General features: G+C 42.2%; 2 protein-coding genes across 3 annotated transcripts; one reads left to right on the top strand and one right to left on the bottom strand.

Annotated features, from left to right (window-relative positions):
• Window positions 1-1156: 1156 nt before the first annotated feature.
• On the bottom strand, window positions 1157-20424 carry CCDC59 (coiled-coil domain containing 59). The gene is made up of 4 exons (XM_082255436.1): window positions 20144-20424; window positions 15821-16046; window positions 8808-8901; window positions 1157-1483 (listed from the first exon to the last, which is right to left on the bottom strand). Exons 1-4 carry the CDS (start codon window positions 20370-20372, stop codon window positions 1322-1324), a joined length of 711 nt encoding a protein of 236 aa, XP_082111562.1. The 5' UTR covers window positions 20373-20424; the 3' UTR covers window positions 1157-1321.
• A 328-nt stretch (window positions 20425-20752) lies between these two features.
• Window positions 20753-391592, top strand: METTL25 (methyltransferase like 25). 2 transcript variants are annotated; one of them, XM_082253366.1, is made up of 14 exons: window positions 20753-20801; window positions 21000-21211; window positions 173135-173299; window positions 194474-194580; window positions 219886-220518; window positions 226681-226825; window positions 268167-268261; window positions 276617-276646; window positions 286733-286806; window positions 290733-290774; window positions 292861-292954; window positions 344186-344260; window positions 376713-376784; window positions 391389-391592. In XM_082253366.1, the coding sequence occupies exons 2-14, from the start codon at window positions 21001-21003 to the stop codon at window positions 391476-391478; spliced, it is 1833 nt and encodes a 610-aa protein (XP_082109492.1). In that variant the 5' UTR covers window positions 20753-20801; window position 21000; the 3' UTR covers window positions 391479-391592. The 2 variants fall into 2 exon arrangements, with proteins under 2 accessions (XP_082109492.1, XP_082109491.1); XM_082253365.1 differs by having other exon boundaries at window positions 20773-20897.
• Window positions 391593-487587: the final 95995 nt, after the last annotated feature.

The raw sequence follows: 487587 nt of genomic DNA, 5'->3' as shown, positions 1-487587 counted from the left end.
CCAATCACAGCTCACTAGTAAAGGAAGCAAAGCTGTTATGAATCATGGATTCATAACAGCTTTGTTGAGATTGTGATTGCATAGCAAACACATGATCACCGGTCCCCAGGATCTGCTGTTTCTGGTGCAGTGCCCCCATGTGTCTGTAAAGGCAAAATGACATACGGGTAAGCCGCTTTCCCTGTACATGCCACCAACTTCCCCTGTTCTGTAGGCGGTTGGCAGATTCTTAAGAGAAAGTAAAAAAATAGCTTTTGTTGCAATATTCACCTTCAGCATAGTACATCCCTTGGAGTTAGATGGCCAGCATAATTTAAACTACTGCCTCTGAGCCCAGGTTGTCCTGGCCCCACTCCAGTTTTTGACTGGAGAGTGAACGGTAAAGCAATATAGGGATGGGCTCACCTCTCCATCTCACAAACCTCTGTCAGTCTGCAAGAGGCTGATACCTCTTACATTTAATGATGTTCTAATGATTATAGACCCGCTTTATTTTTTTGAACTGCCTAAAATTCAACTTTAATTTTTCACAAAACATAACCAAAAAAGAACATAAAAGAAAAAACATCTAGTAGAAAGAATTTAATGGTCCAGTCTTTTCGCCAAACAATCCCTTTGAAGGAGACATTTATAGGGAGGGCAAAACTTCAAAAAGAAAATTGTTCCTTTGCATTTATCTCTCTTTGACAAATCCATCACACTATACTTTTTTCGGGATTTTGACCATTAGTCTACAACACAGGTGTCAAACACAAGGCCCGCAGGCCGAATCCGGCCCTCAAGGCCATTTCATGTGGCCCTTGCACCTCTCCTGCAGCTGCAGGAGAGCTCCAGACCTCTTCTGGTCCTCCTCCAGACCCAGGACTTTTTGCTTTTCAGCAATGGCTACAGCTTCTTCCCAGCAGTAGCACAAGATAAGGGGGTGCACTGTGATGCAAGGGAGGGTGGGGGGCTCCATTTATGATGGTGGAGAGGCTCTTGACATCTTATGTAAGTGTAGGGGATGCCCTGGACATCTAGTCTTACAGATTCATCCGGCCCTTTTGAGGGCAATAATAATGCTGATGCGGCCCGCGATTAGATTGAGTTTGACTCCGCTGGTCTACAAGATACAAACCCATAGCACCCAGTGATTTATTTGGCGCACACAATTGTTTTTATTTGCTGAAACCATTAACAAATCTTGGTAAATAAGGTCCATATTTTTAACTTAGGGATTTAAAAAAGTCATTAAAATACTTATTTTTGTAGAAAACCTCTCCAAAGAAAGGATGCCTTTCATTAAACGCACCTTTGATGATGCACTAGTATAAACATTAAACTATGTGTTACTTTGTATCTTTTTAAGCAGATACTCCATTTGTACATTGAAGTTGGGCTGTCCTTTCTTTGTTTTAGTGCTCAAAATCTTATACGCTTCCATCTTCTTTTTCGTGTAGAGTTCTTTTGCTTCTTCTCTTTTTCTCCGGTTTTCCTCTGCTTCCTAAAATTTCAAACAGATTTGTTATATGCAATATTTTTGATAGAGGGGAAAGGTATCAAAAACACCTGAAAATGGTGTAGAATTATTCATCTAAAAGCTTACTAAAAGGGGCAGGCTGTTTGATTATGTGCTTACCCACTAAGAATGGAATATGAGTAAGATCTACACAAACCTGCAAAGAGCATAAGACATTCCCATGTTACATGAGAGCGTTTATACTAGTAAATTAAATTGCTATGGTCTATTTCACAAACCTGAATCCTTATTTACAAATTATTTATAGAACCTGTCAGCTCACACAGAAAGCGATTTGAACATGCATGTGCCTGCACATTAGCAACACAGTGAGGCTGATTTACTAAAACTGGAGCACTTAGAAATCTGGTGCAGCTGTGCATGGTAGCCAATCAGCTTCTAACTTCAGCTTGTTCAATTATGCTTGAACAAAAAAAAAAAAAATGGAAGCTGATTGGCTACCATGCACAGCTGCACTAGATTTTGCACTCTCCAGTTTTAGTAAATCAACCCCACTCAGTTTAGTAACTGCTTAGATCCTGACATGTTACATTGTGACTGTATTTAGAACTGGAGTGGAGCAGCATCAAAAGTATCCTTCGGGTACTTTCACACTGCTCTGTAGCAAAATTACAGTAAACCGCATATGCGTTTTTACCGTGATTTTGCTATGTTTCAGATACGTTTGCTGTGCGTTTCTGGTGCATTTTTGGGTTGCCTGCACTTGTGAAAAATGAACACGACTGAAAACGGCACCAAACACGCAAGATTGCGGTGCGTTTTTATCGCGATTTCCATTCATTTCAGTGGGAAGCTGCGGTTTTGGTTTTTAAAACCACACCAAAAGATGCAGCATACAGGACCTTTCAAAATACACAGCACCTGTAGTGCAGTTGTGGGAAAAGTCCCATAGGATTTAAAGGGGAAAAAAAAAAGAAAAAAAAAAAAAACACAGGACAAACATAGTGTGAAAGGGCCCTTAGGCTCAACTCACACTTAGGCTATTTAAATTGCCGAGATGTTAACGGAACCCTAATCGCTGTGCGATTTTGCCACATTTCGCAATGCACGTGTTTTGATGCAATTTTGAACTGCAGGCAGAATCGCATCAATTCCGATTCAATTATTCAAATCACCTAGATGTGAATGGAGCCTAAAGCCCCTTACACACGGGTTGAACACAGGCCATCATCGGCCAGTCCAATAAAAAACACCCGACATTCTGCACATGTGTAAGGTACCCTGTTGGATGAGCATGTTGGAAAACCAGCAGCCGACCGGCTCCAGATCAGCGAACCCAGCCAATGGCGGAGGGGGCTGATCAGAGCAGATTTCTTACTAAAGTCGGATTGTTAGTACAGCGGCTCCGACTGGAGCGGACAGTTTGTTTTTTTTGTTCAAACCACTGGGTTGAACTGAAAAAAAAAAACAAAAAAAAAAATATTAGTGTGTACCAGGCTGTAATGAGGTGCTGGGAAGAAAGGGAGTGACTCAAAATCTAGCTATATATACACAGAGGAGATAGATTTCAGCTTTTGTCAAAGTAAGCACCTTCCAAAAGACATTTACTACTATGCTGGAATAATAGGCACATTCAGCATGCAATATCTACTCATAACATGGCACCAAGAGGAGTATTTCTACAACCCCCATGTCCTAAAATACAAGGTCCCCTTTTTAGGCAAAATTTCACTTTTCTTAATAAACAGAAGCCCTTTCTAATGTCTTTTCTAGCCAAAATATCCAGATGTGCTTATCTCTCAGAGCAGCCTGCACCCTCAAAAATGATGTTCTGAGCCCTGACTTCTTGTAGCATCCAGGAAACTTCAAGGATAAGTTTGGCTTTGGGAACATGGAACATGTTCCTGCTCCTGCATAGGCTCGGCGATCTGAGCTCTCCCCATGACAAAAGTATGGGGAGAAGTTCTCCGTACTACTAACATCCTTTGCGGCTGTGGGCTTGTAGTTCTCAATGAACTATTACGCTGCTGTTGAGCGCTGTGATAGTTTATTTATTCGTCCTGTCAGTGTGAAACTGCCTGGCAGACAGATAAACTGACAGTCTGCAGGAGTCCTGCATCTTAAGAAAAAAAAAAAAAAAAAAAAAAAAAAAAAGTATAATTTTATAATATATATCACATATACGTACATACCGTATTTATCGGCGTATAACACGCACCTAAATTTTAGGGCAGAAATTTCAGGAAAAAAGCTGAAATTTAAAATAAACAGCTTTGAACTCAGAACATTTTTTTTAAAAATTAAATGTAGTCTTACTAGTGGCCACGAATGCAGCCTCATCAGCGCAGTGTCCATACATGCAGCCTCGCCAGCACCAGTGCCCATAATTGCAGCCTCGCCAGCGCAGTGCCCATACATGCAGCCTCGCCCGTGCCCATAATTGCAGCCTTGCCAGCGCCCATAATTGCAGCCTCGCCAGCGCCCATAATTGCAGCCTCGCCAGCGCCCATACATGCAGCCTCGCCAGTGCCCATACATGCAGCCTCGCCAGTGCCCATACATGCAGCCTCGCCAGCGCCCATTATTGCAGCCTCGCCAGCGCCCATTATTGCAGCCTCGCCAGCGCCAGTGGCACTAAAGAAATCACTTGTCCAGAAAGCATCCAACGCCGAAAGGTAGAAGGGGGCGGGCGGCGCCGAGGAGAAGGAAGGACGCGCTGTTATCGGAAGTCCCGGCGCCTATGATTGATGTCGGCATAGGAGGCGGGACTTCTGATGACAGCGGTCCTCCCTTCTCCTCGGCGCCGCCAGTCCCCTTCTACCTCTTGGCGCTGCTAGTGCTTTCTGGACATTTTTTTTTTCTTATATCGGCGTATAACACGCACTGCTACTTTTTCCTCCATTTTTAGGAGGAAAAAGTGCGTGTTATACGCCAATACGGTACATACATAACACACACACACATACATACAGTGCAGACCAAAAGTTTGGACACACCTTCTCATTCAAAGAGTTTTCTTTATTTCCATGACTATGAAAATTGTAAAGTCACACTTCAAGAGGTAGTACCCCTGAAATGGTTTTCACTTCACAGGTGTGCCCTGTCAGGTTTAATAAGTGTGATTTCTTGCCTTATAAATGGGGTTGGAACCATCAGTTGTGTTGTGCAGAAGTCAGGTGGATACACAGCTGATAGTCCTACTGAATAGACTGTTAGAATTTGTATTATGGCAAGAAAAAAGCAGCTAAGTACAGGAAAACGAGTGGCCATCATTACTTTAAGACATGAAGGTCAGTCAGTCCGAAAAATTGGGAAAACTTTGAAAGTGTCCCCAAGTGCAGTCACAAAAACCATCAAGCGCTACAAAAACTGGCTCACATGCGGACCGCCCCAGGAAAGGAAGACCAAGAGTCACCTCTGCTGCGGAGGATAAGTTCATCTGAGTCACCAGCCTCAGAAATCGCAGGTTAACAGCAGCTCAGATTAGAGACAAGGTCAATGGCACACGGAGTTCTAGCAGCAGACACATCCCTAGAACATTTGTTAAGAGGAGACTGTGTGAATCAGGCCTTCATGGTAGAATATCTGCTAGGAAACCACTGCTAAAGAAAGGCAACAAGCAGAAGAGACTTGTTTGGGCTAAAGAACACAAGGAATGGACATTAGACCAGTGGAAATCTGTGCTTTGGTCTGAGGAGTCCAAATTTGAGATCTTTGGTTCCAACCACCGTGTCTTTGTGCGACGCAGAAAAGGTGAACGGATGGACTCTACATGCCGGGTTCCCACCGTGAAGCATGGAGGAAGAGGTGTGATGGTGTGGGGGTGCTTTGCTGGTGACACTGTTGGGGATTTATTCAAAATTGAAGGCATACTGAACCAGCATGGCTACCACAGCATCTTGCAGCGACATGCTATTCCATCTGGTTTGCGTTTAGTTGGACCATCGTTTTATTTTTCAACAGGACAATGACCCCAAACACACCTCCAGGCTGTGTAAGGGCTATTTGACCAAGAAGGAGAATGATGGGGTGCTGCGCCAGATGACCTGGCCTCCACAGTTATCGGACCTGAACCCAATCGAGATGGTTTGGGGTGAGCTGGACCGCAGAGTGAAGGCAAAAGGGCCAACAAGTGCTAAGCATCTCTGGGAACTCCTTCAAGACTGTTGGAAGACCATTTCAGGTGACTACCTCTTGAAGTGTGACTCTACAATTTTCATAGTCATGAAAATAAAGAAAAAAACTCTTTGAATGAGAAGGTGTGTCCAAACTTTTGGTCTGTTCTGTATATATAGACATACATATACATACATATATACATATACAGTGCCTTGCGAAAGTATTCAGCCCCCTTGAACTTTGCGACCTTTTGCCACATTTCAGGCTTCAAACATAAAGATATAAAACTGTAATTTTTTGTAAAGAATCAACAACAAGTGGGACACAATCATGAAGTGGAATGAAATTTATTGGATATTTCAAACTTTGTTAACAAATTAAAAACTGAAAAATTGGGCGTGCAAAACTATTCAGCCCTTTTACTTTCAGTGCAGCAAACTCTCTCCAGAAGTTCAGTGAGGATCTCTGAATGATCCAATGTTGACCTAAATGACTAATGATGATAAATAGAATCCACCTGTGTGTAATCAAGTCTCCGTATAAATGCACCTGCACTGTGATAGTCTCAGAGGTCCGTTTAAAGCGCAGAGAGCATCATGAAGAACAAGAAACACACCAGGCAGGTCCGAGATACTGATGTGGAGAAGTTTAAAGCCGATTTCCAAAGCTTTAAACATCCCAAGGAGCACTGTGCAAGCGATAATATTGAAATGGAAGGAGTATCAGACCACTGCAAATCTACGAAGACCTGGCCGTCCCTCTAAACTTTCAGCTCATACAAGGAGAAGACTGATCAGAGATGCAGCCAAGAGGCCCATGATCACTCTGGATGAACTGCAGAGATCTACAGCTGAGGTGGGAGACTCTTCCATAGGACAACAATCAGTCGTATACTGCACAAATCTGGCCTTTATGGAAGAGTGGCAAGAAGAAAGCCATTTCTTAAAGATATCCATAAAAAGTGTTGTTTAAAGTTTGCCACAAGCCACCTGGGAGACACACCAAACATGTGGAAAGATGAAACCAAAATCAAACTTTTTGGCAACAATGCAAAACGTTATGTTTGGCGTAAAAGAAACAGCTCATCACCCTGAACACACCATCCCCACTGTCAAACATGGTGGTGGCAGCATCATGGTTTGGGCCTGCTTTTCTTCAGCAGGGACAGGGAAGATGGTTAAAATTGATGGGAAGATGGATGGAGCCAAATACAGGACCATTCTGGAAGAAAACCTGATGGAGTCTGCAAAAGACCTGAGCGGCCGCTATTGATAGAACTATGTGATCCTTCCCTGTCAGCTCAGCACGACTATATGTGAATGAGAAGTGACCTGACACCGGGCGGGGGGGGGGGGGGGGGGTTGGAGCGGCCGCTATTAGCTGTAACTATGGGAGAGCTTCATTTCACTGTCAGGCATGTATCTCCACTGACAGGGAGGTGAAGCGCTCACAGTTACAGCTAATAGCGGCCGCTCGCCCCGCCCCCCCCCCCGCCCGGTGTCAGGTCAGTTCTGTTCTCATTCACACATAGTCCGGCTGAGCTGACAGGGATGGATCACATAGTTTTATCTATAGCGGCCGCTCGCCCCGCCCTCCCGCCCAGTGTATCACTTCATTCAACACAGATCGTAGTAGTGACATCACCGGGAGGCGGTGCCGCCGGCCAGAGGCGGGACTTTTGAATGAAGGACACCCGAGGAGGGACGCTGAGCCAGAGGGGGGAGGGGGAGATGGGGGAGAGCTGAGGCCGTTGGGGGTGGTGGGACGGGGTGGGAGATGGGGGCGGAGCTGAGGCAGCTTACCAATGATGTAGATCAAAGGAGCAAGAGTTCAAAACACTAATACGTGTAAAATCACAATTGAAATAAAAACCGTGAAGGTGAAAGCTGCTGCTATACAAGGGGAAAACTGAAATAAGGTGCAACAAATGCAGCTTGCATAAACCAATTTGTGACACTAGCAGCGCTAAAAAAAATTTTTTAGCGCTGCTAGTGTCACAAATTGGTTTATGCAAGCTGCATTTGTTGCACCTTATTTCAGCTTACCAATGATATTTGTATTATGAAGCATGAGGGGTTAATGTATTGTCACTGCAGGTCACTGATGCATTAGTGACCGACCAGTGGCAGTTAATTAACCCCTTTGTGCTGCATTAGTGTGACCAGTATCAGTGTTAATTAACACTGGTTGCACTGACACTGGTTGCACTAATGCAGCACAAAGGGGTTAATTAACTGCCACTGGTCGATCACTAATAGATGAGTGACCAGCAGTGGCAATACATTAACCCCCTCATGCTGCATAATACAAATACCATTGGTAATTAAATTAACCTCTTGCCAACCCGTCACAGTACATATACTGTGACAGGGTGGCAGCGACAGGTGTATGTCGCTACCTGTTTTTGGTGTATGCCCCTGTTCTATCTATTTTAAAAAAAAAATTGGGAAAAAGTCTTTCGGTTTTCGGCCAAGGGAATCCTGCCTTTTCGGTTTCGGCCCAAAATTTTCATTTCGGTGCATCCCTAGCTGAAGTATCTCCTCACTCTACAGTTCACCCATGCAGCATGTATACCAGGAAGCCATGAAGGGGTTTTCTATAGAAGACACTGGAGGCTGAGGCGAGTCCTGCCCTAGAACATAGACAGATCTATTTTTTGCAACAGAGGTGCATTAATGGTATATCAGTACACAGGCAAACTGGAAAAGAAAAAAACAAACAAAAAAAAAACGTAATAAGTATACATGGGTGCTGATCCATGGTACAGTGGTCAGGTTAGGTGCCTCTGTCATCCCCGTTGTGTTCTGAGCACCTCTCCCTGCCTGTCAGCTCCAATCTGTGTCTGCAGAGCCGATCTCCTTCCGCCTCTATTCCAATATAATACATAACACAATTACCTGTATCCTGCTTTAGCAAGACATTCAGTAGATTGTTAGTTTTTCTTTTAAACCATAATCCTAAATACCTTTTTGCACAGCTCCTCTGTGCGGCCACGTGACCTCCCTCTGCTGGCTGGCATCACTGGGGAATCTCAGCCCCTCTTGCTGCTGTTCTCAGATCAAGGAAGGAGAACAGAGGAAGATCACATGACTGCACAGAGGAATTGTGCAAAAAGGTATTTAGGATTAAAATTTAAAAGAAATCCGCACTCTGCACTTTATATCTTAAAAAACAGAGGATTCAAGTAATTGTGTTATGCGACATTACAGCCCCTTTTAAAAGTCCTTACTTTTCGTTTTTTTGCTCGTTCACGCTGAACTCGTTCATATTCTTCTTTTGCTTTCTGATTCGATGTTTTATTCTTGAATTTCTTTTTTTTTGGCCTGCACATGGAAAAAAAAAAAAAAAAAAGTTATACTGAAAAACAAAAAAATATTTTGCTATTATTTAAAAGTGTATATTAACTCTTCCAAAAAATAGAATCTTTAGATAAGGTGGCTGCATTCATTTTTATTAATTTTTTTGCTTTATTTTGTGTCTAGTAATCCTGCCAGTAACTTCCTGTCCTAAGGTGACAACACCCACTCACTGTACTATATTTATGAAGGGAGCTATGGTTGCCACCTAGGTTGGACTACAAAGATGTCTGGCTTTGTTAATCCCCATTACACGGGTGATGGAGAAACTAATAATATATAGAAAGAAAGATCACATTGTGTTTGCTTTCAGGTCGGCTCAATGAACATGACAAGGACAATGCATTTCTGGCATGATCAGCAGATTTTTTTTTTTTTTAACCTGTTAAAATTGATTTTTTTCCCCCCAGGCTTAAAATGTATGCAATCACCTTATCAAAGGAATGGTAAGCCGCGATATTTTTGTTCTTGTTTTTTTTTCATCCTTCAGGCCCTATTCACATGGGGCAGATTCCATTACGATCATCAGGGAATCAGCTCACAGGTCACCTGCTGATCGGAGCACAGTAGGCGGACATGGACAAGAGCACTCTGCATTAACAAGCTCAACTTTCTGCTTCGTTTAAATAGAAGAGGGTGAATTCTGTTACATGTAATAACTATGCCTTGCAAGTAGACACATGTAAAAAAAGGGAAACAGAGCGCCTCTAAGTGCAGCAATTTATTAATAGCTTAAGATCACAATATAATGGCAACTCACTAGACAGAAGTGAAGTATAGGCTTGTACACTCAGGTGGCATGTCAAAGGTGGATGTAGTACCCAGAACTCGGAAGACGTGAGGATCCTCTGCTCAGCGTCCTTCCGTCCACCCAATCAGCACGGATTCTCCCATTCTGCGGGACCCCTGGGGCTACATCCACCTTTGACATGCCACCGGAGTGTACAAGCCTATACTTCACTTCTGTCTAGCGAGTTGCCATTATATAGTGATCTCAAGCTATTAATAAATTGCTGCACTTAGAGGCGCTCTGTTTCCCTTTATTTACATGTATCCACAGCCTTGACTTCACTGTCTCCTGGAGCAGCCCTTACAGCAGCAATTACCACTTATTGCACTATTGACTTTACACTGTTATTGGGACTTCTTTTTTGGACTTATCCAGGGATATCCTTGTGTTTTGCATTTTATTTTATTTACAGTCCAGATTTTTTGTCTCTGCCCTTATTCCCTAACAGTGCTATGTATTGGCCACTATCCTGCATATAGCCATCATCCCATCCAGCCTATACCCAAGCGCTTGCTTCCTGCAAGTAGACACGGCTGTGTTACACATTTCACAGAGCCTCCCTTCTGTACTAGCGTTGCTGAGAGAAGGAGTTTAGGGAGGCCTAATCCGTACAAGAATCACTGCTTGCAGGCAGCAAGGTACTAGAGCTGCACGATTAATCGTTATTGCGATCTCCATTCACCCCCCTCACGATCTTAAAAACAGCATTTCCTTGAGTCATACAGAACAGTTCTCTGCTCACTCACAGCTGTCAAAAAAAAAAAAAAGAGCCTCCAGCAAATGTTTATCAACATTGGTAACGCTGGGAGATATTTACACTGAGGCTCCGTTCACATGTCAGCGTATGGTTAGTGGCACGATTCCGCCCGCGATCCGGAGATTATTGCAAATCGCGGGACGCCTGTGTGTTGCCCGTGATTTGCAATAGCCCCCCAAACGCTGAGCGATGTTGCAGCGATTTCCGCCTGCCGAATCGCGGTAACATCGCGCAAAAAAAAAAAAATTGCGGGACGCATTACGCCCAAAAAAGTACAAGAGCTTCTTTGGAGCGTATTGCGTCCCGCAATTTTTTTGGCGCGATGTTACCGCGATTCGGCAGGTGGAAATCGCGGCAACATCGCTCAGCGTTTGGGGGGCTATTGCAAATCACGGGCAACGCACAGGCGTCCCGCGATTTGCAATAATCTCCGGATCGTGGGCGGAATCGCGGCGATTCTGCCCGCGATCCAAACGCTGACATGTGAATGCAGCCTGAACAAAATTATAAAAAAACGCAACACTTTTGTTTTTGCCCCCATTTCTTGAGATGAATTTAAATATCTACGAGTCCTTTCACGCGGGCGGTGCGCCCGACGGACTCCCGTTTTGCTCAGCGGGGACAGATCCACTGATCCCTGCTGAGCAGGCGGATGACAGGTCCGTCTCCGCTTACTTTGCGGAGACGAAGCTGTCAGAGCCCCGCTCTCCTCTATGGGAGATCGGATGAAAATGGACTGCCTGTCCGTTTTCATCCGATCCTCCAGACAGATGGAAAATAGGGTTTCCCTCCATCCGCATTTCACAGACCGGATAGCAGCGGGTGTCAGCGGACAGGTCTCTGCTCCATTGGGCTGCATAGAGCATCCGATCAGGTCCGCCTGAAAAACTGACAGGCGGACCGGATCGGAAAGCTCCTGTGAAAGGGGCCTTAAAGCGGAGTTCCGGGCACAAAAACGATTTTTTTTTTTGTGCCCCTCCGCTAGGTAGAGCTCACCTGAAAAGGAATTGGATAGTTATTTTTATTTTTTTTTGTTTACTCACCTTTTTATTGAAGATCGTAAATACTCACCTCTGACTGCTTCCTCCCTCGGAGCCGCGGCTCACCCCGTCACTTCCTGCCTCGCGATGATTCCTGGGAGCTAAACGTCATAGCTCCCAGGAATCAATGCGACGGCACTGGCCCCGCTCGTCTTTTCCGGGCCGGAAGTGACGAGAGGGGCCGGTGCAGTGCATTCTGGGACACGAAGACGCGGAAGAAGACAGAGAAGAGGACCGCGCCGGCTTCAGCTGCCCACAACAGAGATGGAAACGTTGTGGAAGAAATTTTCTAAGTAAGTATTTCTTCTAAAAGGTAAGTGCGAACCGGGACAGATCAGAGTCTATCCATTGTGGAATGTGCTAGCCCTGACTGTCCCGGGGGTATGTTCAGCAAAAAATCATTTCTGTGCCCGGAACTCCGCTTTAAGACTTTTTTTTTTTGTACACAAATGTCCTATTTCTCTCAAATATTGTTCACAAATCTGTCTAAATCTGTGTTAGCGAGCACTTTGCTGAGATAATCCATCCACCTCACAGGATGGCATATCAAGATGTTGATTAGACAGCATGATTATTGCACAGGTGTGCCTTAGGCTGGCCGCAATAAAAGGCCACTCTAAAATGTGCAGTTTTACTGTATTAGGGGGGTGCGAAAACCAGTCAGTAGCTGTTGTGACCACCATTTGCCTCTCACAGTGTAACACTTCTCCTTCACATAGAGTTGATCAGGTTGTTTATTGTGGCCTGTGGAATGTTTGTCCACTCCTCTTCAATGGCTGTGCGAAGTTGCTGTATATTGGCAGGACCTGGAACACTCTGTCATATACGCCGATCCAGAGCATCCTGAACATGCTTAATGGGTGACATGTCCGGTGAGTATGCTGGCCATGCAAGACCTGGGATGCTTCCAGGAATTGTGTACAGATCCTTGCAACATGGGGCCGTGCATTATCATGCTGCAACATGAGGTGATGGTCGTGGATGAATGGCACAACAATGGGCCTCAGGATCTTCTCACGTTATCTCTGTGCAGTCAAAATGCCATCAATAAAATGCACCTGTGTTCGTTGTCCATACCATAACGCCACTGCGGGCCACTCGATCCACTACGTTGACATCAAACCGCTCACTCACATGACGCCACACACGCTGTCTGCCATCTGCCCTGTACAGTGAAAACTGGGATTCATCCGTGAAGAGAACACCTCTCCAAATTGCCAAACGCCATTGAATGGGAGCATTTGCCCACTCAAGTCGGTTATGACGATGAACTGCAGTCAGGTTGAGACGCCGATGAGCCTGCAGATGAGCTTCCCTGAGACGGTTTCTGACAGTTTGTACAGAAATTCTTTGGTTATGCAAACCGATTGTTGCAGCAGCTGTCCACGTGGCTGGTCTCAGACGATCTTGGAGGTGAAGATACTGGATGTATAGGTCCTGGGCTGGTGTGGTTACACATGGTCTGCTGTTGTCAGTCCGGTTGGATGTACTGCCAAATTCTCTGAAACGCCTTTGGAGAAGGCTTATGGTACAGAAATGAACATTCAATTCACGGGCAACAAATCTGGTGGACATTCCTGCAGTCAGCATACCAATTGCACGCTCCCTCAAAACTTGCAACATCTGTGGCATTGTGCTGTGTGACAAAACTGCAAATTTAAGAGTGGCCTTTTATTGTGGCCAGCCTAAGGCACACCTGTGCAACAATCATGCTGTCTAATCAGCATCTTGATAATCCATCCACCTCACAGGTGTGGCATATCTCGGTAAAGGAGAAGTGCTCACTAACAGATTTAGACAGATTTGTGAACAATATTTGAGAGAAATAGGCCTTTTGTGTACATAGAAAAAGTCTTAGATCTTTGAGTTCAGCTCAAAGCTTTAACTCTTTTAGATCAAAGGAATGAACTTCCATCTGTAAATTAGGTAAGTTTAACCACTTAAAGACTAAGCCTTTTTCTGACACTTGTTGCTTACAAGTTAAAATCTGTATTTTTTGCTAGAAAAGTTTTTAGAACCCCCAAACATTATACATATTTTTTTAGCAGAGACCTAGAGAATAAAATGGCGGTTGTTGCAATATATTTTTGGAAAAAAATACGCTATAATGAATTAAAAAAAAAGGAAAACAGTAATGTGAAAGAGGTCTCTACGCCGAGAGAATCGAAATCTTTATTCTAAGCAAAAAAATTGTGATTCTAATTTTATCCAGAGTCATGCAGCTCTACTTGGTACCCTTAGGAATCAAAAGTAAACCAAAAGGAGAGGAAGAGACTCTGCAAAGCTTGCAAGGAGTCCAGGAAGTTGTGGAAAGAGCTGGCCAGCAGACAGGCAGCAATCACAACATGAAATTATATTTTTTTTCAAGTAAGCATATATTGAATTGTCAAAAATAACTAAATATTTTTATTGTCATAACAATGCGTATATTATAAAATTTAAAAAAAAAAAAAAAAAAAAAAAGTGTATGCTGCGACAATAGATCCCTTTTAGGAATAAAAAACTGCAGGCAGATGACACTGCCCAATTAAAGTCACAAATACAGATATGTAGGCAGATAGGTGCTGCGGATTTATATTCTAAAAACATTTTTGGTCTGTTTACACAGACTTGGTCAGACAAGCTCCCTTCCTTTTCTTTGCAATACAAGTTTGTGTGAAAAAAGAGGGGTGTGGCATTTACTAGCTGTGCTAGAACAGAGAACTGGAGAGTGAGGGCAGAAAAAACAGCTTGAAAGAGGTATTTTAAAAGGCTTCACCTTTGTAAAAATAGTCTATACATTCAAGAAGCCCCAGCAGTTAAACTAGGCAGCTTAAACAAATATTAACATAGCTGCAATCCTTGTAAACCATTTGTACCCCCATCATAGTCTGCCCGAAAAACTCCTAATAATCTCCATAAATCCACCGAGTTTGGCTATGGCGACAGGAGGGAGAGCACATTGCATGTGTGCGGGGCTCTGAACAAGGATGGCACTTGCTCATATGAGAGTCCAAAGGCTGGCCTGTCCTAGCATCAGGCGATGGTGAGTGAGTAAATGTCCTACAGGTATGGCAGATACCTTAGTTAGGATTTTCAGGAAAGCTGCTTAGTTCATTGTTACCTACTTGGACTTCTTGACTACTCTAAGGCATTTATAAGTAAATCACTCACAAAAGCATAATATGCAAGACGACAGTACTAAAAACAGATAAAAATATATATAAAACTTTAAAGCTGAAGTTTGCCCAAAAAAAATAAAATAAAAAAAAAAAGTTATCCTTGCAGTGGGTCCCCATCCACACTACAAGAATTAGATACACATTTTGTCTAGGGGAAGGGGGGACTCGAATAAGGTGAAATATTTGGCTTAGAGTGGAAGTAAACCCTTCTATCAGTTTCAGCCAAGGAAGCTGCCATCTTGGCCTGTGTAATCTTCAACTGCTACGATGCTGCACATGTGATCAGTTAATGACACCGGCCATTGGATGGTTTGACAGTTTGGTTAAGAGCACAACCTATGTGACAGTTAGCATTCCGGCATGACAGAATGTAACTGTTTTTGGAAACTGGTAAATCGATGGGTTTGCTTCCACTTTAATTCTTGCAGGTTGTTCACAAGACCTGTCCCCTGAAGCTGCTCTTCCCTGCTGTTCTATCCATTGTAGCTCTCAATGTCATTGTAGGTCAGTAATTCATCATCACTAATGCCTCGTACACACGCAACGATTATCGGCCGACTGATTGTCCGACTTTTGTCCAGAGTGTTGTTTTGTTGGTTGGAATGTGCCAAGACTGCACACGAATTTCCTCGGCCAAAAAAAATCTACTTCAGAAGTGATGTCATGTGCTGGTTTACTTTCCGTGTGTTTTTTCTTCTCTGAGCATGCCCAGTCTTGCTCATCAGATTTTTGTCTGCCGAAATCTGTACTGACTGACGGAAAATCAGTCGTTGTGTTGACGGCCAACAAAAATTTTATAGCATGCACACCAGATTTTATTCGGCCGAAAAGTCAGAGTCGGTTATGAAAGCATCATACTAACAAGGGGAAAATCGGCCGATCGGACGTTGGCCGAAAATTCCCGGCCAATAATCGATGCGTGTGTACGAGGCATTAGTCTTAAAAGCGAAAAAAACAACAACAAAATTACCCCTGCAGTGTAGAGGATGAGGACCCACTGAAAGGGTAAGGTTTTCTTCAGCCTGCAGTTCAGCTTTAATGTGTCTTTAAAATCTGTATAGGTGTTAACTGTCCCTTAAAAAAGTCATAGAAGTGTATAGGTAAAATAAATACCAGTTCAACAGACCAGTAAACTTACACTCCTCCTTCCGGTTCCTCTGTTGTCTGTGTGATGTCCTCCTCAGGCTTCCTCTTTCTTTCTAGATTTTTCAGTCTCTCTTCTTCAGCCAGGTAGAGATGCTTTAAATGTTCAGGGTAATGATCTGCATACAAATCTTTCTGAGCTATGGTCTTCTTTTGCTTTCGTTGCAGCTTTTTATATTCCAGCTGAACTTTTTGTTTTCTCCATAAAGCAAAGCCTTGCCCTATAATTAAAAAAAAAAAAAAAAATATTGGTCATAATTAAAGTTATTTGGTTTTGCTGAAAGAAAATACTGTGCATAAGATTGTATTATATGCATTTCCTACAGATATACTCCTAATATATTAGGACTATATTGTGTACTGAGTGGATAAAAATCGATTTTTTTTTTTTCTCTTAAATATGATTTTTTTTATTTTTATCAAATGTATTTTAATAAAATGCTGTTGGAGTAAAAATCCATATAAATATTGTGTGTGTATATCTCATTATATACACACACACACACACATTATATATATATATATATATATATACACATACACACATACATACATACATATACACACACACATACTGCCTATACGTATATTCTGAAATATTTACATTTTTTATAAACTCATTCAATGAATCAAAGCTGAAATAATAACACGCACTGCATTGATGCATTCAAACAATGTCACACTAACTACCAGCAAGAATGAGTCTTTACATTTAAACCTGTCATTTCAGCTCTATTATGGCAGCACTTGTTAGCAGGAATCCATTCACCTGCTGCCGTCACGTCTCTTGCCTTGTTGTGTCACTGCCGCATCACCAGCCATCCCATTAAAGGGAATGGGACTGTCAGAAAGTCAACAGTGAATCAGAGGAGTCGCCGCTGTGCTACAAAGAGGCCAGACCTCTTCAAAAAATTATGATTTTAATTTTTACTAGTGATTTAAATCAAATCCACTCTGATTGTGTAACAATCACGCAATGTTTTGGTTCCACCTGCTGGCCCTAACATCACTATAGTGTCCTGATGTAACCACAGCTTGGGACACAGGCACCCGTCACATCCTTAAAGAGGAAGTAAACCCTCCTCAGGAAGTTGTACCTATAGGTAAGCCTATGATAAGGCTTACCTATAGGTACTGTAAATATCTCCTAAACATGTACCGTTTAGGAGATATTTACCTTTAATGCAGCCAGTGACGTCACTGGCGCATGCGCTCTGAAGGAACGGCTGATCGTGCCGTTCCTTCAGAGCCCCGTGCCGTGACCGTCGGCTCCCGCGCGCGTGCGCGGGAGTGACGTCACCGCGGCTCCGGCCAATCAGATGACCGGATGCCGCGATCCCGGAAGACGAGCGACATGTCATGTCGCCCGTCATACAGGTAAGAGAGCGGCACGGCGGGGGCTCGTTCTAAGGTAAGTATTTCATAATGAGCTAGTATGCGATGCATACTAGCTCATTATGTCTTTCTCTTGCAGGTTTTAAAAAAAAATAAAAAATTTTAAACAAGTTTACAACCTCTTTAAGCATACATGACATGTAGATTCTGTTGGAGACTGTCGCTCTTGCAAAGAATGAAATGAGGACTTATCAGCCATTGGAGAGGTTAATATTAAGAGTCACCTTCTGTAGTTTTCTCATTTCAAATGCTGCTCCTTTCCCCTAAGCAAAAGAGTTTCTTGTCGGTTAAAATGTTTTTATGATATGCTGTGTTCAAGTCAATAACTTATATGGATCTGAATGCACTAGTATTGCATAGTATAGGCACATTCACACTGCTCAGTTTTGGCCTGTAGCTGTGCAAACCCCCCCCCCCCTCAAAAAAAAAAAAAAAAAAAAAAAAAAAAACTACTTTAGTTTGATTGTGGCTGTATTTTATGCTGAATGCATGTAAAATGTGTGCAAACATTTAAAGTACCGTATTTTCCGGCGTATAAGACGACTGGGCATATAAGACGACCCCCCTATTACATGATCTACCGGTAATACTTATACTTAGGTTACCTTGGAGATATTATACTCGGCGTATAAGGCGACCTCCCATTTTTGGGGGATTTTTTTGAGGTTCAAAAGTAGTCTTATACGCCAGAAAATACAGTATGTACAGTGGTAAAAAACTGGATTTTTGCCTTACCCCAAAATCCTTTTCTCTGATGTTCATTGACGGACACAGCTCCAGAATCTTCTTAACCATTGGGTTATGCTGCCCCTTACAGGAGGCCACTAGGCAGGAAAAAGCTTTAGCACGCCAATGGGGCAGTCCCAGGTGGTATACTCACACACTCTGCTATAGGCATTACATTTTGTTGCAAGCAGCGTCAGAAGAAAAATAACGCAACTCAATAGAGGGGTGGGTGCTGTGTTCGTCAATGAACAGCAGAGAAAAGGATTTTACAGTAAGACAAAAATCCAATTTTCTCTTTCATTCATTGACAGACACAGCTCCAGAATTTTCTTAACCATTGGGACGTCCCAAAGCAGTGTTAAAACGTGAAAGGTGGGAAAAACACAGCAGAAAAAAAAAATTCCCAAAAGGCTAAACCTAGCCAACCAGGTAAACAGAAGCTCAACCAGGAACAACAGAAAACAATACACCCTCAAAGAGGACCAGGTCCTCTAAACAGCAGCCTGCAAAACCTTGCGGCCAAAAGCAGCATCCACAGATGCCAGTACTTCATAAACGTTTGTGAAAGTGTGCACTGACGACCAGGTAGCCGCCTTGTAAACCTGCATCACTGATGCCTGATGGCGGAAAGGCCAAGAGGCAATAAGCACCTTAAAGTGGAGTTCCGGCCACAAAATCGACAGTCGATTTTGGGCCATCCGCTTGCTATAGCTCACCTGAGAAAAAAATGGGTAGTTAGGATTTTTTTTTTTTTTTACTTACCTTGCAATTGCAGAAAAACAAATACTCACCTTCTTTCCACTTCCTCCCTCGGCCGCATGATCCGTGCCGTCACTTCCGCTTTGCAATGATTCCTGGGAGCTGAACGTCATCGCTCCCAGGAATCAATGCACCTGCACCAGCCCCGACGTCAGTTCCGGTGCAGGCGTGTCATACCTTGCTAAACAGCTTCTGGGCATGCCCAGAAGCTGTGCAGAGATGACGCTGAAGACCCGGAAGTGACGGTGGGGCTGGCGCACTGCATCGTGGGACCAAAGAGGACGGAAGAGGACACGGAAGAGGATCGTGCTGGCTTCAGCTGCCCACACCTGAGATGGCAGCGCTGGAGAAGAAATTTTAAAAGTAAGTATTTCTTCTTGCAGGTAAGTGCGAACTGGGACAGATCAGAGGCTATCCATTGTGGAATGCACTAGCCCTGACTGTCCCGGGGGTATGTTCATTGAAAAAATGTTTTTGTGGCCAGTGTAACGTGAGAATTACCTACCCCGTGAGAAAAACCTACCCTCGTCACTTCCGGCCAGGAACAGCTGAGCAGCACTGCGCATGCTCACAGCCCCGGATACCTAATGAAAGAGCTGAGGACCTGACTAGTGCGCATGCGCACTAGTAGGAAATTATCAGGGTGTCCGTGAAAAAAACCTACGCACGCCACGCTTACATTAAAACAGCTGTGCTGCAATACAAGTCATCTCCGCTCCTGTCCCTGTCACTGCCCTGATCTTGGCTAGTAAATATAAAAGCGGGTCTCGGCTCCGTGATTTATGTTCTCATACAGCCGCCGCCGCTTTTATATTTACTAGCCGAGATGAGGGAAGTGACAGGGATAGGAGAGGAGATCACTCGTATTGCAGCACAGCTGTTTTAATGTAAACGCCGAATCGCATACAGTGCCGTGCAACCGGAAGTGACGAGGGTAGGTTTTTCTCACGGGTAGGTAATTCTCACGGAACTCCGCTTTAACAGGTTTGAAAAAGGTGCAGGAACCTTCCCCCCCCCCCCCGCATTGGAATCCGATTGCATGGGGGCGATCCAATTCCTGTCCAAATTCACAGTTTGCACTGCGATCTGATCTGGGGGGGGGGGGTGTGTCATTAAGTTTGTACTGACACCCGCAGCAGTTCAGAGGGCAGTGTGATCTGCCTGCGGGGGAGATGTGATGCGGGAACCCGCACCACATATGTGTGAACCCAGGCTAATGTGTACTGTTTTCGTAGGAAACGAAAGACTGCGCTTGATCAGAAACAAACAAAAAAAAGCTTGTTTTCGATCAAATTTTCTTTTATCGGTTCCGATTTGCTGTGAAACAACGAGGAAAATCAGACAATCGTTCGAGCGATTTTCTTATAGTGTATATCCCACTTAATTTAATGATCTGTGGTATGCTGGTGAACGTTTGGCACACACAGATCACACTCACCCTCCTTGGCACTCCCCGCTGTGATCTGCTGGGCGCTCTTCCACCTCCTCTTGTCTTTCCCCCATCTGTTTACATTCTGTCCGCTCTTCCTCTGCACAGACACCATACCGGGCTCCGCTTTCTTCTGAGCGGCCCCTCTTCCCCCTCCATCCCCGGAGCCCCTTCCTTTTCCCCCAGAGGGCCCGGCTCTCCTCCTGTACTGTGCGCCCCCTGAACCGGAGGAAGCCATACTACTACTCCACGAGACTTCCTTCAGAGTCGCGGCTCGATGACGTCACCGCATCACAGTGCAGCACCTAGGGATGTATTGCAGATGCAGAGAGGGAGGGGTGGAGGAGCTGAGTGACACACACACAGCACAGTGTAATGATTCAGTAGAGTATACACACGTACATATTATACGTCTTACTTATATAACAGGTAGGGTCACTTTACTGTCTAATGACTTTGCTGTGCATGTGTCCTGCTCAGTATTCAACCATCCGTTCTCAAACGTACCCTGACATCCTCTTCCGGGGTTCCCTCTCTATTCCTCTCCTCACTTTCCATTTCCCTTCCCTGTTTCTTTCTGCAGCAAGGAAAGGCTGGAGTCACATGGCCCGGTGACGTCACTTTCCTGCACCCAGACATGTGTTCCTCCAGACCTGTCATATAAGAGGTGATCAGTGGGTGAGATCTACTTTTCTCCACTGTCAGGGCAGTACAGGGCAATCAGACCATAGTGATGTGTATGTTATGTACAGATATTTGACATGTGAGTAGCATGTGCTTCTTACACACTAACAATTGTCACATGAAATAAAAAGTAAACCTATGCCCTCAATGCATTTTATTAATACCATTTTTTGTCCATCAGGATGTTTGCCCAGTTATCTTCTGCCAGCACAGATCAGGTGAAGGAGGCTGTGAAAAGTTTGCTGCAGTTCATAGAGCACACTGCAGGGATATCGGGGGCACATACTGTGGAGTTCTATACACAAGATGTGTGGAAGAGCCAGATTGCTGTATCACCGGAGGCTGTGTTGTCAGCTTTTAGCCAGCAGCAAGAGTTGGAGCATAGATGCAGAGGTGAGCACTATACTGTCTTCCTAATACGGTAGGAAATGTAAAAAAAAAAAAAATGTTCCCCTGCAGGTTAATGCTATAATGTGCTAGTATGCACCTCCTACTAGCACATTTTGACAGACTTACCATCCAAACAGGGTCCTTCAGCAGTGTGCTGTCACTGCTGCAGGCACATCCTTCTTCACTCTGTCGTCCTTGCCGATTTGCGTGTTCTTATCGTCATCGTGGCCTGGCCATTCAGATATCACGTGGACACGTGCGCACTCAGAGTTCCGTTCATTCAGAGAGTACTGCTTATGCACTAACAGAGTTGTATAAAGTACTCAAAACACATACTCGAGTAAAAGTACAAGTGCATGATCAAAAAGTGACTTGAGTAGAAGTGGAAGTGCTCGATCAAAAAGTGACTTGAGTAGAAGTACTAAAGTATTCAACATTTTTTGTACTTAAGTAATGCAAGCAGTTTTTTTAAAAATCTTGCTACTCAAGTACTAAAAGTAAAAGTACCAGTAGTTTTGAAAAAAAATTGCTACTCAAGTACTGAAAGTAAAAGTACAAGTACTGTGTTATGTAGTTATTAACCACTTAAGCCCCGGAAGATTTTACCCCCATTCCGACCAGGGGGTATTTTGCGATTCGGCACTGCGTGACTTTAACGGAGAATTGCGCGGTCGTGCGACGCTGTACCTAAACGAATTTGGCGTCCTTTTTTTCCCACAAACAGAGCTTTCTTTTGGCGGTATTTGATCACCTGTGCGATTTTTTGATCATGCGCTATAAACAAAAAAAGAGCGTCCATTTTGCAAAAATAGCAATATTTTTCCCTTTTTTTTATATGAAATTCCCCCCAAAAAAAAATGTAAAAATCAAAATTTTTTAAAATTTTCGGCCAATTTGTTTTATGCTACCTATGTTTGGTAAAAAAAATCGCAAAAAGCGTATTTTGATTGGTTTGCGCAAAAGTTATTGTGTTTACTAACTAAGGGAAAGATTTTTGTCATTTTTGTTGTTTTTTTTTTTAACGCGTAATGGCGGCGATCTGCGATTTTTTTTGCGGTACTGCGACATTGCGGCGGACAGATCGGACCCTTGACTGACATTTTTGACACTTTTGGGGTTACCAGTGACATTTCTACAGTAATCAGTGCTATATATATGCACTGTTACTGTAAAAATACACTGGTAGTGAAGGGGTTAACTTTATTTCAGAGGGAGGGGCTGTGTGTGTCCCTAGGGGCGTGATTCTAACTGTGATTGGCTGGGGCTTCAGCTGTATGCAGACTGATCAACGGATCTACATAGTAGATCCAGATGATCAGCTCTCATACAGCGAGGAGAATGACAGGCAGCTTGTTTACACAAGCTGCCTGACATTCTCCCTCTCCCCCGCCGATCGCAGAGTGGCCGGCGGACATCGGGTCCGCCGGTCACACGCGCGGGGGGGTCCGTGACCACTCGGGAGCGGGAGCACGCCTCCGGGGGCGCGCGCTCGCTCCCTAGACCCTCACAAGCTAGTGACGTAGCCCTACGTCACTTTGCCTGTGAGGGGCTGACCGCCGACGTAGATAGTCGTGCGGCGGTCGGCAAGTGGTTAAAGAAAGAAGTCAAAAGTTTGAACATCATATTGTTTTTTATTATTTCAAATGCAGCTTTTATTTATACATACAGTAGATTTTACTTTCGTATGCGCTGATAATACACATGTTTTCAGCTTCATGAAACCTGCCATCTACTTTTCTGGCAGTGGTAATTTTTATAATTGTAACGAGTAACTATGAAGCACAAAAAAAAATATCGGAGTAGAAGTATTGAAATCATTGAAAAAATGTAGTGAAGTAAAAGTGGAAGTAGGAGAAAAAAATTCTACTCTAGGAAAGTACAGATACCGCCTTTCGGTACTTAAGTACAGTAGTGAAGGAGTTCTACTTAGTTACTATACATCTCTGTGCACTAAATACACTATCGACTCAAGCTGCTGCCAGTATTTATTAAACAGCGCAAGTTCAAGCCATTTCAAAGGTACCTACAGGTAAGACTTTCTATAATCTTACCTGTAAGGTAAAGTCAACCTTTTGACTTTGCTACCATTTTAAAGCTGACATTTAGGCGTGGCAGTTTTTTTTTTTTTTTCATACATTGATCCAACTTAAACCAGTGTAATTATGTACAGTGGGCAAAATATTTATTTACTAAAAATGATACTCACAATAATTTGTTGTGGATAGAAATCCAGAGAGTAACCCTATGCGCTTAGGAGGCAGGTGGAAAAGTAAATACATAAAAAAATGATGCTACTTAAAAAATACCAAAATAAAGAAATTAAATTTGATGTATATGTAAAAAAACATATATATTAGAAATAACAGTAGCACAAGGATGGTGGGAACCCCTTACCACCACACAGTTGTGTATAAACCTGGTATGCAGGCCAAGACCTATGTGCACAATAAAATCATACAAAAAGGCCCTTATGGTTATTCATAGCACACACACTAGTCCATAGAGTCCATGTGTTCAAAAGTAAGCAACTGCCGACAATCTTCAGGGAGTAGTGATAATCTGTGATATTAGGAAGGACACCCCACTCTCCACCACCACTGTGCCGGGATAGTAGCTGAATGGGACACTCACCAGATGTTTATGCCCCCCACTCTCGTGGATCAGGCACACAGCTCATAGATATCAAACAGTAAAGCACCACCGGACCGTTACAGACACCCCTTCGGATAATATGGCTCCCTTGTATGCAAAGGAAAAAAGCTCAACTAGTGTGATATTGTTTTCACGTAATTTATTAATAAAAACATCCCGCACATTACACTCACTTGCGGACAAGCAGATTATCGCATAAAACCTTGTACAGTAATCGGAGTTGTGGACATCCTTCGGACGCTTGTAATGGCTCCACGCCGAGTAGCAAGTTCCTCCGAATCATCCAGTTCCTCTGCTGCATCGGTAACCAAGGACACCGTTTGGTCACGCCCCTACGCGTTTCGTCATATCCGACTTCAACTGGGGGTGTGACCAGACGGTACGGCGTACTCTTTTATAGTGGCTTAACCTGCCCTATACAAAACACAGGGCTGGGCGCACACTGCAACACTGGACACGTGCACACTCAAGAGTTCCGTTCATGCAGAGAGTACTGCTTATGCACTAAATACACTATTGGCTCAAGCTGCTGCCAGTGTTTGTTAAACAGCGCAAGTTCAAGTCATTTCAAAGGTACCGACAGATAAGACTTTCTATAATCTTACCTGTAAGGTAAAGTCAACTTTTTGACTTTGCTACCATTTTAAAGCGGACATTTAGGTGTGGCAGTTTTTTTTCATACATTGATCCAACGTAAACCAGTGTAATTATGTACAGTGAGCAAAATATTTATTTAATCCCCTGCAGATTTTGTAAGTTTGCCTATTTACAAAGAAATGAAGGGTCTATAATTTTTATCATAGGTGTCTTTTAACCACTTTACAACCGGAGGATTTTGCTGTCTTCCGTCCAGGCCACTTTTTGCGATTCGGCGCTGTGCGACTTCAACTGACAATTGCGCGGTCGTGCGACGCCGTACCCAAACGAAATTTACGTCCTTTTTTTCCCACAAACAGAGCTTTCTTTTGGTGGTATTTGATCACCTGTGCGATTTTTACTTTTTGCGCTATAAACAAAAAAAGAGCGTTTATTTTGAAAAAATAACAATATTTTTCACATTTTTTTATATGAAATTCCCCCCAAAAAAGATGTAAAAACCAATTTTTTTAAAAGTTTTTGGCCAATTTGTTTTATGCTACATATGTTTGGTAAAAAAAATCGCAATAAGCGTATTTTGATTGGTTTGCGCAAAAGTTATTGCGTTTACTAACAAAGGGAAAGATTTCTGTCATTTTTGGTGTTTTTTTTTTAACGCGTAATGGCGGCGATCTGCGATTTTTTTTGCGGGACTGCGACATTGCGGCGGACAGACCGGACCCCTGACTGACATTTTTGACACTTTTGGGGGTACCAGTGACATTACTGCAGTAATCAGTGCTATATATATGCACTGTTACTGTAAAAATGACACTGGCAGGGAAGGGGTTAATTTTATTGGAGAGGGAGGGGTTAATGTATGCCTGGTGCTTACTGACGTGTAGGGGGGGAGGTGACTATGTGATTCATGGACAGATCGGATGCCCAGCTATGCTGAACAGTCCGATCTGTCACTCCCTGTCACTATGGAGATCCGCCCGCTGTGTTTACACACAGCGGGCGGATCTCCAGACTCGATCCCCGACGATCGGGTAAGAGCAGCGGCGATCGCCGCTGCTCCTCCCCTGGCCCGACTCCCGCTGTGAATGAAAACAGCGGGAGCGAGCCTCCGGCGGCGCGCAAGCGCCGCCCAGAAGGGGGAGTGTCCAGTCACGTTAATACTACGTGGCTGGACGATAACGAACCACTCTGCCGCAGTAGTATTACTGTGAGCGGTTGCAGAGTGGTTAAATGATAGAGACAGAATATCAACCAAAAATCCAGAAAAAAAAAAACACATGATAGAAATGTTATAAGTAGAGATGCAGTTCAGTGAGTAAAATAAGTATTTCATCCCCTACCAACCAACAATAATTCTGGCTCCCACAGACTGGATACAGTATGTGCTCATGAGGTACACACATTAGATCTGTCAATTAAGGCCCCATGCACACGGGGCGTTAGAAAAAACGTACGTCAAAGTTAGTTCTGACGCCGGAAAAAGCAGCTGTAAAAACGTGCTTTCAGTAGCTTTTTCCATTGGCGTTATTGCACGTTTTGCCACGTTGCTTTTAGCAGCGTTTTTTTTTCTTCCATTCAAAATCAATGGTTCCCTATGGGAGCCTATTGATTTGAATGGAGGTCGCACCGCAACACCGCAAGTCGGATCCGACTTGCGGGGCGACTTGCGCTGTGAGAATCTTGAGGGGGAACTCCACGCCACAATGGGAAAAAAACGGCGTGGGGGTCCCCCCCAGGGTTCCAAACCAGGCCCTTCGGGTCTGTTATGGAATTTGAGGGTAGCCCCATGCCGAAAAAACGGCGTGGGGTCCCCCCCAAAATCCATACCAGACCCTTATCCGAGCATGCAGCCCGGCAGGCCAGGAAAGGGGAGGGGACGAGCGAGCGGCCCCACCCCCCCTGGACCACACCAGGCCACATGCCCTCAACATGGGGGGGTGTTGGTGCTTTGGGGCAGGGGGAGCTCTGCACCCCCCACCTCAAAGCACCTTGCCCCCATGTTGATGAGGACAAGGGCCTCATCCCCACAACCCTGGCCGGTGGTTGTGGGGGTCTGCGGCAGGGGGCTCATCGGAATCTGGAAGCCCCCTTTAACAAGGGGGCACCCCAGATCCCGGACCCCCTCCCTATGTGAATGGGTATGGGGTACACTGTACCCCTACCCATTCACCCCATAAAAGGCAGTGTATGGAAATAACGACAGGAGACGTTTTGGAAAGTTTATTAAAAATCTTCATCCGACTCTTCTTGTCTTCTCCTCTCCGGGGTCTTCTCCGGGGTCTTCTGCTCTTTTGCTGTCCGCCCTTCTTGTCTTCTCCTCTCCGGGGTCTTCTGCTCTTTTGCTGTCCCCCTCTTCTTGTGTTCTTCTCTCCGGGGTCTTCTGCTGTCCTCTCTTCTTTTCTTCTCCTCTCCGGTCTTCTGCTCTTTTGCTGTCGGCTGTCGGCTGTCTTCTTCCTCCGGTCCTCCTCCGACGACGTCTCCGCTGATTATGCCTATCTCCGGTCTCTTCAGCTTATTATATAGCCATTAGGGGCGTGGCCCCGATGACGTCATCTGGAGGCCCCCGCCCCCTCATGTCACATATGACGTCATCTGTGACATGAGGGGGCGGGGTCTCCAGATGACGTCATCGGGGCCACGCCCCTAATGGCTATATAATAAGCTGAAGAGACCGGAGATAGGCATAATCAGCGGAGACGTCGTCGGAGGAGGACCGGAGGAAGAAGACAGCCGACAGCAAAAGAGCAGAAGACCGGAGAGGAGAAGAAAAGAAGAGAGGACAGCAGAAGACCCCGGAGAGAAGAACACAAGAAGAGGGGGACAGCAAAAGAGCAGAAGACCCCGGAGAGGAGAAGACAAGAAGGGCGGACAGCAAAAGAGCAGAAGACCCCGGAGAAGACCCCGGAGAGGAGAAGACAAGAAGAGTCGGATGAAGATTTTTAATAAACTTTCCAAAACGTCTCCTGTCGTTATTTCCATACACTGCCTTTTATGGGGTGAATGGGTAGGGGTACAGTGTACCCCATACCCATTCACATAGGGAGGGGGTCCGGGATCTGGGGTGCCCCCTTGTTAAAGGGGGCTTCCAGATTCCGATGAGCCCCCTGCCGCAGACCCCCACAACCACCGGCCAGGGTTGTGGGGATGAGGCCCTTGTCCTCATCAACATGGGGGCAAGGTGCTTTGAGGTGGGGGGTGCAGAGCTCCCCCTGCCCCAAAGCACCAACACCCCTCCATGTTGAGGGCATGTGGCCTGGTGTGGTCCAGGGGGGGTGGGGCCGCTCGCTCGTCCCCTCCCCTTTCCTGGCCTGCCGGGCTGCATGCTCGGATAAGGGTCTGGTATGGATTTTGGGGGGGACCCCACGCCGTTTTTTCGGCATGGGGCTACCCTCAAATTCCATAACAGACCCGAAGGGCCTGGTTTGGAACCCTGGGGGGGACCCCCACGCCGTTTTTTTCCCATTGTGGCGTGGAGTTCCCCCTCAAGATTCCCACAGCGCAAGTCACCCCGCAAGTCGGATCCGACTTGCGGTGTTGCGGTGCGACCTCCATTCAAATCAATAGGCTCCCATAGGGAACCATTGATTTTGAATGGAAGAAAAAAAAACGTATAACGTGGCTTAACGCACGTTAAGCAACGTTATAGCAAAGTTATTCAGCTTTTAGCAGCGTCAGGCATTTTTAACGCTGTAACGCTGGTCCTCAGAACGCGCAGGTGGTGGGTTCTTGTTGCAGCCTAAAAACGCCTAAGCCACTTACAGCTCAAAAACGTCTGAGTGTGCATGAGGCCATAGAATAACATGGAGGGGCGTTTTTAGGCTGCAAAAAGAAAACGCCTGACGCTGCTTACAGCAGCGTTAAAAACGTCCCGTGTGCATGGGGCCTTAAAGTAATTGACTTGTTTATTTTTCATATATATATATATATAAACAATTATGTTATACATACCTGCTCTATGCAGTTGGTTTTCCACAGAGCAGCCTGGATCCTCCTCTTCTCAGGTCCGCCGCTGTCGTTCCTTGCCCCTCCTTTCTATTCAGAGAAGGATTGGGAGAAAGTGCTGTGGTCAGATGAGACCAAAATTGAGGTCTTTGGCATTAGCTCGACTCACCGTGTTTGGAGGAAGAAAATGCTGACTATGACCCTAAGAACACCATCCCTGCAGTCAGGCACGGAGGTGGAAGCAGCCTGCTTTGTGGCTGTTTCTCTGCTAAAGGTACAGGTTTACTTTACCGCATTGAGGGGCCATGTATTGTAAAAGCTTGGATGAGAACCTTCTTCCCTTGGCCAGAATGCTGAAGATGGGTCTTCCAGCATGATGATGACCCAAAATATACCACCAAGGCAACAAAGGAGTGGCTCAAGAAGAAGCACATTAAGGTAATGGAGTGGTCTAGCCATTCTCCAGACCTTAAAGTAGAACTATAAGCAAACCTTTTTTTTTTTCCATTTTGGATAGAGTAAGGAAGGGTTCGAACCCCTGTCAGTTTATTTTTTGCCAGCTAAGTCCTATTGGGGAGATTTCCCCTCACCTCCTGTCCAATAGCCAAAACAGGAAGTGAGAGGAAATTCATGCAAATTAGGAGAATCCCTTGGGGACTTCCAGGTCCTCAGAACTAGTGTCCCCATTGGAAGTTTTCCCCTCTATTACTTTACTGGGGACAACCCAAAAATTCAGATTTTACTTTCACTTTCAATGCTAATATTAAACAGTAGGGATTCACCGAAATTAAAATTCCGGACCGAGACCGAAACCGAAAATGCAGAATGCCCTTGGCCGAAAACCGAAATTACTTTCTCTTACGTCCTCCGACAGTCGCCGCCTCTTCATATTCGTCACAATGGGGGTATTAGACTTTGCTCCGAAGGAGTAGCTAGGCAACAGAATATGTTAACATTAAAGCTTTTAACATATCCCACCCTCAAGGGGTGGTCCCCTCAGTCAATACCCTCCTACTTCCTGCAACCATATCTCAGTTTCAATGTCTAGCTTGTCAGGAGTGGCTGGCTCTCTCTGTGCTGGGGCTTTGTGCCCCAGACTCTTTCTTCTTTTTTTGATTTTTTGTTTGAGTTTTCTCTCTACCTTTGCTTAGCTGTTCTTTTTATCAGCATTAGTTAGTTCTTCTGATGAAGAGGATCATGCGGGCTGGGTCTCGGGCTGATCCCCCTGGTCGCAGGTCGTGGGTCATGTATCTATGTGGGGACCTGTCTGTCTGGGGGGGGTGTCAGTCTGGGACTGTGTAACCTGCCTCTGTTCTCACTGTTTGTCTCCCTATCACTCGGCTGCATGCTGTGGGCTGCAAGGGGGGGGGGGGGGGGGGAGCTGTGTGACACTATGTGTGTCAGCTTTGTCAGTGTGAGAAGCTGTGTGCTGTTGTGGGGCATGTTTTGTGGCATGTTTGGGCACTATACAGCGATCGCTGCGGCGATCTACCATGTTTTTTTATATATGGCTAAAATGTGTGCATTACTGTACTGTGGAGCGGCGGTTTCGGCGCCAAACGGCGCCATTTTGCCTACACTGGCTCCCGCCGCATGTTCTACATGCATGGCGGCCATTTTCTTGTAGCCTCCCATAGGCTTTAATAGAGCGCCCTGGTCGCATCACTTCCTCTTCTCCTGGGTACACCTCTTCTCCTGGGTACATTATACACCAGTATAATGTGTTAATTAACACTGGTTGCACTGATACTGGTTGCACTAATGCAGCACAAAGGGGTTAATTAACTGCCACTGGTCGGTCACTAATGCATCAGTGACCAGCAGTTGCAATACCTTAACACCCTCATGCTGCAAAATACAAATACCATTGGTAACCTTGCCTCAGCCCCCCCCCCCCCCCGCCTCAGCCCCCCACCTGCCTCAGCACCCCTCCCCACCCCAATGATACAATCTCCTTTCTTGTCGGCACCTCCATGTGACAGGCAAACTCTCAGCTACTCCTGTGTCCTTCCTTTCAAAAGTCCCTCTGGCCGGCGGCCTGCCTCCCGGTGATGTCACTACTACTACTATGATGTGCATGAATGAACTAACACACCGGGCAGGCGGGCGAGCGGCTGCTGATAGCTATAATTAAGCGAGCCCTTTACTTCCCTGTCAGCGGAGATACCCGCCTGATAGGGAAGTGAAGGGCTCACATAGTTATAGCTATTAGCGGCCGCCCACCCGCCCGCCCAGTGTGTTAGTTCATTCATGCACATCATAGTAGTAGAAGTAGTGACGTCACCGGGAGGCGGGCCGCCGGCCAGAGGCGGGTCTTTTGAAACCTGAGCTGCGCACACGTCGGCCATCAATAATATCGGCATCTTAATAAGAATAAGCCCATTTTCGGCCGAAAATCTTGGTTGCCGAAATTATGGTGCACCCCTATTAAAGCGGTAGTATCCCGCTTTTTGACACTTTTACCTACAGGTAAGCCTATAATAAGGCTTACCTGTAGGTACAAATAATATCTCCTAAACCGGCATGGTTTAGGAGATATTTACAGTGCATGCAGCCGCTCGCGCGAGCGCTCTGAAGGTCCGGGGGACCTTCAATTATCTTGCCGGGAGCTTGCCGGAAAAATCACTCCCGCGCGCATGCGCGGGAGTGACGTCATCGTGGCTCCGGCCAATCATCGCGCCGGAGCCGTCTCTTCCGGCCAATCACCGCGCCGGAGCCGCCGAACCCGGAAGAGACGGCGAGGGATCATGGCAGCGCCCGCAGCGATGTCCGGGGGTCCGTGTCGGGGCTTCGTTCTAAGGTAAGTTACACATAATGGGCTAGTATGCGATGCATACTAGCCCATTATGCCTTTGTCTTGCAGGTTTTTTTTTTTTTTTGTTTCTAGGGTTTACAACCGCTTTAAACAGGATAAATAGAGTGGGTGAATCTCCCTGTGAGGGGCACAGACAGCAATACAAACAAACAGGGGGTCATAATCTCCCTCCACTATACAAAACTAAAAAAAAAAAAAATAAAGTTGTGCCTTCAGTTGTACTTTATTCCTATAGAAAAGTTATGGAGGGAGCTGAAACTTTGTTGCCAAGTGACAGCCAAGAAACCTTAAGGATTTAGAGAAGATCTGTAAAGAAGAGTGAACCAAAATCCCTTCTGAGATGTGTGCAAACCTGGTCACTGCAAGAAAGGTTTTACCTCTGTGCTTGCCAACAAGGGTTTCTCTATCAAGTACTAAGTCATGTTTTGCTTGGGGATCAAATGCTCATTTTACTTACTCATTGCAACTCGATTTAGAACATTTGTATCATGTGTTTTTTCTGCATTTTCAGTTGGTATTCCGTCTCTATCATTTAACCACTTCAATTCAGGTCACTTTCACCCCCTTCCTGCCCAGACCAATTTTCAACTTTCAGCGCTGTCACAGTTTGAATGACAATTGTGCGTTAATGCTACACTGTACCCATATAACGTTTTTATCATTTTTTTCCCACAAATACAAGGTGATATTTGATCACCACTGGATTTTTTATTTTTTGCTTAACAAATTTGAAAAAGACTGAAATTTCTTGAGGAAAAAAAAAGTTTTTCTTTTATTTTTGTTATAAAATTTTATAAATAAGTAAGTTTTCTCCTTCATGGGCACTGATGAGGAGGCACTAATATGCAGCACTGATAGGTGACACTGATAGGCAGCAATAATGGGCACTGATAGGCTGCACTGATGGGCACACTGATGAGGAGGCACTGATTGGCATCTGTGATGGGCACTGACAGGCATGATGGGCATTGATTGGCGTCAGATGGGCACTGATTGACATCTGATGGGCACTAATTGGCATCTAGGAAGGGCCCCCCTGGTGGTGGCTGCGCTGATAATCAATGCGCTGATTATCAGCGCAGACCTCCTCTCCCAGAAAAGCAGCTGATTGGCTCTCCTCTATTCACACCTTCTCAGCGCAAACTGATGAAAGCCGATTACCGGCACTTCTTGGTCATTGCTGTGATCGCCTGTATTTGGTCACAGCTGATCACGTGGTAAAGAGCCTACGAAGCGACACACCGCACCACTGATTGCTGCTCTGCGTGCCTTATCCTGCCGGACGTCATATGACGTCCAGTCAGAATAACTGATCCCCTGCCCGGGCCATCATTATGCTATAGGCCGGATGAGAAGGGGTTAAAATACACCTATGATACTATGATAAAAATGATAGACCCTTCATTTCTTTGTAAGTGGGCAAACCTACAAAATCTGAAGAGGTAAGGGCCCATTTCACACTTGAGCGACTTGTCCTGTGATTTGGAACTGCAAAGCCCCATGACAAGCCGTACTCCATGATTTCCAATGAGTACTGTTCATATCTGTACGACTTCAAAGTAGTCCCTGCACTACTTTATGCCGATTTTAATGCGTTTTGAGATGCAAAAACATAGGAATTGCTTCAAGTCCAGTCAAAATCGCATCAAAATCACAGTAAAATTGTGCGACTTTTAGGTTGCACTATTGTGAAAGGGGCCTAAGTTCTATCAACTTCTCTACCTCATTTAACCACTTGCCAGCTGTGCTATAGCTGACAGACATCTACAGCATGGTCGTCCAGTTCTGGGAGGGCGTCAATAGAACTCCGCACCTTCCTGCCTCTTGCTGCGCACATCAGACGCTCTCTGTGACCATTGTGTCCTTCGGACTCTGCTGATCATAGATCGGGGTAAAGGGCCGAGATCACCATAGCCCTTTAACATGTGATCAGCTGGGTCCAATCACATGTAAACAGACTTGCTGGTAATCGGCAGTCCTTTCCTTCCACACTGTTTCTGTGGGAGGAAAGGAAAGCCATTAACCGGCAAGCCTGTCAGCACATCATTGGCACTGAACATCAGTGCCCAGATTATCTATGCAGCCTATCAGTGCAGCCTCATCAGCACACATCTTTGAAGAAGAAAAGAAAAATTCTTTATTTGCAAAATTTTATAACAGATACTTAGAAAAACTTTTTTTTTTTTTTTCTTTCAACATTTTTGGTCTTTTTTCTATTATTAAATAAAAACCTAGTGGTGATTAAATAATACCAAAAAAAAAAAAAAAGCTCTATTTGTGTTAAAAAAAGAAAAAAAGATAAAAATCTTGTTTGGTTAGGCTCCATGTACACGGGACGTTAGAAAAAACGTGCTGCAAAGCCAGTTCTGACGCCGGGAAAAAGCAGCTGTTAAACGTGCTTTCAGTAGCTTTTTCCATTGGCGTTATTGCACATTTGGCCATGTTGCTTTTAGCAGCGTTTTTTCTGCCTCCATTCAAAATCAATGGTTCCCTATGGGAGCCTATTGATTTGAATGGAAGTCGCACCGCAAGTCGGATCAGGATGATGCGACTTGCGCTGTGAGAATCTTAAGGGGAAACTCCACACCAAAAATGGGAAAAAAACGGCGTGGGGGTCCCCCCAGGTTCCAAACCAGGCCCTTCGGTCCGATATGGAATTTGAGGGTAGCCTCACGCCGAAAAAACAGCGTGGGGTCCCCCCCATAATCCATACCAGACCCTTATCCGAGCATGCAGCCCGGTAGGGCAGGAAGGGGGAGGGGACGAGCGAGCAGCCCCACCCCCTCCTGGACCATACCAGGCCACATGCCCTCAACATGGGGGTGTGTTGGTGCTTTGGGGCAGGGGGAGCTCTGCACCCCCCACCTCAAAGCACCTTGCCCCCATGTTGATGAGGACAAGGGCCTCATCCCCACAACCCTGGCCGGTGGTTGTGGGGGTCTGCGGGCAGGGGGCTCATCGGAATCTGGAAGCCCCCTTTAACAAGGGGGCCCCCCAGATCTGGACCCCCTCCCTATGTGAATGGGCATGGGGTACACTGTACCCCTACCCATTCACCCCATAAAAGGCAATGTATGTAAATAACGACAGGAGACGTTTTGGAAACTTTATTAAACATCTTCATCCGGTCTTTTCCTGCTCTGGTCTTCTCCCTCTCTGGTCTTCTGCTCTTTTGCTGTCCGCTCTTCTGCTGTCCAATCTTCTGCTCTTTTGCCTCCTTTGGTCTTCTTCTTCTTCCTCTGGTCCTCCTCCGACGATGTCTCCGGTGATTATGCCGGTCTCCGGCCTCTGCAGCTTGTTATATAGCCATTGTGGGCGTGGCCCCCGATGACGTCATCGGTAGGCCCGCCCCCCGTGTCACAGATGACGTCATCAGGGGGCCACGCCCACAATGGCTATATAACAAGCTGCAGAGACCGGAGACCAGCATAATCACCGGAGACATCGTCGGAGGAGGACCGGAGGAAGAAGAAGAGAAGAGCCGAGGGCAAAAGAGCAGAAGAGCGGACAGCAAAAGAGCAGAAGAGCAGACAGCAAAAGAGCAGAAGACCAGGAGAGGGAGAAGACCAGAGCAGAGAAGAAAAGGTGAAGATTTTTAATAAATTTTCCAAAACGTCTCCTGTCATTATTTACATACACTACCTTTTATGGGGTGAATGGGTAGGGGTACAGTGTACCCCCATACCCATTCACATAGGGAGGGGGTCCGGGATCTGGGGGGCTTCCAGATTCCGATGAGCTCCCTGCCCGCAGACCCCCCACAACCACCGGCCAGGGTTGTGGGGATGAGGTCCTTGTCCTCATCAACATGGGGGCAAGGTGCTTTGAGGTGGGGGGTGCAGAGCTCCCCCTGCCCCAAAGCACCAACACACCCCCATGTTGAGGGCATGTGGCCTGGTATGGTCCAGGGGGAGGTGGGGCCGCTCGCTCGTCCCCTCCCCCTTCCTGCCCTACCGGGCTGCATGCTCGGATAAGGGTCTGGTATGGATTCTGGGGGGGACCCCACGCCGTTTTTTCGGCGTGGGGCTACCCTCAAATTCCATACCGGGTCTGAAGGGCCTGGTTTGGAACCTGGGGGGGACCCCCACGCCGTTTTTTTCCCATTTTTGGCGTGGAGTTCCCCCTTAATATTCTCACAGCGCAAGTCATGCCGCAAGTCGGATCATCCTCATCCGACTTGCGGTGCGACTTCCATTCAAATCAATAGGCTCCCATAGGGAACCATTGATTTTGAATGGAAGAAAAAAAATGTATAACGTGGCTGAACGTATGTTCATCACGTTCGGTCACGTTTGGTCATGTTCGGCCGCGTTTCTGCGTTTCAAAGGCGAGGAAACACACGTTCGAACGCAAATAATTGCGTTCCAAAAAACGTCCCTGAACTCAACTGCCTGCAAATGACTGTAAACGACCCTGTGTACATGGGCAGATAAGATAAAATGTAGATGGGTTCAGGGGCTTCTAAAAAAAACGCCCAACTGCTCCTAAACGGCCATTTACAACGTCACGTGTACATGGAGCCTTATTGTTGCATGACTGAGTAATTGTCATTCAAAGTGTTAGTGCTGAAAGCTGAAAATTGGCATGGGCAGGAAGGGGTTAAAAGTGCCCCATAGGCAAGTGGCTAATCAGAGAATGCAGAGAGCACGCAACCTCTTATGTTCAGCAAGCAACAGGGATTAGGAAGCGAACGGCAATCGCTTTAGTAGCAATGCCTTCTACAGTGTTCTTCAGCCTCAAGTGGTATGGCACATACTTACATTGGTGCAAGCTGGACCAATGTAACTTTGTAAAAATTGCCATACCTAAACTACAGCTTTCAAGGGTAATGGCTTTTGTAAAAAAAAAAAAAAGCAGATAATAAATTTATTATATCATATACAATACATGCACAAGTCATATTGTAATTTAATGCTATTAAACATGAAGCCCCCAGAAATGTAGTTTCTTGCTTGTGTGATTGGTCAAATTTTAGGCATTCTCTGCAATAGAAATTTTATTTTGGTGCAATGCTCCCGTAAGGCTCGTAAACACGATCAGAAAATTGGACAAAGAAATAACACTTGCTAAGCGGTTGTACAATAATCTGATCGTTACTACACAGTAAAGCTGCACGATAAAAAAAATCGCGATCTCAATTCACCCCCCTCACGATCTTAAAACGGCATGTCCCCGATTCTTACAGAGCTGTTCTCTGCTCACTCACAGCTGTCAAAAAAAAAAAAGAGAGCCTCCTGCAAATGTTTATCAACATTGTTGGGGTGTGTCCCCATTCACACTGGGGCGACCTGTGAGGCGTCCTGGTCGCCTCACAGGTCGCCGTAGGTCGCCTTCCATAGGGAAGCTGCGGACCCGTTCTAATAGGAGCGACACAAGTCGCTCCGACTTAGAAGAAGGGTCCGGAGCTTCTTTGGGGCGACCCGGAGCGACCGTCATAGACTTCAATGTTATGAAGTCCGTGCCGGCCGCTCCGAGGTCGCGGCGCGCTGCTCGCACCACGACCTCGGAAGTCGCCTGGGGAAGTCGGATCGCCCCAGTGTGAACCGGGCCTGTGAGATAACTATAAACACAATGTTTTACAATGTATCTTTTCCTTCTTTTAGAGGAATGAATTTCCGTCTGTAAGTGAGGACAGTTTAACTTCCTAAAGACTAAGGGCTCTTTCACACGGTCCGCCTCCGTAGGCGGATCCGTGTTGCTCAGCGGGGATCGATCCGCGATCCCCGCTGAGCCGGCGGATGACAGCTCCATCTCCGCTTGCAGAGCGGAGAGGGAGGTGTCTCAGCCCCCGCTGCCCTCTATGGGGGATCGGATGAGAGCGGACTGCCTGTCTGCTCTCATCAGATCCCATCTGCTCCGATTACTGAACGGATGGAAAAATAGGGTTTCCATCCGTCCAGATTTCACGGACAGGATCGGATGCGGATGGCAGCGGGTGTCAGCGGAGGTGTCTCCGCTGACATCCGCTGCCCCATAGAGCTGCATGGAGGATCCGATCAGATCCACCTAAAAAACTGACAGGCATATCTGATCGGATCGCCCGTGTGAAAGAGCTCTAAGCCTTTTTGTGACACTTGTTGCTTACAAGTTTGCTAGAAAATTACTTAGAACCCCCAAACATTTTATATATATATAGAATAAAATGGCGAACGTTGCAATCTTTTATGTCACACTGTATTTACGCAAAAGTCTTTCAAACGCAGTTTTTTGAAAAACAAAAAATACATTTTAATGAATTTTAAAAAAACTAAATAGCAAAGTTAACCCAATTTTTTTTGTATAATGTAAAAGATGATGTTACGTTGAGAATCATGATCTTTATTCTAAGCAAAAGAATTGTGATTCTCATTTTTTCCAGAATCGTGCAGAATTCATACAAACTTATCCGATGGGGCAAGCACAAAGTTTTTCTCGTACAATACCAGATCGTACGCTTTTCGTTTAATCAGTACAGTCGACGTTCGAAAATACAATACAGATACACTACAACACATGACATCACTTGCGATTTATTTTTCTGTCCTGCTAGAATTTTCGTAACTTTAGTAAACTCTTCATTTTGGATATGACATTAGCATGCAAAAAAATAAAAAATAAAAAAAAGGAAGGTCATTTGTCTGATAATCTCATTGTGTGAACCAGCCATTAGTCTCCATTGACACTTGTACAACTCCAAAGTTACACCCACTTTGGAGTGCAATGTTGGTGCAACTTTGCTGCAACATGAAGTCAACTTTGGATGGGCGCAACTTGGATAGATTTGACCAGTGATAATGGACAACTGTTGCATTGTAATAACATTCAGGTATGACTTTCATGCCACTTTTGAGGGTTAACATTGAAGTCTTTGTCCCTCAAGTTGCCTGAAAGTGAACTACTCTGAAGTTGATGCAACTTCAAGTTGCACATATATGAATGGTTATCATTGGAAAACACTTGTCATGTGACTTTGATGTCAAAAGTTGCATGACAAGTCGCACAGGTGTGAATGGAGCCTCATTAGAACACTAATGCTGGCCATACACTAGCCAAAAAAGATCTTGTCATTTGGTCCGATCATTCGTTTTTCGTCCAGTTAATGGGCACACATAGAAAATAGTTTTTAACTTTTCAGAGCCGAAAAATCGAAGGAACAGTTATGAAAATCCGCCAACCGAACGATAAATGAACAATAAATTTAAAGGTTAATGTGTTTCTCGTCCGACCTGTTTGCACTAGGCATATGTGACAAACTGAACGAAAAACATCCATTGAGCGATTAATCGTTCGAAATTCGGTCATTACATGATGGCACGATCGTCTGCTCTCACGGCCGATTTTCCGTTTTTCGAATATGAGTTTGCCCAATTTTTCGGTTAGTGTATGCACCAGCTGTGTATAACAACCAGTCACTCCTATTCATAGTCCCTATCCAAAGGACATAGTGGAACAAACCGCTCTTTCTCCAGAGCAAAAACAGATAAGAATCTGCAATAAAATTTGTTAAAACCCTGCAATGTCCACACAATAGGCAGGGACAACTTGAATAAATGCTGGTTAACGCTGAGTAATGCTCAGTAATGCTGAAATTGCGATAGTCACGGCTAGGCCGTTGCTTCACTTTGCCCTTGGCTGTGAAAGGTTTTGCTTAAGCTTCCTGAAGTAAACTCTATCCTGAGGCAAGCTGTATTCTGAGGTAGACTGTACTGCTGAACAACTTCAGGGCCCTTCCTGGCGCCCTCTTTATCCCTATCTTCAGTGTTTAACTACTTGGCACTCCCTTTACTGTAACACTCTGAGTGAGCTGGCTCCTTGATCCCCTGACTTCTCTGGAGTGGTCCCCTCTCTTAGGCAGACCCTTAGGCAAGTCCCTTAGTAATCATGATACTGTTTTTCCCAAAGTCCTCTGCCCAACAGCTCCACTGGTCAGCCCACTGGATCCTCTGCAGCCCAGCTCCACTCCTGGTTCCTAGGTCCATGGTCCCTAGGCCTGGGCCACCTTCCTCACTCTGCAGGAAGAGAGACAGCCGTCCACCTCCTCCTGGGACTTTGCTCCAGCCAAAAGACACCCTGTCACATGCCCCCTCTGGATTTATTCCCAATCCCAGGATGCATTGCATCAATGCCCGCCCACTGGGACAGTCATAAACACTGGTGTGCTATTGGTTAGGTTTCCTCCACTGTTCAACGTGCTCCCTTATTGAAAACAGTGGGGAGATTCCCTAAGACTCAATGAATCACACCTGAGAACATGTGACCGGCCAAACTGACTGATCAGGATCTCCTGATAAGCAGAAAGAGCCACTCACTATGCATTTGCCTAGCACCTACCTAGGAGGGTGCTACATCGGATAAAGATTTTACACAAATGAATGAAAGCTGACTGTTTAGCTATCCCTGTCAGTAAAGCAGAACTAAACCCATCTATTTAACAGTTCCAAAAAACAGTTACATGCTAACTGTCACAGGTGCTTCTGCTCCCAACCAAACTGTCAAATCATCAAATAGCTGGGGTAAAAACTGATCAGATGTACAGCATCATGACAGTTGTAGATAAAACCCCCCCCCCCCCCAAAAAAAAAAACATTTATTTTTACCTAGATGGCTGCAGCATCGATCTGATGCTGCAGCTGTCTGCTACCAGCTCGACACCAAGAACTGAGAGATCAAACACTGCTGAATGCTCAGTTCTCGGGTCCGCTTTGAGCAGAGAGCTGGTGACTGTCAGTCATCACTCTGTGCTCTGCCCCTCCAGCGCTCACTGGAGCACTAGACTGTGAAGTGAGTAGGTTGGCTCAGCATGCTGGGAGGCTGAGCCAGTGGCCAGTCAGGCATCTGTGTGGGTTTTGACATTATTGTCAGGATCCCTGCAGAGCCTGGACTGGCTCTGTGACGTCCGCAGGCTTTAGCCCACTGTCATCTGAATCTAGGTCACCTGAGTGCAGGACTAAGTGGACTATGACCCACAGGACAAGTATGGCCAAAAGAGCTGTGCCCAACTTTTCCTTTAATTTCTTTACACTTGTCCCTATTTTCTAAATTGGTCTGGTCATTTATATTGTCCTCCCTAAGCTGATTCTGTGCAGATAGCTGTTTTGCATGCCCTGCATTGTCCTATACATGTACTTTTGCTGGTTAGAATTGATAGTACGGCAGGACTTATATTAACAACCAGTCTTTCTTTGGAAGCATCAGCGTTTTCTGTGGAAGTATTCTTTAAATTAGTTACAGTGCCTTGTGAAAGTATTCGGCCCCCTTGAACTTTGCAACCTTTTGCCACATTTCAGGCCTCAAACAAAGATATAAAACTGTAATTTTTTGTGAAGAATCAACAACAAGTGGGACACAATCATGAAGTGGAACGAAATGTATTGGATATTTCAAACTTTGTTAACAAATAAAAAAACTGAAAAATTGGGCGTGCAAAATTATTCAGCCCCTTTACTTTCAGTGCAGCAAACTCTCTCCAGAAGTTCAGTGAGGATCTCTGAATGATCCAATGTTGACCTAAATGACTAATGATGATAAATAGAATCCACCTGTGTGTAATCAAGTCTCTGTATAAATGCACCTGCACTGTGATAGTCTCAGAGGTCAGTTTAAAGCGCAGAGAGCACCATGAAGAACAAGGAACACACCAGGCAGGTCCGAGATACTGTTGTGGAGAAGTTTAAAGCCGGATTTGGATACAAAAAGATTTTCCAAGCTTTAAACATCCCAAGGAGCACTGTGCAAGCAATAATATTGAAATTGAAGGAGTATCAGACCACTGCAAATCTATGAAGACCTGGCCGTCCCTCTAAACTTTCAGCTCATACAAGGAGAAGACTGATCAGAGATGCAGCCAAGAAGCCCATGATCATCATTTACACTTTCAAAATAACAGAAAACAAAAAAATGGTGTCTGCAAAAGTTTGGGCACCCTGCAGAGTTAATATCTTGTACTGCCCCCTTTGGCAAGTATCACAGCTTGTAAACGCTTTTTGTAGCCAGCCAAGAGTCTTTCAATTCATGTTTGAGGTATCTTTGCCCATTCTTCCTTACAAAAGTCTTCCAGTTCTTTGAGATTTCTGGGCTGTCTGTCACGCACTGCTCTTTTAAGGTCTATCCATAGATTTTCAATTATGTTGAGGTCAGGAGATTGTGAAGGCCATGGCAAAACCTTCAGTTTACGCCTCTTGATGTAATCCCCCGTGGATTTCGAGGTGTGTTTAGGATCATTATCCATTTGTAGAAGCCATCCTCTCTTTAACTTCAGCTTTTACACAGATGGCATCAAGTTACCATCCAAAATTTGCTGAAATTTTATTGAATCCATTTTTCCTTCTACTTGTGAGATGTTCCCTGTGCCCCTGGCTGCGATGCAACCCCAAAGCATGATTGATCCACCCCCATGCTTAACAGTTGGACAGAGGTTCTTTTTATTAAATTCTGTGCCCCTTCTTCTCCAAACGTACCTTTGCTCATTCCGGCCAAAAAGTTCAATTTTAACCTCATCGGTCCACAGAACTTGTTTCCATGTTTCCAAAATGCATCAGGCTTGTCTATATGTTCATTTGCAAAGTTCAAACACTGATTTTTGTGGTGAGGACGTAGAAGAGGTTTTCTTCTGATGACTCTTCCATGAAGACCATATTTGTACAAGTATCTCTTTATAGTGGAATAGTGTACCACAACTCCAGTGTCTGCCAGATCTTTCTGGAGGGATCGTGCAGTCAAACGTGGGTTTTGAATTGTTTTTCTCACAATCCTGCGAGCTGTTCTGTCTGATATTTTTCTTGGTCTTCCAGATCTTGCTTTAACTTCCACTGTTCCTGATGACTGCCATTTCTTAATTACATTCCGAACAGAGGATATTGACATTATTGAGCCTTCTCCAGCTTTGTGAGCGTCAACTATTTTCAGTTTCAGTTTTCTGCTTTTGCTTAGAAGATCCCATGGTGCTGATTGTTGGGGCAAGGTCAGATGAGTCTGGGCATTTAAAACCTTTGAGATTGACATCACCTGGTCTTCCCAGACGATGATTGAGAACAATCCATGACACTGGCAGGTCTCAACCTTGCAAAGGGGGCAGTGCATGCTATAAATTCTGCAGGGTGCCCAAACTTTTGCAGACACCATTTTTTTGTTTTCTGTAATTTTGAAAGTGTCAATGATAGAAATAAAATCTAACTTTTGTTGACATATTATAAGAATGTCTAATCTGTAATTTGATGCCTTTTGGAGATTTTTCCATCTTTCCATGGCTTCTTTATGCACATTAATATAAATTTTTACCTGGGGTGCCCAAACTTTCGATCCCCACTGTAACTATGAAGATGGAAGTGACAGTGTGCCTCTGGAGGGCTCCTTTTAAAAGATAAGTCTAATATTGAGCATACTAGCACATTATGGCATTAACTTGCTGGGGGCATTTTTTTTTTTTTTTTAAGATTTTACTACCACTTTAATAAAGTATAAAATCTTCTTTTTAAAATCTCAGGGTTGGATTAGTGAGCTCTTTTATTTCATCTGTCTATTAAAAGCGTGACATTTACTGTCTTATTACCTGTCTGGTTTCTGGAAGAACCTCTGGGACACTCTGCATTTGCATAACAAGATAGTTATGCAGATGTTGAAAAAGGTATTCCTAACGGAATGTCTAGACAAATGACCATATTGCTGCAGATTAATTAATAGTTTATGCCCAATACTAGTGTTTAATGCTTATTTTGGTCATGCTTATGTTTTGTATTAACTGCTTTTGCTGAGATCCTAGCCTAAGATTGCTATTTAAACAGGCATATTCACCCAGCTGACCTATGATAAAATGCTGCCGGGGAGGGTGAAAACTGCTGCAAATTGAAAAGTGCTTTTTCAGTATTGTCATCCCCCAAAGGAAGTGCTGTAGAAAGGGGTATACTGACAGGAATAACAAGTAAGTTAGGGATGGATGAAAAAAAGATCACAGGGGAGTATTTAAAAGTTCACACTGAGGAATGTACTGTTGATATACCGAATACATTGATTTTGCCTGAACATACACACACAATTCTTTAGGACTTGATATCCTATTAGATCCCCAAAAATAATCCTGACAGCAGTTTACTTTTTTTATATTTACTTAATTATAAGGAGCATGTCCTGCTGATAGTGGTCATGTATAGTAATTTCTGCAATATTTCTTGTAAACAATTGTATTCTATGTGTCTTCTATGTTTTGTACATAGTCGTTTAAGTCCCAGTAGGCCCAATCAGTAATTAGTGTAACTACAGGCTATAACAGTGGTCTTTCTATAGCGGAGTCGGCAACCCGTTGATCGCGAGCTACCCGCCCTGACAGGTGACGGGTAGATTGCGAACATGTCCCATTGTCGCTGATCCGGGCCTTTTCCTCAGAGCTCCAGAGAGGTGTGGGCACGCATTCACCCAATCCTAGGCTGCAGAGGCAGCCTACATCCCTTGCATACGTGCAGCTGCGGGGTGGTGAAAGCCTATGGAATAGCTCAGACGGCCTCTGGCTCTTCTCTGAACAAGCCCGGGCTCTTCCTCTTCCATGCTCATACCCACCGGCCCTCCTTCCTGATCCAAGGGGCTCATAGGTGATACCAGGTAGGAAGGGGAGAGAGGATTGCCAGCAGGAATCAGCGCCAGGACATGTATGTTTTGGCACTGCACCTTCCCTGCGCCACTCTGCATAAAAAAAAACAACTTACTTGCCTTCCTAACACCCCAGCCCTATGCCCTACTGACACCCCTGTACCATTTCCTTATGACCCACCAATACCATACCCTTCTGACCCCCAGCAGCATGCCCTCCTGACACCCCAGCCCTCGGGATTCCCCAGTACCGTTCCCTCCAGTACTATGCCCTCCTGATCCTTCCAATACCATACCCTGCTCTCCCCCAGTGCCCTGCCCTTTTTACACCCCAGCCCTCCTGATCCCCCTGTACTGTGCCCTCCTACTCTCCCAGTACCATACCCTCCTGACCTTCCAGTACCATGTGCTCCTGAACCCCTCTGCACTGGGCCGTTCTGATTCCTCAGTACTATGTATCCCCCCCCCCCCCCATACCTTGCTCTCCTGACCCCAGTCCTACATACTAATGACTACTGCCCTATATGCTACTGACCTCTGTACACTGTCATACATCCTACTGACCTCTGTACACTACCCTACTTACTACTGAGCCCTGGATGCTGCCCTAGTTTCTTTTTACACTGAACAGATAACCAGGCCTGAAACTAGTCAAGAAAATCATCCTGCAGTACCAGATGATTTGCTTTCATGATGAACTCTGGCATCAGACTTGTGGGGGTGACCAATTACTCTCCAGACATGAAAAAATTGTGAGTGAAAGTGAATCCTGAGTTTCTCACTGAAGCTAACTTTTAAGATAGGCTAAGTTTTTATATTTTTAGAGTGAGATCAGTAGTAGATTTTTAGAACATTACTCAATTTTTTTTCAGGTTTTCTTCATTCTGTCTTTACTTTATTGGGTGCTTACTAGTTAAATTCTTAAAGGGGAGCTGCACTCCAGTGATCTTTGATCTGTTCAGTGTTGTCCAGGTAGATCTCCATCTCTCAAAGGTTGCCTACCCCTATCTATAGTACTTGGGGTTCTACCTTTACCTTCAAGCCCTATCAGTTGCTGGGGTGTCTGCAATTTTAGATGTTCTAGTCCCAGGGTGTTCTCATATCAATGCCATAGAAACCTTGAAGAGAGATGGCAGAAAAAAAAGTGATCCATCAAGTCTGCCCCATTTTTTTTAAATGTGTACATTTTTTTTGTTAACTTTTTAAATCAAATTCTTTATTGAGAGAAATTCACATCACCACAGTAAGCAACAAAACATGGTACATGCATAGTAGCAAGAAATCACCACCACCATATGGAATAGTTTACATAGTAAATACGTCACAACCCCCCTTAAAGCAGGAAACCCCCAACAACAGTGCCTGGTACAGTATTACTTCCCTCCAATCCACCCCCAGTGCATCCAGCAATCATCCCTCAGCAGCCGCAACCCATATTCACACATTTAAGATAACAAACGGTCCAGGATGAGGTCAGTAGGAGCCATTCCCGGGCAATTCAACCAAGCACCCCATATTTTAGAGAATTTTTGCGGAGATCCCCTATGTTGGTATATAACCTTCTCCATTCTGAGAGTGCCCCCTATCTGCTCTAGCCACATCCTAAAAGTCGGAGGGTCAGGTGCAGTCCATTGTCGCAATATAAGTAGACGAGCTTGAAACAGGGCGCGGGAGGCCGCCTGTCCAGGATGCCCAGAAGGCAGTGTTTAGGGTCCCCAGGTATATCTACTCCCAGGGTTCTATTAATCGCAGAGCGCACCTCAGTCCAGTACCTGTGCAGCTTTGGACAGCGTCATAGCAGGTGAATCAAGTCACCCACCTCCCTTTGGCAACGACCGCATATGTCGTCGTCCCGGACACCCATAGAGTACAGTTTCAGAGGAGTATGGTGGACTCTAAGTAAAATGTACAATTGAGATACCTGATGCGAAACATTCAAAGAGCATGTGCGAACCGACTCTAAGGCCCACTGCTCACCCGGGATCTCTCCCACATCAGTGCTCCATTGGTCACAGGCCCTGCTAGGGTATTTTTCTAGGTACGTGCTCAGCAGGGCAGCATAGCAGCTAGATATGAACCCCTTGGTGTCAGTGAACTGTTGCATAAGGTAGAATGTAGGAGTAGGCGACAGGTGAAGCTGTCCTGTGACAGCCTGAGCCCGCAGCGCATGTTGCAACTGTAGGTAGTAGAATTTCATGTGGTCAGGTAAGGAGAATCGCTCTTGTAGCTGCGCAAAGGATAGCAGGACCCCTCCGCGGAAGATGTGCCGCAAGTGAGTCTTTGTTAACTTTAAAGTGTAAGTCCACCCTAAAACTAAACTCTCTGCATCTATAGATCTCCACGATCTAACGCTAACCTATCTAGCCCTGTAAAAAAAGAAATCAGTATACATACCTTTTTAAAAGCCAATCCTGCAGAGGACACAGCCGACAACGGCTGTGAAATGAATGGGAAGTGACGTCACCCATAGGCTTACTATGGGGCTTCCGTTGTCTTCTGCACCCGGCTACACAGCAATGCTGCAGCTGACAGCTGAGTGTGGAATTGGATCAGCTTCAGAAAAGGTTTGTACACTGACTTTTTCTTCACAGGGCTAGATAGGTTAGTGTTAGATCGTGGAGGTCTGTAGATGCAGAGATTTTAGTGTTGGGGTGGATTTCTACTTTAACTTTAGGTAATGCATATTTCATCAAACTGCTTCTTTAGTAGCAATAGATTGTTATGTCCTTACACCTCTTAGAGCCCATTCACATTAGCGTGACTTGTCATCCTGACAAGTCGCGGTATGTCGCAGTCCATTGAGTAGTATAGGACCCGTTCTAATAGGAGCGACACAAGTCGCTCTGACTTAGAAAAAGGGTCCTGTACTACTTTGGGGTGACCTCGGAGCGACTTGCATAGACTTCCATTATGTGAAGTCTCTGCAAGTCGCGCCGAAGTCGCGGTGCACGCGACTTCACAGGTCGCCCCCCGAAGTCGTGTCGCCTCAATGTGAGCCATTGCATGTGTCCAGAATGGGCTGTTTTTATTTGTCCAACAACAACAAGAGAAGGGCACACTGACCTTGTGCATTACCACTAAAAAGGTTTAATAAAATCTGAAAAAGCAACATACATTATACTTCCAAACATATGAAAGTTGTACACATGTTAAAATATATATTGGACCCAATCGCCTCAAAGACAACCAGAAACTTCCTATGGTGCTGGGTACTTTCGCTATAGGAAGCTCCTGCTTGTCTTGGAGGTGATTGGGTCCATTATACATTTTTACATGTGCACAACTTTCATATATTTGTGAGTATAATGTATGTTGCTTTTTCGGATTTTTTAAAAACCTTTTTAGTGGTAATGCACAAGGTCGGCGCGCCCTTCTCTTGTTGTTTTTCAGTGTATTTGGATACCCTTGGTCATAAGGGGGCAGCAAGACCTAGGTGGTGTCAAGAAAGACCACACAAGACCACACACCTTCTTGTGTATCACTAGAGCACAGGGAAATATTGCTTTTCAAATTTTATTTTTATTTGTCCCTGGAGTCTATTTTATTTACCACTGTCCTGTGCTTAGCCTTGGCATCTGTGATACTGTGTTGCAAAAGGATTTAGCAGACCACCTTTGCAGTTTGTCTATTAGATATATTGTCTAGGATATATTTATTATTCTCGTCATTGTGCCTGTTCATAACATACTGTATAACAATAATAATGACCATATCTGCCATTTATGTGGCCTCTACAAGTATATGTAGTTAAAAAGATCATACCCTAGGCCAGTGATGGCAAACCTTGGCACCCCAGATGTTTTGGAACTACATTTCCCTTGATGCACAACTACCCTGCAAGAGTGCATGAGCATCATGGGAAATGTAGTTCCAAAACATCTGGGGTGCCAAGGTTTGCCATCACTGCCCTAGGCTGATACTGTAATTTCTTTTTTTTTCTTCTGAAGTGTTCTTTGTATTTCCGAAGCCATAAAGGGTCTTACATACCCATTGTGTTCCTTCTTGTTGATGGCTTCTGGTCTCCTTTTTGTGGGCACCATTAGCTTCCTTTTACAGTAGTATATTTTTAGGTGTCAAACTTAATGGAGTTTATAACCTGCTTCTTATTTTCTGGGTATACTTTTACTTGTTACACCGTTTATTCCTGTCTATTGTAATTTCCATGGTAGTGGTTGAGGCAAGTGGCCTTGACACTAAAAAATGGATTTGCAGATTGGTATTACTCATTTACTTTAATCTATGTCTCTTTATTCTTTCAAAGGACATGTTTTCATATTGCCCAAAGTATTCAGTGTATGTTTGTGATATATTATCTGCTTTTAAAAGCTTTTTCCTTTTCCACACAGTTTCATGATGTTCCACCCAGTTCTTTTTTTTTTCTCTCTCATATTCAAAGGTGTGATAAAACCAAATGACATTTTACTGGTAATTCCTTTACCATTAACGATTCACCAATTAAACCCTGGGTAAATATGTCTCTGTGAAATAACAAATACATAGATCTCTGTTAAGTTGATTGTAAAGGCTAAAGGCCCGTACGCACGATACGAAAATTGGAAGTAAAATTTCATCTGACGTTCGATCTGCCAATTTTCGGATTGTTAGTATAGTGCTTTCGACAGCTGATTACGAATTTTCGGACGACAAAATCAGGCTATAAAATGTTAATCGTACGTCAACACAACGTCCGATTTTCATTTAATCAGTACAGTTTTCGTCCAAAAAAAAATCGTAAGAGCAAGACTAGGCATGCTCAGAAACAAAAGAACACATACAAAACAATTCAACACAGGACATCACTTCTGAAGTAAAATTCTGTCATACGGGAATTTTCGTATGAAAATAACCTCTTCACTTTCCATATGAGACTAGCATGCAACTAAAAACGGACGAAAGATCGTTTGATAATCTGATCGTGTGTATGAGGCTTAAGAGTTTTTTACCTTATTAATAATATTATAATGGGAGTGTATAACAATACACTGTCTTTTAGGTAAAAAAAACTTTTGGGTGCAGCTCCCATACCCCTAAATTCCTACCTGAGCCTAATTTCGATTCAGCGCTATGCACAAGAGCAGCGGCTCTGTTCTTTCTCTCCCTTCTCACTGGACTCATGACTAAGTGGAGTCATTGGCTCCTGCCAATCAAATCCAGCGATGGGAGGGGCGAGTCGCACTGTGTGTCAGTAGACGCACACCGTTTGGCTCAGGACTGAGCCCACATGATTGCAACCCTAGCAAGTCCTGAGTCTCTGAGACTCTGAGGACGTCACCGGAAGTGACGAAACGCGTAAGTTTGGACCGCATAGCGTCATCACGTCACGTAGGTGGAACGCAAGCCGGACGCTAGCTCGCCATTCTGCGAGGAGGACGCGCAGCCCGCACCGCTGACCACCAGTGATATTTTACTTCTGTTCTGCATTTGAACCCGACATATGGGTAATAAACTACTTGGATCTTAATACTACTACGCTATTTGGAGCCTTCTTTTTCCTTTCCCTACCACAATGGTCGTTTACCCCGGAGCCTAAAGGAGCCGTTACCAGCCCATAGGACCACAAAGGGGAAACCTATTTAGCTCAGGGGGCTATTACGCTCGAATGGTTCTAATGCCATATGGCATATAGGACCCACTAGATCCGGTAAGCGATCCAATTTATTCACTCACTCGTGGCAAGAAATCGATGATACGGCCAATCAAGCTTGAGCACTTGCACCTTCAAATTTTGAGGACTCGCTTTCACTGAGGACTATATATTTTTTTGAGCACTAAAGTCACCGTTTATTCTGGACTATTCATAATTCATTCATATTTTAATACTGCTGATTGCATTTGTTTTTTCCAATTTTATACTTATAATTTTATATATCATTCACCAAGTCACATATGCACTTTATGGCACCTATTTAATTATTTATTGGGACTTGCTTTTCATGTGATTAGAAAAAGTGTGATGGGCAATTTGTACAAGCTCAGGGCAAAGCCATGGAAGAAATTTGCACTTGTTTTTGTTACAATAAACCTGTCATCAGAAACATGGATGCTTTTGTTGTCTCTCTTTTTAAATATGATAAATGCCCGGGTGTCATGCTGACCTTCTGCCAACAGTATTTTAACCTATATATGCAATGGCAAATGAGTGTTCTTGAATGCCCACATGTGGCACATATGCATCGCAGTGCAGCCAATATTTTTGTGCTGAAAACATTCTCGGTCTCGGTCCAGACTAACAATCGTTAGCTGGCTTGGGCCAGCTCCCAGTCATATGACCATTGTGACAGCCAGTCACCGTGGTCACATAAGTACCAATCCTTCCTATCCCCCAGGCGTTCAGAACTTTATAAAGGGATGTCAGGTCGGATGGGAAGGAGGTAAGGAATAGACCTAAAATTAGTACTTCAGTAAGAAAGAACCGAATCCAGTGGGTCAGCACAACAGCCAGGCAATAAGCCTTTTTGCCAGCCAGCAATGGCATCCTTAACCATTTGTCGATGAGCCGACAAAGTTTAATTGCGGCAGGTCGGCTCTGTTACGCAAAATTACATATCTGTACGCTGCTTAGTGTAATAGGCAGTGAGGGCGCGCGTCCACCAGCCACTCGCGATCGCTCCCCATGGAAACAGAACATGTAAACATGGCAGACCGCCATTCTGTCACAGATGAACACAGGGATCCTGTGTGCCTCCTATTTAGGATTACAGGTCTCTATGTTCATCTATCCCCCACACAGTTAGAAAGCACTCCCTAGGAGCACACTTGACCCTTTGATCACTCCTGGTGTTAACCCCTTCACTGCCAGTGGGATTAGTACAGCAGCAGTGCATATTTTTAGCACTGATTACTGTAGTAATGTCACAGGTCCCTCGAAAGTGTCAGGTGTCTGATCTGTCCGCCGCAATGTCGCAGTCTCGTTAAAAATTGCAGATCGCCACCTCTACTAGAAATAAATAAATAAAAATGACATAAATCTATTCTCTAGTTTGTAGACGTTATAACTTTTGCACAAACCAATTAATATACACTTAATGGGATTTTTTTTGTTACCAAAAATATGTGGCAGAATACATATTAGCCTAAATTGATGAAAAAATTTGATTTTTTTATTGGATATGTTTTATAGCAGAAAGTAAAAATGTTTTTGTTTTTTGTCAGTCAGGGGTCCGATCTGACCGCCGCAATGTCGCAGTCCCACAAAAAATTGCAGATCGCTGCCATTACTATTAAAGAAAAAAAAAACACAATAAAAATGACATAAATCTTTCCCGTAGTAACTTTTGCGCAAACCAAACAAAATACGCTTATTGCGATTTTTTTTTTTTTAACAAAAATATGTAGCAGAAAACAAAGTGGCCTAAAATGTTAAAAAATTTTAATTTTAAATTTTTTTTTTTGGAATGTTATATAGCAGAATGTGAAAAATATAGATTTTTTTTTTTTCAGAATTGTCGCTCTGTTTTTGTTTATAGCACAAAAAATAGAAACCGCAGAGGTGATCAAATACCACCCAAAGAAAGCTCTATTTGTGGGAAAAAAGGAAATTAATTTTATTTGGGTATATCGCAATTGTCAGCTAAAGTAACCGTGCCGTATCGCAAAAAATGGCCTGTTTATTAAGGGGGAAAAACCTTCCAGTCCTTAAGTGGTTAATGTTTCTCACTGGAAAGGTTTACTTTAATCACATGTACATTTTGCTTAAAATGTAATCTAAACCCATAGAACAAAAATGTAATATATAGTATAGCACCCTACAGGTAGGTGCTAGGTAAAGGCATAGTGGGCCTGTCTGCCTAACAACAGGGCCATGTTTCTTTTTGCTAGGTAGGTTGTCATGGTTTCCAAGTGTGTCTCCTGAGAGGGGAGTCTCCCCACTGGCTCTATTAGAGGCTTCTGATAGGGCAGTGGAGGAAACCCAATCAGGGGACACATCCAAGCTTGTAACTACCCCAGAAGGCAGAGTATGCTGCAAAGGATTCTGGGAGTGGGTATAAGTTTGGGGGAAGCGCGTGACACGGTGTCTTTGGTGGGAGCAGAGTCCCAGGAAGGAGAGTGCGGCTGTCTCTCCTCCTGTCTGAGGAAGTGGATGTCTCGGGGTGTCGCCTGAGAATCCAGAGAGTGCTGAGTTGAGCTGAGGGGATCCCATGTGCCGAGAACCAGCAGAGAGCGAGAGGGGTCCAGTCCCAGGAAAGCCTACACAAGTCGTGAGTACTGAGGATTGCCCCTGGGGGTCTGCCTGAAGAGTTAGAGGAGACCACTCTGGAAGAGGTTCTGGGATCCAGTGTCAGCTAGCTGTAAAGGGGGTATCTAGGTTGGGGACCCTGAAGTAACAGAGGGCGTACATAGTCAGTGGACCCTGAAGAGCTAAAAGTGTAAAGGGGGCGCCTGCGGTTTGGGCCCTGAATTGTACATGAATATTAGTTGAGAGTTGCAGCTATACGGGAATTCACCGCAAGCTATCTCTATCCGGTGTCGGGCTTGAGGGGGTAGTCAGTGACTTTCAAGTGCAGCAGTGTCAGCAGTTCTATGCTTCATAGTCCTGAGTCTTCTGGACCTAGAGTCAAGGATTCAGCACTCCAGTCAAGTTACAGCGTGTTCTAAGCGTCAGTGAGCATTGGCTAGAGTCGGCTGGCATCAAGGCAGCGTTGGCAGACATTTTTCTGGATAAAGTCCCAAGTTCTACCTAGTTGAGCCTAAAGGAGTATCCCACTCTTTCCCTTCTCCCATCCCCATACTGTATCTACAATAAAAAACCACAAACAAAGATGCTGGAGTTGTCAATGTCTCAGTCCTCACACCCAGGGTCGCAGCTCACATGGTCTGGAGAGGTAACCGATAACAATAGCAGACCCACCTTTTTTTTCACCGCCTTTTCTTCCTTTATCAGTGGAGGAGCAGCAAAGCCACCCTAGGCTGCTTGCTTCTTGTTTGGACCACAAACGACTTCCTTTCTCCTCATCTACATAACATTGGAGGAGGTGTTCCATAGATTACAGAAGAAAACTTGGAAGACTTATAAAGTTTGTTGAGATTTCAGTTTACTGTTAAGGAAGTTACAAGCACAATTCATTTCTTGCAGGGTTAATAGGTAAAGTTCTGTGCTAATAAAAAATGTATCCTGAAAAGGAAAACAAATGCAACCACCATATCCTAAGACTGGCAAGCTGTAAAATATTAAAGATTTGTTCTTTAAAGGGGTTCGATGACCATAGCATAGTTTCATTTTATAACAACAACATTATAATAGCAATGCAAACTGTAGTTATTTTCTTTTTAACAAGTCAATATAAGCTTACTTAAAAAGCTCCTTTCATATTGTGAGTTTTACCTTTGCTGGTCATCTCTTTCCACAACTTTCTGAATTCCCTGCATGCTTTGCAGTGTATTTTTCTGCAGTTTACTTTAAATTTGTAAGGACTACATATCCTATGGCAGTCATTTTCAACCAGGGTGCCCATACAGCCTGGGGTACCTTGAGGTTTCAGGGGTGCCTTGGCAAAATGCCTAAAATGGCTAAAAATGTATACAAGCCAGCAGATGGATGAAGCTTGCCTTTTAGTTGCACAAAGCCACAGGTTTTTATTGTGCACCATTCAAGGTGGATTTAATTTAAATCATGATTTAAATCCCTAGTAAAAAAAAAGCTTAATTTAAATCAACTTGATTTAAATCATAATTTCTAAAAAGCTACTGCCCACGGACGTAACGCGTACGGGGGGAGGAGCAACGCCTGACGTCACCCGCGGCCATCACATTGGTTTGACTGTACACGCTGTTTTTATGCACTGGTATAGTGCCTTTTTGTAAGTACCTTTCCAACATTCTGAATACATTTTTTATGAGTATACAGAGAGCACTAGATTGCGTCTTTTGCTTTTTACATATATGGAGCCACACAGAGATTTCTCTTTTCCAGCTGGGATTTCTACCTATAGAGATCCCGTGATTTGACTATGTGACCCGTCAGGGTTGAATGTGTGATTTGAGAGGCAGTGTTTGTCTTTGGTGGATGGGCTGAGCTTTACCATACACTTCTGCATGATTTATGGAATCACCTATTTTTCCACAAGTGGCTTAGTTGATTGTCCTGTCAGTTTTCAGGCTACCTATGGACTTTATTATGTGTCATTTTTTTAATATAGGTGAAGTGGTTCACGGATTGCCTTATCTGCACTTTATATTATTGTTTGTTTCATAATGTGCTGCACTGTATTTTTTATTATTCACTCAAGAGGTTTTAGGTATTGAACTTTAGAGCCGGTTCACATTAGTGTGACACGACTCCTTACTACTTCGGGGTGACTTGTGCATTACATTGCACCACGACTTCGGAGCGACTTGCAGGGACTTTACATAATGGAAGTCTATGCAAGTCGCTCCGAGGTCGCCCAGAAATAGTACAGGACCCTTTTTCTAAGTCGAAGCGACTTGTGTCGCTCCTATTAGAACGGGTCCTGTAGCGGTCAATGGACCGCGAGGGAGCGTGACTTGTCAGGCTGACAAGTCGCCTGACAAGTCGCGCTAATGTGAACCGGCTCTTAGAGTCCATCTTGCAGTTTATTATTTTTATTCATTTATTTATTTGCGCTGAATATTGTTTTATCTATTATTTCACTTTGCAAAGAATACCGAATTGTCTACAAGAAGAATTGAAAGAACTGGCTTGTTTATGTTTGGATGGTTGAATTGACATAGCTTCACCACATTCACTAAACTGAAACTCATTTTGCAAAAGAAACATGCTCTACTCCTTTAGTGTAAGGACCTCCTTGTCACATTTGTCATGCATCAAAATGTATTTGCTTTGTGCACTGAAATGCGATTTTAATGCACTTTTGCAATGTATTTTTTAAATTAGTATTTAGAGTAAACAGAGGAAGCCGCATTGACCAAGGCTTTTTAATACCCATTGTCAACACAGCAAAATGCGTGTTTCGTGCATAAAACAGGCATAACGTATTTTTAAAAATGCGGTTCTCTACAGCAATGAGATTGGAACAGACACTATTTTTATTGTGGGCCAACAAGATGTGTTTATTGTGTCCGATTGTGTGTATTAGGACACAACAGTGTAAATGGGCCCTCCAGGAAATGTTGCAGATATGTTTTTATTCTCTGTCTCTTCTCCTTTTATTTGACATGACACACAGTAAGCAGATTTTACTATCTGGATACTACTTAGCAGGGTTGCTAAGCTGAGGTTGTGGTCATCTTCATCCTTGTATAGCTTAACTGACATTTTTGTGGTCAGACCACAACTAACTTGGGATTGAGGGGGAAAGGAACGTTTGTTTACTCACAATCTACTGTATATTCTGACTGGCAATCCTAAGCAAGTGAAATATTTTTACATTTATTTTGTACAGCTTTTAACAGCTATTGATCTGCTGTTTATCTAAAGTTCTTCGATGATAGTTCTTATTACCAACTGTGTAAAATGGGCTCTGTCCCAATTCACCGGGGTGCTATCGGGCCCGTCACAATCTGGAGACTCTACTTTCTAATAATGCTAGTACAAGGATAAGGCTGGCCATAGATGATACCATTTTCTTTCCTTCCGCCCTCGTTCGCACTAAATGCGGCTTTGAAATCGTGCAAGTTCATCTGAACTTGTATGATTTCAAAGCTGCATTTTAGACCGACTTCCGGGGCGACTTGAAAGACATCTGTGCAGCTTTATGCACAGGTGTCTATTGAAATCACCCCAAAATCTCAAAAAAAAACACGAATTACTTTTGGAAATCGGTGAGGCGCTGCAAGGTTATTGCACTAATTGGGATGCTCCTATTTCTGGCAATAGGCTGCAATGTCAAATAGCACCAATGTGAATGGGGGCTCCACCACGGGTGGCAGGAAAGAATATCCCTCAATTCCCCCCCCCCCCCATCAACACAGTCAGTGTTGATGAGGGAATGCCCCTTGTTGCACTATTGTATTCTGCAAGCAGGGAGCATTCCCGGCCAGCATCGTACAATGGTTACTGCCTGTGGCTACAGCTGTAACGGTATGTAGAAAAATCTGATATGCTAATCATACCTAAGTTGATCAGTCCACTTGGGTACAACCAGCCTTGCCCATATATGAATCGAAATTCGACCGATCCCTGCTTAACCAGCCGAATTTCGATCCATGTATGGCCAGCTGAGGTGAGACAATGTAGTTCTGTCCAAAACAAATGTATCCATTTTTGGTTTGGAAGTAGTTCTTTACTGTTCTCTGAGACTTTCAGGCTTCATTCACATATAGGCGTCTTAGATCGTAGGCAGAATTGGCGCAATTTTACCCGCGATCCCGAACCATTGCAAGTCGCGGGATGCCTGTGCAATTCCCGCGGCTGGCAATGGCCCCCCAAACGCCACACGGTTGTACTTTTTGTGGGCGACAGGCATCCCACGATTCTGTTTGCGCTATTTTACCATGATTCATTGGGGAAAATCGTGCCGCATGTGGCCTGCCCAAGGGCAGGCCACATGATATGCTGACACCATCATTATAGGAGGCAGTCCGGCCACTTTGCTAGACTTGAACCACAACCATCTTACCATAGAGGTAGTGTACACCTTTATCCCTAAACCATCTATGGCCCAATAGGCACTAGTTGGGAAGGCTACACCAGCAACTGTCTGAGCAATAGCTCATTTCATCGAAAGTCTGTGGAACCGATATATATTCCTCCTCATAATGGTATATCCTACATATCTCTGTGGCCCCTCTTTGATGAAGTTTTTAAGTATAGATTTTTGACATCATAGAACCTTTATGATTAATCTACTACAGCTACTTGCCCCTGAGGAAGCGACGGGAAAACATGTCGGGCACTGTTTGTGGATACTAGCCTTATCGGCTAATCATTTGAGGTCATCGTGAAAAATCTTTACAGTTTTTTATAAATTCAATTTTTCAATGTATATGTATGTTCTGTGTTTTTGTTTGATATATTAATAAAATATGTAGATTTTATCTGTTTGTGGCTCAAACCTATTATTGGGTACCATTAAAGTCCCCCCCTCTCTACAGCCCTCCTTCTGCCACCAGTTGGCAATATTCCTTTAGTTTTTTCTGATGTCCAACAATTTAGCAGGGACGTGGGTACCCGTCCATATTTTTGTCTATCTTTTATCCTACCCCAAATGACACAATCCTACTCCTCATAATGAAAAAATATTTTTTGCTTTTGCTACTGATTTGCTGTTTGTACACCTTACATGTTGGATTGCTCAGCATGCTCAAACAACATGGATTTTGCTCCTAGTGAATCCCTTTTGTTCTGCATTACCTGTCAAATATTTGGTCCTGTTGACTGACTTTTCAATCAACTTTTTTTTTTGTTCAACTGGATTCCAGGTCACCTATACCTGGTCATAAATGTTGTCCTATCTTATCGTAATGATACACTGATCTCCCTTAACCAAACAGTATTATAAACAGCATCAGATTGGTTTCCGATATCATTTAAGATGCCAGTTTACACTCTTAACCATTACTCCCTTTAAGGCTCCATTCACACCTGGGCGTTTTTTGAGTGTTTTTCAGCTCCAAAAACGCTAAAAAAAAACGTTCCAAAACGCCCAACAAGTAAAACCCCATTCATTTAAATGGCCCCTGTTCACATCTGAGCGTTTTGCAAAACGCCTGTAGCTGAAAAAAGTACATGAGCTTCTTTTGGGCTGATTACCAGCGTTTTTGATAGATGTCACTGCCTGCCTCCAAAAACGTCTGAAAAAAACGCGGTAAAAAAAACGCGGTAAAATGCTATGCTCAAGTGTGAATGCAGCCTAAGCACTGATATACACAAGGCATTTGATAGTGTTACATGGCCCTATTTTAATCACTTAGCCCCTGTTCACGCCGCTGCAATTTGTCATGCGATTTGACAGTTTGAAAATCGCACCCTCATTGATGGCAATAGAACTGTTCAAATAACTGGGACTTTAAAAAAGGTTCCTGTACTACTTTTTGGCGATTTCATTGCAACTTGCATAAACTTCTGTTGTATGAAGTCGCAAGCCGCAATGAAATCGACAGTGCAAATCGTGCTGAAGCAGCGCAATTTCAAAGCCGAACCTGTGTGAACGGGGGCTTATTACCCAAACATGGCTTTAAAAATGAATTCTTACATAGTTGTCGGCATTATATTCCAGGCTGCAGTTCTGAATTTGTTCTTAGATGGGGCACAAGAAAGGGGTGTCTTCTGTATCCCCTGCTTTTTTGCACTTGCCTTTGAGCTCTCAATCTATGCAATTACATTCTGTATCACCTTTGATGTAACCTTTAACAATAACATTATGTCTAAGATCAGTATATATGCAGATGTTTTCTTGGTTTTATCAGACCTTATCATTTCTCTCCCAAACCTTAACTGAACTTTTGAACTTTAGTGTTCCATAACCTGTCTGGTTTAGGGGTGAACTTATCTAAATGTATGGCATTAACAATTAAAGTGGCTCTAAAGGCTGAAGGTTTTTTACCTTCATGCATTCTATGCATGATGGTAAAAATCTTCTGTGGGTAGTGCGTCCCCCCAATCCTTGCCTATGCTCCCTTTGAACCAGCAAAGTTCCCGATAGCCTCGGCTGTATGGAGACTCTCCCTCCCCATTGGCTGAGACAGCAGCGGGAGCCCATTGGTTCCCACTGCAGTCAGTGAGCCAGTGAGGAGAGAGGGTTGAGGGTGGGGCTGAGGTGTGGCTCTATGTGTCTTATTGACTCATAGAGCAGCAGCTCGGGAGCAAGCAAACATCGATTCCCCCCCAGGGCAAGCAGCTTTTTCTTGGGGCACTGCTCGAGGGGGAGGAGCCAGGAGCGCCCGGGGGGGGGGGGAGGGGACCCAAAAAGAAGAGGATTGGAGCTGCCCTGTGTAAAACCACTGAATTAGGAATATAATTAAATTAGGGTCCTTCTATCGTGTATCCTTTTTGGTTAGAATTATGGCCTTTACAATGTCTATATTACCAAAGCTCTTGTTCTACTTTAGATCTTTATCAATATATGCATATAAATCTATCATCAAGGGCGTTCAATAGGAGATTAATACATTTGGCTTTAGAAAAAGCCAGATACAATAAACTTCTTTTGTGTAGACCCCTGAGAATGGGTGGACATAGACTATCTAACCCAGGGTTCGACAATCCCCAGGCGCCAGGTCGCTTTTGCGACTAGAATTAGCGACCTGGCGCCTGGGGTGCACTGCAGGAGATGTCCTGTTGCTTTGCGCCCCCCCCCCCCCCCCGAGCGTTCGAACTACGGCATCATCCAAAAATTGAGGCCTCGGCTTTTGGGCCTTCTTCACGGAACTGGCGGCCTCTTGTGGTGGCCCGGAGTATTACAACATGCAGTAACTAGCAATGCAAGGAATTTCTACTGTTTGTTTTCAATGCCCACCCTTCTCCTTCCCAAGAGGTGGAGAGACGGAAGTTTTTCCAGTCTTCATCTGGCGCCCTTTTGTTAAAGGTAAGTGTGCAGGGAGTGTGGTTATTATTTGATTTTATTTTTAAATCCCATTTTACACCGCTCTCTCCTGGAAGTTCAAGGATAATGTGTTTTACATATTTATGCACTTCTGCAAAAGAGTGTAAGGGCTCTTTCACACGGGCGGTCCGATCAGATCCACCTGTCAGTTTTTTTAGGCGGATATGATCGGATGCCCCATTCAGCCCTATGGAGCAGCGGATGTCAGCGGTGACATGTCCGCTGACACCCGCTGCCATCCGCATCCGATCCTATCCGTGAAATCCGGACGGATGGAAACCTATTTTCCATCCGTCCTGGGGATCGGATCGGATGAGAGCAGACAGGCGGTCCGCTCTCACCCGATTCCCCATAGAGAGCAGCGGGGCTCTGACACCTCCCTCTCCGCACACAGGGCGGAGACGGAGCTGTCATCCACCGGCTCAGTGGGGATCGGCGGATCGATCCCCGCTGAGCAGAGCACGGTCCGCAACGGAATGCAGACCGTGTGAAAGGGGCCTTACTTTAAAAATTGCATTTTGTTATCTCCTTGCAATGTGTTGATCTTTTGTTTTGCATTAAAATTCCTTATTCACAATAAGAATCTTTTATGGAAAAAAATAAAATAAATTATTATTTTTCATCATCTCCCTGCCCTGCCACAGCCACACAGCCGATGGCCCCTTTCACACTGGCTTTCTGATCAGGTCCACCTGTCAGTTTTTCAGGCGGACCTGATCGGACCCTTCAGTCTCTATGGACTGGCAAGCTGCCGCCATCCGATCCTGTCCGCCAAAAACAGACGGATGGTGGTTCTATTTACCATCCGTCCAGTGAATCGGATTGGATGGCATCGGATGGAAACAGATGGTCCGTTTCCATCTGATTGCCCCATAGAGGAGAATGGGCTGCGTCTGCATAGCAGAGCGGACAGGACTTGTCATCCGCCTGCTCAGCGGGGATCAGCAGAGAGATCCCCACTGAGCATGCGGATTATGCTTAGCGTAGGCACCCGTGTGAAAGGGGCCTAAGGTGGCATATGTTACTCTTGGTCACTGGATCTCCTATCGCCCCAACCTTGCTGCACTGTTTAAATTTAAGATGGGTTATTTTCGTCATTGAAAATAAAGCTTTGTTGTTAAAAAAAAAAAAAAAAACTGGCTCCTAACTTTTTTAGCTGGCTCCTAGATTCCAAACAAATTTGTCAAGCCCTGATCTAACCTATGGCAATACTATCTGGCAGCCATATTGGCACAGTTGGCACAATGGCATGCCCCTGATTTGGATATACTGTGGATATGCTTTGAATTTCTTTTATTCTTCCCTACAATCTCCAGGGACTCTTGTGATTTACCTAAATTTGTCCTAAAGCACTTGCCCAAATGAACATGATTGTATCCCTGTCCTCCTCACTTTTGGGGACTCTACCAAAAGGATTGAACACAATTTGGCCTCAATAGCCTATCCCCTTGCCTCCTATTTGGGGGACCCTTTCTTCTTGGCTGAATTTCATAACAGAAGCTGATTTTTGAGGTGGATAGATGGCTCTCTGGTGACAGAGATGTTTCAGATTAGTCCATTTACCACCCTTCAACAAATCTATAATCTCCCTATTACAGAATATTACAGATATACCTAAATTAAACAAGAAATTGGATTATTTGAGCCATCCTTGCATCAGTAACCTTTTTTATAACTGAACCTCTGTACATGGGTATCCAACCAAAATACAGTAATACCTTGGTTTGCGAGCATAATTAGTTCCGGAAGCATGCTTGTAATCCAATGCACTCGTATATCAAAGTGAATTTCCACATAGGAAATAATGGAAACTCAGATGATTTGTTCCACAACCATTTGTTCATAAAAATAAATAAATAAATAAATTACAGCAATATAAAACACAGTATAAAGTGTACTGTAAAAATAAAACAAATTACCTGCACTTCAAAATACAGTACAGTATAAAGTAGGGTTGCCACGACGCGTCGACGTAGTCGACTACTAAAAATCGTCGACGTGCGTGAAAGGCGTCGACGCGTCAACACGTGACGTCACACGCCCCCTGGCTGGCCGCATCACCGGCTATCCCTGGCTGTGTATATGAGCGCGTATCCCTCCGCTGGGAGCTCGGGGTGCGGAGGGGTACGGCGTTGCTAGGTGGCGCTGTGACTGTGTGAGAGGCGGCAGGAGTGGGACATGCTTGCTGGTGTAGGACAGTGAGCGCTGCTGGATGGAGAAGCGGGGGATGGAGTGCCCGGCTCTGCCACCGGGCTGGAAGAAGGAGGTCATTAGGCAGCTCAGGCTGAGCCATGTCTACTACTTCAGGTACCCGGGAACGAGGGGGGGAACACCGAACTTTACACTGACAGGAAATGCCACGAACTTTGCAGCTGTTTACTGATAGCGCTGAGCTGATTGGCTGCTGCTCCTTGTCTCCCTTTACTTATTGGCCGTTGCGGCCTGCGCTGCCAACACAGGAATCTGGATAGCCAAGCCTTCTAGGTTTCCACGATTGGCTGGGTGACTTAATCTGTGCGCTCATTGGCTGCATTTATTCCTACTGTTTTCTGCTTCCCTCATGATTGGCTGTTTATCACAGCTGAGTTTGTTAACTTTTTTTGAATATGGATGTGGGTGCAAATTCCTCTTCCTGTATTTTGTTTTGGGGCACTTTCTTGTTTTATTTCTATAGTTTTTTCTATAGTTTTAACTGGGAAGAAATTATTTAAATTCTATTAACCACTTCTGGACCGGAAGGATTTGCCCGCTGAATGACCAGGCCGTTTTTTGTGATCGGCACTGCGTTCTTTAACTGACATTTGCGCGGTCGTACGACGCTGTACCCTAATAAAATGTCCTCCCCCCCCCCACAAATAGAGCTTTCTTTTGGTGGTATTTGATCTAGGGCTGCCACGACACGTCGGAGGGAGGGGGGGGGGCTTACTATGTGGTCTGTACTAGGTGGGAGGGCTTACTGAGGGGTCTGTACTGTGAGGGGGGCTTACTAAGTGGTCTGTACTAGGTGGGAGGGCTTACTGAGGGGTCTGTACTAGGTGGGAGGGCTTACTGTGGGGTCTGTACTGGGAGGGGGGGGCTTACTAAGTGGTCTGTACTAGGTGGGAGGGCTTACTGTGGGGTCTGTACTGGGAGGGGGGGGGGGCTTACTAAGTGGTCTGTACTAGGTGGGAGGGCTTACTGTGGGGTCTGTACTGGGAGGGGGGGCTTACTAAGTGGTCTGTACTAGGTGGGAGGGCTTACTGTGGGGTCTGTACTGGGAGGGGGGGTTTACTAAGTGGTCTGTACTAGGTGGGAGGGCTTGCTGTGGGGTCTGTACTGGGAGGGGGCTTACTGAGGGGTCTGTACTAGGTGGGAGGGCTTACTGTGGGGTCTGTACTGGGAGGGGGGGTTTACTAAGTGGTCTTTACTAGGTGGGAGGGCTTACTGTGGGGTCTGTACTGGGAGGGGGCTTACTGAGGGGTCTGTATTAATTACAGGATTAATTAGCTAATCAAAAAAACACTCAATTAAGCAAAAAAAATAAGATAAAAATAATCGTTAGATTAGTCGACTAATCGTAAAAATAATCGATAGATTAGTCGACAGACAAATTAATCGTTAGTTGCAGCCCTAGTGTAAAGTTTACTGTACTTTAAAAATAAAACAAATTAACCTGCACTTTGCGGCGCCCCTCCATATACCATTATGACCAGGCTCCCAATCCACAGTTCCTTTTGTTTAAAAAAAAAAAAAAAAGAAAAAATATATATATATTACAGTACACTCACAATGTTCAGGAGTCTGGTACAATTCCAAAGCCGATGGTGTATATGTACTATACTATACAGTAGAGTCGCTGATGTACAGTATATAGTTCTGTATATGGCTGTTGGCTCCTTGCGCTTCCTGCAGAATTCAGAGACACTCTGGAACTGTTGACATCACTTCTGGGTGCTCCAAACGCGCATTACATTCGCCCACCCAGCTGGGAGTGTCTCCGAGTTCTGCAGAAAGTGCTGAGAGCCACCAGCGCTCCCGAAATAATTTTTTTTAACATTAAAACTACTACTTGTATATTGCTCATTTATCAAGACAGCGCTCACAAATCAAGGCAACATTTAAAAAAAAAACTTTACTCATCTTTCAAAGCGCTCATAAACCGTGTTACTCATAAACCAAGGTTTTACTGTATGCAGGTTTATCTAACTCTCACAGAGTTTTAATGCTCATGTCTAAATGACTATATGTGCTTACAGGCGTTTTATCATGTCTGATACCTTTTCAAATACCTACTTTTTCTTACTTATTTTGTTTCTTCTTGGTATGGCTGTTATAGGATTTGTGGTTGTTACTGTGTACTATTTATCTCAAAACATTGCAGTGCTTTACATCTTATATGCTTTTGGACCAGCGTCGCAATGTGACCTTGTATTTTTGCCCTGAATATTTGATTTAATAAAAATTTTTTTAAAAATAATAGTTTCTGTATGCCTAGTGTTGCTCCCTGGTCCTAAACTGGACCTATAATGCAAATTTAATTTTTGGCTGGGCTGTAGGTTGCTCAGACTAATTGTACAGTTTATCGGGTCTTTTCCTAATCTTAATAAGGTTGTGCATTTCTCACTTTTCGCCAGTAGATGTCACTGGTACCATAGGCCAGTATGAGATAGTACAACTAGGTTGAGCTATAAATATTCCTCTTTAGTTCATCAGCAGACACAGGGCACCATAAATCAAAACTATAGGGTTATATCGTCTCCTGCAGGAGTAGAACTAGGCAGAACATAAAACTTGGCTATGCCCATGAGCCGTCCTCAGCTGGTATATAACCCCTCTCTGCTATAGGTATTCAGTTTGTTTCTGTCTAGTCAGGAGTAAAGACCTAGGCTCCCTGCTGTGATCCTTTTTTGTCCTAGCAATTTTTGCCTTTTTTTCCTTCCATGCATCTTTTTTGCCTTTTTTATTGGGAAAATTAGCCTTTTTTATTGGGAAAATCTATAATCAACTGCTGAACTGCGCGACGGCCAGTGATAACGTGCAGATGATAGCTATGCGCTAGGTCAGCTGCGACATAGCCTCATCAGACGGAGGCTGGCCCACGAGTTAATTGTCTCGCAGGGTCAAATACGACTGGGTGCTAGTCCGAGTCACAGTTCCCCCTTGGCCGCCAACTCCCCCACTTTGGTGGCGAGGAGTTCTGTCTGGAGCGTCACTCGCACCATGAAGCGGTAAGGGCAGTCCCCCCTCTCCCCCTCTGTGTGGTTTGGGGTAGGTGCGGGTACCCTCCAGGGATGGTCAGACCGGCCTGCAGGTTCCCTCCTCCCATGCTAAAATCGCTAAGTTGAGCTGGGTCCCCCCCCAATGCAGAGTTTGTGGCGAAGACCCCTGGCTGTCTCCCCTTCATCCCCCCCTCTGTAGAGCGCCGGGGGGGGGTGAGGTATGTCAACGTGCCTTAAGCAGTATGTGGTGCAGTACCTGAAGTCTGGTGGGGGTCCCAGTGCAGAGGGCGCAGCGGAGACCCCTGGGTGTATGCCCTGCCATAAACAGTATGGAGTGCAGTACCTTGGGGGTCCCAGTGCAGAGAGCCCAGCTGTGCAGAGGGTGCAGTGGAGTTCGTTCCCTGGGTGTTTGCCCTGCTGTAAGCAGTATGGAGTACAGTGCAGCGGGCACAGAGGGCGCAGGGAGACTCCTGACAGTCTGGATCAAGCGTTCGGCATGGCCGCCAGGCATGTTTGTGCAGTCCGTGATGTCATGGCAGCCATTTTCCCCTAGTGATGCCGGACACGACTGGAGCCACACGGTGGTGTCTGGGCTCTGGCTCCTCCTCTTCCCCTTCCTTCCCAGGATATATGAACTGGATGGCACTTATGGCAGTTACTGGGTCTGAATATTCGGCGCTCCTCCAAATGGTAGTTGTGATTCCTTGGAGGGGTCTCTCTCTCTCGCTCTCTCTCTCTGCTAGTAGGTGCCCTGAGTGTGGGGGATCTATAGTAGGGCCACAAACTTTTTGTTCTGCGGGATCACTCTTATCCTATGAAGCGTCAAGGTCAGATCTCCCCCACTAACCCCCTCATGGAGGCCCTGGGTCTTTTGGAACCCCAGCTCCCCATTGTTGTGCTTACGGCAGTTCTACAGTCCTTGGTATCCCAGGTGGAAGTGGCATTTGGGAAAAGGCCCAGGAGGAAGTGTCCCCCGCCTTCTCCTGCTCAGTCTGTCTCATCTGATTCTGAGCCTGGTGCCACCGTGGATGTGGCCTTTCCAATGGGACTTGATATCATGCCCCCCCATCCATCCGATAGTGACCTCCACAGTCGCAGCAGTGAATGAGAAAAGGCTGGTAGACGCACTTTATCACTGCAGTGCGTGAGACTTTAAAAATGGAGGATGTGGCTGTCCCTTTTGGTACACACAAGTCACCTCATAAAGCTAATGTATTTCCTCATCTTCCTTATTTAGAAGGATTTATGATTTAGGAGTGGAGGGGGGGGGGGGCAACCAAAGCAACCCTTTGTAGTCCCCAAACGTTTCTCAGTACGTTACCCCTTTGTCGAATCACTTTTAAAAAAGTGGACCAGTCCACCAGTAGTCGACCCTGGTTTTTCCAGGTTAAATAAAGCAACCATGTAGAAGAATCCCCATCCTTTAAAGACCTGGCTGACAGAAAAGCAGAGGCTGTGGTACGCAGCATGTTTACTATGGTTTGTTTGGCATTGCGACCAGTCTTGGCCTCCGCCCTGGTGTCTCGGACCCTAACTGAATGGGCCAAGCTTTTGCGTCAGGGTCTGGGTAATGAGCAAGTTCCCTCTGCTTACATTAATGTGGCAAATCAGTTGGTCCAGGGGCTACAGTTCTAATGTGATGCAGCTTTGGATGTGGCTCCAGTACTGTCTTTTAGCGGTAGTGATTAGGCGCGTGCTATGGCTTAAGAATTTGTCGGCAGACCAAGCCTCCATGAAAGTTCTCATCAATCTACCCTTTCAAGGCGATCGGCTGTTTGGGGCTACTCTGGATGACATCATTAAGGGTCTTAAGGGGGGGGGGAGAGTACCTTCCTGCCACAGTCTAGGAAAAGGAAGGAGCCTCGTCCCCAACATGGGCCTTTCTTCTCAGCCCATAAAAAGTTATTTTGTACTTCCGGGTCTGTAGATAAAGGAAATAGAACTTTCAAGTCTTCCACGGGAGGTTCCAAGCAACCTTGGTCTGGTAAGCTTAGAGCTGGCTTCTCTGGACCCGCAGACAAGACCTCTTCATCATGAAGGTCTACCCTCACCCATAACTGGGGTGGAGGGATATCTTTGCTGGTTTCCAGCCTTGTGGACTTCCTTCGTGAGTGTGTAGTAATTATCTTTTTGAGGGTACCAAAGAAGGGGGGCAGAGTTTGTCCATTTTGGGGTTTTTAGGCCCTGAGTCTCCTTGTGTGGATATAATTCCTGCAAAGGTTCGGGTGATGTCAGAACTGCCCAGGGTCTCCCCTATCCAGGAAATTGACCTGGGTCTGACTCTGGATTTAACATTGAACATTGGTCCTTCTTCTGGTGAAACTTCGGGAACCACAGGTCGCGTTCCTTTGGCTGCTGTCACGCAGTCTTTTCTCTCCTGACTTGCATACAGGTTTTGGGCCTGGTGGTGTCCACCTTCAAGGCAGTTCCATTTGCACAAACCTGTAGGTGGCTCCTTCAGCAGGGTCGGTCCAACAGAAAGATACCAAAGTTTTTGTGAGGTCATGGGTTCCTCTGCCAGATGCAGCAGACATCCTAGGGGCACTGTAAGGCCAGCATCATCCTCGGCTCAAACAGCAGTTCTTGCAAATAATCAAGAGTGAGGGTCTTCTAATCATTCTAGTGGCCATAAACGTCCCTTGGGGGCTACTTCTCAGAGAGAACCAATTGTCCCAAGGGCTGATCTACCATCCTGCTGTACAGTCGCTGGTTTTAATGGCTTAGCTATTGAAAGCCAAGTACTCAGGGATAGAGGTTTGTCTGGATCAGTGATCCCTTCTATGTTGACAGCGAGGAAGTAATATTCTAGCAAAATATACCATCATACGTGGAAAGCGTACGTTGGTGTGAGACGATTGGTTCTCATCCTCCTTTTCTGTGGCTCGGCGCGATATAACCCTACAGTTATGATTTATAGAGTGCTGTGTCCGATGAACTCAGTGAAATGGATTTTACGGTGAGTACGAAAATCCCATTTTATTCTTCCAGCCAGAGGAGGTTCTTGGCCACTGGTGCATTCTGGGAGAGGATAAATATTTGGGCGGAGCCATGTGCTTGCTCTCTCTTGCCTCAGACCCTCCTGGCCCGAGGATGTACTGCTGAAGTGAGCTCTGCAAGTAGGCCCAGAAGCCTATCTGGGGCCTACTAATCCGGAGGCGGTCCTTAGGCTGTCTTGCCCAGCATGGAAGCAAAGCCAAATTGAGAAGATCTCAGGGAGGCTAATCTCTCAGAAGGGCCTGGTGACTCGTTTGGAGGACGCACTTACATCTAAAATGTGCTCACAGTGTTGCTGGGTCTGCTTAAAGGTTCTGACACTGTAAAGCTGGATCTTGTTCTGAATCTGAAAACATGTTTGCAGGGTCGGCTTAAAGGTTCTGGTACTGTGAAGCTGCACTTTTTCTGTATCCAAGGAGTCTGTAAATGATCTGCTACTGGTATCGGAGACCCCTAACTCTCTCTCCTACTACCTTCTTTCAAGTTCTGCGTTAATGCTTTGAAAACATCAAAAGTGAAAATTGGCACCCAATTTCTATTCAAGCCTCCCTATTATAGCCCTGGGGTAAATGCTAGCCCGCTCCCTGCCTCTGGAGGGGGCAACCTGCCCCCAGTAGACCCAGGGGGAGGGGGCGCTACACTGGTTATTTCAATTTAAAAAAGATGGAAATTCAAGAATATATATAAAGAAATGTATCCACAGTTTGGCTTTTATGCTAAAGGAAACCATTGTATTGAGATGGTGGTCAAAAGAGATGGCTGGGGCACAAATGTTCTAAATAAGGAATGTGGAACAAATAGACAGTTGTGTCCAGTATTCATGTTGATGCCCCAAGAAGACTCTCAGCTATGGCCTTATCTTAGATTCATAGGTTCTACAGGTGTCTTAAAATCCTTTACAAAGAAAACCAACTTGGACTTTTGACAGTCGATTTTGGGCCATCGGCTTGCTTATGGTCACCTGAAACAGAAATGGATAATTACGATTTTTTTTTTTTTTTTACTTACCTTGTAATTGCAGGAAAATATACTCAGCTTTCTTCCACTTCCTCCCTCGGCGGCCGCGGCCCGTGCCGTCACTTCCGATTTGCAATGATTCCTGGGAGCTGAACGTCATCGCTCCCAGGAATAGATGCGCCTGCACCGGCCCCGACGTCACTTCCGGTGCAGGCGCGTCATACCTTGCTAAACAGCTTCTGGGCATGCCCAGAAGCTGTGCAGGGATGACGCTGTGGCACCGGAAGTGACGGCGGGGCTGGCGCAATGCATCGTGGGACCGAAGAGGATGTAAGAGGACGCAGAAGAGGATCACGCTGGCTTCAGCTGCCCACACCTGAGATGGCAGCGCTGGAGAAGAAATTTTCAAAGTAAGTATTTTTTTCTAAAAGGTAAGTGCGAACCGGGACAGATCAGAGGCTAGCCATTGTGGAATGTACTAGCCCTGACTGTCCCCGGGGTATTTTCATTGAAAATTATTTTTGGTGGCCGGAACTCCGCTTTAAAACAAGGGTGTATTAAGGTATACAATAGTGGAACACTTCAGGTTTTTTTTCTCAGCAGGGTACAATGAAATTACCTATAATATTTCCTATCATAGGTCTTTATCGCTGTTGTGATCTGTAAAAACCATAGTTTTATGGAGACTGTAAAGTAGAGCTAATGTGATATACTCCCAGTACTATGTCTGGAGAGCTGTGGCTTACACTCACACAAACACTTGTTTGTCTGCCCCTCCTCTCCCCTTTTCCCATTCACTGAATGCTTTTTTTTTTTCCTTGTCACCTATGTTAATCCAATGGCATTAATACCTTCTGTGTAACTTACCCAAAACAAGCATGCAGCCTGGGAAGTCAGAAGTCTTGATTTGCACAATTATTCCCAGACAGTAAGGCCCCTTTCACACTGTCCGCTCCTTTTCCGTTTTTCTCATAGTGGGATCGACCCGCCGATCCCCCGCTGAGCAGGCGGATGGAAGCTCCGTCTCTGCTCTGTGTGCGGAGATGGAGCTGTCAGGTCCCCGCTGCGCTTTCCTCTATGGGGGAAGCGGATGAGAATGGACCACCTGTCCGTTCTCATCCGATCCGCCAGAGGGTTTCCATCCTTCCGGATTTGACGAACAGGATCGGATTGGATGTCAGCGGACATGTCTCCGCTCACTTCCGCTGCCCCATAGAGATGCCTGGGGCATCCGTTCAGATCCATCTAAAAAAACTGACAGGCAGATCTGAACGGTCCGCATGTGTAAAAGGGGCCTTACTCAAGATTTTGAACCCATTGGATCAACATTAGTGCCAGTGACTCCATGATGTAAATCAGTAGAAGTTTCCTTTAATATGATCATTAACCAATTATGCAAACACGAAGGTAGCATGAATTTAGAAGCATATATAATAAATGTATTAAATGTGTGGTCTATTCAGCAAAAGCAATGTGTAGAGAAATCTTTGTGTCATAAGTTTACGTTTTGATAAAAACAGGCTATATTCATTCCTAGAAACATTAGCCCAATATGAACTATTTTAGCATAGATTAGATAGATAGATTGTTTTTTTTTTCATATTAAATAATGGATTAATGTTTTTATTTCTGATTAAATATATCAGACATAAACTGGAAACATTGCTTTATGGAATGCTAACTACTCTCTATCCTTGTGGCTTTCGATGGTTGGCGGAGAATATTACTAGTTGGCCACTAGATGGTAATATTGAGTAAATTTTCACGCGTCTGGAACACAGCTGCTGCTTCTTCATTATGTTTCAAGCTCCATAGTCACCTAGTCATCATTCTAAAGTGAATGAAGATAATGTGGAGCTAGTCAAGTGATACCATGAATCTTTTCGCTTAGCTGCTTTAGTATTGAGTTGTTGTGGTGACTTAAAAAATGGATTTGTGTTTGCTTACAAATGTGCAAGCTACATTAATGGAATGAGTTTAGTATAATTTAATAGCAAGTTTGATTCATTTTTCTTTTTAAACTAAGATTATCTATTTATACAATTTCCATCTATACAGTTTCCTAAACGTTATAAGAAATAGCAATATAATTTAGCTTTAATACATTTTTCAAAGGGCAACTCTGACAGTCTTTATAGTTGAGGATCATTGAAATAAAGCTGAATCACCTTTTTTTCTTTTTTATTTCCTTCCTTTCCTCACTGGTGGGTCCTGTGTTTTTTTTTTTTTTTTTATCCTACCACAGCCAGTGCTGTCAGTTGTCTGAATGCTGTCTTTAGTGCAATGCAAAAAAGAATATAGCAGGAGAAAATAGTATCTTCGCTTAATATAAAATGCAACCATATATAGTTACTTGCATTATGGTGTGGTGGGACAGTATTATGCTAGCCGTACACCAGTCCAAAAATCATTTGAACGCATTTTCGATAAACATACACTTGGCCGTGAGAGCAAACAATACTGCCATCATGTAATGTCTGAGTTTTAAACGATAAATTATTCAGTGGACTTAAATGAATCAGTTTCTCGTTTGTTTTTTGCTTTTGGGTCACATATGCGCAGTTCCAACAGTTCCGTTTTTAACCACTTAAGCCCCGGAGGATTTGGCTGCTAAAAGACCAGGGTTTTTTTTTGCGATTTTTTACTGCGTGACTTTAACGGACAATTGCGCGGTGGTGCGACGCTGTACCTAAACGAATTTCACTTCCTTTTTTTCCCACAAACAGAGCTTTCTTTTGGTGGTATTTGATCACCTGTGCGATTTTTTGATCATAAACAAAAAAAGAGCGTAAATTTTGCAAAAATAACAATATTTTCACTTTTTTTATATATGAAATTCCCCCAAAAAAAATGTAAAAATCTAAATTTTTTAACATTTTCGGACAATTTGTTTTATGCTACATAGGTTTGGTAAAAAAAATCGCAAAAAGCGTATTTTGATTGGTTTGCGCAAAAGTTATCGCGTTTACTAACAAAGGGAAAGATTTTTGTAATTTGTGGTGTTTTTTTTTTAACGAGTAATGGCGTCGATCTGCGTTTTTTTTTTTTTTGCGGGACTGCGACATTGCGGCAGACAGATCGGACCCTTGACTGACATTTTTGACACTTTTGGGGGTACCAGTGATATTACTGCAGTAATCAGTGCTATACATATGCACTGTTACTGTAAAAATGACACTGGCAGGGAAGGGGTTAACTGTATTAGAGAGGGAGGGGTTAAGTGTGTCCTAGGGGCGTGTTTCTAACTGTGATGGGACAGGTCTCCTATTGTAAAAACAGATCAACGGTTCTACATAGTAGAACCGTCTGATCTCCATTTTTACACAGGGGAGAATGACAGGCAGCTTGTTTACATAAGCCGCCTGACTTTCTCCCTCTCTACCGACAATCGTAGTGTGACCGGCGGACATCGGGTCCGCCGGTCACACGCGCGGACTCCTCTGTGAACGAGCCGGGGCGGGCGCGCGCCTCAGTGGGCGCGCGCTCGCCCGCTATTGGCTCAAAAGCCGGTCACAGGCTAGCGACGTAGATCTACGTCACTCTGCATGGCCGGGGCTGACTGCCGCAGTAAATATACTGTGCACAGTCGGCAAGCGGTTAATATAAAATGCAACCATATATAGTTACTTGCATTATGGTGTGGTGGGACAGTATTATGCTAGCCGTACACCAGTCGAAAAATCATTTGAACGCATTTTCGATAAACATACACTTGGCCGTGAGAGCAAACAATATTGCCATCATGTAATGTCTGAGTTTTAAACGATAAATTATTCAGTGGACTTAAATGAATCAGTTTCTCGTTTGTTTTTTGCTTTTGGGTCACATATGTACAGTTCCAACAGTTCAGTTTTTAACAGGCAAGAAACACATTAATCTTTCAATTTATTGTCTGGTCAGCAGAAGTTTTCCAAAGTTTTGCAGAGCTGTGTTCTGGGTGTCTTATGGACACACAGAGGAAGCTTGGTAGTGAGTATGCAGAAGTGCCCCCAGAGCAAGCAGCTTGCTTTGGGAGCACTCAGCAGGGGGGAGAAGCCACGAGCACTGGCAGGTTCCTGAGAAGAGGAAGATCGGGACTGCTCTGTTCAAAACCATGTATGACATGTTTGTTATTTAAAAAAAATAAAATAAAATTGAACTGTTAGAATCACTTTAACTTTGTTTTATGACATAAGGGTTCTCTTTAATGAGGGTCTAGAAGACTTCTCATGTCTCATCTGTCCTCCAAAGAAACAAATGAAGTGCAGATCACACTGCATTTGTTTTGTCTCCAACCATACTGACTAGGGGAAGGAACACAGGGACCCCGAAGTAATGTTTTACACGTACGTCACTTCTGGGTCATTAAAGTGGAGTTCCCAGCATGCCCAGAAGCTGTTTAGAAGGGAATGACGCGCGCACACCGGAACTGACGGGGCAGGTGCAGGCGCATTGATTTCTGGGAGCGATGACGTTCAGCTCCCAGGAATCATTGCAAAGCCAGGAAGTGACAACGGGCCGTGGCTGCCGAGGGGAGGAAGAAGGAAGTAAGGTAAGTATATTTTCTTCTATACGAGGTAAGTAAAAAAATTGCGATTATCCATTTGTTTTTCAGGTGACCCGGAGTGAGAAGATGGAGGTAAGTATAAATTTAGGGTGGAACTCTACTTTAAGAGAAAGGGAAGGATAGCAAATGGATGTTCTCTGGGCTGCCTACCCTTTACCCAGTGGCAGCCACCATGCAATTAGTGTGCAAAAGTTAATCACAAAGTACAACAATTAGTCACATAGTTATGTATACTGCTGTAAATACGGTGCTCAGCATGAATTAGTACAACCCAACAGATTTGTCAGAAAGCCTTTACTCTTCTTTCAGAATCAACATTTTCTATAGGACACTATAATGCAAAATACTCTCACAAATGTGGGTCATTGATTGCAACCGAGATTTGTTAATTTGCACACACAAAAAGTATTTTTCCTAACAAATTAATTCAAGACCATGTTGCAAAAATGAATAAACCTCAATGAAAGTCCTCGGAGCAAAGCTACATTTTAGACAACAAAATCCTAATTACCAAGAATTCACTGCAGATGAGTCTAATTATTCAATAAGCAGGTGTCCAGCAGACAGTTGATTATAAAAGGACGTTACTTAACAAAGAAAACCCCTTCCCATTTCATGTCACAAGGCCTGAGAAAGAAAATAATTTCTTTACACAACAAAGGTGAAGGCTACAAGATCAACAAAGCTTTATTTATCAGTCAGAATACTGTAGCAAAAGTGATACAAAAATTAAAAAAAGGTGGAACTGCAACCATCTCACAGGTTGTCCAGGCCGTCCATGGAAGCTAGCACCTTGGACAAGAGCCTCTTCTGATAAGGGTTGAAGAAACTCACCATGAAAGTCCCCTGCAATTAGCTAAAGAAATAGAAAGCCAAACTGGGGTGATTGTTTCCCATGACACAATATGACATACACTCCACAGGAATGGCATGCATGGGTGTCGTCCAACGAAGGAAGCATCTCTTAAAGCCCATACACAAAAAAACCTGCCTAGAATTTGCCAGGGCCCATGCTGAAAAAGAAAAAGACTACTGGAACTCTATACTCTGAAATGATGAGACCAATATAAATGTTTTTGGAACTGATGGCTTCTAAACTGTATGACATCACAAAGGTGAGAAGTGCAAAGAATAATGCATGGTGCCTACAGTGAAACATGGTGGTGGCAGTGTCCTTCCGTGGGAGTGCTGTTGGTGTCGGGGAGCTGCATTTCATTGCTGGTATCATGAATTCACAGATGTACAGTACTGCTCTATATTGAAATAGAAGATACTACCGTCATTCCATGCCCTTGATTGTCGTGCACGTTTTCAACATGACAATGATCTAAAACACACATCTAAGGCCACTGTTGTATTTCTGAAGAACAGGGTGAAAGTGATTTAGTGGTCAAGTATGTCTCCTGATTTGAACCCAATTGAACACCTATAGGGAATTCTGAAGAGACAAATTGAGCATCACTCTCCATCCAGCATCCATGCTCTATAAGAGGTCGTTCTTGAAGAATGGAAAAAGAACGATGTCGCAATATGTCGCCAACTTGTTCATTCCATGCCTAGAAGACTTGGTGCTGTCCTTACAAATCATGGAGGTCATACAAAATACTAGATGTAGTTGTTTTTGTTGTGGGGTGTATTCATTTTTGCATCTACTAATTTGAGTAAAACTGAAGATTTTTGTAAGTTATATTATTACCTCACTTTCATGTAATAAGCTAAACAAATATTCTATAAAACACAGTTTTGTCAAAATGTTGGAAATTGTTCTTGTATTCGTTGAGATATTGATTAAAATCTTACTTTTTAAAAGGGGTGTACTCATTTATGCTGAGCACTGTAAGTGCAAAAATCAATATCAATACATCAATCCTAAAATACAGTATAACCTCACAATAAAAATAAAAGTATATATGTAAACAGGTACATAAAGTGCTGATAAAGTGCAAAAAAGTGCTGTGTAGTCCAGACAACATATGTATTATAATTCCTTCACCCATGACTCAAAAAGAAGCACCAGCCACTACCTTATGAAATAAGCAGTCACCGGAAAATGTGCTACAAAATGTGCAGCTAGCTTAGCATGTCATCATAGGTAGTTGTCATTCCAGGTAGCCTATGCATCCATCCACCGTGCTCTCTTCTCCAGTTCCCATCACTGATCACAGCTGCAGTAAATAAAGCTCACACCAGAACCAGCAAAGATGGTAATAGTATAGTATTTATTGTAGTAATCGACCAATATCATTTTTTTATTGGCGATACTAATACCGATATTTTGGTTCTCGCATATCCGTATCGACCAATATTTTCGTACATTAAAAAAAAAATTTATTCATTTTTTTTTTTTTGACAGATACTCTTGTGGAGGGATCTAGGGGTCTAAAAGACCTCAAACCCCTCCTCTGCACTTAAAAGCATTCAAAATGCCAAGTTTGGCTGTTTTGAATGCTGTAATTTTTTTGAATTAGGCGGCGAGTCCCCGGAAGTGATGTCATGACATCAATTCCCGGGTTTGTACTTGGAGACCCGATCAGAGCCGAATGTGGCTTTGATCAGGTCATCTCTTTGGTGGCGATGTAGGCTGGTTGCCCGCGTCTCCTGGTGGGATTGGGAGACCCGGGCGAGCTGCAGGAGGGGGGCATGTCCCCTTCTGCTCCTTGTAATGACAGCCGAGCGTCTTCTCAGCCGCATTGGTTGTCATTACAAGACAGCCGACCGTCGGCTATGGACGGCGATACCGGGGTGATTCCTCTAGCTGCAGGCATCACTCCGGTACAAGCACTAAATATCGGTAACCTCAGGGGCCGATTCCGATATTACGGGGAAAGTGCATATTGGCCCCCGATATATTGGCTTTGCCGATAATCAGTCGATCCCTAATTTATTGTACCATGAGAATCACATACTATACATAGCACGCTAAACAAACAGACTGATATATCAATGCAAAACTCCTGTAGGTCACATAGAAAGCCACTGCTGACCGATATCATGCAGCGACGTCACGTCAGCACTGAAGTCTGTGCCCAAACGTACGTTTCACAGCGCGGACTCTATATTAATTCTTAGCTAGTTATAGTATTAGCTAGTTTGATAGTGACCAATTACCTGCTCTGTCTTGTGGCATAAAGGGGAGTAAGTGGCATGTTCTCTGTACCTGAAAGTACTGGAGTTTGTTCAGAGCAATGGGGGTACAAAGAGAAAAGGAAACAAATAAATCCCTAAAGTTATAAATCAGTTAATTCTGGCATCAGGATTTATTGTCTTTTAGTGCAGAAGTTCTCAGGAGAGTAAAGTATGCAAAAAGTTAAGTTATTATATAAGAAATGGTTAGTGTGAGGGATAGTCCTGGAACTGGCAGGGTTACTATGAGGGGAACATCAGATAGAGTATTGCTTCCTCTGTTGAAATCTTCCATGGTAGATTTCACACTATTGAAAGTAATGCATCACTAAACCTAACCATTAACCCCCAAACCCTTTTGCATAACTCCTAATCCGTATAATTTGTAATTTTCCTAACTCTTAATCTCCATAACATATTCCTGCAGAGAGCTCCATAAATTTGCTGGCTCTTCAACAGAGCAGGTTAATGTCAACGCATACAGAGGGGGAGGATATGAATAGTGCAGGCGCTGCTGTTTATCTCAAGGAAAAGAAGTAGTCTAACCTTTTCTAATTAATGCTTTAGCCCAAGAGCTTTGTGCCAGCTGGTATCTGCCTGCCATCATACCCATGATATTGCCCCCCAGCCCAGCCAAATTTGACAAATGTTATATGTATGGGCTGCTAAAAGAGACACTGTCACTTTACGTATTCAGTGCAAAGCAACAGCGTCTGTAAATAGCCCACTCTCCCAGGAAGAGGGTTGCTTGGGTCCGGCTTTCAGACAAAATATGTAGATTGTAATGCTGCTACTACGTAAGTGGGAAAAACTTTTACAGAGGGCGAAGGGCCATTCATTTATTACATATCAGCAAGTTTGTTTATCTCTAGTGTTACATATCTGGTGACTGTCTGTAGTTTGTTTGACATAACACTAAAAGAAATTGCAGTAATTTCCAGTTCCAAAAAAAAAAAAAATCGATGTGCTTATAGACAGCATTAGTCTTAGCAAACACGCACATTTTACAAGTCAATGGAAAAAAGACAAGAATCATCTAGCTATTTAGAAAGGTGGTAGCACATATGTATAACACCGCAGGAGAGAAGTACATTACTTAAAAATAAATTTTATCAAAAAGCACTTCCGGGATTCTTGTTAGTTGTACTAAAAAAATTAGGTTACTGCTGTAAGTGTAAACCTTCTTCTTACTTATCAATTTGTTATTATCCACAGGATCCCAGAAGGCAGGCAGCAAACATTCGTAATGTGGGCATCTGAAGCCCGTTCTTATTTGATTTCGGGATTCTGAGCAGCTGGCCAACAATGAAATCTCACGGTATTTAGAGACAGGAAGTTCTGTGTTGATTGACAGGTTGCCATAACAGCGTCGGCATCGGCAGAATTTCCCGCCCCATTGTTATGGCAACCTGTCAATCAACACAGAACTTTCTGTCTCTAAATACCGTGAGATTTCATTGTTAGTCGTCCCTAGGACTTCTGGTATAGATGATGCCGATATCCCAGAAGTCCTAGGGAATCGCCTAATGACGAAACCGCCTAGGCGGCAGGGACAGGAAGTGCGAACTGCAGAGAGAAAAATAAGGTATTTAGCAATAAAAAAAAAAACAAATGATTACATACTGTTCTTCGGGTGGGCATTGTCTTGCAATAGTCATGTAAAAATGGGTGGAACTCCGCTTTAAAGAGGATCTTCAGTTGGTTCAAAAAGCCAAATATTGTAGCTACTGACTTTTACTGAAAGGACACTTACCTGTCCAGGGATCGAGCACCATGTTTACCCAAGCCAGTTCTTTGTCAGTTGTCAGGTCCCCAATGCTTGCATGTTTACTGTGGGAAGCTGGCTGTGCCCCCTTGTGGCTTTACAGCCAGCTTCCCACTGTGCATGCTTTGTGAAAAGTCCGCAGTAGAGATCGACCGATTATCGGCAATGTCGATATGCACTTACCCTGATATATCGGAATCGGCCCCTGAGGTTACCGATATTCCTGATATTTAGGAAAAGTGCATGTACCAGAGTGATGCCTGCAGCTAGAGGCATCACCCCGGTACCGGCCTCCATAGCCGACAGTCGGCTGTCTTGTAATGACAACCGATGTGGCTGAGAAGACGCTCAGCTGTCATTACAAGGAGCGGTAGAGGATGTCTCCCGCCGCCTTCCACGACCCGGGCATCCTACCTGCATGGCCGCCGAACAGAAGACCCGATCAAAGCCACATTCGGCTCTGATCGGTTCTCAATGTAAAAACCCAGAAGTGAGGTCATCACTTCCGGGTACTCGGCGGCAAATTCAAAAAGATGCGAGCATTCAACTTGGCGTTTTTAATGCTTTTAAGTGCAGAGGAGGGGGTTTGGGGTCTTTTAGACCACCAGATCCCTTCACCAGAGTACCTGTAAAAAAATAAAATAAATAAAAACAAAATATTTTTTTTTTTTTAATGTCCAAAAATATAAGCCAATATCGGCCGATACCGATATCCGATGACCAAAATATTGGTATCGGTATCACCACTAAAAAACAATACAGTAATCCCCCGCTACATCGCGGTTTAGTTTTTGCGGTCCCGGTAATTCGCGTTTTTTTTTGTAATGTTATTTTACTATATAAATCATTAAAAATGAAAGATTTTTGTGTTTTTAATAGCTCTTGCTCTGTCTCTAAGTATCTTTTATGTGTTTAAATGAGTTTCTATTGTTTTAAAAGTGTGTTTAAAGACCTTAAAATGCTTCTACACGTACAGTGACAGTAAAAAAATCATGCCTACAATGCATTTTAATAGGGTTTTTCTATTTCGTGGAATTTCACTTTTCGCGGTTGGGTCCGGAACGTAACCCCCGCAATGGAGGGGGGTTTACTGTATCGGTCGATCAATAGTCCGCAGCCTCCTGTGACCTGTGATGTGCCCCAAAAGGGTTCCGGGGGGGGGGGGGTGAGGAAGAGCTTCTAGTGGAATTGTCTGGAGTCTCCTTGGCAATTTCAGCAGAAGTGGGAGTGGGTACCTGCCAAAACCCAAGCAGTCAATACCTATACCAAGCTGGGTATTGAGACAGCCATGGGCGCTGCAGCTTTCTGAGTACAGTAGTTGTATCAGTTGATTTCTCTTGTTCGGCTTGCGGGGCTGAACAAGGGAAAATCAAACATGTATTGCTAACTTCAGAATACTAGCTGCCTTGCTCTCTCTATCTTTAAAGCCCAATTCCGGACATTTTTTTTTTCCCATGCAGTTGAGCTATGCCCAAACTGCAAGGGTTAACTGCTTGTCTAGGGGTGAGCAGAAAGCTTATACTCACTCAATCCTTTGATCCTCTGGAAAACAGTACTCCCCCCCCCCCCCCACGGTCCAGCGGTGGACTGCTCCTGGACTATAGAACCTACTCTGGTTGTGATGATGTCCGGAACTGTCCACTGTTAAAGACTTCTAGACCATGAAGCCGCAGAGACTGTTCTTATACTGGGAGGATCAGAGGATTAGGTAAGAATATCTGTGCTCTCCTCTTCCCCTAGAAAAAAATGAGCATGTAACTTGTATAGTACGGGCACAGCCCCACTGCATGGGAAAAAAATTTCTTGCCCGAAGCTTTAATAGTTTTGGAGGCGGCGATCTAAAAGAAGTGTATTGTTTAGGTTTGAAAGACAATGTGAAGTCACAACTCTGTATTCTTGCTTTAACCACTTAAGCCCCGGAGGATTTGGCTGCTCAAAGACCAGGGCCTATTTTGCGATTTGGCACTGCGTGAATTTAACAGACAATTGCGCGGTCGTGGGGCGCTGTACCCAAATGAAATTGACGTCCTTTTTTTCCCACAAATAGAGTTTTTTTTTGGTAGTATTTGATCACTTGTGCAATTTTTACTTTTTGCGCTATAAACAAAAAAAGAGCGACAATTTTGAAAAAATAACAATATTTTTCACATTTTTTTATATGAAATTCCCCCCAAAAAAATGTAAAAATCAAAATTTTTTAACATTTTAGGCCAATTTGTTTTCTGCTACATATGTTTGGTAAAAAAAATCGCAATAAGCGTATTTTGATTGGTTTGCGCAAAAGTTATTGCGTCTACTAACTACGGGAAAGATTTATGTAATTTTTATTGTTTTTTTTTTTACTAGTAATGGTGGCAATTGCGTTTTTTTTTGCGGGACTGCGACATTGCGGCGGACAGATCGGACCCTTGACTGACATTTTTGACACTTTTGGGGGTACCAGTGACATTACTACAGTAATCAGTGCTATAAATATGCACTGTTACTGTAAAAATGACACTGGCAGGGAAGGGGCTAACTTTATTGGTGATCAGTGGGTTAAATGTATCCCTAGGGGCGTGATTCTAACTGTGGGGGGCGTGGCTTGTGATGTAACCACAGAGACATACGATCCTACATAGCAGGATCATACGATCACTGCAGTTACACCAGGGAGAATGACAAGCGGCTTTGTTTACATTAGCCGCCTGCCTTTCTCCCTCTCCAGCGGGAGATCGCGAGTGACTCGTGCAGGGATGTTAGTGAACGAGTGGGGGGGGGGGGAGCGCGCCTCATGCGGCGCACACTCGCCCCCTAGAGGCTCGTGGGTGAGCGACGTAGCCCTACGTCGTTTTTGCCTGTAGGGGGCTGACTGCCGCAGTAAATAGTCGTGCGGCAGTCGGCAAGTGGTTAAGGCAATGTCTCAGAAAGTATTAAAGCCTTTGCAGTTTGATCCTCAGTCAACTAGCATTTTCAGAAGGAGAGACCAACAGTAACAGTTTTTCTTACTGTATTTTTCTTGTAAGATTTTTTTCCCCTCTTATTCAACTTGAAATGTTAGCATGTCTGGTCTGTATGAAGCTTTCATTATCAGATCTCTCTTGAATGTACAGTTATACAAATACATAAGGCTCCAGAGTCTTTTTCAAAATTTTCAGGTGTCACTTTAATCTTCTCTGATCTTCAGTTTGTTATGTAAGAAAGGCTTGCTGTTTGGTCACATAAAAAGATTTTTTTTCCCTTTTTATAACTTGACACATGGAAAAAGACAGTTAAAAAGTGCTTGTCAGAATCTTTTTTTTAGTCTGGATGCTTATATTTTCCTATTATTTGCAATGAAAATGTCCTTCAATATTGAATAATGTAGACAGAAATGGGACCTTTAGATTCAGAGATTATCTTAGGCATTTGAAGTGTGAAGAATAATTGTGGAGAAAGGTGTTATTTGAGTTGTTATTAAACTGATAGTGGACCATGGTGCCTCAGGGCATCATGCTTGCCCTTCACCTTACCCTCTCAAGTCTATTGGCGCCTTATCTATAATATCTCAGTATGTGATTTTCAAGAATATGATGTGATAAATCCAGTTTATATTTCACCTTTTGAACTTATTTCATACTAACAACAGTTGAAAAAGCACAAATTGGAAGCAAAAGCCTCATTAGACCTCATTTAGTAAGATGTATGAGTTTTTAGCTCAATTTATTTTAGCTCATGATCTTTTTTTTCTCTTAATGTGCTATTCACAAATTTAAATATTGCTTAGGTGTTTAATACTTGTTTCACATAAATGGATATTTAGGGGTATATTTAGAGAACATTTTCCCAGTGAAAATGAATGTACATTCTTTCTGTGCAAATGGGGCAAATTTATTTTTCACTAATTTAAAATTATTACAGAAAGGACTGTCTTTAGAGATACTACATCTAAGCTTTTGTGTTATTTGAAATGGGAAAATACTTATGGCTTAGTTCGCACTTTTACTATTTCTGTCTTATCTGACATATTCAAAAAATGTTTTAAAAAAAAAAAAAATGGGAAAATACTGCATTTGGCCAGTAGATGGTGCAAGGTATCACAGGAAATGCCTATGATACTTAACGCCATCTAGTGGCCAAATTCTATATTTTCCATTTTAAATTAATGAAAAACATTTGGGCAGCACAGGAAATAACTTAACCACTTACCGCCCATGCTATAGTCAAAAGATAGTTACAGCGTGGGCTTACTTTGCCACGAGGGCGTACATGGACATCCTCCCGTGATCGCGCTGCCCGCATTCTGTTATCGCTGAGTCCTTTGGACTCAGTTGATCACAGATCGGGGTAAAGGGCCAATCACAGTGTCCGTTTACCATGTGATCAGCTGTGTCTAATTACAGCTGATCACGAATGTAAACACAAGCCTGTTATTGGCTTTTCTTTCCTCACGCTGACAGCGTGAGGAGAGGAGAAGAAAGAACCGGCTTGTGTTAAGGAAACATCTACACTGATAATCAGGGTTGGGATTATCAGTGTCCTGACTGTCAGTGCAGTCCCAACAGTGCCCCCCCAGTGCTACCAATCAGTGCCGCCTGTTAGTACCTCCTCATCTGTGCCCATCAGTGCAGCCTTATCAGCGTACAACAGTGAAGGGGGAAAATTACTTGTTTGCAAAATTTTATAAATAAACTATGGAAAATGTTTTTACTTTTCAAAATGTTCGGTCTTTTTTTGTTTGTTTACGAAAAAAACCCAGTGGTAATTATTAACCACCAAAAGAAAGCTCTATTTGTGTTAAAAAAATGATTAGAATTTCATATGGGTACAGTGTTTGCCTGAGCATTCAAAATGTGACAGTGCTGAAAGCTGAAAATTGGCCTGGGCAGGAAGGGGGTGAAAGTGCCCAGTTGGCATTCAAGCTTGGCCCCATATACACAAAACAAATGTACATGCACTTTCAAAGGGCAAATCATAATACTTTAAATATACCCTTTAAGTATCCCTCCAGTCCAAACTTTTTTCTCCTTAAGAATTTTTTTGAGAAGACCCTACTGACATCTTTCACTCACTTTCTGCTTTAGTGTTTAGGGAGATAAAGTGAAGGTGAATCTAAAATGTTACATTTATTTGCAGAAAAGAAGTAGACAGGAACATTTTCAGTAGTGATACCTGTACTGGAGAAAACTTGTCTCAAGGACAGGAAATGAAGGAAAATCTCCCCAATAATAACACAAGCAGAACAAAAGCAACAAACAGAAGTTCTAACCCTTTCCTGCCTTATTTCCTCACAAATTGTTTTTTTATCATCAAATCAAAATTTGTTCACCTTTTCATGTTTCCTTAATGGTGCTCACTAAAACACGGTCATTGTCAATCTCATTCCATTGTTGTCAGTAGAAATAACCCGGTAATAATCTTAAAAAAAAACAAAACGTTTCTAATTAGAAAAAAGGAACATCTGATCTGTGCGGTAATGCCTTTGGATAGAAACACATAATGAGAATTTGACATTCATTATGCTTTTGTGAACTGAGCCTATTCCCTCTAGTCCTGCCCAATTGTGGCTATATTCCATTTTTTTGACTACTGTGGACAGAGGGACAGCATGAGTTCTTTGTGACAATCTTCTGCATGCACAATTTCAATGAAGTCATTCAATTCCAACACTATATTGTATGTTTGTGGGTGTCTATATGTAACATATAAATGTGAGGGGTGTACTCACTTTTGTGCGATACAGTATGTGTGTGTGTGTGTGTATATGTATATATATATATATATATATAATGTATGTGTGTATATATATATGTATATATGTGTGTATATATATATATATATATATATATATATATATATACACACACATACTGTATCGCACAAAAGTGAGTACACCCCTCACATTTTTGTAAATACTTTATTATATCTTTTCATGTGACAACTCTGAAGTAACAACACTTTGCTACAATGTAAAGTAGTGAGTGTACAGCTTGTATAACAGTGTCAATTTGCTGTCCCCTCAAAATAACTCAACACACAGCCTTTAATGTCTATACCGCTGGCAGCATATGTGAGTACACCTCTAAGAGAAAAAGTCCAATTTGGGCCCAAAATGTCAACATTTTGTGTGGCCACCATTATTTTCTAGCACTGCCTTTACCCTCTTGGGCATGGAGTTCACCAGAGCTTCACCAGAGCTTCACAGGTTGCCACTGAAGTCCTCTTCCACTCTTCCACTACATCACGGCATCACTCCTCGACGACATCACGGAGCTGGTTGATTTTAGAGACCTTGCGCTCCGGCACCTTCTGTTTGAGGATGCCCCACAGATGCTCACTACAATTTAGGTCTGCTTGGCCAGTCCATCATCTTTACCCTCAGCTTCTTTAGCAAGGCAGTGGTTGTCTTGGAGGTGTGTTTGGGGGCATTATCATGTTGGAATACTGCCCTGCAGCCCAGTCTCTGAAAGGAGAAGATCATGCTCTGCTTCAGTATCTCACAGTACATGCTGGCATTCATGGTTCCCTCAATGAACTGTAGCTCCCCAGTGCCAACAGCACTCATGCAGCCCCAAACCATGACACTCCCACCACCATGCTTGACTGTAGGCAAGACACCACTTGTCTTTGTACTCCTTACCTAGTTGCCACCACACACGCTTGACTCCATCTGAACCAAATAATTTTATCTTAGTCTTATCAGACCACAGGACATGTTTCCAGTAATCCATGTTCTTAGTCTGCTTGTCTTCAGCAAACTGTTTGTGGGCTTTCTTGTGCATCATCTTTAGAAGAGGCTTCCTTCTGGGATGACAGCCATTCAGACCAATTTGATGCAGTGTGTGGCGTATGGTCTGGGCACTGACAAGCTGACCCCCCACCCCTTAAACCTCTGCAGCAATGCTGGCAGCACTCATACGTCTATTTCCAAAAGACAACCTCTGGATATGACGCTGAGCACGTGCATTCAACCTGTTTAGTCGACCATGGTGAGGCCTGTTCTGAGCGGAACCTGTCCTGTTAAACCTCTGTATGGTCTTGGCCACCGTGCTGCAGCTCAGTTTCAGGGTCTTGGCAATCTTCTTATAGCCTATGCCAACTTTATGTAGAGCAACAATTCTTTTTTTCAGATCCTCGGAGAGTTCTTTGCCATGAGGTGCCATGTTGAACTTCCAGTGACCAGTATGAGCGAGTGAGAGGGATAACACCAAATTTACCAAACCTGCTCCCCATTCACACCTGATATCTTGTAAACACTAATGAGTCACGTGACACTGGGGAGGGAAAATGGCTAATTGTGCCCAATTTGGACATTTTCACTTAGGGGTGTACTCACTTTTGTTGCCAGCGATTTAGACATTAATGGCTGTGTGTTGAGTTATTTTGAGGGGACAGCAAATTTACACTGTTATACAAGCATTACACTCACTACTTTACATTGTAGCAAAGTGTCATTTCTTCAGTGTTGTCACATAAAAAGATATAACAAAATATTTACAAAAATGTGAGGGGTGTACTCACTTTTGTGAGATACTGTACATCCCACACAATTTACCCTGCATTTATTTGCTTGTTTTATTATAAATGAAAATCAAAATAACAACATGCTGCACTAAACATACATACAATATAAGTCATAAAATCATGTGAAAATGAGTACAAAATACTGTGCTATAATAATAATGAATCAGTGCACAACTGTATCAGATTATCAAAAGAGTTCATAAAGTCTGTGGAAAACAAATTAAATGTCCCAAATTCAATGTTGGATGTGCAAGTATATATTATAATCCTTCTTTGTAATCAGTGCGTATAAAGTCTTTACACCACCAGTTTGCTGTGTCCCATATATAAAGGTTCATGCTTCTTTAAATCCTTTCGAGATCAAATCCACCACCACCACCTCTAGGGGTAGACAAAAAAGACAAGGGAAGCAACATGGTGCTCTCCATAATCAAAAACGAATATAACTTTACAACTTTTTCTTTAAAAACTCAGATTGGCAATGCTGCTAGGTAGGTGGGACTGTGTATCAGCTCTCACTGCAGAGATCCACAAGAGTATGCATAGCAATAAACTCTTCCGCAATTATTAGTAAATCAAAGTGCCTGCTTATTTTCCTATGTCTCTGCTGCTACTTACACTACCAAGGTCTGCACACACCTCCAGTCAATAGTATGCTACCTATAAAACTGGTATACAAGTATCATTGCCAATCAACAACTGACAAAAAATTCCTGCATGCTGGAGAATCTCTACCCCATTCCAAACAATATATAAATCAACTGATGTGCTAATAACGATTGCATACTTTTAACACACATAACTTCAGCACAGTTATCAGTGATATTAAAAGTCCCACTGTGTATAAAGTCCACTTTAATAGCCAATTTCTTGTGCTTCACACCATACGTGTATTATATTATCACCCTTGTGTCCTTCACCTTCCACGCTATGTGCTCACCTTCTTTTTTGACCTTAGGTCAACTTGCGCCTTCCCCTTTAAAAAAGGGCTTATTATCTCCTGATTAGAGAATGAAAGGCCTGGGAAAAAAAAAGAAAAATTGGGTAAAAATGTTTTTCCCAGTTGTTTTTTTTTTTCAGAGCTGTTTTTTGTTTTTTTCCAGAACAATTGGTAAGAGGGTAAATTTGTCTGACAAAGTTAGTCTTTTTTAACCTTAAATGATTCCTATTAATGTTCTCCTCCATCACAGCATAATGTTTACCTGTAGTCTGGTCAGTAAATAGTTTTTTCTTTTTCTCCTCTCAGTAAAATGGTGAGACCAACAATGGTGAGAAACATTTCTGCTAAGAGCAAAGCTGTAATTTGCAATTATTGTGAGAAAAAATATTCTTTTCCAAATGCTACATGGATGATAAAACACATCCTTGCATGCCAGAGGTACCCTAAAGACATTTTATAGAAATACTTTATGGAATTGAATGATGAGAACCATAATGAAAGTGCAAATAGCTTTTCTCTCCAGATATCTTATTCCGGAAACACTCTTTCTGCTGCTTCTGGATAAACACAAAGTGTTTCTTCACCAGCAGCATCTTCAGGTAAGGAAGTGTTAAAAACCACTGCCTCTCAATAATACGCAATCCCTTCATTTATAGAGAAAATGACGTCTAAAAATCAGGAAAACATTGATTAAGCTCCTCAGAGCAATATATGCCTCTGGATCAGAATTGTTAATAACTGAAAATGCATATTGGCATGAAGCTTATAAATGATGATGAGGGAAAGGGGGTTGCTTGCCTGTTAAGTATACAGTATAGTTGGAATGTTCTTAACATATACAGTGCATGTTATTTCAGATATAAGATTTTCAGCAAGGCAAACTATGAGTTACAAGGTACATTGCCAATATATACCATCCAGACATAACTTTTATCATCCTCACCCACCTACTATTGAGTAGGTCCCCTTTGCCACCAAAACACTCTGTTTTGTCACCAAAATAGCCCTGACCTGTTGAAGCATGAATGCCACTAGACTGCTGTGGTATCTGGCACCAAGCCAGCAGTAGCAATCAGTAGCAATCCTTTAAGTACTGTAAGTTGTGCCGTGGGTCCTCAATGGATTAGACTTGTTTTTCCAGCACATTCCACAGATGATCAATTGAATTGAGACCAGGAGAATTTGGAGGCAAAGTCAACACTGCAAACTTGTTGTTGTATTTCCCAAACAATTCTTGGAGTGTGGCAGGCCAAATTATCTTGCTGAAAGAGGCCACTGCCATCATGGAATATCGTTTCCATGAAGGGGTGTACTTGGTCAGCAACAATGTTCTGGTAGGCAGTAGTAACGACCATTGATTGGCAGAACTCCAAGACTTCCCAGCAAAACATTGCCCAAAGCATCACACTGCCTCTGTCAGTTTACCTTCTTCCCATAGTGCATCCTAATGCCAACTCTTCCCTGGGTAAGCAAAGCACATGTACCCAACCATCCTCATGATATAAAAGAAAAAGTTAATCTTGGTCCAAACAAACTATTTAAAGTTACATGAAACATGGACATTAGCTTTAAGTTTACCAAAACCATTCCCATTCTGAAATAGGACAATTATTTAAATCAATCCTTTACTCCCTGCCAATGGCTCAAAATCTTCAACTCTATATATACTGTGATGCGTCACACTGTGTTGTGAACCATTGGGAATTGTCTCAAAAATACATTCCGTTGGTACTATCCCCCTTACCGATTAGCACAGTTCTTCTCCAACGCCACATTTTGCTGATGGGGGTGTGGTCATGTGAGAACACTGTTTCATATCCTATGGTCATGTAAAAACTTGACTAGCTGCTGGCAGAAATGTCTTCCAGCCTATTTCCGAAATCACTGGCGTACTGACAATGCCTAGTCCTGTTCTGGCTGGCTTAAACCTAGAGATTGAAAATGTACAGAATAATTACCATACCATAATTACACATGTTCTACTCACAGCCAGAAACACTATTGTCAGAAATTGGAGAACACAGCGGCCACCTAATCCATCTGACGCTATTACATTAACTAAAACGAATTACCTCTATGAAAGGTCAAAACCACTCAGATCTTCTTCACATTCCACCTTTGAAAAAGTATGGAAACCCTGGATATATTGGTGTAACCCCTGAACTGATGCAATGTATTGTTACTTTGTGTTCCTTACTGTAGTATTGCAATTTACGTGCTACTTTATTATGAAGTGTTTATACAGTGCTTTTGGAAACTCTGTTTACATAGTTTGTATTATAATAAATAACTTGAATAAAAATACAGTATATACAGTACATTCATAAAGTATTCAGACACCTTCACTTTTTCAATTTTTGTTATGTTGCAGCCTGATACTACAGTTGTTTAAATGTATGTTTTTCTCATTAATCTACACTCAGTACCCCAAAATGATGAAGTGAAAACAGAATTTTAGAAATGTCTGTGAATTTATTAAAAAGGAAATACTAAAACATATCATTCTTGGCATAAATATCCAGACCCTTTACTTAGTACTTTGTTGAAGCACCTTTGGCAGCAATACAGTCTTGAGTCTTTTTGGGTATGATGCAACCAGCTTTGCACACCTGTATTTTGCAAATCTTTTCAAGCTCAGTCAGGGTGGATTGAGACTGTGGGTGGACAGCCATTTTCAAGTCTCTCCAGAGATGTTCAATAGAGTTCAAGTCAGGGCTCTGGCTGGGCCACTCTAGGACATTCACAGAGTTGTCCCTAAGCCACCCCTGTGTTGTCTTGGCTGTTTGCTTAGGATCATGGTTTTGTTAGAAGGTGAACATTCGGCCCAGTCTTAGGTCCTGAGCACTGTGCAACACTTTTTATTAAGGATATCTTTGTACTTTGCTCCATTCAGCTTTCCTTCCACTCTGACCAATCACCCAGTCCCTGCTCCTGAAATATACCTCCACAGCATGATGCTGCCACCACCATGCTTCACTATTGGGATGGTATTGGGCAGGTGATAAGCGGTGTTTCCTCCAGACATAACGTTTAGAATTAAGACCAAACCGTTCAATCTTGGTTTCGTTACATCAAAGAATGTGGTTCCTCACAGTCTGACAGTCCTTTAGATGATTTTAATGCAAACTCCAAGTAGGTTTTCTTGTGTTTTGCACGGAGGAGAGGCTTCCATCTAGCCACTCTGCTGTAAAACTCAGATCAGGGAGGGCTGCAGTGTGGGTTGTCTTTCTGGAACCTTGTCCCATCTCTACACGTGATGTCTGGAGCTCAGTCAGAGTGACCATTGAGTTCTTGGGCACCTCTCTTACTGGGCGACCAGCTCTTGGAAGAACCCCTGGTTGTGCCAAACTTCTTCCATTTGAGAATTACGGAGGCCACCCTGCTCTTGGGAACCTTCAGTGTATTGCATTCTGTTCACTACGGTGTGAAAGTGTGTGAGCAAAGATTCCAATTGATACTTTGTGATGTCATGCTTTACTCACAAACTTTGTGCCCCCTCCCACAGTAAAGGTATGGTTTAATTTATCTATACTCATTTGGCATTAAATCCTCTTTGTTTTCCCTGTAAAGTCATCACAGGATATTCCTTTATCTTTAATCAGATAGAGCTTGGAAAAGAGGTTAAAAAGGGCACCCTGCACAACTTTCTCCAGACTATTCACAATGCTGGGGGAAGAGGGGGGTATAACAATGCTGAAAACACTTCTCCTGTCTGTGCAGCCTACAATGCGGACCAGGGTAAGGAAATTGCATTGAATTCAGTATATGCCATTTATTTTGCCACCCTGTGACAGGAAGGGGTTTTCGCTGGCAGGATGACCAGCTATTTATACATAGAAATTTGCATCAAAATCCATTTTGAATAATGCAGTTTACGTTCATTCGTGATAATTATTTTTTCTTATTTTTTTTTTTTTAATTGGGATGTAGTTACATTTTAAGACCCTGGTCTATATATTTCATGTGCATGCTTTATTATTCATTAGGTTATTGGCCTGCTTGTTGGCTTTCACCAGCAATGCACACCTGTAGACTTCAATCTAGGATTCTCACAAAGCATAAGTCACACCTCCTCGCTAGTGGTCATGGCAAAGACTGGGGTCCCCATCTGACTGTGGGTCTTGGGGGAGACTATGCTTTTTCCCTAGTCATTTAAAATCTACTTTTGTCTGTGATTAAGTCCCGGTTCACACTTGTGCGATGCGGGAAGGCTGCGATTTCGCAGCCTGTTCCCGCATCGCAAACGCACATCTGGCAGTTCACACTGCCATATGCGATACGCAGGGGGTGTCAATTAAATGTTAACGACACCCCCAGTTTGATCGCATATTGCAGTGCGATCTGACAGTTCGCACAGGATCGGATCGCAAAAGTGCGAACCACTGTGCGATCCGATCCTGATGCGGCTGGAAAAAAGGGTCCTGTGCGTCTTTTGTGCTGGTGCAGTGCGAATTTCAGCCATACAAAGCGTATGGCTGAATTCACACCGCACATTCGATCGCATGTAATGAAGGAGCAGTGCGCTCCGATATTACATGCGATCGCCGCACTCGCAAGAGTGTGAACCGGCCCTTAAAGTACCACCTGCTATTAATTATGATCAGATGCATTTTCCATTGAATTTAGTAACTTTTTAAATGTCCTTGGTCTGTGGCCCTTTATATTTATATGGTTACTGAACCCATCATCCTTATCATCTACTGCATTTACCTTTTTACAGATATACCACATTTGCACGACACTGGTCCTCGCTACTGAAGTATCAGGTTCTCCCTATTTCACTAGTTTAATACATGTTTGCTTTGGAAAATAATAATTAACATTGTAAAGTTTTTTTAATTTATTTAGTACAGGTACTTATATAACGCTGTCAATTCACACAGCGCTTTATATATATGTTGTACATTCATATCAGTCCCTGCCCTCAAGGAGCTTACAATTGAAGGTTCCTAACTTACATTCATACATACACATACTAGGGTCAATTTAGACAGGATCCAATTATTACTATTATTATTATACAGGATTTATGTAGTGCAAACAGTTTGCTCAGCGCGTTACAAAATGAAGGCAGACATTTCAGTTACAATACAATTTGGTACAGGAGGAATCAGAGGGCCCTGCTCGATAGAGCTTACAATTAACCTACCAACATGTCTTTGGAAAGTGGAAGGAAACCAGAGTACCTGGAGGAAACCCATTCAAGCACAGGGAGAACATGCAAACTCTAGGCAGTTAGGAATTGCTTATAGTTTTGAGGAAATAAGCATTGTTCATACTTAGACAGTCGTGTGCTTCCTTTAATGTTGTAGGAAAATTTTTCAAATCAACACTTCAGATTAAAAATGATAATAGTAAGTAATGCATTCAGCTTTATGAACAATTATAATGCTTATGTGTCAGATAAGCTGAAAGCTTTTTTGTAATCTTTTCATTGTGGAATTTCATTTCTGGTGATTTTATATAATCCTTTTCAGCTTAAACTAACTGTGCCTTTAATTGCATGGGGAGACATAGAAATGCCTCGCCTTCATTACCGCCATGATAAAGTATTGCGTAGATGGATCCATGGTTGAGACAATGACAAGCTGCTTTTATACACAGTGCATATATGCTTGCATGCAGATGGCATCTTAATGATACAGTCTTTTTTACTGTGCCGTTTGGAGACATCTGTTGTGAAAGATCAGTATATTATCCTTTAAATGAGCCTTGTGTGATAGCCTACAAAATGTTTCCCTTCACAGAAGTTCAGTCATTAGACAACCTTTCTCCATATCATTTATTATCTAAATCTGACTAGTGTCTCCTTAGAGTCAATTAAAATCTAATTCATTGCTAAGTTTTATTTTGCTCTGATCAAGAAATTGACTTCCTTTGCACAGATGATATTGCTAAGTCAATTTTAATGATGGGGTTTTGTCACATTTGTTTTATTGATTACATTATAACTGTACTGCTAAACTCATTACAGTTCAACCCATTTTCACACAACATATGTGAGTTGTGTTATGAATAATGATTATGGAATGGCACTGTCTTGATTTATCTGAATCATATTCTTTGGGTTTCCTGATTGCTTTTGTATATTGTTACTAGTCAACATTTAAAATTGATGAGTCGCTCACTCAAGGACTGCAGATTTTATATTTATTTTATTCCAGGTACTCCGTTTTTTGTTGTCATCAAGTGTCTGTATAAGTTAAAGTGAATCTAGCTTTGGGTATATTTTTTCAGCAGTGTTGAATTAGCTGCAGCTGTATCACTTGGAGACCATACAAAGATTTTTAATTTTTGCTGATTACTACCACCAGTTTTTTTTTTTTTGTTTTTTTAAGAATTACTGAACAAGGTTTGTATCAGTCAACTCTCTTCCATTAAAGGATGATCTCTGCATGGGCCAAGCATGCTTTTGAAAGGGTGGAATAGGCTATTTCTTTGGAACCTGTTGTTACAAAGATAATGGGTTAGTTACTTTTTCGTTTTGTAGGTAAAAGCTTTTACAACTTTAATTCTTTGTCAGGACTTCTTTTGGCACATTACATTGATTTGTATATGGTCTTCTTAAATATATATATTTTTTTTTTGTTTACAAAAGCTTTTATTGGAAAGTCAAAAATAAAACATTATAAAGCTTATTAAAAGTCTATCATAATATGGTAAATACAGCAGCGATATGTCTCTGGTAAGATAATGTATAACATATCAAGCAGATCATGTAAATATCAAATTGGTAACACATTTAGTATCATGATAACATTATAACACATTTAAAGGAAGTTAGGGACATTTGTCCCAGCTATCCCACCTATTATGGAACAAATGTAGGAAATTGTGTAAGGAGTGAAAAATATATTCTGAGAGTCTGAGGACCTCCATCCTAGAAACTACCTGAGACCATAAAATCGTGGGAGACCTCCAATTAGGAGCAATCATCCATTGGATAGTGCTAAATAGGCTATGAAACAACTTAGACAAAGCAACCGGGATCCATGCAAAAAGAAGGCATGTCCTGGGACAAATAGGGATATCTCTGTCTGATAACTGCAGGATTTTAGCTTTAGTTAGGTCCCACATTCCCTTAAGGTGTTTGCAACTCCAAAATAAATGCAATAATGAGCTTTCTTCTGAGCAGCCCCTAAAGCAAGTAGGTGATCTGGAGGGATAGTTCTTAAATAATTTTACGTTGGGTGTACGTTTATTTCATTAGAGATTAGGAGCTACTAGCTGAATATTAGAACTGTAATGCCAATTTCAAAGCTGGTATAGTAAAATCTACTACTATCTAATGTTGAGCTATATTGGGTAGAGGATGTTTAACACCATTTCTAACATATTTAACCACTTCCATACAGGGGAGTTAACACCCCCTTCCTGCCCAGGCAAATTTTCAGCTTATAGCGCTGTTGCATTTTGAATGACAATTGCGGGGTCATGCAACACTGTACCTAAACCAAACTAATGTAATTTTTTCCCACAAATAGAGCTTTCTTTTGGTGGTATTTGATCACTGCAAGGTTTTTTTTTTTTTTTTTTTTTGCTAAACATTAAAAAGACCGAAAAGTTTGAAAAAAAAAAAAAAACTTTTTTTTTGTTTAGGTTATAAAATGTTGTAAATAAATATGTTTTTTCCTGTACTGACGAGCACTGGTGAGGCCGCACTGGCAGGCACTGATGGGGTGAGACTGATGATGAGACACTAATATGCAGCACTGATAGGCGGCACTGATATGTGGCACTGATAGGTAGCACTGATATGCAGCATTGATGGGCACTAATAGACGGCACTAATAGGCAGCACTGATGGGTGACACTGATGGGCAGTGATGGGTGGCACTGATAGATGGCAATGATGGGCACTGGTGGGTGGCACTGATAGATGGCAATGATGGGCATCACAGAGGAGGGCACTAACAGGGTTCCTGAGCACTGATTGGCATCCCTGGTGGCCATGGGTGGGCAATCCCTGGTGGCTCTAGTGGCATCCCCCAAGGGTCTGCACTGGTAATCAATGCTCTGATTACCTGCACAGACCCCCCCTTGTCAGGAGAGCCGCCGATCGGCTCTCCTCTACTCACTCCTGTCAGGTGCAAACTGAGGAAAGCCAATCAACGACACTTCCTATTTACTATGTGACCATCTGTGATTGGACATCCTGACATCCTTCTGGGGAAACTCTGCACGTGGAGATGTTCTTCTGACCAGGCAGATTACATTAACTCTTTTTGGCTATGCCATAAAAAACAGGATTATTAGATGGACATTGTCACATTTTTATCTTCCCTCACTATGATCCTTGTACACCCTGATTTCCATACATGCCTTTTGGGTTTAGTTGAGCCACTAGCTCGTAGCTCGGACTAGAGCAATTCAAGCTCTTCTGGGCTTCTTGCTTTCCTATGCTTGAAAAGTTATAGCCCAGAAATGGAGGTAATCTAAACATCCCTCATAAATTCAGAAACTTGACCGCATGTTAGCCTTCTAAAATAAACAGTAGCAGGTATTCCTAAGCTATTCGAAAATGACTCCTATTCAACTATAAAATCTTTGCTGTGATTATTTTACTGTAAAGGAAGCTAGAGATGTCAGTGATATTTTACTGCTTGTTAAGAATACATAAGGAAATTGAACATCCATAGTTGGGGAACAGGTGCAGCTTAACCACATTGCATAGCTTTGATTGACCAGGTATCGGTAGCTGCAATCCTGTGCGCCCTAGGGGGCACGCCAGTGCGCATGTACCAGGTGATGTACAGGTACATTGTCTGGCCTGTACCTGTCGCCCGTTTGCAATAAAACTACTGTGGGCAAGTGGCATGTGGTTAACTCTCAGCTAATTACAAGCTTACATTGTTCCATTTTGTATAACAAAGATTTCTCTTGCAAATCCATCCATTTTGAGGCTTCCTGGTAGCTTTTGCACATTCTGTGTTTGATGCCTGTGCACATGCAGAAGTTTATGCAAACATGATGTATACCATTGTATAGCTAGTGTACAGCCTTTATTATTATAGGCGACTTTACACTGCAGCTGTCTCCCCATGGCACAGAAATATGCCTTCTTTTTAAGTAGAAAGCCTCAAACTGCCTATGTGCATGAGGCCTTAGTCTTAGATTCTGCAGTATTTTATTGCTCGGTGGACTCCCAGTTTCGTTTTAGCAAGTTATTTAGCTTTTTAGCTTGTCCTGATCCCCTTTTAGGGCCCATTAACACTTTTGCATTATGGCAATGCGTGTTGCCACAAAACATGGGAACACCTCCGCTTTATGTGTGGCGCACTGTTGCGCAATTTGGTGTGAATTAATTATGAATGGCACCCCAATGCACTGCACAGTAGAGTGCAATGCAAAACACACCACATCCCTTATTCTGTGTGTTTTGGTGCACTGCATTTTGAAATACAGTGGAACCTTGGTTTACGAGTGCCTTTGTTTACGAGCATTTTGAAAGACGAGCAACATTTTTAAAAAAAAATCTGTCTTGGTATACGAGCACTGTCTTTGATATAGCAGTTTTATTACACTATAACCATGCTATCCCCTCTGTTAATGCCCTCTGTCACATGTTATTATGTGTCCCAGTGCTTCTACTGTATGTGAAGATGCCGATATGTACTTTTCAGAGTGTTTCCCTGCACTTTGTACGATTCCTGTCCCTGTGTCTCTCTCTGGTTTCCGTCCTCTCTGCTCTCCCCGGCGGGAGGGGCAGATCACTCCTCCTGATGTCATCTGAGGAAGAGGGGAGGAGAGCAGCAGAGCAGGGCTAATGAATTACACAGTGCCACAGACTCTCTAATAAAGTATAAATCAGCATTTGTTGTGTGCAGTGCAGACACAGGGACACATGATGTTACTTAACAGAGGAGATGGCATACTTTTACTGCACAGGAATGTACTTTATATATAATACAGCATATCTTTATTCATTACATTAAATGCTTGTGGAACGAATCATCTGAGTTTCAATGCTTTCCTATGGGAAAACTTGCTTTGATATACGAGTGTTTTGGATTACAAGCAAGCTGCTGGAACCAATTATACTCGCAAACCAAGGTTCCACTGTATGTGCAGTACATTTTACATTCATTTTGGTCCATTGGCAGCTCATTTATAATGAATGGGTTAGCTTAACGCACTGCATGTTAGTACATGCCATAATGGTGAGGGCATTACTGTGCTGCAGGTAATTGCTTTAAGCCTCGTACACACTATCAGATTATCGGACAAATTTCCGTCTGTTTTTTGTTGCATGCTAGTCCCATATGGAAAGTGAAGAGGTTACTTACATATGAAAATTCTCATACGACAGAATTTGTTGAATTGTTTTGTATGTATTCTTTCGTTTCCGAGCATACGCAGTCTTGCTCTTACGTTTTTTTATTTTTTTATTAAAACTGTACTAATTAAACGTAAAGCAAACGTTGTGTCCACGTATGATAAAAAATGTTATAGCCTGCACATCCAGTTTTTCTCGTACGAAAATGCGTAATCGGCTGTCAAAAGCACTATATTAACAATCCGAAAATCAGCAGTTCGTCAGACTAAATTTTACTTCCAATTATCGCATGTACAGGCCTTAAGTGTGGAGTGTGGATGGGCCTCTAAAGTGTTTTCAGTTTTCCACACGCACATGTTCCCACATGTTTCATAGGTTTTAATACAAATTGTGCATATTTACTGAACAGTCAAATTTTGGCAAACCTTTGTTCACAATTACGAACATTTATCTGTAAAATCAGAATTAAATATGCTGACAAAAACACATTTATAAATGTATGTTTTTTTTCCTAAAAGCTCTTCTTTTCATCATTAAAGACAGGCCTCGTAGGAGAGCACTAGTTAAAGCAGAGTTCCGGCCTCAAATACCTTTTTTATCTAAAAATACCCCTATAATACTAATCCATCGCCCTTTACGGAACCGCTATTCTCATACTTACAAGGTGTACAGTATTGGATTTTAGTCAAAATCTTACTTTTAAAAACGCTGTCTGAGCGCAGCCATCTTGGATGTGGGCATCTGAAGCCGCGGTGTAATCTGCTGTGTCCTGCTTCCTGATTCCAGGGAGTATTCTGTGAGTTCTTCCTGATTCCAGCCTCCTGGGAGTGATGCCAAACAGCTCCCAGGATGCAATGCAAAAGCGGAAGTGATGTCGGTGGCCGTGGCCACAGAGGGGGGAGAAGGAGGAAGTACAATCAAAAATGCCCTGTAAATAAGGTAAGGGACCCCCAAAAAAAATTGTTGATCAGCATAGCGAGCACTCCAGAAATCACTAAAGTTGCAAAATAGGCCGGAACTCCGCATTAAGGGCACTCCTTCTCTTTTAATGTGCAGAAACAACAAAAATAGATCAGGTGCTGTAGTAGGAGAGGGCGTCTTAATCTCTCTATTGCTTGTCTCATTGCTTTGCTTTTATGGTATCTCAACTTTGTGGGTATTGTCCTGATGCATTTCTAGGAAAAAAAAACCCATCGTTAATGAGTGTATATGTAGATTTATGTAGATTAGGTGGTTTAGGTTGTAGATGTAGGTTTAGTTACCTGCTGTTTCTTCAGTATTATGTTATTGTGTTCATACTTTCCTTACAGGTAGGCATAGGCAATAAATGTCTTCTATTGTAAGATCTACATCCACACATGTAGAATATTTCTCTCACTGATGTTTTATTATAGAAACTAGGAAAAAAAATATTTGGAAAGTACAGAGGTCATTTGAGTATTAATTTTGTATAGCTCTACGCATTTTTATTCCAGTTTTGATTTCAGTTTATAGCAAAGTATCTTCTAGTCCAATGTTTTTCTGTTGCAGCTTTGCTGCTTAAAGGTGGGTAATTTTTGAGACAGATCTGAATGGGTTATATTTTTATTATTTATTTATTTCAGGTACTTATATAGTGCTCTCAATTAACGCAGCGCTTTACACATGCATTGTACATTCACATTAGTACCTACCCTCAAGGAGCTTACAATCTAAGGTCCCTAACTGACATTCATACATACACATACCAGATCCAATTTAGACAGGAGCCAATTAACCTACCAGCATGTCATTGAAGTTATATGGGTAGATAAGATGATGTCCAATTACCAAAAGCATAATGCAAATTTTATTTTATTTAACCACTTGCCGACTGCCGCAAGTAAATATACTGCGGCAGTCAGCCCCGGCCAGGCAAAGTGACGTATATATACGTCACTAGCCTGTCACTGGCCTGTGAGCCAATAGCGGGCGAGCTTGCACCCGCTGAGGCGCGTGCCCGCCGCGGCTCGTTCACTAAGCAGTCAGTGCGCGTGACCGGCAGACCAGATGTCCGCCAGTCGCTCGGCGATCGTCGGTAGAGAGGGAGAAAGGCAGGCGGCTAATGTAAACAAGCCGCCTGTCATTCTCCCCTGTGTAAAAATGGAGATCAGACGGTTCTACTATGTAGAACCGTTGATCTCTGTTTTTACAATAGTAGACATGTCCCATCACAGTTAGAAACACGCCCCCAGGACACACTTAACCCCTCCCTCTCCAATACAGTTAACCCCTTCCCTGCCAGTGTCATTTTTACAGTAACAGTTCATATGTATAGCACTGATTACTGCAGTAATGTCACTGGTAACCCCAAAAGTGTCAAAAATGTCAGTCAAGGGTCCGATCTGTCCGCCGCAATGTCGCAGTCCCACAAAACAAAACGCCAAAAATGACAAAAATCTTTCCCTTTGTTAGTAAACGCGATAACTTTTGCGCAAACCAATCAAAATTCGCTTTTTGCGATTTTTTTTTTTTTACCAAACATATGTAGCATAAAACAAATTGGCCGAAAATGTTAAAAATTTTTGATTTTTACATTTTTTTGGGGGGAATTTCATATAAAAAAATTTGAAAAATTTTATTTTTGCAAAATTTACTCTCTTTTTTTGTTTATAGCGCATGATCAAAAAATCGCACAGGTGATCAAATGGGGAAAAAAAGGATGTCAAATTCATCTAGGTACAGCGTCGCACGACCGCGCAATTGTCCGTTAAAATCACGCAGTAAAAAATCGCAAAAAAAACCCTGGTCAGGAAGGGGGTAAAATCTTCCGAGGCTTAAGTGGTTAACATGCATTATTTACTTCTTTTTTTTTTTTGGCAGTCAAAATTTGCCAAAGGGAGGTGCTGGATTTCGATGATTAAACCATCACACTGAGTCTTTTAATGAGCCTAGTGGCTTGGATTTGGCAGCTCCCCATAAAGCTAAAGAAATAGTGGTTACCCAAACTGAAAAGAGAGCACCAAATGGTGACCCTTAACAGTTGGACTCCCATAGACATTAACACACAAATCAAATAAATTTACCACACCCACATATTTATATGATATGATATGATGATATGATCTTGTTTTTACTATAGAACAGTCCGAAGAGATTAAAATACTACTGGCTTCAGAATTGTGATAACTGTGAATTAGGTTCAGTGAGGAGTTTATTGGGTAGGGTGGGAAAAGAGGCAAGTTGAAGTGGTAATAAAATCATTCTTTATGGGAGAATGTAGCAATATAAAAGGAAAACAGAACTTTTAGCCCCCATTCACACTGGGGCGACGCTACTTCGCACCGCGACCTCCGAGGTCGCGGTGCGAGCAGCGCGCCGCTACCTCGGAGCGGCCGCCACGGACTTCGTAACATTGAAGTCTATGGCGGTCGCCTCCTGGTCGCCCCAAAGAAGCTCCGGACCCTTTTTCTGAGTCGGAGCGACTTGTGTCGCTCCTATCAGAACGGGTCCGCAGCTTCCCTATGGGAGGCGACCTGCGGCGACCTGTGAGGCGACCAGGTCGCCTCACAGGTCGCCCCAGTGTGAATGGGGGCTTAGCCATGAAATGCCCATTATATTTAAAATAATGACTTGATACATGAGAGAATTTTTACATTTTCTGAACTAAACAAGAGAAAATTGTGAGATAAAATATGAAACATAATTCTAATAATTCCTTTTTAGTGCCTTTTACAAACCTCATCTTTTGTGTTTTTTTATTTTTTTTTGCCTGTTTATGTTATTACTTATTTCTATAAATAATTTTAGTGTCTCCAAGGAAATGAACTAGGTACAGTTATATATGCTTAACATAGTTTGACATTTTTCAGTTTGTGCTTTTATGTCTAAAGGAAATGGAAAAATATCAGTGCTTACAATTTAACATACAGTCCATAAATGTTTTCATTGCTCAGGTGAATTAAGGCCATTTACAGTCACACCTCAGTGTCTCACTTAGGCTGTCTGGTCTTTGGTAGGGGTGTGTGTGTGGCCCATTGATAGTATACATGAATAAATCAGCCAGCAGTTCATTGGATTTGCTCTGTCATGGTAAAAGGATAGTGTTATGAATCTCTAAAATGACCAGCTTATGCTGTTCCAGGAAAATGCATGTTTTCAGAAAATTTAGATGGCACTTGACATTCAGCCACTGAAACTACAAGCCAGAATATGCCAAATCATAATATAAATGGAGTTACATTTCATTTTCTTCAAAGCTTGACTTCAAATGTTCTTCATCTTATATCTAAAATGTTAAAAGCTAAGAGAACACTCAGCATTTTTGGTGAGGGGTTTTCAAGGAGACCTTTTGAAAAGCAGGTTATGCTAGGGATATGTTTGGGATTGTCTCTCAGCCATTAGTATGTACTCCCGAATAGCACTTATATGACTATTGCAAATCTAACTGGATGCTCAGTGTTTACAGCATAACAGCAGTGGTTTGTTTGCTTTGTTTAGTGCTCTTTGTATAGCATTTGTGTCTTGGAATCTAAAGCCAGGTAGACACCACTAGTTTTTTTTTTTTTTTTATTCAACCCAGCAGGTTGAACGAATAAAACTCACAGCTCAGTAATGTTAGTATAGCGATCTCCCCTGCTGATCTATTGTGTTCGGACAAGGGGACGGCCCCCTGCCAGAATGCTCTGGTCATTGGCTGAGAGCCCTGATTGGGAGCCATTCGGCTGCTGGCTTTCCAGCATGCACGTCAGAGAGAAGCCGGCTGAACGGCCAGCTTTTGTCAGATCGGCTGCCATAAACACGTGCCTGGCTGGTTTTTATTGAACCAGCTGATGTCGTCTGACATTTGGCCCGTATGTACTAGGCTTAAGCCCAGTGTTTACTGAAAAGCTTCTGCAGATTGATCCAGTATTTACTATACGGCTATTGGGGCATGACTGCTAATATGGAACCAAGCATTCCTTTCATCAGTGGAAGGAAGACTGATTTGGAGGTGAGATTTGTGGTGGACTTGACAAGACCTAGGACCGGGTCCCACCAGTTGGTGAAGGGACTGCAAGGGCAGCCGAAAAGGGCCTCCAATATGAGATCATGATGAAGCTTTGTCAACACATTACATTGGAGTGATATGCTATAGGATAAAGCCTGCTATACACTATGGGATGTAAACTATACACTAGATTCATTTACATTCATAGACTTATAAGCAGTATTGCTACCTTATACTATATCACAAGTCCAATATAACTGAATAGTGCATTTCTAAAAGAAAGCAAAGAGAAAATGGGAAAATGTAAATATGTTTTATTATGTTTTGTTATGTGAAATAGAAGGTTGTTTTTTATTTATTTATTTTTTTAATTGTCCTGTGGTGAATAAATAACATGTAATCTCTTTCTTTTTTGTTTGAATTGATGCTTTGAGTCCCCGTTCACACTGGGGCGACCTGTCAGGCGACCTGGTCGCCTGACAGGTCGCCGTAGGTTGCCTGGCATAGAGAAGCTGTGGACCCGTTCTAATAGGAGCGACACAAGTCGCTCCGACTTAGAAAAAGGGTCCGGAGCTTCTTTGGGGTGACCTGTATTGACTTCAATGTTATGAAGTCTGTGCCGGCCGCTCCGAGGTCACAGTACGAGCAGGTCGCCCCGGGAAGTAGCGTCGCCCCAGTGTGAACGGGGCCTGATTGTTCAAGATATAACAGAGTACAGTGCCTCACCCCCTTGACTTTTTACCTATTTTGTTACATTACAGCTTTAAGTTCAATGTTTTGTTAATCTGAATTTTATGTGATGGATCAGAACACAATAGTCTAAGTTGGTGAAGTGAAACAAGAAATATATGTACATAAAACTTTTTTTTAGAAATAGAAAACAGAAAATTGGCATGTGCGTATGTATTCACCCCTTTGTTATGAAGCCCATAAAAAGCTCTGGTGCAACCAATTACCTTCAGAAGTCACATAATTAGTGAAATGATGTCCATCTGTGTGCAATCTAAATGTCACATGATCTGTCATTATATATACACACCTTTTTTGAAAGGCCCTAGAGGCTGCAACACCTAAGCAAGATGCACCACTAACCAAACACTGCCATTAAGACCAAGGAACTCTCCAAACAAGTAAGGGACAATGTTGTTGAGAAGTACAAGTCAGGGCTAGGTTATAAAAAAAATATCCAAATATTTGATGATCCCCAGGAGCACCATCAAATCTATCATAACCAAATGGAAAGAACATGGTACAACAGCAAACCTGCCAAGAGACGGCTGCTCACCAAAACTCAAGGACCAGGCAAGGAGGGCATTAATCAGAGAGGCAGCACAGAGACCGAAGGTAACCCTGGAGGAGCTGCAGAGTTCCACAGCAGAGACTGGAGTATCTGTAAATAGGATGACTATAAGCCATACGCTCCATAGAGTTGGACTTTATGGCAGAGTGACCAGAAGAAAGCCATTACTTTTGGCAAGAAACAAAATTGCATGTTTTGAGTTTGCAAAAAGGCATGTGGGAGACTCCCAAAATGTATGGAGAAAGGTGCTCTGGTCTGATGAGACTAAAATTGAACTTTTCAGCCATCAAAGAAAACGCTATGTCGCAAACCCAACACATCACATCACCCAAAGAACACAATGGTGGTGGCAGCATCATGCTGTGGGGATGTTTATCCACAGCCGGGACTGGGAAACTGGTCGGAGTTGAGGGAAAGATGGATGGTGCTAAATACAGGAATATTCTTGAGTAAAACCTGTACCACTGTGCGTAATTTGAGGCTAGGACAGGGTTCACCTTCCAGCAGGACAATGACTCCAAACACACTGCTAATGCAACACTAAAGTGGTTTAAGGGGAAAACTGTAAATGTGTTGAAATGGCCTAGTCAAAGCCCAGACCTCAATTCAATAGAAAATCTGTGGTCAGACTTAAAGATTCCTGTTCACAAGCGCAAATCATCCAACTTGAAGGAGCTGGAGCAGTTTGGCAAGGAGGAATGGGCAAAAATCCCAGTGGTAAGATGTGGCAAGCTCATAGAGACTTCTCCAAAGCGACTTGGAGCTGAGATTGCCGCAAAAGTATTGACTTTAGGGGGGTGAATAGTTATGCACATTGACTTTTTCTGTTATTTTGTCCTATTTGTTGTTTGCTTCACAATAAAAAAAAAATAAAAATAAAAATAAAAGCATCTTTAAAATTGTGGGTATGTTCTGTAAATTAAATGGTGCAAATCCTCAAACTATCCATGTGAATTCCAGGTGGTGAGGCAACAAAACACAAGGGGGTGAATACTTTTGCAAGGCACTGTGTATCCTAAAGTGATTAAATTGTAACAATAAACTTTTACATTCACAACAAACATTGTCTCAGTGTTCCTAGAAACCATGAATAATGTTACATTTATACAAAAGTAAGCTAAAATAGAAAACCTATAGAATAACCCAATTTGATGTTTCACAAACAACACCTTGGGTGAATTTATAAATAAAGAGCTGTTCATCATGTAAAACTGCATGTACATTTGTTCTGTTCCAAAGGGGGCAAAATTAAATATTTGTAGGCTTCTTTTTCTCTAGGTCGAATGTTATTATTTATGCAAAATAGTAGAGATGCGCTGATACCCGTTTTCTAAGACCAAGTATGAGTACCGATACTTTTTCTCAAGTACTCACCGATACCAATTACCGATACCTATTTTTAGTGTCGTGACTGTTTTTATTAGGGCTTGTTCACACTATACATGCATGAAAACTGATGGGAAAACCAGACATTTCGCTTGCAGGGTTTCACGTTAGTTTTCATGTGCGTTTCAGTTTGTTTTTACAGCCTGTTCACGTATGTGCGGGCCAAATGCAGTGCAATTTAAAAAAGAGTCCTGTGCGATTTCAGTCTGGTTCAGGTGTGATTTCTAATCTCATACACTACAATTCACATTGGAATTGCACGGGACCGAACATTAAATCTCACTGCAAACTGGCCCGCACATATGTGAACCAAATCTGAAGGTATCAGTTCTAATATTGTAGCATTTGCTTGAGTACAAGTACTCGTGCAAATGCATAGTATTGGTATCGGTGCAACGCTGCAAAATAGATTGAATCATTAAAATACTGCCTTTTTGCCACTAGATGGAGCTGATGCTCATAGGGGAAAAAATGTTTAATGTGTTTTAATTAGTGATCGACCAATATCGTTTTTTTTATTGGCGATACCGATATTTTGGTCATCGCATATTGGTATCGGCCGATATTTTTGTACATTAAACATTTTTTTGACAGGTACTCTTGTGGAGGTATCTGGGGGTCTAAAAGACCGCAAACCCCTCCTCTGCACTTAAAGTTAAGCCAAGTTTGGCTGTTTTGAATGCTATAATTTTTTTGAATTTGGCGCAGAGTACCTGGATGTGATGACATGACATCACTTCCGTGAAATCGCTTCCGTTTTTTTACATGGAGACCTGATCAGAGCCGAATGCGGCTTTGATCGGGTCTTTTCTTTGGCGACCGTGCAGGCTGGTGGGACGGGAGACCCGGGCGAGCCGTGGAAGGTGGCGGGAGGGTGGGGGGACGTCTCCTCCCGCTCCTTGTAATGACAGCCAAGTGGCTTCTCAGCCGCATCGGTTGTCATTACAAGACAGCCGACCGTCGGCTATGGACACTGGTACCGAGGTAATGCCTCTAGCTGCAGGCATCACTCCAGTTCAACCAACTATCCCGAAATATCGGCAATATCGATAACCCTTAGGGGCTGATTCCGATATATCGGGGAAAGTGCATATCGGCCCTCGATATATCGGCTTTGCCGATAATCAGTCGATCCCTAGTTTTAATGATTCCCTTTATTTGACCGGAAAAAATTGCCTAATAGTTGTTTTGTTCCCATCCCCACAGAAAAAAATTCTACATGAAGTTTTACAGGTTGAATAGCTCTGCAAATGTTTTATAAATACACCGCATATTATGTTTTTTTATTTATTTTTTAAAGTTAATACTTATTTCCATTAGCCCCCGTTCACACTGGGGCGACCTGTGAGGCGACCTGGTCGCCTCACAGGTCGCCGCAGGTCGCCTCCCATAGGGAAGCTGCGGACCCGTTCTGATAGGAGCGACACAAGTCGCTCCGACTCAGAAAAAGGGTCCGGAGCTTCTTTGGGGCGACCAGGAGGCGACCGCCATAGACTTCAATGTTACGAAGTCCGTGGCGGCCGCTCCGAGGTAGCGGCGCGCTGCTCGCACCGCGACCTCGGAGGTCGCGGTGCGAAGTAGCGTCGCCCCAGTGTGAATGGGGGCTAAATGTGTAAGTGTCTATGGAAAGGAACTGGGCACGGTTATATTTTCTTAACATAGTTTGACATTTTGCAGTTCATGTTTTTATGTCTGAAGGAAGTTGAAAATTATCAGTGCTCACAATTTACCCTACAATTCAGAAATGTTTCCATTTCTGATCTGAATCTTTCTCAGGTGAATTAGGGCCATTCATAATCACACATCAGTGTCCCACTTAGGTTGTCTGGTCTTAGGTGTGTGTGTGGCCGATTGAAAATAGACAGGAATAAATCAACAGGCAGTTCATTGGATTTGCTCTGTCATGGTAAAAGGATAGTGCTGTGAATCTCTAAAAGGACAAGTTTATGCTGTTCCAGAAAAATGCATATTTTCAGATTATTTATATGGTACTTGAACATTCAGACATTGAAAGCATATTCCAGGATACAGTAAATCATAATATAAATAGTTAGATTTAATGTACTTCAAATTCTCGCCATCGTATATTTAAAATAAGAGAACACTCAGCATTTTGGTAAAGCCCAGTTCCATCTTTCTGATATCTTTGCTAGTGTGTGGTAGTGCAGGGAAATGAACTCTGTACAGCATTAATTATTTAATCTGATCACATTTAACCATACACTCTAATGTGAAATGCTCTGATGTTCTCTGTATCACATTCATTACTGCGTTCTGTGCAAAGGATTTCTTGTATTCATGTTTTTACATGAAACATGATCATCAAAAGGTCAGGGATAAAAGAAAGAAAAAGATGAATAGCAAGACATACAGTACATATTTATTACTTCAATATATAATGTCACCCAGCATTGACATTTTAATCAGATGCATCTACTTAACATCCAGCACACTTTTTTGCTTTGAATATTGGCAATAAATATGCCAAATTATGTAGGCACTTATTATCAAGAATTTCAAGAATCACACTTTTAGAACACATAGCCAAAGGGAATCTTTCATAAAAAGAATGTCCTTTGTTTTAGGAAGATGAAGAAGAGAGAACTTTGACAATTATTTAACCAATTAAGGACCAAGACTATTTCTGACACGTTGTTTACAAGTTAAAATCAGTATTTTTTGCTAGAAAATTACTTAGAATCCCCCAAACATTATATATATTTATATATATATATATATATATATATATATATATATATATATATATATATATAATTAGCAAAGACTCTGGCAAATAAAATGGCGGTCGTTGCAATATTTTTTGTCATGCAGTATTTACCGAGCGGTCTTCCAAACGCAATTTTTTTGTAAAAAATACATTTCACTGCATTTAAAAGAAACTAAGCAGTAAAGGTAGCCCAATTTTTTTAAAAAATTGTGAAAGATGATGTCACGCCGTGTAAATAGATACCCAACAGGTTGCAGTTTAAAATTGCGCGCACTCATGGAATGGCGACAAACTACGGTACTTAAAAAACCACCATAGGCGACACTTTAAAAAATGTTAACGGTTTCCAATTTAGAGTTACAGAGGAGGTGTTTTTCTAGATTTACTGCTCTCGCTCTAGCGATCACAGTGATACCTCACATGTGTGGTCAGAACACCGCTTTCATTTGAAGGCGCGACTTACGTATGCGTTTTCTTTCGTGTGCAAGCTCACAGCGATGGGGGCACTTTAAAAAAAAATGTTTCTTTTTATTTTGTTACATTTTTTTATTATCAGCACTGTTTTTTAAAAAAATCAATAAATCAATCTGATCACTTTTATTGCTGTCACAAGGAATGTAAACATCCCTTGTAACAGTAATAGGTACTGACAGGTACTCTTTATGGAGGGATCGGGGGTCTGAAAGACCCCAGACCCCTCCACTGTACTTGAAAGTATTCAAAATACCAAAATCAGCATTTTTGAATACTCTCACTTTTTAAAATTGGCGGGGTTAGCAGCCCAGTAAACCTCAAGTGACGTTGTGACATCGCTTCCGGGTTACTACATTAGATCCGGCTTTGTTTGGGACTCCAACCAGCCGGCGGATGTGCTGGCTGGTTGCTCGGGTCTCGCATTGGCTGTTATCTCCTGAAAGCCGTCCGCCGACTCTAAAAAAACAGTACCTGGTTGATGCCTGCAGCTGCAGGCATCATCCCGGTACAACCACTTCTGCAAGCCAATGTACAGGTACGTCGGTTTGCGGGAAGTGGTTAAAGAAGAATTATCACTTTTCTTTATTATTCAGTTTAATTAGTATTGATTTCCCAGTAGGACAGAGTAAAAGGCCGGCCATAGACTATTCAAATCTCGTCCAGTTTGGCAGGAACCTGGGGAGATTCGAACCGTGTGTGGGCAGGCTGAATGTACCAAGTTAATCGATCTATCAACTTGGGTACAACTAGCTTGCTGGATTAATTTGCAGTTATCGCTAGCAGTAACAGAAGTCAATGCAAGTTGTGCCAAAGTCACATCAGAAGTAGTGCAAGAACCTAGTCAGAGCGACTCAAATCGCTCCTATTAGAATGGTTCCATTGCACTAAATCAGGTGTGACTTCTGATGTGACGTGCTCCCAAAGTCGGAGCGCATGTCATGTCAGTGTGAACCAGGGCTTAATGCCAGCTGCAATGTCAGACTGGGTGTTTGTCCCTTGATTTACGGCTTCCAAAACCCACAGCTAGCAAGGAGATAAAAACATGTACCTGTGGAAGGATTGACAGGAATTCATTTATTGGTCTACACTAAAAAACGTAGCAAGGAGATGACTGCTGTCATATCAAGCTCCCGTCTTCGACTCCCAGGACACCTAGGAAGACGGGACAAAATACTGCATGAGATAGAAGTGAAATTCTTCTTTAAATCTTAATAGAGCATCTTAATCACTATCTAATATGTGTTTTTATTAGTAATTATAGGGTTTTGAAGAAAGAGTTATGCTTTTCAATGCTTGACAACATTGTCCATTCTTGGTGTAAAGAGAAATCTCCAACATCATAGATGGCAGACTCTTCAACATGACTAGCTCTTGTAGGTTCAAAATATTTTGCCTCAGATCATCTGTTTGTCTTTCCTATTACACTCCCTTGGCATTTAAGCAAGCTAGTCTAAAGATTTATTTGACTAAGCTCAGAAGATTGACGAGAGATGAGCAAGAGTTTGTACCTACAATAATTTATCATGTTGGAAGCTCTGGCATTGTGCTTTATAAAAAAAACTCACTTGAAATGCTTATTAAAAAATACACTACTCAAAAAGAAACACTTTTAAAACAGAGTATAGCATCAAGTCAGTTAAACTCTTGGGATATTGATCTGGTCAGTTAAGTAGCAGAGGGGGTTGTTAATTAGTTTCAGGTGCTTTGGTGCTAATAAAATTAACAAAAGGGGCACTAGATTGGCAACAATGAGACATCCTCCAAAATAGGAATAGTTTTGCAGGCCACTGACTTTTTTCCCTACTCATCTTTTCTGACTGTTTCGCTAGTTTTGCAGTTGACTACGGTCAGTGACACTACTGGTAGCATGAGGCAATATCTGGACCCTATAGAGGTTGCACAGGCATTCCAACTCCTCCAGGATGGCACATCAAAATGTGCTAATTCCAGAAGGTTTGCAGTGTCTCCCAGCACAGTCTCAAGATCATGGAGGAGATTTCAGGAGACAGGCAGTTACTGGGGCCCTGTACTTTTCACAGATGAGAGCAGGTTCAACCTGAGCACATGTGACAGGCGTGAAAGGGTCTGGAGAAGCCATGGAGAACATTACACTGACTATAACATTGTTCAGTATTACCAGTTTGGTGGTGAGTCAGTGATGGTCTGGGGAGGCATATCCATGGAGGGATGTGCAGACTTCTACAGGTTAGACAATGGCACCCCGACTGCCATTAGGTATTAGGGTGACATCTTTAGACCCATTGTCAGACCCTACGCTTTTACAGTGGGTCTTGGGTTCCTCCTGGTGCACAACAATGCCCGTCTTCATGTAATGAGAGTATGCATCCAGTTCCTGGAGGATGAAGGAATTGATACCATTGAATAGCACCCACTCTCACCTGACATAAATCCAATAGAACACCTCTTGGACATTATGTTTTGGTCTATCCGATTCCGCCAGGTTGCACCTCAGTCTGTTCAGGAGCTCAGTGATGCCCTGGTACAGATCTGGAAGGAAATACCCCAGGACACCATCCGTCATCCCTTTAGGAGCATGCCCTAACCTTGGACGTGGGGGCGATACAAAATACTGAGTACCATTTTGAGTTGCTGCAAAGAAATTTTAGCAAAATGGACTAGGCTGCTGCATCTTTTTTTCACTTTGATTTTTGGGTTGTCTTTGAACTCAGCCCTCTGTAGATTGATCATTTTCATTTCCATCAACTGATGTGGCATCTTTTTCTTTGAGCAATGTATATGGGTACCAAACTTGAAATTCTGTCAGATTAAAAAAGAGAGTGCAAAAACTGTATCAATTTTTACAGCAAATAACACAGCCAAACATCCATAGCTTCTTCGGTGTTGTGTAAGTATTTTGTTGCTTGTAAAGAGCAATTGTGACATTAAGAGAAAGCCGTGAACTACTGATACTACCTAACACATTCTAAAACTGTGCTTTTTCTTATTCTGGGTTATCTGTAGTCTTCTGCTGCCTAAATACATACAGATGTTTACACAATTTAAGGTTCTGGTCCTTTCACAGTCTCACTTCTTTGAGTATCACCAAATGGTTTCAAAGTTTCTAGCTACTGGCTGTGATAAACTTCTCAGCATTGCCCATGTGGTGCATCAACCTTTTTATGTGGATGATACAACAAAGAGTCTACAGTGGGCATGTTTTTGGAATTCCCAGATTATTAAAAAAAAGAGATGTGGCCGGATTGATGGACTATATTAATGCCTGCATTAGGAACTGAAATTCTGACCTGCTTTTTTAGATTAATTTTCAACTTTGACTGGAAAGTGCATTTACAGTAACATAACTGAATAGTACTGTGAAGTATATCAACAGGTTAAAAATAGAAGTTAATAAAGTAATTATGAAAATAATTTAAAATTCACAAAGGTGTTTTAGAAACTGATAATTTATATAAAAGATATAAATCTTAGGCGCATGCGCGGAGTCTCCCAAGATGGCCGCGTAAGCCCGGAGCTCCGTGCCGCCTCTGCAACAATACCCGCCATGAGCAGCTGAACTCGCCCCATTCACGGAGCATCCTACGTGGCACACAAGAGGCAACACCAGGGAAGCGGTATATGCCCAAAAAGAAGGTCTGGAGGGATCTCTGGAGCAATCAAGAACAGGCCAATATCGCTGATTAATAATGACTTAAAAATCCTTACAAAACTCTTGGCGAATCGCTTGGCGTCATTTATTAACCATTACGTCCACAGAGACCAAGTGAGATTTATCCCTGAGAGACAGGGCCAGACCAGATTAGACAAGTGATTGATGTCATATCCTTGCTACAATCAGGATGGGATGGTGGTGGGCCTCAGAAAGGTCTGCTGCTATCGATAGACCTCCAAAAGGCATTCGACTTGGTCGAATGGCCATATTTGTTCTCCATCCTGGAACGATGGGGTTTTGGACAAAACTTCTTGAGAACCCTCAAAGCTCTTTACGCATACCCTGTGGCAAGCATTAGATACCAAGGCTTCTACTCTGATCCCTTTCTTATTTCAAAAGGGACCAGGCAGGGCTGTCCCTTGTCTCCACTTATCTTTTCTATTGCAATGGGAACACTGGCTATAGCGATTTGTACAAACCCAGAAATCAAAGGGGTCCGCTGTGGCCCACACGAGCATAAATGCGCATTCTTAGCTGACGACGTTCTATTATTTGTGACATCACCCTCCACCTCTCTCCCAAACATCTGCTCTTTATTAGATAAGTTTGCCCAGGTCTCTGGCCTGAAAGGCAACCTCGCAAAATCATTCATCTTGAATGTGTCAGTTAATCCTCGGGAGGCTCTACGTCTCAGGGATTCATTTAAATTTAAAGGGGTTGCATCTTCCCTTGGATACTTGGTGATTACACTGACACCATCAATTGATGACCTTTACAAAGCCAACTATAAACACCTTTATCAGACATTAGAAAAGGAAATGTGGGACTGGTCTACATATAACATTTCCTGGTTGGGCAGAATCAATGCTGTGAAGATGAATTTGCTACCCAGGATACTATATTTCTTTTGATCTTTGCCCATCCTGATACGAAAGGATCAATTGAAAGCTTTTCAAAATAAAATTATCACATTTATTTGGGGTAAGTCTGCTCACAAGCTGTCCCGACAAGTACTGCTCAGACCAAGGAAGCAAGGGGGCCTAGGGGTCCCTGATCTCTGGCTCCATTACCAGACTGCCAGACTAGCTCAACTTTCTGTGGTTTACTCCAGAGTGGAAAAACCGGAATGGGTAAATATCGAAAGACAATTGGTGCCTTCATACACTCTAGACTTTCTCCTTTGGTGCCCCCCTAAGCTTCACCCCCCCCATTCTCTCTCCAACACTGTCATGCTCCCTTGCTCTTTGGGATTCCATTAAAACGCTTCCGTCTGTTACCTTAGAAGTATGCCCACTCTCCCATATCTTTCACAACCCACTCTTTACCCCGGGATTAGACATTAAAGCGTTTCAATGGTGGCTTGACAAAGGCCTATACCGGATAGGCCACTTTTTCACTCCCAAAGGCCCCTTCTCCCTTAAACAGTGCACAGAAAAGCTTAAAATGCAGTCATCTGAGAAATTTCGATTATCTCAGATTTCTCACTTTCTAACCTCCATTTCACCAGACAGGTCATCCCCTCCCAAATTCACAAACTATGAGATATGGTGTGGCAACTCTACGGAACAAAAGGAAGGCATCTCTGTGATATACACGTCTCTGGCATCGACTTTTACTAAACTACCTTATATGCTGGCCTGGGATCTGGAGGAATGGGGCCTAGCATGCCTACGATCTTACAAGGGGATCAGCAATGTTTCCTTAATTGAAGCGGACCTGAAGGTCCTGACCCATTGGTACCTGGTACCTACGAGACTTAGTTAAATGTACCCCACCTCCTCACCCAAATGCTTTCGAGGTTGCCAGCTGACTGGCTCCATGTTGCATGTTTGGTGGGAATGCCCGAGGATTAGAAGTACCTGGAACAAAGTCTTTCATATGGTATACAAAGTTACGAAACAAAGGATATCTAAAAACCCCGCTATAGCACTTCTTAATTCTCAGATTCCCAACATCCCTAAGCGAACCCAACAATTGATCCACTTTATCTTCCTAGGAACCAAAATCTCGATAGCTAGCTCATGGAAACAACACCACATTCCTTTTAAGGAAAATCAGAAATAAAATTTCACACATCTCAGGAGGAATTTTGATCCACCCTTCTTTACAGATCTTCTGTAAATCCTTAGGGTTTCTTGGCTGTCACTTGGCAACTCGAAGTTTCAACTCCCTCCATAAATTTTCTGTAGGATTAAGGTCTGCCACTCCATGACCTTAATGTACTTCTTCTTGAGCCACTCCTTTGTTGCCTTTGCGGTATGTTTTAGGTCATTGTAATGCTGGAAGACCCATTCAGTGTTCTGGCTGAGGGAAGAAGGTTCTCATCCAAGATTTTGCAATACGTGGCCCTGTCCATTGACCCCTCAATACAGCAAAGTCGGTCTGCATTTTTGGCAGAGAAACGGCCCCAAAGCGTAATGTTTCCATGGTGTTTTTAGGGTCATAGTCAGTATTTTTCTTCCTCCACAGTGAGTCGAGTTAACGCCAAAGAGCTCAATTTTGGTCTCATCTGACCACAGCATTTTCTCCCAATACTTCTCTGAATCATTTAGATGTTCATTGGCAAGCTTCAGACAGTCTTGTACATGTGCCTTTTTGAAGAAGAGGGCCACTGCAGGATTTCAATTTGCGTTTGTGTTACCAATGGTTTGTTTGGTGAGTGTGGTCCTAACTGTCTTGAGATCATTCACAAGCTCCTCCTGTGTAGTTCTGGACTGATCCCTCACTTTTCTCATAATCATCCTTACCCCATTAGGCAAAATCTTGCATGGAGCTCCAGACTGAGGCCGATTGATGGTTACTTTGTATTTCTTCCATTTGCGAATAACAGGTGTCTTCTTCTCACCAAGTTTCTTGCTGATGGTTTTGTAGCTCATTCCAGCCTTGTGCAGGTCTACAATTGTGTCCCTGACATTCTTTGGCAACTTTTTAGTCTTGCCCATGATGGTGAGATTTAAATGGAAGAAAGAGATTCTGTGGACAGATGTCTTTTATAAACATAATGAGTTGTTGTTAGGCGCACCTTCTTAAGTTGACAGGTGTAATCTGTGTAATGTGTAATGAGCACATACTGTAGTCAGTCTGTTGGAGCCAGAATCAAGGCATCCCAGTCTTAGTCTGTAGGGTTCAATATTGAGTTGGCCCACCCTTTTCAGCTGTAACAGCTTCAACTCTTCTGGGAAGGCTGTCCACAAAGTTTAGAAGTGTGTCTATGGGAATGTTTGACCATTCTTCTAGAAGCGCATTTGTGAGGTCAGGCTCTGATGATGGACCAAAAGACCTGGCTCACAGTCTCCTCTCTAATTCATTCAAAAGGTGTTCTATCAGGTTGAGGTCAGGACTCAGTCAAGTTCCTCCACCCCAAACTCGCTCATCCATGTCTTTATGGACCTTGCTTTGTGCACTGGTCCAAATCATTTATTGGAGGGGGGATTATGCTGTGGGGTTGTTTTTCAGGGGTTGGGCTTGGCCTCTTAGTGCTAGTAAAGGTAATTCTTAAAGGGTCAGCAAACCAAGACATTTTGGATGATTTCATGCTACCAACTATGTGGGAAAAGTTTGGGGGTGGCCCCTTCCTTTTTGTAACATGACTGTGCACCAGTGCATTAAGCAAGGTCCATAAAGACAAGTATGAATGCGTTTAGGTTGGAGGAACTTGACTGTCCTACAGTCCTGACCTCAACCTGAAGAACACCTTTGGGATGATTGAGAGCAGAGACTGCAAACCACCTTTGGGATGAATAAGAGTGGAGAATGCGAGCCAGGCCTTCTAGTCCAACATCAGCCTGACTTCACAAATGCGCTTCTGGAAGAATGGTGAAACATTCCCATAGACACACTCTTAAACCTTGTGGACAGCCTTCCCAGAAGAGTTGAAGCTGTTATAGCTGCAAAGGGTGGGCCCAGTGGTGTCACTATGGGGGTGCGGTGAGTGTGGTCCGCACCGGGTGACACCCACCAGAGGGGTGACAACACTTAAACCTAAACCTCCCAACCTTCCTAAAAATGCCGCGGCATGTGCAGGTTGTCTAGGTTACCACACGCCACGGGTAACACTTTGTATGGTAGCCGGGATGTCTCCCCAGCTGCCTGCAGTCTTTACTTGTCACTGTGTGTACGGACTCGGAGTACACTGAAGCCGCCCCTCCTCCTCCTGCTGTGATGTTTACTTCCTGTACACAGAGGAGGAAGGGAAGGAGGCCAACCACGCTGCCTGAATGGCATTCTCTGTCAGCATAGGAGAAGCTAGGACAAGGTAAATTGTAGGTAACTCTTGCACTGCTGGCACACTATCACTGGAAGGGATCGTTCATGTTCTTTTTATCTTCAAGAAAATTGAACTTCATCAGTATTTTACGTTTTAGGAGAGTGCTGCTGTAATATGCCATGTACTATGTCTCCATTCTCTCACAGTCTTTTGTGTATTACAGAAGCATGCTCCCAGTCTCCAACAACCCCTGTACTACGTCCGCAGTCTCTGACCATCTCCTGTATAATGTCTGCAGACTCTGACAGTCTCATGTATCATATCTGCAGTCTCTTGTATCATATCCGCAGTCTCTAATCATCTCCTGTATAATGTCCGCAGTCTCTGACCATCTCCTGTATAATGTCCGCAGTCTCTGACCATCTCCTGTATAATGTCCGCAGTCTCTGACCATCTCCAGTACTATGTCCGCAGTCTCTGACCATCTCCTGTACCATGTCCGCAGTCTCTGACCATATCCTGTACTATGTCCGCAGTCTCTGACCATCTGCTGTAATATGTCCGCAGTCTCTGACCATCTCCTGTATAATGTCCGCAGTCTTTGACAGTCTCATGTATCATGTCTGCAGTCTCTTGTATCATGTCCGCAGTCTCTGACTATCTCCTGTATAATGTCCGCAGTCTCTGACAGTCTCATGTATCATGTCCGCAGTCTCTTGTATCATGTCTGCAGTCTCTGACCATCTCCTGTACTATGTCCGCAGTCTCTGACCATCTCCTGTGTCATGTCCGCAGTCTCTGACCATCTCTGTACTATGTCCGCAGTCTCTGACCATCTCCTGTATCATGTCCGCAGTCTCTGACCATCTTCTGTACTATGTCCGCAGTCTCTGACCATCTGTACTATGTCCGCAGTCTCTTACAGTCTCATGTATAATGTCTGCAGTCTCTGACCATCTCCTGTACTATGTCCACAGTCTCTGACAGTCTCTTGTATCATATCCGCAGTCTCTGACCGTCTCCTGTATAATGTCCGCAGTCTCTGACTGTCTCCTGTATAATGTCCGCAGTCTCTGACTGTCTCTTGTATCATGTCCGCAGTCTCTGACCATCTCCTGTATAATGTCCACAGTCTCTGACAGTCTCTTGTATCATGTCCGCAGTCTCTGACCATCTCCTGTATAATGTCCACAGTTTCTGAAAGTCTCTTGTATGATGTCCGCAGTCTCTTGTATCATGTCCACAGTCTCTTGTATCATGTCCGCAGTCTTTGACCATCTCCTGTATAATGTCCGCAGTCTCTGACAGTCTCTTGTATCATGTCTGCAGTCTCTGACAATCTCCTGTATCATATCTGTAGTCTCTGACCATCTCTTGTATTATTTCCACAGTCTCTGACCATCTCGTGTATCATGTCTGCAGTCTCTGACCATCTGTATCATGTCTGTAGTCTCTGACCATCTCGTGTATCATGTCTGTAGTCTCTGACCATCTCCTGTATCATGTCTGTAGTCTCTGACCATCTCCTGTATCATGTCTGTAGTCTCTGACCATCTCTTGTATGTGGGAGGAATTTTGCCCTTTCCTTACCCCTACACTGCGAGTTACACACCCCTGTTTCCTGCACTCCTTTTGTTTTGTACTCCTAATTTTTTTTCTATACATTACACACTCCTGAGCTCCTGGAGCACTGAGCAGCCGGGAACACGGAAAGTGGAGATTTTGCTGGTCCTGATATCTGGTTTTGGGGTGGCCCATGAAGTCCAAGGCAATTGGGGGGTATACCAGTGCTATGGAGTGATATAGCAATATACAGGTATAAAAGCTGCCACCAACCAACCCCTAATAAATAGGAGCCAAAAAATGAGTAAGCAATACTGGTATGTATGGAGACCAAAATCCTAAAAAACTATCTTATTATAAGATATAGGTATTATCATATAGGTGATAATGTACAAGTGTAAACCAATAAATAATAAATTAGCGCAAAATGAAGTGCAAGTGCAATGTGAAAATAGCAGAGACAGAATCTGGGCTACAAAATATAAGTATGAGCCCTAAATGTGCTTGAAGTGCTGACAAAGGTGTAAAAACTGATACAACAAAGTGCAGATAAATAATTTATTAGTGAAGTGCTAGCAGTATATATCCAAAATATGAATCAGGATCTGTATGACCTGAGTGACAGTATTAAATAAACAGTGACACCATAAATATAAAATGTGGTAAGGGGTAAGAGAGAAATCCCCTATAGAAAATGTGCTGGGTTAAATGCCTGTGACAGTAAAATAAATAAAGGTGAGGATAGTGGACTCAGGTGCCTGTACCTATAGTGCCCACTCGGTGTAGCACTCTCCCTTTATTTCCACCTCAAAAACACAACTCAATGCTAGAGGGTGGAAAGAATTCCAAGATGGTATATGGGGTCCAATCTGTGATAATGAGCCGGGTTCAAGAGGATCCTCACGGACAAGCGGGTCCAATCTAGGTGCTCAAACACAGAAAAACCCCATGGTGTAGTATACAGCTACATACAAAGGCAAGTAGTAGCAACTCACAATTCAGGCTGATCGATTTCAGTGAGATGAATGCAGCGCTGGAGTGCTTCCGCGTTCCAAGGCTACAAGCTGCAGACTGGAAGTGACGTTGACATAGGTAACCGCCCCGGCTCTTTTCTGCACACTTCCGTGATCGAACTATAGGACAATGTACTTAAGCAGCCAGTGCCGACATTCATGCACAGCCCCTGATGACCGAAACACAAAAGACCCGCTTCTGTCCCCTCTGACAAATGTAGAGATTGACAGGGGTTCCTGAGGCAGCTCTGTCACTTGGACAAAAAAGGAGATCCTCTAGGTCACAGTAATTGACCAATAAAGATCACTTCAAAATAATAAGTGACGGATTAGGACGGATATTGGGATCCAAAGCCAGCCCTTCTAACCAGCCGTAGGAGATCCTGGATATATTTCCAGCGGGGATATAGGAAATATTGGGACTAAGGATACCATTTACCTACGCTAGACCCCAAGGGGTCGTCTGGTAAGTGGGCTGAGCACTAGGTGACGGATTCCCCATCTGCATGAAGAAATACAATTTTGCTCCACATGAAACACTTTAAGAACAAGCACATAATTGTTTTTGCTGCACGTTTTTGCACCTGCACTTTTAAACTATAAAGACTGTCATTTATACAGTAATATATGCACAATCACTTTACATTTTTGGGCACTTTAGGGGTTAAAAAACCCCCTTACTTTTAATTTTTATCCATTGTGATTTGTGATTTATGCATCTATATATTTATTTCTTTAATTAATTAATTTAAATGTTTAAATTTGACATTATTGAGCGCTGTCCCACATTTACCACAATTTGCACAACCCACTGTTGTTTACACTAGCTGCTCAATTCCCTTTCTTTACTTTATACTGTATATATAAAAGTAATTTACACCTAATACCTAGACACGATCACGTAAGTAATTAATACTTACAAACCTATTCCAGGTATGATTAAGCGGTGACAGCAGGTTCTTTTCCTCGCTCAGTCCACCAGAGAACAGGTAGCGAGCTGCGGGCTGTCATTTTATCTTACCCACTCCCCCCCCCCCCCCCTTTTCTCTCCTGTCGGCAGTGCAGGAGAAGAGAGAGCTGTTCTCATCTGATTGCTACCCAGCTTACTGCCCGGTCTTTTTCCCTTCCCATTGGCCACTGCGGAGGGCCAATCAGAAGAGATTGGGGGGGCATCATGGGACATGTACTCCCGGAAGATTGGCAGCCCCATTTGTTGTCCACAGGGAGCAGACCACAGCCCCCAGCATGCACTCTGCTGGGGAGAGAGATCAAGGACTGGGAACCTGGGAAAAAGCTGAGGGAGTGAGTGCTACACCATAAAGAGAGGACTGTGCTGGGGGAAGTGAGAGAGGGCCATGCTGCTGCCCAGCACCACCAGAGAGAGAAAGACTGTGTCACTGCCAGGGTACAGACGGGCTACAATACTGACCAAAGTCAGCCTGGTTAACCCAGAGGGAGCGAACGTATAACCGGAGGGATCACTGCTGCATTTTTGCTGGATCTGGCAGGATGGCCTGTCAGCCATTATCCTTTACTGCTCCTAGGGACTGAGCCACTAGGAAGTGCCTAATCTGCTATCCTTTAGGCCTTATTGACTGTCGCAACCTGCTACAAAAAACTCCAACGCTGGGCTGCTGCCCGGCCTGAATATAGGGGGGGGTGACACCATGTTTTACTGCACCCGGTGACGCCAACCCTAGTAATGCCACTGGGTGGGCCAACTCAATATTGAACCCTACGGACTAAGACTGGGATGCCATTAAAGGCAGGCACCCCAATACTTTTGGTATCATAGTGTATGTGTGTGTGTGTGAGTTTTTAAATTTAGTTACGTTTTAAGCATTAGATGTGTTTTATATACCAGGTAAGAAAAGTAGCAACAAGTTTTTTTGCCAAATTGGTGCATAGCTGAAATGTAAATTTGTATGGTCTAAACAGATGCTGGTTGTGAAGTGGTTTAATTGTTCCTATAAGAACTTCACAATAATGCATTTTCTCAATTCAAATTTCGTGTTTATATAATATTAATGCATGTGTCTGCTAGTTTCTGAATGTACAATTTGGGATGAAAAAAAAGTTCATTCTCTAATAACAATCACTTCTATCCCTCTGGATGTTGCAAAAAAAAAAAAAAAACATATAGATTTAATGTATTCCTATTAATTCTTACCAAATAATAGTTCAAAGATTGTCTATGTCTGGTTTGATTTATCTCTCATATGAGTCAAGAATTAAGTAACGTGGCATTACGGCAAGGAAACTAATAACAGACAGCTTAGTTAATTCTGCATTCATACAACGTCAGCAGTTTTCAGATATAGATTTTGGGGAAATGGATATTTAAAAAGAAAGTTTATACCTTTTAAATCATACCAGATATATTATTCCCAAGATGTAAACATATTTTTTGCACTTAACTTGTTCAGAATAGTGCAGTGTAAGGGAGCAAAAAACCTTCAAATTTCCTGTTCAACGTTTATGCTATCCCAGATCTCATTCCAATCTGGTCTTATGTTATCTCAGATCTCATTCCAATCTGGTCAGCCCCATTCAAAATTTGCTTTTGGTCAGTGGAGAAAGTGAGAAGGCATAAAGATTAGGGAGTTGAGGAGGCCCAAGTGCTTTGCTTTGATGATTTTTCTGCAAGTGTTGGATTCTAGCCAAAAAGAGTGGTTTCTTTTACTAGCAGTAGACAGTAGTTAGAGCCAACGTTAGTCAAAACATAAAAAAGAAAGAAAATTGGCACAATAAACTGTACCTACGAGCAGTGGAAATTGTCCCCTGTTCTGCTGGCTGTGGTTTTAGTTAAAATCCTTTGTATTTTGTCCCCCCCCCCCCCCCACATCCCTGCAGCTGCAGTCTTCTTGTGGTGCAGAAGTTAATGCAAGCTGAGGGACCTGTCATATGCACTTGTCAAGAGTGCTGACTATGCCCACCCTTTGTGCCCACTTCCTCTATTCGTAGATGCTGTACTGTAGCTTCCATGAATGGAAAGCACTCTATGATTGGAGAATGGGTGGATGAATGAAAGGTCTGCCTCTTCCACTCGTAGATCACATTTCATTCATGAAAGCTACAGCACTGCTCCACTACTAAGAGGAGGTGGGCATAAAGATCGGGCATATACTGTTCTCTGGACAAGTATATTTGTCAGGACCCTCAGCTTGTATTAGGATTGTGGGGGCAGGGGGGGGGGGGGTTACAGTCAGAAGACAGAGGATTTCAACTAAAACTTCAACCAACAGCACAACACTGTGAATAGAGCACTTGTGTGGGGTCCAAGGGGTTAAATCAGGTGATACAACACTTTCTCACCACCTGTCAAATATTCAGAGCCATCTGAACACTGATCGATCTTCAGAACCCACCACACATGTGAACAAGGTCTTATAGTGACACTGGGACTGGTATGGTGGTGACTGGGGACACTGGGACTGGCTGCACTACTGCTGTGATTGTGATCAGAGACAATGTCTGGCTGCACTGACATACAGTGATATCAGAATAGACAGCTATTGAACGTGATCACCCTCAGAGCAGTAGAATGTAGATTTTACATTCTGTCACCAGAGAAGTTCAGTGTCACTATGGTGACAATGTACTTCTTTGGCTATTAATTAGAGACAATGGCTGCTGCACTGGCTAACAGTGTCATCAGGGCAACTGCCAATGTCTCTGATTAATAGACAGAGCAGTACAATGTCACCATAGTGACTCTGCATGCATGAGGTGAGGGATAGGGATGTGGTTTTAATATACTCTCTCAAATCTAGGAAGCTCCCTTCTGGCTCTTTATCTACAGTGGTCTGATAAAAAGTGGTTAAATTAGACCTGTGCCCAGGCTATGGATGTTCAAGTATTTACATATTCGTAACAAGCAGCAAATGCGTTTTAGGTGCAATCATACCTACAGTATGCGTCTTTAATTCAGCTGTATTTCTTTTGCCACTTCCAGTGCACGCTGCAATGTTTTATGACAAACTGTTGCACTTATCCTCATGCCTCACAATGCTTTAAAATAGAAAAAAATATTGGACAGCTCATATTTTAGAAATTGCACTTGAAGGCAGCTTGGAGAAGGATAAGGTGACCAGATTTTTAAATTGAAATCCGGGGACATTTTTTAAATTTTTTTATTGGCAAATGGCATAGGACTGGATAATACACAGAGCGCTGGGCACAGGACTGCATCATACACAGAGCGCTGGGCACAGGACTGCATAATACACAGAGCACTGGACACAGGATTGCGTAATGCAAAGAGCGCTGGGCACAGGACTACATAATACACAGAGCACTGGGCACAGGACTACATAATACACAGAGTGCTGGGCACAGGACTACATAATTCACAGAGTGCTGGGCACAGGACTACATAATTCACAGAGTGCTGGGCACAGGACTACATAATACACAGAGTGCTGGGCACAGGACTACATAATACACAGAGTGCTGGGCACAGGACTGCATAATACCCAGAGCGCTGGGCACAGGACTACGTGATACACAGAAAGCTGGGCACGGGACTGCATAATACACAGAACGCTGGGCACAGGACTACATAATACATAGTAGGGTGTTAGGCATAGAGTGCAGGGTTCAGAGGTTTGCTCTACACAGAGGACTTTTCTGCCCCCACATTCATAGCTCACCTCTGCACCCTTCTCTCACAGATTATCTCTGCAGCCACCTCTTAGACCTTCCCCCACAACAGCTAAACTCTCCATCTCTCCATGCAGCTGCATCAGCTCTGACCCCTGCTCCTCCACTGCCCTCATCGGTGTACAAACAGACCCCCCCCCCCCCATTTGCTCACGTCCCATTCCTAGCCCTGCACACAGTCAATTTTTATCTCTACCTCTCCTCCACTGAACAGCAGCAGAAGTGGCAGTGAGATCATCCAGCAGGGGGCATCTGCGCCATCAGGCTGTTTCTCAGCCAGCATGGAATACCCTGTCTACATTACCCTAAATCCGGGGACAGTGTCCTCAATCCGGGGACTATCCCCGGAAACCGGGGATGCCTGGTCCCCCTCAGATAGGAGTACCATATGTTTTTGACCTTAGGACCGTGTGCATATGTGTCTTTGGTGCTTTGCAACAGTACAGTGTGAACTTGTCTTTAACCACTTTACCACTAGAGCATTTTGCTGTCTTACGTCTGGGCCACTTTTTGTGATTCGGCGCTGTGCGACTTTAACTGACAATTGTGCGGTCGTGCGACGCCGTACCCAAACGAAATTGACGTCCTTTCTTCCCACAAACAGAGCTTTCTTTTGGTGGTATTTGATCACCTGTGCGATTTTTACTTTTTGCGCTATAAACAAAAAAAGAGCGTTTATTTTGAAAAAATAACAATATTTTTCACATTTTTTTATATGAAATTCCCCCCAAAAAAGATGTAAAAACCAATTTTTTTTTAAATTTTTGGCCAATTTGTTTTCTGCTACCCATGTTTGGTAAAAAAAAATCGCAATAAGCGTATTTTGATTGGTTTGCGCAAAAGTTATTGCGTTTACTAACAAAGGGAAAGATTTATGTCATTTTTGGTGTTTTTTTTTTTAACGAGTAATGGCGGTGATCTGCGATTTTTTTTGCGGGACTGCGACATTGCGGTGGACAGATCGGACCCTTGACTGAAATTTTTGACACTTTTTGGGGTACCAGTGACATTACTACAGTAATCAGTGCTATAAATATGCACTGTTACTGTAAAAATGACACTGGCAGGGAAGGGGTTAACTTTATTGGAGAGGGAGGGGTTAATGTATGCCTGGTGCTTACTGACGTGTGGGGGGGGGAGGTGACTGTGTGAGACAGGGACAGATCGGATGTCCAGCTATGCTGAACACTCCGATCTGTCACTCCCTGTCACTGAGGAGATCCGCCCGCTTGTGTTTACACAGGCGGGCGGATCTCCACACTAGATCCCCGACGATCGGGGCAGAGCAGCGGCGATCGCCGCTGCTCCTCCCCTGGCCCGACTCCCGCTGTGAATGAAAACAGCGGGAGCGCGCCTCCGGCGGCGCGTGAGTGCAGCCTACAGGGGAGGAGTCTGGCGACGTAGGTCTACGTCGTCAGACGGGAACGAGCCACTTTGCCGCAGTACTATTCCAGTACTCAGCGGTAAAGTGGTTAAAACAAGCCCTTATAACCCAGCCCCAGTGTCGTAAGGTGAGGGATCTATTCTCCCTTTCAAAAAATTCACTTGCTGTATTGCTTAACTAATTTTTTTTTATTTTTCTTTATTATTTTATCTTTCTTACAATTCCAGCAGAAGCACTAAAGTTGTTCTTCATACCAGCTCAGCTCCTACTGCTCTCCCCTCCCAGTAGTGACTTTGCAGCCTTCCAGCTTCATAATCATTAAACGCAGGGGGAAGTGAGTGAACTGTGCTATACTGAGAGGACAACTTAAACAGTATTAGTACTTGAGTATTGTGAACTTTGAAGATTAATTACTCCACAGGTTCTACAAAGCAGAGAAGAAGGTGCGTCTAAGTGTAGTAATAAAACACTTCAATGACAAGGGATGGTTAAAAACACTTACAAGATGGAAGCGAAAAACAGGCAGATCAGTGAATCCATAACGTCCAGCAAGATGCCTCCTGGAAGTAAAAACAGCTGCAGGTGGAAATTCCAGCCAACCAGCGGTGGGAAACACTGTGTCTCCTTCTTCAAACTAAGATTGGTTTGTAGAAGGAGCGACTGGGCATGCTTCGAAACATGTCCTGCCCACTCTGACGTCACTCCGATTGCCTGCACTCCATGCTGGCCCTGACAGCATGGCTCTCCTTCCCGGATCAGAGACAGTGTTTCCCACCACTGGCCGGCTAGAAATTCCACCTGCAGCTGTCTTTACTTCCTGCTGGACGTTATGGATTCATTGATTTGCCTGTTTTTCACTTCCATCTTGTAAATGTTTTTAACCCTTTCTTTTCATTAAAGTATTTTATTACTGCACTTAGAACCACCTTCTTTGCTGTTTTTTTTCCTATAGAGCGTGCTTCCCTCTTCCGAAGTGCTGCTGTGGTGGATTCATTAAATTTTAAGAGCCAGTCATGTACTGTTTGCTAAAGTCTCCTTGTTGTCCAGAGTCTCCACACTCTTTGAACTCCACCGGTCCTGCAGCTACAGAGGTCAAGAAAGAATTGTTTTCATGCTGCTTGTTATAAATATGTAAATACTTAAGTGTCTATAGCCTGGCCATATATTTCTGAAAAATTAATGTCCATTTCCTAGACCTAACTCATATGTTGCCATAGAAAACTACTTTCGTATGGCTATGGTGAGTAAAAGACTGTTCCGTTGGTATTTTTCAGTTCTACAAATTGTGCTTTACAACTTTACTTTATCAGTATTCAAAGCAGTTTAACATCCCCACATTTGACTTGAGAATGAACTTGGCATTCTGTCATATGTGGCATTATTCCGCATACAGTATCTGATTTGTAAAGCTTTCTTGGGACTCATCATACAAGCAGGTGCTTGTACATTAACATTACAATGACCTCAAGGTTGTAGTCTGAATATTGTATGTAAGAAAACTAGAGATGCATACTATTGGGATTACAGCACTTTTGGCTTACCAAGAAATAGGTCTGTGTTACTGCTTCCCAAAATATTTTTATTTTATTTTATAAAACATTTCAAACAATATGTATTTCTGCAATATATTTAGAATTTTTAAAACAAAACCCAGTAAAAAATTTTTTTGTGCCAAGGGTCCAGCACCCAGTGGTTATTCCTTTTGTAATTTTTTTTTTTTCAAAAAAGGTTAACCACTTAAGCCCCGGAAGATTTTACCCCCTTCCTGACCAGGGGGTATTTTGCGATTCGGCACTGCGTGACTTTAATGGACAATTGCGCGGTCGTGCGACGCTGTACCTAAACGAATTTGACGTCCTTTTTTTCCCACAAACAGAGCTTTCTTTTGGTGGTATTTGATCACCTGTGCGATTTTTTGATCACACGCTATAAACAAAAAAAGAGCGTCAATTTTGCAAAAATAACAATATTTTTCACATTTTTTTATATGAAATTCCCCCCAAAAAAAAAGTAAAAATCAAAATTTTTTAAAATTTTCGGCCAATTTGTTTTATGCTACATATGTTTGGTAAAAAAAAAATCGCAAAAAGCGTATTTTGATTGGTTTGCGCAAAAGTTATCGCGTTTACTAACAAAGGGAAAGATTTTTGTCATTTTTGGCGTTTTGTTTTGTGGGACTGCGACATTGCGGCGGACAGATCGGACCCTTGACTGACATTTTTGACACTTTTGGGGTTACCAGTGACATTTCTACAGTAATCAGTGCTATATATATGCACTGTTACTGTAAAAATACACTGGCAGTGAAGGGGTTAACTTTATTTGAGAGGGAGGGGCTGTGTGTGTCCCTAGGGGCGTGATTCTAACTGTGATTGGCTGTGGCTTGAGGTGTTGTTACACTGATCAACGGTTCTACATAGTAGAACCGTATGATAAGTGTTTCTACACAGGGAGAACTGACAGGCAGCTTGTTTACACAAGCTGCCTGCCTTTCTCCCTCTCCCCCGCTGATCGCCGAGTGACCAGCGGACATCGGGTCCGCCGGTCACACGCGCGGGGGGGTCCATGACCTCGCGGGAGCGCGCCGGCGGCGGCGCGCGGGAGCTCCCCAGACCCTCCCAGGCTAGTGACGTACCGATACGTCACTCTGCCTGTGAGGGGCTGACTGCTGCAGTATATAGTCGTGCGGCGGTCGGCAAGTGGTTAAGAATTGCCTACCCATGTTCTTAATGCAGGACTAAACTCATCTATTCTTTACAGCAAAGGAAGCTGCCTTTGCTTGATCTGCAGTTGCCATGATACTACACGTGATCAGTTATGACACCATTCTTCTATATAAATAAGTGAGAAAGACTGTCTGCGCGACCACTATATTATGAAAAATCTTGTGTAAAGCTGCCAGCACTAAAAAAAAGTACAACGTTGTTTATATATATATCTATATATATATATATATATATATATATATATTTGATGATTGTAAAACAAAGGTATTACACACACACATTTAGTGCCGGTTCACATTTTTGCGCACTGCTCCTTCATTACATGCGATCTCATGTGTGGATTCGAGTTCAGCCATACACTTTGTATGGCTAAATTCACACTGTATCCGCACCAAACACGCACATGAGGCATTTTTTCAGCCGCATCAGAATCGGATCGCACAGTGGTTCACACTTGTGCGATCCGATTCTGTGCGAACTGTCAGATCGCACTGCGATATGCGATCAAACTGGGGGTGTCGCTAACATTTAATTGACACCCCCTGCGTATCGCATATGGCAGTATGAACTGCCAGATGCGCGGATGCGATGCGGGATCACGCTGCATATTTGCAGCGTTCCCGCATCGCACAAGTGTGAACCGGCACTTACTGTGATCCAATAACAATAAAATACACAAAGACTATTACAGAAATTATCAAAATAACATTAAAAGTGTGAATATAGTCTCACAGTCCAAGGTGATAAATCTGAAACCTAAAATCAAAAAATGCGCTGTGCTCCCAAAAAACATTCTGCTTCCTCCACCACGTGCCAGCCTAAGAGCTCACTTCCTATATAGACCTCTAATACTGTTGGAGGTCTAACAGATCATTAACCAGACTGCAGGTAATTTAACTGCTTCCCTATGAGGCCAGTTCGGACGCTTCTCACATACCTGTAAATATCAGGATTTTTTTCCTAGCTAATTACTTTAGAACTTCCGAACATATAATTATATACTTTTACTGGCCTTTTTATTATGTACACCTTTCTAGTACCAGGTTATACCCCCTTTTGCCTTGAGAACTGCCTTAATTCTTCATGGCATAGATTCAACAAAGTGATGGGTACATAGTAGTCTAAAAGGGATGGACGTGGTCAGCAAAAAACTCATGTAGGTCATGGCTTTTAAGCAATACTAAATCGGTACTAAGGGGCCCAAAGTATGCAAAGAAAATGTTCCTAACACCATTACACCACCACCACCAGCCTGAACCATTGATACAAGGCAGGATGGATCCATGTGTCAGAAAAAGATATACCTAATGTATATCCCCCACACCAAATGAGCCGTGAAAAATTAATTATATGATAATTGTAATAACGAGCAGCTGCTATAGAATAGGTTTAGAAATGTGTCAATATTAGCCTCTAAGGGGAATCAAGGCTACCTACAGTGCTTGCTAAGATGACATTTAAGTATCCATAAGTAATTCAGCAATTCAATTTGTACAAATGTGTATCAGCATACTCCGTGTAAAAAAGTTCAGATTAAATTATATAGGTGCTTAGTGCTATTTACATCCAGTTTAAATTAAATAATTGAATTAATATGCATCATATTATTCCGTGCAAATATGCCATAAATAAACAATTAGTATGTGCATATGTTAAAGTGCAAAAAGATGACCTTAAAATAAATAAAAAAGGCTAAGGTAAATAAGTGCAATTGTCTCAAAAGTGTTGCTGTTGTGGATTTATCCAATCCGCCTTATGATATCTGGATGGCACAGGTTCCTCTCCACCGTGGTATAGGTAAAGGTGGGTGACTTACCAGATGATGTGGGTCTCATATGCTATTTAGCATTAAGACAACTCACGCTTGGTTGGCCCCCAAGGCCAGGGTAGGTCCCCTCAGTGATACTCTGATTTTGGATAGTGGCGAGGTTGGATGGAGAGCGTTTGTGAACAGCAGTTTTCAGTTCTTGCCACAGATTCTCGATTGGATTCAGGTCTGGACTTTGACTTGGCCATTCTAACACCTGGATATGTTTATTTGTGAACCATTCCATTGTAGATTTTGCTTTATGTTTTGGATCATTGTCTTGTTGGAAGAAAAAAAATCTCTGTCCCAGTCTCAGGTCTTTTGCAGACTCCATCAGGTTTTCTTCCAGAATGGTCCTGTATTTGGCTCCATCCATCTTCCCATCAATTTTAACCATCTTCCCTGTCCCTGCTGAAGAAAAGCAGGCCCAAACCATGATGCTACCACCACCATGGTTGACAGTGGGGGTGGTGTGTTCAGGGTGATGAGCTGTGTTGCTTTTACGCCAAACATAACGTCTTGCATTGTTGCCAAAAAGTTTGATTTTGGTTTCATCTGACCAGAGCACCTTCTTCCACATGTTTGGTGTGTCTCCCAGGTGGCTTGTGGCAAACTTTAAACAACACTTTTTATGGATATCTTTAAGAAATGGCTTTCTTCTTGCCACTCTTCCATAAAGGCCAGATTTGTGCAGTATACGACTGATTGTTGTCCTATGGACAGAGTCTCCCACCTCAGCTGTAGATCTCTGCAGTTCATCCAGAGAGATCATGGGCCTCTTGGCTGCATCTCTGATCAGTCTTCTCCTTGTATGAGCTGAAAGTTTAGAGGGACGGCCAGGTCTTCATAGATTTGCAGTGGTCTAATACCCCTTCCATTTCAATATTATCGCTTGCACAGTGCTCCTTGGGATGTTTACAGCTTGGGAAATCTTTTTGTATCCAAATCCGGCTTTAAACTTCTCCACAACAGTATCTCGGACCTGCCTGGTGTGTTCCTTGTTCTTCATGATGCTCTCTGCGCTTTAAACGGACCTCTGAGACTATCACAGTGCAGGTGCATTTATACGGAGACTTGATTACACACAGGTGGATTCTATTTATCATCATTAGTCATTTAGGTCAACATTGGATCATTCAGAGATCCTCACTGAACTTCTGGAGAGAGTTTGCTGCACTTCGTTCGTTCCACTTCATGATTGTGTCCCACTTGTTGATTCTTCACAAAAAAATTACAGTTTTATATCTTTGTTTGAAGCCTGAAATGTGGCAAAAGGTCGCAAAGTTCAAGGGGGCTGAATACTTTCACAAGGCACTGTTTTTGATCTCCTCTGCGTTTTTTTTATTTTTTGCACTATAAACAAAAAAAGACCGACAATTTCTGCAAATAGGATTTTTTGTTAACTTTCTGCTCTTAAACACATCCAATAAAAAAAATAAATGCAAAAAATGTAATTACTTCATCAATTAAGAACAATATGTATTCTGCTACATATTTTTGGTAAACCAAAATCCCAATAAGTGCCGGTTCACAATAACGCGGCACGACTTCGGGGGCGACCTGTGAAGTCGCGGGCACCGCGACTTCGGCGCGACTTGCACGGGCTTCATATAATGAATGTCAATGCAAGTCGCTCCGATGTCGCCCTGAAGTAGTACAGGAACTACTTTCTAAGTCGGAGCGACTTGAGTCGCTCCTATTAGAACGGTTCCCGTAGCAGTGCATGGACCGCGACTTGTCAGGCTGACCAGTCACCTGAAAAGTCGCGGTAGTGTGAATGGGCACTAAGCGTACAGTATATTGATTGGTTTGCACAAAAGTTCTAGCGTCTATAAACTATAGAAAATATTTATGAAATTTGTATTTATTTTTACTAGTAATGGCGGCAAACAGCGACTTAGAGCATGACTGCGATATTGCGATGGACAAATCAGACACGTAACTGACACTTTTTTTGGGGACCAGTGACAAAATTACAATGATCAATGTTAAAAAATGTTGCATGGTCACTGTTTTAAAGACATTGGCTGGGAAGAGGTTAACATCAGGGGCGACTGACTTGTGTTTCAGTGTAGTGGGGGGGTGCTTTTACTAGTGGAGGGCATGGATCAGTGTCCCTGCTTTACATGCCTTCTGTAGTGACAGAAACGCAATCTGCGTTATTTTACATAGGCAGATCGCCATTCTGCCTGTGTACAGAACGGTGAGTGGGTGCTGGCGGACACCGTGGTCTGTGGGATCCGCTGTGTAGAATCACAGCTGGAACGAGCCGCCTGATACCAGGAAGTGCAGGATCACATGTGTGTATGTATATGTATATGTATATATATATATATATATATATATATATATATATATATATATATATATACTTGATCCTACGCAGTGTGGCCACCTGTAGCAGTAAATGTGCTATATGGCGGTCGGCAATCGGTTAATAATCATGTGCCAGCATTTAAAAAGGTTTCTAAGTAAGTCTTATTGAATTTTGACCTTTCATTCAGCAGGAAAAACTGTACTGTAAACAAAATTATTTGGAAGTGATACTTTCATATTACAACATTACTTCATTTAATATCTTGAGACTTTTATTAATTTACCAAAGAATGTGTTTCCATTTTTGCTGCATAAAGTCGTTTTGAATGTACATCTTGTACAGTCATTTGTGCTGTGCAATATACTGTAAGCACATGACATGTTTTCCCAAGTGGACCTTAATATCAGTATGAGATAAAACAGTCTAGTTCGCCACATATGGAAAAAACATCTAGCCTGAATAAGTGTTAAAGATTTGCAGCATTATAGAATTTTTTTTTTTTTATTCATGTATCTGCATCCAGGGCAACATACAGTATATTTGGTTGGTGGAGACCCAGTTTTTTTGGCCTTATGCTTTTGTATCCCTTGTTGAGTTTTGCAGGCCTCTACAGGTGTTAATACCTAGTGTTCCATCTTGTAATTTACCACATTCCCAGTTTAAAGTAATTTAGCTTTTTATCTGTTTCCTAAAAAAAATCAAATAACCGGCTTCTACTGTAAAATAGTATTTACTGTTCCCACATCTTCTGCCGTGCAGCACAGTGTGGCTTTTGTTTCACATTTTCCATTTATGCTGTTTATTCTTGATTTTTGGCCATTAGACATACAGTAGAGTAATGCTGGATAGGGAACTGCTTTATGTCATGTCAAGGGTAAGTTATGGCTTAAAGCTGACATTCTTCATGTCTGCAGTGCCAGGTAATATGTGTAGAATGTATATGTCTCTTTGTAGCAGTATTTAATATTTTTTTTTTTAGCTTTTTGATTGACTGTTTGTTATTATTATGATAAATGGCTGCAAAACCTATTTGGCTCCCATTCTTGAAAAGAAAAATACTTTTGAGTGCCTTTTGCTGGCATGAGCTCCAAGCGGTGGATTATTGCCTGCTGAAAAATGAACATGAGAGCATATCGGGATGGGGACAGCAGTATGAGCCGTGCAAAGGCGATAGCAAACCTGGCAAGCAATTGTTTGACTTTGTTCCATGATCTCAGGTGAGATTAGTGTGTGAGGACCCTGAGAAAGTGTGGGTTTTGACCACTTGTAGACTGCGTGTCTGCCATGTACTGCGAACGGGCAGCTTTTATGTCGCTGCCCACTTCTGTGCAAAGGTGATAGCAAACCTGGTAAACAACGGTTTGACTTTGTCCCATGATCTCTGGTGGGATTAGTGTGTGAGGACCCTGAGAAATTAACATGAGAGCATATCAGGATGGGGACAGCAGTATAAGCTGTGCAAAGGCTATAGCAAACCTGGCAAGCAATTGTTTGACTTTGTCCCATGATCTCTGGTGAGATTAGTGTGTGAGGACCCTGAGAAAGTGTGGCTTTTAACATCTTGCAGACTGCCTGTCTGCAATATCCCGGGCATTAGGGCTGCACGATATTGGAAAAAAAGTACATTGCGATATTTTTTTTCAACGATATATATTGCGATATTGAGAGGAAATCATGGAAGTATTGCAGCAGCGCAGCCTTCTTCTGATTGTAATTGTAGATTGCACCATACAGCCAGGGCAGGCCAGGCTTAATGTTATTGTAGGGATTGACAGTGACAGTCAGTGTGGATTAGGCACAGTCAGGACTCACAGTGGTGGCAGGAGGTAGAAGAACACAGCCTGACATGACATCCGTCCAGTCCCACACGTTTGACGGTGTACTGAACTACTCAGTGAACTGACTCGACTCTTCACTCTGAACTGTTACAATACAAGCTTGCTTCCAGTTCTTCAGTGTCAGTGTGCTGGGAGCCGCTGATTGGTTACAGGGAGGAACTGAGCTCCTCACTCTAGGATCATATTACCATCAGCTGGAGAACTAGGCTAGCTGCAGGCTGAACGTGTGGGACGGATGTCGGGCTGTGTTCTGCTACAACCACTGTGAGTTATCCCGAGTCCCGACTTCTCCCTGCCTAATGCCTATGCCTTACTATCGTATCTTCGGCGATGTGACTATCGCCCATGCCCGCAGCATCGACTATCGTTCAGCTCTACTGGGCATATACGGGCGGCCTGTACATCGCTACCTATTTCGAGCCGGCCAGTACCCACTATGATCATACACAGCAGGAGCCTGTCAGCAAGTTCCAGCAGAAGATTCATGCCTGGGACCTGCTGATCAGCTATGCACAATCACAGCCCAGAGCTCTGTGTTGACAGATAACACAGAACTCTGTACAGAGAGAACAATTTCTCTGTTTCTCATAACTGCTTTGCAGGGTTGAGAAACTTGGAGATCTATTAGTAAAAGCAGCACACTTTACACACATTACACATGGTTAGGCACACATTTACCCCTTGATTGCCCTAGACTCATTCCCCGCCAGTGTCATTAGTACAGTGACAATGTATAATATTATTATATAATATTATCAATTATCACTGTATTATTAACACTGGTGATGTCAGTGGCAGTTAGTCAATTCCCCCAGCATCAGTAAGTCCCGGTTCACATTTGTGCAATGCGGGAACGCTGCGAATATACAGCGTGTTCCCGCATCGCATCCGAACCCCTGGCAGTTCACACTGCCATATGCGATACGCAGGGGGTGTCAATTAAAAGTTAACAACACCCCCAGTTGAGATCGCATATCGCAGTGCGATCTGCAAGTTCGCACAGAATCGGATCGCACTAGTGTGAACCACCATGCAATGCGATTCTGCTGCGGATTAAAAAAGGGTCATGTGCTCGTTTAGTGCGATTGCGGTGCGAATTCAGCCATACAAACTGTATGGCTGAAATTTGCACTGCACAGAGATCGCATATAATTTTAGGAGCAGTGCGCTTCCGAATTACATGCGATCTAATGTGAACCGGCACTTAGTGTCAGATTGCAGTCCCATTATAAGTCACTGATCAACGCCATTAGTAGTATAAAAATAAAAAATTAAAATTCCAGTATCCAGTATATACCATAGTTTGTAGGTGCTATAACTTTCATGCAAACCAATCAATATACACTTATTGGGACTTTTTTTTTTTTTTTTTCAATCACGCATCTGTAGCAGAATACATTATGGCCAAAATAAATGAAGACATTAGATTTCTTATTGGATATGTTTTATAGCAGGAAGTAAAACATATTAGTTGTTTTTTTTTTTTTTTTTTAAGCATTTTCATCCTTTTTTCCTTTATATCTCAAAAAAAAAAAAAAACAAAAAAAAAAACCTCAATGGTGATCAAATACCAACAAAAGAGAGCTCTATTAGTGTGAAAAAATATAGATATAAATTTTGTCTGGGGACAACTTTACATGTCAGCTCAATTACCAGTTAAAGTGCAGTGCTAAATAACAAAAAATGGTCTGGTTATGAAGGGGGTTAAAATCTCCCGGAAGTCAAGTGGAACCGTGCCAGAAAAAATACGGAGGCTGCTATTGCCAGACTGGTTTGAAAATGCTTCTTGTCTGAATGCAATACCCATCTACTGGCTCTGATACTTGCTGTGTATCTCACTTGGAACAAGCTTGTAGCAAATTAAATCAGGTTGAGGTAAGAAATCATGATCTGCATACTTGTTTCAAATCAGTAACTTCAAGACTGCAGGTCAGCAATGGTAGCCTCTAAAGTAGAATCGTCATAGGTTTTAGCAAAACAAATCTATTTAAACAAGAATATAAAACAATTTTGCATTTAAACATCATCAAATGTTTCTGAGAGTATGCTCAGCCTTTTTTCATTGATAGATGAGGTGTATTTTTGCTGTGCATTGTTTTCTCAGTAATATAGCCAATATTTACTTTTTGGTGATACATTGGAATTATTTTGTGTGATCTAAAATGTGACAACACTGAAGAAATGACACTTTGCTACAATGTAAAGTAGTGAGTGTACAGCTTGTATAACAGTGTACATTTTCTGTCCCCTCAAAATAACTCAACACACAGCCATTAATGTCTAAACCACTGGCAACAAAAGTGAGTACACCCCCTAAGCTAAAATGTCCAAATTAGAGCCCAAAGTGTCAATATTTTGTGTGGCCACCATTATTTTCCAACACTGCCTTAACCCACTTGGACATGGAGTTCACCAGAGCTTCACAGGTTGCATTTGGAGTCCTCTTCCACTCCTTCATGATGACATCACAGAGCTGGTGGATGTTAGAGACCTTGCACTCCTCCACCCTCTGTTTGAGGATGCCCCACAGATGCTCAATAGGATTTAGGTCTGGAGACATGCTTGGCCAGTCCATCACCTTAACCTCAGCTTCCTTAGCAAGGCAGTGGTCATCTTGGAGGTGTGTTTGGGGTCGTTATCATGTTGGAATACTGCCCTGTGGCCCAGTCTCCGAAAGGAGGGGATCATGCTCTGCTTCAGTATGTCACTGTACATGTTGGCATTCATGGTTCCCTCAATGAACTGTAGCTCCCCAGTGCTGTCAGCACTCATGCAGCCCCAGACCATGACACTCCCACCACCATGCTTGACTGTAGGCAAGACACACTTGTCTTTGTACTCTTCACCTGGTTGCCACCACACACGCGTTACAGCATCCAAACAAAATAAGTTTATCTTGGTCTCATCTGACCACAGGACATGGTTCCAGTAATCCATGTCCTTAGTCTGTGTGTCTTCAGCAAACTGTTTGTGGGCTTTCTTGTGCATCATCTTTAGAAGAGGCTTCCTTCTGGGATGACAGCAATCCAGACCAATTTAATGCAGTGTGTCTAACTTTTTACACCTCTAGATTTTCCAAAATGATGACTGAAATAGATACACCGCTGACTTTTCTTGCATCATTCGGTTTCCTGTGAATAAATAGACTACAGGTACCATCATCCTTTGGATCTGACTGCTTGTAGTTCTCAATGAACTGCAAAGGTGCTGGTGAGCGCCCTCCTAGTTTATTGATTTTCCTGCTCTCAGGTAACTGCCTGCCTGTATTGGAGGTATGGGCAGATAGCTATCCTGGGAGTCTGCAGGTGCAATGCTCTGCAGGCTTGTTAATAAAAAATAAATTCATGCAAAAAATTTGAAATACTTATTTTTTTTCAAAGGGAAAGCTTATCCTTTAATTTGTTGAGATCTGTAGTAGGTGAGATTCTCCCCAAAGTATTTCATCATTCTAATAATTTTCCTTTGAAAAGTTACTTCTGTTTAGAGTCCATACTGCTGTTAAAGTCTGCAATATTGAAAAAATGAATAACTGGAGCTTTCTTACAACTTCAAAAAGGGGTGCCTGGCATCAGATTTAATTACCTGCTAAGGTCAAGCATCATGTTCAGAATTTTGCCTTGCATTTTAACATGCCAGTTCTGAACCCAAAGCTCAATGTGCTTTTTTATCATAGAAACTTTGTTGTAGAAGTTTTCATTCATGAAACACTTGGCTATATAAGTAGGCCTTTACAATACGAATAAAATTTTCATATTTTTCAATTTTTAGTTCTTCCTTAAAAGAGAATAAATCTTTCCATGTGTATGTTCTAGTGACTCTCATTAGTGCTACAAAGAGAACAAAAAAAAAAAAAAAAAACAGTAATAACCAAGGTGACGTTTGTGTTTAGTGATTAAATTCAGCACAATGAGCCATTGCACTGTTCTATTGTATTAAATGTGGCAGAGAAATGCCAGGTTGTAAAACAACAGTGCAAGTAACGATCAGCTTTGATAGTGCAAATGGCCCAATAAAGCTCAATTTAGGTGTTTCATACATTCTTTCCCATAATATTTTAGAGTTCAAAGCGTTCTTTAGAAGGATGTGGAGAGGCATTGTTAGGGGAACATATTCAGAAGATCATATATCCTTATTTAAACACATTAACTTACTATTTTAACACTAATCAATTTTTACTCATAAAACATTACCAGAGTGCAGCTGCGGATGAAAGGAGATAATAAATTTTGAAAGTAGAACCTACCTACCTATCCAAGAAGTGAAGGGAAGTAATATTAAAGCTAGGTTGGAGGGAATATGTATTGAAGTGTTATTTTTCTAAGTAATGGAAACATTTGCAGGAGCAGATATCAGATCGCATTCAAACTTAAACTGAGTTCCACTGCATCATAAATTAGTCTTTTACATGTGTCCATAGTCCGCTTGCAAGCTGCCAAGTAGCTGCATTACACGAGGACATTTATAGAAACAGAGATTAGATGGTTCACACTAGAAAAAAAACAGAGCATTATTTCAAATTTTAAGTTAACATGGAACTTTTGAAATCAAAGAATGGGCGTCCGCATATTCATTAAAAAAAAAAAGTTGACAGATCAGTTAAGCCACACGGATGAGGAACACTTGATCAAGAGAAACTGAGATCATATCTATCTCTTAAAAGATCTGCCTTTTTCCCTTCATTTAGACTTTGAACTCAAAGCGGTTGTTCTATTTTCTGAATGTTAGTTAAAGTGTTTTTTTATCCCAGCATTTCATATTCCGGAAATGTGCCGGTTTACCATTGCACTTACTTTCATCCGTCTGGTAAGGAGGAAACCCTACAGGTGGTGGGATTTCACAAACATTTCTTTTGGAATTGTATTGAGCATCACTTGGTTCCCATCCTGGATCCATCATTAATTTTGCAATATGCACTTTGGATAATATGGATTTATGGACATTGGTCACGTTTTATATGTATTATTGAACATTTTTTTAAAAAAAATTTTTATTCATCATCACGCCATTTTATATACACACACAAGTTTGTTTGTGTTCACACAAGAGATTCTATTTATTTTTATAGCGCACCAGACTTTTTATTCATATTTATATTCCACACTAGGTAACTAGGATCTTTGGTTGCAGCTTTAAAATATATCAGCGCACCCTTCACACCATTTTTTCACTTCACTCTACACACCTACACCATTTCCCTGTCCCTCATCTTCTCCCGGCTGGGTGGTTCTGGGTCCCTTTCTATCAGCTCCTAGATCAGGCGTTCATGCCGCCACTGGAGTTCAGTGTCTCTTCGCTGTCCAGGCCCAGCCAACTTGTAAGTATGGGTCCCTGACTTGGGATCCTTCATGGGTTTTGTACCCTGCAAACATCATCAATAACTAATTTTTGGATTGTTGTTACAATACTATTTCTGCATATGTTTTTTCACAGACATGCATGTGTGCATCCATTTCTGAAGAAGCGAGCAGTTTGCTCGGGAAACGCATCAAAGTTATTAAGATGCCTGTTCACAACCATGCAACAATACAGTTACTAACTTCAAGCATGTACTATATTTGTGCCTATACCTTTGTTTGGCTTGGTTAACGCTTCATGTACCATGTTACATGATGTCATTTTTTATACTAATCATTAAATTGAGATTACATTTACTTCATTGAGTGGCCACCTGTGTTCACCTCATTTAAAGTCCCAGGGCAACCTTCCCTTTCTGTATGTATATATCACAGTACATGTTGGCAATCATGGTTCCCTCAATGAACTGTAGCTCCCCAGTGCCAACAGCACTCATGCAGCCCCAGACCATGGCACTCCCATCACCTTGCTTGACTGTAGGCAAGACACACTTGTCTTTGTACTCCTCACCTGGTTGCCATCACACACGTGTGACAGCATCCAAACCAAATAAGTTTATCTTAAAAAAAAAATAAGTTTATCTTGGTCTCATCAGACCACAGGACATGGTTCCAGTAATCCATGTCCTTAGTCTGCTTGTCTTCAGCAAACTGCTTGCAGGCTTTCTTGTGCATCATCTTTAGAAGAGGCTTCCTTCTGGGATGACAGCCATGCAGACCAATTTGATGCAGTGTGCGGTGTATCGTCTAAGCACTGACAGGCTGACCCCCACCCCTTCAACCTCTGCAGCAATGTTGGCAGCACTCATATGTCTATTTCCCAAAGACAACCTCTCGATATGACGTTGAGCACGTGCACTCAACTTCTTTGGTCGACCATGGCGAGGCCTGAGTGGAACCTGTCTTGTTAAACTGCTGTATGGTCTTGACCACTGTGCTGCAGCTCAGTTTCAGGGTCTTGCCAATCTTCTTATAGCCTAGGCCAGGGGTCTTCAAACTATGGTCCTCCAGTTGTTCAGGAACTACAAATTCCCATCATGCCTAGTCATATCTGTGAATGTCAGAGTTTTACAATGCCTCATGGGATGTGTAGTTCCACAACAGCTGGAGGGCCATAGTTTGAAGATCCCTGGCCTAGGCCATCTTTATGTAGAGCAACAAATCTTTTTTTCAGATCCTCACAGAGTTATTCTTGATCTTTAAGGATAGTCTACTAACGGGTATGGTGCCAGCTGATTGGAAAAAGGCCAACGTGGTACCAATATTTAAAAAAGGGCCGAGATATATCCCGGGTAACTATAGGCCGGTCAGCCTAACATCAGTAGTGTGCAAGATTTTGGAGGGGATGTTAAGAGACTATATACAAGACTTTAGTAATGAAAACTGTATTATTAGTAGTAATCAGCATGGATTCATTAAAAATCGTTCTTGCGAAACCAATCTATTAACCTTCTACGATGAAGTGAGCTGCCACCTAGATAAAGGTAGGCCTGCGGATGTGGTGTATCTGGACTTTGCAAAGGCCTTTGACACCGTTGCCCACAAACGCTTACTGTACAAACTAAGGAATGTAGGTATGGACCATAGGGTGAGTACCTGGATAGAGAACTGTCTCCAGGTAAGAATCCAGAGGGTGGTGATTAATGGGGAGTACTCGGATTGGGCGGGTGTGGAAAGTGGGGTCCCCCAAGGTTCTGTCCTGGGACCAATCCTGTTTAATTTATTCATAAATGATCTAAAGGAGGGGATATCTAGTACAATCTCTGTATTTATCAGATGATACTAAACTAAGCATACCAATATCTTCGATACAGGATGTGGAAACCTTACTAGCGGACCTGAACAAAATAATGGGGTGGGCAACTACATGGCAGATGAGGTTTAATGTTGAGAAATGTAAAGTAATGCACTTGGGCGTCAGAAACACGTAAGCAAGCTACTCACTAGGGGGGAAACCTTCGGGTGAATCTAAGATGGAAAAGGACCTGGGGGTTCTGGTGGACAACAGGCTTGACAGTGGCATGCAATGCCAAGCCGCTGCAAGCAAAGCCAATAGAATACTGGCATGTATAAAAAAGGGGATTCACTCCAGAAATAAAGAAATTTTTCTACCACTCTACAAGACTCTGGTCCGGCCACATCTGGAGTATGCTGTCCAGTTCTGGGCACTGGTCCTCAGGAAGGACGTGCTGGAACTGGAGAGAGTCCAGAGAAGGGCAACAAAAATAATTAGGGGATTGGAGGGCATCAGCTATGAGGAAAGACTACAAGCACTGAACTTATTCTCTCTGGAGAAGAGACGATTGAGGGGGGATATGATATCAATGTACAAATACTGTACTGGCGACCCTAGCATAAGGAACAAACTTTTTAGAGAAAGGGAATACAATAAGACATGTGGCCACTCACTAAAACTAGTGGAAAAACTGTTTAACCTTAAAATACGTAAGGGGTTCTTCACTGTCAGAGCAGTTAGGATGTGGAATTTCCTTCCACAAGCATTGGTATCAGCAGGGAGCATCGATAGTTTCAAAAAACTATTAGATGGGCACCTTAAAGACCACAACATACACAGGTATACAATGTACGGTTAACAGCAAACACACACACACATCATAGGTTGAACTGGATGGACTGATGTCTTTTTTCAACCTAAAAAAACTATGTAAGTTCTTTGCCATGAGGTGCCATGTTGAACTTCCAGTGACCAGCATGAGAGAGTGAGAGTGATGACACCAAGTTTAACACACCTGCTCCCCATTTACACCTGAGACCTTGTAACACTAACGAGTCACAGGACACCAGAGAGGGAAAATGGCTAATTGGGTTCAATTTGGACAATTTTACTTAGGGGTGTACTCACTTTTGTTGCCAGTGGTTTAGACATTAATGGCTGTGTGTTGAGTTATTTTTAGGGGACAGCAAATTTACACTGTTATACAAGCTGTACACTCACTACTTTACATTGCAGCAAAGTGTAATTTCTTCAGTGGTGTCACATGAGAGGATATAATAAAATATTTACAAAAATTTGAGGGGTGTACTCACTTTTGTGAGATACTGTATACGAATAAATATCCCGTTCTCTTTGTTTTGCTTCTTTTGTGTGAAATCCTTGGTGTTCGTGTCCGTCCTTTTACTTTCCTATTAAAGTGGTACTAAACCCACAACAGTCAAATCCAGCTGTATATGCATTAAAGCATGCTTGCTACACTCACTATGCAACTTAAGGGGTTAATCCTTTGCATTGCGTAAACTGTCACTGTCCCCAAAAAATAACCTGGTATTTATAGAGCCAGCTTGGTGTGTATTGCTAGAGAGTTTTTTTTTTTTTTTTTCTTGGGAGAGTGCACGTGACTAGCACTGTCCAGACAGAGGATCAGGGGAGAATGAAAACTCGCCCTACACATTTTCTAGGAACTGATACAAGTCACAAGGCTGCTATATACTGCTGATGAGAGAAAGTATTTATCCATTTATATTTATTCAAATGATAGCATTTCCATTTTCAGTGTACTGTGGGAGACCAGATGTAGTGAACGCAGAGTCTGGGTTTAGTAACACTTTAACAACTGACCACACTAGGCATGAGAGCACAGCATGGTGAGTTCTCTATCTATGCTGGGAACTCAGCATGCTCTTCTCCAATTATCAGACTTGTCCTGACACCCCCCCCCCCCCCGCACAACCTTATACTGGAAAGTTCAGTGTGCTGTTGCTTCTCCTCCCCTCTACCTCTTGCAGCTAAGAACAGATGGATTGTGATCACTTCTTAAAAAAAAAAAAGGTATTTTTATATTTTTTTTATATATTTATACACAAATGTTTTACCTTTCATTTCAATTTTAAACTGAAAGTTTTGTTTTACAAGGTGATTATTTACAATCAATTTAAATATTGTGTGTTTGTCTCCCCAGGACTCATGTGGCAAGATGCTTTTGCTTGTATTTCAAGACTTGCATGGCTGCCACGATCATTAACAGTATATATATATACATATATATATATATATATATAAAATGAACTGCGGTGCCTCAAAGCGTATTAGTTGATTCACAGATGCATTCATATAAACATACACTGCTCACCTTGGTGCGTGTGGCTGAGATCACAGATCACACACATTTGTGTACTGGGGAACCAGGCTTTAGATATTGAGATATTTAATATCAAAGTACAAGTTAGTAGGAAACATCACCTGCAATGTGCAAATCACTTCACAGTGATACTCTGATGGCATGCTCAGTAAAATTGACTGCTGGAGAAGGAAGGTCTTCTCCTTTAAGTGTATCCTCTGATTCGAGAAAATACTGAATGCCTACATGTAAAGGCTTACCTGAAAATCTTGCTGGGTGTTCACAGCAGATAGTGCTTGTAAAATAAATTGTAAGGAGAAGCCAAACTCAAATGGATTTCACTGAAGATCCAACAGATAAATAAAACATCTTTATTAAAACTCAACATGTTTTGGAGCAAACAATTCTCCTTTCTGAAGAGGAGACACAATGGGGTTGATTTACTAAAGGCGAATAGACTGTGCACTTTGCAAGTGTAGTTGCACCCATTTTCGCCATTGTTTAGTGAATGTGGTGAAGCTCTGCTGATTTTCATCATCCAATCGTGTGCAAGCAAAAATTCTGTTTCTCTAGCGCTCATCGACAGACGTAGTCCTCGGTGATACACCACCTTCGGGTTATGTTACCTCCGCAGGAGCAGGACTAGACAGGAAATTAAAAAGCTCTGGCCACACCCTAGGGGCAGTCCCAGAGGGTATATCCTCTCTCTCTCTGCCTCAGCAAATCAGTTATTTTCTGTCTAGTTAGGAGTAAGGACCTAGATACCTTGCTGGGATCTTAGGTCCTGGCAAGAAATTTTTTTCTAAAAGGATTTTTGGACAGCTTTTTTTCTCCAGTGTTCCTGTGAGATCTTCAAGCAAGAAAGCTGAACTGGGCAACGGGCTGGATGTTGAGATCCGGTGGTCACCCCAGTTCAGCCTACGAGCGCGTGCAGGCCATAGCTCCGCGCTGAGTCGGCCGCGACAAAGTCCCATTAAAGGACTGAACCCGCGAGTTAAACGTCTCGCTGAAACGCCAAAGACCATGAGTCACGGCGTCTGTATCGGTCGACAGCCCTCCCGCCCCGGTGGAGAGGGGTACTGTCAGGAGTTGGTGCCCGCCTGGTTCCGGTATGGTGAGTAGTATGTTCCCCCTGTTTTCCCTGACGGGTTTTGTGGTGAACGCGGGCCCCTCTCTGTATGGTAAGAAAGAGTTTCTTTCTATCCTATAACATGTCACAAATCCTCCTACTTTGAGTGTGATTTTATGTGTGCAAAAGCCAGGAGGCTTGGTTTGGGAGCTAACAATCTATTGTATACATGTTTTAAAGATGTAATCTGTGGCATTCTGGGAATCTTATGGGTTAAGTATAAGCTACCTACCAGTCAGAAGCCATGGACATGTAGACTGTCTTCCAAGTCAGATCTCCAGCTAATAGCAGGCCTCCCGAACGGCCATGCGGTCCGCCAGGGCCGGTACCGCCAAACACGCCATATCCCCATGCAGAGAGAGTGTTGTGTGCCTGCAGCACACCGCTAGTCAGCACAGGCCGCCGCCATTTTTTTTGCTGGATCGCACGAGCCGCCATTTTGGCGTAGCCTCGTGTCTCCAGCATGGGGGCGGCCATGTTTTAGGTGATTCTACACCTCGTGGAGCTTGGGGGAGGCGCCGGAAGGCGTACAGAGGGGCGGAGCCGCCTCCTTTCTTCCTGGGCAGCCAGCCAAAAGACTTCCTGTTTGTCTAAGACAGCGCTGTAAGCTGTTGCAGTTCAACTCTGAACATCAAGTGGTGAGCCTGGGGGTCTATCTCTCTCTCTCTCGATCGATAGGGATCCCTAGCAGGTAACACTAAGGGGTTTTTTGTGGCGCTGAGGGTCAAAAAAAAAAAAAAAAAAAGTTTTTTCTTTACTTTGAATTATATCATCCAGGAAGTAACTGGAGTTATTATGGACCCTGCCACACAGATTCCCCCACCTGTTTCCCTCGAGGGGGCCTCGGGACCCGCCGGTGTACAGAGTATAGAGTCATTTACAGCAATTTTGGAGTCTATGGTGGCTCGGGTGGAGGCGGCCTGTCAGGGACGGGGGTCAAGGAAGCGACCCCCGCCTACCCCTATACTATCTGACACCTCTGACTCTGATTCAGAGATGGTCACTGCAGTTGCAGGTTCCTCTGCAAGGGCTGCTATCCCAGGTAAAGCCCCCTCAGACAGTGAGGAGGACGCTTCTTCTCCTGCTATAATTCAGGAAGAAGCATTGGTGGACGCACTAGTTGTGGCAGTGCAAGAAACCTTAAAACTTGAGGCTTTACCGGCAGAGGCAACTGAAACAGAGAGGCCTTTTGGGACTAATAAGCCCATCAAGACGGCGAAGGCTTTTCCTGTACCTAAATGTTTTGGAAATCAGATTAAAGGAGAATGGGAACATTCTAAACGTACCTTTACTATTTCCAAGCGTATTGCTAGACGCTATCCGTTTGAAGAATCCATCATTAAGAAATGGACGGTACCACCAGTCGTGGATCCGCCTATTTCCAGGCTGAATAAAGCCACGGTTATTCCAGTGGAGGACACTTCGTCCTTTAAGGATCCGGTGGATCGAAAGATAGAAGCGGAGTCCCGCACTATCTTTTCTCTGATAGGGTCAGCATTTAGACCAGTAATTGTTATTGGTCTAGTTTCCCAGACACTTACAGAATGGGCGAAGATGGTACGCCAAGATCTTAGGGGAAAAGATATTCCCCAGGAGACATCTGATTTGATAGAACAGATCATACAAGGGCTACGGTTTATCTGTGACGCAGCCTTGGACACTACTCCCTTGTTAGGGCATGCATCTAAGTTAGCAGTGATCCTCAGACGTGTGCTGTGGTTAAAATGCTGGTCAGCTGACCTAGGTTCCAAAAAGACTTTGACCTATCTCCCTTTCCAGGGGAATCGTCTATTTGGAGCCAACCTAGATGAAATCATTAAGGATGCCACCGGGGGCAAGAGTACTTTTTTGCCACAGGCTGCAAAAGCTAAGGAACCTCGCAACAAGCGAGGACCTTTCTTTACCGCCCATAAAGGACGCCAGGCTGGTACTTCCGGGAAAGGCAAGACTCCTCCAGGAGGGTTCAAGAAGGGCTGGTCGGACAAGCAGAGGACCAACCCAGCCAAACCCGAAGTAAAGGAGTACACAGCCTGAAGGTGCGCCCCCACCCAATTTCAGGGTGGGGGGACGTTTTCACCGGTATTCAGGACATTAGATCGAGCATCAACCACTACTACCGGTGCGATTCTTCCCTTCCAACATTTAAGTACAGGAAGCGGTAGTTACCGTTCCCTGTATAGATCTTTTCCTTTACCTTTTCCTAAGATTAGTCCCGATACCTCACAGGAATCGGATCTGATTGACCAGATAGGCCAAGTAGCCTCTAGTCGGGTGACTTCGGTCCCTGAGGTTCAACCAGAAAAGATCACCTTACCTGATAACTATCAGGTATCTGATAAATGTGTGGGAACAGAAAACGACCAGACTTTCTCGGATGGTCGGGGCCAGATACCTCTAGGGACGCCTGGTTCAGATCCAATCAGCGCCAGTGGTCCTAGAAATTCTAGGCTGGCCTCTTCAAGCTGGCCTGGCCGACTTGGACAGGTTAGTCGCAGACGTTCCGTGGGAACTTCGTCTCAGGGAGTGTCTGTAGTCTCAAGGACCTATTTACCTTCGTGCTTTACAGTCGCTGGTTTTAATGGCCTGGCCATTGAGACCCAAGTACTGAAGGACAGAGGTTTGTCTACTTCTGTCATTCCTACCCTTATTAAAGCAAGGAAAGCGACTTCCAGCAAAGTCTATTATCACACATGGAAGACTTATATTGCGTGGTGCGAATCTTTAGGATTTCCTCCACGTACCTATTCGGTGTCTCGAATATTGGCCTTTTTGCAACAAGGGGTTGAGCAGAAGCTAGCCTTGAGCACCATCAAGGGTCAAGTTTCAGCATTAGCAATCTTCTTTCAGAAACCTTTAGCTACCAAATCCTTGGTGCGGAATTTCATCCAGGGGGTGCGGCACCTGGCTCCTCCAGTCCGCGCGCCCTTACCGCCCTGGGATCTTAATTTGGTTTTGTCGGTTCTACAGAAACCTCCCTTTGAAAACATCAGGGAGATTCCCTTGCTTACTTTATCCCAGAAGGTGGTCTTCTTGGTGGCTATTACTTCTGCTCGCAGGGTGTCAGAACTGGCTGCATTATCATGCCAGTCACCATACCTAGTGATTCATAGGGATAAGGTAGTACTTCATCCTAAGCCATCTTTTCTTCCTAAGGTGGTTTCAGATTTTCATCTGAATGAAGATATTGTACTACCTTCCTTGTGTCCTCAGCCCAAGCATCATCGGGAACATGCGTTGCATTCCTTGGATGTGGTTCGGGCAATCAGGGTATACCTGAAAGCTACGGAATCACTCCGTAAGACGGATTCACTTTTTGTGATCACGGATGGCCCCAGAAAGGGTTTGCCTGCATCTGCCGCGACCATTGCCAAATGGATTAGACAAACGGTGGTACAGGCTTATTCTATTAAGGGTCAGAGTCCTCCGTTCCCTGTTAGGGCGCACTCCACTCGAGCGCTCAGTACTTCCTGGGCCTTTCGCCATCAGGCGTCAGTGGTCCAGGTATGTAAGGCGGCCACTTGGTCGTCGGTACATACCTTTACTAAATTCTATAAAATTGATGTGACGGCATCGGCGGATGCCTCATTTGGCCGCAAGGTTTTGCAGGCCGCAATTTGAGGAGACCGGTGGTCTACCTCGAGGGTTTTTTTCTGTTTGAAAAATTTTTTTGTTGAGTCTCATCATTTAGGATGAGCATTGTAAACTTCTAGTTGGCACCGGTTGGGCCTTCTAGATTGGGATTTGATTTCCATTTTCCCACCCCTCAGTTGTGATACTGCTCTGGGACGTCCCGAAGGTGGTGTATCACCGAGGACTACGTCTGTCGATGAGCGCTAGAGAAAAATGGATTTTTGTAAAATCTTACCGTAAAATCCTTTTCTCTTAGCTCATCGACAGACGTAGTCCCCGCCCCTCTGTTTTGGAGTTGGGTTGGGTTAAATTCTCTAAGCACTGCTTTTTCACATAACTGATTTGCTGAGGCAGAGAGAGAGAGGATATACCCTCTGGGACTGCCCCTAGGGTGTGGCCAGAGCTTTTTAATTTCCTGTCTAGTCCTGCTCCTGCGGAGGTAACATAACCCGAAGGTGGTGTATCAACGAGGACTACGTCTGTCGATGAGCTAAGAGAAAAGGATTTTACGGTAAGATTTTACAAAAATCCATTTTTTTTTTTTTTTTTTTATTTCCCTTTCACCTGATTGAGTAATGTTTACAAAGTAACAATATAACTAAACAACCACTGTGCATAATTCTCTAGTGTGATATCTAATGAGTGGCTGCCAGCATAAACATGTGTCAACTCATCAAATGAATAACAAAAATAAAGACAATGTGGCGCTACTCAGAACCAATAAAGTGACCATAAAGTATTATTGCAAAACACCTTATACAACATTTTTAGAGAGGGTGGGCAAAAAGAAAATCATTAATAGCATCCGTGTGAATACAATGTGTAAAAAACACACCACACAAAAACTGTCCAGTGAGACCAAACAAATATTGAAAAAATGTATGCTCCCCAGGGTTAAATATGCAGCAAATCAGTGTATGTAATAAGTGCAATAATGTTGTCACCCTCTATGGATATAGAGATACACAACCTGAATGTGTAGCAAAAACTCTAAAAACCAGCAGTGTGCACAAAAAAATGCAAGTTTTTTTTTTTTAATATTTGTTTGGTCTCACTGGGCAGTTTTTTGGTGGTGTGTTTTTAGCACATTATATTCACAAGGATACATTTTTTTTGTTTTTTTGCCCACCTTATGTAATAATTTTGTATATTAAAAAAGAATATTGGAAAGGGGGCTAAATTAGCCCCTCTTTCATATGGGAGGGTGGAAGGGTTAAAAAAATGACTAGGGAGAGTTAGTGGGTGCATAGTTTAGACAGTTTTCCCGCCTGGCTGAGTTACCAGGCAGTTTTTAGTGGGGTTTTTTAGTAAACAGGTAGTTGTTAGGCAGTTTAGGTTTCTCTCAAGAAAATTAACGAATGAGCCCCTCTCTCCGCCCGCTCACCTCAGCCTATGGGGTGGAGGTTACCTCAGGAGATAGCATATTTAAGGGGCTTCCCGCCCCTCAGGGGCTCAATCTCCTCACACCTTCATCTGGATTTCATCTGGATTCCCTCTGCGTCCTTCATCCGGATTTCGTCTGCCTTGGGTGCCTGTCGTTTCCTTCGCTGCTATGTCTCTCATTCGGCAGCTTTTGGAGAGGGCAGGTGAAGCGGGTGGTGAGGACTGGCTCCGTAGATGCCTGCAGCTGCCGAGAGATGCGGAGGTAGCGGGCCCGGCGGGGCTTATGCCTGTGTTGCCAGCGGAAGGAAGCGGAAGGGATGCGGCCGGGTCGGAGTTCACGGCGGTTCAAGAGGTTTCAACTCCGCCGGATGTAGACGCCGGTCACCGGTCGGGTGACGTGGGCGATGACGTTTCTATGCGGAGCATTTCCGGGGCAGTCGGCCCCGAGAAGCGGAAGCGGACACCGAGCAGAAGATTTTCTCCGGTGGAGACGGGGCGCCAGGCCGGACGGAGAGCGGGAAGTGCGGACCGGAGAGGACGTTCGGGAGCGGCTGCATCGGGCCGTAGGAGTTCGGTTTCGGTTCCACCAGCGGGTCGTCAGGCAGCTGCTACGCCGGATCGCAGGAGCGGAGCGACGGGGTCAAGATCTTCAGAGGCGCTGCTTGCGGGACGTCAGTCTGGAGGGAGGCCGCCCGCTGCTGACCAAGGGGCACCCCTCCAGGTCAGCGAACAGCTCTACTTCCCCTATCAGGAGGCACAGGCGGAGGCGTCAGAGACGGAGGATCCACATCCCATGAGGAGACCGGCTGTCCCGGGTGGTGAGTTGCCGGGAGTAACTAGCCCGGATGCATTTTTTCAGCTGTTTAAAGAATTTTGTCAGACTTTTCCCTTGTCTAAATCTGGGGAAGGGGTGCCGGAGGTTAGTGATGTCTGGGCGCCCCCTAGTGTACAGAGTAGGAATAGCATCTTTGATACTGCTAAATCTCAGAATCTCCCCGAATCTGTACTGAAGGAGCCTATGACATGTGCGGTGTCACCCTTGGGTATGCACTTGCCAGACTCCTTGAAGGAGCGGATATGGCAAGGGGCTTATGTCGATTTGTTGTCATTACTGCCTTCTTCTAGGGAGTTTATGTCCAAGGGTGAGAAGGATGTGGAGCAGGATAGGAAGAGGTTTGTCCCCAAGTCAATTTTCAACTGGATCCAGGCTTTCTGCATCTATTCTGCTATATTGTGTGAGAAGTTTCCAGAGAGGAGCGTGGGTCTTTTTCACCACGTCGAGATCGTTCTGGAAGCTTATAAGGGTTTCGGGGGGGTGGCGTGGTATAACTATGATGTAGCCTTTAGACAGAAAATGGCAGTGCATCCGGGTCTGTATTGGGGTTCTAAGGATGTTGGACTGTGGTTGGATTTGTTTCTCCCCCAGCGTTCCTTTCAGCCCCGTGCAGCACCTGGAGCGCAGGTGCAGCCGGCAGCCCCCTCGGCTTACAAGCGAGGGATCTGCTTTGCATTTAATGACGCGCAGTGTCGATGGCCGGGTACTTGTAAATACCGGCACGAATGCGCATTTTGCGCCGGGGCCCACCCGGTGGCCAAATGTTTCAAGCGGATGGCGGGGGCTCAGCAAGGGGGTGTTCCGAAAGGCCCAAACGCCGGTGAGGCTGGCAGAGCTGCTGCCATGGCTCCAAGCATACCCCGACCGCTGGAAGGCGGATCTGCTAATTGATGGTTTTGGTTTAGGGTTCCGTCTTCCACTGTTTTCGGGCCGGGGGTGCACTGTTGTAAACAATCTGCCATCTGTTGTTGGTATGTCCCATGTAGTTTTGGATAAAATTAATAAAGAATTGGATGAAGGTAGGTTTGCGGGTCCGTTCTGTTCCCCCCCCTTCGATGATTTCAGAATATCCCCTGTGGGTATTGTTCCGAAAAAGGAACCGAATGCTTTTCGTTTGATCCATCACCTGTCGCATCCGCGGGGTGATTCATTAAACGACCAGATTGCTGTGGACGATGCATCTGTGCATTACTCTACTTTTGAAGATGCTCTGTGCATTGTGAAGGGTTTGGGTAGGGGGGCCTTACTCGCAAAGGCGGACATAAAGTCCGCGTTTCGTTTACTGCCTTTGCATCCTTCATGTTTCAGCTCTCTGGGCATATTTTTTGAGGGACAATACTATTTTGACAGGTGTCTTCCTATGGGGTGTTCGCTTTCCTGCTATTATTTTGAGTGCTTTGCCACTTTTTTGGAATGGGTGGTGAAGCAAGTGTCGGGTAGGTCCCAGATAATTCATTATCTGGATGACTTCCTGTTTATGGGGAAAGCGAACACCCCTGATTGTGAATGCATTCTTAATTCTTTTTTCATGCTTTGTGAACAATTTGGCATCCCTTTAGCGGGGGAAAAGACGGTTGGGCCATGCACCTGTATCGAGTTTTTAGGCATCACTGTGGATTCAAATATGATGGAATTTCGGCTGCCCCAAGACAAGATCCGACGGCTGCGAGGTATGTTGTACATGGTACTGCGGAAAAAGAAGGTATGTTTGCGAGAGATGCAGTCGCTTCTGGGGTTATTGGCCTTTGCCTCCAGGGTAATACCTGTGGGGAAGGCTTTTTCCAGGAGGCTGTACCTCTCGATATCGGGTTTGAAGTCCCCCTCGGCGCACGTTAGGGTGACGCACGATATGAGGGAGGATATTTTGGTATGGCTACAGTTCCTGCTTAATTTTAACGGGAGAGCTGTCTGGCAGGAGGATTTTGTTTTGGACTCGGATTTCTTGCTCTTCACTGACGCTGCGGGCTCGGTGGGTTTCGCCGCAATTTGGCGGACACACTGGTGCGCGGAGCGTTGGTGTGAGAGATGGAAACGATCCAAATTAATAAAAAACATCGTTTTGCTGGAGTTATTTCCAATTGTGGTGGCGTTGGAGGTTTGGGGCGATTTCTTTAGAAACAGGCGTTTGTTGGTCAGTACGGATAACAAGGGTGTTCTGTACGCCATCAATTGCTTGTCTTCTAGGTCTCCGCCGGTCATTGCTTTGCTCAGGTACATGGTTTTCCAATGTTTAAAGCTGAATGTATGGATTAAGGCTACCCATGTTCCTGGGAAAAGCAATGACCTGGCGGATTCTTTATCTCGTTTCCAGGTTCAGAAATTCTTTCAGCTCCTCCCAGAGGCGGATTCTGTAGGCGTGCCTTGCCCGACTCACCTGTGGGATTTGGTTTAGAGCTGGTGTTGGACAATGTACAGCATTCCTTGGCGCACAGCACTTGGTCGGGCTACCAATCGGCGTTTGCTGTGTGGCTGTCTTTTCTTTCTTCAGTGCACAGCCCTCGGGAGTCCTTCTCAGAGGAGTTGGTCCTGCTTTTTCTGAACTCGCTTTTTGAGAAGGGGTACTCCTGGTCGCATATAAATAAACTGCTGGCAGGTGTTTCCTTTTTTGTAAAGTTGCGGGGTCACCCGGCTTGTGCATCGTTTTTCTCGGTCCAACAGGCAATGAAGGGCTACAGGAGGAGAACGGCTCACCCGGATTTGCGTCGCCCTATTACGTTGGACATTTTGCGAAGTTTATGTTCCGCGGTGGCGGGTATTTGTTTTTCGGGATATGAAGCCATTTTGTTCAGGGCAATTTTTTCTTTATTGTTTTTTGCGGCTTTGCGGATATCGGAAATTATTCCAGTGCGCGCTATTGCTGACTCGGGTCTTAAATTTAACAATGTTTGCTGTACAGCGGACAGGGTGAGTCTGTTTTTGGCCAAATCTAAAACGGATCAGAGGGGTGCAGGACATTGGTGCCATCTGAGCAGGTTCAGAGGTTCTCCGGTTTGCCCGGTGATGCTGGTGTCAGACTACTTAAAAGTCCGGACGGGTGACAATGTATTTTTGTTGATACATGCGAATGGTAAGACACTTACTAGATACCAATTTGATTTTGTGTTCAGGAAGTGTTTACAATCGCTTGGTTTGGGTAATTTGCGGTTCTCGTCCCATTCATTTCGGATCGGGGCCGCAACGGAGGCATCTAGGGCGGGTTTGGAGGTTGGATTGATTAAAAACATTGGTAGATGGAAATCAGATTGTTACACCTCTTATGTTCGGCCTAACCTCATATTTGCTCCTTCCAGGTAATCAATTGCAGGTGTGGATTGTGGGGCACTCGTTTGTGTTCTGGGCCCAGCAGCGAGCGAGGCGACGGATATATTCCGAACTCCTTGGCTTGGACCAACATCGTTTTCAAGTTTCCTGGTTCAGTAAGAGGGGCATGAGGTGGGAGGATTTATTGCCTAGCCTGGAGAATCTGTTTGGATCGCAACCCCCTCCGGACGTTTTGGTGGTGCACTTGGGGGGTAATGATATAGGTAAAGTGAGAACGCTAGATTTGATTTTTCAGATTCGGGACGACCTGCGCAGTCTGAAGTTGCGATTCCCGGAAATGGTGGTTATGTTTTCGGAAATCGTTCACAGGCTGGTCTGGTCGTCGGGGCGTTGGCGTGTATATGGTAAGATTAAAAAGAGAGTTAATCGTGCGCTGGAAAAGTTTTTGGCGCAGGTGGGTGTACTTTCATACAGGCACTCGGACTTGGAGGGTGGTGTCCAAGGGTTGTACCGAGAGGATGGTGTTCACCTCTCAGGTATTGGCCTTGACATATTCAATGCTAACTTGGGTTCTCTGATTGAATTGGCCGCGCTTCGGGGGTGTGGTGACAGGCAATGAGGCATTGCCTGTCTTTTGGAGGTTGATCAAATTGTTTTGATCTTCTGTGAATGACAACCTGAGTTTTTTATGACTGGGTTGGTCTGTTTATTCATGTTGATATTTATAAAGATGGTTATGTTATTTTTGAATACCAGTCAATAAAGAAGCCGCGGCCATTTTATCCATTCTGTAGTCCGAGTGCCTTTTTTATTAAAAAAAAAAAAAAAAAAAAAGGTGTTTTTTATAACAGGATAAGGTATTTAATATAAGGTTATTTAAGAGGGTTTTTTATAAAAAAAAAAAAAAAAAAAAAGGTTAATTCCTTCCTACCATCCCATATTGGAAAGGGGGCTAAATTAGCCCCTCTTTCATATGGGAGGGTGGAAGGGTTAAAAAAATGACTAGGGAGAGTTAGTGGGTGCATAGTTTAGACAGTTTTCCCGCCTGGCTGAGTTACCAGGCAGTTTTTAGTGGGGTTTTTTAGTAAACAGGTAGTTGTTAGGCAGTTTAGGTTTCTCTCAAGAAAATTAACGAATGAGCCCCTCTCTCCGCCCGCTCACCTCAGCCTATGGGGTGGAGGTTACCTCAGGAGATAGCATATTTAAGGGGCTTCCCGCCCCTCAGGGGCTCAATCTCCTCACACCTTCATCTGGATTTCCCCTCCCCCCCTCCCCTGGTTTGTCGCGGCTTCCATAAATTGACTGGTTTGGGTCACCTCGGTTGTGAGGGGGACGTGTACTTTTATTATGTATTGATGAGTTATATGGGTGATGTATGTTGGAGGTTGATCAAATTGTTTTGATCTTCTGTGAATGACAACCTGAGTTTTTTATGACTGGGTTGGTCTGTTTATTCATGTTGATATTTATAAAGATGGTTATGTTATTTTTGAATACCAGTCAATAAAGAAGCCGCGGCCATTTTATCCATTCTGTAGTCCGAGTGCCTTTTTTATTAAAAAAAAAAAAAAAAAAAAAGGTGTTTTTTATAACAGGATAAGGTATTTAATATAAGGTTATTTAAGAGGGTTTTTTATAAAAAAAAAGGTTAATTCCTTCCTACCATCCCATAGCGCACACATGCAAAAGAAATGACTATCAAATATGGAGACAATCCATAAATAAAAATGGGGATTTAGTCCCACCATATGGCCATATCGTGCTCAAGCCCACCACTGCGTCAAAGTACCCCATTATCAGTGGGTCCTACACTATCCATAAAAAAGGGGTGAATCCAGCCTCTCTAGCCCTTGGAGACAACACTCCTTGCTGGGAAAGATGTGCTAATGCACTACAAAGGACTCCTCCTATATCTACTTGATAGTGGACACTGATAGAGTACAGGTGTGTGTGGGGGATGGGATGCTCAACCTCAGAATAATTTTGTATAGGATATTTTGCACTAATACTTTATAGTCACTTTAGTGGCTCAGAGTAGGGCAACATTGCCTTTATTTTTGTTAATGTTTACAAAGTGAAGCTTCACCACATTCACTAAGCTGTGGGGAAAATAAATGCATCTGCACTTGAAAAATGCACAGTCTAATTGCCTTTAGTAAAGCAACACATATAAGTTGGGTTTCAACAACAACACAGTGCTCTGTTTCAGTACTGGGTAAAAATGAACCTGACCATGGACCTCAAAAAAGTATCTCTATCTACTTTTCCATAAGGCTAATTATTGGTATCTAGCGTTCAAGTCTAGATTGTACAGATTTACATACGGCTGTTTTGAGGTTCTGCAGGAAAGAGATCTAGTCAGTTTGATGTAGATGTACATTGAATCGATAAAAGTTAAAGTAGCATAAGTATTGTATTTTCATTATCTCTGTTAAAAGACTTAAGCTCACACAAAGGAGAGGACAGTTGTCCCTACACTTCAACCTCCAACATTCTAGAAATTGCTATGGTCCATAAGAGGAAGTATATTGGGTTTTGTGTGGATGACAAATGGAAACATTCTAGTGCTTTTATATAGCAGGGGTAAACCTATATGACTACTGATATTCTTGTATTATATAGCAGAGTGAAATAATTATTATATTTACACCTGTTTTAAAGGATTTGTTAATGGTTGAAATATCAAATTTTTCCGATTCAACACATAGATGGCCTATAGCAGTGATGGCAAACCTTGGCACCCCAGATGTTTTGGAACTACATTTACCATGATGCTCAACTACACTGCAGAGTGCATGAGCATCATGGGAAATGGAGTTCCAAAACATCTTGGGGGGCCAAGGTTGCCATCACTGGCCTATAGTATGATGGTGTGAAGCCCACTGTCAAAGTGTTTGCCCATTATTTAAAATATTTAACCACTTGCCGACTGCCTAACGCCGATCTACGTCGGCAGTCAGCCCCTCACAGGCAAAGTGACGTAGGGCTACGTCACTAGCTTGTGAGGGTCTAGGGAGCGAGCGCGCGCCCCCGGAGGCGCGCTCCCGCGTGGTCACGGACCCCCCCGCGCGTGTGACCGGCGGACCCGATGTCCGCCGGTCACTCGGCGATCGGCGGGGGAGAGGGAGAATGTCAGGCAGCTTGTGTAAACAAGCCACCTGTCATTCTCCTTGCTGTTAGGATACTGATCACTCGGATCTAGTATGTAGATCCGTTGATCAGTGTCCATACAGCTCAAGCCCCAGCCAATCACAGTAGAAAGCACGCCCCTAGGGATACACACAGCCCCTCCCTCCCAAATAAAGTTAACCCCTTCACTACCAGTGTATTTTTACAGTAACAGTGCATATATATAGCACTGATTACTGTAGAAATGTCACTGGTAACCCCAAAAGTGTCAAAAATGTCAGTCAAGGGTCCGATCTGTCCGCCCCAATGTCGCAGTACCGCAAAAAAAATCGCAGATCGCCGCCATTACACGTTAAAAAAAAAAACAACAAAAATGACAGAAATCTTTCCCTTTGTTAGTAAACGCGATAACTTTTGCGCAAACCAATCAAAATACGCTTTTTGCGATTTTTTTTACCAAACATAGGTAGCATAAAACAAATTGGCCGAAAAAGTAAAAAAAATTTGATTTTTACATTTTTTTTGGGGGAATTTCATATAAAAAAATGTGAAAAATATTGCTATTTTTGCAAAATTGACGCTCTTTTTTTGTTTATAGCGCGTGATCAAAAAATCGCACAGGTGATCAAATACCACCAAAAGAAAGCTCTGTTTGTGGGAAAAAAAGGACGCCAAATTCGTTTAGGTACAGCGTCGCACGACCGCGCAATTGTCCGTTAAAGTCACGCAGTGCCGAATCGCAAAATACCCCCTGGTCGGAATGGGGGTAAAATCTTCCGGGGCTTAAGTGGTTAACCTCAAGAGACTCTGTACACTGGCAAGGCATTCTTAGGCAGCACCTATTCACTAATATTTTCTGAATATTGCAGTGCTTTACATGTTAGTCTCTTAGAACTGAGCATATCACTTTCTCATAAAATGAGGGGGTTTTGCCCAGTTTTCTTAGTTTAATGTGAGTGGGAAGACTAAATGTTTCTGTCGGACTTCTATTTCACTTTGACCTGGAGATATATTTTCCTAATTTTCTTAGATGATGGCTGTGTATGAAATAGTGCAGTAGTAACAGAACTGGAAAGTACAGAAAACAATAAAACACTGTCAGAAGTATAAAGAATAATTCCAGGATATATCTATCCAAAACTGCTCCCTCCCCCTCCTAACACCTATACTAACTAACCTATGGAAATAAAAATCTGTATACTTAGTTTTTAGGGTGGTCCGTTTACGTGATCTCCCTTGTGTCAGCCAGTGCTGGCTGCAGGGGGGAGGAGAGAGCACAAGACAACGCCTGGAATGCCTGAGTGATGATGTCATTGGCTTAATATGGCCTAGCTGCTGACTGACATAAGGGAGCCAGATCCTGAGACTGGAGTGGCCTTAAGATAGGAAAGTATACAGATTTTTCATCCACAGGTTTGTTTGTATAGGTGTTAAGAGGGGGGAGCAGTTTTAAGAATAGTTGGATATATTCTGGAATACTACTGGAATACTACTTTAATCACCTGACTTTCGGGGGACTTTACCCTCTTCATGATCAGACAATTGTTTTGCTATTCAGCATTGTGCTGCTTTAACTAGCATATACGCGGTCATACAACACTTTGCAAATGGAATCTATACAATTTTTTTTTTTTACACAAAATTTTGGTAAAATATTTGATCACCACCAAAAAAAAAAAAAAAGATATATATATATATATATATTCTACTTTCTGTTATAAAACATATCCAATAAAATCAAATTTATTTATAAATTTCGGCCAAAATGTATTCCGCTACATGCCTTTCAAAAAATAAGTGTAAATTGATTGGTTTGTGTGAAAGTTATAAGTCTGCAAACTATGGTATATACAGTCATGGCCATAAATATTGGCACCCCTGCATTTCTGTCAGATAATGCACCACTTTGCCCAGAAAATTGTTGCAATCACAAATGTTTAGGAATTCTCATGTTTCTTTCTTTATAGCTATGACACAAAAAAAGTGGAGAAACAAAAAGCCAAATCTGACACATTCCACGCAAAACTCCAAAAAGGGACTGGTCAAAATTATTGGCACTCTCAATTTAATATTTGGTAGCACACCCCTAGGAAAAAAAAAACTGAAATCAATTGCTTCCTGTAGCCATCAATGAGTTTCTTACACCTCTCTACTGGAATTTTTCGACAACTCTTCTTTCGCCAACTGCTCCAGGTCTTTCAGATTGAAAGGGTTCCTTTTCTCAACTGCTGTTTTGAGATCTCTCCACAGGTGCTCTATGGGATTTAGATCTGGACTCATTGCTGGCGAGTTCGGTACTCTTCAGTGCTTTGACTTAAACCATCTCTGGGTGCTTTTTGACATGTGCTTTGGGTCCTTGTCCTGCTGTAAGACTTATGACCTCTGATGGAGATCCAACTTTCTTACACTGGGCCCTACATTGCATCCCAGAATTTCTTTGGTAGTCTTCTAGATTTCATAATGCCATGCACGTGGTCAAGACATCCAGTGCCTGAAGCAGCAATGCAGCCCCAAAACATCAGTGAACATCCCCCCTGTTTCACAGTAGGGACTGTATTATTTACTGTAAAAGCCTCATTTTTTTCCTGAAAACAGTAGAATGATGGCCTTTGCCAAAAAGCTGTAATATAGTTTTGTCTGTCCACAACATATTCTCCCAAAAGGATTTTGGCTTCCTCAAGTAAACTCCTATTGGCAAACTCCAATCTGGCTTTATAATGTTTCTGTGTCAGCAGTGGGGTCCTCCCGGGTCTCTTACTATAGCGTCCCTTTTCATTCAGATGGCGACGTATAGTGCAAGCTGACACAGTTGTTCTGACACAGCTGCCTGAAGGTCAGCCTGAATTTGTCTGGAAGTTGAGGTTCTTTATCCACCATTTGAACAATTCTTCGTTACAATCTTTGATCAATTTTCTCTTTCGTCAACGTCCAGGGAGATTTTCCACAGTGCAATGGGCTGTAAATTTCTTGACAGTGTTGCTCACTGAAGATTTCTCGAGATGGACTTGTAACCTTGAGATTGTCCATGCTCTTCCACAATTTTTGTTCTCAAATCCTCAGACAATTCTTTGCTGCTCTTACTTTTCTCCATGCTCCATGTGGCACACAGAGACACACAACAGAAAGGTTAAATTACCAATTTAACTGGTTGCCGGTGTGACTTCCATATTGTCAGCACCCGTTAATTGATACAGGTGGGTGTAATTACAAATTACAGGAGCATCACAAACTTGGAACACAATTATTTCTTACAATTTTGAGAAGGTGCCTAGAAGTTTGTCCAGTACATTTTTTAAGCACTTAGCACAGTTTTTTTAAACATTTTTGCATGAATTTGCAGTTGATTGAGTTTAAATTAGGATTTGAAAAATAACTAATTATTGGAAAGTAATTATTTTTCTTTTACTCATTTATACCACATCCACCGACAAGCAGAAAGTGCTGAAAAACCTAGTATCTAGTACTGTCACGCTGTCAGCAGTAAAACAATGACGTCTGTGCTTAAACAATAACCTGATAGTTGTAAAACAGCTTTCTATGTATATCTTATGGGCTCTCACTGCATTTTTTTCATAAACCAATGCTGTTTTTAACGAGAAAGCTTACACTTAAAGTTTTTTTTTTTTTTTTCTTTCAGTGATGTGTTGACAGTTTAACAGCATCATGTGCAGAATCCTCCTTGTAAATTCATTGCGTTGTATGAGAGTCAGCACAGTCAATAAATTTTAAAGTTTGACTTTCATCCGAGCCAGGTATTAAAATGTGCCTTGGAACCAAAATAGGTAAACGTTTGGCCAAACATAAATTTAGGGCTAGCATTTTCTGTAAGATGCTATACACAGAAAATCCAAATGATCTATGTATGTGGTTTGAGACCTTTTCACAGCCAGCTCATTAAATTTCCTACTTCTCACTCATAGGTAAACCGTGAAGTCAGAATATTTCCCTGCAGCTTAAAATGAACCTAATCGAAATAGCATGTAACTGGAAGCAAAATAGCTGGTCAGTAATATATATTGCATGAAACACTTTATTCTATTCCCCATATCCTTTCCCAGCTAGCATGAATGAATAAGGATTAGGAACAGTTCCTTAGCAAACAGGATGAAGTGCTTTCCATTCTCCAGTGGGTGGGCAGTATGTTGCAGAAGCTTCATGTGTGATCTTTTGGTTAGATTGTAATTTGAAGAAAAGCAGATCCCATTGGCCCCATCAGAAGTGCATTGCGTTACTTTATTTTTTTTTTCCAAAAAATTTTTATTTAGAAATTATCAGAAAATATACAGAACATGCACAGCAAGACATCTTTTGCGACTGAAATTATTCTCCTTTAATATGTTGTTTTTCTGTCAAATGCTTGTAAACAAAAAAATTCAGCAATTTTCTGTGTCTTGCTAGACTTCTGCGTTTTACGCATTCATCTCTAGACACATATGGGAGGATTTAGTAAAACTTGAGCATTCAGAATCGGGTGCAGCTGTGTATGGTAGCCAATCTGCTTTGGCAATAAAACCTGGAAGCTGATTGGTTTGCACCACATTTTGCACTTTCAATTTTTAGTAAATAATGTCCATACTGCTCTGAATGTTCATATTGCTAGGTGCACTGTTCAGCCCCATACAGCCACAGTCATAAAGTTTGACAGGTTGTTGGCAGAGGACTGGACAAGGCACCTTTTAATCTTCACCCGCAGCTAAATGCTGAAGCCCCATGTACCAGTGTTCATGGTCCCTAGCTCACATTGTTTGGCAGCAAGTGTCTTATTTATGTAAATTTACAGTCTTAATGGAAAGTGCAGAATTCATCTCTATTCAAGATTTTAGCTAAGTATGCAAGTTGCTACAATACAAAAAAAAATCCCAGAACACTTATTAGCTAATCAAAGAAAAACAGAAATTACACTGTTTCAACAATTTACGTTAACACCAAGATTTTATTTGCAAAGAAATGTGGAAGCCGTACTGTTGTGTCAGGGCCCAAACTGTGAAGTGTGGTTTCTAACTCCAACCTGAGCTCCCCTTAGGACATACACTATATTGTCAAAAGTATTAGGATGCCTGCCTTTACACGCACATGAACTTTAATGGCATCCCAGTCTTAGTCCGTAGGGTTCAATATGAGTTGTTCCACCCTTTGCAGCTTTAACAGCTTCAACTCTTCTGGGAAGGCTGTCCACAAATTTTAGGAGTGTGTCTATGGGAATGTTTGACCATTCTTCCAGAACTGCATTTGTGAGGTTAGGCAATGATGTTGGAGAGAAGGGCTGGCTCTCAATCTCCACTCGAATTCATCCCAAAGGTATTCTATGGGGTTGAAGACAGGACTATGTGCAGGCCGGTCAAGTTCCTCCACCCCAAACTTGCTCATCCATGTCTTTATGGACCTTGCTTTGTGCACTGGTCCAAATCATTTGGTGGAGGGGGGGATTACAGTTTGGGTTTTTTTTTCAGGGGTTGGGCTTGGCCCCTTAGTTCCAGTGAAGGGAAAGGCGTGAAGGCATCAGCATACCAAGACATTTTGGACAATTTTATGCTCCCAACTTTGTGGGAACAGTTTGAGGATGCCCCTTTCCTGTTCCAATATGACTGCACGCCAGTGTACTAAGCAAGTACACGTTCTGTCTCCTATGTAATGAAAAAAAAAGTTAGGTAAATATATATATATATATATATATATATATATATATATTTTTTTTTTTTTTTTTTTGCAAAAAAAATTGTTACACCCTAGCACATAAAATCTCCCCCCAAAAATTTTATGAGGCCACCCTCCCCCACATATACGCACATACAAAGGTAAATGCATGTGTGGGGGAGTACTGAAGTTTGTCGCTATTTTACAGGCGCACACAAATGTAGGGTTGGACATGTTGGGTATCAATTTACTCAATGCAACCTCTTCTTTTATATATTACCAAAAAATGGCTAATTGGGTAGTTTATTGCGTTTGTTTGGCCCAAAAATTCACTTTATTGTGTTTTTTACTGAAATTTTGCGTTCCCTAGACCTTTGCGGTAATAACATGTGACATACAAAATTACCAATATAATATTCTTTAGGGTGTCTGCTTTCAGAAAATATATAATGTTTGGGGGTTTTGTTTAATCTTCAGGCCGAAAATGATTTTTTAAACGTGTGGAAAAAATGCTCTGACAGCAAAAAGGTTAACGGTGCAAAGACACACCAGAAGCCCAGCACAATGGCAGCTGAAGACCTCCAATGCGTCTCTTTAGAAAAATATAGGTTGCAATAGTTCCACATATACAGTGTGACATCATCTTTATTTTAATGTAAAATTAAAACTTTTTTTTTTTTACATTTTGGATAGAGTGGACAGGGATTAGAACACCTGACAATTTTTATTGCTGGCTTTGCCTCCATTAGGGAGATACAAACTCCCTATTTGTCTTGTTTACCATTTACATTGAAAGTGAAATTAAACATGAAATCCCAAATTTTGGGTTGTCCCCAGAAAAGTAACAAAGGGGAAATCTTCCAATAGGGACACTAGTTCCGGTGATCTGGGGGTCCCCAGGGATTTCCTCTCACTTCCTGTTTGACTATGGGACAGAAATAAAGGTTAATCACAACGGGACAGAGATGGCAAAAAAAAAAAAAAAAAAATCTGATTGGGGTTATAACCCTCCCTTGCATTATCTAAAATTAAAAAAAATATACATATATTTTACTTTAACTCTCACTAACAAAGAAGTTTATATTCTTCATTCATTTGCTAATGTGCATCACATCATGTTTACATTTTATACATTTAAGTACACTGGTGTGCTCTTTGTACATAAGCTTTGTTAGTTTACAGAAATTTGATCACTTGTTCTTGTAATGCAGTAATGACTAGGCATATACTGTATATCAAACCCCATCCTAAAAAAAGAGTGAAATGGTTCTTCTACAGCATGAAGTTGGTCTAGAGAAATGCACTGTCAGCATGTCTGCTATCTCTTGCTGTCCCTTTTATTTCTCATTGTAATGAAATTTGAATGTCCCACTAGAGCTTTAATTTTGCCTGAAACTGGACATACTGTATCATTTAATTACAATGTGCTTGTTCGGTTTCCTGGCAGTTATAGATACAACGTGGTCTTGGATGTTTTCCTTAATTAAGGTAATGTCTGGTCTAAATCCAACTCAATGAGAGTTTACATTGGCCAGTTATACAAAGAAAATATGTGTGATTTTGTCTAGCAACAATTTATAAGTAACACTAACAATTGTAAACGTCAAAGGCTGACTATACTTGGGAATTATAATGCTCCACAGGTTTCTTTATGCTGGTCTCCTCAAATAACGAAGTGAATACCTCAGATGCAGACCTAGACTTGATCGTCATCACTGTCTACAGATGCACATGGTTGTAGGGTGATTGTGGCATGACCCAATTTACTCAAGTGGGTAACTTTTGACATGTTACTGACACAGGGTTTAATCTTTAGGCCACAAAGTAAAGCATCAAGAATGCGGTTTATAGCCCTGAGCAGCTTCTTCTTCTATTTTAGTCTGGGGGTAAAACTGGACCACCTGTTTTTACTGCTCCATTCCCTCCCATGTGAACAAAGGTTTCATTTTCTGTTTACAACTGGAGGATGTGTAATGTCTTATCATATTTTCTGTGTAAAACAAGAAGATAGCAGAATGTGATATTCTATGTAATGCTTGGAGTACGTGGCTCAGTCTGGGCATTCTATTATAGAAATTTCCCCACCGAGGGCCTCCCATGATTTCATGACCCAATTAGGGGTTTAATGCCATCAGAAAATACCCAGATTTGAAACATTAGTATTGTGTGACTTAAAAGGGAGTTCCAGCGGGGGGGATAAAAGTCAGCAGCTACAAATACTGTAGCTGCTGACTTTTATTATGAGGACGCTTACCTGTCCAGGTATTCCGCGATGTCAGCACCAGAAGTCGACCCATCCATCGGCTCTGGTTTCAAGCGCCAGCATCCTTACTAAGAGAACCAAGAAGTGAAGCCTTGTGGCTTTACAGCCTGTTTCCTACTGCGCTTGCGCAAGTCACGCTGTGCTTTCTTAATGGTCCCGCAGTCTTCTGGGACCTGTGTGTGTGTGTCTCCCAGAAGGCAGCGGGGGATAGGAGGAGGGGCCGCAAATGACGTAGGTCGCCTCAGCTTCCTTACATGGAAGTGGGAGCAGGTACCTGTTTTTGAGAGGTATCTGCTCCCCCAAAAAGGTGCCAAATGTGGCACCAGAAGGAGGGAGAAAAGCTGTAAAGCGAAGCCTCCACTTTTGGGTGAAACTCAACTTTAAAAAAGTGCCTTGGCTTCCCAGTGTTTATTTTTTACATGTAGCTATAAAAACGTGATTATTCAGTTATGAGTTGGGGCTGGTAAGTTTAAACACTTCAATACTGGATGCTTTCACAACGTTCCTGCCCAGAGCTTTCTTTTGGTGGTATTTAATCACCACTGGGTTTTTTTGTTTTTGCTATATAAACAAAAAAATACCTAACACCTAGCCACATTTTTCTTAGTTTCTGTTATACAATTTTGCAAATAATCTTTCTTCTTGAGACCCCGTTCACACTGGGGCGACGCTACTTGCCGGGGCGACCTCACAGGTCGCGGTGCGCAGCTCGCACCGCGACCTCGGAGCGGCCAGCACGGACTTCATATCATTGAAGTCAATGCAGGTCGCTCCGGGTCGCCCCAAAGAAGCTCCGGACCCTTTTTCTAAGTCGGAGCGACTTGTGTCGCTCCTATTAGAACGGGTCCACAGCTTCTCTATGGCAGGTGACCTACGGCGACCTGTCAGGCGACCAGGTCGCCTGACAGGTCACCCCAGTGTGAACGGGGTCTAAATGTATGCCAAACTCTGCTACATTTCTTTAGTAAGCATAACCCAAATCTGTGTATATTATTTAGCTTTTGTGAACGTTTATAGATCATTGATAGGAATGACAAACCATTGTTTGTTTTCAACTGACATGTGATATTGGGATTAGTCACAGTTATCACATGATACCAGGGTCACACTCAGTGGCCTGGTACACTGATCTATGTTCCGCTGTATCCAGTGACACAACTGATCACAGAACGCTTTGCTGTGCACCCCTTAAGGCGCGTAACTAGGAGGACTTCATATGATGTCCACCTAGATTAGCACAGCTACTCTGAATTTTAATATTTCTTAAAGGCTTTAGTGCTGGCATCTCAATGGATTTTCTCTCAGTTCACCTGTCACACTTTTAGCGGTTGACTACCTATGCTTTATTTAGTAGCACGTTTGAATTCTGATGGTTACTGAAGAAATGCAGATAAGGCACTGACTGAATCGATTTATTTATGTAAACTATGTAATTAAGATAATCTAATAATTAAAGGGTACTTTAGAATCTTAGATAAAACCATTGGAAGGTAAACCAAGACGAACATAACGTAGCCGCATACGCGGATGATTTACTATTTTTCGTTACAAACCCAAGGATTACACTCCCAAATATCCAAAAGGAGCTAAAGGAGTATGGAAAGTTATCAAACTTCAAAATAAATCCAATAAAATCAGAGATTCTTAACATCAGACTAAACATCCAGGAAGAACAAACAATAAAAACATACTTCCCATACACCTGGACAAAAGAAAAATTAAAATATTTAGGGATATATTTAACACCACAAACCAAAAAATTATACCAAGCTAATTATATATCGTTATTGAATGAAATAAAAATGGACATAAGAAGGAAATCAAATATCTTGGATCGGAAGGATAAACGTTAAGATGTTTATCTTACCAAAGATCCTATATACCTTCTCTTTACTACCAATAAACATCCCCGCAACTTTTTTTAGGGTAATAAAAACTCTATTAACAAAATATATATGGCGGTGGAAAAAACCTAGAGTACAATAGAAAATTCTCACAAGAGGCAAAACACAAGGAAGACTAGCAACCCCAGACATAGAAAGGTATTATAAGGCAGTAATTATCACACGAATGGTAGACTGGACAAAAGCAGGAAGGGAGAAAAGATGGGTAGAGATAGAATGTGCACAAAATAATACTCACTTACACAAAACAATATGGATACCACCAAAATATAGGGAATCACATGGAGCACATGAGTTAACAAAGGTAGTCTCTAAAATATTGGATGGGATTAATAAACAACTGAAATGGGAATATAATTCACCAATGATATCACTAAGTGGCACTAAATACTTCCTACCAGGGAAAGAGGAAAAAATTGGAAATTGGACAGGGAACACTTAATTAAAAGATATACTTCACAGAGGTCACATAAAAACACTTCACAAATTAAAACAGACAATTCGTTAGCTCACTGCCACAGCCGATTAGATCGGAAAAAAAACCTCAATAACATTGAGAAATTAAGTTATACCTCCATTCAAAAACATGGAGTGTCACAAATATACAAAATGCTGACAGAGTGGCACAGCTCGGAGAAACCTCCATTTATAGTAAAATGGGAGAAAGAAACAGGGGTACAAATGTCAGGACAGGAACTAGACAGTGTACTAAGTGCGGTGGGATCCACAGCCATAGATGTAAGCACAATAGACTTAAATTATGAATGTCTGTTAAGATGGTATATTACACCAGAAGTAATAAACAAATATCAACCAGATAAGACTGATAAATGTTGGCGGGGTTGTGGAAAAACAGAAACGATGTTTCATCTATTTTGGTAGTGTCCCAAGATAAGAGATTTTTGGATAGAGATCAGACAACTGACCGGGGAAATTACAGGAATAATAATACCAAATGATCCTTGGGTTTGCCTATTTCACAAAACAACAATGTCTTTAAAAAAATATAAAATGACTCTGGCTCCAACCTTGTTAAATGCAGCAAAAGGAATAATACCAAAAAAGTGGAGAGAAGTGGATAGTCCAAAAGTAAAGGAATGGTGTGAAAAAATAAATAACAACTTCAATATGGAATACATATGCAATACGCAAGTGGAGACTCCAATAAATATGAAAAAGAAATGGGAAAAATGGATAGTTTTTAAAAAATCAACCAAATACATGGAAATAAATAATTAAGCATGATCAATTTGGAGAAATGACGTAGGACAGAAGTCATGGGCAGGAAGGGAGGAACCTTAGGAGGGGGGGAGGGAAAAAAGGGGGAATTTTATGGTATTTACAGTAATTAAATATTGTCATATATACATTATATAAATTAATATGAATATGTGAACCTCCAACTTGTGGAAATACTTTTGTAAAATTTTCTCTTTTTTCTTTCAAATAGTTTTTATTGCATTTTGTCATACAACAATGTAACAGGAAATAAACTGAAAAGGGAGGGGGAAAAAAGAGGGGGGAAAGCAAGCAGTCATCAAGTACATCAATGCACATCAACAGGGTAACAATGACTGTAACAGTAAATAACATTACACAGTACCAACTGTTGCATACTCCATCATACTCGACCAAAATGCTATCTCCTCAGCGCCACCTAGTGACGTAAAAAAAATATTGTTGTCAGATTATGGTTCCACTATACTATATAGGAGGAATACCATTGTTCCCATGGTTTCCACCATTCCAACTCTCTTATATATCTGCCATGGGAAGGGGCCATTAACAATTCAAATGTTTTGTGCGTTTGGGTGGTGTTTATCACCTCAGAGAGGGATGGAGGTAGAACCTTCCTCCACCGTCTAGTGATGTTGATTTTAGTAGCGAGTAGTATGGTAAGTACAGGCTTGCGGGATATCTGTGGCAGTAGGTCAGCCGATATGTGAAGCAGGGCGAGTTCAGGCGACGGTTTGACAGGGGTCTTGGACATTGTTGAGATTAAAGCGAATACGTTCTCCCATAACGCCAGGATGGGAGGGCACTCCCACATGATGTGCATAAGTGTTCCTCGAGCTCCGCAGCCTCTCCAACATGTGGACGGGGCTGTGGGGGAAAACCTCGCGATCACACTGGGAGTGAGGTACCACCTCAGGGTCAGTTTAATGTGGAGTTCTCTCAGGGATGCGCTTAGCGTGGTTTTGGAGCTGGATATCAAGGCCTTTTTCCATTGGAGTGGAGAGAAGGAACCCCTCAAATCCCATTCCCATTGCGTGAAGGGGCGGCTTTTGACAAACGCGTCCTTTTCACCCAGCATAGGGTAGAAAAGCGATATACCTTTAGCCGTCGTTGGGATGGCTGTTAAGTAGTGCCATGCGTTAACCGTAATTTTAGCCCTCAATTGTGGGTTGCTACGCAGACAGGAAGCAATTTGGCCATATCTAAACCATTCTCTATTATGGATTATTAAGTCCGTTACAGCTTGCTGGAATGGTTTCAAGTGATCCCCATTGTAGAGGTCATGTACGCATATCGGGGGAGATCTACGCCACGCCGACAATTCCAGGTCAGGGACAATCTGCAGGATGCTGGTAATCGGCAGGACAATGGTGATGAGCGGCGTGGACTTCCACTTCGTGTGAGTCAGGTGCAGCCATGCCGAGACAGAGGCCTGAGCAGTCGGTGGGATATGCTTAGGCAATCGCGCTCCTTGCCGTCTGCTACACAGCCAAGCGCTCAGCTCCCGTTGCGGGATCCCCTCGCTTTCCATCTTACCCCAACTCTTGTCAGGTGGCTGCTGGAACCACGTCCGTAGTTGAGATAGCAGGTTAGCCCAATAGTAATCAAGTAGGTTTGGCACGGCTGCACCTCCCACAGTGGTGGATTTCATCAGCAGGCTTCCGGCACACCTGGCACGTTTGCCCCTCCAGAGGTATCTGGAGACCATACTCTGAAGTGCGTTTATATACGATTTGGGGATGTGAATCGGGAGGGACCTAAATAGATAGAGTAACTTAGGCAGGGTACACATCTTAAATGCCGCCAGTCTCCCAGTCCAGGTAAGTTCATGCCTGGAGAGAGACTGGAGTTCTGTGGACATTTGGGACTTAAAGGGGATAAAGTTAGCTTGAAATAACGCAGTAGTAGATCTAGTGAGTTTGATACCCAGATAAGTCACGCCGGAGTCCGACCATTTATACGGGAAGGTGCGTTCGAGGAGGTTTCTGGTAGTACCGTCTACCCCGAGGTCTAAAATATTGGACTTGGTTTCGTTGACCTTGTAGAGAGAAATGTCTCCAAAGTCTTCCAGGATTCTTTTTACGCGCGTGAGGGAAGCCGTCGGGTTTGATAACATCAGTATGACATCGTCCGCAAAGAGACTGATACGATGTTCCTGAGATCCCACGCTTATCCCCGAGATATCGGGGTCCGATCTGATTTTTTGGGCCAAGGGCTCTATAGCCATGTTAAAAATGAGTGGCGAAAGTGGACAGCCCTGCCTCGTACCGTTCGTGATCCTGAACGGTGATGAGAAAGTGCCGTCCACCAGAACCTGGGCCGAGGGGTTCGCATATAGGGCCATAATTGCAGAATTCCGAAGCGTCTAAGCACCTCGCGCAGGTATCCCCAGTGCACCCTGTCGAACGCCTTCTCCGCGTCCAAGGAAAGGAGCAGAGAAGGCGTTCCAGATGTCCGGGCGGCATGCACTATATTGATGAGGCGTCTAGTCGCATCAGCCGACTGTCTGCCCTTTGTGAAACCAGCTTGGTCTGTGTGGATTAGCTGTGGAAGGTAGGTCATCAGTCTAGTGGCCACTGTCTTAGCATAGATCTTAACGTCTGTATTTAACAGCGAGATTGGGCGAAAGTTTTGGGGAGTGTCGGGGTCCTTGCCCGGTTTAGGCAGGGTAATGATGGTCACTGAAAGCATCTCCGAGGGGAAGGAAGCCGACTCCGCGGCTTCATTGAAGACGGAGCATAAGTGGGGGGCCAAAATGTCCTTAAGCTGTTTATAATATTCATTGATCATCCCATCTGGTCCAGGAGATTTGCCGGACGGAAGGGACTCAATGGCAGAAGTTACTTCATCCACCGTGAATGGGCTATTAAGGTGGGCTTGTTGGGTATGGGACAGGGTAGGGAGAGCAATGGAATCAAGAAAAGCCTGTATGAGTGCGGGTGTGGGAGATGTCGATTGAGTCGCTTGGAGATTATAAAGGGAATCGTAATAGCTACTAAACGCATTTGCTATGTCTTTGGGGTCTTGGAGTGATGCGCCCGTGATTGGGTGTTTAATAGTCTTAATCCTGCTCTTAATACGTTGTCCCTTTATTTTTGCCGCCAGTGCTTTGCCTGCTTTGTTGCTAGTAGCATAGTATTTCGCCCTAACCTTTCTGAGGTTACGTTCGTAGGAGCCTAGTAAGTACGCCCTGAGTTCCTGTCGAAGCCTAATCAGCTGCTGGTTAAGAGCCACCGCAGGTGCGGTTTGATTCTTAGCTTCTACAGCCACTATCTCCCTAGTGATCCTGTCAATTTCACTCGATCTCTTTTTATTCATTCTATGCTGCATCTGTGTCAGTATACCCCTACTAAATGCTTTGTGTGCATTCCAGAGGACCGCAGACTCCGAGACCGACCCCGCATTGGTCTGAAAGAACTCTGATACGGATTTGCTGAGGTGTTCAGCATTTTCCGGGATCTTAATGGAGTCAGCTCTCGCTCTCCACGGTTTAGGCGTTGGAGACGCAGATGAGATTGTAAACGATACTGTAACAGGGGCATGGTCCGACCATGTGATGGGGGAGATCTCGGAATCCACGGCCCTCCTAAGGACCGCACAATCAGTCAAAATCACATCAATTCGGGCATATGTGTTATGGACGGCAGAGTGATGTGAGTACTCCCTGTCAGAGGGGTGGTGACACCTCCACACATCAAACAGTTCATTTTTGTGGATAAAGTCCTGTAGTGACGCTTGATGCCTGGTGGAGGTGGAGGAGGAGTCTAAAAACCTGTCTGGAGGCAGATTGAAGTCACCGCACAAAATCAAAGGACCCTTCTGGGCAGAGCGAATCTTTTTAATGGTACGGTTCAAAAAATAAAGTTGTCGCACATTAGGTGCATAGATCGAAGCAATCGTCACCGTAAAACCGTCTATGGTGCCAATCACTACTAGGTACCTCCCATTTGGATCTACAATGGAGGAAACAATGTTAAGGTCCAGCGATTTATGGAATGCTATCAGCACACCTTTCCTCTTCTTAGGGCATGAGGCAGTGTAGACTTCAGGAAAGTCCTTGTGTGAACAAATAGGTGTGTGGGAGTCCAAGAAATGAGTCTCTTGTACGCAGACAATCTGCGCTTTGTGTGCTGTCGCTGTCTTCCACAGCGAGGCCCCGTTTGGCCGGATGGTTCAGGCCGTTAACGTTCATCGACAGAATTTTAACTGTCATTGAAGACTAAGGGCCAGCGTGTGGTGTAGCTACTCACAGTTAAGAAGGCACAGGACACAGGTGGTGCCGAGCTAGGAAGTCCGGAGAAGGCAGGTCTGAGTATTGATCGGAGAGATGCTGAAGAGTTGTGGTCGATTGGAGATCTCGGAGGCTGTAGATCGTTCGATGAACTTGCACGTGCATTACAATCTGAAAAAAAAAAAGGGTTTTTCCTGCTTGCAGGGAGGGAGAGGAATAGAAAGTAGAACAGTCCAGTATAAAAGGAAAAGAACAGCGACAAACAAAATGAAGTGGAGACTATCGGCAAGATAGCCATCTCCTAGTGGGGTAAGACAGTTAGTTAGCCAAACAGGCTAGGTGGCTCCAGGCACAGCTGCTGTGATAGCCTAGCATCCAAAGTGGTGGTAGTGTGGGAATCAAACAGAAGGGTCAGGCGTCAGGTGGGTTGCGTTGGGGCAGTGCGTGCCATTGTTGGGGTACCCTGCTTGGGGCCCTGTGGGCATCCGCTGGGGGTGCGATTTTGGGGATAATACCCCATAGCTTTAACAAGTCCAGTCCCTTTTGCAGACTTGTAACGGTATGCGAGGCACCATCCTTATCGATGATAATCTTGGAGGGATGTTTCCATTTATAGGGAAGGTTATTATTGCGGAGAGCTTTGGTTATAGTGGACAGCTGTCTCCTCATATCCAGGGTGTGTTTAGACAGATCTGCAAATATCTGGATGCCAGAGTACGGATCCGGAAATCGACCGAGTTGCCTCGATCTCTGCAAGATTGATTCTTTGATATGGTAGAAATGCACCCTCAGGAGGGTGTCACGAGGAACTTGCTGGGAAAGAAATGGTGGTTTCGGTACCCTGTGGATGCGATCAATGGTAAGATCAAGAGCGGTCGCCTCAGGAATAAGTGTAGTAAATAGCTCCAGAGCAAATTTGTGTAGCTCTGCTGGCGGAACAGACTCAGGGATGCCCCGGATTTTTAAGTTGTTGCGTCTGGAGCGATCCTCCAGATCTGCGATTTTGGCTTTTATCCACTGGCGTTCTGTGATATTTTCCTCGTGGGCTTCTACAAGGTCGTTGACCGTGGTAACCATATCAGTCATGGAAGATTCAACATTATGTACCCTATCACCCAATGAGTGGATCTCAGAAGTCAGTCTATTAGCAAGCGCCAATATGTCGGCTTGCAGGGATGTATGAAATGTATACATCATATCTTTAAGGGCAGTGTCCATTATAGGCTTGCCTTTGGTAGGGAAGTCCGCAATAGGGGAAGGTCCCAAGAAGGCTGGCGCTATCGAGGTGCGGCCTGCTAACAAGGCCCGGTCCTGTGAGTCCAGTCTAAGCTTAGACTTGGCGGGGCTGCTGCATGAGGGGCTGGATGGCTCTGGGGTGCGGGGAGACACAGTACCTGGATCGGAGCGGTCCCCGAGAGGATTGGCATCAGGTAAGTCCGAGTAGTGCGCCCGCCGCTGCTCCGGAGCAGCAAGGCCCGAGCCGCCGGCGCCATCTTGTCGACTGCTCCGGGACGGCGGCGGAAAGAAGGCTGTAAGTTTTTTCGGCCCCTTGTCCTTCTTTCTCTTCCCCGACATGGCAGCAAGTGCAGGGCAGTGTAGGAAGGCTGTCGATAGCTGGATGGCGGCTTTCGTTGCTCGGATGTCGCTGGATACAATGCGCCTGGAGCCGGAGCAGAGAATCAGGCGTCCATCTAGGTCCCGCGCTGGCCACGCCCCCCAAAATTTTCTCTTTTTATATGCAAATAAAAATAAAGTAAAAAAAAAAAGATAAAACCATTGCATTGCATAGCTAGTGATAGAAACACAGGGGCAGAGATTTCTGAAATAACTTAGAGGCAAAACAAGCTGATTGGGAATTCATGCCAGAAACTTATGTCAGTTTTGGTTAGGGGGGATCCTGTAATTATTTGGCTTTTCAGCTTTTTTAGTGTTTGGCCACCTTTAAAGTGTAACTCCACTTTTGTTGAGAAAAAAACATTCCCCTCTGGGTGATCCTTGTACATTACAAGGATTTTAACAAACTTTGTTGCAGATTCTTACCTTTTGTTTTTCTGAAGAAATCACTGTTTGTTCCTCTGTGCCTCTGTGCTGAGTGGGTCTAATGGGAGTGGTTTCATAATTATCTATCAGCTGTGGCACCTGTAGGGCACTAATGAGGGAAGCTGCTGGGCCTGCATCCCTTTCGACGTGTTCCTATTGGGAGTATCTCACTAAACATGACATTTTTTTTGCAGGGGATGCCAGAAATCTGACTTGTATCTTGTGCAAACTTCTGGGAAAATTGGTGAGCCAATCACACAAGCAGGAAATTATGTTTCTGGGGTGTGGTCAGTACACATTCTGTGTACAGAAAGGCACCAGGTAGCCATATTGCAATGCATTTTCAATATTCAATTAGAATATGATTTGTGTCGCAATTGTATACGCTATATATATTTTTTCCTTTATTTGCTATTTTTTTTCCCCACTAAAGTGGAATCACCATTTAAGAAGCATATACTCAGTGACTGAAAATGTAATACCTATCTAATCTATTCTATATAAACTGCTGTTGTTTTGTTTCCTAATTAGATGCCCCTGATGTATCCAGAATCTTTTCTAAAGCAACTAAGCAACTGGTGAATTTGGAAGCATTTGTGGAGGCAGCTCGGCATTATTCTTTAATAAATATGGGATTATGCACGCCCATCGAAGAACTGATTGATGCTTTTGCTACACAAAAAACAGAGGAAACCGGTAAGTATTTGTGTAGTGCTGTAGACAATTCACTGGAGGGATGACTGCTACTGCTGTTGTGGCAACCCCCAAAATTGATATTAGTACATTAAAATGTTGCATGTTTCATTAACGATTGAATAAGATACATCTACATGTGAAATGAAAGTGATCCTGTTTAGCCAGTCAGCTAGGTTATGATCAGTAGATGTGGTGTAGGTACCTGCGCTCAGGATAAATATTGCACACTATGGGTAAGGATGAGCTGCTGTTGAGATAAAAGGGGATTCCTTTTAAACGATATGTACAGTGCCTTGCGAAAGTATTCGGCCCCCTTGAACTTTTCAACCTTTTGCCACATTTCAGGCTTCAAACATAAAGATATAAAACTGTAATTTTTTGTGAAGAATCAACAACAAGTGGGACACAATCATGAAGTGGAACAAAATTTATTGGATATTTCAAACTTTGTTAACAAATAAAAAACTGAAAAATTGGGCGTGCAAATTTATTCAGCCCCTTTTTTTCAGTGCAGCAAACTCTCTCCAGAAGTTCAGTGAGGATCTCTGAATGATCCAATGTTGACCTAAATGACTAATGATGATAAAAAGAATCCACCTGTGTGTAATCAAGTCCCTGTATAAATGCACCTGCACTGTGATAGTCTCAGAGGTCCATTTAAAGTGCAGAGAGCATCATGAAGAACAAGGAACACCCCAGGCAGGTCCTAGATACTGTTGTTGAGAAGTTTAAAGCCGAATTTGGATACAAAAAGATTTCCCAAGCTTTAAACATCCCAAGGAGCACTGTGCAAGTGATAATATTGAAATGGAAGGAGAATCAGACCACTGTTTCTCTACGAAGACCTGACCGTCCCTCTAAACTTTCAGCTCATACAAGGAGAAGACTGATCAGAGATGCAGCCAAGAGGCCCATGATCACTCTGGATGAACTGCAGAGATCTACAGCTGAGGTAGGAGACTCTGTCCATAGGACAACAATCAGTTGCATACTGCACAAATCTGGCCTTTATGGAAGAGTGGCAAGAAGAAAGCCATTTCTTAAAGATATCCATAAAAAGTGTTGTTTAAAGTTTGCCACAAGCCACCTGGGAGACACACCAAACATGTGGAAGAAGGGGCTCTGGTCAGATGAAACCAAAATCAAACTATTTGGCAACAATGCAAAGCGTTATGTTTGGCATAAAAGCAACACAGCTCATCACCCTGAACACACCATCCCCACTGTCAAACATGGTGGTGGCATCATCATGGTTTGGGCCTGCTTTTCTTCAGCAGGGACAGGGAAGATGGTTAAAATTGATGGGAAGATGGATGGAGCCAAATACAGGACCATTCTGGAAGAAAACCCGATGGAGTCTGCCAAAGACCTGAGACTAGGACGGAGATTTGTCTTCCAACAAGACAATGATCCAAAACATAAAGCAAAATCTACAATGGAATGGTTTGCAAATAAACATATCCAGGTGTTAGAATGGCCAAGTCAAAGTCCAGACCTGAATCCAATCGAGAATCTGTGGAAAGAACTGAAAACTGCTGTTCACAAACGCTCTCCATCCAACCTCACTTAGCTCGAGCTGTTTTGCAAGGAGGAATGGGCAAAAATTCTCGATGTGCAAAACAGATAGAGACATACCCCAAGCGACTTACAGCTGTAATCGCAGCAAAAGGTGGCGCTACAAAGTATTAACTTAAGGGGGCTGAATAATATTGCACACCCAATTTTTCAGTTTTTTATTTGTTAAAAAAGTTTGAAATATCCAATAAATTTCGTTCCACTTCATGATTGTGTCCCACTTGTTGATTCTTCACAAAAAATTACAGTTTTATATCTTTATGTTTGAAGCCTGAAATGTAGCAAAGGGTTGAAAAGTTCAAGGGGGCCTGAATACTTTTGCAAGGCACTGTATATAAATGTATCAGCGCTGCTCAATAAATAAGTGTCCAAAGTGCGATAAATATTGAAGAATCAAAGTGCAATATACAATAAATAAATATATATACTGGTATACAAATGAATAAGGTGCTTGATATACTAATCAATCCAAATCTTATTATGTGCCAAATATCACAATAAAGTGCAATGTGAAATAACCTTTAAATAGTGACAATCAATAAATTATAAATCAATAGTCCCACACGGATCTCCTCCACAGAAATCCAAAGTGCTCTGTGCTATAAATAGTGACAATCAATTAATTGTAAATCAATAGTCCCACAAGGATCTCCTCCACAGAAATCCAAAGTGCTCTGTGCTCAGTTCTCTCGTTGGCATATATTGTTGACAGTTCCACACAAATGTACATAAAGGTGCTCTGTGCTGGGTGCCTTCCTTGTGTTCCTCCCCTCTCAGTCCACCAAGGTTAAACAGCCCGTCAATATCACTCCCCCTCTGAGTCTGGTAGATAGATGCCTGCTGATGCTGGGATATACACACTCAAATTAAGGAAGCAGTAGCGTGGCTCTGGATTCACGGGTCTATCCTATACACCTCCCCCATGGGTATAGCCATATAAAGAGAGAAGGTCCTCCATAGTGTAGTATTTTAAAATATTTTTGGATAGATTTGGATTGATTAGTATATCAAGCACCATATTAATTTGTATACCAGTAAATATATATTTATTTATTTATTGTATATTACACTTTGATTCTTCAATATTTATCGCACTTTGGATACTTATTTATTGAGCAGCGCTGATACATTTACATACAGGTTATGATGAGTGATGGTCCACATGCATATATGCACTAGTGGACATCAACATATATCCCCACATTTGGACAATAACTTTGCTGTGTTGAGTTTTCATTTATTTATTTATTTTTTGTGGCAGATTGCTTACTCTTCTTTTTTTTTTTCCTGAAGTAAGCTGATTAGATGTCTGTCTGCTTTCCTCCTCCTTTGCACAAAAGGCACCAAACCCTGTACAGTCCTGCTATGTATATTTATGGAAAAATCTTTCACCAGATAGATGATTGTATACAGTAGGTGGATAATGCCCTTGTGTGTTACTGCTTTGTCTTTGGAAATCAATGACCCCTAATACTCTACTAGTAAGGAAGACATGTCTTAGAATTGTTTAGCTTTTAGGACATGCTGTTCATGACTAGAGCAAATTGCAGTATTTATTTCCAACTCAGTGTAGTAGTCAAGAAAATGTTCTTTCAGTTATTCTGTTGTTAATAAAAATAGTATTTCGTGATACAGACAATAGCATCACTGGATAAAACACCTTTGCTTATAGTGGTATTAAACCCAAACACAGACATATAAAAAAAAAAAAAAATTGAAAATGACCATTTCTTAGATGTGGCTGCATTTTTCTTTTCTTTTTTTTTTTTTTTTTAAAGGGTAACTCCACTTTCATGGGGAAAAAAAGAACAAAAAAGTTGCATATACAATTGCGACACAAGACATTGAAAATGAATGTCATTACAAATTACCTTTCCTTTTCGATCTTCAGCTCTGTAATGTTCTGTAAAATGCAATGCAATATGGCTATATAGAGGTGTTCTGTACACAGAATGGGTAAAGAATGCCTCTAGAAACATAATTTCCTGCTTGTGTGATTGGCTCACTGATTTTTCCCAAAACTTTACACTAAAATATGAGTCAGATTTTTAGCATCCCCTGCAACAAAAATGTAATTTTTCGGAAGATACTCCTATTAAGAAATCACGTCTAAATGGATGCAGACCCTGCAATTTTCCTCATTAGAGCCCTGCAGGTGCAGCAGCTGGTTGATAATTATGAAACCACTCCCATTAGGCTCACTTAGCTCATGGACACAGAGAAACAAACCGTGATTTCTTCAGAAGAATCTGCAATAAAGTTTGGTAAAATCCTTGTGATGTACATAGATCACCCAGAGGGGAATGCATTTTCTTATTATTTTCACCTGGTGATCCAGGCAGTAAGTCTGGGATTTTTCAACTTTATTTAACAGACCAAGCTGTCCATCAAAAGTGGCAGTTAAAGACTAAAGACAAACCATTACCACTCACAGGGGTGCTTACTATGGTCACAATGTATTCACTTATAGTATGTAAAACCTTTGTCCCAAAATGGGAAAAAATTTTGTTGTAATTGCCTATAAAGTGTTTGGTTTTAATTTGTTAGTTAAGTTAGTCAAGTCCATCTAAGGCGCCATTCACACAAATGCGTTTTTTCATTTAAATGCAAAACAGTGATTTTATTGCATTTTTGGTTCAATGGACTATAACGGAGAAGCGGCAGAAAAGCATGTAGTGCATTTTTGCCGTGATTTGCATTTTTCTGCCCAATAACAAATTTTCCCCAAAAAATGAAAAAATGTCAAAAGGTGACGTCTATTGGCTTTTTCAGTCTTATAAGGAAGCTATGAGCATCTGGGTCTGCAGCATAGTGTCCAGAGGTAAGAAACTGGTGTTTCGCTGTTTTCCCCCTTCATGCTTTACAGACTCAAGGGTCAATTCAGAGCCACACAAAAGAGCATTTTTTTTGCAGCTCTGGAGCACTGATGTCTCAGGGGATCATCCCGATTGTACCGAAATGTTTGAGGTCTTTTGGATTCTATTTCAACCTGTTCATTGTTCCCTAGCCAAGTGGAGGCGTCAGGCCAGTGGCGGCTGGTGCATAGGGGGCGCCAGGGCGCCGCCCCCCCTAAAAAAAAGAAAAAAAAAATTACAAAACGAGCAATAAAGTTTGAAAAAAAAATTGCGTTCGTGCCGCCGCCGGCCAATGTGGAAGGGGGGGGTTACCACCCAGAAGAGGTGCCGATTGGCTGCCTTCTGGGGGGCGTAACCTGGGTGCAAGGCACATTGCTTGGAAACCCCCACTTTGTGGATTCCTGGCTGTGATTGGTCCAGCCTCCAGCCTGGACCAATCACAGCATCCAGGACATTCGACGCTGACCCCGCTGAGCGCCGCTGACGTCACTCGCGTGCGCCATTCTCAGCAGTGGACCGGACCCGGACGGACGATGGAGTCGGGTGGACACCAGACGGGAGTGACGGCGGCACCGGAGAGGAGACCACCAGCATCTGATCCAGACGACCGGACCGGTCACCTCACCAGGCCGCAGCTCGAGGAGCGGAGGTCATCTGCTGGAAGAAGAGAAGACATCACCACCGGTAAGTGAGTCCTCGTGGTCCTCCTGTCCTGTCAGTCCTCCATGACCATCCATCCATCCAGCCTTTCCACCGCCATCCCCCTCTGCTCTGCCTCATCCCATGACCATCCATCCAGCCTTTCCACCGCCATCCCCCTCTGCTCTGCCTCATCCCATGACCATACATCCATCCAGCCTTTCCACCGCCATCCCCTCTGCTCTGCCTCATCCCATGACCATCCATCCATCCAGCCTTTCCACCGCCATCCCCCTCTGCTCTGCCTCATCCCATGACCATCCATCCATCCAGCCTTTCCACCGCCATCCCCCTCTGCTCTGTCTCATCCCATGACCATCCATCCATCCAGCCTTTCCACCGCCATCCCCCTCTGCTCTGCCTCATCCCATGACCATCCATCCAGCCTTTCCACCGCCATCCCCCTCTGCTCTGCCTCATCCCATGACCATCCATCCATCCAGCCTTTCCACCGCCATCCCCCTCTGCTCTGCCTCATCCCATGACCATCCATCCATCCAGCCTTTCCACCGCCATCCCCCTCTGCTCTGCCTCATCCCATGACCATCCATCCAGCCTTTCCACCACCATCCCCCTCTGATCTGCCTCATCCCATGACCATCCATCCATCCAGCCTTTCCACCGCCATCCCCCTCTGCTCTGCCTCATCCCATGACCATCCATCCATCCAGCCTTTCCACCGCCATCCCCCTCTGCTCTGCCTCATCCCATGACCATCCATCCATCCAGCCTTTCCACCGCCATCCCCCTCTGCTCTGCCTCATCCCATGACCATCCATCCATCCAGCCTTTCCACCGCCATCCCTCTCTGCTCTGCCTCATCCCATGACCATCCATCCATCCAGCCTTTCCACCGCCACCCCCCCTCTGCTCTGCCTCATCCCATGACCATCCATCCATCCAGCCTTTCCACCGCCGTCCCCCTCTGCTCTGCCTCATCCCATGACCATCCATCCAGCCTTTCCACCGCCATCCTCCTCTGCTCTGCCTCATCCCATGACCATCCATCCATCCAGCCTTTCCACCGCCATCCCCCTCTGCTCTGCCTCATCCCATGACCATCCATCCAGCCTTTCCACCGCCATCCCCCTCTGCTCTGCCTCATCCCATGACCATCCATCCATCCAGCCTTTCCACCGCCATCCCCCTCTGCTCTGCCTCATCCCATGACCATCCATCCATCCAGCCTTTCCACCACCGTCCCCCTCTGCTCTGCCTCATCCCATGACCATCCATCCATCCAGCCTTTCCACCGCCATCCCCCTCTGCTCTGCCTCATCCCATGACCATCCATCCAGCCTTTCCACCGCCATCCCCCTCTGCTCTGCCTCATCCCATGACCATCCATCCATCCATCCAGCCTTTCCACCGCCATCCCCCTCTGCTCTGCCTCATCCCATGACCATCCATCCATCCAGCCTTTCCACTGCCGTCCCCCTCTGCTCTGCCTCATCCCATGACCATCCATCCATCCAGCCTTTCCACCGCCATCCCCCTCTGCTCTGCCTCATCCCATGACCATCCATCCATCCAGCCTTTCCACCGCCATCCCTCTGCTCTGCCTCATCCCATGACCATCCATCCAGCCTTTCCACCGCCATCCCCCTCTGCTCTGCCTCATCCCATGATCATCCAACCATCCAGCCTTTCCACTGCCATCCCCCTCTGCTCTGCCTCATCCCATGACCAACCCTCCCACTGCCATCCCTCTCTGCCTCATGCCCTCATCCCTCCCACCGCCATCCCTTTGCCTGATCCCATCTCTCCCACCACCATCCCTCTGCCTGATCCCATCTCTCCCACTGCCATCCCTCTGCCTGATCCCATCTCTCCCACCGCCATACCTCTGCCTGATCCCATCTCTCTCACCTCCATCCCTCTGCCTGATCTCATCCCTCCCTCCGCCTGATCCCATCCCGCCCACCTCCATCCCACCGCCTGATCCAATCTATCCCAACTCCATCCCTCTGCCTGATCCCATCTCTCCCACCTCCATCCCTCTGCCTGATCCCATCTCTCCCACCACCATCCCTCTGCCTGATCCCATCTCTCCCACCACCATCCCTCTGCCTGATCCCATCTCTCCCACCACCATCCCTCTGCCTGATCCCATCTCTCCCACTGCCATACCTCTGCAGGGGGCCTGTACGCTTGTCACTGCATTGAAAGGGGGCCTGTATGCTGGTCACTACATTGAAAGGGGGCATGTACGCTGGTCACTACATTGAAAGGGGGCATGTACGCTGGTCACTACATTGAAAGGGGGCCTGTATACTGGTCACTACATTGAAAGGGGGCATGTACGCTGGTCACTACATTTAAAGGGGGCCTTTATACTGGTCACTACATTGAAAGGGGGCCTGTATACTGGTCACTACATTGAAAGGGGGCATGTACGCTGGTCACTACATTGAAAGGGGGCCTGTATACTGGTCACTACATTGAAAGGGGGCATGTACACTGGTCACTACATTGAAAGGGGGCATGCACGCTGGTCACTATATTGAAAGGGGGCATGCACGCTGGTCACTACATTGAAAGGGGGCATGCACGCTGGTCACTACATTGAAAGGGGGCCTGTACTGTGTGGTCTGTGCTAGGGGGTCTGTACTGTGGGGTTTGTGCTAGGGGGGTCTGTACTGTGGGGTTTGTGCTAGGGGGTCTGTACTGTGGGGTTTGTGCTAGGGGGTCTGTACTGTGGGGTTTGTGCTAGGGAGCCTGTACTGTGGGGTTTGTGCTAGGGAGCCTGTACTGTGGGGTTTGTGCTAGGGGGTCTGTACTGTGGGGTTTGTGCTAGGGAGTCTGTACTGTGGGGTTTGTACAAGGGGCCTGCACTGTTGGGTTTGTGCCACTCTCAGTCAGTGTATCCCATAATAGGGTGTCTCTCACAGTATATCCCATAATAGGGCCCCTGCTCCCTTTTATGGGATATACTAGTACTGATGGAGCCCTTAATATATAATATATTGGGAGAATTGGTTCACGCAAGCAAAATACAGGGGACAAAATGGGTGGGGTCTATAAGGGGTGTGGCTTCTGAGAAATGGGAGGGGCCAAAATAGAAGGGCGGGGTCTTGCGCCCCCCCATCTTAAAACTTCACCAGCCGCCACTGCGTCAGGCACATTCTGAACCTCAAGTGTGTCAACAAATTCCTGGGGGATTTGTCTTCAATGGGGATGCCGGGTGTGGATCTCTTCTGTCTGCTTTTTTGGTGGTTGCACTTGTGACTATGTCATCCTCCACTACAAATTCTTCCTCACCTATTGCACTGGATAAGGTGGATGACGTTCTGTTAACTCTGATCGCACCCACTTAGCCAAGAAAAATGCAGTACACATTTTTTGAAAAAAATACACTTGAATTAATTTTTATGCACACAAACACAATATAGTACCCAATTATTTAGTAAACTATAAAAGATGACATTACACTGAGTAAATAGATAACTAATATGTCATACTTTAAAATTGCACACACTTGTGGAATGGCGCCAAACTACTGTATTTAAAAATCTCCATAGGCAATGCTTTAAAAGCCTTTACTGATTACAAGTGGAAAGTTACAGAGGAATATATAGGATATATATTACAACCACTAAATCTGTGTCTGTATTGCATGTTCAAACCTTAATACCATAAATAACATGTTATTAGATTTTTTACTCCATGAGTATAAAATGAGTTTGGAAATCCTAGAGAAATGCTTAAATAAGGCATTACAATTTAACTAAACCCTTTCGATTTTATTCAACTAAAATGATTTTAGTTGAATAAAATGTACTGGTTTTGCTGTATTTTTAGTCAGTCTTTTAAATAAAATACCATTTTAGTTTTAGTCATATTTTAATCAGTCTTTAATTGATAGAAATAAACTATTAAAACTTCTATTTCTGAAAGCATTCTTAATATACAGCATTTGTACCCACCTGACTAAAACTTTTGCGGTATTTACTATACAGCATGTCAGGTCTTAACATATACATCTCTGGGGTGTAAGGAGAGTAAAAATTGTGTCCAATATATAGAGTTGCATTTATTTTCAATGAAAAAAAAAAAATCCTCAGTATCACAATAAAAAATGCATATAAAAATAACTAATATCATAAAAATAACTGCTCACATATGCATGAATAGAACTCATTACCACAAAAGCAAAATAAAGACAATTTTAGGACCAAAAATGACCTATGTATTATAAACATCCACTGGACACCAGGTATACCAAATCCAAATGCTTCTTTTTTGTGCTATGATTCTTGCCAGTATTTGTTGCAGGACTAATAACTAAATTACTTGATATCCATAAGATGTCTTTTGAGTCAGTTTGTGCTCCCATTCCTACAGTAAATATCACTTGCAAACACTACAACACATCACAGCACTATAGACTGTCATTTAAAATAAAGAGCTAGACATTGCCTCAACTGAAGGTTTTCTATTCCAAATCATAGACATTTTTTTTTGTTCCTAAAAATGTTCAGCGATTTACCTTAAACCCAGCATTATATTCAGTGAAGGTGAGCCAAACAACTTTTGTCTAAGTAGTTCAGCTCTTCTAAAATTCCCTATGACAAAAACTTTTGCTTACATTTTTTTCTAAAGCTATATGTAATAGCAAAAACAATTCAAAATATACACACTTTTTTTTATAAATTGGATGTTCTTTTATTGTTATTCATAGAAAGAATTTTATAAGTGTTTCACATGCATTTTTCAATTTACAATTTTTAGGATTTACATTTTACAATCATGATTTCCAGTGACATCATTGACCAAATATGGTCACGTTCACATATGGTCAATGACATCACTTAGAGAACTTGCACCTGTTGGACCTTTCGGTGTGTTTCATCATTCAGCTGGCAACTGGCTTTGTGATTGACAGGATTGACAGTGGATTTACATTGTGGGGCCTTTTTTTTTTTCCAATTGACTTTACTAATTACCTTTGCTTATACAGAGGGGCCCGAAGAAATGTATACACACTTTAACATAAAAAAATTTGCATAAAATGTTATTAATAGATTTATATAAGCTTTAAAGGGTCGCTGAAAGTCATGTTTGAATTATTTAAACATCAAAGACTGATGAATTTTGCCAAACAATGGCGGTATGAGGGCTAGGAAAAAGGGGACTTTAATGGTACCCAATAACAGGTTTAGACCACAAACGAATAAAATCTACATACAAACTTTATTATATATTATTACATCAAACAATTGTACATAAAGCAAAAGACATGCACAAACATTGAAAGACTAGGCTTATAAAAACAGTATTAGTTTTTCAGTATAACCTCAGGTGATCAGCCAATACGGCTAGTATCCACAGATGGTGCCTGACATGTTTCGCTGTCGCTTCCTCAGGGGCAAGTAACTGTAGTGGAATGATCTTAAAAGTTCTATATTGGAATATAGACACAATGTTATTACTTATAATACAACATTCCGCTGAGTAAATCACCAACACCACACTGTGCATGCTCACCGAATGACCCCCACCTCCAGTGAATAGATGGAACAGACATAGACTAGGGGACATGCAAGGAAAAGTCTCCCCGGGGACGAGTGCGGGAGCCGGTATGTGATTATATATATTACATAGGATATAATTCATATTCTCGGGTGCAAACCGTTATACCATATAAAGGGAACAGTAATCCTAATTCCCACACCACAGTGTGGTATAGTGAGAAGATATTGTTGCTGAAGAGGGTTAGCATCATACCTATTGTTTCAAAACCTATACTTGAGAACTTGTTCAAATAGTCCACAGGAAGAGACAGGGTATGCAGTTGTAGCAAAAGATATATTACATACATACATATATCTTTTGCTACAACTGCATACCCTGTCTCTTCCTGTGGCCCATTTGAACAAGTTCTCAAGTATATTTTTTGAAACAATAGGTATGATGCTAACCCTCTTCAGCAACAATAGCTTCTCACTATACCACACTGTGGTGTGGGAATTAGGATTACTGTTCCCTTCATATGGTATAACGGTTTGCACCCGAGAATATGAATTATATCCTATGTAATATATAATCACATACCGGCTCCCGCACTCGTCCCCGGGGAGACTTTTCCTTGCATGCCCCCTAGTCTTTGTCTGTTCCATCTATTCACTGGAGGTGGGGGTCATTCGGTGAGCATGCACGGTGTGGTGTTGGTGCTTTACTCAGCGGAATGTGGTATTATAAGTAATAACATTGTGTCTATATTCCAATATAGAACCTTTAAGATCATTCCACTACAGTTACTTGCCCCTGAGGAAGCGACAGCGAAACATGTCGGGCACCATCTGTGGATACTAGCCGTATTGGCTGATCACCTGAGGTTATACTGAGAAACTAATGCTGTTTTTATAAGCCTAGTCTTTCAATGTTTGTGCATGTCTTTTGCTTTATGTACAATTGTTTGATGTAATAATATATAATAAAGTTTGTATGTAGATTTTATTCGTTTGTGGTCTAAACCTGTTGTTGGGTACCATTAAAGTCCCCTTTTCCCTAGTCCTCATACCGCCATTGTTTGGCAAGATTCATCAGTCTTTGATGTTTAATTAATAAAACAGGGATGTAGGTACCAGTCTGTACTTTTGTCTATGCTCTGCTCCACAACAAACAGAAATTTGTCACATTTAGCAGTGGTAATAATACTATTGCCAAATTTTTGGCTTCACACTGCCAAACACTAATTTTTTCAGCCATTCACACAAAATTCTCCAAAGACTGTACTGTGCAGAAGTCTCTATAATTTTTCCCTTGCTGATCGAATGTTCCTAGCCTATGTTGTTAGGCTACTTTCTGTATTAGGTAATGTTAACTCTCATAGTTGAATGTTTTTATAGCTATTTTTCTCTTAGCATTAAATGTTAGGGAGTGTTACATTTACCCAGTGAGATGCAACAAGAAACTATTAAACACAAATTACAAACATTATGGGTAGTATTCTTTACACTATAATTAATATGGGTAATTTTGTAAAGCAGGTTTTTTATACACTGCTCAAAAAAATCAAAGGAACACTTTGAAAACACATCAGATCTGAAGTGGGAAAATATGCTGGATATCTACTAATATGGACTTGGTAATATATTAGGAATGATAGGATGCCACATAATTTGATGGAAATGAAAATGATCAACCTACAGAGGGCTGAGTTCAAAGACACCCCAAAAAACAAAGTGAAAAAATGATGCAGCAGGCTAGTCCATTTTGCTGAAATTTCGTTCCAGCAACTCAAAATTGTACGTAGTTTGTATGGCCCCCACGTGCTTGTATGTATGTCGGGGCATGTTCCTTTTGAGTCTACAGATGGTGTCCTGGGGTATTTCCTCCAAGATCTGGACCAGGGCATTACTGAGCTCCTGAACAGACTGAGGTGCAACCTAGTGTCGTCGGATGGACCGAATCATAATGTCCAATTGTCATAATGTTCTATTGAATTTAGGTTAGGCGAGCGTGGGGGCCATTCAATGGTATCAATTCCTTCATCCTCCAGGAACTAGCTGCATACTGTCGCCACATGATCCTGGGCATTGTTGTGCACCTGGAGGAACCCGAGACCACTGCAGCAGCAGCAGCGTATGGTCTGACAACGGGTCCAAGAATTTCATCCTGATTCCTAATGGCAGTCGTGGTGCCATTATCTAGCTTGTAGAGGTCTGTGTATCCCTCCATGGATATGCCTCCCAGACCATCACTGACCCACCACCAAACCGGTAATGTTGAATGTTGTTACAGACAACATAATGTTCTCCATGGCTTCTCCAGATCCTTTCACGTCTGTCACATGTGCTCAGGTTGAACCTGCTCTCATCTGTGAACAGCACAGGTTGCCAGTGGCGGACCTGCAAATTCTGGTGTTCAAAGGCAAATGCTAATCGAGCTCCACGGTGCTGGGCAGTGAGCACAGGGCCTACTAGAGGATGTCGGGCCCTCAGGCCACCCTCGTGAAGTCTGTTTTTGATTGTTTGGTCAGAGACATTCACACCCGTGGCCTGCTGGAGGTGATTTTGTAGGGCTCTGGCAGTGCTCATTCTGTTTCTCCTTGAACAAAGGGGCAGATACCGGTCCTGCTGATGGATTAAGGACCTTCTACAGCCCTGTCCAGCTTTTTTGGGGTAAATGCCTGTCTCCTGGAATCTCCTCCATTCTCTTGAGACTGTACTGGAAGACACAGCAAACCTTCTGGCAATGGCACGTATTGATGTGCCATCCTGGAGGAGTTGGACTGCCTGTGCAACCCCTATAAGGTCCAGGTAGCACCTCGTGCTACCACTAGTGAAAAACAATTGACTTGATGCTATACTCCGAATAAAAGGGTTCCTATTAAATAGGAACAAATACTATCCCTCTATAGTGTGTACTTGTTCTAATCCAGAGCGTTAAGTGTGATTTCTGTGTACTGCCTCATTCCTCTGCTATCTGCATGAATCAATTCTGCCATGGTTTCCTAATACCAAGAGAAAAAAGGTGACAGGGTAACGTGCTCCAGCACACTGCCTGTGATTGACTGCCTCAGCTCTGTTCCTGTTTACTGTGTGAAGAGGGTGTGTCCTTTCTCTCAAATCAGCTCTCACTGAGCTCCGTAGAGTGTAACTTCAACTCCCCTTCCCCCACTTTCTGAAAGGTCAGACAAACGGTATAAATTCTGCATGTTGAATGGCTGTAGAAAAGAGAATACTGCAGATAAACAGGTACAACTTATGTGTGGGGATTTGCTTCATCTCTCTATATCACCGGAGGCTAGTTACTGTAGTGGATATATATAAGGATTTGCAACCACTTTAAACTTTTCAGTTACTAGGCTTTTCACGTAATGTAGATTTTCTGTTTAAGATTATCTTTTTAATTCAGGAAGGTTCAGGTGTTTTGTGGATTAGTGGTGCCTAGTAGTAGTGTTATATACTTTTGCATTGCACAGCTAGACATGGAGACTGATTGTTTGAGAAATTGCCAGTCATAATGATTTTTAAATAGTCACCTGGAAAAAGAAAACTTTGAAGCATATTATGTAATCAATAATGAAGACCATGCAAAGCATGGAGGTCCATGGAGGTTTGAAATTGGCCTAGCTGGCGCATGTGGTTTAATCTGGCACATAACCTGTGCTAGACCCTTTAATTAACTTATTAACTGTACTGTAGCATGTAACCATATCTGGCATGTTACTACACTGTGTAATTTAGAAGGAAAGGTCTGCAAACTTTAACTTATGTCAAATGAATCATAATTATATATTTATATTTATTAATGTCAGTTTAAATTTGAGAACAGTGAGTGTTTTTAAGCAAATTGTTGATAAAGAAGAGCTGTGATATGCTGTATTTGGAAACGAGAGAAGAAGCATGTTATTGTGCTGCTAGATAACATTGCCAGCGCTGACTTTAACAACTGCCTGGACTTCTTGAAGTCTTGTCTGCTTCCTTGACCTTTAAGTTCCCCTAGGATCCCGTTCCCCTCCAAGCAAACTCACGCAGATGGACTTCTGGATCTACCTGTTTCATTAGTTAGATGTATTAGGTAATCTGAACTACTGAACTTTATATAGCTGAATGAGATAATCCAAAGTGTGTTTTTAGTGAACCCCAATAGGATATGTGGAATTGGACATTAGTTATATGAATGTTATCTGCACGTTCATTTATTATTTCTCAGCTGTCTAACATACTGTCGGTTTGATGGGTTCATATCATTGACATCTTCCAGAGATAAAATTCCTGGCATATGCAGTTGTTTTATAACCACTTTAAGTCCAAACACTTTTACCTCCTTCAGTCCAGGCCATTTTCAGCTCTCAGCACTGTCACACTTTGAATGACAATTACTTGCAACACTATAACAAAATAAAATGTTTATTATTTTTTATTTTATTTTTTTAAGACAAAGCTTTCTTTTGGTGGTATTTAATCACCACTGTTTTTTTTTTTGTTTTTTTTTTTGTTTTTTTTTTCTATATAAACGAAAAAATAACAAACATGTTTTTCATTTTTTATTAAATTTTGCAAATAAATAAACATTCTTTAAAACTTTAGGATACATGTATTCTGCTACATTTCTTTGGTAAAAATAACCCAAATCCGTGCATATTATTTAGTCTGTGTGAAAATTACAAACTGTGGTGTATATACAGTACTGTATATTTGAAAATTGATTAATCCCGATGTACTGACTGTCTCTCATTTCTTGAGGCCCTAAAATGCCAGGATAGTACAAATACCCTTCAAATTACCTCTTTTTGGAAAGTAGACAATACATGGTATTTAATAAAAGGCCTGGTGAGTTTTTTGAAGTTGTAATTTTTTGTTACAATTTTTTGGGAAAATTAAGAAATCAAATAAATTTTTTTTTCTTCACAAAGTTGTCAATTTAACAAGTTCTTTCTCATACACAACATGGGCATACTTACAGTGCATCCGGAAGGTACTCACAGCGCTTCACTTTTTCCACATTTTACAGCCTTATACCAAAATGAATTCCATTCATTATTTTCCTCAAAATTCTTCAAACAATACCCCATAATGACAACGTGAAAGAAGTTTGTTTGAAATCTTTATACATTTATTAAAAATAAAAAACAAAAAAAAATCACATGTGCATAAGTATTCACAGCCTTTGCTCAATACTTTGTTGAAACACCTTTGGCACCAATTACAGCCTTAAGTATTTTTGAGTATGATGCTGCAAGCTTGGCACACCTCTTTTCGGGCAGTTTCTCCCATTCTTCTTTGCAGAACCTCTCAAACTCCATTAGGTTGGATGGGAAGCTTCGGTACACAGCCATTTTCAGACGTCTCCAGGGATGTTCAATCTGGTTCAAGTCTGGGGTCTTGCTGGGCCACTCAAGGGCATTCACAGAGTTGTCCCATAGCCACTCCTTTGTTATCTTGGCTGTGTGGTTAGGGTTGCTGTTCTGTTGGAAGATGAACCTTCACCCCAGTCTGAGGTCCAGAGTGCTCTGGAGCAGTTTTTCATCAAGGATGTCTCTGTTCATCTTTGTTTTGATCCTGACTAGTCTCACAGTTCCTGCTACTGAAAAACATCCACACAGCATGACGCTACCACCACCATGCTTGACTTTAGGGATGGTATTGGCCAGTTGATAAGCGGAACCTGGTTTCCACCAGACATGATGCTTGCCATTCAGGCCAAAGAGTTCAATCTTTTTTTCATCGGACCAGAGAATTTTGTATGGTCTTAGAGTCCTTCAAGTGCCTTTTGGCAAACTCCAAGCAGACTGTCATGTGCCTTTTACTGAGGAGTGGCTTCCGTCTGGCCACTCTTCCATACAGGTCTGATTGGTGGAGTGCTGCAGAGATGGTTGTTCTTCTAGAAGGTTTTCCTCTCCCCACAGAGAAACGCTGGAGTTCTGTCAGAGTCACCATCAGGTTCTGGTCACCTCCCTGACTAAGGCCCTTCCCCTGATCGCTTAGTTTGGCCGGTTGGCCCATTTTAGGAAGAGTGCTGGTGGTTCCAAACCATCTACAGAAAATTCCTTGGACTTTGTGGCTTGGTTTGTGCTCTGACATGCATGGTTAACTGTGGGACCTTATATAGACAGGTGTGTGCCTTTCCAAATTATGTCCAATAAACTGAATTTACCAGAGGTGGACTCCAATCAAGTTGTAGAAACATCTCAAGGATGATTAGTGGAAACAGGATGCACCTAAGCTCAATTCTATTGTCATGGCAAAGGCTGTGAATACTTATGTACATGTGATTTTTTTATTTTTAATAAATTTGAAAGATTTCAAACAAACTTCTTTCACATTCTCATTATGGGGTAATGTTTGTAGAATTTTGAGGGAAATAATGAATGTAATATATTTTGGAATAAGGCTGTAACATAACAAATTGTGAAAAAAAGGGAAGTGCTGTGAATACTTTCTGGATGCATTGTACAAATATACACTAAAACGCATTCTGCTATGCCTCCTGGGTATGGGTATAGCACACATGTGAGACTTTTTCACGGCTCACATGCATAGAATGGCCCAAAATCCAAGGTGTTCTAGGGGCATAAATTAAGCATCTAATTTCCTGACTATCTTTCACATTTTTGGAGGCCCTGGAGCACAAGGACAATGGAAACACACACAAAATGACCACCAGTAAATGCCTCAAAGTATTTTTGTAGAGGCTTAGTAAGTCTTTCGAAGACTTCATTTTTTACCACAAGCTTTTGGAAAAAAACTTAACACAAAGTTTTCAATTTATTAAGATATTTCTCATACACAGCATGGGAATACCACCCTAAAACACATTCTGCTACTCCTCCCAAGTATAAATATACCAGAAGTGTTAGACTTTTTCACTGTTTGGACTGATTATATACTGGACATTGTATCAACTAATTTTGTACTGTAATGGTCTCCTCCATATAAGTAGTCAGAGAATATAGCTTAGTGTAGCATCGCCTACAGCAGTCCCAGTTCCTGTAAGCCTCTTGGTACATGGCTGTCCCCAGAAATGCCATGTTCACTGGCCAGGAAGTACAGGAGACTGAAGAAAGGAAGAACAAAACAATACCTGTGGTTACAGGAGTGCAGTTGTCTTGGGAGATGGCTGAGATTGGTGTCTTGCAGGAACGTAGTCAGCAGCATGTGCAGATCGGCCAGTTTGAGCTGCAGGCAGAGACATGATCAGCAAACAAGCATAGGATCGGTCCAGGCAGCAAGCAGAAACATGGTCAATAAAGAGGCCAGAATTGGTACAAGCAGAGGAAACACTGCACCGGTGTGGCAGTGATCGGGGACACTAACTGGTGGGGCCGTGGTCAGGGACACTATGACTGGTGCAGTGGTGATCAGGGACACTGTAATTAATAGGGGGATAATCAACAAAAATATAACTGGTGTGGTGATAATCAGGGACAAAATGACTGGTGTGGCAGTGATCATGCACATTGTGAGTGGTGAGGCGATGATTAGCAACAGTGTTAGTGGGTGGCAGTGATTAGGGACTATGAGTGGTGTGGCAGTAATCGGGTACATTATAACTGGTATGGTGATGATCAAGGACACTGTAACTGGTGTTGAAATGATCAGGGACACTGTAGCTGGTGTGGCAGTGATCAGTGACACTATAGCTGGTATGGCGTTGAAAGCTATCACATGGTACAGGGCTGCTGCGATTTCCCTTGTACTATGTGATCTCTGTGACCAATCACGGAGATCACACAGTAGAAAACAATGATACCAGAAAATGATACTGTATATTGTTTACTACTGAGCAGTATTATTATGTCCATTATGTCCTGTGCAGCTGTTTATATACATTGGCCAGATGGGAAAAGTTAATGTGTAATTTGCTCACACTTTTTAATGTACAGCTGATAAATATGTTTAGTACACAGTGAAGAAGGCATAAGTTAGGAGCTTTAGGCTCCTTTCACACGGTCCGTAGGCGGATCCGTGCTGCTCAGCGGGGGATCAATACACAGATCTCCGCTGAGCAGGCAGGTGACAGCTCCCTCTCCGCTCTGTGTGCAGAGTGGGAGGTGTCATAGCCCCATGCATCTCTATGGGGGAATCAGATGAGAGCGAACTGCCTGTCCACTCTCATCCCATCCCATCCCATCCCCTGGACGGATGCAAAAATAGGGTTTCCATCCGTCCGGATTTCACAGACAGGATCGGATGTGGTTGGCAGCGGGTATCAGCGGATATGTCTCTGCTGACATCTGCTGCCCCATAGGGATGCATGGAGGAACCGATCAGATCCGCCTAAAAAACGGACAGGCGGATCTGATCGGATCGCTCGTGTGAAAGGACCCTTACACAAATGTAAGTAAATTCTTCCGATTCAAACAATTCTGTCCACTAAAGAAGTCCATAAACACATAAGTCCACACATTTTAAATGAAAAATCTCAACACCATGAGAAAACAGATGACTTGTGACTCCTCTTCACTCCTCCTGGTTGCTTTACAAATATGTGTGCTACCACGTGTTGGAAGAATGCAAGCTCACTGCATTAGCATGACCCCTTTATGTAAGAAAAGTGTTTTGTTGACTCCCACACAAAAAATGTCACAGAATGTACAAACTAATTGGCAATCTCCCAGGGCTCTCATTGGTTCCAAAGCTCAATTTACACATTTTCCTTTATAAGAAATAAAAGTAAAGTACTGAAAGAAATCTCATAGTGTAATAGTTTATTCCATTAGAAGAGCTTTCTAATGACTCTGCAAATTGAAACATGTTTAGGTAGGACTATGGCCATCACATCCAGTTTCTGGTGACGTCACTTCCAGGGTACCTTTTCTGGTCTGTGAAATGCATGCAGACTTTATGGATCAGAGCGGCGGGGCAATGAATTGTGCACAGTCCGAAGCTTTCAATATTGGTGCCATCACATGGTTGAATAAATTCTTTATATATATATTTAGATTAATATGTTATGCTAGGGCAGGTGTTGTGTACCTCCTACAATAGCTACCAACATCCCACATTTAATACAAATGTAAAAAATCCCATAGTGGATGCCATATTTTTTTTTATACACGGGGGAGAGACAAAAATTGAACAGTCGGATATGACAGTACTCCCTTGCATTATGTGAGTATTAGCATCAGCATTCATAGTGTTGGAGAAAGGACATCTCTCTGCTTTCTGCCTTGTTACTGAGATTTGTCTATTGCCTTGCCTAAATTTACTTACTGCTTAGAGAGATATTGAGAATGTAGCATTTATGCAGTGTCAACAGTTAGATGTTGATTAGCAAACTTCACACATGCCTTCTGGAGGAGAGGGACCTTGCGGGCGCTGCAAGATTTCAATCCATGACGGCATATTGTGTTACCAATGGTTTGTTTGCTGACTGTGTTCCCAACTGCCTTGAGATCATTCACAAGCTTCACCTGTGTAGTTCTGGGCTGATCCCTCACTTTTCTCATGATCACCCTTAACCCATGAGGCAAAATCTTGCATGGAGCTCCAGACCGACAGTTGTCTCCTTCTCACCAAGCTTCTTGTTGATGGTCATGTAGCCCATTCCAGCCTTGTTCAGTTCTACAAGCTTGCCCCTGACATCCGTTGACAGCTCTTTGGTCTTGCCCATGATGGTGAGGTTTGAATGGAAGAAAAAGATTCTGTGAACAGGTGTCTTTTATAAACATAGCAAATTGCCATTAGACAGGATTAAACTGTGTACCACATGAGCACATACTGTAGCCAACCTGTAGGGGGCCAGAATAATTGTTGGTTGGTAGGGGATAAATTACTTATTTTATTCACTGAACTGCAACTCAATATAACATTTGTATCATGTGTTTTTTCTGGCTTTTTTGTTGATGTTCTGTCTTTATCATTTAAAATACACCTATGATAAAAATTATAGACCTTTCATTTCTTTGTAAGTGGGCAAACCTACAAAATCTACAGGGGATAAAATAATTATTTTCGCCACTGTAAATGGGTATTTAAAGCAAACACAGCTATACCCTTTTAAGTAACATTCACTTTGCAAAGCATTATCTTGATCCCTCTCAGAGTAAGGGTCCTTTCACACAGCCCGCATCCGCCGACGGAGCCGTTCTGCTCAGCGGGGGATCAATCCGCCGATCCCCGCTGAGCAGGTGGATGACAGGTCCGTCTCCGCTCTGTGTGCGGGGACGGAGCTATCAGATCCCCGCTGTCCTCTATGGGGGAATCGGATGAGAACGGACCGCCTGTCCGTTCTCATTCGATTCCATTCGATCTGCTGGACGGATGGAAAATAGGGTTTCCATCAGTCCAGATTTCACGGATAGGATCGGAAGCGGATAGCAGCGGGTCTCAGCGGAGATGTCTCCGCTGACATACACTGCCCGATAGGGATGCATGGAGCATCTGATCAGGTCCGCCTGAAAAACTGACAGGTGGACCTGATGGAATCGTTCGTGTGAAAGGACCCTAAGACAATAACAAGCCAGGAAAAAGCTTAATATAACATTGGCTTGTATACTGTATATAGAGTACATGCAGTGTATTTTAGTTACTTTCAGTTCAGACTATTTGCTAATATGTTATAAATTGTGTGTTTCTCTATTTATCAACAGATAAAGAAATAAAAACAGATCAGTTTATGAATGATAAGAAATCACATGAAGTTATGATCATGTCTTCGCTGGTGGAAGGCATTGCAAATATCTATCACATAAAACAGGTACATTTCTACAGTTTCTTTATGTTTTTGATCCCTTTTTATTCATGTAGTGTGCGCTTGTTCTAAACTTATTTTAGACAATAACAAAATACACATGCAAAAATTAATGAAATAGTAATAATAAAAACAGATATGTGTGTGGGGGTGGGTTCACTGTCTGCCCATTTGCAATTTTACATGCAGAGCTGAAATATCTCCCCAATCAGTACATTTTCTCAGTTTTGCTGGTTATACTTTCCTGACAGAAGGAAATCTGTTTTTAAAGGGAGAAGCAAAAAGATAGTGTTGACAGCAGAGATAGCAGACATATAGATGTGCTGTTTTAACAGTGCTATTACATTTCAAATCCATTTTAATCTGTGCCCAAAGAACTTCTAATCTGGGAATCAGAGTAAGCGCTGCTAGCATTTAAAAACAATCTAATATATATAAATGTACCTTGTACCTTTTTCAAAATTATTATTATTATTATTATTTTGCTAGATTACTTTTTTAAAGTGCATTTTAATTCATGTATGCTTTGGATTGCATTTTCGTTAGAACTGAATAATAATTTCCTTTCTTTTTTAAATTTAATTCCTAAAAAGTACACATTAATACCTGTTTAAATTGCTAATTTTAGCTTCATTGTATCTACAATAATTTTCACATTATAATCAGCCCTTTAACCACTTGCCGACTGCTCACAGTATATTTACTGCGGCAGTCGGCCCCGGCCAGGCAGAGTGACGTAGGTCTACGTCGCTCGCCTGTCACTCCTTCTAGAGCCAATAGCGGGCGAGCGCGCGCCCGCCTCGGCTCGTTCACGGAGGAGTGCGGGAGTGTGACTGGCGGACCCGATGTCCGCCGGTCACACTACGATCGCTGGTACAGCGGGAGAAAGACAGAGCGGCTTATGTAAACAAGCCGCCTGTCAGTTCTCCCTGTGTAAAAATGAAGATCAGACGGTTCTACTATGTAGAACCGTTGATCTTTGTTTTTACACCAATAGCAATGTCCCACTACAGTTAGAAGCACGCCCCTAGGACACACTTAACCCCTCCCTGTCCAATACAGTTAACCCCTTCCCTGCCAGTGTCATTTTTGCAGTAACAGTGCATATATATAGCACTGATTACTGCAGTAATGTAACTGGTACCCCCAAAAGTGTCAAAAATGTCAGTCAAGGGTCCGATCTGTCCGCCGCAATGTCGCAGTACCGCAAAAAAAATCGCAGATCGCCGCCATTACTCGTAAAAAAAACAAACACCAAAAATGACAAAAATCTTTCCCTTTGTTAGTAAACGCGATAACTTTTGCGCAAACCAATCAAAATACGCTTTTTGCGATTTTTTTTTTTTACCAAACATAGGTAGCGTAAAACAAATTGTTGAAAATGTTAAAAAAATTTGATTTTTACATTTTTTTTGGGGGGAATTTCATATAAAAAAAGTGAAAAATATTGTTATTTTTGCAAAAATTACGCTCTTTTTTTGTTTATAGCGCGTGATCAAAAAATTGCACAGGTGACCAAATACCACCAAAAGAAAGCTCTGTTTGTGGGAAAAAAAAGGACGTGAAATTCGTTTAGGTACAGCGTCGCACGACCGCGCAATTGTCCGTTAAAGTCACGCAGTAAAAAATCGCAAAAAAAACCCTGGTCTTTTAGCAGGAAAATCCTCCGGTGGTAAAGTGGTTAAAACTGCAGAAATGTTGAATTGTATGGCTGGCTTATAAAGAAACAATGACCAGCCTGACAAACGTTCCATCCCTTCATTCTTTTCTGCGTTATCCTGCCCACCCCTGCTGAATACACAGTGGCCTTTAATGCACTTAGAATTGACAGGCTGTGCAGGGAAAAGATTATGAAGGACTGCTTAAATGTACTTTTTTTTTCTGTGTAGTTTTGGAGAGACTAGGGAAGACTAAAGCCTAGTACACAGGGACCGAAGGTGGGGCAATATCGGCCGATTCAATATAAAATGGCCGACATTCGGCCCGTGTGTATAGCAGCCAGTCTGACAGAAAACCAGCGGCCGACCAGCTCCCCATCAGCCCTGAGAGTGCCTACCGGAGTATCCTGTCAGAACAAAACAGCTCAGCGGAGGAGATGGCTGTACTAACATTGGATTGTTAGTACAGCGGCTCTGAATGAAGCTGTCATGGTGTATACCAGGCTTTAGACTCTTTGTAAAGTTTTGGTTTCTGAATGTAAGGGGCAATTTAAAAATTATGAATTTTCCCCAGAATGGATCTCTGTTCACTTTGTAGAGATTTTCTCTCATTTTTGGTTTCATCTTCAGAACAGAAAGTGAAGGGAATCCTCCCTAGCAGGACACAGGTAGAAAAAAAAGTATAACCTGGTTGGGTTTTAGCCTTATCATTGTTTATTTAAAACATAGAAAGAAATGTTTAGTTTTGCATATATTTTAACACATTCTTAAAACTGTTAAAATTCAGCATGTAATAAAGAAAAATGTATAAGAGGCTATCTTTACTGAAAGTCACATACAAAATAATTAATAGAATCAGGCGGGGTTCACACTGCCGCATGGCGCGGTTCACAGCAGAGGTCTGGTGGGTCCCTGTTCACCATTTCAGGTCCGATTTTAGTCCGAATTTTGGGTTAAATTCTGATCTGAAAAGGACCAGAAGACGTACAGGACTCCTGTGCAATTCTCACCGGAGCCACTCCAGAGATATGTGAACCTGCTCCATAGAGAGCCAGTCACAATCTCTTGACATGCCAATTCCCCGCATCCATTTCGCAGTAGTGTGAACCCAGCCTCAGAGATATAAACAACTGAAATTCAGCTGAAAATTTTTAAATTTAATGTAAAAGTCAACATTAGTCACTCCTACCTATGGAGCCCCCCAGGTGGTCCATTTCATGAGATATTTAGCCTCAATATTCAGTAGGGTGGTGTAGGAGGCAGACGGGGCTGGGCCAAGCTCCAATTTTTCAGGAAAAGTAGAAAACTATATATAATTTAAGATGACTGTATCTCTGGATCTGCTGTTTATTTTGTCTTCAGTTTTTTTGTATTTTTTTTTTTTTATATACTATGCTCATTTTTAATTGGCCAAGCTTGAGTCAGTTTTACTTGAAATTTTATGTATCCTTTCAAGTCACTATATACTTTTTTTTAATCGATAAAATACAGCTGTAATGGTCATATCAAATAATTATTGAAACCCTTTATTTTCTTCATTTGCTTCCTGTGGTAACAAAGAGGAATCTTGACCTCTCACAATAACTTAAAAAAAAAGAAATAGCTCATACCCCATGCTTGGTGAACCAAAATTCATCTAAGTACAAAATTGTGTTTTATGGATGTGATACGGTACCAGATCAGAATATGTTTAAAATAATTTTCCAATTGCAGGTAAAGCCCCAGAGTTGTGCAAGACAGGGACCTTTCTGTGTTATTTAAAATATAATTCACTAACAGGATTTATAGTTTTTTTTATAGAAATCTCAGTCAGTTTACAATTTCTCCCTGTGTAGATTGTCACATTTCATTTTTATGAGACGTTTAATGCCTTTTGTATGCAGCAGGAATGGCAAACCACACAACATAAAATTTAATCTAATTTGTGTTGCTTTCCTGGCTGCATTGAATATTAAATTGATAATACGCGGCAACTGATTGGCACACAATTGAACAATTTTAGCGCAAATGTTTTAAAGTCTATATCTATGTGGGGAAGATTCAAATAGAGAAGCTTAGGAGACTAATATTTTGTTCTTTGGAGATCTTGCGTTTTTTTTCAGCACACATTGTGTTTCTCTTCTAGTTGAGCAGAACTAGCTGTTACCTCTCTCAGACATTTAGCATTCAACTTTTAAGTTGGGGTGGGGGGGGGGGGGGAATTGAACAGGACCAACTCTTCAAATAGATGCTTTAGGGCCCTTTCACACTGAGCAGATCTGTTTGACGAAATCCGCTTGCTTGGCGGGGATCGATCCGCTGATTCTCGCTGGGCAGGTGGATGATAGGACATTCTCCGCTCACTGTGCTGAGACAGACTTGCCAGAGTCCAGCTTTCCTCTATGAGGAGATTGGATGAAAACGGACCGCCTGTCCATTTTTATCTGATCCCATCTGACCTTCCAGACGGATGGAAAACATTGGTCACCATCTGTCTGTATTTGGTGGACAGGATCCGGTTTTATAGCGGCGGGTGACAGCAGACATGTCACTGCTGACATCCGCTGATCCATAGGGGTGAATAGAGGGTCCAATCAGGTCCGCCTGAAAAACTGACAGGTGGACCTGATCTGAAAGCCCATGTGAAAGGGCCCTTATTGTCACACGATGGCAGCATTGCTTGTTTGGACTGTTGTCCTTAATTATAGCATCTCCCACTAAGCTCTACTTTTTAAATTCATACCACAGTGCTTTTTCACTGCTACAGAATTGGAAATTGCTGCTTTTTTCTAGGCATTATGTTAAAAAATGTTAACATTATTTTTTTTAATATATTCCTAAATTGCATAAACCTCAAGATGTTTTTGTGCACAAATATTTACCTTCTTCTGTGCTTGCTCATGGACAACTCTAAAATAAAAATACAGTAAATATTGTGTATGCCTAGGCACATAAAATATATTGCAACATCCTCAAATCTTACTTTTGTAGTTTACACTCATATAGGTAACATTGCTGTGGGATTACTGGGTGCTTCATGTTTTCACTAGATTTCACCAGTCCATAAAGTACCTAAATAAGTAATTGCCAAGATCAATGATGTCACAGTGTTGTAGTCGTTGTGGGAAATTAAAGAGCTTGTCGCTCTGGTGCATAGCCACAGCTGGAGCAAAGGAAAAAAAAATGAATCTTGTTATTTCTTAGTGATAGTCATAATAATTCTTCACAGTCTTGATTAAACCAAATGGTCACTGTTTCAAAATCGGTGCGAGAAATTCCAAAATAAATTTAAAAATGTAACCTAACTGGATTCAGATGTTTTCCAGTGTATTGGCAAAAAGAAAGATTGCTTTTTTTGTTCCTTACACAATACACATGTATTAACAGTTGTGTTCTGCAGCCCATTTTGAAATAGTAAAGATCTTGTTGATACCGTTTTGGTGATTTTTTTTTTTTTTGGCTATGCTTTTTTCTTTAAGATTTACAGTGTATTTAATATTTAACACACAGGTGCATGCTATTCTTTTCTATTAGTTTGCCTATGAAATGCTTAGATTATTTTCCCCCAGCCTGTAAACCATTTATTTTGAAGGAGAGTTAAGTCTTTCAAGCTGCAGATATCTTCTCCTTTGGTTATTTAAAAGGGGTTTCTTGTTACTTCTACTTTTTCAGGCTTGGCTAAATAGAAGTAGGAAAGCTTCAAGAGAGACTGTTAAGAATTTGTTGCCAAATTAGTCCATAAAACATTGTAAAAATAGATTTAATTAAAAAATATGAAGCGTTGAAATCACAGCACATGTTTTACACCAGATTTCATTTCCTCTGGGCACCTTTTTCTCCAGTGGTTTCAAGTTGTGGAGCAGTAATGAATTTTTCAGTACTCCATACTTTACTGGCAGCTTTTTGATCTCTAATAGGCAGTTTGGAAATTTGTTTTTGTTGTGGGCTTTTATTGGCTCTTGTAGAAAATAGTTAAAGGGGGCTGCTATATATCATTTTAAAATAATTACTTTGTGAACACTTTTGGTGTTAACATGCATAGTTCAAGCTGAAAAACCACTAAAGTAACCATAAAGAGCATGTTTTGCCTTTCTAAGAAATCTTAAGAGTATTATAATCCTGCCTACAAACAATCCTGATTGTTTAAGTTGGGATTTTGGGTTGATGTGCAAGACTATAGAGAGTGACTCCACTTTTGTTTAGAAAAAACAGTCCCTTCCTCTGGTCTATGGATTTTAGCATTGTCCTTTGGATACTGATTCTGAATGGGAGTGACCAATTCATTTTAATAAGCTGGTGCATGTTGAGCGTTCAGATGAGAAATGTTGCACTGTCTGCATCCTTTTAGAAGTGATCAATCCTTACGGAATATCTCACCACAGATGATATTTTTGTTGCAGAGGATGCTTAAAACCTGACTTGTACCTTAGTGCAATGCAGAATGAATGGCCCCTAATGTTTCCGTGGGTATTCTGTACATCAGCTGTGTGCAAAACGCCTGCAAGTTTCTATATTGCATTGAATTTTACTGAAGATTATAGTGCTGCAGTCTAAAAAATATAGTTTTTAATAACATTAAATTGCATTATGGTTTTTGTTGCAATTGTATATTCTATATTACCGTAATCATTTTTATTTGCTATATTTTTTTCTACTAAAGTGGAGTTACCCCTTTAAGTATTTGTAACCCTTACCTTGTAAAACATCCAATTCAGTTTCAAATTAAAATGAAAGGCAAAACATTTGTATATAAATATAAAAACATTGTAAATACCTTTTATCACATACCTTCTGTTCTCAGCTGCATAAGAGCTAGGGGGAGGGAAAGCAGCTTTACGTTGATTTTCCCAGTGAAAGGCTGTGCAGAGGAGGGGGCATGTCAGAACAAGTCTGATTATTGGAGGAGAGAACAGTGAGTTTCAAGCATAGCTAGAGAACTGACCACTCTGTTCTCCTGCTTAGTGTGGTCAGTTTTTCATAGGAAAGCAGAGGGACTGGCAGGAACACCAGGGATTTCACACAAAGGAAGCAATACAAAGAGAACAGGATTGTTTTTAATGCAAGTACATGGTACATTTATAAATGTTTCCACACAAGAATTGTATGGATTTTGCCCAAGATTCACAATTTTTCTAATTGGATGTAACTGGAAAAACCTGTAATTCATGTGTAAAAGATGTGTGAATCTTGGGTGAAAATCATGATAGAGATACTGTGGCTGTCATTGATTAGGAATTGCAAATCCAGTTATGCAGTTCTCTAAAAGTATGGTGAAACATCAAGTTCTCAGGAAATCTATTCTCTTCACAAGTTCTTTTACTAAATACTTAGTTAACTTCTGCCTATGCCCAGACTATGAATGTCCTTCTCCTGAGTGCCAATACGTATGTCACTTCTGAAGTAAAGTTTTTGATTTATGTAGCTAGATGGGAAAAGGACATGAAAATGCAGTTGGGAGAAGAAGACTGGGAACACATTAGAAAGATCACAGTGTACTACTCTATTATTTGTAAGACCATGGAATCCAGCTATAAACTCTTTTTCTCTATCGCTCATTGACAGACGTAGTCCTCGGTGATACAGCACCTTCGGGTTATGTTGCCTCCACAGGAGTAGGACTAGACAGGATATGAAAAATGCTCTGGCCACACCCCAGGGGCAGTCCCCGAGGGTATATCCTCTCTCTCTCTGCCACAGCAAATCAGTTTTTTTCTGTCTAGTCAGGAGTAAGGACCTAGATACCTTGCTGGGATCTTTGGTCCTGGCAGGATTCTTTTTTTAGAAAAGAATTTTTTAAGACCGCTTTTTTTCTCCAGTGTTCCTGTGAGATCTTCAAGCAAGAAAGCTGAACTGGGCGACGGGCGGGATGTTGAGATCCAGTGGTCACCCCAGTTCAGCCTACGAGCGCGTGCAGGCCATAGCTCCGCGCTGGGTCGGCCGTGACATAGTCCCACTGGACGGGGACTGACCCTGCGAGTTAAACGTCTCGCTGAAACGCCAAAGACCATGAGTCACGGCGCCCGTATTGGTCGACAGCCCTCCTACCTCGGTGGAGAGGGGTACTGTCAGGAGTTGGCGCCCGCCTGGTTCCGGTATGGTGAGTAGTATGTTCCCCCTTTCCCCCTGACGGGTCTTGTGGTGAACGTGGGCCCCTCTCTGTAATGGTAAGGATGGGTTCCCCTCTATCCTACAACATGTCACAGATCCCCCTAATTGAGTGTGATTTTTGTGTACAAGAAGCCAGGAGGCTTGGTTTGGGAGCTGACAATCTAATTGTAAAAATGTGTAAATGATTGTAGTCAGTGGCAGTACTAGAACTTTACTGTGATAGTATAAGGTATCCTACCTGTCAGTAGCCACAGGGCGATGTCTATACATGTATACTGCATTCCAGATCATTCCTCCAGCTAAGCAGATGCCTCCCGACGGCCACGGACCGCATACGGCCCGCTAGGGTCCGGTACCTCCGACCACGCTGACCACCATGAGGGTGAAGGGTTGTGAGGCCGAGATCCTTCTGCAGACATGCCGCTATTCTGTGCAGGCCGCCGCCATTGTCTGGTAGATCGCACGAGGCCGCCATTTTGGTGTAGCCTCGTGTCTCCAGCATGGGGGCGGCCATGTTTGAGGTGACTCAAACACCTCATGGAGCCAGGGGGAGGAGCCGGCAGGCGTGTTAAGGGGCGGAGCCGCCTCTTTTACCCAGGAAATAGGGCCAAAGACTTCCTGTCTGTAACAAGACAAGCACTGAGCAAGCTGATGAAAACTTCTGTGCATCAGGGATGAGCCTTGGGGTCTGTCTCTCTCTCTGGGGGACACAAAAAAAAAAAAAAAAAAGTTTTTTTTTACTTTGTCATTTTTTGTCGCTGTCAAGTGTCTTGTATAATTATTGACCCTGCCGCATAGGTATCCCCACCTGATCCCCTCAAGGTGGCCGCAGGACCCTCCAGTACCCCACTTGTTTTTAATGCATTATCGGCAGTTTTGGAGTCTTTGGTATCCCGGGTGGAGGTGGCCTGTCAGGGACGGGGATCAAGAAGCGACCCCCGCCTACCCCTATTGTTTATCAGATACTTCAGATACGGATTCGGAACTGGTCAATGCAGTTGCAGGTCCCTCTTAGGGGGCTGTTGTCTCAGGTAATATCTCCTCAGCAGTGAGGAGCACGTTTCTGCCTCCGCCATAGCACAAGAGTGGTGGATGCACTAGTTGTGTCCGTCCGGGAAACCTTTAGTCTTGAGGTTACACCGGCAGAGGTAGCTGAAACTGAGATTCCTTTTTTGGTACTTGTTAGCCTACCAAAAGGGCGAAGGATTTTCCTTTACCCAAATGGGGTCGTTTTGAAACGAACCCCTGTTATTTCCAAACGCATGGCTAGGTGCTATCCGTTTGAGGAATTCCTCTTTATAGGATAGATGGTACCACCTGCTGTCTTGCCACAGACTGTTAGGATAAAAAGACCTCGTAACTAACGAGGACCTTCCTTTTCTGCTCATATAGAGTTGTTCGTTCCGCGAGGGCGGGCGATAAGGCGAAACCCTCCAAAGCCCCTTTAGAGGGGTTTCAAAGGGCGCTGGTCGGGTAAACAAAGAGTCCGGCTCAGCCAAGCCTGAAGAATATAGCCTGATGCGCCCCTACCCATCTCTGGGGTGGGGGGGGGGATGTCTTCACCGGTTTCTGGAGGACACAGGATCGAGTTTCGATCACTTCCACCGGTGCGATTCTTCCCTTCTAACATTGAACGGTTTCAGGGGTTCTATTCGAACCTATTCACAATGCCCAGGAAAGAGGGCAAGGTGCGTCCAAATCTGGACTTGGGAAGAAATAGAGTCCATCCGTACAGTGGTGGCCTCCCTGCATCAAAGAGATTTCCTGGCGTCCATAGACATATAGGATGCCTATCTTTATATCCCCATCATCGCAGGACATCAGCGTTTTTTCGCTTTCCCAAAGATCATCCCTGGTTCCCACCAGGAGACTGAACTATCTGGGCCTAAGGTTGGATACATCCTGGGCAAGAGAGTTTCTCCTTGCTGGGAAACTCCAGAAGGTTCAGTCAACAATTCGGATGTTTCTGTCCGTCAATTGGCTGGGACTGATGGTGGCCTTCTTAGAGGCAGTACCGTATACCCAGTCTCATACCCGAATTCTCCTGAAGGAGATTCTTTTTTAATGGAATCAGAATTCCGATTCCCTGGACAATCGGATCCGGTTGAGCGAGCGGACCAGGAAGTCTCCGATGCTCAACCAGGGGAAGTCATTTCTTCCGATAGTATCCAGATTACCAATAAGGGTATCGGAACTGAGAGCGATCAGATTTTGTCTGATTTACTGGATCGAGCAGCTCTAGAGCAGCCCGATTCGGATCCAATCGCATATGGCCTCTTCATCCAGAGGTTTTTCCCTAGCTGTCCCTTCATTGGGACATCCCGGATGTGGATCTGTTGGCACCTTGGCCTAACAGGAAGGTGCGGAGGTTTGTAGCTCGCGCCACAATCCTCTAGCGGACGCAGCAGAAACGCTGATCGCCCCGTGGGGGCAGTATCAGCTACGGCATGCCTTCCATCCTCTCAAGTTGCTGCGGGAACTTCTTCGCAGGATAGAGGTGGAGGGAATTCCAGTTATTCTGGAAATTCTGGATTGACCTCGTCGAGCCTGGTACGCCGACTTGGCGAGGCTAGTCGCGGACGCTCCTTGGAGACTTCCTCTCAGGGAGGATTTGCGGTCTCAGGGACCGATCTTCCATCTTGCTTTACAGTTGCTGGCTTAATGGCCTGGCCATTGAGACCCAGGTACTGAAGGACAAGGGAGTGTCAGCTTCAGTTATTCCTACCTCCAGTTAAAGCAAGGAAAGCGACTTCCAGCACATGGAAGTCTTATATTGCATGGTGTGAATCTATTGGATTTCCCCCACAGACCTATTCGGTGACCCGAATTTTGGTCTGTCTGCAACAAGGGGTTGAGCAGAAACTATCCTTGAGCACGATCAAGGGTCAGGTTTTCGGCGTTAGCAATCTTCTTTCAAGAAACCTTTGGCTAATCATTCCCTGGTGCGGAATTTCATCCAGGGGGTGCGACATCTGGCTCCGCCAGTGTGCGCACCCTTACCGCCTGGTATCTTAATTTAGTGTGGTCGGTTCTTCAGAAACTTCTCTTTGAAGATATTAGGGAGATTCCCTTGCTTACATTCCCAGAAGGTGGCCTTCTTGGTGGCCATTACTTCTGTACGCAGGGTGTCAGAACTGGCCGCATTATCCTGTCGTTCCCCAGATCTGGTGGTTCATAGGGATAAGGTGGTTCTTCTTCCGAATCCATCCTTCCTTCCTAAAGTGGTTTTCGTAAGACGGACTCACTTTTTGTGATCACGGATAGCCCTTGAAGGGGGTTGCCTGTGTCTGCCACGACCATATCTACATGGATCAGTCAGACGGTGGTACAGGCTTATTCTATTAAGGGTCGGAATCCTCCGTTCCCTGTTAGGGCGCACTTCACTCGAGCGCTCAGTACTTCCTGGGCCTTTCGCCATCAGGCGTCAGTGGTCCAGGTATGTAAAGCGGCCACCTGGTCGTCGGTACATACCTTTACAAAATTTTATAAAATTGATGTGATGGCATCGGCGGATGCCTCATTTGGCCGCAAGGTTTTGCAGGCCGCAATTTGAGGAGACCGGTGGTCTACCTCGAGGGTTTTTTTCTGTTTGAAAATTTTTTTGTTGAGTCTCATCATTAAGGATGAGCATTGTAAACTTCTAGTTGGCACCGGTTGGCCCTTCTAGATTTGGATTTGATTTCCATTTTCCCACCCCTCATTTGTGATACTGCTCTGGGACTTCCCGAAGGTGCTGTATCACCGAGGACTACGTCTGTCAATGAGCGATAGAGAAAAATGGATTTTTGTAAAATCTTACCGTAAAATCCTTTTCTCTTAGCTCATTGACAGACGTAGTACCCGCCCCTCTGTTTTTGAGTTGGGTTGGGTTAAATTCTCTAAGCACTGCTTTTGTGACATAACTGATTTGCTGTGGCAGAGAGAGAGAGGATATACCCTCGGGGACTGCCCCTGGGGTGTGGCCAGAGCATTTTTCATTTCCTGTCTAGTCCTACTCCTGTGGAGGCAACATAACCCGAAGGTGCTGTATCACCGAGGACTACGTCTGTCAATGAGCTAAGAGAAAAGGATTTTACGGTAAGATTTTACAAAAATCCATTTATGTCACAGTACATAGTGCCCCACAGGATAGCACATTTTGCTCCTTGCAACTCTGTTTTAAAGGATGTTTGGAGGAGGACTGCTGTGGGATGTTTGGACAGCTGTGCACACATACAGTGCATCTGGAAAATATTCATAGCGCTTTACTTTTTCCACATTTTGTTTTGTTACACCCTAATTCCAAAATTGATTAAATTCATTATTTTCCTCAAAATTCTACATAATGACAATGTGAAAGAATATTGATAAAAATCTTTGCAAATTTATTAAAAACAAAAAAAGTCACATGTTCATAAGTATTTGCAGCCTTTGCCATGACACTCAAAATTGAGCTCAGGTACATCCTGTTTCTTCTGATCGTCCTTGAGAGGTTACTACAACTTGATTTGAGTCCACCTGTGGTAAATTCAATTGATTGGACATGATTTGGAAAGGCACACACCTGTCTATATAAGGTCCCACAGTTAACAGTGCTTGTCAGAGCTCAAACTAAGCCATGAAGACCAAGAAATTGTCTGTAGACCTTCGAGACAGGATTGTATTGAGGCACAACTCTGGGGAAGAGTACAGAAAAAATTAAGCAGCATTGAAGGTCCCTATGAGCACAGTGGCCTCAATAATCCGTAAATGGAATACGTTTGGAACCACCAGGACTCTTCCTAGAGTGGGCCGCCCGCCCAAACTGAGTGATCAGAGGAGAAAGGCCTTAGTCAGGGAGATGACCAAAAACCCGATGGTCACTTTGACAGAGCTCCAATGTTTCTCTGTGAAGTGAGGAGAACTCTTCTGAAGAACAACATTCTCTGCAGCACTCCACCAATCAAGCCCGTATGGTAGAGTGGGGAGGCGGAAGCCACTACTCAGTAAAATGCACATGACAGCCCGCCTGGAGTTTGCCGAAGGGCACCTGAAGGAAACCAAATTCTCTGGTCTGATGAAACAAAGATTGAACTCTGGCCTAAATGGCAATGATCATGTCTGGAGGCAACCAGGCACCCCCTATCACCTGGTCAATACCATCCCTATAGTCAAAGCATGGTGGTGGTAGCATCATGCTGTGGGGATGTTTTTCGGCAGCAGGAACTGGGAATCTAGTCAGTATTGAGGTAAAGATGAATGTGGCAATGTACAGAGACATCCTTGATGAAAAACTGCTCCAGAGCGCTCTGGACCTCAGACTGGGGCGAAGGTTTATCTTCCATCAGGACAACAACCCTAAGCACACAGCCAAGAAAACAAAGTAGGGGCTACGAGACAACTCTGTGAATGTCCTATAGTGGCCCAGCCAGAGCCCAGACTTGAACCCAATTAAACATCTCTGGAGAGATCTGAAAATTGTTGTATACCAATGATCCCCATCCAACCTGATGAAACTTGAGAGGTCCTGCAAAGAAGAATGGGAGAAACTGCTAAAAATAGGTGTTCCAAGCTTGTAGCATCATACTCAAAAAGACTTAAGGCTGTAATTGGTGCCAAAGGTGCTTCAACAAAGTATTGAACAAAGGCTGTAAATACTTAAGTTCATATGATTTTTTCCGTTTTTATTTTTAATAAATTTGCAAAGATTTCAAACAAATTTCTTTCATGGTGTCATTATCGGGTATTGTTTTTAGAATTTTGAAGACAATAATTCATTTAATCCATTTTGGAATAAGACTGCAACACAACACAATGTGGAAAAAGTGAAGCGCTGCACTGTATACTGGAGCTATGTGACAGTTAGTTAGGCAACTGTGGTACAGAGCTGCCATTCTCAGCCTCAAAGGATGCCTTGCAATAATGTCCACATCTTAGGGAACCACTGCTAAAAATTATACCTACAGGACAAGGTTCTTTAGCATGATCAGTACATTTTGGATATAATAAGTAAATGAATAAAGAATATGGCATACATAACACCTTTGTCGACTCAGAGCAAATCATTTTGTACCACCCCATGCTGTACAAGACAAAGTTATTTTTAATAATAATATGAAATAAAAATTAAAAATGACTGAAAAGGAAACGTGAAGAAGTGTATTTTTGCATTGCTTTCCTGTGAAGAATTGCCCCCTGGCATTAGCGAACATTGTAGTGCCCCTTACATTGGTGGTAAATTGGAGGAACCCCTTTAAATTGTCATTGGGAAAAGGGAGCTCTTACAATGGTGGTCACTGGGAACAATGCCCTATACATCAGTGGTCAATTTAGTGACTACTTATGTTTGGGTTGTAAATGAGAATAATGGCTGCCTTGCACTGGAATAAATACCAGTAATTGGGATACGTACCCCATTTCATTGGAAATTAGTGGAACGAATGACAATTACATTGGTGGTCACTGTAAAATATGTCCACTTATAGACCACTAAAGATAATCCTGACATCAGTGTTTATTTACATTTTCATTGGCTCTGCTAAATTGCATCAGTGCTAAACCTATGCAGGCAAAGTCATGGGGGAAATCAATCAGCCATTGCTCAAGAAACCCTAAGAAAACCCAGGAGGAACCCAGGGTCGAGAACGCCTAGTCTAGAATTTTTTAGATGGTATATCTTGTTTTATATATTAGTCTGCATAAAGACCCTCTTGCAGATTTCCTAAAAAAACATCCTGACAGTATTGAATACTATACTATATTACTCTAGTTTATATGTACATTAGCTGAACAGGTTTTGGCCAAAAAATGTTAGTCCTTCCCTAAATGTAAGAACCACTGTCAGGTTTATCTTGCTGTATGTGTTTTCATTGGTGAGATTAACCAACTCTATGTGTCTTGTTGACCACTGTCAACAGAACTAAAAGTGAGGGAAATTTCAAGTTTCTGGCCTCATGCACACTGGACGTTTTTGGAGCTGCTGTTCGCAGCGTCAGACGTTTTTTTTTTGCAGCTGCAGAACGCCCATCCAAGTTATTCTATGGTTTAATGCACACATAGAGCTTTTAAGAGCTCCAAGTGGCATAGGCGTTTTACAGCTCCAAAAAAAACCCAGGAACTGTGCGTTCTGGAGCTGCAGCGTCAAGCTGTAAACACGTCTGACGCTGCTAAAGGCTGAATAACATTGCTTATTGTGCTTTAAGCCATGTTATACATTTTTTTTCTTCCATTCAAAATCAATGGTTCCCTATGGGAGCCTATTGATTTGAATGGAAGTCGCACCACAAGTCGGATCAGGATGATCCGACTTGCGGTGCGACTTGCGCTGTGAGTATCTTGAGGGGGAACTCCACGCCAAAGTGGGGAAAAAAATGGCGTGGGGTTCCCCCCCAGGTTCCAAACCAGGCCCTTCGGGTCTAGTATGGAATTTGAGGGTAGCCCCATGCCGAAAAAACGGCGTGGGGTCCCCCCCTAAATCCATACCAGACCCTTATCCGAGCATGCAGCCCGGCAGGCCAGGAAAGGGGAGGGGACGAGCGAGCGGCCCCACCCCCCCTAGACCATACCAGGCCACACGCCCTCAACATGGGGGGGTGTGGGTGCTTTGGGGCAGGGGGGGCTCTGTACCACCCCACCTCAAAGCACATTGCCCCCATGTTGATGGCACCTGGCCGGATGTTGTGGGGGTCTGCGGGCAGGGGGCTCTTTGGAATCTGGAAGCCCCCTTTAACAAGGGGGCCCCCCAGATCCCGGACCCCTCCCTATGTGAATGGGTATGGGGTACACTGTACCCCTACCCATTCACCCCATAAAAGGCAGTGTGTGTAAATAACGACAAGAGACGTTTTGAAAAGTTTATTAAAAATCTTCATCTGTTCTTCTCCACTCCGGTCTTCTCCTCTCCTCCGGTCTTCCCTCTCTTCCGGTCTTCTCCTCTCTTCTGGTCTTCTCCTCTCTTCTGGTCTTCTGCCCTCCGCTCTTCTGCTCTTCTGCTCTTTTGCTCTTCTGCTCTTTTGCTCTTCTGCTCTTTTGCCTCCTCTGGTCTTTTGCCTCCTCTGGTCTTCTTCTTCCTCTGGTCTTCTTCCTCTGGTCCTCCTCCGACGCTGTCACCGGTGATTATGCCGGTCTCCGGTCTCTGCAGCTTGTTATATAGCCATCAGTGAGGCCCCGCCCCCTTATGTCACCGACATCGGTGACATAAGGGGGCATGGCCTCCCGGTGACATCATCGGAGGCCCCGCCCCTAATGACTATATAATAAGCTGCAGAGACCGGAGACCGGCATAATCACCGGTGACAGCGTCGGAGGAGGACCGGAGGAAGGCAAAAGAGCAGAAGAGCGGAGGACAGAAGAGCGGAGGGCAGAAGAGCAGAGGGGAGAAGACCAGAAGAGAGGAGAAGACCGGAGCGGAGAAGAACAGATGAAGATTTTTAATAAACTTTTCAAAACGTCTCTTGTCGTTATTTACACACACTGCCTTTTATGGGGTGAATGGGTAGGGGTACAGTGTACCCCATACCCATTCACATAGGGAGGGGTCCGGGATCTGGGGGGCCCCCTTGTTAAAGGGGGCTTCCAGATTCCGATGAGCCCCCTGCCCGCAGACCCCCAAAACCACCGGCCAGGGTTGTGGGGATGGTGGGGGGCCCCCCCTGACCCAAAGCACCCACACCCCCCCATGTTGAGGGCGTGTGGCCTGGTATGGTCCAGGGGGGGGGGCGCTCGCTCGTCCCCTCCCCTTTCCTGGCCTGCCGGGCTGCATGCTCGGATACAGTTGCATGACCCGAAGGGCCTGGTTTGGAACCTGGGGGGGAACTCCACACCATTTTTTTCCCCATTTTGGCGTGGAGTTCCCCCTCAAGATTCTCACAGCGCAAGTCGGATCATCCTGATCCGACTTGCGGTGCGACTTCCATTCAAGTGAATAGGCTCCCATAGGGAACCATTTTGAATGGAGGCAGAAAAAACGCTGCTAAGAGCTACGTGGCCAAACGTGCAATAACGCTAATGGAAAAAGCTACTGAAAGCATGTTTTTACAGCTGCTTTTTCCCGGCGTCAAGAAACAGCTTTGGAGCTCGTTTTTATGACTCCCTGTGTGCATGGAGCCTCTGAGTTGTCACCAGAACAGGACAAGATATTTTTCAACACTTTGGATAGATATGCTCTTACTTCCATTTGTGTCAACAGGAACTGAAGGGGAATTTTGCTAAATTGGACACAGATAGATGTAACTAACAGGGGTTTAAACCATTCCCTATACTTTACAAAACGAAAAAAAAAAAAAAAATAACATTTTTGGTTTTAGATGTACTAGCTATTTGACAGGATCAATTATCAATTTCAACTCCTGTGTCCACAAATAAGACAATTTGGAGAAAGTTGGGGATAGCTCATTTGCCATCTTCCTTAAAAAAAATATTTCTAATAACCTTTCACATATTCTGCCTTAATAATGTGTGTTTCATCATTGCTGTGGCTTAAAGGGTAAGTTCACCTTTACAGAAAATCTGGACCCCCTTCCTCATCCCCCTGGTCCTACTTACCTGGAGTTTCATGATCACCCGCTGTGAGACATCAGGTCGCCGCTTTACCGGTCTGGGGATTTGAAATTGCGGTGGCTTAATCACTTTAACTGGATCCATTCAAGGAGGAGTGGTCACTACATGTGCGTAAAGGAAGACCACTTCCAAAAAGCTGTCAAAACTTCCCATACCATCAAAGCGATACCCCTGGGACAATTTGTCCGATTAGGACGAAATTGTTCCCACTTGATGGACTACAACAAAGAATCCCTGTCCTTAGAACAAAGACTTTGTGAATGTGGCTACCATAGATCACAAGTCAAAAAGGTTTGCCTCTTAGTTAGACATTTAAATAGAACTAACCTATTATCCAATCAGCCTTCACAACAAACCTGATTACCCAACTTACCAGTGTTTTCTACCAACTATATCTCACAATTTCAAGATATGGCGCATTATAGCTAGACATCTCCCCACTCTATACAGTGATGACATCTATAGGGCTATTTTAGAACAAGGGGTCAGATACATTGCCAGAAAGGCCTACACCATTGGAAATATGGTATCTCCCAGCATGTGCATCTCTAATCACTCATGACTATGAATAATATATACTTATCCTTGTCTTCTTTCCTACATAGACATTTATTAGATATATTTACACCTACTTTACTCGTGATCATTTTATTTCACCACGAGTGTGTTCTTCTTTGGAGATCCCATAAAATTTCTATTCATCGTGCCATTAATTTTTCAAATTATTTCCTTCCTTAGTGGTTTTAATATGATAAAACAATAAAGAATATACTTTTTTGGGTTCAGGGAGGGAGAATTAGCCTTTTTTCATCTTTTCATATCTGCATTTTGGTCATTCGATATTGTTTTACTTTCAGCTTGGGATCATTATTTTTTTACTTCATTATCTTTTTTTTTTTTTTTTTTTTTTTTGCACTTTTTATTTTTTCTATTTAATTCACAGCCTTAGGGGATCTATCAACCTATACCTTTTAACTATAAACTAGCATTCTCCAACATTCTTTTACACACATTCTCACTACACACACTTGTTAATCCTCTGCACATTTGAATGATGGCCAATGATGCATAAATACTCCCCCACATGCCTGGCATCTTCATTCCCATGACTAAACTCCATTGGGCAGGGTGAAACACGTTGGGGATGTTGCCTGGTCAGAGTCCAGGCTGAGGTTGCCATTCATACATCTGGTATAGGGACAGCACCAATGTGCAGCTCCAGGGAGTCCTTCCTTTACTACAGAGTTCTGAAGGTAAGGCACAGGTATGCTGTCCCTTAATCACCTATGCAGTACAAGTTTAGAAGGTGTTCACTGTACCTACAGGTAAGCCTTATTATAGCCTTATTGGTAGGTACAAGTTAAAAATTGGACTTTACTACCACTTTAAGGAACAAACTGATAAGCAATTGGGAGACATTTCTGGAATGCTGTTTTCTCTTGCAGGTCCTGCCTTTTACCCCATTTTTATGACTTTAATTAATAGGGATTTTACCACTTCTGAAAGTGATCCCCTGCTTATAGAATGCATAAAGCAAATAGCTGTAACCTTAAACTTCACTTATGATGGTTTTCTGGAGCACAGTTGGGAAAATAAGTATTTGATCCCCTCAAGGTTTTGTAAGTTTGCCCACTTACAAAGAAATGAAGGGTCTATAATTTTTATCATAGGAGTATTTTAAATGATGGAGACAAAATACTTTAAACAAAAAATACAGACAAAACACGATACAAATGTTATTATTATTAATATTCTTATAACACAGAATTTATGTAGCGCCAACAGTTTATGCAGTGCTTTACATTATAAAAGGGAGACAATACAGTAACAATACAATAAAATACAAGAGGATTAAGAGGGCCCTGCTCAGAAGAGCTTTCAATCTAATAGGTTGGGGCAGGTGTTACAAGAGGTTGTAACTGTGGGGAATGAGCTGATGGAAGAGGTAAAAGATTAGCTGGAGGAGTGATAGGCTTACCTGAAAAGATGAGTTTTCAGGGATTGCCTGAAGGCAGCTAGAGAAGTAGATAGCAGGACAGGTTGAGGTAGAGCGTTCCAGAGGATGGGAGAAACTCTGGAGAAATCCTGGAGATGAGCACGGGAGGAAGAAACAAGGGAGCTTGAGCATAGGAGGCCTTTAGAGGAGCGAAGAGGACAGTTTGGGTGAATGGCTTTGTATGTTGTGGTTAGTATTTTGAATTTAAATCACTGGGCAATCGGGGGGCTAGTGTAGGGAAAAAAGGAGAGGGGTGGCAGACACTGAGCAGTTGTTAAGGTGGATAAGCCTGGCAGCAGTTTATAAATTGAGTTGCAGTTCAGTGAGTAAAATAAGCATTTAATCCCCAAGCAAAACATGACTTAGTACTTGGCGGAGAAACCCTTGTTGGCAAGCACAGAGGTAAGACGTTTCTTGTAGTTAGTGACCAGGTTTGCACACATCTCAGGAGGGATTTTCGTCCACTCTTTTTTACAGATCTTCTCTAAATCCTTAAAGTTTTTTGGCTGCCATTTGGAAACTCGAAGTTTCAGCTCCCTCCATAAATTCTCTATAGGATTAAGGTCTGGAGACTGGCTAGGCCACTCCATGACCTTAATGCGCTTCTTCTTGAGCCAGTCCTTTGTTGCCTTGGCAGTATGTTTTGGTACATTGTCATGCTTGAAGACCCATCCACGACCCATCTTTAGTGTTCTGGCTGAGAGAAGGTTCTCATCCAAGATTTTACAATACTTCGCCCCATCTATTGGCCCCTCAATGCAGCAAAATCAGTCTGTACCTTTAGCAGAGAAATAGCCCCAAAGCATATGTTTCCACCTCCATGCTTGACTGTAGGGATGGTGTTCTTAGGGTCATAGTCAGCATTTTTCTTCCTTTGACAAGATTTGATAGTACATGGCCCCGGCCAACGTTCCTTTGATGCGGTAAAGTTGTCCTGTCCCCTTAGCAGAAAAACACCCCCAAAGCATAATGTTTCCACTTCCATGTTTGACAATTGGGATGGTGTTCTTGTGGTCAAACACGGAGAGTTGAGCTGATGCCAAAGAGCTTGATTTTGGTCTCATCTGCCCACAACACTTTCACCCAATTCTCTTCTGAATCATTCAGATGTTCATAAGCACACTTCAGAAGGGCCTGTACATGTGCTTTCATGAGCAGGGGGACCTTGCGGGATCATTGACAAGATTCCCCCATGTAATTCTGGGCAGATTCCTCACTGTTCGCATGATCACTTAAACTCCATGAGGTGAGATCTTGCGTGAAGTCCCAGACCAAGGGAGATTGACAGGTATTTTGTGTTTCTTCCATTTGCAACTAATGGCACCAGCTGTTGTCACCCTCTCACCAAGCTGCATGACAATGGTCTTGTAGCCCATTCCAGCCTTGTGTAGGCCTGCAATCTTGTCCCTGACATCCTTGGACAGCTCTTTGGTCTTGGCAATGGTGGAGAGATTGGAATCTGAATGATTAATTGCTTCTGTGGACAGGTGTCTTTTACACAGGTAACAATCTGTGATTAGGAGCATTCTCTTTAAGAGAGTGCTCTTAATCTCAGCTTGCTACCTGTATAGAAGACACCTGAGAGCCAAAAATCTTGCTGATTATTAGGGGATCAAATACTTATTTCACTCATTAAAATGCAAATCAATTTGTAATTTTTTTTAAATGGGTTTTTATGGATATTTGTGTTGGTTTTCTGTCTCTCACTGGTAAAATAAACTTACCATTAAAATTATAGAAAAACAATGAGTGGGAGGAGGGGCCAATAAGGAACCCTCTAAATAGGGACAATGTTTGTCCAGTACCACATCCTGACAATACATTCCACAAATAGAACCCTAGAAACTACATAAAGGACTTTATCTGTACCACTTATATAAAACATAAAATTGCCAACTCTTTCAGTGTGTGGGGTAGTTACCACTTTACCACCGGAGGATTTTCCTGTCTTACGTCCAGATCACTTTTTGCGATTCGGCACTGTGCGACTTTAACTGACAATTTCGCGGTCGTGCGACGCCGTACCCAAACAAAATTTACGTCCTTTTTTCCCACAAACAGAGCTTTCTTTTGGTGGTATTTGATCACCTGTGTGATTTTTACTTTTTGCGCTATAAACAAAAAAAAGAGCGTAAATTTTGAAAAAATAACATTTTTCACATTTTTTTTTATATGAAATTCCCCCCAAAAAAATGTAAAAATCTAATTTTTTTGAAATTTTTGGCCAATTTGTTTTCTGCTACCTATGTTTGGTAAAAAAAAATCACAATAAGCGTATTTTGATTGGTTTGCGCAAAAGTTATTGCGTTTACCAACTAAGGGAAAGATTTCTGTCATTTTTGGTGTTTTTTTTTTTTTAACGAGTAATGGCTGCGATTGCAATTTTTTTTTTGCGGGACTGCGACATTGCGGCGGACAGATCGGACCCTTGACTGACATTTTTGACACAAGCAGGCGGATCTCCAGACTCGATTCCCCGACGATCGGGGAAGAGCGACGGTGATCGCCGCTGCTCCTCCGCTGGGCCGACTCCCGCTGTGACTGAACACAGCGGGAGCGAGCTTCCGGCGGCGCGCGAGCGCCGCCCAGAAGGGGAGGAGTCCAGCGTTGTAGGTCTAAAAAAAAAAAACTTAAAAAGAAAAAAAAACTTAAAATAGAAAATGAATAAAAAATGTAACCACATTAAGACCGCCCGCCGCAGATTTATTGCGGCAGGCAGCCTCTCCTGCATGAACTGACGTAGCCGTACGTTGGTCGCACGCGTGGTACTGGGGGGCGACCGTGCGCCTCGGCGGCATGCTCCCGCCCCCAAAAGGCAGCTGGGAAGGCGATGCACGGACCAGCGGCACCAATTGCCGCCAGGCACCCGCGATCGATCCCCACTGAGAGAGAAAAACGGTCAGCTGTTGTAAACCCAGCTGACTGTCCTCTCTGAAATGATCGCAGAGTGCCTGTGATCCTGCTATATAGGATCACAGGTCTCTATGATCATTTCACAAATCCTAAAAGGATGAAAAAATGTGATTCCTAATTTTTTAGGGGAAATGTTATATAACAGAATGTGAAATATATATATTGTTTTTTTTTTTTTTCAGAAATGTCACTCTTTTTTTGTTTATAGCGCAAAAAATAAAAATCGCACAGGTGATCAAATACCACCATAAGAAAGCTCAATTTGTGGGAGAAAAAGGACATTAATTTTATTTTGGTACAGCGTCGCAAGACTGTGCAATTTTCTGTTAAAATAATGCAGTGCCGAATCGCAAAAAATGGCCTAGTCATTAAGGGGGCAAATCCTTCCTTTTTTTAACATACAGTCACCAGTCAGTATCCCTAATCACCACCACACGAGTCATGCTGCACTGGTAATAGTATGTGAAAAAAAGAAATTTTTTTTATTTATTTTCTTTTTTTTCCAAAAAAAGTGACAAAATATTACAGCTTCAAAAAAACTCATCATGCCTCTTACTAAATAACTTGTAGTGTCTACATTGCAAAAAGAAGTCATTATTTGGGGGGTATACTATCCTGGCATTTTAGGGCCTCAAGAAATGAAATAGGCCATCAGTACATCAGGATTCATCAGTTTTTAAATATGTATACCATAGTTTGTAGACTCCAAAAGTTTCACACAGACTATAAAAAAATATAGACTGATTTGGGTTATTTTTTACCATAGAAATGAAGCAGAATACATTTTGGCCTAAGTTTACAAAGAAAGGTTATTTTCAAAATTTTATAACAGAAAAAAAAAAAACCTGTTTTTCTGCATTTTTTTTTTTTTTGTTTATATATGTTATATAGTGTAAATATGGGTGGTGCGCTAAATCCAAATAAATATGAACAAATCAATGTACATAAATCAATGTGACCAAAATCATAAAGTCCCAAATTCAAAGTGATGAAACTCTTCAAATTATATGTTCTGGTGATACAAAGTAAAGATGACTAATGGTGATAGGTTCAAATGGTGACTTTGAAATCCCTCCACTTGGTGAAATTCCTCCTTACCGGACGGATATGAAGTAAGTGCAAATTGTGAAATGTTTCAAAAAACCGATTTCTTGTGACCACACAAAAAAGAAATAGTGCTCTTCACCGTGCATGCAATAGCCAAAATGGGCTCTTACCGGAACGGTATATAGACAGCACTCTGCAAACTCATGGGGATGATCCAACTGCCTCCATCGCAGCTATAACAGGCACAGATGTTGGATGAGAAGCCCTGACCTCACAAATGTGCTTCAAGTCCAGGAACTGGCGCTGACACCATCCATCCATCCTGCGGCTGAATCCTTCCTGCCCTGTCCAGCCAATTTCAGGCGCGGAGGATGAAAGCTCTGAATGCTGGGGGAGGAGGGGCCTCCACAAGTGGTCACAAGAAATCGGTTTTTTGAAACATTTCACAATTTGCACTTACTTCATATCCGTCCGGTAAGGAGGAATTTCACCAGGTGGAGGGATTTCAAAGTCACCATTTGAACCTATCACCATTAGTCATCTTTACTTTGTATCACCAGAACATATAATTTGAAGAGTTTCATCACTTTGAATTTGGGACTTTATGATTATGATTTTGGTCACATTGATTTATGTACATTGACTTGTTCATATTTATTTGGATTTAGCGCACCACCCATATTTACACTATTTATTCATTATTTTTCTGGTAGCAGCTTTATCACGGACCAGCGCACTTTTCTTTTTCACATATATATGTTATATGTTTTTAAAAAAACAAGCGGTGATTAAATACCACCAAAAGAAAGCTCAATTTGTGTGGAAAAAAAAAAATAATAATTTGCGTACCGTGTTGCATGGCTGAGCAATTGCAGTTAAAACCTTCTGGAGGTCAAGTGGTTAAAATTACAAGTAACCCTAGGAATACAAGGTACAGCATCCCAAAACTAGTTTGATTGGAATTAATTGCTGCAACTTATAGAACATATGGAATGTCTGATTCGTATAAAAGATGAGGTGAGGTTTTCAAGTCACCTTTTCTTTACTGTTGAAACCATCATTTGAAGTCATTAAAGTGGTTATAAAGGCAGACAATTTTTTTTTATCTTAATGCATTCTATGCATTAAGATAAAAAAACCTTCTGTGTGCAGCAGCCCCCCTAATACCTGAGCCCCATCTCAATCCAGCGATGTTGGACGAGAGTCTGGGCTGTCCAGGAGGCAGGTGCCATTGGGGGTCAATCAAAGTCAGTTAGCCAATGAGGGGAGGGGGGTGGGGCCGGACCATGACTCTGTGTCTGAATGGACACACAGAGCAGTGGCTCGGCTGGGGTGCCTCCATAGCATGACGCTTGCTGTGCGGTCACTCGGCAGGAGGGAGGGGCCAGGACCGCTAGCTAGAGACCCGAGAAGAGGAGGATCCAAGCTGCTCTCTGCAAAACTAACTGCACAGAGTAGGACAGGGGTCTTCAAACTATGGCCCTCCAGTTGTTCAGGAACTACAATTCCCATCATGCCTAGTCAAGTCTGGGCATGTCAGGGTTTTACAATGCCTCATGGGATGTGTAGTTACGCAACAGCTGGAGGGCCGTAGTTTGAGGATCCCTGCAGTAGGAGGTAAGTATAACTCGTTTGTTATTTTTAGATAAAAAAAAAAAAGACTTTAATATTTCTTTAAATTGTGTAGTATTTAGTTTATATATATATATATATATATATATATATATATATATATATATATAATGTATATTCACACAGAGGCTGCCATATTTGCTTATCGTGTACAAATTTGTGCTTTGCTAGTTTTTTCGGAGGTAAGCAGACTTATTACAAATGTTACCTGTACAGTATGTTACCTAAATCTACTGAGCCACTGAGAACTTCCTACAGTGTGAGACCTCTTTGATTCAAAAGCATACGTATGCATGGAGCAAGACTGTAAACATTTTATAATTATGTAACATACAAATGCTCAAATAATTACTCAAAATATACACTAATTGAAAATTCACTTTAGTTTCCCCTTAAGCTAGTTATACATAGGGTTGCTGTGCTGGTAATTTATTTACAGGAAATTTTTGCTTTTCTTCGCAGGTTATAGATTTGGGAGCTGGAAAAGGTTATTTAAGCTCATATTTATCCATGCGTTATGGCCTAAAAGTTTATGGGATTGACTCTTCTCATACCAATACAGATGGAGCTAACAAGAGAAACCGGAAATTGAAAAAATATTGGCAAGTCTATAAAACAAATTCCAGAACCACTTCAAAAGCACAAAAATCTGACCAAAAGGGAGAATATTTATTGCCAACAAATCATTGTCCTGATACAAATGCTGATGAAGATGTTTCAAAACGGAGGGAGGATGATTTAATATTGAAAGGACCATCTATTTTAAACTCCGCAGACAAAATGAGTGTTAATTCTTGCTCTTCTGAGTGGCCAAACCAGAAAGACTGCAGCCACACTTTTCATCCGGTACAGAATGCAGACACGGTGGATCCCTCGTGTAACACTTGTTCGTTTTTGGATGTTTTGCCCACAGGGGCTGTAGAGTTGCCCTCCTTGTCTGAAAATGTTTGCAAAGCCCTTAGTCTCCAAGAAAAAGAAAGACGGAAAATGGAGAACATAAAGGCCAAAAATCTGAAAGAATCACATGTTTATTCACCCCTTACTTCCTATGTCACTGCAGAGACGGAGCTCCATGACATAATTGCTGATCTGGAGGTTATCTTCCTTTCATCTTTCTTTACATGTGTAAACAGCTGTCATTCGTCTGTGACATTCAGAATGCAGACCTTAATTCATTTCACGGTGCAGGGGGATATTTCTTTTTTCTTTTGTCTTTTCCCTTTTATAATTTTAATGGATTTGCCTTAGAATTTGCTCTGGTGTTCTTTCATGTTCACTTTTACTGTCTGTTATCATTTTCAGACTTTATCAAAATTGTCTAGTTGCTGCATAAATCTCTCCTGGAATATTGATATATGTTTTATATTAAGAAACATCAGGGTAAAGCAGTGAGCGTAAATTATTATTATTTTTTGGGGGTGGGTTGATTATAGATAAAACTATTATTTTGTTGGATACAATTTATATTCTTAGAAAAAAATGTGTATAGTTAATCATAGTTATTATACAGTGGTATGAAATTCTTAGGTAACCTTACCATCAAATGGCAATCTTTTTTTTTTTGAAAAGTCTAGCACTCAGACATGCTCAATTATACACTGCTCAAAAACATTAAAGGAACACTTTTTTATCAGAGTATAGCATCATGTCAATTAAAATCCTGGGATATTGATCTGGTCAGTTAAGTAGCAGAGGGAGTTGTTAATCAGTTTCTCTCTCTCTCTACAGGCTAGACAATGGCACAATGACTGCCATTAGGTATTGAGATTTAATCCTCTGACCCATTGTCAGACCCTATGCTGGTGCAGTGGGTCCTGGGTTCCTCCTGGCGCACGACAATGCCCGGCCTCATGTGGCAAGAGTTTGCAGCCAGTTCCTGGAGGATGAAGGAAGTGATGAATGAATTGCCCCCATGCTCGCCTGACCTAAAGCCAATAGAACACCTCTGGGACATTATGTGTTGGTCCATTCAACGCCACTAGGTTGCACCTCAGTCTGTTCAGGAGCTCAGTGATTTCCTGGTCCAGATCTGGGAGGAAATACCCCAGGACACCATCACCATCCGTTGTCTCATTAAGAGCATGCCCAGATGTTGTCAGGCATGCTCACAAGCATGTGAGGGCCATACAAACTACTAAGTACCATTTTGAGTTGCTACAATGAAATTTAGGCAAAATGGACTAGCCTGCTGCATCATTTTTTCACTTTGATTTTTGATTTCAGCCCTCTGTAGGTTAATGTTGTTCCTTTCCAGCAAATGATGTGGCATCCTTTTGTTCCTAACACACTACCCAGTCCATATCAGTATAGATATCCAGCATGATATTTTTCCCCGTTGAGATCTGATGTGTTTTCAAGGCGTTCCTTTAATTTTTTTGAGCAGTCATTGTATTTGCTGTTACCCATCTTACTGTTCTTTCAAATGGCTACAATCTACTGTCAACTGAGTAGAAAAAAAAACATACAGTATTTAAATATATATATATGTATATATATATATATTTATATATATATATATATATAGTCCCACTTTGTGTGTGGGATAAATGACCAGGTGCTCACTAACAAAATGATCCATACAAATCCAAGAAAGGCACTCACAGGTTTTTCAGCAGAGATAAATCAACACAACTAGTTTTCTTGTGGGTGTTTCAATGGAGCTCAGTCCATCTTTCTCAAGACACTAAAACATGCAAGTGAACAGACTAATAAACCCAAAGTCCCACCCACCAACAACACCCCCTAGTGATGACATCACACAGACCAAGGCTAAAACAGACACATGCAACATAGAAGTTAATGATAGATCACAAAATGAACAAATTATAATAGTCCACCAAGAAAGCAAAAAATACTATATCCTGGCTTAAATGAAGCTATCCTGAAGTAGCTCCTGCTTAAAAAAAGATCAATGCAGAAGAAGTTGAACAAAGCGAAAAAGCATATTATACTCACAAGATAGGTGCCGTTGCACATGCACGTTGCACAAACACCAGGCAGGACCATTTATAATTAATAATAAACAAGTGATGTGCTAGGGCAACATAGGAACAAATGAAAAATAAAAATGATTCCTAGCACATCACTTATTAATAAAACAACTAGACTACTATATATACAGTGCTTTGCGAAAGTATTCGGCCCTCTTGAACTTTTCGACCTTTTGCCACATTTCAGGCTTCAAACATAAAGATATAAAACTGTAATTTTTTGTGAAGAATCAACAAGTAGGACACAATCATGAAGTGGAACGAAATTAATTGGATATTTCAAACTTTTTTAACAAATAAAAAACTGAAAAATTGGGCGTGCAAAATTATTCAGCCCCCTTAAGTTAATTCTTTGTAGTGCCACCTTTTGCTGCGATTACAGCTGTAAGTCGCTTGGGGTATGTCTCTATCAGTTTTGCACATCGAGAGACTGAAATTTTTGTCCATTCCTGCTTTCAAAACAGCTCGAGCTCAGTGAGGTTGGATGGAGAGAGTTTGTGAACAGCAGTTTTCAGTTCTTTCCACAGATTCTCGATTGGATTCCGGTCTGGACTTTGACTTGGCCATTCTAACACCTGAATATGTTTATTTGTGAACCATTCCATTGTAGATTTTGCTTTATGTTTTGGATCATTGTCTTGTTGGAAGACAAATCTCCGTCCCAGTCTCAGGTCTTTTGCAGACTCCATCAGGTTTTCTTCCAGAATGGTCCTGTATTTGGCTCCATCCATCTTCCCATCAATTTTAACCATCTTCCAACCATCTGAAGAAAAGCAGGCCCAAACCATGATGCTGCCACCACCATGTTTGACAGTGGAGATGGTGTGTTCAGGGTGATGAGCTGTGTTGCTTTTACGCCAAACATAACGTTTTGCAGTGTTGCCAAAAAGTTTGATTTTTGGTTTCATCTGACCAGAGCACCTTCCACATGTTTGGTGTGTCTCCCAGGTGACTTGTGGCATACTTTAAACAACACTTTTTATGTATATCTTTAAGAAATGGCTTTCTTCTTGCCACTCTTCCATAAAGGCCAGATTTGTGCAGTATATGACTGATTGTTGTCCAATGGACAGAGTCTCCCACCTCAGCTGTAGATCTCTGCAGTTCATCCAGAGTGATCATGGGCCACTTGGCTGCATCTCTGATCAGTCTTCTCCTTGTATGAGCTGAAAGTTTAGAGGGACGGCCAGGTCTTCGTAGATTTGCAGTGGTCTGATACTCCTTTCAATTTCAATATTATCACTTGCACAGTGTTCCTTGGGATGTTTAAAGCTTGGGAAATCTTTTTTGTATCCAAATCTGGCTTTAAACTTCTCCACAACAGTATCTCGGACCTGCCTGGTGTGTTTCTTGTTCTTCATGAAGCTCTCTGCGCTTTAAACGGACCTCTGAGACTATCACAGTGCAGGTGCATTTATACGGAGACTTGATTACACACAGGTGGATTCTATTTATCATCATTAGTCATTTAGGTCAACATTGGATCATTCAGAGATCCTCACTGAACTTCTGGAGAGAGTTTGCTGCACTGAAAGTAAAGGGGCTGAATAATTTTGCACGCCCAATTTTATTATTTTTCTATTTGTTAACAAAGTTTGAAATATCCAATAAATTTTGTTCCACTTCATGATTGTGTCCCACTTGTTGTTGATTCTTCAAAAAAAATTACAGTTTTATATCTTTATGTCTGAAGCCTGAAATGTGGCAAAAGGTCGAAAAGTTCAAGGGTGCTGAATACTTTCGCAATGCACTGTATATATATATATATTTATAATATTGAAAAAAATGAGTGCGCTCAAAATTGAATAAAGCATAAAGCAAATGCTGATAGCTAGTAAATGAGATTAGGAGGTCATAATAAACCTTTTAGGTGAAGTCCATAAACGTCAAACAAATATATAGTGAATAAATGACCACTTGAAGAGTGCAGACACAATAACGTGCAAGATTTCATATATATATATATATATATATAAATATATATATATATATATATATATATAATTTGTAAGTGATATAAATGTGAATAAAGTCTTCAAAGTCGACTACCATAGGCAATTTCTATCCTCAAGGTGACTACGGAAATCGATATTGCATGCAACACCACGTGACCAGATAAAGGCAATGGGTAAAAGATACACTTATATGACTGAAGACATAATAACGACATGAATCGGCAGGTGGTGAACTCAGGAGGGTAGGCATTCATCCATTGTCTGGTTATCACTTTTCTGGCAGTGAACAGCGTTTCCCTCTTGCTTCCATAGTCTGGGTCTTTTTCTCCTTTTCTCCATTCACATTTATATCACTTGCAACTGATATACATATATCTGTGCGACCACCTTGCCGAGAATAGCCTCCTTGATCCTCTTCAGTCTGGATTTTGGCCTCAACACTCCACTGAAACTGCACTCCTAAAGCTGACAAACGATCTGCTAACGGCCAAAACCAATGGACACTATTCTGTACTCCTATTTCCAGACCTTTCTGCTGCCTTTGATACGGTTGACCATCCCCTCCTCCTCAAAAAACTCCATGCCTTTGGTCTCCGTGACTGTACTCTTCACTGGTTATCTTCTTACTTATCTAACCGCACCTTCAGCGTTACCTACAATTCTACTTCCTCCTCTTCTCTTCCCTTCTCTGTTGGAGTCCCCCAAGGCTCTGTTCTTGGACCCCTCCTATTTTCAATCTACACCTCCTCTCTAGGTCAGTTGATAGCCTCCCACAGCTTCCAATACCACCTCTACGCTGACGATACCCAAATCTACCTATCCACTCCTCAGCTCTCTCCCTCAGTCTCCTCACGCATCACTAATTTACTATCAGATATATCAGTCTGGATGTCTCACCACTTCCTCAAACTAAATCCATCCAAAACCGAACTTATAATTTTTCCTCCACCGCGTACCCCTTCCCCTGATTTCTCCGTCAATATCAATGGCATTACCATCAGCCCATCCCCACATGCCAAGGTCTTAGGTGTTGTCCTGGACTCTGAACTCTCCTTCAAACCCCACATCCAATCGCTCTCCAAATCTTGCTGCCTCAGCCTCCGCAACATCTCCAAAATACGCCCCTTTCTAACCAAAGACACAACAAAACTCCTAGTTCACTCCCTGGTCATCTCGCGCCTCGACTACTGCAATTCCCTTCTCATTGGCTTACCTCTACACAGGCTATCCCCCCTTCAATCCATCATGAATGCTGCCGCCAGACTCATCCACCTCACCAATCGCTCAGTGTCCGCCGCTCCTCTCTGTCAAGCCCTCCACTGGCTTCCGCTCACCCAACGAATTAAATTCAAAATACTTACAACATCTTACAAAGCAATCCACAGCCTAGCCCCCAGCTACATCACCAGCCTCATCTCAAAATACCAACCTAATCGCTCTCTTCGTTCTTCTCAAAACCTCCTGCTCTCTAGCTCACTCATCACCTCCTCCCATGCTCGCCTCCAGGACTTTTCCAGAGCCTCTCCAATCCTATGGAACTCCTTACCCTTATCTGTCCGATTATCCCCCACTCTATTAGCTTTTAGGCGATCTCTGAAAACCCTCCTCTTCAGAGAAGCCTATCCTACCAACCCCTAACAAATGCACCTTCTTTTCTCCATAAACCCATCCCCCCACAGTTATTGACTTTTGTTTCACTTGACCCTCCCTTCTAGATTGTAAGCTCTAACGAGCAGGGCCCTCTAGTTCCTCCTGTTTTGAACTGTATTGTAACTGTATTGTCTTCCTTCACATTGTAAAGCGCTGCGCAAACTGTTGGCGCTATATAAATCCTGTATAATAATATGAACTCTTGCTCGTTATTGTGTCTGCACTCTTCAAGTGGTCATTTATTCACTATACTGTATATTTGTTTAAAGTTTATGGACTTCACCTAAAAGGTTTATTATGACCCCTAATCTCATTTTCTAGCTATCAGCATTTGGTTTATGCTTTATTTAATTTTGAGCGCACTCGTTTTTTTCAATATCTCACATTTTCTCCTATGTCCTAGGAGTTCTAGGTGCTGCCACATTACATAAAGGGTTAGCAACATCCTTCCTTATCACATTTTATATATATATATACAGTATATACATATATATATATATATAGGCGACCCTCCAACCCACCCCACGATTTTACCGCTGGGGAAGGTTCATTGTTACCAAGCAACAGTTTATTAAAAAAACACACAACAGCGGTTTTTGGGGCCATTATTTTTAATGTGGTGTGCATTCTTTCCTAAAAGTGCCGTTGCTTTCTTTTTCTAGGAATCCATTATGGTTGGCTTGCATACATGTGGGGATCTTGCTCCGAATACATTGCGTATTTTTGTTGCAAAACCAGAAGTTAAAGCTGTGTGCAGTGTTGGTTGCTGTTATCATTTTCTGTCAGAAGAGTTTGATAATCGAGAAGGTATGGCAATGTTTTTTTCCTGATATTACTTTAAAAATGTATTTTGTTTCCATTCACCTGTCAAAATGTTATGTCCTTTATATGTCATACTTCATGAAGTGTTACAGAAGATGGTTCTTCCTAAAACTGAACTCCAGGCAAACAGCTAAATACTCAGATCTAACACACACATAGAAAATGTTTTACCTGCCAAAGGATTTGTATCTCTGTACATCTAGTTCTCACATTTACACAGCACTAACGCACAGCCAGGAGGAAGACACTTCTGGACAGTGAAGGATGCAACGCAGACTGATTAGGCCTTCTCTTTGCTCACTCTGCTCTCTTTTCCTGTCACCATGTTTCTTGTCAACATATTTGCATGCAGCGCACTTGATTGTATTCCAGTCCTGCTCCTCCGTATCCTACTCTAATCTTTGCCGTACAGGGGATAGTAAGAAGTTACTATGAAAAATGCAAGTATTTTGCATTTAAAAAATCATTTACTAATGTATTCATGAATATAGAGCTGTGTTCATTTGTGTTTTATATCTGCCTGGAGTTTAGCTTTAAACTATTTTTGTAGTAGTAGTTGTCTTGTAGCGATAGTTATTGCGGTTAGTAGTTGTATGAAAACGTACTCCAAAATATAACACATTTTGGAATTCATATGTTATAAATGTCTGCTTGAGTTCGAACGAAACCATGTTTTTGAGCCCCCTCCCCACATTTTTGGGAGCTTTTCCTATAATGTGCAAATATATTCAACATATTTGTACATATTGGCAAACTTGCTTTGGAAAGTATGTTTCTCCAGCAATGCAGCCGTTCTACATTTAGTGACTCGCGTATTCACCTGGGCTTCTCCTGGTTTTGGAGACTTCATTCATCTTGAAAGGCCAGACCGGGATGACATAACTCATGTACATTTGTGCAGGGCAAACTTTTAGAAAAAGGTATGCTGTCAAGCTGGGAAGAAGCAGTTATGACAGACATATGAAGTCTCTCCTGTCATAAAAAGTCAGGATTGTTTTTGAACCACTTGCCGACCGCCTAACGACTATTTACTGTGGCACTCAGCCACTTATAGTCAAAGTGACGTAGTACTACGTCGCTCGCCCACGGGCCTGTAGGGGGCGAGCGCACGCCGCCGCCAGCGCACTCCCGCTCGTTCCCTGGGGAGCCGGCCACTTGCGATCTCCCGCAGGAGAGGAAGAAAGACAGACGGCTGATGTAAACACAGCCGTCTGTCATTCTCACTAAAGTAATCACAGAGGCTATGTGATCCTGCTATGTAGGATAGTATGTCTCTATGATTACATCACAAGCCAGCCCCCCCCCCCCAAAGTTAGAATCACGCCCCTAGGGACATACTTAACTCCTTGATCACCAGTAAAGTTAACCCCTTCCCTGCCAGTGTCATTTTTACAGTAACAGTGCATATTTATATTTATAGATTACTGTAGTAATGTCACTGGTACTCCCAAAAGTGTCAAAAATGTCAGTCAGGATCTGTCCGCCGCGATGTCGCAGTCCCGCAAAAAAAATCGCAGATCGCCGCCATTACTATTTTAAAAAAAACAATGAAAATGACATAAATCTTTCCCGTAGTTAGTAAACGCAATAACTTTTGCGCAAACCAATCAAAATACTCTTATTGCGATTTTTTTTTTACCAAAAATATGTAGCAGAAAATTGGCCTTAAATGTTAAAAAAAATTAGATTTTTATTTTTTTTGTGGAATTTCATATAAAAAATTTTTTAAAAATTTATTTTTTCAAAATTGTCGCTCTTTTTTTGTTTATAGCGCAAAAAATAAAAATCGCACAGGTGATCAAATACCCCCAAAAGAAGGCTCTGTTTGTGGGAAAATAAGGACGTCAATTTAATTTGGGTACAGCATCACACGACCGCGCAATTGTCCGTTAAAGTCACGCAGTGCCGAAACGCAAAATAGGGCTTGGTCTTTGAGCAGCCAAATCCTCTGGGGCTTAAGTGGTTAAAAGTATTTGGATTTTACTGTCCACTTTCTAACCTGAGTAGCTTAGATATTTTCCTAATCCATTTAAATTTGACTTTCAGACAAGGGTCTGTATTAAAGTGGTTCTAAAGCCTAAACTTTTTTTTACCTTAATGCATTCTTTGCGTTAAGGTAAAAAATGTTTCGGCATCAGTATCTCCCCCACCCCAACCCCTCATTTTACTTACCCGTGCCCTTCATTCGATCCAGTGCTGTGCATGTCTGCAGCTCTTCTCTCCTCTCACTTTCAGGTCTCACTGACTTTGCTGGGGCACCAGGAATTGCTGCTGTCAATCAAAGCCAGTAACGAGGAATCGGGGGGTGGGGCTGAGTCCCGCTATCTGTGTCAATGGATGTAGCAGTGGGGTTAAGGAGCAAGCACACATAAGTGCCCCCATGGGAAGAGGCTTCCCATGGGGGCACTGGATAAAGAGGAGGAGTAAGGAACACCGACGGGGGACTTGAGAAGAGGAGGTTTGGGGCCACTTCCATTACACAAAGCAGGTAAGTATAGAGATGTTATTAAAAAAATAAATAAAAAATACCTCTACAACCGCTTTAATTATAAAAAGGTACACAAGGAGCAATGATGCAGATCTGAAATGTAGGGAAAAGTATTACTACATTCTAGCAGTAGCAAGATGTATAATAATGGTGTTGATGAGTTTCTCATAGGAGAGAATAGAATCTGCCCTGCAAATCCATTCCATTTGCCCAAAATGCTTAGGGACTGATGCAGTAATCTTTTTTTTTTTTTTTTTTTTTTCATAAAGCTTGCATTTTATGAGACTACATGTTCTCTTTGAATCGCTTATTTTTTTCCTATGTTAATTTGATATAAATCACCTTTCCTTTTAGCTGAAAACAGAAAAATATATTCAAAAGAAATATTTGCATAAGAAATAACTCGCACTGTATAAACTTTTGTTGTGCAAAAGATTTGCTTCGGGAAATGTGTAACTCTGAATAGTGGATTAGCCAAACAAAGCTTAACAAATATGTAAAAATAGGACAAAAATTATACAAAATGTCATAATGATCTGTCACGCATCAAGCAAGACCTTTATTCATTTATGCATACTTGAAAAGTTAGAGAGGAAAAAGCTATGGGAATAAATAGCTTATTCCTTAATTGATAAATATTCTTGAACTTTAGTCGGTTATAAATTCGATTTTTTGAACATCCTAATGTACGTCCTAATGGACACTGTCTTCCAACTTTACAGAACTAAGTGGCACAGGTTGAGTAAAATTGATGCCATCTGTAAGCAGGAAGAATAGCATTGAATAATTACTTTTTTTTGCCCTAAAACTATTTGATGAGTAAAACATGATACCTTTATGGTGCAAGAATAATGCACTATTAAATAAAAAAATTGTAACTTGGTAATCACATTGAAGAATATTGATCTTTGACTCTCTGCTATTTGCTCCACAAGCCTCTGTAACTCTTTTCTGCGTCATTAATAAGATATAACAATCTGGTACACGAAAGTCAGTAGTTGCTGCTGTAACATTCTTTTTGTTTTAAGTGCATTGCAGTATATATCTGCTCCATCTGTATGCAGCACAGGTGCACATTCAAGAACTGTGTGTACAGGTGCCTGCTGAATTTTACATGACAAGGGTCTCTGATACATATCTGACTGAGGACTAGCATAATAACGAAAAAAGGGAAAATATGTAGGACTTTAACAGTTGCCACCAATGATCCCAAGAAAAAAAGTATTTAATCATGCATTATTCTTGCACGGTAAAGGTATCATGTTTTACTCATCAAATAGTTTTAGGGCAAAAGAGTATTCAAAAAGATATAAAATCAAAATTTTTTATTATAACAACATAATAAAAAGTGTTAAAAACATTTTAAAAAGAAAATATATAGTAAAAATTATGCAACATCCCCCCATATGTGGATGGGTAAGCTATATGGTTATACAGAAAAACCTGTTACAATGCCCATAGGTACAGAGAACTTGTTCTTTGTAACACAGAGTCTGCGATGATCTCATATATCGGGGCCAAACAGGAGATCAGTGTGTCATTTACCAAGAGATCACTACGTGTTTCACTTATAGCTTCTACAGGGGATCCTATTGGTACTAGGAGATACAGCATAATTACTATATCATTTTTGATATTCAAAGTACAAGTATAAATTTACACATTAGTAATTCATCATGTTACATTCCTCAATGGACATTTTATAACTTCCAAAATAAGAGCAATGTTTACATACAGTATTTCACAAAAGTGAGTACACCCCTCACATTTTTGTAAATATTTCATTATAACTTTTATTGTGACAACACTGAAGAAAGTGAGTGTACAGCTTGTATAACAGTGAAAATGTGTTGTCCCTCAAAATACCTCAACACACAGCAATTAATGTCTAAACCACTGGCAACAAAAGTGAGTACACCCCTAAGTAAAAATGCCAAAATTTGGCTTAATTAGCCATTTTCTCTCCACAGTGTCATGTGACTTGATTGTGTTACAAGGTCTTAGCTGTGAATGGAGAGCAGGCGTGTTATATTTGGTGTTATCGTTCTCTCTCATACTGGTTACTGGAAATTCAACATGGTACCTCATGGGAAAGAACTCTCTGATAATCTGAAAAAAATAATTATTGCTCTACATAAAGATGGCCTAGGCTATAAAAACATTGCCAAGATCCTGAAACTGAGCTGCAGCACGGTGGCCAAGATCATACAGTGAATTAAATAATATAAATATGTGCTGCGCGAACCTGTGTAGCTTGTACTAATAATAAATTAATTTAAATAAATAATGAATTTGTAGTGAAAAATTTGTATCACTCTGTGTAGAAAAAAATATATATGTGTATATATCAACAGTTGTGCACTGTTTAAATCCAATGTAAACACAATTTTTCTACACAGAGTGATACAAATTTTTCACTACAAATGTATTATTTGTTTAAATTAATTTATTATTAATAATACAAGCTACAGCACATATTTATATTATTTCATTTGCAACACACTCACAACAAGGGAGTGATCAGTGCTAGCGGCATCCTAAAATTTACACCACCATAGATTGCTGGCAGTCCCATTTAAATTTACAAGACCATACAGTGCTTTAACAGGACAGATTGCACTCAGAACAGGCCTCACCATGGTCGATCAAAAAAGTTGAGTGCACATGCTCAGTGTCATATCCAGTTGTCTTTGGGAAATTGCTGCAGAGGTTGAAGGGGTGGGGCGGTCAGCCTGTCAGTGCTTAGACCATACGCCGCACACTGCATCAAATTGGTCTGCATTGCTGTCATCCCAGAAGGAATGCTCTTCTAAAGATGATGCACAAGAAAGCCCGCAAACAGTTTGCTGAAGACAAGCAAACTCAGGACATGGATTACTGGAACCATGTCCTGTGGTGTGATGAAACCAAGATAAACTTATTTGGCTTAGATGGTATCAAGCGTGATTGGCAGCAACCAGGTGAGTTGTACAAAGACAAGTGTGTCTTGCCTACAGTCAAGCATGGTAGTGGGAGTGTCCTGGTCTGGGGCTGCATGAATGTTGGCGGCACTGGGGAGCTACAGTTCATTGAGGGAACCATGAATGCCAACATGTACTGTAGCATACTGAAGCAGACCATGATCCCCTCCCTTCAGAGACTGGGCCGCAGGGCAGTATTCCAACATAACGACCCCAAACACATCTCCAAGTCGACCACTGCCTTGCTAAAGAAGCTGAGGGTAAAGGTGAAGGACAGGCCAAGCATGTCTCCAGACCTAAACCCTATTGAGCATCTGTGGGGCATCCTCAAACGTAAGATGGAGGAGCGCAAGGTCTCTAACGTCCAACCAGCTCTGTGATGTCGTCATGGAGGAGTGGAAGAGGACTCCAGTGACAACCTGTGAAGCTCTGGTGAACTCCATGCCCAAGAGGGTTAAGGCAGTGCTGGAAAATAATGGTGGCCACACAAAATATTGACACTTTGGGCCCAATTTGGACATTTTAACTTAGGGGTGTACTCACTTTTGTTACCAGCAGTTTAGACATTAATGGCTGTGTGTTGAGTTATTTTAAGAGGACAGCACAATTACACTGTTATACAAGCTGTATGCTCACTACTTTACATTGTAGCAAAGTGTCATTTCTTCAGTGTTGTCACATGAAAAGATATTATAAAATATTTACAAAAACGTGAGGGGTGTACTCACTTTTGTGAGATACTGTAAATAAATCATTGAGTACTCATTGGTACCTACCCAGGTCCAGAAAGGGAGCATGGAACATCTGAAGCAACAGCGTGGCAGAGAGAGATGTCACGTGCAAACAGCCCTGAAAGGAGTGTGCATTGGGCACAACACAGCCAAACAAGGAAGCCACGTCCTGGGACCAAATTAAACCAATAATTAAATATAATGTACTGTAGGTTTGGATCAATGTATATTAGTTGTTCTGGATGAGAGCATTTCTCTGTGACCCACAGAGAAATACAGCCTCTCACGCTTAACAGATAGGTGAACATACAATGTAAGATCAATCTCTGTACGCCATTTATATCTACTTTATAGTGGACTTACTTGAAGAAACAACAAGTGGATGAACTCCAAATTCAAAACTGAGGTGGAGTCATGCCTTCCTCAATGTCTCAAGGATCCCTTATGTAAATAATCTGCTGTAGACATAACACATCATAGACTAAGTATGTGTCACTGTATAATAAGGTGGCGATAGGAATAGTGTTGTAGTCCTAAACATGGTCCTGGGACTAACCTTATGTATAGAGCCTCTGCTCATGCTCGTGCTGATCCTTGCTGTAAAGAGCCCCTCCATAAAAGGGAATAGGTGACACATCCACTCGGACCATCTCTGTGCCTCCCCCATATATATATATATATATATGGGAAGGAGGAAATTGCTGCCATGGAATACCTCTCCTCCCCACGCCCGCCGCGCTACGTAACTTGCAGTGTGGTCGCGAGCGGGTACCTTTTGTAACATGTTACACCCATATTCAGAATGTAACATGTTACAAATGCACAGGCCCCCAATCCCCCATTCTGACAGCTAGTGGGGAATCTTCTCCACTCCCTGCTAGCTTTCACACTCAGCAGCAAACGCGGCCATGCGGGGCTCTGCTCGCTTTGTCACGTCATCCATTCACTGTGTTTTGTGAATAGCATAAGCATTAATAGCAGCTGTCGGCTTGTAGTTTTCTTTTTTTTTTTGTTTTCAATCTTATTTTATTAGAAAATACAAGTAAACACAAGGAAAAAAGGAAGACAAAAATTCTCTCCAGAACCATCTTACTTAATACGACGTAACATAATACCAAGTATTTAATGTTAATGTTAGAAACATAGATATCAAACATTTAATATCTATCAATATTATAGCTACACAGAGTACGTTATCTTATAAAACCTTAATATATTGTAGTAAGACCAACTCATATCATAATTATATAATCCCATAACTAAATACTCCTCTGAGTATATCACTTAATCCTGATTTACAAATATGTCAAAATGTCTTAGTTGGCTTAATGACATAATGTAAAACACTCTCAACCGAACAGGGGAAAAAAAAAATAAGAAAAAATAAAAAAAAAAAATATATATATATATATAATTATAAATACATAAGAATAAACAAAAAAAAGAAAAAAATATGCACAGAAAGTACGCACTCCGCTATGGTGATAGATCAGTGACCGATTTGACAAACTCGGCTGAATCCCAAAATTCAGCCCACACGGACCAAGTATTTGCAAAACTTTCCAAATCATCAAGTTCTTGCGCAAGTAAACGTTCCAAGGCTTTAATTTTATCCACCTCTGTCGCCCACTCCATCAGAGAGGGCACTTCTGATTGTCTCCATTATCTAGGGATCACATTTCTCATAGCAGCCAAAAAATGGCGTAGGATATCTAATTTAACTAACCTGAGAGGTCCCGGTATCAAGGATAACAGAGCTATCTCAGGGGAAGGAGTCATTGTGGTCTCTGTCAACCTGCAGTACAAAACAAAAGCATTTTACCATAACTTCAGGATTTGGGGGCAGTGCCACCATATATGTAGCATTGTGCCCCTATCTGAGGAACATCTCCAACATACCTCGGATGCTGTAGAATCGATATATTTGATAGTAGCCGGGCATCGATACCATCTTGTTAGTAGTTTAAACCCCTTTTCTTGAATCCCAATATCCACAGAAAATCCATGGATTAAAACAAAGCATTTGTGCCAGTCCAAAGGGAATAAAGCATGCCCTAGTTCCCGTTCCCACACCCTAGTGTAGGAAAGGAATTCTGGGATAAAAGCCTTAATCAGTAATCCATATAAAGAAGAGAATACATGCTTAGAGGGGTCTGTATGAAGAAGCATACCCTCAAGTTCCGATGGTTCCCCTCGGACATCAGCCAGGGAAGAAAAAGTACTTAGGTATGAAAGAACTTGTTGTCTCCACATCCATGCTGTCACCTTTTGAGAACATTTTTGAGTTGAGGGGTCATTCAATAATAATGTAGGATCTGCTTGTAATAATTGGGCCATGCGACGATGATCCTTCTTATTCCATGGGCCAAATCGTGTACTCTTAACAGCCGCCGGGAATTCTGTGGTCCCAAAGAATGGTGACATTGGTCCCCGAATCTTAGAGATTGAACTAGATTCCACCACATTGTCCCAAATCCGTAAGGTCTGACGTGTCATTCCAGCAAATAGAGATAAATCTCCTCGGTGAGTTGCTGGCACCCAGGGCATGGCTAGTAAGTCATAGGGGTTGATATATTGCTCCAATTGAACCCATAGCTTAGATGATAAGCCATTGAACCAATCTACTATTCGTGTCAACACTGCCGCTTTGTAATAAAGAGAAGGGTCAGGTGCTGCAGCACCTCCCTTATCTTTTGGAAGGGACAAGGTCTCATATCGTAATCTAGGTCGGCTTGAGTTCCATATAAACCGAGAAAACAATTGACGAAGTTTAATGAAATATACAGATGGAATAGAAATGGGGATCGTCCGAAACGGGTATAAAAAGCGTGGAAGAACATCCATCTTCAAAACGTTTATCCTTCCAAACCAGGAAAGTCTTTTATTAGAATAGGACAACAGATCTGTTTGAGTTTTACAAAATAAGGGCTCAAAATTTGCTGCAAAAAGCTCAGATGCCTTAGTGGGGAGGATAATCCCTAGATAACGAACCAAAGTAGAATTTGTCCTAAATGGGAAGGAAGACGAAAGCTGCTGTAGACTTGTAGTTTTCAATGAACACCCACGGCCCTGTGGAGCATCGTGGTAGTTCATTCTCTCTACCTGTCAGATTGTATCTGCTTGCCCGTACGGGATGTACAGGGATGCAGATACATTGGCAGATGTGGAGGAGACCTGCATGACACCAGTGATCTACTGATGGCTGGTGCAATGCTTTACAGGCTGCAAAAAAATAAAAAATAAATGCACATTTTTTCACCTGCAAAAAAATATGCATTTATTATTTTTTTTAAAAAGTAATCCTTATGCTTTAAATCTTAACAGAATGACATTTAGCTTGCTAAAGTGCTGTATCATAAATAAATACCTTGGGAAAAAAATGTTGTCATGCCATCCTTTGTTACATTTCAGTGGTCCTGATCCCCTGCAGCCTCTTTGCATCACCTCTCTGTATACATTCAAGCTCTCCAGTGATAGCTTTATCACATTTTTCAAGGCAAGTTTCCCAAAAGTAGACCATGCCTGCATAATCTGTGAAACGTCTGCTTGTAGTCTCCATTGTATGCCTAGGTGCGGGGATAACAATGCAGGAGCACAAGTGGGAGACAGGAACAGAGAGTTGTCACCCTATAATGGAAAGTGCCTAAACAATGACCTTCATCGTAGGTTTGCCAGGTATTAGTTTTTTAAAAAAAGATTTTCAAATATTGAATATGACCTACATGAGATTTTGGTAATTTGGCTTACAATTACTTTAGGCTAATTGTCATTAAGGGGAAGTCCACCTTAACACTAAAATCGCTACATCTACAGGCATCCATGATCTAAGACTAACTTATCTAGCCCTTTAAAGAGAAAATCGCTATACATACCTTTTCTGAAGCTGCTCTGGTCCGGTCCCATGCTGAGCTGTCAGTGGTGGCTTCACTGAGAAGGCGGGTGTAGAAGTAGCAGCCAAAAACGGAAACCCTATAGTAACTCTATAGGTGACGTTACTTCCCATTCATTTTAGAGCCGTTGTCGGCTGTCTCCTCTGCAGAGCTTCTGCCGCTGAAGACTGGACCGGATCAGCTTCAAAAATGTGTGTATACTGATTTCTTCTGTACAGGGCTAGATAGGTGAGTCTTAGATGATGGATGCCTGTAGATGTAGCGCTTTTAGTGATAGGGTGGACTTCCCCTTTAAAATGTTAGTCTACCTCTTTCAACCCACATTGTGATGCTTTTACTGTGAAGTTCCTACATTGATTTCCCACTAACATTCCCGACCTTTCACTGGTGGGTTATCACTAAACTTATCCAGTGGTACCAGTGCTCAACGTAAGGAGAACTTAGTGGTGGAAATTAGCATAATACCATTTGACCTATACAGCAGGTCTGAAGGACTAAGCATGAGCTCAAACACCAGATGTCCAATATCTTTCCACCCAAAATGCTAGTTTTTTTTTCTAAGATTAAAAAAACACAATTTCAGAATTCCTTAGAATTTAATGCAGAAGCTAGGGGGTGCAATGAACCATGGCCACTGTAGGTTGCAAATGTATGAGCATGTCTTTTAAATGTAACATCCCCACATTCAGGGACAGATTCCTGAACTTTGCATAATCCAAAACAATTTCAGCCAAGGGTTTACAGGAGGGCTACTGTAATATATATATATATATATATATATATATATATATATATATATATATATATATATAAATATAAATAACAAGTAGTTTGAATGTAAAACTTTTGTTGCCAGCGGTTTAGACATTATTGGCTGTGTGTTGAGTTATTTTGAGGGGCAAATTTACACTGTATATTGTAGCAAAGTAATTTCTTCAGTGTTGTCACATGAAACGATAGAATAAAATATTTACAAAAATGTGAGGGGTGTACTCACTTTTGTGAGATACTGTATTTACTATTATTTTACAGGCTTTATATTGCACCAACAGTTTGCATAGTGCTTTACAAAATAGAGACAGTACAGTCATAAGACAAGAGGTACTTAAGAGCTTACAATGCACCTCATTATTACCTACACACAGAGTGGAGTGCTGTTCCTACTTCATCTTTGGCACAATATGGTTTATTGTTTTGACCTGAGAGTGAAGTTATATGTTATATCATAATTTAACTGTTAAATGTTTTTTTAGAATGTAGTGCAGGAATTGTCTAGAAATGTACAAATGTTGCCAGTACAGCATTAATGGTAAAGTTCATATACATTTATGCACTAGCATACAGTGCATGACCTACAATTTAAAACCTTGCAGGGTCACTTTACCAGGGTGCAAGCCTCAGCACATATATATATATAACATATAAACATAATAAAAATGTATCACAATGGCCAACAAAATGCAAATACTTCCCCAAATACTAAGCATATTCCGATCCCTCCATATCCCAGTTAAACAATCGTATATAAAAACTCTCACATATCAACTATGAAGCTTCATATGGAAAGGGAAAAAAGCTTGTGGCTCCAACGCATCCCTAAAACATAGACATGTGGGGGGCATGGGAATGATGAACCTACAAGACTACCTTACGGCAGTCTACCTGGACCACCTGAAACATTGGTTCAACCTTTCAGCAGAACCACTATGGTTAGATATAGAAAAGGAAATTAAAAAAAACTCCAATCTATGTTCTTTGCTTTATGCTGATACATGGAGAGCATCTAACTTAGCCGCATGTTTACCTACCACCAGAGCGTCCATTCTTGCATGGAGGGTAATAGTAAACTCCCCTTATTTACCTTCTACTCACCCTATGACTAACACTTCGCTCGCAACTTTAGAACACCTCATCCCTGACATTACATTGAACAACTTGGAGAAATTTGGTATTTACTCCTTGGAAGACCTCCTTGAGAGGAATCAGCCAATCCCTCCTGAAACCCTGATCGACAAATATAATCTCCCATGTACCACCTTCTTCACCCTATACCGCATTTTCCACTTTTTAATTTCATCTCCACTACCATCTATCAATATCCCAAAATAGGGCAACTTTTCTGCAATCCTACACAACCCACCAAGGGAACATCCCTTATATACAACATTTTGCAAGAAAAAAAAATGAAATTCTGTAAATCACAGCCAATGCTCCAATGGGAATTAGACCTCCAAACCTCCTTTACTGATTACCAATGGACCCAAGCTATTCGGTACTCACACTCCATAACACACTGTGTTAACCATTGGGAAATTACCTTAAAATATCCCTCAGGTGGTATCTCACCCCATACAGACTAGCAAAAATGTTTACCACAAGCTCATCACTTTGCTTGCGCGGATGTGGTGCCATGGGTAACATCATGCACATCCTATGGTCTTGTAAAAACATCCATAGTCTTTGGTGTAAAATTTTTCAAATAACATCAGAAATAACTGGCATCTTAACTCCCAACAACCTTGCACTAGTCCTATTAAATCTGGGTATTTGACAAATTCCCGGTTATGTACCGTGGCATAGTGGCTAACATTTTACATTCCACCAAATTTACCATTACCAGGCACTGTAAACAAGACCTATTCCCTAACCCATCCGAGGGGATCAATGTGACCCACCAACACTTCCTATGGGAAAATCTATAGCCATACAGCACAAAACCTTCCATTCCTTTGACCTTATATGGAAACCTTGGTCCCTTTGGTACCCATCACGAGAATCCAAAACTCCAACCCATACCTGTCTACAAACTCTGTTGCTCAGTCCATGCCTGTGCCCCACTCAAACACCACTCACTGTTATAGATTTATTAGTGCCTTGTTCTATTTGCATATCTAATATTAGAACAGTTGTATTTCCTTTGAATATTCCCTCTTCTTTCATACTTCTGGAACTTGTACTATGTGATCAATCTATATATTACTGTTATTATCACCCTGCCCTTATCTATCTTATTACCTTTGTTTGAGTTAATATCAAGGAGGCTGAGTCAGCATCCGAGTTATGACTAACTTTATATACTATGTGTTAATTTCTAAAATCCAATAAACATATAAAAAAAAATGTACTGTATCTCAAAATAGTATTGAATGTAATTGTGATATAATTTCCTACTTGTTTTGACAGTATATATGTATATAAAGCCCGGATGAAAGATTAAGCCACAATAGAAAGGAAAATTTGCACATACAATGAAACACTAATGATGGAGAACCAGATGTCAGTCCTGGTTGTCATTTAAGTACATATAGGCTTGCATGAGCAGCATATAGCAAAGACACAATAAATTTTCATTCCTGAGCAATCAAGGCACATGAATGGGTATTTGCTTAGGCAAGTGAACTGTGTGCACTAGTCACAGCACTGTAAGCTAGCAACCAGTTGACTAAATGCCTGGATGCAGAGTCAAAGGCCCGCTAAAAAATTCAGAAAGCATATGATTATTTTCCTTCATGTACTAGCTGTATTTTATTGTGTCAAGTTTGTTCCTTTTTTTTATTAAATTGTGTACCTTGGATCTAAGGGTCAAGTAAAAGGCTTTTCCTGGGTTTCTTTAACATCTTAATGTTAAAATCTTGTAAAAATAATTAGAGGAAATGAAAAAGAGGCCCAGTCCTTTGAATTATATTATACTCTTTTATTGAAAATAGAGAACACTGGTATAAGGCAAATTGGTTACTAAAGTGAATAAGCAATCTAAATCCTTATTGTATAGCTTTTGCAGACTCTTGTGGCAAACAGGCAATGGTTCTGCAATATGGTAACCCAGGGAAATGAAAAGGAATTATTGTCCTTTTCTTTATATATTTCTCAGTATTATGTTGCTTTTTTTTTTTTTTTTTCAGCCTTTATGTTCTTTTGAACTTAAATCTCTTTCCACTTTTTCTTTTAAAAATTGCTGTTCAAATAAAAAAAAAAAAAAATGTAGCTTGTAAAACACAGTTCACACATATAAAACAACACCCACGACACTCAAGGGTGTATTTATAAAATAAAAGTGTCTAGTGAAACTGCATATACATTTGTTCTCTGCAATTTAGCCAGCTTTTGTGAAAATGGGGCAAATCAGATGTTCGGGCATTTACTGTTCTTGTCAAATGTTCTCAACTTTTGTTTTAGACTCAACATCAATAGCAAGAATTTTCACAATACGCACCCCTTACCATGAATCGCTCAATTGCAGCCAATTCTCAACAGATGAATAAATTAGGAAATAACACAGAAAGCAGCTATTCAATAGCTATCACTTCTCAACACTAATTTTAACGGTATTATTTCCTTTCTTCCAATTAAAATATAAATAAAAATAAAACATTACCTAAGTCTGCTGATTTACCACTTAAATCAAAGTTTGTCACTCACAATGTGAAACCACATTTATGTATTGTACCAATAGCATAGAAGATCACATGCAAATCCATGCACATTTAGAAAAAAAAACAAAAAAAAAAACGTTAGAATATCATCAAAAAGTTAATTTATTTCCGTAATTCAAATCAAAAAGTCATGCTCATTTATTTTATATTGATGCATTACACACAGAGTGAAATATTTCAAGTAATTCTTTTTTTTTAATTTTAATGATTACGGCTAGTGAAAACCCAAAGATTAGTATCTCAGATAATTAGAATGTTACATAAGACAAATAAGAAAATGATTTTTATTACAGAAATGTTGGCTTGCTGAAAAGTATGTCCATGTACAGTATAGTATGCACTCAATACTTGGTCGAGGCTCCTTTTGCATGAATTACTGTATCAATGCGGCGTGGCATGGAGGCGATCAGCCTGTGGCACTGCTGAGGTGTTTTGGAAGCCCAGGTTGCTTTGATAGCGGCTTTCAGCTCATCTGCATTGTTGGGTCTGGTGTCTCTTAGCTTCCCTATAGATTTTCTATGGGGTTTAAGTCTGGTGAGTTTGCTAGCCAATCAAGCACTGTGATACTATGATCATTAACTGTGGAAACTTCACACTGGGCCTCATACAAAGTGGATTCTGTGCCTCTTCACCTTTCCTCCTCTGGGATCTTAATTTCTGAATGAAATGCAACATTTTTCAAAGTCTGTGATGATTTAGGGAGCCAGGTCATCTGCTGGTGTAGGTGCACTGTGTTTTATCAAGTCCAAAGTCAGCACAGCCCTCTACCAGGAAATTCTAGGGTACATCATGCTTCCCTCTGCTGACCAGTTTTATGGAGATGCTGATTTCATTTTCCAGCAGGACTTGGCACCTGCCCACACTGACAAAAGTACCAATACCTGGTTTAGTGATCATGGTATTACTGTGCTTTATTGGCAAGCAAACTCGCCTGACCTAAACCCCATAGAGAATTTAAGAGAGACACTAGATCCAACAATGCTGATGAGCAGAAAGCCAATAATAGAGCAACCTGGGCTTCCATAACACCTCAGCAGTACCACAGGCTGATCGCCTCCATGCCACGCCCCACTGATGCAGTAATTCATGCAAAAAGAGCCCGACTAAGTATTTAGTACATACTATACTGTACATGGACATATGTTTCAGTAAGCCAACATTTCTGTATTAAGAATTCTTTTTTTTTTTTAATTGGTCTTATGTAATATTCACATTTTCTGAGATACTGGATTTTGGGTTTTCACTAGCTGTAAGCCATAATCATCAAAATTAAAAGAAATAAATGTTTGAAAAAAAATCACTCTGTGTGTAATGAATCTAATTAAAATATCTGATTCTGACTTTTTTAATTTAAATACTATATTAACTAAATAAATAATATAAATAATAATATAATAAATTAACTTTTACATGATATTCTAATTTATGAGATGCACCTGTGTGTATGTTTATATATATATATATATATATATATAATTTTTTTTTTTTTTTTAATAAACAGGATTTTCTTGCACTGTTCCTATTCTCTAGAAAGAGCTACCACAAAATGTTCTACATTCCAAATAATTACTGAAAAAAGTATTGGCACATCAGGCTTTTATATTCCCTTAAGAGTATTGTTGCAGAAGCCATGAATGGAAAAGGTGAACATCCAAGTTGGCCTTCACAGTGATAACACACTGTGATAACATGATCAGAAGCAACCTTGGTCTATGGGCATTACTATGTCATTCCCACTTTTGGGTTGCTGACAGAACAGTATAAGACTGGCGGTGGGTAGGGGACTAGGGACTTGCATTATAACTGTAACTGTCTGAAGGCGCAGTTCTGTTTTAAGTGGGATTTCCGATGAGGGGGTACTTGCATGTGGAAAATAGCCTTCTACCAGGATAACTAATTTTACCTGAAAACCGGATCATTCAAAAGTGAATGTCCTATTTGAAGTGGTAACCATTAGGTTTAGGAATCCACAAGCAGGACCTACTGCTTGATTTGTTTTCCACTCCCACAGCAGGGATTGCTGTCATGCTTGATTAGGAACCTGTCAGGAAAAAAAAATATTCAAAGCTACCATTTCTGGTGCAAGCTTTGGCACTGTCTTTCTTATCCTTAATAAACAAGCTGGCAACACCTATTTTACAGATAAGTAGTTATTTGTATGTAAATAAGCAGGGAATATAACAAAGTATACTACTTTCTATGAGACACTCTAATGGTTTTCCCATTAGTTGCTATTCACACATGCAGGAAATAAAATGCAGATTACAGATGTAGCCTGGTTGCACGTCTGGTGTTGTTCAAACTGTTATTTGATATTAAAGTTCTGCAAAGACAGTGACTTTGAATTATGGGAGATATAGTTCCAGGAGGAGCCAAGAACATAGACTGCTATGTGAAGGGACTCTTCTCCCAGGGAGCAGTGTGACTCGCTGAGCCTGCTGGGAGTGTCTTTATAAAGGAGGGCGGGGCCCATTTTTGCTCTCTTGCCTCGAGGACAGTGTGCTGTAGAGAAGGGGAAGAGCTGCTGCAGATCACAGAGGAGTAGGCCAGAGGCCTAGTAGCGGACACCGGAGCTGAGGCGGGCGGTGTGTGTAGTGCCGAGGAATCCCGGTAGCGTGACCGAGCGGAAGGACGTCTGACAGGCCGAGAGAGTCGCTGAGCAGAGCGGGGCCTGGTTGCCGTACGGAGCGGGAGTTCCCGGTATTGGGTGAGAAACATCCAACATCTACATCTCCATCTATCATATGCTTAGACTGAATCAGGGCGGGACTACCAAACTGTTTGCATAAGAATGCCAACCTGAATTATAATATTACCACCAGACACTGCCATTACACTTAGTGTGAAGTGGGTAAACCAGGCCTTAAGCCCTTTTCCAGTACTAGGCTGTTTGCCTATTAAGTAGCATCAAGATCTGTTTTACATTCATCTTTGTGGATTAAAATTGCTTACTACTTTGGGGATTACAGCTACTAATTACCTTTTATTTGGATTACAATTACTTTTCTTGGATTGATTGAGGATTCCTTGCCGGTGAAGACAGTGAGGCCTCACTCTCCAGGAGACTTTTGCAATTCGGTATAAAGGGGGCCCCCATTAGTACACAGAGTGCACTCTGATGTTTAGTTAGTGCTGTTATACTGCTCATTTTACATTTATTCTCTAAGTGTGATTAACCTTAATTTGTGGTCACTCTCCACTTACTAAAAGCCTCAGTGTGTTTGTATTGTTGCTGAATGCAATCCTCTAGCATATACATGTATGCGTATACATTATATATATATGTGGTTTGTGTTCCAGATCCTGAGTGCTGAACTTTACTTAAATCCTTGGTTGGGGACTCAGGATCTACATTACTATTGGCAATTTTGCATTCTCTCTGATTTTGTTCGTACATTCTTATGTTTAAAAGCAGTAAATTTTTTTCTTCACTGCAACACTTGTGGTCTTAATCATTTAGCATGACGGAACCTATAGTTACAGTTGGGTCAGAGCAGGCTCAGGGCGAACAAAGTAAAGAGGATATACTTGCAATAAGCCACTCCCCTGGGAGCAGGGCTACACATAAATACAAACTTTCATTAATCTGCTGATGTAAAATGTGCCATCAGCTTGATGTAGTAGGGGAGTTGGGGTGCTTTCCAATTACACGTGTACAATTTTATTCATGCTTTGTTTTGAAACATTAATATGCTTTTACATTATTCTCTAAGGTAGAATGATTACAAATGTTGGCATATTCATGCAGAAAATACATTTTCACCTACAACAGCTTTTTGTGTCATAGGGTTATCACAACTCCAGAAGCCCAAAAGCTCATGTCCAATCCTCTGCCTTTTGGGACAGGAAGCCAGGAAAAACTATAGGTTGTGTCTAGGATGGGAAATATATTTGTCCCAGGTTCATGGGTCGGTAACCTGTCGATCACAACTTACCCGTCGGCCGCAGGTGTTTGACCGGTAGATCGTCAACACTCTGCTTGCTATTGCCAACCCCGCACCTCGGTGCCTTTCCTTCCAGCCTCCTCCCCTGCACTTATTTCTCCATGCAGCACAGCAGAAATCAGGAGGCATCACAGTCCAGAACGGTGTGTGCCTGGCCAAAGTAACTTTTCAAGTTAACCGGCAGATGATTGGTTGCTAGGCGGTCCTAGCAACCAACCCCCAGCTTGTTAATTTGGAAAGTTATCTCCGACTCCTGACCTCTGTCAAGAGCTGTGATGTGTCCCGCTTCTGTTTTGTGTACACCTCTATAGGTGGGAGAATGAATCCACTGTTGTGCTGGCATTGGCACTGCTGTGTGTTGGGGAGGGGTATAGTGGGTGATGTAAAGGGGGAAGAGCAAATTAACCACTTCCCGCCGCGCCCTATAACAGATTGACGGCGGGAATGTGGTTGTATTATCCTGACCGGACGTCATATGACGGCGGCAGGATAATACAGCTCTGCACGCCCCCCGGGGGCGTGCAGAGTAGGGCTGCAACTAACGATTAATTTGTCTGTCGACTAATCTATCGATTATTTTTACGATTAGTCGACTAATCTAACGATTATTTAAATTTTTTGTTTTTTTGCTTAATTTAGTGTTTTTTTGATTAGCTAATTAATCCTGTAATTAATACAGACCCCTCAGTAAGCCCCCCTCCCACTACAGACCCCTCAGTAAGCCCCCCTCCCAGTACAGACCCCCACAGTAAGCCCTCCCACCCAGTACAGACCACTTAGTAAGCCCCCCTCCCAGTACAGACCCCTCAGTAAGCCCTCCCATCTAGTACAGACCACTTACTAAGCCCCCCCTCCCAGTACAGACCCCTCAGTAAGCCCTCCCATCTAGTACAGACCACTTACTAAGCCCCCCCCCTCCCAGTACAGACCCCTCAGTAAGCCCTCCCACCTAGTACATACCACTTACTAAGCCCCCCCCAGTACAGACCCCTCAGTAAGCCCTTCCACCCAGTACAGACCCCTTAGTAAGCCCCCCCCAGTACAGACTCCTCAGTAAGCCCTCCCACCTAGTACAGTATGTACTGGGTGGGAGGGCTTACTGAGGGGTCTGCACTGGGAGGGGGGGGCTTACTAAGGGGTCTGTACTAGGTGGGAGGGCTTACTGAGGGGTCTGTACAGACTTGTATAAAGTACTCAAAATTTCTACTTGAGTAAAAGTACAAGTGCTCGATCAAAAAGTGACTTGAGTAGAAGTGGAAGTGCTCGCAGAAAAAGTTACTTAAGTGGAAGTACTAAAGTATTCAACATTTTTTTACTTAAGTATTGCAAGTAGTTTTTTCAAAAAAATTGCTACTTAAGTACTAAAAGTAAAAAGTACCAGTAGTTTTGAAAAAAAAATTCTACTCAAGTACTGAAAGTAGAAGTAGAAGTACTGTGTTATGTAGTTATTAAAGAAAGAAGTCAAAAGTTTGAACATCATATTGTTTTTTATTATTTGAATTTATTTCAAATGATTTATTCAAATTATTTATTCAAATGATTAACCTAAAGGACAATCACAATTCCTTAGGCTGTAACTTTTTGTAAACAAAAAACAGATAAAGTATGTCCCTCCCTTCCCCTTTTAAAGCATCCCTCCTTCTCTTCCCTGCCTGTTTTTTTTTTCTCCACAGCTTATTGGTGCGCAAAATCATATATAAACCAATGTGATATACAACAATATATTCCAATAATGAAATAAAGGAAGAGTGTATGAAATCTAAGTCAATAAAAAGTTCAAAATATTGTGAATCTTCAAATATATATATATGTGACAAAACAAGATGAATATAATTTCATATCTGCTGTTAATGGGAAAGAACCTCCCAACCAGGGCCGGCCTTAGGTGTTCAAGCGCCCTGTGCGAACTGATCCTGTGGCGCCCCCACCAGCGCCCTGAACATTTTTTCTTGCACTTTTTTTGCACTTCATTTGACTTTTCTTTTTTATGATCACTACAAACTTAGCCCCCCTTACATTAGAGACCCCCCTTACATCAGAGACCCCCCCAACGGAGCCCCCCTTACAACAGAAACCCCCCAACGGAGCCCCCTTACAACAGAAACCCCCCACAGAGGCTCCACTTACATCAGAGACCCCCCACACAGAGCACCCTTACAGCAGAGACCCCCCAGCCCCCACAAAGAGCCCCCTTTACATCAGAGACCCCCACACAGAGCCCCCCTTACATCAAAGACCCCCCACACAGAGCCCCCTTACATCAGAGACCCCCATACAGAGCCCCCTTTACGTCAGAGATCCCCCCCACACAGAGCTCCCCTTACATCAGAGACCCCCCCACAGAGCCCCCTTACATCAGAGCCCTCCACACAAAGCCCCCCTTACATCAGAGACCCCCCACAGAGCCCCCTTACATCAGAGCCCCCCACACAAAGCCCCCCTTACATCAGAGACCCCCAACACAGAGCCCCCTTACATCAGAGACCATCCCCACACAAAGCCCCCTTACTTTAGAGACCCCTCACACAAAGGGCGCCGAGAGGCGCATGTGGGAGCACTCCACGCCGGCCCAGCGGAAGCCTGGAGCGGAACAACGCTACCCAAATGGCCAGAGACCAGGTACCCATGAAAAAAGGGGGTATCTGTACCTTTGCCTTCCTATAGAAAAGGGGAGGGGAGGGGGGAAGGCAGAATAGGGAGGATAATTGAAAGAGTAGGAGAGAGCAGTAAGGAGGGAAACCAAACAAAAAAGGGAAAGGCAGAGAAAAGTAACGAGTAACGATGCAGCACAAAAAAAAAATCGGAGTAGAAGTATCGAAATCATTGAAAAAATGTAGTGAAGTAAATGTAGAAGTAGGAGAAAAAAATTCTGCTCTAGGAAAGTACAGATACCGCATTTCGGTACTTAAGTACAGTACTTAAGTAGTTCTACTTCGTTACTATACATCTCTGGGTCTGTACTGGAAGGGGGGCTTACTAAGTGGTCTGTACTGTACAGACCACTTAGTAAGCCCCCCTCCCAGTACACTAGTACAGACCCCTCAGTAAGCCCTCCAACCTAGTACAGACCCCTTAGTAAGCCCCCCCTCCCAGTACAGACACCCCAGTAAGCCCTCCCACCCAGTACAGACCCCTTAGTAAGCCCCCCTCCCAGTGCAGACCCCTCAGTAAGCCCTCCCACCTAGTACAGGGCTTACTGAGGGGTCTGCACTGGGAGGGGGGCTTACTAAGGGGTCTGTACTGGGTGGAAGGGCTTACTGAGGGGTCTGCACTGGGAGGGGGGGCTTACTAAGTGGTCTGTACTGGGAGGGGGGCTTACTAAGTGGTCTGTACTGGGTGGGAGGGCTTACTGAGGGGTCTGCACTGGAAGGGGGGCTTACTAAGTGGTCTGTACTGTACAGACCACTTAGTAAGCCCCCCTCCCAGTACACTAGTACAGACCCCTCAGTAAGCTCTCCAACCTAGTACAGACCCCTTAGTAAGCCCCCCCTCCCAGTGCAGACCCCTCAGTAAGCCCCCCCACCTAGTACAGACCATTACAAGCCGGTGTAGCGCCGCAAATGTGACATGTCTAAGTAGCTGGGTGATCGGGGGAGGATGGCGAATGTGTGTTGCGGCAGAAGCTGTGGCAGTACAGGGAGTACAGGGGTGCTGGAGACGGTCAGCGCTCACCTCTCGTCTCCGACGGAGCCCTGCGGGGGAATTTCACCCGGCCGGCAATGCTTCAAGCGGGGCGGCGGCCGGCCGGGGGGGTGTGACGTCACGCGTTGACACGTCGACGCATTTTCCGCACGTCGACGATTTTTTGTAGTCGACGAGTCGTGGCAGCCCTAGTGCAGAGCGGCGATCGGTAATGCGAGGTGTCAGCCTGACACCCTGCATCTCCAATCTCGGTAAAGAGACTACTGACGTAGCTCTTTAAAATGTGATCAGCCGTGTCCAATCACGGCTGGTCACATAGTAAACAGGAACAGCCGTTGATCGGCTTTCCTTAGTTCGTGCCTGACAGGCACGAGTAAAGGATCGCGGATCGGCGGCTCCCCTGACAGGGGGGAGGGTCGTCACTGGTAATCAGATCATTGATTACCAGTGCAGACCCTCGGGGGGGATGCCACTAGAACCACCAGGGATGCCCACTATGACCCCAGGGATGCCCACCTATGACCCCAGGGATGCCCACTATGGCCACCAGGGATGGCAATCAGAGCTCAGGGAGCCCCCCATTGCCCTCCCCATCAGTGCTGCCCGCCAGTGCCCTCCCTATCAGTGCTGCCCACAAGTGCCCATCATTGCCATCTTTCAGTGTCGCCCACCAGTGCCCATTATTGCCCACCAATGCCGCCTATCAGTGCCCATTAGTGCTCATCAGTGCCGCCCGTCAGTGCCGATCAGTGCCGCCCATCAGTGCCACCTATCAGTGCCCGTCAGTGCCACCTATCAGTGCCCATCAATGCCGCCTATCAGTGCCTAGCAGTGCCGCCTATCAGTGCCCACCAATGCTGCATATCTGTGCTACCTATCAGTGCCACATATCAGTGCCTAACAGTGCCGCCTATCAGTGCCACCCCATCAGTGCCTCCTCATCAGTGCCTGTCAGTGCAGTCTCATCAGTGCAGGAAAAAACGTATTTATTTACAAAATTGTATAACATAAACAAAACATTTTTTTTTTTTTCAAACTTTTCGGTCTTTTTTTATTTGTTTAGCAAAAAGGAAAAAACCCAGAGGTGATCAAATACCACCAAAAGAAAGCTCTATTTGTGGGGGGAAAATTACATAAATTTGGTGTAGGTACAGTGTTGCATGACCGCGCAATTGTCATTCAAAATGCAACAGCGCTAAAAGGGGAAAATTGGCCTGGGCAGGAAGGGAGGAAAGTGCCCTGTATTAAAGTGGTTAAAGGGGAGGAGGGCAGAGAGCATTATTGTGGGAAAGAAGGGTCTGCTGTGAAATGGGCAGAGGACATTGGGCACTGCTATGGGAGGGGGTGGGGCACTACTATGAGGGAAGGAGGGGGGTCAATGTGAAAGGGGCAGAGGACACTGCTATGATGGGGATGGGCAGAAGGGCAAAAGATACTACTGTGGGGGATGTGAAAGGAGACAGAAGAAACTGCTATGGGGGGACAGAGGTCATTACTTTGTGTGTATGGGGAGGGGGAGCAGAGGACACTAATGTGGGCAGGGCCAGCGCCAGCATAAGACTGCTTAGGCAGCTGCCTTAGGGTGCCAAGAATGGGGGGGGGGGGGAGTTGAGGTGTTAAAATCTGAATCCCCAGCCACTTGCAGCTGAGACCCTCGATATGTCACCAAGGCCCCCAACAGGGCTCCTAAAAATTCAATAACAAAATAAAATGTCCTACTGACTGATACCATCCACTCTCCTACTGACACAACCTCTGCTTTCCCGACACATCCACTGCCCTACAGACACCATCCACTGCCCTACTGACACTGTTACCTGCCCTACAGACACCATCCACTGCCCTACTGCCTCTGACACCAGCCACTGCCCTACTGACACCAGCCTCTGCTACCTGCCCTACTGCCACTGTCACCTGCCCTATCGACACCAGCCACTGCCCACCTGTCACTGTCCACTGCCCTACTGCCAATGTCACCTTCCCTACTGCCAATGTCATCTGCCCTATTGATACCAGCCACTGCCCTACTGCCACTGTCACCGGCCCTACTGGCACCATCCACTGTCCTACTGCCACTGTCAATTACCCTACTGACACTGTCAAGTGCCCTACTGACACCATCCGCTACCCTACTGCCACTGTCAACTGCTACTGAGCTAATCCCTTATACTTTCTAATGACCGCAATGATGAAATCTGGGAGTAGAGGTTGCAAACAGCCAGATAGCCAGAATCCCCTGCAGTTGCAACCCGGATAATTCTCACATTGACCAGAGACAGCAAACCTCCTGCTGCCACCTAGGTGTTTAGGGGCATCTTAAGCTCAATTTTGCTCATTTTATTGGCTAAGGTGATTTTAGCCAGCCATATTAGTGCACTCACAACAAGAACAATTGAGCACTGTCCCTGATACTTTTTATAATTTGCACTAACATCCAAATTTCCAGGAGAAGCTATTGGGATGTAAACCCTTCTTCAAGGTCCAAGAAGTACTAACACACACAATTTAAGCAGAATGTTTAAGTAAGACAATCTCTGAGAAAAACAAAAATGCACAAACAAGCATACATAGCAGTAGTAATCAAACCTGTGTAGTTGGTGAGATAAGGCAAGTAAAGTTGGCTTTACCCAATATCAGGAAGTGGGCTACAAATGCCTAACCCGATGGCATTACACCCCGACGAAACTTCGTCGGATGTTCCCGGCCTGTCCTGACACTTGCTGGAGATGCGGTGAGGAGGTGGGTTCCTACCTCCATGTCTTCTGGTCATGCGATCGTTTGCGGCCCTTTTGGACATCGGTACTTCGCATCGCTCAAAAATTCATGGATCATACCCTTACACTGGACCCGGCCCTCTTCCTTCTCCACCACCACGAGTTCCTGAGGGTGTCCTATCGGAAATCACTCCTACCGCTTCCGACTCAGACTCAGCCCCCTACTGTAGCTATGTGGCTGCGTAAAGTGACCTGTCTCAATGAAATGGAAGACCTGGTAGCAACGGAGCACAGAACTAGAGACAAATTTTTGAAGCGCTGGTACTACTGGCATGAATTCATATTTACGGCGGAGTATCGAGATTTACTAGTCTAATGGCGGATGTGGCGTGGGGGCGGGCTGTCCCCCCTCCCTCTTTCCTTTCCCCCCCTTACTGCCACCCTTCTACTCCCCCTCTTCTTTATATACCCTCTTTCCCTTCCCATCTACTAATCCTATTCTGCTCTATCTCTGGATTTCGGGGATTGGGCTTTCTTTCTTTGCTGTCTCGCTAACTTTTTGACTTACCTCATGGGCATGTTTTTCTCTTTCTCTGCTTGCTCCTCCTCTTGAAGAGACTATGCATATCGGTCCCCTCAGTGGCCACTGCGATGCCTCTTGACTGTCTGGGTGTTTCCCCCACGCACCTGTAGCCAGCCATGTGATGGATGCCGGTGGGTGCCGGGAACTCCCTAGAGCTGTCTTTTACAACCATTGGTCACAAATATGCATTGTACTTATCACCGTGGTGAGCTCTCAGGGGTTTGCTTGTTTGTATTAAGCTATTTCATGATGTTCGTTTCCACACTACAGTCCCTTTATTGGCTAATAGTTTACATCCTGATATTGGACTGTTTTGTATCCATTTTTTCTTTTGATATTTCTCTTTGTATATCTCTGAAGGATTTGTTACATGCCTTTTATGTTTCCTTCAATAAAAAGAATTTATAAAAAAAAAAAAAAGTTGGCTTTAGACTGGAAGGGGAAGTAACAGTCACATAAGTGAGGATGGTCATAAAATTGTAGAATACTGAGGTCCACATTTGGTCCAATATCTTTTGTGTCAAATATAATTATAATTTTTAGTTTAAAAGTTCTCCTTTCCTGAATAGTTTTGAAGTTCCCTTTAAGAACCAAAACATTCATGTCTCACTTGTTGTGGTTTAGTTGTGGGAAATGATGTCCCACAGGTTTGCAGAAATCATCTTCCCTTTGTCCCTTAACCACTTGCCGAAAAGCCGCCATAGTTATACTGCGGCACATCGGCTCTGTTTGTGTAGCAGATAGTGGGGGCTTGCGCACGCACTGATTGGCTGGAGGGGGAGCCAATCAGCTGGTCTGATGGACGCGATCTCCGCCAGGCACCCGCGATCGCTCCCCATGGAGACAGAACGGCGTTCTGTTCTGCTGATTCAAACACGGCAGACTGCTGTTCTGTCAGCAATGAACACAGAGCTCCTGTGTTCCTCCTATTTAGGAACACAGGTCTCTGTGTTCATCCAGTAAGTAAATCCCCCACACAGTTAAGCCCCGTACACACAAGTCGAAATTCGGCCGGGAATTTTCATCCGACGACCGATCTGACGATTTTCGGCTTGTTAGTATGATGCTTCCGACAACCGACTCTGACTTTTCGGACGAAAAAATTCTGGTGTGCATGCTATAAAATTTTTGTCCTCCGTCAAAACACATCCGATTTTCGTGCAGTCAGTACAGATTTCGACAGGGAAAAATCTTATGAGCAAGACTGGGCATGCTCAGAGAAGAAAGAACACAAAGAAAGCAAACCAACACATGACATCACTTCTGAAGTAGAATTCTGTCGGTCGACAAAATTCGTTTGCAGTCTAGAGCACATTCCAACCAACAAAACACCACTCTGGACAAAAGATGGATGACCGGTTGTCGGAAATTCGTTGCGTGTGTACGAGGCTTTAGAAAGCATCGCATTTAACCCTTTAATTGCCCCTGGTGTTAACCCCTTTCCTGCCAGTGTATTAGTACAGTAACAGTGCATATTGTTAGCTCTGATTACTGTAGTAATGTCACTGGTCCCCTCAAAAGTGTCAGGTGTCCAATCTGTCCGCCGCAATGTCACTGTTCCGATAAAAAATAACTGATCACCGCCATTACTAGTAAAAATAAATAAATAATTAAATAGAAATGACATAAATCTTTCCCCTAGTTGGTAGATAAGGTAACTTTTGTGCAAACCAATAAATATACACCTATTGGGATTTTTTTTTACCAAAATTATGTGACAGAATACATGTTGGCCTTTAATATTGTTTTTTTTTTTTTTAAGAATTGTCACCTTTTTTGTTTATAGTGCAAAAAAAAAAAAAGAAAAACACAGAGGTGATCAAATACCACCAAAACAAAGCTTTATTTGTGGGGAAAAAGGACATCAATTTTATGTGGGTACAGCATTGCACGACTGTGCAATCTTCAGTTAAAGAAACACAGTGCCGTCGCTAAAAATGGCCTGGGTACAACCTACTGGTCCTTAAGTTAACCCTCCCATAATGAGACAGAATGCAATAAAAACCTGACAGAAATCCCAAAGAACGCTTTCTCACTCTAAACAAAATACAAAAAAAATTTATTTTGCCTGGAGTTGGACTGTACTGTAAACTTTGACAAAATATATTTGTACAGATGCATTTTTAAATTTTATATCTTATATCTTAAAACATATTTTATGGTTGCGTGACACGCTACAGTATTGAGAATTTCCTCATAACAGTTACAATGACATGTATACCAGATGATTTTAATCACTAAAATTCACTGTTGCTGCACTTTAGCATATTGAGCTGTGTGAAAGGATTGCAGAGAAACGTCCATGTCTAATTGCAAGTTAAATGGTGATTGTCTTACATATATGGTGGCCTTAATTGGTTTATTCTATCAGTGTCAGTTTAGTTGTGCATAAGCTGTAAGAACAGCCTGATTTTGTCGGTTCTTACTCTGCCAAAATATAGATGATAAATAGATTTTTGTCGATGTGCCTAGCCAAGCATTCTGCAGTTACTTCACACTGACAGCTGCATCTGATATTCAGTCACTTGTGCTTTCTGCCGCCCTGGCTCTTCCCAACTGGTTAATAAAAGATATCTGCCTAGAAATGGAGAGGAATAAAGTTACAAGTTTATTTTTTCCTTACCTTTTATTTACACTTCATTCCATTTTTCCATTTTTCTAAGTTGCATATGTTCACAGTTTTGATATTTTTCCTGTGTTATGTAGCAGCAATTTTTTTTAAAGTGTCTCCATTAGAGCAGGGATAGTCTTTCACATTTCACATATGGTAATGCAATATACTTACTCAGTAGTGTAATGCAATGTTCATAAAATGAATGATAATCATTTGCTTTTTACCTCCAAATGTTCCGGCAATATATTGGACCAGGGGTGTCAAACTCAATTTTATTACGCACTGCATCAGCAGTAAGGTTGCTCTCAAAGGGCTGGTTGTATCTGGGGTGCACTATGTACAGAGTGCAGAGTTCAGGATTGGGTTATATACAGATTGCAAATTTCAGGAGTGTATTATGTACAGAGTACAGTGTTCAGGGGTGTGTTGTGTACAGATTCCAGTTCCAGGGGTGCCCTATGCACAGAATGCAGAGTTTAGGGGTGCGCATTGCCCAGTCAGCAACCCCAACTCCCCCCCCCCCCCTTCCAAAGCTTCCCACATCTCTCTCTCTCTCTCCTACCTGGTCTGGCTCTAGTACCTCCCTATGTAGGTGGCTCTGCCTAGCCTTGCAGGAAAATCATTCTCTCTCTCAGATTCTGGAGACCTCACCTCGCTGTTCCCCCACCATGAGTGCTTGCGAAGATCTGTACGTTCCGGGAGCTGCTGAGAGAAAAGCTCTCCCTTGTAAACACAGAAGGCTTCTGTGTTTGCAAGTAACAGCAGGGAGTGGGAGCAGAGGGGGAGAACTGGAGGTGGCGGAATAAGGTTCAACCATGTTCTAGTTGCAGAACTGGGTGTAAGGGCCACATGACAAGGCCTGGTGGGCCAGATTCGGCCCCACTGGCTTTTTGTTTGATATACAGTGGTGATCGAAAGTTTGGGCACCCCAGGTAAAAATTTGTATCAATGTGCATAAAGAAGCCAAGGAAAGATGGAAAAATCTCCAAAAGGCATCAAATTACAGATTAGACATTCTTATAATATGTCAACAAAAGTTGAATTTTATTTCCATCATTTACACTTTCAAAATAACAGAAAACAAAAAAATGGTGTCTGCAAAAGTTTGGGCACCCTGCAGAGTTAATATCTTGTACTGCCCCCTTTGGCATGTATCACAGCTTGTAAACACTTTTTGTAGCCAGCCAAGAGTCTTTCAATTCTTGTTTGAGGTATCTTTGCCCATTCTTCCTTACAGAAGTCTTCCAGTTCTTTGAGATCTCTGGGTTGTCTGTCACGCACTGCTCTTTTAAGGTCTATCCATAGATTTTCAATTATGTTGAGGTCCGGAGATTGTAAAGGCCATGGCAAAACCTTCAGTTTACGCCTCTTGATGTAATCCCCCGTGGATTTCGAGGTGTGTTCAGGATCATTATCCATTTGTAGAAGCCATCCTCTCTTTAACTTCAGGTTTTTCACAGATGGCATCAAGTTACCATCCAAAATTTGCTGAAATTTTATTGAATCCATTTTTCCTTCTACTTGTGAGATGTTCCCTGTGCCACTGGCTGCAATACAACCCCAAAGCATGATTGATCCACCCCCATGCCTAACAGTTGGACAGAGGTTCTTTTCATTAAATTCTGTGTCCCTTCTTCTCCAAATGTACCTTTGCTCATTCCGGCCAAAAAGTTCAATTTTAACCTCATCGGTCAACACAACTTGTTTCCAAAATGCATCAGGCTTGTCTATATGTTCATTTGCAAAGTTCAAACGCTGATTTTTGTGGTGAGGATGTAGAAGAGGTTTTCTTCTGATGACTCTTCCATGAAGACTATATTTGTACAAGTATCTTTTTATAGTGGAATAGTGTACCACAACTCCAGTGTCTTCCAGATCTTTCTGGAGGGATCGTGCAGTCAAACGTGGGTTTTGAATGATTTTTCTCACAATCCTGTGAGTTGTTCTGTCTGATATTTTTCTTGGTCTTCCAGATCTTGCTTTAACTTCCACTGTTCCTGATGACTGCCATTTCTTAATTACATTCCGAACAGAGGATATTGACATCTGAAAACGCTTTACTATCTTCTTATAGCCTTCTCCAGCTTTGTGAGCGTCAACTATCTTCAGTTTCAGTTTTCTAGACAACTGCTTAGAAGATCCCATGGTGCTGATTGTTGGGGCAAGGTCAGATGAGTCTGGGCATTTAAAACCTTTGAGATTGACATCACCTGGTCTTCCCAGACGATGGTTGAGAAAAATCCATGACACTGGCAGGTCTCAGCCTTGCAAAGAGGGCAGTGCATGCTATAAATTCTGCCCAAACTTTTGCAGACGCCATTTTTTTGTTTTCTTTTATTTTGAAAGTGTAAATGATGGAAATAAAATCTAACTTTTGTTGACATATTATAAGAATGTCTAATCTGAAATGTGATGCCTTTTGGAGATTTTTCCATCTTTCCGTGGCTTCTTTATGCACATCAATACAAAATTTTTACCTGGGGTGCCCAAACTTTCGATCCCCACTGTATGTGTAATGGGCAGAGGGGAGTGGTTACTCCACATATTTTGTATTTGTTTACCTTGTCATTTATTGTGGTGCTTGATACTTTTCAGCCCTATTCCTCCTCTCAGGGAACTTGACCTACAAGGTTGATCAGTCCCTACTGCTTCTTTTTCAGCTTACCCTTCAGAGTTCTTCAGTAACTGCTGATCCTGCTCACAGCACAGGTCCTTCAATCCATCCTAGTATGTTTTCCTGGCATTTCTATTGTGGAACGCTCTGGAGACCCTATTTGAAGATAATCAGTTTCATGGATTCTTGTAGTTTGAGCAATGCCGAGCATCCTATCATGTACACACTTCATCTAGAAAGCAATTGTCTTGTGTCTAGTGCTGACAGCCTTGGATCACCATAGAGCCAAATCCTTTTCCCCACCTTTCCTTTTCAAGGTTTGTGGTTTCAAGGTTTGTGGGATTGCTTGGACCTACCCTTATCCCAGTCCCTATCAGACTTTTCTTATGTATTATGTTCTCTGGGCAAAAAACTAAGTTGATCTCTTAGGCCAAGAGGTTCTGGAGGGTATTTGCTTTTCTTTGGTAGGAAGTGGGACTTTCATTTCCCCCTCGCCCTTGGAATACCCTTTTGATGGGCGTATCCTCTTATTTTATCTTGTGTATGGTCCTCTGGAACAGACAGTTCTTGAGTTGTCGGGGGATTCTTCTATGGCCCAATGTTTTGGCCTATTTACTGCGGCGGTCAGCCCCGTACAGGCAAAGTGACGTAGGACTATGTCGCTAGCCTGTGAGCCTCTAGGGGGCAAGCGCACGCCGCCAGAGGCGTGCTCCCGCTCTTTCCCTAAGAAGTCCGCGCGTGTGACTGGTGGACCAGATGTCCGCCGGCCACTCGCAATCTCCCCGTAGAGAGGGAGAAAGGCAGGCAGCTGATGTAAACAAAGCCGAATGTCATTCTCCCTGATGTAAGAACAGAGATCATACGATCCTGCTATGTAGGATCGTATGTCTCTGTGCTTACATCACTAGCCACACCCCTTTACAGTTAGAAGCATGCCCCTAGGGACACACTTAACCCCTGCATCACCAATAAAGTTAACCCCTTCCCTGCCAGTGTCATTTTTACAGTAACAGTGCATATGTATAAAACTGATTACTGTAGTAATGTCACTGGTAACCCCAAAAGTGTCAAAAATGTCAGTCAAGGGTCCGATCTGTCCGCTGCAATGTCGCAGTCCCGCAAAAAAAATTGCAGATCGCCGCCATTACCCGTTAAAAAAAAAAAATACCAAAAATGACAGAAATCTTTCCCTTAGTAAACACAATAACTTTTGCGCAAACCAATCAAAATAAGCTTATTGAGATTTTTTTTTTTACCAAACATATGTAGCAGAAAACAAATTGGCCTAAAATGTTAAAAAATTTAGATTTTTACATTTTTTTTTTGGAATTTCATATAAAAAGATGTGAAAAATAATGTTATTTTTTTCAAAATTGTCGCTCTTTTTTTGTTTATAGCGCAAAAAGTAAAAATAGCACAGGTGATCAAATACCACCAAAAGAAAGCTCTATTGTGGGAAAAAAAGGACGTCAATTTCATTTGGGTACAGCGTCGCACGACCGCGCAATTGTCCGTTAAATTCACGCAGTGCCGAATCGCAAAATAGGGCCTGGTCAGGAAGGGGGTAAAATCTTTTGGGGCTTAAGTGGTTTAACATAGTTATTTTCCAAACTTTCCCTTACAGATCTGTTTTCTTTTCCTTTGATTTAGCCTAGTAAATTATTTTCTTGTTGACCACATTATGTTGCTGCTCTTTCTTTCTATTTTAGTAGTTAGTTTTCCAGCTGTTTGTTTAATGGTTACCTGGCTGGTCCTCCATTTTCATTGAATGGGGCCCATGGTTTCTGTTAGTATGAGTTTCCTTTATAACTGAAACTCTCTGTAGTTTGTCTTGAACTCCAGGTGACACTTGGTGCCCTCCCCTTGTGGCAGTTATCCTATTTTTGCATGTCCTCATTAAGTTTTGATTCAGGCATTGATTCCTTTAGAAACTCTGTTGTGTGATCAGTTGGACCTTTTAGTGACTGTTGCCCACACCTTGGTTTAACTGCCTTTGGATATCAGAAATTACGAAAATGGTATTGGCTCTCTGTGCTTCTCTTTGCAATTTAGGTAGACCATGGCTGGTAGAGGAGGGGCTAGTAATGTGCATACATAGCTTACACATCACAGCACCCTACCTCAGTACTTCTCAATAGTTCTCAGCCATAATGCATCAGTTGGGGCTGCTAGGCAAATATCAAAATGCTTTAGGCTCCATGTACACGGGACGCTGGAAATGGCCGTTTAGGAGCAGTTGGGCGTTTTTTTCAGAAGCCCCTGAACCCATCTACATTTTATCTTATCTGTCCATGTACACCAGGTCGTTTACAGTCATTTGCAGGCAGTTGCGTTCAGGGACTGTTTTTAGAACGCAATTATTTGCGTTCGAACGTGTGTTTCCCGGCGTTTCAAACGCACAAACGCGTCCGAACGCGTCCAAACGCGATGACCCGCGTTTAGCGTTCGCGTTTTTCCATTTTAAAGGGGAATAATTTTTTTGACCTCTAGGAACGCTTCTAAACGCAAACGCCGCTAAACGCCCGCTAAACGCGGGTACAAACGTGACCGAACGGACGTTTCAAACGTCCTAAAAATTACAGCATTCAAAGGGACTTTTAACAACGTCCCGTGTACATGGAGCCTTAAAGTTGAACTCCAGGGAAACTAAAATGCTCACTTGCTTGCAATAAGGCTGCCCCTGCAAGGGCTGATGTTTAACAGGTGAGAAAAAGCAGTTTTCTTAACTTGATCCTCCATTCCCATAGACTTCCTCCAAGCTCTAAGACTGGTCCCTGGAGCCTCCTTTTCCTTTAATTTAAATGTAAGCCTTTAATTTAAAGGAGCATTCCATGTTCTGCTTTATGTAATCAGTGCCAGCAATCAACGTTAGTGATCTACAGTAAACAAAGGTGTAAATCAATGGCTGTACAGATGAAATTCCTTTTAAGGAGTGATTGTAGAAGGTCATAGGTCAGACCTGAATCTTAATAAAATTCTGTAGCATGACCAAACATATGAGATACAGTATATCATATTGAATGTCTGACAACGCACAGAAATTACAGGTAGGAAAATATACAAACTTAGTAAGAAAATGTGCGAACACCAGGAAATCTTTTTAAACAGACTAATAGAAAGAAAGATATACTGGTACTGTAATCACATAACAAGAAATACGTTGGGTGTGGAAAGAGAATGTAAACATGCAGTATACATAAAATATATACCATACTACATATTAAATATTTCAGATTATTTTATCTAATAGCAGGTCCCAACAGATGAGTCCAAGTACTCCGCCTGTAGTTTGGTGGTCTTGAATGAACAGCAGATAGGAGTGTTGTAAGTAGCATTCAATGGGAAGCTTTTCAGTTTTTTAAAATTAGTTTTTCTAGCAGGGCATTGCACTTGCTCAAGACTACTGCCAATATTGAGAACATACTGTAGAGTTGATAATATAAAATAAATAAATCTGTTGGCTATTTCTTAAAATTTCCAGTCTCTAGGCATCTTTGTTTCAATGGCCCACTGTAAGATGTCAGTCCACGTAATTAAGACTGATGCTTTATTATAACCTGGGAACTGCTTGCTATGTGTGATTATTGTTTGTTTTAAACACTGATATATAAGGAATTCATATTTTATCATGACATGACATTAAATGAAAAGTGGTATAAATGATCACTTTTAACATTTTGCTACAGGTGTTGGAAAGTTCATTTTCTCCAAGTTGAACTTTTTCTTGTACATATTCCTTTAGAGTGGTTAAGCTTAACGTGCTCAGAAAGCTAAATGTTTTTGGTAGTGAGTGGATGATGTAGAATCATCTTTCTGGCTGTCTATTGTAGACACTGCTGCACTAAAATGTCATGGTCTTCAATCTTGCCACAGAGACTAGAAAGCAGTCTCATTATGATTACTGTCAAATTGCAAAGCCCAATGTCAGGCTACCCCCTGCTGTATTTTAAGATTTCGTTTTTATACTCACCTTTTCCCCGTGTCTTCACCAAAAGATGCAGAGGCCCTACACTTCACGTGATGATGGAGGACGGTCCTCAATATTGCAGAAAGAGGTACTGATGTCAGTGCCACTCAATTTATCATTACTCTGTGAATGGAGAATGCTCTATACTCAATATATTTCCTCAGTCTTCAGCTTGAATGACACCAGACATCATTCAATCCAGAGCACTGAGGAATTCTAGTTATAGGATAGTAGTTCCTGTGACAGCTCCAGAGAGAAGGTGAGTATCGCAGCCCCAGATCTCCTTTCTTGCTGAGGATTTTTTTATTTTTAGCTTCGCACAGAGTTGGGCTTTAATAGTTCAAACTTTGGGCCTGCTGCCCTTACTTTTGCTTCACAAAGAAGCAGGTTGCTGACTGGCAATTGGTAAATAATAACCTGCATAAATGTTTTAGATCAGTGACTTGACTGAATAGTGAAATAACAGTATGAAAGACAGCCCTGGAGCTCTTGTAATTCTGTTGTAACTGTTTTTTTTTAAGATATTCAATGCTGAATCAAGAAAAAAATAATCAGAATCAGGAAATCAATTGTATACGTAATGTATTCGATGTCCTTGAAGCGCCTATTAGTGTTCTCTTATAATTTAACTTTATGGATTATTACTGTTAGTCTCTTTTGGAAAATGCTAAATACATGACTTTGTCTGGTCTTCAACACTTTTACAGTAAGTCATTGACAGAGCCACATGAAACAAGTGACAGTCAGGCAGAAGTCACAATTCCTTCCATCTCTGTACATTATCTGGATCAGAGATTCAAAAATATTAAAGCCAAGGCACCAGCATGACACCCAGACAACCAATATCAAAATAGGTCTGCAATGAATGCCTATATATTTCGCTCACCACAAGTTTTCTTTAAACAAATTTCTCATCTTTAGTGGGACAGAAAATCTTTACTGCAGTCTACTGGAGTATGGGCAAACTGGCAAAACAAAAAGATTGTAAGCCAGCCCAGGATAGCCCTTCCTACTACTAGCACACTTCAATTTAATGCTAGTGTCCTAGGAGGATGGTTGTTTTTCTTCATCTCTGCTGCTGTGCAGACTAACCTTTTATTTTACTAGCACATCTTGTTTTTTTTTTTTGTCAGAGTTTTCCTCCTTTGGCGGGCAGTCTTTCAGCATGGTTGCCCTCAGACTGGCTTTCAGAGTAAGGCTCCATGTACACGGGACGCTGGAAATGGCCGTTTAGGAGCTGTTGGGCGTTTTTTTCAGAAGCCCCTGAACCCATCTACATTTTATCTTATCTGTCCATGTACACCAGGTCGTTTACAGTCATTTGCAGGCAGTTGCGTTCAGGGACTTTTTTTAGAACGCAATTATTTGCGTTCGAACGTGTGTTTCCCGGCGTTTCAAACGCGTCCGAACGCGTATGAACGCGTCCGAACGCGATGACCCGCGTTTAGAGTTCGCGTTTTTCCATTTTAAAGGGGAATCATTTTTTTTTACCTCTAGGAACGGTTCTAAACGCAAACGCCGCTAAACGCCCGCTAAACGCGGGTACAAACGCGTCCGAATGGACGTTTCAAACGTCCTAAAAATTCCAGCATTCAAAGGGACTTTTAACAACGTCCCGTGTACATGGAGCCTAATGCATCTGATACCGTATTTTGTAGATCATTTTCTATACTCTTGTAAAGGATAGCTGCAAAGTGCTTTACAGGTCCAGAGCTATTGTCCTGTCTCTGAAGACTCATTCAATGAGTGCATTGGGAGCTACTTCATTTTCATCGATTGTTAAATGCTATTATTCTTTTCCCAAGAGGGATTAATGCTGTGGGACTGTGCACTGCTATTATTTTCTGAATGGAGTGTCGTGTCGTGTGTGCACCCCGTGTTTTTTTCCTGCCATACAGTGTCAAGGCAGTATCTCCCAACTGCTGCAAAGAGCCACATGGACCTTTGATGTTATTTGGGGTGTAGGAGTATATCGCACCATGCCACAAGATGTTTGCTTAGTTTGGGGAGACAACCCAGTGGTATGGAGTACCCTAAGACTACTTTCTGCTTGCTTGGTTCCTGGGCTGATTGCAGCATACCTACTGATGTAACCAATGTCTGTAGCTTGTCTTCATACTGTCCTGTGCTGTTAGAGTCTCTCCCAGTTTCTGAGTCCTCTTTAGCTCCATGAGGTGTAGCTGGGTCCTCTGGCCTTTACCAAGGTTAAATCGCAAAGACCACAAGTGCGCTCTTGCTCCCTCTCCAACATATTCTGTATCTAATTGAAACACAACCTTGGCTGCAGAGACTCTGCGACTGATGAGCTTACCCCTGGAAAGCCACAGTCTTCATTGCTCCTAAATTAAAGGGGGCTGTTTTGGCTCTCATTAATATAATGCACACTGCTATGAAACTGGAGGTTTCTAGATTTGGGCAGTTAAAAATTTCTAAGGCCACAGCAACTTCTGCACCCACTTTTTCAGCTAATACTGTGGGGATCGAAAATACCACGATAAGTGTTTGCTCCCCCCAGGCACTTGCTAGCAATGCATCAATATTGTGAGAATTTTGTTAGAAAACTGGCTATAAAAACTATGGATACAGTGGTTAACAAGGCACTTACTATACCGGTGGTGAATGTACTTCCCTTAAGGACCAACTGATAAGCATTTGGAAGCCCTTTTTAAAACTTTGTTCTCATTGGTGGATCTTGCTTTATACCTTATCTTGGCTATGGCTTATTAGCTGTGACAGTTTTTGGAAGCCTCACTTCTTATCTTTCACATGTGCCTGATGTCAGTGCATTTGCACAGGGCATCAGGGCTAAAGTTCTGGACTGCAGAATCTTTGTGCAAGAAGTGCATGATCTGCATGATCTTCGAAGGACAATGTCTCTTTGGACTAGCTGTTAAAAACATTATCAAAAATGCTGCTGGTGACTCCCTGTAAAGTCTGGCATTCTAAGTCTGCCAAAGCCTCAGATAAGCCTCCCCACAACACTTTTCAGAACAAGAGAGGGGACGTTTTTTACCCTTTGCAGATGCTTGGGCAGCTTGAACTCCGTAAACCCGGGTGCAGGAAGTGGTGTTCCAGGTGTACAAACTCAAGTTTTACTTTCTGCCCCTTTCTTTTATCCTCACATTCAATTTCCTGTGTGTCCATGCAGGCTAACAAATCTATATTGAGCCCCCAGGGTCATCCATCTGAATTACAGAGTTATTGCCCCAGTCCCTGTGACAGAACAGTTCAGGAATTTTACTCCAAGCTGTTCACTGTTCCTAAATCAAAAGGGCATTAGTTGCCTCCCTTTACCAGGTAGACCTCTGATCTCAGGGTCAGACTCTTTTGTTCAGAAGCTATTTGACTATCTGACTTTCTGCTTTTGCATCAGAGTTTTGGGGTTTGTATCCAGGCACGAGGTTCCCCTAGCAGCAGCAGTGGGCGCTTTTGTGGCTGTGTGTGGGATCAGTGCATCCTGATCAATGCATTTCCTCCCCTAAAAATTCTTCCTCATCTACTTATCTATTAGGACCTTTTTAATGCCAAAGGTAGTTTCTGACTTTGACCTTAACCTCTGTCATTAAATGGAAATTTCCCTCCATTGTCTGGATGTTGTTTGGGCTATGCAAGTCTATCACTAAGTCACTGTTGATTCTCTTTTTGTAAAGGGGGCTTTGACTTTTCTTCCCACCATTTGGGCTGGCTCAGTCAAACCATCATTCAAGCTTATAGTCTCAAGGAAAAGGCTACATTATTTTAAAGGACCCCCATACTTTGAGAGTTCTTTGACTTTTTATGTTCAAGTTTCTGTTTCCCAGATACACATGACTGCCACCTGGTCTTCTGTTTACATGTTCTCAAAGTTCTACCAGGTAGCTGTTTTGGCCTCATCTGATGCTAGCTTTGGTTGTGCAGTCCTTTTGGCAGTTTCTAAATTCTCTTTTGTTTTTTCTTGGGCCTATTAGTGATTGTTTGCTGTGTTGCCCATCCCTCTGTTAAATTGCTTTTGAATTTTCTGCAGGCTAAAGACGTTCTGTGTTCCTTGATGGAGAAAAAAAGGAAATAATTTTACAAAAAATCCTTTTCTTGGACTCCATTGAAGGACACATGTCCTGCCCCTCTAGGTTTATAATTATGCTCTCTGCAACAAAACGTAGGCATCCTAGTAGTAGGAGGGGTTATCCTTGGCTAGACTACAGTTTTTTCCTCCCAAAACATCTTCCAGGGCACTGTCTCTTGGCCCTACTTGTTTGGTGTGTTAAATAGGGTTTTGGACCCCATTTTCTGGGAGTTCTACAGGCCCTGTATTCTGCCCCGTAAATGCAAGTCAGGCTTTAAGGCCATCTCTGTCCCCTCTCTCCACTGATTTTCACAAATACGATAGAGACCTTGGCAGTAGCCATCCGGGCTGACCCAGACATCCATGGGCTTTATTGTGGCTCACAGGAGTACATATGCGCTCTATTTGCAGATGATATACTCCTATTTGTGACCTCTCCTTTGATTTCCACACCTAATATTCTATGTTTACTTAAGGAATTTGGGGCAGTATCAGGGCTGAAGATGAATGCATCAAAGTCGGTGGCCTTAAATGTTACAATTCCTGCTTACTCGCCTCAAGGGACACTTTCCCTTTAGCTGGAGCAAAATAAATATACCATAATTAGGAGTGCAACTTACAGGTAATATAAACTCACTTTATAGATTTAATTAATTTCCCTTATTCAGGAAATTGGAGGCTGACTTGTAGCAATGGTCTTTATATCTCTCCTGATTCGGCAGGATCCATACCTTTAAAATTACCCTACTTCCCAGACATCTTTACTTTTTTTGCTCTCTCCCCACTCCTATTCCCCGTGCGATTCTACTTGAATTTCCAATCTAAAGTGACGTGGTATGTGTGGAGGCGGAAGGGGCATAGGTCAGCAACAGATACTGTTTCAACCTAAAACGAGAGGTGGTTTGGGACTACCAAATCTCACACTGTACTACCATGTGGCTTAATTAGCACAGCTTTTCGTGGCTTACTCGAATTTCGCTAGGCCAGACTGGATACAGATGGAGTTATATCCTGGATTACCTGTTGTGGTATCAGCCCAAACAGTGAACTCCCATTTTAGCGCCAGACCATATGCCGCACACTGAATCGAATTGGTCTGCATGGCTGTTGTCCAAAAAGGAAACCTCTTCGAAAGATGATGCACAAGGAAGCCCGCAAACAGCTTGCTGAAGACCAGCAGACTAAGAACATGGATTACTGGAACCATGTCCTGTGGTCTGATGAGACCAAGATAAATATATCTGGTTCAGATGGTGTCAAGTGTGTGTGGCAGCAACCAGGTGAGGAGTACAAAGACAAGTGTGTCTTGCCTACAGTCAAGCATGGTGGTGGAAGTGTCAAGGTCTGGGGCTGCATGAGTGCTGCCGGCACTAGCGAGCTACAGTTCATTGAGGGAACCATGAATGCCAACATGTACTGTGACATACTGAAGTAGAGCATGATTCCCTCCCTTCGGAAACTGGGCCACAGGGCAGTATTCCAACATGATAACGACCGCAAACACATCTCCAAGACGACCACTGCCTTGTTAAAGAAGCTGAGGGTAAAGGCAATGGACTGGCCAAGCATGTCTCCAGACCTAAACCCTATTGAGCATCTGTGGGGCATCCTCAAACAGAAGATGGAGGAGAGCAAGGTCTCTAACATCCACCAGCTCCATGATGTCGTAGTGGAGGAGTGGAAGAGGACTCCAGTGGCAACCTGTGAAGCTCTAGTGAACTCCATGCCAAAGAGGGCTAAGGTAGTGCTGGAAAATAATGGTGGTCACACAAAATATTGACACTTTTGGGCCCAATTTAGACATTTTCACTTAGGGGTGTACTCACTTTTGCTGCCAGCGGATTAGACATTAATGGCTGTGTGTTGAGTTATTTAGAGGGGGCAGCAAATTTACACTGTTATACAAGCTGTACACGCGCTAATTTACATTGTAGCAAAGTGTCATTTCTTCAGTGTTGTCCCATGAAAAGATATTTTAAATATTTACAAAAATGTGAGGGGTGTACTCACTTTTGTGAGATACTGTGTGTATATATATATATATATATATATATATATATATATATATATATATATATATATAATTTTTTTTTGCTTCTTACCTGCCTTAAATGATTTCTCTAAATCTGTGTTTTTAATAAATCCTTTGGTAGTTTTTTTCTGCTAAGGCACTTAAGTGAAAGTGAGCCAAATGAAATGATGCTTTTTGATGAAACAACTGAGAGCTTTTCAGCTGCTCCAGGCTGGAAGAAAAAAAATCAGGGACCTGGAGTGTGCTTCTGACGTGAATGTAAACAGAAAAACACAAAAAAACATAGTAAAGATGTCCCATGTTGTTCATGATTCAGAGCAAGAGAGTGTTAAATATACATCATTTATTGGCATATGATGAATTTCTGCAACGTGGACAACATGCTGTTTGCCAAAGTGAATAATTTGTTGTCAGGTCTCGTATTTTGTTACTCCACTTCTCTTAGTAATAGACTGTTTACATATTCTAAATAAAGAAGAAATCTTTGTTAAGAGTAGAAGACACAATATTGGAATGCCTACAAGATTTAGAACCTCAGTAGAATAGTGTATATCTGTCTTGTCTGGTTATTGGAATAGACTGTAACTGTGGTTGACTTTTGCTTGTATATGCAGGAAATAAAGGAACAAATTAGAAAAGCCTAATTGTATATTTAACCTTTTTGTATTACAGATCATACAGATGGAACATGGGGATTTCCTATGAGTGAGTATTTGAAGGAGAGGAGCTGCCACATTGGTAGGAATGCTAGAATGTCAGCTTGTTTGGTAAGTTGCCATGTTGTGACTTAAAAGTCACTTGTCAATATTCATGTCATTTGATGGTTCGCTGTAAATCTTGAGTAAAAACAACTGTTCAGCACAGATCCTTTTCGTCATGCAAAACCAAAGTCACGTGCACAACAAATTCAATTTAAACAGATGTTTGTTAGCCAAAATATTATGTCTGTGGAGGTAGTTAATATGAACACCATTTCAGAAATCTGACTTTCTTCAAAGTTTGTAGCTATGATTCACAGGAACTGGGTTTAATATTTTCTGGGAAAAGTGAAGTTTTTCAGCATGTAGGAGCTCACTATTTCCTGAAGGATTGTAGTATGCTTTAGCAACCTATTACCACATGTTATGAGTAAATTGGATTATAAACCATATACTTTAAAGTGACCTTTAGCTCCATTTTGATGTTTTAAAAGAAAAAAAAATTAAAGTCCTGCCTAAGTCCATAGGCTGTAAAACGCCTGCTATAACCTTTATAACCAATGTTATGTTATCCAAAACCTTAATGTTTAGTGCATTGTAGTGATGATTGCACACCAACACAGAACATCTGCACTGAAATTTAAAAAAATGCAGTATGTATTAAATGTTGTGTTTTGAATTGTTTTAGGGTCTGTTCATTTTGAATGGGCTGCTTAAAACAATGCACCCAGACACACAAAATAATTGTGAGCATTGCGGTTGTAGTGTGATCCACCCCTTATTTTACACAACACTTATGCTTAAAGCAGACGTAGCAATTTGCTATCAGGTAGGGTATTTTGGTAGATGAGAATTTATTATGCTCTTCTGCCAAAAATCTTTTTTTATATCTGCTAGCATTTTTTATTCTCTCACAGACTGGGGTTGCAGGCAGGTACAGTGTACAGCCATAGCATCTTTCAGATGTCAGGAAAGGAGCCAGGTGCCAAGATTATAGAACTACAGCACACATGTATTGGAGTTGCACCACCAATGCCTTCCCAATGGGTGAAGCAGTAAGCCAGTGGACCTGGAAGAAGAGGAGAAAGACATGGCACCCATAGGAAGGGAATGCAGGTAGCTCGAACCTCACCTCGCTGGAGGAAACCCCACCCAGAAGTAAAGGCGTCATAGTATGCCAGTGTGCTGCGCACATTTGCATATTTTTCCAAATGCTTTTCGCTCCTAATACAGTTTAATGTTGCTTAAAGTAGCTTAATCCTTAATTCTTTCAGGTTGCTCAACTGTGCATTATGATATAAAAACCCAGATTAGGTATTGATCCTGTGAGTTTAAAAGGGAAGACTACATATAGCAGCCACACAGGTTCCAGTCAAACATATCACTTTCATTGCTATCATTTAGTGTATCTTATAATGTTCAATTAAAGCGGAACTAAAGTCTAAAATAAAAGCTGATAGGCAGTAGAGGTTTTAACAGAAGAGATTTTGCACTTCTCCTCTGTAAAAAAACGAAACAGAATCTTACAGATCCCGAGACTAGAGCCAGGTGCTGGGATAATATAACCCCATTGCACATCTGCATGAATTGCAATGTGAATGACTAAAGGGAGAAGATGCCAGGCCCCAAAGAAGTAGTGGAGAATATGGCAGAAATTAAATGGTGACTGGGACTGGGAAGCTGGTGGTAAGTCTGCCATAATGTGCACAAATATTGTGCTCCTGCAATCCCACCAAATTCAAATTCCACTTTAACAAATACACCTAGTCTATTTTACAGAGCATACATATCAAAATTTCCCAAGCATATTACTACATTTTAGAATATTTTCTGGACTTTAAAGCAATACTCTACCTTGCTTATTTCTGTATTTCACTTTTTCAGCCTTCATGTGATTAAAAAATAAGTTGTAAATTGACCACTTATAAAAAAAAGAAAGAAAAAACCTAAGGTGCCAGTCACACAACTGCCATCCATGATTCAGAGACATAGGCCTACAAGAGTGCATATATTTAAATGCAAAATAAAAACAGAAAAACACAAAAGCAAAAAAAAAAAAACTCTGTAAAATCAACACTCGAAAATAAGAGATATAAAAAAAGTATAATGTACACCTAAGAAATTAAGAAATTAATTAATGAGGAAGGATAGATTACAACATTGGTAGGCATAAATCATACTTGGGTTGGGATCAAGACAAGGAGCTATTATTTATTCTTTAGGTGTACATTATATATATATATATATATATATATATATATATATATATATATATATATATATTTATATACAGTGCCTTGTGAAAGCATTCGGCCCCCTTGAACTTTGCGACCTTTTGCCACATTTCAGGCTTCAAACATAAAGATATAAAACTGTAATTTTTTGTGAAGAATCAATAAGTGGGACACAACTGTTTGACAGTGGGGATGGTGTGTTCAGGGTGATGAGCTGTGTTGCTTTTACGCCAAACATAACGTTTTGCATTGTTGCCAAAAAGTTTGATTTTGGTTTCATCTGACCAGAGCACCTTCTTCCACATGTTTGGTGTGTCTCCCAGGTGGCTTGTGGCAAACTTTAAACGACACTTTTAATGGATATCTTTAAGAAATGGCTTTCTTCTTGCCACTCTTCCATAAAGGCCAGATTTGTGCAGTATACGACTGATTGTTGTCCTATGGACAGAGTCTCCCACCTCAGCTGTAGATCTCTGCAGTTTATCCAGAGTGATCATGGGCCTCTTGGCTGCACCTCTGATCAGTCTTCTCCTTGTATGAGCTGAAAGTTTAGAGGGACGGCCAGGTCTTCGTAGATTTGCAGTGGTCTGATACTCCTTCCATTTCAATATTATCACTTGCACAGTGCTCCTTGGGATGTTTAAGCTTAGGAAATATTTTTTGTATCCAAATCCGGCTTTAAACTTCTCCTCAACAGTATCTCGGACCTGCCTGGTGTGTTCCTTGTTCTACATGATGCTCTCTGCGCTTTAAACCGACCTCTGAGACTATCACAGTGCAGGTGTATTTATACGGAGAGTTGATTACACACAGGTGGATTCTATTTATCATCATTAGTCATTTAGGTCAACATTGGATCATTCAGAGATCCTCACTGAACTTCTGGAGAGAGTTTGCTGCACTGAAAGTAAAGGGGCTGAATAATTTTGAAATATCCAAAAAATTTCGTTCCACTTCATGATTGTGTCCCACTTGATTCTTCACAAAAAAATTACAGTTTTATATCTTTATGTTTGAAGCCTCAAATGTGGCAAAAGGTCGCAAAGTTCAAGGGGGGCGAATACTTTTGCAAGGCCCTGTGTGTATATATATATATATATATATATATATATATATATATATCATTTTTTTTTTTGAGTGTTGATTTTGCGGGTTGTTTTGCTCTTTTGTTATGTTTTTTTTGTTTTTTCATCTCATTACCTGACCACATTAGTGTTACTTTTTCTTATTAAATAATATTATAGGTAAATAGTTTAAGATTTACAAAGCAAACATTGGTAAAATAGACAGTAGAAGATTACAAGAAACATTACCGAGCAACAAGGCACCTGACTTCAGACCAGGAGGGGTGTGTTACAAAATAACCACAGATTAAACCACTATGCCCTTCTTGATACTAATGGGCCAGTAGCCTGCAGTGAAGACTAGGCCACTAAAACAAAAAAAGGTGGGTAGAATAACACAGGATCCTTCCAAAATGCTTGAAGCAATCCATTATCACTTACCCATATACACGGAATACTGGACATTAGTTACAGCTAATATATTTAGTAATATGTTTTAATGGTTAATCATGATAATAGCCTTACCATTACAGTACAATAATTATACAATTAAATTGTTGTACATGTTATAAAAATCTGATTGCGTCCCTCCATCCAAGTTTTATCATCCATCTGTTCCATTGTTTGTTTATAGATTTGCATTGTAGCTAGACCTTGTATACATATTAACTTAGATTTTGATTTCTCCCTGACATTCACAGACACTAGTGCCAAAGAAATATGTAGTGTTAATAATACATTTTAGGCGTGGAATGCAGAGACAGATCCAGATATGAACACAGGCTTTGATCAGTTGGGAATGTTCAAAATATGAAATGTGTTAAGATTTTGAATAACACTGTTAATTTTCTGCAAAGTTGGAGGCAAAATTATTATTTTCCATTCTTGGTGTCTACAAATTACCTACAGATGTTTGTTCCCATATATAACATTTAAAATTATATAAAAGGGAAACAAAAAGAAGAAAGGTGATGATTAATATTTTGTTTAAAGGTAACATGAGTTTGGTTCACTAATCCAAAATGTATTTCAGAGAAACAAATATTTTCAAACTGTAGTTAAATACTTACAACTGCTAGCCCCCCACTACTGTTGGCAGTAGGATATGTGTGCTGTCATTTACCAGGATGGAGGAACAGTGCTGGGCATGACGCCACCTAGTAGGTGGGACTGGTCTCTTCCGCAAGGGTGTCAAGACTATAGCACAGGAGGAAAAGGCTGTTGATGGCAAACCTGTAGGCCAGCAGTGGCAGGGCTGAGCAAAGGCTGGTAATGTTGTTGGTAGTCCAAAAGCCTACATAGAGTATTGTCACTCTCAACAGAGCACATCCTACTTACAGTGCATCTAGCAAGATAATAGAGCAGAGGAAAAATTTAAAGCACTTTGTTCATAATTGCTTCTTGCTGGTTTTAGTTTTTCACATTTGCCTGGACATACTTCTACAGCAATTCAAGTTTTACTGAAAAAGACCTGAACTTTCTTAAGTGCTGATTCCCAATGGCCAGTACCACATTGGTTCAGGTTGCTTGCAATGAATTACTGCACTTAAAGTACACCTATCAGAAAAGAATTATAGGCTGTGACTGCCTGCCTGTCACGTTGAACCATCAGCTTAAACACTTTGAATCTCTGCCACAGAACAAGGCTAGAGGTATAGAATTTTCTGACAGTTGTACTTCAAGCCACATTTAAATACAACAGCGCACACCCGAGGGACCTGTTTGCCCGTACAGGAATGCACAGCTGTTCCATGTATCCCTGTGCAGACAGTACCATTTATTTCAGTTGGGAAGCAGCGGCCACATGAAAACAGCCACTGCTTCCAATTTGACATTTATGTGCGTGCACGGCCCTGAGCGCAGACAGTGTTCAGGGCCGTACACCCATATAGCTGTCAGATTGGGAGCAGTGGCTGTGTTCATGCAGCCACTGTTTCCCCAATGACATTAATAGGACTACCTGCACAGGAATGCAGGGAACATGTGTGCATCCTCATGCAAGCAAACATGGCCCTTGCGTGGCTGAATGCAGTGATTCACCCATATGAACGGGCCTAAGAATTACCATTTTAGAATAGGAACTTTATTATTTATTTCTTTTTTTTTTTTTAAATCTGCATTAAAAAGATAATACCTGTTTTCTTTAGATCAAAGTATTACATTTTGGGGAGGCTCACTAAAACCAGACACATGCTATTCTGCACTGAAAAAGGGATAATTGGTTGACAGTAGAGAAATACATTTTCTTACATTCTGGAAAATCTTTATGGTATTACAAGCATATCCTATATAGCCCAACTGTTTGTAGCAATGCTCAAAACAGCCATATGTTATGTTCCAGGCTTTGTCTGGCCATCCTTCACCTTTTTTTTTTTTTTTTAAATAACAAACATGTTTTACTTACCTCTTTATTGGAAAAAAATACTTACCTCCTCTGTGCAATTGGTTTTGCACAGAGCAGCCCAGAACCTCCTCTTCTCGGGTCCCTCTTTGTTGCTCCTAGCCCCTCCCTCCTGTCGAGTGCCCCCACAGCAAGCAGCTTGCTATGGGGCAACCGAGCTGAGCTGCAGCTCCGTGTGTCTATTTAGACACAGAGCTGTGGTTCGGCCCCACCCCCTCTCTCTCCTGATTGGCTAACTGACTTTAATTGACTGCCACAGGATCCAGTGGCGCCACTGCTGTGTCTCAGTCAATCAGGAGGGAGAGTCCCGGACGGCCGAGGGAGAGTCCCGGATGGCCGAGGGACTCATGGACATCGCTGGATATAGATGGGACTCAGGTAAGTATTAAGGGATGCTGGGGAGGCTGCTTCACACAGAAGGCTTTTTATCTTAAAGCAATGAATACATTGAGATTAAAAACCTTCTGACTTTACAAATACCTAAGAGACCTCTTTGTAGAACCATCGTCTGTATGACTCTTGGCCAAGGCTTGTCTTTACAGATTGGCCATTCTTTAAACATATGATTTTCCTCATTCCAGATATGATACATTAGATTGTCAGTGATCATTTTTTGTGTGTATATGTGTGTGGGTACTGTGAGAACTAGCATCAAACAGTAGAGCTTTCAAGGACTGAGCCACTCACTTTATAGTCCAATTTTATCAAAAGAAAGTTTAGAAACAAAACATGAGTTTCCCTCACAGGGGTATTCAGCTCTTCCATCCAAACAAAATAAAGTTGGGCCTCCTGCCTTACACATACAGCAATGTGGTTCTGGTCTGGCCTTAAGCCCCGTACACACATACCGATCGTCGGCCAAACGATCGGCCATCTTTTGTCCGAGGGCTGTCTTGTCTGTTGAAAAGTGCAAAAGACTGCACACGAATTTTGTCGGCCAACAACAGCCGACTGCAAAAGTGATGTCATGTGATGGTTAACTTTCCTTGTCTTTTTTCTTTTCTGAGCATGCCCAGTCTTGCAAATCCGCTGTCTGTCGGCCGAAATCTGTACTGACTGGCGAACAATCCGCCGTTCTGGTGTTGGCCAACAAAAATTTTAATGCTTGCACAACAGATTCTGTTCGGCCGAAAATGCGCTGTAGGAAGCATCATACTAACAAGCCTACAATCGGCCGATCGGTCGTCGGCCGAATATTTACGGCCGACAATCGGTACGTGTGTACGGGGCTTTACTCTCCAGGCCCTTGCCTGTCTTCAACAGACTGTTTGCTCAGCAACTCTGTCCATATAACTAGCAGGCCCTAGCTGCCTTGGCTCCCACCTCTCTCCTAGATGGAGCTCTCCTCACTCCTGGGTAATGACCTCTTGTCCGTCGGGGTAGAGCCCAGAACTATGGTCAGATCTCTACAAAAAGCTCAGCACACACCTATGCAATCAGTGTACTGAATGCTCACAAAACCTGCACCAAGGATTGGAGATTTCATCCCACCCAGATCTCTAAAAATAAACAAGGAGGCTGGCGCTCTGAAGCACTGGGAAACAGCTAGTGTGCAGGCAAAATCATAAGACGAATAAAAACAGAAAACAATGTATAACACAGATACCTATATAGCAATAGGCTGGGGTGAAGTCCATGTAATGAGGGAATGAGATGAAGGTCTGCACGAAGGGCCAGCTCTGCTGCACAGGAAGTCAATCTGTCAAAAGGATGAAGCAAAAACACAAGCGGAGCGCCTCTAAGTGCAATACGTTTAATGGAAGTAAAACATACAACAGGTGGTAACTCACTAGATGTGGATGAAGTAAAGGCTCAAAGACAAACGTCCTGGGGTCAAGCTGTCCATGTAGCTACTGCCGGGAGGAAGGATATAGAGAGGATCTGATCCGGTAGATGAAGCAGCGGGGAGATGCCGGCTCTATCTTCCCCGGGACCGGGCTCTCAAGGCAGGCGGGGACTCAGCTTCAGCCGTAGGACGTAAGCACGGTCAGGGGTGCACACGACGCGTTTCAGAGCGTGCGCCAAGCTCGTGGAGAGCGTGCGCGCTCTTTTTTCAAGTGTAGATGCGGTGACCGCTGTTTTTGCTTCACCCAGATCTCTAAGGAAGCTCCAGGTCCCAAAACAGACTTCAGGAAACAATGAGGAAACTGAAAAGCCAGAAACTGAGAATCCTGGGTTATATCCTCTATTGAGGCCCTGGCAGAGGACCGCACTGCCTCAGTACCTATATTTCTTTAGAGAAGCACTAAATCCTTAAAACAGGGCCATGTGTATACCAAGCAATGCAAATAAGCCAAATTGTTTTCACACACTTCTGATAGCACAGTAATCATAGTATAAAATAAAATGTTCTTTGTAAAAATATCCAGTTACCTGATTATGTCATCTGATGAAATCAGAAAAAAAAATGTTTTAAGTTTAGTATGAAATCAGTGTGTAGCATTGGCTGCTGCGATGTGTTAGGCACATAGCCAAGTCTAATGGAATTTTATTTTAGCTTAAGTCTCCAATTTTTTGTGAAAGTGTTTTCTCTATCTTCAGCTGCCTAAAATAAACGAAATAAAAGGTCTGATTAACAACCTTCCACACAAGGCTAACACATTGTAGTGGGTTTGTGTTTATTTAATGTCACATAATTAATCTGTTCATTCTGCCAGTACATATATAGCATTGTCTGACAAAATGATAAACAAATGGACCTTATCTTTTTTTGTTCCTTCTCAAGGCTCTAGAGCGTGTTGCGGTCGGCCAAGGGGTAAGTAGTTTTGTTTACTGAATTTCATGTATCTGTCTTCCTTCTGATTTTAGTTAGTGCATAACCTAAATGTGAACTTACAGTTCCCCATCTGCTTACATTAACTAATTTTACTGTTAGAGACATACAAACCTGAGAACTCTTCTGCATGTACATTGTTTTACATCTTTGATTATGTGATATGACATTGCTTAAATTTGTTATGTAAAAGAGCTGTTAATAGCATTCAGGGGTATTTTATATTATTATGTGTAGGTTTTAAGATCTAAACATAGCAGAATATATTTAACATAAATGCAGCACAGGGAAATGTTCCAGTACCCAGTTGCCTTTTATCCTTCTGAAGAATACCATTTTCTTAGCCTAAGCTAAAAGAACAATAGGCTGCATAGCAGTTACTAAGTGGTGGTGTTGGCTCTTTCAATTTGTAAATGTACATTTATATGTAAAACCGAACTTTTTTTTTTTTTTTCATTTTGGGCACAGTAGGGAAGATGGTTAAAACCTCTATCAGTTTTTTTTCCACTGAAACAGTGGGGAAAGGGTGCTGAACAAGTAAACTGAGACCAAAAGAAGGTGTAACAAGCCTGTTCTATGTATAACAAGCATGTAATAATGGTAGAAATGAAAAAAATATTTTTTATCTTACCGTAAAATCTTTTTCTCTGATGTTCATTGATGGACATAGCTTCATATCTTCATTGACTGATGGGTTATGCTGCTCTTCCTAGGAGTAGGACACTAGTTGGAAAAAGGGTGAACAAAAGTTAACAAGGCTTTGACTATGCCCATGGGCAGTCCCAGGGGGTATACTCCCACTTCCACTTCCTGCTCTAGGATCTCAGTTTTGTAACAAGCAGTGTCAGAAGAATCCAAAACCCAACTCCACAGAGGGGTTGGTGCTGTGTTTGTTGACTGTTGGGATGTCCCAAAGCAGTGTCATTATGAGGGGTGGGCACACAGCAAATTTTAAACAAAAAAAAGACTAACAGAAAAATAGCCAAACAGGTATTAAGGAGCCCAAATAGTAACAACTGGGGCTAACCAGCAGGAAAAAACACACCCTTAAGAGGCCGCAGCCTCCAACACAGTGGCCTGCAAAACCTTGCGGCCAAAAGCAGCATCCACAGATGCCAGGACGTCCACCTTGTAAAATTTAGTGAACGTATGCACAGGTGGCCACCTTGCACACCTGGACCACCGACGCCTGATGACGGAAGGCACAGGAGGCACTTAGCGCCCTTGTAGAATGCGCCTTAACAGGGAAAGAAGGAACCTGACGATTAATGGAATAGGCCTGCACCACCGTCTGCCTGATCCATCTAAAAATAGATGCAGCAGACATAGCCTGCCACTTACGGGGTCCATCCATGAGAACGAATAAGTAATCAGTTTTATGAATCATCTCAGTCGCCGCTAGGTACATCCTGATGGCACGAACCACATCCAAGGAATGTAAGGCAATCTCTTTTGGATGTCTTTGCTTAGGACACAGCGAAGGCAAAACAATGCCCTGATTCAAATGGAAGCCCGAGACGACCTTGGGAAGGAATGACTGAAACGGATGAAGAACCACCTTGCCCCTGTGAACCATCAGAAAGGCAACTGACAGGACAACGCAGCCAATTCAGAAACCCTGCGTGCCGAAAGTAATGGCCACCAAGAAGGCCACCTTCTGTGAGAGAGTCAATAAGGGAATCGCAAATATTCTCAAAAGGTGCCTTTTGAATAACAGATAACACCAAATTAAGATCCCACTGAGGCACCGGGGACCCCACAGGAGGGGCCACATGGCAAACTCCTTGCAGAAAAGTGTGAACCAAGGAATTTGAGGCTAACGGGCATTGGGAAAAAATTTCCAATGCAGAAATCTGGCCCCTAATGGGGCCCAGAGTTAAGTGCTTTTCTACACCTCCTTGTAGAAATTCCAGCAGACGCGATATCGAGAAGGCATGGGGGGGGAGACACCCCAAGTCTCACACCAAGTAATATATGCCTTCCAAGCCCGATGATAAATCTTCTGTGAAGTACATGTTCTTGCGCTTAACAGAGTAGGAATCACGGAATCCGACAATCCTCTATCTTTCAGTACCTGGCTTTCAATAGCCAGGCAGTTAAAGCCAGCGACTGTAAAGCAGGAAGGAAGATCGTCCTTGAGACAACAGATCTTCTCTGAGAGAAGGCCACCAAGGAGCATCGGCGACCAGATTTACCAACTGCGCATACCAAGATCAACAAGGCCAGTCTGGAGCCACCAGGATCGCTGGGATTCCTTCTGCCTTGATCCTGCGCAGAAATCTTGGCAGGAGCTGTAACCGAGGGAAGGCATAAACTAGATGATACTAACCCCAGGGGGCCACCAGAGCATTTGCGGTGTCTGCCAAAGGGTCTCGAGATCTTGCTACTGATCCTTCCTATTGAGTCGAGAAGCCAGTATGTCCACATCAGGAGTCCCCCACCGGAGGCACGATTGCTGAAACACCTCCAGATGGAGGGACCATTCGCCCGGACTCAGAGCCTACTGGCTGAGGTAGTCCGCCTGCCAATTTTCCACCACTGGAATGTGCACAGTAGAGAGGGCTGGAACATGTCGTTCTGCCCACCTCAGAATGCCAGCCACTTATTTAGTCGCAAGGGCACTCTTCGTGCCCCCTTGTTGATTGACATATTCACCGGCCGTTGCATTGTACGATTGAATCCTTACCGGACACCCTTGTAGACGATCCGTCCACTGGGACAGACAAACTCTGATCGCCCAGGTTTCCAGGATGTTGATCGGCAGAATGGACTCCTCCCGAGTCCAAAGTGCACGCCCAGGGTACCTCCCCACCCTGACAAACTCGCGTCCGTGAAGATCACCATCCAGTATAAGGGGAGGAAGGATTTCCCCTGATGAAGCGCTGGGGAACGGAGCCACCACAGCAAGGCGCCCCTCGTACCCTGGGTCAACTTTTGATCAGATTGTTCAGGGATCTAGGATTATTGTCCCATTTTGCCAGGATTTCCTTCTGCAAAGGTCTGGTGTGAAACTGAGAAAACTAAACCACGTCAAAAGTTGAAACCCCAGCACTTGCATGCAAGTCCTAAGAAATGACCAACGGTTGGACAATAGAAGCTGAATTGCATGCTGCAACTTTTCCAGCTTCTGCTCCGGAAGAGCCAAGATTGAATCCAGAGTCAGCCCCAGATAAGCCAACCTGTTGGATGGACTCAGAGCTGACTTCTGAAAGTTCAGCGTCCAGTCAAACTCTTGTAGGGTTTGCTCAGTGATGTCCAGATTGTTCTGTTAGACTGAACGAGACCCTGCTCGCAGAAGAAGGTCGTCCAGGTACCCCAGTTCCACAATTTCCCTCTGCCTGAGTAAGGCGAGCACCGGGGCCAACACCTTCGTGAATACCCGAGGAGCTGATGAGAGACCAAAGGGTAAGGCCACAAATTGATAATGTTCTTCTCCCACAGCAAAGTGAAGGAAACGTTGATGCCATATATTGGGATATGGAGATAGGCATTCTTGATATCAGTGGAGGCCAAAAATTCCCCTTGATGAAGGAAAGCCAGTACTGTGCGAATGGACTCTATCTTGAATTTTGAACCCTCACAAAGTGGTTCAGTGCCTTGAGGTCTTAGATTGGACGAACCTTGCCCTCCTTCCTGGGGACAGTGAAAAGGTTTGAATAAAAACCCTGAAAATGGTCCAATTCTGCAACTGGTACAATGACTCCCTGCAAGAGCAAATCTTGCACCGCCCCCATGAGGCCCTGCAACCAATCCGGGGACAGGTGCAGGTTGGAAGGAAAGAACCTTGCTGGAGGCAAGGACCGAAGCTCAATCTTGTAACCGAATCAGACCAATTTGTGAACCCATTTGTCTTGAAAGAAGGAGGTCCAAGGATTCAGAAAGAAGCAAAGACGTCCCCCCACCCCTTGATTGGGTGAGGGTTTCCCTTCAGGACGAAGAGCACTTGTCTGCGGGGTCAGAGGGACCTGCTTTTGACTTACCAACCCAGGGTCTCTTTGAACCCCCCAATAACGCTTAGGAGGGTTTGGAACCTTTCTCCTGTGGAGGGCGAAAGGGCCGCTTTTGGGCTGAGAACACGGACCACGTTTGCGCCTAGGTTCTCTGACCTTTGTGCTCTGTGGAAGCAGCATGCTTTTTCCATCAGTGAAACCTTTAATGATCTCTTTCATCGAGGCTCTGAACAGACAATTCCCCACAAAAATAAGATCAGTCGGCACCTTTTTGGAGGCTTGGTCCTCAGACCAACATTTCAACCAAATCAAGCGGCAGGGGGTCACCGCAGTCACAGATGCCCTGCAGGCCAACGGGGCCACATCCAGGGATACATCACAGAAATACTGCAACTTCTGTATCAACTGGTCCATTAATTACGCCAGCTCAGGGGGATGTTGACCCCCTTCCAAATCCTGGCGCCAAATTCTAGCCCATTTTGTTAAAGTCTGAGAGACTAGGGTAATGGTGAACACCGGTCTCAATATTGAACCTGTCACAGTGAAAAGATGGTGGACCAGGGCCTCAGTCTTCCTGTCTGCATGATCTTTAAAAGGGACGGAGCATCCTCCACTGGTAGCAAGGTAGTCTTATTCAGCCTGGAAACCTGCGAATCTACCACTTTCAGTTTCTTCAAGAGGGGCTCCTCAAAAGGGTACCTCTGAGCAAAACGCTTAGTTATCCCAACCTTGCGTTTCGGGGAGCTCCACTGACTAGTGACCATCTCGTCAAAATAGGAGGGAAAAGGCAACACCTTAACTGCCTTGGATGGTCTGCGGGTAGAGAACTGCATCGGCACAGCTGACTCTGCACCTGCTGTGTCTTCCATTCTTAAAGTTTCCCACACAGATAATATCAGTGCCTCCACAAGCACCTTTTCTTGCACAGAAGACGTGGAAGAGGAATCATCCTCACTATCCGAGCCCTCCAATTGCGTGGACGCAGACCCCCTGGTGTTCCTGGCGTCTGCAGCGGCCATGTCTGCTTCAGATTCTGAGGACACAGGGGGGGCAGGTGAGAGCGGAGGATGCTTCTTTGCCTGTCTTTTTTGCAGGGCCAAATCCACTTTTGACACCAGCGACTGCAGGACCGCGTCATGGCCGCCAGGGCAGACGTAGATTATGAGGGTCCCGCAGCCTCTGAGAGTGGGTACGGTGGTGACACTCTCTCTGAATGTTCCATTGAACAATCTGGAACCACTAAAAGCAAAAACATTTTTGGCACAAAAAATGGCTGTAAAGTGACCCACCAGTTTAATAGTGGTGCTACAGTTCCCAGCCCTGCTACAGCAGGAAGGAGGGTCGCATACAACCCCAGAGACTGAATACACCGCACAGAGAAGGAACCAGCAGCGTCAGTCAGCCTGCTCTATGCCGTTCTGAAAGGAAACGGAAACGGCCAAGTCACCACTAGAGGCCCCCTGGCTGCACACTGCTCCCGTGGCTACAAGAAAATGGTCGCCCATAGACTTCTATGGGAGCCTTCACAAACATGGCCGCCAAATACCTCAGTATGAGCTACAATAAAATGGCGGCGTCTGGGGCACCCTAGATCCCAGGGTTATTTGCAAATGAGTAAAACAGCAAGGGGGACTTACCAGGGACCCTCCACCATGGGCAAAAACCCATGCAATTTGTAGCTAGAGCCGCATTGCGCTCCCAGCCCCTGCCAGCCCCAGCTCCCCATACACATACCACACTGCCAGCCCATCTGGGGGGGTTGCACTGCAAGGGTCTGGCGTGGAATTGAGCATAGGGATTTGCCTCGAATACAGACACCATCTTCCCCGATAACTTTATGCAAAGACATACAGAAGGATATCTCAGCCATACTATGGACCGAACCAGATCCTTCAGGTCTGTGACCTTTTTTGTTGGCAAGAATATCTTTGCCTGTACTGTGTCCACAAGAAGACTCCAATATTCCAGATGCTGGACCGGCTGTAATGCTGACTTTGTCAAGTTCAGTATCCAACCCAGACGTTCTAGGAACTGTATTGTCTGGAGGACATTTCCGCTTAGAGCTAAATCCGATCGATCTATAAGTAATAGATCATCCAAATATCCTATTACAGATATCCCTCGAGACCTTAGAACAGCCAACCCTGGAGCTAGGATCTTTGTGAACACTCTTGGAGCTTTGGCTAACCCGAAGGGCAGGGCCACAAACTGAAAATGACGATTTTCTATTGCAAAGCGTAGAAACCTTTAAAGAGCCTGGAATATAGGCATGTGAAGATTCCTCTCCCTGCAGGGAGGTTATGACTGAACGAATTGACTCCATACGGAAAGTACAAACATTCAGAAACTGGTTTAGAGCTTTGAGATCCAGAATAGATCTCACATGCCCACTTGGTTTGGGGATTATGAACAGGTTTGAGAAAAAACCCCTGAACCTTTAGTTCTCCGGAACCCCTGTTATCACTTTTTGAGCCCTCAGCTGGTCCAACGCCAGAAAGAGAGACCTTCTTTTAGGGGATTTGTAGATACTGTATAGTTGACTTTACAAACCGAGGATGCAGGCTCACCCCAAATTACAGTTTGTACCCCTGCGAAATGGAGGGGATAACCCATTTGGATAGTTTCCACCCAAAGCTTCGAGAACTGAAGTAGCCTTCCCCCCACCGAAGTGAGTGGATGGTACCCCTTCACAGAGTAGGCTTAGAGCTAGACTTGCCTGATCTCTGGGCCCAGAGGTTTTTCTGACCCTGCCCTGAAGACTTGGTTCCAGAACCCAGAGGGCTGAGGCTGTCACCACCGTCTGGAATTATAAGCAGTGGTAGCTGGGGATCCTAAAAGAAGGACGCTTGCTCTTCCTTTTTACAGGTAGCAACGTACTCTTCCCTCCGAGATCTTTTGGATATACTTATCCAGATCGTCACCAAAAAGGTATTCTCCCTGAAAGGGGGAAGCCAACCAGCAACCTTTTACATGGTAATTCCACAGACCAGCTCTTTAACCAAAGGAGTCTGCGCATGTCCACTGTCATCAGAGCAAGCCGTGCTATTTGCCTCATGAAGTCTGTAAGAGCATGCACTGCGAAACATAAAGTGAAAGGTAGAGCCACAGACTCTGCTTGAGAAGGAACTGTCTTGGACACTCGCTTAATACTGTCTTTTAAGACTGACAAACTCCTATTGCCCCTACTGCTGGTTGTATCGCAGATTCTGCAACGGCAAAGGAGGCTTTCGATAAAGATTTCAACTTGTTATCTGCTGGATCTTTAAAAATCTGGCATTGTCCACAGGGCAGGTAAAACTCTTGATAACCGAAGAAATGGCAGCATCAACAGTGGGTATATTCCATTTCTTAGTAAACTTTTCTTCCATAGGATACAATAGTGAAAATCTTTCAGGAGGAACAAAAATCCTATCAGGATCATCCCAATCATTATACATTTCTTGCTCCAAGAGCGGATGTATAAGAAACATCCAAGGACTATGAGGAGGGTGCAATGAGCCTAGAAAGGAAAAAAGAGACTTCAGCCATCTCTAAGGGAGGAAATTTGTATCCAGACTGCATTATTTCAGTAAGAGACTGAACGAACAATCTTTAGGTTTGAGAGGCTGATAGAGACTCTTCTGACCGTGACTCCCCAGAAGTCGAACCCTCAGCTTGACCTTCCATAGGGTCATCATCAGCTACTTTTTCCACATCCTCTGCCCAATCCTGAACTGATTCAGAGGGTGGCTCAGGTGAGGGGGATCTATCACATTTTCTACCTTTTTGAGATGCTTCAATCATGCCAGCAATCTTACCCTCAAGGCCGGCTAATGCCGATGCCAAATCGTCCTAAGTGACTTAGGTTGCGGCAGAAGCACCTGGAGTAGTTACTGTGCCTGACAACCGTAATGGCTCAAATTGGCTAGTCACCTCTGGCTCTTCAGGGGGAGAAGACACAGAGGAAGCATGGCTAGGACCCTCAAGGCCTGACGGTGGCATCACAGTGCCTCTTCCAACTGTGCCCCTGCCCCCCAGCCCTCTTTCGGGCAGACATTGCTTTATAGCAAGACAAACTTGAGGTACTAACTTCAGTGTACTCAAGTCTTGTGCCAAGCTTATACAGCTTATCACATACAGAACTGATTATCCCAAGATAAAAGACCTGTTTGTGCCAGTAACATACACCCGCAGTGACTCACACAACCCATGACAATGCTGCTGTTCTGTGTCCCCCCTTCCCCCCCCTATAAATCGTGCCTATTTATGCAGCATTGCAAATGCGCTGCATGCTATGTGGTGTCCATGTGCATGCCAGTCGCATTCAAACACGCCCGCCTTGCGGTGCACGCCTGTTTTAACCACTTAAGCCCCGGAAGATTTTAGCCTCTTCCGGACCAGGGCCTATTTTGCAATTCAGCACTGTGTGATTTTAACGGACAATTGCGCGGTCGTGCGATGCTGTACCCAAATAAAATTGAAGTCCTTTTTTTCCCACAAACAGAGCTTTCTTTTGGTGGTATTTGATCACCTGTGCGATTTTTTTGATCATGCGCTATAAACAAAAAAGAGCGACAATTTTGCAAAAATAACAATATTTTTCACATTTTTTTTATGAAATTCCCCCCAAAAAAATTTAAAAATCTAAATTTTTTAACATTTTAGGCCAATTTGCTTTCTGCTACATATGTTTGGTAAAAAAAAAATCACAAAAAGCGTATTTTGATTGGTTTGCGCAAAAGTTATTGCGTTTACTAACTAAGGGAAAGATTTTTGTCATTTTTATTGTTTTTTTTTTAACGAGTAATGGCGGCAATCTGCAATTTTTTTTTTTTGTGGGACTGCGACATTGCGGCAGACAGATCGGACCCTTGACTGATATTTTTGACACTTTGGGGGTACCAGTGACATTACTACAGTAATCAGTGCTATACATATGCACTGTTACTGTAAAAATGACACTGGGAGGGAAGGGGTTAACTTTATTGGAGAGTTAGGGGTTAAGTGTGTCCCTAGGGGCATGCTTCTAACTGTGATTGGATGTGGCTGTGTGTGTAACAGCAGAGATCAACGGTCCTACATAGCAGGACCGTAGGATCTGTGCTGTTACACAAGGGAGAATGACAGGCGGCTGTGTTTACATTAGCCGCCTGCCTTTCTCCCGCTGTATCCGACAATCGCATGTGACCGGCGGACATCGGATCCTCCGGTCACACGCGCAGGCTGCTTAGTGAACGAGCGGGGGCGGGAGCGCGCCTCCGGCGGCGCGCGCTTGCCCCTATTGGCTCACAGGCTAGTGACGTACCGGTACGTCACTTTGCCTGTGAGGGGCTGACCGCCGCCGTATATAGTTGGTCGGCAGTCGGCAAGTGGTTAAAAGGCTAAAATTGGCGCGCTCGTGTGAATGGACCTTCACTACATACACGCTATCGAGGGAGAAGACGAACACGCGGGCGCTTATGTGCCAAGGCCAACAACATGGGGTGAGAGTAGCTTAGGCTGAATTATGTTTGTCACAGCTGACATCTTTCAGGTGATCAGCCCAGGGTAAAAACAGTGTGTTAACAGTAGGCAAAGAAATAATGTTTAAACAAACTTTGCATCAATCCCACAACTGCACAAGCTCATATAATCAGAATTGATATAATTGGCACCATTAATTCCTGAGGAAAGGCCAGAGCTTTCAGCAAGATGTATTTTGCATAGCTTAACATCCATTACCTATAGGCACTGGCGAAAAAAAAGGAGGTACTTCCTTTGTGGTAGGGGTTATATAGGGGGACATTCTTTCTGATTGGTTGCCAGTGTCCTTCACCTGTAGGTGGCTATATAACCCATATGTTATGATTTATGGCTCTGTGTCCCGTGATGTACCAAAAGAAAGTCTGTGTTTTAAGGCACCTTTTTGATTGGTAGGCATCCTGGAAATAAAAATATTTTTGTGCTTAAAATTGCTGGATCCCTTTTCCTACCCATTGGGTGTCCTATATAATTGCATATACTGAAAAACTAAAAGCAAGATTAAAAGTACTAATTTTAAATAAAAAATATGTCACCCTTTATATGAAATAATTTTTCAAAGAATATTTAAGTATTGTACATTTTTGATTAATTATGTTGCCCACTTTGCTTTTACAAGCTTCCTACAGAGTCCTTGTTTTATCGAGCAGTGCTTCAGGTCATCTGCAAAGAAGTCTATGGAATCACTCAAAGGTATGGATACACAAATAAAACACTGGTTTTGAAGAAAGAAATGTACTGGTGTATAGAATCATTATGAAGGCTGTGAAGATAGTTTTTATATAGGATTTGTAGGCATTCTTTATATAGAAACCAACTGAGCCTGTGAAGTTTGCAGTACACTTGTATGCAAAAGAACATCTGCAGAACAATGCGTAAAGCCTAGTACACGCGGGCCGAATGTCGGGCGGTTCAAAAAGAAATAAAACCTTACATTATGCTTAAAGATAAAGCGTATTTGTATCTGAGAGATCATTTTGAAGGACTATTATTTTACTATTTTATTAGGGTACTGTTTTTGCCTTAAACTGTAAAAATGTAAAGTTATTTTTCATTGTATGTGTTTACCTCAGGTTATAATAAATGCATTTGTTATTGTCCAGTGCATACTTTAAAAATCTGATTAATCATATTGATGGCATGACTATATGCATTGTAGTGTGAAGGAGGCACATACAAAAAACATTGTTTTCTATGTGCCCTTGCAGTGATCAGGTTCAGAAATTTGACAGTCACTCCAAGGGCATAAAGAAAACAGTTGTTTTCTTTCTGCCCCTTCCACATTACAATGCTGGTGTGATGTGCAGTGCGGTGTGGAAAATGCAGACAGCTGCATTTTTCCACATCGCATTGAATGACACCTCAGGTGACTGAAATGCACTGAAATAAATTGCACCACCCCCCTATCACCTGGAAAAAAAGAACACCAGCCTTAACTTGGCAATACATGAGTAGAATTTTGAATGAAAATTCTTAGAAAAATAATGTTCTAAGAAAGTTTGTTGTTTTTTTTTAATCATTTATTTTCCACTGCAGTAAGGGAAAAATGTTTAGAAGGAGCAGGTTGGGAAATGTTTCACTAAAGCATCCACGCAGGGGCTTGGGATGACAACATAAATAAGTATAAAGTTCCAAACAGTGTCAAACAAAAAGAAGGCAGTAACAATAGTTAAATTTGAAGAGTATGAACAAATGAAAAACATTGTCCAGGTAAGAGCCACATGGATAACAATGTCAAGCCTGGACAGGCTAATTCCCCGATAATGGTGCAGTATAGCTTGTGCACCTAAAGAATACTGTATATAGTAACCAAAAAGAAAGAGAGAAGGGGCAGAAGCCCCGGATGGAAGAAAGTGAATAGAAAAAAAAAAGGGGGGGGGGCAATAGAAGAAGGGAGAGAGGCAGGAAGGGAAATAAGGATATGGATTCAATATCGTCAGGCAGGTTGGTCACAAGCGTCCAACACTAGTCCTTGAGCATAATAGACATGTAATCGTTAAGCATCAGAGCAGTCCTACCGTCGCTAACTCCCTAAAAGGGTAAAAGGGGAGGCAATTGTTCTTTTGGTCGTTAAACATCGGTAGGATGTCAACTTTTGCTGACCGGCATAAAGGCCGGCATAAAGGCATCAAGTAGAACAGAGTGTGTAGCAGGCTAAAGACACAGGGCCATAATCCTATTAATCACAGACAATTCCGCTATGTACCTAAGACATCCTGGATGGGATGGCCTCAACCCCAGAAGCAGTGGTCACTAGAACTAGGGTTGGCATGGGCAATTTAAGCTGGGACCCAGTACCACCGCATGAGCACTTTGTGTGCCTCCTCTAGGGTAGCAGTATTAAATGAGCATTTTGCTACAGAAGACCAGGTCTTGCTCCAGTCTGCCAGGTCTATCTCAGACACCAAGTCCCATTACCAGTGAGACACATATGAGAGAGAAGTAGAGGAAGTTCTACAATTCAGGGACAAGTAAAGCGTAGAGATGAGGCCAGGCGAGTGTATGTGATTTTCATTTAGTAAAGTCCAAAATCAAATGTTAAAAGCAAACAAAATACTTTGGATGACATTCGAATGTTTTGAGAAAATTAGTACAAATTTTCCTAGAGTCAGCCATACATGGATTGAACTTTTGATGGTTCAGTAGGGACCCGACAAATTTCAATCCATGTATGAAAGACAGTGGTTGTATAGAAGTGGATTCTCAAATTAATTTCTATACAACCAGCCTGTCGAATAAATGCTGCTTTATCAGCGCCACTGGTTACAATCAGCAACGCTGATCATTGTATTGTGATAGCAGGGAAGTCTCCCCATCATCAGAACACAATAGCTCAGGGGTGATTCCTCCATCTACCTCGACTATATGGATCGGCAAATCAGGTCAGTTTTTTTTTTTTATTCAATCTGCTGGTTGAATGAAAAAAAAAAAAAAAACGTAATCATTTATGGGCTGCTTAAGACTTTTCCAAAGAATTTTCCTTCAAAATACTATCTATGGCCAGCTTTAGTCTGATTTTATGAGACTTGAACACAGATAAAAAGCTTATGGCAGATTTCGATGCAGACTTATCTGTGCCTGATAGTGACAGATGGGATAAGGCAGATTCCACCCTAAAGATAGATTTATTTATTGTGTGTTAGTAACAGACCAGGGACAGATCATTAGGTCACCACTACGCCTGCGGACTCCACCCTCCACCCTATCGGAAACACTGACCGCGTACACAGTTCGTATGCTCGATGCCCAAGCCCCGTTTTGGTAGACGGAAAAGCTCCCACGCTCTCTGGCGGACACTAAGGCTTGCCCCCTCAACAGACTCACCATGGCCGGACACACAACCGGACTGACTTCTACATACTGACGGACGGCACTAAGCGGACATCACATGGACTCATACCATCCATACGGTCAGTATACGGCTCTGTTCCTGTGACTAAATGTTTGCTGGCATGCCTGTCCTGGTGAAGTCTATGGAGATGGAGGGCTAGCTGAGCGGTCGGAGACATGTAAAGTGTGTCTATCAGTGGGCATAATCTTATACACCGGACTGCAATATCCACAGATCAGAGGACATTTAGCTGCAGAGCGTCCTGACTGCTCAGACACATATACCGGTTGAATATCAGACCGGGTATGCAAATCAATGTTTAAAGCCATCTGTTTGTTTGCCTGCTTCGCCTGCCTGTCTGTCCGTTTCAGTCATATGTCCGTGCCGCTTTACATGGTGTCTACTGCTGTGTTCTGTGTTTAAAGATTCATCTGGAAAGTGCAGCCATTCAATACATGTCCATTTACCAGAGGAAGTTGTGGTAGAGCCATCAATTGCCCTTGTATACCATATGGGTGTGAGGACCCTGCACCTAACGGTCATATACGGAGACTTCTGATAACCACCAACCAAAACTTTTATATCAAAATTTGCACAAATATCCCCAACTGGATGCTTCTACTGGAGGTTGCTCTATCCATACATATTATGTTCATACTCCAAGAGCACTACAATTAATTCTATTTTTGTCATGAACATTTCTTGAATATTTTTTGATTTTTCAAGTGATTGTTGGATTTTTCAATGTGCAATAGGGGTGGTGGGTGGAGTCTGTAGCGTAGTGGTGCCATTTTTCACCAGACAGGACCTTTTGCAGTGTTTCATCTTCATGTCGATAGGTAATTCTCTTATAACATTCTGTGCAATGTTGATGCTGTTGTTTTAACGTTTATTTTATAATTTTTCATTCAATAAAGCTCTATGTGATTCAATTTACCTCACCTTCGTTGTAGCCATACTTTGCAACTGCTTTTCTTTCACTTTTGTTTTTTCCCATCATTAGGTTATACACAAGGTGAAAAAAAATATCTATTATTTTGGACTTTTTCTTCCTGAATAATACTTTTTATACCTTAGAGGTGGATTTTGCAGATCAAGGACTTTGTATGTTAATTGTTTTGCAGCATGCACCCAAAAAGTATAAAAAAGTATATGTATGCAGGTATTAGTCAAGGTTTTTTTTGATAATCTCATTTTTAAATAAATGTATTTAAAATTGTTTGCTTTGAAATTTGTCTGTTTACACAAACAAAAATATCACATTTTCAACATTTTTTTTCCCTTCAAGGTCCTATTCAATAGTTCCACAGAACAAGAATGTCCTTCAAATGTAAGAGGTTGAAAAAAATAATGAGTATTATATTGTTAAAATTAGAAATCCTATTTTTCCACAGTTTTAGAACTTTTATGTCTTTTAGTGAATTGGGGGGTAGAGACAATAACTTTTGAAGTAGTATTAAACAAGTTTCTAGGGCAAAAATACCAAATGACCACTGCTTAGTCAGTGGCATAACAAAAGTCCACAAAGCAGCGTTTCTAGGACAAAAAAATTGTGCTATGAGACCCAATGATTTATTGTCACACCTCTGCTCTTAGTTGTATTACTAAGGGATTTCAAGCAACAGTAGCCCTTTCCCACTATTGTTCTTTCCAACTATGCTCTGTGGACTAAGGGCTGATTCACACCACAGAAACACAGTTCTGATGCGTTTCTGCATGCTCATTTTTTAAGCATTTTTGCTGTGTCCCAGTCCATTTTTTGATGCGTTTTCTCTCTTTTTTCCGTTTTTTTTTTTTTTTTGCTGTAATGCATTTTTGATGCATTTAGATGCATTCCAGTGAGTTTTTGATGTGTTTTGCCACATTTCAGTACAGCTCCATGCAGAAAAAATGCAACTTGTTCTACTCTTCTTTTCTGCCCTGGAACTGACCACACTGGTGTGAAGTAGGCAACTAGAACTCATATAATCTACTGTCCATACATTTTTGATGCAGAAAAAAAATGTACTGGACTGCATCTGGTGTGAACCGGCCCTAAGGTTGGGTTCACACTGGTGCGAACACGGTCATCGCATGTGATTCGCACCACATTGCTATGTAGATCACATGCGATGTTTGTGCGATGCAAATTCAGCCATACAGTTTGCATTCCTATACCATTTCACAATTCGCGCTGCAATCTGCAAACTGATCCGGGGTTGTCACAGTGGGGATGGTGTTTTCAGGGTGATGTGCAGTGTAAGTTTTCCGCCAAACATAGTGTTCTTTTTTTGAGGCCAAAAAGCTAACTTTTGGTTTCATCCAGAACACCTTCTTCCACATGTTTGTGTCCCCCACATGGCTTCTTGCAAACTACAAATGGGACTTATAGTTTTCTTTCAACAATGGCTTTCTTCTTGCCACTCTTCCATAAATGCCAAATTTGTGGAGGGCACAAGGAATAGTTGTCCTTTGGACAGATTCTCCCACTTGAGCTGTGGATCTTGCAGCTCCTCCAGAGTTTTCCATTTTCAGGTGATTGATTGAACAGTGCTCCATGAGATGTTCAAAGCTTAGGATATTTTTTTTTAAACCTAACTCTGCTTTAAACTTCTCTACAGTGTGTTCCTTGGCCTTTATGATGCTGTATATTCACTATGGTTCTCTATCAAACCTCTGAGGGCTTCACACAACAGTTGTATTTATACTAAGATTTAATTATAGACAGGTGGACTCCATTTACTAATTGGGTGACTTCTGAAGGCAATTGGTTCCTCTAGTTTTTAGTTAGGCGTTCAGAGTAAAGGGGGCTGAATACAAATGCATGACACACTTTTCAGATATTTATTTGTAAAACCATTTATCATTTTCCTTTGACTTCACAATTATTTGCCACTTTGTGTTGGTCACATAAAATCCCAACAAAATACATTTACGTTTTTTGTTGTAACTTGACAAAATGTGGAAAATGGCAAGGGATATGAATACTTTTTCAAGGCGCTGTAGCTAATTAAAAAATCCTTAGCATCTTATTGAAAACAATATTTAGGGATATGGGAAATATTGGGGACACAATACATAAACACAAACCCACACAAGTTGAACTGGATGGGTTGATGTCTTTATTCAACCTTAAAAACGATATAACTGACTAACGTAATTGACTGTCACAGTGATCACATGATCAGAAGCTCCTGATCACAAGTATGCATCAGGAGCTTTCCGTGACATCTTAGTTATTGTGCTGGGAGTGTGCAGTGAACATGCTCTCGGCACAAAAAAAACATTCCCAATGCGTATGGCCGGTGGGAACAGGTTAAGGAAAGACTGCACATTGTACAATGTGATTATTTATTATTACTTTTTTTTTCTGTAATTGATCAAAAAGTTTAACTAAACTAAACTGTTTAACTAAAATAACATGATTGTTCTTGCAGTGACCAACGTGTTGGAAAGATATTCTCTAAATCAGCAGGCTTCACTGACTATGTCAGGAAATCTCTGAAAAAATTTGCCCAAGATGACTTAAAGGTCAGTACAATTTTGTTGGTTATACAGAAGTGCCACATTTTTTTTTAATTTTGGAAAAGTGGGCCCATTCTACAACAGGTAAGTTTGTGGCGCAAAGCTGATTGTTTGAATAGAATGCGGTGTACAGGTGGCAGGGGACAGAGACCGCAAAGGGAACCCTTGTGGAGTAGAGCTATTTATCAAAATGAAAGGCAGTTTGCAAGTGACAAGGAAAAGAGGCAACAGAGGGGATACTTAAGGAATGGGAAGCTGTTTTTACTAATAGAGAGGGGGAGACAGTTATGCCAGTGGAGGAGAAACTATGAGGGGAATGGTATCTACTCAGTTTATATGAATGAGAAGTAAGGGTATAATAAACAGGATAGTAATGCTAATAAGATTATATTGAATGTACCATTGTGGCTGGCAGAAACCAGTGTTCAAAAAAGACTAGAAAAATGAATAAATCACCAGGATTAATTGGCTTTTACACAAGAGTTTTGAAATAACTTTACTATACCCATATCATTATAATTAGATTTTAATGACAGTATTTGAAAAAGGGCCAATATAAACTATATGCATGCATACTACTGTAATGTTCTGGTACCTCTGGTACCCTTATTCCACTTTCCATTCCGTGTATGCGTCCCACCATTCTCTTCTGGTAGGTGCGCATACACCTTTAAGACCGATGCTGTCATCACTGAGAGCCGCAGAGCGGCTATTTCAACCGCCGGCGTTCTCACTCACATGTTCGTTCAACCGTCATGGTTGGATCGTCCCTGTCTGAAGTCAGCATACCAGATGTTACTCGCTCCTGTATCTCGCTACCTGAATTTGTTTCATATCTGATCCTGTGTCTCGCCACCCGATCACTCCCGGCATGCTGCTTTCACCCTTCACTCTTCAACCTGCCTTGCATCTATGCTTACAAGCGTGTCTCGCTGTGGAACCTCGCTACAGATCCCTGTATCTCGCTACCAGGATCACTTCCTCAGACCCGAACCTCGCTACTGATCCCTGTATCTCGCTACTGGATCACTTCCTCATCACCGGACCCTTCTACTACTATACTATAGTGATAAGTACCCCGCAGGGGAAACCTCAATAACTTACACTACTACTATTGCATTAAGGACTGTTACTACCTATCCATACTATCCTATCATCTGCACTGTTACATAGATTGCTAGCTCTTGAGACTACTACCATCTATCATCTGCACTGCTGCATAGATTGCTAGCTCTCCTGTCTACTACTATCTATCCTTGCACTGGGTTAGTCTATCCTGTATTTGTCATCTGCTGTCCTCACCACCTGTTAGCATACTCGATACTAACCTATCTGCATTCCTAAATACCATCTTGAACTCTCCTGTACAAACCTATCAAGTGCTTACCATCCTTGTCACTGTTCACACCTGTCCCTTCAGCACATCACCTTCATACTATCATATACATCCTATCACTCCAGGAACATCTCATTGAGTGTGTATATATCTGTATGTTGAAGCTGACAGGCCCACGGTGATGAGTCCTGGAGAGTTGGATCTGGTATTCAACACATCTCTACATGACTACTGAGTGGAGATTTTGCAGCTGTAAATCCAGCCTATAACAAAAACGCAGGAGCGTTACAACTACAGACCAGTCAGCCCAACATCAATAGTATGTAAGCTGTTAATAGAAATGATAAGGGACTACATACATGTAATTCTATAGGCATCCACTCTCATATTTAATGGGAAAGCCCAGTGGTATGGATCTTTTGGTCGGATATATTTGGCATCCTCTCTAAACCTTTTAATATTCCCATTACACCGGACCCCACTGTGGCACTCCCAATTTAAGAAACCTCCGGCCACAGCCCACCAACAATTCAAAATACTACATTAAGTCACCACTGCAGCCAAAAAAAAATATTGTGAGAGCCTGGAAAACCCCCTCTCTCTGTGTCCTCGCAGCTCAAAATAGGAACACACAAGCAGTGATCCACACTAAGCTAGAAACCGCGCTTCTTGACAGAGTGGCCAAATATGAGAAATTCTGGGGTCCATGGGTGTCAAACGTTCTCCCCCTAACTTTGATACCACACTGCTACTCCCATAATTGGCAATATGCATACCCACCGTGCAAATTCGACAACACTTTCTAGAGGGCCCAGCTTCTCCCCAGGGACACTCCCTTCCCCCTCCCCACCCTCTTCTGAGGGTCCCTTCTCCTCTCCTACCCTCTCTTTGCCTCTTTTTCCTCTATCTATACTCTCCACCTATGCTTCTACAATCCACCACATCTTTTCATGCATGGCTGAATATCGAAGCCTCTGCACATCGCCTGCTTAAAATTTTTCTTGTAGGCTTTGGCCCCACAGTTGTCTCCAGTTCTTATTAGTCTAGGGATTCCCACAGGAATTCCCCCCCCCCCCTCCCCATCCTCTAGACAGGCTTCAGTATCTCTACATTAGTAGATAAGCCTTACTCATCGTTGTTACGAGAGTCCATTCCTTGACTTGGGCTCCTTCTGTCTAACCTACTGAAGCAACATTGTCTCCGTCATGGACGCTCTTATACACTTTAATGTTGATATGGTTGCTCCCATTGCAACTTCCTTTTTTGACTGGTTATATCTCATCATATAATTCTCTTTCTCAAATGTGACATGTTTTTGTATCCTTAATTCTTTTCACTAATACAATCAAGAAAAATGTAAAGTAGTGCACTTGGGAGCTAAAAATATAAATGCAGGTTACTCGCTAGACGAAGAACCTATGATGGAATCGAGGATGGAAAAAGATCTGGGAATCCTAGTAGATCACAGAATCAACAATAGCATGCAATGCCAAGCTACAGCAAGGATGGTTAGCAGATTATCAGCGTGCATATAAAAGGGTATTTACTCAAGAGATAAAACTATAATTCTACCATTTTAGAAATCTCTGGTTCGGCCACATCTGGAGTACAAAGTCCAGTTTTGGTCATCAATCCTAAGGAATGATATCTTTGAAATGGAGAGAGTTCAGAAAAGAGAAATAAAGCTATTAAGGGTGCTGGCAGCAGAAAAATGAAATGTGTACTTCCTGAAAGGAGGAGCTTAAGTTGAGATTTTATCCTGATAAAATCGTTACTTGGGAGAAAACTATTTAACCTATGGTCTCTAAAGAAGAAACACAGCCACACATGAAGTTGGGTGAGAAGCACTTCAGTTTTAGACTGCATAAGGGGTTCTTTACTGTTAGAGCATTAAAGTGATTATAAAGCTTAGATTTTTTTAAATAAACTAAAATAAAATAATATAAACATGTCAAACTAACCTGCTCTATGCAAAGGTAGAGCAGCCCTAGTCTTCCTCTTCTAGGGTCCCCTGCCGGCACTTTTGTGTCCTCTTCAGTGAGTGCCACCATAAAAAGCCTAGCTCAGTTTCCTGTAAATGAATGAACTACAAGTACCACCCCCCCCCCCCCCACCGGGGGATGGCTTATAGTTCTGAATTAACTGCAAAGGCAATGATGAGCACTCTCGTAGTTCATTTACAAGCCCTGCAGCTTTCAAACAGACAGCTTGTATGCAGATACAAGACTTGACGCTGCATTCTTGTCTGCAGAAGCTTGGCATTACACCCTGATCCACAGATCAGGGGTGCAATGCTTTCCAGGCTCCTGCAGGAAAAAATAATAAATGCACATTTTTTTTTTCTGCAAAAACGTATGCATTTATTTTTTCTTGAAAGTTGAACTTATCCTTTAATGAACCTAAATCATTCAAGGGGACTAGCAGCTTTCATCTAGAGTGTAGGTCACAAATTGTGAGACCAGTAAGCTGGTCTTAAATACATATTATAATAATATGTTTCTTTCTAGTAATCAGTTGCTACCCTGAGAGGGTTTTTATTAGGTCTGTTATTTCATTTCCTAGTGAACCGTTCAGTTAAATTCTTGTGAGAAAGCTTTTATTTTCTAGCCTTTTGGTAAATGGAAATGTCAATTCAAATATACTGTTGTATAACTTACAGGCAGCACTTACATGGTTTTGCAAACTAAAGAAAATTCACTGGTAACACATGCCATGAGACATACATACATATTTTCTCTTCCGTGACAAAATGTCACGTAATGTAACATATTGGTACTATTTTTTATCAATGGGAATTTTGTGGGTCACCTGGATTTTAGAAAAGGCCAATGCAAACTTGGCAAAAACCAAAACCATTCCCAGAAAACAGGTACACACTGATGCACAAACCTGACAAAGCACTATGGGATTTATTTACTAAAGGCAAATCCATTCTGAACTACTCGTGCACTGCAAGTGCACTTGGAAATGCAGTCGCTGTAGATCTGAGAGGGACATGTAAGGAAAATAAAAAACAGCATTTTTTTCTTGCACATGATTGGATAATAGAAATCAGCAGTGGGGTGGATAATAGAAATCAGCAGAGGTTTCCCTCATTTCAGATCTTCCCCTCATTTCAGATCTTCCCCTCAGATCTACAGCGACTGCACTTTCAAGTGCACTTGTAGTGCAGAATGGATTTGCCTTTAGTAAATCAACCCCTATGTGTTTAATTCTCATTTCTCACAGCATAACTCTAGGTTCACAGTGCATATCTATGCAGCCCTGCAAACCAGGTTTACATATGTGGGCACAGCAACCTAAATATTTGAATTTTCCTGCATGAAAGAGCTCCCTGGACCTTTTTCCAAACCTTGGCTGCACAGAAATTGCATGGTACTTTGTATTTCCATGTGTGGGAAACTGCACCACAATTTTCTGTGCTTGAGGGTGACTTTAAAAGTTAATGGCACCCTGTGTGTTTTCTGAAAGCAGTGTGTTTTGTGTGTGGCTGTATGTTGGTGCGGGATTTAGACGCTCTTCTGCACCCACACAATTGTGAACCTGCCCTAAGTATTATGCTAGATGCTGAAAACCTGAGGTCTGAGTTTGCCAAGCTATTCTCTCTGCAGTCTGAAATATTCTTAGTGCAGAACTTACTGCTTCTCTGCATTATACATCTTAGGTGGTTTTTTGTGTGCCGTAGCTCAGTTTTCCATGCTGTGTGCCAAAAGGATGACTTCAAGATTGCAAGGGAAGCAATAATGGTAATGTCAGTTTATAAGCTAATATTCTGATGTTTTCATCCTAATTTAGATTACACACACATAACCTTATGATAGCAGAAAGGGAAATCTAGCCAATGCATCCTGCCAAATTTCACTATATATTCTTATAACCCAGGGGGATTTTCTATTGAAAGGCATTTTTCATTAAAGTATATTTAAATGAGTGTTAAACCTTTATCCCAGTGGTTTAACTTATTACGGTATCTGCTGCCATCTTTACACAACTGCAACAAATGGAAACAAATGTTTGTATAGTTTTCTATTGCTGTAAGAGGTTGGCCACAGCATACTGAAATATTCCCATGTACAAAAGTGAAAGGCAAAAGGATTCATTCATTTTAGGTCAGATTTGTACACATTTCTGTCCTCTCCCAGGATGTTTAAGATGTTTGGGATCACAGTAGTTAGACCTCGCAAACCATACTGCCATGGCCATTGTGGACTTACTCAGAAATGCTTAACTCAACCTTTTTCCTTATGTGGAACTGATGGCAATACTGTTTTTGTCACCTGCCCTATAATTTGTCTCCTGAAGAACACTTGGAGAAAGCCTGAGTCGCACTGGTATTTGACATAAGCCAATGGTAGTCTGATTCATCCAAGATAGGGAGGTAGGCCTTAACATCGCTAAAGGAAGCCTGTCATAAGACATATAGACGGAACTGTCAGAAGGAACTTGCAAAGTCTAAACTGTATATTTGTTCTGGGTCAGATTGTCTGTGTAACAGCTAGATGTTTTCAGAAGGGGGTCTGTAATGGCAGCTCCCATATTTTGTTCCAGTAAGGATTCCTTTACGTTCATCACAATGTCTTATAATGTTTAGTAAGACAATGGTCACTGACCATTCTATTATCTGCTGTACACAGCATATTCCTTAGAAGCTGCCTCTTTCTTTAACACTCTTAAGGATCTTTTAGTTTGCAATATACTGTATGTTAGAATCTAAACAACCCCCTAAAGATCTGCTAACTACTATAGTGTAGAATAGCCCAGCTAATAGAAACCGAATGACTTATTTATGAATGCCCTCCTTTTACATTGTGTTGATAAAAGTAGATTTTATATATATTGTACAGTAGCATTGTAATGTATGTGACCAGTTTTAGACCTTTGTAATTTTTCTGACCCCATCTACCATGAATGCACTAGAAGTGAATATTGTGAAATTCCTATCTGCATCTGGATAGACCTCTGAGGTAGGACTATGTAAGGCCTAGAGCCGATGTCACCTATCGAGGGTAATTCTCTCCTCTTCTCATTTATCAAAGGATTCATTGCTTTTGAAATCCATACATCTGTAACATTTTTTCACACATTTTTGCCACATTTATCATTGCACTCCCAACATTTTTATTTAAAAGAGATGCAAATATAAGAACTGTACACTGGGCATGTTTCATATTAACACAGTTCTGCTTTTGACCTGCAGAGCGGGAAGTTTAGAAGCCCGTGTATGAACGTACTGTTACATTCTTCACTCCTGCTGCACTCTGTACTTACTTTGCCCTGGGTGATACATCTCTATTCTATGCTATTTAGCTCCAGTCAGCATATGTTAATAAACTTCCTTACAACTGTGCAACTACGTTTTATAAGAATTCATGTTTGTTCCTTTTAAATAGAACTGCCAATGCACAAATATAGACAAAAAATTCATACAGCATGTTTTTTTTTTGTTTGTTTTTTTTTCATATTAATGTGTTACCTTGTTTTCGGCTGTCATTTAGTTGCACTGGGCGAAGGTAGGAAAATTAGTTTTTTTAATCTACTTTACAACTCAAAAGAGAGGTCGCCCTCATTATTTATGACCAAACCTATACCAGTTTAAAGAGCTCTGAGTGCTGTAATAGCTGGTTTTGATTATTGCCCATTTAAATCAGCATTTGTCAGGTCAGTGGCTGTCAAGTTGAAGCCCATTTGCCCACTAAATGCAAATGAAATTTAGAACACTAAGTTCTAGTTTGAAGTCCAGACTTCTGTTATTTCCTTCAGCACTATTTCATCTAGTCATTCTTGGTCTTCCCCCTTGCTTACGATTTGCCTGTTTAAGATAGTTGTTTTTAGTATTTTGGTTGGAAACAATTTAACAGGACCCTTGTTCTCTTAACCTCACCAACCAAGTCTGGATGCTAGTTCTCTGTGCTAAACTTCTACAGCCTTGCCTCTTGTTCTGATGTATATATTATTTCTGCTGCCCCCTAGATGTTTATTTTGACCCATGTTTTATTAGCTGATCATGGTGTTACTATTCAGTTGTGCGAAGTGGCAGCCAGATACAGTCTTCGTTTTCTCAATGTCCACGTGGCTGTGCGTAATTAAAGCATTTTATCTCATAGCATCATTTGTGATTTCTTATATTTGGTTACTATAACCTCATAAGCAACACTGTCATATGACTACTTTTTTAGATCTGTACAGTGCCTTGCGAAAGTATTCGGCCCCCTTGAACTTTGCGACCTTTTGCCACATTTCAGGCTTCAAACATAAAGATATAAAACTGTAATTTTTTTGTGAAGAATCAACAACAAGTGGGACACAATTATGAAGGCGAACAAAGTTTATTGGATATTTCAAACTTTTTTAACAAATAAAAAACTGAAACATTGGGCGTGCAAAATTATTCAGCCCCCTTAAGATAATACTTTGTAGCGCCACCTTTTGCTGCGATTACAGCTGTAAGTCTCTTGGGGTATGTCTCTATCAGTTTTGCACATCGAGAGACTGAAATATTTCCCCATTCCTCCTTGCAAAACAGCTCAAGCTCAGTGAGGTTGGATGGAGAGCGTTTGTGAACAGCAGTTTTCAGTTCTTTCCACAGATTCTCTATTGGATTCAGGTCTGGACTTTGACTTGGCCATTCTAACACCTGGATATGTTTATTTGTGAACCATTTCATTGTAGATTTTGCTTTATGTTTTGGATCATTGTCTTGTTGGAAGACAAATCTCCGTCCCAGTCTCAGGTCTTTTGCAAACTCCATCAGGTTTTCTTCCAGAATGGTCCTGTATTTGGCTCCATCCATCTTCCCATCAATTTTAACCATCTTTCCTGTCCCTGCTGAAGAAAAGCAGGCCCAAACCATGATGCTGCCACCACCATGTTTGACAGTGGGGATGGTGTGTTCAGGGTGATGAGCTGTGTTGCTTTTACGCCAAACATAACGTTTTGCATTGTTGCCAAAAAGTTTGATTTTGGTTTCATGTGACCAGAGCACCTTCTTCCACATGTTTGGTGTGTCTCCCAGGTGGCTTGTGGCAAAATTTTAGGCTCCATGTACACGGGACGCTGGAAATGGCAGTTTAGGAGCAGTTGGGCGTTTTTTTTAGAAGCCCCGGAACCCATCTACATTTTATCTTATCTGTCCATGTACACCAGGTCGTTTGCGGGCAGTTGCGTTCAGGGACTTTTTTTAGAACGCAATTATTTGCGTTCAAACGTGTGTTTCCCGGCGTTTCAAACGCAAAAACGCGACCGAACGCGATGACCCGCGTTTGGCGTTCGCGTTTTTCCATTTTAAAGGGGAATAATTTTTATGACCTCTAGAAACGGTTCTAAACGCAAACGCCCACTAAACGCCCGCTAAACGCGGGTACAAACGCGACCGAACGGACGTTTCAAACGTCCTAAAAATTCCAGCATTCAAAGGGACTTTTAACAACGTCCCGTGTACATGGACCCTAAAGGACACTTTTTATGGATATCTTTAAGAAATGGCTTTCTTCTTGCCACTCTTCCATAAAGGCCAGATTTGTGCAGTATACGACTGATTGTTGTCCTATGGACAGAGTCTCCCACCTCAGCTGTAGATCTCTGCAGTTCATCCAGAGTGATCATGGGCCTCTTGGCTGCATCTCTGATCAGTCTTCTCCTTGTATGAGCTGAAAATTTAGAGGGACGGCCAAGTCTTCGTAGATTTGCAGTGGTCTGATACTCCTTCCATTTCAATATTATCGCTTGCACAATGCTCCTTGGGATGTTTAAAGCTTGGGAAATCTTTTTGTATCCAAATCCGGCTTTAAACTTCTCCACAACAGTAACTCGGACCTGCCTGGTGTGTTCCTTGTTCTTCATGATGCTCTCTGCGCTTTAAACGGACCTCTGAGACTATCACAGTGCAGGTGCATTTATACGGAGACTTGATTACATACCAGTGGATTCTATTTATCATCATTAGTCATTTAGGTCAACATCGGATCATTCAGAGATCCTCACTGAACTTCTGGAGAGAGTTTGCTGCACTGAAAGTAAAGGGGCTGAATAATTTTGCACGCCCAATTTTTCAGTTTTTTATTTGTTAACAAAGTTTGAAATATCCAATAAATTTCGTTCCACTTCATGATTGTGTCCCACTTGTTGTTGATTCTTCACAAAAAATTACAGTTTTGTGTCTTTATGTTTAAAGCCTGAAATGTGGCAAAAGGTCGCAAAGTTCAAGGGGGCCGAATACTTTTGCATGCACTGTATCTTCAGCTGGTTATTTCATTTTGTTTTGATACGTTTTGGAGGAATATTCTATTTGCTTCTGTAATTTCACTAGTTGAGATGGCTATAGAACATTATTATAGCAAATTAAACAAAACTTTAAAAATGACACAGCCTACACAAGCAGTTTGTTCTAGAAAAGTCTATGAGCTAATGTTCATTCTGGAAGCACACAGTGATACTTTATGACTTCAATGCATACATTTTAAGTCTGTTGCTCTGACCTTTAAAAAAGGAAATTGAGAGAGTGACTAGTTTGTGGTGGACAGAGTAATATGAAAAGTCTGTTGTTTTGTGAAGAATGCTTTAGAAAGCAATTTTTATGTTTCCACTGTCCCCTGCAGTGGGTATCATACTGGAGCTAAGTGATAGCAGCTGCCTTATTGTCACGGAACACTGGAGGAAATCTTTGGAAGAAAAATGTATTCCTTAAAATCTGTGGAATTGACACCCTCCTGACCAAGGCAAATGTGACAGTCTACCAAGCCCATATTTTGTATATGAATGTCATGTTTATTGCTTTTCCCAGCCTTGTATAACATCCTGTCACAAGCTGTTAGGATTATTATTGTTTTTCCATTTTAATACTCAAAAGTTCCCACTATAACCAAGCAGTGTCTATGAAAAAAAATGGCTACCCTGGTAAGGCTGTCACAATCTAAAGCATATGTCTTCTGCAGTTCAAAGTTCCTTAGGTAACGCTGTTTTCCCTATACATTTCAAAATATCTTTACTGTAAGATCTTGGTAATTTGCTAAGATCCTCCTAGCTTTCTTCATGAGTGTTAGCTTGAGCATTGCTCAGCTAATTGCCAATGCCAGAGAGGGATGCAAAAATATTATGGAGTTGCAGATTAAGTAAGGGGAGTGTAAATGTTCTCATAGTAGTTGCAGCATCATGTATTTAACCCTTTTGCTACCAGGCTCTGTGCTCCACATTTAAACTTAGCCGGCCAGGCCATTGTTGCAATTTTTCCATTGCTTTTTTATTTTTCCCTTACAGCTTTCAGATTTTGCTAAAGACCCCCCAAAACATATATTTTCTGAAATCATGTGACCAGAATACAAAAAAGGTGCTACTGATTTAGGGCAGGATGATATTTGTGCAAATGTTTATCAAAACAATATTTTCACTAAAAATATACTAAAATCAATATTAGCAGATAAAAACACAGCCCATTTTACAAAATCCCTACTAAATATAAAAGCTAAACTGTATTGAGTGAATACATAACCACTATTTGTAAATTTTAGATTGCGCCTTTTTGCAAAATGGTAAAAATCGAAAATACGCAAAAATGGATATATTCAAATTAAAAAACTAGAGGTTTTAATTGTTCCCTTACAGCTTTTAGAGTAGAGAACCCCCAAACTATATATTTTCTGAACGCACATGACCTGTAAAAAAAAAAAAAGGTGCTACTGATTTTACCGCCTTGCGATATTTGTGCAAATGTTTATCAAAACAATATATTCGCTAATAAATTCTCTAAAATTATTTTTAACAGATATAAATAAAGCAAATTTTACAAAATCCATGCTAAATTCCTACTAATTATAAAAGCTTAACCTGTATTGAGTTAATAAATAACAAATATTTGTAATTTTTTATTTAAGCCTTTTTGCAAAATGGTGAAAATTGAACATACGCAATAATGTAAATAACCACATTTCTCTAAAAATCTGAAGGTTTTCATTGTTCCCTTACAGCTTTCAGAGTTTGTTAAAGACCCCCTAAACCATAGACCATTTTCTGAAAGCATAGGACCAGTAGAAAAAGAAAGGTACAACTGAATTGTAAGGCCCCACCATAAATGCACAAATGTTAACCAAACAATATTTTTGCTAAAAATACACTAAAATCATTTTTAGCAGATACAAACACAGCAAATTTTACAAAATTCCTGCTAAATTCCTACTAAATATAAAATCTTAACCTGTATTGAGTTAATAAATAACAAATATTTTTCAATTTTATATTTCACCTTTTTGCGAAATGGTGAAAACTGAACGTACACAAAACTATAAATAACCAAATTTCTCTAAAAATCTGGAGTTTTTCATTTTTCACTTTCAGCTTTCAGAGTTTTTAAAAGACCCCCAAACTATACATTTTCTGAAAACAAAGACCAGTAGAATAAATGGAAGCTGCTACTGATTTTTACGCCCCCCCCCCCCCCCCCCCCCGATATTTGCGCAAATGTTTACTAAAACAATATTTTTGCTAAAAATGCACTAAAATCAATATTAGCAGATATATAGCACATTTTACCAAAATCCTGCTACTTTCCTTCTAAGTATAAATGTTAAACCTGTATTGAGTTAATAAATAACAAATATTTGTAAATTTTAAATTGCGCCTTTTTGAGAAATAGTGAAAATCGGACGTACGAAAAAAATTCTCTTACAATCTGAAAGGTTTCCTTTTTCACTTACAGCTTTCAGGGTTTGTAAAAGACCCCCCCAAACCATATATTTTCTGAAAGCACATGGCCAGTAGAGTAAAAAGATGGTGCTACTGATTTTTAAGGCACCTCGATATTTGAGCAAATGTTTATCAGACCAATATTGTCGCAAAAAATACACTAAAATCATTAATTGGATAGATTCATACATAGCAAAATGTACAAAATTCCTGCTAAATTCCTACTAAATATAAAAGGTAAACCTATATTGGGTTAATAACAAATATTTGTACATTTCAATTTGAACCTTTTTGTGAAATGGTGGAGACTGAAGGTACGCAAAACTGTAAATAAAAACAATTTACTCCGGAGGTTACCATTTTTCACTTACAGCTTTCAGAATTTAAAAAGGTCCCTTAAACCATACAATTTCTGAAATCACATGACCTGTAGAATAAAAAACATGCTACTGATTTTTTGGGCCCCGCAATAATTGCGCAAATGTTCATCATATCGCTATTTTCACTAAAAATACAATAAAATCTTTAATAGTGCCCTTAAACACAACATAACTTACAAAATTCCTGCTAAATTACTACTAAATCATCGTTCACATGTGGCATACTAAAGTTTATGCCCATGGAGGGCCATGTTTACCTGCACAGGGATGCACAGGTTTGCGTGCATTCCCGTACAGACAGTCCCATTTATGTCAATTGGAATGCAATGGCTGCACAGGCATAGCTGCTGTTGCCAATCTGACATTCCTGTGGGTGTGGGTGCATGACCCCAAATGCAGACAGTGTGAGCTCAGGGACATGCACGTGGACCTACATGGATGTCAAACTGCGAGCAATGGCTCTGTTCGTGCAGTTGCTACTCCCTAAATGACATCAATGGGGCTGACTGCACAGAGATGCATGGAACACCTGTGCATCCCTGTAAAGGTACGCTGTGTATACCCTGTGTAAACAAGGCCTTAGGCCTCTTTCACACAAGCAGATTGATCGGGTCTGCCTATTCGTTCTTCAGGCGGCCCAATCGGACCACCGATTTTCTATAGAGAGGCTGATGTAAATTGACATTTGTCTGTTTATACCCACCTGCATCACTAAAAACAGACGGATGAGGATTCCATTCCCCATCCATTTAGCAGACCTGATCAGCTTGTATCCGATGGAAATGGACAGGCGGTCCGTTTCCATCCGACCACCCCATCGAGAATTGCGGGCTGTGTCCATGTCCGCTCTGCATCAGCGGAGTGAACGTGGACCTGTCATCTGCCTGCTCAGCGGGTCAGCAGACAGATCACTGCTGAGCAGGCGGGTCTGTTTGACAGAGTCCGCTCCATGTTTTTTTTTTTTTTTTTTTTGTACTTTTTAATTTTTTTTTTTTTAAATTAGATTTGTTTTGTATTTTTCTCTTATTTTTTGAGACAGAGAAAGTCCCTCTACACTGAGAACTGAGCGATCAAAGACAGCTGATCACCCAGTTCTCCCCTCCTCTCTAAGCAGAGAGCGGTGACTGTCAGTCACCGGGCTCTCTGGTCTGCCCATCCAGCGCTTATTTGGAGTGCTAGGTTGTGCAGAGTACAGGAATGGCTTCCTTATTCTCCCATCCTGGTTCAGGCACCTGGGTGGATCACGACTGTAAAGTCAGGATCTTTCCAGAGCCTGGACCGTCTGAAAACAGGTCACAGGAGTGCAGAATGAAGTGCACTCTTGTGATCCATAGAAGAAGTAGGGTCAAAATAGCTTTGGCTATACTTGTCCTTTTAATACTTTTCAAAAGATTCCCAGAACACTATAGGTTAGCTTAGGAGGGAGCACAGCACAAGTACTTCCTTTTTCAAGCTGGACATTTCTCAGAGACACATTGAATGAGGAATGAGTTGCTTCTCTGATTTATTATTTGAGGTATGTCAATTTCAGCTTTACCTACTAAGCTAAGTAAACTGGCTGTTCAAAATATGTAGAGGAACAATGCAACAACAGATGAAAGTGCTTGTTCAGCATTACCATAACTACTAAGCAAAGTAGGAGAACTGGAAACTTTGGTGACTGAAAAGAACAATGATTTAAATGGTATTGATGAGTCGGCTTGATTCTTTACCGGATTGAGCTATTAATATTCCTAGCTATGCTTGCTGTGGAAAGACGGGGTAAAACGAAAAGGAGGTGGTGTCTTACTTTATGTGAGAATTGATTTCAAAGTGAGTGTGAAAGTGGATCATGTTGATGTTTATGGAAAGTGTGATGTTGCTGAGGCATTATGGATGAAGCTGCATATGTGTATTCGTACTTAACCAGTTCAGCCCCGCCCACCGTACATTTACTGCGGCACTGAGCCGCTGCTGAGCAAAGTGACGTAGCCCTACGTCGCTCACTCCCGCGCGCCCCCGACCCTGCTGATGATCTGATTGGGTTCAGAACCAATCAGGTCCAGGCCAATGATTTTTGGCCTGGACCTGTTGATCGGTCCTGCCCAATCAGAAACTGACCCGTGCCTGTGTAATGTAAACACAGGCACAGAAATGACCCGCTCTCTCCTTACAAAATCCTCTTTGGATTCATTGAGAGGAAAGAGAGGATCAAAACTGTGGGTACTGCACCAAGCACCCACACACACATACGTAGATAGGCACATTTAACCCCCGATAACCCCTGCACCCCCTGTCACATCGCACACTGTATACAGTATATAGCTGTTTCCTATATTTCTGTATTAGTGTGACTTGGTTTAGCACTTGCGACCGTTCCTTTTAGGCTTAGGATACCCGCCACCCCCCCAATAAAGATTTAACCCCCTGACTCCCCCCTGATCACCCCCAGTTAACCCCTTCCCCCCCTGTCACATTGCACACTATATACAGGTAATATAGTGGTTTACTGTATTTTTGTGATAGTGTAATTGTGACTTCAGTTAGCGCTAGCGAGTTAGTTTCTGTCCCAAGTAGGTTTAGGGTCCCTGCCACCCCCCCAATAAAGATTTAACCCCCTGATCACCCCCAGTTAACCCCATTCATTGCCCTGACACAGTGTCACTTTTATAGTGAACAGATCAATATCTGATCTGATCAGAACTATACTAGCATCCCCATAGTTTAGTGTTCACAAAATGCAGTGTTTGCACAATCAGCACTGATTCCTGCCAGCACCTGCGTTTAGCCCCTCCGCCCAGCCCACCCCACCCAGGCAAGTGCAGTAATCAATAGATTACTGTCACTTCCAAAAAACACAAAACCACTGTGTTAGCAGAGTCAGGCCTGATCCCTGCTAGCACTAGCTTTTTTGGTAGCGGTTGAAATAGTCCTTGACAACCAGGTGCTTTTTTACCTGTGAGTCACGCTACTGTACCTGTAAATTTAGTTGCTAAAATGACCAAACGGTGGTACAGTAGTGAAGAGGCATACAGTATACTGACCATATCAGATAAGAGTGATGGGGAAGCCTCACTGGCAGAATCAGGGTCAGTATACGAACCTGAAGAGAGCAGTGGGTCCCTGACAGATAGCTCTGATGACGGATGGATCCCTGTTAAGATCAGGCGTACCCGACCCCATTCTGGAGTTGCAGAGGTGCAGGAATTGCAGGGTGCTCGTATGGAGCAGAGTGTCGGTACTAGTGCCGCTCAACCTTCTGGTGAACTAGCAAGCACCAGCGGCTTAGTACACCCTGGACCTAGAACAACCAGCACTGCAGTATCACTTGGTGACGGGGCGAGTCCCATAAGTGCAGTTGAAGCTGGTGCGGTGGCTAGCACAAGTAGTGGCCAGTAGCCACCCCAAATTTGAAGATGGTCCCGTAGAGATCATAGTGCCCTCCCTGATGCGCTGGCATATCCTAATTGGCAGCCCACTGATACTACAGCACCCGTACTTCCCCCATTCACTGCCCAACCTGGAATCCACGTGGAAACAGCCAATTTTACTCCCCTGAATTTTTTTGAGCTTTTTCACTGAAGATCTTTTCAGATCTATTGTGGACCAAAGCAATTTATATGCTGGTCAATTCATCCCCGCCAACCCAAATTCGCCCCTTGCCAGACCATTCGGCTGGAAACCTATAAGGGTTTCTGAGTTTAAAACCTTTCTGGGCCTTTCCTTCAACATGGGCATAACCAAAAAGAGTGAGTTGCAGTTATATTGGTCCACTAACCGAATTCACCCTAAGCGTGTGTTCTCTGCTTCTATGTCCAGGGCGAGATACAAGTAAATTCTGCGGTTTATGCACTTCATAAACGCAGTTGCAGTGAGCTGGCTGCATGAGAGGCATTTTCCACATGTCCTCCTGAATACCCCTACCCAAAGACACCCCTAAAGAAGATGTCACGTCTGTAGCAGGCGCGGATTTAGGCGTGACACCCTCTATTATTGTCCCTTCTGTCCTGACCAACCTGGTCTCTGCATCGGGGAATGTTTGCAACACTACCACACACTAGTGGAGTATTAGCGTAGGGTACAGCACGGCACAGTTTAGGGCACACTAACACAGGGTCTCGAAAGATGTTTGATGGCTATCGACATTTTGAGAGACCCTAACCTGAAAAGTTGCAGTTGAAAAAAAAAAGTGTAAAAAAAAATAAATAAAAGCCAGAAATAGTTGTCATTTGAGTTATTTTTCTGTTCTTACTCTGCTCTTCTACTTCTACTCTTCCTACTGTACTTTTACTGTACATTATTATTTTTCATTCTATTGTTAACCAGTTTGCCTTGCAGGTACACTCATCGGCTGCCACACTGATTTTATATATTCTGACACAAACAGCGTTTGCGCTCAGCATATATGGAAATCTCTGATGGCAGCGCTGTAGGAGGTGATTTCACCACCGCAGTTAAAAAACCATTAGGTATACATGGAATTTTGTCATGTATACCCATCATTAGAAAGTGGGTTTGGATGTTTTGGGCAGATAATGATGGGTGTACTACACAATTTTCTTGCGGAGATATCTGTTAGATTCTCTTTTTTTCATTAAGCCCACAGGTTGCATGCAAAAAAAAAAAAAAAAAAACCTACACTATATGCTAAACAAGGACCAGCATGTACTGGTACATTGCAGGACTTTAAGTGGTTATACCAGGATGATACCAGGATGATGCCTGCTGATTTAGGCATCATCTTGGTATCGTTTTTTACAGGCAGCGGTCGGCTTACATGGAAAAGCGATCCTAGCAGATAATTAGCCGCTAGACTGCTTTTACAAGCAGTGGGAGGGGACTCCCCCCTCCAGCCGCCTTCCGCTTTTTTTCTCAGGCCTTCCTGTCCCACCAGTTAACCCGAGAGTGCAGCCGGTGGTTCAAGTATCTAACCATAGAGCTGATTGGAGATGAGAATGGCTCCAATCATCTCTATGGCCTAAAATACCAGAAGCTACGAGCATTTCATGACTTCTGTTTTGCCAGAAATATACAGCGCCATTGGGAAAGCATCTTATCACACCAATCTTGGTGTGGTTAGATGCGTTAAGGTCAGAGGAGAGATCTAGATTCTAAAAGACCCCAATTTTTTTAAAAAAGAGTACCTGTCACTACAGATTGCTATCATAGGGGATATTTAAATTCACTGTGATAACAATAAAAATGATTTAAAAAAATGAAAGGAAAGGTGTCAAAATAACATAAAAAAGCAAAATAAAAAAATTCAAGCCCCCCTGTGCTTGCTTGCAAATGCGCATGCAAGCATTGGTCTAGTGTCATAGGTAAACCACAATTGCAGCATGCATGTGAGGTATCGCGAACGCCAGGTCGAGGGCAGTAATTCTTGCAGTAGACCTCCTCTATAAGTCTAAAGTGGTAACCTGTAAAGACTTTTAATGGCTTTTAAAAATGTATGTAGTTTGTTGCCGCTGCACAGGCGTGCACAATTTTTAAAGCATGTCATGTTTGGTATCTATGTACTCGGCATAAGATCATCTTTTAAATTTTACCAAACAATTTGGAATTACAGTGGGTACGGAAAGTATTCAGACCCCCTTAAATTTTTCACTCTTTGTTATATTGCAGTCATTTGCTAAAATCATTTAGGTTCATTCTTCTTCCTCATGAATGTACACATAGTACCCCATACTGACAGAAAAACACAGAATTGTTGACATTGTTGCAGATTTATTAAAAAAGAAAAACTGAAATATCACATGGTCCTAAGTATTCAGACCCTTTGCTCAGTATTTAGTAGAAGTCCCCTTTTGATCTAATACAGCCAGGAGTCTTTTTGGGAAAGATGCAACAAGTCTTTCACACCTGGATTTGGGGATCCTCTGCCATTCCTCCTTGCAGATCCTCTCCAGTTCTGTCAGGTTGGATGGTAAACGTTGGTGGACAGCCATTTTTAGGTCTCTCCAGAGATGCTCAATTGGGTTTAAGTCAGGGCTCTGGCTGGGCCATTCAAGAACAGTCACGGAGTTGTTGTGAAGCCACTCCTTCGTTATTTTAGCTGTGTGCTTAGGGTCATTGTCTGTTGGAATGGAAACCTTCGGCCCAGTCTGAGGTCCAGAGCACTCTGGAGAAGGTTTTTTTCCAGGATATCCCTGTACTTGGCCGCATTCATCTTTCCCTCGATTGCAACCAGTCGTCCTGTCCCTGCAGCTGAAAAACACCCCCACAGCATGATGCTGCCACCACCATGCTTCACTGTTGGGACTGTATTGGACAGGTGATGAGCAGTGCCTGGTTTTCTCCACACATACCGCTTAGAATTAAGGCCAAAAAGTTCTATTTTGGTCTCATCAGACCAGAGAATCTTATTTCTCACCATCTTGGAGTCCTTCAGGTGTTTTTTTAGCAAACTCCATGCGGGCTTTCATGTGTCTTACACTGAGGAGAGGCTTCCGTCGGGCCACTCTGCCATAAAGCCCCGACTGGTGGAGGGCTGCAGTGATGGTTGACTTTCTACAACTTTCTCCCATCTCCTGACTGCATCTCTGGAGCTCAGCCACAGTGATCTTTGGGTTCTTCTTTACCTCTCTCACCAAGGCTCTTCTCCCCCGATAGCTCAGTTTGGCCGGACGGCCAGCTCTAGGAAGGGTTCTGGTCGTCCCAAACATCTTCCATTGAGGATTATGGAGGCCACTGTGCTCTTAGGAACCTTAAGTGCAGCAGAAATCTTTTTTGTAACCTTGGCCAGATCTGTGCCTTGCCACAATTCTGTCTCTGAGCTCTTCAGGCAGTTCCTTTGACCTCATGATTCTCATTTGCTCTGACATGCATTGTGATCTGGAAGGTCTTATATAGACAGGTGTGTGGCTTTCCTAATCAAGTCCAATCAGTATAATCAAACACAGCTGGACTCAAATGAAGGTGTAGAACCATCTCAAGGATGATCAGAAGAAATGGAAAGCACCTGAGTTAAATATATGAGTGTCACAGCAAAGGGTCTGAATACTTAGGACCATGTGATATTTCAGTTTTTCTTTTTTAATAAATCTGCAACAATGTCAACAATTCTGTGTTTTTCTGTCAGTATGGGGTGCTATGTGTACATTCATGAGGAAGAAGAATGAACCTAAATGATTTTAGCAAATGGCTGCAATATAACAAAGAGTGAAAAATTTAAGGGGGTCTGAATACTTTCCGTACCCACTGTATATAGTGTATTTGTGCATTAAATTGAAAAAAAAATATTTTTTTCCCCAGAAATTGCGTTTGGAAAATCTTTACGCAAATATCGTGTGACAAAATAATTTGCAACATCCACCATTTTGTTCTGTAGGGCCTATGCTTTAAAAAAATATATAATGTTTGGCGGTTCAAAGTAATTTTCTAGTAAAAAAATTTTTTTTTTTCATAAGTCACAAAAAAGGCTTGGTTTTCAAGTGGTTAGAAGAGTGGGTGATGTGTGGCTAAGATTGAGCATTAAATGCAAGGACAGTTCAAACACCCCCCAAATGACCCCTTTTTGGAAAGTAGACACCCAAAGCTATTTGCTGAGAGGCATATTGAGTCCATGGAGTATTTTATATTTTGCCCTAAGTTTCGAGAAGGTGACAATTTTCTTTTTTTTTTTACACAAAGTTGTCACTAAATTATATGTTGCTCATGCATGCCATGGGTATATGTGAAATGACACCCCAAAATACATTCTGCTGCTTCTCCTGAGTACAGGGATACCTCATGTGTGTGATTTTTTGGCAGTCTAGCCGCCACAGGACCCCAAAACCAATCACCGCCTTCAGGCTTTCTAAGGGCGTAAATTGTTGATTTCACTCCTCACTACCTATCACAGTTTTGAAGGCCATGAAATGCCAAGATAGCACAACCCCCCCCCCCCCCCCAAATTACCACTTTTCGAAAAGTATACACCCCAGGGTATTTGCTAAGATGCATGGTGAGTATTTTGCTGCTCTCTTTTATTTTAGAAAATTAAGAAAAAAAAAGGAAAATGCATTCTTTCTTCCTCTTTTTTTTTCAATTTCCAAAACTTTGTGACAAAAAGTGAGATCTGCAAAACACTCAACATGCCTCTCTGCAAATAGCTTAGGGTGTCTACTTTCTGAAAATATGTCGTTTGGGGGGGGGGGGGGTGTGCTGTCTTGGCATTTCATGACCTCCAAAACTGTGATGGGTAGTAAGGAGTGAAATCAACAATTTACACCCTTGGAAAGCCTGAAGGTGGTGATTGGTTTTCAGGGTCCTGTACGCGGCTTGACTGCCAAAAAGTCTCACACATGGGGTATCCCCTTACTCAGGAGAAGCAGCAGAATGTATTTTTGGGTGTCATTCCACATATACCAATGGCATGTGTGAGCAATTTATCTTTTAGTGACAACTTTGTGTTACAAAAAAAATGTAATTTTCCCAAAACTTGTGGCAAAATATAAAATATTCCATGGACTCACCATGCCTGCCTCTCAGCAAATAGCTTGGGGTGTCTACTTTCCAAAATGGGGTCATTTGGGGGGGGGGGGAGTTGTGCTATCTTGAAATTTCAGGGCCCTCGAAACTGTTATAGGTAGTGAGGAGTGAAATCAAAAATTTACGCAATTAGAAAACCTGAAGGTGTTGATTGGTTTTCGGGGTCCCCTACACAGCTAGGCTCCCAAAAAGTCTCACACATGAGGTATCCCTGTACTCAGGAGAAGCAGCAGAATGTATTTTGGGGTGTCATTCCACATATACCCATGTCATGTGTGAGAAATGTATCTTTTAGTGACAACTTTGTGTTAAAAAAAATTAAAAATAAAATGTAATTTTTCCAAAACTTGTGGCAAAATATAAAATATTCCATGGACTCACCATGCCTCTCAGCAAACAGCTTGGGGTGTCTACTTTCCAAAATGGGGTCATTTGGGGGGGGTTTTGTGGTATCTTGACATTTCAGGGCCTCCTAAACCGTGATAGGTAGTGAGAAAATGCAATGAAAAATTTACACCCTATGAAATTCTGAAGGTGGTGATTGGTTTTCGGGGTCCCGTACACAGCTAGGCTCCCAAAAAGTCTCACACATGTGGTATCCCTGTACTCAGGAAAAGCAGCAGAATATATTTTGGAGTGTAATTATACATATACGCATGGCATGTGTGAGCAATATATCATTTCAATAACAATTTTGTGTAAAAAAAATAAAATGTTTCAAACACCTGTGACAAAAAAATAAAATATTCGATGAGCTTAACATGCCTCTCAGGACATTCCTTAAGATGTCTACTTTCCAAAAAGTGGTAATTTTGGGGCTTTTGTACTGCCCTGCCATTTTAGCACTTCATGAATTGAGATAGGCAGTCAGAAAGTAAAAGCTGCATAAATTCCAGTATTTTACACCATAGTTTGTAGATGCTATAACTTTTGCGCAAACTAATAAAAATACGCTCATTGAGATTTTTTTTGTCAAAGACATGTAGCTAAATACATTTTGGCCAAAATATATGACATAAATTGAGTATATTGGATATTTTTTAAAAGACAAATTTGAAAATGTCATTTTTTCTTCAAAATTGTCGCTCTTTTTTTATTAATATCACAAAAAATAAAAAGCACAGAGGTGATCTAATACCAGCAAAAGAAAGCTCTGTTTGTGGGAAAAAAAGGACGTAAATTTTGTTTGGGTACAGAATTGCATGACCGCGCAATTGTCAGTTTAAGTCACGCAGTGCCAAGTTGAAAAAAAGGGGCCTGGTCATTGAGCAGCCAAATCCTCCAGGGCTAAAGTGGTTAAAAGTTAATTGTTAGGGTTTGTTACAGGTTCCCCAGTGTTAATGAGGAGATGGAGACTCGACTTCTTACACAGATTAAAAAGGCTGCAAGGGCTTGGACAGTGGTAACGAGGGGAGGAGCTAGTCATCCTGGCACACAGGGATTGGGACGGCCACTGTAAGCTGAGCTGTGCATGTGCACATGTCAGGGACTGCTGAGAGCAGGCAGGTAGGTGTATTTTATTGCAGAAAAGACATTGCATGTCTCCTCTACAATAAAGAGCCTGCCTGCTCACAATTAATATCACCGGAACATTAGTTCAGCTTTAATAACAGCATGCAATGCCAAACTGCAATTTTTATAGCAAGCAAAATATTTTATTGTATTAAAAAGCTATAAAACAGAAAGATAGATGTTATTTTGGCCCTGTATAGAGCGTTAATAAGACCTTCTCTAGGATATGCAGTTCAGTTTTGGGCATTGTTCACAAAAAAACTGAGAAAAAAAAGGGGCATGGAGGAGCTCAGCTATGAGAAAAAATAAGCTGAATTGAATGTATTATTTCTTGAGAAGAGGTGATTAAGGGGGAATATGAAGATATGATCACCATGTATGAATAAATAAGTAGTCCATATAGTGAACTTGGTGTAGAGTTTTTCACTTTAAGGTAATTGCAAAGAACAAAAGGGCACTCTTTACGTCTGGAGGAAAATATCCACCACATACAGAAAGGCTTCTTCACAATTAGAGCTGTGAAAATGTGGAATTGACTCCATCAAGAACTATCAAGAACTTCTGCCATTCAGTAGAGCTAGCCAGCTCAAAAGAGCTGAATGCATTCCTTAATGAATAAAACATAGCTGGATATTTGACATTTATAGGTAATAACACCAGGAATTCTTGATTCAGGGTGAGATTATTTGTGACTTGTTTGGATTAAAGTAGTCATTTTTGCAACTTCTGGTTTGCTGGATTTGGTATCTTTGGATAGAATAAACTAAAGGCAAAACATTTTTTATTTTAAATAGAGTAAGGGATGGTTATAACCCCTGTGTGATTTATTTTTGTTTTGTTGTTTTTTCTTTTGCCATCTGTGTCCCATTGGGCAAATTTACCTTCATTTTCTGTCCCATAGCCAAAACAGGAAGTGAGGGGAAATCCCTGCAAATTAAGGGAATCTTTTGCCCCCTCCCCCCAGGTCACCAGAACTAGTGTCACTATTGGAAGATCTTTCCTCCATTACTTTTCTGGGGACAACCCAAAATTTGGGATTTTCTTTTACTTTCACTTTCAATGATAATAGTGAACACAACAAATAGATAGGATGAATCTCCCTATCAGGGACAAGGGAACAATAAAAACCTAATGGGTGTTCTAATCGTTCTTCTTTCTATCCAAAACAAAAATACAAGTTTTGCCTTTAGTTGTACTTTAATACTTTTTTTTATGTGGTATTTGCGGCATGCTCATTCCATACTGCTTTTGTTAGAGAAGCATCCGCTAAATTATAGTGAGTCTATACCATTTCACTAAGATATTCTGTTATTGTACTTGTTTCTTTGTATTGTTTTAGTTTAAAACTCTTTTTGTTTTTTATCAGTTTGGAATGGGTTGAGATGGGAAAATGGTGGCTGCTAAAATAATCCAAATTGCTACTCACAATATAAATTTAAGCTTCAATGTCCAGCTTAAAAAATTGATCATCATATACTTTATATTTATTGATAGCGGGAGCAATTGGTTACCACTGCTGTCAATTAAATCCGGTGATGCGAGAGCATGGGCCGGTTCCTGCTGTCTGTGTAAATGGACGGAGCAATGGGACTCAGGAGCGAGCACTCATGGGTCTCCTTGGGGGCACCCAATGAAGAGGAGGAGCCTGGAGTGCCAGCGAGGGACCACAGATGAGGAGGATCTGGGCTGCTCTGTGCAAATTCATTGCACAGAGCAGGTAAGTATATGCATATTTGGTATTTTTATAAAAAACAAAGCTTTAGAACCACTTTAACTCTGTAGTCATGCCATAGGTATGGTATGGTGGGGCAGTGAAAGAATGAAAACAAACCCACAGGCTTGTGATCCCTATAAACTTGTTGCTCTCATTTTACCTCGGATAGTAGGAGAGGGGACCCCTGCATTGGGAGAACACCTATCAGACCCCTGATTGTTCTATAAACAGATGTAAAGGCTTATCAATTATTGTGAAAAAAGACCTATAGGCGCCACACACACATGGTCACACATACACAGTTAGGATGCACATAGGTATATCAATGCCTATAAATAATTTTAGGAGCTATGTTTTAGTTCTATCTTTTGATTACCCATAGTGATGGGTAATCAAAACCTTCATTACCAACCCAAATTTTGCACATGAGGTATGCACTGGTTTCCTCAACTCTTTGCACACCAAAACTATTTTCATCCCTTTTTTAGCACTTCATTTGGTAATATATGTCTTTCAAAGTACCCTGAATACGGTATCTATTTTGATAGTAAGCAGAGAATTGGACAAAAATGTTAAAATATTGCAGTTTTAGTTTAGATTGCATTTTGTTTAATTAAAATGTTACTAAACCCACAATGGTAAAATCAGTCTGTATATACAGTAAAGCATGCTTGTTAGGATGATTAATGTATCGTAAAGCCCTTATGAGCAGGTTAAATAAAAAAGATGAGATAATGTTGACTGACAGATCTCTACAAACTCTCTGCTATCATGAATGCTTCCAGCAGTCCTGTACTCAGGGAGGAGCCATATGATGGGATTGGGAAGCCTAGGGGAAAAGCATTAGCAGCTCACGTGACCACCCACCAGCCCACACAGGTTTAATTAGGTGACTGTACAGACGCCAAGATCACTTGCATACTACACTGACAAGTTGCAAGTTGAAAGAAAGCAAATATGTAGTTGGGAAAGGGTGAACAATGCAAAGGATTTGATTGATAACCACTCAATGGGAATCTTTTATGCCCCCTGCCACAGTCTGTAGCCCCTTCTGGAGATCCAGATGATGTTGCAGCCTGTCCCCCCCCCCCACTAACTATCCAGCAGTGTGCCCATCTGTATTAACTCTGTCTTGTCTGTCTGCTAGGAGACTAGGAGAGGAGCTAGGAGAGGCGGCGGGGACCCAAGAAGAGGAGGTTTGGGGCCACTCTGAGCATTTCCATTGCACAGAGTCTGTCAGTATACCTTTTTTGTTGTTTAAAAAAAATAGCACTTTACAATTACTTTAAATGAATGTCCTCCCACAATGGATTGTTTTCTGGACATATGATAATTTACAGTGGGGTCAGGAAAGGATTAATTTTAAATTGATGAGCAGTAACAGATCTAACCCACCTCCTATTTACAATTTTGGGGAGCTTTATTTTGAGCCTAGAAAAATCTATTATTTATTAAGTTAACTAAGTTTTTAATAAATGGTACAAAGAGAGAATGACAGATGGGAAGAATATAACTTCACTCCCACCTATTTTTAAAAATGAACTACCAAAATAAATCACAAATTTATTATAATGGTATCATACCATTGTTTTCTTTTCTAAACAGGTATTTATAGTAGATTTAAAACATACATTTCATCATCACATATGAACTTATATTCTTTTATTTTCATTGTATCCCTAATAGGGGAGACTTTGCCCAGAAAGCTTCCCTTACCGTGGGATATTTGATACATGTGAGCAACCTTAAAAAAATTAGTCAGCTTGATCAATGGATAAACAATACTTCTAGATACAAGTAATAATAGTAGCATTTTTTATGCAGGTAACTTGACAAATGTTTGGCTACTTTGAATATAGTAAATATTAGAGAACCTTTTTCATGCCTGTCTTGCCATGTCTTTAAAACTAATTGCTGAGTGGTAGGGTTATTCTTTACCTAATGTCTTGTAATTGGAAAAGCAGCAGGGTCTGCATCCCTTTAGGTGTGGAATTATATGACCAAAATAGAAACCTAGGGGATTTTTCCATTGTGACGTGTACACTTTTGGGAAAAGCAGAATTTTTTACATGCAGCTTGTGCAGAATGCCAAAGGTACATCTGAATTAAATAAGTAAAAAAAAAAAAAAAACAGTTATTGCAAAGTGTAAAACAATGTAGCTTTTAATAGAAATATGTTACAGAAAGGCCATTTATGGATGTTATATATTTGTTTAAGCAAAAGGTGCAGTTCACCTAATCTGTATAGCTGTGGTCTAGATATCAAATGTTGATATTGCAGAGGAATGTCCCAATGCAAGGGTAAGCAGGGCCAAGGTAATATATATACTGTGTATATATATATATATATATATATATAGCAATAGGTGGTTTGATTTTGGAGGGAAAAAGGGCTTTTAGTAAAGCAGCCCATCCATTTTCATGGAAAGTCCACTCTTTGATATACCTAGGCAGTTTTGTTTAACCGCTTCCATACAGAGCAGTTTGACACCCTTCCTGCCCAGACCAATTTTCAGCTTTCAGCACTCTCACACTTTGAATGACAATTGCTCAGTCATGCTACACTATAACCAAACAAAATTTTTATCATTTTTTTCACACAAATAGAGCTTTCTTTTGGTGGTATTTGATCACAACTGGGGGTTTTTTTTTTCGTGATATATGCAAAAAAAGAGCAAAAATTTTGAAAAAAAAACACTTTTTTAGTTTCAATTATGAAATTTTGCAAAAAATAAAATTTTCTTCATACATTTGGGCCAAAATGTATACTGCTACATGTCTCTGGTAAAATTAACCCAAATTAGTGTATATTATTTAGTCTGTGTGAAAGTTATTGAGTCTAGAAGCTATGGTACCAATTACTGAAAATTGATCACACCAGATGTACTGACTGCCTATCTCCTTTCTTGAGGCCCTGAAATGTCAGGACAGTACAAATACCGACCAAATGACCCTTTTTTGTAAAGTAGACAGTCCAAGGTATTTAGTAAGAGGCATGGTGAGTTTTTTGAAGTTGTAATTTTTTCCCACAATTCTTGGGAAAATGAAGAAAAATTTTTTTTTTCTTTTTTTTCCCACAAAGTTGTCAATTTATAAGCTATTTCTAACACATAGCATGTACACAGCAAAAATTACACCCAAAAATACATTCTGCTACTCCTTCCGAGTATGGCGATACCACATGTGTGAGACTTTTACACAGCCCGGCCACAAAAAGAGACTCCACGTCCAAGAAGCACATTCAGGCGTTCTAGGAGCATAAATACACATAAAACTTTCTTACTACCTATCACACTTTTCAAGGCCCTAGAGCACCAATACAATGGAAAAGTCCACAAAATGACCCCATTTTGGAAAGCAAACACTCCAACGTATATATTCTATGAGGCATTATGGGTCGTTTGAACATATCATTTTTTTCCACAGGTTTTTGGAATATGTGGGAAAAAAATGAAAACTTTTTTTTTTTACACAAAGTTGTCAATTTATAGGATATTCCTAACACATAGCATGTACACAGCAAAAATGACACCCCAAAATACATTCTGCCACTCCTCCTGAGTATGGCAATACCACATGTGTGAGACTTTTTCACAGCCTAGCCATATAGAGGGGCCCAACATCCAAGGAGCATCATTATGCATCCTAGCCACTTGCCTAGGCCTATTTTTGACATTTGGTGTTTACAAGCTAAAATCAGTTGTTTTGCTAGAAAACTGCTTAGAACCCCCAAACATTATATATATTTTTTTTTAGCAGAGACCCTAGAGAATAAAATGGAGATTATTGCAATATTTTTTATCACACCATATTTGCGTAGCGGTCTTCCAAACGCAATTTTTTTGGAAAAAATTCACTTTTTTTAATTAAAAAATAAGAAACCAGTAAAGTTAGCCCAATTTTTTTCCATAATGTGAAAGATAATGTTACGCCGAGTAAATAGATATCCAACATGTCATGTTTCAAAATTGCGCACGCTCACGGAATGGTGACAAACTTTGGTACTTAAAAATCCCCATAGGCGACAATTTAAAAATTTCTACAGGTTGCCATCTTTGAGTTACAGAGGAGGTCTAGGGCTCAAATTATTCCCCTTGCTCTAACGATCGCGGCGATACCTCACATGTGTGGTTTGAACACCGTTTACATATGTGGGCGGGGTTTCTGTATGCATTCGCTTCTGCGCGCGAGCTAACGGGGACAGGGCGCTTTAATTTTTTTTTTTTTTTTTTTTTTTACTATTTATTTTATTTATTATTTTTTATTTTTACACCGTTTAAAAAAAAAAAAAAAAATTGATCATTTTTATTTCTATTAAAAGAAATGTAAATATTCCTCGTAATAGAAATAGGCACGACAGGACCTCTTTTTTGTGAGATCTGGGGTCAAAAAGTCCTCAGATCTCACAAGTACACTAAAAGATAGAAAAAAAAAAATAAAAAAAATAATTATAATATAAAATGAAAAAAAAAAAAAAAAAGGACCTTTAAACCGGTTGCTAGGCAACAACATTTTCCGTAGCTCCGGTCCTCCAAGACCATAGAGCCAAGTGAGGGCAAGCTTGCCCTCACTCGACATCCTGTCTGTGAGGATTCGGGACCCGGATCGTTTTCCCCGCTGCCGGCGGGTCCGGTAAGCGGGGAAAAGGACCGGAACGCGTCGGGAGGGGGGGGGCGCCTCTTCCGCCATCCCGGAAGGGTGATCCCACGGCGAATCCGCCGCTGGGACCACCCTTATCGGAAAGCCAACTGTCCACCGTTTAAAAAAATACCAGGGTTATGGCAGCTATCTGCTGCCATAACACCGGTATTTAGGTTTAAACGGACGACGTATATAAACCTTTTTGGACTTGGACATGGTGGCTGTATGAAGGGTGACAGGTACTCGGGTACTTTGTTGGGCAGGTGACAGGTACTCTGGTACTGATGAGCAGGTGGCAGGTACTCGGGTACTCCGATAGGCAGGTGACAGGTACTCGGGTACTCTGATGGGCAGGTGACAGGCAGGTGATAGGTACTGATGAGTAGTACTCACTGACTGATAGGTGATAGGTGATACTATACTGAGGGGTACTGATGATCAGTACTGATACGTGATAGGTACTGATGAGTACTGATGAGTAGTGATGGGTACTGATGAGCAGGCGGCAAGTACTTGGGTACTTCAGGCGTCAGGTACTCTGATGAGCAGGTGGAAGGTACTCGGGTACTCTGATGGGTAGGTGACAGGTACTCAGGTACTCTGATGACGGGTACTCTGTTGACAGGTACTCAAAGTACCCGAGTACCTGTCATCAGAGTACCCGAGTACCTGTCATCAGAGTACCCGAGTACCTGTCATCAGAGTACCCGACATCAGAGTACCCGAGTACCTGTCATCAGAGTACCCGAGTACCTGTCAGAGTACCCGAGTACCCGTCATCAGAGTACCCGAGTACCCGTCATCAGAGTATCCGAGTACCTGTCATCAGAGTATCCGAGTACCTGTCATCAGACTACCCGAGTACCTGTCATCAGACTACCCGAGTACCCGTCATCAGAGTACCCGAGTACCCGTCATCAGAGTACCCGAGTACCCGTCATCAGAGTACCCGAGTACCTGTCATCAGAGTACCCGAGTACCCGAGTACCTGTCATCAGAGTACCCGAGTACCTGTCATCAGAGTATCCGTCATCAGAGTACCCGAATACCTGTCACCAGCCCATCAGAGTACCCGAGTACCTGTCATCTGAGTACCTGATGACAGGTACTCGGGTACTTTGATGGGCTAGTGACAGGTGCTCTTTATTGGGGGGGGGGGCAATCAGTGTGTTTAGGGTGCACTGTAGTTGGTAACTAGCTGTTACCACAATCTCCTCCTCACACAGGATCAGTGTGTGAGGAGGAGAACACGGTGACAGCTAGTTACCGTGTTCTCTGTTGACATTTGTGACCGGCTGTGATTGGACACAGCCGGTCACGTGGTAAAGAGCCAATTTCATTGGCTCTTTACCTAGATCGGGGATCTACTCTGTCCGAGGGACGAGCCTCGTCCCCGATCGCTGCTCTGCGCGCCCCCGGGGGCGCGCATTGCAGAGAGAACGAGCGGCTCGTGCAGGAGCCGCTCATGTGATCGGCTGTGATTGACACAGCCGATCACGTGGTAAACAGCCAATTTCTATTGGCTGTTTACCTTGATCAGTGATGGGCTATGTCCGAGGTACGAGCCTCATCCCTGATCGCGCCGCTGCGCGCCGCCGGGGGCGCGCAGTAGCAGCTAGAACGGGCCGACGTCATATGACGGCGGCCCGGATCTAGACAACCACTTTGCCGACGTCATTTTACATGACTCGGTATGGAAGTGGTTAATAATGACAAGGGAATGCTGTGGCTTCTTCCAGTTTTCAAGCACTGTAAAGTTAGGGAAAGCTACAGTACATTGAGTTTGCTGGAGCTCCTGTGGGACAACTGAAGATAATGCAGTTTGAAGCATTGCAGATGCAATTGATTATGTGTAAAGCATGCAAATGAGGACATCATGTACTTCAGTCTGTCCCCCTGTATAATGTTCACATATGAATGCACGTCTGTTGAAATGTTAATGGATTGGTTAGTCCTTTAATATTGTTATTAGCTGAAAGGCATTTAAGGCTTCTGAAGCAGACTGCGAAATAGATTCATATAATCCATTTATTCTCTTTTTTTTTTTTTTTTTAAATGTATTTCCTTCATTTGCAATAAAGTGCACATTTTTTCTTTCTCTCTGATCGCAAGCTGTTTTTCCATTGTTTAGCAATTACTATAAAATGGGAATTTTTTCCCTAGGAAATAAACATTTTTCTACCAAAATGAGTTCTTTGCTGGGCAAAATATTTCCCTGTTATTGAATGCATATTTTAGAAGAGTACACCATTTAAAGTAGAACTATAGGAAACATTTTTTTTTCTTTTTTTTTTTTCATTTTGAATAGAGTATAACCCCTGTCATATTTTTATCTGCCATCTGTGTCTTATTGCAGAGGTTTATCTTCACTTCCTATCCTATGGTCAAAACAGAAAGGGATCTAAAATACCTACAAATTAGGTGAGTCCCTTGTGCCCCCTTTCCCACCGGGGAACTTAAACTAGTATCCCCACAGGAAGATTTTTCTTCTGTTACTTTTCTGGGGACAACCCAAACTTTGGGGTTTTCTTTTATTTTCACTTTCAATGATAATGGTAAACAGGACAAATAGAGAGGACAAATCTCCCTAATGGTGGCACGGGCAGCAATAAAAACCTGACGTGTTCTAAACCACCACCACTCTCCAAAACTAAAAAAAAAAGATTTGCTCTTAGTTATACTTTTATTGATTTTCTTGGAAGAGTACAGTTAAAAAGTACCATATTTTTTTAGTAAAAAAGCTTAAAATTTTAAATAAACAGCATTGAACTCAGAACTATTTTTTTTTTAAATCAAATGCAGTCTTACCTGTGCCCATGAATGCAGCCTCATCAGCGCAGTGTCCATAAATGCAGCCTTGCCAGTGCAGTGTACTCTGCAGCCTAGCCAGCGCAAGTGTCCCCAATGCAGCCTAGCCAGCGCAAGTGTCCCCAATGCAGCCTAGCCAGCGCAAGTGTCCCCAATGCAGCCTAGCCAGCTCAAGTGTCCCCAATGCAGCCTAGCCAGCGCAAGTGTCCCCAATGCAGCCTCGCCAGCGCAAGTGTCCCCAATGCAGCCTCGCCAGCTCTGAGGCAGGGGGGGCGGGGCGTGCGATGAGAAGCGAGTACGAGCCGCCGCTGTCATTTGACGTCCCGGCGCCTATGATAGACGTCACACGTCCAGTGTACCGGCATTGGGCCACTGTGCTGTCTATCATAGGAGGGGGGACTTCCTATGACAGCAGCCGCTCGTCCTTCCTTCTGCTCCGCCTGGCCCGCCCCCCTCCTCTTCCTCTCAGTGCTGCCCGGCTTTTTTTTTTTTTTTTTACTATATCGGCGTATAACACGCACTGGTGCTTTGCCCTCCATTTTTAGGAGGAAAAAGTGTGTGTTATACGCCGATAAATATGGTACTTTCTGCATATTTGCAGGTTTTTGACACATCAATGGACAGGGACTGTCAGTTTTAGTATCAATAGAGCATCAAAGAGAAAAAAATAAGACCCAGGTATTTGTTTCATACACTACACAAATATCTCACTTTTATTACTCTAATGTAACCTTCTTACCCCAAAAGAACAAATAAAATAGCATTCAGGTCTTGGAGAACCCTACTAATAATGAATATACCTATATGTCATGGTATATCAATGCATTGTAGAACAATCTAAACCAAAGACAAAAGAATGTGGCATATCTAGGATGTTTGGCACCCAGGACAGACCATTTTTTAAAACTTTTTTGACTGCAGCCAGGTGATCGGCAGAAATCAATCATTAGATCAACTTTGTCAAGCTGGGACTGCCATCTTAGATATATTGAAATGTATCCAGTCCCTGCTGAACAGGCTGAATTTGCATCCGTCTATGGGCAGCTTTACACTGCTCAGAGCCCAGACTGCAGGTGTGGAGACAACAGTATGAACCCGGGCTGAGAAAAGCTGCCCTAATTGAACCCTGTTCCAAAAACCTTTCTTCTATGTTGAAAGCTATCTGTGCTGATTGGAAAGCTTAAGTTCTTAATCAGCAATCAGAGGGTTAAACAACTACAGCGGAATGTGTGCACTGTAGGGCTCCACATGGTGACTGAGTAGAGATCTCCAGCTTCAGTTCTTCACTATCTGCACATCCATCCAGAAGTTCCAACCTTTGTGGGTATATACTTTGTGTCCCCCAGTTGAGTAAAGACAGAGAGTGCTCTAACTACACTCTATTCAAGAAGGCCAGAAATTCTGCCTAAAAAGGAGGTTAAAGCTGCAATTTGTGTCTATGGAAGACTGCAGCAGTAAAAAAAAAAAAAAAAACTCTAAAGCTGAAGTTGCAATTTAATGGTTATGTTTAAGTATTCATGCACAAGCAATAAGATTATTCATTTCCTGGAGTTGCAACAATGTAACTCATAAAACTGCACTATAGGACATTCCCTAGAGCAAGGGGTCTCCAAACTTTCCAAACAAAGGGCCAGTTTCAGGGGGGCTGGACTGCGGCCAGTTGGAGTAGAATATGCCCCAGCATCAGTGGGAGTGCAACAAAACTTACATTTTTGATGGGGAACTCCTATAGGGTTAATCACTTCTAAAAGAATGCAGGTCCTGCATTTTTCTCATCAGAACAGTGCATCAGCTGCTGGTTAATAAAAAAAAGTCACTCCCATTCAGATTCACTCTACATACAACAAACAGCTTTTTCTTTAGAGCAGAAATAGGTAGAGCTTTGCAACAATGTTTATTAAAATTGTAGAGGGGGTAGAATTCTACGTTTTTGTAAAAATTCTTGCATTGTTCATAGATTAACCAGAGATGATTGTTTATTTTTAATCCCAACAAACGTGGAGTTACACTTTAAAGATCTGATTGCAAGATGCGATTATTTTGGGTTATGTGCACACAGAGGGGGAGTAGAATTCTACATTTTTGTAAAAATTCTTGCATTGTTCATAGATCAACCAGAGTGGATTGGTTATTTTTTTTTTTTCCAACAAAAGTGGAGTTAGACTTTAAAGATCTGATTTCAATATGCGATCATTTTGGGTTATGTGCACACTGAATGTCAAAAAGCTGACAGCTTTTGCTTATGGCCAGTGTCTCATATTGCTAAAAAATAATCTTGGCTTAAGACAACATCTTCTCTTTAGGAGGTAGAAGTTTTTCCATTGGCATGGTCTTCTGTAATCTAAATTTATAGCAGGGCATGCCCTTTGCATTGTTTGCATACATTTCTGCAATAAAGCAATTTCTTGGTAACTACGAAAGTACTGCATGATTTTTATGCTCTGTGTCCCAAGCATGAAAATTGCTTTCACTCTAGGAATTTTTCCTGAGAATTAATTATTTATGCTCGAAGGTTGAACTTATGTGACACTAACTGTATGCCATGCCATCAGCTTTCTCAACTTTGAAGTTGAAAAAGGAAAAAGGCGTGGAAATAACAGGAGAGAGTAATGATATAATGACAGCAGAACACAAGAGGTTTGAAGATATTGGAAGGAAAAATATTAAGTCACCACCCTTTCTTCAGGGTTACCTAATAAGCTAATCATGATTGTTAGACTTAATAAAATTCTTCTCTAGGGTGTTGTAAAATCTGACAGTTTTTACTGACCAGTGTAAAATGACTTTAGTAATGCAGTTCAAGATAATACGCCATGGGACCTTGAAAATAACGTAGCATTTTAATAGCTGGCTATTAAACGAGACACTTTTCCTGTCAGATAAGTTAAAGAGTACATGTTTTCTGTTAATTGTGTTTGCAAAAGCATTTTACTTTCCACACTGAAGATTATGGCCATTTCTTAAAAATTATGTACCAAATGTCTATATTTTAGTGATCTACAGCACATATCCCCAGATTTGAATACTGCATGTATGTGCTGTAGAACTATGTGTGTGTGTGTGTAATATATATATATATATATATATATATATATATATTATGTGTATATGTAACTTCTACTTTTATAAGAATGTTTTTTCAGTTTGCATGACCTTAGATTATTGTTCCTTGCAACTAAATTACCATAAATTTTATTTTATCCAGATGGCTGCTTGTAAGGTACCATAACTTGAATGTTTATACCCTGATGCATTTGTACTTACAATAATAGTTTGAAAGCGTATTTATATCTATACATTTGAGTCTGCAGAAAAGCACTTTTGTGCTTAGGTGATATGTTTATGCAGCGGTGTGGCTGCCTTGTGAGACATTTGTTTGCATTTCTGCCAGAAGTGAATTGTTATGTATGAGGTAAGGTTTTTGTCCAAAACACTAATGCTGAGACTTCCAACTCATTAACTGCATTATCCTAATGATAATTGCTCTTGGAGAGGCTGTGTTATCTGTCTTGTACCTAGAACAGCTTTTAGTGCAGGAGAATCAAGATGATTCAATTTGTTCCCTATATGACTTCTGATAAGCCAGGTGGTGACTCTTAATATTTGCCATAAATCAATGTCATCTTTTTCTGCTTTTCCTGTAATTGCTGTTTCATCTCCGGGGAAGTCTGTTTTCAGTGTCTACATTTATTTAGTGAGAGAGGCTACAGGTCAACCTGTGAATATGTGACACCTAATAAATATTCAGAGTGGGCATTTGCCGTGGAGAAAGGTTCTGTCATAGTGGTAGTCATAGTAGCTGGTTATAAGATGAAGATTGTGTTTAATGCTGAACTCCATATAACTCAAAATAGTCCCATATTTATCTAATAAAAAAAGCATATGTATCTTGAATACAGCTAGCATAAATACATGATTTCCCCCACGTTATCTTTGTACAGCAACACTCAAACTGGGAGACAGAAGAGCAGTACCAGGGGTCAGTCAGATGTCCTTCATTTGTATGTGCTGCCAAGGTACATAAAGACAGAAGGAGAGAAAAGAGAGACAATCTTGTCAGTCTGCTACTGCTCCCTAACTGTCTATTCATATGTCGGGGTGGGGAGTTGACCAAACTGCGTTACTTAACTGCAGCAGAGGAAATTCAGGTCACCAATTTGGTTCTTCTGTCTAGGTGGGATGTGTAAATTCCAAGACTGGATGGACAGCAGAATAAATACTTTTACAGATATAATTTCTCCCTCATACACTATATTGTCAAAAGTATTAGAACACCCGCCTTTACACGCACATTACCTTTAATGACATCCCAGTCTTAGTCCATATGGTTCAGTGTTGAGTTGGCCCACCCTTTACAGCTATAACAGCTTCTACTCTTCTGGGAAGGCTGTCCACAGGGTTTAGGAGTGTGTCTATGGGAATGTTTGACCATTCTTCCAGAAGTGCATTTGTGAGGTCAGGCACTGATGTTGGATGAGAGAGCCTGGCTCAGAGTCTCTGCTCTAATTCATCCCAAAGGTGTTCTGTCGGGTTGAGGTCAGGACTCTGTGCAGGCCAGTCAAGTTCCTCCACCCCAAACTCGCTCATCCATTTCTTTATGGACCTTAGAAATGACAAGCCTGAAAAGTATATCAGATTAGATACAAGGTACCAACATCCCAAGTAGATATCACAATACTGGGTAACGAGGGAAGGGGGAGCTGGTTCCCCACAAACACAGTCCCTGGGAATAGTGGAACGGAGGATGGGGAAAGAAAGGGGACTTTCAATTTACCATATAAGGTGAAATACATCACATAGAAAAATATATATTCAAAACTTTTATTCAAAACAGAAAAACATAATCAATAAAAAGGACCAAAGTCCAACAATAATACATAATTCAAAAGACATCAATTAGTTGGTCAGAACCAGAGTGTGCAAAAGGAAGTTCAAGCGTGCATTCCTCTACATGTTTTATGGATGGACCGCTTCTTCAGGAGGCTATATATGCACTCTAAATTATGACAATAATAAGATATAAAATAGAATCAGCAAATAACATACAGAAAAAAAACATATATGATTACAAATATTCCATGTATAGATACATATGTGGGGAGCAGGGAATGCGCTCACCTGGGTGCAATCAAAAATTAGATTAAAGTTAAGTTTTCCCTTCACTGGAACTAAGGGGCCAAGCCTAAGCCCTGAAAAACAACCCTACGCCATCACACCACCAAATGATTTGGACCAGTGCACAAAGCAAGGTCCATAAAGACATGGATGAGCGAGTTTGGGGTGGAGGAACTTGACTTCTAAACCTTGTGGACAGCCTTTCCAGAAGAGTTGAAGCTGTTATAGCTGCAAAGAGTGGGCAAACTCAATATTAAACCCTACGGAATAAGACTGGGATGCCATTAAAGTTCATGTGCGTGTAAAGGAAGGCATCCCCATACTTTTGACAAGATAGTGTATGTATTTCCAGCGTGTATTCAAATGTTTGCCTGGCATTCAGCTTTAATTATTCTTGGATGTAAATGAAATTGGTTATAATGCACATTCTGCCAAGAGTTGTGTTTTGTGGCCTGGTTTAAAGCCCTGACTCTGAACATCGACATAATGCCACAAATAAACTATTTTTCATTACTTCAGCATTTGCTAGTTGGTCATCGTGGAAATGTTTCAGTTTTACTTTATTTTCCATATACACATTTTCCATTATGGGAGGGAAAAAAATAACCCAGAAGCCATGCTAGTAGTTTGAAATAGGAGGCGGCACATCTAATTTATTCTGGCAGTAAAAACAGACTTAAATGGCATTTCTCTGTATACAGTATTTAGGTTTAGCCAAAACTGAAGAAAATACCTAAAAATATTCAGAAAAACAGAGCTAATTACTCTGGTGTTAAAGTGAATGTAAATGTTTTTCTTTTTAAATACCAAACTTTTTATACTTACCTGCTCTGTGCAGTGGCCCTGCTCCTAATTCTCTGGAGACCCCTGCCAGTATTCTGGGCTCCTCCTCTTCTCCATGTCCCACCATAGGAAAGGACTTGTTATGGTGGCATAAATGCAGGGTTGATCCCGAGCTACGCTGTGTGTGTTTATCTGCCCTGCTCCCTTGCCACAGGATTTGAATAATAGTAGCAAGAGCCAATGGCTCTCGCTGTTCTCACTGAATCCAGTGAGAAGGGAGAAAGAGCATTTAAAGAGACTAATTCTTTAACCACTTAAGGACCGGAAAGTTTTACCCCTTTAATGACCAGGCCATTTTTTTGCAATACAGCACTGCGTTATTTTAACTGACAATTGTGCAGTCTTTTGATGCTGTACTGAAATAAAATTGTCCTTTTTTTCCCCCACAAAAAGAGCGTTCTTTTGGTGGTATTTGTTTACCTCTGCACTTTTAAATTTTTGCGCTATAATCAAAAAAAGAGTGACAATTCTGAAAAAAAAAAAAACAATATTTTTTACTTTCTGCTATAAAACATTCCCAATAAAAAAAAATGTAAAAATCAAATGTTTTCATCAATTTAGACCAATATGTTTTCTGCCACATATTTTTGTTAAAAAAAAAAATCCTAATAAGTGTATATTGATTGGTTTGCGCAAAAATAATCACGTCTACGAACTAGGGGATAGATTTATGTCATTTTTTTATTTTATTTTTTTTTTAACTAGTAATGGCGGCGATCAGCGGGACTGTGACATTGCGGCGGACAGTTTAGACACCTAGCTGACATTTTCTACACTTTTTTTGAGGGGACCAGTGACATTAATACAGTAATCAGAGCTAAAAAATATGCACTGTTACTGTACTAAGGACACTGGCAAGGAAGGGGTTAACACCAGGGACGAGGTGTTAAGTGTGTGGTCAAGGGGTTAAGTGTGCTCCTAGGGAGTGCTTTCTAACTATATGAGGGTTGTACTCACTGGATGAACACAGGGACCTGTGTTCCTAAAAAGGGGAAACACAGGATCCCTGTGTTCATCTCTGACAGTGAAGAGAGATAACACCGCTCAGGCTAGTCAAAGTCAAGGTGGGTGCTGAACCTCGGCTCGCCTCCAGGAGAAGCATAAAAGAAGAACATGGTCACACACCACCACGGAATCCAATGAAGATAAGTTCTTTATTCACATAAGTGGTACAAGGTACAGCAGGGTAGGACAGTAGACGCGTTTCACTACCATCATGTCATCTCTGACAGAACAGCAGTCTGCCGTGTTTGCATTGGCAGACCACTGTTCTGTCTCCATGGGGAGCGATCGCGGGTGGCCGGCGGACATCACGTCCGCCGGACCTGCAGATTGGCTCTCCCTCTGGCCAATCAGTGTGTGTGTGCACCTCCAGCGGCATGCATGTGCCCCCACTATCTGTTACACAAACCGACGTACAGATACGTCGTTTCGCTTAATAGAGCCGACCTGCCGCCATAGAACTACGACGGCTGGTCGGCAAGTGGTTAAAACATTTTTGTTGCCTGTTCCCTGAGCTAAGATCTGCTGATGCTGACAGATGTGTAGTTTAATGCTATACTAAATTTTTGATGACCCTTTTTTATGGATCCCAGACTATATGGCTGGGAGAGGGACATTTCTCTTTCTTTTAATTATTAAAAAAATATGGCCTATTTCGTCTGGTAAATTGTCTTAGATATGCCTTATCTGCAGATTGGCATTATCTGGGTTAGATCTCAATCCCCTTGGATCAATTCACTGATCTCTAGCCAAAGCATATGAACAAGGAAATAATGATTTATATTGTAATGCAAAGTCCTACACATAGCAGTGAGTTCCTATGTTTTATTAGATCCAAAAATAGCACGCACAAAACAATCCGCTTATGGGTTTCGGTCAGGTGCAGCCTTAGTCATAGTTGTGAACTATGTAAGCTGTTTTTTTGATCTAATAAAATAAAAGAACTCATTGCTATGTGCGTAAAGCAGCATAAACGTATGAGAGAAGTCAGATGGAAGTACCAGCATTTCCTACACTTCCTATCCATTAATAGAGGCGAAAAAAGCTGGTATACTTCCTTTTTACAAATACCCATTTATAATGCATATTTTTCACTTTTTGTGATGTACCCAGAGTTCTTCTTTAATTAACATGTATATGTTATACATCCTTCTGCTCCATGTTTAAAAGCAAGCTGCTTTCTTTTGTTATCTATCTTTATAGGGCCTAGACATTTAAGAAAAAATAATCATGGTATCAATGGGCTAGTCTTTTTTTTTTTTTATTGAATTCAATAAGTTCCAAAGCATTCTACTGAGCTTTTTCCTTGAAATGTCCCATCAGCTCATTCAGCATTTAGGTATTTTTACCTACTGGATACATTAACTCAGTGGAATTTGTATAATCCTGATAAACTGCAAAGTACATAGTTTACAGTTGTGTTGAGATTAAACCATTAAAAGACTAACAAATTTGAAGAATTTCAGATTATCCAGATAGTTTGGGAAATAAAGATAGGTTTGTGTTGCAGCCCAGTGTGGGATTTAAATAAACCTGTTCATGGAAATTGCATTTTTGTGGCTGTAATAAGGATTACATCTGACTACAAATAACATTTTTGGCAGGTTCTACCTATGGCATTTGCCAAACAATGCCTTCAGTGCACCTCCAATTCAGGTGAAACAGTATTAAAAGCAAGTTTTATGTCAAGGATGCTCCTCTAAACACAAATAGCTGATTGAGAAATGCTAATAAAAATATTTCTCAGCAGTGGACCATTTAAATGGGATTGTGAAATGCATTTCAAGAAAACTGTTTTGCTGTGCTTTACTCATGGATACTGTAAATCCTGGAAAGTAATACTTAACTAATACAAATGTCTTATTGTACCTGTAAAAAAAAAAAGAAAAGAAAATAACTTTAAGATGGATGCTTTTATCTGGATGGATAGAATTCACTTTAACTGACATGACATGAAGAGCGACTGTTACAAGATATTCTGACAACAGCACAGTAAAGCATGAAAAAAATACAGCTCATCCCCAGAAAATTAGAAATCGCATGAGTGTGCTCAGTTAAATGCATATACTATAAACACACAACAGGAAATAGTTTTCTGTGTGATTGCACTTCCTATAACAAGCTTGCTTCACCTCAGTGCACCAATTTATTGCTACTATGTTACCAAAAGAACATTCAGAGCTATGGAAACTACATTAAGTCACGCAAATCAGTTCGAAAAGTATAGGTTTTATTATATACTGTATAGTTAAATGAGTAGTTTAGTGGCATAAAACATCTTCATAAGATAAAACAAAATGGTCATATTATATAGAATTTCACTTACCAGTTTTCCAAGTCTTACCATGTATGATTTTAGGTTTGGAGTTTCATTCTTTTTCATTTCATTTTTTTTTTTCTATGAAACATAACTGCTTACCATGGTTAGGCGGTTTTAAAATGTCCTGGACTTCAGTTGGTTAAAAGAAGCTCATGGCTGCAGCTGGGGCCATGAGCTTGGTGTTATATGTTTCAGCCAGCAATCAGCTGTCCAGTAAAAGCGATCCAGGCAGCTGTAGAGCCCCCTGATCACATTTACAATAGCTGTTTAGCAGAACGGTCAGTCCTTAGCTCATTTTAAAACTTTCAGAACTTCAAGTGGTTAAAAAAGCCCTATAGCCACCTGTTTACTTTTTAGCCCCCCCTTGTGATAGCAGTAAAGTTGAATAAACATTTTTAAAAAGGTGTAGAACAAATTACATTTTAATAAAATAAATAAAAATAGAAAAAATAATTAAAAGCATCCACACACATTCAAGTGGTTACAAATATGTGCATAGGGCACGCACATATATGCAAACAGAGATTTTAACACACATATGCCTTATGACCATGATCAATTCATTGTTAATGCTATATTGTAAATTGCTAACCTGTAAAGCCTTGTAAAACCTTACCTATGTAAAAAATTAGATACCGTTGTTTTTTGCCATTTCGTGAGTGTGCGCAATTTTGACTCTTGACATGTTTGGTATGTGATTACTTGATGCAACCCCATATTTTTTATTTCACCAAATAATTTCATTTTTTACTTTGTAGTAAATCATTTAAGTGTATGTTTTCCTAAAAAATATTAAGTTGGTAAACAGTTGTATTGTATTGTGAAACAATAGAATTGCAACTGCCATCATTTTATTCTACAGAGTTCCTGCTTTCAGAAAATGTGTATTTGTTTGGGGTTTCTAAGTAGTTTTCTAGCAAAAAAAAAAAAAGGTGATTTTAACAAGTGTGTAAAAAAAAAAAATGCTCTGGACACAAAGTGGTTAAAGAATAAATGCAAAAATTAAAAAAGGACAGCATCAGTCAGTCATTAGTTTGCTGCCTTGCTAACAGAAATAAGGACTTTGCTTTGTGACAACTTCAAGCTTACCTTCGTACCACACAGCTTACATTTATTAGAACTTCCCTGGGCTGTTTTAGTCCACAAGTTGCAGACAAGTGGATGGGGTCTGTCCCAGGCTGGCCATTTTATTTCTGTAAATCAATTTGATAAAAGCCCTGCCTACTTGTCTGCAGCTAGCGGACACAACTGACTTATTTACTGATTCAAGGTGGTACATTGCTGCCTGATGTTGAAGTAGCGTTTTTGTCATTCTCTTTGGCCTTTAACACTTTAGTTTCAAAAGGCCTCCAAAGTTTGCAAACCTGATATTGGCTGTTCGTATTTATTACTAAACTGAAAAAATGAAAAGTATGTGAATGTGTTCACAGGAACATTACAACAGCCCATAATGCCTTCCTTTGCTGCCATCATCAAAAGTATGCCTTTAAGGACAGGAAGGCCTTAATGACCAGGCATTTTTTTGTAATTTGTCACTGTGTGACTTTAACTAGTAATTGCGCAGTCATGCAATGCTGTACCCAAACAAAATTAATGTCCCTTTTTCCAAAAAATAGAGCTTTCTTTTGGTGGTATTTGATCACCTCTGCACCTTTTTTTTTTTTTTGCGTTATAAAAAGAAAGAGAGAATTTTGAGAAAAAATTGAATTTTCTACTTTTTTTTATAAAAAAAATATCCAATACACTCAATTTTTGTCATACATTTAGGCCAAAATGTATTTAGCTACATGTCTTTGATAAAAAAAAAAAAAAAAATCTCAATAAGCGTTTATTTATTGGTTTGCACAAAAGTTATAGCGTCAACAAACATACTGGAATTTAAGCAGTTTTTACTTTCTGACTGCCTATCTGATTTCCTGAAGTGCTAAAATGACAGGGCACTACAGAACGCCCCCCACTCCCAAATTACCCCTTTTTGGAAAGTAGACACCCCAAGGAATTTCCTGAGAGGCATGTTAAACCCATTGAATATTTAATTTTTTTTTGTCACAGGGGTTTGAAAAAGTTGACACAAAGTTGTCATTGAAATGATATATTGCTCAAACATGCCATGGGTATATGTGAAATGACACCCTAAAATACATTCTGCTGCTTCTCCTGAGTACGGAGATACCACATGTGTGAGACTTTTTGGCAGTCTAGCCGCGTACAGGACCCTGAAATCCAATCACTGCCTTCAGGCTTTCTATGGGCGTAAATTGTTGATTTCACTCCTCACTACCTATGACAGTTTTGGAGGCCATGGAATGCCAAGATAACACAAACGCCCCCCCCCCCCCCCCAAAATGACCCCTTTCAGAAAGTGAACACCCTAAGCTATTTGCTGATAAAAATACTCACCATGCCTCTTAGCAAATACCTTGGGGTGTCTACTTTCCGAAAAGTGAGGAGTGAAATCCACAATTTACGCTATTTTTGGCTTTTTTATTTTTTTATTTGTTTTATTTTTTGTAACTTTTTTACACTTTTTTGTTACTGTAAAAAAAAAACTTTAAATGTTTCTGGCTAGGGTCTCTCAAAATGCGATAGCCATCTAACATCTTTCGAGACCCTGTGCAAAAGTGTTCCCTAGACTGTGCAGTGCTGTACCCTATACTAATGCTCCACTAGTGTGTGGTAGCTATGGAAACAGTCTCCGATGCAGAGACCAGGTTGGCCAGGACAGGAGGGACAAAAATTATGGGTGTCACCCCTATATCCGTGTTTACTACAGACACAACATCTTCTTTGGGGTGCTCTTTGGGTAGGGGTACCAGGGAGCACATCCGTAAAATGCCTCTCATGCAGCCGGCTCACTGCATCTGGATTGTGGATTTGGGCCAGAGCACCTTCTGGATACAGAAGGGCTGTGATGATCTCTTCCTGGAATTTTAGGAAAGGATCCACTGATGCTTTGTATAGCACATAAGTGTTCAGCAGAGCCAATTGGAATAAGCATACATACACTTTCTTGTACCAGCATCTGGCCTTATGGGCAATTAAGTACGGCGCCATCATCTGGTCATTGAAGTCCACGCCTCCCATGTTAAGGTTTTATTCTTGGACACAGAGGGGCTTTTCAACAACACCAGTCGCAGTTGAAATTTGGACTTTCGTATCTGCGTGAATGGAGGACAGAACGAAAACATTCTGTGTGTCCCTCCACTTCACTGCAAGCAATTTATTACACTTCAAGCAGGCTCTCTCTCCCCGTCTAAGTCGGGAACCCACAAACCGTTGGGGGAAGCCCCGGCGATAAGGTTGCACGGCGCCACATGCACCAATTCCAGTCTGACCAGCGACCGCATGCAGACCTTAGCTCTGTGCTAGGTTGGCTGTGACATAGCCCCACTGGACAGGGGCTGACCTGCAAGTTAAACGCTCTGCGAGGTCACATACATCTGGGTCTCGGTCTGAGTCGCAGTGTTCCTCCTGGCCGACAGCTCCCCATTTCTATGGCCATGGGTTTTGTCTGGAGCGGTGCCCGTCTGGTTCCTGGTATGGCGAGTAGCTGTCCCCCTCTCCCCCTGGATGTGGGCTCCTCTTTGGGACAGTCGGACCCCTGGGTTCCCCTCCTTCCTGTCAGACACCACCCTTTCATCTGTTCCCCATCCCCTCCCCCTCCACTTATGCTGGAGCTGTGTGGGTGGTCTGGTCCACCTCCTGGGGTGGGGGCAGGGCGCTGCACTGGCAAAGGGGGCTGGAGGGGGTGCGCCACCAGCGACCTGACAGTCGGCTGCGTGGGGGGGTTTGTACCTGGTGGGGGCTCTTGCCATGGCCCCTGTCCTGTCTGGGTCTGTCCTTGATGCCTAGGGTTCCCTCCTAGGTTCCCTTGGTGCCTCGTGGTGCTGCCATTTTGCTGTAGCCTGTGTGTTTCTATGCATGATGGCCATGTTTGTGTAGATGCCTATTTCTGCTGGCTGGTGAATCTGGTTGGGTTCTCTCTCTCTCTGTTGATGATCGCTTAGTGCTTAAGCCTGGCGACCTGGTGGTGCTGCCAGCGCCATTAGAGTTGTCCCTTTGCAGTGTTTTACACTTTTTGTGGGGTCCCCCTGGTGACTCATGGAGTCTTTGGAGCAAATCTCCCCACCTGACCCCCTCTCTGAAGCCCTCCGGGTCTCAACCATCCATCGATGCACTGATGTTCCTGGTTGGAGGTGGTTTCTCGGGTGATGGGCTAGCAAAAAGCACCTCCCGCCTTCCCCTGCTTCATCTGTCTCATCAGATCCTGAACCTGATTCGGCCGCCTCGAACGCGGGTCACACTGCTGGGTCTGCGACCGCGCGCCCGAAATCCTCAGATAGTGAGGAGGATTCCTCCACATCTGCAACCACGCACAAAAAGGCGCTGGTGGGCGCACTCATTGTAACTCTGCGTGAGACCTTGAAGATGGAGGACGCAGCTGCGATGGAGGCGCATGTTCCCTTTGGCACTCACAAGCCATCCAGAGCTGCAAAGGTGTTTCCTTTCCCTGCCTATTTTGACAGAATTGTCGCTAAAGATTGGGGTCCTTAAGCTATTTAATAGGCATTACCCCTAGGAGGAGTCCCTTATTAAGAAGTGGACTATTCCACTGGTGGTTGACCATCCGGTTTACAAAAAGGCAACCATGATTCCGGTTAAAGAGCCCCCGGCCTTTAAGGATCTGGCTGACAGGAAGGCGGAGGCTGTGGCCCTCAATATGTACACTCTGGCGGGTTTGGCACTGAGGCCGGTATTTACCATTGCCCTGGTGTCGCAAACTCTGACCAAGTGGGCTAAGCTTTTATGCTGACCTAGAGGGAGAACAACTCCCCCGCTGCCTTTGCTGAGCTGGCAGACCAGCTGGTCCAGGAGCTGCAGTTTATCTGTGATGCCTCTTTGGATGCTGCTCCCCTAGTGGCTCAGCTCTCTGTTTCGGCAGTGGTCCTTTGGCGTGTCTTTTGGCTTAAATGCTGGCCTGTGGATCAGACTTCTAAAAATACCTTGACTGTTCTTCCCGTTTTACGGGGATCGCCTGTTTGGGGCTACCCTGATGATTTCATTAAAGATCTCACAGGGGGGAAAGAGTACTTTTTTTCTGCAGGCTACTAAGGGCAAGGAACCTCATAGTAGATGTGGGCCCTCCTTCTCGGCTAATAAGAAGTTTTTTTTGTCCCTCAGGGTCGACTGACAAGAGCTTCAAGCACTTCAGGGCCTCTTCTGGAGGATCCAAACAAACTTGGTCTGGCAAGCCGAGAGTGGGCTTCTCCAGATCTGCGGACAAGGCTCCTTTAGCATGAAGGTGTGCCCACCCCTCTGTGGAGTTGTATTCTTCTGACACTGCTTGTAACAAAACTGAGTACTTATAGCAGAGAGAGGGAGTATAAACCTTGGGACTGCCCATATGCATAGCCAGTTTCTTTTTCTGCCTTTTGTCCTACTCCTGTAGGGGGCTGTATATTACAATGGCTATGAGGATCAGGAGCTGGATTCGTCAATGAACATCAGAGAAATGGATTTTATGGTAAGTCAAAAATCCAATTTTTTTGTACTCACCGTGAAATCATTTTCTCTGAGTTCATTGAAAGACACAGCAAGCACCCCTCTAAAGTGTTTTATGCTTCTGTTACTGCTTGTTTAAAAACTGAGTATCTCTAAACAGAGAGGGGAGTTGTGCCAGCTGAGGATTTTTCTAAAAATGGCTTGGGTCTCCCTTTAAATATTTAAATTACTTTTATCCAAGCATGCAGCTTGACAGGCCAGGAAAGGGGGTGAGCGAACGCTCCCCTCCTGAACCATACCAGGCCATATGCCCTCAAAATGGGGGGTGCTCCCCCAAAGCAACTTTTTCCCATGTCCCCTGGCTGCTGGTTGTGGGGGTCTGTGGGTGGAGGGCTTATTGGAATCTGGAAGCCCCCTTTAACAAGCCCTGCCCCCCATGTGAATGAGTATGGGGTACATACTCATTCCCATAGGTAGGCATGCTGGGTTGATGATGTCACAAGGGGGGCGGTGCATCCAGAAAAAAAAAGCTCCACTTCCATCTGATAACATCACTGTGTGGCCCCACCCCTTGTAACGGCATTGACACAGCATGGCCCAATCTTTGACATCATAAGAGGGCAAGGCTGCCCAGTGACTTCATTGGGTGGTCCCACCCCTTAGTTTAATAAACGGCGAAGTTGTAATTCGGCGGGAGCCTTTTTCTAGTGATCAATCATGATTGAGGTTGGATCTACACGGGGGGACAATTTTTAATTATTTATTAAAGGAATTTTTAAAAAACCTTGTGTTTTTATTCACTTTTTCCACTTTTCGATGAATAAGTAGGGGTGCTATGTACCCCATACTCATTCACATGGGGGGAGGGTGTCGGGATCTGGGGGCATGCTTGTTAAAAGGGGCTTCCAGATTCCAACAAGCTCACCACCTGCTGACCCCCACAACCACCAGCCAGGGTTGTGGGGAAGAGGCCCTTATCCCCATCAACAAGGTGACAAGATTGGGCTTTAGGGGTCAACCCCCCCTGCCCCAAAACACCCCCCATGTTGAGGGCATGTGCCCTGATATGGTTTTTTGGGGGGCGCTCGCTTGTTCCCCCCCCCCCCCCCCTATTTCCTGGCCTGCCAGGCTGCATGCTCATATAAGGGTCTGGTCTTAACTCAGTTAGGAACCCCACGCTATCGTTTTAATTTAATTTTGCTGTGGGAGTTCCCCTCAAAATCCATACAAGACCCGAAGAACCTGTCATTCATTGGGTGGGGACCCTCCACGCAGTTTTTTTTTTTTCCAAATTTTTAATTGCCGGCAATTTTTTACATTTAGCTGTCAGTGGGGATTCCCACTGACAGCTGATGCCTCATCAGTTGTTGAGGATGCGGCAGCCACCTGCTCCATACAACCATGTTGTTTACTGATGGTTAAGGATGACAGCGGCTGCCAATTCCTTAACTATTGCATGCCAGGATCACTACTTATTTACCGCATGAATTTATTTATTTCCTTTTGTGAATTTACTTTAACTCCTGTATTATGCAGTATTTACCAAGCATTTTTGCTTTATGTGGTAAATACAGCATAAAGCAATAGTAAATGGAGCCCATAGTAGGTTACAACAGTACTAACATCCCTAAGAGTAACATCAATACAGAATTCTAAAAAATATGGGATTTTTCAGCCACCATTTATACCAAACATAAAATGTAAGTCCCCGTTCACACTAAGGCGACCTGTGAGGCGACCTGGTCGCCTCACAGGTCGCCGTAGGTCGCCTTTCATAGGGAAGCTGCGGACCCGTTCTAATAGGAGCGACACAAGTCGCTCCGACTTAAAAAAAGGGTCCGGAGCTTCTTTGGGGCGACCCGGAGGCGACCACCATAGACTTCAATGTTATGAAGTCCGTGGCGGCTGCTCCGAGGTCGCGGCGCGCTGCTCGCACCGCGACCTCGGAGGTCGCCCCCCCAAGTTGGATCGCCCCTATGTGAACGAGGCCTAAAATATTTATTTATGCATTCATTGTTAAAAAGACATAAACAGAAAAACATATAGCTGATAGACTGTAGTACTTGATCACCAAATCCTATTATGTTTTCCACTTTCCCACATCAATATGTTCAGATAATAATACAATATTTTTCCAAGTGGGAGAAGTTTGACATGTTTCAAAGATTTTTCATCAGGGGCTGGAGTCCAAGTCTATAGATACACTACATGGTGGACACATTACTTATCAGCAAAAGCTGAAAACAACAGTCCTTGTTATAAAGCCAGAAGGTGTGCTTCAGGAATTAGCTTAGCAGCGGGTTGTGCGGATGAGTTCAAAACATGGTTTAAAAGGCACAGTAGGATCTGGGTAAAACACAAGTGTGGTTTATTTATAAAGTCCATGTCCGCAAAGTACAGGCATCAAAACAGCAAAATAAAAGAAAAACAAAATAAATTCTTGGCACACTGGATGGCTAACCACAAACACTGGATCCTAACTACCTGTCCTGGAGCAACCTACTGCTGCTCAGGGACCTGACTGTCACCCAGAATAAATCATAGTCCTTAGTCACACAGACTTAATCTAACCACACATGCTTCTTCTCCAGAGATTTGGTTCCAGGATAGAGCATCCTCCCTAAGCAGCCTGGGGTTTTTATTGGAGCCCAAAGTACTCAGACCTGCTTCAGCTGAGCTCTTAACCCCATCAGTAAGCCAAGCCAAGCAAGCTCACCACATAGCACAGAAAAACAGTCTGTATATTGTTTGAATGTGGGACAGATATATGTCCCATCCTGGACACAACCAGTAGATTTTTCTGACTCCTGTCACAGGAAAAGTGGAGTGCACCACAAGGACCCAAGGAGAGTCACATGGAATGGTACCCTGTTTCCAACTGTTCCTAACACCTCTCTTGACGAGGTTTTGGGCTTTTCCCACTTTGACAATGATTACTATCTAAACATATAGAAATTGGTGTGGGAAAATAGAGAATGTAATAAAAATTTGGTGATCAAGTGCTAGGGATGCACCGATCCGATATTCGGATCGGAAATTGGCCCCGATCCGGACAAAATAGCTGGATCAGAGATCGGTAAAGTTCAGCCATCCCACGGGCCAATCCGGTTTTTGCTGAGTAACGGAGCCGCTACTTCCTGTATAGGTCCGGCTCACAGGCGGAGTGATATCAGATGCACTCCGCCTGTGAATGGAGGAGCCACACACATGAAGCAGCGGCTTTGCAACCGCTTGCTTTGTGTGTAGCTCCGTATCGGTATCGGCGATTTCACCTCGCCAGATATCGGTATCGGCTCCAAAAAAGCCGGATCGGTGAATCCCTATCAAGTGCTATATCAGCCCATATGTTTATGTTTTTTTTTTTTTTTTTTAACATTGAATATATCACTAAAGAAATCTTTTAAATTTGCATCTGTTTGATGTAAATGGTGCCTAAAAAGTCCCAGATTTTCTAGAATGCTGTATTGAGACCTCAAAGCTTTGTTTCTATTTTACAGCAGGTCTCTCTGTATTAGCAAGATGCAGCTGTTTTGCTGAGCTGCCAGATGTAAGCAGTTCAATACTCGGGCTCCAAAACTTCTCATAAGTAGTGATATGTGTAAAATGTAATTAAGAAGGTTAGCCAGACAATCTAAACTTTAAAGAGGAAGTAAAGCTTGGGGAAAAATATATTTTTGGTAACCTGCAAAGTAAATGCTTAATGTGCTAGTATGCAATGCATACTAGCACAGTGTGTGACACTTACCTGTAAATGAAGCCCACGTCGTCCCCGCTGGAGGCCGCATCCATCTTCACCCGTCTTCCTTCCGGGTCCTCGGACAACAGCTGTGCTACTGGCAGGAGCCGCATGACGACACTCCTGCGCATTCATAAATGGTATTCTAAAGGTTAATATTAAAAAAAAAAAAACATATTAAAATTACCTGCTCTGTGCAATGGTTTTGCACAGAGCAGCTCCGATCATCTTCTTTTTGGGTCCCCCCACCGGCGGTACTGGCTCTTCCCCCTCTGCCAAGAGCCTCCAATGTGGGCACTCGAGCAGGCTCGCTCCCAAGCCACACTCCTATGAATGGACATTATCCATTCACACACACAGCATGGATTGGTCCCATCCCCACTCCCTCCTAATTATATCAATAACTGTAATGGACAGCAGCAGGAGCCAATGGCTCCCGCTGCTGTGTTAGCCAATGAGGAAATGGAGCTCAGGTAAGTATAAGGTGGGGGGAGCTGCACCCAGAGGATATTTTACCTTAAATTTAATTACCTTATTAAGCTATTAAACCATCTGCCTTCATAACCAATTTAATTTTAGTTCCTCTCATTTTTCTTGCTTTATTGTTCTGTAGTTAAGTACTATAACTATAGAATTTGTTACTACATTACTGGTACCAATTCAAGACAAGAGGGTTGATTTACTAAAGGCAAATAGACTGTTTTATTCTCAGTAGGTCTAAAAAATAGAACAAAAAGTTACTTATACATCTCTGCATATTTGTAAGGGGGAATGTAATTGTTTTTTTTTTTCGGGGAAGAAAAAAGAAGTATGTCAACAAGCCTTTTCAGCATGTTTTGCAACTGTTCTTTCCTTACCTGTTTGATCATGCATTTCATGATTCAATATTTTCTGATGGATTCTACACTTTATTATTACTCTTCTGTCAGTTGTCTTGTAATCCCCACCTTGCAGCACCTTGTTGAAATAACTGTATAAAGATTTACAATGTGGCTACCTCCATATTTATAGCTAACATTTGTCTTGCTTAATGTATTTATGTCAGATAAAAAGTTTTGTTTGGTTTGGATTCTGCTAATTTTGCAGCTGGCAACTGGAGTACATTCATAAATCATCAGCGTAGTCCTTTCTTTTGTTATAAAAAAAAAAAAATGACACAATGGTAATTACATTGTTTCTTTTATTTCTATCTTTTTTTTGCAGCTTTCAGACCAGGAAATAATGGGATACTACAAGAAGTATGAGCACAGAAGAAATGAGCTGGAGGCTTTTAATAGGGTAACATTGCAGTATTTTGTATCAGAGCATAATTTAAAGTGTTGGATCTTTGCATAACATTAATTGAAGCACATTTGCATATGTTATGTTCTTGGTAATCTCCATTTTAAATTATAGCATCCTTTTGTTACACAGAATATTGCAGGATTTCATTTAAAAATCCCCGAATTTATCCCTTTAAAGCAAAGCAAACTTTATTCATTTTAGTTTGCCAAATCTAATTCCAGACCATTTTGGATGCTGCAACTGGACAAGAATTGTGCTTTAATGAAAAACAACTATATTTTCTGTGCAGTTCTGTTATCTTATAATGTGTTTCTAATATGTGTGTGAACTTGTTTGTGTATTGATGGTTTAGATGTATAGGATAAATGCCCATTTCCCCCCTCACTTATCACATTCACAATAAGTCAATCTTATCTCCAGCCCTGCTTTTCTGAGATCTTTATTGTGTGGCCTGTTCGGCGCCACATATACTCTGCACAAAATCAGCAGAGTGGTTTCTGCAGATATGTGCTGTGGCCAATATTAACTTAAAGTGGTTCTAAAGCCTCAAGTTTTTTTTTACCTTAATGCATAGAATAATATAAATAAAAAAACCTTCTGTGCTGCAGCAGCCTTCCAGCCCCCCTCCTTATTCTTTCCTGAGCCCGATCCAATCCAGCAATGTTCACGACAGCAGTGGCTCACGCTTTCTCCCTCCTCCCTGGGCAGATTAATAGCAGCAGCATTCATTAGCTCCTACTGCTGTCAATCAAATGCCATGCTGAGGGCGCGGGGCTTAGTCGCCAAGTCTGTATCAATGGGCGCAGACTGGGCAGCTTGGGAGTGAGCATGCACTCGCCGAAGGGGAAGTGCCTAGAGTGCCAGTGGGGGACCCTAGAAAAGGAGGATCTGGGCTGCTCTGTGCAAAACCATTGCAGAGAGCAGGTAAGTATAACATGTTTGTTGTATTAGTTTAAAAAAAAAAAAAAATTAAGGTTTAGATCCACTTTAACTGGAGTTACGTATGGTAGCATTAAGTATCCACCTGGCTGCTGTTGGGCATTCTTTTGAAATAAGATTCTCAAAGAACAGTGGTTGTTGTAAGTTGACATAGATCAACGAACACATCTTTGCAAACTTGTACAAGTTCATAAACATATTGGGGCAAATGTATCTCTATGAAACGTTATAAAAGACAGTGCTATCAGGAATGTGAATAAATAAATGATGCAATCTTTAAATAAATAATACAAAATGATCCAATTCATAAATATCAAAATGTATAAAGTGCACTAGTGATGGGAAATAAATATATATATCAATTAATATATAAAGGTGCAATATATCAAAGATAATTCCAGTACTAATATGAAACAGTGCTGGATAAAGTGCAGTTCAAACAGAATTTTCTCTAGCGCTCATCGACAGACGTAGTCCTCGGTGATACACCACCTTCGGGTTATGTTACCTCCGCAGGAGCAGGACTAGACAGGAAATTAAAAAGCTCTGGCCACACCCTAGGGGCAGTCCCAGAGGGTATATCCTCTCTCTCTCTGCCTCAGCAAATCAGTTATTTTCTGTCTAGTTAGGAGTAAGGACCTAGATACCTTGCTGGGATCTTAGGTCCTGGCAAGAAATTTTTTTCTAAAAGGATTTTTGGACAGCTTTTTTTCTCCAGTGTTCCTGTGAGATCTTCAAGCAAGAAAGCTGAACTGGGCGACGGGCTGGATGTTGAGATCCGGTGGTCACCCCAGTTCAGCCTACGAGCGCGTGCAGGCCATAGCTCCGCGCTGAGTCGGCCGCGACAAAGTCCCATTAAAGGACTGAACCCGCGAGTTAAACGTCTCGCTGAAACGCCAAAGACCATGAGTCACGGCGTCTGTATCGGTCGACAGCCCTCCCGCCCCGGTGGAGAGGGGTACTGTCAGGAGTTGGTGCCCGCCTGGTTCCGGTATGGTGAGTAGTATGTTCCCCCTGTTTTCCCTGACGGGTTTTGTGGTGAACGCGGGCCCCTCTCTGTATGGTAAGAAAGAGTTTCTTTCTATCCTATAACATGTCACAAATCCTCCTACTTTGAGTGTGATTTTATGTGTGCAAAAGCCAGGAGGCTTGGTTTGGGAGCTAACTATCTATTGTATACATGTTTTAAAGATGTAATCTGTGGCATTCTGGGAATCTTATGGGTTAAGTATAAGCTACCTACCAGTCAGAAGCCATGGACATGTAGACTGCCTTCCAAGTCAGATCTCCAGCTAATAGCAGGCCTCCCGAACGGCCATGCGGTCCGCCAGGGCCGGTACCGCCAAACACGCCATATCCCCATGCAGAGAGAGTGTTGTGTGCCTGTAGCACACCGCTAGTCAGCACAGGCCGCCGCCATTTTTTTTGCTGGATCGCACGAGCCGCCATTTTGGCGTAGCCTCGTGTCTCCAGCATGGGGGCGGCCATGTTTTAGGTGATTCTACACCTCGTGGAGCTTGGGGGAGGCGCCGGAAGGCGTACAGAGGGGCGGAGCCGCCTCCTTTCTTCCTGGGCAGCCAGCCAAAAGACTTCCTGTTTGTCTAAGACAGCGCTGTAAGCTGTTGCAGTTCAACTCTGAACATCAAGTGGTGAGCCTGGGGGTCTATCTCTCTCTCTCTCGATCGATAGGGATCCCTAGCAGGTAACACTAAGGGGTTTTTTGTGGCGCTGAGGGTCAAAAAAAAAAAAAAAAAAAGTTTTTCTTTACTTTGAATTATATCATCCAGGAAGTAACTGGAGTTATTATGGACCCTGCCACACAGATTCCCCCACCTGTTTCCCTCGAGGGGGCCTCGGGACCCGCCGGTGTACAGAGTATAGAGTCATTTACAGCAATTTTGGAGTCTATGGTGGCTCGGGTGGAGGCGGCCTGTCAGGGACGGGGGTCAAGGAAGCGACCCCCGCCTACCCCTATACTATCTGACACCTCTGACTCTGATTCAGAGATGGTCACTGCAGTTGCAGGTTCCTCTGCAAGGGCTGCTATCCCAGGTAAAGCCCCCTCAGACAGTGAGGAGGACGCTTCTTCTCCTGCTATAATTCAGGAAGAAGCATTGGTGGACGCACTAGTTGTGGCAGTGCAAGAAACCTTAAAACTTGAGGCTTTACCGGCAGAGGTAACTGAAACAGAGAGGCCTTTTGGGACTAATAAGCCCATCAAGACGGCGAAGGCTTTTCCTGTACCTAAATGTTTTGGAAATCAGATTAAAGGAGAATGGGAACATTCTAAACGTACCTTTACTATTTCCAAGCGTATTGCTAGACGCTATCCGTTTGAGGAATCCATCATTAAGAAATGGACGGTACCACCAGTCGTGGATCCGCCTATTTCCAGGCTGAATAAAGCCACGGTTATTCCAGTGGAGGACACTTCGTCCTTTAAGGATCCGGTGGATCGAAAGATAGAAGCGGAGTCCCGCACTATCTTTTCTCTGATAGGATCAGCATTTAGACCAGTAATTGTTATTGGTCTAGTTTCCCAGACACTTACAGAATGGGCGAAGATGGTACGCCAAGATCTTAGGGGAAAAGATATTCCCCAGGAGACATCTGATTTGATAGAACAGATCATACAAGGGCTACGGTTTATCTGTGACGCAGCCTTGGACACTACTCCCTTGTTAGGGCATGCATCTAAGTTAGCAGTGATCCTCAGACGTGTGCTGTGGTTAAAATGCTGGTCAGCTGACCTAGGTTCCAAAAAGACTTTGACCAATCTCCCTTTCCAGGGGAATCGTCTATTTGGAGCCAACCTAGATGAAATCATTAAGGATGCCACCGGGGGCAAGAGTACTTTTTTGCCACAGGCTGCAAAAGCTAAGGAACCTCGCAACAAGCGAGGACCTTTCTTTACCGCCCATAAAGGACGCCCGGCTGGTACTTCCGGGAAAGGCAAGACTCCTCCAGGAGGGTTCAAGAAGGGCTGGTCGGACAAGCAGAGGACCAACCCAGCCAAACCCGAAGTAAAGGAGTACACAGCCTGAAGGTGCGCCCCCACCCAATTTCAGGGTGGGGGGACGTTTTCACCGGTATTCAGGACATTAGATCGAGCATCAACCACTACTACCGGTGCGATTCTTCCCTTCCAACATTTTAGTACAGGAAGCGGTAGCTACCGTTCCCTGTATAGATCTTTTCCTTTACCTTTTCCTAAGATTAGTCCCGATACCTCACAGGAATCGGATCTGATTGACCAGATAGGCCAAGTAGCCTCTAGTCGGGTGACTTCGGTCCCTGAGGTTCAACCAGAAAAGATCACCTTGCCTGATAACTATCAGGTATCTGATAAATGTGTGGGAACAGAAAACGACCAGACTTTCTCGGATGGTCGGGGCCAGGTACCTCTAGGGACGCCTGGTTCAGATCCAATCAGCGCCAGTGGTCCTAGAAATTCTAGGCTGGCCTCTTCAAGCCGGCCTGGCCGACTTGGACAGGTTAGTCGCAGACGTTCCGTGGGAACTTCGTCTCAGGGAGTGTCTGTAGTCTCAAGGACCTATTTACCTTCGTGCTTTACAGTCGCTGGTTTTAATGGCCTGGCCATTGAGACCCAAGTACTGAAGGACAGAGGTTTGTCTACTTCTGTCATTCCTACCCTTATTAAAGCTAGGAAAGCGACTTCCAGCAAAGTCTATTATCACACATGGAAGACTTATATTGCGTGGTGCGAATCTTTAGGATTTCCTCCACGTACCTATTCGGTGTCTCGAATATTGGCCTTTTTGCAACAAGGGGTTGAGCAGAAGCTAGCCTTGAGCACCATCAAGGGTCAAGTTTCAGCATTAGCAATCTTCTTTCAGAAACCTTTAGCTACCAAATCCTTGGTGCGGAATTTCATCCAGGGGGTGCGGCACCTGGCTCCTCCAGTCCGCGCGCCCTTACCGCCCTGGGATCTTAATTTGGTTTTGTCGGTTCTACAGAAACCTCCCTTTGAAAACATCAGGGAGATTCCCTTGCTTACTTTATCCCAGAAGGTGGCCTTCTTGGTGGCTATTACTTCTGCTCGCAGGGTGTCAGAACTGGCTGCATTATCATGCCAGTCCCCATACCTAGTGATTCATAGGGATAAGGTAGTACTTCATCCTAAGCCATCTTTTCTTCCTAAGGTGGTTTCAGATTTTCATCTGAATGAAGATATTGTACTGCCTTCCTTGTGTCCTCAGCCCAAGCATCATCGGGAACATGCGTTGCATTCCTTGGATGTGGTTCGGGCAATCAGGGTATACCTGAAAGCTACGGAATCATTCCGTAAGACGGATTCACTTTTTGTGATCACGGATGGCCCCAGAAAGGGTTTGCCTGCATCTGCCGCGACCATTGCCAAATGGATTAGACAAACGGTGGTACAGGCTTATTCTATTAAGGGTCAGAGTCCTCCGTTCCCTGTTAGGGCGCACTCCACTCGAGCGCTCAGTACTTCCTGGGCCTTTCGCCATCAGGCGTCAGTGGTCCAGGTATGTAAGGCGGCCACTTGGTCGTCGGTACATACCTTTACTAAATTCTATAAAATTGATGTGACGGCATCGGCGGATGCCTCATTTGGCCGCAAAGTTTTGCAGGCCGCAATTTGAGGAGACCGGTGGTCTACCTCGAGGGTTTTTTTCTGTTTGAAAAATTTTTTTGTTGAGTCTCATCATTAAGGATGAGCATTGTAAACTTCTAGTTGGCACCGGTTGGGCCTTCTAGATTGGGATTTGATTTCCATTTTCCCACCCCTCAGTGGTGATACTGCTCTGGGACGTCCCGAAGGTGGTGTATCACCGAGGACTACGTCTGTCGATGAGCGCTAGAGAAAAATGGATTTTTGTAAAATCTTACCGTAAAATCCTTTTCTCTTAGCTCATCGACAGACGTAGTCCCCGCCCCTCTGTTTTGGAGTTGGGTTGGGTTAAATTCTCTAAGCACTGCTTTTTCACATAACTGATTTGCTGAGGCAGAGAGAGAGAGGATATACCCTCTGGGACTGCCCCTAGGGTGTGGCCAGAGCTTTTTAATTTCCTGTCTAGTCCTGCTCCTGCGGAGGTAACATAACCCGAAGGTGGTGTATCACCGAGGACTACGTCTGTCGATGAGCTAAGAGAAAAGGATTTTACGGTAAGATTTTACAAAAATCCATTTATTAGTGCACTGAAAATATCAAATAAAGTGCTGGGCAAAAAGTGCTTGAAGTGCTCCACGCAGTGAAAAAGGTGCTCCAAACGACCCTTTTAGGGATCTACTCACCAGATAATAAGGATAATCAAGCCTCAAAGAGCAGTGGTTCTCCAAAATAGCCCAAGTGCAAGGACTACTTTGAAGTGGCACAGATATGAATGGTACTCTTTGGAAATCATGGGGTATGACTTGTCATGCGACTTTGCAGTCCCAAGTCACAGATTAAGTCGCACAAGTGTGAAAGGGGACTAACCATGCGTGTTTGTAGAGAGAATTCATCCAAGAAAAAAAATGGTGCAGTAGCCCTGCAAATCACTAATTAAAAGATAAAGTAGTGTGCTATTTAGTGGTATCACAGTGTTGCATATCCTGTAAATGAATTTTTCATGGATAAAATGTGTGAATTGAATAGGGAGAAGCAAAAACATCCGTTAGAAATCAAGATATATCATCAGATTTAGTTTGGTCATACATTCTGTCTTAATATTAATGAATTGTGAAGGAAACTAAAGAAAAACAAAATTTATCAACATTGGCATACTTTTTTTGGTTGGGGGGGGGGGGGAGCGGGTACCTGGATTTGTCAGGTACCCGCTCCCACCTCTGCTCCAACTGCTTAGGGGATCAGGACAGAAATTGCCTCCTCCCCTCCTCTCCCAGCAGCCTCTTGGGACCTGTGACATGACTGAAGGACCATTCAGAAGGAGCAGCACAGTTCGCACATGCGCAGTGGGTGCCCGCAGTCGCAGCCGGCTGCTCACAGTTATGATACCAGCACCAAGAACCGGAGAATAGTAGAGAAACCAGGTCGGGTGAGCACAGTGCTGGATCTCTGGACAGGTGAATAGCTATTTTTTAAAAGTCAGTAGCTACAGTTATTGTAGTTACTAACTTTAAATTTTCACACAAGGGACTTAAGATCTGCTTTAATAATAGGTAGACAAGCTAGTCTCTTAAAATCTGAAATTTACAACTGCCTTATGCAAGGGACTGCTTTTGCTGTCACTTGCATGGTTAAGGTGGAAGTCTTACCATGATCAAACTGACTGGACCATTTTTGTTTTTGTAGTCAACTGAATTCTCTACACTCTTCTCTACAAGTACAATTTGCAGGTATATGCTACAGCATGATTTAATAAAGTGACTTTGGTCATATACTGTCTCAAATAACAAAAAGTCTAATTTAAATATACTTTAAAACAAGAAAATAGGTCTATAGTGTGCAATCAAATGGAGCATCAGGTACTGTAGCTACACCCTCTGTAATAAGGTATACAGTATGTAACTATGGCCAGTTTGTAAATAATAAATATATGGGACATAGGTATGAGACAACTCACACTAGTAGATTGCACCCATTAGTTAAAAACTGAGTAGTGTGAATTTTGAATTATACCAGCCTTGTCAAACTGCTTACAGCACCCTGCCAAGATAATAAAAGCACGTGTAAACCAATGAAGATCAGAAAATCGAGTTTCTAGTTTATGCTCTATGGCTAACCAGGTGTATTTTTGTTATCCATGCAACTTTCCATCACAGCATCTCATCCTAGGGATGGTTTCCTCTTTTATGGCCACCCACTCCTTACCTAATCCTCAACATTTGCAGTTGTGACCTCTCCTCTGTAAGTCTGTCTTGGAAATTCAGCTCTGCTTCTGTAGCTTGTCATTCTGTCACTTTTTATTTTTTTTTTTCAAAAGAAATCCAACTAACCTGCACTAGGAGTCACATTGGCGAGCAAGGATTTTAAATCTGAATTCAAGGTAAAACATACTTGGAATTCAGCTTTACGTAAAGTGTTACTAAACGCAGATCCTGCATTCACTATGTCTGGCCTCCCACAGTACACAGAACATGGAAATGCAATTATTTTAGTAAATATAAACTTATAAATACCTTTTTTGCATCAGCTGTTTTTAGCAATTAGAGCAATCTTGTGACTTGTATCAGTGTATGCTGATAGCTTGTAGGAGGAGTTTTCATTTCTCCCATGATTGTCCTATAAGGCTTCAAGACCCTGATCCCCTGTCCGAACATGTCTGGACAGTGATGATTGGCACTGTGCTAATCACATGTACCCTCCCAAGAAAAAAACAAAAAAACTCTCTAGCAATGCACACCAAACTGAGCAGCCTGACTCTATAGACTCTGTAAATATTAGGTTGTTTTTTTGAGTCAGTGGAAGAAGGAGAGGATCAGAGAAGACAGGATCAAACAGCCTTTTTACACAATGCAGAGGATAAACCCTGTAGGTTCCAAACTAAGGGGTATAACCAGTATGCTTTACTGCATATGCAGACTGGTTTTACTGTTGTTGGTTTAGTAACATTTAATCATAGAAAAACTGTACAGATTGAGGTTGGTAAGGTTTGCCACCATCCCGAGTTACATATAGGAATTAAATAAGGGCATTCTCCTCAAGGTGGGATTTTGTCGGCAAACAATACAAAATGTGTAGAAAATATATGATAAAATCATTTGTTTTATTAAATGGCATAATTTAGTAATTGGGTATTACATTATAACATACAGTAAAATGTATTGACAAGCATTAAAGAGCATAACATGCATGGACCAAGAGAGAGTCCTTGGGGTGGTTAGCCCCTACAGTTGAAAATGAGAAAAGTCCTACTCCAACGCGTTTCAAACTTTTGGAACAGACAGTTCCGTTCTTTCTCAGGGAAACAGACTTAAAACTCTAAGAAAAGAAAAGAGACAAGGTATAATGATGTGACATAACTGCATATATTGGATAAGGCACATCCCTTGATGAGTGCCGATATATGTATGGATATGCGCCAAGATTGTTAGAGTTGTTAGACTGACCATGTGAGAAGAGGGGGAGGAAATATGTGGGAGAAAGCCATCCCAGCAGATCCCTTTTCCGTCCAAAAAATTCTATTGTATATCCATGAATGCATTTTCAAGGCTTGTATATCTCTCCAGTGTGTGTCTCACATCCTCCTTATAAGAAAGGTCATATTCCATGCCTCTATCCTGTAGGACCGCGGTAAAAAAAGAAAAAATAATTACCAAAAGACCGGCAACTACTATACGTGTAGATAAAAAGCATTTATCTAAATGGTTCGAAAGAGAGGGAAATCCCCCTTTTTCCTGAAGCAAGATAGGGCAACATTAACAATGATTATAGGCAAATTAATCAATGTATTGGTGAAATGAAAAATGAGGGTGAAAATTAGGGACCCTCTATGTCCAAGTGTGGCATATAAGGATGATCCCACCTATCCCCGGGGGGGACCCCAAAACCATGTCTGTCGGACAAATTTTCTTAAAAAACAACAATGGTAATATACTAATGGCCCAATTTCCAAAAACGGAGATATACTTACTTCTTCCAGAGGTCCGAAAGGATTCCAGCAAAAGGAACCAAAGGAGGGGGGGGGGAAGAAATTCCCCAATATAAAATCTACTTTGGGGGGGGGGAAACCTCCAATTTGCTCGAAAGGGGGGGACTTCCCCAAAAGGGGGTCCCCAAACACAATATTCTCCTATCAGAGAAAGAGCACCCCTCTGATATGAGGGAGCTCCAGGAGAGCACAGCCGATCGCGGACCTCGGCGTCCTAGAAATGGGCGCCAGTGCGGGGAACGCCGCGCTGGGCCCGCCCCTCCTTCCGCCCGGATGTGACGTCATGTACGGCGTCAACACCGGAATTCCGTCAAGACACCGGAAGCGGCCCGCCTCGCAAAGGCGAGGTCGCCTCTGCTCGTCTGACACTGAGGGAAGAAGGACCAATGGCTGCCGGCGCGGGTACTGGTTGGCCGCCATGATCCCAAGTGGGAGGGGAAAACAAATCCCCCTACCATCCCCAGAGACCACGGAGGTAAATCCCGCCCACACTCCATAGAGGGGGCAGGACACCATCTCACCCGCTCCGGACAGGAAAAGACATGGAACAAACCAAGCAAACCAGGAGAGAGGGGAGACATCACACCGGCCAACATAGAGATCCCAAAGTATACAATTCCCTAAATAGACTGACGTCTAGAGGACCCCCCTAAAAAAGGGGGGGGGAAAGAGTGGACTACCCCCAAAAACTCAAAAATGGTCAAAAACAGGATTTTGGCAAAAAAGGCTGAAATTTGCAATTTGTAATGGAAGAATTGTCCCCTTATGGTTGGTGGCAGGGATGTCAAATTGGGGAGGGAGGGGGGGTGGGGGAAATGCCTGCAACAACAATCCAGGCGAAAAAGGGGATATAGAAAATCCTACATATATAGCCCATCTTATGCAGTCATTATATCATATCAAAAGGCCATAATTTGTCACATATGCACAAAGTCCCCATCTAAGATAGCAAATCCATACAAGAATTTCCTTATTGACAAGGGAGCATTTGATATTATGTATTATATATGTGCACAGATTTGTCTCTATCTCAATTGCAAATACTGACAACAATGTTAGGATCATTCCATAGATTCTAAAAAAAAAAAAAATTTTTGTGCAAACAAATTATTGCAGAAACATACTATAGAAAAGCACAGAAAAAACATATATACACACCCTGCTTTATCCTGAAAAAACAGGATTGGTACGTACAGCAACATTGGAATCACATATATAAATAAACTCAAAAAAAAAAAAAAGGGAATAACGGAAGTCGGGCAATGGTTAATCTGTCTTGCCTGAACTGAAGCCCGACAGAAACGGTCTAAAGCTCTCTGTCTCATTGAGACCAGGGGGGAGGTCGCTCGGAGGGCCCTGATCCAACGTGCCTCCTTCTGGAGGAGGACCTTGTTCCAATCGCCCCCCCTTGATGGAATGTGAGTGCGGTCCAGGACAGTAAAGTTCACCGAGGGCATCTGGTAGCTGTGGGGGCCAGCAACATGCCTCCCGAGAGGCAAATAAGGGTTGCCGACCCTCATGCCAGCCAGATGTATGCCCACCCGGTCACGGAACTCCTGTCTGGTTTTACTCACATAAAAGGAACCGCACTCACACTCCATCAAGTAGACCACCCCCCTGGTCTTGCAGTTGGCAAAATGCCTTAATCTGAAAGGCTTGCCGTTGGGCAAAAGGAAGGTGGTACGTTGTTGGATAAAAGGACAACAGACACAAGATCCGCATGGGTAGGTACCCCACACCCTGCATGGGTCCCGGGGTGAGTCACCCCTGAACTCACTATGCACCAGCTGCTCACCAATTGATCCAGCCCTGTGATGTACTATTGCTGGATTTTTTGTAATGAACTTGGAAATAGTAGCATCTTCAGTCAAAATATGCCAGTGTTTTTTCAATACCTTGGCAATCTTCTGGTGCTCACTAGAGTATCGTGTAATCAATCTTACACTTTCCTCTTTCTTCGGAACATTCTCTCTGAAAATTAAGTCCCTCCTGTCTAGTATTCTCACCTTATTAAATGACCTTCTGAGGGCCGACTTTGTGTATCCCCGAATTAGCAGTCTCTGCGTTAGCTTGTCTGCTTCCATCTGGAAGTTTTCGAAGGTGGTACAGTTGCGCCTAAGTCGCAGAAACTGACTATAGGGGATAGACTTAAGTAAGGGCTCAGGATGGAAACTACTAGCATGGAGGATGGTATTGCCAGCGGTTTCCTTCCGGAAGAAACGGCTGGTCAATTTGCCATCCTCCTTCTTGCGTATGGTGAGATCCAGGAAATCTATCTGATGGGAATTGAACACCATAGTAAAGAATAAATTAAAACTATTTTTGTTGAGGCATTCCAAAAATTCCCTCAGCAAGGTGGGAGATTGGTCCCAAATCAAAAATACATTGTCGATGTATCTCTGCCACATGAGAATGTGGCAGGTATACATCGCAAGGCTCTCATCCGAGAAAAGAAAGCGCTCCCACTCCCCCAGGTACAGATTGGCATAGGTGGGGGCACAACATGTGCCCATAGCCACCCCCTGTACCTGGAGGTAGTGAGAGCCTCCAAAAGAGAAAATATTGTGCCTAAGAATAAATTCCAACATATTGAGCATAAATTGGTTGAAAGCCCAGTCCTCCCGATTGCTTTGATTGATCACCCGAGCCACCGCCTGAATCCCCAAATCGTGTGGAATACTATTATACAAGGACTCCACATCGATGATGACCAGGACGGCTGACTTGGGGATCTGGAGGTTCTCTATAGTTTGGAGCAGATGTAGTGTGTCCCTGGTGTAAGAGGGCAAACTGACAACATGTGGTCGTAGAAAATGATCCAACACCTCACTCATATTTTCTGATATGCTCCCATTGCCCGATATGATGGGCCTGCCTGGGGGGTTGCTGAGGCTTTTATGCACTTTTGGCAGGGCATACATCGTCGGGAGTTTCGGGTGCCTAGTGCGTATAAAGTCCCATAGTTCTTTGGAGATAACGCCCTGTGTGCCAGCCTCATCCACCAAGGAATAGAATTCCTGGTTGAAAGTATCAACCAGGGAAGCTGGTACTCGTTTGTACCACTTGCGGTCCCCTAGGATTTTCAGACACATGCTCTCATAATCCTTGTTGTCCATCAGGACAATATTGCCCCCCTTGTCGGAAGGCTTAATTGTGATGGATGAGTTGTTCTGTAAGGATCTGAGGGCATGTTGCTGGGCTGTATTTAAATTTTTTTGGGAATTGTCCTTGGCCATGTTTTCTATCTCCCGAGTAGTTTGTCTAACAAACAGGGCCAGGGCTGGGTTAGTATTGAGAGGTGGAAATTTTGCTGAACTTCTACGAAAACTCGTGAAGTCAGTTGTTTTTGGGGTCTCTATCTGGGATTCGGGGCTCCCCCGTCCTCATCCTCCTCCTCAGAAGAGCTGTCAAAACCTCCTTCCATCAATAAGAGATTGAGGTCTCTAAGGGCTCTGAGATCGGCCATGGTGAGATTGAGCTGTGGTGCAGAACTTGGGGTCACTGGTTTAGAATACATACACTTGAACATCAAGCGTTGTGCAAATAAATGTATGTCCTTTACCAATTCAAATTTGTCAGCAGGACGTGTAGGACAAAAAGAAAGGCCCAAGGACAAAAACTTCACTTTCCTCCACTGTGAGGACATGTGAGGATAAGTTAATGATGCTCAGATTTGAGATGGTGTTGGTGGTGTGGGTAGTGGACTCTGTATCATGTACGTAGCTATTCCCTTTTGGGAGTAAGGTTTCCCCCCTGTTGCACCCTTCTCCTGGCCTAAAAAAAGGCCATCATTGGGATTGCCAGTTTTAGAGATTGCCCCCAGATCTCGTTTGGTGGAGGGAGTTGTAGCCTCCCCGGAGGTGGATTGATTGGGTTTATTTTGCTTGGGACCACTGCCATATATTGATGGTTTGGGATCCTTGGGATTCCCCTTGTTACCCTGATCTAGGGTTCCCATAGTAGGTCCACCTCCGACATGTCGTTTATGGGCTTGATAATTTCCTTCCCTATCGTGGCTTTTGAAGGGATTCCCTTTCCTTTTGGTTGGACGGCGGTCCCCTGATGACGCAGCTGATGAGGATGATTGGCTGGACTGGGAGTCCGAGGTGTAGTCACTCGGGATGGAATTGGAAAGTCTGTTTTGATTCCCAGGTTTTCTTTTAGGGAATTTGGTGTCATTGTGCCACCTATACGCTTTCCCTTCCCTGAAGGCATTTTTGTTTCTCCAGAATTTTTTGTCTTTCTTCTGGAGGATCGTTTTTCCATATCTTTCGATATGTTTCTTCAGATTAATTTCATAGTTTACATACTCCTCATGAGTTTTTAGGGGGGCTAGTTGTTTATATATACTTTCTATCTCCGTCTCCAATTTTTTAAGTTGACCTCGGTATTCAGCTTGTAACAGCTTCATTAAATTTTGGGAGCATGTATTAAGCTCCAATTCCCATTTTTTCTTTAAGTCAGGGGAGACGTGGTCCAAGATGGGGAATATTTGGATACGGAGTCCAATTGGATTCAAATCCTCCCCAATGTATCTGTCAAAGGAACTGATATGCATGTATAGAGACGTTTTTTTCTCCAAACTTCTGGTGAGGTTGGAGAAAAGACAAGATAAATCCGTGCCTACCTGTTCCTTACTTTTGTATTCCTTCTGGATGTTGGCTATTAAGGCTTCCCAACCATCGCCCATAAGGTCCCCCATGATGTCAAAAAATAATAGGGAAAAAAAAAAAAAAAAAAAAGAAAAATGAAAGATATTAATAAATGATCAATCACATATGATGCCGGTCAATATCAACCTGCAATTACAGTTCTAAACTAACATTTTCCAGACTCGGCCAACGCCAATTAGCCTGGTTGTTTATTAGTTGAGGGATCATCAAAAAAGACCCCTTCCTATTAGGAGTGGGGGTGTTCCCTTCCTAAAAGCGGTGATGTGTTCCACACAGACCCTTCAGAAATATGTATAAACCTTCAGGTCGTGTGGATCCAAACTATAACATCACCACCTAAACAAACAAAGAAAAAAAGCTGATAAAACAGGGGTTACCAAGCTCAATCTAAAGTACAAAAAAGAGAGGAGGGGGTGTATTATCCACCCAAGAAATTGTAGAAAAATTGTACAGATTGAGGTTGGAAAGGTTTGCCACCATCCCGAGTTACATATAGGAATTAAATAAGGGCATTCTCCTCAAGGTGGGATTTTGTCGGCAAACAATACAAAATGTTGTATTGTTTGCCGACAAAATCCCACCTTGAGGAGAATGCCCTTATTTAATTCCTATAAGTAACATTTAATCATTCACCTAGGGTGGCATCTTTTTTGTTAACATAATGTTCTATATTTCAATATGCCCCTGTCCACAGACCACATTGCCCACCACTACACATTTGTGGGGAAGAGACCCTTGTCCTCTTAACATTGGAATAAGCCAGCTTTCTCAATGCAGGTGTTTGGAAGCTGGCAGTGGGTTATAGGGGGATGAGGATGACAGGGGGTGGGGTGTTAGCAAGGCAGCAGTGGGGTGCCAGGTGTGAGGAGGATGACAATGGGTGGGGTGTTAGCAAGGCAGCAGTGGGGTGCCAGGTGTGAGGAGGATGAGGATGACAGGAGGTAGGGTGTTGGCATGCTGGCAGTGGTGTGCCAGGTGTGATGAGGATGACAGGGGGTGGGGTGTTAGCAAGGTTGCAGTGGGGTGCCAGGTTGATGAAGATGATGAGGAGGATGACGGGGTGGGGTGTTAGCAAAGTATTAGTGGGTTGCCAGTTGTGATGAGGATGACAGGGGGTTGTGTGTTAGCAAGGTATCAGTGGCTTGTCAGGCGCGATGAGGATGACAATGACAGGAGGTACTGTGTTAGGAAGGTTGCAGTGGGGTGCCGGGTGTGAGAAAGATGAGAATGACAGGGGGTGGGGTGTTAGCAAGGTATCAGTGGGTTGCCAGGTAGGATAAGAATGACAGGGGGTAGTGTGTTAGGAAGGTTGCAGTGGGGTGCCAGGTGTGATAAAGATGAGGATGGCAGGGGGAGGGGTATTAGCAAGGTTGCAGTGGGATGATAATGACAGGGAAGAGAGAGAGAGAAAAAGAGGAAAGGCACAGAAAGAGAGAATGAAGGGTCACAAAATATGAAAAAAATAAAACATAACACATTTTTTGCATGATCTGTATTATTTATGAATTTAGAAATTGGGAAATGAATGTATTTTTAAAAGTTTAGAAATATCTATTACTTCAATATGCACATCTGCAGGCTGTAACTGATGCTGTTGAAAAGTCAAAAAAGAATACTGCAAAAGCATGTACAGTACAGTGGTGTTATCGTTTACAAAATCACTGCCTCTTGAAATCCACTAAAGCCTGTGTCCTCATGCTTTTATGGGAGGCGGATCATCCATGAATCAAGATGTGACATCCCATCCACTGTGTTCTCTTTTAGTTACCGGGCATGGAGGAGGAGGGAGGGACTGGGCTGTCATTTAGGATCTGTATATATGCCCAGATGTGTGATGTCAATATCATGTGACCTGAATAGCTCAGCTAAAACCAGGAAGTGTTCTCTCCAGCAATAGAGACCGAACTGAGCATGTGCAGCTGAATTACACTTACTGTCTCTTATCTGGACTTGTCCACAGTGACATTGCAGGAGGGGGAGGATTTGTGCATATAGGATCACACAGCCTTTTTACACAATGCAGAGGATTAATCACTTAAGTTCCAGTGAGTATAACAAGCAGGCTATTCTGCATAAACAGACAGATTGTACTGTTGTGGGTATAGTAACACTTTAAACTGGCCATAAATGGATAGAATTTGGAAGCAAATTTCTTAGGAAAATTTGTACAATCATTCTCAGAACATTCTTAGAACATTTGGATGTCATTTGAAAGATGTTTGCTTTTAACATTTGATTTGAAATTAATAGACTTTACTGAATGAAAACGACATATGTACACTGTTAGAATTTCGTTTAGGAAACATTTTCCATCCTACTCTTTTTTAATTTTTTCATCACTGCAGTCAAATGTGAATGTCAATTTGACCCACTAATGATTGGAAAAATGAACAAACTTTCTTAGAACCTTCTTTTCCTAAGAATTTTTGTTAAAAATTCTACTCATCTATTGACCGCTTTAGGAACTTTCTTTATACCTGCAACAAGGTGAAGTGGAGGGTGTCTTACCTAACCTTCATCTGTAAAAGGTAAGGACTACAAAGTCTTACTGGTTGTTAATTACTTTTAGGCTTCATGCATACTGGCAACATTTATCGTAGCCACAGGAAAATACTGTGTCTGTGCCACGTTTTGCATTTTCCCGTGATCGGCAGTCAAAACATTCCTATTCTGAACGCAATTTATGCACGTTTAGGAGAGGGGGGTTGAAGCTCACCTAAACACGACAGTTTCTTAACTCTGCCTAAAGCCTATATGTACAATGATACATAGGCTTTTATGGAGTTGAGTTTAGGAGCTTTGGCAAAAACATGCCAAAAGCTCCTAAACTCAAGTTTAGGAGCCGCCAGTATAGGTTAGTGTACATGAAATCTAAGAAGGGCACTAAAGCTATTGAATTTTTGTTGCATTATGTTTGTTTTTTGTTTTTTTATTTTATTCTTAAATGTTTCTGCCAAAGAACTGCTTTTCATATTTACACCAGGTTGAGACAATTACCAGGAAACCTTTGATGAGCAAAGCTGCATCCTGAACTGTTTTCATAAAATGTAACAAGAAACTTCAAACCTAAAATGCATTGTGTACCTTCTGGAAATAGTGTATAATTACTCTCTGATTTATCAGTTGTTCATGTTTGTTATTTTTTCCAGTTTTGCTGGATTGCAGTCAAATTAAATGTTCCCGTTATCATTCTAAAATTGGTAAAATTGGTCCTATAAAAAAAATATGAATACTATTCTAAACTGAAACCAGTATGATGAAGTATAAATGAAACTTTATAATTAAAGTGATATTAAAGGCTTGGCTGTGTCAAACATACAGTGGTAGCAACATTATAAGGCTCCTGAACATTAAATTTAAAAGTATTGGATAGGCTATAGTTTGCCAAGAAAAATTAGCTAGTGAAAGGTCTGCTTTAAAAAAGTCTGTTAGCCTATGCACAACTGTGTTATGTTTTCTGAAGATTTCTTTAGAACCCCAGCCAGTGTGGGGAAGAATCATAATTTTGCAGTGATCCCCAGCGACACTTTATCATTTATTATAATGTTTTTTTAATTTTTAAAATGTTAATTTTTTTTATGTTTTTTTTGGCATACCATGACCAGAGCAATACAGTGTTATCATAGTAACACTGTACTACTCTGGGTAGGTGATTAGAATTTGTGTACACAATTGTACACAATGAATGTCATGAAAAGAAGGCATTCAATGTTTACAATTGTCATGTGATCTGATGTGATTGTTCACAACAATCACATGGTATCAGCAATGTGCCGTTACACTGATCAGTCACCCGCTGTGTCTGTCCATCCAGAGTAATAGACTCCCACTCAGGAGTCATCTTACAGTGGCCCAGGTGGAAAGTGGTTAAAACCATATATCACCGATTTGTAATCCACCATCTCTGCATAGTCTCTTCTGGCAAAGAAGACCAGTAATCCACTGTTGCAGTTGAGGCTTCCCCCCCCCCCCTTGTCAAGACATTGTCACATTAAATCACCCTGGACCTTGTAAGGACCCCATCTTTGCACTTTCGTTTTGTGAGAAGTGTCAGCATGGAGGGATGTTGGTGATGAAAGAAGGTCCCTCCCAATTAAGAAATTGAGTCGTTTTTAGAAAATTAATTTAGGGATTAGCTAGAGAGGGATAGATAATATATATATATATATATATATATATATATATATATATATATATATAATGTTTGTGGGGATGGAGGAAGGGGCCCTGACCAGTTATCTACATTTACAGTTTCTGGCATCTACAAGCCAACTCTAATTTCTTTGCATTTCCTTAGTCTTTTATATGATTTTTAGGTGACTACCCCATCTTATTTTCACACCTTGTATGCAGATTGTCCTATATTTCCAATTTCTTTGCCATAACAAATACACACAACGCCTTGCACCTTTGTTTTTATTAAGTGGGATAAAACAGATTTTTTTAAGCTGCTTGGGCTACGTCACACATCAGGAAATCTTTTTAGGCAAAGGTTTGGATGGTCAGCATCTTTCTGGATGTAAAGCTAGATGAGTGGCTGCCATACCATTCTGTGTGAGCATCCAACTTCTGAGTCATCCCAGAAATGTTAAGCAATAGCTAATCAGTGGTTGTTGATATGAGGAAAAGCTAATGTTTGGTAATATATAAACCTCCGCTTTTTAGGTATCAGTCAATAGAGGGAAATCCAGTGGAAAGGTAAAAGGTGGTGGTTATCTCCATAGGATCAGAATATCAAATGTATTTTTAGCTAGTTAGAATGTAAAAGCTTGGTGGTCCAAAAAACAAAAATGCAGTATCAAATCAAGAGAAGTGTTATGCGTGTGTAAATGTTAATGAAATATATGGTTTCTGTACATTTTTTATTTTTAAGTGCACACATGCACATTATGATCTCTGAATTTCCCATGCATGATAAAGGATAAGATTGAGTTGATTAATACTGAATACTGTATTTGCTACGTTATGAACTCAGCACAGTCGAATCTTTTATTATGAATGGGAAATTTGCTGATCATAATGCGTTAGTGTGCACAATTGAAGGGGAGTCTGAATACTTTATGAATGTGCTGTATATTTAAGCTTAAATGCATGCTTGTAACACAGCAAAATACTTCAATGAGCTGTAGATAGGTATTGCATCAAAATGAAGCTCATGATTTAGAGGTAAACTTAAATATTGACCCCAAAGTAATTCTTCTACCTAGGGCATGTGTGAGGATACTTCTATCTGTCTGTGGTTTTAATATTGTGTAATATTTTTAAATACATTTTTGCCCTAAATATTATTACAATTGGGATGACAAGCTTTCTATGTAATAGTGCATAATTTTACAGGTAAGCATTAGGGGGTCTATTTGAATATTACTCCCAGATGAGGAAGAACATTTCAGAATAAACAGCAATGATTCAAGTGTTGTCTATGGAAGGCAGATTTCTTTTGATAAACCTTATGATGTAAGTTGTATAGACTGATAAAACGGAACACTTTGAAGACTCATAAGACTCATATATTTTGGTAAAACATGTAGAAGATAAACTAATTAACAGCTTCATTGATTGCATCCTATGGGGTTGATTTACTAAAACCAGAGAGGGCAAAATCTGGTGCAGTTCAAAGAAACCAATCAGCTTCCAGGTATTTTCTGTCAATGCATAATTGAACAAGCCGAAGCTAGAAGCTGATTGGCTACCATGCAAAACTGCACCAGATTTTGCAACTCCAGTTTTAGTAAATCTGTCCCTATATGTCTGTAGAACATGTTAGCTTTTGTTTTATTTTTCAAGTAAGGCTAATTCTGAAAAAAGATAATATTGTAACATATATATACTGCCAGAATTATGTATGCCCAATTTGCCAACTCTCTGGTTGCTGCTGTTGGCACACCAAACTTTCCTAGCAGTTTCTAAAACAGAACTTTTGGGATAATGCACCATGTTTGGACTCATTGTGTAAACATGAGAGTGCCTTCAGGCAAAGGCAAACCATTTAAAACAGCAATAATACATTCCTTTATATTATCATAACGCAGAAATAATAACTCTTGCAGTGTAATCCCTGGGAAATACCAATGGTAAAAATTAGTTTATATAATAAAATAGTGAATGTTTGTTACATTGCAGCTGTGTTCCTCTTGAAATTTTCCACATTTTGTCATGTTACATCCAAAAACATATGTTATGTGATAGACCAACACAAAGTGGCACATGAATGCAATATCTTTGTCTCCTGAACATAGATCTGCAGCCTAATACAGAAATACCTGTATGTAACTTCTTTAACTTTCTAGTGACCATAGCTTTTACATTCTTCACAGTTATCTGCTGCACACAGTTATGTTCATACATATGCATGGAGATTGTCTTCAGTCCCAGGAGACAGTCTCATTTATCTCTGTAGAAAATACTGGCAGTGGTTTGGCCATTGGGGCATATGATTGCTTCCGAAGGTAAGTAAACATTGGTCTGTTGAGGGCTGCATCTTCTGTCTACATTAGGCAGTACAACTAGTCTCTGAAATATGAGGGACTTTGGCAAAGGGTACTTTATTGGAAAGTATACTTATTTTTAAAGGATAAGTTCAACTTTAACCCCTTCACACCTAAGGGTAAAACAAATCTAAATGCCTAAGCACAATTTTGCAACTTTGACATGTGTTAGTAAAACCATACACATGATCACAACTACTTTGTACATTGAGGTGGATTATACCTTTTTTTTTTTTTTTTTTTTTTTCAGGACAAATTTGGCTTTTATTTGGTAGTAAATAGTTATGGATATGTCCTAATATTTTTATTTTATTTATTATCAAAGGAAAACTGCCCCAAAATAGTAAAAATAAAATAATTAAAAAAAAAAAACGTAGCTGTATATTTCTTGGTACTACCATAACCTACCACCAAAGAACAACCCAAAATAAATTCTCCTGCTCCTGATGATAACAAAGATACCACATATGTGTATGTTATTTGTTTTTTGTAGCCGTAGTACAGCCCAGAAGCTATAGTGCGCAATTTACTTTTTTTTTTTCTTTGTCCTACCTAAAACACACCAACACTAACTGACACTGATGCTAATTAAAAAAAAAAAAAAACTGTGCAAAATATACTGACCCTGACCTTTGACCCTGATCTTGACTCTTTACCCTTACTTGACCCAAACACTATCCCTGACACTGACCTAGATTAAACCTTGGTCTAGGTATTTTTTTTTTTTTTTTATGTAATTATTTAATTTTTTTTTTCTTTCTGCAAGGAACAAGAAACATACATTGCATCATTCTTTTCTATGTACAGGGGTGGGCTTCACAGTGACTGATTACTATGGTAGTTAATTAGAGGCTACCACAGCGATCAGGTGACCCAGAACTGGGCGATCTGTATCCCGATCACTAGTACGGGATTCAGGGGTCTTAGTGAGATCCCGGTCACTGTGTTGGGAGGGTGCTGTGCTGCTTGCTCCCAGCACAAATGGAGAAATGCATATAAGCAGCCCTATGTAAAAAAAAACCCAGTGCAGTGAGGCCGCATATGTGTTATGTCGGCATGAAGGGGTTGAAAAAATAATAAATGCACGTTTTTCAGTAGATAAAAAAAAAAGTACATTTACAATTTTTTTTTTTTTTTTTTAGGAGCCTGGAAAGCATTGTACCAGTGATCAGCAGAACACTGGTGCCATGAAGGACTGCTATACAGCACTCCAATGTATGGGCAGGCAGTTTCACACTGACAGGAAGAATCAATGAACTAACACAGAGCTCAACAGTGCCGTGGTAGTTCATTGAGAAGTATAAGCCAACAGCCACAACTTCTTTTCAAACAGTGACAGCTGGTACGGGGAACTTCTCCCCATACTGCAGGAGCGAGAACATGCTACATGTTTCACCCTAAAAACGGGTGGAACGTGCAACATAAGTTCTCCTGAAGGTGAACATATCCTTTTAAACATTATTACCTACAGGAATGAATACATTACAATCACTTTACATGCCATTTTATCCTAAACATTCACCATGTAAAACAACCCATGTAAAATAGAAATGAATGGGAAAACATTTTTGTATAAATATACAAAAACAAACATTATAAATACCTTTTATTCCCAAGTGATCACATTCCTTCTGGTTCAGCTTCATAAGAGCTGAAGGGAGGAGAAGCAGAAGCAAACTTAGCTTCCCAGTGAATGTCCGTGCAGGGAAAGGGGTGTCAGGACATATCTGATCAGTGGAGGAGAGCACACTGAGTTCCCAGCATAGCTAAAAAACTGACCGCTCTGTGTTCTCCTGCTTAGTGTGGTCTGTTTTTATTAGGAAAGCAGAGGGACTGGCAGGAACACTAGGGATTTTACACAAAGGAAGCAATACAAAGAGAACAGGAAACTTTTTCATACAAGTACATGTTACAACAGGCACATATCAGAAATATGAAATGTTGGGGCAATATACTTTTTATTAAGTTTTCATTCCAGACTTGCTGAAATAAGTTATATTTTCACTTGTGTAGTTGCTTTGGCTTGCACTTTTTTTTGTTTGGCTGATTAGATTTTCTAATCTACTTCTTTATGTACAAGTTAATGCCTACAGCATATCATAGTTACAGCGCTGTGTCTACACTTCATGCTCTGGAGTCTATATAGTGCTGTAAACATTGTAAGTTTGTACAAAAAATGGATCCAAATGCACATTTTTTGACCGTTAATGTCATGAGTAAATTTCTGAATATGACTTACATTTAAAGCAAGTTTGGTATAAAACCATTTGAGTAGCACCCTGGCCTTGTGAATTTATTAGTCTTGCAGTGTAAGTCATATTTTTTTTTAAGTGAGTGTTTGAGTTTGACCATTTAGTGCATTTAAAGTTTGAGATGAAGCCAGAATCCCTTTTCTCTTCAAGTCACAGATGGGAGTATGAGATACAGATGTAATTCCCATTACTGTTTAGAGCCTAACAATATATACGTAAGGCTGTTTGGCATTGCTTGTTATTTTCAGGATTATAAATGCTTTTTATGTATATTTCCATAATGTGCTTCTAACGTGAATGTTAAATATGGGATGCATCTTCCATTACTTGGACATAACCTTCTCCCACCTCTCAGCTTAATCCTAACATGCATAGGGACCAATCATTGTCACAATGGTTTTATCTTTAAATATACTTAATGTTTGTTACAATAGGTTGGGTATTAAAGTATGGTTTTGCTGCAAATTTTGTGTATAGTGGTAGTGTTACTGTGTGGTTATCAGCATTATGTGGTATTGTTTACAAGAAAATGTTATTTTGTAATTATACAGTATTAGTATTAGGGGGTTGAATGTAAAAAATAAAACGTTGAAGAAGTAGGGCCAAAGCTCTTTTGGCCCTACTTCTGTGGGTCACAGAAGTGCACTTAGTTCTGCAGCCAGATTCAGCCAAAAGCAGGCTAAAGCCTGCTGACGTCACAGAGGTGGTCCAGGCTCTGCAGGGATCCCAACAATAATGTCAGGATCCACCCAGATGCCTGACTGACAGCTGGCACCGTCTCTCATCGTGCCACTGAAAGCCTGAGCCAGCCACTTCTGGCCTGTGCACAGCCCGGGGCTCCAGTAAGTTCTGGAAGGGCAGAGCAGAGAGCTGGTGACTAACAATCAATCGCCATGTAGGAAGTAGGAGTGTTTACCATGCCTTTAACAAGGGGCTAAAAAGGAACACATTAAATAAAAAAGAAAACAAGTATAACTTCTTGTTTTATTTGTATGGTTTTAACTGACATCATATGCAGATCAAAGTTACCCCTATTATCTTCAAATTAATGACACAGAGAAAAAACAAAGTAACAATGATATTACTTTGTTTTTCTAAATTATCCGTCTGAGAAATGTTTACAAACACAGTTTAAAAGCTCATAGCAGCAGCTGTCTTGGCAGTGACAGCCATTTTCTGCCAATAGAGGGAGCAGAACAGGGTGTGCTTCCTATGCCCTGCATACTTTAGTGAAGTTTTTTGGGGTGTATGTAGTACACCTAATGTCCCCACCTAGGTATAGTATACATTTAAGATACTTATTAGCTGTGGCACAAACAGACTGTATTTGAACATTGTGTAACAATCATTTAATTCCATATTTTGTTCAGATTTGTGAGCTGAAACTGAGCTTGAGTTTAGCCAACAATAGATGATTCAAATCTCAGCTGGTTCAGCAGGGACCAGCCAAAATTTGAACAATGTATGGGCATGCTGATTGTACCTCAAGTTGATTGATCAATCAACTTGGTTACAACCAGGCTGTCAGATTTTTCATGCAATTATTGCCAGTGGCTATAGCTGCTAGCAATAATCAATGTGTGTTCTCCCAGCTGGGACTTAAGATGTAGACCCGTAGCTCAACTCTGGAGTCTTGGAAATAGCTGGTGTTCCACCAGGAACCCCACACGGGAGTTTGGACTTTGCTGCAAGCTATCCCCAGCCCAGAGATAGAGGTAGTGAGAGACTGTAGCAGACAGTATCTGAAGACTAGCTTACTGCAGAAGGGGACTAGTGACAGACTGTAGTGGACAGAAGCAGGAGATTGTGACGTGTCACGAGAAACAGCCCTGACACCCTAGGGCAGGGGTTTTCAAACTATGGCCCTCTAGTGGTTCAGGAACTACATTTCCCATCATGCCTAGTCATGTCTGTGCATGTCAGAGTTTTACAATGCGCATGGGATGTCTAGTTCCCCAACAGCTGGAGGGCCAGAGTTTGAGGATCCCTGCCCTAGGAAATACCTGTAATTGTCCACGTTCACCAGAGACAGAAGAGACACCAGTGCTGGAGCAAGACAGGTAAGTGACTGGGTCAACCAGCTACTTAAAGGCTAACTTCACCTTTTTTTTATTTTCTAAATTCTAGCTTCCCTATGCTATGCACTAGCATACCTTTAATTTACTTCTGCTGCAGAAAAGAAATAGCTTTCTCTATACAGTATTCTAGAGCAGGCATGGCCTCAGCCTCCAGTGTCTCCTATAGAAAACCCCGCCATTACTTCCTGCTATTCGTTCTGGTATTTAAGAGTGAAAACAGTTAGAAGGCAGTACTTCAGCAGCTGACCTAATTAACACACCCTGCACCTGCCCTTCCCTTCCCTTCAGGAGATTGCTACCGCCCCCCCCCCCCCCCCCATTCCCTCTGTTGTTGTTACATGCAGGCATTGTCAGTGAGCCTCATTTACCCTAAATACCCAGCCATTGTCTTCCTCTAGTGATTGATTGTTTTGTATCATTTGTGGAATCTAGCATAGATCGTTCATTTGGCAGCATATGTAGGAGCTGAGCAAACACATAACAGCAGAGCTGTAGTATTAAACAAGAAAAGTGTGTCCCTGTAAGTCTGTAAAGCTCGCCATATACTGTAAAATCTGATTGTACAATCAGATGACTTGCATGGTTGCACCCACTATCCTAAAATCAGGACACATCCCCTCATTTGTGGAATCTGTAGTGCAAGTGAACCATGAAGTAAAATTTTGTTTCAAGAAGGCACTACTATGCTTAACTTTGGTTCAGTGGAGATCTTTTCGATTTCTTCTAGCTTACCTCTTCTTTATCTGTTTGGTTAACTTTCTTGCTGAATCATCTAAAATGTCTTTGCTTTGACAAGCGGTTTGAGCATATGTCCAATAATATGTCTGAAAGAATCTTGCTAATTTTGTAATTACTGACATTTATGACTTGCACAGATAAGATGTTGTAAAGCACTGACAAAATAACTGTGTGCTCTGCATAGTCTTAAAACCTATTAAATAAATAAAAAATTTGGAAACAACCCTGCACAATTAACACATTCTAAAAAAATAGGGAGTTCTAAAGAATGGCTCTATACAAATTTAAACTACACCATATTACCAAAAGTATTGGGACACCTGCCTTTACACGCAAATGTTATATGAATAAAGCCGGCACACGAAAAGTCTTCTTCCAAGTAAAATGCTTTATTCCAACATGGATAGCGGTGACAACATGACAGATGCTGACGCGTTTCGGCTTTACGCCTTCCTCATAGCATGTACATGTACAATAAAATCAAACTTATATAGTGTGAAAACTGCTCCTAAGACTAGGGGCGGTGCATACTTAATTGCAATTAACATCAATACATAACACCAGGGGAGGGGTGGTGTGTTCAAGTCGGTCAAGGATCAAGGAAGGTGTCCCATAGGAAAACAAATGCGGTGTCTGTCATCGCATTAGTGTGGACTGGCATTTAATGTTTGTTTTCCTATGGGACACCTTCCTTGATCCTTGACCAACTTGAACACACCACCCCTCCCCTGGTGTTATGTATTGATGTTAATTGCAATTAAGTATGCACCGCCCCTAGTCTTAGGAGCAGTTTTCACACTATATAAGTTTGATTTTATTGTACATGTACATGCTATGAGGAAGGCGTAAAGCCGAAACGCGTCAGCATCTGTCATGTTGTCACCGCTATCCATGTTGGAATAAAGCATTTTACTTGGAAGAAGACTTTTCGTGTGCCGGCTTTATTCATATAACATTTGGTTTGGACGTTCAGCCTGAGCACCGACACTTAGCTCTTTATTTTCCCACAGTGCGGTGGAGCTAGGGTGAGTTACTGTTTATGCCTTTACACGCACATGAACTTTAATGGCATCCCAGCCTTAGTCTGTAGGGTTCAATATTGAGTTGGCCCACCCATTGCAGCTGTAACAACTTCAGCTCTTCTGGGAAGGCTGTCCACAAGGTTTAGGAGTGTGTCTATGGGAATGTTTGACCATTCTTCCAGAAGCGCATTTGTGAGGTCAGGCACTGATGTGGACAGGAAAGCCTGGCTCGCAGTCCCCGCTCTAATTTATCCCAAAGGTGTTCTATTGGGTTGAGGTTAGGACTCTGTGCAGGCCAGTAAAGTTCCTTCAACCCAAACTCGCTCATCCATGTCTTTATGGACCTTGTTTGTGCACTTGTCCAAATCATTTGGTGGAGGGGGATTATGGTGTGGGGTCGTTTTTCAGGGGTTGGGCTTGGCCCCTTAGTTCCAGTGAAGGATAATCTTAAGGCGTCAGCATCCCAAGACATTTTAAACAATTTAATGCTCCCAACTTTGTGAGAACAGTTTGGGGGTGGCCCCTTCCTGTTCCAATGTGACTGCACACCAGTGCACAAACGAGGTCCATAAAGACATGGATGACCGAGTTTGGGTTGAAGGAACTTTACTGGCCTTCTTGATTACTATCAGCAACTGCCCTTACAAATACGCTTCTGGAAGAATGGTCAAACATTCCCATAAGCACACTGCTAAGCCTTCCCAGAAGAGTTGAATCTGTTATAGCTGCAAAGGGAGGGCCCACTCAATATTTAAGCCTACGGACTAAGACTGGGATGCCATTAAAATTAATGTGCTTGGAATGGCAGGTGTCCCAATACTTTTGGTAATATAGTGTATATGTAAAGCCAAAACATCTTTTTTTTTTTAATTGGGTAAGAAACATTTTCTTATCTATATCTAGGAATCCAGGTAAAGCCAGTGAAGGCCATTCAATGCATCTTCCTGTGATGGTGTGGCAGCGATGCTGCACTGCTCCTGAATTGAGGGCAGAGTTGCTGCTCTCATGTAGGCTGTGCCTGCTAACACTATAGTATAATGAAAAAATGTTGCATGTCAAACCAAGTCCAACCCAGTTTTTCTCTGTTACTGAACCCTTCTATTGTGAGCTTCAGTGTCTGGGAAGGGGAGCATGAGACACAAATGAAGGAGGATTTGGCTCAATCAGGAAAGGCAAAGAAAATTTGTTTGATGAAGCTTGTCCATCACATCGTAAATGGATTTAGTGATGGTTTAGACTGTCATACAGAAGTGTTTAGTTGTATTTTAACAATTCTTTTTCTGCAGTTTATCTGTAAGCTTACTGTAATATGTAATTGCTTGATTATGCAATGTGTAATGGTGCTTAACCTTCTGTGATGTGGCAACAATGTTATTTTTTAATGTTTCACAGGACCCCACAGTTGTTACTATGCCATTGTTTTGGAGATCCTAAAATACGGTTATGTTTATGGCAAACCTATTAATCTTGAAACCTCAGAAATTATCACTGAAAACCTAGTCCCTAAATGATACTCCCAAAAATAGACTACGCACCTGGTCTTCCCTACCTCTAAACCTTATTGGCTGAATATATTTAAAAATTATTTATTTACCCAAGCTCCTATATGTTTTTATTTCTTTATTTCCAAAAAAAACTGTTTTAGCGAATTGATTCCATTATATCTTCCTTTATATGGAATAATGCTCATCTCAGATTAGCTAGATCGTCTTTACAAGCAAACTTTGTGGATGGTGGATTAGCCTCTCCCAACTGATACCTCTTTTGCATCTCCTCCCAACTTACCTATATTTATGATTGGCTGCACTTGGCCTCACCTAGCCCCTCCACCAAACTTCTGTCGGCCATGCAAGCCACGTTGGGGAGATTTAAGGATCACTTACACAAAGCAGTAGTCCTCCCAGCTGTAAGAAAACTTCCCTAGAAGGTGTGAGTCTTTTGGCATAGAATGCAGGTGAGAAGATTTTGTCAACAACAGTATCCATGTGCCCAACAACTGGGACATGCTGTTCCAGATGTCAAGAACCCTCTGCAAATCTTATACATATGGTTTGGCACTGCCCCTGTATACAGTGCCTTGCGAAAGTATTCGGCCCCCTTGAACTTTGCGACCTTTTGCCACATTTCAGGCTTCAAACAGAAAACTGTAATTTTTTGTGAAGAATCAACAACAAGTGGGACCCAATCATGAAGTGGAACGAAATTTATTGGACATTTCAAACTTTGTTAACAAATAAAAAACTGAAAAATTGTGCATGCAAAATTATTCAGCCCCTTTACTTTCAGTGCAGCAAACTCTCTCCAGAAGTTCAGTGAGGATCTCTGAATGATCCAATGTTGACCTAAATGACTATAATGATGATAAATAGAATCCACCTGTGTGTAATCAAGTCCGTATAAATTCACTTGCACTGTGATAGTCTCAGAGGTCCATTTAAAGCGCAGAGAGCATCATGAAGAACAAGGAACACACCAGGCAGGTCCGAGATACTGTTGTGGAGAAGTTTAAAGCCGGATTTGGATACAAAAAGATTTCCCAAGCTTTAAACATCCCAAGGAGCACTGTGCAAGCGATAATATTGAAATGGAAGGAGTATCAGACCACTGCAAATCTACGAAGACCTGGCTATCCCTCTAAACTTTCAGCTTATACAAGGAGAAGACTGATCAGAGATGCAGCCAAGAGGCCCATGATCACTCTGGATGAACTGCAGAGATCTACAGCTGAGGTGGGAGACTCTTCCATAGGACAACAATCAGTCATATACTGCACAAATTTGGCCTTTATGGAAGAGTGGCAAGAAGAAAGCCATTTCTTAAAGATATCCATAAAAAGTGTAGTTTAAAGTTTGCCACAAGCCACCTGGGAGACACACTAAACATGTGGAAGCAGGTGCTCTGGTCAGATGAAACCAAAATCAAACTTTTTGGCTACAATGCAAAACGTTATGTTTGGCGTAAAAAACCAAGGCTCATTACCCTGAACACACCATCCCCACTGTCAAACATGGTGGTGGCAGCATCATGGTTTGGGCCTGCTTTTCTTCAGCAAGAATAGGGAAGATGGTTAAAATTGATGGGAAGATGGATGGAGCCAAATACAGGACCATTCTGGAAGAAAACCTGATGGAGTCTGCAAAAGACCTGAGACTGGGACTGAGATTTGTCTTCCAACAAGACAATGATCCAAAACATAAAGCAAAATCTACAATGGAATGGTTCATAAATAAATAACAAGGAAATACCCCCAATGGTATGGGATTTTACATGCCACTCAAACACTGAACAAACATGCAAAATTATACGTGTAAAATCAAATTTATTACATAACAAAAAATTGGTTACACAAACATATATGGCTAGAACAAGCTAGACATAACGAACTTTAAAAACTTGCAAGTAACGACAGACCAGTATCCGTACAGAAGACTCTTGGGTATCATTGGTAGAAAGAACCGGACAGGACCCTACGCGTTTCGGGTTTTGAAACTCTTCCTCAGGGGTCAACCAAAGTTCGGTACACAATGTTTACCTGTATATGGGTATAAATTGTATTTTAACATTCCAAGAATGGAAGAGTATACAAGATATAAAAACAATCCATGTGATGTGGGATATATCAATTATTCTAGTCTTCAAGTGTATATACCTACCCAAAGCAGTTTTCTTTGTAGGGGCAACTGGGCTGTCAATTAAAATCGGTGTCAACCGAAAGGAAGATGTCTGGTATCATAAAGAACATAATTCATTGAGAGAGAAAAGAAATGATTTAAGGAGATGGCTGGAAGTAGACATCATGGTTTGGGCCTGCTTTTCTTCAGCAGGGACAGGGAAGATGGTTAAAATTGATGGGAAGATGGATGGAGCCAAATACAGGACCATTCTGGAAGAAAACCTGATGGAGTCTGCAAAAGACCTGAGACTGGGACGGAGATTTGTCTTCCAACGAGACAATAATCCAAAACATAAAGCAAAATCTACAATGGAATGGTTCATAAATAAACATATCCAGGTGTTAGAATGGCCAAGTCAAAGTCCAGACCTAAATCCAATCGAGAATCTGTGGAAAGAACTGAAAACTGCTGTTCACAAACGCTCTCCATCCAACCTCACTGAGCTCGAGCTGTTTTGCAAGGAGGAATGGGCAAAAATTTCAGTCTCTCGATGTGCAAAACTGATAGAGACATACCCCAAGCGACTTACAGCTGTAATCGCAGCAAAAGGTAGCGCTACAAAGTATTAACTGAAGGGGGCTAAATAATTTTGCACGCCCAATTTTTCAGTTTTTTTATTTGTTAAAAAACATTTGAAATATCCAATAAATTTCGTTCCACTTCATGATTGTGTCCCACTTGTTGTTGATTCTTCACAAAAAATAAAAAATAACAGTTTTATATCTTTATGTTTGAAGCCTGAAATGTGGCAAAAGGTCGAAAAGTTCAAGGGGGCCGAATACTTTTGCAAAGCACTGTAACTACCTTCCGGTCTTAATTTCACTGGTTACTTGAAAATGGCCTTGCATTACCTGCTGCAAAAACCCCTGAGGTCTGTCTTCTCGCATCCTGAAATAGGTTTGTTCCATCTTACAGGCGAACTATGTTCCAATTGCTCCTCTTCTATGCCAGGAATCCTTTTATACAAAATTAGAAGAACCCTGCTCTACCTACTGTATCATTAGTTTGGCGACTGGTATACTCTGTCCTACCTACGTATAAAAAATCTATGAGAGAAGAGCATGCCCAAAGAAGTTTACTAAAGTATGGCCAGCTACATTCTTTTGTGTGGTCATCTCCTTTAGTGAAAAATTGTGAAGGTCTTTCTTTTTCTTTAATGATATATTTGCTTTTTGTCATTCGGGGGTGAGAGCATAGTGTGTGTTGTCTACTGCACTGTACCGCATGTTTGTTTTTAGTATTTGAAACCTTTAGAGCCCATTCAGACTAGCGCGACTTGTCAGGCGACTTGTCACCCTGACAAGTCGCGGTCGGTCGCGGACCATTGAGTAGTACAGGACCCGTTCTAATAGGAGCGACACAAGTCGCTCCGACTTAGAAAAAGGGTCCTGTTCTACTTTGGGGCGACCTGGGAGGGACTTGCATAGACTTCCATTATGTGAAGTCCCTGCAAGTCGCGCCGAAGTCGCGGTGCATGCGACGTCACAGGTCGCCCCCTGAAGTCGGATCGCCTCAGTGTGAACCGGCTCTAATAATTGTTTTCTTGGGATGTGTTAACATACACAACTCCTGTTAGTCATTTCAAGCTGCTCTGTAGTATTGTGCCTTGTTATGTCAGGCTTTGGCTAGCCACCTGTCCTACTTTACTTGATTCCTTCTTTTGTGTGTTATTTTTATGTTACTTCTGTTGTATAAAAAAAATCATTAAAATACCCCATAAAAAACTCCAAAACCCTATTTTGCTTCTAGCTTTAGAGGTTGTGAACCCAATATGTAGGTATTGAATGCTTCGCTTATTTTTTTACTTTTTTTTTTTTTTTGGGGGGGGGGGTGACCTTTTTACAGATATTGGCTTGTAAACTGGTACAGTTAAAATATCATTCAATGTACAGAACATTTGCACTGGCACTATATGGGAGGTGAATGCAGTATTATTCTTGGCCTTAACTTTTTTTTAAGATACATTTTACTGTCCCTTAATATTTCATGTTTATTCTTTTCAGCTGAAGGTTTTTCTGGCACCATGTATTGAGGCCTTGATCCTGCTGGACCGCCTGTGCTATCTGAGAGAACAGGTATGTTTACTTTGACACGTCCAACACATAGTAACTTTCCTCCATCACATGAGATCATTCACACTTACTGAATAAGAAAAATCTACTCATAGAGAACACACTCGATGATGTGCATCATTTCGAATTGGCAAAAGAGAATAGATCTCTGTTTCAGACATATGCCCAGCAGATGTTATTATTTTTAGTAAAGTAAAGCAATAAGTTTTATGGCATTTTAATTGAACTCTAATTTGCAAGACGCCAGCCATTATGTTTATAGCCACTCTATGTAGATAGTTCCCTTAGTTGAAGACATTTGCCAAGTTGATCAAGCTATATAATTTTTGTTAGTTATTCTGAGACTTTAAGTTTGATTACTGTAAACACTGCCACCTAATTTAAAAGGATGCAGTCAGGCCAGTGAATGCCACATACCAAAATACTTGGTAAGCAAATTAAGGAATACATTGGCTATGTCTTGAATTGGGCTTTATGCAACTTCTGCTTTGATGTCTGTAAAAGATGTTTGCAATCTTCCTTAAATGAAATGCATTCACTAGAACAGTCCTGTTTTTCCACTATAAACATTTTAACAGTCACAGCGTGTCTATTGCAATACCTTTTTTTCAAATCCTTTCTTGGAATAAGTGTTGCTGTTAAGGCCCGATTTTGTCCTAAATGGTATTTTTACACACAAAAAAAAAGCAATTTTGAAGTATGCAGATAATGATGTAGTTTTCTGTCTGCCAGCTTCCTGCAAATCAGAAATCTGTATGATTTCCAAGAGCACAGATCAGGCACACTTTACGCAGTTCTCATTTACTCTCGCTGAACCAAGGGGAGAATTGACCTAGTTTTTACAGAAGTACGGCCGTATTATTGGCCTCTTTTATACTCTGTCCTGAAAAGAAAGACAAAAAGAATCCCACAAGACTTTGTCGTGGCTATGATCTTTTTATCTGCTTATGAGGAAACTCATAATTTTATCCAACTGTTAGCAAAAGCACATGCTTTGCCTCCCAGAGATCTAACTATGTGCTGGTTCTTCCTAAGGGGCCTGATCCTGGTCTGATTCATTCATCCCTGAATATCTTCATGATATTGAGCTTACCTTATGGAGGATAACAAGTGCTTTTGGTTCATTAGGTTATTTGTTTTTTTGTATGCAGATTTTCTATGAAGAAAAAAGAAGGAAACCCTTCTTCTACTTTCCTGTTGATAAGTTGGCTGAGATAATCAAGGCACATTCCATTGGTATTGACCATTGACCACTGTATTTTGCCATTGTTTTGAGGGAGACATCTGCCTGACTTAACCACTTTACCACCGGAGGATTTTGCTGTCTTACGTCCAGGCCTCTTTTTGCGATTCGGCGCTGTGCAACTTTAACTGACAATTGCGCGGTCGCACGACGCCATACCCAAACAAAATTACGTCCTTTTTTTCCCACAAACAGAGCTTTCTTTTGGTGGTATTTGATCACCTTTGCGATTTTTACTTTTTGCGCTATAAACAAAAAAAGAGCGTTTATTTTGAAAAAATAACAATATTTTTAACATTTTTTTTATATGAAATTCCCCCCCCAAAAAAATTTAAAAATCAAAATTTTTTTAAATTTTTGGCTAATTTGTTTTCTGCTACCTATGTTTGGTAAAAAAAAATCACAATAAGCGTATTTTCATTGGTTTGCGCAAAAGTTATTGCGTTTACTAACTAAGGGAAAGATTTCTGTCATTTTTGGTGTTTTTTTTTTTTAACGCGTAATGGCGGCGATCTGCGATTTTTTTTGCAGGACTGCGACATTGCGGTGGACAGATCGGACCCTTGACTGACATTGCTATAAATATGCACTGTTACTGTAAAAATGACACTGGAAGGGGTTAATTTTATTGGAGAGGGAGGGGTTAATGTATGTCTGGTGCTTACTAACGTGTGTGGGGGGGAGGTGACTGAGTGACACAAGGACAGATCGCATGTTCAGCTATGCTGAACACTGCAATCTGTCACTCCTTGTCACTTAGGAGATCCGCCCGCTCTGTTTACACAAGCGGGCGGATCTCCAAACTCGATTCCCCGACGATCGGGGAAGAGCAGCGACTATCACCACCGCTCCTCCCCTGGCCCGACTTCCGCTGTGACTGAAAACAGCGGGTGCGCCGCCTACAGGGGGAGGAGTCCAGCGACGTAGGTCTACGTCGCTGGACGGAATTGAGCCACTTTGCCGCAGTACGGTCAACGTGACAGGTCGGCGAGTGGTTAATACATTGCACTGTTTAGGTAGCAAACATGACTAACAAGCTTTTCAACTAGTAGAATGACTATTTTTATCGTAAATATTTTTTAACTTGATGGCCAATTTTCTTGTGCCTAGTCTCTATTCCTGTCACACATGGATTGGCTCCTAAAAAGAGGACTGAAGAGCCGAAGGCTATGGCTGAGTAACCTGGTGGAGTGCATGAGGTTCCAACACTTTTGTAAATAGATCTCCTGTGTTCTGTACTCTGTAAAGATATTTGCCCAGCTTTGGCTAAACTTTTAGGCAGGCCATAGGTGATGTGATTTTCTTTCCTGCAAACGTGGGATTCCCCCAGTTAGTGTTGATGGGGGAATTCCTCCTGCAGAGCTATTGTGTTCTCCTGACTGGGGGACGCGGGGAGCTGTCCCTGTCAGGAGAATACAGTGATTATTGGTAGCGGCTATATGCTGATTGTACCCAAGTCGATTGATTAACCTGCCAAGATCTGAACCATCTATAGCCAGCTTAACCAGATATAAGAATAGGCAGAAGTAGGTTTTTGGCTCCAAAGGTTAGGTAACAGGTAACTTAAGAATTAGGATCATGCATACAAACATTCATCCTCTTATAATTAATTACTTTATTAATGCTCACATATATTAGTCATAATAGGATTGAAAAGCTTTGTAAATTGTGCACCTATTTAAGTAATTGTTCATTGACAGCAATATGGGGACTATTAGATCCAAGATTTCTCCTATCCCTTCAATAGCACCTGATCAAAACGAGATCGGTGACAGGAGGGGGGCCCCCTTCTTCGCTCTGTAGAAGTGATTGTGAAGTGATCCTGGTATCACTGCTTCCCATAGAGGACGTATATGTACATACAGCGGTCGGGAAGTGGTTAAGTAAAAGCAGTATGTCCCAGGGACATATATTTAAATATACTCCGTGCCTATTTTATTACTTATGCATGTCCATTAAAGGGGTGGTCATCAACTGTACACACATAGGTATTTTGTGCCATTTAAGTTATGCTTAGCTGATATTATAGTAATACTGTGCCTAAAACCTAAACCTGACCGAAATGTTTTGTTTTGATTGAGTAGGGAAGGGTTGAAATGCCTATTAGGCTTTTATGGCCTTTGGTGTTTTGCTGTAAAAATGACATTTGGAAAATGTATTGGTGTTGTAGTCACAGAAATTGGGGGGGGGGGGGGGGGTAATCTTCCTATTGCTGTTAAAAGAAATTTTAAGAATTATTGACAAAATCTGTATTTGCATAAGATCTTCTGCTTTTTGCTTGCATACATTAACAAGCAGGGATACATAAAGTATACACCAATCAGCCATAACATGATCACCCACCTAATATATAGTAGGTCCCCTTTTTCCACCAAAACACCCTGACCTGTTGCTTCATAGACTCCAAAGTTATATCCATATGAACGGCAGGACCCAAGGTTTCCCAGCAGAACATTGCCTTCTTTCCATAGTGCAGCCTGGTACCATCTCTTCTCCAGGTAAGCGACACACACGCACTAGACCATCCACATGGTGTAAAAGAAAATGAGATTCAATAGACCAGACCACCTTCTTTATTGTTCTGTGGTCCAGGTCTGATAATCACATGCCCATTGTAGGCACCTTTGGCACAGGACACGATTCAGCATGGGCACCTTGACCAGTCTACGGATACACATTGTTTGTTCTGACAGCCCCCTGATTCCTCCTGTATTGAATTGTATTGTAACTGTACTGTCTGCCCTCATGTTGTCAAGCACTGTGTAAACTGTTAGTGCTAAATAAATCCTGTATAATAATAATATTTTTTATCGTAACCAGCATTAACTTTTTCAGTAATTTGAGTGACATTAGCTCTTCTGTTGGATTTGACTACCGGGCAAGCTGTCATTCCCAATGTGCCTCAATGACCCTTGGTCGCACACTGTCGCCGGTTCACCTGTTTTTCTTCCTTGTACCACTTATTGTAGGTCCTGACCATTGCAGGCTGGGAAAATCCCACAAGAGTTGCTCTGACCAGTTGTCTAGCTATTACAATTTTGCACTTGCAAAGTCACTCAAATCCTTACGCTTGCCCATTGTTACTGCTTTCAATGCATAAACTTCAGGAACAACATGCTTACTTGCTACCTAATATTTCCCACCCACTTTCAGATGCTAGTGTCACAAAATAATTAGTGTTATTGACATTACCTGTCAGTGGTCATAATGGTATGGTTGATTGGTGTACTGTATGTGAACACATAACTACTAATTCTCATGGTAAAAATGACATATCATTTAGTGACCATTCTAGCATTAACTTTAAAAAAAATCCTTTTTAACTTTTTATAATGTTTTATTGCCCATTCATTTGATGTCCCAGCTGGTTTTCAGATCCTCTTCTGGATAGCAGGGGTTGCAGTTTATTATGTCATACAGGGAGATATATATACAGGAAGGCGGTGTCTTCTGTGATACATCATCCTATAGGCTGAAACTGCAAGTGACATGCTGTGATTGACTAATGGTTCCATCTACTGTGAAGCTGCTGCAGAAAGAGTGTCACATCGCTGGAAACTGTCTGTCATCCCCATTTGTAAATAAAACTCAGCAGCACCACTAGAAAGTAGTAGCCGTGGTTTGACATTGAGGCTCAGGCTGGGAGTGCCTGTCAATCCAGTAAGGCAGAGCTGGACTGGGGGCACACTGTGAATGGGCCTGGTGTTCTGTATGTCTGAACAGCAAGCCCAGGGGCACAAGCCAACCACACAGACACAGATATGGTCCCATGCCTGGTGTGGCCAGATAACATCAAGGAAGAAGGGAGGCTGGCAGGTTTAGCCAGGTATATGACATGAAAGGAGCCAAAGAAAAGAAAGTGGACTACAGTGAGAAATATACATTGATACACACTCACTTAACCCCCAGGCAAATTCTGACATTTCTGTCATACAAGTAAAAATCAGCATTTTGTTGCTAGAAAATTATGTAGAACCACCAAACATTATATATTTTTGAAAGCAGAGACCCTGGAGAATAAAATAGTGGATGTTGCAATTTTTTTTTATATTGCACAACATTTGCACAGCCATTTTTGAAACGCAAATATTTTTGGAAAATATACTCTGATGTATTTTTGTGTATACAAACACTAAATAATACGCACTTTTTTTTTGTAAAATATTAAAGATGTTGTTATGCCAAGTAAACAGATATCTAACCTGTCATGTTTTAAAATTGTGTATTTCCTTGGAATGGTACCAAACTATAATACATAAAAATCTTCAAGAGGCAAAGCTTTAAAAGTCTTTACATTTTAGCAGTTTAGGCATGGTTCACAACTGTGCATTTTAGGTGCTTTTTGCAAAATGCACTACAGTTCAATTACTATGGTTTCCTATGAGTCACATCTATGTTTTTTTCAGCCACTGCATTTTTGGAAAGGATCAGGGACTTTTTTAAACGCAAAACAGTGGTTGGTTCAAAAGACTTCAATGGAAGTCTTTTGAACCAATGGACTTCAATGGAGAAGCTGCAAAAAAGCATGTAATGTGATTTTACAGAAATGTGCGTTTTGCGTTTTTTAATCTGCCCAAAAAAAAAAGCTTAAAAAAATGCAAATCGTGGTAAAATCGTGTGTACAAAAATGCACAGCAAAAAACATTGCACAAATGATCAAAAGCAAACTGCGTAGGTGTGAATGGAGCCTGAGAGTTACACAGAAGGTCTGGTTCTAGAATCATTGCTCTCGCTCTGAAATTCGTGGTAATAGCTCACGTGTGAAGCGATCAGAGTTTACATATCCATGCAGGAGTTACGTATGCATGCTTATTTGTGTGTGAGCATGGGAGGACAAGGCACCTTTTACATTTTTAATTTCATTATTTATTTCATTTAAAACTTTTATTTTACAATGTCCCGTTATTTTATTTATGAACCTTTATTTTTTTCACAAGAGATGAACTCTTTAAGGAGTCCCCAAGGTCTGCGCAGTGATTTTACCCAGGTGTTAGCTGCTGTTGGTATGCACAGAGTTTTTCTTTTTGGTACATTTGTGTTAGCGTGGGAGTATAATTTATATTAAAAAAGTTCAGACTTGCATAGGAAAACCGCCACTTCTCAGGTGTGTGAGCACTGAAAAGATAGTAAATCGTAAGCAGCTCATCTTGTTTGACTTACATAATTGCCAATGAACACAGCTGTGGCCTGTCATTTTAGATACACATCAGAAGCAGCTTTAATTGGGTCTCTCTTGCTGGTTGGAGAGGCTTAGTGCCAGGGGATTGGTTCATAAAGCCACTCAAATTGATCCCATTGACAAAGCTTTTTGTAATTAAAATCATATTTACACATTTCCCACTCCAACTCCTGGCAGGTCACTTTTCTCTGTGAATAAAAAAAAAAAAAAAAAACGTGTGCTCTATATTTTGTTTTAGAAAAAAAAAAAATAGTGCATAATTATTTTCTTAATGTGGCCATATTTCAAATATATATTTGCCCATTTATTTTTCTTATTACTAGAAGATAAGATTATCTATATATGTCCCACTGTCCCTTCTGAGAAAAAAAAAAAAACAGAACAATTTGACATCATAACAAAACAGATGTCTGACAAACTGGCAAGCAAGATGGTTAATTATTCCAGTAATGATGTAATTATTCCATTATCTTTGTTTAAACGCTAAAGCTTTAAATTTGTGTATTCAATCAAGCCATTGGATTTTTAAAGAATACCTACATTTTGCTAAGAAAAAAAAAATGCTTCCAGAAATATATATTTGCTATATGCACACTATATACAAAATACCCCTAGAACACTCTCATTTGAAGATTAGCTCACTACTACATATTTGAAGCCAAATGAAAGTTTTCCCTTGCAATATGAATTTAATTTTTAATTAAATACTTTTCCTTTTTTTTAAAGAGATGCTGGGAGTACATATATATTAATGGTACAGACTTGTAGTCCTAGAGTCCTAGACCATGCTTTATATGCAGGCTACCTCCAGGTGATTGAATACTGGCAAAAAAAACTTGCTCAGGTTGCCCTTAGAGGTCTTTAACCTCTTCTAGCTGGCCGCACACATATATGGAGCCTCTCGCTAGGTGGGCTTTAATACCAAGAGGATGCATGTATGTGGCCCTATGTAAACATATAACTGCGCTGAGTGCGCACTTCCTGCATGCACCCGGCATAGTAACAAACAGGCCTTTAAAAAAGGGCAGATATAAATCCCGGGAAACTATCCGGCCGGTTAGCCTAACATCAGTAGTCTGCAAGATACTGGAGGGGATAATTAGGGACTATATACAAAACTTTAGTACTGAAAACTGGATCATTAGTAGTAATCAGCATGGATTCATGAAGAATCGTTCTTGCCAGACCAATCTATTAACCTTCTATGAAGAAGTAATCTGTCATCTAGATAAGGGAAGGCCTGTGGATGTGGTGTATCTGGACTTTGCAAAGGCATTTGATACAGTTCCCCACAAACGTTTACTGTACAAACTGAGGTACGTAGGTATGGACCATAGGATGAGTACCTGGATTGAAATCTGGCTCCAGGGGCGAGTCCAGAAGGTGGTGATAAATGGGGAGTATTCGGATCGGTCAGGTGTGGAAAGTGGAGTCCCCCAAGGATCTGTCCTGGAACAAATCCTGTTTAATTTATTCATAAACGATTTAGAGGACCAGCACAATCTCAGTATTTGCGGACGATACTAAGCTAAGCAGGCAAATATCTTCTATACATGACGTGGTAACCTTACAAGCAGATCTGAACAAAATAATGGGGTGGGCAACTACATGGCAGGTGAGATTTAATGTTGAAAAATGTAAGGTAATGTGTGTCAGAAATACAAACGCAAGTTACTCGCTAGGGGGTGAACCTCTGGGTGAATCGAAGATAGAAAAGGACCTAGGGGTCCGAGTAGACAACAGGCTTGGCAATGGCAAGCAATGCCAAGCTGCTGAAAGCAAGGCCAACAGAATACTGGCATATATAAAAAAGGGGATTCACTCCAGAGATAAAACGATTATTCTCCCACTCTACAAGACTCTGGTCCGGCCACATTTTGAGTATGCTGTCCAGCTCTGGGCACCGGTCCTCAGAAAGGATGTGCTGGAATTAGAGAGAGCCCAGAGAAGGGCAACAAAGATAATTAGGGGAATGGAGGACATCAGCTATGAGGAAAGACTACAAGCATTGAAATTATTCTCTCTGGAGAAGAGACACTTGAGAGGGCATATGATATCAATGTACAAATGCCGAACTGGTGACCCTAACATAGGGAACAAATGTTTCAGAGAAAGGGAATTCAATAAGACACGGGGCCACTCACTAAAACGTGAAGAAAAGCAGTTTAACCTTAAACTGCATAAAGGGTTCTTTACTGTCAGAGCAGTAAGGATGTGGAATTCTCTTCCACAAGCAGTGGTATCAGCGGGGAGCATCGATAGTTTCAAAAAACTTTTAGATAGGCACCTTAAAGACCACAACATACAGATGTATACAATGTACTGTTAATAGCAAACACACACACATCATAGGTTGAATTGGATGGACTGGTGTCTTTTTCAACCTCACTAACTATGTAACTATGTAAGGTACCGGAAAGCTCTGATGCATACTTGTGATCTGGAACTTTCCGATCATGTGACAACTGTGACTGCCAGTCACAGTGGTCACATGATCTGAGTGCCTGCCTCCACATCTCAGCATTTAGAACCTCTTAAAGGGCCAGGTGGTGGCAGTAGGAAGGGGTTAAGAATTTGAATTGTTCTCCTATGGAGAAGTATTTTTCTTTCTAAACCATTCTCTGATGGTTCCATCAGATGGTTCCATCTAGATCTGACTGTTTAATGCCCTGGACAATCTAGCAGTTTCCAGATTGGTAATCCTCATTGTGCCACTATGTGGGGCTGGCCTCTACTGTTTGGTTTGAGCACTGGATCCTACGTTAGGCGCTCACAAAGTGCAACATGTGGTAATCCACAGGTTGCTCTACAGAGTCCAGGCCTTGGTTCTTTTCTGTGATTATCAGACCCTGAAGACCCCTCCAGGGGTATGTTCACCTTGACAGGCCAAGACTGGGCAGAGTATGCCCAGTGTCATGGATAAGGTAAGATAGGTTTTCCCTGTATGGGAACACCAGTTGCTGGAATTATTTTGATAACACAATCTTTAGTGCATAGCACACTTTGTGGTTCTGAAGGTATTTACTTTATTGTTGTAACCCCTGTAATTTTGTATGTAATGTTTCTCAAAGCGCCACACAGGGTGATTGTTGTTCTCTTGTCCTACAGCATAGTCATATTATGACACCTCTCGCCTCATCTGACTCAAGTCCACATTCACAGGCTGGTGCAAATTGTAGATGCAGGAATTAGAGATTCCTGCTGCAGCTCTGAGCAGCTAGGTGCAGCCGCCAGCCCCATTCACTATAACAGTACATAAATATTGCTGCGCCAAGTGAAAATTAATAAAAATTGTGCATATTCAAAATAAACAATATTAAACTTATTAAAAGCAAATCAATGCAGATAATAGGTGCAAAAAAGTGCAAAAAGTCCCAATATTAGTGATCAGGTGAATATTGAATAATAAAACCCAAGTATCAGTGAATAAATAACTAAACATCAATTCAAAAAGATCTTAATCTTCATCTGTGTTCAATAATTAAAGTGCCACAGTGCTCCACACTCCACACATGTGCTCCTGGTGACTGGTGCCAAAATAGCAGCTCACCTCAAGGGTAGACTCCGAAGAGTCATACACGCATAGATATCGTTTAGATTGTTTAGATCAGCAGCCTATTTGCTCCACTCCTTCCTCTTTAACTGTCCTCTGAGTGCGATGGGAATCACAGCAGGACTCAGCAGAAAAATAAAGGGGAGATAGGATATAATGCTCTCAGTTTTAAATGCTTTTATTGAAAAATCATAGAGACAAATTAACTCACATTCTCTTGCACTTAAGCAGTGCGGGCTGGAAACGGCAGACAGATCGTAGTGACAGGACTTCCTGGGAACAGACGTGCTGTGAGTAGGCTCCTCCCCCCATACGCGTTACGTCGAATGACTTCGTCAGCAGGCCCCGCTGACTAAGTCATTCGACGTAACGCTACGGGGGGAGGAGCCTACTCACAGCACGTCTGTTCCCAGGAAGTCCTGTCACTACGATCTGTCTGCCGTTTCCAGCCCGCACTGCTTAAGCGCAAGAGAATGTGAGTTCATTTGTCTGTATGATTTTTCAATAAAAGCATTTAAAATTGAGAGCATTAGATCCTATCTCCCCTTTATTTTTCTGCTGAGTCCTGCTGTGATTCACATCGCACTCGGAGGGCAGTTCAAGAGGAAGGAGTGGAGCAAATAGGCTGCTGATCTAAACAATCTAAACGATATCTATGCGTGTATGACTCTTCGGAGTCTACCCTTGAGGTGAGCTGCTATTTTGGCACCAGTCACCAGGAGCACATGTGTGGAGTGTGGAGCACTGTGGCACTTTAATTACAGAACACAGATGAAGATTAAGATCTTTTTGAATTGATGTTTAGTTATTTATTCACTGATCCTTGGGTTTTATTATTCAATATTCACCTGATCACTGATATTGGGACTTTTTTGCACTTTATTGCACCTATTATCTGCATTGATTTGCTTTTAATAAGTTTAATATTGTTTATTTTGAATATGCACAATTTTTATTAATTTTCACTTGGCGCAGCAATATTTATGTACTTTTATCCATTGGTGTTTTGTGTATTGCACTGATTGCATGCGGCCTTGCGTGTTTATTTATTAATTCACTTTATTTTCACATACGGTTTGCGCTGATTATATTACTTATTATTATTGCCATTCACTATAACGACAGATCGCCGGCGGTCGCAGCTATTCACATCTCTCTGTGTCTCTCGATTACCTCCGGTGATCACGGCTGGACAAACTTTAAGAACAAAGATCAGTGACCTGTCTTTGATAACCCTGCTGTCTTAGAACAATTTCAGCAGAAGCCCTAAGCCTTATTCTTTTCTATTCTAGAGAATGTAATTCACCAAGTCTCTATCCCTTATCTCTGACCGTTTGTGCAGGACTTTAGGGCTAAAAGCTTAGTCTGCTGAACTTGCTTGTAAGAAGAATTTTCTACATATACCTTTTGATGTTAAACACCTGCTTGGGGAATTCCTTGATAAATTAATCAAGGAAGTCACTGGGGAAAAGGTACTGCTACCCAACAAGAAAAAGCCAAAGTCTCCTACTCCTAGGGCTACTACTTCTGCAAAGCGAAAGGAACCTTTTTGCTCTGTCCAGACATCAACCTCAAAACCAAGGCTTAACACTTACTTTTGTCACAAGCTCTGGACTCCTAAGTTCATCAAGCCTGTTCAAAAACCCTCTCCACAATGAAGGGCCATCCCCACTTCCCTGGGGGAAGACTGTTGGCATTTGCAACCAGTCTGGATAATAGATGTCCTGGATCTCTGGGCCCAATCTTTCATTTCAAAGGGGTTCAAAATAGAGTTTCTATCTCTGTCCCCTCTTTGATTTTTATCTTTCAATCTGCCAGCTTTAGACCAAAAGAAGGCAGCTTTAATGACTGCCTTGCTCCAACTACAGGCACATGGAGTGGTTGTGACAGTTGAATAAGGAGTGGTTGTGACAGTTGAATAACGGTTTCAAGGTTTCTATTTAAACCTATTCCTGACCCCAAATTCAAATGGGGGCATCTGTCCATTTCTAGACTTAAAATCTCTAAACAGATTTCTTTGTGTATCAAAATTCTGGATGGAATCCATGAGATCTATCAATAATTTTTTTTGACAAGGGGTGTTTCTGCCATCAGTAGATGCAGAAACTGGCTATCTCCACATTCCCATCTTACCTCTGTCCTGCTCCAAAGCATGACAAGGAAATACCCTTACACTGGGTATACCTGTGGTTAGAGTTGTCAGGGTCTACTTGGCAGCCATAGCATCTGTTGGTAAGTGTTCGTAAATCCCTTTTTGTACTGCCTGGCAGTCCTCATAGAGGGCATTCTGCTTTGCCATTGCCAAGTTGATCAGACAACTTATTATTAGGTCTTACATCCCTAAGGAAAGGGTTCCTCACTTTCCTATCAGAGTTCATTCCACTAGAGCTGTTGATGTCTCTTTTTACCTTTTAAGCATTAAACATCTGTAGCCCAGATTTTCAGAGCCAACCCCTGGTATTCTTGTCAAATGTTCTTCAAGTTCTACAAGATGGATGTATACACAACGCCTGAGGAAGGAGCATAACTTTGTAATCTACACTGAGGTGGCGCTGCTTGTCTTCTCCTACCCCTACAAGATGGATGTGAAGACTTTGGCTAATGTGAGCTTCTGCTGCTAGGTGCTTCAGGCTGTTATCTCAGTGTTTTTTGGCTCTTTAACCATTGTGTTTCTTTGTGGGCCTGTTGGCACTTCTGTTTTGCTTGTGCCTTATTATGTCCACCTCTCAGTTTATTGCTTTGGTATGTCCAATGGTCTATGAATATAAGTCCTGTGTCCTTTATTGTACAATAGATATAATAGGAATTTTTACCTACCTGTAAATTCCTTGTCTTGGAGGGCAGTACAGGACAGCAAATTGTTTTGATTGCCTACGAATAACTCATGGTCTATGAATACAAGTCCTGTACTGTACTCAAAGACAGTGAATTTACAGATAAGTTAAAATTTCTGTTTTTATTGTTACAGCTCTGAGCCTGCTCAGGAAGTTATAGGTAAGGCCGGACTTAATACTTAGCAGTCATTTTGATAAAAGGGCTTGCAAACCATACAGCAGTATGTCCAGAAAAGAGATAGGTATTAATCTCAAGATTACATTCCTTAGAAAATAACTAAAAATTTGCATTGTGCGTGGTTTGTAGAAAAGATCTTATTTATATAATTGGACAGGCATGTATGGACAAAGGTCAGCATAGGCACCTTGACCGGTCCAAGGCTACGCAGACCTATATATAAATAAAGATGTGTAATACTCCTCAGGTGTCAATTCAGACAGAAAAGTCAAACACATAAGCAGCGCTGGTATGTATTAAGCAATAATATGCACTGGTAGGTATGCAAACAGTTCATGCACTGATAAAAAAGTCCACAAAAAGTTCAACAAAGGAGGGATGGCCAAGCACCATGGAGTGAAGATGTAATTATAGAAACTTCCACCGCACCTTGTGACCCCCTAAGGCAATGCACATTCACCAGACATATGCTATAATAAGCCTTTTAAAGGTATCTTTTCTCAAGATGGATCCCCATCCAGACCGATCAAGAGGGAAATGCTTCAAAATCCAGCTCTTAGGTATAAGCACAATGCCATGGCTGTAATACTTCCACCAGGATCACATTGATAAGGGATTGGTGATTTTTTTTTTTTCACTCCACCATGTATGGTAATTGTTAGGAACCCAAGTCTAAACATGGCTTGTAAGAGTATGTATAGCCAAAACAATATTTTGGATAGAATAGAAAAGAGTTAGAACACCTTTCAGATTCAGATTTCCTTTCACTTCGTATACTGAAGATGCAACAGGATATGATCGGAAATTTCACCAAAGTAAAGGGGTTTCCTATCTTAGATATTTGTCCCTTATGGATGATTTATGTCACCTTTTATTCTTTTTGGGTTACCCTTCTCTTTATGTTTCAATGACAGTGGTCTCCAGGACATTAGGAATCTAGAAGCACAGATGGTAAAAGAAATCTGACTGAGGGTCTAACCCTTTCTTTTGCTATCCAAAACAAAAAAAAAAAAACCTTTGCCCTCTATATACACTTTAAATTGCCATAATTATTGACCTGTGTAATAACATCATTTAATTTTTGTTACTAGATAGTTTTGAGCTATTGTATTGTAAAATATAGGTCCTAGACAATAGAAGCCTCTGAAATCACATGGCTTTGCTGTATGGGTATTTCTTTATTTTGGCGCTGTGTGACCTAGGTGACTGATCATAAACTAAGAGTTATTTTCATAATTTCTAACAATTATTGTGTGTGCCTGTGTATTTTAAGGTAGGCATTGTAAGTACAGTGTTCAGAGTTTAACTAAAGAGAATGCTGATATCTGCCTCCGCTGATATCAATGAATTGTACATGAATATAAACAATGAGTTAAATCTCTTACTACCAGGTAATTTAAATCTCATGCATAGTGGAGTTATAAAACCTTCAGATTGTCTTGGTGGGTCAGGGGAAGTTCTCAATCACACTGTAGCATAGAAGACTCATCCATGTGGTAAAGCCCTCATCATAACCTTGTGGTCTGGTGAATTCACTTAAACGAATTGGTATCTTTGTGATTTAGTTTGAGTTATTTTCTATACCAGTTTATAACAGTGCTATCATTAAATCTTTTTTAGGAGAACATTGCCTGGTCTGGACTGGTGAAGCTATTTGACCCCGTGAAATCCCCTAGATGTTTTGCAGTGGTTTCACTGAAACAGCCATAAGGATGCAGTGTGTGACATAAATTGTATTTCTGTATAGTCTGTATAAATTGTGTAAATCTTGAAGATTTTGTTTCTTTTCATCCTCAAAAATATGTGAAAAGGCTATACTCAATTGTACCTGTCATTTTATTAAAGCTGATACATAAAATGTAAAATGTCCTTACGATAAAATTAGTGAAAACTATCCTTCTTAAGTCTAAAGACCACACTTTTTTAGGTGGGCACAAAGGATTATGCAATATAAACAAATCCTTTTACTTTTATTATGGGCAAAAACAGCAGCTCGATCAAAAAAAGAGTTGAAAAGATGGGCTCTACTGAAAGTTTCCTATTTCTTTCTACACAGTTATTTTAATGTATATAACATTCTAAAAAAAAAAGAATAGGAATAATTGCCAGTGGCACCAGACACCAGCTGTTGTTTTCACAGAAGACATCTGGTTGCTAAGGGCAAGGGCTTTGCTTTTATGTTACCCTAGTTTTCATATATCAGATGCTATGAGTACATATTTAGAACTATTTTTTTAGTTGCTATATTTTACTTTGTATGTGTCTTCTGTATGTTATCAGAGCAATAGATACTTAATTATTCTTCAAATTTGGTCAAGCCAAGATATTAAGAATTGAGTTTAAAATTTTTATAAATAGTGCACCCACACACACTGTATATCACATTGCTGTATTTTAGAGTAGTGCACTGTTTCAAGGACCAGTCTGATAGTTATTTCTTCAAGTCACACAAATATTTCTAACCCCAATTTTCTATGATTTTCATTACTTTGTAATATGTTGTCTTTTATGAATTGGTAATATGTAATCTAGTTGTGAATTTAAATTATAATGTTACATTAGAGGCCAATTTGACATGTTGAATGTATTGAACTTGCTCCAATGCATTTAAAGTGGTTGGAAAGGCAGAAAGTTTTTTTTTTGTATCTTAATGCTTTCTTTGCATTGAGGTAAAAAAAAACCCTCTTGTGTGCATCAGCCCCCTAATGTTTACCTGAGCCTCATCTGGATCCAGCGATGTTGCACGAGAGACCGGCGGTCTGGAACTCCCCTCCTCATTGCCTTTGACAGCAGCGAGGTGTTGTTGGCTTCCACTGCTGTCAATTAAAGTCAGTGAGCCAATGAGAGAAAGGGGGTGGGGCCTGCCATTGCACAGTGCAGGTAAGTATAACATGTTTGTTATTTTTAACAAAAAAAAAACATAACCTTTAGTATCACCTATACTTTAGTATCACTTTAAAGAGGAATTTCAGTCCCCCCACTAGCTCTGCCATATTTGATATTCTGGTGCTTGTGTGCATGTGCTGAAGTGCTCTGCTTGACCTTCGAGCCCCACCGAAGTTCTGTGGCATATCTGCGCATGTGGGAAGGGGATTCCTGGACATATGTAGACTTGTTGGTACCGGGAACTGCCATACCTTAGAAACCGTTAAACATAATTATGGGAGAGGGAGGGGGGAGTAGGCAGGTGAAAATAAGTTGTAGTACAGGACGAAGATCTGGTTTGATAAAATGATCTGAATCCCACAAGTTGATTACTCTTTTTAGTCTTTTAGCTGATGTATCAGAGGAAGGGAAGGGTACACCTCTTTATTATGATAATTCCATATGCATATGTATTCCTTGGCATATGTATTGCTTTTAAATGGTTTTAGATGTTTTTTATGTGTCTCCAAATAATAAAGTAATTTCCTTTATTGTGGTATTGCAGTTTACTCATTTAAGCATATGTAAATGACTTACCCAGCAACCTCAGACTCATGTGGATTGGTAAGCTCCCATAGACTTTTTTTTCGATGGTTTTAAAAACACCTCTGAAATACATGTGATTTTTTTCCTAAAAAAAAAGATTTGTAATTCTTTTCAGTAGATTGTTTTATTCACTCTGCAATGTTCTATAGCCAAGCAGATGGCACCCCCATTTTTTGGTTTAGCTTATCAGACTCATGTGCAGCCTGCCTGTTTACTGAATAATGAATAGCCAGTTTATGATTCTGACTCACTGTCCAGTGAGCAGTGTGGAGATGGCAAATGCCACAAGCAAAACTCAACCAGAAAGGGCACCTTCCTAACTTCATGCCTGCAGAGACTTGTGAATCACAAAGCTGCTTAAACAGAATTACAGATAATTTACTGGGTAGAACATTTCAAATATGTTTTTAAACTATGCATTTAAATATGTGTCTGGAGTTATGCTTTACTAGCTTATGGTAGTCAATGCAAAGTACAGCACACCAATTAAATTCCATATACTTCACTTTTTGTTATATATTTTTTCTATTTGCTATTATAATGCTATTATAAAATAATATATTAGGATAATTGATACCCATAAGGTTATGGTAAAAAAAAAAAAAAAAACAGAATATGCCTCTGCAATGATGCTCAATGTATATGTATGTGTTTTAAATGTGCCCCTCTCTTTTGTTGAGTAAATTTTTTATTTGATTCTTGGTTTAAAGATCAGAGCATTTAATTCAAAGAATAAGAGATTGCCAGGGAATCCCCATCATTAACACCCAACATATACTCACTGCACTCCCAGTTTATATGCTGTTGCAATGAACATTAAGAAGTGAATTTTGTATTACTTTTGCAGGCCTGTAGCACAGTTTTCATTTTATTTTGCAGCCGAGTTGTGTACAGTATTCATGGCATGTTAATCCAGCTTTTTAAGTAGGAATGGATTGAATGAACTGTTGCCATTCATATAATCACAGTTGTATAAATCAGAACATTAAACTGGCCTCATGATCATAAGTGAGTGCATGGCTGTCTCATTGTGAAACGATTGGGGGAAGTTGGAAATGGGATACTAGAGAGAGAAAATCTGTTATAGACATCCAAGAGAGGCTGTTTTGAGAATGTCTTTTTTTTTTTTTGGGACATCTGTAGATGTAAACATGAATACTAATGTTGGTCAAGGGTTCATGCTTATGACCGTGAAGAAAGGAGGAGGAGGCACATGTAGAAAACTTTCATGTAAGCTTACCCCAGGAAAAAAAAGCAATCAGATCTCTATCCCCTCGATCTCTAAGCTTGTGGAATTTTCGTGTTTTAAAAATCATTGCGGTTTGTTACAGATGAAATTGTCAAGATCAGGCAACCATCATCTCTTTTCTGTGGGCATTATAAAAACAAAATCCCCAAAAACACATTAGTGATGTGAAAGTGAATTTTTTTTTTATTGTTCGCAATACCTCAATGAACAGACGTCTCTAATGCTAGCTTGTTAGTGATCAGAACATTAAAGGAATCCTGTGCTAAGATAAATATGAAGACTGCTGTAGCTAACGTCTACTTCTCAAAAACCTAGCTGCCTGTGTGTCATGCTGTATACATGTCTTTGTTTTGGTTTTCATGCAGCATGTTTGCTCAGTGGCTTTGATAATCTTGTGGACAAAGAATCAGAAAGAAAGCGGGGCAGCTAACATTTGAAAAATGGGGTCACCCTGGCAGACCACCTATTTCTCTCAACACAGGATTCTAATAAATAAATCAGAAAGCATTCTACTTCAAAGCTGTACTGGTTAATAAAACTGTGACCATCTCAGTAGTAACAATGACAACCTGTGATGTATAGGTTTTATTGCATTTGTGACATGCGTTATGAATTACTGTTTTGGCTGTTTTATGCATATGTTCATAATTTGTCTATAAAACCTTTTCCTAATAAATTGTTTTGAATAAGAATGCTCTAATGTTGTTTTCCTATTTCTGAGTTATGTGTGTGCTGTATATGAGTTTGTTGGCTGTGATCCCTATGTTCACTTCTCCAGAGGATTGCTAGCAGCTATTGATTTAGAGGTCTTTCCGAAGAGCAAATCCCCTTTCGGGCTTAAATTTCCAGTGGGTCAGCTTTAATGTAGAAAAGATAAATGTTTCTATACTGGTTTGTAATTCATGTTTAACCGCTTCCATACAGAGCAGTTTGACACCCTTCCTGCCCAGACCAATTTTCAGCTTTCAGCACTCTCACACTTTGAATGACAATTGCTCAGTCATGCTACACTATAACCAAACAAAATTTTTATCATTTTTTTCACACAAATAGAGCTTTCTTTTGGTGGTATTTGATCACAACTGGGGTTTTTTTTTTTCGTGATATATGCAAAAAAAGAGCAAAAATTTTGAAAAAAAAAACACTTTTTTTTTGTTTCAATTATGAAATTTTGCAAAAAATAAAATTTTCTTCATACATTTGGGCCAAAATGTATACTGCTACATGTCTCTGGTAAAATTAACCCAAATTAGTGTATATTATTTAGTCTGTGTGAAAGTTATTGAGTCTAGAAGCTATGGTACCAATTACTGAAAATTGATCACACCAGATGTACTGACTGCCTATCTCCTTTCTTGAGGCCCTGAAATGTCAGGACAGTACAAATACCGACCAAATTACCCCTTTTTGTAAAGTAGACAGTCCAAGGTATTTAGTAAGAGGCATGGTGAGTTTTTTAAAGTTGTAATTTTTTCCCACAATTCTTGGGAAAATGAAGAAAAATTTTTTTTTTTCTTTTTTTTCCCACAAAGTTGTCAATTTATAAGCTATTTCTAACACATAGCATGTACACAGCAAAAATTACACCCAAAAATACATTCTGCTACTCCTTCCGAGTATGGCGATACCACATGTGTGAGACTTTTACACAGCCCGGCCACAAAAAGAGACTCCACGTCCAAGAAGCACATTCAGGCGTTCTAGGAGCATAAATACACATAAAACTTTCTTACTACCTATCACACTTTTCAAGGCCCTAGAGCACCAATACAATGGAAAAGTCCACAAAATGACCCCATTTTGGAAAGCAAACACTCCAACGTATATTCTATGAGGCATTATGGGTCGTTTGAACATATCATTTTTTTCCACAGGTTTTTGGAAAATGTGGGAAAAAAATGAAAACTTTTTTTTTTTACACAAAGTTGTCAATTTATAGGATATTCCTAACACATAGCATGTACACAGCAAAAATGACACCCCAAAATACATTCTGCCACTCCTCCTGAGTATGGCAATACCACATGTGTGAGACTTTTTCACAGCCTAGCCATATAGAGGGGCCTAACATCCAAGGAGCATCATCATGCATCCTAGCCACTTGCCTAGGCCTATTTTTGACATTTGGTGTTTACAAGCTAAAATCAGTTGTTTTGCTAGAAAACTGCTTAGAACCCCCAAACATTATATATTTTTTTTTAGCAGAGACCCTAGAGAATAAAATGGAGATTATTGCAATATTTTTTATCACACCGTATTTGCGTAGCGGTCTTCCAAACGCAATTTTTTTGGAAAAAAATCACTTTTTTTAATTAAAAAATAAGAAACCAGTAAAGTTAGCCCAATTTTTTTCCATAATGTGAAAGATAATGTTACTCCGAGTAAATAGATACCCAACATGCCATGTTTCAAAATTGCGCACGCTCACGGAATGGTGACAAACTTTGGTACTTAAAAATCCCCATAGGCTACAATTTAAAAATTTCTACAGGTTGCCATCTTTGAGTTACAGAGGAGGTCTAGGGCTCAAATTATTCCCCTTGCTCTAACGATCGCGGCGATACCTCACATGTGTGGTTTGAACACCGTTTACATATGTGGGCGGGGTTTCTGTATGCATTCGCTTCTGCACGCGAGCTAACGGGGACAGGGCGCTTTCATTTTTTTTTTTTTTTTTTTTTTACTATTTATTTTATTTATTATTTTTTATTTTTACACCGTTTAAAAAAAAAAAAAAAATTGATCATTTTTATTTCTATTAAAAGAAATGTAAATATTCCTCGTAATAGAAATAGGCACGACAGGACCTCTTTTTTGTGAGATCTGGGGTCAAAAAGTCCTCAGATCTCACAAGTACACTGAAAGATAGAAAAAAAAAAAAAAAAAAAATAATTATAATATAAAATGAAAAAAAAAAAAAAAAAGGACCTTTAAACCGGTTGCTAGGCAACAACATTTTCCGTAGCTCCGGTCCTCCAAGACCATAGAGTCAAGTGAGGGCAAGCTTGCCCTCACTCGACATCCTGTCTGTGAGGATTCGGGACCGGATCGTTTTCCCCGCTGCCGGCGGGTCCGGTAAGCGGGGAAAAGGACCGGAACGCGTCGGGAGGGGGGGGGCGCCTCTTCCGCCATCCCGGAAGGGTGATCCCACGGCGAATCCGCCGCTGGGACCACCCTTATCGGAAAGCCAACTGTCCACCGTTTAAAAAAATACCAGGGTTATGGCAGCTATCTGCTGCCATAACACCGGTATTTAGGTTTAAACGGACGACGTATATAAACCTTTTTGGACTTGGACATGGTGGCTGTATGAAGGGTGACAGGTACTCAGGTACTTTGTTGGGCAGGTGACAGGTACTCTGGTACTGATGAGCAGGTGGCAGGTACTCGGGTACTCCGATAGTCAGGTGACAGGTACTCGAATACTCTGATGGGCAGGTGACAGGCAGGTGATAGGTACTGATGAGTAGTACTCACTGACTGATAGGTGATAGGTGATACTGTACTGAGGGGTACTGATGATCAGTACTGATACGTGATAGGTACTGATGAGTACTGATGAGTAGTGATGGGTACTGATGAGCAGGCGGCAAGTACTTGGGTACTTCAGGCGTCAGGTACTCTGATGAGCAGGTGGAAGGTACTCGGGTACTCTGATGGGTAGGTGACAGGTACTCAGGTACTCTGATGACGGGTACTCCGTTGACAGGTACTCAAAGTACCCGAGTACCTGTCATCAGAGTACCCGAGTACCTGTCATCAGAGTACCCTAGTACCTGTCAGAGTACCCGAGTACCTGTCATCAGAGTACCCGACATCAGAGTACCCGAGTACCTGTCATCAGAGTACCCGAGTACCTGTCATCAGAGTACCCGAGTACCTGTCAGAGTACCCGAGTACCCGTCATCAGAGTACCCGAGTACCCGTCATCAGAGTATCCGAGTACCTGTCATCAGAGTATCCGAGTACCTGTCATCAGAGTACCCGAGTACCCGTCATCAGAGTACCCGAGTACCCGTCATCAGAGTACCCGAGTACCCGTCAGAGTACCCGAGTACCCGTCAGAGTACCCGAGTACCTGTCATCAGAGTACCCGAGTACCTGTCATCAGAGTATCCGTCATCAGAGTACCCGAATACCTGTCACCAGCCCATCAGAGTACCCGAGTACCTGTCATCTGAGTACCTGATGACAGGTACTCGGGTACTTTGATGGGCTAGTGACAGGTGCTCTTTATTGGGGGGGGGGGCAATCAGTGTGTTTAGGGTGCACTGTACTTGGTAACTAGCTGTTACCACAATCTCCTCCTCACACAGGATCAGTGTGTGAGGAGGAGAACACAGTGACAGCTAGTTACCGTGTTCTCTGTTGACATTTGTGACCGGCTGTGATTGGACACAGCCGGTCACGTGGTAAAGAGCCAATTTCATTGGCTCTTTACCTAGATCGGGGATCGACTCTGTCCGAGGGACGAGCCTCGTCCCCGATCGCTGCTCTGCGCGCCCCCGGGGGCGCGCATTGCAGAGAGAACGAGCGGCTCGTGCAGGAGCCGCTCATGTGATCGGCTGTGATTGACACAGCCGATCACGTGGTAAACAGCCAATTTCTATTGGCTGTTTACCTTGATCAGGGATGGGCTATGTCCGAGGGACGAGCCTCATCCCTGATCGCGCCGCTGCGCGCCGCCGGGGGCGCGCAGTAGCAGCTAGAACGGGCCGACGTCATATGACGGCGGCCCGGATCTAGACAACCACTTTGCCGACGTCATTTTACATGACTCGGTATGGAAGTGGTTAAATGTCTCTGGTCTCCTAATAATTTAGTGAAGTTTTTGTTGCAATTTGGTTCCACTTTCTATTTGTACACAGCAACAAAAATATAAATTTTTTAAAACTCTTAGAGTCGGTTCACACTAAGGCGACACGACTCCTTACTACTTCGGGGGCGACTTGTGCATTACCATGCACCACGACTTCGGAGCGACTTGCAGGGACTTCACATAATGGAAGTCTATGCAAGTCGCTCCGAGATCGCCCCGAAGTAGTACAGGACCCTTTTTCTAAGTCGGAGCGACTTGTGCCGCTCCTATTAGAACGGGTCCTGTAGCGCTCAATGGACCGCGAGGGAGCGCGACTTGTCAGGCTGACAAGTCGAGCTAGTGTGGACCGGCTCTTAAAGGTGAGCTTCACAATCCCAAGCAAAAATGTGAGTATTAAAAATTGTATTATTCTGACACTTTAACTCTCTTTTACATGCATTTGGGTTTTAACTTTAATAACACTGTAGACTTCTAAATTGTTTTCTTAAAATAAGCCCATCATTAAGCAAATCAGCTACCTATTGAGTTTTGTCATTTTTTTGGTGTGATTGCAGGTTTGTGTTGCTGATAAGCAGCGAGCATTGCTATATATAGCAGGCCTGCACCATTGAGGCTATTAGAGTAGTGCACTTGGGGTTTTCCGAACTCCAACCAAAACATTTTTTTTTAGTTCCCAATAGAGTAAATGTTTTTTTTGAGATTCCTGCTCATTTCCTGTAACACCAGGACAAATACATGGGGCAGGAAGAGGAGTGTTACAGCACTCACAGCAACCTTGCAGCATTTTTAACCTTTTCCTTCTCTATCCAACACCAACTTATTGGCTGATCTACCCATATCACCCAATCACCCTCCATCAAAAAAAAAAAAAAAAAAAAGTTGAACTTAGCATGTTTCTCTTAATTTTGTATAAATACATTTCAAGTGCAGGTCTGCAATTTCCCATGTTTTGTTTCCTTACAAATGCTACAAGTACAGAAAAATAAATGTTGATCCTGGCGGAAATTCAGTAACTTTGCTTCTTCTGCACTGAAATCCCAAGCTGCATTGTTAATAACAAAACACCCCCTTCCTTATGTTGTAGTAATAAGAAGGGGGAAGGGTGGTCAGTAGTCCAGCAGGAGATAACTTAAGCAGGCCTGACAAAACTTGTGATTTGTGTGCATATGTATCGACAAAGGTCAGTATGGGCACCTTGACCGGTCCAAGGCTACGCAGACCTATATATAAATAAAGATGTGTAATACTCCTCAGGTGTCAATCCAGACAGAAAAACACATAAGCAGCGCTAGTATGTATTAAGCAATAATATGCACTGGTAGGTATGCAAACAGTTCATGCACTGATAAAAAAGTCCACAAAAAGTTTAACAAAGGAGGGATGGCCAAGCACCATGGAGTGAAGATGTAATTATAGAAACTTCCACCGCACCTTGTGACCCCCTAAGGCAATGCACATTCACCAGACATATGATATAATATGGGGAAAGGGGGTTAGCGGTTTTAAGGCCCCTCTTTACCTCATGGTACTACCGCAGCTGTTGGGTGGTTTCAAGTTCCCCCGGCAGGTGAGGGCGTGGTCTTAGGGGGGCTTGACACCACTAGAGAAGATGCTAGAAGCTGCTAGAACAGGGCAGAAAGCTAATAAATAAGGGTTTCTGACTGGAATTAGTGCCAGTCCTCGCGGGAAGATTAAGAAAAGCGGAGCTCAGCAAGCAAGTTACCTCAGCACAGTGCTAAGGAAGAATTATGAAGACTCTGCTGCGACAGCTAATAGAGCTGAGACAGAAGGTGGAGAAGCCTGGCTCAGAAAATGTTTGGACTTACCGTCAGCGCAAGACAGTGTGGCAGGAGGAAGCAGAGAAGCTGATGTGGAGCCGCACTTAATGGAAGAAGAGGGAGACGGTCTGAGTAGTGGAGCAAGCTCCATTATGGAAGAGGAACTGCCTGAGGTAACGGAACAGTGCCGGAGGGCGGCTAGTGGAAGAGCCGCTGAAGTCATTAGGTCAGGGAGAAGGAGGAGCGTGGCAAAGAAGCCTTATAGCCCGCCAGCTCCAACAGGCAAAGCGGTGGCAAAGAGTACTGCTACAACAGCAGGTAGCAGAGGAAGAAAGAAGAGCAGCAAGTCAGGGGCTGAGAGAAGGGACGCCAAGTCCCGCCAGGAGGCGGGGACGCTAGGAATGCCCCTTGTCAATGAAGAAGCTGTGGGCTTGACATCAGGCCATAGCAGAGGACAGAGGGAAGAAGAGACAGAGAGAATGAATATGAGGAATGACAGAGATAATGATAGAGCTGGTGAGTATGGTCAGCTGGGTATGCTATCTTCCCTGTCAGCAACATTGCTACAGTTGGTGAATAGCTTGTCCGCAGCTCCCACATTAAATTTAAACAGACAAGGCAGTGATGATGTAGCATCAGTGTGGAAGGGTGATGCTGGGGCAGAGCTGGAAAATAGAGAGGCTGGTATATCAGCTGATTCTACAGGGCATATTAAAAACAAAGAAGTTGTAGTTAAAGGTACAATGTTAGATATTAATAAGGAATGTATGCCTTGTATTCTTTCACCACTAGGCTTTCATGTTAATGTTAATGTGAAGGAAAAAATTTGGCGTATGGAATTTGTTGAAATCCTCTCCTTGCTTCCCAATCAGAAGGAATTTTATTATAAATATGAGAAAGATAGGAATGAAGAGGATAAGAAAAGACCGGTAGCCAGATCATTTAACAATTGGCTACAAGCCTTTGTTATTTTCTCAAGCATTCTTTGTGAGAAATTTCCTGAAAATAGCACAGGATTATTTCAACATATCGATATAATATTTGAGGCGTACAAAAATTTTGGTGGTCTATCGTGGTATTTTTATGACGAAGCCTTCAGGCAAAAAATGTGAATTAACCCAAGCATTAAATGGGGAAGCAAGGACGTGGGACTATGGTTAAATCTTTTTGTTCCTCAGAGGCCTCCTCCTCAGTGCTTAAATAGTACGGTAGTGAATAGTCAGGTAGGAACTTATAGGAAAGGGATTTGCTTCTCGTTCAACGATGCTCAATGCAAATGGCCCAATTCATGCCGTTTTTCCACGAGTGTGCTTTTTGTTCTGGACCTCACCCTATAAGCAAGTGCTTCAAGAGAACTACTCAACAGGTGAGTAAAGATAACTTTCTTAAAAGCCAATACACCAGTGATAGTGGAAAATATGGAGCCGTGGCTGCGACTATACCCAGACCAAGTGAGGGCACAGCTAATTAGGAGAGGCTTCACAGAGGGTTTTGTGCTGCCCATTTTTGAAGGTCTAGGTTGTAAATTTGTACATAATTTAAATTCCGTAAATGATTTTTCAGATGTGGTTAGAGAGAAGTTAATTAAGGAATGGCAGGAAGGTAGAATTGAGGGTCCTTTTGATTCCCCCCCCCCCCCATTCTCAAACTTTAGTTTGTCTCCATTAGGTGTTATCCCTAAGAAAGAAAAAGGCAGTTTTCGCCTTATTCATCACCTATCCTACCCGCTTAAGAGCTGGCTGAATGACCAGTGTAGCGAGGAGTTATGTTCGGTATCTTATACATCATTTGAAGAAGCTATTGTCAAGTTGCAAAGAATTGGAAGATCAGCGCTATTAGCCAAAGATGATATAAAATCGGCGTTTAGGCTGCTTCCAATCCATACAGCGAGTTTTAATTCGCTTGGTTTCCAATTTGATGGTAAATACTTCTTCGACAAATGTCTGCCGATCGGATGCTCCATCTCCTGCTTCTATTTTGAGAGTTTTGCGACATTCTTGGAATGGGTAGTCGCTAAAGAGGCAAAGTCTAACAATCTAGTGCATTACCTGGATGACTATCTATTCCTGGGTAGAGCAGGAACTAAGGAATGTGAGGATTTATTATTAAAGTTTTTTGAAATATGTGGCAGATTTGGCATCCCATTGGCAGCAGGCAGCAGATAAAACAGTTTTTACAACAAGTTGCATTGATTTTCTGGGAATAACTATAGACTCAGTGGCAATGGAATTTAGACTACCACAAGAGAAAATAGAGAATGTCTGCTGTCTCGTTTTAAGAGTGGCACGATTAAAAAAAGTGTCAGTTAAGATGATGCAGCAATTATTAGGTTCCTTAGCTTTTGCCACTAGGGTACTCCCTATGGGCAGAATCTTTTCTCGAAGAATGTATTTGGCTATCGCCGGATATAAGAACCCCTATGCTCACATCAGAGTGACTATAGATATAAAAGAGGACTTATTAGTATGGTACAAATTCCTTGCGGAGGAATTTGTTATAGATAACGACTTCAAATTATACTCTGATGCTGCGGGCTCTCTGGGTTTTGGAGTGATTCTGGAGAACCGATTGGTGCGCTGCTAAATGGCCATCGAATTGGAAAGGTAGAGGTCTGTTAAAAAATGTAGTGTTGTTGGAATTGTTCCCAATTGTGGTGGCCATTGAGTTATGGGGATCACAATTGAGGAATAAAAGGATTCTATGTTCGACGGATAACAAAGGCGTTCTATACGCAATAAACTGTTTATCGTCAAAATCAGATCCAGTCATACGCCTGCTTAGGTATCTAGTATATAAGTGCTTGTGCCTGAATCTATGGTTTAAAGCTGAATATATTAAGGGTAAGGTTAACATATTGGCAGATTCCCTATCCAGATTTAAAATGGATAATTTTTTCCAGCTATACCCAGAAGCGGACGTGAGTGGATCTGCATGCCCCCCGCATCTATGGGAAATAATTTGATCATGGACTATGTTATAAAATCATTGGCACCAGCAACATGGTCAGGTTACAGGGCAGCGTGGTCGTTATGGTTGACTTTCCTGAACATTCACAATTCCGGTATATTGGAGTATTCAGAAAATCTGGGGTTGTTTTTGAACTCACTAATGGAAAAAGGTTACTCTTGGTCATATATCAATAAAGTGTTATCAGGGGTTTCCTTTTTCTTAAAATTGCACTCTTTGCCATCCTTACTAAGTTTTTTCTCTATAAAACAGGCACTGAAAGGTTATAAGAGGGCCAAATTTGTCCCGGATAAGAGACGCCCTATCAGTATGCAGATGTTGGGAGAACTATGTAATAGTCTGCGAAAGGTTTGTTATTCAGGTTACGAAACAATTTTATTCAGAGCAGCCTTTTCTGTGTGTTTTTTCGCTGCTTTAAGAGTATCTGAATTGGCCCCTAAAAGATTGGATAGTAAATCGGGTTTGATGTTTAGTGATGTCCGAACCTCTGGAAAAGTCTTAAAAATTTTCTTAAGGCAAACAAAGACGGACCAATTAGGTAAAGGCTCTTGGATAACGCTAGCAACTTGCCCTAATAAATTAGTGTGTCCAGTACAACTACTGAATGAATATCTAATTCACAGGCCACATGTAAGTAATTTCCTATTTGTCTACCAGAATGGTTTGCCTATGACAATCTTCCAATTTCAGGCGGTTTTGAAAAAGGTTGTTAAATTGAATAAGCTGTTGGACGTTGGCATATCGTCCCATTTTTTTAGAATAGGGGCGGCAACGGAGGCGGCAAAATTAGGGCTATCTGGTAACAAGATCAAGCAAATAGGTAGATGGAGATCGGATGCCTTTAAAATACAGGTCCTTCTCAAAAAATTAGCATATTGTGATAAAGTTCATTATTTTCTGTAATGTACTGATAAACATTAGACTTTCATATATTTTAGATTCATTACACACAACTGAAGTAGTGCAAGCCTTTTATTGTTTTAATATTGATGATTTTGGCATACAGCTCATGAAAACCCAAAATTCCTATCTAAAAAAATTAGCATATCATGAAAAGGTTCTCTAAACAAGCTATTAACCTAATCATCTGAATCAACTAATTAACTCTAAACACCTGCAAAAGATTCCTGAGGCTTTTAAAAACTCCCAGCCTGGTTCATTACTCAAAACCGCAATCATGGGTAAGACTGCCGACCTGACTGCTGTCCAGGAGGCCATCATTGACACCCTGAAGCAAGAGGGTAAGACATAGAAAGAAATTTCTGAACGAATAGGCTGTTCCCAGAGTGCTGTATCAAGGCACCTCAGTGGGAAGGAAAAAGTGTGGCAGAAAACGCTGCACAACGAGAAGAGGTGACCAGACCCTAAGGAAGATTGTGGAGAAGGACCAATTCCAGACCTTGGGGGACCTGCGGAAGCAGTGGACTGAGTCTGGAGTAGAAACATCTAGAGCCACCGTGTACAGGCGTGTGCAGGAAATGGGCTACAGGTGCCACATTCTCCAGGTCAAGCCACTTTTGAACCAGAAACAGCGGCAGAAGCGCCTGACCTGGGCTACAGAGAAGCAGCACTGGACTGTTGCTCAGTGGTCCAAAGTACTTTTTTCGGATGAAAGAAAATTTTGCATGTCATTCGGAAATCAAGGTGCCAGAGTCTGGAGGAAGACTGGGGAGAGGGAAATGCCAAAATGCCTGAAGTCCAGTGTCAAATACCCACAGTCAGCTTCAGTCAGCTGCTGGTGTTGGTCCACTGTGTTTTATCAAGGGCATGGTCAATGCAGCTAGCTATCAGGAGATTTTGGAGCACTTCATGCTTCCATCTGCTGAAAAGCTTTATGGAGATGAAGATTTCATTTTTCAGCACGACCTGGCACCTGCTCACAGTGCCAAAACCACTGGTAAATGGTTTACTGACCATGGTATTACTGTGCTCAATTGGCCTGCCAACTCTCCTGACCTGAACCCCATAGAGAATCTGTGGGATGTTGTGAAGAGAAAGTTGAGAGACGCAAGACCCAACACTCTGGATAAGCTCAAGGCCGCTATCGAAGCATCCTGGGCCTCCATAACACCTCAGCAGTGCCACAGGCTGATTGCCTCCATGCCACGCCGCATTGAAGCAGTCATTTCTGCAAAAGGATTCCCAACCAAGTATTGAGTGCATACCTGAACATAATTTTTGAAGGTTGACTTTTTTTGTATTAAAAACACTTTTCTTTTATTGGTCGAATGAAATATGCTAATTTTTTGAGATAGGAATTTTGGGTTTTCATGAGCTGTATGCCAAAATCATCAATATTAAAACAATAAAAGGCTTGCACTACTTCAGTTGTGTGTAATGAATCTAAAATATATGAAAGTCTAATGTTTATCAGTACATTACAGAAAATAATGAACTTTATCACAATATGCTAATTTTTTGAGAAGGACCTGTATATGTGAGACCTAATTCTGTCTTCTAACCCATCTAGGTATACATCGAATAGTATGGATTGGCCATTCTTATATATTTTTGGCACAAAGAAGAGCAAAAGTCAGAAGTTATTCCAAAACCCTTGGTTTGAACATTAATCTTTTCACAATTTGTTGGCATGGTAAGAGGGGTATGGTTTTGAGAGATCTGCTAGCAGAGTTGGGCGTTATGGCATCAGTTTACCCCCAGCCTGATATAATTATTTTGCACACAGGGGGTAATGACATTGGAAACCAAAAAACATTGGATATAATGTTTCAATTTAAAAACCAATTAAAGCAATATATCCCAGCTCTGTGGTTGTTTTCTCAGAAATCGTACCTAGATTGAGATGGGTAGGTCCGGCATCATTTAGAGCATATGAGAAAATCAGAAAAAGGATCAACAGGGTAATGGAAAAATTTTTAGGTTCCGGTTTTGGTTTTTCTTTTCGTCATCTGGAACTGGAAGGTAATGTAGGAGGAATTTATAGAAGTGATGGGGTGCATTTATCGGATATCGGATTAGATATTTTTAATAACAACATCCAAACATGCATTGAAAAGGCCGCGGTGTGGGGGTAGACAGGGGTGGTGCTGAGTGCACGCCCCCTGTTTGTATGGGGACAGCTTTTTAAATAGTAAAACGTGGTTATTCAACTCGAGCTGTGATAGCTGAGTTGGAATTGTTATTGAAGTAAAGTTAAAAGTGAGTTGTGATACATATAAGTTGATGTTTAAAAGTAATACCTTTAAAACCAATTAATAAAGGCCGCGGCCATAAGTTTTGCCAATAAAAAGTAGTTGCGTTATTCATTGAGCTTGTTTGGAGGTTGTTTGGAGTATGAATGCTGCGTGTGGTACCATATGGGGAAAGGGGGTTAGCGGTTTTAAGGCCCCCCTTTACCTCATGGTACCACCGCAGCTGTTAGGTGGTTTCAAGTTCCCCCGGCAGGTGAGGGCGTGGTCTTAGGGGGGCTTGACACCTGATAGGTTCAGGTATAGAGAAGATGCTAGAAGCTGCTAGAACAGGGCAGAAAGCTAATAAATAAGGGTTTCTGACTGGAATTAGTGCCAGTCCTCACGGGAAGATTAAGAAAAGCGGAGCTCATCCAACCCCCCCTCCCTTGTCGCGGCCTTGTTAATGTGGTGGGTCACCTTTTCGTTAGAAAAGGGGGACAGTTTATTTAATAGTAAAATGTGGTTATTCAACTCGAGCTGTGATAGCTGAGTTGGAATTGTTATTGAAGTAAAGTTAAAAGTGAGTTGTGATACATATAAGTTGATGTTTGAAAGTAATACCTTTAAAACCAATTAATAAAGGCCGCGGCCATAAGTTTTGCCAATAAAAAGTAGTTGCGTTATTCATTGAGCTTGTTTGGAGGTTGTTTGGAGTATGAATGCTGCGTGTGGTACCATAACCCTTTTAAAGGTATCTTTTCTCAAGATGGATCCCCATCCAGACCGTTAAAGAGGGAAAATGCTTCAAAATCCAGCTCTTAGGTATAAGCACAATGCCATGACTGTAACACTTCCACCAGGATCACATGTGAGCATGTGGGAGAAAGAGACTCATAGGGCAGTAGTCCAAAAACACTGATTTATTAATGTGTTTTTGGACTACTGCCCTATGAGTCTCTTTCTCCAATATGCTCACATGCAATCCTGGTGGAAGTGTTACGGTCATGGTATTGTGCTTATACCTAAGAGCTGGATTTTGAAGCATTTTCCCTCTTGATCGGACTGGACGGGGATCCATCTTGAGAAAAGATACCTTTAAAAGGCTTATTATATCATATGTCTGGTGAGTGTGCATTGCCTTAGGGGGTCATGAAGTGCGGTGGAAGTTTCTATAATTACATCTTCACTCCGTGGTGATTGGCCATCCCTCCTTTGTTGAACTTTTTGTGGACTTTTTTTTATCAGTGCATGAACTGTTTGCATACCTACCAGTGCATATTATTGCTTAATACATACCAGCGCTGCTTATGTGTTTGACTTTTCTGTCTGGATTGACACCTGAGGAGTATTATTACACATCTTTATTTGCATTATGATTTTTTAAGGCAGCAGCTAACATCAGCATTATTTATAAATATTTATATGAGTACATATTGAATATTTATTGTATTTAATTATTACTACCTGAGCACGGGGTGATTGAGAGATAGTAGTTACACGCCTAATATTCTCAGTCCTGTTTCATTTGCAGACCTATATATACAGCAAACCAAAATGCACTGTGTATTCTGGCAGCTTTCTTTTGGAACCAGCATTACATTTTTCAGCAACATGATCTACAGTAGTTCTTCTATTGGATCGGATTACACTGGCCAGCCTTCGATCACCTTGTGCATCAATAACCGTTGGCCCTCCATGACAATGTTCCTTGTCTTGCCACTTTTGGTAGGTCCTGGCCACTGCAGACCAGGAGCATCCCACAAGAGATGCAGTTATGGATTTGTTCTGACCCAGTCAACCAGCCTTTACAGTTTGGGCCTTGTCAAAGTTGCTCAAATCCTTATGCTTGCCCTTGTTTTTCTTCCTTCAACATATCAAATTCACCTAAAAAACATGTTTACGTACTGCTTAATATATCCAATACACTTTCAGATGCAAATATAATGAGATAACCAATGTTATTCATTTTACCTTTCAGTGGTAATAATGTTATTGCTGATCAGTGTATTTAAACCGATAATCCATGTGTATGTAATTATGAATGTTGTTTAATTTTTTTTTATTTTGTTTTCTGTAGTTCCAATAATTATAGTTCTGATCATTAGTTTTTGCAGTTATTATTTTTTATCCTTCTTTATACCTACTTTAACTATGCATAAAATGATGCATATGTATTTAAAAGCAGGCACAAAATAACCTCAAGCAACTTTCAACTTTTTTTATTTAATCCTCTGACCGTTTTGCTCCTGGTTAATTTGTTTCTTGTGCTTTTAGTGTTGGCAAGTACATTGACTAAAATATACCATATATGATGCTTGGTATTAGTTTTTATTTTATTACTTTTAATTTTTAACCAAGCTAGTCCTTGTTGTTTTAACCTAAAACACCATATTACCCAACACTGAAAATTTATTCTAACTACAGATTGTACCAGGGCAATACATTAAACAGAGGCTTAGGCGCATGTTAACACATCACTGTTTTAGTGCAACAGCTGGTCTGAATTATTACCAAATACTTTGAAGCCCTTTATACAATTATCTGGTTGTAAATTTTCCTGTAGACATCCACATACCCAATCATACTTGCTCTATGAGCAACATAATTAAACAAAAATGGGGCATATGATTTCTCAGAGGCAATGCTTACTTTCCCGAAGCACAAAGGTAGTAATTTTTTTCCTATTTTCATTTTTCGGTCTTCGAAATCCTGAAATCTTTTGAAATATGTGTCTGTGTTAAGTGTCTATTATCTAAATAATAAAGTTATTTTAACTGTTGCTTCCGGTTTCTCATTTACCGATTAAAAGGTTTATATATAAAAGTTTTCTAATACTCTTTTTGAGGTTGGTTATATTACTTTTGTGTTCACAGCCACTCTGTCACTTTTAGATATAATTGTTTTTCAAAGTGCAGATTTATTCACTATTAATACTCTTTAAGCCTTAAAGTGGATGTAAATTCTCACATATACCCAGTGAAGTGAACAGCCTCAGATGATACACAGATGAAGCAAATCTCCCTACATACTTTACGTTTTACTTATATATCTGCTGTCTTCAGCTTTTGATACTGTTTATAAAATGCACGTCCTTTTAGAACTTTCTCTTCCTGATTGACCTGTGGGAGAGAAGTTTGGCTTTACAATGTGAGACAGCTGATTGGAGGAAAGGTACACCCCCTCTCCACATAGGCAGAAACAGCTGTGCTGTGAATAGACCAGCTGTCTGCTAATCTTATTATAGCACCCACCTGTGAAGGATGCCCTTCTATGTCTGTCCGCATGTTTCCTCTCCCTGCTTAAAAGACTATATTGAGGATTCACTTCTCAATTGTCTCCAGGACAAAAGATTGTGTAGAACTGGTTTTGGGCAGACAAGCCATGTGTACAGCCCGGCCAAAGAGACTGGTACTAACTTTGGAACCTCTGGTCCGATTCGTGCCACTTTTTAATAGGTTGTCCCCCTGAATGGATTGATTGTGAATATGTATTTGTATAAAGATTGGATGTATAGTTTTAAAGTTACAGCGTGTGGGTAAAACTGCATTTTTCCTGCCTGTGATAATTATGTTAACCATTGTTTACTATAATTACATCCCAGACAGAAGGGAGGATTTTATGTGGATTGTAACCTTTGTGTTATTGGTTAATGTGTATTTGTTGTGGGCGTCTCCCTTGCATGGGGGCAGGGGATAAAAGAAATTGTAGTTTTAAATGCCTGGGGTTGCTTCCAGTAAAGGCGTTCGAGCATTCAGCTTTGGCTCATGTGTGGAATTATTCAGCGATACCAGCGATTTCTTATTTGGTGAATTGGGGATTCTTCAACTATTGGGGATAAAGTAATTACAAGGCGGTGAGATACAGTGATACCGTCACAACTGGTTGGCAGCGGCAGGATTTTCCTTTTTTTCCCTAAACGAAGAATCCAAAGGAAGTGGGTGTACAGCGAATGGAGAGCTGGTACACACGGCTCAAGCGCAGCACATTAAAGGAACTATTGGAAGTTCGGGGGAAAAGTGCAGGCTGCAAGGCTAAGCGGGTCATTATAGCCGAATTGATGGAGCTAGATCGAGGTAACATGGCTGAGGCAGTAACGATCGGTCAGGAAACCGAAATACCGGCCGTTCGGGAGATGGATATACCGACGGTTCGGGAAACGGAATCTCCCATGAACCGGGAGATGCGAGTGAGACTGGCATGGTTTGGACCGAACCCAACGCCGGAGATCATCATGCAGGTGATGAAAATCATAGCGGAGGAAAATACGCAAAAAGCACAGCTGGAGCTACAGTTAAAACTGGCAGAGACATAGCAAGCAGCCGTAAGTTTCCCGAGCGGACCCAGCAGCACTGGGGACTCCAGAAAGGTTCCCTTCAGTGCATTTAAAGCATTTGACGAAAAGGACTGTGAAATTGATGGGTACCTGGCAGACTTTGAGCGCCAGTGTATCCTACATCGAGTACCAGTAAAAGAGCGGGTTTCCATACTCTTAGGGAAGCTATCTGGCAAAGCAGCAAATGCCTTCCGAGCGGTACCCTGGGAAGACGTTCACAGCTATGCCCGGGTTAAGGAAGCCCTCCTCGCCCGGTATGCAATAACTCCAGAAGCATACCGGCAAAAGTTCAGAGATTCCCGTAAGCTGGAAAAGGACTCTTACGCAGAATGGGCCTGTCGCCTGCAACAATCAGCTACCCATTGGATTACCAGCTGCCAAGCTTCAACCCTGGATGACGTCCTCCAGTTGGTACTACTGGAGCAGTTTTACGACCACATCCAAGCAGAGGTGAAAGAGTGGGTAAGAGACCGCAAGCCCCTTTCCCTACTAGAGGCTGCCAAATTGGCAGATGAGTATGCAGATACTCGCAAAGCTACAGCACCTACTCCAAGAACCCAACCTCCACGTCCCACAGTACCCACAGCTTCAGCGCTCCCCAGGTACCAACAGCCCAGCAGGCCGGTGACAGCTACACCTCGCTATTCCCGGCCACCCAACAACGGCATCATTTGTTATTGGTGTAACCAAGTGGGGCATATTCGGAACAACTGTCCATTGGAGCCTCCCAGAACCAGCTGGACCCGACCTGGTTTCCCCTCAATCCCGGGCAGCAGTTTACTGTGTGGATCATCCAGTACCCTCTGTTTGGGATGCCAAAGAATTCCGGGAAGAAGCCCTGGGTAACTTGTATAAAGCCCTTAGTGTTCCATCCGACATCACGGACAACCGCAAACATCATTGTCAGCTGGTGATGATTAATGGGAAAACTGCCCGAGGACTACGAGACAGTGGCGCTACCATAACTTTGGTACAAAGGCACCTCATTGACAACAAAGAGAGACCGGGAAAATCAATTGCGGTGCGAGTGGCAGGGGGGTGTAATGTTCTGGTACCTCTGGTACCCTTGTCTCCATATTTCTCCTCTGCTAATTGCGTCCCATCTTGTGTAACAAGGGACGCATATACCTTTAAGACCGGATGACATCATTGCCGAGCGCCGCTATGAGCGGCTATTTCAATCGCCGGTTTGCTCTCAATCATCTCTCGTTCAAACCACATGTTCACCGCACCTACTCCTGTGAAGTCGGAGCTGCTGACATTCAACCTTGCTGAACTGAAGCCGGAAACCTTGCTGGTGATCCGTATCTCGCTACGGGATCACCTCTCTCCAATGGACACTGTTACTACTAACCTATCTAAGTGATAAGTACCCCACAGGGGATTCTTACTAACCAATCTCCTACTGTCATCTACTGCAATTACCAAGACTATCTGTATCTATCTATTCACTATCATCTGCATAGACTGTTAGCTCTTGGGACTACCTTCAACTATCCTTGCACTAGGTTACTCTGTCTAAGTATACTCCATCTGTGTCCTCTTACCATCTGCACTATACTTGACATCAGAACCTATCTGCTTTACCATCACCTGCAACTCTCCTAATACTACTTCTAGTGCTCACCATACAATAGCCTGTCTCTCATCTATACATCCTCATATATTCTATCCCTCCATTAAACATCTATTAATATATATATGGTATATAACAGGCTGTACACGGTGATGAAGTCCTGAGAGTTGGATATGTTTGTTCAACAGATTCTCTACAAGGCTACTGAGTGTAATAATTCTGCAGCTGTTAATCCATCCACTAACAAAAACGCATGAACGTTACAGATTGAACGAGGCTTTAAAAAAAATATGGATTCAGCAGAATTATCCACTCATGTACTACAATTAAAACAGCAAGTAGATGCATTGATCCTTGCGCTTACAGAGGTACAAAATGAAAATCAGACCTTGAGACTGCAGCTTGGCCGTCTCACACAGCCTCCTGCTGCTCAGCCCCGTGAGCCTAAGATAAACCCTCCTATAGTATTTTCTGGTGATCGGAGCAAATTCCGTGAATTTAAAAACGCATGTCGATTGTTTTTTTTGTTAAAACCTCTAACCTACACCACTGACCAAATTAAGGTTTGTACCATCATCTCCTATTTAACGGGTGAACCCCGGGCCTGGGCAGATGCTCTCTTTGAAAAGGATGATCCACTCCTTAATTCTTATCCCTTATTTCTAGCACAACTTGCTAGTTTATATGAAGACCCCAACAAGCAGAGTACCGCTGATACCCAATTACGGGCCTTAAAACAAGGAAGGAGACCTGTTGAAGATTTCGTGGCGAATTTTAAAAGATGGTCCCCTGATTCAGGGTGGAACGACACATCTTTGCGAATGCAGTTTAGACTCGGCCTATCTGAGGCCGTTAAAGACGATCTCGCCCGAGCGGATTTACCTGGCACTCTAGAGGGACTGATCCAGACCAGTATCAATATTGACAGACGACTACGAGAAAGAAAGGCTGAGAAGATGGGCTCACCATTTTCCAGTCCTTCTCGGATGTTGCCTGCTGACCCTACTCCTATGGAAGTAGGAATGATACGCCCACCTCTGACCCTTTCTGAACATGCCAGGAGGAAAACCGAACATCTTTGCATGTACTGCGCATCCCCGAATCATTTGGTAAACGGCTGTCCTCTTGTCTGCAGAAAAGAGGGTGAGTGTTCAAATGTCTTGCTAGGGGGACTCACAACTTCCTTTTCTAATCCTTATCTTTTTGTTCAATTAACATTGCAGTGGGACCAAACTAGGATCACCACCAAGGCTATGATTGACACCGGATCTTGTGGAAACTACATTGACATTTGTTTTGTCTCCCTTAATAAAATACCTATTGTTTCAAAACCCAAACCTGTCTCCGTTAGTTTTATTAACGGTACCCCTTTATCCTCTGGTCCTATCACCAGTCAGACACAGGCACTCCTTGTAACTGCTGACGAGTCTCATGTGGAGACCACCACCTTTGATGTATTAACTTCACCACATTTTCCAATCATTTTGGGACTTCCCTGGTTACACATACATCAACCAATCATCGATTGGAAAACAAGAACGTTAGCCTTCTCTTCTCACTATTGTGAGACGACGTGTAACCTCCCCACACATGATAGGATCCTGACTGTACTGCCGGATGACATTATTCCCAAGTGTTATCAGGATTTATCGGAGGTTTTCCTTGAGAAAAACGCTCAAATGCTACCTCCCCATAGGGACTATGATTGTTGTATCGATCTACTCCCTAATAGCAAGTTGCCTTTCGGACATGTTTATCCTCTCTCACAGGATGAACTCTCTCATCTTAAGGAGTATCTGGATGAGAACTTGGCAAAAGGATTCATCCGACCTTCTACTTCCTCCACTGCTGCTGGGCTCTTCTTCGTCCGCAATAAGGACTCTAGCCTTAGGCCTATCATTGATTTCAGACAATTAAATGCCATCACAATAAAGGATCGTTATCCTTTACCTCTTATTCCTGAACTTATCGAACAGGTGCGTGGGGCTTCTTTCTTTTCAAAATTGGACCTAAAAGGGGCATACAATTTAATTTGAATCCGTAAAGGGGATGAATGGAAGACGGCATTCAGAACCAGATACGGACTGTTTGAGTACCTTGTAATGCCATTTGGGCTATGTAATGCTCCCGCAGCCTTCCAACGGTTTATAAATGAGATATTCCGAGACTTGCTTGATGTTTGTGTGGTAGTATATTTTGACGATATACTTATCTATTCTCATTCCTTACCTGAGCACATAAAACATGTGAGACTTGTGTTGTCAAGACTACTTGCACATAACTTATATGTTAAATCAAAGAAATGTTTGTTTCATAAAGAGGAAGTACTATTCCTAGGATATATTATATCTAAAATTGGAATCAAAATGGACATGAGCAAAATATCCTGCATTCTGGATTGGCCTGTGCCAACCACTCGCAAAGCATTACAAAGGTTCCTAGGATTCTCTAACTACTATAGGAAATTAATTAAGAACTTCTCTGCAATTGTGAAACCTCTCACACAACTTACAAGCACGAAGAAACCATTTAATTGGTCAAAAGAAGCAAATGGAGCATTCTGTCTGCTGAAATCAAGCTTTACTACTGCCCCCATACTATGCCATCCAGACCCATCCCTTCAATACATCTTGGAGGTAGATGAGTCTAATATGGCAGTAGGAGCAGTTCTCTCACAACGACCAACAAACACCTCACCTCTTCACCCAGTTGCTTTCTTCTCAAAGTCATTAAGTAGCCCCGAGGTGAACTACCCAGTAGGTGCGAAGGAGTTATTAGCCATAAAACTGGCGTTAGAGAATTGGCGACATCTACTTGAGGGCACTCAATTGCCAATTCTGATATATACTGATCACAAAAACCTTCAATACCTTCAAACTAATAGAACTCTTTCCCACCGGCAGGTACGGTGGTCGTTATTCTTTCTGAGATTTAATTTTTTAGTGACTTACACGCCCGCAGACAAAAATAAAAAAGCGGATGCACTCTCACGACTAGCCGAGAAAGATTGTACTGAGGTTCCCTCAGTTCCTATAATACCACTTGAACGTATTATCGGAGTCGTTCGCTCCCTGAAGGAGGAGATTTTGCACAGCATAGGATTGGACTCACCTCCACCACAACTAACTACTGACGCAGAAGGCTTCCTCTACTACAACGATAAATTATACATACCCCCTACTATGCGAACCAAGATCTTAGAATTGTCGCATTATGTACCTATGGCAGGACATATGGGTATGACTAAAACTCTCAATCTACTCACTAGGCAATTTTGGGGGCCAGACATGAAGACAACCGTAAAAAAGTTCGTTTCATCTTGTGATATCTGTGCAAGGTCTAAAATTGACAACACGAAACCATCGGGGTTACTTTGTAGTTTACCGATACCCCAGGTTCCGTGGGAAGTGGTATCCTTAGACTTCATAGTGGAACTACCACCTTCCAAAGGATTCAACACCATCTTGGTGTCAGTGGACCATCTGACCAAGATGGCACATTTCACTCCTATCCGAAAACTACCTTCATCCAAACAAACAGCGGAATTACTTGTGAAACATGTCTTTAAGTTACATGGTATTCCAAAAACACTGCTGTCTGACCGTGGTTCACAATTCATCTCAAAGTTTTGGCTAGCTCTATGTCAGATACTGCGAATAGAGGGTAACCTTACTTCTCCCTACCACCCTCAGACCAACGGACAGACAGAGAGAGTTAACCAGTGCATTGAACAGTACCTGCGTTGCTATACTTTGTATCTACAGGACGATTGGGCAGATCTCCTCCCGCTGGCGGAATTCGCCTATAACAACGCGACTCATAGCACTACTAAGCAAAGTCCGTTTTACCTGAATTATGGGTTTCATCCCACACTCCTTCCTCCACGTATCTTGCCATCAAGTAATCCAGTGGCATCTGATTATCTTGCCCAGATAAAGGATTCTCTGGGATTACTCAACAATACCATATCCCATGCTCATAGCCAACAAAAGAAGTACTACGACCTCCGTAGGAAACCCTCTCCCCAATATGCCATTGGGGATCTTGTTTGGCTTTCTACAAAAAATCTAAGACTAAAAATCCCTAGTAAAAAACTTGGACCTCTATTTCTGGGACCTTTTCCAATAGAGAAGCTTATTGGAAAAGCTGCAGTACAACTCACATTGCCAGTAGACCTCAAGATACATCCTGTCTTCCATGTGTCTCTACTGAAGCCCCATGTTCCTAACCAAGGAATAAGGCCTACTATCTCACCTCCACCTCCTGTACAAGTGGAAGGTGGAGAAGAATTTGAGATAAAAGAAATTTTGGATTCCCGTTTCAATAGAAGAAGACTCCAGTATCTTGTACGATGGAAGAACTATGGGCCCCAAGATGACACCTGGCTGGATACCTCCGATATACATGCCCCTAGACTGATTCGCAATTTCCACTCGAAATATCTGGAAAAACCAGTTCTAGAGGCCTTCCGGAGCCGGCCTTAGGGGGGGGGGTACTGTAATGTTCTGGTACCTCTGGTACCCTTGTCTCCATATTTCTCCTCTGCTAATTGCGTCCCATCTTGTGTAACAAGGGACGCATATACCTTTAAGACCGGATGACATCATTGCCGAGCGCCGCTCGTTCAAACCACATGTTCACCGCACCTACTCCTGTGAAGTCGGAGCTGCTGACATTCTCCCTTGCTGAACTGAAGCCGGAAACCTCGCTGGTGATCCGTATCTCGCTACGGGATCACCTCTCTCCAATGGACACTGTTACTACTAACCTATCTAAGTGATAAGTACCCCACAGGGGATTCTTACTAACCAATCTCCTACTGTCATCTACTGCAATTACCAAGACTATCTGTATCTATCTATTCACTATCATCTGCATAGACTGTTAGCTCTTGGGACTACCTTCAACTATCCTTGCACTAGGTTACTCTGTCTAAGTATACTCCATCTGTGTCCTCTTACCATCTGCACTATACTTGACATTAGAACCTATCTGCTTTACCATCACCTGCAACTCTCCTAATACTACTTCTAGTGCTCACCATACAATAGCCTGTCTCTCATCTATACATCCTCATATATTCTATCCCTCCATTAAACATCTATTAATATATATATGGTATATAACAGGCTGTACACGGTGATGAAGTCCTGAGAGTTGGATATGTTTGTTCAACAGATTCTCTACAAGGCTACTGAGTGTAATAATTCTGCAGCTGTAAATCCATCCACTAACAAAAATGCATGAACGTTACAGGGGGGCGGTGTACCGGATTCCTACTGCTCAGGTACATCTGGACTGGGGTGCTGGAGCGGGCAACGTACAGGTTGGGGTAATGAGAGATTTGCCCGCCGAGGTAGTGTTGGGCAATGATATTGGCCCTTTGACTTCCGCTTTTGCAACCACTTCTCCACAAGAAGTACAAGCCGTGACCACCCGAGCCCAAAGTTGTGCTGCCGAGAGCCACCCACAACCAACTGAGACCCAGGTGCCTCAATGTTTGGACTGGGGCAGTACTAAGCCAGGTCGGTGAGGATGGAGGAGAGCACCCGGTGATCTACCTGAGTCTGAAATTGTTGCCAAGGGTAGTCAGTTATGCGCAGATTGAGAAAGAGTGCCTGTCGCTGGTCTGGGCCCTCAAAAAACTCACCCCCCCATCTGTATGGCCATGCCTTCACTCTCCTGACTGACCACAACCCCTTGGTCTGGCTCAACCGGGTCGCTGGAGACAATGCTCATTGTTACGGTGGAGCCTTGCCCTCCAGCCGTATGATTTCACCATTCATTACTGCCCTGGCAAGCAAAACGGCAACACGGATGGGCTGTCAAGGCAAACTGACTTACTATCTGACTAGGCCTGGAGCACCCCCAACCCCTAATAGACCAGGAAAGGTCTAACCGGGTCTGCCGGAGCAGGGAAAAAAAGGGGGGGCCATTGTGAAGAATGCCCTTCTATGTCTGTCCGCATGTTTCCTCTCCCTGCTTAAAAGACTATATTGAGGATTCACTTCTCAATTGTCTCCAGGACAAAAGACTGTGTAGAACTGGTTTTGGGCAGATAAGCCATGTGTACAGCCCAGCCAAAGAGACTAACTTTGGAACCTCTGGTCCGATTCATGCCATTGTTTAATAGTTTGTCCCCCTGAATGGATTGATTGTGAATATGTATTTGTATAAAGATTGGATGTATAGTTTTAAAGTTACAGCATGTGGGTAAAACTCCATTTTTCCTGCCTGTGATAATTATGTTAACCATTGTTTACTATAATTACATCCCAGACAGAATGGAGGACTTTATGTGGATTGTAACCTTTGTGTTATTGGTTAATGTGTATTTGTTGTGGGTGTCTCCCTTGCATGGGGGCAGGGAATAAAGAAATTGTAGTTTTAAATGCCTGGGGTTGCTTCCAGTAAAGGCGTTCGAGCATTCAGCTTTGGCTCATGTGTGGAATTATTCAGCGATACCAGCGATTTCTTATTTGGTGAATTGGGGATTCTTCAACTATTGGGGATTAAGGAATTACAAGGTGGTGAGATACAGTGATACCGTCACACCACCTCGATACAAAATTCAGCCTGTTTTTTTTCTCAGTTGACAGAGAACTTGCCAGAAGTTATCATGCTGATATCAGAAGAATGAAGCAGGAGAAAGACACGGTACTTAGAGCTTTGAAGAGAGATAAGTAAACACTACAGACAGATGTGCCCGGGTCAAATTACCATGAATCAGGTTTACATGCACTTTAAAAAAGAAATCCACCCTAACACTAAAATCTCAAAATCTACAGGCATCCACGAACTAAGATTAACCTATGTAGCCCTCTAAAGAAGTAATCACTATATATGCCTTTTATGAAGCCAATTCAGGCTGGTCCCATGCTGAGCTGTCAGCAGTGGCTTCACTGTGGAATCAGGTGCAGAGGAGGCAGCGAACGAAAGCCCCATAGTAATGCCCCGTACACACGTGCAGATTATCTGAAGACTTTTGTCTGCAGACTTACCTTTTCTATGTAGTGCAAGGGCCTGCCGGATTGCATACAAATTGAAAATGTTTAGGTTTGACCTCATATTATATGGTTTTGGTAAGTCTGCAGACAAAAGTCTGCAGATAATCTGCATGTGTGTATGGGGCATAACTCTACAGGCAATGTCAATTCCCAATAATTTCCCAGCTGTTGTCGGCTGTCTCTTCTGCAGAGCTTCTGCCCCTGAATATCTGACCGGAGTGGCTTCAAACTAGGTATGTATAGTGATTTCTTCTTTACAGGGCTAGATAGGTTAGTCTTAGATCGAGGATGCCTGGAAGATGTAGAGATTTTAGTGTTAGGATTAACTTCTACTTTAATTCTCAACTGAGCTGAGCATATTTTTTTCAAGCGGATTTCTGACGCATTACTGGAATCTTTGTAGGTAAATCAAGCTTCAGGAGTTTGTTTTCTGGGCTGGGCAAGGGGAGTAGAGGAATCCCACAGGCACAAAAAAACACTAGAAAATGCACATATCACATGCACTAAAGTATTTAGGTTCAAAACCTCCTGAATATGGTCAAAAAATTCTTGTGTACTTGTTTGTGTATAGGGCAAGTGAGCATGCAGGTGTGAATGGTAACAATTAGAAAGAATAGAAATCTGCATTGTCCGATGTAATAAGGCATAGTCAGGTGTAGGGGAATGAGTAAAAGGATGTTTAAGTGTCAATGGGGGCTTAGAGTGTAATAAAAATTTAGGACATACTTTGGAGAAATGTGTTATTTATCATTTGCTTATGAACCTCCACCTTTTATTTTCAGATTGAAATTATTTTTTCAACTGTAGAGCAGATTTTCCTTTAATTGAGTGCCTTTCAGCGACACTCGTTTTGCACTGCGATTGTACAATTTACCAACAGCAGTGTAGAAAAAGGGTCAAAGCTATTATAACTTGCATTCATTGTTTTGATTAGCCACTCCTTTGTTGCCTTGACAGTATGTTTTGGGTCATTGTCATGCTGGAAGACCCATCCATGACCCATCTTCAGTGTTCTGGCTGAGGGAAGAAGGTTCTCATCCAATAATTTACAATACATGACCCTGTCCATTGGCCTCTCAATGAGGCAAAGTTGGCCTGTACCTTTAGGAGAGAAACAGTCCCAAGACATAATTTCTCTTTCGTTCATTGACGGATACAGCATCATATCTTCATTTGACGATGGGTTATGCTGCTCTTCCTAAGAGTAGGACACTAGGCGGAAAAGGGTTAACAAAGCTTAGCTACACCTATGTGGCAGTACCAGGTGGTATACTCCCACTTCTTAAGTCTAGGATCTCAGTTTTTTTCTGCCTAGTCAGGAGTAAGGTCCTAGCTCCCTGCTGGGATCTCTTCTCTTGGCATTATTTTTCCTTTTTTCTGCCTTTTAAACAGTAGTTTTTTTTTCCTTTTGTTGTTTTCCTCTTTTATTTGTTCCAGACTGGCTTTGTCGGTCCTGGTATGCGGGCCTGGTAAGACTGGTAGCTGATGCTCCTTGGCGGCTCCTTTTTAGGGAAGATCTTCTGTCTCAAGGACTGATCTTCCATCCTGCTTTACAGTCTCTGGCTTTAACGGCCTGGCCTTTGAAAGCCAGGTACTGAAGGATAGGGGTTTGTCATTATCGGTGATTCCTACCCTGTTAAAAGCTAGAAAATCTACTTCTCAAAAAATTGACTATCGAGTTTGGAAATTGCATAGTACTATGTGTGAGTCTTGGGGGATTTCCCCCCGCTCCTTTTCGGTGTCATGTCTTCTGGAGTTTCTACAAAAAGGTGTAGATCAGCATTTGGCTTTGGGCATCATAAGGGCAAGATTTTTGTTTTGGCAGTTTTCTTCCAAAGACCGTTGGCAATGAATTCCTTGGTTCACACATTTGTACAGTGAGTGAGTTTGACTCCTCCGGTGCGTTCCCAAGTGCCTCCGTGGGACCTTAACCTAGTACTGTCGGTCCTCCAAAAACCGCCTTTTGAGAATATTCGTGAAATTCCTTTACTTACTTGTCACAGAAAGTGGCTTTCTTGGTGGCTATTACTTCTGCACGCAGGGTCTTGGGGCTGGCTGCGTTGTCCTGTTGGTCGCCTTATCTGGTGGTTTACAGGGTCAAAGTGGTGCTTGGCCCCTGTCAGTTGTTCTTTCCTAAGGTCGTTTCAAGGTTTCACTTGAATGAGGACATTGTGTTTCCTTCATTATGTCCTAAGCCAAAGCACCCGAAGGAGGTTGCTTTGCATTTTTTGGACGTGTTTCGGGCCATCAGGGTGTATGGCAACTGAGTCCATTTGGAAATCGGATTCCTTGTTTATTCTTATGGCGGGTCCTTGTAAGGGACAGGCTGCGTCTGCTGCGACCATTTTCAGATGGATCAGGCAGACTGTGGTGCAGGCCTATTCAATTAAGTGTCAGGTTCCTCCTTTCTCTGTTAAGGTGGATTTCAACTAGGGCGCTCAGTGTCTCCTGGGCTTTCCGCCATCAGGCATCAGTGGTTCAAGTTTGTAAAGCGGCCCCCTGAGTGTCTGTACACACGTTCACTGAGTTTCACAAAGAGGATATTTTTTTCATCTGCAGATGCTGCTTTTGGCCGCAAGGATTTACAGGCTGCTGTGGCAGAGACTTCTGCCTCTTGAGGGTGTTTTTTTCTGGGAGGTGAGCTCCAGTTGTTCCTGGTTGAGCTCCTGGTTTACTTGGTTGGCTAAGTTTAGCTCTGTTGGGAATTGTTGACTGCTGTGTTTGTTTCCCACCCCCTCATGCTTATACTGCTTTGGGATGTCCCATCCATCAAATGAAGATATGACGCTATGTCCGTCAATGAATGAAAGAGAAAACTGGATTTTTGTCTTACTGTAAAATCCTTTTCTCTGGTATTCATTGACGGACACAGCATCCACCCCTCTGTGGAGTTGGGTTATGTATTCTTCTGTCACTGCTTGTTACAAAACTGAGATCCTAGAGCAGGAAGCTGAAGTATACCACCTTGGACTGCCCCATAGGAATAGCTAAGCTTTGTTAACTTTTCTGCCTAGTGTCCTAGTCCTAGGAAGAGCAGCTTAACCCATTTGTCAAATGAAGATATGATGCTGTGTCCGTCAATGAACATCAGAGAAAAGGGTTTTACGGTTAGACAAAAATCCAGTTGTTTCCACCTCTGTGCTTGACTGTAGGGATGGTGTTCTTAGGGTCATAGTCAGCATTTTTATTCCTCCAAACACGGCAAGTCCCCCTCCTCAAGAAGGCACAAGTACAGTCATGCCAAGGAACATCTAAATGATTAGATTGAGAAGGATTGGGAGAAAGTGCTGTGGTCAGATGAGACCAAAATTGGTAAACTCGACTCATCGTGTTTGGAGGAAGAACAATGCTGACTATGAGCCTAAGAACACCATCCCTACAGTCAAGCACGGAGGTGGAAACATTATGCTTTGGGGCTGTTTCTCTGCTAAAGGTACAGGCTGACTCTGCGGCCTTGAGGAGCCAATAAACAGGGCCATGTATTTTAAAATCTTGGATGAGAGCCTTCTTATTTCATCCAGAACACTGAAGATGGATCGTGCAGGGGTCTACCAGCATGACAATGACCCAAAACATACTGCCAACAAAGCAGTGCCTCAAGAAGAAGCACATTAAGCTAATGGAGTAGCCTAGCCAGTCTCCAGACCCTAATCCTATGAAAAAATTATGGAGGGAGCTGAGTTGCCAAGCCACAGCCAAGAAACATTAAGGATTTAGAGAGGATCTGTAAAGAAGAGTGGACCAAAATCACTCCTGAGATGTGTGCAAACCTGGTCACTAACTACAAGAAAAGTCTTGCCTCTGTGCTTGCCAACAGGGGATTTTCCCCCAAGTACAAAGTCGTGTTTTGCTTGGGGATCAAATACTTATTTCAGTCACTGAACAGCAACTTAATTTTTAGCATTTGTTATATGTGTTTTTTTTCTGGCTTTTTGGTTGATATTCTGTCTCTATCATTTAAAATACACCTATGATAACAATTATAGACCCTTCATTTCTTTGTAAGTGGGCAAACTTACAAAATCTGCAGGGGATCAAATACTTTTTTTTTTTTTTTTTTCAAATTATATCTTTATTTCTTTAAATTCAGTTACATAAACATTTAATACATTTTGACTTCCAAAATTATAATATACAAAACATCTATGTCCCACATTCGGGGCAAATATCTTTCATAATATTCTATAACTGAACCCAAATCTCCCATTTTTCCTTATCTTTTCCCTCTTTCCCCTTCCCCCCTCACCTCCGAGGTCCTGACAACAGACAAGTAACAAAGAAAAAAAAAAAAAAAAAAAAAAAAAAAACCAAACAAAAAAAATAAAAAAAAAAAGGATAGTTAATACTCTGTTATTCTAATTTATCTATTTTCTGTATGCTAATGGGCTGATTCTTGCTCTATGATTACAGATTGGCCTTCCTCTGAGTTAGTATAATCTATCCACTGTTTCCATTTCTTCTCATATTTATCCGTTTGTTGGCGGGCTGATAGAACCAGTTTCTCCAAGCTGCTTATCTCCTCCACTTTCCTCATCCACATGTTTATATTAGGTGGCTCAGTCTCTCTCCATCTAAGGGGTATGCATATCTTTGCTGCGTTTACTAAATGGGGCATAATAGATTTTCTATAATTTTGCACCGGTTTACTGGGGGCGTGGAGCAGAAAGAGAGATGGTTCTTTAGGGAAGTTACATTTCGTAATCTTCTGTATTGTCCTCCAGATCTGTTCCCAAAACACCTCTAGTTCAGGACATGTCCAGAATACATGAAGCATTGTCCCTCTCCCCGTTCCACATCTCCAGCAACGGTCGGTGTTTGCTACAGAAATTTTGTTCAACTTAACTGGGGTATAATACCATCTGGTAAAGATCTTATAATTCAGTTCTTGAATTCTCACACACGTTGAAGTTGAAAATACTGACTTAATTATTTGATTTTCTTGTTCTATTGAAAATATGGTACCCATTTCCCTTTCCCATTCCCTCAGGAACGGAAGTTTTCGTCGTTCTGCTGATGTCATTATCAGGGAATACAATTTTGATATAGTATGTTCCAAAATCCCATTCTGGATACATATTTTTTCAAAAGGTAATACAGTTTTGTCTCCCTGAGATGGCATCTGCAACGTCCCTAGAAAATGGCGTAATTGAAATGCTCTCCATAAATCTAGGCCAAAATGGCCTGAGACACTTGTTAGTTCTTCCATGGTTACCCATCCTGTCTCTGAAATAAAATCTGATACCTGGAATATTCCTCTCTCTGCTAATATCTTAAATTTCTTATCCCGATATCCCGTCTCGAAGTGGGGATTACCCAAGACTGGATACAGGATGGAATTCTCCCGTATAAGTTTTTCCTGTTTGAATGTTTTCGCGCATATTTTAATTGTGTTTCCTATAATAGGATGGTTCTTCATGGATGCTGGTATAGTTTTATAGCACCATGGAGCTCTTTTCAGTAAGATCTCACATTGTGCCTGCTCTAAGTTTGGCCATGTCTTATATTTCCCATGACGGCACCAGTCAATCACTCTTCCCAGTTGAATAGCTTGGTAGTATTTCCTCATGTTCGGAACTGCCAGACCCCCCTCTGATTTTGATTTAAATAGATATTTTTTCCCTATTCTCGGACGTTTTGATTTCCAGATGAAATTCATTATCATGGTTTCGATCTGTGACAGGAATCGAGATGGGATATGGATGGGAAGTGCCTGGAACATGTATAGAAATTTTGGTAGTACACTCATTTTGACTATATTGCACCTGCCGATCCATGAATGCATTCCCCCTTTCCATTTTTGCAATAACAGATTTATTGATTTTAGTAACGGGTTGAAATTTAAGCTAAATAGTTGCGTTATTTTTGGTGTAATCCGTGTCCTAAGATATTTTAGGGCCTTCTTTGTCCAATTCAACTTAAAATTTACATGTAATTGTTGTTGAAGTGCCTCTGACAGTTCTATTCCCATTGTTTCGGACTTAATAAAGTTTATCTTCATATTCGATTGAATACCGTATCTCTCCAATTCAGATAACAAATTGGGAAGTGATATAGTTGGATTTGTAATCGAGAATAAGACGTCATCCGCGTATGCTGATATTTTATATTGGTCCTTCCCCGCTTTGATACCCGAGATATCAGGATTCATACGAATTTTACAGAGAAAGGGCTCCAGTGACAATACGAACAGGAGTGGAGACAGGGGACAGCCCTGTCTTGTACCATTTGTGATTAAGAATTCTGAGGAGAGAACTCCATTTACCTTTACTCTAGCCGATGGAATTGAGTAACTCTGTTTTATCCATTTTAACATTTTCTCTCCTATTCCTATGTAGCGTAGGACAACAAACATATACTCCCACCTAACCCTGTCGAACGCTTTCTCTGCGTCAGTGTTTAACAGGACCGTTGGTATCTTATTCTGATGTATTATGTGTATTAGGTTCAGTAACTTGGTCGTGTTGTCCCTTGCCTCTCGGGTTGGGACAAATCCAACCTGATCTAAATGGATCAATTTTGTCAGGTATTTCTGTAATCTTACTGCTATAATCTTTGTAAAAATTTTGAAATCAGTATTCAACAATGAAATTGGTCTGTAGCTTTTACAGGAGGAAGGGTCTTTCCCTTCTTTGGGGATTACCGTTATATGAGCATGTATGGTTTCTTTGGGGATACTATTCCCTGCCCCCCATGAGTTAAACATATCTCTCATGAATTCTTTCAGGTATGGGATTAACTTTTTATAATAGTGTATAGTAAATCCGTCGGGACCAGGTGCCTTCCCTACTTTGATATTTTTAATAGTTTCCATTATCTCCGCTGCTGTAATTGGAGATTCAAGAATCTTGCTCTCCTCTTCTGACAATTGGGGCATTTGTGAAGTTTGTACATACTCCTCCAACTGCGTATGTGGAACTATCGGGGTTTTCAAGTTATATAGGGTTTCATAATACTTTTTGAATTCTTGGGTTATCTGTTTAGGATAGGTGAATCTCTGTCCTGCATCGTTTACTATATGTGGTATATAAGATGTCAGGTTTTGGTCTCTAAGCGATCTTGCCAAAAGCCTTCCACATTTGTCCCCTGATTCATAGATATTTTTTTTAGTTTTCTGAATTGCAGCTTTGGCTCTGAAAGATAGGAGTTCATTAATATCCCTTCTTATTTTTAAAAGTTCTGCCTTTCCCTCTGTTGTCGGTGCGTGCTTGTGTTTTGCTTCTGCTTTATGTAAGGATTGGAGTAAATGGTTTAATTGTTTATTTCGTTGTTTTTTGATCCTAGACCCATGTTTAATTAATATCCCACGTATGACTGCTTTGTGGGTTTCCCATATTATACCTGGATCTGAGTCTTCCGTGGTATTAGTCAGAAAAAAAAATTCTATTTCTGATTCTACCTCTGCCATGGTCTCACGGTCCTGTAGAAGACTTTCGTTCAATCTCCAAGTTGGTTCTCTCCTTTCTCTTTTGTTTGGTAGCTCATAAGTTAATATAATTGGGGCATGGTCGGACCAAGTCACTGAACCTATCTTTATATCTTTTATAGCGTGTAGTTGACTGTGTGGAATTAGAAAATAATCTATACGGGAGTATTGTTGATGCAGGGAGGAATAAAATGAGTAGTCTCTTTCTCCTGGATGTCTAAGACGCCATGCGTCTATTAATTGCCCTTCCTGTAATATTTTGGCAAACTTTTTTTGTACCCTAACAGGGATTGAGGATACTCCCCGTGATGTATCCTCTGTTGGAATCAGGGGAATATTCAAATCTCCCCCTATTATTACTTGTCCTTCCCTAAACTCATTGAGCATATCCATCCCTCTACCAAGGAATCCATCCTGTTTTGTGTTTGGGACATACATGTTGACTAATGTATAAAACTGTGTGTACCCTGCGCTTGTGGAAAAAAAGTGCTGTAGTGCTGAATCAGTGTGCTAATTTAAAAGCTGCTAGCTGCAGTGAAAAAGTGCTGGTGCTCTTTTGATATGTGAAACAGTGATTGCAGCGCTGCTTGTAGTTGAATAAATAAATAATTATGTAAATCAAAAATTTCCAAGAAAGTACATATAATAAAACAAAATACAATAAATGTCCATTAATACATCCTTCCGATGTGCAATGTGGGAAATCCTTTCAATTGTGATTATACAAGTGCTTGTGAAATCCGTGCTTTATTCGGGGTTTCCCCCTTTTGGTTATCTACTCACCGCCAAGTAGCTGGTTTTAGGCATGTAGGAGCTGCTATGTTATAACTTCTCCACTTGCAGTACGGTTTCTTGCTGTAAATGAAGATCCATCCCCGATTTCCTCATGAGAAAAAACTAATCATGGTGAAGATCGTTTTTATAAAGCATTTATTAAAGAAATCTAGGGGTTTATACTCACAAACAACTTTAAAAACATGCAGATTATATACAGAGCGGCACGGCGGCTAGCTGCTCCCGCAGCAGACAGTTCCCCGGCCGGAGGTCATGTGGTACTCGCTCAACCAATCGCTCAGCGAAACGCGTCTAGCGATTGGTTGAGCGAGTACCACATGACCTCCGGCCGGGGAACTGTCTGCTGCGGGAGCAGCTAGCCGCCGTGCCGCTCTGTATATAATCTGCATGTTTTTAAAGTTGTTTGTGAGTATAAACCCCTAGATTTCTTTAATAAATGCTTTATAAAAACGATCTTCACCATGATTAGTTTTTTCTCATGAGGAAATCGGGGATGGATCTTCATTTACAGCAAGAAACCGTACTGCAAGTGGAGAAGTTATAACATAGCAGCTCCTACATGCCTAAAACCAGCTACTTGGCGGTGAGTAGATAACCAAAAGGGGGAAACCCCGAATAAAGCACGGATTTCACAAGCACTTGTATAATCACAATTGAAAGGATTTCCCACATTGCACATCGGAAGGATGTATTAATGGACATTTATTGTATTTTGTTTTATTATATGTACTTTCTTGGAAATTTTTGATTTACATAATTATTTATTTATTCAACTACAAGCAGCGCTGCAATCACTGTTTCACATGTTGACTAATGTGACTACGGTCTCCCGTATAGTCCCTTTTATAAATAAATAACGACCATTTGGGTCATTCAAGATTTGTTTACATTTCCAGGGCAGACTCCCTGATATCAGGATGGATACACCCCTTGACTTTGCCTCCAAGTTAGTTGCGTGGTAGATTATAGGGAAAAAATTATTGCCTAGCCTTGGGCATTTATCCTCTCTGAAGTGTGTCTCCTGTACCATTGCTATATCCACCTTTGATCTTTTCAAGTCATCTAATAAAATTTTCCTTTTTTCAGGCACATTAAGGCCCTTTGCATTAATAGATAAAATTCGTATGTTTTCCATTGTATTAACAGGAGAAAGTAGAGAAGAAAAGAAAAAAAAAAAAAAAAAAAAAAAAAAAATTTATATCAAAACTTAAGACCCCCCAAAGGATGAGGGAGGGAAGGGGTAAATACCCGCTTGATCTCTCAGTTATAAGAGGTCACTAAATAGCTTTGCGCTGAGTTGCTCCTCCAATTATTATTGGTTCTTTGAGCAGTTTCCTAAATGGGGTTATGGTTGGATTAGGCTAGAGAATGAAAGAGAAAAAAAAAAAAAAACAGAAAAAACAATAAGAGGAACTCTCCCCTCCCGCTCCCGGGTCCCGACACAGATCATTTCCATGGTCTAATGGCATTTATTTATATACATTCACTTTCTCCTTCGAACCCACCCTCCTCTCAATACATCTCTATCTCGCTCTTTAAGCTGAGGTTGGGAGGATGGAGAAAAAAAAAAAAAAAAAAAAAAATTTAAAAAAAAACTCCCCCTTCTCCCCCCCTCCCCCTCAGAACCCGAAAAGAAGGGGGGGGGTGGGGGGGGGAAAGGGCAGGCAGAGGGGAAAACCCTCCCCCCTCCCAACCCCCCCCCCACCCCCCCAGCCCCCCTCCAGGGACCTGTTTCATACCTCCTTCATCATTCACTGGTTCCCTCCCCTCTCTTAGTACTCCAGTCATTGAGCTGCTAGTTAAATCTTCCTCCATCCTCCATACTTCCCTAGAGAGATCTTACATCTTTAATCTCGCTAAAGAGAGAAAAAAAAAAAAAGAAAAAAGAAAAAAAAAAGTGAGTGAACCCCCCAGTCTCCCTGTCTTATCACCCTCTTAGGGACCCCCTTAGTTCGGTCCTATTAAACTATTAAGTGCTTAAAAAAAAAAAAAAAAAAAGAAAACAAAACCCCAGAAAAAAAAAAGAAAAAAAAAAAAAAAAAAAAAGAAAAACCAGGAAGTGCTGTGCAATAAAATAAAATATAGATTGGATGTTGATATTGTGTTTGTTTTGTGGAAACCACTTCCCCCTTTCTTATCTCTCGTTCCTTCTAATTCCTCTATTTACTTAGTATATTCAATTATCTATTGATTTTGTGAAAAAAAACCGTACCCACACCAGCGACAAAAAAAAGAAAAAAAAAGGAAAAGAAAAAAAAAAAAAAAAAAAGATAAGGGGGGGGGGGAACCCAAACAAAAAAAAGAAAAACCCCCCATCAAAAACTCACACCCTCTTTACTCAAAAGAGAACCATTTCTCCCCACCTCTACAATCGTGTACGTGTTTCTAGTGATATTTATGGAAAACACCAAATAGCAAAACCAAACACAGAAAAAAAAAAAAATAAATAAATAAATAAAATAAAAAGAGAAAACCCTCCTTCAGCTTATATGATCAATTGAGTCCGTGCAAAAGTTCATATTCTGTCCAGAGGGGTTAGGAACTCTACCCTCTGTCCCTCACCACAGAAAAGAGAAAGGGGTGAGGTGTATTTATCTTCAACAGTTAAGCAACATGGTACAACATATTATTCACCCCTTGACAAGAGAGAGAAAAAGAATGGAGGATAAAATTGCGGAGAGAGGGAAATGCCAGGAGAACGTAGTATAAATTATATGAATATGGCTTCCCTCTCCCCCTTCCAGAGACCAAAAAAAAAAAAAAAAAAGGGGGGGGTCAAAATTCCCCCTTGCCCCCCACCCCATCCCCCTCTCCTCTCCATCTTAATCCTCAGTTTATCCAGGTTTCTCAAGCATGTACTGTCCTATTTCCATCCAGCTTCCTTTCACGGGGTCCCCCACTTGGGTATCCCCTTGTTCTTGGGGGAATTGCAAGCCAGTCTTGTACTTGTATAGGTTCAGTACCAAGAAAATCAAATAAGTTATGCAGGTCTTCTGGGGTACGAAGGACAAACGAGTTGCGTTCCTTAAAAAAAGTCACTGCTAATGGGTATCCCCATCTGTACTTGAATCCTAGCTGTTTTGCTCTTTCCAGCACTGGCCGTAATAAAGCTCTACGGTATAAAGTGGATTTAGACAGGTCCGGAAGTATCTTTATTTTGGCCCCTGCAATTTCAACAGGACCTGTAACCCAGGCTTTACGGAGAATCTCCTCTTTCTGTCTATAATAGTGTGTTTTACACACTATGTCTCGGGGTCTGTTGGGGTCAGTGCTTCTAAACCCCGCAACTCTGTGGACCCTGTCTATTTCCATGGGGGCCATAGGGTGAGAGGTAGGAGCTAGCAATCTTAGAAAAATATCTCTCACCTTCTCCTGTAGGTTTTCCCCTTCCTCCTCAGGGACACCTCTCAACTTCAAATTACCTCTGCGGCTCCGGTCTTCCAGGTCTTCCATGTATAGTTGCATAATGATAGTAGCTTCAAACAGTGCTTCTGTAGTTTTCCTTATTCCGGCCACTTGTTCTTTAACTACAGTGATCTCAGTTTCCTTTGAAACAACTCTGTTTGATAACTGTGTCATGTCTTTACGGAGCTCTTGCATATCTGTCCGGTGTGTCTCCTCGATCCGCATAATCAAAGCCTCTATTTCAGCTTTTGTTGGAAGTGCTTTCAATAGGTCCTTGATATCCAGGCTCTCCAGCTCCTGTTGTTTAGTGGGGTCTGGTCCAGCTCCCCTCACTGCAATTGCCTCCGAGCTTGTAGTTTCCTCCGGCAGCTTTTCCCCTCTCTCTGTATGATGTATACCTTGTGTGTTCAGTTTGGTCTGTGTGCCCGCACGTGCTGCCGCCATCTTGGCTTCAGGCGTTCCAGGCAGCTGATGGGAAAAGTATTGTTTAATGTCTCCTGATCTCCTCTGCGGGTGACGCCTTTCCGCAGCCGAGCGGTCGCTAGTCGAGCGGGTTACCGGGCGGGTCCTGGCCAGTTTGCTTGTTTGCATGCCGCGCTAACAGTGCCGTGTCGGGCTGGTCCGGGAGCGTGGCGGTCGGGAGCTTCACTCAAACGTCCTCACATCACGCCCTCTCCAAGCCACTCCCCCCCTGGGGATCAAATACTTATTCCCCCCACTGTAACATGTGTGGCCAGCTTTAGTCCCAAGGACAGCCTGCTTATCATGCTGACGTTTAAAGCTGTTTGCAACTATCAGTCATGCAGCCCTCAAACCTGGTACTGAAAAGCAAGATAGGTTGCCCACCCTAGGCAAAGAAATGGGTTTAGGCGAGGTAGGCTTGTCTTGTAATCAGACAACAGGGGCCTTGATGATCATTGTGGAAGAATTAGTGCAATTTAACTGTCAGGATCAAGAACAAGGTAACGAGCTCTCTTTTGGGTAAATCATTTTATTGCAATGATTTCCTTTCTTCATGATGATTAAACTGCCTCGACTGGAAGCAAATTAGTTCCTTAAAGTCTGACTATTTTTCTTGATTTTTTATCTGTTACATAGAGCCACCTGGAGCAATTGGTGTGGGATGCTTGCAACTGATAGTTCACTAAAATATTGTGTAAAGGGAGATTATCTATGAAGATTTTTACTGATCTTCATTATAAGATATTTAATGTTAATCAAAATCAACTGAATATCAAGCATCACCAGACCTGAGGACAACTTACTTCCTAATGGAACATTACAGGACAGAGGATCTTCAGTTATAACCACAGATTTTAGGCAACTGCCATCAAGTGATTGGACACTAACATCCCCTCAAACCCTCCCGACTGTCAGCTGCCTCATTATTTACTAGTGTACTAGTTTACTTCCCCCTTTTTGCCCTCATGAAAGCCACTGCAGCTTATGTGCCTCTTTCTGTATTGGTTGACTCCTCATGGGGGACTGTACCTAGACCCAGCCTGGAAAAAGATATGGGGCCAGCCTGTAATATTGCTTTGGGCACTGGATCCTGCATGTGCACTCATTTTGGCATGACATTGATTGCGCTAAGTTACAGTGCTCCGCATGAATGAGTACACCCCTACAGATTTGTCAGAAAACCTTTACTTTCCTTTCAGAATCAACATTTTCTTTGGGACACCATAATACAAAATACTCCCACAAATGCGGCCATTGATTGCAACCGATAACAATTAAGATTTGTTAATTTGCACACACAAAAAAGTATTTTTTCCTAACAAATTCATTCAAGACCATGTTGCACAAATGATTACACCACAAGAAAGTCTTAGGAGCAAACCTATATTTTAGACCCATTGATTGCAACCGATAACAATTAAGATTTGTTAATTTGCACACACAAAAAAGTATTTTTTCCTAACAAATTCATTCAAGACCATGTTGCACAAATGATTACACCACAAGAAATTCTTAGGAGCAAACCTATATTTTAGACAACAAAATCATAATTAACAAGAATTCAACTACAGGTGAGTCTAATTATTCAATAAACAGGTGTCCAGCAGATAGTAGATTATTAAAAGGCATTACTTAACAAAGAAAACCCCTTACCATTTTATGCTGTTGGGGGGGTATATGTAAACTGACACTGTGGGGAAGTGTCTGATCTTTTCTGCTGTGCATCCCTACTGGAGGATTCAACACTCTTAATCTCCTGAGGAACCCAACAGTGCCGTGCTAAAGACATGGTAACAATTCAGATTACTCTAACAAGTAAAGTGTCACATGTAAACATATCACATATTGCCTTTCCTTCCTCACCCATGCAGGCTTTCATATAAATGTATATCCTGCATGTGCTCTTTTTAATCATAGGATTGAGTCCCCAATGCCTCAGTGTTACATGTTTCCTTCCTGTGAGTGGAGCCCCCCACTTCCTGTCTCTGAAGTACAGTGGGTACGGAAAGTATTCAGACCCCCTTAAATTTTTCACTTTGTTATATTGCAGCCATTTGCTAAAATCATTTAAGTTCATTCTTCTTCCTCATGAATGTACACATAGCACCCCATACTGACAGAAAAACACAGAATTGTTGACATTGTTGCAGATTTATTAAAAAAGAAAAACTGAAATATCACATGGTCCTAAGTATTCAGACCCTTTGCTGTGACACTCATATATTTAACTCAGGTGCTTTCCATTTCTTCTGATCATCCTTAGAGATGGTTCTACACCTTCATTTGAGTCCAGCTGTGTTTGATTATACTGATTGGACTTGTTCAGGAAAGCCACACACCTGTCTATATAAGACCTTCCAGATCACAATGCATGTCAGAGCAAATGAGAATCATGAGGTCAAAGGAACTGCCTGAAGAGCTCAGAGACAGAATTGTGGATAGGCACAGATCTGGCCAAGGTTACAAAAAGATTTCTGCTGCACTTAAGGTTCCTAAGAGCACAGTGGCCTCCATAATCCTCAAATGGAAGACGTTTGGGACGACCAGAACCCTTCCTAGAGCTGGCAGTCCGGCCAAACTGAGCTATCGGGGGAGAAGAGCCTTGGTGAGAGAGGTAAAGAAGAACCCAAAGATCACTGTGGCTGAGCTCCAGAGATGCAGTCAGGAGATGGGAGAAAGTTGTAGAAAGTCAACCATCACTGCAGCCCTCCACCAGTCGGGGCTTTATGGCAGAGTGGCCCGACGGAAGCCTCTCCTCAGTGTAAGACACATGAAAGCCCGCATGGAGTTTGCTAAAAAAACACCTGAAGGACTCCAAGATGGTGAGAAATAAGATTCTCTGGTCTGATGAGACCAAAATAGAACTTTTTGGCCTTAATTCTAAGCGGTATGTGTGGAGAAAACCCGGCACTGCTCATCACCTGTCCAATACAGTCCCAGCAGTGAAGCATGGTGGTGGCAGCATCATGCTGTGGGGGTGTTTTTCAGCTGCAGGGACAGGACGACTGGTTGCAATCGAGGGAAAGATGAATGCGGCCAAGTACAGGGATATCCTGGACAAAAACCTTCCCCAGAGTGCTCTGGACCTCAGACTGGGCCAAAGGTTTACCTTCCAACAAGACAATGACCCTAAGCACACAGCTAAAATAACGAAGGAGTGGCTTCACAACAACTCCGTGACTATTCTTGAATGGCCCAGCCAGAGCCCTGACTTAAACCCAATTGAGCATCTCTGGAGAGACCTAAAAATGGCTGTCCACCAACGTTTACCATCCAACCTGACAGAACTGGAGAGGATCTGCAAGGAGGAATGGCAGAGGATCCCCAAATCCAGGTGTGAAAGACTTGTTGCATCTTTCCCAAAAAGACTCCTGGTTGTATTAGATCAAAAGGGGGCTTCTACTAAATACTGAGCAAAGGGTCTGAATACTTAGGACCATGTGATATTTCAGTTTTTCTTTTTTAATAAATCTGCAACAATGTCAACAATTCTGTGTTTTTCTGTCAGTATGGGGTGCTATGTGTACATTCATGAGGAAGAAGAATGAACCTAAATGATTTTAGCAAATGGCTGCAATATAACAGAGTGAAAAATTTAAGGGGGTCTGAATACTTTCCGTACCCACTGTATATTGATACATATTATGCTGAAGGTTGGGCAGAAGAGCAGACTTTTGTTTTTATTAAAGTTTAAGCAAATTACAGATATAAAATGTCGGTCATCATATTCACACGTGGAATACGCAGGGACCTCTAAATCAACATAGAAAGAAAAAGCATACATGAACTTTACAGAGGTTGCATACTTGCTATGCCCTATCCACCCATTGCTGGACAGTATGGAAAGCTATGTTTTAGAGACCATTGGCCTCTCATTTCTTAGTTAAGGCCTTTCTCCAGGGTGTCCTGCATATTGCTCCCCCTGTACAATCCCTGTCAATATCATAGGACCTCAGCCTGGATCTCTCGGTCTTTCAGAGGCCACCTTTCGAACCGCTCACTCACAGGGTGGACTTTCTTGCTGCTATTACCTCTGTGAGCTGGGTCTTTGAGTTAACAGCCTTATCTTGTATGCTACCACCTTAACATTTTTCTTATTTCCCTCTATCCTGCTTCAAAACATATCGAGTTAATTTCTTCCACTGTCTGGATGTAATACGTGCTGTTTGAATCAACCTCTCGCCTAAAAGAATAGAAAAAAATACATTTTCTTCTGTTCTTGGGTCTTTGGAGTTAATTTTTCACAAACTTAGAGAAGGAGGTTAAGCTATGATGACTTTCATTTTCCAATCATGTGCAAGCAAAATGCTGTTCTTTTTTTTTTCTGTTTTCCTTGCACGTGATTTGGTATTCTTTGCAAAGTGAAACTTCACCACACTCACTAAGCTCTGGGGCAATTTCTCTTGCAAAGTGAGCAGCCTGTTTACCTTTAGTAAATCAACCCCAAGGACACAAGAACAGAAGAAAAGATATTCTATTACTTTATTATTTTTCCATTTACAGTGATACGCTTAATTAGTACATGTTTTTATAAATTAGATTAACGAGTTTCAGATTTGATTTGTGATCTCTCTGTTTGCCTCCCTTTCCTCAGCATTCTATTACTGGTGGACTGTTTATTAAAAAAAAAAAGTGTTATACTTTTGTGTTGTATGCTTTGGTTAGATTTATTTATATCATAACTGATCTCAAGTGAGGTTTAGTGAAACATTTATCCAATTCTGCTCGATCTGTTTTATTTATTGCATATTAGTTTCATGTTAGGAAAAGAGGTTCATATTATGTTTCTTTTGGGCATATTGTTCTCCAGGTTTTTGGACTGTAAAAAGCATAATCTTAGCTTTATACAGCAACTGTTATTTCATTAGAAAATCCTTTTGGCTGAAATTGAGATTTAGGGAATGTTCTGGAATTATCAACTACTACACAATGCCACTCCTTGTTATGGGATGACATCATGTCTTGTTTTTCCAGTGATGTTTTATTTACTGTGACTAAGACAGCTCTTAATTTTTCCTTTCCAGGAAATGGGGAGTGGTGCTGTAAAAAAATAAGGGTTGTCAGATAACACTTTAGCATTTCTGTTACATATTTCTGATATCCTTAACCACTTGCCGACTGCCGTCAGTAGATTTACTGCGGCAGTCAGCCCCTCACAGGCAAAGCGACGTAGGTCTACGTCGCTAGCCTGTGAGGCTCTGGGGAGCGAGCGCGCGCCGCCGGAGGCACACTCCCGCGTGGTCACGGACCCCCCCCCTCGCGTGTGACCGGCGGACCCGATATCCGCCGGTCACTCTGCGATCGTCGGTGGAGAGGGAGAAAGGCAGGCGGCTAGTGTAAACAAGCCGCCTGTCATTCTCCCCTGTGTAGAAACAATGATCATACGGTTCTACTATGTAGGACTGTTGATCATTGTTCCTACAGCTCAAGCCACAGCCAATCACAGTTAGAATCACGCCCCTAGGGACACACACCACCCCTCCCTCTCAAATAAAGTTAACCCCTTCACTGCCCGTGCAATTTTACAGTAACAGTGCATATGTATAGCACTGATTACTGTAGAAATGTCACTGGTAACCCCAAAAGTGTCAAAAATGTCAGTCAAGGGTCCGATCTGTCCTCCACAATGTCGCAGTACCGCAAAAAAAATCGCATATCGCCGCCATTACGCGTTAAAAAAACAACAAAAATGACAAAAATCTTTCCCTTTGTTAGTAAACGCGATAACTTTTGCGCAAACCAATCAAAATACGCTTTTTACAAATTTTTTTACCAAACATATGTAGCATAAAAACAAATTGGCCGAAAATGTTAAAAAATTTTGATTTTTACATTTTTTTTTTGGGGGGGGGGGGGATTTCATATAAAAAAATGTGAAAAATATTGTTATTTTTGCAAAATTGACGCTCTTTTTTTGTTTATAGCGCATGATCAAAAAATCGCACAGGTGATCAAATACCACCAAAAGAAATCTCTGTTTGTGGGAAAAAAGGACGTCAAATTCATTTAGGTACAGCATCGCGCGACCGCGCAATTGTCCGTTAAAGTCACGCAGTGCCAAATCGCGAAATACCCCCTGATCAGGAAGGGGGTAAAATCTTCCGGGGCTTAAGTGGTTAAATACGAGCTCCAGTCTGGGAAAAAAAAAGATTAAGGTCAGCAGCTACAAATACTGTAGCTGCTGACTTTTAATATAAGGACACTTACCTGTCCAGGGATCCCGCAACATCGGCACTCCGATTCGTCAATCAGCTTCAGGTACAGGCGTTGGCATTGTAAGTATGGGAAACCAGATTGACAATGATATGCCCACCTCCTAGAAAGTGTCCTTCACTTGTCTGGATGTTGTGAATGGGTTTTTCTTTACCGCAGAGAGGATCCTGCGATCATCCACCACTGTTGTCTTCCATGGATGTCCAGGCTTTTTTATGTTGCTGAGCTCCGCAGTGCGTTCTTCTTTCCTCAGAATGTACCAAACTGTTGATCTGGCCACTCTCTCTCCGCAGGCTCTCGGCACACCGGATCCCCTCAGCTCAACTCAGCACTCTGTGGATTCTCAGGCGACACCCCGAGATATCCACCTTCCTCAGACAGGAGGAGAGGCAGCCGCACTCTCCATCCTGGGACTCTGCTCCCGCCAAAGACAACGTGTCACGCACTTCCCCCAAACTTATACCCACTCCCAGAATCCTTTGCAGCATAATCTGCCTTCTGGGGTAGTTACAAGCTTGATGTGTCCCCTGATTGGGTTTCCTTCACTGCCCAATGAGAAGCTTCTCACAGAGCCAGTGAGGAGACTCCCCTCTCAGCAGACACACTTGGTAACCATGACAACCTACCCGCACAAAAGAAAACATGGCTCTGCTGTTAGGCAGACAAAGCCCACTATATTTTGCCTAGCACCTACCTGTAGGGTGCTACACCCACCCCACACCAAAATCAGTCAGGTCTCTCTGACTCTGAGACAGCCGCCTCCTATCAATAAAAACTCTGCCAAAAAAATCAGGAGTATCCCACAAACCTAGAAAGGGGGAAAAAAGAAAAATGAATTTACAGAATAAATTAGCGTGAAAAAATATAAAATAAAAACTCAGTGCTGGAATAATAAAGTGCCAGTATGCTGGATGGATTCCAGAGGTATATATAATATATAGTATGGTACCTTTCAGTGGGCCACACAGGCTCTTAGTGGCTATTCAATACATTCCTAAAATGATAGGTGCCTTGTAAATAGTGATAATAATAATCAAAATAAAATGTATTCATCACAATTTAAAAGGTAGCTTCAGCACTTTTGCATTTAAACTTTATTTTATTTAAGCACTGTTTACAAGGCACCTATCACTTTAGGAATGTATTGAATAGCCGCTAAGAGCCTGTGTGGCCCACTGAAAGGTACCATACTATATATTATATATGCCTCTGGAATCCATCCAGCATACTGGCACTTTATTATTCCAGCACTGAGTTTTTTATTTTTATTTGTATTCCAACCATGGCATTGGATGAACACTGGTTCAGACAGGATCTGTATCCATTACTTAGCACTTTGACACTTTATTTTCACAGCACTGTGCACTTTTTATGGTTCAAAACGACTCAGTTGTTCTTAATATTTTATACTGCACACTATCTATGTGATTTTATGCTCAATGTATGGGGTAGGACCCAATATTCTAGCATATTGCACAGTCTTTGCTCTATCCCATACATAGAAGACGTTGTATGATTTTACGACTTCTATGCAGTGGTGTGCTGTTTTATGAAGTATTAGTGCCATTTACCAACAACCCATCACCCCTATTATTATTCAATTGTCCAATTTCTTCTGGTCCCTTGAAAAAAAAGGGGATGCCTATTCTTAAGAGCTGTAATTCCTAAACCTTTCCTCCGATTTTGATGTACATACCCTCAAATTAAACCTGAGAGTGTGCACTTTCAGCTCATATCCATTATATAACTATAGCTTGAATATGGTTTGGTAAGTACCTGAAAAAATCTAAAACTATGTCTGTGTCCAAATATGTATGGACCTAACTGTGTGTATATATATATATATATATATATATATATATATATATATATACACACACATACAGTATCTCACAAAAGTGAGTACATCCCTCACATTTTTGTAAATATTTTATTATATGGGGTGTGGCCTGAAGACCGATGTGAGCAGACGTGTTCTAGTGAGGCTCTCCCGGCAAACATCCGTTTAACTCATCCTGTGGCCCCAAAATCGAGTGCTTTCTTCACCTCCGGACACCGCTCGTTCCCGCCATCCAGCCCCGGGTATGTCCCCGCCGAAACGGCCATCTGAAGCGGCGGCTAAGTTAGAGAAGTTTCGGCGCCAGGAGGGGAGCGGGGTGGCTCAAAATGGCGGACCATCCCAACCTGCTCCCGCTGCAGCAACACAGGCTGCGGACCAAGCGGTCATCCTGGCTGCCATCACGGACTGTAAGGCATCCCTGACCACCAAAATAGAGGAGATCAAGGTGGACATTTCTTTGCTCAGGCAGGATTTCCAGAAGCTGCGGGGTAGGATGACAGAGGCGGAGGGACGGATCTCTAGGGTGGAGGATGATTTACCCCCCCATGCAAAATGCTGCTGAGCAAGCAGCCAGGGACATTCAATACCTGCTCCACAAGCAGGACGACCTGGAGAACAGAGCCAGGCGTAATAACATTAGTTTTGTTGGATTGCCTGAAGCTGCGGAGGGGACATCCCCTGCAACGTTCCTGGAGGACCTCCTAGTCAAGTCCTATGGCAGGGAGGCATTCTCTCAGGCCTTTGTTGTGGAGAGGGCACATCGCATGCCTGCAAAGAAGCCGCCCCCAGGCGCTCCCCCCCGGGTCTTTATCGCCGCTTTATGAACTTTCGGGACAGGGATGCGGTCCTCCGGTTGTCCAGGGAGCGTGGCAACATCCCGCTGGATAACCATCAAGTTATGGCGTTCCCGGACTTTTCGGTGGAGGTCCAGAAACAGCGCAGCCAGTTTGGTGAGATAAAGCGACGCCTTAGGACCCGCAACCTTAAATATGCAATGCTCTACCCTGCCAGGCTACGAGTAGTTGGAGAAGACAGAGTACACTTTTTTGAAGACCCTGACGCTGCGATAGCCTGGCTGGACCGTCTGCCGTGAGTGTTGGTTATCTACCCCCCGCCTGTCCTTGTGTGCTTCGGATGACTGTACGTACTTTAGCCTGCACTGTCCTGCTGGTGGATTCCCTTGTGCCCCCTTTCCCCCCTCCTTCTTCACCTGTCTCCCTTGCCATGGAGTCTCACGATGGCGCTCTGACTGTCCCATGCTACATCAAGTGACTATGGATTGCGATCCGCTTAGAGCTGCCTGGATGTGATTCCCAGCCCTTTTGCCCTTCTCTGGATGGTTGCTGCCCCCCCCTTGTTTCCCCCCCCCTTTTTCTCCCTCAAGAAGATTCCCCCCATTTTTGTTTTTCACACTTGTTTTGCCGATACGGACCCCTTCTTATTTTGCCTTCTGGCCGGGAGGCCTCTACGCCCATCATGGGTACTGTGAACTTTCGAGACCACGAATTGTGCTCACTGTTGTGTCCCAGCAATGGGACTCCTCTTCGGAGATTGTTCGCCCTCATGGGTGTGCGGTGCTCTGGCTGGCCCTGGGGGGCCTCGCCTTTTGGTGATACTGCCCAGGGCTGCTGGTCACGGCTGCCTGTGAACTGTTTGGTTTTGGGATTGATACTCACACGGGTTGGGGTGTTTGTTGGGCTGGGTGGGGGGTGGGGGTTTATGTTTGTTGAGTTTTGCAATGTTTCCTATGTACAGCCTTATGATTGCACTGCCTTATCTTTGTACAATGTTTGGTTGAGCCTCTGGACTCTAGGCCATGGACAGCGGTCATGCTGTCAGCATGCCTGGGCGATCCGTTACCATCCTGTGCCGCAAACTGCTCTCTCCTCCTTGATGGTATGGCGGGGCTGACCTTCATGACGTGGAACATGCGGGGCATCCGTGACAAGGTCAAGCGAACTGTTATCCTGACTTATCGGAAGGAGCAGAGGGCGGATGTGATTGCACTAGTTGAGACACATGCCGAGGGCACCCTGCTTGGGGCCCTCCGCAGACCGTGGGTCGGCTGGTCCTTTCATGCGTCGCACTCATCACATTCGAGGGGTGTGTTGCTACTGATCTCCCGGTCTGTGGCCTTTGCGGTGCGGGAAGTGGTGACGGACCCACTGGGCAGATATGTGTTTGTGGCGGGCGCCATAGGGGGGCATGACATACTTTTACTGGCATGGTATTTTCCTCCCCCGTTTAGTGCCACTCTTCTGACTGAAGGTATGGCGTTTCTGGCAAGATACCCCTCAGTTCCAGCGGTATGGATGGGTGACTTTAACACGGTCTCCAACCCTTTTCTGGATAGGGCGGGAGCACCAGGCTCTCCGCCTTACCCGGATAGGCTCACCCGTTTCCATAGACTGCTCACTAGCTGTCACCTCCTTGACTCATGGCGCTGCCTGCATCCCACTGCGCGAGCCTACTCGTGCTTCTCCACCTCTCATTCTACCATGTCTAGGATTGATGGTATATGGTTCTCCCAGGCCCTCCTGCCCAGGCTTTTAAGTGCCCGTTTTGGCCCGAGATTGCTCTCAGATCACGCCCCGTATATGGTTACTATGTCCCCGTTTACTGCCCCTCCTCAGCGAAATTGGCGTTAACCACTTTTGGCTTAAGACTATCCCGGACATTGACTCTTTGACGAAGGAATGGGACTTTTTTTTCAGCTCCAACTCTGACACTGCATCTAACTGTATGGGAGGCCTTTAAGGGCCATGCGCGCTTACTTTTTTCGTCGCGTATAGCTCGACATCGGAGGGTGTCATGTTCTGACTTGCATACTGCCGAACACCAACTGGCTGAACTGGAGGCTGAATATGCCAGCTCCCCGACGCCAGATGCACTTTCCCAGCTTAAACTGAGGTGTAGGGCCCTGGACCATATGTTCCAAGAACGCGCTAATCAGAAACAGTTTTTTAGTAGACAACGTGTATTCGAACACGGGGAGCGGTCGGGCAAATTGCTGGCATTTCTGGCTCATATGGATACCAGACCACCTGTGGTGATTACACTTCATTCTTCGGTGCTGGGCGACTCCTCGGATCCCGCAGCTGTGGCGGAGTTATTTGCCTCATATTTTGGCGAGGTTTATTCCTCCAAGGTGGATTATGACCCCTCGGATCTAGATGGACTGCTGGATACCCTGGAGTTTCCCACACTGACCATTGAACAGATCACGGCGCTCGAGGCTCCGATTTCTTGTGGTGAAATAGTTTCTGCCATCTCCTCGTTTGCCAAGGCTAAAGCGCCTGGTTCTGACGGTCTCCCCGTTGAGTTTTACTCGCAGTACTCGAAACTCTGGCCCCCCGTCTGCTCGCGGTGTTTGAGGCGGCATTTGAGTCGGGCTCTCTCCCTGCCTCAATGTGTGAGGCTTTGATTATCTTACTCCCCAAGCCTGGTAAGGACCTCCGATATCCGGACTCCTACAGGCCCATCTCACTGTTACAGTGTGATGTCAAAATCTTGGCTAAAGTGCTTGCCCTCAGACTCAATAAGGTGATCCTTTCCCTCGTACACCCCGATCAGACGGGCTTTATGCCGGCCAAGAATACGGCCTTCAACACCAGACGCTTGTTTATGAACATGCAGGCCTCCCATGACTGTGTTGGTACCAGTGTGGTCGTGACCTTGGACGCTGCCAAGGCCTTCGACTCTGTCCAGTGGTCGTACCTATGGCAGTGTCTACGTAGATTTGGGTTTGGCCCGCGGTTCATTAAGTGGCTCACTGTCTTATATAGTCAACCTCGGGCCCGGGTGGTAGCTAATGGTTGGACCTCTAGGTCCTTTCCTCTGTCCCGGGGCACGCGTCAGGGATGCCCTATCTCCCCGCTGTTGTATGCCCTGGCGGTCGAGCCTCTTGCGATGGCCCTCCGAACAGACCCTGGCATTTGCGGTCTCCGTCGTGGTGACCTGGAGGAGCGTGTTGGATTGTACGCAGACGACATGCTCCTGTACCTGGCTGACTCGGGGCCCTCGTTGCGGCGTGCCCTGGAGGTCATACAGCGGTTCGGGAGATTCTCTGGCCTAACGGTCAATTGGGATAAGTCCCTCATCCCTCCTCTAGATAGTTTCCCCCCGGAGGCTGATCAGGCGTCGCTCCCCCTGTCTCGGGTGTCGGACTTTAAACATCTTGGGGTCCGGGTGACTGGCTCCCTTACTGACTATATTCCCTTAAATATTGAACCTCTCTTTGACTTAGTCAAGGACAAGACGCAAGTTTGGGCCCGATTACCGTTGGGCGTGATGGGCAGGGTGGGCCTGGTGAAGATGATCCTGCTCCCCAAGATCCTATACCTGCTGTGGCATTCCCCTGTATATATTCCGTATAGGTACATCATGACTTTGGAGAGCTTGCTGCGATCATTTATCTGGGGCTCCTCCCGGCAGAAACTGTCCTGGAAACACACTCAAAAACCCACCAAATTGGGAGGCATGGCGGTCCCGGAACTGGCGAGATATTACTTAGCTGCCCAATTGTCACATTTCTTTCACCTGGACAAACAGGACTTGAGCAGGTATATGGCTTTGGTCTGCAGGGGTGTGGAGTCACGGCTCCCTCACCCGTTCTGTGATCTGCTTAGAGGTGTTGCAGGGTCGGTATCGGCGGCTCCTCTGGGCAGTCTTTTGTTCCATCACAGACGGGTCTGGGACCTGGCACTGTCTAGGACCGGTGATGCGAATTTGCATTCCATGACTCCCCTGTGGTTCAACTGTCAACTGCCGGAGCTCCTTCGTATCCCTGACCCGGGGATATGGATCCGGAAGGATGTGTACTTATTGTCTCATGTTGTCTCTGACGGGTCCATTAAATCCTTTAGCCTACTTCGGGAGGAATTTCAACTCCCAGCCTCCATGCATTTCTATTACTTGCAACTTTCCCATGCCCTGAGAGGCCAGTTTGCTCCTGCAGGCCCGGTGTTACCGTCTGTTGATATTCTCGACGTGATTAGGGGTCAGGAACACCGCAAACTCATCTCATTACTGTACGAAATGTTGGGTGCCAGGCGAGTGACAGCACTGGCATACGGGGTGCGGGAGCCCTGGGTGGGCGATGTTGGGGAGCTGGAGGATGAGGAGTGGGTTGAGGCCCTGGAGGCCTGTACCCTGGTCTCCCCCAAACTGTCGGATCGGCTCACACAAATTTATATTGTTCACAGATCATACCTGACTCCCGCGAGGCTGGCCCGCTTTGACTCCTCCCGCTCCTCGGCATGCCCAAGGTGTTCTCACTCTCCGGGCACCTTCGGACACATGATTTGGTCCTGCTCGGGCGTGCAGGGATTTTGGACGCAGGTCATCCGCTTCCTGCATGACCGCATGGGATGCCCGACTACCCTGGACCCTAAACTGTGCCTCCTGGGGATATTCCCTGAGGTTGACACGGACAAACACACAATTCAATTTCTCCGGGAGACTCTTTTCACTGCCAGGAAAATGATAGCCCTGACATGGATGCAGCCTACATCTCCTTCCCTTTCAGCCTGGAAAGCGGCTGTGGGTGCCACTCTCCCCTTTAAGAAAGTTATGTATGCTAATAGGGGCTGCCCCAAGCGGTACAATAAAATATGGGACAGATGGCTAGAGGCCTCTGACACTTGCGAAACTTAGGGACGGGTGGATACCCTATGCCTATGCCCCGCTGTGGCGGATGCCTACTGAGTCCGCGCCCTTGGCCTCCATTTTGCCTTAGTTGGGTCAGGTTGTCCTGTCCTGATTTTAACATGTCAAGTACCTCGCTGTATCATCTTCCATTGTAATTCTTTTTCCTATGCACTGATTATCTTTTGCTCTATGCCCGGTGTAAAGCTTGAAGTATTTGGCTATGTGATTTTGTGCAACTGTCTTACGATGCTTTTCATTTTTTTGTATGCTTACATAAGGTGCTTAACTCAATAAACGTTTGTTTGGTTTAAAAAAAAAATATTTTATTATATCTTTTCATGTGATAACACTGAAGAAATTACACTTTGCCACAATGTAAAGTAGTGAGTGTACAGCTTTTATAACAGTGTAAATTTGCTGTCCCCTCAAAATAACTCAACACACAGCCAATAATGTCTAAACTGCTAGGAACAAAAGTGAGTACACCCTTGAATTAAAATGTCCAAAGTGGGCAAAATTAGCCATTTTCCCTCCACAGTGTCATGCAGGTGTGTTAAATTTGGTGGTATCGCTCTCACTCTCATACTGGTCACTGGAAGTTCAACATGGCACCTCATGGCAAAGAACTCTCTGAGGATCTGAAAAAAAGAATCTTTGCTCTACATAAAGATGGCCTAGGCTATAAGAAGATTGCCAAGACCCTGAAACTGAGCTGCAGCATGGTGGCCAAGACCATACAGTAGTTTAACAGTACAGGTTCCACTCAGAACAGGCCTCGCCATGGTCGACCAAAGAAGTTGAGTGCACGTGCTCAGCATCATATCCAGAGGTTGTCTTTGGAAAATAGACGTATGAGTGCTGCCAGCATTGCTGCAAAGGTTGAAGGGGGGGGGGGGGTCAGCTTGTCAGTGCACAGACTATACGCAGCACACTAGAAATGAAGGGATGGGACTTTATATGAGAGACACGACAAGGTTGATAGGACAAAAAATAACACATTTATTGATACATACATATATACAAAAGAGAGATGGACCTATGTGCTACCAATAGAGAAAAGGAATAAGGGGATGAGGAGGAGAAATAATAATGTAATGGAACACCAGAAATCTGCGACTAATTCGGTAGTGTCACCAAATACAAAAATAGTTAATTATACTTCATTATACTCAAAAGAGCATTTTGGGTATAATGGATCACCCTATGGACCCTCTGGATCAATCTCCAATCTGCTGCAAGGTTAAGGTAATGCCCTAGGAACACTGCAGTTGTTGCCGCATACCTGATGTCATTATAGAAGAAAATTGATTGATCCATTTGGTACATCCATATATTTGAGGATTGCAGAGGGATTACCTTAACCTCGCAGCAGATTGGAGATTGATCCAGAGGGTCCATAGGGTGATCCATTATACCCAAAACGCTCTTTTGAGTGTTAATGGAGGTGAGCGGCCATTACACTTGATTGTGGATTTTTGGCATTTTTTGCACTTTCTGCACTTTTTTTGGACTTTGCAATTTTAATGCGACTTATTCATTAGTGCTGTACACTGCGTTTATCCATTTTATTTACTAAGCACTCCAAGTGAATTTCACTGTCACCTATTTTTATTGATATTTTCACTGGCACTTGATTCAGTTATCCTAGATAACCACCTTGCAACTTGATGTTGCAGTTGTTCACATTTTTATAATACAGCAATTATTAAGCTTTACTTCATCAAGTTTTACAACTATATTTTCACTTTATTTTACTACCACTTTAATATTTTATATTGTGATGTAAGGATCATCCCTTCTATTATTATTTATACTTATTTTTATCCGGCACATGAGCACTTGATTGATCACTTTGGCACTTTATACATGATTATTATATGTTTTTATAGAAGATCATTACATAGTTACATAGTTAGTGAGGTTGAAAAAAGACATCAGTCCATCCAGTTCAACCTATGATGTGTGTGTGTGTGTGTTTGCTATTAACCGTACATTGTATACCCCTGTATGTTGTGGTCTTTAAGGTGTCCATCTAATAGTTTTTTGAAACTATCAATGCTCCCTGCTGATACGACTGCTTGTGGAAGAGAATTCCACATCCTTACCGCTCTTACAGTGAAGAACCCCTTACGCACTTTAAGGTTAAACCGCGTTTCCTCAAGTTTTAGTGAGTGGCCACGTGTCTTATTGTATCTCCTCTCTCTGAATAGTTTGTTCCTTATGCTCGGGTCGCCAGTACAGTATTTGAACATTGATATCATATCCCCCCTCAATCTTCTCTTCTCCAGAGAGAATAGGTTCAGTGCTTGTAGTCTTTCCTCATAGCTGCTGTCCTCCATTCCCCTAATTATTTTTGTTGCCCTTCTCTGGACTTTCTCCAGTTCCAGCACATCCTTCCTGAGGACCGGTGCCCAGAACTGGACAGCATACTCCAGATGTGGCCGGACCAGAGTCTTGTAGAGTGGGAGAATAATCTCTTTATTTCTGGAGTGAATCCCCTTTTTTATACAACCCAGTATTCTGTTGGCTTTGCTTGCGGCGGCTTGGCATTGCATGCCACTGCCAAGCCTGTTGTCTACCAGTACCCCCAAGTCCTTTTCCATCCTAGACTCACCCAGAGGTTCCCCCCCCCCCCCTAGTGAGTAGCTTGCTTTCTGGTTTCTGGCCCGCAAGTGCATTACTTTACATTTTTCAACATTAAATCTCATCTGCCATGTAGTTGCCCACCCCGTTATTTTGTTCAGGTCCTCTTGCAAGGTTTCCACATCCTGCATAGAAGATATTGGCAAGCCTAATTTAGTATCATCTGCAAATACTGAGATTGTACTAGATATCCCCTACTCTAGATCATTTATGAATAAATTAAACAGGATTGGTCCCAGGACCGAACCCTGGGGGACCCCACTTTCCACACCCGCCCAATCCGAGTACTCCCCATTAATCATCACCCTCTGGACTCTACCCTGGAGCCAGTTCTCTATCCAGGTACTCACCTTATCATCCATACCTACCTTCCTTAGTTTGTACAGTAAGCGTTTGTGGGGAACGGTGTCAAAGGCCTTTGCAAAGTCCAGATACACCACATCCACAGGCTTACCTTTATCTAGGTGGCAGCTCACTTCATCGTAGAAGGTTAATAGATTGGTTTGGCACGAACGATTTTTCATGAATCCATGCTGATTACTACTTATAATACCGTTTTCATTACTAAAGTCTTGTATGTGGTCCCTTATCATCCCCTCCAAAATTTTGCAGACTACTGATGTACATTACTACTATACATTACTGTATATGTTTTTACTCATGCATTAGTGTTTTATGGTCCACCAATTTTAGACATCTTGCGCTGATTCTCTCCTTCCTTTTATACATATATACAAACATGACATGTAAAATATATAAAACCAAGATAGAAGAAAGGCTGGTAAGTGGTCCCCAGTCCAGGTTCATAAGAACCATCACGGCACAGTACCAAAGGTAAAAAGTAGTTGACTGTAATAATAACATCAGCAGACTCGATGCGTTTCGTGGACTAGTATTGCCACTTCATCATGAGTAGATGTATGAAATGTGTCTGTAAAAAAATAGCAACAATGATAATAAGAAACTGGGACTGGGAAAGGGGGAAAGAACCCCCAAATTCCCTAAACTTACACTGTAGCTCAGGCATAACTGGCACTGAAGGTAAATGCATGACCCTGAGTGTCTCCCACGGGAGCTGAGGGCGCACAAAGCAGGCGGATAAGGCAGACCACACCGCATGTAGGAACATGGATTAGGATGGATGGAGTGAAGTCAGTAACAACATAAAAGGATATCTATAATATATAAGTAAAAAGTGTGTAATGAGTATGTTTGTTACTTAATGAGAGTACATAATACTGATAGCATAATGTGGATAAGAAATACATGGTACTAATAGCAGTGGTGTTGGTAAAAAAATGTAGAAAAAGAATAAAAACGAATCAGTGTGAGACACAAGAGTATGAACAAGATGTGTGAAGCCAAAACCAAGGAAAATATAAAAAGACACATGTGATGAGCTCATGGGTCACTAAATAAATGCCTTGAGAAGGAGGAGAACCAAAATGGTGCCGCCCCTACTAGAACCTAAATAGAAACCATCACCCAAACAAAGAGTGAACCGTGATGGATAAGAAGTGCTAAAGAGAGCAGAGCCAGGGTGAAAGAGTGAAAGGAAATATACCACAGTAGATGATCCCAAAATCCAAAAACCAGTGCGCACTGTGATCCCCACAAACCGCCAACAATTGTGACCCAGCGTCACGTCAGTGCACATAAATGGGGCCGCTGCGGGAACGGTAACGCTGTAGCGAAACTGGGCCTCCTAATATGCACTGAGATGGAGGAACAGTCGTCGGAGACAAAAATGACGTCACACGCCGGCGCAGGACGTGGCGCCAATGCGTGGAGGACCGCCCACCCGATCCCCCGTGCCCGAAGGGATGGCGGGAGAAGGGAAGGACACACATCACGCCTCGCAGCTCCCGGGAGGGACAACAAGCAGACCAAACAAGCCAGTACATGCCAGATTGAAATGCAATATAAAATAAAGAGAACTTACAAGAAAATGTCATTATGTACATATCCTGTTATTACATGTAAGAAGGTAAAAAGTATAAAAGACCCCCAATAGATCCAGGGGAAATATGAAAGATACAGCATACTGGATTTAGGATAATAAGCCATATATGCGGTCAATACAAGTACAAATGTATATAGGCCTGTCAGCCAGAGTCCTGTTTCTCCATTCCTAATTAACATTTTAAAGAGGGGGGAGGTGTGGGACTTTAAACAAGCAGCAAATTTAAATACGCAGCACACTGCATCAAATTGGTCTGCATGGCTGTCGTCCCAGTAGGAGATGATGCACAAGATAGCCTACAAACAGTATGCTGAAGACAAGCAGATTAAGGACATGGATTACTGGAACCATGTCCTGTGGTCTGATGAGACCAAGATAAACTTATTTGGTTCAGATGGTGTCGAGCGTGAGTGGTGGCAACCAGGTGAGGAGTGCAAAGACAAATTTGCCCTGCCTACAGTCACGCATGGTGGTGGGAGAGTCATGGTCTGGGGCTGCATGAGTGCTGTGGGCACTGGGGAGCTACAGTTCATTGAGGGAACCATGAATGCCAACATGTACTGTGACATACTGAAGCAGAGCATGATCTCCTCCATTCGGAGACTGGGCCACAGGGCAGTATTCCAACATGATAGCGACCCCAAACACCTTCAAGACGACCACTACCTTGCTAAAGAAGCTGCGGGTAAAGGTGATGGACTGGCCAAGCATGTCTCCAGACCTAAACCCTATTGAGCATCTGTGGGGCATTTTCAAATGGAAGGTGGAGGAGCACACAGTCTCTAACATCGACCAGCTCCGTGATGCCATCGTGGAGGAGTGGAAGAGGACTCCAGTGGCAATCTGTGAAGCTCTGGTGAACTCCTTGCCCAAGAGGGTTAAGGCAGTGCAGGAAAATAATGGTGGCCACACAAGATATTGACACTTTGGCCCTAATTTGGACATTTTTACTTTGGGGTGTACACACGTTAAACTGCTGCCAGCAGTTTATACATTAATGGCTGTGTGTTGAGTTATTTTAAAGAAACAGCAAATTTAAACTGTTATACAAGCTGTACACTCACTACTTTACATTGTAGCAAAGTGTCATTTCTTCAGTGTTGTCCCATGAAAAGATATAATAAAATATTTACAAAAATGTGAGGGGTGTACTCACTTTTGTGAGATACTGTATATATATATATATATATATATATATATATATGTGTGTTTGTACATTTTGTACATGTAAAATTATTATCCAAACTGGCATGAGGCTTGCCTACATTTTAGTTACATATGATGCCCCAAAAATCTTTAAAAATATAACCTACATTGGTTAGAATGGGCAAAGATACTCAAATGATATATTCTGTATATGAACAACTTTACTCATCTTGATCTAGCACGGTCAAATACTAGCTGTAGCCAGTGTTTCTTCTTACGCTTTGCATGTCACATGCCATGAACTGTTAGTTATTCCCAGTCAGAGTACCATTTCCTTGTACTCAAATACCTTTAAACGTCATTGTAATACTAAAACATGTCACTGGTGTATTTTAAAAGCTGACATCTGACTTGGCTGTAGATGTAACAGTTTAACCACAAGGGAGCAATGCATTTTATAATTGACTCTTATGTTACAAATTACCTATGAAAAAAACGATTTTTCACCCCATTACCAGAACTAATTTGGTTTTCCATGTTCATTCACCATAGCAAAATTTTAGCTCCTATTTGTTACAATATGACTTTGGACCTGTAAAATGAGACAGCCTCAGCTGTGGGGACACCTGAAAAAACAGGATCAAGGCCAGTGATAATGAATTGTTTGCATAGAAGGCATAGAATCTTGCTAGCAGTAGTAGTTGATAGTCTTTTATATAACCTCATAGATCAGCATATTAGCTTACTTATCTTGAGCAGAACTGACAACACAGTCACGCTATTCTGTGCATTATGAACACCATTAAATAAATAACATTGTGAAATTCCTGAATTATTACATCATTACTCCTTAGCAGTTCTCATCTGTGTTCTAATTTTCACAGAATTCTCCTGTTTCTACTAACCTAAAATGTATACTTTCCCATAATTCAGAATGTGGATCTACCTAATATTAAAGAACAAATGTATTTACATAAGACCTGTTGCACTTGCCCTTTAAATATACTGTATATATAAAGCCACAGAGGCTCAGTTAATAACCAAATTGTGCCATAACTCAATGCCTAATGCCTCAGTAAATATATGCTAGTGAAATAATTCAGGAATAAAATACATTAACATGAAATAATATCCAGTGCAGACAAAGATAATAATATAAGTGAACAAACTCCACAATAAAAACAAAGTCCATCCAAAGATGAAAAAGTGCTGATCATATATCACACATCATCACTCCTGTGCTCTGACACTAAACACAGCCTCCTACCAGAGGTATTAGACCTCTAACATAAAGGCTATGAAGGCAGGAGGACAGGCAGGCATCAAAACTCCTCAAAACATCATAAACGGACAATGGAGAAAAGAAAAGGACAGACTTATAGTGCAAAAACGGTGATACAGTTTCATTGTAAGATCTGTTTCTTCCACCCCTAACTGCTTCCACTTTAGCTGTATAGGTAGCAGCCAGGGTTGTGCACAAGCCTTGGTCAAGACTGTAATTAAATCCTCAGGCGAATGGCCGTGTTAGTTGAATGAAGTTGAGTCATGGTGAGGCTGCGTTCAGGGGGTTAAATCAGGCGTTGAGGAGGCATAATACCACCTCTTCACTGCCTGTCAAAAGCCTCTTAAAAGCAATCCACGCTGAACTCAAATATCTAAGACTTTTTCTATGTACACAAAAGGCCTATTTCTCTCAAATATTGTTCACAAATCTGTGTTAGTGAGCACTTCTCCTTTGCCAAGATAATCCATCCACCTCACAGGTGTTGCATATCAAGATGCTGATTAGACAGCATGATTATTGCACAGGTGTGCCTTGGGCTGGCCACAAAAAAAGGCCACTCTAAAATGTGCAGTTTTATCACACAGCACAATGCCACAGATGTCCCAAGTTTTGAGGGAGAGTGCAATTGGCATGCTAACTGTAAATTGAATGTTCATTTCAGTACCATAAACTGTCTCCAAAGGCGTTTCAGGGAATTTGGCAGTACATCCAACTCGACTGACAACTGCAGACCACGTGTAACCACACCAGCCCAGGACCTCCACATCCAGCATCTTCACCTCCAAGATTGTCTGAGACCAGCCACCCGGACAGCTGCTGCAACAAGCGGTTTGCATAACCAAAGAATTTCTGCACAAACTGTCAGAAATCGTCTCAGGGAAACTCATCTGCATGCTCGTCGTCCTCATCAGGGTCTCAACCTGACTGCAATTTGTCATCGTAACCAACTTGAGTGGGCATATGCTCACATTCAATGGCATCTGGCACTTTGGAGAGGTGTTCTTTTCACGGATGAATCCCGGTTTTTACTGTACAAGGCAGATGGCAGACAGCATGTATGGTGTCATGTGTGTGATCGGTTTCCTGATGTCTACGTTGTGGATCGAGTGGCCCATGGTGGCGGTGGGGTTATGGTATGGGCATGGGTATGTTATGGACAACGAACACAGGTGCATTTTATTGATGGCATTTTGAATGCACAGAGGTATTGTGATGAGATCCTGAGGCCCATTGTTGTACCATTTATCCACGACCATCACCTCATGTTGCAGCATAATAATGTTGCAAGGATCTGTACACAATTCCTGGAAGCTGAAAACATCCCAGTTCTTGCATGACCAGCATACTCACCGGACATGTCACCCATTGAGCATGTTTGGGATGCTCTGGAACGGCGTATATGATGCCAATATCCAGCAAATTTGCACAGCCATTGAAGAGGAGTGGACCAACATTCCACAGGCCACAATCAACAACCTGATCAACTCTATGCGAAGGAGATGTGTTGCACTGCGGGAGGCAAATGTTGGTCACACCAGATACTGAGTGGCTTTCGGACTGCCCCAATACAGTAAAACTGCACATTTTAGAGTGGTCTTTTTTTGTGGCCAGCCTAAGGCACACCTGTGCAATAATCATGCTGTCTAATCAGCATCTTGATATGCAACACCTGTGAGGTGGATGGATTATCTCGGTAAAGAAGAAGTGCTCACCAACACAGATTTAGACAGATTTGTGACCAATATTTGAGAGAAATAGGCCTTTTGTGTACATAGACAAAGTCTTAGATCTTTGAGTTCAGCTCATGAAAAATGGGGGCAAAAACAAAAGTGTTACGTTTATAATTTTCTTCAGTGTACTGTACATATATACACACACACATAAAAAAACACACATTCATACATGCACACATATAAACACACACACTTTCTATTTGAGCTTCTAAGGAAGGAAGAGCCCTATCCAGAGAGGAGAGCTGTGGAATCCATCTCTTATAGTGCTATTAGACCTCTTATTTATTGGTGAGGTCCAACTTAGGAGGTGGGGGTACATTCCTTAAATACACCTAGATGAAGTGTGAGGAAGGCGTCACAGGACTATTGAGTCACTAGTCTTTATGTCCAATGGGATCTACATAGTATCTTTGACTTTTATTGGACTTGCACATTTCTTAGTAAGTGTTCTTTTATTTTTTACATGGTATTGAGTGTGATTTCATATTGGATTTGTTCACACGTTTATTCAGAAGATATATATTCTAATTCGCTTTGTTTATATTGATATATTGTGAAATGCACAGATTGTCTGAGCATGTTTATATATTGAGTGCTTCACTATATTTATATATTTTTTTAAACTAGTTTCTATACCCCTTACCAATTCCTTTAATAAATAATAGAATGATTATTAATATATTCCACTATATTTACTTGTTTATTAGGTATTTTATGTGTTGTAACTGCACATTTGTAGTGGGAGCTTTTCTGGTGGGTTTACTATTCAGAGAGTGGTATTAGGGGTAGAGCGGGATATTTAAACTTTTTATTTTGTAGTTAAAAAAAGTTGTTTTTTTAAAGGAACATTACTTTGAGGAGAGGAATAAAATAGGGCATTTACCAAGAACTATAAAATGGGCTCAGCAGCCATTTGCATACAGTGTATAGGGGTAGTAGCAAATTAAATGAGCATTGTACCTAGATCTTCATAGACCATCTTGTTTAGATAGGTAAAATTTGATACTCCATAGGAGAGAATAATTGTGCACTCAATCATGGTATACCATTGGCCAACTAATAAACCCACCCTCCCTTTTTGTAAAAATATATACACAGTCCAGATAATGTTTTATAGGAATGAGTAAAAGTTATATTTAAAATACCTATGGTTTAAAGTGCATAAGGGAATGCACCCTTCGTTCAGTTTAGCTTCAATGTATTGCCAGTTTGGTATTTTTTGTTAAATGTCAGGTATTAGTCTGTGTAGCTATAGATATATGTAGTATTTTATGTTCATCCTAAATGGCATACTCAGATGATTAACAATGTAACTATTTAAAAAACATTAAAGTTTTTTTAGTTGGAATGTACAGATTGCTTAGATTCTCTTTTTCACCTTGGAAGAGCTTGAAAGTGCATTAAAAAACCTTTACTAATACTAAGGCTCTGGGGGGAATTGTCTCCCGGCAGAGGTATACAAGACTGTATAAAGAAATTCTCTTTTCATCATTATTAAACACTAGTAACACATCCTTTGAGCTCAGTATATTACCAGCCTCTATGTATGAGATGAAGCTAGGGGCTTCATTGAAACCAGGCAGAGATGCAGTGCTTCCACAATATTGCTGCTCAATAACCCTGCTTACATGTTAAGTTTTTAGCTAATATGTTAGAAAATTGCCTGATTGCAGTAATACATAAAATCTTATCCAAACAGGGTTTATGCCTTAGTCCACAGCCTCCAATAGTACAGTTTTAAATGTGCAAATACTTTGGGATAATATGGGATTCAGAGTCATACTATCTCTTGAGAAAATTCTATGATGATCATTTCTACCTTAGATTTGGATTTTATTTTATTTCACAAAGTCGACATTTTAGTTAATTCTCACTCACGACTAGAGATGTGCCGGTTTTCGGTAATGCGATAAATCGCGGTAATGCATAAGCACGGTATTGTTATCATGGGCAGTTTAAAATACTGTGTTTTTCCCGACTCATGCTCGGCCAAACCATTTTGTCTGTACAGGGGTATCTCTTTATGAATATCACGCCTTTTATTGTCTTTATTCTAGCTCAGCTTTTTTATTCGGCGGTCCTATTCTGAAATATAGTGTCTTGTGGTCATTTTACTGAATTTAGAGGTTTCGGCGGAGCTCTGTGGTAGTTGTCACCTCCCCTCCTGGCGGTGGAAGCCTCCTCTAAAGATAATGGTAGCATTGCGGCTACTTCCTTTCCTTTCTGAGCTGGAGCAGAGCAGCAGCCATGAGGTGAGAGCCTGGGAGGATTGGGGGAATATGGGTCAGGGCAGGCTGGAGAGTGGCGGGGAAGGGATGGTGACCCTCCCGGGGAGGATGGGGGGAGAGGTCGTGTGTGACTAGCTGTGGCTAGGGACTGGAAATAGTACACTGTGTGTGATACAGACCTGTGACGTGTGTCAGTCTGCAGTCTATATCAGTCCTATATCAGGCTGACCGATCAGGGCCCTGTGTGACTGCAACTAGTACAGATGTTACCTGTAATCTTCACTGTATACCGCTATGTCTTCCCGTCTATGGATCATACTGTTAGTAATAATGCAGTCTTATGGTCCTCTCCTTACTGTTCTATCATGGTACCCTCTCCATTAGAAGATCTGTGATGGAGTGTGAGATCCATTCACCTCATGTCAGTAATGGAATGGTCCACCACTGAAGAGTTCTGCCTGTCACTTAACATGAGGGGGAGTTTACTAGGACCATCCCTGAGGACCTGTCTGTTCCTGTTCTTGTGACAACACAGTATTTGGGATTTTCTTTAGCTTTCAATGAAGACTGTAAGCATGACCAATGGAGAGAGGGAATCCCCACCAATAAAAAGCTAATCACATCCATCTCCTATATATGGTGTGTATGTGTGTGTATATATATATAATGTGGGTACGGAAAGTATTCAGACCCCCTTAAATGTTTCACTCTTTGTTATATTGCAGCCATTTGCTAAAATCATTTAAGTTCATTCTTCTTCCTCATGAATGTACACATAGCACCCCATAATGACAGAAAAACACAGAATTGTTGACATTGTTGCAGATTTATTAAAAAAGAAAAACTGAAATATCACATGGTCCTAAGTATTCAGACTCTTTGTTGTGACACTCATATATTTAACTCGGGTGCTTTCCGTTTCTTCTGATCATCCTTGAGATGGTTCTACACCTTCATTTGAGTCCAGCTGTGTTTGATTATACTGATTGGACTTGATTAGGAAAGCCACACACCTGTCTATATAAGACCTTCCAGATCACAATGCATGTCAGAGCAAATGAGAATCATGAGGTCAAAGGAACTGCCTGAAGAGCTCAGAGACAGAATTGTGGAGAGGCACAGATCTGGCCAAGGTTACAAAAAGATTTCTGCTGCACTTAAGGTTCCTAAGAGCACAGTGGCCTCCATAATCCTCAAATGGAAGATGTTTGGGACGACCAGAACCCTTCCTAGAGTTGGCCGTCCGGCCAAACTGAGCTATCGGGGGAGAAGAGCCTTGGTGAGAGAGGTAAAGAAGAACCCAAAGATCACTGTGGCTGAGCTCCAGAGATGCAGTCAGGAGATGGGAGAAAGTTGTAGAAAGTCAACCATCACTGCAGCCCTCCACCAGTCGGGGCTTTATGGCAGAGTGGCCCGACGGAAGCCTCTCCTCAGTGTAAGACACATGAAAGCCCGCATGGAGTTTGCTAAAAAACACCTGAAGGACTCCAAGATGGTGAGAAATAAGATTCTCTGGTCTGATGAGACCAAAATAGAACTTTTTGGCCTTAATTCTAAGCGGTATGTGTGGAGAAAACCAGGCACTGCTCATCACCTGTCCAATACAGTCCCAACAGTGAAGCATGGTGGTGGCAGCATCATGCTGTGGGGGTGTTTTTCAGCTGCAGGGACAGGACGACTGGTTGCAATCGAGGGAAAGATGAATGCGGCCAAGTACAGGGATATCCTGGACAAAAACCTTCTCCAGAGTGCTCTGGACCTCAGACTGGGCCGAAGGTTTACCTTCCAACAAGACAATGACCCTAAGCACACAGCTAAAATAACGAAGGAGTGGCTTCACAACAACTCTGTGACTGTTCTTGAATGGCCCAGCCAGAGCCCTGACTTAAACCCAATTGAGCATCTCTGGAGAGACCTAAAAATGGCTGTCCACCAACGTTTACCATCCAACCTGACAGAACTGGAGAGGATCTGCAAGGAGGAATGGCAGAGGATCCCCAAATCCAGGTGTGAAAGACTTGTTGCATCTTTCCCAAAAAGACTCCTGGCTGTATTAGATCAAAAGGGGGCTTCTACTAAATACTGAGCAAAGGGTCTGAATACTTAGGACCATGTGATATTTCAGTTTTTCTTTTTTAATAAATCTGCAACAATGTCAACAATTCTGTGTTTTTCTGTCAGTATGAGGTGCTATGTGTACATTCATGAGGAAGAAGAATGAACTTAAATGATTTTAGCAAATGGCTGCAATATAACAAAGAGTGAAAAATTTAAGCGGGTCTGAATACTTTCCGTACCCACTGTATATATATATTGTGACAGGAAGTCAGGTAAATCTGTGGATGTAGTCACAGACAGGAGATACATTTCCACCTGGTTTAGAAAATTCACCAATTACTATAGGGTGTCGGCTGAAAAGGTAGCCAGGACGGTTTAAGGAAGTTGAAAGGCCTTCAGCTGTTCGGAATGAGGAAGTTAAGGCCTCTATAATTTGTCCAAAGGAAGTCTATTGATTGCTGCCTCCTGACGCTGTGTGAGCTGGGGAGAGGAGGACAGTCAGATGTGTGCCTCCCGACGCTGTGTGAAGCCTGGGAGAAGGATTGCTGCCTCCTGACGCTGTGTGAGCTGGGGAGAGGAGGACAGTCAGATGTGTGCCTCCCGACGCTGTGTGAGCATGGGAGAAGACCTCCTGGAGCGATGTGCGCTGAGGAGTGTAAAAAGTGTGAAGACTACTAAAGGTGAGGTCTGGACTATTTCTATGTGAAAAGAAATAAATGAACTGTTTGCTATGTGAAGAGACAAGCAAAGGAATGGTTGCTATGTGAAGAGACAAACAAAGGAATGTGTTCTATGTGAAGAGTAAAGGGACATGTTCAATGGACATTTGTTGTGTGAAGAGAAAAACATGGACTATTGAGTGTCTGCTGTAGGATCAGCAAAGTCTGCCCAACAGTAGGTTGGAGACAGACTTCCTTAGATAGGTTCCTGTATGTGAGAAGGTAGCCGCCCACAGTGGCAAGGATTTATTTTGTGTTTTATTTTTATTTTGATGTTTTTGCTGCTTGCACTTGTGTGAAGTAAATTGCAAGAATAAACCAAACTGTTGTTTGCAACCACTTCTCAGCTATCTCCCTGTGTAACGAACCCCCCCCCAAAGGGGTCATCCATACCCGCCACCGAGCTGAATCCCCACAATATGGTGGAGGTATGCATTGGGCAGAAGCAGAGATCCCTGCAAAGAAGTGCATATGTTCTATGAACTTTGTCTGGTGCATGAGATTGCACAATCTGTGTGTGCAGGAGAGAAGATCCTGAAAGAGAGAAAAACTACTTGTTTTAAAGAGACAGTGGTCTCAAAATTTTTGATGAACTTTGTCTGGTGCATGAGATTGCACAAACTGTGTCTGCAGGAAAGGAGATCCTGCAAGAGCGAGAAAAACTACTAGTTTTAAAGAGACAGTGGTCTCAAAATTTTTTGCTGGACTGTGAAAAATATATTGTGGAGTTATTGAAGATGGGGCGATCAAAACGCCTGAAAGATGCAAAGATAGCTGAAATGAGAGACCAGATTCTATGGATGGAGGGGATGTTACCGTCTGAACGAGCCCCATCCATGCCTAAAGAGAGTCTACTAAAGAGGAAGGTTGTTGTCCCTAGCAACACTGAGGAAAATGCGGATTTTCAGTGGAGCTTTGCAGCTCAACAAAAGGCTCACCAAGAGAGCAGGGCAGGCTGGAAGCAGAGACGCCAGCAGCCAATGGAGGCCATCGGTTTGGAGGAAACTGAGTATGTGTGCAGGGCTGAGATGGATGCCTTGCAACGGAAAATGGAAGAAAAGGAACACGCCCTGGAGTTGCTTAGGACGGAGCATAGAAACTTGCAGGCTCAGGTGTTACAGTGGGAAGAATCCACTGCTCTTCTTTTTTCCGAGTTACAAAAACGTAGAGAGACTATAATGGAGAAAGATACCATCCTCATGGAAAAGGAAATTGAAATTCAGACTTTGCAGGAGCAAAGTAAGGGTGATATGTTGGAGTTGCGTAATCAGCTGACAAAAAGTCTTCAGTCTTTGGAAGCTACAAAAATAGACCTGCAGGAGGCGCAGGAACAGAATGTCGCTCTGAAAACGACATTGTCTCTCAGCTACAAGGAGAAAAGTGAGAGAGAGGCTAAATAACTGAGTACTGTGTATGAGCTCACCACTTTGAGCAATGTGGTAGATGAATTGCGTACGGACTGTAAAAGTTGGAAAAAGGAAGCCCAACGTGTCCAGCAGCAGCTAAAGACGAAAGAAGCCTGTGTGGCAGAATTACATTCTCATTCCCAGAAACTAGCCAATGAGGTGAAGGCTCTTATGCAGGGAAAAGGAGATTCTAAACACAAGAGGAAAAAAGTAGAGGCACAGCTGCAGGAATACCAAATCAAGGAATTCATTTCATGTCATACCAAAGGGGTAATATATCTCCTACAATGCGAGTGTGGTTTCCAGTATGTGGGACGTACTATTCGAACAGCCAGCATTCGCATTGGGGAGCATTTGACAAATATAAAGACCAGTTTTATAGGACATAGTGTTTCTCTACATTTCAGTAAATGTCACAAAAAGAATCCCAAAAATCTGCAGATCACAGTGATCGAGAAATATGTACCCCATTGGAGGGGGAGTAACCTCAAGAGGTCAATATCCAGAAGGGAAACCTTCTGGATATATGAGCTTAGATGTTATCGGCCTTTGGGGTTAAATGTAGAATGGGACATCAATGCTCACATAAATAATAGCTAAAGTATTTTTTCATTCCTTAATTCCAAAACGTTATTTTAATAAATTATATTAAATAATTTATAACAGATTTTTTTAATTTTTTAAAATTAATTATAAAATTATAAAATTTTACAATTTTATCATCTTAAAAGTTCAACCTAAATTTAATATGCTCATTATGTATATGTTTGTGCATATATACTAAGCTAGACATAAAATTTTAATTTTTACAGACAAGAAATAACATATATGTGTGTTATATAGCTATGTCCCCATGGAATAGCGCCTAGGAATGTCATTTCCGGTGTCTGGAGCTTGGTATGCATTAAACAGCTTGGACCGGAAGTAAATACTAGTATGGTTCAGTAACATAACAATCTGCTAAACAAGGTTGATTAGAATTAATCATTATTTTGATTTTAAACATATTAATAAAGAGTTTTATTTAATACTCCCTTTAGTTTTAATTCTGATTCATCCCACCGATATTTATGTCGGATGTAAACATTTCCTGTGTGCTATTCCCGGACACCGGAAGTGGTCATTCATCTTAGGAGGTATATATTGGCGAGCGTGACGGCGCGCACGTCCCTCCTATCTCGGTGGAAGTCTCGTAAGAGGAAACGCGTCAGAGAGGAGGCGTGCCGCGCCATCACTCGCGTCATCCCGGTTGTCTGTTACTGCAGTCAGACACGGGAGCGTTCCTGTATCTATTCAACGTATATGCCTGTGATACTAAAGAGACATGTAAGTGCAATTGCTTTTATTCTTCAATAAATCGGGGGTAATGCACTATTGGTCCTCTTGCATTCTTTACATATTCGTTGCGGAGCCACAAGGAGACACTATACTCTGTATTAGGATCGTCATACCAACAGACAGCCTATTCTGAGGAGAGGAGATTATATTCCCATGTTCAAACCATATTGTTGTTATCTGGTAAGCGGCTTATCCACACACTTCGGGTGAAGCTGCATGGGGAGTGAGTGGTCGTTTAATATGTTCAACTCACATATAAACCTGTCTTTCTGGTAAGAAGAATAGCCTGTCGGTGGTGGGGATCGTTTCACGTGGTGGTCACATACATCCAATCAAGTTACAGGATTCACAATTTGTTTCAAGTCACTTCAAAGTTTATTCATTTGCACGTTGTCACAAGAGAATGGACTTTTTCTTTTGAATTTTTCACAAATAATTTACTTTTGTATGTATTGTTTTTTGTGGAATTGTAAGTTTAGTGCACCAATCCTTTTTTACATATAATTACCTACACATCTTGGTAGCAGCTTTATGCACGTTTATCAGCGCACCTTCATTTTTTCACAGCTGCAGGAATTGCAAGTCAAGGTGTCAGAAGGTGACTGATTGTGTGCTAAGCTGTCAGAGAAGGCAAACCGGCTGCAGGTTGAGTTGGACGATGTCACAAATCAGCTTTCTCAAGCAGACAGCAAATCTAGAGAAATTGCCAAAGATTTTTCTATCTTGGAATCGCAGCTGCAAGACACGCAGGGACTCTTACAGGAAGAGAGGTGTCAAAGGCTGAGTTTTAGCACAGAACTAAAACAAATTGAAGTTGAGAAAAATGGCGTCCTGGAACAATTAAAAGAGGAGGAGGAAGCAAAGAAAAACCTATCAGAGCAAGTCGCAACATTGCAAGCTCAGATAGTGGATATGAAAAAACGCATGGAAGAAAGTGTTGGTTCATTAGAAAATGTTGAAAATGTGAAAAAGAAGTTGGATCAGATGCTTGGTGAGGAGAAGACTGTGTCTACAAAATATGCAGAAGAACGCGACCGTGCATAAGCGGAGGCACGTGATAAAGAGAGCAAAGCCCTGTTCTTGGCTCGCTCCTTGGAGGAAGCTCTAGAGTGTAAGGTTGAACTAGAAAGAGTTAACAACCAGCTGTGTACAGAAATGGAAGATTTGGTCAGCTCCAAGGATGATGTTGGGAAAAGCGTTCAGGAGCTAGAAAAGTCTAAGGGAGCCTTAGAACAGCAAGTAGAAGAGATGAAGATTCAGTTGGAAGAACTTGAAGAGGAATTACAGGCAACAGAGGATCTGTCCCAAAGAGGGGACAGTGTGCCTGATGCAGTTTGTAGGGGGGATCAGTGTTTTGGGGTCTGTCCTGAGTGAGCATCAAAAATTTGATGACATGTTGCTTGTATCACCCCTCTGGAATAAACAGTTCCTTCAAAAACTTCAAGCACTGGAAAATGTATCATTAGAACTTCAGCAAACAAAGGAGCTGTGTAAGAAATGTGGTGATTTCTCAGTTCAGGCTGATAACCTAGTGGAGAAAACTAAGGCAAGTGATATAAAGCTTGGAGAAAAAAGCAAACACCACCTAGTGGAGAAAACTAAGGCTGTTGGTGAAAACGTGAAGCAAATGAATAAGTGCCTTTCAGGGAATATTTCCAAAATGGAACTGGTGAAAGACAGGTGGCAGAAGTTTGATTGTGATCTTGAGATACATTCCATGTGGAGTTCAGATAAAGAAAAGGAACTAGGTGGCCTTGAGCGGTCAAATAGTTCAGCAGATATGCAAATCAAGGAAATACTAAAGGAGCTACAAGGGAAAAGTAGTGCAATAGCAGAAAGTGCATTGAAGAAACCTGTAATAAACTGTGTTGTTGCTTTTCACCCATATGTTGGTGGAAGGAAAGTTGATGATGTCGCTGGAAAAATGAACAGGGGTCACTTTGAAGAAATGTGTGACAGCCTGTTGTCGCAAATGGAAGGCCTTCTGCACAGCATCTTAGAGCAAGCCAAGCTCAAGAAGGCATTTATTGGAACAAAGCCAAGTGAAGCAGAGGTTCTCAAAGTTTTGTGGAAATCATTTATTGATTGCAGAGAGAGGTGGCTCAAGAATGTTGAAGACATTAAGACTAGCACAATTGAGTTGCCTATGGATCACAGTCCTCCATGGCGGATAGGACAGATGGTTATGCAGGACAAACTTGAGAAGGAGCGAAATTATGCCAAAAATGCAGTTGAAGAATGTGTATATGAGATGAGGGACAAGTTGTCTGACATTTATGAGAAATCTGTCAATGAAGTTGACTGAAACAGTTTCATCCTAAAGCTTGAAGATACTAAGAGGCTTATCAGTGAGAGTCAAGAGCAGTGCCTGACACATGCGTGCCTGGAAAACTGTGTCCCAACCCTAGGGTTGAAACAAGAGGGGGGAGTATGTGACAGGAAGTCAGGTAAATCTGTGGATGTAGTCACAGACAGGAGATACATTTCCACCTGGTTTAGAAAATTCACCAATTACTATAGGGTGTCGGCTGAAAAGGTAGCCAGGACGACTTAAGGAAGTTGAAAGGCCTTCAGCTGTTCGGAATGAGGAAGTTAAGGCCTCTATAATTTGTCCAAAGGAAGTCTATTGATTGCTGCCTCCTGGCGCTGTGTGAGCTGGGAAGAGGAGGACAGTCAGATGTGTGCCTCCCGATGCTGTGTGAAGCCTGGGAGAAGGATTGCTGCCTCCTGACGCTGTGTGAGCTGGGGAGAGGAGGACAGTCAGATGTGTGCCTCCCGACGCTGTGTGAGCATGGGAGAAGACCTCCTGGAGCGATGTGCGCTGAGGAGGGTAAAAAGTGTGAAGACTACTCAAGGTGAGGTCTGGACTATTTCTATGTGAAAAGAAATAAATGAACTGTTTGCTATGTGAAGAGACAAGCAAAGGAATGGTTGCTATGTGAAGAGACAAACAAAGGAATGTGTTCTATGTGAAGAGTAAAGGGACATGTTCAATGGACATTTGTTGTGTGAAGAGAAAACATGGACTATTGAGTGTCTGCTGTAGGATCAGCAAAGTCTGCCCAACAGTAGGTTGGAGACAGACTTCCTTAGATAGATTCCTGTATGTGAGAAGGTAGCCACCCACAGTGGCAAGGATTTATTTTGTGTTTTATTTTTATTTTGATGTTTTTGCTGCTTGCACTTGTGTGAAGTAAATTGCAAGAATAAACCAAACTGTTTTTTGCAACCACTTCTCAGCTATCTCCCTGTGTAACGAACCCCCCCAAAGGGGTCATCCATACCCGCCACCGAGCTGAATCCCCACAATATATATATATATATATATATATATATATATATATGCACAGGCATAGCAGCCCATTGATTCGAATGGGCTGCTATGCTTGCGTTTTCGGCTGAAAAAAGGTGCCTGCAGAATTTAAAAAAATGCAGTTGCCATGAAATCCATCCTGCTTTTGCACCATGCTACTAACCTGCAGTTCCTGCACACGCAAACTGTGTTTTAAAATGCTGGGCCCATGTATATAAAAACGCAGAAAGCTTGCCAGAGCAGGAACTGCAGGTAAGTCACATGTTGCAAAAGCAGGATGGATTTCAAGGCCACTGCATTTTTTTTAAATGCTGCATGCACCCTTTTTTCTGCAGAAAACGAGGGCATAGCAGCCCATTCAAATCAATCGGCTGCTGTGCCTGTGCAAATGTTGACCGCCAACCCGCATACATGTGAACCAGGCCTAAAGCAATAGTAAAATAATTTATAAATAAAAACACCGGTCCTCCTGCAGGTTTAACCATTTCTGGACCGCAAGGATTTGCCCCCTTAATGACCAGGTCATCAGATCAAGGCTGCTTGAAATCATATAATCGTAAGATTGAATACCGTGATAATACCGTATACCGTGGCAAAACCTTAATCAATTAATCACAGCATGGAAATCTGATACCGTCACATGCCTACTTACGACATAGGCATACTTACAGTTACATCCCAAAACACAATCTTCTACTCCTCCCGAGTATGGGGATAACAAATATGTGAGACTTTTTTGCTGTCTAGCTGCATAGAGGGTCCAAAATCCCAGGAGCACCTTTAGGCTTTTAAGGGGCATAAATAATGCATCTACCTATCACATTTTTGGAGGTCTTGGAGCACCAGGAGAGTGGGAACACTAACAAAATCACCACATTTTGGAAAGCAAACACCTAAAAGTATTTTTTTAAGGGGCATAGTGAGTCTTTTGTATATTTCATTACTTGCCTAAAATTTTTGGAAAAAGTAAGAAAAAATATTTTTCAGTTAATAAAATAGCCACAACATAAAGTATGGGCATACTTAGAGCTACAACTCAAAACACATTCTGCTGCTTCTTTTCCTGAGTATGGGGATACCATTTTTGTGAGACTATTCACAGCCTAGTCAGATAGAGGGTAGGGTGGGGGGGGGGGGAAGCAGTGCAGATATAAAAGTGGTTTATTACATAAAAGCAATTTAAAAACTCACACAGAGGAGATGATAAGTCAGCATATTGGATAATATTGACTTATCATCTCCTCTGTGTGAGTTTTTAATTGCTTTTATGTAATAAACCACTTTTATATCTGCACTGAAGTGGTGCTGCTTTTTTCCCCCCACCCTACTTGTCTATTACAGAGTCTATCTAGCTCTGTTTGGAGCCTGCAGCCACCACATCCATCTATTTTTAAATCAACCAACAGTGACTGAAATATTCTTATATCACCTAACAGAGACTGAACATTCCCATGGTCATGCACTCCAAGGCATGCACTTATTGTACATGACACTTCACTAGCACTGGTCAAAACATTTTATATTACATTTTTTGTCACAAATATTTCAAAACTGCAGAGAGAAAATACAATAATTGGTGGCTATCAGGAACATTGTTGCTGCCTGCACACATCTGGAGACACTAGTGCTGGTGTGACAGCAGTCAAGAACACTGTTTCTGGCTCATACTGGTCTGAGGACACTGGGATTGGTGTGCTAGCAATCAGGAACGCTGTTGCTGGCTTACACTAGTCTTGTGGCACTGGGACTGGTATAATGGTGATCAGGAACACTGTTGCCGTCTTACACTAGGCTGATGACACTGTGAGTAGTGTGGCGGTCAGGGACACTGTGGCTGGCTGTGCTGGTACAGTGAAACTGTACAGGATGACTATTGATCAGGGACACTGACTGACTGCACTGGCCTGATGACATTGTACTAGGATACAGAGATGTATAGTAACTAAGTAGAACTACTTCACTACTGTACTTAAGTACCGAAAGGCGGTATCTGTACTTTCCTGGAGTAGAATTTTTTTTCCTCCTACTTCCACTTTTACTTCGCTACATTTTTTCAATGATTTCAATACTTCTACTCTGATATTTTTTTTTGTGCTGCATAGTTACTCGTTACAATTATAAAAATTACCACTGCCAGAACAGTAGATGGCAGGTTTCATGAAGCTCAAAACATGTGTATTATCAGCGCATATGAAAATAAATGCTACTGTATGTATAAATAAAAGCTGCATTTGAAATAAAAAACAATATGATGTTCAAACTTTTGACTTCTTTCTTTAATAACTACATAACACAGTACTTGTACTTTTACTTTCAGTACTTGAGTAGCACTTTTTTTTTCAAAACTACTGGTACTTTTACTTTCAGTACTTGAGTAGCAAAATTTTTAAAAAAACTACTTGCAATACTTAAGTACAAAAAATGTTGAATACTTTAGTACTTCTACTCAAGTCACTTTTTGATCGAGCACTTCCACTTCTACTCAAGTCACTTTTTGATCGAGCACTTGTACTTTTTCTCAAGTATGGGTTTCGAGTACTTTATACAACTCTGCTAGGATATGAAAACACTGCTATATGGCCATATTAAAATCCATATGTGAACACACCTTCATCCCAATTGAACATAGAAAATCAATTTCAAAGAGTTTCCAAAGAGCGGGTGTGAAAACGGTAACCCAGGTCCACTGGTGGAAGACGCAAATCCACCTTATGGTAAGTGGGCTCTCGCATCTGAAGTTTGAAGCTGATTGACTGCAATGCACAGCTGCACCAGATTCTGAACTTTACAGGTTTATTAAATCAACCCCTGTATGCCAGTTTAACCAGCCAGTGTCTCTGATCACCCGATGTCCGCCGGTCACTCGGCGATCGTCAGTGCAGAGGGAGAAAGGCAGGCGGCTGATGTAAACAAGCCGCCTGTCATTCTCCCCTGTGTAGAAACAGTGATCATACGGTTCTACTATGTGGGACCGTTGATCACTGCTTCTACAGCTCAAGCCACAGCCAATCACAGTTAGAATCACGCCCCTAGGGACACACACCACCCCTCCCTCTCAAATAAAGTTAACCCCTTCACTGCCAGTGAAGTGTCAAAATGTCAGTCAAGGGTCCGATCTGCCCTCCCCAATGTCGCAGTCCCGCAAAAGAAAACGCAGATCGCCGCCATTATGCGTTAAAAAAAACCAACAAAAATGACAAAAATCTTTCCCTTTGTTAGTAAACGCGATAACTTTTGCGCAAACCAATCAGAATACGCTTTTTGCGATTTTTTTTACCAAACATATGTAGCATAAAACAAATTGGCTGAAAATGTAAAAAAATTTTGATTTTTACATTTTTTTGGGGGAATTTCATATAAAAAATGTGAAAAATATTGTTATTTTTGCAAAATTGACGCTCTTTTTTTGTTTATAGCGCATGATCAAAAAATCGCACAGGTGATCAAATACCACCAAAAGAAAGCTCTGTTTGTGGGAAAAAAAGGACATCAAATTCGTTTAGGTACAGCGTCGCACGACCGCGCAATTGTCCGTTAAAGTCACGCAGTGCCGAATCGCAAAATACCCCCTGGTCAGGAAGGGGGTAAAATCTTCCGGGGCTTAAGTGGTTAAGCATAGTAGAGCTCTAAACAAATTTCAAAAGATTTGGATGATATGGCTTTAGGTACCTGAGGAGAATTTAAAAATATGCTACAGGTTCAGAAATTTTAATGAGGTTGGATTTAGTTTGGTATTTTTTTTATTACTTTGTAGATATGGTTTGTTCCATATTGTATTTTTTATGGTATATGTATTTGTCAGAAAAACATTTTTTTCAATAAATAAAATAGGAAAACCCTGTGCACCCAGTTTACTTTTGTGACTCTCTCCTGCAGTCCTCCGCACAAGTTGTTTGGATACCCTACTCAAAGTTTTTGCTTGTACACAAATATATTTCTTCTTTTTAAATCATGATTTGTAATAACTTGAAAGTGAGGTGTTTTTATTCCTTTAAAGCTGCTGGTGTCACTGGTTTTATTGATCCATTTTCTTATTTTCCATAAAAGCAGTTGTATTTATAAAATAAAATAGAATTTGACAGTCTATGGCTCTCCAAGTGCATACACAATGGATTGAAATTCACACATTATCTATTCCAGCAGTAGGTTGGAATGCCTTATGTTACCAGAATAATAGATAGTCTTAAATTGCGTATTTAACAATTCTCCCTGATGGTCACTTACAAAGCTGACAGCAATCCAGATCGAATTTATACGTTTTCGTTGCTGTTCTTAGTTGATAGTTCAAGCAAAGCACATATATCCCAAGAAAGAAGAATCCATATGTTTTGATTTAAGTTTAATATATCCATACCATTTATTTCATACCTGTTTTAACAAGGGATAGTTTTACTGTACATCTGTGTAGTGCTGTTCTGTTATATTATAAATGTTTCAAAAGGGTCTGTGGTTAGAATTAGGGTTAAGGGTGGAATTTATAGGGTTAAATGGTAGGTTTGGAGCCAGGTTAAGTGTTATGGTCAGTTGAAGGGCAAAGTTTAAAGTATTCTTTTAAACTTTTTAAAGTAAAAGTTCTGCTAAGATCAGTCATCACAAGGCATGTATTTATTACCTGTAGATGCTGACCCTGGATGACACCTGAACAGATAATTGCAGACCTTTTCTGGGTAAGGAAGCCAGAGGTACTGCCAGACGTTGTACTGTTAGGCCTGTGAGTGGTAATAAATACCCCTGCATGTTTTACACATTTCTTAGCATACCTGCACTAAACAGTAAAAAAAAATCAATCAAATGTAAACTGTTTTACATTTTACATGAACCCTATTGTACTAGAAACAAGTTGCCATTGCTCACTTCATCTTCTTAAAGAAGAACTGTGTTTTGAAAAGGTCACCATCCCATACCTGTTTATTTACAAATTCTCTTCATATATATACCTTGTTTTTTTAAGGGTCCTCTGGCAGGTCAGAGAACAACCTTGGGTCTGCTTCCCTTTTCCCTGTGGTTGTGGTAAATGGTCTTCAGTGCAGTCTTTAATACTGAGGCCACACTATGAAGTGCTCTTTTATGAGCCCAAGCTGATCTGATGTTGTAGTCCCAGAGGGTGTGCCCATGACAGCCTGGGTTCCTAGGAAGTGGCTTGAATATTGTTCAACATTGCTCAGCCCAAAAGTGGACTAGCAGTGGAGTAGAGGTTCTGCAAGGATAATGCTAAAGACATTGTGAGAATTGTAATGAGAGCTGCTGTTATATTTTCAAAACTCCTTTTAATTAGAAATGGTGATCTGCTTTAAAATGTTAGGAATCTGGTTGTTGAGCTGATCCTCTTTCATCAGTTCTTTGAATAACTGGACATCTACGGACAATAAGGACATCTGACACAGCTCTTACTTTCTCAATCCTAATATATTTGTTATGGTCAGTGACTCAATAAGTATTAATACTAGTGAGCCTGTATAATATCCAATATTTGTAAATGATTCCTTTACTAACTGAATCAAAATGGGGAGCTGCCAGTGTAAGGCTCCATTCACACTTGTGTGACTTGTCGTGCAACCTTGGACATCAAACTTGCATGACAAGTCTTTTCCCATGTTTTCCAATGATACACATTCAAATATGTGTGACTTAACCACTTGCCGACCAGTCACGTTGACTATACTGCGGCAAAGTGGTTCGTTATCGTCTGGCGACATAGACCTACGTCACCAGACATTCCCCTCTCTCGGTGGCGCGCGCGCGCACCGCCGGAGGCTCGATCCCGCTGTATTCAGTTACAGCGGGAGTCGGGCCAGGGGAGGAGCAGCGGTGATCATGGCCGCTCTTCCCCGATCGTCGGGGAATCGAGTGTGGAGATCCGCCCGCTTGTGTAAACAAAGCGGGTGGATCTCCTAAGTGACAGGCAGGGTCAGATTGCAGGGTTCAGCATAGCTGAACCTGCGATCTGTCCCTGTGTCACTCAGTCACCTCCCCCCACACATGTCAGTAAGCACCAGGCATACATTAACCCCTCCCTCTCCAATAAAATTAATCCCTTCCCTGCCAGTGTAATTTTTACAGTAACAGTGCATATTTATAGCACTGATTACTGTAGTAATGTCACTGGTACCCCCAAAAGTGTCAAAAATGTCAGTCAAGGGTCTGATCTGTCCGCCGCAATGTCGCAGTCCCGCAAAAAAAATTACAGATCGCCACCATTACTCGTTAAAACAAAAAACACCAAAAATGACAGAAATCTTTCCCTTAGTTAGTAAACGCAATATCTTTTGCGCAAACCAATCAAAATACGCTTATTGCGATTTTTTTTTACTAAAAATATGTAGCAGAAAACAAATTGGCCAAAAAAGATAAAAAAATTAGATTTTTAAATTTTTTGGGGGGGAATTTCATATAAAAAAATGTGAAAAATATTGTTATTTTTTCAAAATTTTTGCTGTATTTTTGTTTATAGCACAAAAAGTAAAAATCACACAGGTGATAAAATACCACCAAAAGAAAGCTCTGTTTGTGGGGAAAAAAAGGACGTCAATTTTGTTTGGGTACGGCGTTGCATGACCGCGCAATTGTCAGTTAAAGTTGCACAGTGCCGAATCGCAAAAAGTGGCCTGGACGTAAGACAGCAAAATCCTCCGGTGGTAAAGTGGTTAAAGCAGAGTTCCACCCTCTTTTTCTTCTTTAAAAAAGAATTGGACATTTTTTTGGGGCAGGGTCACTTACCTTATTTTAGAGGCATCTCTGCCTGACTTCCTCCTTCTGCGGCCGCAGCCTCGGACGTTACTTCCATGTTATACCCGACCCTAGGCCCTTTGGTGGCTGATGGGCTTTTTTGATATATTTTGATATATGTTATGTAATTGATTCTGTATTTTTTCTTAACTCATCTATTTTTTTGATAGATCTGAATACAAGCTCTCTATGTAGATGTGTAGAAAAACTCTCTGTTAAAATAAGACCCCTGTAGAAGCGGACAACTTACCGCGAAACATGTTGGGCAAGATGTTTACACACTAGGCACCATGTTTTCTGTGGTAGCATGAGAGTTACTTGTTTTCTATATGCTTGATTTCTATATGCTTTGTTTGTGTCTGTATTCATGTACTCCCCCTTTTTAATTTAATAAATTTACATGATTTTATGATCTCTATGTCTAGTTCTATCGTACCTCTAAAGTCCTCATGCCTCCCCCACTCCTTCTCTTTATTCAACTAATCTCAGGACGTTGGTACTTTTTTTGATATTATCAATTATCATTTTCTTGACACCTCACCAATTATACTTGCTAATGTTCTCATAGACTTTTGCCCTCACAGTGGAGTCCAGGATAGCTCTGGTAACACAGGTGAACAGCTAGAGGGATCCAAAGCCTGGAAGCATCATCCCGCTGGAACTGCAGTACTTCAGTAGTGATTCGCTGGGTCTTTTGGAGAAGTTGCAAATGATTAGGCCTTGGCCCAGGTGCCCATACACTGGTTCTGACCGTGGAGGGTCTTTAACCTGGCTGCAAATCACTTGCCCAACTACCTCTGTGCTATCGGATGTGGCTTTTCTGAGTTGATGAGCGATGGCAGGAAGCTCAGAAGCTTTTCTTCCCTGGGTGTGTTCAGTAACTCAAGGAGTTTTGGGAAAAGGATTTAAAGGCGTCTGCTTTTGAACATGGACAATTCAGTTTCAAAATGAGGAGATGAGGATATCTTTGAAACATCAAAAAAATTTAATGTTATTTAGTATCTAAGAGGGGCATGGATACATGCAGAGACTGTCAGCTAAGATACTTCAAATATGGTTGTTCTAAAGAAGTGAAATTATGAGTGTGTGGCCTTCCTTGTATAAATACTGTAGAGCACCAGAGTGAGGACAGGCTGTCATGGCCAGCAGCTGTCATATCTCACACTGGGGAGGATAAGTAAAGTCTTTAGCAGTGCCTCATAAAGTGAATACTATTTTTACCTGCTCAGAATAGTAAAAAAACCCATTAAAACATGTTTCTGTGCCCATTAAATGCATTTCATTTTTTACTGGTAGAAAATGTTACACACAATAGAAAAATCAACTCCATTTTTATAGGCACTTAAAGCCCACTTGTTTGACCTTTCCTATCACCTGGATAGGAGATAAGAAAGAATATCCCTTGTGGAAAAACAGACCACAATAACTGTCTCTCATTCGGGACTAACTATCGGTAGCTGGCAGGACCGGCTCCCAATCATGTGACCACTGTGAAAGGCAATCGTAGTGCTCACATGATCCCCAATCCTTCCTGCCTTGTGGGCCTTCAGAACTTTTTAAAGGGACACTGGGGCAAGCAGAAAGAGGTTAACCCTCACTCACGCTACTAAAAAATTTTTTTTTTTATTGTTGCCCCCACCAGAGGGGATAGCCCCTCACTTTATGTTCTGTTTGACATCCATTAAATAAATCAGGCAAGCTTTTCCCACACTTCAAAGGTAAAATCTCCCAAACTTGGATACAGCAATAAAACATTTACAGAGGTTTTAACATATCCATGCTCTTTCCAAAGCTAAAAAATGGCTAGAGTTGAGCTTTAACATGTCTCAGGCTGTGGATCAAACATAAAGCACTGTGATTCCATAAAAGTAAGTTTTCTTTTTCAGATAGGGCTGTAGGTTTTTTTTTTTTTTTCTTTTTTTTTTATGTAGCTGGGAATTATGTAATGTGTCTGCATTAGATACAAATAGTGGTTAGTGAAATTCTCATTTGATTCAGCCAATGTAAATCTATTTCTTATTACTGCAAATCTAGAGCTAAGAAATGTGAAGGTGTGTCAGGCATTTCAACTATAAAGTATTTAAGGTTGCTGTTTTTATGCTATTTTAATTAATCTTTGGGGCACTGCAGGATTTATCGACAAGTACAAGATTAATCCTTAGAGACTAGCATTGTTATAACAGGAAATGTTTCTGAGGCCTCATTAAAGGGAACTTGGTAAGTACTGGCTTGTGTCTCAATGCTGTTTTCCTTTATCTTGAGGCTGTTGCTACAGAAGATGGGAAAACCATATTTTATTGCAGCTTATTACTACATACTGGCTCCATGGCAGCATATTCTCTGTAATCCTACCAAGGGTGTCACTGTCATGAATTTAATTTGTTTAGGTTTACAATTTTTTTTTCCCAGGAATTTTCTCCCCAAGTTCATATCAGAATTTCCGACTTTCTTATAACTTTCAGTCTTCATATTTACAAAGCACATACATTCCACAACCCCTTTTTTTTAAAAAAAGAAGAACACTTGCTGTGTGCATTTAGATGGATTATGAAATATGAGCCAATACCATTTTCAAGATGAAATATAATAAACATATGTCATGCTCTGAATTTTTTCAGAAAGATATACACATTCACTCAAACTTTTGAAATACTTAACCCTAATCCTACATCTCAGTGTGCTGTTTAATTTAAAAATCATAAAAAATAGAGTAAGGTACAACCAGAGGTTATGCGTTTTGCCAATAAATTTTGATATTGAGTGATTTGTGTGCTTGATTTGAATGTCCTATGACTGGGTCTGGTTACTTTATTTTTTTTTCTGTCAACTCGGCCCTGGCTAATACTAAAACTTTTTTACCTAACAAATTCTCTATTATAAAGAAAGACAATCAAATGATCAAATCTGTATATAGTGTTATTAATGTTCTTTTTCCCTTAAGGATATATAGGCTGTACTCTCTGGGACATCATGACAATTGGGAAGATTGCAGAAAACTACAAAACACAGAAGAATTTTAGGGATGAGCTCGTTATGTCACTAACTCAGATTGATATTGGAGCATATTTATATAAAGGGGAGCCCCATGTCTTTCTTTGTATTTCTAGTTGCTGCTTTGTATTGTTGTAAATAATCCTGTGCAACCCCAATGTACAAAAGCTACTCATATTTATAATATTAAGATGTGCTGGACTTTGAAGGTTGATTCTTGTTTTGCTTAATGTGTTTTTTTTTTTTTTGTGAAGAACCACAGGAAGGGATTAAAATAATTGTTCCAATTTTTGCAGTAAGTCTGTGCAAAAGTTGCTACACTTACATTTAGACTGGGCATTGTAAGGTAGAACTAGCTTTAGATACATTTATTTCATTTTAAGTACTGTACAACTGAAATGAAAGATATACAGTATTTAACACTATATTTTGCTAGCATTGGTAAATGCCAATCTTAAAAATAGACACAGCTACTGTGTGTAGCATCATAGTGGTTTGGTGTTCATTTGTGCATTTCAGCTGCATATAACTGTACTCTAGGGGGATGCAGATGGGTCAGTTATTTTTACTTTATTTTATAAATGTTCTTCTTTTTTTTCCGTAAGTTTACTGAATGGCCATGAAGTGATCAGATGATCTTGAAAGTCATCTTTTCAGTCCTAGAATGGTGAACCTCACTTCAGCAGTGCTGTTTTTTGTTGAAAATGTAATCTTTATTTGCATAAAAGATATACAAAAAACAATACTTTGTCGGGGTACATTCTCCCCTGTACTGCGACGCAGCGCATAAATACACTACTTTACAATACATTTCCGATCATACAAATAAATACATTCAATCAAATACATTCATTCTGCGGTATGATGCCTGATGTGTTGTGCGGAGTAAGGATACCCCGTGCCATCACATCATGCATGACGCCGCAATACCCCTAAAGCATGAAACTGAAAAACGTTGTCTATACGTTGCATTACTCAAACGATATCAAACAATATAATATAACATTTCAAAAAAGCAACAGGTGTGATGAGGGGGGGGGGGGGAGAGTGGGGTAAGGGGAGGGGAATGAAATCACAGGCCCGAAGCTTTATTGAATGGACAAAGACAAAAAAGGGAGAGTGGGGGAAGGGGAAATCTTCAGACCTCCTCTTCCTCCATGAGATCCATCAGGTTATAGTCTCTGTGCAGACTGTGAACCAGTCTGCGACAGTCCTCAATGGACATCCTCTCCCGCTGGTGCATAAGGCGCTTTCTGGCGCACCATAAAGCGTCCTTAAAGCAACACAACACCCGCCAGGCATTGTCAATGTCCTCCTGTGAAAATGTTCAACACAGCGAAATGTGTGATGGCAGTCTGTGGAACAAAGTCTCTAAGTTCAGGTTCCAAGGCCCTCAATAGGCTCTGTGCAAATGAGCTCTCCCAGAAAACGTGCAAAGCAGTTTCCTCCTGGATGATGCAAAAGGGGCAGTGCCTGTATCTGCACAAGTTTCTGGCATGCATAAATGTTCTGAGTGGCAACCCCCCCTGGACAGCTATCCACGCCAGATCTTTATGCCTGTTGGTGAGTCCCTTTGAAGAAACATTCCTCCAGACTACTTTGCAAGTGGCTGAAGGGAGGCCAGGAACAGTCTCAACGATGTCTGATGCTGTGATCAACTTGTAGATAGTTTTTGGCTTCCACAAGTCAGGCTTAACTCCATGCAGCCCCAGCTCCTTGATGAACTTGAAAGTGTCCAAGTAGTACCAAGGAGTGTCCCAGTTGTAGGGGATGGAACTGTCCCATTTGTCCCATCCAAGGGACCTCCAAAGAGGAAGGAGGAAAAAGCGGGACATGGAGTTGCCGCCAGAGTCTAAAGTTCTGTCCACTAAAGTCCTGCGGATGCAGTTGCAGGCAAAGAACACCCTCAGTAACATTGCGATGTCAGGCACGCCCTTACCGCCCTTGAGGGGTTCCTTGAACATGACTGCCCGCTTCACTCTGTCCATCTTGGAGCCCCAGATGAAGTGGAACACTGCCCTGGTGATGGCCTTACAGGTGTTGACCCGAGGGGGCCAGGCCTGGGCGAAGTACTGCAACACAGGGAGAATCTCGCTGCGGAGTACCAGTGTTTTCCCTTCGATGGTGAGTTCTCTGAGGCTCCATAGTCCAAACTTCTGTCTCATCTTGGACAGTTTCTCCTCCCAAGACTTCAGGGCTGCGCCCTCAGCTCCAAACCAAACTCCAAGAATTTTGATGAAGTCCGCCTTGATGCTGAAAAGGATAGATGCAGAAGAAGGCAGGAACCACTTTCCGAAGAGCATGATTTCTGACTTCCCGCAGTTGACTTTTGCCCTGAAGCTTTGCCGAAGTCCTCACAGGTCTGGACGAGCGAGTCGATGGAGCGCTGGTCAGCACAGAACACCGTTACGTCGTCCATGTAGAGTGAGCACTTAACAACCCTTCTGTCCGGTCCCGGTGCAGTGATCCCTCTGATCTCTGGGTTCTGTCGGATGCATTCGGCAAAGAGCTCTATACAGCAAACAAAAAGCAGTGCTGTTGTTCTGCCCAAGTCAGACGCTTGTGCTAACAAGTCCTTTTCATGGAGGCATTAGGGGACTGAACAGACCATTTATGCCCCTCTCTGTGCTGCATATAGAGACCACACCCAGAATGTCCCCAATTTAAAACACTGAGCATGAAGCCAGAAATGCCTAGGAATCTTCTGCTTAGTCATCCCAAAACACTACCCTTCATCCTGAAGTTAGAAAGCAAGATAAGCTGTTAGAAAAAAATCCCTTTTAGAAATGGCACCATAGCTGTTCAGTGCAGGAATTTGATTATGTAAATGTTCAGTAACACAGGTAACTAACCAAATCAGATTTAAGTTTACTATAGAAAAATCAGGGAAATATAATTTGGTTTTAGTAAGGCTCTACACTTTGAACACCATTGTTCCTGTTTGCATTGCATTTTTAGGAAATGCATAAATCATTATTGTACTTAACCCACTGGTATAGTCGTTCTTACCCATGAATATTGTGGAGGATTACTTCATGCAAAACTAAACATTGACTCATCGAAAAACAATATGATGAGAATACAGGGATCTTTTAACAGGATATATTCCTATGCAAGATATTTGTCTTGGCCTCAACAGAAATTCTATGTAATGCCATATGCCCTCAGGAGCAGAACTTCGTTATAAATATATATGGGTTTGTTATAAGTTGGCAATATATAGATATGCACAGCAGAATGTTTTATTCTTGTATGTAGCAAAGTAAATAGTGGTTATGGGATACAAGAACATGTTTGGAAAACACAGCAACAGCTGCTCTATACAGCAATTCCAAAATCCAAAAAGGGCAACTGTCCATTACTGGAAAGGGATACAGCATGAGAAAATCTTTGATCTGATAGACAAAGGGCAGCTGACATGTGATTCCACACACAGTTGAAACATTAAAAAGCATATGAAATTTAAACATTTTAAATCATCTGTTTTTTTCAAGGAAGAATTAGCAGTTGTATTGAATGTTTCCATCTGTTCAGTGTTCTCCTTTTCCAGTTACACCAGCAGGAAATCTCATGCCATGACCACATGATGCTTGTAACTTTAAGAAATGCAGTTACTGTTTTCTACAGCAGTGATGAGAATAGGACCGCCAGTTTTCTTGAACAGTCTCGTTCCATGTCTGCATGCATTGTGAGATTTGAAATGCAAGATAACAATATAAAGTAAAGCCAACTAAATTACCAGTAAGATAGAAGGTTGCTTAATTATTTAGACACTCTAATGCTTCAGGTTTGAATTTATTCTTACAAATTCTAAATATACTAAGACATATTTGTGTATTGGGTTTATACAGTTTAAACCTAGGAGATATTAATTTGGACATTTAACAGCCAGGACTGGAGGGGTATTATAGTCGGACTTATATACAGTATGCTAGTAGATGCATTCAGTGTATGTTCTGCACTTAGGCAGATGCCTATTTCTGTGTCTACCTCACTCACTGTATTCTTTGCTTTATAATATGTTCCATGTTTGTTTCTGCTTTGCCTCTATGGGTATGTACGCATACTTTGTCCCCACCTGAACCTGCTTACACACACATACCAACAAACATGCACACAAAACACATTACAAAAAAGGGGTTCCCAGCAAACTTTTAATCTAGCCAGAAAAAATGGTTTTAATGACAGGTTGAAAAATGAGGTTTTATTGCATATGTTCACAAATACTGTACATGTTGAGGCCCCACTGTCATGTCAAAAGTGTGGACCCTAACTCAAACTATCTGACTAGTCTGCATCTACAGGACATATTTAACAATGAACAGACTCACCTGGAGGCAGCACTTTCCCCTTTAACCACCTTAATATTGGACAACTTCAACCCCTTCCTGCCCAGGTCATTTTTACATTTTTAGACCATAATATATTCTGCTACATTTTGTTGGTAAAAATAATTCAAATCCGTGTATTTTATTGAATCTGTGTGAAAGTTATAGAGTCTACAAACTATGATATATTTGAAAATTGATCAATCCTGATGTACTGTCTCATTTTTTTGGGGCTTTAAAACGCCAGGACACTTAGAATTACAAAATATGCACAAATGAAAATCAGATCCAAATAGCTGCTGGCAAAAACATTTAGATAAATTGTGTACAAAAAGTGGGTCTACATTGCCGCACTAGGAAAATAAAAGTAAATAACACAAATAAAACCTTTAAATCTAAATATAAGAATATCAATCCAAAACAAAGAAATTCCAAACTTGTGTGCTGTATGGTGACAAGAATCCTATTAGCTGGGTGCTTCAAATACCAAAGTGTACCACCACTGTGAACATATAGAACTCTTACTCTAGTAAGTGGACTCTTTATGAAAAAATAGTCACTTACGCTTGTGTATGAGTAAAATCATCTGTTGGGGAACATGTACCACCTCCAGATCTCCACATCGGGTCACCAGAACATCACATACAGTAAGGAAAATATTCAGCCGTAACATATAACGAGCACCAGGAGCACCAACATAGTGTAAATCTATATATAGCACATTTATAAAAAAAATAAATAAATACCAACCCTTCACATGATAAAAGGTAACCATTCATGATTGTTTACTATTGTGATTCCTGTGATTGGCCACAGATATCACATGGTACAGGGCCACTATGATTGGCTGAAACTACTAAAAAAGGGAAAGGTGCACCTCGGCAGGGCAATATACCAAACAATACAAAAGGGATCCCCAGCACACTTTCAAACTAGCTAATAATATTACAGTACTGTGAAAAAGTTTTAGGCAGGAGTGAAGAAATGCTGTGAAGTAAGAATGCTTTTAAAACCCACTAGTTCTAGGTTTTTTTTTCCAGCCAGAAAACCCCCCTGCCCTGTACATGGACACATAGGACAACATGCTGGGGAATTTATTGGCTGCAGAAAGAACATCTGAAGCCAAAAACAGCAGCTGTAAATACGTCCAGTGTGCATGAGGCCTAAGAATTAATGGTGGTTTGAAGCCAAATGCTTGTCACACCTATTATCAATTTGATGTAGATTTTTCTTTTGTTCGCTCACTTTGATTTTGTAAATTGATAAAATCAAACAATTAAAAGTATAGGATTTTCTCAGTTGTAAAAATACTCTAACTCTGAAAAACGTGGCTATTGAGCGTTTATCAGTGTTTTTGAGCCATAAGCTCTTGTGGAACTACAGTTTTGCTAAAAAAACGCTACAGGTAAAAAATGCTACTGCAAAAATTCTGCAAAACGTATTCTTCAGCTACAGCTTTGTACAGCTAATTCTACTGGGTTTTTATAATGTCCAGTGTGCATGAGGCCTTTCACTTGCACAAAAGTTAGGGATTTGCTAGGATTAGAGTCAGGTGCATGATTAACCAATTATACCAAGCAGGTGCCAATGATCATCAATTTCATATGTTGTTTGAAACACAGTAATTAACTGAATCACCTGTGTAGGAGTATTAAAACTTGGTAAGAAGCAGCCAAACACTTCTACTAAGGTGAGGTTGTGGAAGACAGTTTCATGTCACAGGTCATACACCATGGCAAGACTGAGCACAGCAACAAGACAAAAGATATTTATACTGCATCCACAAAGTCTCTCCCAGGCAAAGATATCAAAGCAGACTGAGGTTTCAAGATGGGCTGTTCAAGCTCTTTTGAAAAAGCACAAAGAAACAGGTAACATTGAGGACCGTAGACACAGTGGTCAACTAAGGAATGTACCAGATGAAAGCCACATCATGATTACTTCCCTTTGACATCAGGAGATGTCCAGCAGTGCCATCAGCAGAGAACTAGCAGAAACCAGTGGGATCCGGGTACACCCATTTCCTGTCCAGAGAAGTCCGGCCAAAAAGGGGAAGAATTGCAGCCAAAAAGCCATGCTTCTGATATGGAAACAGGGCTAAGTGACTCACCTATGCATGAAAACATAGGATCTGGTGTGCAGAAAAATAGCAGCAGGTGCTCAAGGGCAAAATGTTAAAAGATTTGACTGTAGCAGGATGCAGTTTTCCAAAGGGCTAGAAAGTGTTACAATAATGAGTGTCTTGAGGCAACTGTGAAGCACGGTAGATGTTCCTTGCAAGTTTGGGGCTGTATTTCTGCTAAAGGAGTTGGAGATTTGGTCAGGATCAATGATGTCCTCAATGCTGAGAAATACAGATACTTATCCATCATGCCACACCATCAGGAATGCTTGTGATTGCCCTCAAATGTATTCTGCAGCAGGATAAAAAAAACGAAACATACAGCCAATGTCATTAAGAACTATCTTCCATTTCTGAAAGCATTGTTCATTTACAGTATTTTTCACACCTGCCTAAAACTTTTGTACAGTAGTGTATATGTATTTAGTACAACCCCCCCCCAAACAGCTACTACCAAAACCACCCCCCCCCCCCCCCCCCATCGCCTGTTGCAAAAGTTCGGATTTGATATTTATTGATTCATACATTTATTTATTTCTCTTTGTGTTTATCACATAGGGGTACATATTTTCCCCTTCCCCCCCCCCCCAACCCCCAACATGTACTTCTCCCCCTTCCCCCCCTCCCCATATATACCCATGTCCAAACCATGTGCCCTACTTTTTACCCCACAGCAACATACATACAGCAACACATATCTGTGACACTTATACACATAATCCCCCCACACCACCCTCCCTTGTCATCCCCATCCCTCCCAGTGGAAAAAAGAAAAAAACCCAAAACAACAACCCCCCCCTTTTAAATTTTCAACTACGGTCATATTACACTACTGTTTCATACATGGTTTATTGTTCCCCTCCCTGTGCATTTAACCACATCAGTTTGTGTACCCACACACCCCACCTAGTGACCAAACACCGACATTCCACCTATCGCAGACTTTCACGCCATGTCTTTTGCCTCCCCTGAGCCACCGTCCTTATCACTGCATAAATGCCCTGTTCCAACATGGCGCATCCACGGCCTGAAGAAGGAGCGCATGCTCCGATAACGCGTCGCCGTAGCGTCCCGCATCAACGCCAGGAGTGACGTCAGGATCCCAGGACCCACGAGTGCCAGTGTTCCACCAGCTGACGGGGAGCCCGCAGACACCACCGAGGCCGTCCCTGTACACAGGGAGGAACCCCCCCTGCTGCTCTCACTGGGATCCACTGCCTCCACCACCAGGACCCGCTCCAGTGATGCCCCTGATGATTAACATTACTTGACTTACTGCATCTTATAAACAGACTAAATGTGAGTGTGTTACTGCTGCCCATACTGCAATAAAATGTCTTGCTGCACTTAGAAGGCGCCGCGCTGTCTTCCCTCTTATATGTATTTGGTACAGCCATTCATTTTTGGCATGTTGTTCTTTTCTTTGTTCTGATACTCTATAAATAATTACTTTTCTTCATAATACACTCTTTTATGGTTGGGTTCTATGTTTATATGACTTAGATTTTAAGAACATATCCTGAAAGCAAGGATTATTTTATTAATTTACATTATATTAAATCCTATATAATAACTATATACAGCTCCGATAACCTCAGAATACTTCTGTAAAAAAAACAAAAACAAAAAAAAAAACAAATGTTTTAGTACTTCTTTGAGATCGTAATATGCATCTTCTGATTTTGTGAAAACAATCACAAAAAGATGTAATCTAATATCAGAAGCTGTATGAAAAAGGTAAAAGGAACTACATTTTACCTAATGGTGCACTTAAAAGGTAGCAATAAATCAATAGTGCCAAATACTGCTAAACAGTGGCTGGGTAAAATGCTTAATTGGAATACACAAACATGCCTGAATCAAGGTTAAATATGCACAGCGGAGAATGACTGAGCATGCACCATGGAATATGCAGTTAGACTGAATAACGCATCAGATTAAAGAAGCAAGATACTGTATATAAAGTGAGAAAAATGAAAGGTTTCTCCACCTCGCTGACATCCAAATTGAGCAAATGTCTCTTTGGTAAAGTAAACCCCAAAAAGTAAAAGTTTTATTTAATTATAGTAAAAGTTGTAGTAATAGTAGGCATAAAAGCCAAGGTACACCATGAAATACCAGTGTAATTGTCAGCAGCCAAGAAAGTAGATGTTTTTAGCAGTCTAAAATGTTTGGAATTATAATGATTCTCATAGCACTAGTGACGTGATTTGTTTCTCAGACAAGATTATTTGCAGCTAACTGAAACAGCTAGAGTCAGCTTGGCAAAATATAGTTGCAGGTGTTCTGTATAGGTTCAGAAAAGTGTTAGGGGTTACTTCAGATAAGTGAAGAAGCAGAACACTGTAATAAACCCATCTCTGTGGATGAGCAGTTTGGCAGAAAGACATAGAATACAAAGAATGGAGATTCTAAATCCCCAGTACAGAAACATATACAATACTGGCAGGCATTGCCACCTTTTAGTAGTGTGACATTTTATGAATAACTTAATAGTTGCATGTTACGTTTAGATATGAAAGCAAGCGCATATATATTCACCTGCTGGTTCATTGCACCAGTCAAAACACGTTTATGGGCAGTAATGTTAGAATGTTAGAAAATTAGTTACTACTGCAGACTTATTGTTCATTAAAGGCCCGTACACACGTACCGATCGTCGTCATACAAACGTCGGCGGACGAAAGATCTGCCGATTGTACGCTTGTTAGTATGGTGCCTCCGACAGCTGTCTGCGCACATTCTGCGGACAAGAGTCTTTCTTGCAAACATAAAAATTTTTGTATGCCGACACCAGAACGGACGATTGTTTGCCAGTCAGTACAGAAATCAGCCGACAGACCGCAGATTTGCAAGACTGGGCATGCTCAGAAAAGAAAAAACACAGGGAAAGTTAACCATTACATGACATCACTTCTGCAGTCAGCTGAAGTCGGCGGACAAAATTCTTGTGCTGTCTTTGCACTTTTCAACAGACATCGACATCCCGGGGAGAAAAGACGAACGTTTGTATGACGACGATCGGTACGTGTGTACGGGGCTTTAGACTTGAGAATCTCTTCATGCAATATATTAAGCGATAAATATACAAATACAAAATCTAATTGCATTGAAGTTGTATTATCTCTCTGTGAGACATATCAAATGTTCAGCTTCTAAGAGATATCATTGTACTTTTTCATCCTTGTGAGGATGCTGGATGAAGTATGCATGCAGAAAAGCTTAAAGCAGAGTTCCACCCAAAAGTGGAATTTCCACTTTAAGGACTCTTGATCCCCTGACATACCACATTTGGCATGTCATTTTTTTATGGGGGGGTGTGTGTACTTATTTTTGACAAATACCTGCTCCCACTTCCACTCAGATGGCTCGAGTGGAAGTTCTCCTATTCCCCCTCCCTCCCTGCAATCTTCTGGGTCATGTCACAAGTCTCAGAAGATTGCCCGGCTATTCAGGATGGCGCAGTGTGCACCCGGCTGTCACAGCCGGTTGCCCACACTAGTGATGCCGGTGCCGGGGAGAGCCGAGGGAGAGAACCGAGGCTTTGGGTGGCCGCATCGCTAGATCGTTGGACATGCGAGTGTGTGTTTATTAAATCAGCAGCTTCATTTTTTGTAGCTGCTGACTTTTAATAAGGATGATCGAACGGTTCGGGTCGACCATCGGTTCGACCCAAACATTGGATGTTCGATATTCGGCCGAATACCAAACTTTTTGCGGTAAAAGTTTGGTATTCGGCCGCCAGAACCGCCCAAAATGCACTGGGACAGGAACTGGGCTTTAAAAGCCCGTGATTGGCCCAGAAACGTCTGCAAAAGCCAATGAGGGGGCAGGAGTCTCCTAGGAACGTGATTGGAGTGACTACAGGGACCAGAGGCCAATCAGGAGTGAATACGCCCCACACTATATAAGATGGCCCCGCCTAACCCCTAGCACAGTGATCCAGAGCCTGTTGAAGAGAGTTGAAGCAGTTCTCTGACTCCTGCTTTGCTACACTACATTTTCTACATATCGAGTGGTTCTAAAGCTCCATATAGCAGAATTGTATTTAGCTTACAGCCAGTGTAGTTAGATACAGTGATTGTGCTGGTTCTTAGAGTTACAAAAAAAAAAAAAAAAAAAAACTTAAGGGACAGTGTCAGTCTTCTGCTGTATGGAGCTTTCTATTTAGTGGAAAGGGATATCTAGTGTAGTTAGGGAACTTTGTACTACATTAGTTATATTTAATAATTGAGTTTCTGTAGGGAAAGTGTGAGGGTTCTGTTTAGTGAGCACGTTGCACAGTGCTGCTGTATCACAGCAGGTATACGTGCTTGCTAGGCAGCAAAATACAGTGACAACTTAACGCCTGTTGTTCAAAGCGTTAGGTGCACTGTACAAAAGCCTTTGCAACTGTGCGTGACACGCATCTGCTGTGCTGTATCCAGCGACAACTGTGGGTCGCATAGCAGTGTGCGTTTTTCACCGCACACAGTTGCCAACGCATCAGTGACAACCTAACGCCTGTTGTTCAAAGCGTTAGGTCCACTGTGCAAAAGGCTTTGCAACTGTGCGTGACACGCATCTGCTGTGCTGTATCCAGCGATAACTGTGGATCGCATAGCAGTGTGCGTTTTTCACCGCACACAGTTGCCAACGCATCAGTGACAACTTAACACCTGTTGTTCAAAGCGTTAGGTCCACTGTGCAAAAGCCTTTGCAACTGTGCGTGACACGCATCTGCTCTGCTGTATCCAGTGACAACTGTGGGTCGCATAGCAGTGTGCGTTTTTCACCGCACACAGTTGCCAACGCATCAGTGACAACTTAACGCCTATTGTTCAAAGCGTTAGGTCCACTGTGCAAAAGGCTTTGCTACTGTGCGTGACACATCTGCTGTGCTGTATCCAGCGACAACTGTGGGTCGCATAGCAGTGTGCGTTTTTCACCGCACACAGTTGCCAACGCATCAGTGACAAATATGCCTGGTAGACCAAGAAAAGGCATACGTGGACCTGCTGCGGAAAGGGGCACAGCTTTTATGGTGTCTAGAGACAGGGGTGGACGTGGTGGTCAGTCCTCAGCCAGGCCACCATTTGGATTGTTCTCCGGCAGTGGCCAAGCTATACGTCCACAGTATGTACAGGAGGTGGTGGACTATATGACCAAACCCTCATCATCGGCATCATCTGCAACTACAGTGACCCAGGCAGAGAAAAGTGGTCAGTCTTCTGCAGTTGTCAGAACAAATACAGATGAGTCCATGTCCACCTCACGTCCTCCCTTAGACCCAACTTCAGACATGACAGAGGAGTCAGCTGAGCTGTTTGACCACAGTGTCGGCCATCTACTCCAGCCTGATGCTCAGTCCTTTATGGAGTCTGATGTTGGGTCTGAGTTTGAGGAGGAGGCAGAGCAAGCAAGAGGGGAGAGCAGACGGCCCGCTCCATCTAAGGCCGCACCTGTTGTCTCCCGGGCCAGGCCTGATGCTCAGTCTTTGATGGAGTCAGATGTTGGGTCTGAGGTTGAGGAGGAGGCAGAGCAAGCAAGAGGGGAGAGCAGACGGCCCGCTCCATCTAAGGCCGCACCTGTTGTCTCCCGGGCCAGGCCTGATGCTCAGCCTTTGATGGAGTCAGATGTTGGGTCTGAGGTTGAGGAGGAGGCAGAGCAAACAAGAGGGGAAAGCAGACGGCCCGCTCCATCTAAGACCGCACCTGTTGTCT

Source organism: Pelophylax lessonae (genome assembly GCF_965119305.1).
Source record: "Pelophylax lessonae genome assembly, chromosome: 4".
Classification (NCBI taxonomy): Eukaryota; Metazoa; Chordata; class Amphibia; order Anura; family Ranidae; genus Pelophylax; species Pelophylax lessonae.
The sequence above is the reverse complement of the archived record's forward strand: the minus strand, read 5'-3'. Positions and strand labels throughout refer to the sequence as shown.

Coding starts and splice junctions, on each gene's coding strand:
- CCDC59 (XM_082255436.1), bottom strand. CDS start 20,372: ATGGCTTCCTCCGGTTCAGGGGGCGCACAGTACAGGAGGAGAGCCGGG. Junction 16,047..20,143: donor AGCGGGGAGTGCCAAGGAGG/GTGAGTGTGATC, acceptor TTTTAATTATAG/GGCAAGGCTTTGCTTTATGG. Junction 8,902..15,820: donor GAGGAACCGGAAGGAGGAGT/GTAAGTTTACTG, acceptor TTCCATGTGCAG/GCCAAAAAAAAAGAAATTCA.
- METTL25 (XM_082253365.1), top strand. Junction 268,262..276,616: donor CTAGAATGTCAGCTTGTTTG/GTAAGTTGCCAT, acceptor TTCCTTCTCAAG/GCTCTAGAGCGTGTTGCGGT. Junction 344,261..376,712: donor AGCTGGAGGCTTTTAATAGG/GTAACATTGCAG, acceptor TATTCTTTTCAG/CTGAAGGTTTTTCTGGCACC.